Consider the following 576,716-nt stretch of genomic DNA (forward strand, 5'->3'; position numbering starts at 1 on the left):
GCTATCATGTGCCAGGCACAGTGTTAGATGTTGGGCTACAACAATTAATAACGTAGAGTTCTTTTCTTGGAAGAGCTCAGATTCTAGTGGGAGAGGCAAGTAAGCATTAACAAATACATAGTGATTGGGCGAACTGGCTAGCCATTTGAATAAAATATCTGGATCCCTACCTGACCCCTTACACCAAAATAAATTCCAGATCGCTCAACAAGTTAAATATTTAAAAAAGGAAAAAACTATAAGGTACTAGACAAAAACATGGGTGATTGTTTTTATAATCTAGCTATGAAGGAGACCTTTCTAACTAAGCATGTTACAAAAGCCAGATACTATTAAGGAAAAGATTGACACATTTAACTTCATAATATCATTTTTATGGCAATAAATAAGCAAGCCAAAAGGCAAATGACCAACAAAGAAAAATACGTTACACATATAACAGAGGATTTTTAAAATTCTTCTTAAAATAAAAAAATAATTTAAAAAATATATATGAAAAACTTTTACATTGCACGAAGGGCAAAGATCTCACAGAAAAAATGGATAAAAAATTTTAACAGAAAAATAAATATAAATATTCAATGAATATAAAAATTCTACTCAAACCTGCTGATGCTTATTTAAAGACAAATCAAAACAATGAGATATAATTTCCCTACCACACTTAAAACATGATAAAGTTTTATAAAACCTAATGTTTTTGAGAATGTAGGCATTCCTAAACTCTCATTCACAATCAGTTGGCCTATAACTTCTGGATACACTTTTGGAGGGCAATTTGATGTATTTGTCAAGATTGTAAAAGGCCGTATTCTTTAACCCAGTAATTCTACTTCTAAGAATTTATCCTAAAGGTATATGAATATAAACATGCAAATATACATTTGTAAGAAGATGTTCATTGGAGCATTGTTTCTTATAGCAAACCAAACCAAACTAAAGCAAGAGCAAGGGCAACAAATGGAAATAACAACAGAAAAAAGAGATAGTCTCTTCAATAGGTAAAGAAATCATGATATATCCATCCTTTGAATATTATGTAACAGATTAGAATAAATATATATTCTGATATGGGAAGCTCTCTAAGATATATAGAGTGAGAAAAGCCAGGAAGAGAACGGTATGATCCTGTCTGTGTGAAAACAAAGCATATACAGATATTCTTATATACGCAGCAAATATTTTTTGAAAAACACATAAGAAACTGTTAACAGAGATTACCTCTGGAGTTTAAGACTGTGGTGGGAAGGATATGAAAATATTCTACTTTTTATTTTATAATCTTCTGTACTGTTTATGTATTTTAACCATGTGCATTTATTACTATTATTCTTATTAGATAAATACAATTTTATATGTAACTGAAATACAATAATACATGCCAACAATAATTATAACATATATACTATACGTATAATTATAAAGATAGATGAAAAGCCAGATAAAATCGCAAGGTGCTCTAATAGCACAAGCGCTGGTGACCTAAGTCAGATCATAGAGCTGTGTGCATAGTGGTGGTGGTGGGTGAGTGGAGGATGAGGGTTACTGGGGGGAGGTGGCATCTGGACTGAATTTTGATTGACAATGAAGAATTAGGTGAAAGAGAGAGAGTAGGGGTCATTTTAGGTAGATGGAACATTAACATATTAGGAGTTGTTGGTTCAAGCTGGAGTGTGGTGGGAGGTGTTAGGATGGAGAGTGCCAGCAGTTGAAACTGGAGATGGAGTTTGAGACTAGATATTATGAAGGACTTTGCCTATCCAGCTAACTACATTACTAAAGTCTCAGAGACTAGTTTTCATGGAAATGATGAACTAAAAGGTTCACACTGTGGTGTAAATGAATCAAAACAGGTATTTGCATTTTAATAAGGGACAGAATGTTCCAAAGGTCTAATTTCAAGCATTAGCAATTAGGGAGGAGGAATCTCCCTCATGTCCCTCAATTCACACAATTATGAGAAGATGACACACCTGGTTATCTGGGTATCAGATTGTTCTACTCAGTGAGGAGTCGGCCACCCTACTGGAGGTGGGGGAAGATTCTATTTTTCAGAAGCCCCCTTGTCTGGGACTGGTAAAAAGAGGTTAGGGGAGAGAGGGTGGCTTCCACGGCAACGAGTCAGTTGTATTCAGAAGCCTGCAGACATTTGTTGCTGAGAGGAAGTGGAAAGCAAACAGGTGTCCGAACCAGCTAGGTCAGCTGGTTTCCCGCCATTGACACTACATGGCACAGGGGAAAGTGCATAGGTTTTGGAGTCAGACAGACCAAGATTTTCAGACTGGCTTTGCCACTTGCTAGCCCTGTGACTGTGGGCAAGTTACATAATCTTTCTGAGGTGCAAGTCCCATGCAGTATTGTGTAAAATAATACATACAAAGCACTGAGCACTGATGTGTAGGGAGCACTTGATAATTGTTAAGCTTTTATAGTAATGATTATTCTCTCTTCTTCATGAGCCCACTAAGGATTACCATGATCTTTGTCATATTAAGTATAATTATCATTATCAGTTCTTACCCATGAATCTTCCCAGCAGCTTTGTCTTGTTCTCCCAAAAGTCCACCAAGTATTACTATTATTGTTGTTTTTGCTATTATCATTCCTTCTTCCCTATGAACTTACCGTGGGCTATGATTCTTCCTGCTGTCATTATTATTATGGCTGTCACTGATGCTATTTGCTCTTCTCCACGAGTCTCCCCAGGATTACACTCCTTCCCCTGTCTCCAGCTCACGACTTCTCCAGGCCCCACCACTGGAGGGAGCAGCAGAGCTGACACACTGACTCTGTGCTCCTTTCCAGAGCTACCTAGCCTGCTTTTAGCAGGTGTAGAGGAGGGGCCAAGAAGGCAAAAGTGAAAGGATTTTCTCTGTCTCCCACCCTGCCCCTCCCTCCCTGCTTGCCAGGGTCTCAGGGTCTCCTACAGTTTTATTCTGTATCCTCTGCTCCTTTCCTCCTTGATGGAGTGACTGAAATAAGTAAGCTCTACCGGTGGGTGGAAATAAGTCAGCTTGTTTTCCCAGAAAGCAAAAGAGGACCTAGGAGTAAAGAGAAGGTGAAAGAACTCCTCAGATGTAGATGGAATCTATCAGCACAGCCCCAGAAATTCACAGATCCAGGAGGTATGAGCACAGGCTAATGAGAGCAACTTCTTTTTACTGAGCTCTTCTTACACTGTGACAGACACATTACACCTTTACTACGCTCATATGAATTGGGTACTCTTATTATTCTCCTCCTGCAGATGAGGGAACTGAGGCCAGGAGAAATTAAGGGACTTAAGGTCACAGAGCTAGTAAGGGACATCACTGATATGTGATCCCAGGCTCGTCTGACTCCTGGGCCAGGCCTTCATCTCTACCCTAGACTGCAGTTTAAAGAAAAAAAAAAAACTTGAAGTTGAGCAAACCTGGGGCAGAGACAGCTCAAGGTTATTTCTATTCATATTTCAGTGATTACCTTACGTTGTGATTTTTATAATTTTCTCTTGTATTTTCCTTTTAAATTGTTGTGACTTTGTAGCCTTCATATTTTGTTTGCAATTAGTATCTTTCAAACCTTACTAGTTGTTTTCTCTATAGTTTCCAAGAGAAAAGTCCGTAGGAAAAAATAATTAAAGCTACTATTTATTGACCATTTACCTACTGCATGCTAGGCACTTGACATACATCATAGCTAGTCGTCATAACCACCCTCAGAATTGGATACTATTATTATTCACTTCCATTTGACATAAGGAGAGACTGAAGCTCATAGAGCTTTAGTGGGTGTGCAAGGGCATGTGTCTGTTAAGTGGTGAAATGGGGGATTCAAACCCTGGGCTCACTCGCTCCAAAGCTCGTGTTCTTCAGTACACCATAAAACGATAAAATGTGTTTCATGCCACCTCATAAGGGTTTGTGGCTTGTTTTTGGCCAGACAAGGAGAAATAAAAGTATCGTTGTGTGTTAACCTTGGGAGGAAGATTGGGGGCAGTCTAACAGCAAGCACAGAATAATGCCTAGGGCCCATGGAAGAAAGAAGGTGAGTGGCCAGCTGTCGGCAGACTAAGTATCCCCAGGAGTTTATATTAACAAATTCCTCAGCCTGGAGTTGTCTCCTTCCAAAGGGTGACCCTTGACCCACTGATACGGCACTGAACAGCATCTGGAACCATGATGTGCTACAAGGAAGGATTTTTCTCTCTTTTAGACTACCAGGCTGATAGAAGGTTTAGAATGAAACGTTGGAAGAAGTGTGTGGGGTTTGAAGGTGATGAGGAGTAGGGACAAGCTCAATTCTGAAGGAAGGGAAGGGAAATGAAGTCTCTTCTCTGTCTTTTGGAGGTTCTTCAGGAGGACATGAGTCACTGGAAAATCGTCTGACAGGGCCCTTGCTAAAAAGCACTCAGGAATCACAAATTTTCCCTACCAGGTCTCCCTTTTTAAGATTCTCTAATGTATGCCTAGTGGGTAAAGAGAAGGGATTTGCTAAATATTGACTCTTCTAATGTTGTAAAATGGTCAGTAGTGTAATAATGGTGATCCTCTTAGCAAACCTCAAAGTGGCCTTTTTCTACGTTGTCCCAAAGGATTGTCAGGTCTGGCGCCAGCAGGAATTGCTGCCGAGGGAGGATTCTTGCCTAGAACTTTTTTGAGACCTGCCACCACCATCCAGTCTGCTCTTTGTTCCCCTTTGAGCCTGGCCTCATTTTGCTGTTCTCCCTCTGGTATGCCCCTAGCTGGAGTGCCAGCTAAGCCGTTGCCCTTCACACACCCCACCGCAGACCGATACGCCTTCTCCCTTTACTTGGCTGCCAGGGAGAGGATTTATATCAGGATTGCTCAACTAAGAAATGCCCAGCGATGTAAAATTCCAATGCTTGCTCTCTGCTGCGTTTTTGTTCTTTCACACTGTTGATCCTTAACCTTTGTTGGAGGATCTTCATGGAAGAGTTTACCTTTGAATGATTTGTCTTTGAGTCTTATGTTGAATATTCTGTGTGTCAAATTCTTTTAGTTGCTTGGGCTAGCCCGCCTCCACTGTCATTGACCCACTATCAATAAAGACAGGGTTTGCTTAAGAATAAGGCATATTCTGTTTTATGTGTGCACTCACTCTGATCAAAAGAGAGATGTTTACTATAAGTGGAGTTCTCTATGGAGGTCCAAGCCAAACCACAACCTGGCTCTTTCTGTAGTACTTTCTAAATTGCTATGCAAGTGGTAGTATTGTATAAAATAACCCACTGGGGAGAAGTGAGTTTTTATTGCTACAAAACTATTTCTAACCTAACTTTCCTCCCACACATGCCACCCTTCTGGCCCCTCAATTATGGTAGTAGGCGGCAGTACAAAAGCAAAAGTAACCCTAAAATCACCCCCATTGAAATATAGTCTCTTAAGGCTTACAACACTTCTGATACACTTGGTTAACAATATTTTACTTACAAAATGTTTTTATGCATGGGCCTATAATAGGCAGATGGGAACCTACACTGCAACAGTTGCATGAGTCAGGGGATAAATTCTGAGTCCTCCTGAAAACTATTAGCCAAAAGATTAAAGATAATTAGTTTTAGAAGAAGGTTCTCAACCTTGGCTGTGCACTGGAATAACCTGAGGAGTTTTAGGAGCACCCATTCCTGGGTCCCAACCCCAGAGATTTTGATGTATTTAATGTGGAGAGCAGTCTGATGATAGGGATTTTAAAAAAATTATCTTCAGATGATCCTAGTGTGTAGCCAAGATCTAGAATGATCATTCTAGATCCTTGCTATACAAAGTATAGTCTGTGTGCACACAACATGGACCTGGAGTTTGCCCCAGATCTACTGAGTCAGAATCTGCATCTTAACAGGATCTGTTGGTAATTCATATGCACATTAAAGTTTGAGAAGCGCTACTCCAGAAGGAGTGTGAGCTCTTGTAAAGCATCGCCTGGAAGGAACACTTTTGCATCATCAACCGATCTGTCCATTGGCATTCTGGGTTTTCTAAAATATGGCATATAAACCTTATAACCTCAACTGCAGATGATGTGTCTACAACAGTCTAATAAAGATGAATTCTCCCACTTCAGAAAAAAATTAGGAAAAGTGTAGACCGTTTTGGATCTAGCATTGTTTCTTCCTTGTCTGTCTTATAAGCTTGGATACCTTTGCTGGTAGTCTTCCAAGACTTGTGGGTAAGAAGTGAGATGCCAAAAGACTAAATAAAACAATGATTTTTTTTTCCCCACAAAGCAAGGAGATACTACACATGCTAGCCTGGTGAGTTTGACTTCGATCCCCCGCAAGCTTCTAGAATGGATTATTAAGAAGATGATTTCTGAGCTCTTGGAAAGGGACTCACTAATCACTAGGAATGAGCATGGGTTCATCAAGAGCAAGGCATGCCAGACTAAACTCATTTCCTTTTGGATGGGCTTACAAGAGGAGGCTGCAAAAATCATTTACCTGGGTTTCGGCAAGGATCTTGACAAACCCTTCTGTGATGTACTTTCAGGCAGGATGAAGAAATGGGGTAAGCTGATAGTATGGATGGTTGAATGCTTAACTTGTTAAATGACCACATACAAAATGTATACATTTAATCAATTATTGTAAACCCAGGAAGACAAGTGCTTTCCAACACTTGGATAAAGGTGAGACATTGACTAAATTTGGGATTAAGATGAAGCTTGTAAGGATATCTGTGTACATTGTACAACAGAAAATAAAAATCTTCATTGTTGTCACCATCAGGCCTTATACTGACACAATACTTTTCTATATTATAGAGCACTTTCAAGTATATTATTTCATTTGACCCTCAGCACAAACCTGCAAAATTAGAAGAGTGATTATCTCCATTTTACAGATATGAAAACTGAGGTTGAACGATTCAGTAATTTTCCAAGGGGACAAATAGTTGTGAAGCTGAACATAAAAAATAAACTCTTACTGTAATGTAGTTGTGACAAATATGAAGCTGTATATTTCAGCTCTAAAATTAACTACATAAATTCAGAGTGAAGGCAAGGCTTAGAAGTACTTCTATAAAAGGCATAGGGGTTTCTGTTAGCTTAAACTTAGTATGAGCCCATAGTGTTTTGTGATTGCTAAATATGCTATTGAGATCTGAAGGATATATTAATGGAAATATGCAGTCCACCACATTGGAAGTGATAGTTTCTTTCTATCTAAGGTTGGCCAGAGCATCTCTAAGACGTTGTTTTATTCAAGTTTCTGTATTTGAAGAAAATGGGGATGTTTCACTTGTAAAAGCAAAGACTTCAGGAAGGATTTTACATTACATGTTTTCTGTGGGTCAATGTGTATGAAAATTGGAAGAAGGCAGTCCTCAGAAAATTAAAAGAATTTCCTCAGCATTACAGCTACCTGATAATTGAAGGGACAACCATTCGTTATAGGTGCTAAGTCTCCTCTGGGCCCCCAAACCCCCTGTACCCCTCCTCTAGAAGGGTTCAAGTAGAGGTTTGGTCAGCCTCTTGTTTGGTATGTTGTAGAAAGTGTGTGCATTGTATCATTTTGAATGGCCCTTCAAATTCTATGACTTTTGAAGTCTAGGATTCATTCTTTCACTGTGTCCAGATGTATATGATCAAGTCCAACTTTGGGGCATCAATTGATGAATTCCCAAAATTGACTGCTGGGGTTAAGATGGAACAACTGCTTGAGTAATGATCCTGCAAAACAAGGGAGCTTTGGCTAGTTTTGAAGTTTCTTATGATGTGCCACCCTTTATGGCATTTGTCTCAAGCTCAAAATTAATTCTAGCCCCTGTACATTCTGCCAGCCTATGATGTCATATAGGTCATCCTTGGGTCTTTAGCATGTGGTACCAAAGATGGCCTTCTGAAATAAGAAGGGATTTCCTCACAAAAGTCATCCTTTATAGGTTAATAACTCATGTGAATGGCTTGAATTTCTCTGCACATCCTTACCACACCCAGTTTAAAACATGACTCTAGCCAGGATCCTGTAGAGTTAACTTAACATATGATGGTCTGGCCTAGGGCCTATTGTTGGGGATGGGGAGTGGGCTGAGGGAACATCTTTCTTCTCCAGGTCTCTCTTGACCTGTCACCACCAACCATGTGGTTTCCTTTTCAGGTATTTCCCCAACGTGGTGACCATTTCATCACATTGCCTGCCTCCTAAGGGAGGGAAGTTGAAAATGTTGGTCTATAGCAGAACAGAGTAGCATGGAGCTCTGGGAGTGAAGGGAAGAGTTCAAGACTAAGTCTGGGGACCTGAACAAGTCTTCATTCTTAATAAGCCTAGAGGCCAGATTCCACTGGTAAGGAAAGGAAATGGAAAAGAAGGGGGAAGTTGAAGTAGATTTCAACAGGAGGGCCACAGGTTTAGCACCGGGCAGTGGACAGCGGGTTAGTCCTAGGCACCTCCTTCTCTTGAGAGTGCAAGTTCAGGATCTCAGAATAGCCTGAGACAGCATAGCTTAGTGGTTATAAACACAAACTCTGGAGCCAGACTGCCTGGGTCCAAATCCTGTCTCTGACACTTGCTGGCTGTGTCACCTAGGCAGTTTGCTTAATTTCTGTGGCTCTGTTTCTTTCTTTGTAAGAAATGTGAATAATGATAGTACCTACCTCATATATGTACTGTAAAGATTAAGATGCTTAATAAATGTAAAGCTTTTTAACACAGCCTAACAAATACTAAGTGAATATGAGTGTCTGTTCAACAAAATAAAGAAAAAAGTAGGGTGCGAAGGTAGACAATTTAGTAAATATTTATTGTATACCTACTATGTTCCAGATACTGTGCTAACCAAAGTTTAGTATGGGAAAATCTGGCTTTGGAGTCAGGCAAAATTGGATTCTAATTACAGCTCTGACCTTGGCTATGAGCTGGATGGCCTTGGGCATGTTCCCTAACTTCTCTGAGCCTCTGTTTCCTCATGTGTAAAGTGAGGATGATAATAGCACGGGGCCACTCAGGATTGTTGTTAGGAGTAAATGAGTTAGCACCTACATGTGTGGTATATATGAGTGGGCTCACTAAGTGGTTATACATGACTTCTGTAAGCTGGGGCCTATATGATGAAACCTAACGGGGATAAATGTCAAATCTTAAATCTGAGTTTAAAACTCAATTGCAAAATAACACATCACTTGTACAAGTGAAGGACAAGAAAGGATTGAATTGGCAAGATCTTGTGTGAGAAAGAGCTGTGGGTTTTGGTTGACCACAGTTTCCTATGAGCCAACAGTGTGATCTGGCTGCCCAAGGACTAACGTAATTTTAGATGGCATTAAAAGAAATGGTGAGTTGAAATCCCAGAAAATGATCATTTCACTGTCCTCTGTCCTCTGTGCTGGTCAGATCACTTTAGACATGTAGGACTTCATTTTGCTTACATTTCTGGATAGACAATGACAAACTCACTGACAAACTGCCCAGAAGTGGTGACCTGGATTGGGAGGCAATGGAAAACCCTTTCTTGAGGATGAGATTAAAATAACCCAGGGAAGGAAGCACTAAGGCAATATTTGAAACAGTTTTTTCTTCTAATGAGAATGTTTATAGAACACACCCCCCATGCAGTCTGTCAGCAAATCCTGTTGGCTCTTTCCTCAGATTATATCAATAATCCAACCATTTCTCATCACCTGTCTGCTACTGTGCTGACCTAACCTACCATCTCTTGCCTCATTATTGTAGTAGCCTCCTTGTAGATATCTCTGCTTCCGCCCTGGCCCCTCAGTCTATTCTCTACACAGAAGACAGGATGGTCCTATTTAAATGTGAGTCTAATCATGTCACTCCAGTGGCTTCCTAGTTCATCCAGAGTGTAAGTCAAAGTCCTTACAAAGATCTGCAAAGGTCTTGCTTGCCCTGGCTCCCATTACCTCTTTGACCTTATCTCTTACTTTCCCCCTTGCTTACACTGCTCCAGCCACTGTAGGCTAGTCACAGTTTCTCGAACCAGCCAGGCATTCTCTTGTCTCAGGGCTCTTGTACTTCCTGTTCTCTCTGACCAGAACCCACTTTGCCTAGATGTCTGCATGGCTTACTCCTTCATATCCTTTCATCGTAAGTCAAATGTTACATTCTCAGTGAGGTATTCTTAGTCACCCTTTTTAAATTGCAACAACCTCCCCACAAAACACACACTTCTGTATCTCCTTTCTCTGTTTTATTTTTCATCACATCTTTCATCATTGTTTAATAGTCTATATAATTATTCTATATAATTAACGGGTATATAAACTATATAAAAAAGCTGTTCTGGTTGAATCTGGCAGGAGTCGGGTAGGCATGGACTCTGCCCCTCTCCAAAACCTGGATAATTGAGAGTTAACTACATAGAGATACATTTGCAAACGAGTGTTGGCCAAACCCTGGAAGCAACACTGAGTGAGATATTCTGGACTCAAGGAAGACAACTCATATCTTCCAAATGTTGTAAGACTATTATGTGTAAGAAGTAGATTTCATCTAGGTTGCAACTTGGGTCAGAACTAGAGCCAGTGAGTATGAAGGGAATATACAGAGGCAGATATGAGATCAATCAAGCAATCTGAAATTCTCAGGTTGTCTCATGGAGTGGTGAGCTCCCCATCGCTGGAGGTGTACAGAAAGAGGTTGTGTACTACCTGTCAGCTTTGCTATAAAGGAGATTCTGTACTGGGTTGGGGACTGGACCACACCACCTTGACAATCTTTGTAGCTCTAAGATGCTGAGGACAAAGATGTGGCCCATGGATAGAGGGTAATTTACATTTGTTTTTTAGAACGGAGGAGAGGATTTTTGGCCTTTGTTTCTGGAGTCCCAGAGACAAATTCTCCTCTCAAAGGTCCATTCCACCCTAATTGAAATTCCATTTCCCAGAAATTACTTGATGCTGCACTGATTAGAGGCCAGCCAGGGGTAAAGGGACTGATTCCCATGGCAACCAGGTTAAAAAAACATACCATGTGGAGCATTGTCAGCAACAAGCTACGTTTGCATTATAAATAGATATTTAATTCATTGAAATAGCTCTGACAGTGCGTAGGAAAGTTACATCCCAAAGCCACTCTTTAAGTATTTCACAGTTAATTGACAACTAATTTTTTCTCTTCTAAATCATGTAGAACTTGGTTCTCTAAGTGTAAGAATGGTATATGTGAATGCTTTTAGGAAACCAGCTAACAGTCCAGTGTCACAATATTTCTCACTATTTGTCTCTCATTGAAAGATTTATCAGAATTTTCTCTTATTGCACGGGTATCTCTGTTTGACTCTTTTTGATACTGGAGACCCCAGGTTCAATGTCTGGATTTCACAAGTCTTTTTCTATCATTTTTGCTTCATCTTCATCCTGCTTTTCTAACGCAGAGGTTTCTGTAAATTTCAGTCCTTGGCCCTCTGCCCTTTTCTTCCCATCTCTCTTTCCCTGAATAGCTAAAGCAGTCAAGTGATCACTTGCTAACTTGCACAGCCCTACCGCTAGGCTTGACAATACACGTTGGAATATCCAGTGATTGGAAAACAAAATCAGACCTGATCAAAGGACTTCTATCCTAAAACCAACGACCAAAAACAGGCCTCCCTCCAGTGTTCAAAATGTACAGCTTGATTGAGGGTTGGGGATGGAGAGTTTGAAGGCAGCTAGTGGTGTTTGGCAGAAAGCAACAATTAGGTTTTCCTAAATTCAAATGTAAAAGCATTTTTGAAATGAATTTTTAGAAACACTATAAGAAATTAGTATATGCGACTAATAGAATCTCATCAAATGGAAATCAGAGTGAGACTTTGTACTTCTACATTCCAAAGAGCTTAATACAAATTAGTCTATAGTACTCAAGAGTGTTTCATTCTGTAGGGATTAAGGGAAATGTGATGCATTTTTTTTTTCATTAAGTTGCTGGGTAAATAAGCTTCCTGATATAAGAATATGGGAGTTGTTTTCTAAATTTTATCGTAACCAAGGATAAATAGCTCACTGTGTGCAGCTCCCTTGTACATTGCTCTATTGAACAGTGATAGCTTAGAATTAAACAGTGTTGGGAGGTAAGGAACTTCAGGGTCAGATGTGAAGGGGTTGTGACCTCCTCTAGGACCCATAGGTCAATTCTTCTGAGGTCTTGAACAGGTTTAAGGAATTAGGTAAGCCCCCTTCCCCAATACAACCCTCCTAATGTGTACTGGATTCTCACCCATGCGGCAAGTTGCACGCTGATCCAAGGAAAGAGATCAGGGGCTCAGAATGCGAGCCAGCCTCCGTTTGGAATCCTGGGAAGGAACACTGGGACAGGACACTGGGAGGTCCCCTGCTCTAAACCAATCACCTCACCTGCTTAACTCACTCTTTGAGATCCCACCACCAGAGAAAACAGGGCTTTCTTTAGGGAGGGGCAAAATATTCAGCTTTTATCAACCTTTCACACTTCAGAGTGAATCAATGTACACCTGTGGTTGTTAGGTAAGGGCCACAAAGCACACTTTGCCAATTTCAAAGTTCTGTAGTGGACTAATCCTAACGTTGGAAAGCAGGTGTACTACAGACCTAGAAGTAACACGGTAGAAAGTATGTAGCTTCAGCGTTTGCCCTCCTCAGGCTCAACTTGGAGAGAATATTGCCATTCATTCATTCTTCCATTCATTCAAAAATGAAATGGAGGGATGATGGGACATTCTGTTCAGTTACCATGTCCCAAACCAAAATGGACATCTGGGAGACTTCCCTCCTCCCCGACCCCATCCTTGAGCTCCTTTCTCTGTACTAGCAGCTCTGTGCTCTCTTATTCTGCCGTGGAGATCAGCTCCAATACACCATTTTTGCTAAGTGTTAAGCGGACAACAAACCAATGGGAAACCACGGCCATAGTCTTTGCAGTTAAATAGTGAATCCTCTCTTTATTCAGAAGAATACATTTTTAATAGAATTTCATGCACCAGTAAATCAGTACAGTGAGGAGTTACGAGGGCAGGGAATCTCTCTTCAGGAAACATCTCACCCTGGTAGGGCTCTCAACTCCTAAAATCCCCTTGACCTATCTCAGGTGATTAGTGGCCAAGGAACAGTAGATGGGGTGGACTCCCAGGGAAACCAGTCAGATTTGCAGGTCTCTGAGGATAAAAAAGAGGAGAGGAAAGCTCTTGCCAAGGAGGAGATTATTATATTGGGACCGGCAGTTCCACTGAGGTTCCCTGAGAGATTGATGAGGGAGAGTTGGTATTGGTGCCCAGGTCTCCTTCTTGGTTACACTCTTCCAAGGCTATGGTCTGGTCTCTTCCATCTGTCTCTGAGACTCTGTGTCGAGAAAAAGACATGACTAAGGGAGGATCCAGAGCCATCAACCTGAGAACAGGTTGCACTGTGGGACTCAGATGCTAGAGGAGCATATGGACCATTGTTTTAACAGAAGCCCCTGCGTTCACGGAAGGAGGCGGACGTAAGGCAATTACCTGGTTCGGAGTCGAGGCCACTTCTTCCACTCTATGGCTAGCACCACCCCCAAAGCTACAACCACCACCACGATCAGGGTACTTCGGACAATGTTCCCCACAGTGCACTCCTGAGCGGCAGGCCCTGTGGTGATAAAAGAGCAGAAACCAAGGCCATAGAGATCAGTGCATGTATGTTCCCCTGGATCTCTTGTGGCCCCCTCATCTGGCCTCCTCCGGGGTTCACTCGGGAACCATGTGTTGAGACGGCAGATGGGGTGGTCAGAGGCAGTGCTTATGCTGAGGCAGAAGCGGCCCTCCTTTTGGGGGGTGGAAGAGGCCTTGAAAGTATCCTTCTCACTATCTTTGAGTGAATCTGAGGTTCCACCTCCTTACCATCCCTAGGAGAAAGAAAAATGACCACACTTGAGGTCTCTGACTCCAAACCCCTCCCCCTCCATGTTTGGCCTGTCTCCATGGAGACTATCTCTGGGATCCCAGGTATGTCATGCCAGAGCCATGGAGGGATTATCATCTTACCTGCTGCCCCCACCAGCTCCAGGGGATCACTAGGCTCTGACCAGATATCAGGGTAGGCCTGCAGACGGTAGCTGCAGCTATAGTTTCCAATGCCCTTTCCTTCTACGTTGTTGATGACAAAGTCTCCATCCTCTGAAAACTGCTGAGGTGCTTCTTCTCCATCATGTTCCAGGACAAACTCCACACCTGGCAGGGGTCCTCTGCACTGAAGGGTGATATCCTTTCCTAGCTTGAACACAGTGCTGGGCCAGGCTGACAGGGAGGGTTTAGGGGGCTTATCTGCAACCAACCAGGACACAGAGTTAGAAATGGCCTTGAACCCAGCCCTTTACCCCCTTAGGGCTAACTACTAAGAAACTACAAAATCTAGACTCTTACTGAAATCTCCAAGACCTTACCAGTCACCCAGATCTCCAGGGAGTCACTGTGATTAGAAGCTGCAAAGGGAGCAGAATCCAAATAATAAACACAGCTATACATCCCAGAATCTTCACTGCTCACTGCTGGCACCCAGAAGTCAGCCCTGTACCCTCTTGGCCTCTGTTGCCTTAAGGGCTCTTGAGTACCCTTCTTCAACAGGACAAATGTTGAGTCTGGCAGTTCCCCTTGACATTGAAGAGTCATGTTTTCTCCAGGGGCCACCATGGGACCAGGCTGGGCTAATAGGCTGGGTTTGGGGAGCAAACCTAGAAGAAATTAACTCTTGGTCATAGAGAGGTGGCCACTTTCCAGGGCATCACTGGAGTCTCAGTAAAGAGGAGAGGCTACTGCTTGCCTCTCCTTGAGCTCTTGGAAAACCGTTTACCGTTTCCCATGAACCATCTGACAGCTTACTCACTCTCTTCTGTACTCCCCTGCCCTCTCCAGAGCGTCTTCCCCTTACCTGTGACTATGAGTTCCAGGGTGTTGCTAGGCTGTATCTTGATAGGGCTGGTCCAGTCAGGATGGTAGCAGCAGCTGTAACGACCTATGTTAGCACCAGATATATTGGTGATGGGGAATGCCCCATCATTACTGATGGATCCCCAGAGCTGCACTGAAGTGGCTTCTGTTTCTTTGTGCAGAATGTACCCTACTCCATGGACTGGCCCTTGGCACCAGAGAGTAACATTCTGCCCCATGGGAACCACAGAACTGGGCTCAGCAAACAACCATGGCTTGGGGAATGTGTCTAGGAAGAGACCAAAGATGGAAAGCCGTTAGTATGCAAACTTATCACTCGCTGAATTAACCCTTTATTTTTCTCCTTCCAGACACAACCGTTCCCCTCCATGGCCTAGCCTAGCCTTCCAAGAGGGATCACCCTCTCTAACCCCTATTCCAGTTGTCTCTGCCCCAGTCCCATGTCTTGTCTGTCCTTACCAGTCACCCAGATCATAAGAGGCTTGCTGAGATATGATCCCCTGTTTGACATAGTGGTCTCATAGTAGACACAGCTGTAGTTGCCAGAGTCGTCTGCTCCAACAGTGTGGAGGAGGAAGTCAGCCACGTTCCCTGAGGCACTCTGAAACTGTAAGGGAACCTGGGTTCCCTCCTGCAAGAGGGCAAACCTCATGCCCTGGAAAGCCCCTTGGCAGCGCAGGGTCACATTCTTCCCAGGAAGCACCACAGGACCCGGCTGTGCCAGGAGAGTGGGTTTGGGGTAGAATTCTGAAATTAAAGAGATCACAACATGAGAGAATCCTACCCCCGACATTCTGAACATTGTTTTTTTAGTGTTAGTAGAAGAAACAATATATGCTTATTGTAGAAAATTAGAAAATACAGAAAAAAAACCTATGAAGAAAATACAGTTCTACCGCTCAAAGATAACCGTTCTTTATACATTTTTATGTATTTATTTCCCATTTATTTTTTTGTACATGGCCATGTCATTGTAGCTATAACTATTTGCATAATTGGGCCTACTATATGCACAGTTGTGTAGTTTAATATTTTTCACTTTATATTGTAAATATTTTCCTATGACGTTAAACAGCCTTTGAAAACTATCATTTGTAATGGCTGCATAATATGCAGTTGACATCTCAAGGTCTTCGCCCTTTCTCTGAGGGCCGTCCAGCCCACCAATCTCTGACAGCCCAGCTAAAGAAAAAGTGGACATTGGGCCTAAAGCTCAAGGCCAAGCCACAGAAAGATTTCAGAAATAGGGCAACATGTGAAACACCCCCATCTGCCTCATTTCTTTCCCCAGAAGTGAATTATTTTCCTCCCTCTTCTCCTCTTTCTCATCTTCCTGTATTAGTCATCATATAAGCAGCTGCCTTACATGGACTGTTTACCATGTGCCAGGCACTGTCCTAAGCACATTCTTGGTGACTTTTAGAAGGAGCACTTCTTCCTCGCCCACTGACAGCCCTCCCGCCCACTGTCCCAGAGTCAGTACCGCCTCCACCTGCATTTCCCCACTCCTGACCTGTCACCACGAGCTCCACAGGGTCACTGGGCTCAGACCAGATAGCAAAGTCATAATAGCGGCAGCTGTAATTCCCTCCATCACCAATGCCCACTGAAATGATCAGAAAGTGGGCTGCACTGGCTCCCGGACTCGCCCAAGACCTGTCACTGGACGCTATTTCACTTCCATCTTTGTAAAGAATAAAGCTCATTTGCTGGTGGGGGGTGGAGCAATTGAAAGTCACTCGGGCACCAGGAGTGACCACAGGACTGGCCCATGTCTTGAATAAGGGCTTGGGGTACATTTCTAGAAGGCAAAAAAACCAAACACAATACAAAACCAAATTAAGAGAAAAGAAAGATAGCTAATATAGCAAATATTGGTTCCAGAAAGCTGCTTTGTTTCCTATAGTATTTCATTCAGAAGAAGGTGCATTTAAAAGTCAAGGCAAAACCACTTTGCAGATGAACTTTTCACAGGGACCCCTCACCCCACCCCTCACCTCCTCCAGCCGAATCCTCGCTGTCAGCAGAACAAGCAATGGAAGCTATAGCTAAAAGAGTGAATTGTCACCGGGGCTCTGCTGATTCCCTGAGCCTCAGTTTGCCCATTTGGACAAGAAGGGGAAATGGTACCTGATCCACCTCCTTTGAATCTTTGCTCTATAGCTAAATGAGATAATTGATATGAAAATAATTAGAAAAATTAAATCACCCTCTACAAACCCCAGCTATTAATAACGATTATGGCTATTAATATCGTGCAGCCAGAGGCCCTGGCACTCCCAGCGCCACGCCTGCCTGACTCTAAGATTGGACACAGGCTCCTAGGACCAGCAGCAAAGTTTGCTGTGAGGACAGGAGTGTCTGACCCAGAGCTTTGCTTCCCCACTCCTCCCTCACACACCCCTCTCAGCTCTACCTTTTATGACAAGCTCCAGGGGCTCACTGGGCTCAGACCACTTGAAGGGGTGCTTTTCAGTGTGAGTGCGGCAGCTATAATTGCCTTCATCTTTATCCTCCATTCTTTGGATTGTAAAGAAGGCTTCTCTCCCAAGGGCACCAAGTTGCTGGACAGGTTCCTGCACTCCCTCCTTATACAGAGCAAACCCCATGTCTGCCAGCCATCCTTTGCACCGGATTTGAAGTTCCTGGCCCCGAACTGGGGGGGAAGCAGAAATGACAGGTTTGGGGAGGACGTCTGGAAAACAAAACAGGGAGGACAAGGAGTCCGAAGTTTGGAGGTGCCCAGATGGGACACTCGGAGTCACTTGGTCAGCAAAACAGAAATCCATCCTGGACTGGCCTTTGCCTCTTCCTGTCAGTCTTCTCATAACTCTGTTCCCCACCCCTCCCCCCATTTCAGGGCCCCTCCTCTCCTACAGGCAGCAGAAGCCCCCTGGGCTCTGGGTCTCTGAGCATTCACCATCCCTAGGAACAGTGCTGGAGTCCCAGGGGCACTGGGGATCACTCCGTGAGGACCCTCTGCCTTTTCTTACCTGTCCCCACCAGCTCAAGTGCCTCACTGGGCTCTGACACAGCCATCTCCTCCCACGAATGGCAGTGGTAACTCCCGGTGTGGCTCTGGGTCAGGGCTCCAAGGGGGAAGGCAGCCCGGACCTGCTCTGAGGCTGGGCGAGTTGCAATCCACCCGGTCCCGTCCTTCAGCAATACAAATTCCTTAGTTGAGCCAGAAGGGCTTCTGCACCAGAGGGTTAAGTTCTTCCACGGGGCCAGAGGGAAGTTGGTCTCTGCCCACAGCTCAGGCTTTGGGGTTGGCATGATTATTTCTAGAAACAGCAGAGTTAGTGAAGCCATCCTCCCTCACCCTCACCCTCCCCTTTTCCTTGCCCTTGAACACCCTCCCCAGATCACATTGCCCACCTCCCCTTTCAACCTCAATCCAAACTCTTTCCTTCTCTCCGCAGGTGCTGGGGAAAGGGGAAGCTTGATGTCTCAGCTGAGGCTCAGAAAAATGCAGAAGCTTGGGGGAAATTTTGCAGGCAGAAAAGCAGAGTTGGAGGCTGAGTTTTGCCAGCAGCTTTAGCAAGTGCCCCTTCCTGGCTGCCCTTCCCTCGCAACCAGTCACTCTCTGGCCACTGACACTGACACTCTGTAGTTATTTCGGATCTCCAGGGAGGAATGTCCTAGTCTGGAGCAGGAAAAACTCACCAGTCTCTTCTGTCAATACCCCATTGCACAGTCCTGCAAAAGAAATTGCTGCCAGGGCTTTGTCCCCTCCCCCACGGGACTTCACCCCGGCCTTCGGCCCAGGCCCCTTCCCCACCCCCTCGTACTCACCACAGCAGAGAAGAGCTGTGAGTATGAAGAGCATGGTGACCCCTTGAGCTGTTCCCAGCAACCAGGCTTCTCTAGCAAGACCAGAAAAGAGATGAGAGGAGTTGCTGGGATTAAGGGGAGGGCGGAGAGAAGGGGGCGGCAATTTATGTCATTGGCTTACTCACCACCCAATAGGGATTGGATATGGCCAGGATAATGGGATATAATCTTTTCTGACATGGATGACTTTTCTTTTTGAGGGCCTCACCACCTACAAACCTCTTGCTCTTTCATGACCCACGTGCCCCCCCCGCCCCCTCCCCCATCCCCAGACGATATCAAATGTCAGGTCCCCAAGGCCCCTGATTAGGCTGTTGCTGGAATTGAGATGTCAGATGTGAAAATGCCTTGGTAACTCCAGCTCTCAGAACCCCTGGAGCTCAGTGTGATCGGCAGCTCTGGGTGGTGGGTGTGGGGGTGGAGGGAGAAATCTTGGGTGTTTCTCAGTCATCAAGTTTAAGTTTGGAAGCAGTTTTTATTATGGCAGTATTGGTCCTCCGACCGACCTGCCTCACCTGCCTTTGTTATGGAAGGGTTGCCTAGGCAGCAACAGTGAATTACCAGAGGATTGTCAGTGCTGAGCTAAGCTTGTCAGAGAGTGGGATCTCTCTACCCCCACCCAGATTATGACTAGAAATGTGCAGCATGTTTAGGTTATGGGTCCTGTAGAATTAGATTATACTAAGCCAAAATTCATTTGACAATTTTTACTTGGAGAGCACTGACCCTCCTTCCTGGTCAGGAAAACATGCTTTTCAAGCTGCATTCTCTGAAATCTGGTTTCTGAATTCATTCTTTGATGCAGTGGTCCTGGGCTGAGGTGGGGCACTTGAAGCTACATTTTTTCTAACCCCTGGCTTGAAGGTTACCCCAGTGTATGTGGAACTCAGGATAGGTTCTGTGGAGAACTAGGACTTGACCCCCATTGGAACTTTTTGAAAGCTCAAAGGGTAGTGGTTATGCAGAAAGTGTACGTGGCTCCCTTCTCATTACCCAAGCACTCTGTCCCTCAGATCCCAGCGGGAAACACGGACACACACAGTCGTAGTCATCACCCATTGTATATTGAATACTCCCAGGCGCACGAAGCCCTGTGATCATGGTGTGGGAGGGGTACAGCCAGGATCACAAGGTGGGGGAAAGTAAGCAAGGCATTTGGGAAGAGAGGCCCCACCAAGCTAGGAGCTGTCATTTCTCTTCTCATTTTCAGGCAGAATAGCCTGAGCGCAAGGCCATAAGGATCAGGGAGAGAAGGAGATGACCCAGGGGACACAAAAGGATAAAAGTAAATGGCAGGAGAACCTGTTTGGCTTGACACTTTATGGGTCAGAGGAAGCAGTCTGATTCCCTGGCCCAATCCATTCCCTCATCAGATGCCCACCCAGGCTAAGGCTACATTCTCAGGATGCTCCGCACAGTGGTTGGGGGCCAGAGTGGCAAGGAGACTGGCTTCCATAGCAGCTAGGATGGACTACAAGGCTTGCTAGCCCTTGAGAGCTAAGGGTAAGGGTGAAAAGTTGGGATGGGAGTTGGATAACATCCTGGGAGACAGGACAGCATGGCTTCTTACAAAAAAAGTTCAGTTGAAGTTAATGTGGAAGACATCAATCATCTCTGAGAGGCAGGGTGGCTTGGGAGGGAGATTTGGGCACCCTTCTGGGGGAATCAGTGAATGAGGTTCTGATTACTTCTCCAGCCTCTGAGAAATATGCATTTCTCCACCCTCTGGCTTGGGTGCTGACCCCTCTGTGAGGTGAAAGAGAAACTGCTGGAATGAGAAAGTCTTATATCTTAAGCCCAGAAGGTAGAGGATACAAAGGGTGCCCCTCTGTGGCTTGCCTCAACTGGCGTATGACCCATTCCTGAATTCTGGGGAGCCTGAACTCAGCTAGATTGAGGAACAGGGGGTTGGGACAAGACAGTTACCTGATTCTGAGTCTCCGACACTTCCACCTTATCCACAGCACTACCAACAGCAAGGCAACAAGCTGCATGATTAGGGACAACCTGATAGCCTCATTCAGAACGTAATTCCAGGTGAGAAAGCCTGTGGCCAGAGAAGACCAAAAGCAGGGACCTTGATGGGGACAGGGACAGTTGAATACATTCATGGGGGGAGGGGGATCTGGTTACTGCAGGTGAAGGGAAGTTGAGACAAAAGTGGCCTGATTTTCATGAAGAATAGGACCCTTGAAAGTATCCTGCTCACTGCCTTTGAGTGACTGTGAGACCACTCCAGAGGAAGGATGCCCAAACCCAAGGGCCCTGACTTACAAGCCCCCAACTACCCTTTCCACATCCTTCTGGGCGTTGCTCTGGGATCCCAGGGGTATCATGGCCAAAGCTGCGGAGGGGGCATCCCTATGAAGAGTGTTCCTCTCACCTGCTGGTCCCATCAGTTTCAGAGGCTCACTGCGATGTGACCAGATGTTAAGATGTGCCTCTATGCGATAGCTGCAACTGTTGGTCCCCGTACCTTTCCCTTCAACATTACTGATGATGAAGTCTCCATCCACTGAGAATTTTGGGGATGTTGCTCTTTCTTCCCATTCCAGACAAAATTCAAGTACTGGTTGAGGTACTCGGCACTGAAGGGTGATGACCTTTCCTAGCTTGAACACGGTGCTGGGCCAGGCTGACAGGGAAGGTTTGGGGGGCTTATCTGCAACCAATCCAGAGACCAGAGTTAGAACAAGTGACTTTGAACTCAGTGCCTCCTCCCTCAACAAATGTTTCTCAGGTTCTTATTTGGTCTTCTCTTTTTTTTCACTTCCACTAGATCACTGGCTTCAAAATTTGATTGTGCATCAGAACTCCTTGGCCCATTCCTTGATTCTCTAAAGACTCCTAGGTTCCTACCTTCAATCAGAAAGACCCATACCTGTAAGTTTCTCCTGGTCTTAAGGAAAATAACTTTTCTAGGGGGTCACAGTGGGGCTTGTCCCTGCTGAGAGACAGGGCTTGAGTATCAACCCTGGGAGAGAAGGTACCTAAAGTTTTTGGAGAAAATTCTACACCACCCTCCTAGTGTGTTTTTCTTTGGCTCATAAATCCAAGAGGGTACAGGGCCACTAGCTCCTTCTTATAACATGGTAATGATGATAAAAACAAACAATAGTTGTTAGCACTTGCCTACAACCACAAGCTCCACGGTGTTGTGTGATGACATCCTGATGGAGGTATTCCAGGAGAGGAGATAGTGGCAGCTATAGATGCCAGCATCACTATAGGTCACATTGTTGAGGAAGAATAACTCATCATCACTGATGCTGGTGGTATCCAAGAGCTGAAGTGTTTTGTCTTCTCCTTTCTTATAGAATGCAAGCTCCACTCCATCCACTGGCCCTTGACACCACAGGCTCACATTCTGACCCATTTGGACCACAGGACTGGGCTGAGCAAGTAGCCAGGTCTTGGGGAAAGTGTCTAGGACAAGACCCAAAATATAAAAGGCTAACTGTCTGACTTACCCCTCCCACTACTTAGGGTTCTTTTTCTCTTCCTCCAGTACACCCTTGGCAAATCCCATCCTAAGCCCACTTATACAAATTCTGCTCCTTCCCCCACTATTAGCCCTGGCTGCATGATTAGGTTCTCCGGCAGGCCCTGAGCAAGTTGTACACCCTTAGCCCCTACAATAGGTCCCATTGAATCCCCCTCTCTTACCGGTTACCCAGATTTTCAGGATATCGTTAAGGAGTGAACCCCTGTATGACCCATCATAGTAAAAACAGAGGTAATGTCCAGCATCGTGGATTTTCAAAGCCCGGAAGAAGAAATATGCCTCATTTTTTAATGGCCTCTTGCGGTAAAAGGACTTCTCCAAGTCTTCAAGCCTTATTAAAGCAAAGGTCATTCCATAGATTGGCCCTTGGCACCTGAGATTCAGGCTTTCTCCCGGTGCCATGATGGGCCCAGGATAGGCTGTCAGAGTTGGTTTGGGATAGAGTCCTAGAAAGGGAAGAGACCCTGAGTTAGATGTAGGATGATTCTTCCTTATTATATTCTGGTTTAATTTTCCTAGTTTCCTTAGATAGAAAGTGATAGCTGAAGTTTCCCCTCTGCTCCCTCTTCCTTCCTTGAATCTCTGCCTCTTCTAGGAGGTAATCAAGGGTAAGTTCACTTATGCCCCTTCCCTCTCACCAGACTCTATCAGCTCCACTGAGCTCTAACTATGTGTAGGGTGTGTCTCAGTGGAATATCTACATTTGTAATTCCCTGTATCTTTAGGTCCCTGAGATGCCAGATGTAGTTCTTCAAACCACCCAAGAAACCAAACTTCTGAAAATGACTTTTATTCCATCTTCATAAAGCATGAATGCTACTGCAGTATTAAGGATGGCTTTTGAACACATTAAGTTCACAGAGGACACTTCCCACAGGGGACTGAAAGAAGCCAATAAGGAGGGATTGGCCAGTAAGTCTGCAACCCAAAGAAACCTCTGTTAATGGGGTCACATCCTCATTTCCATGTATTGTTCCTCCAAAGAGATTAAACTACAGAATAGAGGGCAAACCTCACTCCCAAACCACTCCTTCTTACCCATCTCAATCCCAGGTAGGCCCACCCACCCATTATTGGAAGGATCAGCTCTATCATATGCTCATTAAGCATTTAGGATGTGTCAGGCATCGTGTAGGTCTAGGAATATACAAGTAAAGAAGATAGACACAGTCCCTGCTAGCCAAAAGCTCATGGCCTAGTGGGGGACACCAGCAAACAGGTAACTGCAGAAGTGTGTGTTAGTGGCATCTACACTGGAAGGACATTCGTACAACAAACATCCATAACACGCAGTTCAAACAGACAGGCTTTTGTTCTTTGATCCTCAATAAAAAGCTATACTAATAAAATTAATATCTACCATTTATTGAGAACTTATATGCCAGGCACCGTACATATATTATACTTAGGCAAATCCTCACAACAACCCTGTGAGGTAGGCATTATTATTATACCAATTTTGCAAATGAGAAAACTGAGTCACAGAGAGGCATCATACAGTAGATTGGATAGATACTGTTATTCCATTTTAGAGTGGGGGAAACCGAAGCAGAGAGGTGAAGTAACTTGCTCAATATCACACAGGGAGGCAGTGTCAGAGGTGGAACTAGAAACTAGGATTACTGCTTCTAAGTCCAGGTACTTTCTGTGGCACCACAGCTTTCCCCAAGCCTATTTAACTTGATGAGGGAACTAAAGCAAGTGTGGCCAATTCTGTCTAGAAGCATCCGGGCCATGGGGTGGGGGAGTTGGGGGTCGGGTGTGTGTCTAGTGTTTGGGCATTGTGGGGAGGCTTCTACTGTGTTTAAAGCTTGGTACTGCCTTACTGGATCTGTATATACAAGACTAAATTAATTTATAAAGTCATTTATAAAATATGAACTATCACTTTCTTTGTCATTTTTTGGTTTATTTTTATCACCAGCACTAGCAACTCATTCTATTTTCCACACTTAAAAATAAAAATCAGAAACAGAATAAAAATACTTTAAATGAAAAACATCAGTTTACAAGACTGCAGTGGCAGTGCCTGGCACATATTAAGTGCTCAATAAATATTAGCCTAATGAATGAATGCATGCATGATTTTCGACAAATAGAGAACAACGAAGCTGTGATGAGCTGAAGCTGCTGGACATTTGGCTGGACTCACTCACTAGCCAAGTGACTGGCTCCCAAACATTTGCCTCATAGCATGTGTGATTCTAATTTGCATCTCAGTAAAATGTCAAATGACTCTAGCTCACGGGCCTTGCAGAGAACTGGGCAAGGAAAGTAATGTCAGAGACCCTGGCTCATCCAACCATGATCCCGGGGACAACGATCATCAGGCCCCAGCAGCCATAGCCACACCCACCTGCCACAGTCAGCTTCAGGGGGTTGCTGGGCTCTGACCACAGGGTAGGGAGCATCTGGATATGAGTGCGGCAGATGTAAACCCCTTCACTCTCAGGTGTCATGTTGGCAATGGAGAATATGGCCACTGTCCCCGTTGGGACTTGGTAATCCACGGGTTCTGTATATCCTTCTTTGAACAGCATGAATACCAGATCCTGCAGCCAGCCATGGCAGAGTATGTTAACATTACATCCAGGAAGAGGGGAGGTCTCAGCCTGGATCCAGAAGGTGGGCTTGGGCAGCTGGCCTGGAAGGAGAGAACGAACTGGTATTCAGGTAGAGCAAGGGTAGCGCTGCTCAGGAAGCAGCAGAGCGCTCTACTTAAATGAGTCTTCCCTGTATGACCCGTATTTGTCACCCCTTCTTTCTCCATCTAGGGTATCCCCTGTGTTGAGAGCTCGCCCTCGAGATCTGTTCCAGAGTCTGTGTCCTCACTCTGCATCTATAGAGACTAGGCACTTATTTACTAACTAACTGTGGAATGCATGCATTATACGTGCATGCATTTGAGGCAAACGAATGAATTAAACCCTGCTCTGGGAAGGCAAGTTTGAGTCCCAGGAGCTGGAGTTTATTCTTGATTATCTATCTCTGTCTTCTTACCTGGTGCCTCCAACTCTAAAACTTTACTGGGCTCTGACCAGCCTGTCTCCTTCCAGTAGCAGCACCTGTAAAGACCTGTATTGGACTGAGTAAGGGCACCAATGGGGAATGAAACTTGGAAGGTCTTGTGGGAAGGGCGGATCCAGGTCATCTGTGTCTTATCTTTCAGCAACAGGAACTTGCTTGAAATCCGAGAGGGGCTTTTGCACCAAAGTGTGATGTTCTCCCAAGGGGCCTGGGGGTAGTTGGTCTCTATCCACAGCTCTGGTTGAGACTGTATCATTGCTGTCATTCCCAAAGATAACAAAGATGTCAGCAGTCCAACCCTCTCCCTCCCATAACATGCCCCTCCAATGTCCCTTAAAATTAGCCCCAACCCAGATTCCTCCTTTTGTCTTTCCCTTGGGGACAGGAGTGCATGCTTTTATGGGGGGTGGGATAGGGACCCCAAGATATTTGTTTAAGGAATTTAAGTGAGTTGGGGAATGAAGTGCAAGTCTTGCTTCCTTTCCCTCTGAGACAAAGTTCTTTACTATTTTGTGGGAAACCAAGTCATGAAGTAAGAGGTCCTGATTCCCAGCCAGCTCAATCTGGAAATTGCCTTTGGGTTCTCAAGGCAGTTATGTCCAGGGCCATGGAAGCAGGTCAATGTCTTGTGGCCTTCAGGAAGGAAGGTACTTGAGGTAGCAGGACTCACTTACCTATTGGTATCATACCCAGACTCAACCCTGAAAAGAGAGATTATGGTAAAGGAGAGCCCCTCATTGTTCCCACCCACCCTCGAACCTCAATATTCTCCATTCCCTCCCCATAGGGGTAACTATGACAGGTTCACTTGCCCTGCCACCTCCTCCTTGTACTCACGAATGCAAAAGAGTAAGAGAGTGAATGTCCGCAGCATGGTGGCCCCTTCCCCTGGCCTGTCCAGGGTCATGGAGCCTCTGGAGTCTTGAAGGGCTTTGCCCCTCACCAGGTGGTGAGATCTAAAAGCAGAAGTGTTTTTACTCAGGTGACTGATCCTGCTCCGGAAAGTTTAGTTTGGATCAGTAAATTGCACCTGACATCCCTCCCTTCCTTCCACTCCCTCACTGGCATGCAGAGTTACTGGCTACTTCTTCTCTTTGTCCCTTTTCCTCACTTCCCCCCCCCCTTCTCCCACCCAAGGTCTTTGCTGGTATCATCTACCATGTCAGATTTATTGAAATGTCTGTTTGTCCATGGGATCTCAGAGGCCCAGAGGCCTAATCCAGGCCAGCAGAAGGCCCATGGTATGAGGGAGATGGGAGGTGTAGAGAGTCACCTTTTCAGATCCTTTACTCATACATACATATTTTTGTCTGAGTCCTTCAACAACCTAGCAAAGGAAGTGTTTCTACCATCACCATTTTGCTGGCTAGGAAACTGAGGCTTAGACAGGATATATAATTTGCCCAAAGTCAAAAGATATTAAATATCAGAGCCAAAATTCAAATCCATGTTTAACTCTAATGCTTATGCTCTAAAACCAGTATTTAAACTTTCAGCGGCAGCCCTTGCCCCCTTTCTCACCCTACCTCACCCGTACCATCTCATCCCATCCAGGCCTCCCCTTATGCAGAATGTCAGAATGCTTCAAATCTAATATTACTTTCATTCTTATTTCTTACCCCCCAAAATCTCAAAGCCTCCATCTTGAGTAGGTGTTGGGGAATCAAATTACTTGAGCTAATGGATATAAGATGCAAATGATTTATTGGCTGCCCATAATTTATAAGCATTCTTGTTCATTGCCCCTAAGGAAAAAAAAAAGATTGTTTGAATTTCAGGGAATATGGCAAAGATATTTGAGTTCAGCGAGGCCTTTTCATTTTCTTGAAAATCACTATTGACCACAGGCCCTACACGTCCATAAGTAGACCCCTTACACTTTTCTGCCTCTCCTACCCCACCCCCTGGACCCAGAGTATCCTTTTGTCAAAGAAAGGCATATGCCCATCACACAAACTCAGGCTAACTCTCTTCTACCAACTCTCTACTCAGAGCCTGAGGCTCTGGCCTACCCCAGCTGTTTAATTATATTTCAACACAGTGGGATAAAGGCAGCTCCCAGAACAGAAAGCGGTGATTTTGCTTCCCCAAACTGATCCTGATATTGAAGTCCCTAATTTGCTCCAGTGATAACACTAGGAGGGATGAAGGAGCAGGAAAAAAGAGGAAGATTCAAACATCTGGGCTGTAGGAAGCAGGCGGACCGTCAGAGATCCAGGGAAGCACAGTTTCCATTTGCCTTTCTTACTTTGCATTGAAGGATGCTCAAATTACCCTCTCTGAACTTTTCTTATCTATAAAGTTGGGGAATAATATATACCTAGCCTCGTTGTTGTGTTGAATCTGAGATAATACATGTACAGTGCCAAGCACATAGTGAACATTTCATTAAAACTTGGCTATTTTTCTTCCCAAAGGGGGTATTAATCTGGTATAGGACCCTAAAGATGCTCTTTCCATCTCACCTCCTACAGACTCTTGCCCCCACTCCTCTCAGGGTCGGGCCCAGGCCCAGGCTTGGGTGCCACCCTGTTGCTTTGTTCCCCTGAGGCTTTGGGCCAGAATTTACTGGGGGAAAGGTTCAACCTGGGATTCTGCCCGGGAGTGCCATCTGAGATTCCAGCCTTGCCACTTGGACCCCTAAACCAGGGTTTCGCTTCCTGGGAGCTTGAGGGGAATAAGGGAAGCTGGGTTTCTCAGCATGGCTGACCCCTCCGCAACCTACTAAGGAAACTCTACCATTTATATCCAGCCAAAATGATGAATCTTCTGTCCAGGGAACATTGGAAGGAGCTGCAGCCTTCAGGTTAATTGGCCACGCCCATTTTTGGCCTTTCACACACCCCCCCCACACCCCCAACTTCGGCAGTGTAGCCTTTTCACCCTTCCCTTCTACTCCACCCCAAGCACTTTACACACCCTTTGGCAGCGCCGCAGTGCTTTTGAGGGTGACAAACCTGAAATGTCTAATGGCTCGCCCCCTGCATAGCTTTGAGGGTTCCAGGGATCAAAGGGGTTGGGCTCAGCGGGGTGCCGGGTGCATGCTCCGCTAAAGGTTTGGAGGGAAGACTGAGAAGGAAAAGGAAAGATATCTACAGTGCCCAGAGATTCTCAGCGAGGCACGGCTGGGATCGGGGAGGGAAGGAAAAAGGGAGAGATGAAGGGGGTGGGGGGAAAGACTTGGGAGCATTTCGATTTACAGCAATTAATTAAATCAGGGAGATTATTTCGGGGTTTTGTTTAGGATCTGATGGGCAGTATTTAATCTTCAGCCACTGGACTATGCGCTCATTTGCAGGTACTTACGGTAGTTGAAGGCCCGCTCCGCTGCTGGAGATTCTCCAGTGAGCTCCTCCAGATGCAGCAAACTGCCCGGCAAGAGAAGAGCAGTCTAAGGACAGCCTCTCAGACTCAGGGCCCCGCCTCCCTCTCTCCCCCGCCTGCTCTGCCGCTCCAGCCTCCCCTCCTCCCTCTGCCAGGCTCCGGGAGCCCACCTACACTAACTCCCTGACACCTGCCGTCCTCTGACAACCGGGATTTCCACGCCCCTCCCAGCTCCCGCCCCTCTCACGATTCCCTGCAGAGGTTGCTGGAGCCGAATTCAGGCCCCTGCCCCCTCGCCTGTCGCTCAGAGTTTCATTGGGTCATTGTATTCTGGAGGGGAGAGGGCCAGCTCTCAAGCCTGCCAAGCTGTAGATCCCTCCTCTTCAGCTCCCCAATGCCTTTAAAGGGATCTCAGATCTTCCTCTGCCCATTTAATACCCCATTTAAGCATAAACCCCACCCCACCAGGGCTTATATGCCTTCTATGTGCCTCTGAGCCCTGGGCATCTATTATTTCAAATCTTCATAGCAACACTGCAAGATGTGTTACTTCCCTCAATTTTACAGATGAGGAAACTGAAGCTCAGAGAGGGTTAAGTAACTTGGACAGCCTTCAAAGTCCAGCTTGGACTAAAAGCCCAGGCTTTAGAGACATACAAATTTGGATTTCAGTCTGGTTCCACTATTCAATAGCTGAGTGACCTCAAGAAAGTGAGTTAAACTCTCTGAGTCTCAGTTTCCCCATCTGTAAAATAAAACAACAGAAGCTATTGCACAGGGCTTCGATGGGATACTGTAAGTAAAACTTACAGCATAGTAGGCTTGGTACATGGTAGGTGCTCAGCAAATGGTAGCTGCTGCTGTTGCTACCACTACCACCACTACTACTATTATTAATCTGTACAGCTTTCCACAAATGCCCTAGAGAAACATGATTTCAATGATGTAGATAAACTTTCATAAATTTAGTTAACCATGAATGACTTTTTCAAATGATTATGTATGGATAAGATACTAACCAAAGCTCCTGACATATACTATATGATGGGATTAAAGTATAGCATCCAGTGGCCCCCCAGATCAATTGATTGTTGTAAGAAATAGCCACATTTTTCTTTATGTACAATTTTTTTACATTCATAGAAGATTAAAAATTATCTAAAGAAAAAATACTGTGATTTGAGAACAAACTACATAAAAATAAAGTAACTGCGCTTTTAATAGGAAAATTGAATATCATATCTTCATGCATCAGGGATATCAGCTGTGGCTTCCTGGCATCCTCTGTTCCTACACACCATTATAAAGTACAGATTATCGCATAAGAATAGAATAACCATATGAATATAAATAAGTATTTTAGGGGCAAGTTATTTAACCTCTCCAGGCCTTAGTTTTCCTATTTGTAAAATGGGGATAATAATTGTACTTAATATCACACAGAGTTTTAGGTAGGATTGAATGAAAATCCCCCTGTAAACTACTACATAGTGCCTGGGACACAGCAATCAACCATCCACTAATTCAATACACATTTGTTGAGTATTTTCTTTGTGCCAGACATTGTTATAGATGCTGACAATCCAGGGAGAATGGCAGTTTCTACTCTTAAGGAGTTTGTAGACTGAGGATAGACAGTGATAGAGAACACGTAGGAGAAAGCCAAAGAAGGGGGTGCCATGGGAATCAGAGGATTGCAACAGGAAAGACCAGCAAGTAAGGCATGGAGAACTGTAAACAGTTTACTGTTACTGTGTGCTGAAACCAGGGCAGTGGAAGTAAAGAAGGAAGAGAGAGCAAGGGTTCCCGAAATATTTAAGAGGTAAAATTGGCCAAACACAAATGGTTGTTTGGAACACTAAAGTGATGATTATTATATGCCAGGGTGGAAATATCCATGCCTATTTTCAAAACATTTGTATAGAAATCACTATGATGGCATCAGGCACTAAGTGCTTTATAAATATTAACTCATTGTATCCCAATCACAACACTAGGGGATAGTATCAGTTCCATTTTACAAATGAAGGAGCTGAAACTCAGAGCCATTAAAAAATTGCCTAAGGCCAACACAGTCAGCAAGTGGAAGAGCTAGGATTCACATCCAGGCAATCTGTATATACAGTTCCATGGTCCCATGTTGTTTTTTTTTAATTACTTAAACTACTTTATTGATTATAATGTACCTATAAAAAAAGGGTCTTATTTAGAAAATAAGTCAAAAATTTTTTATGCAAAGTAACTGAAAACTTCTCAGTTCCTTCATTCTTTTTTTTTTTCTATTGAGGTTTAATTGATACACAACATTAGTTTCAGGTATACAACATAATGATTCAGTATTTGTATATATTGCAAAATGAAGTCCCATGTTCTTAACCACTACAATGCTCCCTCTGCATTGGAAGTTTGTAATGATAAAAGTAAAAAAAACCTTTTAATTTAAAATAAAGTTACCATATGATCCTCCAATCCTACTCCCGGGCATATATCTGGAGAAAACTATAATTCGAAAAGATGCATGCACCCCAGTGTTCATTGCAGCACTATTTACAATAACCAAGACATGGAAGCAACCTAAACATCCATCAACAGATGAATGGATAAAGAAGATATGGTATATATAGACAATGGAATATTACTCAGCCATAAAAAATAAGAAATTATGCCATTTGCAGCAACACGGATGGACCTAGAGATTATCATACTAAGTGAAATAAGTCAGACAGAGAAAGAGAAATATCATGTGATATCACTTACATATGGAATCTAAAAAAAAGATACAAATGTACTTATATGCAAAACAGAAATAGACCCACAGTGGTAGAAAACAAACTTATGGTTACCAAAGGGGAAAGGGGTGGGGCAGGGGTAAATTAGGAGGCTGGGATTGCCATCTACACACTACTATATATAAAATAGATAACCAACAAGGACCTACTGTGTAGTACAAGGAACTCTACTCAATATTTTGTAATAACCTCTAAGGGAAAAGAATCTGATACATATATATGTATATTCTATATATATATTATATATATATATATATATATATATATATATATATATATATATATATATATATATATATATATATATATACATACATAAAACACTGAATCACTGTGCTGTACACCTGAAACTAACACAACATTGTAAATCAAGTATACTTCAATAAAAATTTTTTAATTTAAAAAACAGATGTGAATGTACTTAGTAAAACAGAGAATCACCAATCAAATGCATTGCTAATAATGTAGAAAAGAAGGCAATGATAGCATCCTCCTACTCTCTCAAGTCCTTAGGCCGAAGCTTGTGCTCTCAGACCAGCAGCCAGAATCTAGAGCCCAGATTCCCCATTAATGCCATGGAAGCCTGAAAAAGGTCCTGGGGCTGTGTGGGTGAGAATACCACTCACTCTTTTTTTTGCTCTGGGTCACTGTAGAATCTTGAAAGGACTTATTATTCAGACTTCATAGAAGCCCCTCATTCAAACTATGGCTGGCAATTGAGATATTAGAAGCTCCACCTCTAGGCTAACTCTGTGGGTCTTGGACCTTGTAGCCTGCCTGCAGAAGGAGAAATATTCTCTGGCCAAGCTCCGTAGAGGAAATTTTGGGGCCCAATATTTATAAAGCTGGTGATAGAGGCCAACAGAGACTGGGGCTATGACTTAGCTGAGGTGGAGTTCTTGACATTGGCTCTGCTGGCCTTCTCCCCACCACATACACACACTTCAAGACAAAGGTTGGCAGCGGAAGCAGGGCAAGCCTTTCTCCTCTCCATAACCTCATTTTGGAGTCCTTCTTCTTGGTGAGGTCTCCAGGTGCTGCAATTGTTGCAAAGTACTGGATGATCCTTTTGGTGTTCACAGTCTTTCCTGCCCTGGATTCTCCGCTATTCGGAGCAGTCGAAACAGAGAGACAAAGAGAAACAAGCCCCGTGAGTGTAAACGGGCCCCCTAAGATGTCACCTGAGCCACGGCAGACACACACCTCCCAACAAATGTGAGACCACTCGGAGAGGCAGGGGCCCCGGGGGAGACCGGCACCACTGAGCGGGCTGGATGGGGAGCTCCAGCTTCCTGAGGCCTCACAGGCCTTCCTGCCCATCTCCTCTCAGCCCCCCCACCCCCACATCTTTGTATCACAGACTTCGTTCTCAGTACCTTCTCATTAACAAAACAGAGCAAGTGGCATCTTCCCCTTCTGCACTGGGGACAAAGGGCCACAGATATGAAAACACACTACACTTTGGATACTTACGTGATCAGAATAGACTGGTTTTCATGATCTGCCAAAGGGAAAAATAAAACAGAGTTGATGGCAATACAAAAAGACCTTCCTCAACCTAAATGTCCATCGAAAGAGAAATAAATAAAGGTGTGTGTGTGTGTGTATTTATATAAATACACACACACACACACACACACACACAATGGAATTCTACTCAGCCATAAAAAAGAATGAAATGGTGTCATTTGCAGCAATATGGATGGACCTAGAGATTATCATACTAAGTGAAGTAAGTCAGAGAGAGAAAGACAAATGCCATATGATATCACTTATGAGTGGTTATGTGATACAAATGAACTTATTTACAAAACAGAAACAGATTCACATAGGTAGAAAGCAAACCTATGGTTACAAAAGGGGAAAAGGGGGGTTGGGGGAGGGATAAATTAGGAGTTTGGGATTAGCAGATACAAACTACTGTTTATAAAATAAATAACAAGGCCCTAGTGTATAGCATGGGGAACTATATTCAATATCCTATAATAAACCATAGTGGAAAAGAATCTGAAAAAGAATATATGTATATATATAAAACTGAATCACTTTGCTGTACACCAGAAACTAACACAACATTGTAAATCAACTATACTTCAATAAAAATATTTTTTAATAAAAATAAAAAAAAGAAGTCTGGGTTTCTCTCCTGGTTTATTACTCTAGAGTTGGCTGATATTAAACAACTCCTCTTTCAGGAATGTTTTGAGAATGATCAGTCTTATTCTTAATGGCTGGCCCTCCTCTGATTCTCCATGCCCTTAAACTGGTGAGATGTACAGGAGGTGGGGCGGTATGGGAGCTCTCACTGTTACTGTCCTGGGAGGTGGTGATACCAGAAATATTCCTGAGCCATACCCCTTTGCACTTTGACACCTTGAGCTCTGGGGACTGGAAAAGGGTTCCTCCCGCAAAAGCTTCAAAATCACCTGTTATGAATTATGAGACAACTGTTAAACACAAGGTTTTATTGAGTACATACTATGCACACTGAAGTAGGGAGTGTGGGTGAGTGTAGAGGCGGGATTAATGTGATTTGTAAGATCTAAAGACTCTCAGCCTAGAGAGAAGAAAAGAGCAACTGTCTTACAAAAGCTGTATTTGGGACCAGAGGAGTGCTAGAAAAGCTTCAAGAAGGTGGAGCTTATCGGTGCTTTGTGACCACCTAGAGGGGTGGGATGGGGAGGGTGGGAGGGAGGGAGATGCAAGAGGGAAGAGAAATGGGAACATATTGTATATGTATAACTGATTCACTTTGTTATAAAGCAGAAGCTAACACACTATTGTAAGGCAATTATACTTCAATAAAGATGTTTAAAAAAAAAAAAAAAAGAAAATGGATGAAAAAAAAAAAAAAAAGAAGGTGGAGCTTAAAGGAAGTGAGACACCAAGGACCATGTACATGCACAGGTTTGTCTGGGGAGCCTTTCTCTGTAATTAAGTCCAGTCTAGGATGATGAGATTTTTTTAAGATAAATTTGTGTTATAGTAGTCCAACCAGGAGATGCACAGGGCAAAGGTGGTCTCCTCCCAGTGATGTGTTGGAGGCAGCTATGGCTGGCTCAGGAGAGCTGAATGTATGCATCTTATCTTAACCCAGCATTTAGTAACATCGTGTTGGTAGCTTAAAATTGGCCACGGCCAGAGAATTTACACCACTGAACAAGCAAATGCTACAAATCAGTTTCTTTTTTCCTCAGAAAGCCGTTAAACATTCACTAACAAACCACTTTCTTTCTTTTTTTTTTTTAACAACTTTATTGGAGTATAATTGCTTTACAATGGTGTGTTAGTTTCTGCTTTATAACAAAGTGAATCAGCTATACATATACACGTATCCCCATAGATCCTCCCTCTTGCATCTCCCTCCCACCCTCTCCTATCCCACTGCCAACAAAGACATGAATGGATGCTCAACATCACTAATCATTAGAGAAACGCAGATCAAAACTACAATGAGGTATCACCTCACACCAGTCAGAATGGCCATCATCAAAAAATCTACAAACAATAAATGCTGGAGAGGGTGTGGAGAAAAGGGAACCCTCTTGCACTGTTGGTGGGAATGTAAATTGATACAGCCACTATGGAGAACAGTATGGAGGTTCCTTAAAAAACTAAAAATAGAACTACCATATGACCCAGCAATCCCACTACTGGGCATATACCCTGAGAAAACCTTAATTCAAAAAGAGTCATGTACCAAAATGTTCATTGCAGCTCTATTTACAATAGCCAGGACATGGAAGCAACCTAAGTGTCCATCAACAGATGAATGGATAAAGAAGATGTGGCACATATATACTATGGAATATTGCTCAGCCATGAAAAGAAACGAAATTGAGTTATTTGTAGTGAGGTGGATGGACCTAGAGTCTGTCATACAGAGTGAAGTAAGTCAGAACGAAAATAATAAATACCGTACGCTAACACAAACCACTTTCTTCCAGTTTTATGCTTTAGGACAGTGATTCTCAGTGGTAAACAGGAACTACCAAGAATCCTGATAATTTTCGTACAATCTCAAGAGAATGATGAGCATTATAGCGCATTCCTCCTCCCCCCACTTCACTGCTGGGTTAGATCTCTAGAGTATTTGGTGCACACGAGAGGTGCTAAGATGTTTTAGCACTCCTCCCAACTCCCCAGTAAGTCTCAGCCATGATCCTATTTCATGGTGGAGTGGGTATGTGGAGTAGACAAGAAAGGAACTAAGGTGGCGCTAGACAAGTAGTGCTCTGGGACAGTGAGGAGGCCCAACCAGACAGAATAGGTTCCAACAGTAAGACCTGGGGTGGGGGTGTTGAGGTTTGGAGGTGGGAAGTACCTTCTTTTAGAGATGGAAAGGGAAGCTGGGGCCCATCCACAGAGTTTGGGTTTCAACTTATCCAGGATTTCAATTATTAAAGGCACAGTTTGGGGCATTAAGTCACTTCCAGAAGCTATAACTGAGGGTATTTTCAGGTCTGTGAAGGAAGATTCCAAGAATAAATCAAATGCAAGTGATGAACCAGAACTGAAACTTATTTAATCAAAACATTCATTGTGAGCCATAAGCCATGGAGACCTGCATGATCAGACTTCTGGATGCCTGTCATAAAGCAAACCAACAGTGTGATTGCCTAGGTGAATTTAACTTAAGGTTAATGGGTGGATAGAGAAAATGATGTTTTGTGGTGTTCCAATCTAGCAGGGCCACAAGGTTCTGTTTGGCCTACATACCATTTACCAGGAAGGTAAACTATTGCCCCACTGTCCCCAAATAATAATTCTCCTAGCATCATAAGATGCCTTTTATTTATATAAGAAACAACAAGAAGAAAAGATATGTGTGTGCTTGTATGTTGTGTGCATCTGAGTACATGGGGGTAAGAGTTCAGGGATAGACTTATAAAATGAAGGAAGCCTCTGAGGGTGGGTTGCAAAGTGTTTCATTGTCCCCTTTTCCTATGTTGGATGAAGTTGATGGCCCCAGAAGGAAAGAGGTGGGCTCAGCCCCACTGCCTTTGGTGGGCAGGCAGAGTGGCTTTGACGAGCAGTTTAGGTCTGACTCAGGCAGGATGCTTTAAAGTGCCAGTGCCAGGAAAGCTTTTTTTTCTGCTTCAGGGTCTGACTTGCCTCCAGTGTGTCTAAATTGTAGAAATTTTCAGGGGGCTGGGGTTTGAGGAAGAGAAGGGAGGGAATGTCATTCGGGAGCTTTTAATCAGTTGTCCAAAGGAAAGTAAAGAAGTCAACAATTGGGTTCTTTTAGCTCCATTTATTGTATGATTAACCAATTATATAATTAAAGTTAAATGGAGACATCTAAACTGCAGGAGCAATACAAATTAGCAATTTAAAAACACATCACTGCAATATCACCCACTGTTTACAATCTGCTTCTAAAAATATCAGTTTATAGGCAATCATTTCAATGTACATGCATCTCTTCCAGTTCTATTTGTTTTGTGCTCTAAGATATGGTCAAATTTTCTAAAAGATTCAAGTACCCTTGACAGAGGGTGGGGGAAAACTTTCTTTCTCTGAACAAGTCTGTTAATTTCCTATAGTTTATTGCTTTCACATTCACAATAAAATTATTTTTTATTATTTTATCTATCATATTCCAATGTCTCCCTATCCCACCCACTACTAATTATTATCTTGCTGTATTCATATTCTCTTTTCCATTTATCCCTCCCTCATCCTTTCCCATTTTTTAAAACTTTTTCTTCTCCCCTTCTCATGTAGAATAGATAGATGATAGATAGATATATAGATAGGTATAGATATAGATATAGATGTAGATATACACACACTTAATGGTAAATCGGTCAACATTACATTTGTACTTCATTTTCACTAATTACCCTGGCAGAAATGAAATTAATCATAAAACTAAGATCTACATTCTTTTAAGAAACAGTTTTGTAAATCAATTTAGTCACTTATCTTAAGGAGCACGCTCTCCCTGGGCTGCAGCTGTTTGCAGAAAAGCCAGTAGTTTTGGAGTTTTGCTGACAAATCCCTTGAAGTCATCTTGATTGTCAAAGATTCTTCTCTCATCTTCAAATAGGCAAGATAGCTTGGCAGGATGGTTCACTTGAGGCTTCAGACCCAGGAACTTCAGGTGGTAGTAGATCTTGCTCCAACTTTGTCTCTCTTGCACTGTAAGTAAGGCATAGTCAGGGGTCAGCCCTATCTTTACTTTGTTGAAAATCATCCTCCTTTTTTTCTGAGCAGCTTGCAAGATTATTTCTTTTTCTTTCAAATTCAGGAACTATACAATTATGTGCCTTGGACTTTTACTTTAAGAGGTATATTTAAGTGGGGACCTGTAAATTCTCTCTGTAAGTTGAGATCTTTGTTTAGCTCTGGAAAATGTTTTTCAATAATTTCCTTAATAATAGTTTCAAGGTTATTCTCATTTTCTATACCTTCAGGGATGCCAGATACACAAATATTATACTTCCTTGATGTGTTTTCAAGATCCATCACCTTTTCTTGCACTGTCAAGAACTGTTTGCTTAAAATTTTTATCTTTTGAGACTGAAGCTCAATTTGGTCCTCATTTGTACTGATTCTCTCTTCCATGATATTTATTCGATAATTTTCCTCTCTCAGGGTTTCTCTCAGTCCTGTGACCTCATTCATCAGTGTCCCGTAGTCTTTGATGAGCTTTTCCTGTGTGCTCTTTAAAATGTCCACATGGTCCTGTATCACCTTCAGGGTGGGAAACATCAGCTCCCTCATGTTGGCCCTTTCTCTGGGTTCTGCCTGCTGCTTCTCCAGGCCAGCTATACCTCTTGAACTCTCTGAGGTCCCTGGTTCCTCTGAAGCATCACAGTACTTCTTGCTTGCTCCTGAGCTTGTCTTCATCATTTTCCTCATTCTCTTTTTTTTTTAAAACATCTTTATTGGAGTATAATTGCTTTACAATGGTGTGTTAGTTTCTGCTTTATAACAAAGTGAATCAGTTATACATATACATATGTTCCCATATCTCTTCCCTCTTGCATCTCCTCATTCTCTTTTAAGCTTGGGTAGCTTTTGGTCTCTTTTTTTCCTGCTCTTGTAGCTGAAGTTTCCATTGGCTTCGAGGTGTTTCCAAAGCTCAGCAATTTGGTTCTGCACAAAGCTGCTCTCTCTGTCCTCTCCCCCCAGAAGCTCAAGAGCTGGGGTCTTTTAATCGAAATTCAACACCTATTTTAAGCTGAAATCCTCAGAAACACTATAGGAAATTAAGGTACAATTAACCGATGTGCTCTCCTCTAAAAGCATTGGGAGTAAGAGCTTCATAGCCCTACAGGTAAGATAAAGAAATACATAAATGCATAAATAAAAAATAAGCACACACATATAAATACATAAGTACACTAAATACCTGGATACATAAACATACAAACACCAAAAAACGTAATATAAATAAAGGCACAAATACATAAACATAGAAATAAGTATGTCATTAAAATGAGCTTCATGTGTTCAGAATATTTAGCTTCTTCCTGGCTGAGGGTACACAAAATATGTTTCTGATTAAACAACTAGGTGCATTAGAATTATAAACTAGAGAGTGAGAGAAGTTCATCTAAACGTTTCAGCGTTTGTGGAAAGAGATTTTGACTTTGTGTCAGGGGGCTTGAATTTCAGTCCTGGCAGAGCCACTTATTAGCTGTGTAATTGTGTGACATTTGGCAAGCTACTGAAAGTTATTTGGGTCTCCATCTCCTCATCAGTCAAATGAGTATTCAATAACTGTGAGTTAACTCTGAATGTAGAACTCTTTGTTATCCTCAGCCTAATCATATTTTAAAAAAATATCTCTTTACAGTGGTATCTGGGATTTAGCTTGGTGATGATGGTGGGGGTAGAGACAGGGCAGTGGTGGGGAAGGGGAAACTTGAATAGGACTCAAATGGATACCCTCTCAGGTCCCATAACACCATCTTTATTTTTGAACAATTAAAAATAAGTATTCAGCTTGATTATACCCAAAGTATTGTAGAAAGTGATGAGAGACATGAGAAAATAGATAAACTCTGCCTTCAAGATTATGATCTAATGGGCGATATATCCACATTCACAGCTAAGAATAATATAACGCAAAGCATGGTAAGTTTTGAAAGACAGAACATCAAACAAAACATTATGGGAGTGTAGAGGAGAAAACAGTTAATTCTGATTGGCAGCACTTAGGAAGTTCTCAATCCAAGTTCTCCAGACTGAAACATCCCCATAATTAGGTATGGTGAGAGCACCTATGAGGCTTCCTACTCCAAAACATTTGCCTCACACACCTGATGTGTCCCTCACATTCCACCATATGATTTACTTTTTTGGGAATACAGGGCAAAGAAGTGCAAAGTATGGCAACACGAGGTGTGTCTGGAAATGAGGCTAGGGACACGGACAGGAGCCAGATCATTAAGGGCCATGTGTGTCTCATATCACTTTTTAGTAAAATTTCTTCCTTGTGCCAAATTGAAAGGCCAGGTCATGATCTAGGTCCAAGGGGAGAGCTTCTAACCAAGTAGAAAATTACCTTCTCTACTCCTAATGCTCCCTGATGTTAGTTATGCTATCCTGGGCACAGAACCTCAGGGATAAGGCTCAGAGGCCACTTTTTGAGATGACAGTCCACCTGTCCCTCTAATTCAGTCTCCTAGTAGTTCAGGTTTCTGTTTCAAAAGAAAACAAAAACTAGAGACAGGGTAGTTTACAATTAGAGTTATGCATATTAAATACCCATATATGAAAATGTTGGCATTTTTCAGAGGTCTGGTAATTTAAAAATCAGTGTCTATCTCAGACTCCAATGTGTACAAGTAGATAACTTTGAATGGGTTTGGGGGAGGACAGTTTAGAGGGAGATATGTTGTGTAGGAGAAAAAAAAATCAAAATTAAGTGCAGTAAGTTCAAATGAAAAGGTGATTTCATCTGATTTTCATCTCCATTCTCAGAAATACTGAAAATTGCTATAGGAAATTAGTAAAACACTTGAGGGGATTCACCTAATAAAAATCAGAACAGCTGTTTGATACTTCTACATTCAAAACAACTTAAAAAATAGTCTTTAGAGCTCACAGTGTTTAGGTACTGTGAGATCTATTCCTTTGTGCACTTAATCAAAAATATTTATTGCACACCTACTTTGCTTTCTAGTTCTGAGGATACATGAGTGAACAAAACAGAAAAAGCTCCACATATTAATCAGTGACTATATTTTACTAAGTATCTGGGTAAATACACTTTCTAATGCTTTAATATAACAAGCTATTTTCATAACTTTACAGTTACTAAAGATACAGAACTGACTTTTGCTACAAACTATGGCAACTGAATTTTTGGATGGCAGTAGTGTCTAGGATTGCTTGGGGTTTGGATAACTCCGAAGAGATTTTTGTATGGCCCTATCTAATCTCCTTTCCCTGTACCCCTTTATTCAGAATCAAGTGAACAAAAGGAAGAGGAAGGGTAGGAGTGTAGGAGAAAGATTATGGAAAGTCTTCTATGTGTTTAAAAAGGAGTAGAGGAAAAGGTTTGACCAGTTGGCATTAAAAATATTTTTGATTAACTATGTGACCTTTACCTATAGAAGACATTTTCTTAGTATTTTTAACAAGATCTCCAGAAACATAGGATGTCATAATCCATTGGGGAAATCGCAGTGCCAGGGAAATCTACAGTACAATTGTTGTAGGGCACTATGATGTTAAAAATATGTATTAACTAATGGAAATAGTGCTGGACACTAAAGTATCCAAATGACTTGTCATTATTAATAACTCTGTACTTCAACAAGGAGCACTTGCTGTGGAAGTTCTGTGACTATCCTGGGCACAGCATGACAATATTTTAAAAATATGTACACCATGAAAGAATCCCACTTGAAATAGCTGTAAGATGGAGCCAAAAAGTTACCAAGTGGAACTTAGCACAAACTCAAAATGAAGTGGAAATCTGCTCTTATGACCTCAAGAAGTAGTTTAAATTTTATACTTTTTGAAAATATATGAGATAGACCTAATAACATGCACCTTCTTGAATTTCAAATGGTTAACCCCATTGCTTATTTATTTAACCAGCCTTTTTCGAATGCCCACTATAAACAAGGAACACTCAAATATTTAGTGGAATAAGATGAGTGAAAGATGGAAGGAAGGACAAAAGAATGCAAAACCCTTTGCATATACTCTGGCAGCTAAAAGATTAATAAAACACATTCACTGCCTTTCTAGTAACTAAAAGTCTAGAAATAGAGAAAAATGTGTAAACAAATAAAAATAAAAGTATAATGTGCTAAAATTTGATAAGGAAAGTGCAGAAAAAAAAAGGTCATGGAAATTTTAGTAAAAGGCAATATTTTTAATATTCTTCCCAGCTGAGGGGATCAGTGAAAGCCTTGTGGATAAGGTCACATTTGAACTGAACTCTGAAGTATGGTTGGATTAATCTGGTAGCTGTAAATACTGGACGGTTAGTTCTTCAAGAGTAGAGAGGATGACTTACTCATCTGTGTACCTCTTGTGCATAACACAGAAATAATGCTAATAATAGCTATTGTTTATCATGTGCTACTATAGTGGGGCACCATGTTAAGCATTTTCTATACATTGTCACATTTACCTTGACAACACTCCTGTGGCAGCAATAGGGACAGTAGCAGCAACAACAGCAACATTTGTTTAATGCTGACTGTGAGCCAGGTACTGCTTTAAGAGCAGTACAGTAGTCCCCTTTTATCCATGGGGGATACCTTCCAAGACCCCCAGTGATGCCTAAAACCATGGAGAGTACCAAATCCTATATATATACAATACTGTGTTTTTTCCTATAATACGTACCTATGATAAAATTTAATTTATAAATTAGACATAGTAAGAAATTAATGATAACTAATAATAAAATAGAATAATTATAACAGTATACTGTAATAAAATGTGTGAATGTGCTCTTTCTCTCTCTCAAAAATACCTTATTGTACTTTAGTCGCCCTTCTTCTTGTGATAACGTGAGATGATAAAATGCCTATGTGATGAGATGGAGTGAGGTGATTGATGGAGGCATTATGTTGTAGCCTTAGGCTACTACTGACCTTCTGACGGTATTTCAGAAGGAGGATCATCTGCTTCGGGAGATCATGGATCGTCCAGCCATGGCAATGGCAATGATTGGCTGTCAGGAGCAGATGATGGTTGGTGATCCCAGGCGGGATGGGGCTGGACAGCATGAGATTCATCACACTACTTCAGAATGGCATGTAATTTAAAACTTATGAATTGTTTATTTCTGGAGTTATCCATTTAATATTTTTGGACCACAGTTGACCTTGGGTAACTGAAACCAGGGAAAGCAAAACCATGGATAAGAGGGGCTATTGTATACCACTATTAGTATCCCTTTGTAACACATGAGAAAACTGAGGTGCAGAGAGGTTAAGCAACTTGCCTAAGATCACACAAGTTAGTCAGAGGGAGTGCTACAATTTGAAACTAGTTCATCTGATTCTAAAGCCCATGTTATCATAGTTCAGCACCTGTTACCTAGAAAGCAGTTAGAAATTTTGAATAAATAAGTGAATGAAAACTGAAAGAGGAAAGAAGAGAGATATTGTGAAGATAAGAACCAATGGGAGGACCTTCAAGATGGCGGAGGATTAAGACGTGATCACCTTCCTCCCCACAAATACATCAAAAATACACCTACATGTGGAACAACTCCTACAGAACACCTACTGAACGCTGGTAGAAGACCTCAGACTTCCCAAAAGGCAAGAAAATCCCCACTTACTAAGGTAGGGCAAAAGAAAGAACAAAGACAAAAGAATAGGGACGGGACCTGCACTTCTGGGAGGGAGCTGTGAAGGAGGAAAAGTTTCCACACATTAGGAAGCCCCTTTACTGGCGGAGACAGGGGGTGGGCGGGGGGGAAGCTTTGGAGCCACAGAGGAGAGCACAGCAACAGGGGTGCAGAGGGCAAAGCGGAGAGATTCCCACTCAGAGGATCGGTGCCAACCAGCACTCACCAGCCTGTGATGCTTCTCTGCTCACCTGCGGGGGCGGGCGGGGGCTGGGAGCTGAGGCTCGGGCTTCAGAGGTCAGATCCCAGGGAGAGGACTGGGGTTGGCTGCGTGAACACAGCCTGAAGGGGGCTAGTGCACCACAGCTAGCTGGGAAGGAGTCCGGGAAAAAGTCTGGACCTGCCTAAGAGGCAAGAGACCATTGTTTTGGGGTACGTGAAGAGAGGGGATTCCTTCCCCGTGTGCCCACAGAAGGCAGAGCACTGAGTAAGCGAGCTCCACAGATGGGCGGGAGCCACTGCTATCAGCTCAGACCCAGAGACGGGCATGAAACGCTAATGCTGCTGCTGCTGCCACCAAGAAGCCTGTGTGCAAGCACAGGTAACTATCCACACACACACCCCCGGGAGCCTGTGTGCAAGTATAGGTCACTATCCACACCTCCCCTCCCGGGAGCCTGTGCAGCCTGCCACTGCCAGGGTCCCGTGATCCATGGACAACTTCCCTGGGAGAACACACACCACACCTCAGGCTGTTGCAACATCATGCCAGCCTCTGCCGCTGCAGGCTCGACTTGCATTCCAATTATGACTACCCTCCCTCCCCCCAGCCTAAGTGAGCAAGAGCACCCTAATCAGCCAATGCTTTAACCCCGTCCTGTCTGGGTGGGTAACAGATGCCCTCAGGCGACCTACATGCAGAGGTGGGGCCAAAACCAAAGCTGAACCCCAGGAGCTGTGCGAACAAAGAAGAGAAAGGGAAATTTCTCCATGCAGCCTCAGGAGCAGAGGATTAAATCCCCATAATCAACTTGATGTACCCTGCATCTGTGGAATAAATGAAGAGACAACGAATTGTCCCAAAATTGAGGCGGTGGACTTTGGGAGTAACTGCAGACTTGGGGTTTGCTGTCTGTGACTGATTTGTTTCTGACTTTTATGTTTATCTTAGTTTAGTTTTTAACGCTTGTTATCACTGGTGGATTTGTTTATTAGTTTGGTTGCTATCTTCTTTTTTTTACTTTATTTTATTACTTTATTATTTTTATTTTATTATTTTAATATTTTTTTAAATTTTTACGTTATTTTTTAATTTTTATTTTTAATTAAAATTATTTTTTCTTTATTTTTTTCTCCCTTTTATTCTGAGCCATGTGGCTGACAGTGTCTTGGTGCTCTGACCTCGTGTCACACCTGAGCCTCTGAGGTGGGAAGGCCGAGTTCAGGACACTGGACCACCAGAGACCTCCCAGCCCTATGTAATATCAATTGGCAAAAGCTCTCCAGAGATCTGTGTCTCAACGCTAAGGCCCAGCCCCACCCAATGGCCAGCAAGCTCGAGTACTGGAAGCCCCATGACAAACAACTAGCAAAACAGGAACACAACCCCACCCATTAGCAGAGAGGCTGCCTAAAATCATACTAAGCTCAAAGACACACAAAAACACACCACTGGACACGGCCCTGGCCACGAGAAAGGCAAGATCCATTCCCAACCACGAAAACACAGGCACCAGTCCCCTCCAACAGGAAGCCTACACAACCCACTGGACCAACCTCACCTACTAGGGGCAGACACCAAAAACAATGGGAACTACGAACCTGCAGCCTACAAAAAGGAGACCCCAAACACAGTAAATTAAACAAAATGAGAAGACAGAGAAATATGCAGCAGATGAAGGAGCAAGGTAAAAACCCACCAGACCAAACAAATCAAGAGGAAAAAGGCAGTCTACCTGAAAAACAATTCAGAGTAATAATAATAAAGATGATCCAAAATTTTGGAAATAGAATGGAGAAAATAAAAGAAACAGTAACAAGGACCAAAAGAACTAAAGAGTAAACAAACAATGATGAACAACACAATAAATGAAATTAAAAATTCTGTAGAAGGAATCAATAACAGAATAACTGAGGCAGAGAAACAGATAAGTGACCTGGAAGATAATATAGTGGAAATAACTATCACAGAGCAGAATAAAGAAAAAAAATGAAAAGAATTGAGGACAGCCTCAGAGACCTCTGGGACAACATTAAAAGCACCAACACTTGACTTATAGGGGTCCCAGAAGAAGAAGAGAAAAAGAAAGGGACTGAGAAAATATTTGAAGAGATTATAGTTGAAAACTTCCCTAATATGGGAAAGGAAATAGTTAATCAAGTCCAGGTAGCGCAGAGAGTCCCATACAGGATAAATCCAAGGAGAAACACGCCAAGACACATATTAGTCAAACTATCAAAAATTAAATACAGGGCTTCCCTGGTGGCGCAGTGGTTGAGGGTCTGCCTGCCAATGCAGGGGACATGGGTTCGAGCCCTGGTCTGGGAGGATCCCACATGCCACGGAGCAGCTAAGCCCGTGAGCCACAACTACTGAGCCTGCGCGTCTGGAGCTTGTGCTCTGCAACGGGAGAGGCCGTGACAGTAAGAGGCCCGCGCACGGCGATGAAGAGTGGCCCCCGCTCGCCGCAGCTGGAGAGGGCCCTCGCGCAGAAACGAAGACCCAACACAGCCATAAATAAATTAATTAATAAAAAAAAATTAAATACAAAGAAAAAATATTAAAAGCAGCAAGGGAAAAACAACAAATAACATACAAGGGGATCCCCATAAGGAAAACAGATGATCTTGCAGCTGAAACTCTGCAAGCCAGAAGAGAGTGGCAGGGCATATTTAAGGAGAAGAAAGGGGAAAATCTACAACCAAGATTACTCTACCCAGCAAGGATCTCATTCAGATTCGAAGGAGAAATTAAAACCTTTACAGAAAAGCAAAAGCTAAGAGAATTCAGCACCACCAAACCACCTTTACAGCAAATGCTAAAGGAACTTCTCTAGGCAAGAAACACAAGAGAAGGAAAAGACTTACAATAGCAAACAAAAAACAATTAAGAAAATGGTAATAGGAAAATACATATCGATAATTACCTTAAATGTAAATGGATTAAATGCTCCATCTAAAAGATATAGACGGGCTGAATGGATACAAAAACAAGACCTGTATATATGCTGTCTACGAGAGACCCACTTCACACTGAGGGATGCATACAGACTGAAAGTGAGGGGATGGAAAAAGATATTGCATGCAAATGGAAATCAAAAGAAAGCTGGAGTAGCAATTCTCATATCAGACAAAATAGACTTTAAAATAAAGACTATTACAAGAGACAAAGAAGGACACTACATAATGATCAAGGGATGAATCCAAGAAGAAGATTGTTACAATTGTAAATTGTTACAATTGTTATAATTGTAAATATTTATGCACCCAACATAGGAGCACTTCAATACATAAGGCAAATGCTAACAGCCATAAAAGGGGAAATCGATAGTGACACAATCATAGTAGGGGACTTTAACACCCCAATTTCACCAATGGACAGATCATGATCATCCAAAATGAAAATAAATAAGGAAACACAATCTTTAAATGACACATCAGACCAGATGGACTTAATTGATATTTATAGGACATTCCAGCCAAAAACAACAGAATATACTTTCTTCTCAAGTGCTCATGGAACATTCTCCAGGATAGATCATATCTTGGGTCACAAATCAAGCCTTGATAAATTTAAGAAAATTGAAATCATATCAAGTATCTTTTCTGACGACTATGCTATGAGAGTAGATATCAATTACAGGAAAAAAAACTGTAGAAAATACAAACACATGGAAGCTAAACAATACACTACAAAATAACCAAGAGATCACTGACGAAACCAAAGAAGAAATCAAAAAATAAATACAAACAATTGAAAATGAAAACGCAGAAATTAACACACCAATGTAAAGCAATTACACTCCAATAAAGATGTTAAAAAAAAAACAAAACACAATGACCCAAAACCTATGGGATGCAGCAAAAGCAGTTCTAAGATGGAAGTTTAGAGCAATACAATCTTACCTCAAGAAACAAGAAAAATCTCAAATAAACAATCTAACCTTACACCTAAAGCAATTAGAGAAACAAGAAAAAAACCCCAAAGTTGGCAGAAAGAAAGAAATCATAAAGATCAGATCAGAAATAAATGAAAAAGAAACGAAGGAAACAATAGCTAAGATCAATAAAACCGAAAGCTGGTTCTTTGAGAAGATAAACAAAATTGATAAACCATTAGCCAGACTCAGCAAGAAAAAAAAAAGGGAGAAGACTCAAATGAACAGAATTAGAAATGAAAAAGGAGAAGTAACAACTGACACTGCAGAAATACAAAGGATCATAAACGATTACTACAAGCAACTATATGCCAATAAAATGGACAACCTGGAAGAAATGGACAAATTCTAGGAAAAGCACAACCTTATGAGACTGAACCAGGAAGAAATACAAAATATAAACAGACCAATCACAAGCACTGAAATTGAAACTGTGATTAAAAATCTTCCAACCAACAAAAGCCCAGGACCAGTTGGCTTCACAGGCAAATTCTATCAAACATTTAGAGAAGAGCTAACACCTATCCTTCTTAAACTCTTCCAAATTATAGCAGAGGGAGGAACACTCCCAAACTCATTCTACGAGGCCACCATCACCCTGGTACCAAAACCAGACAAAGATGTCACAAAGAAAGAAAACTACACACCATATCACTGATGAACATAGATGCAAAAATCTTCAACAAAATACTAGGAAACAGAATCCAACAGCACATTAAAAGGATCATACACCATGATCAAGTGGGGTTTATCCCAGGAATGCAAGGATTCTTCAATATATGCAAATCAATCAATGTGATACACCATATTAACAAATTGAAGGAGAAAAACTATATGATCATCTCAATAGATGGAGAAAAATCTTTCAAAAAAATTCAACACCGATTTAAGATAAAAACCCACCAGAAAGTAGTCATAGAGGGAAGCTACCTCAACATAATAAAGGTCATATATGACAAACCCAGAGCCAACATCGTTCTCAATGGTGAAAAACTGAAATCATTTCCTCTAAGATCAGGAACAAGACAAGATTGCCCATTCTCACCACTATTATTCAACATAGTTTTGGAAGTTTTAGCCACATCAATCAAGAAGTAAAAGAAATGAAAGGAATCCAAATCAGAAAAGAAGAAGTAACACTGTCAATGTTTGCAGATGACATGATACTATATAGAGAGAATCTTAAAAATGCTACCAGAAAACTACTAGAGCTAATCAATGAAGTTAGTAAAGCAGCAGGATATAAAATTAATGCACAGAAATCTCTTGCATTCCTATACACTAATGATGAAAAATCTGAAAGGGAAATTAAGGAAACTCTCCCATTTACCACTGCAACAAAAAGAATAAAGTACCTAGTAATAAACCTACCAAAGGAGACAAAAGACCTGTATGCAGAAAACTATAAGACACTGATGAATGAAATTAAAGATGATACAAAGAGATGGAGCGATATACCATGTTCTTGGATTGCAAGAATCAACATTGTGGAAATGACTGTACTACCCAAAGCAGTCTACAGATTCAGCGCAATCCCTATCAAACTACCAATAGCATTTTTCACAGAACTAGAACAAAAAATTTCACAAATTTTATGGAAACACAAAAGACCCCGAATAGCCAAAGCAATCCTGAGAAAGAAAAACGGAGCTACAGGAATCAGGCTCCTGACTTCAGACTATACTACAAAGCTACAGTAATCAAGACAGTATGGTACTGGCACAGAAACAGAAATATAGATCAGTGGGACAGGATAGAAAACCCAGAGATAAACCAAGCACATATGGTCACCTTATCTTTGATAAAAGAGGCAAGAACATACAATGGAGAAAAGACAGCATCTTCAATAAGTGGTGCTGGGAAAACTGGACAGCTACACGTAAAAGAATGAAATTAGAACACTCCCTAACACCATACACAAAAATAAATTCAAAATGGAGTAGAGACCTAAATGTAAGACCAGACACTATAAAACTCTTAGCGGAAAACATAGGCAGAACACTCTATGACATAAATCACAGCAAGATCCTTTTTTACCCACCTCCTAGAGAAATAGAAATAAAAAGAAAAATAAACAAATGGGACCTAATGAAACTTAAAAGCTTTTGCACAGCAAAGGAAACCATAAAGAAGGCGAAAAGACAACCCTCAGAATGGGAGAAAATATTTGCAAACGAAGCACCTGACAAATGATCAACCTCCAAAATATACAAGCAGCTCCTGCAGCTCAATATCAAAAAAACACAAACCACCCAATTCAAAAATGGGCAGAAGACCTAAAAAGACATTTCTCCAAAGAAGATATGCATATTGCCAACAAACACATGACAGGATGCTCAACATCACTAATCAATCATTAGAGAAATGCAAATCAAAACTACAATGAGGTATTGCCTCACAGCAGTCAGAATGGCCATCATTAAAAAATCTACAAACAATAAATGCTGGAGAGTGTGTGGAGAAAAGGGAACCCTCTTGCATTGTTGGTGGGAATGTAAATTGATACAGCCACTATGGAGAACAGTATGGAGGTTCCTTAAAAAACTAAAAGTAGAACTACCATATGACCCAGCAATCCCAGTACTGGGCATATACCCTGAGAAAATCATAAATCAAAAAGAGTCATGTACCAAAATGTTCATTGCAGCACTATTTACAATAGCCAGGACATGGAAGCAACCTAAGTGTCCATGGACAGATGAACGGATAAAGAAGATGTGGCACATATATACAATGGAATATTACTCAGCCATAAAAAGAAACGAAATTGAGTTATTTGTAGGGAGGTCGATGGACCTAGCATCTGTCATACAGAGTAAAGTATGTCAGAAAGAGAAAAAAAAAATACTGTATGCTAACACATATATATGGAATCTAAAAAAAAAAGAAAAAATGTTTCTGAAGAACCTAGTGGCAGGATAGGAGTAAAGACGCAGACATAGAGAATGGACTTGAGGACACGGGGAGGGGGAAGGGTGTGCTGGGATGAAGTGTGAGAGTGGCATTGATATAGCTACACTACCAAATGTAAAATGGATGGCTAGTGGGAAGCAGCCACATAGCACAGGGAGATCAGTTCGGTGCTTTGTGACCACCCAGAAGGGTGGGATAGGGAGGGTGGGAAGGAGAGGCCAGAGGGAGGGGATATGCGGATATAGGTATACATATAGCTGATTCACTTTGTTATATAGCGTAAACTAACACAACATTGTAAAGCAATTATACTCCAATAAAGATGTTAAAAAAAAAAGAAAAAGAACCAATGAATCTGCAAACTGGGAGAGAAAATGTGAGAGACATAAATTTGCCTTGGAATTTTCAGCCTAAACTGAGAAATGTCAATAATTTTTCACTGCAAAAGATGAGGTATCGTGTGCTGGTTTTGAAAAAATTATTTTTATAAAGCATTTGAGAAATGTTATGTTTTTTTACATATATTACGAGTGATAGCCCATAAAAGTTACATAGAAGACACTTCAAAGAATAGACAAAATATTCATGCTGGTCATTTCTTTATGTGGTGGAGAATTATTGGTGATGTTCTTTTTCCTTCATCCCTGTATTTTCTGCTGTGACAACAAATAATTCGTGATTACGGCTGGAAGTTTTAAAAAGTTGAGTAACATTTTAGGGTAGATTTAAAAAATAATCAGAATTCCCTGTTGTTAAGAAACACACACATACATATATGAGTGATGTGGATATTATATTTTCAACCTACTCTTAAATTGTTCAGGAAAAATTGGAGGGAGGGAGGGAGGGAGGGGGTCAGAGAGAGAGAGAGGAAACAAATATACTAAAATGTCAAAATTTAGAGAATCTGAGAAAACTTCGGAATTGGAATTTTTTATACTAATCTTGCAACATTTCTCTAAATCTAAATTTATGTTAAAATTAGGGAAAAAAACACTAGTTCAAATAGGTAAAGCAAAAAAGCCAGAGGAAATATATATTTATATATGTATATATACATGTATATATGAACTATAAACAATGCACATCTACTATATATTAGATATATATAGTGTGCATCATTTATAGTTCATATAGTTAGTTTACAATTCATAAATAGGCAATATTACAATTTTAAATATGATAAAGAAGAATAATCATCAGAAGCATCAAATTTCCACTTTTCCTACAACACTTATTTCTGTCAATTTTCCTTGTTTTGGCACTGCCAACCTATTCTTCCTAAAGTTGCCAACTGTACCAGAAGAAACCCATTCATAGTTTGCACAATTGGCCATGTTACCTACAGTATCATTTCAAGGGCTATCTTCTGCTCAACTTCTTCAAAATCATCTTGAGATAGTCAAGTCTTAATGCTTATTTTGACCATTTTTCTGAACGAATTAGCTGTTTAGTTGCATTTATTTGGATATTTGGTTAAATGGAAAATTGGTAGGGAGCTTTTGGATAGCGAGGTGGAGTGAAATGTTGGACTAATGGGGGCAGTTAATCCAAATGGTGAGCCTTTTATGCAAATACAGTTCACCATGGAAACCAAAGAAAACAACAACAACAAAAAGAAGATAGTTATATGAGGTTTGTGAAATTGCTTTTACTTCTGCTCTCCAATTTCCCTTAGGCCAGATCTGATGACTGTTATTATTTTTATTATAATTTTTTATCTATATATTGCACTATTGTTCCTTTCCTCCAAAGTGCTCATAGATCCATTTTGTTCATTTACCTTCACAACAGTGCTGCTAAATAGAGCCTCGGTATATGGGGTCAAGTCTTATTTTCTTAGCTAGCTTAGTACACAGCACCTAATTGCAGAAAAAACAATCTGTTCAGAGGCAATGGTGTCTTTGGACTGAATGTTGATATGCCATACATAATATAGGTATTATAACTGATAATGGACATAACTTATGATACTTTTGAAAGATGTTCTTGAATAGTATTGTTAGCAGATATACAGGACTAGACATAAACTGAGCAGAACTGGAAATGTACAAATTAGGCATCCCAGATTGAGAAAGTTTTCACTGAATTTGTGTTCCCTCAGAGTTTAGGGAGAAAAATAAAAGGTAACAACAACCTGAATTTCCTTTAAAATAAGAAGACCATTCTGTGATTTTATAAATACATCACCTTATAACTTAATGTCATCTGCTGGAAATCATTCAAATGGAAAACATCAACAGAGAGGCTTTTCTAAGGCTCATGTTTATCACAAGGTAATAAGGTTAGATTGAGTTCTTTTAATGTAATTTTAATTTTGGCTGTAAATAATTTGTATCTCTTCCAAGGTTAAAAACACAGAAAGTACACATAAACACGAAGTAAGATCTAAAAATTTCCTGAAATACATTAACAATCTCATTTATATAACAAGTACCTTGTTTGTGACCGTCTCAACATTAAGCGAGATAAGTAGATGCAAAAATGAAGGGAGTTTGATTTGTGACGCTGTCCATTGCCCAGCAACGAGGGACTGTGGTTATTTTTGCAGTATTGCACCAGTTTAGGAGGCTGGGGACAGACTAGGCATATGCCACTTTTTTCCCACCTTAGGCTGAAACAGACAGCAAAATGAAGAATTCAAATCTGTTATTTGTCAACAGGTTAAATTTGAGAACATTTACATTTTAAAGATGAATTTTGAAAATCTAAATGCCCTTGAATGCCTAATTATCTGTACCTTCATTCTGAAAATTAATTTCCAGAATGAAAACAAAACAAAATAGGACATTTACTTGACTGCAGAATTGATGAGAGTTATTTTCAAAATAACTCTGAAATAAGCTTAATAATACATGCGTCAAAAATAATTTTTAAATGTTCGCAAACATGAATGTGAAATCCTGCATTTGGGTCCAAAAACAACGAGATGTACAAGCAGAGGATGAGATGTGGCTAAGCAGCAACACACATGAAAAAGATTTAGGGGTTTTCAGGGAATGTAAGCTCAATATTATTCAGTTGTGTGTTGTGGCTGCACCGAAAACTAAATCCATCTTCATCTGCATTAATAGAAAGATAGAGTCAGAAACAAGGGAGTGATAGCATAGCCCAGCTCTGTGCTTGGCAGACCTGTACTTGAAATGTTCAATGAAAATAACAGGATTGGGGGGAACATTTAGGTAGCAGCCACAAACTAAAATGCATCTAAACGGGAGAGAGGAAGATGCTGAAGAGTCTGGAAACCATGCAGGAAAGGGACTGCTCAGAGGCCTTGGCTACCTTAGCCTAGAAATGAGAATTCTTGAGGAAGAACATAAGGTAGAAACTGCTTTTGAATCTTCCTTCTACATTGTGTCCTCCTCCCACTCCTTTCCCCTCTCTTTTGTCCCTTCTCTCTTCCTCCCACTTTCTTTCACCTATCCTTCCTCCCTAAAGCTATTTCCCAAGGTGGTGATGTTCTGATTTGGTTCAATGACACGTGTATTATTTACCTGCATACCCTAGAGACCACACTTCCCTGCAGCCCCTTTTCACTTCCCCCTTACTCTCGTGCTTCCCCACTCATAGCTAACAGGACTGGACCACAGTAAACCCCCCCTCCACATTTCATTTTTAGAAAGGGCTTCATGACCCTGGGAAAGGAAAGAGAGTATGAGTTAACTAGCACAGACTCTTAAGCCAAAGTCTTGTGAAAAAAGGCCTAGGTACAAAAGGGGCAATTCTAATAAAACTATAAAATGAACTTCTTTATTCTCCCTAACGCTCATTGGAATTACACATGAGAATCTGAGCACAGATCCTCATGGGTGGGCTGAAAGTGCACCTGTAACACTAATCTAGGATGCTTAAATATCAGGTTCTTATTTAACAAGAAGAAGAAAAGGGGGAGTTTGTTAATACAAAAGTTTGAACATAGAACATCACCGCCTGAATGATTAAACCTATTTTAGAGGGCTGAAATACTAATGACTCCAATTTGTCAAAACATAGGAGTTTTAATGGGGGCCAGGAAGGGTTGGCGTTGGTATGCGGCATAGGAATCAACACTTGCGTACTTTAAAGCAAAACATAAAAGCTCTATCCAGCTGAAATTCTCAGAATCACTACAGGAAATTAGGTGTAATTGACTGATGTGATCTCATATAACAGGAATTGGACTGAGTGCTTAGTATCCTCACAGTTAAAACAAGTAAATAAAATGAGTTGGCAGTGCACAAAATGCTTATGGTATGTAACAACTCATATAAATTGGCTATATCCTTGATTTAAACATTTTGTAAATATAAATTACTATGCTAGAATATGACAGGGAAGGAAAGAGGAAATGGAAGGGACACAAAAAGAAGATAATAAGGAAAGGGAAAGATAGATGGAAAAGATAAGGAGAGGAGGAAAAGGAGAAAAGAGGTAGAGAAAGAGGGAAAATAAATTTAAATAGGAAAATGCAGAAAACAGGAGGGAGAGAGAGAAGATGCAAATATTTGAGTGGCTACAATATATCTGTATGCACAAAAATCTTCAGAAGAGAAGTGAGAAATCACTGCTTTTTTTCAACTTGTAGTCACCAATAACAATATCCTTATAATAGTACTGATGAATTAGACCGGGTGGAGGGGGAGAGAAGTTTAAGCCCTGATGGGTTCTTGGTCCAACAGTCTCTTCCAGGACCCATTCAGCTCTTGCCAGGAACCTTTAGTCTGAGTTGAGGGGCTCAGCAAGCATATCACCACTGCTAGTTGAATGTTCACAGCAACTTTATTCATAGTAGTGCCAAACTATAAACATTCCAAATGCACATCAGCTGGTGAATAGATAAATAAATTGTGCTACACCTGAACTACAGAATACTACTCAGCAAGAAAGGGGAACAGACTACTGATAGATGTAACAAACATAGATGAATCTTAAAGATATTATGCTAAGTGAAAGAAGCCAGACCTAAAAGGCTGTATATTTTATGACTTCATTTATATGGCATACTAGAAAAGGCAAACTACAGTAATGGAGAACAAATCAGTGGTTGCCAGGACCAGGGTTGGAAGTATAGGATGTCTTCAAAGGCGACTGAGGGAACTTTTGGGGGTGAAAGAAATGTTATTTATCTTGACTGTAGTGGTGGTTACATGTCTACGCTCATTTGTCACAACTCATAGAACTGTATGCTTACAATTGGTGAATTCTAAATTATACCTCAGAAATGGCTGATACAATTCATCTAAGATTAACTTACTACTAAGTGGTGTTGCTCTTGCTTTTTCCCCCTAATCTTCATGAGGAGCAGTATGTAGAAAGCAGATATTTGGGGGCCTAAAGCAAAGATTTAAAGGTGTTTGTTCACAGAATTTCTTAGTGCCTTGTTCATTAAGTTGTAATTCTTCACTCTGGCATTCAAGGTCTTTCATAATCTGCTCCTACTCTGCCTCTCCAACTTTGATTACACACACACACACACACACACACACACACACACACACACACACACTCTTTTTTTTTTAATCTGTGTCATTTTATTTTATTAACATTTTTATTGGAGTATAATTGCTTTACAATGGTGTGTTAGTTTCTGCTTTATAACAAAGTGAATCAGTTATACATATACATATATCCCCATATCTCTTCCCTCTTGCGTCTGCCTCCCTCCCACCCTCCCTATCCCACACTTCTAGCTCGGTGCTTTGTCACACACATACTCTTGACTGCTATCAGGCAGTTCTTCTCACTTCACGCAACATGCCCTCCCTGCTTACTCTCCTAGTACACGTGTACCATGCTTATTTCAATCTATTTGCCTTTGCTATTGCATGTTCTCCCTCTATGCCTGGTATGTCTTACCTTCATTTGTTCAACTGTTTATTGATTGCCTACTATGTGTTAAGTTTTAATAATTAGATACACATTAATAAGACTGCTAAAGTCTCTGTCTTCACAGAGCTGGCCGTTACACTGCAGTATGGAAAGGGTCATATGGTAGTGGAAAATACAGGGTATTAGTACAACAGAGGAAAGGAACAAAACCCAGATTTAGGAAGGGAGTGGTCAGGAATAGTTTCTCAAAAGAAATAACATCTAAGAGGAGCCATGAAAAATACTTTGGTTTTCTCCAGGCACAAGGGAAAGAGTGCTCCATGTGGAAAGAGCTAGAATGCTAAAAGGCCTGAAGGCAAGCAAGAACATGGGAAGGAAGCTGAAGATTTTAAATGATTTAAGTATGGCAAGAACATAGAGGATAAAAGAGGCAAGATATGATGCTGGAGAAAGAGACTGGGTCCAGATTGTGAAGGGCTTTTAGTACCATATCAAGGAGTATGAAATCCTTTAGAGACAAAGGTACCAATGAAACTATTTGAGTAGAAGAGTAACACCCTCATGCTGGAGTTGAGAAAGGTCATGAAATGAGAATGAATAGGATAAGGAGAGACAGGGAGATCACTTAGAAGAAGCTGCAGTTTTCCAAGCAGACTTGACTATGGTGGTGGCAGATATAACAGAGAAAAAAATGTTTAAGAGATAAAGGTAAAATTGGTATTATCTACCAATAGATTTGATGATTTGGATAGAGGGATAGGGTGGCATCAAAGATGACTATCAAATCTCTGCTTGGAAAACCTGATGCAAAGTGATTCCATTCACTGAGATAGGGACATAAGAAAGGTATTCAAGGGGTGATAGATACAAGTTCAGTCTAGGACATGTTAGCTCATGTTTTGTACCCTTGACCACTCTCACCTATATCAACCTTCCCTATGAGAAATCCTAGAGCCTGGTTCATTTACCTGGGCTTTTGTGCCCTACAGACTTCCTAAAGACAATGGAAATCCTTAGGAGCAGGGGCTCTGTCTGAAACTTCTATTACTTCACAGAACCTATCTAGTGCTAAGCATAGAATTAATTCTCAAAAATACTTGTTAATCAACTGAGTACTCTCATGGGGCAATAAAATGTGATATATAAGTGGACTTGCATCACACCCACTAGTGAAGATGGTTAGTGATAAAGAATAGCTCCAGTACAAATAACAAATATAGCAGGAAAGGACTGCATTCATGGTTTAATTTTGTCTCAGTGTACCCAATGAGTAAATACAATTTCATATGAAATCCATCAAAATTGCTTAATACTTAAATGAGAGCTCTTGATTATTTTATAGAGAAGAAAATTTTTTGGTGCTCTTAAGAATCACACTCCTGGGGAAGCGGAGAATGGAGGAGGGCTGGCTGCACCTCAAAGAAATCTATGTGGTCAACGTTTGTGTACATTTTTATGAAGATGTCCTTGCAGCACCTGTGATCATTTAGCAGGCACTATCATGAGTGTTTAAAACACTGTTGAAAATAGCAGTATTTGAAGAAACCGGATGTCACTTAAGATATGATCTGTGGATAAACATCACATGCTGCTGGCTTTCTTACAAAATGAATGGCAGCCGTTCTCCAGACCTGGTGCCAAGAAGCATGAGAGGAGCTGCAATCCACCTTCCACGGTGAGGCTGGCTCCAGATGCACAGCACAGTTGATTTCCTCCCAATTTGGATGGAGTAGGATCTTCGGGGATAGCTTCAAGACGGTGGAGGAGTAAGACATGGAGATTACCTTCCTCCCCACAAATACATCAAAAATACATCTACATGTGGAACAGCTTCTACAGAACATCTACTGAACGTGGGCAGACACCTCAGACTTCCCAAAAGGCAAGAAACTCCCCACGTAGCTGGGTAGGGCAAAAGATAAAAGGAGACAAAATAATAGGTAAAATAGATAGCTAGTAGGAAGCAGCTGCATAGCACAGGGAGATCAGCTCGGTGCTTTGTGACCACCTAGAGTGGTGGAATAGGGGGGGTGGGAGGGAGACGCAAGAGAGAGGAGATATGGAGATATATGTATACGTATACCTGATTCACTTTGCTATAAAGCAGAAATTAACACACAATTGTAAAGCAATTATACTCCAATAAAGAGGTTAAAAGAAAAAAAAAACGAATAGGAACAGGCCCTGCACCTCTGGGAGGGAGCTGTGAAGGAGGAAAAGCTTCCACACACTAGGAAGCCCCTTCACTGGTGGAGATAGGGGGTGGGCAGGGGGGAAGCTTCGGAGCCACGGAAAAGAATGCAGCAACAGGGGTGCAGAGGGCAAAGCAGAGAGATTTCCGCACAGAGGATCGGTGCCGACCAGCTCTCACCAGCCTGAGACGCTTGTCTACTCACCGGCTGGGCAGGACGGGTGGGGCTGGGAGCTGAGGATTGGGCTTCGGAGGTCAGATCTCAGGGAGAGGACTGGGGTTGGCTGTGTGAACACAGCCCGAAGGGGGCTAATGCGCCATAGCTAGCTGGGAGGGAGTCCAGGAAAAAGTCTGGACCTGCCTAAGAGGCAAGAGACCATTGTTTTGGGGTGTGCGAGGAGAAGGGATACAGAGCACCACCTAAATAAGCTCCAGAGACAGGCGCGAGCTGCAGCTAACAGCCCGGACACCAGAGATGGGCATGAGACACTAAGGCTGCTGCTGCCGCCACCAAGAAGCCTGTGTGCAAGCACAGGTCACTCTCCACACCTCTCCTCCCGGGAGGCTGTGCAGCCCGCCACTGCCAGGGTCCCGTGATCCAGGGACAACTTCCCCAGGAGAACACACATCGTGCCTCAGGCTGTTGCAACATCACGCCAGCCTCTGCCACTGCAGGCTCGCCCCGCATTCCGTATCCCTCCCTCCCCCTGGCCTGAGCGAGCCAGAGCCCCATAATCAGCTGCTACTTTAACCCCGTCCTGTCTGGGTGGGGAACAGACACCCTCAGGCGACATATAAGCAAAGGCAGGGCCAAATCAAAGCTGAACCCCAGAAGCTGTGCGAACAAAGAAGAGAAAGTGAAATCTCTCCATGCAGCCTCAGGAGCAGCAGGTTAAATCTCCGCAATCAACTTGATGTACGCTGCGTCTGTGGAATACCTGAATAGACAATGAATCATCCCAAAATTGAGGTGGTGGATTTTGGGATCAACTGTAGAGTTCGGGTTTGCTTTCTGCATCTAACTTGTTTCCGATTTTATGTTTATCGTGGTTTAGTATTTACAGCTTATTATCATTAGTAGATTTGTTTATTGATTTGGTTGCACTCCTACTTTTATATATATATATATATTTTTCCTTTTTCTCCTTTTGTGAGTGTGTATGTGTATGCTTCTTTGTGTGATTTTGTCTGTACAGGTTTGCTTTTAATATTTGTCCTAGGGTTCTGTCTGTCCTTTTTTTTTTTTTAATAGTTTTTAGTGCTTGTTTTCATTGGTGGATTTGTTTTTGGTTTGGTTGCTCTCTCTTTCTTTCTATTTTTTATTACTTTTTAATATTTTATATTTAATAATATATTTTTTATTTTAATACTTTATTTTATTTTTCTTTCTTTCTTTCTTTCTTTCTTTCTTTCTTTCTTTCTTTCTTTCTTTCTTTCTTTCTTTTCTCCCTTTTCTTCTGAGCCAGGTGGCTGACAGAGTCTTGGTGCTCCAGCTGGGTGTCAGGCTTGAGTCTCTGAGGTGGGAGAGCCAAGTTCAGAACATTGGTCCACCAACGACCTCCTGGCCCCACGTAATATAAAATGGCGAAAGCTCTCCCAGATATCGCCATCTCAATGCTAATACCCAGCTCCACTCAACGACCAGCAAGCTACAGTGCTGGACACCCCATGCCAAGCAGCTAGCAAGACAGGAACACAATTCCACCCATTAGCAGAGAGGCTGCCTAAAATTATAATAAGTTCACATACACCCAAAAACACACCACCAGATGCGCTCCTGCTCACCAGAAAGACAAGATACAGCCTCATCCAGCAGAACACAGGCAACTAGGCCCCTCCACCCGAAAGCCTACACAACCTACTGAACCAACCTTATCCACTGGGGCAGACACAAAAGACAATGGTAACTACGAACCTGCAGCTTGCAGAAAGGAGACCCCAAACACAGTAAGTTAAGCAAAATGAGAAGACAGAGAAATACACAGCAGATGAAGGAGCAAGATAAAAAACCACCAGACTAAACAAATGAAGAGGAAGTAGGCAGTCTACCTGAAAAATAATTCAGAGTAATGATAGTAAAGATGATCCAAAATCTTGGAAATAGAATGGAGAAAATACAAGGAACGTTTAACAAGGACTTGGAGGAACTAAACAGCAAACAATGATGAACAACACAATAAATGAAATTGCAAATTCTCTAGAAGAAATCAATAGCAGAATAACTGAGGAAGAAGAACGCATAGGTGACCTGGAAGATAAAAAAGTGGAAATAACTACCACAAAGCAGAATAAAGAAAAAGAATGAAAAGAATTGATGAGAGTCTCAGAGACTTCTGGGACAACATTAAACGTACAGACATTGGAAATATAGGGGTCCCAGAAGAAGAAGAACAAAAGAAAGGGGCTGAGAAAATATTTGAAGAGATTATAGTTGAAAACTTCCCTAATATGGGAAAGGAAATAGTCAATCAAGTACAGGAAGCAAAGAGCATCCCACCCGGGATAAATCCAAGGAGAAACACGCCAAGACACATATTAATCAAACTGTCAAAAATTAAATACAAAGAAAAAATATTAAAAGCAGCAAGGGAAAAGAAACAAATAACATACAAGGGAATCCCCATAAGGTTAACAGCTGATCTTTCAGCAGAAACTCTGCAAGCCAAAAGGGAGTGGCAGAACATATTTAAAGTGATGAAAGGGAAAAAGCTACAATCAAGATTACTCTACACAGCAAGGATCTCATTCAGATTCGACTGAGACAGTTAAAAATTTACAGACAAGCAAAAGCTAAGAGAATTCAAACCACCAAACCAGCTTTACAACAAATCCTAAAGGAACTTCTCTAGGCAGTAAACACAAGAGAAGGAAACGACCTACAAAAACGAACAAAAAACAATTAAGAAAATGGTAATAGGAACACATTATTGATAACTACCTTAAATGTAAATGGATTAAATGCTCCAACCAAAAGACATAGACTGGCTGAATGGATACAAAAACAAGACCCATATATATGCTGTCTACAAGAGACCCACTTCAGACCTAGGGACACATACAGACTGAAACTGAAGGGATGGAAAAAGATATGCCATGCAAGTGGAAATCAAAAGAAAGCTGAAGTAGCAATTCTCATATCAGACAAAATAGACTTTAAAACAAAGACTGTTACAAGAGACAAAGAAGGACACTACATAATGATCAAGAGATGAATCCAAGAAGAAGATATAACAATAGTAAATATTTATGCACCCAACATAGGAGCACCTCAATACATAAGGCAAATGCTAACAGCCATAAAAGGGGAAATCGATAGTGACACAATCATAGTAGGGGACTTTAACACCCCAATTTCACCAATGTACAGATCATCCAAAATGAAAGTAAATAAGGAAACACAAGCTTTAAAAGATACATTCAGCAAGATGGACTTAATTGATATTTATAAGACATTCCATCCAAAAAAGACAGAATACACTTTTTTCTCAAGTACTTGGGTCACAAATCAAACCTTGGTAAATTTAAGAAACTTGAAATTGTATCAAGTATCTTTTCCGACCACATGCTATGAGACTAGATATCAATTACAGAAAAAATATGTAAAAAATACAAACACATAGAGGCTAAACAATACACGACTTAATAACCAAGAGATCACTGAAGAAATCAAAGAGGAAATTAAAAAATACCTTGAAACAAATGACAATTAAAAAACGATGACCCAAAACCTATGGGATGCAGGAAAACCAGTTCTAAGAGGGAAGTTTATACCAATAAAATCCTACGTCAAGAAACAAGAAACATCTCAAATAAACAACCTAATCTTACACCTAAAGCAATTAGAGAAAGAAGAACAAAAAAACCCCAAAGTTGGCAGAAGGAAAGAAATCATAAATATCACATCAGAAATGAATAAAAAAGAAATGAAGGAAACAATAGCTAAGATCAATAAAACCAAAAGCTGGTTCTTTGAGACAATAAACAAAATTGATAAACCACTAGCCAGACTCATCAGGAAAAAAAGGAAGAAGACTCAAATGAACAGAATTAGAAATGAAAAAGGAGAAGTAACAACTGACACTACAGAAATACAAATGATCATGAGAGATTACTACAAGCAACTATATGCCAATAAAACGGACAACCTGGAAGAAATGGACAAATTCTTAGCAAAGCACAACCTCCCGAGACTGATCCAGGAAGAAATAGAAAATATAAACAGACCAATCATAAGCACTGAAATTGAAACTGAGATTAAAACTCTTCCAACAAACAAAAGCCCAGGACCAGATGTATTCACAGGCGAATTCTACCAAACATTTAGAGAAGAGTTAACACCTATCCTTCTCAAACTCTTCCAAAATATAGCAGAGGGAGGAACACTCCTAAACTCATTCTATGAGGCCAACATCACCTTGATACCAAAAGCAGACAGTGATGTCACAAAAAAAAGCAAACTACAGGCCAATATCACTGATGAACATAGATGCAAAAATCCTCAACAAAATACTAGCAAAAGAATCTAGCAGCACATTAAAAGGATCATACACCATGATCAAGTGGGGTTTATCCCAGGAATGCAAGGATTCTTCAATATACACAAATCAATCAATGGGATACACCATATTAACAAATTGAAGGAGAAAAACTATATGATCATCTCAGTAGATGCAGAAAAAGCTTTGGACAAAATTCAACAGTCATTTATGTTAAAAACCCACCAGAAAGCAGGCATAGAGGGAACTTACCTCAACATAATGCAGGCCATATATGACAAACCCACAGCCAACATCGTTCTCAAAGGTGAAAAACTGAAACCATTTCCACTAAGATCAGGAACAAGACGAGATTGCCCACTCTCACCACTATTATTCAACATAGTTTTGGAAGTTTTAGCCACAGCAATCAGAGAAGAAAAAGAAATAAAAGGAATACACACTGGAAAAGAAGAAGTAAAACTGTCACTGTTTGCACATGACATGATACTGTACGTAGACAATCCCAAAGATGCTACCAGAAAACTACTAGAGCTAATAAATGAATTTGGTAAAGTAACAGGATATAAAATTAATGCACAGGAATCTCTTGCATTCCTATACACTAATGATGAAAATTCTGAAAGAAAAATTAAGGAAACACTCCCATTTACCATTGCAACAAAAAGAATAAAATACCTAGGAATAAACCTACCTAAAGAGACAAAAGTCCTTTATGCAGAAAACTATAAGACACTGATGAAAGAAATTAAAGGTGATAGAAACAGTTGGAAAGATAGACCATGTTCTTGGAATGGAAGAATCAACATTGTGAAAATGACTATACTACGCAAAGCAATCTACAAATTCAATGCAATCCCTATCAAAATAACAATAGCATTTTTCACAGAACTAGAACAAAAAAGTTCACAATTTGTATGGAAACACAAAAGACCTCGAATAACCAAAGCAATCTTGAGAAAGAAAAATGGAGCTGGAGGAATCAGGCTCCCTTACTTCAGACTATAGTACAAAGCTACAGTAATCAAGACAGTATGATACTGGCACAGAAACAGAAATACAGATCAATGGTACAAGATAGAAAGCCCAGAGATAAACCCACACACATATGGTCACCTTATCTTTGGTAAAGGAGACAAGAATATACAATGGAGAATAGAGAGCCTCTTCAATAAGTGGTGCTGGGAAAACTGGACAGCTACATGTAAAAGAATGAAATGAGAGCACTCCCTAACACCACACACAAAAATAAACTCAAAATTGATTAAAGACCTAAGTGTAAGTCCAGACACTATAAAACTCTTAGAGGAAAACATAGGCAGAACACTCTATGACATAAATCACAGCAAGATCCTTTTTGAGCCACCTCCTAGAGAAATGGAAAGAAAAAGAAAAATAAACAAATGGGACCTTATGAAACTTAAAAGCTTTTGTACGGCAAAGGAAACCATAAACAAGACGAAAAGCCAACCCTCAGAATGGGAGAAAGTATTTGCCAATGAAGCAACTGACACAGGATTAATCTCCAAAATTTACAAGCAGCACCTGAAGCTCAATATCAAAAAAAGAAACAACCCAATCCAAAAATGGGCAGAAGCTCTAAATAGACATTTCTCCAAAGAAGGCATACAGATTGCCAACAAACACATGAAAGGATGCTCAACATCACTAATTATTAGAGAAATGCAAATCAAAACTACAATGAGGTATCACCTCACAGCAGTCAGAATGGCCATCATCAAAAAAATCTACAAACAATAAATGCTGGAGAGGGTGTGGAGAAAAGGGAACCCTCTTGCACTGTTGGTGGGAATGTAAATTGATACAGCCACTATGGAGAACAGTATGGAGGTTCCTTAAAAAACTAAAAATAGCATTACCATATGACCCCACAATCCCGGAACTCGCATGTACCCTGAGAAAACCATAATTCAAAAAGACACATGCAACTCAATGTTCATTGCAGCACTATTTACAATAGCCGGGTCATGGAAGCAACCTAAATGTCCATCAACAGACAAATGGATAAAGAAGATGTGGTACATATATACAATGGAATATTATTCAGCCATAAAAGGGAACGGAATTGGGTCATTTGTAGGGACGTGGATGGACCTAGAGACTGTCATACAGAGTAAGTCAGAAAGAAAAATAAATATCGTATAGTAATGCATATATGTGGAATCTAGAAAAATGGTACAGGTGAACCAGTGTGCAAGGCAGAAATAGAGACACAGATGTAGAAGACAAACGTATGGACACCAAGGGGGGAAAGTGGGTATGGCAGGGCGATGGTGGTGGGATGAATTGGGAGATTAGGATTGACATATATACACTAATATATATAAAATTGATAACTAATAAGAACCTGCTGTATAAAAAATAAATAAAATTCAAAAAAATAAAAACTAGAAATACAACTACCATACAACCCAGCAATGCCACTACTGGGCATATACCCTGAGAAAACCATAATTCAAAAAGAGTCATGTACCACAATGTTCATTACAGCTCTATTTACAACAGCCAGGACATGGAAGCAACCTAAGTGTCCATCGATAGATGAATGGATAAAGAAGATGTGGCACATATATACAATGGAATATTACTCAGCCATAAAAAGAAATGAAATTGAGTTATTTGCAGTGAGGTGGATGGACCTAGAGACTGTCAAACAGAGTGAAGTAAGTCAGTAAGAGAAAAACAAATACCATATGCTAACACATATATATGGAATATATATATTAAATAAAAAGGGTCTTCCTTGGTGGCGCAGTGGCTGAGAGTCCACCTGCCAATGCAGGGGACATGGGTTCGAGCCCTGGTCTGGGAAGATCCCACATGCCGTGGAGCAACTGGGCCTGTGAGCCACAACTACTGAGCCTGCGCGTCTGGAGCCTGTGCTCCACAACGGGAGAGGCCGCGACAGTGAGAGGCCTGCACACTGCAATGAGGGGTGGCCCCCACTTGCCGCAACTGGAGAGGGCCCTCGCGCAGAGACGAAGACCCAACACAGCCAAAAATAAATAAATAAATTTAAACAAAAAAGAAAAGATGATTACTATCTTAAAAAAAAAAGGTTCTGTAGAACCTAGGGGCAGGACAGGAATAAAGACACAGACATAGAGAATGGACTTGAGGACACGGGGAGAGGGAAGGGTAAGCTGGGATGAAGTGAGAGAGTGGCATGGACATATATACACTACCAAACGTAAAATAGATAGCTAGTGGGAAGCAGCCGCATAGCACATGGAGATCAGCTCGGTGCTTTGTGACCACCTAGAGGGGTGGGATAGGGAGGGTGGGAGGGAGATGCAAGAGGGAGGAGATATGGGGATATATGTATATGTATAGCTGATTCACTTTGTTATAAAAAAGAAACCAACACAACATTGTAAAGCAATTATACTCCAACAAAGATGTTAAAAAAAAAAAAGAATCACACTTTTTGGTGACCTAAATGAGAAGGAAATTCAAAAAAGAGGGGATATAGGTATATGTATAGTTGATTCATTTTGCTGTACAGTAGAAACTAATACAACGCTGTAAAGCAACTATACTCCAATAAAAATTAATTTTAAAAAATGTATCACACTCTTTAAGAATCTTCAAGTTGGAAGGACCATGAAAGGTTTTCTGGTCCAATCCCCAGTTGATTCTAGAATTCCTTCTACAATATCCCTGCTGATAGTCATATAGTTGGTACTTACATACTATTAATGACAAGGAGCTCACTATGTCCCAACTCTACCTATTCCATCTTCAGAGAGCTGAGTGTTGAGAGTTGAGTGTTCTTCCTTATAATCAACCTAATTATGTCTCCAAAAAGTACAATGTTTAATTTATGTATTGTTCACTTACATGTTAAAAAGTGGAGATTATAGCCCTTTTAGTTTTGTATTCTCTAGGCCACTCTGACCACTTTCATCAAACACTCTTTATATGATATAGTTTTTCATTCTTCACCCATCATATTTGCTCATCTGAGTGTGTGCTGGTTTATTTATGTCTTCATGAATTCTGGCACCCAGAACCAAGTAAAATATTCCAGGTGTCATCTTGTAAGGACAGAGAACAGTAAGATTATCATCTCTTTCATTCTGGAAATTCTACTCCTGTAAATATATATCTAAACTGACAGCAGCTTTTTAATCTGTGGTTAATATGGATATACACTGAGGGTTGATTTCCAGCTCTACCTTTCTTACATGCACTGCTTCTAAGCTATGATCTGTGGGAACCAAGTGAAAACTTCAATGTGCAAGTCAAGTTCCCTCTATTCGCATTTGTTGTATCATATTTTAAAGTTAAGATTAGTATATTACATCTCTCGTCGCTGTAGATCATTTGCCTATTTCTGATGGGTACATGAGAATTATACATAACAGAGCTCTTTGTGCCATATTCATCTTGAAGCCTGTTATGGACCGAATGTTTGCCTCCCACCAAAATTCAAATATTCATGCCCCAACTTCCAATGTGACTGTGTTGGGAGATAAGGCCTTCATGGAGTTAACTAAGGTTAAATGAGGTCATGAGGGTGGGGCCCTGATACAATAGGATTATTGTTTTTATAAGAAGAGACATCAGAGGGCACACTCTTTCTCTTTCCCATGTTAGGACACAGAGAGAAGGCAGCCATCTGCAAGGCAGAAAGAGAACTCTTACCAGAAGCTGACCATGATGGAACCTTCATCTTGGACTTCCAGCCTCCAGAACTATAAGAAAATAAATTTCTGCTGCTTAAGCCAGACAGTATGTGGTAATTTGTTATGGCAGCCCAAGCAGACTAAGAGAGAACCCCAGCCTAGCATAGTGCTTGGAATATTATCAGAGTTTAGCAGAAGTCTGCTACTCGACTAAAAGATAGACATTTTCTTAAAAAGGCAAAAATGTTGAAAATATTTTTATAGTTTTCACTTTGACTATTCTGCAGTAATATGGGGGCTTCTTACTGGTCATATTGGAAGCCAGTTGCAATCCTAAATCACACTCAAAAGACCTCGCTGACTACTTTTCTCACAAACCTCTTCTGCACCCTGGTTTCTCAATGTGAAAATGTTTGGGTTTATAATTGGGAAGACAGTAGTACTGACCAGAAAAACAACATGATGATAAATTAATTTGGTTGATATACTGATGAAGTCCCACAGACAAATCACAGTGTAGCACAGTAAAGGATTGTGGCTGTCAGTTTAAAGGGGCAGGTAGAAATCCCATGCGGGATGAGATCATCAGATTGATAGAAAGCAAGTGGTTTCATATGAGTTTTATGCAATATTATAACACCAAAGGAAAACCAGACATGACCTAGAAAGTTCTTATCTTCACATAGACAACAACTATAAACTCTGGACAAAATACAAGAAACAATGACCTAAAACTTCTGTAGAGTGAACAAAAGCAAGCAGATTCTAGGAGTTAATTCTTAGAGAAAGGAGACAGCATAGGATGAGTTACCTATTTTCATGACTTTTAGCCTAGAGCCAGATGCAGTCAGTACCATGTGGGAAGACCAGAATTCCAAAAGAGTTCTTCTGGCTTGAAGAATCATAGCACAAAGTTTGAGGCAAACACTGACACTGCAAAATGAGAGGAAAATTCCGTAAAGGAGAAAACCACAAAGGATAAGCCTCAAAATCTATATGTAATCTCTATTAGAATCTCTGACTGAACTCTTCCCTATGTCTGTGTGGAGAAGACCTCAAGAAGGACAGTTAAGGATAAGATAATTTAACTGAGATTTGATCTGTCATTAAGAAGACAGAGTTTGAAGTTTTAATCCAAATATGGGTTTTTTTTTTGAATTTTTGAATTTTATTTTATTTAATTTTTTATACAGCAGGTTCTTATTAGTTATCCATTTTATACATATTAGTGTATATATGTCAATCCCAATCTCCCAATTCATCACACCACCCCCGCCCCACCAAATATGTTAATACCTTCTTAAACAAAATATCAATCCTCTTTAGAGGAACATGAAATAATCCAGAATTTCCATAACATGTGTCCAGAATACAACCTAAAATTACTTGACACAAAGTACCAGAAAAATGTGACACAGTAACAAGAGAAATAATAATAAAGGGGACCAAGTCCAAGATGATTCAGATGTTGAATTATCAGAAAAGGATTTTTTAAAGCAACTATATCCATGCTCAATGATAAAAAGGAACATATGCTTATAAAAATGAAAATACCACATCAGTGAAATATAAATTATAAAAAAGAACCAAATGGAAATGCCAGAACTTAACACAATATTTGAAATATAAAAATTCACTGAAAGATGATAACATAGAAAGACAGAAAACTTGTTGACAGATCAATAGACAGTATCCAATCTGAAGAAGAGAGAAAAATTCAGGAAAAATGATCAGAGTCTTAATTAAATGGAGTACCAGATGGAAAAGTGCAGAAAGTATATTTGAGGAAATAATAATACCCCAAAATATCCACAGTTTGATGAAAGGCATAAATTTATAGACTCAAAAAGTTCAATGAATCCAAAGACGAACAAATACAAAGAAAATCACTCTTAGGCATATCACAGTTAAACTGCTGAAAACCAAAGATTTTGAGAAATATCTAGAAAGACACCAGAGAAAAATGACACATTACATAAAGATGAACAATAACTCAAAGGACCATGGACTTTTTTTTTTTCGTTCTTTATTTTTTAACATCTTTATTGGAGTATAATTGCTTTACAATGGTGTGTTAGTTTCTGCTTTATAACAAAGTGAATCAGCTATACATATACATATATCCCCATATCTCTTCCCTCTTGCATCTCCCTCCCTCTCACCCTCCCTATCCCACCCCTCTAGGTGGTCAAAAAGCACCGAGCTGATCTCCTTGTGCTATGCGGCTCCTTCCCTCTAGCTATCGGTTTTACATTTGGTAGTGTACTACTAGTGGACCATGGACTTCTAATCAAAAGCTATGGAGACCAGAAGATAGTGGGAGGACATCTTAAAGAACTAAAGTACAAAGGCAAATAATCAGCCAAGAATCCTACATCAAGTAAAAATATTCCTCAAGAATGAAGGCAAAAATAAAAATGTTTCTATACATAAGGAAACTAAGGAAATTTAGTCATCAGCAGACCTTCCCTACAAGAACTGCTAAAGGAATTTCTACAGACGAAATGGAAATAATACTGGTTGGAAACTAAGACACTCTGGAAGAAATAAAGATTATTAAAAGGGTAGAGATCTTAGTAAATATAAAATAAATTTTCTCTTAATTAAGAAAAATACAGGGAACTCCTGGTTTCAGTCTTAACATATAAAAAACTTAGAAGTTGTCATTCTCATCCTTACAATAAGAAAATGCTGGACAAAAAAATTAATGACTTTTCTTAGACTCAGAGACTTGTGGTGGTAGGACAAACAAACACTTCAAAATCTGGAGTAACAAGTGTCAATCAGATCTGCTTACCTTGAGGAGACCTGCTGAAAGCCAGCAGCAGTAGGACTACTTAATTCACTAGTAATTATGAAAAATCGTTGGAGGCTGAGTGTGGACTTGTGTGGGTGTGAAAAATTCCTGGGGGCAAAATATAGGGGTCTCTCCACACTTTTGTGGAGTTTTCCTCCAGGAATCCCATAATATTCTCACAGTGAGGATGAGAAAAAAACTTCTAGTGGCTCTGACAGGGGAAGAAGAAATAAGAGAAAAATATGGAAAAATTATGGAACAATATCAAAAGGAGTAATATACATGCGACTGAAATACCAGAAAGAGAGAACAGCGTAGAAGAAATATTGGAAACATTAACGGCTAAGAACTTTAAAAAATTTATGGTTACCTAAACCACAGATCTGGGAAACTCTGAGAATACTAAGCAAGATAAACACCAAACACACACACACACACACACACACACACACACACACACACACACACACACACACACACACCTGGTTATATCATATTCAGACTGCAGAAACCAAATACAAAGAGGAATCTTGAATGAAGCCAGAAGGGGAAAACAAAATCTAACAGATTATAAACAAAGACTATGAAATGTGTATGCAAACAAATTAGATAACTGAGATGAAAGGGACAAATTCCTAGAAACAAATTACCAAAGCTGACTTAAAAAGAAATAGAAAAATCTGAGCAGACATATAACAAGTAAAGAGATTGAATTAGTATTGAAAATCTCCAAAGAAAGTAAAACCCAGAAAAAGATGGCTTTACTGGTGAATTCTACCAAACATTTAAAAAACATTAACATTAATCTTCCACAACTCTTCCAAAAACTACAATGCTTCCCAACTCATTCTGTGAGGCCAATATTAACCTGATACTACAGTCAAGCAAATAGTTCATAAAGAAACAAAACTACAGAAGAATATCCCTAATAAATCTAGATGCAAAAAATCCACAACAAAATTGTAGCAAACTGATTCCAGCAGCACATAAAAAGGATTATATACCATGACCAAGGAGAAATTACCACAGAAATGAAGGTTGGTTTAATATGCAAAAATCAATGTAATAAACCATAGCTTAAAGAACAAAAGCTACATGACCATTTCAACAGACACAGTAAAAGCATTTGACAAAATCAATCAACATTTCATGATAAAAGCACTCAGCAGTCTAGGAATAGAAAGGTTAGAGACTTACCTCACATCAAACACAAAAATTAACTCAAAGGGACCCTAGACCTAAATTTAAAACCTAAACCTGCAACATTTATAGAAAAAATGTAAGAGAAAATCTTTATAGTCTTGGGTCAGGCCAAGATTTCTTAGATACAACACCAAAGACATGATCCATAATTGAGAAAATAATTTATAAATTGGATTTCATGAAACTTGACATTTGAGCTTCAAAATACATTAGGAAAATGAAAAGCCAAGCCTGGACTGGAGGAAAATATTTGCAAATCATACATCCACTATAGCATTTTTATCCAGAATATATGAAGAAAAATTAAAACTCAATAGTAAGAAGATAAACAACCCAATTAAAGATATGGATAATGATTTAGATAGACATTTTCCTAAAGAAAATAAACAAATGGCTAATAAGCACATGAGAAGATGGTAAATAAAATACCAACACACCCTCTAGAATGTATACTATGCAGCAGAAAGACTACACCAAGTGTTGGTATGGATATGGATAAATTGGAATCTTTATACACTGCTGATGGGAATACAAAATGGCACACGCACACTTTGGAAAACAGTGTGGCAGTTTCTTTTACATTCAGCTTAAACTTATAGTGTGATTGAACATTTCCACTCATAAAAATCTACCCAAGAGAAATAAAAACATATGCTCAAAGACATATACAGCATAGCAACATTGTTCATAATAGCTCAAAACTTACAATATTACAAGTATCTGTTGACTGGTGAATAGGTAAAAAATAATGTAGTTTATCCACACAGTGGAATGCCTTTTGGCAACTTAAACAATGAACTACTGATATGTGCTATAACATGGATGAACTTCAACAACATTATGCTAAATGAAACAAGCAATACACAAAAGATATATACGTATGATTCCATTCAGGTGAAACACTTAGTGGAAAAGTAAATTTTTAGAGACAGAAAACTGATCCGTGGTTGTCTAAGGTTAGGAATAAATATAATCCTAGGATTATATAGGAGAGCTAGGATTAACTGTAAGTGGACACAAGGGAACTTTTTAAGGGGATGAAAATATTCTAAAACTGAATTGTCATGATGGGAGCACAGCTCTATAAATCTAATGAAATAATTGAATTGTTCCAATACACTGGGTGAATTTTATGGTGTGTAAATTAAATCTCAATAAAACTGTGAAAATAAAGATAACAAGAGGATGTTATGAGTAACTTTATGCCAGTAAATTTGGCAGATTCCTTCAAGACAGAACTTATCAAAACTGACTGAAGTTTAAACTGATAGAAGAAAATTTGAATATCCTTAAATCTATTTCTAAAATTGAAATATCAAAAATCTTTCTACAGAGAAACTCCAGGGCCAGATGGTTTCATTGTGACTCCTATCAAAACATTAAGGAATGATATTTATACAAACACTTTCGCATAATTGAGGAAGAAGGCACACATCCAAACTCATTTTATGTGGTTTTAACTCTAATATCAAAACCTGCAAAGGCATTATAAATAAATGAGAAGTACAAATAAATATCCCCCATGAATATACATGTGAAACTCTTTAACAAAATATTAGCAGTCAAATCCAGCAATATATAAAGAGGATAATATAGCATGACAAGTACGGTTTATCCCAAGAATGCAAGGTTCGCTTAACATTCCAAAATCAATCATTTATTCAGTATATTGAGATAACAAGGGAGAAAAGAAATTATAATTTTAATGTATGTAGACATGTGACAAAATTAAACACAAATTTATTATAAATAGGAGTAGAAAGGAATTCCTCAATTAGATAAAGTGTATCTATAAAGAGTCTATAGCTAACGTCTTATTCATTGCTAAAGTATTGAATGCTTGGCCATGATATTAAATTGGGAACAAGATAAAGATGCCTACTTTTACAACTACTATTCAACACTGTTTTGGAAGTCCTAGTCATCGCAATAAGGCAAAGTAAAATAAAAGGCATAATGTTTGGAAAAGAAGATGCAAAACTGTCTCTATTTGAAGATGTCATGATTACTTACACAGAAAATCCTAAGGAATCTACACAATATCTAGTAGAACTAACAGGTGAATTCAGCAATGTCGCAGGACACAAGGTTACTACACAAAAATAATTGTATTTATAAATTAAACTTTTTATCTTAAAATAATAACAGTCTAAGAAATAATACAGCAAAATCCAATTTACCCTTTACCCACTTTCCCTAACGGTAACATCTTGAAAAACTACAGAACAGTATAAATACCAAGATATTGACATTGATAGAAAGCAGTTCCATCTCCATAAGGATCCTTCCTGTTGCTCTTTTATAGCCATACTCACTTCGGTATCCCTTTACCCATCCTTGACTTCTGGCAACTACAGCTCTGTCCTCCATTTCTATAATTCTGTCAATTCAAAAATGTTATATACATAGAATTACACAGTATACGACCTTTTGTGTTTGGCTTATTTCATTCAGCATAATTCCCTGGATATTTGTCTAAGTTGTTGCATGTTTCTATAATTTTCTCTTTTTATTGGTGAGTAGTATTCCATGGTAAGGAGGTACCACAGTTTATCTGTTCATCCATGAACATCTTGATTGCTTCCAATTTTGTGCTACTATAAATAAAGCTACTATAAATACTCATGTTTAGGTTTTTCTATAAACTTAACTCCTTGTTTCTTCGGGATAAATGTCCAAAAATGCAATTGCTGGCTTGTGTGGGAGTTGCACGTTTAGTTTTCTAAGAAACTGCTTATTTGTCAGAGTTGCTAGGCACTTTTACATTACTTTTGCCAGTGAATGAGTGATCAAGTTTCTCTGCATTCTCAACAGCAGTTGGTGTTATCACTATTTTGTATTTTGGCCATTCTGATAGGTGTGTTGTGGTATCTCATGGTTTGCTGGTCACTAATGGTTAACGATATTCAACATCTTTATATATGCTTATTTGCCATCTTTATATCCTCTTTGGTGAAATATCTGTTCATGTTTTTGCACATTTTATAATTAGATTGAGTTTTTTTAAAATTTATTTTTATTTATTTTTGGCTGCGTTGGGTCTTTGTTGCCACATGCGGGCTTTCTCTAGTTGTGGTGAGCCGGGGCTACTCCTCGTTGCAGTGCATGGGCTTCTCATTGTGGTGGCTTCTCTTGTTGTGGAGCACAGGCTCTAGGCTCATGGGCTTCAGTAGTTGTGGCACGTGGGCTCAGCAGTCGTGGCTCGTGGACTCTAGAGCGCAGGCTCAGTAGTTGTGGCACAGGGGCTTAGTTGTTCCGCGGCATGTAGGATCTTCCTGGACCAGGGCTCGAACCCATGTTCCCTGCATTGGCAGGCGGATTCTTAGCCACTGCACCACCAGGGAAGTCCCAAGATTGAGTTTTTAATCATTGTGTTTTGGGAGTTCTTTTTAAATTCTAGACACTAGTTCTTTAGTATGTGGTTTGCAAATGGTTGCTCCCAGTCTGTGCCTTGTTTTTCATCCTCTTAAGAGTAAATTTTGCAGAGCAAATTTTAAAAGTTTGATAGAGTCCAACTTATTAATTTTTCCTTTTATGTATCATGATTTTGGTGTCAAGTCTAAGAACAATTTGCTTAGTCCTAGGTCCTGAAGATTTTCTCCTATGGTTTTTTTCCTGAAAGTTTTTTAGTTTTATATTTAATATTTATATCCATGGATGGAAACAAAAGGAAAAATATACAAATGGAACTATATCAAACTAAAAACTTCTGCACAGTGAAAGAAAACATCAACAAAATAAAAAGGCAACCTAGTTAATGGGAGAAGATATTTGCAAATCGTTTATCAAGTAAGGGGTTAATATCCAAAATATATAAAGAACCCACACAACTCAACATCAAAAAACAAACAAACAATCAAACAAACCCAAACAACCTGATTAGAAAAGAGGCAGAGGATCTGAACAGACATTTTCCCAAAGAAGACATACAGATGGCCAACAGCACATTAAAAGGTGCTCAATATCACTAATCACCAACGAAATGTAAATCAAAACCGCAATGACATATCACCTCACACCTGTCACAATGGCTATTATCAAAAGAAGAAGAAATAACAAGTGTTGGTGAAGATGTGGAGAAAAGGGAGCCCTCGTACACTGTGGGTGGGAATGTAAACTGGTGCAGCTTCTATGGAAAACAGTATGGAGACTCCTCAAAAAATTAAAAATAGAACTACCATATGAGCCAACAATTCCACTTCTGGGTATTTAGCTGAAGAAACAAAAACACTAATTAGAAAAGACATAAGCACCCCTGTGTTCACAGCAGCACTATTTACAATAGCCAAGATACGGAAATGACCTAAGTGTTCATCAATGGGCGAATAGTTTTCTTTGTTGTGCAAAAGCTTTTTAGTGTGATGTGGTCCCATTTGTTTATTTTTGCTTTTGTTTCCCTTGCCTAAGGAGACGTATCCCCCCAAAAATTACTAAGACCAATATCAAAAAATTACAAAAGCTCTTAGGAAAAATCAAAGAAATACTAAGTAACTGGGGTAAATACATAATGTTCATGGTTTAGGAGACTTCGTTAAGAAGCCGTTTCTCTCCAAATTGATCTACGGGTTCAATATAACCACATTCAAGGCATCAGCAGATTTTGGTATAAAAATTGACTAATTATAAAGTTAATGTGAAAATTCAAAAGACCTAGAAAAACCAAAGCGATGTTGAAAAAGAACACAGTTGAAAGACATACATCACTTGATTTAAGGACAATATTAAAATACAGTAATCAAGACAGTGTGATACTCATCTTAGGAATGACATATAAATCTTTCAAATAGAACAGAGCATCTAGAAACAGACCCAAACTTATATGGTCATGTGATTGTTGACAAAAGTGTCCAAGCAATCCGGTGGGGAAAGGGAGTACTTTTGTTTTGCTTTGATTTGCCTTTTAACAAATGGTGCTAGAATAACTAGATATCCATGTGGGAAAAAAATGAAAAATTAATCTCAAACCTTTTGTGACAACATATACAAAAATTCCATGTGTAAAAACAATGAATCTCAAACTTTTTGTCATAACATACACAAAAGTTAATTCTAGATGGATCATAAGCCGAATTGTAAAAGTAAAACCATAAAGGCTTTAGAAGAAAATATGGGAAAATATTTTTGTTGCAAAGTATGTAGGCAAGAGTTTCTTCTACAGGTTGCAGAAAGCAATAACAATATAAAAGTGGTAAGATAGATTCTATCAAAATTTTAAACTGCTGCTCATCAAAAGAAACTGTTAAGAGTGGAAAAGTCATGTACTGGGAGAAAATATTATATATATTGTATATAAGCATATATATGTGCTTATATAGTATTTGTTCTATACATGTATAAAACAAATACTACTTATCCAGGATATATAAAAAATTCTACAACTCAATAATGAGAGGAAAAGAAACAAATAAAAATGGACAAAAGTTGTACATTCTATCTGAAAATAGTTTTACAGTTTCTTATAAAGTTAAACATAAAGCCACCATGACCTATAACCTCTCTTCAATATTTATCCAAGTAAATTGAAAACTTATGTTCACACAAAAACATGTACATAAAGTTTTAAAGTGCCCTATTCATTATTTCCCTAAATTTGAAACAATCTAGATGTCTTTCAAAAAGTGAATGGATAAACTGGGGTACCATGGAATATCATTCAGCTGTCAAAAGGAACAACATAGGTGAATCTTAAGTGCATTTTGCTAGGTGAAAGCAGCACGACTACAAGGGCTACATAGTGTGTGAACCCATTTATGTGATATTCTGGAAAAGATAAAATTATAGGGACAGAAAAAAGATCTGTTGTCTCTAGGAGCTGGGAGAGGGTCAGGAGTTGACTACAAAAAGGCCACGCAAGGGAATTTTCAGGGTGATAGAAGTATTCTGTGTGGTACTATAGTTCTAGGTGCATGATTATGCATTTGTTAAAACCCATATAACTGCACCCCATGGAGAGTGTCTTATTGTACGTAGATTTAAAAATATCAACCAGGATGTCTGGGGAAACCAGGATAGAATGAAGGCTATGGCAAATTAATCTAATGCTATTACAAGTATGGTATAACTTAATTGAAGGAAGAGGAGAGAAAAGGAGCTGACTTAATTATTTTATAAAACTGGTTTGTCTAGATACTGTTTTAAAGATAACGAAAAAAGGACCTGTACATAAACACTGTACTCTTGTTTGTACATATATTTCTTACAAGGGTATGATTCTGCAATTCTGAAACTACATTTCAACTATACTAGGGGCAGAAAAAAATAAGCAAGTGGATTATAGATGGTGACAGCCAGATTTCTCTATCAAAGGAAGAAGTTACAAATAAGCGCTGAGGGTGTATTAGTTTTCTATCACTGCTACAACAAATTACCACAAACTTAGTGGTTTATAATAATTCAATTTTTTTATATTACTCTTCCATAAGCTGGAATTCTGGCATGGGTCTCAATGGAATAAAATGAAGGAGTCTGGTGACTGTGGGGTTTGGTCTATTTCCTAGCCTTTTCCTGCTTCTGGAGGCCACTCATGTTCCTTGGCTCATTGTGCCTTTCCTCAATCTTCAAATCCAGAAATGTTGCATCTCTCGTGTCTTTCTTGCATAGTCACATCTACCTCTGACTCCCGCTTTGGCCTCCCTCTTCCACCTTTAAGGACTCTTAATTCTATTGGGCCCACCCAGATAACCCAGAAAAATATCCGTATTTTAAGGTCAGTTGATTAGAAACCTTTATTCCATATGCAAACTTAATTCTGTGTAAGGTAACATATTCACAGGCTTCAAGGATTAGAATGTGGACATTTTTGGAGGGGGGTGGCATTAGTCTGCCCACCACAGGAGGAATAATAAAATAAACCCTGTAATGCTGAATTAGAGTAAGAGATATTGGTGTAAATCCATGTTTATTCATGTTTATTTTCATAGATACACAGATATATAATAAAATATAGATATGTGTGTATATGCACAGATTTCCTAGCTCTGTCCACTAGAAGCAATAATATCCCAGTAGCAACAAGCACTTTTAGGCACAGATTTTTTTTCTAAATACTATTCTCCAATAAAAGCAACCAGGGCTCCTTGAAGAAATCAGTGATTCTAGAGCTGGGGCAAGGAAAATACAAGATGAACCTGGAGTATCTTGCAGTGCCAAAAAACACTTTTAAAACCCCCAGAAGGATAGGACCATGTCAAAAGGATATAGGGCCCAACCTGAAAGAGTTCTCAATGACTGAAATTGGAGCAACAAACTAAATAATGGTATTACTGTATTTTAACTCAGAGAATAAGTGAGCCCATACTGATATAAATATATAATTGAATAATGGGGAAGAAAGGGCAACTCTTTCTTACAGAAGAATTCCAATTAATAAACCTAGAAGGAATGCAGGAAATAGAAAATCACCTTGGAGTAGCACAATAACTTCTAGGTAAAATGCACTGATGAGTGCCAAAATCAGTAAACAAAACTTTAAGGAGAAATGGGGTATTTACATCTCCCTCAAATATTATAACTTCCTGTGGTTAAGAAACATTCATAAGTTCTTTGGTACTCCTCCCCCTAGGAGATAGAGTTTAATTCTCCTCCACTTAAATATGGGAGAGACTTAGTGACTTGCTTATATTAGAAATACTATGAATTGAAACTGAGTATGTATGTATGTAGTGAGTATTTATGTTACTGTGAAGAGTACCTTCACAGTCAAAAACCTAGAAGACACCACCTTGACCAAGTGGTCAAGGTTAACATCACCAGTGGTAAATCTTGTGGATATATCATGTACCCTCTGATATTATGTGCTGAGAAGGGCACTTTGCCTCTGTGGTATTCTTCCCATTAACATATAACCCCAGTCTAATCTTGAGAAAACATCAGACAAAGCCAAATTGAGGGACATTGTACAAAATAATTGACCAATACTCTTTAAAAGTGCCAAGGTTATGAAAAACAAGGAAAGATGAGAAACTGTCACAGATTGGAGGAGACTAAGGAGCTATGACAAGTAAATACAGTGTGGCATCCTGCATTTGATCCTAGGACGGAAATATATTTTCAACTTTGTTCTGAAAATTATGAAGATTTTTATAATAAAATTTTTGGTAAAAAACAGAGTTATTAAATTAACAATTTCAGTTGAACAGTATCCATGGAACATCAAAGAAATAATAATGCTCAGTACAATCACTTTAATAAAACAGAGTACATTTTAGACATATTAATATTAAAACAGATTAAAATTAAAATTTGGCATCTAAAAGTGGTCAAGATGGAATTAAGAAAACACATAAGCCTTGAAATGTTTACTACCTGGATGTCAAAGGCTTGGTGTCAGACTGACTGGAGGTGAAGGGGTTTGAAAGTGGCAGAAACTTAAATGATAGCCGAAGACATTATGGCCCCTGGATAATGTTTAATTGTTAACAAGCTACTGCTATGTGTAGGCTAGTTGGCCTGTCTAAAGAAAAATATTACTTCATGGGACAAAAAATATGTGCAGAATCAATGAGACAGTGCTAAATTGATCACAGATATTGAAGAGGATGAAGTAGGACTAGAGTTGCACATAAGGGAGCAAAGGCTGTAGTTGGTTGTTATCACTATCACCTTCTCAACATTGTGTCTCAGAGTCCCAAGAAGGTCACCAGAAACATTGCAAAGACAAGGAACTCCAACCCATGGAGATGCTCACATGCTAGGAAAGCAAGTTCCATGACCCTTGCCAAATTTTCCTTTCCCTTACTGGGCATGCTCTTGAGTACTGGTTTTTAGCTAAAGGATTCTGTCCGTTAGAATATGTTTGGGAAATTGTAGGGGCATTTTGGTTATTACAATGTTTGGGAGGTCTGACATTTAGTGGATAGAGGCCAGTGATGCTCGTTGTTCTGAAATGGATGGAGTGATACCATGTAATGAAGAGTTATCCTGTATCCTACACAATTTTCAAATATTCCAGTGAGCCTAAATAGTATAGGTGAGAAAAACTGTTTATAATTATCTGAATCTTATCTTATCTCAACAATAGTTTTTATCCTGCTATTTTCCTATATCTCTGTTTTTTTATGTTTTCTTTTCTTATATATAATGACTACCAATTCTCTTACTTTTCTTTAATATAAACTTACTCATTTTAAGTTGATGCAATCATGTATTTCATTATGCTGTCTGATATAGTCATGCCCTTGCATTTTTCTATTGAAATAAATATCTTTTTATTGTAAATTGCTCTCTGTGGATTTCTCATTTATATTTCAGTTAGGTCACTATATTGATTTTTTTAAAAATTATGTACGTAGGTAGGTTATATTATCTATGAACTTCATTTCACGATAGTGAAGGGGGAGTCACAAAATATTTATTATTAAAGGGAGTATTAGGTCTCACAGGAATGAGAACTACTGATCTAGTGCTAAAAATAAAAGATGAATATGGATAATAAGTAAGACTTGAGGTTCTTGAAATCCTGGCTTATTATTACCAAAGTAGGAGGAACAAATCATCGGTGAGCAGAAAGTTTCTGATTCAGAAGAATCATTACTGGTGTGTATCAGGCCTTTTTCATCAGCTTGTCATTTTATCCTCACAACAACCCTATAAGATAGGTACTACTATTATGCCCATTTTTCAGATGAGGTAATTGTACCTCAGAAAGATGAAGGCAGTTGCCTACGTTTTCTTAGTCATCGAGTGGCAGGACCTACAGTGGAACTCAAGTCTGTCTGATACCAAAGATACATGCTTTCTATTATCCTACTCAGGTTCCTCAAGATCAAGCTGGGTAAGAAAGTGCTAGACATCCCCATCTCTCTACAGAAGAAACAGCCTGTGAGGGTTCATCAGTGGGGATCTTTCAGCATTTTTTGAGTGCTGCAAGTTGTGCTAAGAATTAGGAAAAATAACACAGAAACCCCTTTCTTTCAATGAATTTCTAACTTAATTGGATACATAAGATGTACAGTAAGTACAAGTTTGAAGTAGAGGAAGGGGAGAAAATGGTGGTAGCTGTGGAAAAGCAAGGACTGTTGTGTGTGTGTGTGTGTGTCTGTGTGTGTGTCCCATTGTGTTCCATGGGCTTCTGAAGGAAATTTCAACACAGATTTACTGAATGCCTACTATGTGCATGGCAAAAAGCAAGGAAAGGGATTTAAGACATAATGAAATCCTGGGGTCAGGAACCAGTCCTTGAGGAGGTGGGAGGGGAAGGGTCCAGAGCACAGATGAAAGGACACACACATTTGTCAGAAGCCAGACACCCACAAGAGAAGGGGATTGCAACCTGAAAGAAATTTGGGAGGCAGAATAGGGGGGCATCAACCAGCCTTACGGTGCAAGGCCAGGATGAGGCCATCCTTACCACTGAGCAAGAGTGAGAGGAGGGGGTAAGTTGAGAGGCCAAGAAGACCAGAAAAGGTTTGAGACATGATGTGGGCATGAATAAGCCTGAAGAATCAACAATAAATGAATAAAAGATTGTGGAGCTGCCTGCAAGGTTCTGGTAAAGTTAAGCTGCAGGGATTTATGCATTTGTTGATTACCCATTTTGTGCGCTACCCATAGTAAATATTCAACCCCAGGCAGCTGCCTCTGCAACCTCCCCACTCTTGGCCCCCCAGCCAATGTTCTGTCTCATTTTTTTCCTAAGTTGTGAGCAATCTGAGCGACAAATTATGAAGACAGAGCATACACATATAGGGTTTGCTGTTATAATCAAAATTTACAACAAAACTAATCTGACATATTTAATGATATGCATAATTGTTATCGTGCTGGGTGGCAATTAGGCATAAATTGTAAACAGTTCACATAAATGCCTGTAATTAGAATTACTTCCACACAGTTAAACCAAATTCTTAGTTTCTTTTCTGAGTTTGTCAGCGCCTGTATATCCATCATCTGCAACCACGTCAGCAGTGCAGATACCGAGTTGGCAGTAATCATCACCTTCATGCACTTGTTATCGTTAGAGGATAAAATCTGGGATCTTCTGGTCCAACAGTTATCTTTGACTGCCACATGTACAGCCCTTTCATCTGAAGTGCCCAGCAAGAGCCAGCCCTCTCTCATGTGGTCCTCTGTCAATCTCAGAGGGTATTCTTTGCCCCCTCTTGAGGGATTTCAGGTAGGGAGGGAGGAGAAAACCCTGGCTAGTGATGGCAACATAGGGGAAGAAATGGATTCTGAATCTCATTATCTGGAACTCCAGGGGCGAGTGGATCACAAGGAAAGGGAAAATGGTAGAATTCAGGACACACACACAACCTCCTCTCTGCCCCTGATCCTATGAAATGACTAACGTGGTCATCTTCACAGCTGTCCTTAAGGGGATAGATTCATACTAAGAAGAAAACCCTGCTCCAGCCTAACTCTCGAAACATCCCTCCTTCCATTCAATGAAGCTAAGGCCTGAAATGCCTTTAAATTCCAGGCACGTGCTGCTTTTCTTTTGCCATTAAAAAGAAACAGTTTAAAAAATCCAGAGGAAGCCAGCATATTGATGAGAATACTTGCCCATAGACTAAGATTTAGAGTCATATAGACCAGGATGCTACAACTTGCTAGCAGTGAAATTTTGGTATTTAACCTCTCTGAACCTCAAATTCCTCATCTGTAAAGTGATGATCATAATAGTATCTATCTCATATGGTTGTTGTGAAGATTTCATGGGATCATGTATGTAAAATATTAGTACACTGACAAGAGCATAGTAAAATTTCATTAACTATTAGTTGCATTTATTATTAAATGGTTACTTTTGTTTTCCCCATTACTGTGACTGCCCTTCCATGTGTTTACTTCTGTAGGAGGCAGGACTGCAGGAAATGAATGTATGAAACGCTAGTGGTGAAATCTGGATGTTGAAGCCACAGATGACCTTAAATCAAACAGAACAGCACAGATGGCTCAGACCCTCATCTATATTCCAATTTTGTTAGAGGGAGGTTGGTGCCGACCTGGTACACAGTGAAACCTGGCATTTAGAGGAGACCAAAGCAAAACCAGATTAAAATGATCCTTAGAAACATTCATTTAATCACCAAAAATGTATTAACTGAACCCCCAGCGCAAGACACTGGGGAGACAAAAGTAATATATAGGAGGGGAGAGAGAACATGTGCAACAAGTATAACAAGGGCACTAATAGAGAAGTATCCTCAACACAATGGTAGCACCCAGGATAGACAAAGTACTCGTCTTTGCTTAGGAGGCTCAGGGAAGCTTTAGAGAAAAAGGTCTTCAAGTGAGTGTAACAATGTACTAAATGGTATAATACATGCTTAAAAAATTCACTGTTGGTCAAGAAGCATTTTCCCATACAGCTGACATTTCTGAACCTACTTTTTGCTTCCTAAAGTAGCATGGATTCCATAGGCACTATTCTAGTCACCATTGCTTCATAACAAACTACTCTAAGAATTAGTGGAATAAAACAACATTGAATTATGTTAATGAATTCCATGGGTCAGAAATTTGGACAGGTCACAGCAGGGATGGCTTGTCTGTGCCTCAAAGTGTCTGGGCCCTCAGCCTGAAAAACTTTATGACTGGAGGGGGCCAGAGAGCTAGGAAGTGGGATCATCTATAGGTATCTTCTCTCACATATCTGACAACTGATGCTGGTTGTCACTGTCACCCTTTGTTAATGCTCCAGTCATGCTCTATTGATCAAAGCTGTCATGACTTTTCCATATTCAATGGAATGTCAAAGAATTGAAGATATTAAATATACCCTATAGGCCTTGTATAGCTATCACTTCTGTCTCCCCAGGGACTATCAACCAGAATACCTCTCCATGGCCTCTCCATGTGACCTGGTCTTCTTCTCAGCATGGTGACCCCAGGATAGTCAGACTTCTTACATGTTATCTCGGTGTGCCAAAAGCCAGTTTACAGTGAACAAGGCAAAAGTGGAATCACATTTTATGACCTAGCCTTGGAAGTCACTCCCTATATTCTGGGTGCTACTATTGTGCCCAGGTGCCTTTGTTGTACTCTATTGGTCCAAGCTGTCAGCAAGCCCTTTGAGATTAGGGAGAGAACATCACTCCTATCTTTTGATGGCAGGATTATCAAAGAATTTGTGGACATGTTTCAAAGCCTCCTTAGCTACTCATCTATCAAAACCACAACCATTGAATACCTACCCATTGACTAACCAAGGGATGAGGATTCCAAAAGCATTTGTTCATTTATTCATCAGATATGCATTGAGTGCTTACTATGGGGCAGGCAGAGGTTCTGGGAGACAGGCATGAAAAACATAAATATACAAATGATTACATAATGACAACTTTGCTAGGTGCTAAGAATGATGAAATATTGAAATGAAGCCTAACCAGGTGGAGGTGATGGTGTTGTCAGGGAAGTTAATTTAGATGGGGTGGCCAGGCAATGTCTATCTGATGTCAATTTAAGGACAGTACAGAGGATAAGAAAGAGCCAACTAAGTCAAGTTTTGGGGAGGAGCATTCAAAGTAAAGGAAATAGCATACACAAACATTCTGAGGCAGAAAAGTTTTTACAGATTCAAGAAACTGAAAGAGGATCCCATATGTGGCCAGAGAACAGAGAGAATCATGGTATGTGATTAAGCTGGGATTCAACTCTTTGCAGTTTAATAGGTCCATTTTCCATTAGCCTATTCCTATTATGCACCCGCTTTGCGTCCCTTCATATTAGGTGTTGTTGTCAGAAAGACAACATGGCAATTAAGTAATTAAGGACAACATGGTGATTAAGTAATATAAAAGGAAATATGGTTCTTGCAAAAATAATAAGGTAGATCCAGTCTGGTCTTATTGTTTGGACTGCCATTAAAAGCCAGATGTTGGACAGCAGGATTCAAAGTTTCCAGAAGCTGTTTAATCAACTAATATATGAAATACGTTGGTGCCCAGCTTGTATTTTGCTTGCAATGATGATGGTAAGTTGAGGCCCTGGCAAAACTGAGAAGCCTCAGAAGCTTGGTCTCTAGCTTCTGCTTTCAGCTGTCAGACTACTGTATAATTATTTGGATACCTCCTTGGTCAATATTTCTTTACTATATCAAAGCAGGAAAGGTCCCAATGACATCCAATAATAATGATCATCATCATAATGATAACTACTAAAATAATAATTAACACATATTTAATATTTATGTGCCAAGGGTTTCATATATTTTATCTCTTTTAATCCTCGTAACAGTCTAGTGAGGTAAGTTAGATACTAGTAGTTTCATTTTACACATGAGAGATTTAAAGATCAGGGAGTCTAATTTACTACTCTAAGGTCAAAGAGCCAGGACTCAGAAGCTAGCCTGTCTGAGTGGTGAGCCCATTCTTTTAAGCATGATTGAATACTGTAATTCTTCCAGAGAGTGAAAAATACAAACAGGCACCTGGGAATTTTGCACATGCAGTGCCCCTAAAGCTGAATATTTACCTGAATTTTTTACTTTTATCCAGACGCTTGGCTTCTTACAGGCTAAATTGAACTGTGGCCTGTGAAAAAGTATCTACCCTTTCTTAAGGCAATGCCTTCACACTCTAATTCAGGTTTTTCGCAAAGGATTTCTTATTTGCATTCTGGTTTAAGAATCAAGTCCTTAAACTTACACAAACCACCATTTTGAGCTTCAGTTATCCTTGGAGAGCATGGCTTATAATCAACCTCCTTAAGTACTTTGAATTAAGTGATATGCAGAGAACAGCTTGCCTTTTATAGATCTCCTTACCTGATCTCAATAGGGCCCTGTCTCAGGTATTAAAAAGAAGAAACCCAATTAGCTCTAATTGCTGCTCTCCATGGATGTATTGCCTTCTCATTGGCAGATGGTCGCTGGTGTTGTAGAGGAGGCAATGACAAATTTTCTAGGTGGAAATATCCCTCCCCCTTCTTCTCACCATATTTCTTTTTTCCCCCAATGCATCCTACAATTCACATATCTACGGTACCTGTGACTCCAGGTTTAAGAATACAGGTATTAGAAATTGATGATCTTCTCAACAGAGGACAGTTCCATTCCCAGAAATTCAGGCCACTCGATCTTCCCTTGGCTTGGTTTAGTTGAACAAACATTTACTGGGTGTGAGCTGTATGTCTGGGACTGTGTAGGTATTCTACTGGTTAGACTAGAGAGTTTTCTTGGTAAATTCAGATGAACCTTACTCTTTTTGTGCCCAGAAATGTGCTATATGCACAGTAGATGTTTATATTATTTCTTTTGAACAATTGTGTTAAAGATATTAATTAATTAATAATTTAGGCTGCCTTTCCAAGGACTCAAGGTAATGCTTGCCTCTGACCCTAAGAAGAAATGCTCAAGATTTCCCAGTCCTCACCACAATTTCTACTGTTAAATTTGCACCAAGGCAAATCTCAGACTTTTAGAACTGGAAAAATAGCGGCATTATATAATAGAAGAACAATTGACTAGATGTCAGAGGTCTGACCCATTCCCTAACTAATTGTGTGACTTTAGTCATTTAATAATTGTATTTATTTCAAAATGTTTATTTGAAAGCCTATTCTTTGTCAGGCCCCATTCTAGGTGCCGGGAAGAGCTGGAGGTGAAAGTGTGGTAGAGACAGAAATGAATAAGACATATTCTTTGTCTTAAGGAATTCATTATTAAGTGGCGAGATAGACATATATGCAAAGAATTGCTGTATAACCTGATCAATGCTAAAATAGAAATATATGCAAAGTGCTTTAGTAGCATAGGAAGAAAGAAGGTCTAACTTTAGACGGTGGTGAAAAATCAGGGAATGCTTCACGGAATTTGTGACACTTGACATTTGATATTTGAGTTGGGCTTTGAAGTATGAAAACAAGTTAACCCAGGAGAGGTGAGGCAGAGGTTAAAGTGGAAACAGCGTATGCAAAGTCATGGAGTCATAAATTGTGTGAGATCTTTATTCTGATCTTCACTGGAGATCCTTGTGTCAGAGGTTGATTAAACACAGGAGGGACAAATTTCCATTATAAGGAAGATCACTCTGGTGATAGTGTAAGGAAGAGCCTAGGAAACCATTCTCAGTTCATGCCCAGCCCCTTGCCAGCCTTTAAGGTTGCACTTCCATGGAGTACTAAGGAGAACATCAGATACACAGCTCGTACTTTTCCCCCTAGGGTTTTCCATTCTATAAGTGGGAATGCATCAAGTTGTTAGAAATTGTTATGCTCTCTGGATGTTGAGTTCCCCTATCTTGGATGATAATAACAATTGTTAAATTAAACATCTATGCTGTGCACATTTTTTTAGTATTTAGGGTGCTGTGGGGGAGATACAGAAGTAGTAATGACAAGGTCCCGGCCCTTAGAGAGATTTTAAATTACCTGTGAGGGAAGTGAAGCCTCCTAAGTGTCTAGAAGTACTTCATACTGACATATGAAAGTGGGCTGCTTAACAATTTTACCTTTTGTATAATTTACAATGATTTGTTAAGTTTGATGAATTTTCAATAGGTAATTTATTTACATGATTCCCACCTCAAAAGGTACACTTCCCCTGCATTTAGTTTTTCTACCAAGAAGCAATTGATATCACCAAATTCATATGCATCTTTCTAGAACAGTCTATGCATCTACAACTAAGTATAAATATGCTTTCTTTTACCTTCTATTACACAAATGATACCATACTATAGACACTGCTTTTAGCACCTTGCTTTTTGTCCTTACAATATATCACGGAGCTCTTTCCATAACAGCACATGTAGAGCTGACCCATTCTTTCATGTTGTTTTTGTTTGTCTATGGGTGTATTGTATTCCATTGTTTGGATGTGGTTTAATTTATTGAATCAGTAAGGTTGATTTTAATCTTTTGTTTTAATAAATGATCCTGGAAGGAAAACTAAAACCAATTTTAATCCTATGACATTTTTATCTCATGCATTTTTATCAAGACTTTAGGTGGAGAAAGGAAACAGGCTGGGCTTTAGATTGCATTACATTAGGTTTCTGCTGCTTCTCACCTCACATCTAACTCATACTCCCCCAAGAAAAGTCATCTGCAGTAATGTCTTCCATCTTTCAAGACAACTGTTCTGAACACCTCAGAATTCTGGGCTACCCTCAGTTAGTGGAAAGATCATGGATTTGGTGCTAAGCAAACCTTGGGCTCAAATTCATATCCTGGTTTCATTACTGTCTGGCTGAGCAGGTGAATTAATCTCTAGGACTCAGTTGTGATATCTGTAAAGTAGGGATAATAACAGTAGCTACCTTACTGTGTTGCTATGAGGATTTAGCACAATAATCCATGCAAAGAAAAGCATAATGCCTAGTATCCACAAAATGTTTAACAAAAGAAAGTTTGATACACTTCCTGTTCATTAATGTGGAGAAACTTGATGGGACAAAGGAAAACACATCATTTTCACACTAGCTATTCTTGACCCTTTAGAAAGACTTCCACTTTGTTGGGGTTTTCACAAAACACCAAGAGCTACTAGAAAAATCAAACTTTCTTTTCACAAGGTGTACATTCCTCATTACACCAATTTTCTCAGGGCTACTTTTACATGCCTGTTCCTTAGAGTGTAAATAATAGGGTTGAGGGCAGGGGTAAGTACTGTATACAGAAGGGAAAGCAATGTCAATAAGTATTCATTCTGAGGCCCTGATGGGAAGCCATAGACAATGCCCAGAGTCCCATAATACAGACTGATCACTGTAAGATGGGAGGAACAGGTAGAGAAGGCTCTCTGCTTTCCTGTGACAGAAGGAATCCTCAGAATGGTGGAGATGATGTCAGTTTAAGAAGCCAGAGTTAGCAGAAAGGGACCAAGTGCAAATAAAGAGGTGCATATAAAAGAGGTCATCTCAGCTACTTGGGTATCAGTGCAGGCCAGTTTCATGATGGGCTTCAGATCACAGAAGAAGTGGTCAATCTCACTGGCAGCACAGAATGTTAACTGAAAAATGTGGACCATGAGAAGGATGGGTGCCAGAGATCCAGCCATCCAAGAGGCGCCAGCTAGCTGTAAGCAACCCCAGTGGTCCATGATGCTGGAATAATGCAACGGGTTACAGATGGCTATGAAAAGATCATAAGACATTACAACCAGTAAGAAGCATTCTGTAGCTACCAGAGCAGCAAAAATAAATAAATAAATAAATAAATAAATAAATAAATAAATAAATAAATGAATGAATGAATGAATGAATGAATAAAACTGGCAAGTGCAGTCTGAGAAGGAAATAGGCACATGAGGTGACAGCAATGTCCTTAGCATCATGGGCTCAATGGTAGTGATGTAGCCAATCTCTAGGAAGGAAAAGTGGTCAAGAAAGAAATACATGGGAGAATGAAGGGAGCAATCAGCCAAGACCACAGTTAGGATTACAATGTTGCCCATGAGAATCACCACATAGATGACCCAGGATACCCCAAAAAGAAGATACTGAAGGCCGTGAAGATCCCCAAAACCCAAAAGGATAAGTTCTGAAATCTGAGTCGTATTTTCTTCAGTGCTGGCCATGACGTGGATCTAAAAAAATAAAAAAGAAAAGAAAAGAAATATAAAGAATGACCATTGATCAAATTCTATTTTTAGAAAAAAATGAAACTGCTTAGAGGTATCATACATATCAAGCATAACTGGCTTCTTTCTGGATGTTCAAGATTTTTAATTAATAAATTTGATCACAGTCCCCCAGAGGCCATTTGGAAAGTTCATCTTTGACTTCAATTATCCCTTCATATATAGAATGTATAGGCCCTTGAAACTATGATTATGACACATGAAGATGCACATTTTTCCTGCTATTTGTTTTTGAAAAAATAGAGAGAAAATATTCTATCTTTGGAGATCTTACTCTGGTTGTTTCTATTGCTGCTAGAGGTGTTATCATCAGCAATGAATATTCTGAATGACTTACCTGTAAATTGTATAAAGTCTATGATCAAACTTGTTTCCTGTTTTAGAAATTCCATACCAATTAAATAATATGAATTGAATTTCAAATGTTGAAGGATGTTTAATTCTTAAAACTTATTTAATAGTAAGTTCTCTATACATTAGTAGAGGAGGCATAATGACGTGAGGGTGAACTAGTGATGGTAGGGATATGGTATGGTATAATAGAGACATACCTGAATTCAAATTCCAGCTCTGCCACTGAATGGCGTGTGCCTTTGAGTAAGTCACATCACTTATCTGACAGTTTCCTCATCTTTAGAACAGCATATTAATTCTATGTAACACGATTTGCACAATCACTGGTCCATATTAGGCATTTAATACATTCATTCATCCATTCGACAACACTTATTGAGTTCCTACTCTATGTCAAACTCTTTGAAAGGTGCTTAGAATAAAATGGTGAAAAAGTCAAGAATTTTTTAACAAGTCAGGAGTACTCTCTACATCTCATGGAGTTAATATTTTAGTAGGAAAGAAAGACTAAAAACAAGTAAAGAGACCCATAAAATAATTTTGAGTTGTCCACTATGAATGTAAAAAATAAGGACCCAAAATAGGAATATGCCATATGTATGTGTGTTTAGGAGAGGGCTACTTTGGTTAGCGTGGTCAAGAAAATGCTAAAACATTGAGACCTAAAAAAATGGGAAGGAGATAGTCATGCAAGATTTGGGAGTGACGCGTGGGAGAAAGTATTCTAGGCAGAGGGAACAGGCCTTAAGCAAGGAATGATTTAGAGTGTTAGAAAAACTGAAATTGAAAAATACATATATATGGTTTAGGAGGAGTTGGAGAGAGAGAGAGAGAAACAGAGTCAGAGACACAGAGAGAGAGACAGAAAGAGGGAAACAGAGACAGAGACACAGAGACACAGAGAGAAAGAGATGAAGAAGAGATGAGTAGAAAAATAGGAAAGGGCCAGGTCATATGTGTCCTTGTAGGCCATGCTATGCCATGTAGACGTTAAATACAGTAGGAATTCATTGGAGGAGGTTAAGCAGCATTGTGATCAAATTTACACCTTATAATCACTTTTTACACTGTGTAATTAATGAATTAGAGTGAGAACTTCATGGGTAGATTAAGACAGTTAAGAGATTATTTCAGTGGACCAAGTGAGAGATGATAGTAAACCTGAATAAAGTGGTTGCAAAAAAGTTGGAGGGAAGACAAGGTCAAGATACATTTTGGAGGTAGAAATGCCAGGGCTTACTAATAAATTAGATGTGAGTAGTGATAAAAAGTGAACTATCAAAGATAACTCCTGGGTTTCTGGTTTGAGCAACTGTTCCCATTTACTTTGATGGTGATTATGTGGAGGGAAGTTTAGGGGAAAGTTCAATTTGGAGGTGTTAAGTTTAAGATGTTTGTTTATGAGAATTCTGAGTGGAGAGGAGAAGCGGACAGCTGGATTTGAGAGTGTGTAGCCCACATGAGAAGACTGGAGTAGAATATAAATTTAGGAATCATCAGCATATAGATAATATTCAAAGCCACAATAATGGACAAGGTGACCTGTAGAGAGATTATGGATACACAAGAATGTACTACACTGAGCTTTAAGACCCTCTTTCTCGGGCTTCCCAGGTGGCGCAGTGGTTGAGAATCTGCCTGCCAATGCAGGGGACACGGGTTCGAACCCTGGTCTGGGAAGATCCCACATGCCGCGGAGAAACTGGGCCCGTGAGACACAATTACTGAGCCTGCGCGTCTGGAGCCTGTGCTCCACAACAAGAGAGGCCGCGATAGTGAGAGGCCCGCGCACCGCGATGAAGAGTGGCCCCCACTTGCCACAACTAGAAGAAAGCCCTCGCACAGAAACGAAGACCCAACACAGTCATAAATAAATAAATAAATAAAAATTTTTAAAAAAAAGACCCTCTTTCTCTTAGGCCTGACAGAAGGAAAAGTAAGAAAAAGAGATTGAAAAGGAGTCAGTGAGGTAGGATGTAAAGTGGGAGGAAATACAATAAGAGAAGCCATGTTTGAAGAAAGTTATTGATTGTGTTAAAAGCTGGTATAAGGTTAAGATGAAGACACAGAATAGTCTCTTATGTTTGGTTACATGGATAATAGATTCAGTAAAGTGGTGTAGACTGAAGAGGAACAGAAAAATTGAGTGTAACTATAGAGAGATGAGCATTGACTTTCCCTTTTGCATGCTGATCAGAATGATATATTAGTAAATGAGGAGCTAATTTTAAGAGTGAAATCTTTTATAAAGTGAGAAAGGATGGGATACAGAACACAAGTGGAGGGGTTCGCCTTTGGTAAGGGCATGGACACTTCATCTTTTTAACAAGAGGAAGGCTAGAGAAAATAGATGCAGTTGTAGTTAAGCTGATACATCTAATCTTAGGAACATGGTGGAGTTTGCTTCTAATGGTTTCCATTTTCTCAACGAAGTAGGAGAAGATGTTATCATGCAAAAGTGAGGGTAAAGGAAGACATATGGGAGGTTTGAGGGCAGAGGAAATATAATAAAATAGTCATATCTGCAAATGAGAATGCTCTCCTTCTAGAAGAAACACTAAAATTTCCAGGCAGTATTGAGTGGCAATTTGATTTTTGAGAGCATAAGTTTAAGGTGTAACCACACGGCTTTCTTTCATGATCTTCACTAGCAATGTTTAGCTGCTAGAGTGGAGTAGGCAAATAGTTGGTTTCAATCAGGTTTAGAGTTTGACAAATGAAAACAATGGAAGAAAAGAGGGGCAAGAGAGTTAGGGAATATTTGTAAAAAAAGTTGTAATGAAGGACTATATGATAAGTGTTAAGTCTCTCCCATTTCCTTCTACTGTTTATTAAAGACAGAAAGGACATTAAAACTGTCATTTGACCAACCCTTTAATTTTTTGACTAAAAAAGAAAATTCAGGCAGGTAAATTGTCTTTCTTAGGATCTAGATATAGTTAGTAACAGAGCAGGAAATGACACCACTGTCTTATTTTCTGGTTCTTGTTCCTTCCATTATAGCATGCTCTTATACTTTTTGCTCTCTTTTTGTCTCTCTTCAGTGTCCAGCCCTTAATGTGTAATATGTAAGTAAGTACCTGAACAAAGACTTACCTTCAGTTTAGTAACTTATGTGTCAGGAGCTTAATGATTTTCAAAGAACTTTCAGATCCATCATTATTTTTAATCTTCCCAAAAATCTTGTGAGGTATGTGGCAGTAGGTCTTTGATTCGTCTCATCTGATTTTTCAGATACGAAAACTGAGTATGATGATTACTATACTACAACATTGTATTTGCATTTCAATTATGGCTCTTTTTTTTTGGAGGTAAAAAGTTAATCTTATGTATGTTGATATAAGTGTGAATTTACAAGATGCTAATCATATTATGAGCCAGGAGTTTTTGTTTAGTAACTGGATGATAGGAGTCATATGGAGATTGCCATCATATAAGCTGAACAACAAATACCAGAAACTGAGGTAGCTTTCCATGATGGACATGTAACAAAAAACCTGCTTTAGGAAAAAGGGGTTTGGAAGGTAGGATGAAGTAAACTATTTCAGAGCTCTGGTGGGTGTCCAGCAAAAGTAGTACCTTCTTAGGAGAAGAGAGAGAAGGTATTTCAGGCAGAGAGAATAATGTGGAAAAATGTCCAGTTACTTGAGGACCATGTTGGCCATTGATTTCAGAAAGATTGTTTGAGCAAAATGAGTAGGGGGCTGAGGACAGAAAAGGGGGGCAGCACATACATTTTTGGAGAAAGAAATACCAAAAAAAATTTTTTAATGGGTTAAAGTGGGAGAAACAAAGAGAGTGATATCACAGAGTCCAAGGAAGGAAAGGAGCCATCAGAATTGTTAGTAAAGAAGGAGATATGAATATTGGAGTGCTGTGACAAGAATCCTGACAGTACTGAGACAGGGAGGTAAAAAGTAAAAACAACAATTGTAGATTATTATTTCAAGACTGTTGGTGAAGTAAAGGAGAGGGAGAGAGAGCCAAAATAAAGTAGAGGTAGAAGAGAGAGAGAGGATTGAGAGAAGATATTCTTGTTCATTCTTGATTTTGCTTTTTAGTAAAGGAGAAACTTGATCAAGATTCTAGGTGAAGAGTCTAAGTCCAGAGAGAAGTAAATATGAAAGACATGCAAAGGGATGACTGATGGAGTAAGGAGGGTTAGAGGGGATGGGACGGGGGAAATATATAAGTGGAGGCATTATCTTTAGACAAGAAAGAACAATCATCTTTTAGAAGAGGAGAAGGGGGTAAAGATGGGTGTGAATAGTGATTATCAAGATAATTACCTCATCTTTTTCCTTCCACTTGAGTTTGGAAACTTAAGCCATCCTTAGATGGCTACGATGAGCCCGTGGTAGAGATGTTCACTTTGCTTCCTCAGAGCCTGTCTTCTTGTTCCATCTGCATATGTGGAGCCCAAAATACTTAGCAGAAACCAAAGTGGATTGCTAAGACACGTAGCTGGTTTGCTGTACCACTACTATGTCGTTTGACCAGGAATAGATCCAGCAACATCATGACAGATACGATATTATATGTCCTTTAAAAAGATCCGACAGGGCCTTAAGAATCATAGCTTTCCAACCTTTCCTTTTATATCTGCACAATTATACTTTTCTCCCTAACTTCCCTGGAACCCACCAAGCTTCCAAAAAGAAGAACTAAGAGTACTTCACCCTAAAGGCTCTTTTGGTTTTCAGGTGGTTGTAACCAAAGCGTTTTCAGCTCCTGCAGTGACCTCCTTTGGGTTTAGAAAGAGCACAATACTTGCCTATGTATCCATGTTTTAAACACTCCTACAACCTTCTGCAAGCAGGGATTGGTAGATACAGTTCAAATAAGAAAACCAATTATCTTTAAGTTTGGCTCCCAGGGGAGCTTTGCTTTTTAATTGAGAGATCAATGTTGGATTCTCATGACATCCTGAACTTCCATTCAGTGACTGCTGACTAATAGTGTGAAATTGGAAATTGGAGTATCTGACATGTCACATGGGTCAGAGCCACGATCCATTTAGGCCAGCCTCCAGAGGCTGCTGAAAGCACCAAGCAATAGCTTGGAGAGGGTACAATGTGAAAAAGTACTGAAACGAGTGACAGAAAATCTAGGTTCTAGACTTGGATCTCCTGCTGCATGTGCAGTCTGGTGTGTCATTTATCTTTACTAAATCCCAGGTTTTCCTACTTTGAATGGGAGCGATAATCCCTGTCCTGCTGACCTCACAGAGTTACTGTGGGACTCAAATGATGTACGGGAAACCCTTTATCAACTAGAAATCTATATGATCCATAGTAATATCATATTTGAGGAGTGTGTTAATGATGTCGCTGATCATAGAAGTTGAGGATAGCTTTGTCTTTAAGTTCAAAGATATCTGGATCCCTAAAACTGGAAGTAAAACTCTTACTTTTTTTACATCATTAAATACAGCCTGAAAACATCTAAATTCCTTCCCCCAAAGCCTTCAGTCAACTTTAAGTGAATTTTACATTCTAATTAAAAGCACAACTGTTAGAGTTTGGTTTTTATAATCGAATTAAAAGTCCTCTTACACAAGCTGCCAAAGGTAGTTTTTAAAACCAGTTACCTTGTCATTTTCCCACCCTTGGTAGACAGATTGCATCTGGCCTCCTGAGTAAGTTTTGTCAATGCAGGTTCATCTGCTTTCCAGGCTATATAGAAAAGAGTTGTTTGGGGTAGTAAAACCTCTTTGTATAGCAGTTAGTGAGGCCTGTCCCATTTCTTTGATGACTTTGTGAAGCATCATACAAAACAGAGCACTGGTAGAGATATGACCATTTCTTCTGCTATCCCAGGCCATCATCATTGTCACCATCTGGTTACAGAGTTCACAAACAATGCCCAGCCCCTCCTCTGTGTCAGTCAGTACTCTAAATGCGGGGAATATAAAGGTGAAGAAAGGCTGGGAAGCTGAATCCATGACTTAGGAACTCAATGACTAGTGGAAATGACAGACATGTAAACAAAGCAGTGGAACTGCAACATGATAAATGCAACAAAAAGACTCTGCATAATATGTAGATGTAGCACAGAGAAAGGAGTTGTGGGATGGGGGAAGTAGTAACAGTGAAGGTCCATTGAAGGACCTGCCATTTGTTTGGGGATTTTTTGGTTTATTTTCTTCCAAAGCACTTTTTCATCTATCATTTCATTAATCTTTATAATGCATTGGGTTTTGAAGGATGAATAGAAGTCTTTTGAGCCAATAAGTGGGTGGAGTTTCAGTCAGAGGGAATAGCATGTGCCAGTAAAGAGTGACAGTAGAGAAGGCTGGAGAAGGAGGCAGACACAGAAGATGGTGGGCCCTGTACACCATCCTAAAGAGTGTGGACTTTATCCTGAGGTCAATGAGAAGGGTTTTTAAATAGGGAAGTGGCGCACTCATGTTTGTGTTTTAGAAAAGCTATATACTTTGGGTGGATATGCAAATAAACTAGAGGCAAAGGAGGAGACTCAAGATAGGAAGTCAAATGAAGAGGCTGTTACTTCAATTCAGGAAAGAATGATGGTTATTGGAAAAGGAGAGGAGGCAATGGCTTCAGGCAATAGTAACATCACTGTCTTCATCAGTAAGACCATCTTGTCCCTTCATCATTATTCAACTTTATCAAAAGTAATTTGTGGAAGAAAATAATTTTTCTAAGTATTTGCAAACATATGAATGGATCATAATCCTGAAGTTCACGTGTGACTTAGTTATTTGGTGTCAACTCACATTTCCCATAGAAACAACAGCAGTCCTAAATCTCTGGCCATCCCAGAGAAATCGATTTAAAGTACAAAGTACTTGAAAAGCTTTATGTTTGCAGTGAAATATAGTTGTTCTCTAATAACATTTGTCACATGAATAAACGAAAGAATGAAGGAATAAATGTATTAATATAATTTACTAACACAGGCAAAAGTCTGTATTAGGTATTATCAGAGGTGCAAAGACGTCTCAGATGTAGCTCTTGGCCTTGAGGGAAATGAAAAAAATGCTTCAGCTGGACAGCTCACCAAAGTGACACCTCCTCTCTAATTGCCAGCATGCTCGTCACTAAGGCTCAGCAGGAAGTTTTATTAAAAGAAAATTCAATAAATGTTACGTAATCGTCAATACACAAAGAGTACTAACCTAAGAATCACACAAGGTGTCGGGTCTTTGATTTTAAGCTCATGAATTTTTCAAAAATGAAGTTTAATGAACAATACATAATTTGCACATGGTGAATAATTAAAACAGTATAACTAATCCTCCCTCCAATTCCAGACAACAGTCCCTCTCTCCAGAGGCAACTACTATAAATTGTGGGTGCTTCAAGGAATTTTATGTGCTTATACCAGCATTTATATACATTTACGTTTTTTCATATTTATACAAAAGTGATTGCACAATCCATAATAATTTCACAGAGCTTTTTAATTTAATATATTTTGGAGATCTTTCTGTATCCGCATGCACAGATCAATCTCATTCATTTTAACATTTACATTCTGCCCTGGCATACGAATAAGCCATTATTTATTTATTTTTGTGACAGAGCTTGTTTTCTAAGAAATAAAAACATTATAGATACGATAAAAATTCTTTTTGTCCCCAATCCCATTTCTCGTGAGCCCCAGAGGCATCCACTATGCTAAAGTTGCTGTGTGTCCTCCATGTTCATGTTTTTATCCTACTATATATGAATGTATCTATAAATAATACGTGATAATATTTTGTATATTTTAAATTTCACACAAATGGCATAACATTTTGCAACTTGCTTCCCCCCAACCCCCTCCACTTCACATTTGTTTCTTCAGACCTATCCTTGTTGATAGTTGTAGTTTTCGTTCACTCATTGTTGATTTATCTTGCTCCTAGTTATACTGAACACTGTGGGTTTGTTGGCTTTTCCTTGTAGGCTATAAATAAAAGTCCTGCAGTTGGAATTATTTTTCTCAAATCCTTGCTTTGACTTTGCACTGGATAGATTAATAAAAGGATGGAAGATTCTTATAAATTGAAAACCTGGAAACTTTTTGGTCTAGAAAAGGATGGACATTTATGTTAATAAATTTTAGCCAGTACAAACAATGTTGCAATAAATATTCTTGAATATGTTTTTTGTATTTCTTTAAGGTACCTAGGAGTTGAATTGCAGGCTCGGAGTATATTCATATTTTCATATTTACTAGGTATGACCAAATTGCTCTCTAAATTCGATGTGCAAATACATATTCCCACAAGTAGCATAAACAGTTATGTTTCCTCACATTCTTGCCTGCATTTGGTATTAGCAGATATTTTTATTTGTGGTAATCTGATGTAATATTATCTCTGTGCTAATTTAATTTGCATTTCCCTGATTATTAATGAGGATAAAAGAATGTTTTCATCTTTTTACTGGCCATTCAGGTTTTCTCTTTTGTGCATCGTCCAATAATATTTTGTCCATTGTTAATATGGATTGTTGTTTAATAAATGTAGTCCTTTATGGAATCCATATCTGTCTGTTATATATTTGTTCCAAATATCTTCTCCAAGTCTGTCACTTGCCTATTAACTTTGTTTATTGCAATGTCTTATAGCATAGAAAGATGGAAGGTTTTATTTTTTTTTGATGTGGTTAAATTTATCAATCATTTACAATTTGTACTTTTCGTGCCTTATTCAAAAAATCCTTTCCTACCCCAATATCATTAATATATTATTCTAAATTTCTTTTAAATTTTAAAAGTTTTTTAAAAAAACATTGTTATTGAGTCCATCTTGAATTTATTTCTATATATGATGAAATATAGGAAATTAATTTTATTTGTTCCAATATGAATAAGCAATTGTTTCTACACCACTTATTGAATAGCCCCTCATTTCCTCTCATGATCTACAATGTCAGTTCTGTCATATACCAAGGTCCCTTATACAGCTGACCCTTGAACAACATGGGTTTGAATTGCACAGGTCTACTTATATGTGGATTTTTTCCAACAGTAAATACTACAGTACTACATTATCCGTGGTTGAATCCACAGACGTGGAACCAGGGATATGAAGGAACTGTGTGTATATGAAGGGTCGACTGTAAATTATACATGGATTTTCGACTGCAAGGAGGGTTGATGTCCCTAACTCATGCATTGCTCAAAGGTCAACTGGATTCTCAGCTTTGTGTCTGGGTCTCCCTTTTCTCCAACTGATCTGTTTTCCTCTCTCTACGCAAATACTATGCTGTTTTAATTACTATAGTTTTCTAAGTCTTGATATCTGTAGGATAAGTACTTCCTATTTATTCTTCTTCATAATTGTCCTGGATATTCTTGGTTTCTTAATTTTTCATATGAATTTTAGAATCAACTTGTTAAGGTTCATGAAAAATCCTGTTGGAACTTTGTTTGGAATTGCCTTGAACTGATAGGTTAATTTTTGGAATTGTGGACATCTTTAAGTTAATGAATTGCTGTATATGTAAAAATGGTATAAATCTCTTCTGATTAAAGTCTTCTTTTAAGTCCTTCAGTAGTGCTTACAATATTTTCCATAAAAATAATGGGCATCTTTTGTTAGAGTTTTACTTAGGTTAATAGTGTTGCTTGTTATTATGAATGGTAGCTTTATTTTAACTAGTTTCATTTTTTATTTTATTTTTTTAATGTAATTAATTAATTTTTAAATTTATTTTTAACATCTCTATTGGAGTATAATTGCTTTACAATGGTGTGTTAGTTTCTGCTTTGTAACAAAGTGTATCAGTTACACATATACGTATGTTCCCATATCTCTTCCCTCTTGCATCTCCCTCCCTCCCACCCTCGCTATCCCACCCTTCTAGGTGGTCACAAACACTGAGCTGATCTCCCTGTGCTATGCGGCTGCTTCCCACTAGCTATCTATTTTACGTTTGGTAGTGTACATATGTCCATGCCACTCTCTCACTTTGTCACAGCTTACCCTTCTCCCTCCCCATATCCTCAAGTCCATTCTCTAGTAGGTCTGTGTCTTTATTCCCATCTTGCCCCTAGGTCCTTCATGACCTTTTTTTTTTCTTAGATTCCATATATATGTGTTAGCATACGGTATTTGTTTTTCTCTTTCTGACTTACTTCACTCTGTATGACAGACTCTAGGTCCATCCACCTCACTACAAATAACTCAATTTCTTTTCTTTTTATGGCTGAGTAATATTCCATTGTATATATGTGCCACATCTTCTTTATCCATTCATCTGTTGATGGACACTTAGGTTGCTTCCACGTCCTGGCTATTGTAAATAGAGCTGCAATGAACATTTTGGTACATGATTCTTTTTGAATTATGGTTTTCTCAGGGTATATGCCCAGTAGTGGGAGAGATTACTACAAGCAACTCTATGCCAATAAAATGGAAAACCTGGAAGAGATGGACAAATTCTTAGGAATGCACAAACTTCCAAGACTGAACCAGGAAGAAATAGAAAATATAAACACACCAATCACAAGCACTGAAATTGAGACTGTGATTAAAAACCTTCCAAGAAACAAAAGCCCAGGACCAGATGGCTTCACAGGAAAATTCTATAAAACATTTACAGAAGAGCTAACACTCATCCTTCTCAAACTCTTCCAAAATATAGCAGAGGGAGGAACACTCCCAAACTCAATCTACGAGTCCACCATCACCCTGATACCAAAACCAGACAAAGATGTCACAAAGAAAGAAAGCTACAGGCCAATATCACTGATGAACATAGATGCAAAAATCCTCGACAAAATACTAGCAAACAGAATCCAACAGCACATTAAAAGGATCACACACCATGATCAAGTGGGGTTTATCCTAGGAATGCAAGGATTCTTCAATATACACAAATCAATCAATGTGATACACCGTATTAACAAATTGAAGGAGAAAAACCATATGATCATCTCAATCGATGCAGAGAAAGCTTTTGACAAAATGCAACACCCATTTAAGATAAAAACCCTCCAGAAAGTAGGCATAGAGGGAACTTTCCTCAACATAATAAAGGCCGTATATGACAAACCCACAGACAACATCGTCCTCAATGGTGAAAAACTGAAACCATTTCCACTAAGATCAGGAACAAGACAAGGTGGCCCACTCTCACCACTATTATTCAACATAGTTTTGGAAGTGTTAGCCACAGCAATCAGAGAAGAAAAAGAAATAAAAGGAAACCAAATCGGAAAAGAAGAATTAAAGCTGTCACTGTTTGCAGATGACATGATACTATACATAGAGAATCCTAAAGATGCTACCAGAAAACTAGTAGAGCTAATCAATGAATTTGGTAAAGTAGCAGGATACAAAATTAATGCACAGAAATCTCTGGCATTCCTATACACTAATGATGAAAAATCTGAAAGTAAAATTACGAAAACACTCCCATTTACCATTGCAACAAAAAGAACAAAATATCTAGGAACAAACCTACCAAAGGAGACAAAAGACCTGTATGCAGAAAATTATGACACTGATGAAAGAAATTACAGATGATACAAATAGATGGAGAGATATACCATGTTCTTGGATTGGAAGAATCAACATTGCGAAAATGACTCTACTACCCAAAGCAATCTACAGCAATCCTTATCAAACTACCACTGGCATTTTTCACAGAACTAGAACAAAAAATTTCACAATTTGTATGGAAACACAAAAGACCCCGAATAGCCAAAGCAATCTTGAGAATGAAAAATGGAGCTGGAGGAATCAGGCTCCCTGACTTCAGACTATACTACAAAGCTACAGTAATCAAGACAGTATGGTACTGGCACAAAAACAGAAACATAGATCAATGGAACAGGATAGAAATCCCAGAGATAAACCCACACACATATGGTCACCTTATCTTTCATAAAGGAGGCAAGCATATACAGTAGAGAAAAGACACCCTCTTCAATAAGTGGTGGTGGGAAAACTGGACAGGTACATGTAATAGTATGAAATTAGAACACTCCGTAACACCATACACAAAAATAAACTCAAAATGGATTAAAGACCTAAATGTAAGGCCAGACACTATCAAACTCTTAGAGGAAAACATAGGCAGAACACTCTATGACATAAATCACAGCAAGATCCTTTTTGACCCACCTCCTAGAGAAATGGAAATAAAAATAAAAATAAACAAATGGGACCTAATGAAACTTAAAAGCTTTTGCACAGCAAAGGAAACCTTAAACAAGATGAGAAGACAACACTCAGAATGGGAGAAAATATTTGCAAATGAAGCAACTGACAAAGGATTAATCTCCAAAATTTACAAGCAGCTCATGAGCTCAATATCAAAAAAACAAACAACCCAATCCAAAAATGGGCAGAAGACCTAAATAGACATTTCTCCATAGAAGATATACAGATTGCCAACAAACACATGAAAGAATGCTCAACATCTTTAATCATTAGAGAAATGCAAATCGAAACTACAAGGAGATATCATCTCACACCGGTCAGAATGGCCATCATCAAAAAATCTACAAACAATAAATGCTGGAGAGGGTGTGGACAAAAGGGAACCCTCTTGCACTGTTGGTAGGAATGTAACTTGATACAGCCACTATGGAGAACAGTATGGAGGTTCCTTAAAAATCTAAAAATAGAACTACCACACGACTTAACTAGTTTTATTGAGGTATAATTTACAAACAATAAAATTCACCAATTATGTGATGAGTTTTGGCAAATGTATACAGTTGTGCAATGGTCACTACAATGAAGATGTGGAACATTTCCATCACTCCAAAAAGTTTCCTCATGCCCCTTAAAATAAATCTCTTCCACTCACACTGGGTCCCTGGCAACTGCTGATATATTTCTTTTCACAATAGTTTGTCTTTTTCTAGAATTTTATATAAGTGGAATTATTATACATGGTATATAGGCCTTTGTGCCTGACTTCTTTTATCCAGCATAATGTTTTTCAGATTCACCCATTTTTTGTTTATATCAGTAGTTTCCTTTTTATTGCTGAGTAGTATTCTATTGTATGGATGTACCACAGTATATCCATTCACCAGCTCATGGTTGTGTCCATCTTTTGGCTATAATGAATAAAGCTATTATAAACATTCACATGACAAGTCTTTGTGTGGACCTGTTCTCATTTCTCTTGGATAAATTCCTAGGGTGGGGTTGCTGGGTCATATAATACGTGTATGTTTAACTTCATAAAAATTGCCAATCTGTTTTATAAAATGGCTATACCATTTTTGCATTTCCACCAACAATATATGCAAAGTTCTGAGAGTTGTCCCACATCCTTAACAACACTTGATGTTATCAGTTTTCTTCATTTTATCCAGTGAATGGTAACTATTAAAAAATTCTATTTTCTAATTGTTTTTGCTACTATATAAGATTATTATTGAGTTTCTAAAAATATCTTCTTTGCAATAATATTTATGAAAACCCTTAATAGTTAAAATAATTTGTCTGAAAATTCTCTTTGGTTTTCTATGTAACCAATCAGGTAGTCTATGAATAATGATACTTTCTTCCATTCCAGTGCTTAAATCTATTTCTATTCTTTGTCTTATTGAATTGACAGTGATCTCTCCAATGCAATGTTAAATAGTAATTTGGAATGCAGTTATCCTTATCTTGTTCATGGCTCTGATGAAAATGTTTCTAAAGCTTCTACATTAATCATAATGTTTATTGTAGGTTTTTGGTAGCTATCATTGTCAGATTAAACTTTTCCCTCTATTTTGATTTGTTTCAAGGGTTTTTTTTTCCATAGAGAGTGGTTGAATTTCATTTAATTTTTTAAATCTATTGAGATGAATACATATTATTTTCTCTTTAATCAGCTTAAGTAATGACTTGTAGTAATGGATTTTCTAAGGTTAGACTATCATTTAATGCCTGAAAACAAGCCCATTTGATTGTATAGTATTATTTTTATACATTTGTTGAGTTCAATTAATGAATATTTTAATTAGGACTTTTGAGATTTTTATCAAATTATATGAGATTGGCATATAATTTTTGGTCTTTTAAACAAGCTTGTCTGGTTTTGGTTTCAAGGTTTTACTAACCTCATAAAATGGATTGGGTAGATTTTCCAGTTTTTTCTGTTCTCTGGAATATTTTATATAATGTAGAGATTTCCTGTTCTGTGATAGTTTTGATGTACCTTACCTGTGAAAGAATGTGGGATTGGTGCCTTTGTTGGCAGAGAGGTTGGTTACTGATTGAACTTCTTCAGTGTCTAATGGCCTACTCATGTTTTCAACTTATTCTTGAATAAAATTTTGTTAATTTGGATTTTTCTACAGAACTTCTCATCTCATCAACGTTTTTATATTTATTGGCATAAAATATTTCATAACATACTCATTACTGTAAAAATCTAAAATGTTTAGTAATATCCCTATTATCATTGCTCATATTCATTATTCAGGTCTTGATTCTTTTTTACTTTTTCAATCTTATCAGAATACTGTCTATTTTATTAAGCTTTTAACAAATTAGGTTTTGGGTTTATTAAGCATTTTTATTTTTGTTTCCTATTTCATTAATTTCTGTTTTGATATTTATTTCCTTTCTTTTTCTTTCTTCTGGTTCGCTTCACAATTCTTTTCTTACTTTTTGAGTTGAATGCTTAACATATTAACATTCAGCTATTTTGTTTCATATTGCATACATCACATTTTCTTATATCACATCAGTTACACTCTACAATTTGATATATGTCATTCAATAATAATTGTGTGTAATTTTAATTAAAATTTTTCTTTATTCCATTTAGAAGGATTTTTGTTTAAATGTATGGGGGTTTGGGGGGTATTTTTTATTAACTTCTATTTTATTGTATTTTTATGAGAATGTTATTAATATTATATTGCTTATTTAGAATTTGAGACTTGCTTTGATACTTGACTTGTGTTCCAGTTTTGTAAATCTTTCAAATGTGACTGAAAATCATGTGTATCCTATATTTTGGGGGCCCAGGACTTGATATGTATGTGTTTGTGTATTAACTCAAACTTCATAATTGTGCTGTTTAATATCATATTTTCTTCCATATCTGCTTTATCAGTTTCTGAGAAGGGTGTGTTAAAATTTCCCTTCTAGTAATAAGGATCTGTCAATTTTTCTCTTGTTCTACTGCCCTCTCAATAAGTTCTCAAGAGGGCTTGGTTTTGGAGGGTGAGGCACACTGTTCAGAATGAAGCCCAAACAAGGAATACTAAATCACGTTGATCAAGTCGTATTATCTAGGCAAGGCCAGTGACAATTAGGAGTCACCTCATTCACAAGGAAAAGCAGTTGCTTCTAGAATGTGCATCTCTTGGGAACTTTCTTCAAGTCACCAAAGGGACAATGGTCTCAGGGTGGAGTGAGCAATTATAGAGCAATGTAGGGACCAGACCTCAGTAGCCTTCCTTCAGCTAAGCAGGGCTCCCGGGCATTGGAACCTCATGAAGTTCTTGAAGGAACACATGGCTACTGGTAAAGTCTTTAAAGATTCTAGACACTCCCAAGGATTCCTTTCTTAAAATATGTTTCTAAAGAAGTTTTGGCAGTTTTCCTATGAGAATTGGTGTTTTCTGAGGTATCTGAGCAAGAGGCTGAAGTGATTTTTGGGAAATCTCTCCTTCTCCTACCTGGGTCTAGTTTCAGGAGAAAGCCCTAAGAGCAGACCAGAGGGTGTGGTGACCCTCCACTCCCACCTGTACACTTTCTAAATGAATGGGATGGCAGGACACTTAAGGATATTTTCTTTCCTTCTTTACTCCCTTCTTCCTTCCCTCCCTCCCTCCTTTCCTTCTTTCTTTCCTCCCGTTCTTCCTTATCTTTATTTCTTCCCTCTGTGCCTCAGATGTGTTAAGCAAGGGCTCAATCTAAAGAAAATGTGTTGCTACTGACTCAGTCTCCACTGTTCATCTCTCAGTGCCTTGATGCCACATGTATATAGCACAAACCTAGGATTTTAAAAAAGTAAAATGATCACTCTAATAAAGGTTGGAAAAGTAGTTTAACATGAAGGCTCTAAAATCAGACAGACCTGAGTTCAAAATTCTGACTCTATCCCATACTGTCTGTGTATGTGTAACTGAGCAAGCCACAAATCCTCTGATATTCCTGATAAAGTCAGGATAAAATCACGTTGTTGAACCCATGGAATATACAACACCAAGATGAACCCTGATATAAACTATGAACTTTGGGTGATTATGATGTGTCAATGTAGGTTCATCAATTGAAACAAATGTACCAATCTGGTGGGGAATGTTAATAATGGGGGAGGCTATGCATATGTAGGGGCAGAGCATATATGAGGACTTTCTGTACTTTTCCTTGAATTTTGCTGTGTACCTAAAACTGCTCTAAAAAAATAAAGTCTTAATTTAAAAAAAATTTAAATCAGTTTGTTGTGAGGATTAAATGAGATAATCTGTGGATTTATCATAGTGTCTGGCATTTGCTAGGCTCAAAATAAACGCTAGCTCCCTATTCCCTTCTTAAACTCATATCTATTTAACTCTGCCCTGCTTTGAGCTCCACATAAACCCTCTCCAGCTACAGGCACATATTTGTTCACCCAATGAGCGCTTGCTTTGCACAGCTCACTATTACTGGGAAAGTCAAATGCAGATGTCATCCATTTTCCCAAAGAACTGTAATCTGGATGGAATACAACACTCACACATCAAATCAATAGAAAGCAATGTATTTGCAAATGCTGAGTTATAATGCTGGGGTGGGGGGCGCGGGCAGAGGCATAAGAAAAGGTCAAACAGGAAGTAAATACTGGAGGGGAGGTAGACTATTGAAAAAGGAAAGGAGGGGGTGAATTAGTAATACCCCTCTGGCTTTTCAGAGGGTTCAGAAGTAGACACAAATGCCTATGGCAAAGCCCAGTGAAAAGTTCTTATTCTTCCCACGAACAACATTTCATTAATGCCAACTTGGCTCCAGGCACTGAGGTGGTTACATAGGTCTGAGACACCTTGGTCTTCCCCTACAAGGCATACAATCTAGTAGAGGAAGCAAGATATGGGTATAAGAAAAGTGGAGTAGAATAAGGTAGTATAGGAGTATAGGATGATTGCATGCTGTAATCATTGGTTCTAAAGTTCCAAGGAAGGGGTGAACACTTTTGGTCAGCTCAGGAGGAAGGTCTTGATTAAAAATATGGGGAGTATCTTTCACTGCTGAAAAGTGAGGGTGTTTTGAATGAAGAAAATAGTAAGTGCAAAGGGGAAGATATGAAGTATGGGGAAGGGAAGAGGGGTTGTGAAAGATAAAGTTTGAGAGGTAAGATTCTGACTGTGGGGTATCATCTGTAAGTTAAAGGATTTGCACTTTATTCCGAGGACAATGAAAAGCCATTGAAGAGTTTAAAGTAGAACAGTGGATGTAGTCAGACTTCTGCTTAGAATAATCATAAGGCAGCAGTGTGGAGGATAAATTGGTCAGGGCAAGCCTGGAGGAAGTGAGACCAGTTAGGAGGCTACTGCAATAGTCCAGGCAAATGATAAAATAGAGAAAAGTCTGCTCTAGGACAGAGGCATTCCCAATAAGGAAGGTATCAGAAAACAAGATCCTCCTCTAGGTCTGGCTGCCTTTAGACTTGAAGCAACTACACTAGGTCACACTTGTTTAGACCTTGCCCAAACCTAACTTGACAACAAGTTTTGAGTCAGGAAGTAATTCCCTGATAGCTTCTTGTAATCAAGGCCTCACATTTGTTGATTGTCTGGCCAATCTGAGTAGTGTGGACTGTAGACAGAGAACAGACTAAAGCTAGAATAAAGTTTTATGGAGGTCTTGACCTCCATAAAATATGATTCTTACCACAACTGTAAGTATTCACCCACTCAAAGCCATCTTGGGTCAATTTAGGGAAATCAGAGCTCATTTAGAACTTCCTCATGTATGATAGTAAGGAATTGTTTAGATGTTAGCAAGACCTACAAAGAAGGTATATCAGCCCTACCCAAACATCACCCCATTTTGTCAATAATCTTTGCTTCTAAATTTGCCTTCTACCCTGTTCCAGCCAAACCAGCCTTTTATGCATCTAGATTCTATTATCTCAGCCTTTGATTCCAAGATCTCCTCATTCCCTTCACTACTCATCCATTCTTACCACTCCTCACTCTTCATAGATTTTATTCAAACCACCCACCTCTTCCTAGAGGCTCTCTTATGAACCCAATCCATTCTGCTTCCTTTGCCTTGAGTCCCAGCCTCACAGCTTATATCCCTTGGTGCTTATTGATAGGCACCCCAGTAATCCAGGAGGTGATATAACAGAATGGAAAGGACATAAGCTCTTTGGACAAAGAGACCGGGATTCAACTCCTGTATTAACCATTATTTAGCTGTGTTACCTTGAGTGAGTTACTTAATGCTTTTTAGCTATAGTATTCTCATCTGTAAAATGGGAGCAACAATAGTACCTGTATCACAGAGTTCTTAGGAGGATTATGAGGTAACTGATTTGGCATTTATTACATAGAAAGGACTCAATAAATGTCAATTTAAATGAAAAGTCATAGTTCAGTTGCCTTTTGGGTGGGATCTTCTGTCTTCCATAAATTAACTGAAAGATGCCAAAAGTTAGTGACCATAGATTTCTTCCTTGTTATCCCTCTCCACCCCTGCATCTGGTATAAGGCTCTGTATACAACGTGTTCATTAATTTAATGACCAGATCAGGCATAATACAAAGCCACAGATAAAGAATTGGCTATGGGAAAGGGAGTGGGTCTTAGGGGACAGAAACTAATATAAATTTGAGAGACTGGATTTACCAGAAAGGGAAAAAATTCGGAAACCTTGGACCCTGAAGGTTAATAGAGAGGGCAGCATCTTGCCTTATGCAGAAACAGTGTAATGTAGTAGAAAGGGAGTTTCAGAGTCAGGCAGTCTTGAATTGAAATCTAGTTTCCACTGCATTCAAGCTATATGACTTTGGACAAATCTCCAAATCACTCAGGGCCTCAGTTTCCTCATCTGTAAGATTAAAATAATAATATTTGACTTCCAGAGTTGTGGAGAGGATTCAAGGTCTAACCTATTTAAAACTCCTAGAATAATGCTTGAGACATGGTTGGTGGCCAAAAATACATCACCTACCTCTTCTTCCCTTCTCTGTCCTTCCTTTATTGCATTGAACATCATGGAAATCTGGGTATGGGGAGGGGGAAGAATTGTGAGGTCTTCTTGAGAACATTCCCAACTGTTTCCTTCATATCTTTGTTCCTCAGACTGTAGATCATGGGGTTGAGCATGGGGATGACCACTGTGTAAAATACAGAGACCAGCCTTTCCCTGCCTAGTAAGTACTCAGAAGTTGGGCACAAGTAAACGAATACCATGGTTCCATAGTACAAACTGACATCAGTCAGGTGGGATGCACAAGTGGAGAATGTCTTGTGTTTGCCCTGGGCTGAGGGGATTCTTATAATAGCCATGAAGACACATGTGTAGGAGACCAGGACTACTGTCAGGGACACAGACACATTAAAACCACCACAAACAAACAGGAGAAGCTGAAGGACCTGTGTGTCAGAGCAGGAGAGTTTTAAAAGGGGAGAAATATCACAGGAGTAATGAGTGATGACATGGGACTTACAGAAGGTCAGATGAAAGATTGTGCTAGTGAGGAGCACTGTGTTCATTAGGCCCACTGCATAGCTGGCAGCCACTAGCTGCAAATAGAACCTTGTGGACATGAGGATACGGTAGAGCAGAGGGCTGCAGATGGCCACATAGTGGTCATAGGCCATGGAGGCCAAGAGAAAGAACTCAGTGACAGCAAAGATCACAAAGCAGCTTGTCTGGACCACACAACCAGAGAAGGAGATGGTTTGGCAACCAGAGAAGAACCTCATCAACATTTTGGGGGGCTCCCCTGGTGGCGCAGTGGTTGAGAATCTGCCTGCTGATGCAGGGGACACGGGTTCGAGCCCTGGTCTGGGAAGATCCCACATGCCGCGGAGCAACTAGGCCCGTGAGCCACAACTACTGAGCCTGCTCGTCTGGAGCCTGTGCTCCGCAACAAGAGAGGCCGCGATAGTGAGAGGCCCGCGCACCGCGATGAAGAGTGGCCCCCGCTCGCCGCAACTGGAGAAAGCCCTCGCACAGAAACGAAGACCCAACATAGCAATCAATCAATCAATCAATCAATCGATCTTTAAACAAACAAAAAAGAATAAACATTTTGGGGACAGTGATGGAAGAATAACAGAAATCAATAAAGGACAGGTTGCTGAAGAAGAAATACATGGGAGTGTGGAGTCGGGAGCTCACCACAATGAGAACAAGGAGGCCCAGGCTTCCAACTACTGTGACTGCATAGATGAGGAAGAAGAAGGCAAAGAGGATGGGCTGAAGCTGAAGCTCATTGGTGAGGCCCACAAGGAAGAATTTGCTCAAGTCACTGGCATTGCCTGCTCCCATTGGGCCACTGCAGGTCTGCGGGTGGGATATGCATGACAATAGGGAGACGTGTACAGCTCAAGTCCTTAAACAGAGACCTGTAGGATCTGGTCCTGGCTACCTAGGACATGACACGCACAGTTGTGTGTGTCAACTGTGACAAATACTTCATCCTGGCTCCCTTATTTCTTGCTACCCTCCAGCCTATTGTATACAACGTTTAAAGGTATGAGGATGGAATTTGAAGTCAGAAGAATGGTTCTTAATCTCGAATTTTGCCACTTATTTTCTCTGTGACCTTGGGGGAGTGTCTTAACCTCTCTGAGTCTTCTTTGTAAACAGGGATAAAATACCAATCTTGTAGGACTGGTTGTAAGGACTAAAGGTGATGGTAGGTGTATGTAAAATATCTAGCAAGGCATGGGAAGAAAGCAGGTACTCAGTGAATCCTAATTTTCTTCCTCCTTCTACATACTTCTTCTTCCCAGCACCGAACCTGTCCTCAGCTAAAGTTTAGCCTGAATATAAAGTCAAGGACACAAATCTTAGACATGGGAGGGACTCTACAAACTTACTAGTTCTTTCATTATCAGTTGTGTGTTTGAGGGACAGCAGGGGATGAGTGGAGGGGGAATATAATATAAAACAATAAAATATAGAGGTAAGAGGGCAAGCTCCAGGGTCAATTATAGGGGGGTTAGAATCCAATACTATGGCTTACTAGCTGTGTGACCTTAGACAAGCTAGTTAACCTATCTGAGCTTCAGTTTCCTCATCTTTAATATGAGAGTACCAAAATTTTCCTACTTCATTAATTTACTGTGAAGATGAAATAATTCATGTAAAGCACTTAGCACAGTGTCTGGTGCACACTAGGCATGTGGTAGCTTTAATAATGATTGGGAATCTCCTAAGTTTGTCTGTTCAAACCACACAGAGGCCCCTTTTAGATTCTGCCATTTGCCTCCTTAAGAATCCTTCCCTAACTTACCTCCTGTTACTACTCATTGTGTTGTGATTCTCCAGTGTGTTGAGGCAGAAAAAAGAGTGAGAACTACTACTCTAATCTAATACTGTTTTCAAGAGGGAGAAATCCAGAAATCAGGACATCAAAAAGGGAAGTAATTTGCCCAAAGTTGTCCCGGGATTTGATGGAAGTGCCAGAACTCGAACCCAGGTGTCCTGTCTACAGTATTCCTTCCACTTGGAGTAGGTAACAGCCTCTGACCTCTCCTCTTTCAGAAACATGGAATCCATATCCCTATCAGAACACAGGGAGCAGCTTAGAAATCACAACGTTGAATTCTGCTTGGGGCCATTTCTATCCTTTCTCTTAGTCAGGAAGATTGACAATGCCTAACCGTACTTTATTTTAATATTGTTTTTCCCGTTAAGAGCTGAGACAGTGAAGGACAAATTATAGCATTGCACAGAGAATTTACATCATTGGATTTAGAGTCAGAATATCTGGGTTTGAGTTCTGATTCCATACTATTTTTTGCTCTATAGAATTTGGTAAGTCCTTTCTGGGTCATAGTACCTTCACCTGTAAAATGGGCATAATAACACTCACTCTTCTGTACTCACAAGATTACTGCAAAGATCCAAGGAGAGTCTCCAGGAAAATGCTTTGTAAAGATAAATATAGTCAGGGCAAATATTCAGAAAGCATGCACTGGGAGAGCCATGTCAACTTTTAAAAAGTTCTATGACGATTGCTAAATTGCTGCTCTTGAGCCTCCTCCTCCCTGGCTGCTTCCCTGACACCTGCCAGCACATCTTGACTTTCACAACACTGGCCTCCATGTTCTTGTGGGCTACAAGGGAGACCCTGGAAGAGAAAAATAGATTGTCCTCCAGCAACCTGTAAGTTAATGCTTGTTGCCCTTCTGCCCCTCCGAAGTTGTGGCTGCCTGCTTTTGGCTGGTGTTCCATTAAAGTCACCTTTATGGCCATCTTTGGGAACTGAAATTTCCACAGTACACCGTACTGGTTGTTAAAATTTTAAATATTATCCTGAATATATTAATAAATACCATTAATAAAGTACCTAGTAAGTGCCACACATTATGCTGGGTGATTGACATAAATCATTTTACTTAATCTTCTTAACCACCTTAGCAAGTAACTACTATTATTAGCATTTCCATCTTACAAACCAGGCAACTGAGGCTTGGAGAATTTCAGTGCCTTGCTCAAGATCTCATAGCTGTTAAGTGACAGAATCTACACTCAAATATGGTTCTGCAATATTCTAATGCTACTGTTGTATCCATGTTGTCTTTTCTAAATATAGAGTCATACAATTAGAGATTGTTAGTTTTTTCCCAAGGGATTTACAAATCCATCCTTTCTCTGTTATCATGCTAATCTTGGAAATAATCAAGATGGTTTCTCTTAATTTTATAGATGATGAATTGAAGCCACAAAAAGTTATGTACTTTGTTCTTGGACATGCATGCATTCATTCACTCAACTAATATTCACTGGATGCTTGGTGTGTTCCAGGCAATGTGATAGGCACTACGGGTATTCTCATGGACTTTACAATCCAAAGGAAGAGATGGCCAACCAACTAACAAACAAACAAATACATAAATAATAATAAAATTATAAAGAAAACCAAACAAGCTAACGGAATAGAGAGAACTCAGAGTTTGGAAAGGCAACATTAGGTAGAGAGGAAGGTAAAACCTGCCTGAGGAGTTGATATTAGGAGCTAGAATCTGAATGGAGAGAAGCTAGCCATACAAAGTCCAGAGTACACCCAGATGCTTAGTGACATTGTCAGGAATAGAACCGAGGTCTCCTAAATTCCACCCAGAGCTGCCATCTCCAGGTGGAAGAAAGTTGACTAGGAATGACTGAATATGTGGGACATTCAAAGTTTAATCTGCAAGCACCCCTGTCCTTTAACACCCACCTTTATTCTTTGAATGTCTCTAGAAGTCACAAATATTCACCAGCCACTTTTCTGTTTCTGTACTCATTGAAAATGCTTCAGCTCAGTATCAGTGGTTGGGCTTTCTCCAGATGTTCCCTTGGCAAGTGCAGATAAGTTTGTGTGCCCACAACAGTAAAGCCTCTGGAACTAAGCTCCAAGTTATACTTCCCTCCCCACTTCCCCCTCCAGGCTTGGCCTTTTCTGTGTAATTGGCAGAATCATTAATATAGCAAAGTTTCTGTCTTTGTGACTGGTCTCCTGAGATGCTGAGGAAAGTAAGCTCAAGGACTGAGCAGCTGTGACGTCCAAGATGGCTGAAGCAGTAAGCAGAGCCATCCCCAATGGGGTGTTTTCACTGACTCATACTGAGAGTTAGGGGACCTGCAGTCACCATTGAGATGTTTTGGGAAGAGTTGGAAGAATCAACTTGACTATGAGATATATTGTGTTATAAATTTTTTATCTAAAATACATTCTTAGTCATATTAAAAAGTGTTACCCACAATTAAAATACCAGTTGCTTCCCCAAACATATGGATTCTAGGAATTAAGGATAAATGACCAATACAGAAGATGGTAGTAAGAATATATTTCTCATTTTATGATCTGTCATATTACCTTGTTTACTCAAACTTTTACTTTGATTATAAACTATAAATTACTTTAAACATTAAAGAATTATTTAATTAGTTTTTATGTGGTCAGTAAAGTCTCTGAGTGCCACTCAGTGTTCTAATAAAACACACTTGCACCTGAGATATATGTGGCAGCCAGCTGCCTTGTACCATACTGTTTCATTTTTTATCAGACTGGATTTGGTTCTATGCATTTGTTTTATTTTTTTCTAGTCAATAAATGTTTATTAAATATCTGTCATATGCTTTTCATTGTGCTAGGACCTGGGAATACAAAATCAATAGTAAATTAATAATATCCTCTGCATATACTCCATTCCCACTCCCCAATACATGCACACGTGTGGATGTGCTCACACACATACACACATAGTCTCTCATTTGGAAGGCAAAAGCAGCTTCAATCTCCTTTGGTGCTGGCTCATTAGCAGCTTTTATAGAAAATACCAAGTTGTTATGCATTTTAAGGGCTAAAGCTATTGATTTTAAAGCAAGAAAATTGTTTAAAAAGTAGACTTTATAGACATGTCTCTTGTGGGCAGATTCATTTAATTTTGTTGCTTGGCTGTGCAGATTTTGTAGCCATTTAAAGGAGAAAGTATTTTTTTCTTCAAGTTAAATTGTGGTACATTAGGTGATATTTGAACCAGTTTATGAGCTTCTGTTATGGCATGATGGGCTGACTCACATATTGAAGAACGCTGCCCCCAAATTTAATTATCTTGGGGCATTACACCGCACAGGGTAAAATGAGCCATTTTGTTCATCACGACTGCAGTCTTTGCTGAAATGGAGGTTATGGGATAACAACTTAAAGGCTAACTCATTAATGCTCAGGGACGAATGAAGTAATGTGCCAGCAGACCAAATTGGAGCCTGAATGTTTTCATGTAGAGACCTGTATCTCTTTCCCATGTTGTGATATATTAATGGGGATGTCTTTATCCATTGTCACTGCCTGTAGACATTTGAATACCGTAGATGCAATACCTTCTGGGCACTCAGCCTTGCACACTAACTACTTCTCAAACTCCAAATGTCTCTCAATGGCTAGAAGCAAAATTCTGATGGTGCCATAAAATGCCTAATTTATAAGGATTTCTAACAATGGCATCAGTGTAGTCCCTGCTTTTTTTCTCATAGGTGTTTATTAGTGAGCATTGCACCATCCCTAACTATTTGATAGGGGCAATGGAGTAAATCAGTTCTCCAAATTGAGAAGGCTGTGGATTTATGCCTCGCTGAAAGCATTTCCTTCCTTGCAATGCCAAAGTGAGTGACCTTTCTGACATTTCTCCATCTATGCCATGCATTTCTGGAGGACATGAGGAATAGTCTTGATGATATCCAAATGTGTTTCCCCTCTTTGTATTTTTAAAATATTTTACACAATTTTTAAATGTTACTTTCCATTTACAGTTATTGCAAAGTATTGGCTATATTCCCCATGTTGTACAATACATCCTTGAGCCTGTCTTACATCCAATAGTTTGTGCCTCCCATTCCCCCGCCCCTATGTTGCCCTTCTTCCCCCGCCCCCACTGGTAACCACTAGTTTGTTCTATATCCGTGAGTCTGATTCTTTTTTGTTATATTCACTAGCTTGTTGTAATTTTTAGATTCCACATATAAGTGATATCATACACTATTTGTCTTTCCCTGTCTGACTTATTTCACTTAGCATAATGCCCTCCACCTCCATCCATTTTGCTGCAAATGGCAAAATTTCATTCTTTTTATGGCTGAGTAGTATTCCACTGCATACATATACCATGTCTTCTTTATCCATTCATCTGCTGATGGACACTTAGATTTCTTCCATATCTTGGCAATTGTAAATAATGCTGCTATGAACATTGGGGTTCATGTACCTTTTTGAATTAGTGTGTGTTTTTGTTTTTTTCGGATATATACCCAAGAGAGTGATTTCTGGGTCATATGGTAATTCTATTTTTAGCTTTTTGAGAAACATCCATACCATTTTCCACGGTGGCTGCACCGACTTACATTCCCACCAACAGTGTATGAAGGTTCCCTTTTCTCTACATCCTTGCCAACATTTGTTATTTTTGGTCTTTTTGACAATAGCCATTCTGACAGGTGTGAGGTGATATCTCATTGTGGTCTTGATTTGCATTTCCCTGATGATTAGGGATGTTGAGTATCTTTTCATGTTTCTGTTGGCCATCTGCATTTCCTCTGTGGAAAATTATCTATTCAGTTCTTCTGCCCATTTGTTAATCAGGGTGCTTGTTTTTTTGATGTTGAGTTGTATGAACGGTTTATATATGTTGGATATTAATCCCTTATTAGTCATATCATTTGGAAGTATTTTATCCCATTCAGTAGGTTGTCTTTTTACTTTCTCAATGGTTTCCTTTGCTGTGCAGAAACTTTTAAGTTTAATTAGGTTTCATTTGTTTATTTTTGCTTTTATTTCCTTTACTTCAGGAGACGGATCCAAAAAAGATATTGCTGTGATTTATGTTAAAAAGTGTTCTGCTTATGTTTTCCTCTAGGAGTTTTATAGTATCTGGTCTTATATTTAGGTCTTTAATCCATTTTGAGTTTATTTTTGTGTATGGTGTTAGAGAATGTTATGATTTCATTCCTTTAAATGTAGCTGTTCAGTTTTCCCAGCACCACTTATTGAAGAGGCTGTCTTTTCTCCATTGTATATTCTTGCCTCCTTTGTCATAGATTAATTGACCATAAGTGTGTGGGTTTATTTATGGGCTCTCTATCCTGTTCCATTGATCTATGTATCTATTTTTGTGCCAGTACCATACTGTTTTGATTATCATAGCTTTGTAGTGTAGTCTGAAGTCGGGGAGCATGATTCCTCCAGCTCTGTTCTTCTTTCTCAAGATTGTTTTGGCTATGTAGGGTCTTTTGTGTTCCCATATAAATTTTAAAATTATTTGTTCTAGTTTTTGGCCATGCAGTGTGGCATGCAGGATCTTAGTTCCCTGACCAGGGATTCAACTCATGCCTCCTGCATTGGGAGTGTGGAGTCTTAACCACTGGACCACCAGGGAAGTCTTATTTGTGTCTTCCTTAATTTCTTTCATCAGTGTCTTATAGTTTTTGGAGTGCAGGTCTTTTGCCTCCTTAGGTAGGTTTATTCCTAGGTATTTTATTCCTTTTGATGTGATGATAAATGGGATTGTTTCTTAATTTCTCTTCCTGATACATCATTGTTAGTGTATAGAAATGTAACAGATTTCTGTATATTAACTTTATATCATGCAACTTTACTGAATTCATTGGTGCACTCTAGTAGTTCTCTGGTGGCATCTTTAGAATTTTCTACGTGTAGTATCATGTCATCTGCAAACAGTTAATTGTATTTCTAAATTCAAGCAATGAACAATTAGAAGTAAAAATTATGAAAATATATGTATATCATTTTAAATGGGTCCAAAAAAGAAATTGCTAAGTATTAATATAACAAACTTGTATAGGATTTGTGTGCTGAAAACTATAAAATTCTGATGAAAGATTTCAAGGAAGATATAAATGGTGAGACATACCATGAGCATGGATTGGAGGATTCAATGTAATAAAGATGCCAGTTCTCCCCAAAATAATCTATAAATTTAATGCAATAGCAATGAAAATCTCAGCAGAATTTTGTGGTTATTGTTACTATAGACAATAGGAATTTCTATATTCTAAATTTTATATAAAAGGAAAAAGAAAATAAAATAGCTAAAACAATTTTGAGAAAAAGAACAAAGTTGAAGGACTCACACTAACAGGTTTTAAGACTTTGAATAAATCTACAGTAATGAATGCAGTATGCATTGGCAAAGGAATAGACCCTTGGATCAATGGACCAGAATAGATAGTTGAGAAACAGACCCATGCAAATGTGGCCATTTGGTCCTTGACAAAGGTATAAAAGCAATTCATTGGAGGAATTGTAGTCTTTTCATCAAATGGAACAAACGGCCATTCATATGGAAAAAAATAAAAATAAAAATGAACGCTGACCTCAACTTCACACCTGATACAAAAATTAACTCCAAATGGTGCATAGATATAAATATAAAATGTAAAGCTTTAAAGCTTATGGAAAACATAGGAGAAAACTTATATAATCTGAGTTTAAGCAAAAGTTCTTAGAAAGGAAATGAAAACCATGATATATTAAAGAAAAAAATAAGTTCTTTGTTAAATTAAGAACTTTTTCTCTGTCAAAGGTGCTGCCATGAAGATGAAAAGACAAAAACTGGGAGAAAATATTTGCAATTCATATATCCGACAAAGGACTTGTATCCAGGATATATAAATAACTCTGAAAACTCAACAGTAAAAGAACAATCCAATTAAAAAATGGGCAAAAGGCATAAGCAGACATTTCACTGAAGAGAATATACAGATAGAAAATAAGCACAGGAGAAGATATTTAACATAATTTGTCATTAGGCAGATGCAAATTAAAAACAAGATAACACTATACACCTATTAGAATGTCTTTTGGAATACTAGTCTGGTGAGAATGTGGAGCAACTGGAATTCTTATACATTGTTCTTGGGAATGCAAAATGGTACAGCCACTCTAGAAAACTTATTGGAAGTTTCTTATCATGTTAAAAATGCACCTACCATATGACCAAGCAATTGTACTCTTAGTCATTTTTCTTAGAGAAACGAAAACTTATACTCAGATAAAAATTTATATACAATTGTTTATAACAGCTTTGTTCATAATAGTGAAAAATTGGAAACAATCTAAACATCCTTCAATGGATGAGTGGTAAAACAAACTGTGGTACAGCCATACAATGGAATACTAACTACTCAGCAAAACAAACAAAAAACATTTCTGCCCTGGAAGCTCTCCCTGGAAGCTCTTACAGTTTCAGACAAATGCATTTGGATGTAAATGGTTTACAGCCAACAGAATAAAGGCACTTGACTACATTACTAACTAAAGGGAGGTCAAGATGATTATGATTACCACGTTGTGTATTAGACCTTCTAGTGGTGGAATGAAAGGACTTGGGAAATAGAGAAACATGATCCAGAGATAAAGTCATTGGATATTTATGGAGAGCCTTCTGAGCTCACGCAGTGCACTATCCTAGCAATGGGGACTGGTGAACTTAAAATTTATTGTACAACAAGGAAATATGTAAGTGATTGCAGGAGGAAATTAGGTACCAGTCATGCAGGGGTTATAGATTAAATGCATTCATAACAAGTTGAATGTAAAGTGAATAGCCTACCATATAGAAAATCATATTTTCTCACTGACTTCCATTATGACTGGAGAGATGTAATATTTTTATTTTGCTTCAGCTAAAATAAACATCACATTTCAGGTTCCAAATGGTTGATTCAAAAAGCATGTTGCCTTTGTTGCTATATGTGAGGTTTAAGTCTTTCACAATCTCTGAAGTCCAAATGGTCAATCAAGCCACTTAAAATTTCAAGATCTTTTAAAGCACCCTATGAATGATATACCACCAAGCAAATCCCCATTTAATGGGCATACTCCCTGATATCAGGTTAGAAATACGTAGTGCAAGGAGCAGAAGCTTGGGAAACAAACATAAAAAGGTTACAATCCCAGCACTACCACACCTTCTGTGTTGACCTTGGGATATAACCTATCTGAACCTCAATTTCCTATGTAAGGGACTTTGTTTCCATGGGATCATAATATGGGAACCACCTATGCTATTGAAGCAGATAGTACAAGTTTGTACCTATATGAGTCATGTAGAAATTTCTGAGACTCATCAGAGACAAGAAAACAAGCCCTTATTTGCACATTAACACTTTAATAATAAAGATTTAAACACACCTCTTACCTTCAAGCAAATATTTCATTAATGGTAGTGTATTAAAAGCAATGCCTTTGATATGAAATGTGTTACTTCATTGGCCTTCATAAAATATATAGTCTACATTAAGGGACTATTGTAAAATGTTGTTTACTTTTAATGAACTAGACTAGTGATACCTCAAAACTTTTAATGAAAGATTCATCTGAACAGGTGGAAAAGAATGATGGATGGAATTCTGAAAAAAATTCTATCAAAACTTTTTTCTCCAGATCTTTTGTTTTGGCATGGAGATCATCTCACTGTAGAACCAGAAAACACCCTCTCTCTTCCCAGGAAGTAACCATGTCAGGATCGTGGGGTGGAGGTAGGTGATTCCATAGCACAGGCTGAGAAGAATTGTATTGCAGTTAGTGAAATCAGGGAGTTCAAAGCTGGAAATCATGTTTTGGAAATCAGCTTGAACTTGGGAGGAATGGCACCGAAGTGAGCAGAAGCGAGAACTGAAGAAGGAGGGGTGGGATATAAGAGCTGGGAGGACTCCTGAGTTGATGGTCAGTTGAATCTCTTGGACTAGTGACAAGGGAGAATAAAGGGCCACAGATAGTGACAAAGTCATCACAGGTCATTCATGTTAAGAGAAAGAACGCTGTGATACACAAGATGCTTAAGATTCTCATTGTGCTTTAGGACCTCAGAAAGAGAAGGGTAGCCCAGGCTTGGAAAACACCTTTGCTAGAAATTTGAGAATGGAGAAATTGAATGGCCAAAATCTAGGCAAAACTGAAAGATAAATTGAGACTAATCCCTATGAGAGTGACCATGTCCAGGTTCCCCATCATGATGACAGTATACAAGACGATGAACAGTCCAAAGAGAGGGGTTAAACCAAAGGTAATGTTGAGGAAGATCAGTCATCCCTTGGAGAAAGAATTTTGCCACTACACTGGAATTTCTCTCCCATGGTTTCCAAAAGGCATCTAGGACAGAACTCGCAAGACACAGACTCAGCAATCTGGACAGAAATTTAATCTGAGAGATCTTCTGGCACAGTACCTTGCCTTCAGGTTGGTGAGGGTCTCAACTTGTGATTGTCAATGCTAACTCTAATGTCTCTGTTCAACCTCAATGATCTTTTATGGCATAAAAAATGCTCTTTGTTCCACATTTATGGATTTTAAATTCCCTCTCATAAGGGCTGGTTACCAAATTATGGGAAAGGACAGTGAAATTGAGTGAAGCTAGAAAAGGAAGGCTGCAGAACCCAGGAGGCTGTAAAGAGAACAGGTATACTACATCTTCCACTCTTGCCTTTTTTCCTTGCTGTAACTTGCATATTCGCATAGATAGCAAGAAAGGGGTCAGATCTAGGGCCCAATCTTGGTGTAGTTTTCACTTAATAATTGAAACCCAAAGGATAAGGACCCTGAGAATCAGTTTTGTTTCTGTTTCCCAATCGAGAAGCAAAGTTCTCACTGTGTCACTCCCTTCTCAATATACTCATATTTCTTCCCAGTCTTACTGGATTAATTACCCATTTCACAGCTTGACATTTAAGGTTCTCTTTCTACAACACTTTTCCAATTATTTCCAGCCTTGGTTTTACTGTCCACATTTACAAAACTTACAGTGGGGATTTCAACCAGTAACAATTGTATTCTCTCTCTGGCTGAAGTGCAAAAATTAAGTCATGAAGGATGAGACAGCACCATCTTTTTTTTTTTAAACAACTTTATTGGAGTATAATTGCTTTACAATGGTGTGTTAGTTTCTGCTTTATAACAAAGTGAATCAGCTATACATATACATTTATCCCCATATTTCCTCCCTCTTGTGTCTCCCTCCCACCCTCCCTATCCCACCCCTCTAGGTGGTCAAAAAGCACCGAGCTGATCTCCCTGTGCTATGTGGCTGCTTCCCACTAGCTATCTATTTTACATTTGGTAGTATATATAAGTCCATGCCACTCTCTCACTTCGTCCCAGCTTACCCTTCCCCTCCCCGTGTCCTCAAGTCCATTCTCTACGGCTGTGTCTTTATTCCTGTCCTGCCCCTAGGTTCTACAGAACCTTTTTTTTTTTAGATTCCATATTTATGTGTTAGCATATGGTATTTATTTTTCTCTTTCTGACCTATTTCACGCTGTATGACAGTCTCTAGGTCCATCCACCTCACTACAAATAACTCAATTTCGTTTCTTTTTATGGCTGAGTAATATTCCATTATATATATGTGCCACATCATCTTTATCCATTCATCTGTCGATGGACACTTAGTTTGCTTCCATGTCCTGGCTACTGTAAATAGAGCTGCAATGAACATTGTGATACATGACTATTTTTGAATTATGGTTTCCTCAGGGTATCTGCCCAGTAGTGGGATTGCTAGGTCATATGGTAGTACTATTTTTAGTTTTTTAAGGAACCTCCATACTTTTCTCCATAGTGGCTGTATCAATTTACATTCCCACCAACAGTGCAAGAGGGTTCCCTTTTCTCCACATCCTCTCCAGCCTTTCTTGTTTGTAGATTTTTTGATGATGGCCATTCTTACAGGTGTGAGGTGATACCTCATTGTAGTTTTGATTTGCATTTCTCTAATGATTAGTGATGTTGACCATCCTTTCATGTGTTCGTTGGCAATCTGTGTATTTTCCTTGGAGAAATGTCCACCTAGGTCTTCTGCCCACTCTTGGATTGGGTTGCCTGCTTTTTTGATATTGAGCTGCATGAGCTGCTAGTAAATGTTGGAGATTCATCCATTGTCAGTTGCTTCATTGGCAAAGATTTTCTCCCATTCTGAGGGCTGTCTTTTCGTCTTGTTTATGTTTTCCTTTGCTGTGCAAAAGCTTTTAAGTTTCATTAGGTCCCATTTGTTTATTTTTGTTTTTATTTCCATTTCTCTAGAAGGTGAGTCAAAAAGGATCTTGCTGTGATTTATGTCATAGAGTGTTCTGCCTATGTTTTCCTCTAAGATTTTTATAGTGTTTGGCCTTACACTTAGGTCTTTAATCCATTTTGAGTTTATTTTTGTGTATGGTGTTAGGGAGTGTTCTAATTTAGTTCTTTTACATGTAGCTGTCCAGTTTTCCCAGCACCACTTATTGAAGAGGCTGTCTTTTCTCCATTGTATATTCTTGCCTCCTTTATCAAAAATAAGGTTTACCTCTGGGTTTTCTATCCTATTCCATTGATCTATATTTCTGTTTTTGTACCAGTACCATACTGTCTTGATAACTGTAGCCTTGTAGTATAGTCTGAAGTCTGGGAGCCTGATTCCTCCAGCTCCGTTTTTCTTTTTCAAGATTGTTTTGGCTATTTGGGGTCTTTTGTGTTTCCATACAAATTGTGAAATTTTTTGTTCTAGTTCTGTGAAAAATGCCAGTGGTAGTTTGATAGGGATTGCATTGAATCTGCAGATTGCTTTGGGTAGTATAGTCATTTTCACAGTGCTGATTCTTCCAATCCAAGAACATGGTATATCTCTCTATCTGTTTGTATCTTCTTTAATTTCTTTCATCAATTTCTTATACTTTCCTGCATACAGGTCTTTTGTCTCCTTAGGTAGGTTTATTCCTAGGTATTTTATTCTTTTTGTTGCAATGGTAAATGGGAGTGTTTCCTTAATTTCTCTTTCAGATTTTTCATCATTAGTGTATAGGAATGCAAGAGATTTCAGTGCATTAATTTTGTATCCTGCTACTTTACCAAATTCATCGATTAGTTCTAATAGTTTTCTGGTAGCATCTTTAGGATTCTCTACGTATAGTATCATGTCATCTGCAAACAGTGACAGCTTTACTTCTTCTTTTCTGAGTTGGATTACTTTATTTCTTTTTCTTCTCTAATTTCTGTGGCTAAACCTTCCAAAACTATGTTGAATAATAGTGACACCACCATCTTGACACTGTTATGCAGTCCCTGGGATGTGTTGGGGAGCAGAGCCTGATGGGAAAATAAAAGACCAGGATGCTGACTGATAATGCAATCTCTTTGTGATCAGACTGAGACACTGGGCCGATAATGATGTCACAATGAGTATGCATGGGTGTATATGGGTTTGCTTAACCCAACTATTTGGGATATTCCAACTTCTCACTCTATTTGAGTCCATTCCAGCCTCTGTGCCCTTATGTTGACCAATATGCTTATGTGCATTTCTCTTCCTCTCAGTAATCCAAGCTTCTTCTCTGTTAAGTTCCAGCTCAGAATGCTCTCTTTCAGAGGAAGCTTCTCTGATTGTTTCTTTCTCTATATACCTATTTTCCTTCCTTACTCTCTCTGGAGTCTTTTAACAATCACACATATGTTGCTACTATGAATAACTGAATTAAGGCCCTCAACTAGATCCCAAGTCCCCCAAGGCAATCTGCCATAGCCTTTTTAGTCCTCTCTCCATCCAATTCCAGTCTCAAAATTTTATTCTTTCTTGGCATGCACAACTCCACTCCCTCTAGGAGGTTCTAATTCTCTCACCATTCTTTTTCAATCTTTTGCTGGATACTTTTCTTCTACCCAAACTTTAATGTTGGGATTCTTTCATTCACTCATTTGTATCAATTTAATTTACAGTTACACTATGACAGTCTGTGCATATTGTTCATGAATCTCTTTCCTTCCTTTCCCTTCCCTCCTCTCTCCTTTCCCTTCCCTCTCCCCTCCTTCTCTTTCTCCTTGCCCTCCTCTCCTCTTAAAACATCAACCAACTTGAAAGTGCTGATGACCCCTATTCCATAACTTTAACCCAAATGTTTCTCTTCAGTTTCAGTCCTGTTTCTAGCTGCTTACTGGATGTTCTCTCCTCGATATCAGAGAATGTATCCCAAACCAAATATCTTCTACCTCTTTCAACTTGGCCTTCTCCTTGTATCTCTCATTTCCATTAATTGTCTAATGTTTTACCAATTCATCATCATCATTGGCTTTTTTATGTTTACCTCCTATGTCTAATCAGTCACAAAACCTTACTAATTCAACTTCTCAGAAATCTCTCACATCTGTTTATCCCCATCCTTGCATGTGTCTACTGTTGTTGCCTTAGTTCTGGTCTTCATACTCTTTTATATGGGTTATTGTAATAGTAACTTTAGTTATCTTTCTTCCTAGCTCCCCCCAGTCCATCTTCCACCTGCTTTTAAAGTTATCTTGCTAAATGAATTTGACCATGTAATTCCTCTGCTTTGGAAATGTTTATAATTCTCCACTGTATACAGTAGAAAGTCCACCCAATTTGGCATAGCAGTTTCAGGCCAACACAATCTGGCCCCAAATCAGTTTTCCAGATGTACTTCCCATCATTCCCTCCATGTGCTCTACACTTCAGCTCCACTTAAGCTACAGTCCTCCAGCACATGAATATATAACGTAATGTAAAATCCGCTATTTGAATCCTGATTGCATTGTTTTAAGGTATTTTTAAGTATCCTAAAGGCAAGGACTATGTATTATTCACCTTTGTAGTCTCAGTGCTGGGCATAAGTAGATGTCAATAAATATTACATGAACTCATGAATGAATGATAACCTGGATTTGAATTCCATTTCTTTTTTTATTAGTTATCCATTTTATACATATTAGTGTATATATGTCAATCCCAATCTCCCAATTCATCACACCACCACCACCACCAACCCCGCTGCTTGCTGTGACTTTTGAGCCTTAATTTCCTCATCTGTAAACTGGGCATAGTAATAATTGCCATCCAGCCCTATAGATTTTGAAGGGAGTTTTCTTTTATGTGTTCCTTTTATGTCTTTTAACCTCTAAATTCTCAAGACCCTACCCTGGCTTTGGCAGACAGTGGCAGAAGCAACAAGGGGAGTGCTCTGGGGCTAAACCCTGAGCAGCAGCTGCAGTGGGCCTGCCTCACAGCTGCTGCCTAGGCTCTTGGGAACTTTGCACTGTTAACCCTTTGGGTCTAGTTCTTGAGAACCCTACGGACTATTTAACCTTTAACTTTTTGCTTCTTGGTTTCTGGATAACCAACACAGATTATTCACCTACCCAATCTGCTTTATCTTTTCCGGGCAACCCTTCTCAAGCAGACCATGATTAGACAGATACAACAGACTCACCAATGTCTCAGACGAAATGACTTCTTAAGCTTTCCCCATCTTGGTGGCTCTCTTGTAGACATGTTTCCCTTTTTCAGTTAACACAGTGCTCCAGGTATGGCTTGACCTGTATAAAGAACTGTTAGACTCAAACCTCTGTTCTTTTAGACATTCATATTCTATTATTGATAGCTCAACTTGCATGATTTTATTTAGCAACTGTGTCATACCCTTGCCTCACATCAGCCTGGGAGCAAGTGTAAAACCCCAGGGCATCTCTACACCAATTGCTGTCATGACAAATCATCCTGTATATGTGTACTTGATGTCCTGAATCTTTAAGGAGAATTGTGAAATTATTAATTAATTTCTATTTACCATTCCATTATCTTGATAGTTGTTACTATCTTGATTCTATTATCCATCTTTTTCAGCTCTCATTCCTGTATTCCTCTCTTCTTATACCCAGCTTTGAGTCATCTGCCTGTTTGATCATTTGTCTGTGTCTTCATCCACATAATCTGTATATTTTTTTCTCCAATTCTTTACTGTGGGAAAATATACATAACTTAAAATTTACCATTTTAAGTTTAAATGGTTAAACCATTTCAATTAACTATTTATTTATTTATTTATTACATATATATACTTATCAACTGAATGTGGCTCCCCAAAATTTATATGTTGAACTCCTAACCCCCAAAGTGATGGTATTAAGAGGTGGGACTTTTGGGAGGTAATTAGGTCATGAGCGTGGAGTTGTTATGGATGGGATTAGTACCCTTATAAGAAGAGACAGGAAACCTTGCTCTCTTTCTGTCTGCTCTTTACCATGTGAGTACACAATGGGAAGGTGGCCATCTACAAACAAGAAACAGGGCTCTTACCAGAACCTGAACATACTGGCACCCTAATTTTAAACTTCTCAGCCTCCAGAATTGTGAGTAATAAATTTCTGTTGTTTAAGCTACCCAGTGTGTGTGTGTGTGTGTGTGTGCGTGTGTGTGTGTGTGTGTGTGTATTTGCGTATATGTATATATATTGAGTACTTACTACAGTTATATATGCCCAATACTGAAAAATTATGAAACATGATTCCAGTTTTTATGAAGCTAATAATTTCCTTGGGGAAGGTGACAGTTTATCTTTTTAACATATCACTAGGTTTATCTGTCACATATTTCTAGGTTTTATTTCACCCATACTATAGCAATAGCTCTCTGCTCCTCGATGGTCTGCTCACTTATGGCCTTGGCCTTCCTGGATCCCCAGTGCATCCTCCAAATTATCATTAAAATGGTCCCCTAGAACTCTAAGCTCATTTTCTCAACCCTGGATGCACCTTAAAAACACCAAAGGACAATAAAAATGTCAAAATCTGGGTTTCAAAATAGATCAGTTAAGCAAGAGTTTCATGGGTAGGGCCTGAACATCCATATTTTTGAAGATCCTCACATGATTCTGATGCACAATGAGGGTTGACAACCACTGCTATAGACTGATTATGCAGCTCTTCTATTTGAAACTCTACCCTCTTGTGGTCACCTCTACTCAAGCCCCTTTGCATGGCTACAGTGACTTCCATGATCTGGCCTGGGATTCATCTCTTAACACTCTTCATGCCACTCTTCATAATTCAGAAATTTATTCTCTAAATTAGCAGTGCTGCTTCATAACTTTATACCTTTTCATGCACTGTATCCTCTGCTTGAAATATCTTTCCCTTCCTTATCTGCCAAAATATAATTCATCCTTCAAAACTTAAATGACACCTCCTCCAGGAAGTTTTTCCTGAACGTGCTGTCTCTGTAGCTGGTAAAAATTTTTATTGTTACTTATTATAAAAAATGAATTGTAAGCATTTGTTTACACATGTGCCCCTATTCAACTGTAAAGTCATTGAGGGCTGGGAATGTGAGTTATTTACTTCTGTAGCCCCAAATCTTAGACACTAGATCTAGCACATAGTAGGTGCCCAATACATATCTGTGGACTGAGTTGATGAATTAATTAATTAATTTTAAAAAATGTTTCAACATCTCTAAGACCGAAAAATAAAGAAGAAAGAATGACGTAGATTCAAAAGAAGGGGTTTGTCCGTTGAAAACAGTCAGCGAGAGGATCTCTGTCTTTGGGAAAAGGGATTTTGTCTGGAGAAAACTAGGCTGTACTAGGAAGGATAACTAATTCCATGTAGACAGGCAGCCAAGAACAGGCAGTGGCCAAAGTGTTGATGGATGACAGCTGGAAATATGGCTTCTGAACCAACTAAAAACGACACATCAATCTGAATTGCAAAATAAATCATTGAGACTCCAAAGGCTTTTTTTCACTTTAAAATCTCACCCTCCATGAACATTTAATAAGAACACTTCAGATTGTTGTAGCACTTTACCACTTTACACATTCACATACATAATCTCATTTAAACTTCCCAACAACCCTGTAAGGACAGCATTATCAACCCTGTTTTAGGATGGAAAAACTGAGGCTCTAATAAATTCAGTAAATAGTCCAAGGTCACAGAGATGATGAGTAGTAGATTCAGAACACAAATAGGCCTTGAGATAAAAAAGGGAGATAAAATAAGAAAACCAAAAATCTATATATAGTGAAAGTAAAGAAAGAAATCCACAATATATACTTTAAATTTCATTCTGGGGTCTATTAGCCTCAAGTTTATTAATCTTTTCTCAGTGATAGTAAAGGAATTGGTCAGAGAAAGAGATGCTCCTAGGCTAAGATCAATTGACTATCTATGATGTACTAGGTATGGTGCAAGTCACTTTACATTTAATACCAATGATATCCTTATATGGTAGATATTATTAGCCACAGTTTAAAAATGGAGATGTTGAGACACAGAAAAATTAAATAATTTGCCTAAAGTTCTGTAAGAATGTTGAACCCTGTTCTAATTAACTCTAAAACCAGTGCAACTTAAATAACATTATATAGTTAATTCCTATATGTTGGTTACACTTAAGAAAAATGTTTTATGAAAGAACTATTTAGAATATCTATTATCTTTTTAAGAAAGTAAGACACAAAGTCAGAGGAAGAAAAGAACGGTGTTCTGAGCAGGGTTGAAATAATCATGAAAGTCAACCTGGAGGAAAAGTGGGACTTGAATCTTTTTTTTTTTTTTGTAACATCTTTATTGGAGTATAATTTCTTTACACTGGTGTGTTAGTTTCTGCTGTATATCAAAGTGACTCAGCTATACGTATACATATATCCCCATATCCTCTCCCTCTTGCGTCTCCCTTCCACCCTCCCTATCCCACCACTCTAGGTGGTCACAAAGCACCGAGCTGATCTCCCTGTGCTATGTAGCTGCTTCCCACTAGCTATTTTTTACATTTGGTAGTGTATATATGTCCATGCCACTCTCTCACTTCGTCCCAGCTTACCTTCCCCCTCCCCGTGTCTGCAAGTCCATTCTCTATGTCTGCGTCTATATTCCTGTCCTGCCCCTAGGTTCTTCAGAACTTTTTTTTTTTTTTAGATTCCATATATATGTGTTAGCATACGGTATTTGTTTTTCTCTTTCTGACTTACTTCACTCTGTATGACAGACTCTAGGTCCACCCACCTCACTAGAAATAACTCAATTTCATTTCTTTTTATGGCTGAGTAATATTCCTTTAAAAATTTTTTTTTAACATCTTTATTAGAGTATAATTGCTTTACAATGGTGTGTTAGTTTCTGCTTTATAACAAAGTGAATCAGCTATACATATACATATATCCCCATATCTCCTCCCTCTTGCGTCTCCCTCCCATCCTCCCTATCCCACCCCTCTAGGTCGTCACAAAGCACCGAGCTGATCTCCCTGTGCTAAGCAGCTGCTTCCCACTAGCTATCTATTTTACCTTTGGTAGTGTATATATGTCCATGCCACTCTCTCAGTTCGTCCCAGCTTACCCTTCCCATTCCCCGTGTCCTCAAGTCCATTCTGTATGTCTGTGTCTTTATTCCTGTCCTGTCCCTAGGTTCTTCAGAACTATTTTTTTTTTAGATTCCATATATATGTGTTAGCATACGGTATTTGTTTTTCTCTTTCTGACATACTTCACTCTGTATGACAGACTCTAGGTCCACCCACCTCACTACAAATAACTCAATTTCATTTCTTTTTATGGCTGAGTAATATTCCATTGTATGTATGTGCCACATCTTCTTTATTCATTCATCTATCAATGGACACTTAGGTTGCTCCCATGTCCACCCTGATACCAAAACTAGACCAAGATGTCACGAAGAAAGAAAACTACAGGCCAATATCACTGATGAACACAGATGCAAAAATCCTCAACAAAATTCTAGCAAACAGAATCCAACAGCACATTAAAAGGATCATACACCATGATCAAGTGGGGTTTATCCCAGGAATGCAAGGATTCTTCAATATATGCAGATCAATCAATGTGATAAACCATATTAACAAATTTAAGAGGACTTGAATCTTGAGGGATGGGTAAAGTTTGCAGCGCCAGCTAGGCAAGAAGGGCATTCCAGGAAGGGATGACAACATGGTTGAAGGTACTGAGGAGAGCGGCATCTGCTGGAGAGTCAGTAAAGAACCCAAGAGCATTGGGTGTAATAGTTTGCTACCATCCAAGAAATGCAGTATGTCCTAACCTTCATGGTTTGAGAAATACATTCTGCCCCCTAAAATTTTGGGGTTTGGGAGAAGTTACTTTCCTGGATACTAACAACAACTGAGGGCCTTTCTGGTACAAGGAAATTGAATTGTTGATTGCTGGACTGTGTTATGAAAGGGAGCAAGCCACCGATTATCATCAGCTCCCTGCAGGGCCCTACTGGCACAACAGTGATAACTGGCAAATAGAGCCTGAGATAAGAACAAGAGAAGAAATGAGAGATGAGATAAGTAAGCTTTTAAAAAAAGACCTAAAATAGGTATCTTTCATAGATTAGGTATTTTTTATTGAAAAAGTAATACAGGCACTTCATACAAAAAGTTTCAAAGAGTACAAAAGGGTGTAACAATGAAAGCCAGTCTACTTCTGCACATACAAACATATGTATGTATATATATCTTTTTTTAATCAAAAAAGGAAAGACATGGTATACTCCACTGTGATCCTTACTTTTTCTTTAATCTCAATAAGCTTTGAAAATCATTATATTTTAAACTGAATGAATATTGTTTCAATATATGAATGTACACTATCTGATCCTGTAAAAATGGGCTTTTAGCTTCATCCCAATTTTTCACTGGTACAAATAATGCTGCAATGAATTTGTATATGTATACCTTTGCATACTTGTAAAAGTATTTTCATAAAATAAATTTCTAAAATGAGAATTTTTGAGTCAAGGATAAATGCATTTTTCATATTCATAGATATTGCAAAATTATGCGCACCAAAGAGGTTGCACCAATTGATAATCTCACCTACAAGGTATGAAATGCTCATGTCTTTATCCTTACCAACACTAGACATTATTTAGCCTTTGATATTTTCCAATCTGATGGAGGGAAATGGTGTTTCATTATCGTTTTAACTTATGTTGCTTTAATTATTAGTAAGGTTACACATATTTTTCTGTGCTTATTGGCCATGTGTAGTTGTTTTTCAGTGAACTGTGTATTTATGGGCTTTATTCATTTCTCTATTTATGTGTTTTCTCTTTTACCTATTGATTTGGAAAAGATCTTTACATATTAAATAACAGTCCACTGTGGATCAGATTTATTGAAGATGTTTCTTCAGAATTGTTTTTCGACTTTGTTTATTGTATTTTCATGCAAAAAAAAATACATTTAAAATGTTGTATGTAGTTAGATTTATCAAACTTTTTTTTTCTGGGTTTCGCATCTTCCTTAGAAAGGCCTTTCCACTTCAAGATTGCATATAAAGGGAGTGGCAGGATATACTTAAAGTGATGAAGGAGAAAAACCTACAACCAAGATTACACTACCCAGCAAGGATCTCATTCAGATTTGATGGAGAAATTAAAACCTTTACAGAAAAGCAAAAGCTGAGAGAGTTCAGCACCACCAAACCAGCTTTACAACAAATGCTAAAGGAACTTCTCTAGGCAAGAAACACAAGAGAAGGAAAACACCTACAATAACAAACCCAAAACATTTAAGAAAATGGGAATAGGAACATACATATCGATAATTACCTTGAATGTAAATGGATTAAATGCTCCCACCAAAAGACACAGACTGGCTGAATGGATACAAAAACAAGACCCATATATATGCTGTCTACAAGAGACCCACTTCAGACCTAGAGACACATACAGACTGAAAGTGAGGGGATGGAAAAAGATATTCCATGCAAATGGAAATCAAAAGAAAGCTGGAGTAGCAATTCTCATATCAGACAAAATAGACTTTAAAATAAAGACTATTACAAGAGACAAAGAAGGGCACTATATAATGATCAAGGGATCGATCCAAGAGGAAGGTATAACAATTGTAAATATTTATGCACCCAACATAGGAGCACCTCAATACATAAGGCAAATACTAACAGCCATAAAAGGGGAAATCGACAGCAACACAATCATAGTAGGGGACTTTAACACCCCACTTTCACCAATGGACAGATCATCCAAAATGAAAATAAATAAGGAAACACAAGCTTTAAATGATACATTAAACAAGATGAACTTAATTGATATTTATAGGACATTCCACCCAAAAACAACAGAATACACATTTTTCTCAAGTGCTCATGGAACATTCTCCAGGATAGATCATATCTTGGGTCACAAATCAAGCCTTGGTAAATTTAAGAAAATTGAAATCGTATCAAGTATCTTTTCCGACCACAACGCTATGAGACTAGATATCAATTACAGGAAAAGATCTGTAAAAAATACAAACACATGGAGGCTACACAATACACTACTTAATAACGAAGTGATCACTGAAGAAATCAAAGGGAAAATCAAAAAATACCTAGAAACAAATGACAATGGAGACACGACGACCCAAAACCTATGGGACGCAGCAAAAGCAGTGCTAAGAGGGAAGTTTATAGCAATACAAGCCTACCTCAAGAAACAGGAAACATCTCGAATAAACCTAACCTTGCACCTGAAGCAATTAGAGAAAGAAGAACAAAAAAACCCCAAAGCTAGCAGAAGGAAAGAAATCATAAAGATCAGATCAGAAGTAAATGAAAAAGAAATGAAGGAAACAATAGCAAAAATCAATGAAACTAAAAGCTGGTTCTTTGAGAAGATAAACAAAATTGATAAACCATTAGCCAGACTCATCAAGAGAAAAAGGGAGAAGACTCAAATCAATAGAATTAGAAATGAAAAAGGAGAAGTAACCACTGACACTGCAGAAATACAAAAGATCATGAGAGATTACTACAAGCAACTCTATGCCAATAAAATGGACAACCTGGAAGAAATGGACAGATTCTTAGAAATGCACAACCTGCCGAGACTGAACCAGGGAGAAATAGAAAATATGAACAGACCATTCACAAGCACTGAAATTGAAACTGTGATTAAAAACCTTCCAACAAACAAAAGCCCAGGACCACATGGCTTCACAGGCGAATTCTATCAAACATTTAGAGAAGAGCTAACACCTATCCTTCTCAAACTCTTCCAAAATATTGCAGAGGGAGGAACACTCCCAAACTCATTCTACGAGGCCACCATCACCCTGATACCAAAACCAGACAAAGATGTCACAAAGAAAGAAAACTACAGGCCAATATCACTGATGAACATAGATGCAAAAATCCTCAACCAAATACTAGCAAACAGAATCCAACAGCACATTAAAAGGATCATACACCATGATCAAGTGGGGTTTATCCCAGGAATGCAAGGATTCTTCAACATACGCAAATCAATCAATGTGATACACCATATTAACAAATTGAAGGAGAAAAACCATATGATCATCTCAATAGATGCAGAGAAAGTTTTCGACAAAATTCAACACCCATTTATGATAAAAGCCCTGCAGAAAGTAGGCATAGAGGGAACTTTCCTCAACATAATAAAGGCCATATATGACAAACCCACAGCCAACATCGTCCTCAATGGTGAAAAACTGAAACCATTTCCACTAAGATCAGGAACAAGACAAGGTTGCCCACTCTCACCACTATGATTCAACATAGTTTTGGAAGTTTTAGCCACAGCAATCGGAGAAGAAAAAGAAATAAAAGGAATCCAAATCGGAAAAGAAGAAGTAAAGCTGTCACTGTTTGCAGATGACATGATAGTATACATAGAGAATCCTAAAGGTGCTACCAGAAAACTCCTAGAGCTAATCAATGAATTTGGTAAAGTAGCAGGATACAAAATTAATGCACAGAAATCTCTGGCATTTCTATACACTAATGACAAAAAATCTGAAAGTGAAATTAAGAAAACACTCCCGTTTACCACTGCAACAAAAAGAATAAAATATCTAGGAATAAACCTACCTAAGGAGACAAAAGACCTGTATGCAGAAAATTATAAGACACTGATGAAAGAAATTAAAGATGATACAAACAGATAGAGAGATATACCATGTTCTTGGATTGGAAGAATCAACATTGTGAAAATGACTCTACTACTCAAAGCAATCTACAGATTCAATGCAATCCCTATCAAACTACCACTGGCATTTTTCACAGAACTAGAACAAAAAATTTCACAATTTGTATGGAGACACAAAAGACTCCGAATAGCCAAAGCAATCTTGAGAACGAAAAATGGAGCTGGGGGAATCAGGCTCCCTGACTTCAGACTATATTCCAAAGCTACAGTAGTCAAGACAGTTTGGTACTGGCACAAAAGCAGAAATCTAGATCAATGGAACAGGATAGAAAGCCCAGAGATAAACCCACGCACATATGGTCACCTTATGTTTGATAAAGGAGGCAAGCATATACAGTGGAGAAAAGACAGCCTCTTCAATAAGTGGTGCTGGGAAAATTGGACAGATACATGTAAAAGTATGAAATTAGAACACTCCCTGACACCATGCACAAAAATAAACTCAAAATGGATTAAAGACCTAAGTGTAAGGCCAGACACTATCAAACTCTTAGAGGAAAACATAGGCAGAACACTCTATGACATACATCACAGCAAGATTCTTTTTGACCCAGCTCTTAGAGAAATGGAAATAAGAACACGAATAAACAAATGGGACCTAATGAAACTTAAAAGCTTTTGCACAGCAAAGGAAACCATAAACAAGACCAAAAGACAACCCTCAGAGTGGGAGAAAATATTTGCAAATGACGCAACTGACAAAGGATTAATCTCCAAGATTTACAAGCAGCTCATGCAGCTCAATAACAAAAAAAGAACAACCCAATCCAAAAATGGGCAGAAGACCTAAATAGACATTTCTCCAAAGAAGATATACAGATTGCCAACAGACACATGAAAGAATGCTCAACATCATTAATCATTAGAGAAATGCAAATCAAAACTACAATGAGGTATCATCTCACACCGGTCAGAATAGCCATCATCAAAAAATCTAGAAACAATAAATGCTGGAGAGGGTGTGGAGGAAAGGGAACACTCTTGCACTGTTGGTGGGAATGTAAATTGATACAGCCACTATGGAGAACAGTATGGAGGTGCCTTAAAAAACTAAAAATATAACTACCATACGACCCAGGAATCCCACTACTGGGCATATACCCTGAGAAAACCATAGTTTAAAAAGAGTCATGTACCAAAATGTTCATTGCAGCTCTATTTACAATAGCCAGGACATGGAAGCAACCTAAGTGTCCATCATCGGATGAATGGATAAAGAAGATGTGGCACATATATACAATGGAATATTACTCAGCCATAAAAAGAAATGAAATGGAGGTATTTGTAATGAGGTGGATGGAGTTAGAGTCTGTCATACAGAGTGAAGTAAGTCAGAAAGAGAAAAACAAATACAGTATGCTAACACATATATATGGAATCTAAGGGAAAAAAAAAAAGGCCATGAAGAACCTAGTGGCAAGAAGGGAATAAAGACACAGACCTACTAGAGAATGGACTTGAGGATATGGGGAGGGGGAGGGGTGAGATGTGACAGGGTGAGAGAGTGTCATGGACGTATATACACTACCAAATGTAAAATAGATAGCTAGTGGGAAGCAGCCGCATAGCACAGGGAGATCAGCTCGGTGCTTTGTGACCACCTAGAGGGGTGGGATGAGGAGGGTGGGAGGGAGATGCAAGAGGGAAGAGATATGGGAACATATGTATATGTATAACTGATTCACTTTGTTATAAAGCAGAAACTAACACACCATTGTAAAGCAATTATAGTTCAATAAAGATGTTTAAAAAAAAAAACAGGGCTTCCCTGGTGGTGCGGTGGTTGAGAGTCTGCCTGCCAACGCAGGGGACGCGGGTTCGAGCCCTGGTCTGGGAGGATCCCACATGCCGTGGAGCAGCTCGGCCCGTGAGCCACGGTTGCTGAGCCTGCGTGCCTGGAGCCTGTGCTTGGCAACGAGAGGCCGCGATGGTGAGAGGCCCACGCACCGTGATGAAGAGTGGCCCCCGCTTGCCGCAACTAGAGAAAGCCCTCGCACAGAAACGAAGAGCCAACACAGCCATACATACATACATACATACATAAATAAAAAGAATGTTAAAAAGAATGTAAGCAGACAAGAATAGCATTAAAAAAAAACAAAGCAAACAAACAAACAAAAAAAAAAAGATTGCATATAATTTTTCCATGTCTTTTCCTGATACCTTTACACAATTGCTCCTTCCATTTGACTCCTTGATACTTCTGGAACTTATTTTTGGGTAAGAAGTTGAGAAATCTCTATTCTATGGCATTAATTTATCGAGAGTAGTGTTGCTGGATTTAGCAAATAAAAATACAGGATGTCCTGTTAAATTTGATTTCAGATGAACAATGAATTTTTTAGTATAATCATATCCTAATTATTGCACAGGACATATTTATCTGATTATTTGTTGTTTATCAGAAATTAAAAATTACGGTGCATCTTCTGTTTACAGGCAATCCTAACCAAGAAGAAAGTGAGGAGTAGCTTAAAAGTATAAAATATAGTTGTGTAGATTGATGATTAACACTTTCTGGTCAGTGGGAAGCCCTTAATACAGGCACTTAGACATTGGCTCGAGCAGAGCAATTACAGTTCTGGGGTGTGAATTAAATGAGCTTGTTTTGTCTTCTGGGCTTTGGCTTGAAAAATGAAACCTCTTAAATAAAATGCAAGGGGCTCAATGGATTTGAAGGGTTTTTTGGCTTTCCGACTCTTCTTTAAAAGAAAAATCAGTTTAATAGAAATTGAAAAGTAAGATTCTGTTATATTTGTGTCATACTATGACAATTTTGATATATAGGCTTTCTCGTAAGATTAGTGTTTCAAGTTCAAATTATTGGTAAAGTTGCCAAATTGATTTTATCATGTGGAGTTGGTAGGGAAATATCATTCTTATTATCACTTTAGATAATGTTTAAGTGGAATTCTTTGTGATTGATTAAGTCTTTTATTTTTTAAGTGACCAAGTGAATTGTATCTGAAATTTGGAATGTCTGTAATTCATGAACATTTGCTTACCTAGTTCTTTACTAAAAATTAACTTTACTTTTGGAACAAGCTCCTTTACTTGCTCCTGTGGTATGTTAAGAAAAGCATTGGGTCTGGAGTTAGAAGACCGATTAAAGACCCAGATCTACATTTTGTTATCTCTGTGCTGTAAAAGTTAAATGGCTTAACATCTTTGATCCACCAGTTTCCTCATCTATAAAGTGGGCATAGTAGTCCCTATATCATAGCAATTAAGAATGAAATGAGATGCACAGGCATGGCACTTTATAGGTATTCAATAAATGTCCATTTATTTGTCGATACCTAGATATTAAAAATTATATATATTTGGAAAATCATTTCCATTGATGTTTCTCTAGAAAGTGGAATTTTGTTTAGTATGTGATTTCTCTTTAAAGACTGATGAGTTTTCTATTCTCACAAATATGGGGAAAACCAGATAAATATAAAGATCTAATTTTAGAATGCTCAGTATGAAACAAACAAAACCCACAAAATGTACAACAACATGTACCAATGGGGTTCCTTCTGTAAATTTACTGAACTGCAATAATATTGTTTGCCTTTGTTTTTGTTTTTTTTTTTTTGCCTTTGTTTTATGAAAAATAAGATCTTAATAAGATCCTCTTACCTAACTAAGGGGAAAAAACCACCAGCAAGACTTGGGGTGGGGGTGGAGTGAGCCCAGTGACTTTTCTACTGTGCACCCTTTGAAATAAGCCTATGCTTGGCCACATCAAGTCACAGATGGAGGGCATTTGGTTTCTGCTACTTTTTTTCTCATTGGAAATTTGTCAAGGATTTGTTGTATGCTGTGGAATGGTTAGATGTGGGAAAAGAGCCCAAGCACTGTGGCTGGCCCCAGGATTTTTGGATGAGTGTTGATGATCTGTAGGAGTAGGAAGGCTGCTGGTGAGAATGTGTGATATCCAAGAGACACCCAGGGAAAGGTAATGAAGAACAAGGCTTCCCAGAGACAGGATTTTGAATGATAATCCCATAGATTATCCGTTGTCACTTTCTCCAACATAGGTTGTACTCCCAATTATAGTCAGCAGCCCAGTGTAGGAGTTAGAAGACCTGGGTTCTAGTCATTAATTCTCTATGTGTTCTGCAGCAAGTAATTTCAACTTGCTGGGCCTTAGATTCTTCATCTGTAGAACTGAGGTGGTATGTGTGTGGGGTGTGGGTGGGGATAGCTTAACTATCTCCAGGTCTGGTGTAAGAAAAAAATGAGAGAACAGATTTGAGTGTTCTTTGAAAAGGCAAGGAGCGTTATGTAAATACAACTGCAGATATTATTTGTCATCATTACAGTGATAACAATGATAATTTGATAGTCAAAAGCAACCAGACATTCTTCTTGATTTAGATAAAGTGTGAAGATAGCCTTGGGTAGCATCAAAACCTGGGATTTCTTGGGAAACTTCGGGAGCAGCAAACTGTTCCTTCATCACCTCTTCTTCACCCCTTTTCTCCAGTCAGCTCATGGCCCAGTCCAGGTCAAGGAGCCTCTCTTTTTCAGTACCTCTGATAAGGATATAGTTATCCTCATATCAATAGCTAGATGTATACTAAAGCTCTACTGAGAGGGGACATTATAGAAGTTTAAAACCATTAACTTTTCAATTTAATTTGAAAATGAAACTCTACTTCACAATGAAGAGTCATCTGACTTAGGACCAATGAAAGGAAAGTCACGTCATCAATCAAATGAAGAGCTTGGACCAACATATTATTTCCAAAGTTTTCTTCCAGCTTTGATATTTAAACTAAGGGTCCTTGTGACAAAATCTCAGCTACCTTTCCAATCTAATCTCTCCCTGCTCCCAGTCTCTCATTGTAAGCTAAGTAATTTCCTTTGCCTTCCCTTCCCAACCTTGTCCCAGTCGCCTTCCCTCAGCATTTTGATGCACTTTCTTCCAAAAGTAATTTTCATCCCTTTCCTTTTCACCTAGCTAAGCCTATCGAGCCTGAGTTATCAACGATAAAAAAAGGGACTATTGACCTGGCAATGTATTAGGTGCTTTATCTATGTAATTTCTAATCCTTACATAAACATTTTGAGGTGCACTTTAGTCTTCTCCATTTACAGGAAAGGAAACTGAAGCCCAGAAAGTTCAAGTAACTTGCTCGAGATCACACAACTAGTGGCAAAGTTAGGGTTTGAGTTAAAATCTGTCAGGATCCATAGTTGTCCCTTCAAGTTCAAGACCCACCTCCCCCAGGCCCAAAGACCTTCACCTTCCTCAGACACCCTCCAGGTCTTCAAATCAAGCCATACATTTAATACTATCTTGCAGTAGACCTATTTTAGTTCATATCTTCTCTTTCCAATTCCTTTTTGAGTTCCCCAAGAGAAAGGACCATAGCTGATTCAGATCTCTATACCCAGTGGCCAGTTCTGTGATTTGCACACAGAAGGAGCTTAATAAATATTTGTTGATGAGTGGACCTCAGACTACTTTTCTGTTTAAAACTTGTTTAAGTATTGTTGAATATGTTTTTATCAGTGAAAGGAAACTGTAGCTAAGGTAATTTGTGAGCTGAAGCCATTGTTACCTCTGTTGCTAAGGGAAGTCAGTTACCCTGGGATACTAATTAACTGCAGCTATTGTGGAAATTAAGCCAGCAGCCCACAGCGGGTTCAGAGAGCTGATGGGAGGAGGGAAGCTAGAAGGTGTCAAGTAAGAAAGTATCTTTTCTGATTTCAGGAAAAGAGACTAAGGGAGGGTGTAGCTTGTACACTTTCAGCACCATCACACCTCTGTGAAGCTTTTCTCTTCCTTAGTGGGCAGAGTTTGTTCCCTATAATTAGCTCAAACAGTGGAGGCAAGGTGAATAGACAGCCTATGGCTGAGATCAACAGTTTGGTTTTTGCTAACCATTGAGGGATAAGCATCTGGGGATAGGGGGCTTTGATGTAAAAGCAACTCCAAGTCTGAATAAAAAGTACCTGTTGGAAGAGACTTTTGACTCTAAGTTATGATTCCAGTTGAGCTGATGAAGGGAAAGCAAGAGATCAATAAGAAAAGGTAACAGACTCTACCTAGGGCATCTATTGCATTTAAGAGAATTATCTACTCTGATGTCTAAATTGGAGTTCAACAGTTTTAATAAAGAGATTTATAATTCTAGAAAACGTCTGAACAACATACCCAGAGCTCAAATTTTTGGACTTGGCCTCAAGTTGCTCTAACAGACTAGTTCCATCTAGTGATAGTGTACCTAAATTGCAGTTTGTTTTTCTGAGAAAATGAAAACGTGGCCTTTACAAGCGGCCACTGCAGCACTGAAGTCATGAAATTATTCAACAGCTGAGCACTGGCTTCAGGAGAGGCCCAGGGCTAGGGATGGTGACGCATGTCTGGGGAAGGGAGAGTGAGTGCTTTGCATATTGGCTAAGTGAGACAATAATAAAACTTTGGATTAACAGCAGGAGGTGAGAGCAACAGGCCTCCAAGGAGCATATAAAATAATATTTAGAGACCAAAGCAGGTGGGATTAACTCCTTCCCTACTGACTCATGCTGTTAAAAGATCTGTACAAGAGCTCTGCTGAGTGAGAGAGCCACAAGAAGGTGAGAGGAAAAAAAATTCCAGGGCGGATTCTGACCAGAAGGACAAGAAAACACAATGAAACCCAGCAGCAACATGGTACCCCTCCTTTCAATGAAGTAAATTTGATAAGGTAATTGTCCAAGTTCACCAGAGTGACAGAGTTTTTCTTAACTCCACACTCACACAGCCAAAGGCATGCTGAGTTAAACACCTTCCACTCTGAGCATCCAAAGCGTGGTGGACGAAGGTACAGGTCTGACAGTCCCCAACCAGGGCTATTCTGTACTAGGAATCAGTGGAGCAACCACACCCTTTAATGCCACGGATGTGGAAATAGCCGGGGTGGATCAGGTCTTCTGTATTTCAAATAAAGGTGAGTTTCAGACCTCATCCTGTGGGCAGAGTTCACCAAGCTCACCGGTCTGCAAGTGTAGGCTTTGGGCTGCTGCACTCATATCTGGGGACCTAGACCCTGAAAACATTCTCCAGACTTCACAAACATTTTCCTCTCCCATGGGTAGATATAGCTCCACCGGAGGCACAGATGTTTACCCACGCAGTATCCCCCACCTTCACATCTTTCTCTTTAGGGCTACAGCTTCCTGCTCATGCTTAGATTTCACCTCCAACCCATCTCTGGAACAGCCAGTGAGCACCTGTGGCCCTCCTGCTGTGTCCCAAGTATTTGGTCATTCTATAAAACCCAAGCTTCTAGTGAATACACTGATTTCAAAGTGCATCTTCCAGGTTCCTCCTATGTTACAGAGGGTAGAGTGTGGAGGAGTAAGGTTCTGGAGTCTTAATAAAATCTCTCCATTTTTTTCTGATTCTACAGATTAGCAGACAGGCAAGACCCTGGACAGGATTTTGCCCCAGCACTTCCAGTTCCACCTCCGCTAAAAATTTTCCCTGTTTTATCAGCTTTCTTTGATCTTCTACTCCTTTTGAATTCCTGTAATATAAAATCAAGGATTGGCTTCCCTGGTGGCGCAGTGGTTGAGAATCTACCTGCCAATGCAGGGGACACGGGTTCGAGCCCTGGTCTGGGAGGATCCCACATGCCGCGGAGCGACTAAGCCCGTGAGCCACAACTACTGAGCCTGCGTGTCTGGAGCCTGTGCTCCGCAACGGGAGAGGCCGCGATAGTGAGAGGCCCGCGCACCGCGATGAAGAGTGGCCCCCGCTCGCCACAACTAGAGAAAGCCCTCGCACAGAAATGAAGACCCAACACAGCCAAATAAATAAATAAATAAATAAAATTTAAAAAACTTGCTATCACTACACATTTAAAAAAAAAAAAAAAAAAAAAAAAAATCAAGGATTGTAGGCTTTTAAAAGATTTCAGAAACCAGTCAGTAAATGGTTACCTGGAGCAGAAATCCCTTTCATAGGACCCAACACATTTCATCTGACATCGGCCTAACTACCCCTTCCCACTTTTCATAAAACACAGAATCTACCATCTTACCAGGCAGTTATTCCAACCTCCATCACTTCCATTAATAGCCCTAGTAGCCAAAAAGATCTCCTCCATCCCACTGATCTCAAACTTCCCATTGTTATAGGCTGAACCCACCGGGGGGATTGGTAACATTTAAACAAGAACTGTTTTAAACTTTTTCAAAGATTTCTGTTTAAAAAGTATCTTGCTTTGAAAGTGATGCTATCTCCTACAAAAAACAGTTGGTAGGGGCTTCCCTGGTGGCGCAGTGGTTGAGAATCTGCCTGCCAATGCAGGGGACAGGGGTTCGAGCCCGGGTCTGGGAGGATCCCACATGCCGCGGAGCAACTAGGCCCGTGAGCCACAACTACTGAGCCTGCGCGACTGGAGCCTGTGCTCCGCAACAAGAGAGGCCGCGATAGTGAGAGGCCAGCGCACTGTGATGAAGAGTGGTCCCCACTTGCCGCAACTAGAGAAAGCCCTCGCACAGAAACGAAGACCCAACACAGCCAAAAATAAATAAATAAATAAATAAAAATTAAAAAAAAAAACCAGTTGGTAGAAATTCTTTTGCTAAAGAAGTTTGTAGTCGTTCCCCTGGGTGTGTGTCTTCTATTAAGGCAATGATCTCAGAATCCTTGCTACAAAAGCCTGAACAAAATGCTAAATCCCTTCAAACATCCCTGGACAGGCAGATATATTGGTGGTCAGCTGCAGAGGGCAGCTTGGAAACTGAAGTCAATCTGCTTTAGCCTCTGTGCTTTAGCAGCATTTTCTTAAATTGCTCTTCTCTGTTGCTGGTTGTTATAAGGCACCTTCTGTTGAAAGGGAAATTTGTGCATGTAAACCCCAAGAAACACCTAACACAGATCCCTGGAATCATAAATTCTCATCAAAGGGGGGAACAGAAAGGAGAAAAATTTGTAGATGGAAAGAATTCCCCCTTTTACCTTGCAAAAGTCATCAGGTAGGACCTTGACTTAAGCTGGTACAAAATAATGATTCATTTATCAGGATTGAAGTGAAAACTCCTGAGAGCCAGAAGGGATTCCTTGGGGAGAGAAAGGGGATGGTGACTGCCATGTTGCATAACTCCAGGGGGCACCACTTAACAAGTGGAAGGATGTGGAGAAGGCTCCGAAGAATGGTCCCCTGGTAGCAAATGAAACAGGTGGATTAGAGGAGGTCTAGGAAACAGGTTGAAACCAGAGTAGGATAGCAAGTGGCTCTGGATAATAAAATCAGTTAGCATTGAGAGTGTAGGTGTCTGTATGGAGCTCTAGCTCTGCAGGAGTCTAGGCAAATGAATCCAGCAGAGGACAGAAAAAGCCAGCCCAGTTCCAGGTGCTGATACATTGCTAGGGAAGGTAGAGGTATTAATTAATAGAGGGTCAACATGGGAACTTGGGGCACCAGGCTATAAGTCTGACTTATAACAGGAGAGACAGGAGAGTAAAGCAAGACTGGAATGGAAGAACTGAAATTGCTGCTAGGATTTCTGCTAGAAGTAGCAACAGTTCAGAAAAGAGTGAAGGAGAGTTTGCAGTTGGGGAATTTAGTTGCCTGAACTGGAGGAGCTGTAAAAGGTCCAGGAGTTGGGAGCTTACTAATCTAACCCTAAATGTATTCCTCGAAATCCTGTTGTGCTTCACACAAACAAATTTGAAAACCTGGACTTTTCAATTTTATTTTCTACAACAATAAAAATTACCAAAACTTACTCCCAGGACACATAGATAGAAAACATAACCAAACAAATTACCATATAAGAAACTGAGAAAATTGTCAAAGAACAATTCTTCCCCAAAAGCACCAGGCCCAAAATTGTTTCATGGGTAAATTCTACCAGATTTTTTTTAAATACATTTTTTTAAATTTTAGGACACTTAAATTTACCAAAAATTTGCAGATAGGACAGAGAGTTCCGAAATACCCCATACCATTCTTCCCTTATTTTTAGTATCTTACATTAGTCTTGTATATTTGTTAAAGAAACAATATTGATACATTATTAATTAAAATCCATATTTTATTCAAATTTACTAGTTTTCACCTAATGTCCTTTTTCTGTCCCATGATATCCCAGCCAGGATACCACATTACATGTAGTCACCATGTCTCCTTAAGCTCCTCTTGGCTGTGATGGTTTCTCAGACTTTCCTTGTTTTTGATGGTCTTGGCTGTTTGGAGGAGTACATGTCAAGTATATTGTAGAATATCCCTGAATTGGGATTTCTCTGAAGTTTTTCTCATGATTAGACTGGGTTTATAGACCTTTGGGAAGAAGACCATAGAGGTAAAGTGCCATTCAAGTCATGTCATATTAAGTGAGCATGTTATCATCATGACTTATCACTGTAGATGTTAACCTTGATTACCTGGCCGAGGTAGTATTTGTCTGGTTTCTCTACTGCAAAGTTAGTCCTCTCACTCCCACCTTTTCATACTATACTCTTTGGAAGGAAGACACTATGTGTAGCCCATGCTTAAGGAGTGAGGAATATCCTGAGGGTGAAGTATCTATTGAAATTATTTGGAATTCTTCTGCACAGACGATCTATCATCTCTCCCGAATATAATGATTTAGTCAATCATTTATTTACATGATATTTATTTCATGGATATCTACTTCAAATTTTGGGTTATAATCCAATACTATTTTATTTTGCTGTTAAATTATTCCAGCTTTGGCCATTGGGAGCTCTTTTAGTTAGCTTCTTTGTCCATTTGACATACTTCCATCATTTTAGGGATTTTTTTTTCATGCTTTCCTACTTTCTGGCACTAGAAGCTTTAAGTTCATTTTGAAAATTCCTGCCCCAGTCCTAGAATCTGCAGTTTCTCCAAGGAACCCTGATTCCTTTTACTGTAGAACAGTATTAAAAACCAATGTCTGGGTGGTAGGTGTGCTCGTTGCTACCGGAGTGTCATTGCTTCTAGGCCCTCTCACCTGAAAGAGAAAGCAAATATATGTATGTATACTGACCTGTGTATGACCTGTGTATGTGAACTGTCTTTTTTTCTCTCCTTTCATTTCAGTTTAGGAAGTTTCTACTGACCTGTCTTCAAGCTAACTGATTCTTTCCTCAGTTTTAGTCTATGAATGAGATTATCAAAGTAATTCTTTATCTCTGCTACAGTGTTTTTTCATTTCTAGCATTTCCTTTTGATTCTATTTTAGAATTTCTATCTTTCTGATTATATTACCTATCTATTTTTGCATGTTGTCTATTTTTTCCATTTAAGTCCTTAGCATATTAATTCATAGTTATTTTAAATTCCCTGTCTGGTAATTCCAACATCTGTACCGTATCTGAGTCTGGCTCTGATGCTTGATTTGTCTCTTTGGACTGTGTATTTCCTTGACTTTCAGCATGTCATACAATTTTTTGTTGAAAGCCAGACATGTTGTAGCAGGTAATAAGAACTGAGGTATATTAGTAAAATTATTTATGTTAATCTGCCTAGGAGTTGGGCTGAATTTTATGGTTGCTGTAGGTATAGGTGCCAGAGGCCTCACATTCCTCCAGTGTCCTTGTTTTTGTCTCCTCCGTTGATTTGAGGTTTCCATAAGTACTCTTCCTCAGGGAGAGTCTGTGATTTGCAGCTCTTTCAGATCTAATCTACTGTTATTATACTGGCAACTTTTTGGTATGGTGGTAAGGTATAGGGAAAGGGGTCGTATAGTGTTGTATAATCTTACTATTAAATTTCAGTCTTCTAGTGGGTCTGTTCTCTAGGCTGTGACCTTCACAAGTGTTTCTTCAGTGGTATAGCTTCCCTCTGTTTGGCGAGACAGGAAAGTTAGAAGGGACTGGAGTGATGGAAATGCCCTTCTCCCAGCTGGTATAAGGCTCTGGTAAAGTATTATGCCTTGTACAGTAGGCATTTGTTATGGAGAATGCTCACAGCATATTTCATAAAGATTACTTTTCCTCTCCCCGAGTCACAACCACAAGGGGATCTTTCTCAGTTCTTCACCTTAAAAACCTATTGGGGTTCCTGTAAGTAAAATCCATAAAAGTGTGCCCCCCCAGAAGTTTCTTACTTTCGAACTAGAACATACTGGTCCAAACTTAGCCTCAATCAATTTGTCAAAATTACCATTTAAGTATTCCTACCAATTTATGGCTCTAGCAGCTTCTACTCCAGGTAAGTAGATCTGGGCTTTGACTCTGAATTCACCTGTTTCTCCAGATTTTGGGGTGGCAGTTTGCCTAGAAGCCGCAGTTTTCTGATGAGTCTCAGAAGAGTCAGTGGTTTTCAGTTTATTCAGCTATTTCTTGTTGTTAGGACAGAAGTGATGACTTCCAAGCTCTTTACATATTGGAGCTAAAACTGGAAGTCTCCAATTCTATCAGATTTTAAAGAAACAAAGTACTTTAATGCTGTTTAACGTGTTATAGAACAAGAGAGAGAAGAAAAGTTTCCAAACAGATACAAAAAACCTGATAAAAGAAAACTATAATCAATTTCCAATTCTTAACACCAATGGGAAAAAAAAATTAAATGTCAACAGTTAGAAGCCATCAGTCCATTAAAAGAAAAATACACCAAGAGAGTGAGTTTAAGCCAGAAATGCAAGGAAGATTCAATATTAGGAAACCTATTAATAAAGTTAAACATGCAAATTTGTCAAAGAAAAATCTTATAATCATTTCCAAATACAACATGTCTTTTTATAAAATTCAATGACCATGCCTGACTAATAAAAGCAACCTATTAATAAAACAGGACAAAATGAACAGAAAACGAATAATAAAGAAATAAAGTGAGAACAAGAAAATAATTAGGATATTGCTAAATGGTATAGTGATACTAGAAGTGTTACTATTTGTCAGAAATAAGGCAGAGACGTCCACTATTATCTCTATTACTTAACATTATTTGAGAACTTTCTAGAGCAAATAGCTAAGAGTGAGAAGAAAGAGACATCAACGTTGAAAAGGAGGAGTTAATTTTTTTTTATTTTCCACAGATGATATGACTGTATACCTTAAATCAACAACACAAATACATGTAAATTATTAAAAACAGTAAGAACATTCTTCTTCCTTTTCTTTTCCCTTCTCTTGGAGATGGTGGTGTGGCTGAGATTTAGAAGGTGACAAGGCTGAGGAGCCAGTGGGCTGAGGAAATCACCAGCCAGGAAATTGATTATATATAAGAATATTGAACATATCAGTAAACATACTGAGAATAATGAGAGCTAGGTGTCTCACTGTCGGAGAAGGGATTTACAAATATGGAAAGGGGAAGGCTAGAAAGAGTCCTGGGATGTTGGATTTGAATTGGAGATATTGATGTGTATTAATCACAGGCATACACAGAAAAATAAATATAGATGTATGTGGGGTGTGAGTGTGTTGTGTACACACACATACACATATATACAAATATATTTCCTAGCTCTGTCTACTAGAGGGCACTGAATGCACAGATCTTGGTTTATAATTATCACCCTTATTTAAAAGGAACCAAGGCTCCTTGGAAAATGACGGATTATGGGACCAGAGCAGGAAAAGTACAAGATGATCCTGGAACATCTTATTGTATTTGACACATAAGGAGGCAATCAAAGAATGAAGGGGATGTGTCAAAAGGACACTGGAGCAAGGCTGAAAGGACTCCCACTAGCCAAATATAGGATAATTTGAGTATCAAAATAAATAATGATAGTGAACGACTACAACCAAATAAATATAGGAATCCATAAGTCCATATAAATACAAAAGATTAATGAGTTTTTTAAAAGGAGGAGAAATAAAAGTTCTTTAGAGTAGAATGTAAGCTAATGAATGTAAAAGGAATAATGTAAAGAGAAAATCATCATTTGAGAATCACCGTAGTAGCAGTTAAGTTAGGCAGGAACCATCAAGGCAAGTTAGTGGGTGTTTGATTGAAGAACGGGGTAGTGGAATAGCCTCAGAGTATCTCCTCAAAAAAGGAAAAAATTATAAGGGGAAAAAGGATGACTCTAAGATGGAGAACCTGGAAGACACCATCTTATGCAAGTAAAGAAGACTACCATCATCATTGGTGGAACAGAACTGCCATCACTGCCCCTTGATGCACTGTTTAAAGCATATTATCATTTCTGTGTTCTTTCTGCCAGGGTTGCATGGCTTGAGTTTCAACAGGAGTAATTACCAAATAGACCCAGGTTGAGGGACGTCACACAAAATGGAAGACGTGTACTTATTAAACTGTCAAGGTCATGAAAACAAGAAAAGATTGAGAAAATGTCCTAGACTGTGGAGACTATAAATAAATGAAGACTAAAAGTAACATGTGATCCTGGATTGGATCTTGGACCAGAAAATAAAAAGGCATAGTTGTACACTTGACAAAATTTGAATAGGATCTGTAATTTGGATGGTAGTGCTGTATCAATGTTGATTTGTTGATTTTGATGGTCTTATTTGCGACTATGAGAGATAACATCCTTGCTTTTGAGAAGTACACACTGGAGTATTTTGGGATGATTGGGCATATATCTGAACTTTGCTATCAAACCAATTGGTTTATAAAAAAGAGTAATGAAAAAAAAGAGTAATGATTGTGTGTGTTCATGTGTGTGGGTGTGTGTGTCTACAGAGAAAGGGAGAAATGGAACCAGTATGCTAAAATGTTAGCCATCGAGTAACACGGGTGAAGGAGATACAGGAGTTCTTTGTTCTTTCAACTTATTAGTAAGGTTGAAATATTTCACAAAAATACTGAATCACCATGCTGTACTCCTGAAACTAACAATATTATAAATCAACTATACTTCAATTTAAAAAAAAAAGAAATGGAAAAATAAATCCACCATGGAACTTTGTAATTTAGACCTAAGAAGGTCATTAAAATAAATATGCTATAAGATAGAAAAAAAATAAGAGCTATAAATATTGCTAAATCACCTTTTCTAAAGCAGAGAAAGTATTATCAAGCATTCTGTATTAAGATTTATAATATCGTTCAAAATTAATCCAAACTTACAGTTTATTTACTTAAGAATAAACATATTTTACTCTTTAAAAAATAGGAGAGATCAATAAGACCAATAACACAAAAATAAAATTAAAAAATGCAAGTGTTCATATGTAAACACATTTTTAAATTTTTTAATTTTTTTAAACACATTTTTAAAATGTCATGAAAGAAAACATAACACTTACAATTGCAACTATAAGCGCAAACAAAAAAAAAAGAAAAACAAATGGCGTATATTAACGCATATATGTGGAATCTGAAAAAATTGGTAGAGACAATCTTATTTACAAAGCAGAAATAGAGACACAGATGTGGAGAACAAACGTATGGATACCAAGGGGGAAAGGGGTGGAGTGGGATGAATTGGGAGATTGGGATTGACATATATACACTACTGATGCTATGTGTAAAATAGATAATTAATGAGAACCTACTGTATAGCACAGGGAACTCTACTCAATGCTCTGTGGTGACCTAAATGAGAAGGAAATCCAAAAAAGAGGGAATATATGTATATGTATAGCCGATTCACTTTGCTGTACAGTATAAACTAACACAATATTGTAAAGCAGCTATACTCCAATAAAAAATAAAAAATAAATGCTATTGAATAGAGCATAGAAATTTAAAAATGTAAACATATACTATATTTTGAAAAATTATATACTTTGCAGCTATTTAAACATATGATGAAAAATTTTAGATGTCAACTTAAAATTTTTAAAACCACTAACTTACAGTTTTTTTCTATTCTCTCCTTTGTACTATAACTATTTGTTTTCAAACTTTATCCCCTTTATGAGTATGCAGGTGAGTGAGGATAGGGATCAAGTTTTCTAAGCTTTGTATCTTTTACAAAACTTTAATAAAGTGTCTTGTTCATAAAAAAGAAGTAGACTCTAGGAATAGACATAACTAGAAATGTATAGGGAGCACATAAAGAAAATATAAAACATTGCGTTGGGTCATCAAAGTTAAATGAATGGGATGACATACTTTGCTGTTTAAATTCACTTATAATGTTAACATGATCCTATTATAACACTAACAGGAATTTTTTTAACTTTATTTTTTAGAGCATTTTTAAGTTTATGACATTTACAACATTGGGAGGTAGTTACAGAAATTTCCCAGATACCCCTTGCCTCCACACATGCATACCTGACACCTTTATCAACATCACTCACCAGAATGATACTTTTTCTTAAACCAAGGATGAACCCACATTCACACATCATTATCAGCCAAAGCGCTAAGGGTTTACCCTAGGGTTCACTCTTGGTGTTGTACATTCTCTGTGTTTGGACAAATGCATAGTGACACATATCCATCACTATAGGAATTTTTTAATTAATCAAACTTATTTTAAAATTCCTCTGGGAAAAAAATCATTGAAGAATAAACAAGGCCTTTCTGCAAAAGAATAATAATGAAATGGAACTGACATACAACATCTTATGCATTATAAAGTAAAGAGACCCAAATCATACTGGAATTTGGTATATTGAAAAGACGGCATTTAAAATCAGTAGGAAGAAGAAGAGATGATTCAATTAATAAATGGTGCTGAGACAAATGTGTTTCCCACTAGAAAAAAAAAGAGTTGGCTCCTGATCTCATGCCATAAACCAAAATAAATTTCAGGTGGATCAAAGACGCAAATTAAAAAATTAAGACAAAGTACTAGAAGAAAATATAGGAGCTCTTGTCTTTCATTTCAGAGTAGAGAAGACCTCTCTAAGTATGACACAAACCGATAAGCCATAAAAGAAAAGACAGATAAATTAACTATTCAAATCTTTATGAATTTTTGCTTCTGGAAAAAATAAAATCTATTTAATTTTTCTAATTTACCCGGCTAAGTACAGATAAAAACCTTGGATATTATGTATAAAACAACCATTAAAATATTGAAAGTGGAGGGAAAAAGACAGATAGGCCTGGGACCTCAGGACCCAAGGAATGGCATGGTGGAGAGTTCCCTAAGTATTCATTATTCTTCATATTCCCAGACTAGGTAATGGAGAACCTGGAAATCTGGAAGCACCAATGGACACGGATAAAAAAAGAAAATAAAGAAATAAGAAAAGCCTGCTCTCTCTAGCTAAAGGGCCAGAAAAGGGGCAACCTAACAAAACAGAAATTTTTAGACAATAAGTGTTCTACTCTGACTACACATCACAGAAAATCTTTGGCCCCACCCACACTCTTGCCAGCAAATGTTAATGAAGAGTGTAGACTTGCACCTTCCTCAGGCTATAAAGTGTCTTGACACCCTTGTCAGGGTGGTGTCAGAGCGGGGATTTGGGACATTCACCCACACTTGACAGTAATGAGACATCCTCTCATCCACAATATCCATGGAAACCACAAGGGGAGCAGGAAGGAGATGCCCCTCCCGCTTGCAGTCAGTGTGGTATCACTGGAGGCCTAGTAGAGAAATCAAACTCCCACACCTGACCAGTGACCATCAGTAATGAAAATCTCATCTGCACCCTGCCTTGTATCAATAGAGACCAAATGGGAATATGAACAATATCAGAAAACTAGAGCAATATCAGAGGAAGCTTACTAAAACCCAACATTTAAATAAACTCCAGAGTATCATAACATAACAAAAATATCCGAGTTTTAACCAAAAATCATACCAAGAACCAGAAAAATCTCAACTTCAATGAAAAAAGACAACTAACAGATACCAACCTTAAGATGACAGAGATTTGAGAATTAAAAGCACTCATCATAATAATGCTTCAACAGAAAATTACAAACACACTTGAAACAAATGAAAAAATTAGGAAGTCTCAACCAAAAATAGAAAGTCTCAGCAAAGAAACTGAAGATATAAAGAAGAACTAAACGGAAATATTAAAACTGAAAAATACAATAACTGAAATAAAAAACTAAATAGATAAGATCAGCAGAAGAATGAACAGGACATAGGAAATAATCAGTGAACATGAAGATAGAAAAATTAAAATTACCCAATTTGAACAACAGAGAGAAAATGGAGCTTTAAAAAATGAACAGACCCTCAGGAACATGTGGGACTATAACAAAATAACTATCATTCATGTCATTGTAGTCTCATAAGAATTGAGAAAGATGATGGGAATAAAAAAGTTTGAAGTTTAAGGTAAAAAGTAAAAAAAAAAAGTTTAAAGGTACAATGGCTAAGAATTTCCCAAATTTGGCAGAAGGCCAACAGATTCATGAAGCTGAGCAAATCCTAAACACCAAAAATATTCATGCCAAGACACATCATTATTAAATTCCTGAAAATTAAAAACAAAGAAAAAGTGTGTAAGCTGCCAGAGAAAAACACCTTATCGGTAGGGAGAAGGTTATTAAAATGATAAGGAATTCCTCATCAGAACTGATGGAGGACAGAAGAAAATGGCAAAATATTTTTCAAATGCTGAAAGAAAAGAACTGTCAGCTCAGAATCATACATCCAGTGAAAATATCCTTCAGGAAAGAAGGAGAAATCAAGATATTTATTCTCAAATGAAGGAACACTAAGAATTTTTCACTAGTAGATCTACCCTAAGAACGGCTAAAGAGAAGTTCTCTAAACAGAATGGAAATGATAAATGAAGGAATCTTGGAATATTAGGAAAGAAGGAAGAACAATGGAAAGAGAAATTATATGAGCAAATATAACTTTAACATTGCCTAATATGGTTCTCAAAGTATGTAGAGAAAATATTTAAGACAATTATATAGTAAGAGGAGGAAGGTAAAGAGATGGAAAAGGAAGTAAGTTTTCTAGTCTTCATTTAAATAGGTAAAATGTTGATACCAGTAGACTTGCATAAGTTATACATATATATAATACAATACTTACTGCAAATAGTAAGAAAAGCTATACAATGAGACACTCTCAAAAACACTATATATGGACCTAACAGACATATGCAGAACTTTCCATCCAACAGCAACACAATACACATTCTTCTCAAGCGTCCATGAAGCATTACCCAGGATAAATCACATGTTAGGTCACAAAACAAGCCTTAACAAATTTAAGAAGACTGGAATCATACCAAGTATCTTTTCTGACCATAATGGAATGAAACTAGAAATCAATAGCAGAAGAAAAAATGGAAAATTTATAAACATGTGGAAACTAAACAACACATTCTTGAATAACCAACAGGTCATAAAAGAAATCAAAAGGGAAATTAGAAAATATGTTGAGACAAATAAAAACAAGACACAAGATAGCATACCAAAACTTATATGATGCAGCAAAAACAAAACAAAGAGGGAAGTTTAATGCAATAAATGTATATATTAAAAAAGAAAGCTCCCAAATAAACCACCTAACTTTACAGCTCAAGGAACTGAAAAAAGAAGAACAAACTAAGCCCAAAGTTAGCAGAAGGTCGGAAATAATAAAGATTAGAGCAAAAATAAACAAACTAGAGAATAGAAAAACAATAGAAAAATCAACAAAATTAAGAATTGATTTTTTAAAAGCTCAAAGAAATTGACAAACCGTTAGCTACACTAAGAAAAAAAAATTGAGATGACAAATAATAAAACCAGAAATGAAAGAACCATTACAACTAATGCCACAGAAATAAAACGTATTATAAGAGACTATTACAATTATGTGAAAACTGGATAATCTAGAAGAAAAGAATAAATTCTGAGAAACATACAACCTACCAAAACCAAATCATGAAGAAACAGAAAATCTGAAGAGACCTATGACTAGTAAGGAGGTTGTATCAATAATAAAAAACTTCCTTAAAAAGAAAAGCCAAGGACATACAGCTTCACTGGTCATTTCTACCAAATATTTAAAGGATTAATGTCAATCCTTCTCAAACTCTTCCAAAACATTGAGGTGAAGGGAACACTTCCAAACTGATTTTATAAGTGTATCATAAGTATACACTTATACCAAAACCTGGAAAAAAGCTAGAAGAAAAGAAAATTACAGGCCAATAATCCTAATGAATATAGATGCAAATATCAGGAAAATACTAGCTAATCTAACTCAACAGCACATTAAAAGGATCATACACTATGACCTACTGGGATTTATCCCTGGGAAGCAAGGATGGCTCAACATATGAAAATCAATCAACAACATACACCATATCAACAAAACAAGAGATAAAAATCACATCATCACCTCAGGAGATGCAGAAAAATATTTGACAAAATTCAAAACTCATGAGAAAAACACTCAACAAACTAGGAATAGAAGAAATTACCTCGACTTAATAAAGGTCATATATAAAAAACCCTTAGCTAACATCATTCTTAATGGTGAAAAACTGAAAGCTTTTCCTCTAAGATTGGAACAAGGCAAGAATTCCCACTCTCACTACTTCTATTCAACATAGTTTTGGAAGTCCTAGTCACAGCAATCAGAAAATAAAAAGAGATAAAAGGCATCCATACTGGAAAGGAAGAATTAAAGCTGTCACTATTTGCAGATGACATCATACTATGTATAGAAAATCCTAAAAACTCCACTAAAAAACTACTAGAACTACTAAACGAATTCAGTAAAGTTGCAGGGTACAAAATAAATATACAGAAATCTGTTGTGTTCCTATATACTAATAATGAACTATCAGAAAGAGAAATTTTTAAAAACAATCTCATTTATAATTGTATCAAATAAAATACCTAGGAATAAATTTAACCAAGGAGGTTAAAGATCTGTATATTGAAAACTACAAGATTTTAACAACAACAAAAAAATTGAAGTGAACAGAAGTAAATGGAAAGATATACTGTGCTCATGGATCAGAAAAATTAATATTGTTAAAATGGCCATATTATCCAAAGCAATCTACAGATTCAATGCACCCTCTATCAAAATTCCAATAGTATTTTTTCACAGAAATAGAACAAACAATCCTAAAATTTGTATGGAACAACAAACTACCCTGAATAGCCAAGGCAATCTTGAGAAAGAACAAACTTGTGAAAGATTAAAACACTCCCTGATTTCAAACCATATTATAAAGTTATCATAATTAAAACAGTATGGTATTGGCATAAAAGTAGACACATAAATCAACGGAACATAATGGAAAACCCAGAAATAAACCCACACATATATGGTCAATTAATTTACAACAAAGAAGCCAAGAGTATACAGTGGAGAAAGGACATTCTCTTTAATAAATGGTGTTGGAAAATTCGACAGCCACACGCAAAGGAATGAAACTGGACCACTATTTTACACCATACCAAAAAAAAAAAAAGTTCACTAAAAATGGTTGAAATACTTGAATGTAAAACCTGAAAACATTAAATTTCAAGAATAAAACATAGATGGTAAGCTTCTTGACATAGGTCTTGGTGATGATTTTTTTAACCTAATACCAAAAGCAAAAATGACAAAAGCAAAAATAACAAGTGCGACTACATCATTTTAAAAGCTTCTGCACAAGGAAGGAAACCAGCAAAAAAATGAAAAGACAGCCTACTGAATAGGATTAAAACACATATATTTGATAAAGGACTAATATCCCAAATATATAAAGAACTCATACAATTTAATAGCAAAAAAATATCTGATTTAAAAAAATAGGCAGAAGATCTGAATAGACATTTTTCCAAAGATGACATACAGATGGCCAACAGGAACATGACCAGATGCTCAACATCATTAATCATCAGGGAAATGCAAATCAAAACCACAATGATATATCACCTCACACCTCTCAGAACGGCTATTATCAAAAAGAGAATATATAACAAGTGCTGGTGAGAATGTGGAGAAAAGGGAGCACTAATATACTGTTGGTGGGAATGTAAATTGGTACAACGACTATGAAAAACAGTATGGAGGGTCTTCAAAAAATTAGAATAGAACTACCATGTAATTTAGCAATTCTACCTCTGGGTATTTATCCAAAGAAAATGAAAACACTAATTCTAAAAGAAATATGCACCCCCATGTTCATTGCAGCACTGTTTACAATAGCTAAGATATGGCAACAAACTAAGTGTTCACTGAGGGATGAATGGATAAGGAAATTATATATATATATGTGTGTATATATATATATATATATACACACACACACATATATATATAATGGAATATTATTCAGCCATAAAGAAAAGAATGATATACTACCATTTACCACAACGTGCATGGATCTCAAGGACATTATGATAAATAAAATAAGCCAGAGAGAGAAAGACTAAAACTGTACGATGTCTCTTATATGTGGAATCCAAAATTAAAAAGAAAAAAGTCATAGATACAGAGAATGGATTTGCAGTTGTAAGAGGTGAGGGGTGAGAGGTGAGAAAAATGGGTGAACTGATTTTTTTTAGTTTAAATAAACTGAATATTTTTAATGATTTACAATATAAAATAAAGAATGTGAATCATAGAACAAGACACTATTTTATTTATTTATTTTTAAGTTTTTAATTTTTTTAAAAAACTTTTTTTTATTGGAGTATAATTGCTTTAAAATGGGGTGTCAGTTTCTGCTTAATAACAAAGTGAATCAGCTATACATATACATATATCCCCATATCTCTTCCCGCTTGCATCTCTCTCCCTCCCACTCTCCCTATCCCACCCCTCTAGGTGGTCACAAAGCACCAAGCTGATCTCCCTGTGCTATGCGGCTGCTTCCCACTAGCTATCTATTTTACGTTTGGTAGTGTATATATGTCCATGCCACTCTCTCACTTTGTCACAGCTTACCCTTCCCCCTCCCCATATCCTCAAGTCCATTCTCTAGTAGGTCTGTGTCTTTATTCCTGTCTTACCACTAGGTTCTTCATGACTTGTTTTTTTTTCCCCCTTAGATTCCATATATATGTGTTAGCATACTGGATTTGTTTTTCTCTTTCTGAGTTACTTCACTCTGTATGACAGACTCTAACTCCATCCACCTCACTACAAATAACTCCATTTCGTTTCTTTTTATGGCTGAGTAATATTCCATTGTATATATGTGCCACATCTTCTTTATCCATTCATCCAATGATGGACACTTAGGTTGCTTCCATGTCCTGGCTATTGTAAATAGTTTTCCTGTTTTTTCAACTGTGTAAATGAAGATCTACTGCCTGACGTTCTCCTTAGGTGTAAGTTTTACTACTAATGGCAAATTTTTCTTGAATACTTTTTATGTACATTATCTTATTGAGTTCCCTCAATAACCTAGACAGGAAGAAACTGTGATTACCTTTAGGTTTTACATGAGAAAACTGAGGTTATGTTGCTTTTGGCTTGATCAGAGGTTCAAGTTAAAGATGAGTGAATATTGTTGGATAAACACAAGAACGTCTAGCTCTCAAGAAAATGCCTGCTGGAGGTGGGTGGAGGGGAGGGTGGGTGGAGGGTTTTCAATGCTGGCAATTATCAAGTAGAAAGGGAGACAGCCATCTATCCAGATGGTTTAGACTAATGATTCCCAACATGTTCCATGTTATGACACACTAATTTTGTCTAATTCTACTAATTCCCCAAAGCAATATGTGGGTTCTTAAAAGTAATTAAAGTAGAATCAAATATTATGTTAATTAAACATGCCTTTAAATGAATTTAAATGATGTAAATTGGTTTTACCCCTTGGGATAACTGCAAATTGCCTATACTGATTTTGTGACAACTCTGAGTAGGAACCAAAACTAGAGGACCAAACCAGAATATCTCTCAGATCCCTGAATTTGTGTCTTAGGAGGTTTATCTCAGATGCCTTTTGGGAACTATGGAAGGAAGTTTCAGTGTTATGGCAAAGTTCATTCTCCTAGAGCTGACTGATCCTCCTCAGATTTACTTTTATTTTAACTCTTCTCTTGGGCTACTCATCCTCCTCTATGCTATCACTATAGTGCCAAAACTGGCTGGTCATCTTCATTGGGGTAAGTCCCCTTTTATCTCTCTGTCCTGCTTAGATTTCTTTACTCACTGTGCCCATGGCCAGCATCCTGTCCAACTTGTTTTCCAAGCACCAAGGGCCATCAACTCCAGTGTCCTTATCAGCTCTTATGTTTTACCCTCTATTCTGCAACTTCCACTACTGACCACTTCTTTTGTGATACTCCTCCTTTGATTAAACTGCTATGCTTTTCTCCTTATCCTCTGTGACTTTGAAGCCTTTAATTTCCTCTGCACTGCATTCACAAACACCCGTCTTCCTTACCATCCTCAGAAGGCTCTCAGCTCCAGGGCAAGTACAAGTCCTTCTTGTACTGGCCTCCCATCTGACTGCTCTCAGCCTAGGTTATAGAACCAGGGCATTCACCTGCTTTTCCCCTGACATCCTTGGGATGGACACTCAGTGGCTGGCACAGGCTGGTTTCAGTGTTCTACACTGAAATAATATGCATGTTCAACTCCATAATCTAAGGCAAAATGTCTAGTAAAATCTTTTAGAATATCAGCTTTTTCTCTTTTCCACCTATTCAAATGAAAGTATCATTTAAAGCCTTTGTGTTCACATGAGATTTTATCATAGAAGATAATTCTTCTTCCTAGTAACTTCATTTAGCCAAGGCTCATATGAATTTAACAAAATGTAGTCACATTCAAATTGTGTATTTTGTCTCTTTCTTTGAGCACATTGATAGAAGCTAGATGTTCTTCTTATCAGTCTTTTCAAAGTTCTTTGTTAACAATTAGTCATGAGAGTTCATCCATACAGTGGGTATTATGCAGCCATTAAACTCAAGAGGAAGAATGCTTATCGACATGCATATTTATCTAACATATTTTTAAGTGAAAAAGACATGGCACAAAATAGTATTACATTATTATTCCACTAGAAATACATTTATAGACACACACATACACACGCACGTATGCATGTATTAAAAAGCATAACACTAAAAGGACATATAACAAAGTACTGACGGTTCTCTCCAGGTGCTGATTTATATTCCTCTTATTTCTCCGTATTTCCCAATTTCTCAATAATGAGCATGCCACTCTTTTATAATCAGGAAAAAAGTAATTTTAGATAATTCAATTAGTTATCAAGGTCAATCAGCATGTGTGGAAAAGGTGGCAGTTCTTACTGAAGAGAAATTAACACCTTTATTGTTGTTTTGAATTGAGGTTACATTTTTTTAGGTAGGAACACATCTCTAAATTTAAAATGTAAGTTAGTGGGAACTTACTGAGCTCTAAATAGTCATTTCACATATCCCTTTTCAAGAAAAACATAAAGTAAAACAAACTTATATTTTACTTTTTCTTTAAGTACTTAAAGATACTTAAGTATCTCTCACCTCTCTCCCCATTCTCTTCTTTATGCTTCTATACTGCCTAGAATAAGTTTGTATACACCATGAATACTTAGAAAATATTTGTTGATGGACTTGCTTATTTCTGTTTTCCATTAATCCCAGCCGAGCCATGTTCTCAGAATTCTACAAAATGGATTCTGCCCCTTCAGAAGCCTGATATCTGTTCCTACTGCCCCTGTTTAGTGCTCTGGGTCCCAGAACTCCACTTGTGCAGTGTGAGACAGACCTCAGCTGGTTCCAAGCTCCAGGATTTCTCCCCTTGCAGGGATTGTGGGTTTGCTTCAGCCAGTCTCCCTGACCCACGGAGGCTTGACCAGGAGGCCACTCAACATCCGGGAGGCCAGACAGGGACATTCCTCCCTGAATGGGACACCCCTGACCACATCCTCCAGGAAACCCAAGTGGCTGACAGAAGAAGTGTCAGCTCCAGGCCAAAGGAGTCCCTGAGATGTCCTTGGCTTGGACAATAGCTAGGAGCCACACAGCCAGCCGGACTCCGCAGCTCAGCCTTTGGGGGCTGTAGGATCCTGTCACTGGGACCCCCAGCACCACCCTTCCCCCAGTATCGGAGCATTTGCTCAGGCCCCCGATTCAGCCTGAGGACTGGCTCTGGCTGAGTTCAGTGTGGCTGAGAACTGTCTCAGCAGGGCCCTTCAGTCAGGGAGACCAAGACCAAATGCTTCTCTGAGCACCGCCACCTGGAGCGGTGCTGGGGAGGGAGGCCCAGCCCGGAATAGCTGGAGAAGCCCACCCCCCAAGTGTAGCTGACTGCCGCCCACCCTGTGTACATGCGGGGCCGGGATGGAGGGCTTGGAGACGTGCTGAGAGCTCCCTGGAAAGCAAGGCTTAGCTTCTCCTGCAACTTTGAGCGGCAGATGCAGAGAGGGGTCAGTGATTATTCTGTTATAACATCTGAGGGGACGGAGTTGCTGCCTTAACTTATAGAGACCTCCCTCCACCCACCATCCCTCATCCCCTCACTGGGAGGGGCCTTGCTCCCTCTGGAAGGGCTCACCTAGGCCCCACTGGTTTCACGCCTAGTTCTGACTCCATGACTGTCCATGTCCCTAAGGGCTGGAGCTGCAGCAGCAAGACTGAGATAGGAACGCCAGAGATTGCCTTGGATAGTCTTTTCCATTAGCCCTATAATTAAGAACCACTATTTATAAGACAATGAGGATATCCTCTTCTTGAAAACTTGTTGGAGAAGCAGCAGAACTAGATGTGAGGTCCCTGAGGTTGAGTTTGGTAGTTTTGAGATCCAGTATGGTACAGCCTAACACTAACTCAAATGGGTCCTGAGTCTGTAAAAGAAGAAACTCTAAACTGTACCACTGACAGCTGGCTGGGCTCACTCAGTTTGTATAAATCTAGTGGACTTTCCCTTAAGCCTGAGAAGTCACTGGAGACTAAGTCTGGTTATATGCGGTGTAAGCTGGGTAAATACCATTTGGAACACAGGCCTACAGCAGATCCAGAGTAAACAAAACCTGATGCCTGTACTGAATACCTGAAAATTATCCTACAATAAGGATAAGGATATTCTTATTATCCTTATTTTACAGATAAGAAAACTGAAATAGAAAAGTTAAGTAACTTGTCTAAGGTCAAAGAATTAGAAAGTGAGGGAGGTTGGCGTCAAAGTCTGGCAGTCTGAATCAGAGCTTGTGCTCTTAACCACTACATTATACTGCCTGACAAAGATAAAAGAAATCCTTCTCTCTAAGCAGAACTGGCTTCATGAACATGTGATCAGTGCAGTGGTACAGCACCCTGAGCTTAGAAGAGCCTTGTACTTGGGGTTTAATGCCACTGTCTTAATTTTAATAATTTGAATTTGTGCTTTGTAAGTGCAAACCAAAATGTGATAGAATAATTGAGTAGGCACCTGAAGCTTGGAGTCTCAGCTAGCACACAGTCCCATCTTTCACTGCTTCTTCACCTCCCTGGGACAGATTATTGACTGCCCACTTCCCTGTCCATTAATACTCAGGGCCCCACCCAGCCTCTTCTTCTCTGTCTCACCCAGTGACCGCTGCAACCCTCCACTCTCAGGGATCTGGGCATGGGCTCAGGGAGGATTGGGGTCAGGTACACATGCCCTGCAACATCTCAGGGTTGGACATGATGACAGCCAGCCATCCTGGTCCCAGGGTGGTAATGCCATTGCACATTTGGCAGATCACCCAGCAGGGCTCATTGCCCACCCTGATCCAAGTACCTAGTGCATCCTGGTGTAGAGGTTGCAATACCCTTGATGGTCACCTGTCCACCATGGGTTGGGGCAGCTGACCCATGGGAAGAGGATATGCCTGGTTCTACCTACTCACTCCTGACCAGGGTACAATGCATCTGTCCAGCAGGTAGGAGGAGGACCCAGCAGCCAGTGGGCCCCTCACATGTGCATCAGATCACAGGGTGGGGTCACAGGGCACTTGTGAAGCTATACACTTGCCCCACAAGTATCCCTGTGCCTGAGAGGGTATGACATTAAATGAAAAATTTTAAGCACCATGAGCGGTTGAGAGAGACACTCCAGTAGAAAGGAAAAAAACTTTTTATCTGAATACCTTTAACAGCACTTTTTCTTGCTTTTTGAACAGGGACTTCACATTAACATTTTGCACTGGGGCTACAAATTATATAGCCAGTTCTGACTGTAAGGACTGTCTATTACTAAAGTATTTTGTTATCCCCTGAGATCTACCATTCCCTCTGTAGAAATGATGAAGCTGATGAGGTTTTAACTGTCCCTAGTCTTGCTGGGGCTGTTTAAAGGATAGGGGACACTTCTACTTGCCAAGGAAGAAGCCAATTTCGTCCCAAACTCCCAGCTGTGTTAAGTATCTCACATCATGAGAGGGGCTTAGGAGGATGTGGTAGTAGACAATATTCTGTGGTACAGATCAGGAGACCTGAATTCTAAATCTGCCTCTCCCTCTGACTAGCTGAGAATGCTGCTCTCCCTTGTGGACACTGGGTGTCTTCATATGTGAAAAGAGCAGTTTCAATTAACCTAGCATTTTCAGACTGTCATTGAGTTTCTAGAGCAGTGCCTCAGAGAGGGAGAGGTGAGTGCTAGGCAATGGGGCTATAGGCACCCCACACTTTTCCAGCCAAATCTGTTCCACTTTTGTTTTATATTTTTTTGTTCTGCATTGGAATTCACTTAAAGAAATAATTCCAATGCTTAAAAAATTAAAACCCATAATTCTCAATGATCTCTATGGGCCCTTATACCTCTGAGTTCTGATTGTGAGTCTTTAACCTTGAATCCTACAAAAAGGATGATCTTTATTCCAGGAAGAAATCTATCATATGCATGGGCTGGTTACCATAGAAGAAGAGAAATCCAGGGAGGACAAGGGATTAAAAGGCAAACGCCTGGGTGGTATAGAACTAAAAGATAAGGGCAATGAAGAAGAGGTTCAGGTTCCCTACTGCGGGCTGAGTGTTAACAGGAAACATCCAAGATTCAGCTAGATGATCATGTCTCAAGAGGTAAGATTTTCTACCTCTCCTCCATTACATGATAGAATGTAACAATGTCTGGTGGACAAAATGAAGTGAATAAGGAAAAGGGTTAGTTGGGAGTGAACTTCAACTCTGCTAATGTTTTTTGAGCCTTTACCGGGTACCAAACTTTAGGCTAGACTTAGGGTGGAAGATTAAAAAAAATTAACCAAATATGGCTCCATCTTTCCAAAAGTGTTTCAACACAGGTGAGCAAAACAGAAATTCTGAAAAATGCACAGAGTATTTTATAAGGCCAAGCATCATAATGGTAAAATAGAGGTGCAAAGTACAATGGGAAAACAGTGGATGAATGCTCACTTCCATCTGAAATGTCAAGAAAAGTTATCTGGAAATGAAGATTGGATTTAAGTTTGGACTTTAAAAATGAATAGGACTTGGGCGAGCAGGACCTGAAGATCTTCACATGCCAAATTTAGAAGTTTGGAATATGTGTTATAGGCAAAGAGAAACATGGAAAAGTTGTAAGCAGTGTGGAGGTTAGGAGAAGGCTGATCTGGTTGGATTTACATTTAAACCACTGAGCTTGTTATGTGAAAAGTAAATTTAATAGGATCCAGGGTGGATTCATAGAGAGGAGATAAAAGACTATTTTGCTAATCCAGGCAAGAAAGGAGTGTGCCATGATCCAGCACAGTGCCAGTGGCAGTGAAAAAGAAACTAATTCAAGAGGCATTTGGGAGAGAAAATTGACAGGATTTGGTAATTGATTAAATATAGGGAGCTACAGGGGAGGGAAGTAACAAGGACTCACTCAGGTTTTGGGCTTAAGAAACTGGGTGATGCCATTCACTCAGGGTACAAGGAAAGAGGAGAGCAGGTTTAGAAGAGTTCAGTTTCTGAACATTAAGTTTGAAGTGCCTAAGGAACTTTCAAGTGGAGGTTCTACTTGGTAACTAGATATAATGATCTGGAGCTCTAAGGGGATTGGTTTTCACACAGCTACCACATAAACCACATTCCCTCACAACTGGGTTTTAGGAGTCCTTGGCAGATGGCTACTAAGGCTAGGCAGTTTCTGGGAATAGAGGCAGAGGCAAAACCATTCTTGAGGCCCAAAAATTGCATCTAACCTAAATGTAGCTAAATACTACTTTCTGTTTTTCCTTGCAGCTTGAGCCACTCAATTACTTTTCCCCAACTAGTTGTTTGATATTGGTCACTTTCCCTTGTCTTGGCCTTGATTTCCTCATCTATAAAAGTAAGATATTAAGGTTTTATATTCTTCAGATATAGGATTGTTTGTTTTTACAGATAGCCTGTTGTTCAACATATTTAGATAAGATAGCAATATCCATGCATTTGGTGCATCTTTACAAATTCTGAGGACTAGCCATGGACTAATAAATTAACTGGGGTTCTGCTTACACTTGTGTTTCCTATTGGAAGTATATTCAGAGATACTAATGGACTTGGCTCAGATCCATTCAAACTTTGCATAAAAAAACCCCATCACTATAATTCAGGCCTGGAATTTCATTAATAAATGATCCATTGTTCCTTGCAAAGGATCTTCAAATCCTAGTCTAGCTAGTGAAACCAATCTCTTGTTTGGCTGAGTACTGCTCTCTTTAAGATTTATCCCTGTAAATCTCAATAATTGCACATGTGAATTCATATATAGACTTACATTTTACAGCTTCACTGTGGCAGATATCGTAGAGCATTTGGAAAACACACATCTAGGAATATTCTGAGTCCTTATGAAAGATATGGATTTAAATTAACTCAGCCTAAGGGATATCAAGGAAATCCTCTATATAAGTACATGAGTGGTAAAGCAAAGGAATCAATGTTCTCTTCTATAACTTATAGTCAAATTACATTGTTTTCTAACCTTGTTATCTTGGAATTAACTCATGACTAGTGTTATACTCGTTCACAACTCAGATTGACATATTCATACCCACATACATTATTTCCTTCTCTTAAAGTATTTCTTATCAGTTGTTTCAGAAAATACACATCATTTTGTCCATATAATTTCTCCCTATCATATTGCTGTTTATCTAAGCACCTACACCTAAACACTTAGCCAGAGCAATTCAATTATTCTTAAAAGGCTTTATTCGCAGGTAAGGAAAACACTGTGAATAGAACTGTGAGCAAGTCTTCATAGAACATATTACATTTTGGAGACACAGAATGGGAGATTAGGGACTTTTCTTCAATATTTTTCTGTAGAGCAACTTTCACTTCCTAGTTTCTCAAACTGTAGATGAGAAGATTTAACACTGGGATCACCATTGCAAAAAACACTGAGACCATCTGATTTCCTGCCTGGGATCCACGTTGAGAGGGCTGCAAGTAGGTGTACATAGTTGTTCCATAGTATAGGCCAACAGCAGTCAAGTGGGAAGCACAGGTAGAGAAAGCTTTTTGCCTGCCAGAAGCTGAGGGAATTCTCAGGATAGTCATGAGGACAGACAGGTAGGAGACAAGGATTACCATAATGGAGGTGATCAGGGTGAATCCTCCGCAGCCAACAATCAAGATCTGGGTGACCCAGGGGTCTGAGCAAGCCAGTGCCGACAGTAGAGGGATGTCACAGAAGTGAGGAAGGACATGTGGTTGACAGAACGATAGTTGTGTGATGGAAGTTGTCACAGAAACCATGTTAACTAATCCACCAAGGTAGCATCCTGCTACCAATTCGAGACGACGAACTCTAGACATGGTGATGTGGTAGAGCAGTGGTTGACAAATGGCAGTATAGCGGTCATAGGCCATGGAAGCCAAAATGTTGCATTCAGCAGAGGCAAAGATTATGAACAAGCCCATTTGAGTCACACATCCAAGGAAAGAAACAGCCTGCAACTTAGAAAACAAATTTGCTAAAGTCTCTGGGATCATGACAGAAGAGAAACACACATCAAGAAAGGACAGATTAGAGAGGAAAACATACATGGGGGTGTGGAGGCAGGGACTGACTCCGATCAGGACTACCAGGCCTAGATTCCCCAACACAGTGACAATATAAACAATAAGGAAGACTCCAAATATTAGGACCCCAAGCTGAGGGTTATCTGTCACGCCCAGAAGGATGAGATCAATCAATGTAGATGAATTCTCCATCAACACAAGCTGGGTATTATCCTTGATGAGGTAAGAGTGCTTTTGACATGCTTTAAGTGAGGAAATAATAGAAAACTTGATGATACGGGTAAAACAGTCCCACTCAAAACCCATGAATCCATAGCACTCTCCTTCCCTGCGTCTACGATCTCACTTTAAACACCTTCCCAAATAGTATCACTATTTCCCAAGCATAACATTGGGAAAGTAACGATAGGAGAAAAAAGGGGAAGGAAAAAGAGGTAAAGAAAATTCAGAAAGCAAAAGGAACACAGAAGTAAGAGAGTAAAGGCCTAGGATGCAAAAGACACTTAATATTTGTTGAAGGAATAAATGAAGTAGAAAGAAAAACAGATGTCATCAAGAGATGTTCTTTACTAATACATATATCACAACATTGTAAATCAATTATACCCCAATAAAAATGTTTTAAAAAATAAGAGACTATTAAATTAAAAAAAGAGAGAGAGAGAGATGTACTTTACTGATACAGCACTACAAACTCTTAGAAAATTTGGGGGTATGGAATTCCATTTCACCCTCCCTCACTTTTCCAAATCAATCTCAAGGAATTATTGCAGATGAAGTAACAATATAGTAAATATGTCAACTGATTTCATCGTGACAGACAGCCCCCTCCTCCCTTCAGTATTAGTGACATTGTTTCTGAAAAAGTAGAAGTCACAAATACTCACTATTTTGCTTGGTAAGTAAAGGGTTTTCCAGGACCTTGATCACCTCTTCACTGGTAGATTGTTGCAGAATCAGAATGCCCTGAAATGGCCATCAGAAACTGAACTCAAGGTTATCAGGTATCATTTGGATCCTGTGAAAGAGCAACAGAAAGATTCATGAAGTTGTTGTCTGATCATCACCTGACTGATTCCTTTAACCATGCTTGGGGCAAAGGTTATGCAGCTGCACAAAACTAACTGCAAATTCCACAAGGACTTGTTGGTCAGATCCGTCTGAGCAAAGGGCCAGGTCACAAAATAGTAGGAGTCAGGTGGCACTGAGGCTAAGGGCATGGACTCTGTCCCCCTCTCTTGTGGTCACAGGATATTTCTAATGCTGACTTGCTCCCTCACACAAATGCCTGGGTCTTACCCTGGATGAAGCACCAAACAAGAGAAGGGATAAATCCATACAGATCCATCTCCATTTATACAATTTAAACTAAATCAGAGCCCTTGTGTTTCACTGGATGGCCATCAGCGAGGGGTGTTTAGAAGGGATTCCTGTATTTGGTGAGAGTGTGGACAAGGAAACCTCAGAGGGCTCTCCCAACTTTGATTTAAAAAAAAAAAAAGCCTATCTGTTTCTATTCACCAGAAAACATAGGTTCTTTATTTGGTGTAGTAGTTGAGGTGTCTGATTCTGGAGCTATATGGACCTATTTGAATCCTGGTTTTGGAGATCACTCGTTCTGTGACTTAGGACTTAACCTACCTAAGTGCACTAATCTGTAAAAGAAGGGCACTAATAAGACCTATGTTATGGGGCAATAGCGAAGGTTAAACTAAATATGTTAAGTAAAACACTTGGTACATATTAATTGCTCACTGACTTCTACTCTCTTTATTCCTTTATGACCACTCCTACTTATGTATTTACTATTTTTTTTTTCTTCTCCATTTCACTAAATGGAAGCAGAGGTATTGTTTTTTGTATACTATTAGCGTTTTAGACCAACAGCAGTGAACCTTAGAGAGACTGGCTGAAGTATAATCTCCATGTTCCACCCCCTAACCATCCCTCAGACACACACCCCCCCCACACACACAGCAGTTTTGGCCAGAGCAGATGAAAGAAGCATCTTTTACTTGTGGTAGCAATACACTCCTTTGTGTTCTACCCAAACTGTTGGAGTAAACTCCTGCTGCTTAGCACAGCAGCCTGCCCAGGCGAATATTCAACCTATACCTCCAAAATGGGAAGATTGGAGGAGAAAATCCTGGGCTGAGTGGAGACAATGGATAAAACACTGTTTTGAGAGACAAAAGACATGAGTTCTAGTCCTGGCGCTAATTTGTATTGTCTTTCAGTGGAAAAGCCACTTACCCCCTTTGAGCCCCATATTTTCTCATCTTGAAAATGGAAAAAACAATATCCACCATGGCTCTCTTTTAGGGTTGGCATGAGGATCAAATAAGATAATGAATGTGAAAACACTCCGTAAACTCTGAAGGGTGATACAATACACATGGAACGGATCCCTATTATTCTTCCATCATGGGAGGTGGGAGAGGGAGGAGGAATGCATCAATATGATCATCTTCTGCTGCCTGCTTCAGCTCCTGCTTACAGAGCTGCACTCTTTGCCCTCCCACTCACCCCCTACACACACATCATCTGTTCTGCCTCTCCACTGTGAAAGTTTCAACCTGTGAAGGCTTAAACAAACAGCTCTTGGTTGTACATGTATCTTGAATCACAAAAAAGACAGGTTTTCAACGTTAGTTTCACGTCCTTGTATCATTTTTTAAATTTCCCATTTTAGGCTAACACTATTCCTTGATGTCTGTATCCATTGTAGGCATTCAATAAATATTAGTTGAATGAATAAATGACTCTCTATTAGTCTTTAGAACATAGTGAAATCTTTTCCCCTTAAAATAAGATTGAATTGCTTTTTCTTCCCCAAAGAAATAAACATACAAAATTAAGACTGTATTAAGGAAATGATTTGATACACCCCATCTGCACATGCTACTGCATTAAGTAGAGTCAATATAACAGCCAGAATGGGTATGTTATTAACTTGGCTAATGTGTCTTGGATATGTACTTATAGGAAATAATCAGGCACTCCTCTTATTTGTTGAAGAAGTAACCTTTCATGTTTAAAAAATGTATTCATGTAAATTTACAGTACCAGCTCTTTAAGAAAAATTTTTTGGTTGCCCGTCTTTTCTTCAGTTATGTAGCTCACTGGGAATCTTCCAAAAATAGCATAACATTTAGAATTTAAATAAAAGTTCACTTATTTACTTATTCAATAAAATTTCTTTTTTTAAACATCTTTATTAGAGTATAATTGCTTTACAATGGTGTGTTAGTTTCTGCTTTATAACAAAGTGAATCAGTTATACATATACATATGTCCCCATATCTCTTCGCTCTTGTGTCTCCCTCCCTCCCACCCTCCCTATCCCACCCCTCTAGGTGGTCACAAAGCACCGAGCTGATCTCCCTGTGCTATGCGGCTGCTTCCCAATAGCTATCTATTTTACATTTGGTAGTGTATATATGTCCATGTCACTCTCTCAGTGCAGTCTTCCAAAAGATCATATATTCCAACCCACATATTTCCAGACGAAGAAACAGAAGTCCAGAGAGGTTAACAGACTTGTCTAAGGTCTCACAATGAATTAGTGGCAGAGCTGGTGTTGGAACCCAGATCTCCTTGACCTAATTCAGTGACCTTTTCACATCACCATCTGGCTTTCCCCTTAATTTGTTTTCTGAAATTTTTCTGGATAGGACTTTCACCTTTGGTACATTCATTCTTTCAATAACAGATGAAATAACAGCGTCATCCTCTGTCGCTATATTTGAGCTATACGATCTTGAGAAAGTATCTTGCTCTTTCTGGGTCCTAGTTTCTTCATCAACAAAATGAAGCAGCTAGACTAGGTGGTCTCTGAGGCTCTTTCCAGCTTTGAACTCTAATTTCCCATGGCTCTGTGAGTTAAACTGTACACACATCATTGGTCATTCTCAGTATCTGACTGAGGGATGCTGAAAGAGAAAATTTCTGTAATTCCATGAATCTAGGCTATACAAACCACTCCATCCTACTCTGCTCTCTCAGCCCTCACAGTGACAGAAATGTCATATTGGTGTTTGGTCTTAGTGCGAGGCACTGAGGTAAGAGCATGGGAGGGATGTTTCCAAACTTCCTAGCCACCTTAAGGTAGAAAAGCTCAGTCAAAGATCAGGTTAAAGTGTCCAGGTTATGTCACATTCTAACCCTATAATCTCAGACAATTTTTTCAACCTCTCTGCCATCAATTCCCTTATCTAAAATGGAAATAATTTTACCTAAATTAAATGACTGTTTTGAAGATTAAATAAGAAAAAATATACAAAGTGCTTAACAGATATTTAGGTGCTTAATAAATGTTGCTTTGGCTTCTCCCTAAAAGTCCATTTTTTGTCTTATGATTCCATATATATGAAAGGTCCAGAACAGGAAAATCTACACAGGCAGAAGGTAGATTAGTGGTTGCCAAGGTCTTGAGGAGTGGTGCAGGAATGGTAGGTATGGGGGTTTGTTTGTTTGTTTGTTTGTTTTGATTAAAAGCTATCTGATCTTTAAAAATTTATGGACTTATACTTTTAATAGGTCTTAAACTTTTGACACTTATGTTGCCAAGGACCTTATTGTTCCTTTATTTCAATGTCCACCATTATTTGATATTCCCATATGTTTACAAGTTTCTCAGCCTTTCTCTCTTTTTTTGGTGATGAAATGTTCTAAAATTATGGTGAAGGTTGCACAATTCTGAATATACTAAAAACTCTTGAAGGTACACACATTCACATGTGTGTATTTTATGGTATGTGAATTACATCTCAATAAATCTGTTACCAAAAAAAGTAATCCTGATGAGTACTAGGGGAAAAAGTCCATTATAGATTGGTCATCCTTGGCTGCATCTAAATCCTTCTACTGACCTACAGCAGAGAGCCCTGGTAAGCACTGGATGAGATCATTAATTTAAAAGTACTTTGAAAAATTTAATAATGATAAAAGAAATGTATTCAAAACAAATGATAAAATCATAATTGGAGAAATAAAGAAATGGAAAGAGACACCTTGCTCCCAAACAGCAAGGCTAAAATATAAGAAAGATGAGACTCTTTAAGTTAATGTATAGATTTAATGCAATATCAATTTAAAATTCTCCAGGATATTTTATAGACTATGACAAATTTATAGTGAAATTCACCTGGAAGAATAAGAAGACAAAAATGCCAAAAAATATTATTTTTAGTAATGATGGAGATAGCCTCTCAAGTTTTAAACTTTATTAAAAATCCATACATATAAAAAGGACCTTCTGGCATTGGGTTAAAAACAAAGATTGATCAATGAAATAGCATATTTTAGAGAAAGAGAACCAAATACATAAAAACGTCTCCAGTTGGCTAGAAAGAACATGCATACACATACATATATATACACATACAGTAAAGGAAACACTAACAAATAAATATTATTGGGAAAAGTGTGTATCCATAAAAAGAGAAATAAATTTGGATATGTACCTCACATCATATATTTCAGTAAACTCCAGATCAAAAAGTTAAACATAAAAATCTAAACTGTGAAACTAGAAAAAAAAAGAATAGCATTGTTTATCTAGCTAGTGTAGCCATTGAAAAAATGAAGGTAACATCAAAGCCAAGATGATGTGTTCAAATATGACTAAAAAACTTGTGCACACTGTACTATAACAAAATGAAGATCAAAAAGGAAACAACCAAAAGAGAAAATTATGCAATTGAGCAGAACTTTTAAAACACACCAGTCAGAATATATAAATAAATAATGAAATATATGAGATCAATGTATGAAGCTCACTAGATGAATGGTCAAAAAATGGACAACATTCACAGTAGGAAACATACTGAGTATGTAATCACATGACAAAACATGTGACCTCAGCATAATACAAATTAAAACACAGTTTCCCAAAAACCTTGGTAGGTATATATATATAATAAAGAGCACTATCAGGAAACAGGTCACTCTGTAAATTGCTGATGGCAATGTTTATTATCTGTCTTGCCATGTAAATTGCTGGTGATATTTCTGAAACACAGCTCTTTGCCCAAGTAATTTTATTTGCAGGAATACATCCCCAAGGATGCAATCCAAAATAAATAAAAGTAATTTATGCAAAAATCTTCATTATATTGCTATTTAAATATTCATCTACTGTATATGTATATCTGTAAATCACCATGTTATATGTTTAGGGGATTCAATTACGTGTAAGACCCAATCCCTCTCCTCAAGGATCCCATAATGTAGCAGGGAAGGCAACTATATGTAAGATAAAGACAAAGAACTACAGCAGCAAAGAAGAAGAACCAATTTTATTCCATGGGGGTGGAGTGGGGTGGGGTTGGGGAGAAAAAAGGTATCATGGAGGAGGTAATATTAAACATGGACCTTGAAAGATGAGTGGGGTTTGGTGCAAGATGGGAATGGTTACAAGACATTTCATGAAAGATTCCAAATGATCAATAGCTGAGGGATGGCTAAACACACCACTGGATATTAACAGGCTGGATGCCTATGTAATCACTAGGAACAACCAAAAGAAATATACTTGTGAGATAACCTCAAGCCACATAAAACCATGATTGTAACTGAAAAATGTCAGAGAGGCACTCAGAGTGCTGGATATCCACAATGTTTGATTCAGTAAAGTTGCTCAAGTTTCATAATTTTAAAAAGTCAACACCACTAGATACATATGAGTGCTAAGACAAACCAACAAGCATTTGATCTGATCCTTCTCTGAGATTAAACTCTCAGGGTCAGGAAGGCTGTGAACATTGAGTTCCTGCAGTGTCTTCAGGAAATTAAGAGTGGTAGTTGCTTGTGGTTACTGCAAGGGGCTGGATTCTGTGCTCCACTTTTACATTTCCTATGAACACGAGTCATGTGCTTGACGTGCTGCTCCCTCCTCTATTCACCCTCCTGCCCCCTCATATCCTAGCCCACTAAATCCTCTTCTATTTTAACAAGCAATTGCAATGCCTTGTCTCCAAAATCCATGAGTAATGGGATAGGAGTTAGGAGGACTCAAAACATCTGTCTTGTTTTACTAAGTCTACTAACAGGGAGAAAGAAAAGCACCCAGGATTGAGAACCTTAGTTTATGTAAGCTTGGAATTCATCAGCTCTGATTCCTCCCCACTACATTCTTACCCAAATTTATTGAGTGTTCCCCTTGCAGACATAAAATAGAAATGTGAATAGCAATTTGGAGCTACTCAAAGACAATCTTGTTTCTATGCCTGAAGTTTTTCAAGTTCTATGCCTCAGGCAAACATATAAAAATAGATCAATTTTTACTGTATGACCAAAATCAGTGGCTCTTGGTGAAAAAGCCCACCCCACTGTTCACTATCCTCCACTCCAAATGTAGGGATTTCAACAAAATGCACAATGCCACTAAACTCACCTACAATGTCTTGTCATTTTTATCAAGGACACCTTCAGCATTTCACCCATCTCCCTCAACTGTTTCTTCTGGAAGGACTGAGGCTTTCAGCTTCCTGGACCTCTATCCATATAAGTAGCCACTTATGATCCAACTGTGTAGTATTCAAAACAAGCAATATACATCATATAATACAGAATCATTCTCCTCTGAGAAAATCTGAGGCTAACTGAAAGGCTGCTGTGTAAAAAATCTCTCTTTCCTTAATTATTTCTTATGTTTTAGCAAATGTTAAAAAAAACCTCATGCCACTAATTTTTTTCATCCAAATCCCACTCAAATCTATTCCTACACTTTCATTGTCCTAACACCTCTGTGAGATTAGTAGGCCAGTGTTGGTACACACTTACACATCTGGGCTGACGACGATCAACAGGCCTCAAACTAGAAAGAGCAATGGGAGAGACCTTCAAGATGGCAGAGGAGTAAGATGTGGAGATGACCTTCCTCCCCACAAATACATCAGAAATACATCTACTTGTGGAACAACTCCTACAGAACACCTACAGAACGCTGGCAGAAGACCTCAGACCTCCCAAAAGGCAAGAAACTCCCCATGTACCTGGGTAGGGCAAAAGAAAAAAGAAAAAACAGAGACAAAAGAATAGGGATAGGACCTGCACCAGTGGGAGGGAGCTGTGAAGGAGGAAAGGTTTCCACACACTAGGAAGCCCCTTCGCGGGCGGAGACTGCGGGTGGCGGAGGTGGGGAGCTTCGGAGCCACGGAGGAGAGCGCAGCAACAGGGGTGCGGAGGGCAAAGCGGAGAGATTCCCGCACAGAGGATCGGTGCCGACCAGCACTCACCAGCCCGAGAGGCTTGTCTGCTCACCCACCGGGGCGGGCGGGGGCTGGGAGCTGAGGCTCGGGCTTCGGAGGTCGGATCGCAGGGAGAGGACTGGGGTTGGCTGCGTGAACACAGCCTGAAGGGGCTAGTGCGCCACAGCTAGCTGGGAGGGAGTCCGAGAAAAAGTCTGGACCTGCCTAAGAGGCAAGCGACCATTGTTTTGGGGTGCATGAGGAGAGGGGATTCCTGCCCCATGTGCCCACAGAAGGCAGAGCACTGCCTAAGCGAGCTCCACAGATGGGCGCAAGCCACTGCTATCAGCTCAGACCCCATAGACGGGCATGAGACGCTAAGGCTGCTGCTGCCGCCACCAAGAAACCTGTGTGCGAGCACAGGTCACTCTCCACACCTGCCCTCCCGGGAGCCTGTGCAGCCCGCCACTGCCAGGGTCCCATGATCCAGGCACAACTTCTCTGGGAGAACACACGGCGTGCCTCAGGCTGTTGCAACGTCATGCTGGCATCTGCCGCCGCAGGATCTCCCTGCATTCTGTACCCCGACCTCTCCGTGGCCTGAGTGAGCCAGAGCCCCCTAATCAGGTGCTCCTCTAACCCCATCTTGTCTGGGCGGGAACAGACACCCTCAGGCGACCTACATGCAGAGGCAGGTCCAAATCCAAAGCTGAACCCCGGGAGCTGTGCGAACAAAGAAGAGAAAGGGAAATCTCTCCCAGCAGCCTCAGGAGCAGCAGATTAAATCTCCACAGTCAACTTGATGTACCCTGAATCTGTGGAATACCTGAATAGAAAACAAATCATTCCAAAATTGAGATGGTGGACTTTGGGAGCAACTGTAGACTTGGGTTTGCTTTCTGCATCTAATTTGTTTCTGGTTCTATGTTTATCTAAGTTTAGTATTTACAGTCTATTATCATTGGTAGATTTGTTTATGGATTTGGATGCTCTCTTCCTTTTTTTTTTATATGTACATATATATATTTTGTCTGTATAGTTTTGCTTTAACCATTTGCCCTAGGGTTCTGTCTGTCCATTTTTTTTATTACATTTTAATTTTTTTTATTTTAAATAATATCTTTTTTATTTTTAAAAACTTTATTTTATTCTATTTCTTTCTTTATTTCTTTCTTTTTTTCTCCCTTTTCTTCTAAGCAGTGTGGCTGACAGGGTCTTGGTGCTCCAGCCATTTGTCAGGTCTGTGCTTCTGAGGTGGGAGAGCCAAGATCAGGACATTGCGCCACCACAGACATCCCTGCTCCAAGTAATATCAAATGGTGAAAGCTCTCACAGAGATCTCCGTCTCAATGCTAAGACCCAGCTCCACTCAATGACCAGCAAGCTACAGTGCTGAACACCCTATGCCAAACAACTAGAAAGACAAGAACATAACCCCATCCATTAGCAGAGAGGCTGCCTAAAATCGTAATAAGGTCACAGACACCTCAAAACACACCATTGGATGCGGTCCTGCCCACCAGAAAGACAAGATCCAGCCTCATCCACCAGAACACAGGCACTAGTCCCCTCCACCAGAAAGCCTACACAACCCACTGAACCAACCTTAGCCATGGGAGGCAGACACCAAAAACAACAGGAACTACAGAACTGCAGCCTGTGAAAAGAAGACCCCAAACACAGTAAGTTAAGCAAAGTGAGAAGACAGAGAAACAAACAGCACATCAAGGAGAAAGGTACAAAACCACCAGACCAAACAAAGGAAGAGGAAATAAGCAGTCTACCTGAAAAAGAATTCAGAGTAATGATAATAAAGATGATCGAAAATCTTGGAAATAGAATGGAGAAAATACAAGGAACGTTTAACAAGGACTTGGAAGAACTAAAGAGCAAACAATGATGAACAACAAAATAAATGAAATTAAAAATTCTCTGGAAGGAATCAATAGCAGAATAACTGAGGCAGAAGAATGGATAAGTGACCTGGAAGATAAAATAGTAGAAATAACTACTGTAGAGCAGGATAAAGAAAAAAGAATGAAAAGAATTGAGGACAATTTTAGAGACCTCTGGGACAACATTAAATGCACCAACATTCGAATAATAGGGGTCCAAGAAGAAGAAGAGAAAAAGAAAGAGACTGAGAAAATATTTGAAGAGATTATAGTTGAAAACTCCCTTAATATGGGAAAGGAAATAGTCAATAAAGTCCAGGAAGCGCAGTGAGTTCCATACAGGCTAAATCCAAGGAGAAACATGCCAAGACACATATTAATCAAACTATCAAAAAATGAATACAAAGAAAAAATATTAAAAGCAGCACAGGAAAAACAACAAATAACATACAAGGGAATCCCCATAAGGTTAACAGCTGATCTTTCATCAGAAAATCTGCGAGCCAGAAGGGAGTGTCAAGACATATTTAAACTGATGAAAGGGAAAAACCTACAAACAAGATTACTCTACCTAGCAAGGATCTCATTCAGATTTGACAGAGAAATTAAAACCTTTACAGACAAGCAAAATCTAAGAGAATTCAGCACCACCAATACAGCTTTACAACAAATGCTAAAGGAACTTCTCTAGGCAGGAAACACAAGAGAAGGAAAAGACCTACAATAATAAACCCAAAACAATTAAGAAAATGGTAATAGGAACATACATATCGATAATCACCTTAAATGTAAATGGATTAAATGCTCCCACCAAAAGACATAGACTGGCTGAATGGATATTAAAAAAAGACCCATATATATGCTGTCTACAAGAGACCCACTTCACACCTAGGGACACATACAGACTGAAAGTGAGGGGAAGGAAAAATATATTCTATGCAAATGGAAAACAAAAGAAAGCTGGAGTAGCAATTCTCATATCAGACAAAATAGACTTTAAAAAAAAGACTATTACAAGAGACAAAGAAGGACACTATATAATGATCAAGGGATGAATCCAAGAAGAAGATATACCAATTGGAAATATTTATGCACCCAAAATAGGAGCAACTCAGTACATAAGGCAAATGCTAACAGCCATAAAAGGGGAAATCGACAGGAACACAATCATAGTAGGGGACTGTAACACCCCACTTTCACCGATGGACAGATCATCCAAAATGAAAATAAATAAGGAAACACAAGATTTAAATGATACATTAAACACGTTGAACTTAATTGATACTTACAGGACATTCCATCTTAAAATAGCAGAATACACTTTTTTCTCAAGTGCTCATGGAACATTCTCCAGGATAGATCATATCTTGGGCCACAAATCAAGCCTTGGTAAATTTAAGAAAATTGAAATGATATCAAGTATGTTTTTGGAACACAATATTATGAGACTAGATATCAATTACAGGAAAAAATCTGTAAAAGATACAAACACATGGAGGCTAAAGAATACACTACTTAATAACCAAGACATCACTGAAGAAATCAAAGAGGAAATCAGAAAATACCAAGAAACAAATGACAATGAAAACACGATGACCCAAAACCTATGGGATGCAGGAAAAGCAGTTCTAAGAGGGAAGTTTACAGCAATAAAATCCTACTTCAAGAAACGAGAAACATCTCAAATAAACAACCTAACCTTACACCTAAAGCAATTAGAGAAAGAAGAAAAAAAAAAAACCCTGAAGTTAGCCAAAGGAAAGAAATCATAAAGATCAGACCAGAAATAAATGAAAAAGAAATGAAGAAAACGATAACAAAGATCAATAAAACTAAAAGCTGGTTCCTTGAGAAGATAAACAAAATTGATAAACCATTAGCCAGACTCATCAAGGAAAAAAGGGAGAAGACTCAAATCAATAGAATTAGAAATGGAAAAGGAGAAGTAACAGCTGACACTGCAGAAATACAAAGGATCATGAGAGATTACTACCAGCAGCTATATGCCAATAAAATGGACCACCTGGAAGAAATGGACAAATTCTTAGAAAAGCACAACCTTCCAAGACGGAACCAGGAAGAAATAGAAAATATAAACAGACCGATCACAATCACTGAAATTGAAACTGTGATTAAAACTCTTCCAACAAAAAAACCCAGGACCAGATGGCTTCACAGGTGAATTCTATCAAACATTTAGAAAAGAGCTAACACTTATCCTTCTCAAACTCTTCCAAAATATTGCAGAGGGAGGAACACTCCCAAACTCATTCTACGAGGCCACCATCACCCTGATACCAAAACCAGACAAAGATGTCACAAAGAAAGAAAACTACAGGCCAATATCACTGATGAACATAGATGCAAAAATCCTCAACAAAATACTAGCAAACAGAATCCAACAGCACATTAAAAGGATCATACACCATGATCAAGTGGGATTTATCCCAGGGATGCAAGGATTCTTCAATATATGCAAATCAATCAATGTGATAAACCATATAACAAACTGAAGGAGAAAAACTATATGATCATCTCATAGATGCTGAAAGAACTTTCGACAAAATTCAGCACCCATTTATGATAAAACCCTCCAAAAAGTAAGCATAGAGGGAACTTACCTCAACATAATAAAGGCAATGTATGACAAACCCACTGACAACATTGTTCTCAATGGTGAAAAACTGAAACCATTTCCTCTAAGATCAGGAACAAGACAAGATTGTACACTCTCACCACTATTATTCAACAGAGTTTTGGAAGTTTTACCCACAGCAATCAGAGAAGAGAAAGAAATAAAAGGAATCCAAATCGGAAAAGAAGAATTAAAACTGTCACATTTTGCAGGTGACGTGATACAATATATCGAGAATCCTAAAGATGCTACCAGAAAAATACTAGAGCTGATCAATTAATTTGGTAAAGTAGCAGTATATAAAATTAATGCACAGAAATCTCTTGCATTCCTATACACTAATGATGAAAAATCTGAAAGAGAATTTAAGGAAACACTCCCATTTACCTTTGCAACAAAAACAATAAAATACCTAGGAATAAACCTACCTAAGGAGACATAAGACCTGTATGCTGAAAACTATAAGACACTGATGAAAGAAATTAAAGATGATACCAACAGATGGAGAGATATACCATGTCCTTGGATTGGAAGAATCAACACTGTGAAAATGACTCTACTACCCAAAGCAATCTACAGATTCAATGCAATCCCTATCAAACTACCAATGGCATTTTTCACAGGACTAGAACAAAAATTTTACAATTCGTATGGAAACACAAAAGACCCCGAATAGCCAAAGCAATCTTGAGAAGGAAAAACGGAACTGGAGTAATCAGGGAGCCTGAGTTTAGTCTATACTACAAAGCTACAGTAATCAAGACAGTATGGTACTGGCACAAAAGCAGAAATATAGATCAATGGAAGAGGATAGAAAGCCCAGAGGTAAACCAACACACATATGTTCACCTTATTTTTGATAAAGGAGGCAAGAATATACAAGGGAGAACATACAGCTTCTTCAATAAGTGGTGCTTTGAAAACTAGACAGCTACATGTAAAAGTATGAAATTAGAACACTCGCTAACATTATACACAAAAATAAACTCAAATTGATTAAAGACCTAAATGTAAGGCCAGACACTATAAATCTCTTAGAGGAAAACATAGGCAGAACACTCTATGACATAAATCACAGCAAGATCCTTTTTGACTCACCACCTAGAGAAATGGAAATAAAAACAAAAATAAACAAATGGGACCTAATGAAACTTAAAAGCTTTTGCACAGCATAGGAAACCATAAACAAGATGAAAAGACAACCCTCAGAATGGGAGAAAATATTTGCAAATGAAGCAACTGACAAAGGATTAATCTCCAAAATTTACAAGCAGCTCATGCAGCTCAATATCAAAAAAACAAACAACCCAATCCAAAAATGGGCAGAAGACCTAAATAGACATTTCTCCAAAGAAGATATACAGATTGCCAACAAACACATGAAAGGATGCTCAACATCACTAATCGTTAGAGAAATGCAAATCAAAACTACAATGAGGTATCACCTCACACCGGTCAGAATGGCCATCATCCAAAAATCTACAAACAATAAATGCTGGAGCAGGTGTGGAGAAAAGGGGACCCTCTTGCACTGTTGGTGGGAACGTAAATTGATACAGCCACTATGGAGAACAGTATGGAGGTTCCTTTAAAAAGTAGAAATAGAACTACCATACGACCCAGCAATCCCGTGACTGGGAATATACCCTGAGAAAACCATAATTCAAAAAGAGTCATGTACCACAATGTTCACTGAAGCGCTATTTATAAGAGCCAGGACATGGAAGCAACCCAAGTGTCCATTGACAGATGATGAATAAAGAAGATGTGGCACATATATACAATGGAATATTACTCAGCCATATAAAGAAATGAAATTGAGTTATTTGTAGTGAGGTGGATGGACCTAGAGACTGTCATACTGCGTGAAGTAGGTCAGTAAGAGAAAAATAAATACTGTATGCTAACACATATATAAGGAATCTAAAAAAAAAAAGAAAAAAGCATATGGTTATGAAGAGCCTAGGGGCAGGACAGGAATAAAGGCACAGACATAGAGAATGGACTTGAGGACACTGGGATGGGGAAGGGTAAGCTGGGACGAAGTGAGAGAGTGGCATGGACTTATATATACTACCAAATGTAAAATAGATAACTAGTGGGAAGCAGCCGCATAGCACAGGGAGATCAGCTCGGTGCTTTGTGACCACCTAGAGGGGTGGGATAGGGAGGGTGGGAGGGAGACACAAGAGGGAGGCGATATGGGGATATATGTATATGTATAGCTGATTCACTTTGTTATACAGCAAAAACTAACACACCATTGTAAAGCAATTATACTCCATTAAAGATGTTAAAAAAAAAAAAAGGGTACCTCTGAGTCAAAAAAAAAAAAAAAGAAATTAAAAATAGAACTACCATATGATGCAGCAATCCCTCTACTGGGTATATACCCTGAGAAAACCATAATTCAAAAGGAGTCACGTACCACAATGTTCATTCCAGCACTATTTACAATAGCCAGGACATGGAAGCAACCTACGTGTCCATCAACATATGAATGGAGAAAGAAGATGTGGTACACATACACAATGGAATATTACTCAGCCATAAAAAGAAATGAAATTGAGTTATTTATAGTGTGGTGGATGGACCTAGAGTCTGACATACAAAGAGAAGTAAGTCAGAATGAGAAAAACAAATACCATATGCTAACACATATATATGGAATCTAAAAAAAAAAAAAAAACAGAAATCAGTTCTCAAGAACCTAGGGTCAGGACAGGAATAAAGACGCAGATGTAGAGAATGGACTTGAGGACAGGGAGGGGGAAGGGTAAGTTGCGATGAAGTGAGAGAGTGGCATGGACTTATATGTACTACCAAATGTAAATTAGATAGATAGTGGGAAGCAGCCACAAAGCACAGGGAGCTCAGCTCGGTGCTTTGTGACCACCTAGAGGGGTGGGATATGGAGGGTGTGAGGGAGATGCAAGAGGGAGGAGATATGGGGATATATGTATATGTATAGCTTATTCAGTTTGTTATAAAGCAAAAACTAACACACCATTGTGAAACAATTATATTCCAATAAAGATGTTAAAAAAAAAGAAAAAAAATACCCATTGGAAAAAAAAAAAAAGAAGATTCAATGAGTTTAGATTCATTGACATGTTTCAGGGCAGTCCACTATGCCCAAAATATAGTATTGGACAAGACGCAAGAGGGAAGGGATATGGGGATATATGTATATGTATTCACTTTGATTCACCTTGTTATAAAGCAGAAACTAACACACCATTGTAAAGCAATTATACTCTAATAAAGATGGTAAATAAATAAATAATAAAGTTGAAAATATATTGGCTTTGAAGTACAACAAAACTGAGTCTGAATCTTGTATTTACTACTAACTAGCAGTTTTACTTTGGCAAAGTTGTCCTCTCTGAACCTCACCTTTCTTGTCTGTAAACAGGTGATAGTAATACTAACCTCATATGCTATCGTGATGATTAAATATGAAACATAGGTAAAGCACATGGCACATGACAGCTTCTCAATAAATGGTGGTCATTATTAGCTGCTATGTAGGTTAATACATTGTAGCTTTCTCTTCAGAACATATTTGTTCATTAATTAGTTATAAATACTCTCTCTTTCTAGCTCTCAAAATAAACATAGATCTTCTCTACTTTCCTAAAGAATAGCTTGGCAATAGTGCAATTAATTTATTAGCAACCTGATTTTACACATAAGGAAACCAAAGTTATATGACTAGTGTAACGTCATACAGTGAGTTAGTGACAGAGCTGAATCTAAAACCCAGGTCATCTCATCCCCAGTTCAGCAGATTTTATGCACTCAACTGATACCCCTTAGACTAGGCTGTACTGCTATTAACAGTTTGTGGTGTCAGGCAATAATAACAATTATTTTCGTTCACTTTTTTTTCTAACATCTTTATTGGAGTATAATTGCTTTACAATGGTGTGTTAGTTTCTGCTGTATAACAAAGTGAATCGGCTATACGTATACGTATATCCCCATATCCCCTCCCTCTTGCGTCTCCCTCTCACCCTCCCTATCCCACCCCTCTAGGTGGTCACAAAGCACCGAGCTGATCTCCCTGTGCTATGCGGCTGCTTCCCACTGGCTATCTATTTCACACTTGGTAATGTATATGTGTCCATGCCACTCACTTACCCTTCCCCCTCCCCTTGTCCTATATTGCTTATCTAAGTCTATGCAAGAAGAGCAAAATAGAATACTGGAAATCTGAATAATTCAGACTAAAGCTTTTTTTCTACGTTTGGGGCAAAAGAGCCAAATGAAAAATACTTGGGCAGTTGCAGAAGAAGCAGGGCAAATTAATGTCAATGCTTACTTCCCCATATATACTCTTGTCCTCCTCCAGTTAGTCTGACCATCTGAGTGAAGGGTGCCACTCTCCATCTAGCCAGAAACCTAGGAGTCACACTTAACACCTTAATATCAATACCTCCTTTCTCCACTCCTCCCTTATCCAAAGGTAACCAAGTCCTTCTAACTCTATCTTCTAAATTCTGTTCAATACTTTCTAACCCCTCTACTAGGTGAAAATTTTTTCTCACCTGGAAACTGCAAAAATCTTCTAATTGATCTCTATTTGGCTTTTCTTAGCCCTCTAAAATAAATTTATTATGCACATCCAGTTGGTCTTTTAAGACAAAAATTGGAATATGTATGGAAAAAGTGAAAATTTATGTACTATTATTATGTATCTTGTCCTGTATATCTCTTTTCCTTGAGTCACTAATTATCATTTTGACTTGACTAATTTGCTATATAATTATTTTCACTTTTCCCACAAACACTATCAGATGTTAAGACTACAAATATCATTCCTTCCAAATAATAAAATGTCAGATTAATTTATTCAACAAATATTTACTGAGGGTCTATTATGTCCTAGGCACTAGAAATGCTTAGTGAACAAGACAGACAATATCCCTATTTTTATGAAACATGCATACTTGTAGATGAAGAAATATAATAAACAAATATATAAATATATAATATAATGAAAGTGCTACAATAAACTTGTTAAATGCCATGATGAAAAAGGGTTTCCAGTTAAATGCAGTGGATTAGACATTCATATTTATCTATAAATGACATAAAAGAACTATTTTAGAGCCGTAAACCCATGAGAACAAAACAGGAAAGAGTATGAAAACAGCAGCATTTTAGGAAATGGAAAGCTCAAGAGCAAATATTAACTGATTAGCAGACCCAAGGAACCTGAATCCTAAACCAGCAGTGAGAAAATGAACAATACAATTTGTACCAACAAACTCCCAAAAGGCTCAGAAACTAGCAGCATCAAGTCAGCATCCGGTACTTCTATAAGTGAGGGTAAAAGTGGAGCCAAAAACATGGGAATTAGTAGATAAGTGATTTGTGAAGCAACTAGGCCTCCAAATCCCCTTCTTTATTCTTTGCAGCTGGGTAATTCCCCTACGTACTTCCCTCTCACAAAAGACTAGAGACTTATTCTCTGATAATTAAAATAGGAGTTCTGTCTTAGAACTGAGTGTAAGATTAGGTGAAAGTCTAGCTATATACTGCATGTTGAGACCACCAGCCCTCTTCCACTTGGTTCTCAGAAACCTACAGCCAAGGCTTGTATCCCCCAAGTAGAAGATTAGAAGATTATTTTCTGAGAGAATTTGACCAGACTTACAGAAAATTATCTGAACATAATTAGGGGTTCACCAAAGGAAAGAATCCAGCCAAATCATCCTATAGTAGGGCCCACCATAACAAAAAGTTTTCATCGTGCTTTTCATGCCCCATTCAAATATAACCAAACATTCAAGGATCCCAAGACATATGATTTGTTTTTAATTCTCTCATGAAAGGAAGAGATCAAAACAAATGAGGAAAAAAAGTAACTTAGAGGAAACATTTCAGGAAGATGAGAACCTTAAAAATCTTAAAAAAAAAATCTTTAAGATCATCAGAAATATAAAAGAAGATATTGTAGTCATTAAACAAGAATAGTATATTATTTTTTAAATGGGCATTAAATAAAAGAGTTCTTGGATATTTTAAATGACAGCAGAAATAAAGCTTCAGTAGAAGTAGTGGAAAATGAAGTTGAAAGATTCTCACAAAAACTAGACCAAAGAAACAGAGACAGAAAATAAGAAAAAAAAAATTTTTTTTTATTTAGAAGATCAAACCAGGAGGTTTGGGATAGGTTTGATAGGAATGAAAGGTTTTTCTGAAAGAGAGCAGTGAAAATGGAGGAGAGGAAATTATCAAAGAAATCATTTAAGTAAAATTCCCAGAACTGAAGAAATAGTTTCCAGATTAAAAGGGCCAATTGAGTACCCAGCAATACTGATGCAAGTAGATTCACACTAAGGCATGCCATACTGAAATATAAGAATACTGGAAACCAAGAGAAGATTATATTTGAATGGCAGAAGTTGAGTAGGAAGGCACAGATGAATAAGGGCCACAGAGATGACCATAGTCATGGCATTGCATATAACCACTATATCCAATCCATCATACTCTGCCTGATCTACTCTAAAAGGTCATCCAGTATCCAAAGACTTCTATTTACCTCCACTGTACCCTCTTAGCCCAATCCGATTGTCTTTCTCTTAGATTACTACAATAGCCTATAACTGGGCTCTCTGTCTTTACTCTGGCCCCCTATAGTCCATCGTCCAGATAGCAGCCAGAATCATCTTTGCAAAGTGTAAATCAGACCCCTTTTCTTCCTTTCTTAATCCTATCAATGGCTTTCCACTGCTTCCAGAATTAAGTCCAAACACTTCACCATAGCATTCTGGACTCCACCATTAGATGTCCTTGAATATCTTTTGACATCATCATCTATCTGTCTCTCTCATTACTTCCAGACACATTGATTTAATTTACATTCTATGTACATGCCCACTACATTTCCAGCTTAGGTCTTTTGCATTAGTCTCTATCTGCAATCTCCAGCTCTTTCTCATCACTCATTACTTAGGTCTCAGCTCACTTGTCACTTCCTCAGAGAAAATTTCCCTGATCAACTTACCTAAAGCAGTCACTGACCCAGCAATTCTCTACACCATTTTATTCCAGCATTTATTCTAGCTATTATCAGCTAAAATTATGTTTTTAAATTCATCTCTCTGTATATATTTATTATCTGTATTCTCCCACAAGAATATAAGTGCCATATGGGCAAAAGTGAATTTGCCTATCACTTTGCATGTTCATAGGTGCTCAATAAATATTGCCTGAATTAACTTTCTAATGGATTAACCACCAAGAGTTCATAGACCTTAACACAGTAACAGAATAGAGTTGCAGATTTACATGGTGACATAGTGGCCACATATTAGATAATCCGAAAGGCATCCCATGGCTGAGGAAAAAATGATAAACAGGCTCATCAATGTCACACCTGAAGAGAAACCAATAGCTTCGAACTCTGCTATAATGTCCTCTAGCTTCTTTGTTCCCATGACTAAGGAGTAGCAAACATGCAGAAAAGACACGCTAGTGAGTAAGAAATACACAAATGGTGTAAAATGGAGTATGTATGTGCAAGGTAGGGGTGATTATTTTGATACAAAAGAGGGTAATCAAGCCCAGTTCCTCACTATAGCAATAGAAAAAATAATTTTTATTGCCCCTCAAAAAGAGACCCCTGAAGAGCCAGGCTCTAACGGGTTCTCAAGAACATAAACTCAAATTGGTGGTATTAGATTTCCTTTCTTTACAGATCACATGGCAAGCCCAGTTTAGGAGAGGGTACTTGTCTTAGTCTGCTAAGGCTGCCATAACAAAATACCACTGAGTGGCTTAAACAACAGAAATTTATTTTTTCACAGTTCTGGAGGCTAGAAGTTGCAGATCAGGGTGCCAGCATGGTCAATTAATGGTGAGAGCTCTGTTCCCAGCTTGCAAACAACCACCTTCTTGCTGTGTCCTCACATGGCAGAGAGAGAGAGAGAGAGAGAGAGAGAGAGTGCACTCTGATGTCTCTTTTTATCAGACATCTAATACTAATCCCATCATGAGGTGCCCACACTCATAACCTCATCTAAACCTAATTACCTCCAAAAGGTCCCATCTCCAAATGCCATCACACTGGGGGTTAGGGCTTTAACATATGGATTTGGGTGGGGGGACACAATTCAGTCCATAGCAGTAATGAAACTGATAGAGAAAAGAGGCAAAGTGTAAGGCAGGCCTGCCAGATGATACAGTTGAATGAAAGAGTCTACAATTACATTCCTCTCAAGATTTATCTATTGGTGGAGCTCACTAAAGCACTCCTACATTTCCAATTATCCAACTCCCAGCACTCCCCTCTCCATCCTACTACCCTTCCAAACCATCATGTGGTAAATACAAAGATTGTTATATTCTAAAGTTATCTGATGGGATCAAGTTACATAGCCAGGAAAGGAATTCCTTCGTGTTTAATAGATCATAAATCCAATATGCATATTAGGAAAATAATACGTTCAAAGTCACACTGAAAATAAGATTTCAAGCCGGATTTGAGACCAGAGCTCTTGTCTCCCAGCAAAAGGCTTTTCCCTCTGAAGACGCAGCTATTGTCCCAAGAGACCCATGCCTCAGGTTGGTTCTGAAAGAATACCATAGAGATTTAAGGGCTGTTAAAACCTTGGGTCACTGTGACCCTTACTCTGTACTTCGTTGTTGAATTCTGTCTTTCACTTCATCTAAGTAACTGAAAATCAGGAAGATCCTCCTTCTCTACCAACCTTGAATCTCATTAGGGAAGAAGTACACTGTGTACTTGTTCCCTTGGCACTTCAGGTGGCAAATTTCATCCTTTCCCAGGCCAATTAGAAGCTTGCAAGTACCTTGTTCCCTTGCCAGCTGTCTTCAAGGACAATGTGCTCCCTAAGACCCACACGACAACAAATATTACTTAACAGACCAATAATTCCATACCGCAGTTGAAAATATCAAGATTACTACTGAGATTGAAGCATTGACTAGAAAAGAGTCCCAATGATCTCCTGATTATGAAGCAATTATGGGTATAGGAACTGTCACCTTCCCTAAACTTATGTTCTCCAGGACATCTTTTATGATAAAACCCACCTAACTCTGACTACTCAATTCCTCTACTTTGCATTCTATTGTTTGCTTTTGTTCAGTTGTTGCTTTAAAAGACTACTTTGGGACGCAGAGCTGTCATCATACAAGTATGTGTTCTCCCTAACCAACCTGTGTGTTCTGTATAGCTGCTTCTGAGTATGGTCTTCATTACCTGTGCTTTATCTGTTCTAAATTTCTCTTTCCTGCATTTCTTTTCACTGACAAAATAATCTAATGTTATGGGGAAGCATAAAAGCTAAGGGTTGGCAAAATATGGCTCATGCACCAAAAAAGCAAGCTGAATAGCAAAATGTGACACCATCTGCTATGATTCTCTGTGATAATAGGAACTAAATGGTTTAACTCTGATGCCCAAATATCTCCCTACTGATCTCCCTTCAATAGTCCCGCTAGGTCCCAATGTCTCCTTATGTAGCTGCCAACAAGACCTTCATAAATTGATAATTGGATGGAACAGGGATGATGTAGGTAATCTAACACTTGCTCTCTCAGCTTTCTCACTCCTCTCAGTATTTTTTGTTTTTATTTTTGTTTTTTTGCTGTAAAGGATGTTTGTGGAGGGGAAAGAGAAACAGGTAAGAAGGGGAGTCGGAGGAGAGAAGATGGCGGAAGAGTAAGACGCGGAGATCACCTTCCTTCCCACAGATACAGTAGAAATACATCTACACGTGGAACTGCTCCTACAGAACACCCACTGAACGCTGGCAGAAAACGTCAGACCTCCCAAAAGGCAAGAAACTCCCCCCGTACTTGGGTAGGGCAAAAGAAAAAAGAAATAACAGAGACAAAAGAATAGGGACGGCACCTGCACCAGTGGGAGGGAGCTGTGAAGGAGGAAAGATTTCCACGCACTAGGAGCCCCTTCGCGGGCAGAGACTGCGGGTGGCAGAGGGGGGAAGCTTCGGAGCCACGGAGGAGAGCGCAGCCACAGAGGTGCGGAGGGCAAAGTGGAGAGATTCCCGCACTTCCCGCACGGAGGCTCGGCGCTGACCAGCACTCACCAGCCCGAGAGGCTTGTCTGCTCAGCCGCCGGGGCGGGCGGGGCTGGGAGCTGAGGCTCGGGCTTCGGTCGCAGGGAGAGGACTGGGGTTGGCGGCGTGAACACAGCCTGAAGGGGTTAGTGCACCACAGCTAGCCGGGAGGGAGTCCGGGAAAAAGTCTGCAGCTGCCGAAGAGGCAAGAGACTTTTTCTTCCCTGTTTCCTGGTGCGCGAGGAGAGGGGATTCAGAGCGCCGCCTAAACGAACTTCAGAGACGGGCGCGAGCCGCGGCTAACAGCGCGGATCCCATAGCAACAGGGGCGCAGAGGGAAAAACGGAGAGACTCCCGCACAGAGGCTCGGCGCCGAGCAGCGCTCACCAGCCCGAGAGGCTTGTCTGCTCCCCCGCTGGGGCGGGCGGGGCTGGGAGCGGAGGCTCAGGCTTCGGTCGGATCGCAGGGAGAGGACTGGGGTTGGCGGCGTGAACACAGCCTGAAGGGGTTAGCGCACCACAGCTGGCTGGGAGGGAGACCGGGAAAAAGTCTGCAGCTGCCGAAGAGGCAAGAGACTTTTTCTTGCCTCTTTGTTTCGCGGCGCGCAAGGAGAGGGGATTCAGAGCGCCGCCTAAACGAACTCCAGAAACTGGCGCGAGCCGCGGCTATCAGCGCGGACCCCAGAGACGGGCGTGAGACGCTGGGGCTGCTGCTGCCGCCTCCAAGAAGCCTGTGTGCGAGCACAGGTCACTCTCCACACCGCCCCTCCCGGGAGCCCGTGCAGCCCGCCACTGCCAGGGTCCCGTGATCCAGGGACAACATCCCCCGGGAGAACGCACTCCGCGCCTCAGGCTGCTGCAACGTCACGCCGGCCTCTGACGCCGCAGGCTCGCCCCGCCTCCTCCGTACCCCTCCCTCCCCGCGGCCTGGGCGAGCCAGAGTCCCCGAAGCAGCTGCTCCTTTAACCCCGTCCTGTCTGGGCGGGGAACAGACGCCCTCAGGCGACCTACACGCAGAGGCGGGTCCAAATCCAAAGCTGATCCCCAGGAGCTGTGCGAACAGAGAAGAGGAGGGGAAATCTGTCCCAGCAGCCTCAGAAGAAGCGGATTAAAACTCCATAAACAACTTGATGTGCCTACATCTGTTGAATACCTGAATAGACAACGAATCATCCCAAATTCAGGAGGTGGACTTTGGGAGCAGGATATATTAATTTTTCCCCTTTTCCTTTTTTTTTTGTGAGTGTATATGTATACACTTCTGGGGGAGATTTTTGTCTGTATAGCTTTGCTTTACAATAGCTTTATTTTACTTCACTATATTATAGCTTCTTTCTTTCCTTTCTTTCTTTCTTTCTTTCTTTCCTTCCTTCCTTCCTTCCTCCTTCCTTCCTTCCTACCTTTCTTTCTTTCTTTGTTTCTTTCTTTCTATTTTTTCTCCCTTTTACTCTGAGCCGTGTGGACGAAAGGCTCTTGGTGCTTCAGCCAGGCATCAGGGCCGTACCTTGGAGGTGGGAGAGCCAACTTCAGGACACTGGTCCACAAGAGACCTACCAGCTCCACGTAATACCAAACGGCAAAAATCTCTCAGAGATCTCCATCTCAACATCAAGACCCAGCATCACTCAATGACCAACAAGCTACAGTGCTGAACACCCTATGCCAAACAACTAGCAAGACAGGAACACAGCCTCATCCATTAGCAGAGAGGCTGCCTAAAATCATAATAAGGCCACAGACACCCCAAAATACACCACCAGACGTGGACGTGCCCACCAGAAAGACAAGATCCAGCCTCATCCACCAGAGCTCAGGCACTAGTTCCCTCCACCAGGAAGCCTACACAACCCACTGAACCAACCTTAGCCACTGGGGACAGATACCAAAAACAACGGGAACTACAAACCTGCAACCTGTGATAAGGAGACCCCAAACACAGTAAGATAAGCAAAATGAGACGACAGAAAAACACACAGCAGATGAAGGAGCAGGGTCAAAACACACTAGACTTAACAAATGAAGAGGAAATAGGTAGTCTACCTGAAAAAGAATTCAGAATAATGATAGTAAGGATGATCCAAAATCTTGGAAATAGAATAGACAAAATGCAAGAAGCATTTAACAAGGACGTAGAAGAACTAAAGAGGAATCAAGCAATGATGAAAAACACAATAAATGAAATTAAAAATACTCTAGATGGGATCAATAGCAGAATAACTGAGGCAGAAGAAAGGATAAGTGACCTGGAAGATAAAATGGTGGAAATAACTACTGCAGAGCAGGATAAAGAAAAAAGAATGAAAAGAACTGAGGACAGTCTCAGAGACCTCTGGGACAGCATTAAACGCACCAACATTCGAATTATAGGGGTCCCAGAAGAAGAAGAGAAAAAGAAAGGGACTGAGAAAATATTTGAAGAGATTATAGTTGAAAACTTCCCTAATATGGGAAAGGAAATAGTTAATCAAGTCCTGGAAGCACAGAGAGTCCCATACAGGATAAACCCAAGGAGAAACACGCCAAGACACATATTAATCAAACTGTCAAAAATTAAATATAAGGAAAACATATTAAAGGCAGCAAGGGAAAAAAAACAAATAACACACAAGGGAATCCCCATAAGGTTAACATCTGATCTTTCAGCAGAAACTCTGCAAGCCAGAAGGGAGTGGCAGGATATACTTAAAGTCATGAAGGAGAAGAACCTACAACCAAGATTACTCTACCCAGCAAGGATCTCATTCAAATGTGATGGAGAAATTAAAACCTTTACAGACAAGCAAAAGCTGAGAGAGTTCAGCACTACCAAACCAGCTTTACAACAAATGCTAAAGGAACTTCTCTAGGCAAGAAACACAAGAGAAGGAAAACACCTACAATAACAAACCCAAAACATTTAAGAAAATGGGAATAGGAACATACATATCGATAATTACCTTGAATGTAAATGGATTAAATGCTCCCACCAAAAGACACAGGCTGGCTGAATGGATACAAAAACAAGACCCATATATATGCTGTCTACAAGAGACCCACTTCAGACCTAGAGACACATACAGACTGAAAGTGAGGGGATGGAAAAAGATATTCCATGCAAATGGAAATCAAAAGAAAGCTGGAGTAGCAATTCTCATATCAGACAAAATAGACTTTAAAATAAAGACTATTACAAGAGACAAAGAAGGACACTATATAATGATCAAGGGATCTATCCAAGAGGAAGGTATAACAATTGTAAATATTTATGCACCCAACATAGGAGCACCTCAATACATAAGGCAAGTACTAACAGCCATAAAAGGGGAAATCGACAGCAACACAATCATAGTAGGGGACTTTAACACCCCACTTTCACCAATGGACAGATCATCCAAAATGAAAATAAATAAGGAAACACAAGCTTTAAATGATACATTAAACAAGATGGACTTAATTGATATTTATAGGACATTCCACCCCAAAACAACAGAATACACATTTTTCTCAAGTGCTCATGGAACATTCTCCAGGATAGATCATATCTTGGGTCACAAATCAAACCTTGGTAAATTTAAGAAAATTGAAATCGTATCAAGTATCTTTTCCGACCACAACGCTATGAGACTAGATATCAATTACAGGAAAAGATCTGTAAAAAATACAAACACATGGAGGCTACACAATACATTACTTAATAATGAAGTGATTACTGAAGAAATCAAAGGGGAAATCAAAAAATACCTAGAAATAAATGACAATGGAGATACGACGACCCAAAACCTATGGGACGCAGCAAAAGCAGTGCTAAGAGGGAAGTTTATAGCAATACAAGCCTACCTCAAGAAACAGGAAACATCTCGAATAAACAACCTAACCTTGCACCTAAAGCAATTAGAGAAAGAAGAACAAAAAAACCCCAAAGCCAGCAGAAGGAAAGAAATTATAAAGATCAGGTCAGAAATAAATGAAAAAGAAATGAAGGAAACAATAGCAAAAATCAATGAAACTAAAAGCTGGTTCTTTGAGAAGATAAACAAAATTGATAAACCATTAGCCAGACTCATCAAGAGAAAAAGGGAGAAGACTCAGATCAATAGAATTAGAAATGAAAAAGGAGAAATAACCACTGACACTGCAGAAATACAAAAGATCATGAGAGATTACTACAAGCAACTCTATGCCAATAAAATGGACAACCTGGAAGAAATGGACAGATTCTTAGAAATGCACAAACTGCCGAGACTGAACCAGGAAGAAATAGAAAATATGAACAGACCAATCACAAGCACTGAAATTGAAACTGTGATTAAAAGCCTTCCAACAAACAAAAGCCCAGGACCAGATGGCTTCACAGGTGAATTCTATCAAACATTTAGAGAAGAGCTAACACCTATCCTTCTCAAACTCTTCCAAAATATTGCAGAGGGAGGAACACTCCCAAACTCATTCTACGAGGCCACCATCACCCTGATACCAAAACCAGACAAAGATGTCACAAAGAAAGAAAACTACAGGCCAATATCACTGATGAACATAGATGCAAAAATCCTCAACAAAATACTCGCAAACAGAATCCAACAGCACATTAAAAGGATCATACACCATGATCAAGTGGGGTTTATCCCAGGAATGCAAGGATTCTTCAATATACGCAAATCAATCAATGTGATACACCATATTAACAAATTGAAGGAGAAAAACCATATGATCATCTCAATAGATGCAGAGAAAGCTTTCGACAAAATTCAACACCCATTTATGATAAAAGCCCTGCAGAAAGTAGGCATAGAGGGAACTTTCCTCAACATAATAAAGGCCATATATGACAAACCCACAGCCAACATTGTCCTCAATGGTGAAAAACTGAAACCATTTCCACTAAGATCAGGAACAAGACAAGGTTGCCCACTCTCACCACTATTATTCAACATAGTTTTGGAAGTGTTAGCCACAGCAATCAGAGAAGAGAAAGAAATAAAAGGAATCCAAATCGGAAAAGAAGAAGTAAAGCTGTCACTATTTGCAGATGACATGATACTATACATAGAGAATCCTAAAGAGGCTACCAGAAAACTCCTAGAGCTAATCAATGAATTTGGTAAAGTAGCAGGATACAAAATTAATGCACAGAAATCGCTTGCATTTCTATACACTAATGACGAAAAATCTGAAAGTGAAATTAAGAAAACACTCCCGTTTACCATTGCAACAAAAAGAATAAGATATCTAGGAATAAACCTACCTAAGGAGACAAAAGACCTGTATGCAGAAAATTATAAGACACTGATGAAAGAAATTAAAGATGATACAAATAGATGGAGAGATATACCATGTTCCTGGATTGGAAGAATCAACATTGTGAAAATGACTCTACTACCCAAAGCAATCTACAGATTCAATGCAATCCCTATCAAACTACCACTGGCATTTTTCACAGAACTAGAACAAAAAATTTCACAATTTGTATGGAAACACAAAAGACCCCGAATAGCCAAAGCAATCTTGAGAACGAAAAATGGAGCTGGGGGAATCAGGCTCCCTGACTTCAGACTATACTACAAAGCTTCAGTAATCAAGACAGTTTGGTACTGGCACAAAAACAGAAATATAGATCAATGGAACAGGATAGAAAGCCCAGAGATAAACCCACACACATATGGTCACCTTATCTTTGATAAAGGAGGCAAGCATATACAGTGGAGAAAAGACAGCCTCTTCAATAAGTGGTGCTGGGAAAATTGGACAGGTACATGTAAAAGTATGAAATTAGAACACTCCCTGACACCATGCACAAAAATAAACTCCAAATGGATTAAAGACCTAAGTGTAAGGCCAGACACTATCAAACTCTTAGAGGAAAACATAGGCAGAACACTCTATGACATACATCACAGCAAGATTCTTTTTGACCCAGCTCCCAGAGAAATGGAAATAAGAACACAAATAAACAAATGGGACCTAATGAAACTTAAAAGCTTTTGCACAGCAAAGGAAACCATAAACAAGACCAAAAGACAACCCTTAGAATGGGAGAAAATATTTGCAAATGAAGCAACTGACAAAGGATTAATCTCCAAGATTTACAAGCAGCTCATGCAGCTCAATAACAAAAAAACGAACAACCCAATCCAAAAATGGGCAGAAGACCTAAATAGACATTTCTCCAAAGAAGATATACAGATGGCCTACAGACACATGAAAGAATGCTCAACATCATTAATCATTAGAGAAATGCAAATCAAAACTACAATGAGATATCATCTCACACCGGTCAGAATGGCCATCATCAAAAAATCTAGAAACAATAAATGCTGGAGAGGGTGTGGAGGAAAGGGAACACTCTTGCACTGTTGGTGGGAATGTAAATTGATACAGCCACTATGGAGAACAGTATGGAGGTTCCTTAAAAAACTACAAATAGAACTACCATACGACCCAGCAATCCCACTACTGGGCATATACCCTGAGAAAACCATAGGTCAAAAAGTGTCATGTACCACAATGTTCATTGCAGCTCTATTTACAATAGCCAGGACCTGGAAGCAACCTAAATGTCCATCGACAGACGAATGGATAAAGAAGATGTGGCACATATATACAATGGAATATTACTCAGCCATAAAAAGAAATGAAATGGAGGTATTTGTAATGAGGTGGATGGAGTTAGAGTCTGTCATACAGAGTGAAGTAAGTCAGAAAGAGAAAAACAAATACAGTATGCTAACACATATATACGGAATCTAAGGAAAAAAAAAAAAAAAGGCCATGAAGAACCTAGTGGCAAGACGGGAATAAAGACACAGACCTACTAGAGAATGGACTTGAGGATATGGGGAGGGGGTGGGGTGAGATGTGACAGGGTAAGAGAGTGTCATGGACATATATACACTACCAAATGTAAAATAGATAGCTAGTGGGAAGCAGCCGCATAGCACAGGGGGATCAGCTCGGTGCTTTGTGACCACCTAGAGGGGTGGGATGGGGAGGGTGGGAGGGAGGGAGATGCAAGAGGGAAGAGAAATGGGAACATATTGTATATGTATAACTGATTCGCTTTGTTATAGAGCAGAAGCTAACACACTATTGTAGGGCAATTATACTTCAATAAAGATGTTTAAAAAAAAAAAAAAAAAAAAGAAGGGGAGTCAATCCTAGATCCTTGGGCCCCCTCTCCCAACTGGATGAGAGAGGAGAGGGGAGACCTATGGGATGCTTCTCTCACTTCATTTCCTCTTCTTTAATCCTGAAGAAGAGCTTTAATACTGCCTCTTTCTCCCATTAGTGAAACAATGAATTAATGGATAATCTGTTTGTCCACCCTGAAGAGGTTGCCATTAAAGGTAGAGACAGAGGTTGGCTCCAAGTTAGTTGACAAGCTGATAACAGTTCCTAGTGTTTTTCAAAAACTTTTATTAATCAGATTACTTAAAGCTATGTTTAATCTTTTTCTCTCCCTTCTGCTGCTTACCTTTACTACCACCTCCAGATGACCCCTCTTCCCTAACACCTCTTCTATAATAAGCCCCCTACCCCCACACATAGCATAGGTGAACCGATCAGGCAGAATGTAATTTTATTGTCACAAACTCTTTCTAAGCTAGAAATAGAAAAACTTCATGAATTATACATCAAAACACATACACCAAACCCACTGTGTTAGGTGAAAAGAAATTGTACTATTTCTACTACCCACCTTCTAGTCATATATGATCACATTTCCACCACAACCTGCATAAATGTACCCAATTAGAAATCATAGAATTGTCAAGTGTCAGAGTGGGAAGGGAGTGTAGAGATAATTTAGTCTAACCCTCTCATTTTACAGAGGATAAAACTAATACCCAGAGAAAGGGCTTTCCAAAGGTCACTCAGGTAGTTGAGAATATAAGTTCAACTAAAACCATGGCCATGTTTATGATCCTCTGTGTCAAAACAAACATATATTCAACTAAGAATTTAAGGGTATTTGGATCCATCCTCCAAACGAGGAAGTATCAATCTTTTCAAAGCAAAAACGACCCCATTCATCATATCTGAACATCCCTGCTCTTTTCTGTACTGCTTTGCTGCTATTGTCAATTCCCAGGACTCTTTCCTTCCCTGGCCTCTGAACAGCCCCCACGAATGAGCAATTGCTAAACGCATTTGCTATGACGTTTGCAAAGGCAGCCACTCCGAGAAAAGGTCAGTGTCACTGTTCTCTGTTTCCAAATATGTCCCTTTAAAGAATCAGACATTACAATACTGAATACCAATTGCCTAAAGACTTAGAAATCTCCTCTAGGAAAGTTCAAGGCTCCTGAAAAAATGGAAAATCCAGTGAAGTTTGTGAAGTGATTTACCAAATTGGAAAAGGAACACAAAAGGGGAATGAAGAGACACCATTTTTCTACTGGCCTGGGGAATTGTGCTGATGGGTTCACAAGAGAGTGACATGACTCCTCATTCCTCTGTCTTTATACTCAGCCATTTCTCTAGTGAGTTGGAAAGTCAGGCAAGCCCCACACATGCTCCCTGGTCACTAGAAATAGGGAGTCGGGTTTCTAGGGGGCCTCCAAACATAGAAGTAGAGCCACAAAGGAAAGAAGTAATTATTTATAGCTATTTTGCTTTGTACTTCTGATGTTAGTTCTTACCTGGTACCTGTCAGTCAGCTCTGATCTCTGAATTTCCCACGACAGAAAATGATGCTTACTATTTCTCTTAGATGTTGCCAAGCATCCTTAATCATATGGTATACACAAAAACCTTCACAACCATACCCAACCTATTACTTTCTAGTCTCACCTTCTACCACTTTCTCCTGTGCTATAGTTAGTCTCGCTTTCTACCACTATCTCCTGTGCTACAGCCCACACTAGACAACTCTAAGTTACTGCACGCATCTTGTATTTTGAGGACTCACACTTTTTTCCCCTCTATATCTTTACAAATTGTGTTTCAAATTGCTAGAATGCCTCCATCCCATCCTCCATTTCATTATGTAAAACATATTTTTAAGCTATTTTCTCTTTAAAGTCTTCCATGATCCCTACCCCTACCCCAAATTAATTGCTCTATAAATAATTTCTATTCTTCTATTAATTCAATTATTCACAAATTGTTGAGTATGAACAATTTGTCAAGCACTTTGCTAAGCACTGGGAATATAACAGTAGGTAGACATATTCCCTATCCTTATAGAATTTATAGGATAATAGGAAAAATAAGTATTTGCAGTACTTTTCATAGGAGATGTATACATGGCTATGGGATGTCACTGCAAGGATGTGACATAGTCTTGAGAGGTCAGAAAAGGTATACCTTCGAAGGAGCATTTAAATTGAGAACTGAAATAAAAACATGAGTTAGCCAAATATAAAGGCTGTTCCCTTCCAGAAAGAGAATATAAACATATGAAAAAAACAATAAGGCAAGAAGGAATTTGGTATTTTCAAGAAACTGAAAGAAGGGGAAAGTGGCACAACGTGAGAATTCAGAAGAAAGCCAGGCATTGTAGGCTACATTATTAATTCTGGACCATAAACTAAGAGGATTAGGAAGTCACTGAAAATTATCAACCTGGGGACTGTTTGGAGGGAACAAAAGTAGATGTAGAGACATGGTGATGGCTTAGAATAGGGTGATGGAGAGAAGCAGATACATTTGAGAGATATTTAAGATGGGGAATCTACAGGACTTAAATAATGGGATCTTAAGAAATAAAGTGGAAGGTATCAAAAATGACAAAAATTGATAATGCTATATTTTATTGAGGTAAGGAATAATAGAGGAGGGCCAAAATTGATTTCAGCAGTGTTGTGGGTAGACAATGAATATGGTTTTGAAAATACTGAATTTGAGGTGCTTATGAGATATAGAATTGTATATAACAAACAGTCAGGTGTGTGGTTCTGGGGCTCAGAAGAGAGAGCTAATTAAAGATAAGAAACAGAATCATCAGCATAAAGATGGTAACTGAAGTCATGAAAGTGGATAATTTTATTCTAGGGATAGAGTAGAGTGAGCAAATAAAAACTTCGTGATATCACAACAAACATTTAAAGGTTATGTTGAAGAGCCTTGAAAGGAGATGGAGAAAGAGTGGTCAAAGAGATAGAAGGAAAACCAGGGGATTGCAGGTTCTCAATATCCAACAAAAGAGGGTACATCAAGAAAGAGGACCTACTGTATAGCACAGGGAACTATACTCAATATTTTGTACTAACCTACAAGGGAAAAGAATCTGAAAAATGATATATATGTGTATATATATATATGCCTGAATCACTGTGCTGTACACCTGAAACTAACACAACATTGTAAATCAACTATACTTCAATTAAAAAAAAAATATATATATATATATAAAGAAAGAGGACCATCATCTGAGGTGAGTGTTGTTGAGTTGCCAAGAAGTGTGGATTTAGCAACATGGGTGTCATTGTGACCTTATCGAGAGCTATTTCAGTAGAGTTGTGTGAGGCAGAAGACAGATTGGAGTGGGTTGAGGTGAAGAAATGGAGACAGAAATGTAGACAATTCAAGAAATTTGTGTTTAATGGTAGGAGTGAGATTGTTTAGTAACTGAGGAGGCTAAGGGATCCTGGGGCCCTTGCCTGTCTCTTTGTTTGAACATAAGAAAGACTATAACATGTTTTAAAGCCAAAAGAAAAATCCAGTAGAGAAGGGCTGATTGAAGATATAAGAAATAAGTTAACTGATAGCATAAGTCTTCTGGGAAAGCAAAAGGAGAAGGAATCCAAAATATAGGTGAAGGGATTGGCCCTTAATAAAAGGAAGGATAGCCTTCCATAGTAATATTAAGAAAGAAGAGGGTAGTGAAATGTCCATAATCTCTCGGTTTGGAGGTAGAGTTGAACAGGAAGTGAGGTCCTTTGCTGGGATTCAGGGTAGGGAGAAAGATAGGAGTGAAGTTTCAGAAGATAAGTTTTAGTCAAGTTCTCAGAATGCTTTTTTTTTCTAGAGCTGATTAATGATTAATAAGGGATATTTTAATGCAGTGATTAAGAAAATGGGATCAAGAGTGAGAGTTTCTGGTAAGAACCTTGGCTCTACCATCAAGTAGTTGTATGACCTTGGGCAAATCATTTAACTTTTTTATTTTCAGTTTCCTCATCTGTGAAAAGGGGATGATATTTTTACCCACCTCATACTTTTATTGTGAAAACAAATCAACTGAGTTAATATACATGAAGGGCTGAGAATAGTGCCTGATAAATAATAAGCACTCTGCAGTGTTGCTTTCATTATTAAAGCTCACCAAATATCACCTGAGTCAGTATGTTATCAGATTACGTGGAGATACAAAAGATAATTATTAGGTAGAAAGGAAGGTGAAGTTCTTCAAAAGTTGATATTTTAGTTTTCTAACTAGAGTAAAAATACAACAGGGACATAAGGCTTACTTTCTATTCATATATATATATATAAAAATCCCAAGAAATCAGTGAGTATCAATATATCCCAGCAGAGAGGACTTCATCCGTAGAGGATGGAATTGAGAGTGGTTTCTAATGAGTAGCCTAGAGAATTGTGTCCTGAGCCCTAGGGTGATCTTTTTCTTAATACAGCATCAGGGACAACACCACCAGTTGAGGCTTTCAGTTTTATTTCAGCCCTCTCCTCTGTCTTTTTCTGTATTTAGAAAGAGAAAAGGTTCACATCTGTGGCTGGGAAAATCACCATTTTTTTAGTTTATAGTTATTTTTTATTTTTTTATTTTTTTCCATTCAGTGAAGGTGACCTGGGAGGAGCCAGTATCCTAGTTCCCAGAATTTTTTTTTAATTTTTAAAAATTTTTTAAACATCTTTATTGAAGTATAATTGCTTCACAATTGTGTGTTAGTCCTAGTGGCAAGATGGGAATAAAGGCACAGACCTACTAAAGAATGGACTTGAGGATATGGGGAGGGGGAGGGGTGAGATGTGACAGGGTGAGAGAGTGTCATGGACATATATACACTACCAAATGTAAAATAGATAGCTAGTGGGAAGCAGCCGCATAGCACAGGGAGATCAGCTCGGTGCTTTGTGACCACCTAGAGGGGTGGGATAGGGAGGGTGGAAGGGAGGGAGATGCAAGAGGGAAGAGATATGGGAACATATGTATATGTATAGCTGATTCACTTTGTTATAAAGCAGAAAATCACCATTTTTTGAGTGGAGGAAGTGGAACTGTTTTTTTCTGGAAAAGCTTTGGAAATAGCCACAAAACATCTAGGTAAGTTCCAAAGGAGGGGGATCCCCAACCCAAATACACAAATGTTTGTTCCCCAAGTTCACTACAAGAGTATTGTGCCTTGATTCAAGTCACAAATTAGTGACTTGAATATACAAGGGTTGAAAACCTGAAGATACTTATGTATTTGGTTGTAAAAGATGGTGCCACCTAGGAGATAGTAGATGAGAACATGCAGTTAAATGGAACTGACTGATATGGTGTTTGAAGGTGAAATCAGAAACGTGGACTGTCAAATTTTGCTAATACAGTCTGCATTAGTGAAAAGCCTATATTACATGTACATAATAATATGCCACTTTATTATTTTCAGTACATTCTGTACATATGAAATGGCTAAATGTTGCCTAGCAGAGGTCCCACCAGAACTGATCCTGCCTGATTTATAATCAGCACATTTATTTGTTAGTATGCAAATAAGAACTGCTATAGCATTTGGGGAAAATTGTGTTGTTAAGTAAGTGCAACATTTCTCCTGCAATTTTGCTCCAACTGTTAATTAGTTCTGCTAACCTCTTTTTGCAGATTGTATGAAGTTAAACAGCAAACCAGCAGAAGTATGTGAATTTATACAATGGCAATGCAGTTGTGTTACACTGGGCAGGTTGTATGAAGACATACAGATTTTTTTTTAAGAATTAACTTTTTTATAGGTTTTATTTATTTATTTATTTATTTATTTATTTATTTATTTATTTATTTATTTACGGCTGCGTTGGGTCTTTGTTGCTGCGCGCGGGCTTTCTCTAGTTGTGGCTAGCGGGGACTACTTTTCGTTGTGGTTCGCGGGCTTCTCATTGTGATGGCTTCTCCTGCCATGGAGCACCAGCTCTGGGAGCATGGGCTTCAATAGTTGTAGCACGCGGGCTCAGTAGTTGTGGTGCACGGGCTTAGTTGCCCCTCGGCATGTGGGATCTTCCCGGACCAGGGCTCGAACCCGTGTCCCCTGCATTGGCAGGTGTATTCTTAACCACTGCGCCACCAGGGAAGCCCAAGACATACAGATTTTTGAGTAAGTAGCAAGTGTGTAAAATGGATCTCACAGCAGCATAGATAAGGTACAAACTGAAATAAGCAAAGACAAAGCTTCCCATTTGTTAGCCCATTTGCTCTCATTTGGACTTATACAGATATGGCAAAAACTCTTTGGCATCAAGATTCAAAGTCAAGCTCCACCACCTGCTAGCTTTGTGACTTTGGCTGAGCAAGCTCTTATGTGCCTAGAACATAGGTGATGCTCTTCACAAACATGAAGCTGTAAGCAATATAGTAGCAATAGAGCATAGTTGTTAAGTAAGAGTGTTCTGAAGTCAGACTAACTGAGCTCAGAATCCTCACTCCACTACACTAGCTATGCATCACTCTTAGCAAATTATTTAACTTCTTTAATTCTTGATTTATTCATCTGTAAGTGGAACATATTCTTAGTAGACCTACTCAGCTCACAGAGTTGTGGTGAATATTTAATAAAATAATCAATGTAAAGCACTTAGCACTTGCATGCAACTGCAACATAGTAAGTCCTCAATAAACACTCGCTGTTAAAAGTGTTATCCCAAAACTTTCTTCATTGTGGCTTATGCCCAATCAGCTCCACTATAAATAGTCTTGTTAAGGACACTTACCTTTGCATTGCTTAATTCAGTGGACACCCCTGCATGACTTCAGCAGCATTTATGGCAAATAACTAATTTTTCCTTGTTGAGAGGTAGAAACTGGGAAGTTTTCAGAAAGATCTGAGGAAGAGCTAATTACTTAAAGGATAAAATTTTGGATCAGGTGCTGGAAGTACAGTGTGGCATCTCTCTCTCTGGAACACTAAAACATCATCAGCTAAGCCATCGCATGCATATTGAATATTTAACTGCCTAAAGACAGAGGCTCAGCTAGATGTTCTCTGAAGGTTTCTTTTTACCTTTAAAGTCTGTGATTTTTCCAAAGTAGTGAATGATATCAGCTACTATTTGTTCAGCAATAGCTAAAATACAGATATGGGCATTTTACATATGTCCTTGCAATCCTCACAAAAATCCTATAACATGGGTATTCTCCACATTTTAAAATTGATGAAATAAGCTTAGAAAAGCACAGATAACAGTCATGAAGATACTGAATGGTAAATTCAAAATATTTCTTTTTTAATTTATTCACTCATTCTTGTATAAATACAACCAATATTTATGAACACCTACTATGTGCTGGGCACTGTCTTAACACTGGTGTATAGCATTGAACATAGTAGATAAAATCAACGCCCTTGTGGAGCTTGTATTTTGGTAAGCAGAAAATAAGACACAAGACTATCTGGTTCCAAGGCTTGATTCACTTCTATAATATGGTACAATGTCCTCTGACTGGATTTTGTGTCATGTTACCAGTTTACGGTGAAGTCGAATTTTTCCCATTTTAGACACAGCAAAATCATGCACAAAGGAAACCAAACTATCTCCAAATTTTTCCTCCTGGGACTCACAGTGGTGTCTGAACAGCAGCAGCACATCTTTACGCTGTTTCTGTGCATGTGTCTGGTTACCATAGTGGGAAACTTACTTATCATCCTGGCTATTATCAATGATGCTCACCTCCACAGCCCCATGTACTTCTTCCTTGCCAATCTATCCTTCACTGACATCTGCTTCACAACCACTACAATCCCCAAAGTGTTGGCAGACATCCAAAGCCAGAGCCTAATCATCTCTTTTGCAGGGCGCCTTACACAAATGTACTTTTTTATGTTGCTGGTGGACCTGGACAATTTCCTCTTGGCAGCCATGGCATATGACCTGAACATTGCCATCTGTCACCCATTACACTATGCTGCATTACTGAGTCCCAAGGGTTGTGTCCTGCCGGTAGTGACTCCATGGGTTGTCTCTAATCTTGTTTCAGTACTGCATCTCAGTCTGCTGGGCCTCTTGAATTTCTGTGATCAGAGAGAAATCCCACACTTCTTCTGTGACCTGGAAACCATTTTAAGGCTTGCTTGTTTAGACACCCAGATCAATGATTTGACAATCCTAGTCATTGGGGGATCAGTTATCTTCATCCCATTCACCTTCATTTTTGTCTCCTATTCCCTTATTTGTTGCACTGTACTTAGGATTCCTTCAGCTAAGGGGAAGTGGAAAACATTCTCCACTTGTGGCTCCCATTTCTTAGCTGTGGCCCTCTTCTATGGATCCATTGTTGGGGTCTACTTTCCTCCGTCTTCTGCCTACTCAGCAGAAAGGGATAAGGTGGCTGCCAGCATGCATACGGTTGTAACTCCCAGGATGAACCCCTTCATCTACAGTCTAAGGAACAAGGACATGAAAGGAGCACTGAGGAGACTACTCATCAGGAAAATCTATTTCTGGAGATGGTGATTCCTGCCGTAAGAAACACCTGTATCAACTTCTTAGACTTAGATGAGCACACAGGGGACCCAAAGCCTCAGGCTACTGTGCCACCATGGTAGTTTCTTTCCCATCCATTTCCTGCCCCCAATACAGGTCCAAGACTCTAGATCAGACTCATCTCTCCATAAAAAATAATACCAAATAAAACAAAACAAAAATGCTCCTTTACTCCACAGTCCTTCACAATTTACAGAGTTTTACCTGAATAAGCTTATGGCTTTGTAGTCAGTACTTACTAATTGGTCTCTAATTTTTGGTTGTTGCCTCCTTTCCCCCTCTACAAAACCCTACATGCTAGATCATTGATAGGAAGGAAGGGAGGAAAAGAGGAAGGAAGGAAGAAAACATTGATGACAAGAGTTCAAAATATCTTACAGATAATACCATTTTGAAATTCACTACTTCCAAACAATGACTTGATTCACACTAATATTTTGGGGTGAATACTGTATCATTCTCATGTACTAGGCAAGAAAAAAGATGCACTAATAGAAGATAAACAAACTAAGGCAAAAACAATCATGTCATTTGTCCTGCTCTGAGCCCTACAGAGGTTCCCCAGCAAAGCTTAAGTTCTTCAGCATCTAAGATCCTCTACCACCTGCACTCACCTACATTTCCAGAAGTAAGAATCATCATTCCCTACCTGCTCACCATCTTTTGAACACCCTACATCCCAGGTACACTGGACACTTTGTCATTCTTTGGGCAGTGTATGGATTTGCATGACTCTTGTCTTTGTACATGTTACACCCTCTCCTTGGAATATCTGTTCCATTCTCTCTTCCTACAGACATTTGACACTTTTTAAAGGCTCCATCTCAGGTCTTACATTCTCTGTGAATTATTTCATAATTCCTCCACCTTTCTAGGTAAAATTATTCCCTTCTCTCCTCTAGGATCCTGTAGCACTTTATTTTGCTATTGTATCACTTATCACAATTAATTATAATTATAAGGATATTTGTCAGTGTTATCCAAGATGATCTGAACTCTTTACAGTGTACAGGAACTATGTTTTATTAGTCTCTGTAGCTCTAGCCTAGTATAATGCCTGAAACAGGGTAGGTATTCAGTAAACCAAATTGAATAAAACAATTATCATCTCTCAAAACAGAAAATTTATTTTTAGTATCTTCTGCTGACTTGTTGAGTAATACTAGATGACTCAATTAATCTCTCTGAGCTTAGTGTCCCATTGATACAATTCATGAAACAGTATACTAACTTTTGCCTCCTAGCTACCCCCATTGATGATATAGAGGTTAAACATGTTAGAGGTTAAAACTTTCTGAGACAGAAGGCTGTTAAAGTGCCACACTGGGTAGGTGCCAGGAGTCCAAAATAAATCAAGAGAAACATAAAGAAAATCAGGTATTCAACATACACAAGAATATGAGGATTTGAGGTATGGTTATGAAACTTAAGACATGATACCTGGGATCTTTTATTCTGTATCTGTGTAATATCTTAACCTTTGATCATGGAGGAAACTTCAAGCTTTTCATGCATCTGATACTGCTAAAACATATCCCAGTTATACTGTCTGGTTGAATGAACCTAGCTCTTTGTTCCACCTTCAGGGTTGGGTTTGTGGCTTTGTTGTGACACCACAATAGTCCAGTCAGTGCACTCAAAGTGTAGTTTGCCGACCTATGCTAATCACAAAACTATTTGTTACTGGTTAGCAGAGGGATTGAGGTGAGATAAGTTTAGAAACTGAGACAAACATTTAGAAATATAGAGCAATTTCACATTGCTATGAAGTTTTTGTTTTATTTTACAAAAGTATCAGTTTACAAAAATTTGGAAATTAAAAAGTCTAGAAGCACTAGATTCTTCTCTGTCTTCTCCTCCTCCTTCTACTTCTTTTTCTTCTTCTCCTTCTTCTCCTCCCCTTCCTCCTTTCCCTCCCCAATTCCTCCTTCTCCTTTATCATGTTCAACATAAAATCTTAAGCAGGACTCTGTATGATGAATACCTTTTTAACCAATACCATCAGGGACTGATATTGGATATTTAATTTAAAGCATCAATTAAAGCATTTCTAAAGTATACAAACAGCTCATACAGCTTAATAAAAAAGAAACAAACAACTCAATCAAAAAATGGGCAGAAGACCTAAATAGACATTTCTCCAGAAAAGACATACAGATGGCCAACAGGCACATGAAAAGATGCTCAACATCACTAATTATTAGAGAAATGCAAATAAAACCTACAATGAGGTACCACCTCACACCAATCAGAATGGCCATCATTAAAAAGTCTACAAATAATAAATGCTGGAGAGGGTGTGGAGAAAAGGGAACCCTCCTACACTGTTGGTGGGAATGTAAACTGGTGCAGCCACTATGGGGAACAGTATGGAGGTTCCTTAAAAAAGTAAAAATAGAACTACCATATGTTCCTACAATTCTACTCCTGGGCATATATGTGGAAAAAATGAAAACTCTAATTTGAAAAGATACATGCACCCCAATGTTCATAACAGCACTATTTACAATAGCTAATACATGGATGCAACCTAAATGTCCATCAACAGATGAATGGATAAAGAGGATGTGGTATATATATATCAATGGAATACTACTCAGCCATAAAAAAGGTTGAAATAATGCCATTTGCAGCAATATGAATGTACCTAGAGATTATCATACTAAGTGAAGTGAGTCAGACAGAGAAAGACAAATATCATATGATATCACTTATATGTGGAATCTAAACTATGACACAAATGAACTTATCTACAAAACAGAAACAGACTCGCAGACGTAGAGAACAGACTAGTGGTTAGCAAAGAGGAAAGGGGGGGGAACTCAATTGGGAATATGAGATTAACAGAGACACACATCTATATTTAAAATAGACAAACAGGGCTTCCCTGGTGGTGCAGTGGTTGAGAGTCTGCCTGCCAATGCGGGGGACACGGGTTCGAGCCCTGGTCTGGGAGGATCCCACGTGCCGCGGAGCAACTGGGCCTGTGTGCCACAATTGCTGAGCCTGCGTGTCTGGAGCCTGTGCTCCACAGCAAGAGAGGCCGCGATGGTGAGAGGCCCGCACACCGCGATGAGGAGTGGCCCCCGCTTGCCGCAACTAGAGAAAGCCCCTGCACAGAAACGAAGACCCAACATAGCCATAAATAAATAAAGATAAATAATAAATGGCCATATCTTAAAAAAAAATTACCTTTATAAAAAATAAATAAATAAATAAAATAAAATAAAATAAAATAGACAAACAACAAGAACCTACTGTATAGCACAGGGAACTATATTCAATATCTTGCAATAACTTATAATGGAAAAGAATCTGAAAAAGAATATATATATGTGAAACAATCACTTTGCTGTACACCTGAAACATTGAAACTATACTTCAATTAAATAAATAATTGAAATTTTTTTTAATTAAAAATACATCAATTAAAGCAAAGAGTCATTAAGAACACACAGCCCCTTAACACTTCATTTTTCAGAATACTCTATTTTGACTTATTCCATGCAAAGATATATTCCTTAACTAATCTTTTGATGTAGGGAACAAGACCCTTTCTTTGATTATGGATTGACTGATTGTGTTCTGAATAATCACTTTTGAATGAACCTCACATTTTTAAAAAAATCATATATTGTTTTATTGTTGATAATAAAACTGGGCCTACTCATGTTATAAAATTTAGCAAATACAGTAAACTATATAAAAGATAAAATAAAAAAATCACCACAATCCCACTTTCCACAGATAGCCATTGTGATATTTTGGTGTATTTTTTTCTATGAAAACATATGAGATATATAAAGAATATATATAAAGATATAAATGTAATACAGAAGTTAAACTAGAAATGTAACAGGTGAGGTCTTAGATGTACTTTTGGCATAGATGTATTCCTTTTGATATCAGTGTTGCTAAGCCCTATGCCTTCAAGTCTTTGCACCCTTGTTTAGCTTTGCAACATGCCCTCACCCCACCCCCAGCACTTTCAGCTTCCCTATCCTGCTCTACTTTTGTTTTCTTCAACACTTGCCACCTTTAATCTATTAAAAACTTTTCTTATTTATTATGTTTATTGTTTTTTGTGTGTCTTTTCCTCACCCCTTCAATGTAAGCTCCAAGAAGGCAGGATCTTGTCAGTTTTGTTCAATGATGTATCCCAAATGCCTAAAGCAATGCCAAGCGCAAAGTAGGTGCTAAATAACTCATTGTGAAAGAATGACTTAAGATTATATGAGTCTTGGGAGGGAGTAGTCAAGATTGCGGAATAGGAGGACGTGAAATTCACCTCACCTCACAAGTATATCAAGAATACATCTACAAATGGAATGATTTTCACAGAACACCTGCTGAACACTAGTGGAAGACCTCGGACACCTAAAAGGACAAGAAAAATCCCCACGTAACTGCACAGGATGAAAGGAAGAAAAAAAGAAAAGAGGAAACAGGAAGGGACCAGCACCCCTGGCAGGGAGCTGAAGGTGAAGAGAGGTTCCTGCACTCAGAAAAGCCCTGCTCACAGTGGGGAAATCAGCTGGGACAGAAAGAGACCTTCGGGGAATCGGAGGGGAATGCAGTAACCAGTCTGTGGAAGGCAGGACAAAGTAAGAACTGTGCTCATGGTCCGTGCCGCAGCCCTGCACACCCCAGCATGAGTCATGTGTCCCCTGGTAGAGTGGGGGCCTGGGAGCTGGAAAGCGGGGTATGGAGAGTGGACCCAGGGAAGGGACAGCTGTTGGCTGTGAAGAGACAGCCTGAAGGGATGGAGTAAGGAGCCCCACAACTGGGAAAGTTGCAGAAGAAGCCTGGGCCACCATAGAAGCAAGGTGCCACTGTTGAATGGCATGCAAGGGGCGGGGTCAGCATTGCAACCCTTTCCCCCCTCACTGGCCCCTGCCTCCGTGGGCACTGGGGGGGCACCCACCTGAACAGGCTCGCCCGCTCCTCAAGCCAAGGCCTCCTCAATCTGTGCAGGCTTCAGGGTCCTGAGCGCTGACACTGCCAAAGCCTCCATTGGCTGCACAGGCCCCGGTGGGCCCACGCATGCCCCTCATGCCAAAGCCTCCTTGGGAATCAGCCCTGGGTGCCCCAGCCTGAGACAGGAATCTGCCAATGGTGGCAGGGGCTGAGCGCTGAAGTGTGGGGTTAGGAGAGTGGATCAGGGAGAGGACCGCTATTGGCTGCTTGGAGAAAACCTGAGGGGATGGGAGTGAGGGGCTCTGGGGACAGGAGTGAGGAGCTCCATGGCCGGGAATGCTCCTAGAGGAAGCATGGTCTGCCTTGGAAACGAGGCACCATTGTTGAGTGGTGTGCAAGGGGCGGAGCCTACATCCCGGACTCTCTCCCCACACGCCAGCCCCTGCCTCTGTGGGCACTGGGAGGGACTCCCACCAGAGCAAGCACACCGTAGGCTGTTGCAACTTCCTTCCAGTCTCTGCCGCCACAGGCACTTTGCACATGCCCTAGTTGTGGCCACCTTATCCTTCCCCAGCCTGAGCAAGTAAGTGTGCCCCAATCAGTTAGATTTTGGCCCCTCTCGCCTGGGCAGGGAACAGATGCCTGACGGTGGCCCACATGCAGAGGTGGGGCCAAAAGCACAGCTGAGCTCCAGGGGCTGTGCGACTAAGGAAGAAGAACAGAAATCTCTTGCTTGCACCTGCACAAACTGTGGATTAAATCCCTGCAATCGGCTTGGTAAACCCTGCATCTGTAATCTATCTGAAAAAGAATTCAAAGTAATGACAGTAAAGATGAATGAAGATCTCAGAAACAGAAGGGAGGCACGGATTGAGAAGATACAAGAAATGTTTAACAAGGACATAGAAGAACTACAGAACAAACAAACAGTGATGAACAACACAATAACTGAAATGAGGGACTTCTCTGGCTGTCTAGTGGTTAGGACTTCGCCTTTCAATGCAGGGGATGTGGGTTCAATCCCTGGTCAGAGAGCTAAGATCTCACATGCCTTGCGGCCATATAAACAAAACATAAAACAAAAGCAATATTGTAAAAAATTCAATGAAAACTGTAAAAATGAGGGGAGGACCTTCAAGATGGAAGAGAAGTAAGACGTGGAGATCACCTTTCTCCCCACACATACATCAGAAATACATCCACATGTGGAACAACTCCTACAGAACACCTACTGAACACTGGCAGGAGACCTCACACTTCCCAAAAGGCAAGAAACTCCCCACGTACCTGGGTAGGGCAAAAGAAAAAAGAAAAAACAGAGACAAAAGAATAGAGATGGGACCTGCACTTCTGGGAGGGAGCAGTGAAGGAGGAAAAGTTTTCACACACTAGGAAGCCCCTTCACTGGTGGAGACGGGGTGGAGGCAGGGAAGCTTTGGAGCCATGGAGGGGAGCACAGCAATAGGGGTACAGAGGGCAAAGCAGAGAGATTCCGGCACAGAGGATCAGTGCTGACCAGCATAACCAGCTGGAGAGGCTTGTCTGCTCACCCACTGGCTGGGATGGGTGGGGGCTGGGAGCTGAGGCTTGGGCTTTGGAGATTAGACCCCAGGGAGAGGACTGGGGTTGGCTGCGTGAACACAGCCTGAAGGGGGCTAGTGTGCCACAGCTAGCCAAGAGAGAGTCCGGGAAAAACTCTGGGCCTGCCTAAGAGACAAGAGACAATTGTTTTGGGTTGCGCGAGGAGAGGGGATTCAGAGCACCACCTAAATGAGCTCCAGAGACAGGCACAAGTCACTGCTATCAGCATGGACACCAGAGACGGGCATAAAACAATAAAGCTGCTGCTGAAGCCAACAAGAAGCCTGCGTGCAAGCACAGGTCACTCTCCACACCTCCCCGCCCAGGAGCCTGTGCAGCCCAACACTGCCAGGGTCGCGCGATCCAGGGACAACTTCCCTGGGAGAACACACGGCATGCCTCAGGCTGTTGCAACATCACGCTGGCCTCTGCTGCTGCAGGCTCGACCCGACCCGCATTCCGTACCCTTACCTCCCCCTGGCCTGAGTGAGCCAGAGCCCCCTAATCAGCTGCTGCTTTAACCCTGTCCTATCTGGGCAGGGAACAGATGCCCTCAGGCAACCCACATGCAGAGCTGGGGCCAAATCCAAAGCTGAACCCAAGGAGTTGTGCGAACAAAGAAGAGAAATGGATGTCACTCCCTGCAGCCTCAGGAGCAGTGATTAAATCTCCACAATCAACTTGATGTACCCTGCATCTGTGGAATACCTGAATAGACAATGAATTACCCCAAAATTGAGGCAGTGAATTTTGGGAGCAATGATATATATATTTTTTTACTTTTCCTCGTTTTGTGAGAGTGTATGTGCATGCTTCTTTGTGTGATTTTGTCAGTATAGCTTTGCTTTTACCATTTATCATAAGGTTCTGTCTGTCTGTTTTTTTTGTTTTTGTTTTTTAGTATAGTTTTTAGCGCTTGTTATCATTCGTAGATTTGTTTTCTCGTTTGGCTGCTCTCTTCTTTCTTAATAATTCTTTCTATTTTAATATCTTTATTTTATTTTATTTTTCTTTCTTTCTTTCTTTTTTTCTCCCTTTTCTTCTGAGCCATGTGGCTGACAGGGTATTGGTGCTCTGGCCAGGTGTCAGGCCTGTGCCTCTGAGGTGGGAGAGACGAGTTCGGGACATTGGTCCACCAGAGACGTCCCAACTCTATGTAATATCAAACGGCAAGAGCTCTCCCAGAGATCTCCATCTCAACGCTAAGACCCAGCTCCACTCAACAACCAGCAAGCTACAGTGGTGGACACCCTATGCCAAACAACTAGCAAGAGAGAGACACAACCACACCCATTAGCAGAGAGGCTGCATAAAATCATAACAAGGTCACAGATACCCCCAAAACACACCACCAGATGCGGTCAGGTCAAGAGAAACACAAGATCCAGCCTCATCCTCCAGAAGACAGGCACTAGTCCCCTCCAACAGAAAGCCGACACAACACACTGAACCAACCTTACCAAATGGGGGCACACACCAAATACAACGGGAACTACGAAACTGTAGCCTGTGAAAAGGAGACCCCAAACACAGTAAGTTAAGCAAAATGAGAAGACAGAGAAACACACAGCAGATGAAGGAGCAAGGCAAAAAGCCACCAGACCAAACAAATGAACAGGAAATAGGCAGTCTACATGAAAAAGAATTCAGAGTAATGATAGTAAAGATGAACCAAAATCTTGGAAATAGAATGGAGAAAATACAAGAAACGTTCAAAAAGGACCTAGAAGAACTAAACAGCAAATAAACAATGATGAACAACACAATAAATGAAATTAAAAATTCTCTAGAAGGAATCAATAGCAGAATAACTGAGGCAGAAGAACGAATAAGTGACCTGGAAGATAAAATAGTAGAAATAACTACTGCAGAGCAGAATAAACAAAAAAGAATGAAAAGAATTCAGGACAGTCTCAGAGACCTCTGGGACAACATTAAACGCACCAACATTCAAATTATAGGGGTCCCAGAAGAAGAAGAGAAAAAAAAAAGGGACTGAAAAAATATTTCAAGAGATTATAGTTAAACACTTCCCTAATATGGGAAAGGAAACAGTCAATCAAGTACAGGAAGCGCAGAGAGTCCCATATAGGATAAATCAAAGGAGAAACACGCCAAGACATATATTAATCAAACTACCAGAAATTAAATACAAATAAAAATATTAAAAGCAGTGAGGGAAAAACAACAAATAACATACAAGGGAATCCTCATAAGGTTAACAGCTGATCTTTCAGCAGAAGCTCTACAAGCCAGAAGGGAGTGGCAGGACATACTTAAAGTGATGAAATGGAAAAATGTACAACCAAGATTACTCTACCCAGCAAGGACCTCATTCAGATTCGAAGGAGAAATTAAAACCTTTTACAGACAAGCAAAAGCTAAGAGAATTCAGCACCACCAAACCGGCTTTACAACAAATGCTAAAGGAACTTCTCTAGGCAAGAAACACAAGAGAAGGAAAAGAACTACAATAACAAACACAAAACAATTAAGAAAATGATAATAGGAACATATATCTCGATAACTACCTTAAATGTAAATGGATTAAATGCTCCCAGCAAAAGACATAGACTGGTGGAATGGATACAAAAACAAGACCCGTATATATGCTGTATACAAGAAAGCCACTTCAGACCTAGGGACACATACAGACTGAAAGTGAGGGGATGGAAAAAGATATTCCATGTAAATGGAAATCAGAAGAAAGCTGGAGGAGCAATTCTCATATCAGACAAAATAGACTTTAAAACAAAGACTATAATAAGAGACAAAGAAGGACACTACATAATGATCAAGGGATCAAACTAAGAAGAAGATATAACAATTGTAAATATTTATGCACCCAACATAGGAACACCTCAATACATAAGGCAAATGCTAACAGCCATAAAAGGGGAAATCAGCAGTAACAATCATAGCAGGGGAGTTTAACACCCCACTTTCAACAGTGGACAGATCAATCAGGATGAAAATAAAAAAGGAAACACAAGCTTTAAATGATACATTAAACAAGATGGACTTAACTGCTATTTATAGGACATTCCACCCAAAAACAACAGGATACACTTTCTTTTCAAGTGCTCATGGAACATTCTCCAGGATAGATCATATCTTGGGTAGCAAGTCGAGCCATGGTAAATTTAAGAAAATTGAAATCATATCAAGTATCTTTTCCAAACACAACGCTATGAGACTAGAAATCAATTACAGGAAAAAACTGTAAAAAATACAAACACATAGAGGCTAAACAATACACTACTAAATAACCAAGAGACCACTGAAGAAATCAAAGAGGAAATTAAAAAATAAGTAGAAACAAATGACAATGAAAACACGATCACCCAAAACGTATGAGATGCAGCAAAATCAGTTCTAAGAGGGAAGTTTAGAGCAATACAATCCTACCTCAAGAAACAAGAAATATCTCAAATAAACAACCTACCATTACACCTAAAGCCATTAGAGAAAGAAGAAGAAAAAACCTCCCTCAAAGTTAGTGGAAGGAAAATAATCATAAAAATCAGATCGGAAATAAATGAAAAAGAAATGAAGGAAACAATAGCAAAGATCAATAAACTAAAAGCTGGTTCTTTGAAAGGATAAACAAAATTGATAAACCATTAGCTAGACTGATCAGGAAAAAGTGAAAAGACTCAAATCAACAGAATTAGAAATGAAAAAGGAGAAGCAACAACTGACACTGCAGAAATACAAATGAGAGATTACTACAAGCAACTATATGCCAATAAAATGGACAACCTGGAAGAAATGGACAAATTCTTAGAAAAGCACAACCTTCTGAGATGGAACCAGGAAGAAATAGACAATATAAACAAACCAATCACAAGCACTGAAATTGAAACTGTGATTAAAAATCTTCCAAAAGGCAAAACCCGAGGACCAGATGACTTCACAGGCGAATTCTATCAAATATTTAGACAAGAGCTAATATCAATCCGCCTCAAAATCTTCCAAAATATAGCAGAGGGAGGAACACTCCCAAACTCATTCTACAAAGCCAATATCACCCTGATGCCAATCTGGACAAAGATGTCACAAAGAAAGAAAACTACAGGCCAATATCACTGAGGAACATATATGCAAAAATCCTAAACAAAATACTAGCCAACAGAATCCAACAGCATATTAAAAGAATCATACACCATTATACAGTGAGGTTTATCCCCAGAATGCAAGGAGTCTTCAAGATATGCAAATCAATCAATGTGATAAACCATATTACCAAAGGAAGGATAAAAATCATACGATCATCTAAATAGAAGCAGAAAAAGCTTTTGACAAATTCAACACCTATTTATGATAAAAACTCTACAGAAAGTAGGCATAGAGAGAACTTACCTCAACAAAATAAAGGCCATATATGACAAACCCACAGTCAACATTGTTCTCAATGGGGAAAAACTGAAACCATTTCCACTAAGATCAGGAACCAGACAAGGTTGCCCACTCTCGCCACTATTACTCAACATAGTTTTGGAAGTTTTAGCCATGCAAATCAGAGAAGAAAAAGAAATAAAAAATCCAAATTTGAAAAGAAGAAGTAAAACAGTCACTGTTTGCAGATGACATGATACTATACATAGAGAATACTAAAGATGCTACCAGAAAACTACAAGGGCTAATCAATGAATTTGGTAAAGTAGCAGGATACAAAATTAATACACAGAAATCTCTTGCATTCCTATACACTAATGATGAAAAATCTGTACGAGAAATTAAGGAAACACTCCCATTTACCATTGCAACAAAAAGAATAAAAAACCTAGGAATAAACCTACCTAAGGAGACAAAAGACCTGTATGCAGAAAACTATAAGACACTGATGAAAGAAATGAAAGATGATATAAACAGACGGAGAGATACACTATGTTCTTGGACTGGAAGAATCAACATTGTAAAAATGACTATACTACCCAAAGCAATCTACAGATTTGTTGCGATCCCTATCAAAATTAAAATGGCATGTTTCACAGAACTAGAACAAAAAATTTCACAATTTGTATGGAAACACAAAAGACTCAGAATAGCCATAGCAATCTTGAGAAAGAAAAACGGAGCTGGAGGAATCAGGTTCCCTGACTCCAGACTATACTACAAAGCTAGAGTAATCAAGAGACTATGATACTGGCACAAAAACAGAAATATAGATCAGTGGAACAGGATAGAAAGCCCAGAGATAAATCCATGCACATATAGTCACCTTATCTTTGAGAAAGGGGGCAAGAAAATACAATGGAGGAAAGACAACCTCTTCAGTAAGTGGTGCTGGAAAAACTGGACAATTACATGTAAAAGACTGAAATTTGAACACTCCCTAACACCATACACAAAAATAAACTCAAAATGGATTAAAGACCTAAATGTAAGGCCAGACACTATCAAACTCTTAGAGGAAAACATAGGCAGAACACTCTATGACATAAATCATAGCAAGATCTTTTTTGACCCACCTCCTAGAGAAATGGAAATAAAACAAAAGTAAGTGGGCCCTAATGAAACTTAAAAGCTTTTGAACAGCAACAGAAACCATAAACCAGACGAAAGGACAACCCTTAGAATGGGAGAAAATATTTGCAAACGAAGCAACTGACAAAGGATTAATCTCCAAAATATACAAGCAGCTCATGCAGCTCAATATCAAAAAAACAAACAACTGGATCCAAAAATGGGCAGAAGGTCTAAACAGACATTTCTTCAAAGAAGATATACACATTGCCAACAGACACATGAAAGGATGCTCAACATCACTAATCATTAGAGAACTGCAAATCAAAAGTCCAATGAGGTATCACCTCACACCATGATGATGGTCAGAATGGCCATCATAAATAAATCTACAAACCATAAATGCTGGAGAGGCTGTGGAGAAAATGGAACCCTCTTGCACTGTTAGTGGAAATGTAAATTGATACAGCCACTATGGAGAACACTATGGAATTTCCTTAAAAAACTAAAAATAGAACTACCGTATGACCCAGCAATCCCACTACTGGGCATATACCCTGAGAAAACCATAATTCAAAGAGTCATGTACCACAGTGTTCATTGCAGCAGTATTTACAACAGCCAGGACATGGAAGCAACCTAAGTGTCCATTGACAGATGACTAGACAAAGAAGATGTGACACACATATACAATGGAATATTACTCAGCCGTAAAAAGAAAAGAAATTGAGTTATATGTAGTAAGGTGGATGGACCTAGAGTCTGTCATACAGAGTGAAGACAGAGAGAGAAAAACAAATACTGTACGCTAACACATATATATGGAATCTAAAAAAAAAAAGGTTCTGAAGAACCTAGGTGCAGGACAGGAATAAAGACTCAGAGGTAGAGAATGGACTTGAGGTCATGGGGAGGGGGAAGGGTAAGCTGGGATGAAGTGAGAGAGTGGCATGGACATATATACACTACCAAATGTAACATACATAGCTAGTGGGAAGCAGCTGCATAGCACAGGGAGATCAGCTCAGTTCTTTGTGACCACCTAGAGGGGTGGGATAGGGAGGGTGGGAGGGAGACGCAAGAGGGAGGAGATATGGGGATATATGTATATGTACAGCTGATTCACTTTGTTATACAGCAGGAACAAACACACCATTGTAAAGCAATTATACTCCATTAAAGATGTTAAAAAAAAAAAAACACTACCTCTGAGTCAAAAACAAAAAACTAAAAATAGAAGTACCATATGACCCAGCAATCCCACTACTGGGCATATACCCTGAGAAAACCATAATTCAAAAAGAGTCATGTACCACAATGTTCATTGCAGCACTATTTACAATAGCCAGGACATGGAAGCAACCTAAGTGTACATCAACAGATGAATAGATAAAGAAGATGCGGCACATATATACAATGGAATATTACTCATCCATAAAAAGATATGAAATTGAGTTATTTGTAGAGAGGTGGATGGACTTAGAGTCTGTCGTACAGAGTGAAGTAAGTCAGAATGAGAAATACAAATACCGTATGCTAACACATATGTATGCAATCTGAAAAAAAAATGGTTCTGAAGAATCTAGGGGCAGGACAGGAATAAAGACACGGATGTAGAGAATGGACTTGAGGACACAGGGAGGGGGAAGGGTAAGCTGGGACGAAATGAGAGAGTGGCATGGACATGTTTACACTACCAAATGTAAAATACATAGCTAGTGGGAAGCAGCCGCATAGCACAGGGAGCTCAGCTCGGTGCTTTGTGACCACCTAGAGGGGTGGGATAGGGAGGGTGGGAGGGAGACACAAGAGGGAGGAGATATGGTGATATATGTATATGTATAGCTGATTCACTTTGTTATAAAAAAGAAACTAACACACCACTGGAAAGCAATTATACTCCAATAAATATGTTAAAAAAAAAAGAATAGAATACCTAGGAATAAACCTACTTAACGAGGCAAAAGCCCTGTACTCAGAAAACTATAAGATACTGATGAAAGAAATCAAAGACGACACAAAGAAATGTAGAGATATATCATGTTCTTGGATTGGTAGAATCAATACTGAGAAAATGACTATACTCATCAAAGCAATCTATAGAGTCAATGCAATCCCTATCAAATTGCCAATAGCATTTTTCACAGAACTAGAACAAGAATTTTACAATTTGTATGGAAATTCCAAAGACCCCCACTAGCCAAATAGTCTTGAGAAAGAAAAACAGAGCCAGAGGAATCAGGCTACCTGACTTCAGACTATATTAGAAGTTGCAGTAATCAAGACATTATTGTACTGGCACAGACACAGAAATATAGATAGATGGAATAGGATAGAAAGCCCGGAGATAAACCCATGCACCTATCATCACCTAATCTATGACAAAGAGGCAAAAATATAAAATGGAGAAAAACCAGTCTCTTCAATAAGTGGTGCTGGGGAAACTGGACAGCTACATGTAAAAGCATGAAATTAGAATACTCCTGAACACCATACAGAAAAATAAACTCCAAATTGATTAATGACCTAAGTGTAAGGCTGGATACTGTAAAACTCTTAGAGGAAAACATAGGCAGGACACTGTCTGTCATAAATTGCAGCAAGATCTTTTTGATCCACCTCCTAGAGTAAGGAAAATAAAAACAAAAATAAATTGGACCTAATTAAACTTAAAAGATTTTTGCACAGCAAAGCAAACCATAAACAAGAAGAAAAGACAACACTCAGAATGGGAGAAATTATTTGCAAACAAAGCAACTGTCAAACGATTAATCTCCAAAATATACAAACAGCCCGTGCAGCTCAACAACAACAACAAAACAAACAACCCAATCAAAAAATGGGTGGAAGACCTAAATAGACATTTCTCCAAAGAAGACATACAGGTGGCCAACTAACACATGGAAAGATGCTCAGCATCACTAATAATTAGAGAAATGCAAATCAAAACTACAATGAGGTGTCACCTCACACTGGTCAGAATGACCATCATCAAAAAATCTACAAACAGTAAATGCTGGAGAGGGTGTGGAGAAAAGGGAAGCCTCTGGCACTTTTGGTGAGAATGTAAATTGGTACAGATGGAGAACAGTACGGATGTTCCTTTAAAAACTAAAAATAGAACTACCATATTATCCAGCAATCTGATTCCTGGGCATATATCCTGGAAAACCATAATTCAAAAAGAAACATGCACCCCAATGTTCATTGCAGCACTGTTTACAATAACCAGGACATGGAAGCAACCTAAATGTCCATCAACAGAGGAATGGATAAAGAAGATGTGGTACATATATACAATGGAATATTACTCGGCCATAAGAAGGAAGGAAATTGCGTCATTTGTAGATATGTAGACGGACCTAGAGACTGTCATACAGAGTGAAGTAAGTCAGAAAGAGAAAAGCAAGTATTGTATATTAACACATATATGTGGAATCTAGAAATATGGTACAGATGATCTTATTTGCAAAGCAGAAGTAGACACACGGACGTAGAGAACAAAGATATGGATACCAAGGGGGAAAGGGGGCGGTGCGATGAACTGCGAGATTGGGATTGACTTGTATACACTATTGATACTATGTATAAAATAGATAACTAATGAGAGTCTACTGTATAGCACAGGGAACTCTACTCAATTCTCTGTGGTGACCTAAATGTGAAGGAAAACCAAAAAAGAGGGCATATATGTATACGTATAGCTGATTCAATTTGCTATAAGGTAGAAACTAATACATTTTAAAGCAACTATACTCCAATAAAAATTAATTTAAAAAAAGATTATATGAGTCTTCCACTTTTCATTACTAAAAATTATAAACATATGCAATAAGCAAAAATGTATAATATTCTATGCTATGGCTATTTCATGATTTATTTAACCATTCCCCTATTATAAATCATTTAGGCTGATTATAATTTTCCATCAGAATAAATAATGTAATTTTATTTTTTTGAGTTAACATTGATTTATAACATTATATCAGTGTCAAGTGTACATTATATTTCATATTTCTGTATATGCTACAATGTGCTCACCACCAAAATTTAGTATTCATCCATAACCATACAGCTAATCTCCTTTACCCATTTTTCCTTCCCCTCACCACTCGTCCTCCTCCGGTAACTACTACTCTGTTTTCTGCGTCTACAAGTTTGTTTTTTTTGGTTTGATATGTTCATTTGTTTGTTTGTTTGTTTATTAGTTTTCTATAATCCACATATGAGTGAAATTATACAGTATTTGTCTTTCTTAATCTGACTTATTTCACTTAGTATAATACCAGCAAGGTCCATCCATGTTGTTGTAAATGGCAAGAGTTCATCTTTTTGTAGGTTGAGTAGTATTCCATTGTGTATGTATACCACATCTTCTTTATCCATTCATCCACTGATGAGCACTTAGGTTGTTTCCTTATCTTGGATATTTTAAATAATGCCACAATGAACATAAGGATGCATATATTTTTCAGATTAGTGTTTTCATATTCTTTAGATAAATACCCAGAAGTGGGATAGCTCAGTCAAGTGGTAGTTCTATTCTTAATTTTTTTGGAGGACTCTCCATACTGTCTTCCATAGTGGTTGCACCAATTTACATTCCTACCAACAGTGTATGAGGGTTCCCTTTTCTCCACATCCTCACCATCTTTTTTTTGCCACTATTTTATTTATTTATTTATTATACAGCAGTTTCTTATTAGTTATTTATTTTATACCCTCACCATCTTTTTGATAATAGCCATTCTGACAGGTGTGAGGTGATATTTCATTGTGGTTTTGATTTGCATTTCCCTAATAATTAGTGATGTGGAACATCTTTTCATGTGGCTGTTGGCCATCCGTATGTCTTCTTTTGGAAAATGTCTATTCAGCTCCTCTGCTCACTTTTTAACCAGGTTGTTTGTTTTTTATTGTTGTTGAGTTTTATGAGTTTTTTATATATTTTGGATATTAATCCCTTATTGGATATATCATTTGAAAATATATTCTCCCACTCAGTAGGTTATCTTTTTGCTTTATTGATGGTTTCCTTTGCTGTACAGAAGTCTTCTAGTTTGATGTAACCCCATTTGCTTATTTTTGCTTTTTGAACCTTACCCTTCATGCATCATCTTTGACTTCCAGTTTCAGGTTCTTTAAAGTGAAGCGGAACTCAAGGACATTTGGAAAGCAAGCTAAGTGCATTATCCTCCTTGGGTAGCTTTCAGTTTTGTCCACAATCTTTTACATCTAATTCAACAACAATATTTACTGACCTGCCTTTATTTAGTCTTTTCAATGCATGTAACTTACTTTTCGTAGAAACAAACTTCTTTTGTCTTCATATTGTGTTGGTTAATATAATTGTATTAAATTTAACTAAAATTATACTTACAAAAACAAGTGTAACTAACACAAAGAGATTCTGGAAAAACACAACTGACTTAGTAAGATAACACAGAATTGGTGGGACAGGACCAGAACTGTGTGGACATACAGAGAGTAGCTGAGTAGCTACTAGTATTATCAGTGCATGGCCACTGGCCAGAATGTTTTGCACAGAGAAAGGAGGGTGCCTTTAAGGTAGAGAGTCATATCTTAAGGCCAGAAGAGACCAAATCAAATGGTGTTTAGCCTAAGATGCTTTTATACTCTGAGCCAGCAAAGAATGAAATGCCTACTGGAAGTTATGGTGAAGGAGATATATAAATATATATAAATATATATATATATATATATTTTGCGAGTATATCAGTGGACACAGTATCAAACAGACCTGGCTTTGCCTCTCAGCTCTTCCAATTCCTAACTGTATGATCTTGGGTAACTCACTTCACTTATTTAGTACTCAAGTTTCTTCATGTGAAAAATGAAGTTAATAATACCTATCTCAGTGATTTGTTTCAGGGATTACATAAAATATTGGGTATAAAGTACCTGGCACATGATACATGCTTAGAAAATGTGAATATCCTCTCTTCCTTTCCTCCTTACAATTTTAGACCCTGAGGGCAAAAAAGAACATTAATTCTGTTCCAAGTCATCTGGAAATTTGATGTTAGTTTCTGTTGTATAACAAAGTGAATCAGCTTTCACTGATTCATATATAAATCATATATATATATGTATACATATATCCCCATATCCCCTCCCTCTTGCACCTCCCTCTCGCACTCCCTATCCCACACCTCTAGTGGTCACAAAGCACCGAGCTGATCTCCCTGTGCTATGTGGCTGCTTCCCACTAGCTATCTAGTTTACATTTGGTAGTGTATATATGTCGATGCTACTTTCTCACTTCATCCAAGCTTCCCCTTCTCCCTACCCATGTCCTCAAGTCCATTCTAAAATAAGGAAAGAAGATAACTTGAAAATAAAAATTGATGTAGAAGAAAGAGTGGTAATGAAGAATCAGAGGAAACATTTAGCTCAAAGTAATTTAATTTTGTATCAAACATGAAGAAAAATAAGAAGTTTCTTAAGCATTTTCTGTGTAGTTCTTACCCAGACTGGCCTTGAACCTTATAGAGGAGATTTTCAAGAAATCTATCACTTCCATTTTTCTTAGGCAATAGATAATGCAGTTTGACAAAAGAATTATCACCATGTAGAAAACTGATATGGCCTGGTCTTGATCCAGAGAATAGTTGGAAGAATGTCACATATATATAAATGTAATGGACCCATAGAAGAGAGTGACATCAGTCAAATGTGAAGATAAAGCGGAAAAGTCTTTGGATTTGACTTCAGCTAAGAAGATTCTCAAGAGAGTGGCAACGATGAACATGTAGAAGACAAGAATCATCTGGATGAAGCCCCCAATGAAAAAGAACAAGTAATTCATTATGTGGGTGTTTGAGAATGAGAGTATCAAGAGTGGAGAAATGTCACAAAAGAAGCTCCTGATGATTTGGGCTCATAAACGTCAGATAAAATGGTTGGACTTCCTAAAAACACAGTACTGATAACTCCATCACTTGTTGGATGTAACAAACCTGGGACATGATTACAGGATAGAGCAGGGGATATCTGATTGTGAGGTAAAGTACCTAGGCCAGGGAGGATGGAAGATAACATTTAATACAAAGAGCAAAATGTCAGCATTCGAATTACAGAGCAGGAAAAGAAAATGGTCCTCTTTCTGCCAAAATTTTCACCAGCACCTTTGAGTCTGTGACAGGGGAAAAACAGAAATCAGTGAAGGATAAACTTTAGAGGAAGAAATACATGGTAATTTGGAAATTGGACAAATGTTGATAAGGATGAGTGAGCCAAGGTTTCACAACAAAGGGCACTTATATACTGAGACAAGCACCCCAAAAGGGAACACTTGAAATGTGATCACATAGATGTAAAACAAATTTTGTCAGCAAGCTGTCATTCTTTTGGGCATCCCTCGTCACAACTGCTACATCTTATTAGCTCAACAGCAGGATATTTCATTAGTAAGAATATCAATAGTTAGAATTTCTGTACACACACACAGACACACACAAACACACACAGCAATCTATGGAGATATGTAGAATATAGACTGCTGCTTAATAGAATAGTGCAGGCTGTCTTACTTTGGGCTGATATAACAAAATACCATATACTGAGTGGCTTAAAAAACAAACATTTATTTCTCACAGTTCTGGATGCTGGGAAGTCCATGATCAAGATGATGGCAGATTCAGTGTCTGGTGAGAGCTCTCTTCCTGGTTTGCAGATGGCTTCCTTCTTGCAATATCCTCACATGAGAGAAAGAGAAGGAGAAGGAGAAGGAGAGGGAGAAGGAGGTGGAGAGAGAGAGAGACAGATAGACAGAAACACAGACAGAGATAGAGATCTCCTATCTCTTCCTCTTGTTATAAGGGCATAAATCTCATCATGAGGGCCCCACCCTCGTGACCTTTCTAAACCTAATTGCCTCCCAAATTCCCCACTTCCTGTTACAATCACATTGGGGACTAGAGCTTCAAAATATGAATGAATTTTGGGGGTACAAACATTCAGTCCATAGCACAGATCTTTTTTTTTTTTTGTAACAAGGCTTCCTCTCACCAGACCTATCTGGAAGCCAGAGGGCACGGCTACTCCACAGTCTGTCCCAGCCTCTGGGACAGACAACAGAGCAGAGAAAGAAAGAGTGAATTCAAGGGGCACAGAGACATCCATAGAACAACACAGCTAAGTGAAAGGAGCAAGTTCCAAAGCAGTATCTATCAATATTATCTGACACCTATTTTTACATGAATATTATATAGTACTATACCTGGGGTGTAATATCACATTATGGTTGATTTCTAAATAGTTTTTACTTTTATCTATTTGTTAAACTTAATAAAATGAATGTCATTTAAAAAAAGAAAAGAATTCCAAATATTACATATAGTTTATGGCCTTAAGACGATGACGTAAAAGGCCTGGATGGAGAAAAAGTTAAAATATTTACAGGGGTTGCTTTTGGGTTATGAATGTGTACGTTTATAGATTTAAAAAGTGGTTATTTCTGGGGGGCAAGTGTTGTAGTTTTGTTTTTGTGTTTGCATCTTAATTTTTCTTTCTTTCAAAATATTATAAAGTGAACATATGTTTTGCTATGATAAATCCAGAAGATATTCAATAAGTAGGTTGGAAGAGAGGAGAATAGACAGGTCTATGATGGAGAGAAGAGAGAGAATAAATAATAAGAATCTCCCTAAATGGTCACACTGTCCTTCATGGGGGTTGGCATTCTCAGCCCAACTATATAGATCTGCAGATTTTATTCAAATGTGTAAAATCATATTATGATTCTACAAGCTCCTTTTGCTCTAAAATTCCTTTTAAAGAAGAAACACAATTCTTATCTAACAGACCTCATAACCTGCAGTAATAGTCATGAGACTGAAACTGAGCAGGACCCTGTCGGGCCCTCCCAGGTACAAATCCTTTCTATGTTCCCTGTTTCTTGTTCATAGCACAGATCTTTATTTCTGGGAACCTGAAGCAGAGACCCTCCTTTAGATCTCACGTGGAAAACAGTGATTAAGTTGGTATGTGATGTCAACCAGATCAATCTATTGTCCCAATATGTTAGCTGCATAGCCTCTTACATCTCCTATGTAGAGCACAACCTAATGCTTTGCATGCAGTAGATGCTTTGAGAAATTTTCATACTCTTTGGTTATGTAATCCAACTTTTGGGACAGTAACCCAAAAATAATCCAAAAGAGGGAAACAATGTTTAGTACAAAGTAATGAACTCTGAAGGCCACTGCATTTTTAAACTCACTTGTATTTTTTGTATTCCAATATGCAGTTATGATTGCTTGGTTTCTGAAGTTCATTAGCTCATTCCATGTACATTTACTGAGGACCTTGCCTAGGCCACACAACATCTTAATTCTGGTAGCACAGACATGAACTGTACAATTGCTGCCCTGAAGGAGCTCACAAGTTAGAAGTGGAGATAGCCATGATACAGGGTAAGAAGTGCATATAGGGAACAATATAAGCACTGAGTCCAGATATGTAGTGACTACATCTGCTGCCTTTGTGTAGGACTTTGGGATGTAGTGGCTTAAGACTCCTCAAAAGCTCAAACTGGAATTCAGATTGCTTTGGAATGGTACCATTCTGAGGCAAAAGAGCTGCTAATTCAATATGACCATGGAATTGAAATTCTGTATGTCCTCTAAGACCTTGTCACACAGTGCCTTCACACACAGTACCCTACTTACTTCTGCTAAGATTTTACAGTTTCCAAAGGTACGTGTTTGCTTAAGATTAGGCAGTCTGGCACCCCCAGAGAAAGTGCCCCTCAAGCACTGGACATTCACAAATGCATTTTTTAATGCTAGAAACAGTGTACACACAAAACCATGGAGATGAACCAATAGTCCAGAGCATGGAAATAACCTACATTCTTGTGAATGGATGGAGCACAATGCTAAGTGGAAAAAAAAAAGATACATTCACTTTGTTTTTCACAGAGGTCAAAGGGTCTTTGCTAACACTATCACAGAGGTCAATTAATTTAATCATGCCTCTAAAAATGATGTTTTATGTTGTTATTTTAAATGGAGAAGATAAAAATTCTTGATTCGAAATCTCATAGGCCAATCAAAGAAAGCACACCTTAGATTCTAGTATCTCAAGAGAAGTTCTCAATCACAGCTGCTCCTCAGAATCCCATGGGCTGATACCAGGAAGGAACCCATGCTGGATCTACTTAATCAGAATCTCTGCATGTGGGTCCTCATCACATGTTTTTGTGTCTGGAGGGTGATTAACTTTATTGAGGTATAATTTTCATCCATAAGTGCAATGTAAGTGTAATTTCATCCATAAATACAAAGTAAGTGTACACTTCAGTGAGCAGGGACAAATGTATATACTTGTGTAACTATCACTCCACAATCAAGATATAAAACATTTACATCACTTCAGAAAGTTCCCTCCTACCCCATCCCAGTCAATCTGTTACATCGTTGGCACCAGGCAATCACTGATCTGTTTTCTTTCACTGTACATTAGTTTGTCTGTCCTGGAATTTCACACAAGCAAATTCATACAGTAACTAGAACATATCATTTTTAAAAGTCTCCACAAGTAATTTTGATGGACAGTCAATGTTGGGAACCACTGATATAGAGGCTTCCATAAAGGAAGGAGTCATGATGACCAGCATGAGCTGGACATAAGCCAAAGAGTTTAGATTCTAAAAGCATATGTTTATTTAAATTATGATTTCAAAAATCACCCTTATAAAATTCCTATGGTTCAAAACTAAAGGCCATGAAAAATTATTGGATGAAAATTGAAATTTATATTTAACTACATGAAAACCTATTATATATCAATTACTATATAGCTAAGTGACACATCTATTTCTCAGATTCGTTGTCAAATGCCCAACATCCCCCTCTAACTTAAAAAAAAAATCTTCCTCAATAGGAAGTCATCTAGGTACCAAAGTACATTATTTAGCAGTATAAGACTACAGTGTGGAAGGGGAATGAGGTCTGGGGTTGAGGATACATTTTAATAGACTCAGTCATGAGCACCATAACAGGGCTTGCTGGCATGAGCTGAGTCAGTAAATATGTACACAAGACCAGCTACTGGTTGTCATGGAACAATGGTCTGGACTCTGCCACTGTCTCCATGGGTTTCTGCATCTTTGCTCTCAAGAGTCCCCATTTACAAATGAGATTAAATGAGATGCTTTCAAAGGTTACTTCTGACCTCAACATTCTGTGATCTCTTTTAGTAAATTTCTTGATGGAAATACTGCCTAACACAAATGCTCAATGTTAGTTTGTACTGTAAGAGGAAGCTAAACAAAACTCTCACTGGAAGAGTTTGTGAGGTCAGGTTATTCCAGTTCCTAGTGTGACCACAGCGCCTGTGACAGGAATAAGACTTCAATGTGGGTTCTCTATTCTTGGAGGTAAATGTGTTCTTTGAAGGTTATGTTGTATATTATTTTTAATATTTCTTTGGGAGCCATGCAGAAATTCTAAGAAGATGCCAAACTTTATTTGAAGAAATTATATCATCAGGCAGTTACCTTGGATTTACATCTTTTTCCTTTTTGCCACACAAGAAAGATCTACAGAAATGAATTAGTTCAAAGTTTTGAATGTGTATAGGCAAGAGCATTTTCCCCTCTTTTCTCTTTATGAACCACTCACATAATAGGCATTTGAAATCTAAATCCAGATTAACTTAACAGATCTTTCTAGAGTATCCATAAACTCACCAGGTCATGAAATTCATATACAAGAGAAAGTCTATGTAACCCACAAAACTGTACTTCTATTTAGATAGCCATCTCAGATGTCTGTTCAGAGCAAAATAAGGAGCCGATCTAGATAATGTGCTGGCTTAAGGAAAAAAAACCCCTGTATATGCTTAAGTCACAATGTAAAAACTACATATAAATGATGGTGGTATTAAAACATTACCTATATCCATTCTGGTAAGAATCACTCACAACTCTATTAAAACCAAAAAGAATGCTTGATGGAATATATTCCAAAATAATGCTTTGTGGAAGGTCAAGAAAATATGGTTCCATTGAAAACTGCTGGAAATATGGAAGCATATACATAAATGTAAGTTTATTAAAGTGTTAAATATCTGAAATGCAGGACTTTCAGAAATACTGTGAATAAGACTTCCCAAGTAAAGGGACATTCAAAAAATCATAGACATTTCATTATGAACATGGACACCTCCTCACAGGTAGAGAATGTGAAGTGCAGAGAAGGTTAAGGGTAGTTTCCACTCATAAAAGAAAGAAGAATGAGGCAGACATTTCAGCTTAAAGGGCACCCCAACTTTATGCTGACACGCTGGAAAAAAATGCATACCCACAAAGAGAAAATAAAGACGCTAAGGGAGATGGAGTTAGAAGCAGGGACCAAAGTAAGAGGATGCAAGTGCTCAGTACTGGTCCCAGCGGACATTATGACTCTGGGCATGTGGTGCGAGTACCCATTTATCTCTGCCATCTCTCCCTGCCCACTCATGCTCAGACCCTCTCTAGAGAAACCCCTGCTCTTGAGAGAAAACCCTAGATCATGCTCTCTACAGTAGAAAGACTAATCCCAGCGCCCTGGGACTCCTGGGAATTGCTGGGGGTGAGCAGGAGAGAGGTGGGGAGACAGATGGAAGAGAGGGCGGTGAAGGGTGTAACTGTTAACAAAGGTGACACCAGTGCATTCAGCTAAAGGAGTCTGGTACAAGTGGGAGAAGTTGGGGCAGGAGGTCTTCCCTCTCTTCCTGCATCTGTGTGGGGCTGTGCTGGTGACTGCCACACTTTCAAAAATGTCCTGTTGCAAACAAGTGCCAGTGTTCTTGCTACACTAACAAGCTAAGTGACGCAGTGGACAAAGCAAGGATGCTGTTCCTGGCTCAATCTCTCTTCGACAACGATAATTTGCCACGTCAACTTACCTTGCCAGGCATGAAGCATCAGAGGATTAGCTATTAAAAGAAAGACATTTTCTTGCTCATTACAGCCTACAATGCAAAATGTCCAGAGATGTAAAGAGTTCTGTTTTCACCATTAAAGTAGAAATTATTTCCGGCAGCTTTGGGAGAAAATGCAATTATTTTCCTTCCTGTCACAGAGTTTCCACACTCACCTAGAGATGAGCGTACCCTATTAAAATGGCCTCATCTTTCTTTGAATGATGCCAATGAATGATCTTCCCTGACCTGTGGGGGGGGGCTGGTCCCTGAGCCCTCACCCCTTGGGATGTGGGGTCACCAAAGGCAGAGGTAATTAGACAGCACTGAGTCATTACCACTCACATCCCCTAGCCGCAGGAAGAGGAAACTTTTCACGGAGGAAAATGAACTCTTCAGGCAGAGTCCACTCATTTTTCCAATGACCAGAACCCACTCGGGCCAGACTGCCACAGGCTGTGTCAGTGCTCTACTCCTGGAGAAGTCTAGTGGGCCCCCCTAGGAAACGTTACACTTTGGGTCTGCTTAGCCACAGCTCTTTCCCCCTCCTAGCCACCACAGAGAAAGAGGGATACCTGTAGCTCCACCTACACGAATCAGAGCTCATTGGCGGTGGTCACATCTCTCCGCCAGCTTGGTTGTTGAGTGAAATTGGCCCAGGTGGCAATTTGCCTCCCTGAGCAACTGATTCACTCGGCTTTGATCTGGCCACTGGGCTGGCCATAATCTCAGCCCGTGCTTCAGGCCCTCTTCCTCTTGGTTCCAAAGAAGAACCCAGTGAGATAGTGTGGCTATCTCAGTGCAATCTCGTCCTCATAAATTCAGGATCAACATTCTAAAGATGACACGTTTGCACCATCTGGCATCATGAACATTCGTATCACCGCCCAAGACAGATATCCAGAATAGATAAGTCAAGAGTCCTTCTCTCTCTACACACATACCTTCTTACCATGCTTTTTACTTCAGGATGTTTTCCATAGTTCAGTGAAAGTTCAGTGTTATGATATAAGCGTAGCAGTGAAGTATTCTGATTTATATGTTTTTTTTAAAAGATTGCTCTTGTTGAAAGTGGAAAATAGATTCAAAGAGAAGGCAAGAGAAAAGTTAGAGCTGCACAGAGGTTCCGGGCAATATATGATAGTGTGAGAAGGGTACCTGGAGAGACAGGTTTCTATACAAGACAAATTTTGTAGATGGAATACACAGTATTTGCTAATGAATTTTAAATAAGAGGTATAGGGAAAAGAGTATACAAAGATGACTCTCAATTTTCTGACTTGAATAACCAATTTTACGAAGATTCCATTTTTGGAGATAGGGAAAATTATACTTGTGAACAGGTTTTGGGGTAAAAAACTTGTATTTCCATCAAACAACTAACTTTCTGACCATTCTCCTCCACTCATAAATCAAATCTAACAAGTCAACTCCATCTTGTTAAGGCCAGCCAAGCACGACCAGTACTCCCAAAGGATAGTCCTATGTTCTCATTTTTGTGTGGTTCCAGCATAGATTGTGAAGGGAATAAGCCATCATACTGGTAATTCTTATACAATGACAAATATCTTCATGCAAAATTCAATCCACCATCCAGAAATTTCCAATTAATAAAACAGTAGAATATTATTTGGCCTTTAAAAAGGAGATCCTGCCATTTGTGACAACATGGATGGCCCTGAAGAATGTTATGCTAAGTGAAATAAGCCAGATACAGAAAGAAAGATGCTGCATAACCTTACTTATATGTGGAACCTAAAAAACTCAAATACATAGAAGCAGGGAAAGAAATGGTAGTTACCAGTGGCAGGGAGGTGGGAGAAATGTGGAGATGTTGGTCAAAGGTTAAAAAGTTGTAGTTATATAGGATGAATAAGTCTAGAGATCTAATGTACAGTATGATGACTATAGTTAATAATACTGTAGTGAGTACTGGAAATTTGCTAAGAGAGTAGATTCCAGGTGCTCTCACCATACACTCAAAAAAATGGTAATTGTGAGAAGGGAATGTTAATTAGCTTAACTGTAGTAATCATTTCACTATGTAAAAATCAAAATATCAACTTAAATATATACAATTTTTACTTTTAAAAAAATGGATGTTTGAGCAATATTTTTAGATGTTTGAGATTTTTCTCTTTTGATCCAGATATTTCATGCTGTAGACCATATCCAAGGAAAGTTAAGCATTGTGTGGTCATTCTAAAAACCACTTAGGGTAAAAAGTTTTCTTCCTGGAACTTTCATATAGTGAAGGATCACAGTTATTTGACCACCTCCTTCACCAAAGATGCAAGTGCCACAACCTCAGGCATCTGGGCATATTGTTACACTTTTCCATGTCAAGGGAGGATTTGTCAAGGCTGTCATTCTTTAACACATGTAATAAAAATGTCATGATCTGCTTCCTTCTTAAGCAAGAGACAAAGCCTAGGTTGCCATGACAACAAACAATTTAATAAAAAATAGAAAAATTCAATTAATCAGTAAATCAGTCAATCCTTTCATTTCCAGAAGGATCAAACAACTTACTGGGCATAGTGTGACATTCTTTTAATGTCTTGAAGAGACAACCAGAATTTTTACAGCAAATTTTAGTATGATATACGAATAATTGAAGCAAAAAATTGCCTTTCAAGTTTCCTGTTTAACTGGATATTTCAAATAAAAATGTTAATGTTGCTGAAATGAGTTGATAAATGTTCTCAAATCCCCATATCACTTGACACTTCTTGGCAATTTAAGTTGCCTTCATATTTCAAGCTCATAATAGTAATGGAAATCAGACCTGCAATAACAGAGGTTAACTTTCATCACATGAGAACCCAGTTTCTTATCACTGATTAACAAAGTATAACATACAAACAATGACTGTAGGACGTATATGTGAATTGTAACTCCTATCATGTAGTTGTGTTGCACTGAGCCAGTCATAGTCCCTTATTCTCACTTTTTTTTGGCAACAATATGCATTTGTTAAATGATTTTTAAGGATTTAGAGTAAGTTTGTAGTTGACATGATGAATCTTTCTGTGGCCAGGATGAGGATCTGTTTGTCTATTTATCTTTCTCTATCTAAATCTGTCCAGTGAGCTATTAGTCTATGATTAGAAAAAAAAAACAATTTGAGGCAGATCATAAAGCTAAACATAATACAAGATACATATAAAACTATTAGTAAAGTTAATGTGCAAAGTTTATGTAACAATCTGTGTACTATGCTAAGAAATGACCCACAAATTTGGCTCAGTCCCACACAGTAGCAAAAGCAAAGGAGGAAATACAGTGACAAGAGCCATAGTGTTCACAAGAGTATTATGAAAGAAAATTTTCATGAGAGATAGTTTTTTTTGGGTAGCAAATCCAGAAAGAAATGTATAATGTGGGTCTTTATAAAATTGGAAAATATAGAGAACAATGTCCTCAAAAGCATTCTGTCAGTAAAATACAATAAGTAGCTAGCTTCATAGGACTCTTGATGATATACCTCAATGCAGGCTGATAGCATTTTGTTAAAGGGCAATTTCATTAAATAATTCTGCAAAAAGACAAAATAATGTGGTCTAAATATACATCTCTCTGATGATATAGCTTGATTTCCAAAGTATAAATCTGGAGAAGTGAATGTAATGTATTTCCTTTAAGCTATTCTGTGTATCCTTTCCCCCCACCCCCCGGCAACTCAGGTTTAGATAAGATACAAAAATTAAGACTCTACTTTCTGAAGACCAATTGGGGTAAAGATTTTCCAGTTTTCCAATTAAGGACAGACTAATAAGTTTTAATAGTTGCTTAAACAGCTTTGAGATAGATATCACATCATGAAAATTACACAGTGTAATACTAATTTCTGAATGTATGGCCACATATTGAATATTTTCTCAAAAAATGAGCAAATGAGCTAAAAAGGTCCCAAAGTTCTGTGACATGATGCAACGTCTTTTTAAAAATTTCTAACCTTTTCAATTCAGTGGTGTTAAATGTAAAATATATTCATAAGGTTATGCAACTATCACCACTATCTAATTTTAGAACATTTTCGTTACCCCAAAAAGCCGTCAATCCCCATTTTCCCACCTCTCCAGCCACGAATTATCTGTCTATAGATCTGACTATTCTAGCCATTTCATATAAATTGAATCATAGTATATGTGGAGTTTTGTGACTGGCTTCTTTCACGTAGCATAATGTTTTCAAGGTTTATCCATGTTGTAGCATATATCAATGCTTTATTACTTTCAATGGCTGAATAATATTCCATTGTATGAATATACCAAACTTTGTTGAGTCATTCATCAGTTGACAAACCTTTGGATTTTCCCAGTTCTGGGCTGTTATGATTAATACGGCTATGAACATTCATGTACAAGTTTTTGAGTATATACCTAGAAGTGAAATTGCAGGGTCATATGTTAACTCTATGTTAAACTTTGGCCAACTGTAAAACTGTTCTTAAAAGTGATTAGGATTGACATAAATACACTACCATGTGTAAAACAGATAGCTAGTGGGAACCTGCTATAAAGCACAGGAAGGTCGGCTCGGTGCTCTGTGATAACCTAGATGCGTGGGAAGGGGGTTGGTGGGAGGGAGGTCCAAGAGGGAGGGACTATATGTATACATATAGCTGATTCACTTCATTGTACAGCAGAAACTAACACAACGTTGTAAAGCAATTATACTCCAATTAAAAGAAAGTGAATGCAACATTTTACATTCTCACTAGATATGTATAAGATTCCAATTTCTCCACCCTTGCCAACACAGTATTGTCCATATTTTTATTATAACCATTATAGTGGGTGTGAAGTCTTATCGTGATTTGGATTTGCACCTCCCTCATGATCAATGACGTTGAGCATCTTTTCATGTCCTTACTAGCCATCTGTATATCTTCTTCAGAAAATAACGAGTTCAACCCTTGGCTTATTTTTAATTGGATTATTTGTGTTTTTATTATTGAGTTGTAAAATTTCTTTATATATTCTGGATACAAGTCCCTTATCAGATATGTTATTTGCTAGTATTTTCTTTAACACTGTTCATTGTCTTTTTCACTTTACTGATGGCATTCTTTGAGAACAAATATTTTCAACTTTGACAAAGTAGAATTTATCCATTTTTTTGTTGTTATTGTGCTTTTGGTGTCATAGCTAAGAAACCGTTGCATATTACAAGGTCATTAAGATCAACATCTAGGCTTCTATCTAAATTTTTTATAGTTTAGCTATTACAGTAAGGTCTTTTAATCAATTTGTAACTTTTGAGTTAATTTTTTTAGATGACAACAGTCCAACTTCATTCTTTTGCATGTGGATATCCAGTTTCCCCAGCACTGTTTGTTGAAAAACTACTCTTTCCCCCATTGAATTCCCTTGGCATACTTGTCAAAAAATAAACTGACCATAAATGTGTGGGTTTATTTCTGGATTCTCAATTCCATGCCATTGATCTATATGTTTGTATTTATGCTAATACTACACTGTCTTACCATGACTCAAGCTGTGCAATAAGTTTTGGAATCCAGAAGTGTGAATCCTCCAACTTTATTATTCTTTTTCAATTGCTTTGGTTGTTGTGGGTCCCTTGTACTTCCATATGAATTTTAGGATCAGCTTCTCAATTTCTGCAAAAAAGCAGGGGGGATTTTGATAAGGATTGCATTGAATCTATAGATCAGTTTGTGGAGTATTGCCATCTTAACATTAGTCATCCAACCCATGAACCATTTATTAGGGTTTTTAGAAATTACTTTCAGTGATATTTTGCAGTTTTCAGTAGTAAGTCTTGCACATATTTTAAAAGTTCTTCCTAAGTATTTTATTCTTTTTTTATATTATTGGAAATGGAATTATTTTCTCGTTTTGTTTTCAGATTTTCATTACTAGTGTATAGAAATACAATTGATTTTGTACACCGATCTTGATACCTGTACTCTTGCCAAACATATTTACTAGATCTAATAGTTTTTGTGTGCATTCCTTAGTATTTGAAATATAGAAAATCATATCATCTGTGAATAGAGGTAGTTTTACTTCTTTTCCAACTGGGATTCTATTTTATTTTACTTTCTTCCATAAATGCCCTGGCTAGAAGCTTCAATACAGTGTTGAATAGAAGCACAGAGGAAATATGTGGGCTTTTTATAATGCCCTTTACTGGGTTAAGAAATTTCCCTTCTATTAATATTTTGTTGAGTGTTTTATCATAAAAGGGTGTTGGATTTTATCAAATATATTCTCTGTGTCTACCAAATGATCTTGTGAGTTTTGTCCTGTTCCTCTTAATGTGGTTTACTATTTTGATCTATTTTCCTATGTTGAATCACTCTTCCATTCACGGGATAAACTTCATTTAGTGATGCTGTATAATCCTTTTTATACATTGCCAAATTTGATTTGTTAACATTATGCTGAAATTTTTTCTATCTACATTCATAAGGGATATCAGTAGGTAGTTTTCTTTGTCTACATTGATAGCAGGGTAATACTGGCCTCAGAATGAGTTAGGTAGTGTTCGCTCTTCTTCTATATTTTACAGAATTTGTCAAAATTTGATGTTAATTCTTCTTTAGATGATTGGTAGAATTCACCTGTGAAGCTTTTGGTCTTGAGATTTCTTTGTGGGGAGTTTACTGATAACTAATTCAGTTTCTTTACTTGTTATAGGTATGATTAGATTTTCTCTTTCTTCTTGAGTCAGCTTCAGCAGTTTGTGCTTTTCTATGAATTTGACCATTTTGTCTAGGTTACCTAATTTATTGGCATACAGTTGTTAGTAATATTCCCTTACAATCATTTTCAGTTCTGTAAGGTTGATAGTAGTACCACCCCTTTCATTCATGATTTTAGAAATTTGACTTCTCTCTCTTTTTTGAGGGGTTGTACACAAAAGATTTGTCAACATTGTTGAAATTTTTGGTTTCATTGGTTTTTCTCTCCTGTTTTTCTATTCTATATTTCATTTATTTCTGTCTAATATTTATTTTCTTTCCTCTGCTTGTTGTGGGTTTATTTTGCTCTTCTTTTTCCACTTTCTTAAGGTAGAAAGTTAGGTTATTGATTCGAGATCTTTTTTCCCCAGCTCTATTGCTCTATTGAGATATAATTTATGTATGTATATATATAGAATTGTATAAGTTTGAGGTATACGATGTGATTACGTGATGTTAATATATATTTTAAATGTTTATGACAATAAGGTTAGTTAACATATCCTTCACCTCACATAATTACCATTTTGTTGTTGTTATGGTGAGAACATTAAAGTCACTCTCATAGCAATTTTCAAGTATAAAACTCAATATCTTTAACTATAGTCACCATGCTGTACATTAAAACCCTGGAACTTACTCATCTTATAACTGAAAGTTTGTACTCTTTGACCAACATATCCCCATTTCTGACACCTCTCAGCCCCTAGCAAACACCATTCTACTCTCTGCTTCTATGAGTCTGATGTTTTTAGATTCCATATAGAAGTGACATCATACAGTATTTGTCTTTCTTCTTCTGACCTATTTCACTTAGCATAATGCCCTCAAAGTCCATCCATGTTTTTGCAAAATGCAAGATCGTTTTATTTATGGCTGAATAATGTGTGTGTGTGTGTGTGTGTGTGTGTGTGTGTGTGTGTGTGTATCTCACATTTTCTTTATCCATTTATTCATCAATGGATACAAGTTGTTTCCATATTGTGCTACTGTGAACAGTACTGCAATGATCATGGAGTTGCATACATTTTTTCGAATTTGTGTTTTCATTTTCTTTGGGTAAATACCATTGACCACAAATGTGAGGATTTATTTCTGTACTCTCTATTCTGTTCCATTGGTCTATATGTCTGTTTACTGCCTGCACCATACAGTTTTGGTTACAGTATCTTTGTAATATATATTTTGAAAACAGGAAGTGTAATACCGCTAGCTATGTTCTTCTGCTCAAGACTGCCTACTTGTGGTCTTTTATACTTTCATACATATTTTAGGATTGATTTTTACAATTTCTGAAAAAATGCTATTGGTATTTTTTTAATTGAAGTATAGTTAATTTAAAACCATACTATAGAGGAGCCTCAAGATGGAGGAAGAGTAAGATGTGGAGATCACCTTCCTCACCACAAATACATCAGAAATACATCTACAGCTGGAACAACTCCTACAGAACACCTACTGAACGCTGGCAGAAGACCTCAGACCTCCCAAAAGGCAAGAAACTCCCCACGTACTTGGGGAGGGCAAAAGAAAAAAGAAAAAACAGAGACAAAAGAATAGGGATGGGACCTGCACCAGTGGGAGGGAGCTGTGAAGGAGGAAAGGTTTCCACACACTAGGAAGCCCCTTCGCGGGCAGAGACTGCGGGTGGCGGAGGGGGGAGCTTCGGAGCCACGGAGGAGAGCGTAGTAACAGGGGTGCAGAGAGCGAAGTGGAGAGATTCCCGCACAGAGGAACGGTGCCAACCAGCACTCACCAGCCCGAGAGGCTTGTCTGCTCACCCGCCGGGGCGGGCGGGGGCTGGGAGCTGAGGCTCGGGCTTCTGAGGTCGGATCGCAGGGAGAGGACTGGGGTTGGCTGCGTGAACACAGCTTGGAGGGGGCTAGTGTGCCACAGCTAGCCGGCAGGGAGTCCGGGAAAATATTTGGAGCTGCCGAAGAGGCAAGAGACTTTTTCTTGCCTCTTTGTTTCCTGGTGTGCGAGGAGAGGGGATTAAGAACACTGCTTAAAGGAGCTCCACACACAGGCACGAGCCGGGGCTACCAGCGAGGACCCCAGAGACGGGCATGAGATGCTAAGGCTGCTGCTGTCGCCACCAAGAAGCCTGTGTGTGGCCACAGGTCACCATCCACACCTCCCCTCCCGGGAGCCTGTGCAGCCGGCCACTGCCAGGGTCCCGTGATCCAGGGACAACTTCCCCGGGAGAGCGCACTGCGCGCCTCAGGCTGGGGAAACGTCACGCCAGCCTCTGCCACCGCAGGCTCGCCCTGCACTCCGTACCCCTCCCTCCCCCTGGCCTGAGTGAGCCAGAGCCCCCGAATCAGCTGCTCGTTTAACCCCGTCCTGTCTGAGCAAAGAACAGATGCCCTCAGGCGACCTACACTCAGAGGCGGGTCCAAATCCAAAGCTGAACCACAGGAGCTGTGCGAACAAAGAAGATAAAGGAAAATCTCTCCCAGCAGCCTCAGGAGCAACAGGTTAAATCTCCAAAATCAACTTGATGTACCCTGCATCTCTGGAATACCTGAATAGACAACGAATCATCCCAAATTGAGGGGGTGGACTTTGGGAAAAACGACATATATATATTTTTCGCTTTTTCTCTTTTTGTGAGTGTGTATGTGTAGGCTTCTGTGTGTGATTTTGTCTGTATAGCTTTGGTTTTACCACTTGTCCTATGCTTCTGTCTCTCCGTTTTTTTTTTTGTTTTATTTTTAAGTATAGTTGTTAGCACTTGTTATCATTGGTGGATTTGTTTTTTGGTTTGGTTGCTCTCTTCTTTCTTTCTTTTTTTTATTACTAAAACAATTTTTAAAATACTTTTTATTTTTAATTTTAGTAACTTTATTTTATTTTATTTTATTCTATTTTATATTCTTCTTTCTTTCTTTCTTTCATTTTTTCTCACTTTTAATCTGAGCCGTGTGGATGACAGGCTCTTGGTGCTCCAGTCAGACGTCAGGGCTGTGCCTCTGAGGTGGGAGAGCCAAGTTCAGGACACTGATCCACAAGAACCTCCCAGCTCCATGAAATATCAAACAGCGAAAATCTCCCAGAGATCTCCATCTCAACACCATGACCTAGCTCCATTCAATGACCAGTAAGCTATAGTGCTGGACACCCTATGCCAAACAACTAGCAAGAAAGGAACACAACCACACCCATTAGCAGAGAGGCTGCCTAAAATCATAATAAGGCCACAGACAGCCCCAAAACACACCATCAGACGTGGACCTGCCCAACAGAAAGACAAGATCCAGCCTCATCCACCAGAACACTGGCACTAGTTCCCTCCACCAGGAAGCCTACACAACCCACTGAACCAACCTTAGCCACTGGGGACAGACAACAAAAACAACAGGAACTACAAACCTGCAGCCTGCGAAAAGGAGCGCCCAAACACAGTAAGTTAAGCAAAATGAGAAGACAGAGAAACACACAGCAGATGAATGAGCAAGGCAAAAACCAACCATATCTAACAAATGAAGAGGAAATAGGCAGTCTACCTGAAAAAGAATTCAGAATAATGATAGTAAAGATGATCCAAACTCTTGGAGATAGAATGGAGAAAATACAAGAAACATTTAACAAGGACCTAGAAGAACTAAAGAGCAAACAGTGATGAACAACACAATAAATGAAATTAAAAATTCCCTAGAAGGGATCAATAGCAGAATAACTGAGGTGGAAGAACGGATAAGTGACCTGGAAGATAAAATAGTGGAAATAACTACTGCAGAGCAGAATAAAGAAAAAAGAATGAAAAGAATTGAGGACAGTCTCAGAGTCCTCTGGGACAACATTAAAAGCACCAACATTCCAATTACAGGGGCTCCAGAAGAAGAAGAGGAAAAAAAGGGACGGAGAAAATATTTGAAGAGATTATAGTTGAAAACTTCCATAATATGGGAAAGGAAATAGTTAATGAAGCCCAGGAAGCACAGAGAGCCCCATACAGGATAAATCCAAGGAGAAACACAGCAAGACACATATTAATCAAATTATAAAAATTAAATAAAAAGAAAAAAAATTAAAAGCAGCAAGGGAAAAACAATAAATAACATACAAGGGAATCCCCAAAAGGTTAACAGCTGATCTTTCAGCAGAAACTCTTCAAGCCAGAAGGCTGTGGCAGAACATATTCAAAGTGATGAAAGAGAAAAACTTACAACCAAGATTACTCTACTCAGCAAGGATCTTATTCAGATTTGACAGAGAAATTAAAACCTTTACAGGCAATCAAAAGCTAAGAGAATTCAACACCACCAAAGGAGCTTTACAACAAATGCTAAAGGAACCTCTCTAGGCAGGAAACACAAGAGAAGGAAAAGACTTACAATAACAAACCCAAAACAATTAAGAAAATGGTAATAGGAATATACATATAGATAACTACCTTAAATGTAAATGGATTAAATGCTCCTACCAAAAGACACAGACTGGCTGAATGGATACAAAAACAAGACTCAAAAATATGCTGTCCACAGGAGACCCACTTCAGACCTAGGGCCACATACAGACTGAAAGTGAGGGGATGGAAAAAGATATTCCATGCAAATGAAAATCAAAAGAAAGCTGGAGTAGCAATTCTCATATCAGACAAAATAGACTTTAAAATAAACACTATTACAAGAGAAAAAGAAGGATACTACATAATGATCAAGGGATGAATCCAAGAAGAAGATATAACAATTCAAAATATTTATGCATCCAACATAGGAGCACCACAATACATAAGGCAAATACTAACAGCCATAAAAGGGGAAATCGACAGTAACACAATCATAGTAGGGAACTTTGACACCCAACTTTCACCAATGGACAGATCAGTCAAAATGAAAATAAATAAGGAAACAAAAGCTTTAAATGATACATTAAACAAGATGGACTTAATTGATACTTACAGCACATTCCATCCAAAAACAACAGAATACACATTCTTCTCAAGTGCTCATGGAACATTCTCCAGGATGGATCATACCTTGGGTCACAAATCAAGCCTTGGTACATTTCAGAAAATTGAAATCGTATCATGTATCTTTTTGGACCACAACGCTATGAGACTAGATATCAATTACAGGAAAAAAATCTGTAAAAAATACAAATGCATGGAGGCTAAACAATACACTACTTAATAACCAAGAGATAACTGAAGAAATCAAAGAGGAAATCAAAAAATACCTAGAAACAAATGACAATGAAAACAGGATGACCCAAAAGCTATGGGATGCAGCAAAAGCAGTTCTAAGAGGGAACTTTATAGCAATACAATCCTACCTCAAGAAACAAGAAACATCTCAAATAAACAACCTAACCTTACACCTAAAGCAATTAGAGAAAGAAGAACAAAAGACCCCAAAGTTAGCAGAAGGAAAGAAATCATAAAGATCAGACCCAAAATCAATGAAAAAGAAATGAAGAACACAAAAGCAAAGATCAATAAAACTGAAAGCTGGTTCTTTTAGAAGATAAACAAAATTAATAAACCATTAGCCAGACTCATCAAGAAAAAAAGGGAGAATAATAAAATCAATAAAATTAGAAATGAAAAAGGAGGAGTAACAACTGTCACTGCAAAAATACAAAGGATCATAAGACATTACTACCAGCAACTATATGCCAATAAAATGGACCACCTGGAATAAATGGACAAATTCTTAGAAATGCACAACCTTCCGAGACTGAACCAGGAAGAAATAGAAAATAGGAATAGACCAATCACAAGCACTGAAATTGAAACTGTGATTAGAAATCTTCCAAGAAACAAAAGCCCAGGACCAGATGGCTTCACAGGCGAATTCTATCAAACATTTAGAGAACAGCTAGCAACTATCTTTCTCATACTCTTCCAAACTATAGCAGAGGGAGGAACACTCCCAAACTCATTCTATGAGAACACCATCACCCTGAAACCAACACCAGATAAAGATGTCACAACAAAAGAAAACTACAGGCCAATACCACTGATGAACATACATGCAAAAATCCTCAACAAAGTACTAGCAAACAGAATCCAATAGCACATTAAAAGGATCATACACAATGATCAAGTGGGGTTTAGTCCAGGAATGCAAGGATTCTTCAATATATACAAATCAATCAATGTGATACACCATATTAACAAATTGAAGAAGAAAAACCATGTAATCATCTCATTAGATGCAGAGAAATCTTTCGACAAAATTCAAAACCCATTTATGATAAAAAACCCCTCAAGAAAGTAGGCATAGAGGGAAATTTCCTCAACATAATAAAGGCCATATATGACAAACCCACAGCCAACATCATCCTCAATGGGGAAAAACTGAAACCATTTCCACTAAGATCAGGAACAAGACAAGGTTGCCTACTCTCACCACTATTATTCAACATAGTTTTGGAAGTTTTAGCCACAGCAATCAGAGAAGAAAAAGAAATAAAAGGAATCCAAATTGGAAAAGAAGAAGTAAAGCTGTCACTGATTGCAGATGACATAATACTATACATAGAGAATCCTAAAGATGCTACCAGAAAACTACTAGAGCTAATAAATGAATTTGGTAAAGTTACAGGGTACAAAATTAATGCACAGAAACCTCTTGTATTCCTATCCACGAACGATGAAAAATCTGAAAGTGAAATTAAGAAAACACTCCCATTTACCACTGCAACAAAAAGAATAAAATATCTAGGAATAAATCTATCTAAGGAGACAAAAGACCTGTATGCAGAAAATTATAACACACTGATGAAAGAAATTAAAGATGATACAAACAGATGGAGAGATATACCATGTTCTTGGATTGGAAGGATCAACATTGTGAAAATGACTCTACTACCCAAAGCAATCTACAGATTCAATGCAATCCCTATCAAACTACCACTGGCATTTTTCACAGAACTAGAACAAAAAATTTCACAATTTGTACGGAAACACAAAAGACCCCACAATGCCAAAGCAATCTTGAGAAAGAAAAACGGAGCTGGAGGAATCAGGCTCCCTGACTTCAGAATATACTACAAAGCTACAGTAATCAAGACAGTATGGTACTGGCACAGAAACAGAAATATAGATCAATGGAACAGGATAGAAAGCCCAGAGATAAACCACGCACATATATGGTCACCTTATCTTTGATAAAGGAGGCAAGAATGTACAGTGGAGAAAAGACAGCCTCTTCAATAAGTGGTGCTGGGAAAACTGGACAGCTACATGTAAAAGAATGAAATTAGAACACTCCCTAACACCATATACAGAAATAAACTCAAAATGGATTAAAGACCTAAATGTAAGGCCAGACACTATCAAACTCTTAGAGGAAAACATAGGCAGAACACTCTACAACATAAATCACAGCAAGATCCTTTTTGACCCACCTCCTAGAGAAATGGAAATAAAAACACAAATAAACAAATGGGACCTAATGAAACTTAAAAGCTTTTGCACAGCAAAGGAAACCATAAACAAGACCAAAAGACAACCCTCAGAATGGGAGAAAATATTTGCAAATGAAGCAACTGACAAAGGATTAATCTCCAAGATTTACAAGCAGCTCATGCAGCTCAATAACAAAAAAAAAACAACCCAATCCAAAAATGGGTGGAAGACCTAAATAGACATTTCTCCAAAGAAGACATACAGGTGGCCAACTAACACATGGAAAGATGCTCAGCATCACTAATAATTAGAGAAATGCAAATCAAAACTACAATGAGGTATCATCTCACACTGGTCAGAATGGCCATCATCAAAAAATCTACAAACAATAAATGCTGGAGAGGGTGTGGAGAAAAGGGAACACTCTTGCACTGTTGGTGGGAATGTAAATTGATACAGCCACTATGGAGAACAGTATGGAGGTTCCTTAAAAAACTACAAATAGAACTACCATACGACCCAGCAATACCACTACTGGGCATATACCCTGAGAAAACCATAGTTCAAAAAGAGTCATGTACCAAAATGTTCATTGCAGCTCTATTTACAATAACCAGGACATGGAAGCAACCTAAATGTCCATCAACAGATGAATGGATAAAGAAGATGTGGCACATATATACAATGGAATATTACTCAGCCATAAAAAGAAATGAAATGGAGGTATTTGTAATGAGGTGGATGGAGTTAGAGTCTGTCATACAGAGTGAAGTAAGTCAGAAAGAGAAAAACAAATACAGTATGCTAACACATATATATGGAATCTAAGGGGGAAAAAAAAGGGTCTTGAAGAACCTAGTGGCAAGATGGGAATAAAGACACAGACCTACTAAAGAATGGACTTGCGGATATGGGGAGGGGGAGGGGTGAGATGTGACAGGGTGAGAGAGTGTCATGGACATATATACACTACCAAATGTAAAATAGATAGCTAGTGGGAAGCAGCCGTATAGCACAGGGAGATCAGCTCAGTGCTTTCTGACCGCCTGGGGGGGTGGGATGGGGAGGGTGGGAGGGAGGGAGATGCAGGAGGGAGGAGATATGGGAACGTGTGTATATGTGTAGCTGATTCACTTTGTTATAAAGCAGAAACTAACACACCATTGTGAAGCAATTATACTTCAATAAAGATGTTAAAAAAAAATATCTAGGAATAAACCAACCTAAGGAGACAAAAGACCTCTATGCAGAAAATTATAAGATACTGATGAAAGAAATTAAAGATGATACAAATGGATGGAGAGATATACCATGTTCTTGCATTGGAAGAATCAACATTGTGAAAATGACTCTACTACCCAAAGCAATCTACAGATTTAATGCAATCCCTGTCAAACTACCACTGGCACTTTTCACAGGACTAGAACAAAAAATTTCACAATTTGTATGGAAACACAAAAGACCCCGAATAGCCAAAGCAATCTTGAGAAAGAAAAATGGAGCTGCAGAAATCAGGCTCCCTGACGTTAGACTATACTACAAAGCTACAGTAATGAAGACAGTATGGTACTGGCACAGAAACAGAAATATAGATCAATGGAACAGGATAGAAAGCCCAGAGATAAACCACGCACATATATGGTCACCTTATCTTTGATAAAGGAGGCAAGAATGTACAGTGGAGAAAAGACAGCCTCTTCAATAAGTGGTGCTGGGAAAACTGGACAGCTACATGTAAACAAATGTAATTAGAACACTCTCTAACACCATACACAAAAATAAACTCAAAATGGATTAAAGACCTAAATGTAAGGCCAGACACCATCAAACTCTTAGAGGAAAATATAGGCAGAACACTCTCTGACATAAATCACAGCAAGATTCTTTTTGACCCACCTCCTAGAGAAATGGAAATAAAAACAAAAATAAACAAATGGGACCTAATGAAACTTAAAAGCTTTTGCACAGCAAAGGAAACCATAAACAAGACCAAAAGACAACCCTCAGAATGGGAGAAAATATTTGCAGATGAAGCAACTAACAAAGGATTAATCTCCAAAATTTACAAGCAGCTCATGCAGCTCAACATTAAAAAAACAACAACCCAATCCAAAAATGGGCAGAAGACCTAAATAGACATTTCTCTAAAGAAGATATACAGATTGCCAACAGACACATGAAAGAATGCTCAACATTATTAATCATTAGAGAAATGCAAATCAAAACTACAATGTGATATCATCTCACACCAGTCAGAATGGCCATCATCAAAAATCTACAAACAATAAATGCTGGAGAGGGTGTGGAGAAAAGGGAACCTTCTTGCACTGTTGGTGGGAATGTAAATTGATACAGTCCCTATGGAGGTTCCTTAAAAAGCTAAAAATAGAACTACCATATGAGCCAGCAATCCCCCTACTGGGCATATACCCTGAGAAAACCATAATTCAAAAAGAGTCATGTACCACAATGTTCATTCCAGCTCTATTTACAATAGCCAGGACATGGAAGCAACCTAAGTGTCCATCAACAGATGAATGGATAAAGAATATGTGGCATATATATACAGTGGAATATTACTTAGCCATAAAAAGGAACGAAACTGAGTTATTTGTAGTGAGGTGGATGGACCTAGAGACTGTCATACAGAGTGAAGTAAGTCAGAAAGAGAAAAACAAATACCGTATGCTAACACATATTTATGGAATCTAAAAAAAAATATGTCATGAAGAACCTGGGGGCAAGATGGGAATAAAGATGCAGATCTACTAGAGAATGGACTTGAGGATACAGGGAGAGGGAAGGGTAAGCTGGGACAAAGTGAGAGAGTGGCATGGACATATATACACTACCAAACATAAAATTGATAGCTAGTGGGAAGCAACCGCATAGCAAAGGGAGATCAGCTCGGTGCTTTGTGACCACCTAGAGGGGTGGGATAGGGTGGGAGGGAGGGAGACACAAGAGGGAAGAGATATGGGGATATATGTATATGTATCACTGATTCACTTTGTTATAAAGCAGAAACTAACACACCATTGTAAAGCAATTATACTCCAATAAAGATGTTAAAAAAAAAAAAAAACTGCAAGGTTTGAACATGTGTATAAACAGATTGTTTTTCCTGGATTTTCTGGGATAATCCTGGTGTCAATTTGATCATATCTAAGATGCTACTGATTGTAAGACACACCGTTATTTTTTATAACACTAATCAAGAAAAAAAGTGAAACCAACATGTTACTGATTGCAAGACACATCCTTATCCTTATTTCAGTGATGTTAGAATAATAAAACTGTGTGTATATTCGAATTGATTAAAAAATACTCTATGCTGTGTTCTTGTTTGACCATGTGCAGCTAGACCAATGTGTCTGACCAGTATGCTTCAATTTTGATTCCGAAAATATGATTATATTATACATAACTTAAAAAAAGAAAAAGCACAGACACACTCACTAAGCAAGGCTGGGCCATGTAAAAAGGGTACAAGAAGCTGTCTTGCTTTCAAATAGATTCCAGGTTTAGACACTCTCACAATAATGCACAGAACCGAGTACAGTGCTGACATCAGAAATCACCATCAAGCATAATTTCCCCAAGGATTCAGAATACAACACAGTAACCCCTGCAGTGCCTTTGTCCTGTGCCACTGGGTGGGGTTAACTACTTTTTGTTATTAGACCTTTAAGTGCTACTATAGCTATCTGTAAATGGAGGACTTAGATAAATGCATTTAGAAACTAGGAGACAATGAAGGGACACTGATTGTAGGACTAATAAGAAATGGGACTAATCCTAGCAGTTAACTCCTCCTCTGCATTTATCTCATGCCACTGGCTATTAATATCACTAGCTGATTTTAAAAAGACGTTGATAAATATTTGCTGATATCTGGGGTGTCTCCTTGTGGGAGTATAGCTTCCCATCTTCTCTGCTTCTATTCATCTTCATTCATAATGCGTTTATTGAATATCTATTTTTGTAAAGCACTTGGCTAGGCATTGTGACAGTTTATAAGAAGAACAAGACACTGTTCCTGCCTTCAAGGACCTGAGAATTCATCAGAGGAGGTAAGAGATGAATGCAAAGCTCACTAGGGCAGAGCAGAGAGACACATGTTCTAATAATCCTAAGGAAACACATGGTAAACTCTGAGAAAGGACAAACAATATATTTAGAAGGCCTTGAAGGATGTCAATGTTTGCACGTGTGATTGTTTGAGAGGGGCATTTCAAATGTAAACAAAACCACAGCAGCAGCAAATTATAAGACATGTTTGGGGAAAAAAAGGAAATAATTTGATTAGGCTGAAACTCAGTCTCTGACTGACTATAGGCCAGTGGTTGTATTTAGAAACATTGAATGCCAAGTTAATGGTTTAAACAGGTTTTTGTAGGTAACAAGTAGCCAGTGAAGATTTCTGAGCAGAAAATGACAGACTCAGAGGTATGGTTTAGGAAAGCTAACATAGGAACAAGTAGAATGGCCAGAAAGTCTGGAGGCAAAGAAAACACACACACACACACACACACACACACACACACACACACACACACACACACACACACACACTGCTGCCTGGCTAGTTCAATAGCCTGGTGAAAGCTTACTAGACTGTGAACAAAGAGATTAGAAGGGGGAAGAGAAAGGAGACGACAAAGTCAAGAGATGTTGAAGATGTAAAATTGCCAGGCTTTGGCAATGGATGAGATGTGAGACCATGAGGGATGGAGGTAACAAATATGACTGACGCTTTCAGCCTGGCTGACCGGAAAGATTCAATGTCATTAATGTAGGAAAGGAACAGAAAAAGAAGAAAAGGTATGGGAGGTGTTAATGATTTTTTTTATTTTTTAAGACAGCCTTGGAGAGGAGAACTTCTCAGACTTTAAGGTACTTTCGAATCACCCAAGGATTTTGCTAAAGTGAAGACTGATTCATTAGGTGAGGAGTGGGGCATGATATTCTACATTTCTAACGAGTGCATAAGCAATGTCAATGTCACTGCCCTACAGCACAGTTTAATGCAGCAAGGCCGCAGAGAATGCCAAGCGGAGAAGTCAAGGAGAATTTTGGTCGAATAAAGCGGGCCTGCCTAGGAGCTGTGCCAGAAGTCAATTTGACAACAGCAGTAATAAAAATCCATATAAAAGGAAAAACAACACAATTTAGGTTAAATATATTTTAGGAAAATTAAGCACAATTATTTTTAAAGTGCTTTCAATTTTTCTTGCTACTTATTCATAGTACCCATAAACACATATGCATACTTGCTACTCACATTCACAAACCCACAAACACATACAAACACATGCAACTTCTTTATTTATTACATGGGTTTTTTTTCCAAACAGAAATCCCTCATAAACACCTAAGTGTACTGGTATAGACAAGTATCTATATTAAAAATTAAGATGGAGGGGTTCCCTGGTGGTGCAGTGGTTAAGAATTCGCCTCCCAGTGCAGGGGACACGGGTTCGAGCCCTGGCCCGGGAAGATCCCACATGCCATGGAGCAACGAAGCCCATGCGCCACAATAACTGAGCCTACGCTCTAGAGCCCGCATATCACGACCACTGAAGCCTGTGTGCCTAGAACCCGTGCTCCGCAACTAGAGAAGCCACTGCAATGAGAAGCCCGCGCACCGCAACGAAGGGTAGCCCCCACTCACCGCAACTAGAGAAAGACCGCGCACAGCAACAAAGACCCAATGCAGCCAAAAATAAATAAATTAAATAAATAAATTTTTTAAAAAAACAGTGTATATGTGTCAATCCCAATCTCCGTAAAAAAAAAAAATTAAGATGGAGAAAACAAATTAATATTCCTTCAAAAATACCATATTCAGGGGCTTCCCTGGTGGTGCAGTGGTTGAGAATCTGCCTGCCAATGCAGGGGACATGGGTTCGAGCCCTGGTCTGGGAAGATCCCACATGCCGCGGAGCAACTAGGCCCGTGAGCCACAACTACTGAGCCTGCGCGTCTGGAGCCTGTGCTCCGCAACAAGAGAGGCCACAATAGTGAGAGGCCCGCGCACCGTGATGAAGAGCGGCCCCCGCTTGCCGCAACTGGAGAAAGCCCTCGCACAGAAACAAAGACCCAACACAGCCAAAAATTAATTAATTAATTAATTAATTTTTTAAAAAATACCATATTCACACATAATTGATTGTAAGTTGCTCTTTCTCCTTGAACTCCCACCCCCTACTTCATGATAACTTTGATTATATGGATAAATAACTTTATCCTTTTAATTCTCAGATGTAAATATGAATTATCTCTACATGCCATCTTTTCACTAGTTAGTAAGTCAACACTTCTGTCAGATACACCATTTAGCATGAGTAATACAAATTAAATATTTTGCTAACTTTATATCTTCTCTAAAGAATTTGGTTAGCCTGACCTATATGAGGAGACTCAGATGATTCCACTTAATGGGCAGGGAAGGTGCATTGATATAACATGAACACCTGACTGTGCACAACTTCTCAGGGAAATCATGGATTCTCTTTTAACCGAGAAGTTGTTTGGTTTTTTTTTAACATCTTTATTAGAGTATAATTGCTTTACAATGTTGTGTTAGCTTCTGCTGTATAACAAAGTAAATCAGCTATATGTATACGTATATCTCCATATCCCCTCCCTCTTGGCTTCTCTGCTATCCAAAAGAAAGGGCATCAGAACAGCCAAAATACCTGCTGTGGAAACGTTTCCTTCACTCGTGTTTGAAATCTCTATTCTATGCTTACTTTCATAAGGAGTATAAAATCATCCATACTCGGTCACCTGGGAAGCTGTGACGTTAACTGCCAAGGACCTGCATCACACAAAAGCTGAAACCAAAGGACAAGAAGAGACTCCATGCGGATAAACAAGCAAGGGCACTGTGAACCCCATCCCAGGCATATATTGTGAATTTGTGAGAGGGAATGTGGAGCATCACAGGTGGCATTTCCTCTGGCCCTTAGTTTTTAGGATGCTCCCTGAAAATTCTCAGCAGAGGAAATGGCAGGAGTGATGAGCCGGTTTCCAAAGCTCTTTCCAACAACCTTCAGACTTGATGCATTCAGACTGCACTGAAAAATATCAATCAACTCACCAGTATTTTTAGAAGCGTTCCAAATGGGTCACCTTTCAAAGAAATAATTGGAGCCAAGCTGAAAAAACAGCATGCAGTCAATAAATTCTTCTATGAATGAGTGAAATGGATGAATGTGTGAGAGAGTGGATGTAAAGCTTACAATCTAAAGAGTCTAAATCTGTAAATGATAAGAAAAGTACATTTCCTGAGGAAACTATTTCAGCTCAATTTGAAAATACTAATTTCTGGCCTCAGAGAGTCTGTATAATGTATTGTCCAATCTGGCCAACTGGTGATCATAAAAAATAGTTTTTTCAGACAAAATTCATTGTCAGAAAAAGTAAAAACTGATAAATTGTTCATGCCTTCTGCCTGAGCCCTTGAATCTGTTTGGTTCAAATATGAAGCCCAGGCCCTCTTGGCTTTTACCCAGCTTTATGGCCATTCAAGGAAGTTTCAGCTGCATTAGACTTAGTATCTGTCCATTAAAAGGTGTAAACCCCAGGTGGACTTGAGGGGGACACCCCCCCAAAAAAAAAACAGCTAAAGTACGTAGTCCGTCATCTTTCACTGAGATGCCCGGTAGAAGCCAAGATTTACGTCCTCAGACAAAAGGCAAATCTATGGCTTCCGTAAATGGTAGAGTTTGATTCTTTTGTTGGAAGTTAATAAAAACTTTATAAAGAATTTAAAACAACAACAATGACAAGTGTCTGGACCTTAAGTATACTTCTTGACTAGAAGATTCTTAAGGGCTATTATGGAAATTAAGGATGCTGTGAACAAACATCAAAAATTTTTATCTCAATATCTATTATGGGAACTTCCATGATTTCCTATGAACCACACCTTAAGGTGCCCCTCACACTACATTATGGAATGGATGCTTTATGGCTTTGATACTGGGGGAATTTTGGTAAGTATAAAAATATTCTATAAACTACACAAGGTTATGCAAATATTTGTTGTCCTTGCTGCTAGTGTTCTTAGATGTACTTAGATGTCAATAGTGGAATTAAAGTCATCTAGAGGAGAATTGGAGTCCCTTTGCCCCAACCCTTCTCACAGATTAGCCATAACATAACATCTTTGAGGGGAATATTGTGTTAACTACATATCTCTTTCTTTTTAAACTTTCAGCTTGTTTGTATCCTCCCAAAATCTACAAGTTGAAGCCCTAGTGCCTAATGTGACGGTTTGTGGAGGTGGAGCCTTTCAGAGGTAATTAGGTCATACGTGTGGAGCCCTTATAAGAGACATGAGAGAGAAAACTATCTTTCTCCAGCATGTGAAGGTTTGGCAAGAAGGCATCTGTATACAAATCAGAAAGAGGGTCCTCACCATGAACCAACTCATATGGCACCTTGACCTTGGAGTTCTCAGCATCCAGAACTGTAAGGAATAAGTATCTGTTCTTTAAACCACCCAGTCTATGATGTTTGTTATGGCAACACAAACTAAGACACAGCTCAAAAAAAATTGGGGGAAGCTTTAGCTTAAGTTCTTCCTTTCATTACAACTGAAGTAATGAGAATTCAGTGATAAAATGATGGACAGGGTAACTAAATTCGTTAACCCATCTCTATCTGCACCTTAGAAATGATAATATTGACCCCTTAATTCTTTCCAGTTATCCTGTCAAGAACGACAGAGAGATTAAATCAATTTAAGACATTTAACACCTAACACAATTTGTCCCTGTTCCCATTTCTTAGTAAGCATGGAGGATAAGGAATTGATGAGAACATCGCACAAATGTTTAAACATGCTAGAGTAGACCTTGCTCTGGTGTGGCATGGGCCAAAGTCCGCTGCAGAAAATATTGAATTGAAAAGTTTTACACATCAAAATGTTTTTCAGTGTCAAACTTGGGGTCAGCAGCAATTGACACACTATCCCTAACAAAACTAAAACTTGGCACAGTCCCTTAAAGTTCATTATTAGAAGATTAGGACTTCCCTGGTGGTCCAGTGGTTAAGACTCACGCTCCCAATGCAGGGGTTCAGCTTCGATCCCTGGTCAGGGAACTAGATCCTGCATGTCACAACTATGAGCCTGCATGCTGCAACTCAAAAAGATCCCACATGCCACAACTAAAGATCCCACATGCCACAGCTAAAAGATCCCGCTTGCCACAACAAAGATCTCACATGCGGCAACGAAGATCCTGCATGCTGCAACTAAGACCCAGTGCAGCCAAATAAATAAATAAATAAATATTTTTTTTAAAAAAAGAAGATTAAAGAATCATGTTACCTAATGTTTCATACAAAGAAAAAAATCTTAAAATGTGTTCATCCAGTCTATATGCAAATGGCAACAATGATAGAAATCTCATTAAAAATCCCTAATATTCTTTTATTAAAAGCTCAACATTCCACCCCACAATAAAAACACCCAACAAACTGGGAATAGAAGGGAACTTTCTTGGACTGATAAAAAGAATCTAAGAAAAATCCACAGATAACATCATACTTAATGGGAGAAAGAGTGGGTGCTTTCCCCCTAAATCAGGAACAAGAAAATGATGTCCACTCTTGCCACATCTATTCAACATTATAATGGAGGTTCTGGACAAGGCAATTTACCAATTGAAAGAAATAAAATGTATACAAACCGGAAAGGAATGAGTAAAATTATCTCTATTCTCAGATGGCATAATCTGAAAGGAATCTGTTGAAAAAAACTATTGGAACAAATAAGCAAGTTCAGCAAGATTGCAAGGTACAAGATCAATATACAAAAATCACTTTCAATAAACACTCTGAAAATGGAATTAAGAAAACAGTTCCATTGTCAATAAGCATGTAAAAGAATAATATACTTAACTACAAAACATTCTTAAAATAAAGAAGATCTAAGTAAGTTGAAAAACACCCAATATTCATGGATCAGAAGACCCAACATTGTTAAGATGGCAATACTCCCGCAATTTATCTATAGATTCAATACAGTCTCTATCAGAATCCCAGCTTATTTCCTTGTAGAAAATTACAAGCTGATTATAAAATTCATATGGAATTTCGAGGGGCCCAGAATAGCCAAAACAACTCTAAAAAGAAGAACAAATTAGTTGGACTCACACTTCCTGATTTCAAGACTTACTACAAAGCCACAGTAATCAAGATAGTGTGTTACCAACACAAAGATAGACATGATAGATAAATGGAATAGAACCAAGTATCCAAAAATACATTCATGCATCTATGTTCAACTGATTTTTAACAAGGGTGTCAAGACTACTGAACGGGGAAAGAATGGTGTTTTCAACAAATTGTTCTGGAAAAACTGGATTCAAAAGAATGTAGTTGAAACCTCACTTCACACTATATGCAAAAAATAACTCAAAATGGATCAAGTGTAAGAGCTTTCTATGGTCTGAATGTGTTCCTCCAAAATTAATATGTTGAAATCCTAAGTCCCAAATATCATGGTATTAGAAAGTGGGAACTAGGAGGTACTTAGGTCATGAGGGTGGAGTCCTCATGAATAGATTAGCACCCTTATAAAAGAGGCTCCAGAAAGATCCTTAACTCTTTTCACCATGTGAGGACACAGCAAGAAGGTGCAGGCTATGAACTAAAGAGAGAGCATTCACGCAGTCATGCTGGCACCTTGATCTTGGACTTTCCGGCCTTTAGAACTGTGAGAAATAAATGTTTATATGCTAGCCACTCTGTGCTATTTTGTTATAGCAAACTGAATAGAGTAAGACAGGGCTAAAACTATATATTCTTAGAAGAAAACATATGGTACATCTTCATGATCCTGTGTTTGGCATAGGAGTATTTTATATAATACCAAAGCATTAGCAGCAACAAAAAACATAGGTAAAATGGACTTTATCGAAATTTAAAAATTTTTGCTTCACAGCAAAGACTATCAAGAAAGTGCAAACACAGGACTTCCCTGGTGGTCCAGTGGTAAAGAATCTGCTTTCCAATGCAGGGGAGAGGGTTTCATCCCTGGTCAGGGAACTAAGATCCCACATGCCACAGGGCAACTAAGCCCGCACACCTCAACTAGAGACCCCATGTGCTCTGTAACCTGGGCACCACAACTACAGAGCCCACACACTCTTAAGCCCACACACCACAACTAGAGAGAGAAAAGCTGCATGCAACAACGAGAGAGAAGCCCGCACACCACAACGAAGATCTCACGTGTGACAACTAAGACCCAACACATCCAAAAATTTAAATAAATAAATAAATGTAAAAATTTTTTTAGAAAGTAGGATAGACTATTCTCTATTTTAAAAAAAAGAGGAGGAGCTTCAAGATGGCAGAAGAGTAAGACGTGGAGATCACCTTCCTCCCCACAAACACATCAGAAATACATCTACATGTGGAACAACTCCTACAGAACACCTACAGAACGCTGGCAGAAGACCTCAGACCTCCCCAAAGGCAAGAAACTCCCCACGTACCTGGGGAGGGCAAAAGAAAAAAGAAAAAACAGAGACAAAAGAATAGGGATGGGACCTGTACCAGTGGGAGGGACCTGTGAAGGAGGAAAGGTTTCCACACACTAGGAAGGCCCATAGCGGGAGGAGACTGCGGGTGCCAGGGGGGGAAGCTTTGGAGCCACGGAGGAGAGCGCAGCAACAGGGGTGCGGAGGGAAAAGCAGAGAGATTCCCACACAGAGGATCAGTGCCAACCAGCACTCACCACACGAGAGGCTTCTCTGCTCACCTGCCGGGACGGGTTGGGGCTGGGAGCTGAGGGTCCAGCTTCAGTCAGATCCCAGGGAGAGGCCTGGGTTTGGCTGCATGAACACAGCCTGCAGGGGGCTAGTGCACCACATCTAGCTGGAGGGAGTCCGGGAAAAGGTCTGGAGCTGCCGAAGAGGCAAGAGACGTTTCCTTGCCTCTTTGTTTGGTGGAGTGTGAGGAGAGGGGATTTAGAGCACTGCTTAAAGGAGCTCCAGAGATAGGCGAGATCCACGGCTATCAGCACGGACCACAGAGATGGGCATGAGAGGCTAACGCTGCTGCTGACGCCACCAAGAAGCCTGTGAGCGAGCACAGGTCACTCTCCACACCTCCCCTCCTGTGAGCGTGTGCAGCCGGCCACGGCCAGGGTCCCGTGATCCAGGGACAACTTCCCCGGGAGAACGCACGGCACGCCTCAGGCTGCTGCAACGTCACACCGGCCTCTGCCACCACAGGCTCGCTGCGTACTCCAGACCCCACCCTCCCCCTGGCCTGAGTGAGCCAGAGCCCCTGAAGCAGCTGCTCCTTTAACCCCGGCCTGTCTGACAGAAGAACAGATGCCCTCAGGCGACCTACACGCAGAGACGGGGCCAATCCAAAGCTGAACCCCGGGAGCTGTGTGAACAAAGAAGCGAAAGGGAAATTTCTCCCAGTAGCCTCAGGAGCAGCAGATTAAATCTCCACAATCAACTTGATATACCCTGCATCTGTGGAATACCTTAATAGACAACGAATCATCCCAAATTCAGGAGGTGGACTTTGGGGAGCAACGATATATATTTTATTTTCCTTTTTTCATTTTTTGTGAGTGTGTATGTGTATGCTTCTGTGTGTAATTTTGTCTGTATAGCTTTGCTTTTACCATTTATCCTAGGGTTCTATCTGTCCGTTTTTTGTTTGTTTGTTTTTTAGTATAGTTGTTAGCGCTTGTTATCATTGGTGGATTAGTTTTTTGGTTTGGTTGCTCTCTTCTTTCTTTCTTTTATTTTTATAACTTAAAAATCATTTTTTAATAATTGTTTTTTATTTTTTGTTTTAGTAATTTTATTTTATTTTATTTTATCTTCTTTCTTTCTTTTTTTTTTCTGTTTTCTTCTGAGCTGTGTGGATGACAGGCTCTTGATGCTCCAGCCAGGCGTCAGGGCTGTGCCTCTGAGGTGGGAGAGCCAAGTTCAGGACATTAGTCCACAAGAAACCTCCCAGGTCCACGTAATATCAAATGGAGAAAATCTCCCAGAGATCTCCGTCTCAACACCAAGACCCAGCTCCACTCAATGACCAGCAAGCTCCAGTGCTGGACACCCTATGCCAAACAACTAGCAAGACAGGAACACAAGCCCACCCACTAGGAGACAGGATGCCTAAAATCATAATAAAGTCAAACACACCCCAAAACACACCACCAGATATGGACCTGCCCACCAGAAAGACAATAACCAGCAGCATCCACCAGAACACAGGCACTAGTTCCCTCCACCAGGAAGCCTACACAACCGACTGAACCAACCTTAGCTACTGGGAGCAGACACCAAAAACAATGGGAATGACGAACGTGCAGCCTGCGAAAAGGAGACCCCAAACACAGTAAGTTAAGCAAAATGAGAAGACAGAGAAACACAAAGCAGATGAAGGAGCAAGGCAAAAACCCACCAGATCTAATAAATGAAGAGGAAATAGGCAGTCTACCTGGAAAAGATTTCAGAGAAATGATAGTAAAAACTATCCAAAGTCTTAGAAATAGAATGGAGAAAATAAAAGAAACGTTTAACAAGGACCTAGAAGAACTAAAGAGCAAACAAAGAATGATGAAAAACACAATAAATGAAATTAAAAATTCTCTAGAAGGGATCAATAGCAGAATAACTGAGGGATATTAACTAGAAGAATAATAGAGGGATAATAAGTAGAAGAAGGGATAAGTGAACTGGAAGATAAAAGAGTGGAAATAACTACTGCAGAGCAGAATAAAGAAAAAAAATGAAAAGAATTGAGGACAGTCTCAGAGACCTCTAGGACAACATTAAAGGCACGAATATTCAAATTATAGGGGTCCCAGAAGAAGAAGAGAAAAAGAAAGGGACTGAGAAAATATGTAAAGAGATTATAGTTGAAAACTTTCCTAATATGGGAAATGAAATAGTTAATCAAGTCCAGGAAGTGAAGAGAGTCCCATAGAGGATAAATCCAAGGAGAAACATGCCAAGACACATATTAATCAAACTATCTAAAATTAAATACAAAGAAAAAATATTAAAAGCAGCAAGGGAAAAACAACAAATAACATACAAGGGAATCCTCATAAGGTTAACAGCTGATCTTTCAGCAGAAACTCTTCAAGCCAGAGGGAGTGGCAGGACATATTTAAAGTGATGAAGGAGAAAAACCTACAACCGAGATTACTCTACTGAGTAAGAATCTCATTCAGATTTCACGGGGAAATTAAAACATTTACAGACAAGCAAAAGCTAAGAGAATTCAGCACCACCAAACCATCTTTACACCATATGCTAAAGGAACTTCTCTAGGCACAAAACACAAGAGAAGGAAAAGACCTACAATAATAAACAAAAAACAATTGAGAAAATCTTAATAGCAACATACATATCGATAACTACCTTAAATGAAAATGGATTAACGGCTGCAACCAAAAGACATAGACTGGCTGAATGGATACAAAAACAAGACCCGTATATATGCTGTCTACAAGAGACCCACTTCAGACCTAGGGACACATACAGACTGAAATTGAGGGGATGGAAAAAGATATTCCATGCAAATGAAAAGCAAAGAAAACTGGAGTAACAATTCTCATATCAGAAAAAATCGACTTTAAAACAAAGACTATTACAAGAGACAAAGAAGGACACTACATAATGATCAAGGGATCAATCCAAGAAGAAGATATAACAATTGTAAATATTTATGCACCCAACATAGGGTCACTTCAATACATAAGGCAAATACTAACAGCCATTAAAGGGAAAATCGACAGTAGCACAATCATAGCAGGCGACTTTAACACCCCACTTTCACCAATGGACAGATCATCCAAAATGAAAATAAATAAGGAAACACAAGCTTTAAATGACACATTAAAAAAGATGAACTTAATTAATATTTATAGGACATGCAATCCAAAAACAATAGAATACACTTTCTTCTCAAGTGCTTATGGAATATTCTCCAAGAGAGATCATATCTTGGGTCACAAATCAAGCCTTGGTAAATTTAAGAAAATTGAAATTGTATCAGGTACCTTTTCTGACCACAGCGCTATGAGACTAGATATCAATTACAGGAAATAATCTGTGAAAAATACAAACACATGGACGCTAAACAATACACTACTTAATAACCAAGAGATCACTGAAGAAATCAAAGAGGAAATCAAAAAATACCTAGAAACAAATGACAATGAAAACATGACAACCCAAAACCTATGGGATGCAGCAAAAGCAGTTCTAAGTGGGAAGTTTATAGCAACACAATCCTACCTTAAGAAACAAGAAACATCTCAAATAAACAACCTAACCTTACACCTAAAGCAATTAGAGAAAGAAGAACAAAAAGCCCCAAAGTTAGCAAAAGGAAAGAAATCATAAAGATCAGATCAGAAATAAATGAAAAAGAAATGAAGGAAACTATAGCAAAGATCATTAAAACTAAAAGCTGGTTCTTTGAGAAACTAAACAAAATTGATAAACCATTAACCAGACACATAAAGAAAAAAAGAGAGAAAACTCAAATCAATAGAATTAGAAATGAAAAAGGAGAAGTAACAACTGACACTGCAGAAATATAAAGGACCATGAGAGATTACTAGAAGCAACTATATGCCAATAAAATGGACAACCTGGAAGAAATGGACAAATTCTTAGAAATGCACAACTTTTGAGACGGAACCAGGAAGAAATAGAAAATATGAAAAAACTAATCACAAGCACTGAAAATGAAATTGTAATTAAAAATCTTCCAAAAAACAAAAGGCCAGGCCCAGATGGCTTCACAGGTGAATTCTATCAAACATTTAGAGAAGAGCTAACACCTATCCTTCTCAAAGTCTTCCAAAATATAGCAGAGGGAGGAACACTCCCAAACTCGTTCTACAAGGCCACCATCACCCTGATACCAAAACCAGACAAAGATGTCACAAAGAAAGAGAACTACAGGCCAATATCACTGATGAACATAGATGCAAAATATCCTCAACAAAATACTGGCAAACAGAATCCAACAGCACATTAAAAGGATCATACACCATGATCAAGTGGGGTTTTTCCCAGGAATGCAAGTATTCTTCAATATACTCAAATCAATCAATGTGATACACCATATTAACAAATTGAAGAATAAAAACCATATGATCATCTCAATAGATGCAGAAAAAGCTTTTGACAAAATTCAACACCCATTTATAATAAAAACTCTCCAGAAAGTGGGCATAGAGGGAACCTACCTCAACATAATAAAGGTCATATACGACAAACCCACGGCAAACATCATTCTCAATGGTGAAAAACTGAAAGCATTTCCTCTAAGATCAGGAACGAGACAATGATGTCCACTCTCACCACTATTATTCAACATAGTTTTGGAAGTCCTAGCCACGGCAATCAGAGAAGAAAAAGAAATAAAAGGAATACAAATTGGAAAAGAAGAAGTAAAACTGTCACTGTTTGCAGAGGACATGATACTATACATAGAGAATCCTAAAGATGCCACCAGAAAACTACTAGAGCTAATCAATGAATTTGGTAAAGTTGCAGGGTACAAAATTAATGCACAGAAATCTCCTGCATTCCTATACACTAATGATGAAAAATCTGAAAGAGAAATTATGGAAACACTCCCATTTACCATTGCAACAAAAAGAATAAAATACCTAGGAATAAACCTACCTAGGGCGACAAAAGACCTGTATGCAGAAAACTATAAGACACTGATGAAAGAAATTAAAGATGATACCAACAGATGGAGAGATATACCATGTTCTTGGATTGGAAGAATCAATAGTGTGAAAATGACTATACTACCCAAAGCAATCTACAGATTCAATGCAATCCCTATCAAATTACCAATGGCATTTTTTACAGAACTAGAACAAATCATCTTAAAATTTGTATGGAGACACAAAAGAACCCAAAGAGCCAAAGCAGTCTTGAGGGAAAAAAACAGAGCTGGAGGAATCAGACTCCCTGACTTCAGACTATACTACAAAGCTACAGTAATCAAGACAATATGGTACTGGCACAAAAACAGAAACAGATCAAGGGAACAAGATAGAAAGCCCAGAGATAAACCCACACACCTATGGTCAACTAATCTATGACAAAGGAGGCAAAGATATACAATGGAGAAGAGACAGTCTCTTCAATAAGTGGTGCTGGGTAAACTGGACAGCTACATGTAAAAGAATGAAATTGGAACACTTCCTAACACCATACACAAAAATAAACTCAAAATGGATTTGAGACCTAAATTTAAGACTGGACACTGTAAAACACTTAGAGGAAAACATAGGAAGAACACGCTTTGACATAAATCACAGCAAGATCTTTTTTGATCCACCTCCTAGAGTAATGGAAATAAAAAACAAAAATAAACAAATGGGACCTAATGAAACTTCAAAGCTTTTGCACAGCAAAGGAAACCATAAACAAGATGAAAAGACAACCCTCAGAATGGGAGAAAATATCTGCAAATGAATCAACGGACAAAGGATTAATCTCCAAGATACATAAATAGCTCATGCAGCTCAACATTAAAGAAACAAACACCCCAACCCAAAAATGTGTAGAAGACCTAAATAGACATTTCTCCAAAGAAGACATATAGATGGCCAAGAAGCACATGAAAAGCTGCTCAACACCACTAATTATTAGAGAAATGCAAATCAAAACTACAATGAGTTATCACCTCACACCAGTTAGAATGGGCATCATCAGAAAATCTACAAACAATAAATGCTGGAGAGGGTGTGGAGAAAAGGGAACCCTCTTGCACTGCTGGTGGGAATGTAAATTGATACAGCCACTATGGAGAACAGTATGGAGCTTCCTTAAAAAACTAAAAATAGAATTATCATATGATCCAGCAATCCCACTACTGGACATATACCCCAAGAAAACCATAATTCTAAAAGACACATGCACCCCAACGTTCATTGCAGCACTATTTACAATAGCCAGGTCATGGAAGCAACCTAAATGCCCACCGACAGATGAATGGATAAAGAAGATGTGGTACATATATACAATGGAATATTACTCAGCCATAAAATGGAACGAAATTGAGTCATTTGTTGAGACGTGGATGGATCTAGAGACTGTCATACAGAGTGAAGTAAGTCAGAAAGAGAAAAACAAATATCGTATATTAACGCGTGTATGTGGAACCTAGAAAAATGGTACAGATGAACCGGTTTGCAGGGCAGAAGTTGAGACACAGATGTAGAGGACAAACGTATGGACACCAAGGGGGGAAAACCGAGGTGGGGTGGGGATGTTGGTGTGCTGAATTGGTGATTGGGATTGACATGTATACACTGATGTGTATAAAATTGATGACTATTAAGAACCTGCAGTATAAACAAACAAACAAAAAACAAAAAAGAATTTCCATAATACTAATTGCCTTTTGTTAAGTGTTTCTTATGTTCTAGGCACACTGCTTATCACTTTCCATATAAACTGTTTTATCTCCTTAAGCCCATTTCTTAATCTACAAAATTATTATGTGTTTCATAGGTCTATTGTAAAGGTAAATGAGCTAATTTATATATCTATGGATATATATCCCCCCCCAAAAAAAACAGATAAGGCACACTGTATTCTACCTGAAATTTAGACCTAATCCTGAGATCTATAGGCTTGTTCTGATTCTATTTAAACCCTTAAAATAATTCCATGGATTTGCATATTTCTTTATCTTCAAGTGTCTTTCATACTCAGTATATAATTTGGTTCTTACAATGCCCATATGCAGTACTTAGAGTGGGGATTATTGTTCACTATTTCACAAACAGGAAGAGGTTAATAGACATACTACAATAATAAGGCAAGTTTGTGACATAGCCAAGACTAGAACCCAGATCTCCCCACAGGGTATTTGCATTTTTTATATTGGGGTCATTTATGATAAAGTCTCATATTCTAAAATTTGTGTCATTTAAATGAGCACATTTGGTACAACTCTCTTGTGTGAAACTCATAAAAAGTTTTTGAAATTAAATCCCACTGCTTGGCTTCTGTTCATACAGAACATTTTTTTCTTGTTTTTAAGCCTTCAAAGTTTCTCCACTCTCTTCTTGAGGAAGAGTTCTACATTTTCCCCATTGTTTACAATTAGTATGTCATCATATAGCTGGAAGTTTCAGGTGAAGTTAACTGCCATGTCTGCCAACTTCTTAACAATGCCCAGTGTGGCATCTTTGGGGGTTTGTAAGAAATAATTTTTAATTGCTCAACTTTGAACAATGCACTGAGGCTAATCATGCCTCCTGAGCCTGGACAAACCTCCAGACTCAAAGCTGTTAGAAGCGTTCTGTAAGTTCCTTTATAAACCATTCAAAAGTTAAAACCCTAGACCCTTAGTAGTCACACCATAGCCCTTTTCTTTAATATGTTTCAAATGGAAAATATTTGAATTTGGAGGGAAAGAATGATTTTACAGTATTTAGTCTGAACCACCTCTAGAAGGAGGCATTCATTGATTCATTCTTTATTTCAACAAATATTTATGGGGTACCTGCTGTACCCTAGGCACTGCTGGACCTGGAATAAAGCATTTAATAATCTTACTGCATTTTATATTAATTAGGGTTCCCTTCCTTTATTCTAAACTTACAGCTTATATTGTTACCAATGTATTGTCATAGGCAAGATGGGACATTTGTCTCAAACCTTACTTTATTTTTTCAATCTGGTATTCACAGATATTTTCAAAGTTAATAAGGCAGTGTTGTGGGTTCCCTTTAGTGATCATTCATTAAGGTGTTTTTCTTATATTTCTTCTTTTACTGATTCCTAGTTTTCAAAGGCCAGTTCTTACCTTTGTATTTGACAGCAAGGGCCACATACAGAGACGCACTTGGGTACTGTGCAATTACAGGAAATAAATATTTAGTGTGAATTTTTAAAAAAGAAAAAGACGTGTTCTGTTTGTCTGGGATCAACCTCAAAGAATCACAGGTGGGAAGAACATTTTTCCAATTGAAGATGAGCACATCATATTTCAATGTTAAGACAAATTTCCTTATAAATCTGTTTAAAGACTATTATGAGATATTTGGCTAATCAGTCCTCTCCGGAACCTCATCTCCCTTTTTTTCTGCTAACACATGGTTCAGGTCTACCTCGTAACATAAAGGAAAAGGAGAAGGCAGAATTGTTACTTGCTAAATGAAGATTATAATTTTGTGCATAATTCCAGACAGGTACCCAAGGACTATGATGACAAATTGCTTATACTACAGTTAGCCCTTTGGAAACCACTACACACTCTTTCTTTTGCTCATCCTCTGATTAAGGATCTTTCAAGAGTGCATCAGAAGCAGAGTTACTGAAGAGGTCTTCTACTAGTCACAATCTTTCCGAAACAGAGAAATGTATTCCCACCAGCTTAGTCCCCAACCCCTGCCTCTTTCCCTTTGCCCACAGTAACTCCTGCTGTTCAGCCTTCAAAGGGCTTCATTAGACTGTTAGGATACCTCCCTACACTAAGCTACAGAATCCACAAATATTTCCTTTTTTTACCTTAACCCAGATCTTTCCTGACACCATTTTACTAGGACTTAACATAACTTCCTTAGCTGTCTTCCATATACAGGAAAGATATTTATCACCCACTATCAAAAAAGAATGCTTTGAATAGGAACAGTTTCTCTAGAACCAAGAATGTCATAACTGGAATGGGTCTTAGAAATGTTCTGTACAGTAAAAAAAAAAAAAAAAAAAAAAAAAAAACTGAGCCCCAGAAAGTTGAAGTGACTTGCCCAAGGTCAGGCAGCTTGTAAGGTGTCCACTCTCTCGTTAGGTCCTCCCTTTTAACCAATTTGAGAAATGACACATTAAGGATGCATTCAGTGGTTATAAGGCTGACTGAAGTTAAGTACTCTCATAAGAACTCATTCTTTATCCTAAATATTACTGTTTTCTAATTGGCAGGGAAACAAGCTCCAGCTAAAGATAGATGTCTTAATAAAGTGGTAACAATATCATGTCACTCTGAGTTACCCAAAGACCCGGACAAAATCCTGCTCAGTACCAGCTTTGATACATTTGCCCTCAAAGCAAGCATCAAGCAAAAGACCATATGGATAATTTCTAAAAGTCAGTGATCTGGAAGTAATAAATCCTTAGTTTTCTATCCATCTCTGTCTCTAATTAATTGTGTGACCTTTAGTCAATTCACTTCATTGCTTTAGGCTACAATTTTCTCATTTATAAAATATAGGAACCAATTTATGTGAATGTATTTGGAGAAGCAAAAATAGCTAACAATTCTAATATTTATTGAAACTTACGATATGCCAGGCACTCTTACAAGCATATCCATGTATTTACTCATTTCCTATAAAAAGGAAAATTAGGCTCAGATTATTTGGATTACTTGAACAAGGTCACATAGTTAGCAAGCCCCTGGGTACACAGCCGTAACCACTACCACAGACTGCTTCCCACTACCCTATTATCTACTGGCACTACCCTAAAAAGTCCTAAAGAAGTAGAAAAACAAGTATCTGGCTTCTGGTTACCTATGATATAGCTGAAGAATCAGATAACATAGAGAACCATGTAACAAAATAGATAACAAAAGAGCCAAAAACTAGGTTTAGTGTTGAAAGATGGATTAGGTACTATTTTGCTTTCCAAGTTGGTATAACATCAGGATCATTGGTGTAGAAGGAGTAGGGGTGAGCACTCATGGAGCAATGAAGAAAGTAACCAGACTTAAGTGGAGAGAACTTGTTGAGCAGTCGTAGGAGACAGAGGTGGATGTGGGAATCAATAACAAATACCACCAAGTAGCTTGTCTGCATAGCACTTACCACAGGTGCGTATTTATATTCTTGATAGTTTGGTTAATGTCAGTTTTCTCTACCAGACAGTAAGCTCCATGAAAGTGGGAACTGTGCCAGAATTTTTTTTTTTTGCTCCGTTGTATCCTCAATGCAAAGCACATTGCCTAACACACAGTGGGTACTCATTAAGTATTTGTAGAATAAATATATTAATGTGTAAATGCGCGAACAAATGAATGTTAAATGATAGATGAGGAACTGCCACAGTTGGCCTCGCATGTCAGATGAAGGAATACAAACTTGATACAGTTGAAAAAAAGCTCCCATGGAAGCTCTTTGAGCAGGCTGGGGTGGTGGAAGTGGGAATGGAAAGGCAAACATAAGGGCTATTTCAACGTGGGAATCAATAACACATGCACTCTCTGTTGTGCACTCTCTATCCCAGCTGTCCCCTGATAGACATTTCTCTACCAGCTGCAGGCTCTGTCACGACACCAATTTAATACTGAAAGAATGTGAAGAGACTATGGACCAAAATAAAAAAGAATTATTTCTTAGTTCTCTGGAAAGCCCAACAGTGGTATACAGAAGTCTCATGGTCTCAAAAGTCTCCTTTCTCTTTCTTTATTTGTTTTCCCTACACAAAATACTACTTTTTTTTCAAAGAGCTCTGGTTTGGCAAAATTTAATTGCCTGTTTGGGATGAGGTCCCTGAAGCTCTCACAAGCTAATTATTTCTTTCTGCTGAAGACCAGAAACTTTGAACTGTACTCGTGAGATAAATGGTCTGGTAGCACTTTGGAACTTCAAGTTATTTAAGTTACTGAGCAGCTCATCAACTTTCTCCCTGCATCTGGAATTGAATCTGGAAGAGAATCAGACCCCAGACATCATAAGTATGCTGATGATGTAGGATTTATAGATTTAGTTCAGAGCAAAGTATGCTCCCAGAGATAGAGCTCTGGTGACAGCTTCCGGGTAAACATATATCGATGGATTCTTAACCTAGACCAAGAGAAGGGGAGGAACGGCACAATTTCTAAAAACCAAACTGCTCAATGAAAGGCAGGTTCTGGTAGTTATATTTTCTGGTTAAGTGAGGGGTAACCAAACAGCTTTGCGCTTCAACTCCAGTTTAATGCTTTTGAAGTGCCTGAGTCTATTGTCCAGCCTTAGTGGGTAGAGTAACTGTCATTAGATCTTTTTGCTGACCGAGGGATGCTCAGGACCTTGGAGTCTTCAGGTTGTACACTTTCACACTCTGGCACTGAAAATAGGTAGTGGAGAAAGAGTAGGAAACTGGGTAGGGTATACACAGATCCCAGGACACTTCCTTGAAATCATCCAATTTAGTTTAAAGCCCTGGCTGCAGCATGTTTTATTATCATTTCCCTCTTTTTAAAGAAAGTGCCAATTTGGTTTAATTGTGTTCCAGTTCATCAAGATAAGATAATAGATAGATAAATATTGCCAAGAGGCAAAAGATGTCTAATCTAGCAGGTCGAAAATTGAAATAACCTAAGGGTCTTGATGCAAAGTATTCAAATGACCTCAATCGTCCTTGCTATAACTTTTCTAGGGAAGATAGAACAAAGATGTACATGAGTCAAAGGTCAGTGAAAGAAATGTTTGCCTAAGAAATTAAATAATTTAATCAGATACCATCACCAAGGGTTGCACATTAAAGTTTCTGGCAATTGTAATTTGCTCTAATCAAAAAAATATTTTTTTTCTTCAGAGGTTTCCAGGCCTTTGAGAGTTTGAGAAGCTGGGAAGGCTTTTGAAATCTCACCAGGAGAGTTTGCACGGAGATCGTCATGTTCCAAACCTGACAACTGTTGGAAACTTGATATTTTCAGCAGTCACATTCTGCTCCACCTACTGGTACTTGAGAGGAACCTCCAATGGTAAGTCAGTAACAGGAAAATGCTCCAGTTTCTTTCATTCCCCCTCCCACTTTTTTTTTAACCTCTAACCATTTATCAGACATGGGCGACCTCCAGGAAGGCAAGAGGGCAGCTGTTAGTTGAAAGAAAAGTTAGGCTATATAAATAATTGCAGGCAACAAGACTAAGATGGGAAACATTCTAAGCCCAGTTTTCCAGGAATCTTTTAACGATAATTTTAGGATGAGACAATCAGCACTGCCTTGGAGAGCAGGGCCCAGACTAAATGATAAATAAGTCCCTCAGTTTAGATGCTGAGTAGCCTTTAAGTGTGAAAGGGAAGTTGTCATCAATTTTAATTCCATAGGTTCAGACACAGTACTAATGGAGGCAAGGTCATGGGTTTGATCCCAATCTCTATCAGTAAGCTTAACACCATTAAAAACAAGTCTTCCCGCAACCATAGACCGATCACCAATTTTTAATCAAATCGCTCATCAATTTATTCAACTAGGCTCATGAAAGACTGAGAGATAGACTCTATAAACAATACCTCAATACTGGAGAAATAAAATACATCCTGCTGGTCATTAAGAATTATAGGTTCATATAAGGAGGGAAAACATTTATTTATCAATATTTAACAGCAAAATCAGTGTGCTTTATAGAGTTCTAGGAGCAACAGAGACTTTTAAATGGCATAATAATCAGCCATCTACTTCTATGCAAAACCAGTTCATCCTCCCATCTGCAGCTTGGTCCATCACCTTTTTAGATATTCTACTGTGAATGGCCAATATATAGGTAATTGGGAGTTAAACATAGACCACAAAGAAGTTTAAGGTATGATTGTACTAATTTAAAATATAACAGGCTTCAGTGCATTGTTTCATATAGCCATGTGACTCTCATCTTTCTGCATTTTCCCTCTGTGGAAATGATTATCTCATTAGGTCTCTCAAGATCTGAGGACACCCCTGTGAAGGCAGGTTATTATCTTCTCCCTCCCTTACATGTGTTTGACACTTCACAAGTGGCATACACTTTCACTTCCATGAATTTACCATTCTCATGTACTTAGCCTGTCTGAGAGGCTGAACAAAGTAGAGAACTAGACACAGGGACAGATTACTTGGACTCCAGGACAGGGAAGTGGGAGAATTGTAGAATCTTCTTTGCTAAAGACTTTTAAGGACAAGCCAGTCTCCCATTTCAAAGATGGTTAGAGAAACTTCATCCCTTAGTAAACCCTTTCTGTAGCCCACATGAATTTCCAACAATGGAGGAAAATGTAGTAGATTCCTCATATTCTGAGGTGTGTTAAGTTTTGTTTTGTCTTCCTTTTAATTGACGGAAATCAGAGAATCCTAGCATGTTAGAGCTAGAAGGGCTCTTAGAGATCACTTAGTTTAACTAGATTGCAAATAAAAATCTAAGCCAATGAGGGGAAGAAACTTACCCAGAGAAATAGCCAGTGAGTAGCAGAAGCTTCAAGGAAGGGATTAGAAGAAAAGGGAGAGTTAATCTCATGAAGGAGCACATACACATTAGGAGGTGCTTGCCATATAAACAGCAATATCTAGGGAAGAGGCAGATGGAAAAAGCGAGGCAGTCTTTCAATGTGGAAAAGCTAAAGAGTTCCATTCACACATTCATTCAGCAAATAATTCTTAAGCACCTTCCATGCACCAGGCACCATTCTAGGTTTTGGGCATACAGCAGTGACTTCACTGAGTATGCATTCTAGTTGAGAGAAACAATCAATAAACATAATTAATAGATAAAATATACAAGATGCTAGAAATAATAATTCTAAAGAGAATTGGAAAGGGGAACATAAAATGCCAGGGGCTAGAGATGAGCTTTTAGACAGGGTGGCCAAAGAAGAACTGACTAAAAAATGCATTGTGAGTAAAGACCTGAGAGAAGTGAGAAGGTAAGCCATACAAGGATCTTGGTTTCAGAAATATGGAGCAGCAAGATCAAAGAGATCAAAGGCTCTGAGAAAGGGATGTGCCATGAGTGTTTAAGGAACAGTGAAGAGGCCAGTGTGACTAGAACAAAGTGAGCAAGGAAAAGAGTAGTAGGAACAGAGGTCAGAGAGGTAAAGGGGAGGCAAACCATGTAGTGCCTGATAGGTCATAGTAAGGAGGTTGGTGTTTAATTAGGTTGAAATGAGAAGCTATTGAAATTTTTTAATGGAAGAGTAACCTGACCTGACTTACAATATAACTGAATCATTTGAACTGAATGGAGGCAAAGCCAGAAACAGGGAAACCAATAAGGAAGTTATTGACAAAATCCAGGTGAATAATGACAATGACTTGGAATAAAGGATGGCAGTGCAGGTGGCAAGAGGAGTAGTTAGATTCTGAATAATATCTGTAACAGCCCAGGACTTTATACGTTCATTTATTCATTCGATATCAGTTCCTTATGATGCCCCAGGCACTGTTCTAGATACTAGGGATAAGCCAGTAAACAAAGCAGACAAGGTTCTGTTCTCAATAAATTTACATTCGAGTGGGAGACAAGTAATCGAGTGATACAGGAGTCCCCAACCCCTGGGCTGTGGACCGGTACCGGTCTGCCGGCCTGCTAGGAACCGGGCCACAGGGCAGGAGGTGAGCGGCGGGCGAGCAAGTGAAGCTTCATTTGCGGCTCCCCATTGCTCCCCATCGCTCGAATTACCGCCTGAACCTTCGCTCGCATTACTGCCTGAACCATCCCCCCGCACACCCCGCCCCGTCCGTGGAAAAACTGTCTTCCAGGAAACCGGTCCCTGGTGTCAAAAAGGTTGGGGACCGCTGAAGTAATAAACAATCAAATCATTAATGTAGTTTCAAATATTGGAATGTGCTATAGGGAAAATTAAGCAGCGTGAGGGAAAAGAGAGTGATGAGGGTGAGAAGAGAGTGACTTTTCAGGTAGGCTGTTTACTCCTTACCACTCATACTTTTAGAAACATCACATTAGATTTTCACATTGCTAACTGGGGCTCAGCAATCACAACACGGAAAACACCAGAGAACCTGGAATTGTAACTCCAACCACAGACATTAGCAGAGGGTTTTCATAGACATTAAGGGTTCCATGACATACTATATTTACATAATATCAGTTCAGATCAAAGAAATACTTGGGGACTTCCCTGGTGGTAGTAGTTAAGAATCCGCCTGCCAATGCAGGTGACATGGGTTCGATCCCTGCTCCAGGAAGATCCCACATGCTGCAGAGCAACTAAGCCTGTGCGCCACAACTACTGAGCCTGTGCTCTAGAGCCCGTGTGCCACAACTACTGAAGCCCACGTGCCTAGAGCCTGTGCTCTGCAACAAGAGAAGCCACCGCAATGAGAAGCTCGCACACCACAATGAGGAGTAGCCCCCGCTAGCCACAACTAGAGAAAGCCCGCGCATAGCAATGAAGACCCAACGCAGCCAAAACTAAATAAATTTATAAAAAAAAAAAAAAGAAATACTTGGCAGGACTCTAGGACAAGCACCGTGGTAGATACTAGCACAATGGGAAAATGGAGGTATGAACAATCTAGGAGTGACAGACAGACACAAGAATAGGCAATATTTTAGCTAAGACTATCAGAAGGTACCCTCTTGGTGGAGATTAGTAACTCAAGCTGAAAGAAGTTCAACCATCTCTATGAATCAGATTTGTCTTGGAAAATGGAGAACAAGTGAGAGAAGCAGGAAGATGCCCTCCTTTTCCTCTCTTCTTACTTGGAAAAAAAATGATACTAAAAAGTATCTGGCAAAAGTGGGTTGCAGAACTTTTCATATAACCATTTCAAAAGGATGGGGAATTTGCTGTTTTCCATGGGAGGGAGTAGATTTTTAGCTTTGCCTCTGTTTCCATTATAGATATCTCATTTGTATTCTTATATCTTTTGAAGAGGACAACGAGAATGATCCTGTACACCCTAGTTACTTCCAACTTTCTCATACCATCCCTCCATCTTTATTCTCATTCTTTCAGGTAAAATTAGGCAACTACATTGGCACCCATCCAATGAATAGTGGCAAGTGGGAAGAATGGCCATGGACAATGCTACAGCAGTATTTGAGTTTCTTCTTATTGGAATCTCTAACTTTCCTGAATGGAGAGTCACATTTTTCACATTGGTGCTGATAACTTACCTCAGAACATTATTGGGGAATGGACTTATCATCTTTCTTATCCACATTGACCCCCACCTCCACACTCCAATGTACTTCTTCCTTAGTAACCTGTCTTTCTTAGACCTTTGCTATGGAACAGTCTCCATGCCCCAGGCCTTGGTGCATTGTTTCTCTACCCATCCCTACCTCTCTTACCCACAACTGTTTGACCCAAATAAGTGTCTCCTTGGTCTTGGCCACAGCAGAGTGCCTCCTGCTGGCTGTCATGGCCTACGATCATGTGGTTGCTATCAGCAATCCCCTGTGCTATTCTGTGGTCATGAATGGCTCAGTGTGTGTTTGGCTGGCTGCTACCTCATGGGGGGCATCATTTGTGCTCACTGCCATGCTCATCTTATCCCTGCAAGTTCATTTCTGTGGGGCTAATGTCATCAACCATTTTGTCTGTGAAATTCTCTCCTTTCTTAAGCTGGCTTGTTCTGATACCAGCCTCAATGAGCTTATGATCTTCATCACAAGTATTTTCCCTGCTCCTACCCTTTGGGTTTGTTCTCCTCTCCTATGTCCGAATTGCCACTGCTGTTCTAAGGCTTCGCTCAGCCCAGGGTAGGCTCAAGGCCTTTTCTACCTGTGGTTCTCATTTGAGTGTGGTGGCAATCTTCTATGGGGCAGCCATTTCCATGTATATGAAACCACAGTCCAAGTCATCCCCTGACAAGGACAAGTTTATCTCAGTGTTTTATGGGGCTTTGACACCCATGCTGAACCCCCTAATATATAGCCTGAGGAATAAGGATGTTAAAGGGGCAATGAGGAAAGTTATGGCAAAAAGGGCATAAGCCTTTTTTGCTTCTAAACTTCTAAAATAACATTCAGCTACATCTTCACTGACGGAAAAAACTGTTTAAAAGTCTGACTTTACCCTTGGTAGAGTAGTAGGTGATCATTATATGAGAAGCTTCAGGAAGTGCTCCCACCCCAAAGTATTATTCTTACTGAGACTTGAATTTCCATTACAGGCATTTTTTTTTTTACTCTTTCTTTACATATAACACATTAGTGGTCGGTCACCCATTAAGTTACTCAACTTCAGGTAAATAAATTTATCAGAACCATTTCCTCACTGACAGAAGAGACCTAAGCAGCAAGAGAATCTCCTATGACTGTTAGCAGGAGGCAAGGCATAACCGAAATTGGAAAATAGGACAAAGAATGGTGTAATAAAAAGCCAGAAGACAAATGTCAGAAATTTTACAACTTTACTGAAGGCAAACCCTGTTGTGAAATCACAATCCCTTACTCTACTTAACCTCAGAATCATGAGAAAATTTTATCATAGACATTTCCTACATTAGTGTAGAGTGTTTCATTTTTTTCTTTTTCTTTTTCTAAACTTCTTGCAAATATATTATTTCATTCTGTATTCCTAATATCTCTGTAAAATTGGTAAGAAAAGTCACCATAATCCACCCCTCATGTTAACAATGAGAAAAAAAAATAGAATGAGTAAATCACTTATCAAAATAGCATAATTTTCAAATAAATGCAACATTCATTCAAATTCCATCTATTATACATTTTTTAAAATTATGGTATTGTCAGCCACTGAAACCATGTTTTAATATCAAGAAATAAAAAGTATTCAGAAAAAAATCCAAGTGATTTAAATCTTTGATTTATTCATTCAACAAATATTAACTTTCCACTTTCAACCAGGGACTAGGTACTAGGTGCCAGGGCAAGTTTCATACATTATGCAAAACATTTCAAATTAACATTGTGAAATAAAGTTAAATTGGTGAAATCAATAAAATTTTACAGGAAAAAACAATAGAGCCTTCAGGTAGAGAGAAATTCAGAAATTAGGAGAAATATTCAGAGTACTCATTTTAATGACCCTGCTTTTGGGGGGAGAAATATTCTACTCTTTATTACAGCTCTCTATTTGCAGCTTAAAATGAGAATCATATTTTTGTTAATGGTGCCCCTACTACAAAATGGTAGCTCTGTCACTATATGCTTTGTCTCTTTATTGACTTGTTGGTACAGGCACAGCCTATAGACAGAGTGACATAGTGGAGTTTGGAGATCGGGTTGCAGAATTGATTCTGCTACTAACTAGCTGTGTGACCTTAGTTATAACACTCTTTGGCCCTCAGATTTGCTCATCAATATAATAGTAAGGTTGTGTTTTGTTACCCAAGGATCTCTCTAGTCCTAACATTCTGCATCTAGGGGTTATATAGATTTTCTTTATTTTCTTAAAAAAATAGAATAATATCATCAATTTACTCTGCAACTTGCTTTTTCCGCTTGACAATATATCATGGACATTCCGCAAGATCAATATATATAGATCTATCTGCCTGACTTTAAATGTTAGCTTTGACTGAAAAAGTAGACACACATAGCAGCTAGTTAACATAGCTATGGCCCTTCCAGAACTAACATTCTGTTTCTAGGCATCTAAACTCCAAAGACAATCTAATTCAACATTGATAGTAATTCATTTTAAATATAAAAATGAACTCTATGAGGGTGCTGTGGAATGAAATCAATTCTTGAGTGTTGAAAACTGCTAAGGTTGACTATCACTTCTCCACCTGATCACTCACAGGCATTGTGAGAAGCATTCCACTGTGCACCTCATCCTAGGCAGCTGGGTAGTGAAGCTTACTTTGCTTCACCCTGGAAAGCAAATAAAGACTGGTTTGAAACTAAGACAGTTCTGTTAGAAATTGAGGAGAAAGTTTGCAAACTGAAAAATAGTTTCCAAGTGATATTTTCCAATAGGGATTTAAGAAAAAGACGCCATACCCCATTCACAAGATTTGGGATTTCACTTGAGGAAAGGCAGTGAAGTATAACTATTTAGAGCACAGGCCCTGGAGCCAAACTTTTTGGATTCAGACTTTCATTCTACCACTTTTATTTCAAGTTACTCTCTCTGCTTTGATCTCTTCACCTAAGGGAGCTAATAGTACTTGTAACACTAACTGTAGTGTTCAGAGTTTGATCATGTAGACACAACCACTCTAGTTATATCAGGCAGGAAGGAATTTAATAAACAGAATTAGAGGCCTATGAAGCCTTTGGAAGGGCTGTGAGAGAGAAGGTAAAGGAATATTGCCAACAACCTCAGACAGTTGCAGGAATCACAGGAATCTTGGGAAGTTTTAGGGATATTATGTAGGAAACTGTTACCAATGATGTCACTGAAGTAGATATTTCACAGAAGAATGCTCAGAAGCCATTTAAATCTCTGTTTACAAAGTTTACACACTTTTACAATACAGGTGAGAGCTAAAAAGGATATGTTGAAGGTGACTTCATAGCTTGGTTATAAGAACTGTATGACTCAATTCATGTAAAGCACTTAGAAAAGTGCCTGGCCTATAGTTAGAGAACAATAAACGTTAGCTGTCATTGTGAAGTCTGGATCACGTGAGCCTAAGACGCCACAAATTGAAATGCCTACTTGCTTCTTAAATAGTGCATTCCAAGGTTGCTCTCTCACCCATGCATTCAAGCATCTGTACATATATCATTCAATTAATATGCATTTATTAACTACCTACTATAAAGCCGGTACTGTGGTATTGCCAGAGATGCGGTGGTCAAATAAAAGCATATTTGATCCTTCCCCTCAAAGAATTCACTGTCTAGGCGGGAAGAAAGATGTGTACGCAAGCAACATTACTATGTGAATTTATATCTTCCTAGTTCTTAAGATTATAAAGCACTTTATACACTTTACAGTTTATCTTATTCTTGAACATATATTACCTCATATCTTCTAAATAATTTAATGAGATAAGCAAACAGATATTGTTATTAATATTATAAAACTGACATTAAGAGGTGATAAAAAGATGTAGAGAGACTGTGATATTATCAAGGTCAACAGTTAGTGATATGACTGGGAAGAGAATACAATTCTCCTAGAATTATGGTGGTGGTAATTTCTCATTGTATACACATATCAAATCATTATGGTGTACACCTGAAACTAATATAATGTTATGTGTCAATTATACCTCAATAAAAAATTAATTTAATTTAATTTAATTTAAAAAAATACAATTCTCCTGATGCCTAGATGCTCTTTCTGATGGGAGCCTGATGGGTTCAGGGAGTCTTTGAAAAAAAAAGTAGGAAGAAGGTAAGATTGTTGCTGAACAGAGAAAGGAAAGAACACTATGTTTTCAGATTGTCTAGCTAAAACATCTGACCCTGACACTTATTGGCTATATGACCTTGGGCAACTTCCTGCCTCAGTTTCCTCATCTATAACAGGAAGACAATCATAGGACTGACCTCATAAGGTTGTTAAGAGGATTAAATCATTTGATTTAATATAAAATGCTGAGAACTATGGCTGGGACATAGTAAGCCCTCAATAAGCATTAACTTATTTTATTATTGGTATTATACAGTTATTATTACTAATACTGGTCTCAATTGACTCAAAAGTAGTTGGTGTTCATCTCACTGGGTGCCTTCTCTCCTCTTTTTTCCCCCGCTAGTAATATGCATAGCAAATGTTTCTGATTAACTGTGAGAGCAGGTCAAACACTTTTTTAGTACAACATCACGATGGAGTGAGAAAAGCACATGATTAGGCGTCAGGATGTCTGGATTCTAGTCTGGGTTCTGCCATTAATGAGCTATGAAACTCTGGGCGAATCACTTAATTCTCTGGACTGAATCTGTCAAACAGGGAAAAATATATTCTTTAACCTACCTCAGAAGGGTTGGAAGATCAAATGAGATCATAGATGTTAGATGTTAAAAAGTTAAAAGCACGTTACAAATGCTACATGATGGTATTTTCATTATCCTCAGAATTAGCCTCTACATCTTCTCCTCACTTACCCTTAATGACCACTCACTCACTGAATCTTATTGTTTCTTGCTCTGAAATGTCTTCGAAATCCATCCCTTCTCTGTCCTCAATGCATCTGTCCTAGTCCACAGCTTACTCAACCCATACCAGGATGACTGTAATAAGCTCCTATTTTTCCCTAGTCCAATCTCTCTCTAAACTAGCCATCCAATCAACTTCTCCAGAATGATTTTCTAAAGCGAAAATCTCATCATGTTAAACCTTCTTCTACAATTCCCCTCCAAGATTAGAAACTTGCAGTGGCTCCCTATTGCCTACAGGATACGCCAACATTAATTGAGGACCCTGCTAACCTCTTTATCCTCCTTCTCTACCTCATCTCCACAGACCCCGTGCTCCAGGAAAACAATACTTTTTTCTCTACCTTTTATGCGCATATGCCACTGTATACACTGTTCTCTCTGTCTGCAGTGCCCTTCTTGTCTTCCATGCCTGGCAAAACCTCACTCATCCTTCAAGGTCAGATCTAATGTCATGTCTTCAGTGAAGCCTTCCCCAGAGCTCATTCCATTCTGTTTAACCCTGGATAGGTGACTTAATTCCATTTTCTTTCGCTTAATAACATTTTGTTCAACCCTAACTTTAGCTTCTTCCATATTATTTTATAATCAGTTGTTTTGGAGTGTTTATCCCCAATTAGATCATAAGTTTATTGAGAACAAGAAGTTTGTTTCATTCATCTCTGTCTCCCTAGCATAATTCCTGGCACAGAGTACATGCACAATAAGAATTGCTTAAATGAATAGGTGTTAAACCAATACTTCTCAAACTATCTGTGGTAAAATACAGCTGTTTTTTTAAAGTTCCAAGCTGTCGCAGCCTGATATTTTATAAAATACAATGAAAATATTATGGCAATGTCAAATCACTTTAAAAGTTACTGTTTACTCTCAATTCTGTTCTTATGTCATTGCAAACATTTTGAGTAGCACTAAGCTAGACCATTTGCTGAGATGCCTCATTCCTAGCCCCAATATCTTGAACTCTAAGTTGGAAATTTTGAGAAGGATACATGTAAAAATAATAAACAATTACATCATATATTCAGGCCACAACTGGGCAAGAAATCAATAAAGTAATACTATTATAATTAGGTACATGCACAGATGAAGTAAATCAATGGGACAGTGAATGAGAAGATGATTATATTTAGACAGTGACAGTTTGTATGGCACCTCAAAATTAATCCAGCAAAGTTTTAGGAAAAAGTGGGATTTCCAGAAACTATTCAAGTCAAAGATGGCTGGGATGGGCTGGGGGAAGTCAGGATAAAGTGAAGAGGAAGAGGAAACCTCCAGTAAACACTGTTAACATTATTTACCTGAATGCTTAATTGAAGTTTTCATAGCATCCCAATAAATTGTGGCCATTCCCCCTTTCCTATTCATTCATTACCTTCTGAGTCACTGTATTGGAAACCCTCTCAAGAAACACAGGACTCTGAGTAATCACCCTAGAGTTGGTTCTGCTCCCTGGTAACTTAAGAGCAAAAGTGGAGTTGAGGGTGTTAGTCAAAAGTTTTATCATATTGTCACTTATGAAGTATTGGCATTAGTAGACAAAATCTACTTGTATTTTAATGACTTAGAAATAACACTCCCAGAAGAATGTACAGCTTTAGTTCAGTAGTAGGATTTAATTGCCTTTTAGGGACCTGATCCCTGAAGTCTCTTCAGTGAAATCACTTCTTTGGAACCAGAATGAATAAACTCAGAAGGTAACAGCAGAGAATGTTTAAGATTCTTCTCTCCTTCTTCTCTTGTTCATATTTTGGACCATTTGGAGCCCTGGTTTCTAAAATGCTGAACAGAATCAAGATAAAACCCTTTGTAAGAGCAAGTGAAGAACATACACCCTGGCAAGGAGGAAAGAAGCCATAGTTGTTTGTTGGAACAAATCAACATATATGTGTGGAATGGTCAGTCTTGACATGGATCTTCCAGGATGCACCTGTAACTCACTCCCCTTGAAAGACTCCAACACTCCAGTGAACTAATGACCCTGCACAACTCTTAGAGACCTTGGCGTTTTTGTTTGGGGGGTTTTTATGCTATTCAGGTGAGAAAAATCAATTTGATTCCCCAAATAATCATTTATTCATTAAGTTCCTGCCATGTGTCAGGAATTGAGACAAGTCCTGAAGTTATAGAAATGAAATGCAAATTCTTCTTTCAGAAGGCTCACAGTATAATATGACCATATTGCCTTATTTTTGTCCTCATTTATTTAATTATTTTCCCCCTTCCAGAAAACAAAGATAACAAATGTGGCCATATTGTCATGGGTGCTACTTCCCAAATGAGGATTCATTTAAAAATAATAATAGCTTATATATATGGCACAAAAGCCCTATGAGATAGTTACTATAATTTTCCCAATTTTATAATTGAGGAAACTAAGGTGTAAACAAGTTAAGCAAATTACCAATGTCACACAGTGAATCAGTGATGGATCCAGGATTCAAACTTTGATCCAGGATCCATGCTCTTAACCAACAGTCTACACTGCCTGATATGAATAACAGAAATTCCTGTCTGTGCACACTATCTATTCTAGTATATGTTGAACTCCTGGGAGTTTTCTGAAGAGCTCAAAGAACAGGGAAGATACTCCAAGCATCCCTTAATTTAAGTATTAAAAATGAAATGAGTCCTCCTGGGAAGCATGCTCTTACATGGTAAGTGGGACCAGGAAAGCCCTCTTTGGGAAATCTGTGTGAAGAAAAGTACACCCAACATGTTTCCAAAAGATCAAAAGCCTGTGACTATATGTGAGAATCTCCACATATGTCTAGTTCATTTAGAAAGATTCTGGCCTACACACTGCTAAAACACTGAATTATTCAATAAAAAATATATATGGTTAGTCTAGTGAAATTCTCTAAAATCATGTAAACACATAAATGTGTTCTTTGTTTTTCAGCTATCTATACTGGCATTTGTTTTGAGATTTTTAGGACTATAACATGGCGAATATTGTAAGTCAAAATAAGGCTTTATGATTTTAAATGTTGCCATTCTAGTGTGAAACTTTAGTACCCCTCGAAAAAGTTTGTGCCCCGAAAATCCCATTCTTGTAATGCTGTTAAGAAACTATGCTTGTGGTGTCACCATTGAATAAAGACTAGATTACCTGACTTCTGCTTCAGCCTCAATCCTATAATTGTACTCCAAGAAGACTTTTTCACTTCAGACTGATTCTGTTTTCTGATTCTAATTCTGGGAGTATACAGAACAAAAAGGAGCCTTTAAATTCTCATTACAGGTAGTCAAGGGCCTCCTTGTAGGATCACTCTCTTTAATAAGTAAAAAAAAACAACTGTAATTAGAAGTTTAGCAGCAGCTAAGTATTTTTTCAGTTTTTCGGCCCTTGGTTCTGATTTCTTTTCAGAACACCCTTATCCTGTATTATGTTTTATTGAGGATCTTGTTATAAATTCTTACTCTACTTCCTGAATTACTTGTCCATAAAGGTCTTCTACCTCCTGAGATTTGGAGTTTGTCCTGAGTAGAGAATCCAAAGAGATCACCTACACCATTAGCCTGGATAGTTCTCTCTGCTGCCTAGCTCCTAAGACAAACCTTCCCATCCACAGCCTGTTCTCACCAAGGCCTGACAACTGCCTCATGAGTCTGAAACTATACACTGTAGATGCCCAAAATCCTGATTTGTGACTACAACTTCCTGGAAATTTTACAGACAATCCAGGAAAAGATCTTGACCTTAATAATGAGCTGGTCTGTGATAGCATGCATATCTGATAGAACTAGAACAAACAAAGAAAATTAAATTTTGAATGGATGAAAAGGGGTGAAAACACTTTTCTTTCAGATTCTAGAATAAACCCATTTTCTCTCTTCACTATCACACCTTCCCTCCATGCAAAGGGCAAATTGTAAGGCTAACAAAGTATCATTTCTGAGCTACAGGGCATTAATAAGACTAAATACTATGAGGAACTTCCCTGGCAGTCCAATGGTTAAGACTTTGTGCTTCCAATGCAGGGGATATGGGTTCATTCCCTGGTTGGAGAACTAAGATCGCACATGCTATGCGGCGCGGCCAAAAAAAAAAAAAAAAAAGACTGAATACTATGAGATATTAACTATTTCTCGTCATAGGCTTTTTACCATCAAACATTTACTTTTTGCAGCCAGTTCAAAGTAGTTTCAGTCAAATCAATTTCATGACATTGGGTAAGAGAGAAGAACCAAATAACTGGACTTGATTCATTCAACAAACGTATATTGAACCCATATTTTGTGGGTTCACACCAGGTATTGTGTGAGGTAGTGAAAATAAGGTAGTACATAGAACAGTCAGGGTCTCGTTCCTCCTAGGGCTATAGTAAGAGAGCAGAAATTAAATAATCACACAAATATATAAATACAAACTGTGATAAGAGCCATACAAGAAAAGTTCTGAGTACTATGAACAATTTTAACAAAGAGATCTGATTTAAATTAGTGGGGTTAGGGAAGGCTTTTGTAATGAAGTTCCTTTTAGGCTGAGGTATTAAGAATGACTAGGAGTTCACCAAGCAAAAAAGGTAGGAAGAATATTTCCCCCAGCAAGAACACAATGTGCAAAATCCTGAGGTAGGAACAATCTTAGAGTGCTTCATAAAGATAACATTGCTGAAACAAGGTCAGCATGAGAAGAGACTATGCAAGATAAGGTTAGGGTCAGGTCATTTAGACTCTTGTGGGTCATGGTAAATAGGTTAGATTACATTCCAATTGTAATTAGAAGCCCTAGAGTGGTTTTAAGCATGGGAACGATACAGTCATAATTATGTATGTTTGTAAAAGGCTGCTATGTGTAGAATAGACTATAGAGAGGCAAGAATGGAAGTAGGGAGATGTATTAAGCAGCTCTTGTGTTAGTCCACATGTGAGACGATGGTGGCTCTTACTAGATAAGTGTTGGCTGTGGATATGGAGATTTGTAGGTAGATTTGAAATATATTTAGGAGGACGAGCCAGTAGTACTTAGTGATTGATTGGATGTGCAGGTTAAGGAAGAAGTGAGAGTGAACTGGGCACACATTTTATGCCAAGGATATGAACAAGCTAAGGATAAATCTCTGGCTAATATCCATAGTAGGAAAGAACAATTAGTAATTCTGTGATTCAGGGATCTGATTACATTTAAGCAGTAAATTAGCACATTTTCGTTTAGGGGGAGTGTTCAAAGCATGCTTCAGGTGGAGCCCAACCTCTCTCATTTTATAGATGAAGGGATTAAGACTCACAATGGCTTGTGCTACTTTGCAAATTAATCTTGTGCTGTGTATGAGTGCTTTATCTTCCAAAATAGAACACAAACTTACAAACAGCATCACTTGTTTCATAGACATCTCCTCCTAATAGCACCTGATATACTACTGAGGATACAGCAAACACTCAATAAATGTTTCCCAAATTAAAATGATTTCAATTACTTCTTCCTCAGCAGATAGAACAAAATGGATATTCTGATTACAGATAATGCCAGCGAAGTGACAGAATTCATCCTGGTGGGTTTGTCCAATCATCCAAAAGTCCAGGGTAGCAGTCTACCTGATTACATTGGTGGGTAACAGTCTCATCATTGTTGTGGTTAGAGTAGATAAGCAGCTTCACACCCCTATGTATTTTTTCTTAAGCAACTTGCCCTTCCTTGATATCTGCTACTCTAGCAATTCAGTGCCTTTTTTATTGTTCAATGGTTTAAGAGACTACCCCACCATTTCCTATACTAGCTGTTATGCTCAGATGACCATTGTTCTTTTTCTGGGGATGACAGAGTGCCTCCTCCTTGATGTCACGGCTTATGATAGATTTATTGCAATATCCAATCCCCTGTGTCACACCATCATTATGAATAACCAGGTCTGCATACAGTTGGCTGTGGTGACCTGGGCTAGTGCCTTCCTTTTAGCAGTAATACCAATCACTGCAATTCTTGCCAGTTTGTGTGGACACAATATCATCAACCATTTTACCTGTGAGGCACAGGCCCTGTTGAAGTTCATCTGATCAGACACCCTAGTCAGACTTATTCTGGGTCTGGTCTTCGGTATATTGACACTGCCACTGCCCTTCACCTTCATCTTTATCGCCTATACTCGCATTGTGGTTGTCGTGCTGAGGATCTGCTCTGCAGAGGCCAGGCTCAAAACTTTCTCCACCTGTGGATCCCATCTGACTGTGCTCACCATATTTTATGGGACAGCCACCTGCATGTACCTGAAACCTCAGTCAAGGGAGTACCAGGACCAGGGCAAAGTCACCTCTGCATTTTACAGTGTTGTAAGCCCTGTGTTGAACCCTCTCATTTATACCTTGAGGAACAAGGATGTGAAAGATGCCCTAAGAAAAATAATTAAGAAGAAATAATCCTAAAAAGAGCATGAATAGCCCACAGAGGCTCATCTAACCAACAGCTTGACATTGACTTGTAAAAATAACAAGGTCCAAATACTAAACAATATTTTAGTAACGTAATTATTTTCAAATGTGTTTTTTTCTATTTCCAACAGGCGTGTGATAAAGAACTTACTCCCACAGAGAAAAACATTAAACATTTACAATGTCATCCATTTAAGTAATAAATTATACAGGACAATCTTGTGGGAGAGCTTATAAAACAAAATAATAATTAGCACATTTGAATCCTGAGTAGCTTGATTTTGTTTTGATAAATGAGAAACATTTCAATAATCTAGATTCTCTTTTATAGATGATAAAAAGCAAACTTGTAAAATGGACAATTCTTAACTCAATACTTTTTGTATGAGGTATATTATGACCCAGGCTTAGAAATGATAGATGTGAGTGGGTAGAGAGAGAAAAATTACTCAACTGCTATATAAGACTTCCACATAGAAAGTCCTCTGCTGAAGCAACGAGCCCTTCAAGACTGTGTACATACTGAGGGCCAGAATTGATGACTCTACGGAACCTACAATTGCATGTCTTGATCAGTAGATAGGGCCACATTTTCTCTGCCAGTGTACCCTATTTCTGGATAATTACATGCCACTTCCAAAGTTGTTGACCTCACATAGAGCAAATTTAACTCAGGAGGAACTCCTTAAAAAAAAACAAGCATGTACTGTATCTTTTGATTATAAGAATTATAATGTTCATTTTTTTAAAAACACATTGGGGGAGAAGAAATGAAATTCCACCTATAATCCCAACACTCAATGAGGCTTGCATACGTGTTAGAATCTGGAAGACATGTATTTAAGTCTGGTACTCATGGTTGTGTGGTGTTTAGTTAGTTAGTTTCCATCTTTAAGCTTCAATTTTCTCATCTGTAAAATGTGGATTATAAGAGTGCCTACCTCACAAACTCGTTTTGAGAATTAAATAGGATAATACACGTTAGCTTCTACCACAATGACTGGCACATGGTGGACACAGAATACACATCAGTCAAAAAAGAAAAAAACTGTCAATAACTCTCTAACACAAAGCCATTTTTGAGTGTTTGTTTATGTCTATATAAATAATGACTATATCATTTTTAAAATAATCCATGAAAATAGGATAGACTGAAAAAATATGTTCCCACTGTGGTTTTAATTTGAATTTATCTTATTAGAAAGGAGACTGAATATGTTTCTCATGTTCATTGGTCATTTGTGTTTCAATAGTCAGGGTCTTTGTTTTTGGTTCAAAATGACAATGAACCAGTCCAATTTTGGAAACAAACTGCTGCACTCAGTAACATATGACTAATAAAAAGCCATAAAATTCCTTTCAACATTGATTGACCCCATCAGTTTCCAGATACATCCTGACAGGCAGATCCCCAGTTTGGGCCATTTTATTTCACTCTGGTAAGCACTCCTGCAATTAATGCCTAATCAGTCAACAACAGAAGCTGTTGTAAATGAAAATGAAAATAATAAAACTGTGTGAATCCCAATAGAGAACTCTTTAGAAAGAGAATCTACGGTGTTATGCAAATTTCGTTGTAACATTACCATTTTAACCTTGAACAAATTCTTTTTTTTTTAACATCTTTATTGGAGTATAATTGCTTTACAATGGTGTGTTAGTTTCTGCTTTATAACAAAGTGAATCAGTTATACATATACATATGTTCCCATATCTCTTCCCTCTTGCATCTCCCTCCCTCTCACCCTCCCTATCCCACCCCTCTAGGTGATCACAAAGCACCGAGCTGATCTCCCTGTGCTATGCGGCTGCTTCCCACTAGCTATCTATTTTACATTTGGTAGTGTATGTGAACAAATTCTTGTGTAAGTTTTATTTCTGGTGTTTCTAAAACTTCTCGCTTAAACTAAAGCACCCCTGAAACTAAAGGGAAGGTACTAATAACTAACTAACAAGACACAGTAAGCAGATAAAGTCAAACATTAGAGGGGGGAAACAAACGTGATTCCTCAAAAGAAAGGAAAAATGGAGCAAAACTGAAAACCTAATACTTATTGGAATTTGATCATTTTCATTAGGGACTAAGAAGAGGTAGAACAGAACAAGCAATGAGATGTGCCTTTTGCTGACAGAAAGAAATTTATTGGGGAGAGGCAGGGACTTTTTTAGCTACAAGAGAAAATTAGACAGGTAAACTAATGTCTTCCCTTTTGATTACCTCAGGAAGAAGTTAGACAGGGTTCTCTCTAGAGTGAGAAATATGTTACATCTAGAAGTGGAGAACAAGCTGCAGGAAGACTTCTGACATGAAGTCAAGACTCTGGATGAAAAACAAAAAGACTCTGGATGAATAGAAAGTGTAAGAGATTATAAGAACAATTAATCAGTTAGAGATATGTGTGTAAGGTGCCTTTATGTTAAATGTTTATTGTGAGAGCTGTTTTCTTAAATCCTTCCTTGTATTACTAAGTAAACAGGTTAGAATTATAATAAACAGGCAATACTTTGGAATAACCTATGCCTTGGGAAACTTGTTTAAATTTCTTATCTCTGCCAAACAGCACTTTTGGCTTGCAGCTGATAATGGGCAACTCTGCCTCCCTGCACACCATCTCCTCAATAAGGTGTGCCAAAATCACAAGGTGACATCTTAAAAGGTTGAACTGACCCCTTAAAAATCAACAGCACTGAGAAGAGAGCTTCGTGCTGTGTACTGGCAGCAGCAAAGTGAAGAAAATGCACTTGAGAGCCATAATAACAACTTTTCCTGTAAGTGTTTAAAAGAAAGAATTTAAAATTTGAAGAAGGCTAAGAATATATCATTTGCTTTTGAGTATGTCAACAACACCAGTACTAAGTAATAAGAAAAAGTTATCTGCAGAATGACCCTTGAGTTTCTATAACTCATGAAAGCAGAACTGTGAAGTCTACCATTTTCATCTTATGGAAAGGAGCACACAGAAAAGTGTTCATTTATTCCTGCAATAGTTTTGTTGAATATGATGTAAATAATAGAATATGATATAAAGGAAAGCATACAATATGTACCTTTTTAGCAAAATGTTTTCAAGGTTCATCTATGTTGAATAATGTTTTATGGCTGAATGATATTCCATTGTATTGGATATATCACATTTTGTTTATCTATTCATCTGGTGCTTGTCCCTATGTTTTCAGAAATAATAATCTTCAGGATGTGAATACATGTGTCTGCAAAACTACAGAAATAGGGGAATCCACACCATAGCAATATACATTTTCCAATTTCTCCACATGCTAGCTAATTCTTGTTAGTGTACAATTAGATTTTTATAGCCATCTTAGGGGGCTAAAACTGGTATCTCATTGTGATTTTTATTTGCATTTTCTTAATAACTAATGATGTGCATCTTTTCATGTGCTTGTTTTGTGAATCTTCCAACTTTGTTAGTTTTCAAAATTGATTTCGCTACTGTGGGCCCCTTGCATTTCCATATGAATTTTAGGGTTGATGGGCCAATTTCTACAAAATTCCAGCTGAGATTTAGATAGAGATTGGATTGAAACTATAGATCAATTTGGGGAGTATTGCCCTCTTCCTATTTTCCAATATTAAGTCTTCCTAGTCATGAAAATAGGAAATTTTCCCATTTAGTTAGGTCTTCTTTACTTTCTTTCAACAGTTTTTTGTCGTTTTCATTGGACAAGTCTTGCACTTCTTTTGTTAAATTTATTCCTAAGTATTTTATCCTTTTTTATGTTATGGTAATTGGAATTACTTTCTTAATTTCATTTTTGATCGTTCATTGCTAGTTTATAGAAATACCATTGATTTAGTATATTTTTGTTGAAAGAGCTTATTAGTTCTAATAATTTTTTCTGTGGGTTCCTTAGGATTTCCTATATACAAGATCATGACATTTGTGAATAGAGATAACGGTACTTCTTTTCCAATATGGATGATTTTATTTTTTTATTGTTATTTATTTATTTATTTTTGCCTAATTGCCCTGACAAAAAATGCAGAACAATGTGGAATAGAAGTGGCAAAAGTAGAAATTCTGGTCTTCTTCCAGGATCTTAGGGGGAAAACTTGCACTCTTTCACCATTAATTACAATGTCAGTTGTGCAGTTTTCATCTATGGCCTTTATCAGGTTGAGTAACATTCCTTCTGTTCCTAGTTGCCCAATGCTTTTAATTTTATTTTTATTTTTTTGGCTGAGTTGGGTCTTCATTGCTGCACGCTTGCTTTCTCTAGTTGCAACGAGCGAGGGCTACTCTTCGTTATGGTGCACGGGGTTCTCATTGTGGTGGCTTCTCTTGTTGTGGAGCACAGGCTCTAGGCTCGTGGGCTTCAGTAGTTGGGGCTCGTGGGCTCTAGAGCGCAGGCTCAGTAGTTGTGACACACAGGCTTAGTTGCTCTGTGGCATATGGGATCTTCCTGGACCAAGGCACGAACCTGTGTCACCTGCATTGGCAGGCAGATTCCCAACTACTGCTCCACCAGGGAAGTCCCCCCAATGCTTTTTTATTACGAAAAGGTATTAGATTTTGTAAAGTTATTTAACTGTATCTGTTTAGATGATGATGTGGTTTTTGTCCTTTAATGAATTAATATAGTGTATTACATTGATATGTTAAGTCAACCTTGCATTTCTGGGATAAGTATCACTTAGTTATGGCAAATAATTCTTTTTATATGATGCTGGATTTGCTTTGCTAGTATTTAGTCAAGGATTTGGGATCTATATTCAAAAGGGATACTAGTTTGTAGTTTTCTTGCAACGTCTGTCTGGTTTTGGTATAAGGATAATATTAGCCCTATTGAATAACTTGGGAAGTTTTCCCTTCTCTTCTATTTTTGGAAGAGTTTGTGAAGGACTGGTGTCAATTATTCTTCAAATGTTTGGAAGAATCCTCCAGTGAATCTATATTGGTTAGAACTTTTCTTTGCGGAAAGATGTTTGATTATTAATTCAATCACTTTACTTATAATAGGCCTATTCAGATTGTCTATTCCTTCTTGAGGAATTTTGTATTTTTTGGAATTTGTTCATTGAACTTGGTTTATCAAATTTATTGGCATACAATGATTAACAGTATTCCCTTATAATTATTCTCATGTCTCTAAGTTTGGTAGTGATGTCCCAAATTTCATTTCTGATTTTATAAATTTGAGTTTTATTTCTCTTTTTCTTGGTCAATCAAGCTAAAAGTTTATCATCTTTTTAAATCTCTCCAAAGAATAAATGTTTAGTTTTGATGCATTTCTATATGATTTTTCTCTTCTCTATTTCATTTATTTCCATTCTAATCTTTATTATTTGTTTCTCAATGCTTGTTTTGAGTTTAGTTTTATCTTCACTTTCTAGTTTCTTTACATAAAAGCTTAGGTTATTGAAATATTTCTTTTTTTACTATAGATGTTTATATCTAAAACTTTCTAAGCACTGATTTAACTGTATCTCATGAATTTCGGTATTTTATGTGTTTTCACTCATTTCAAAGAACTTCCTAACTTACCCTTTCATTTCTTTTATGACCTATTGATTACTTAGAGTATTTGTTTAATTTTCATATATTTGGGAATTACTCTAATTTTTGTTATTAATTTCTAATTTTATTCCATTGTGGTCATAAACATACTTGCATGGTTTAAATTATTTTCAATTTTTTGAGAATTGTTGCATTTCTTAGTTTTTTTCTTAGTCTGTAGTAACAATGTTTGTCTTAAGGTCTATTATGTCTAATATTAGTTTAGCTCCACCAGCTCTATTTTTGGTGCTGCTTGCATGTTTTCTAAACTTTTATTTTCAATACATTTGTGTCTTTGAATCTAAAGTGAGTTTCTTGTAGATAGTATACAGTTGAATCATGTTTTGATATTTTCTAAATCCCATTGGCCAGTTTCTATCTTTTGGTTGGAGAGTTTAGTCCATTTACATTTAATGTAATTATTGATATGGTAGGATTTAGACCTGCCATTTTGCTTTTACTTTTCCATTTGTCTTATATCTCATTTGTTACTCTATTCCTCCATTATTATTTTCTTTCGCGTTAATATACATTTTCTAGTATTTCATTTTAATTCAATTGTTTCTTTTAATATATATTTTTTGTTATGTACTTAATGGTTGCTTTTGGAACTATAATTAACATCTTAATATATAGCAATCTAGTTTGGATAAATAACACTTGAATTTCAACAGTATACATAATCTTTGCTCTTATATAACTCAGTTCCTTCCCCCCTTATTTGTAATATTGTCATACAAATTATATCTTTATACCTTAGAAGCCAATAAACATACTTTTATAATTATTCCTAAATCTTTGAAAGAGTTTGGGTAGTGGAGAGTCCTGATCTGACTTACATTTTTAAAGAGTAACTCTGACTGTTAAATGAAAAAAATGACTTTAATGGGGGCAAGGACAGAAGCTTTGAGACTATGTAGAAGGATATTGCAATAACCCAGGTAAAAGATGATGTTGGCTCAGAACAAGGTGGTAATCAAAGTAGTGAGAAGTGATAGGATTTTGGAAATATTTGAAGGAAGGGTCATCAGAATTCAAAGATGGTGGATCAGGGGTGTGAAGGAAAGAGTTAAGGATGACTCATATGATTATGTTCTAAACAACTAGATATGGGGGATAACAGAGATGGAGGTTATCAGGAAATATTTTGGAGATGGAAAGTGCAGGGAGAGAGCAAGATTTCAGTTTTTCACATGTTAATTTTGAGACGTGTATTAAGCAAAAAAGAGACAATATCACTAAACAGTTAAACATATGAATCTGGAGTTCAGAGGAGAGAGGTAAACTAGAAATATAAATATGGAAATTTTCAAAATACAGAGTATATTTAGAGCCATGGTATGAAAGAGATTGTCAAGAGAAAGTAGCAGGAGAAGACAAAAATCCAAGAACTCTGACCTGAGGAACTCCAACATTCAGAGGTCATGGAGAAAAAGAACCTGCAAAAGATATAGACATAGAGAGGCCAGTGAGTTGTAAAGCAAATTACAGGGGTGTATTGTCCCAGAAAACAAAAAAACAAAGGTTCTCAAGAGGGAGAGAATGACCAACTCTTTCAAATGCTGCTGATAGTCCAAGTAAGATGAGAAAAGCTAATTGACCAGAAAACTGGCATTTTCTAGAAGTGAAATCAAGATAGATATCACTTTCCATTTAATAAATTGGTTACTGAGAGAAGAAGTGATTGTTCCCATGGTTACACAAGACCCTCCCCAGAAATTGAGATATATATTATAGAAAGAACCACAGATAACTGTATGACATTTTCAGTTTCATTTGTAAATGCATCAGCACAATTCAGCCTGTGATATGTAATGCAAATTTTTTTTTTCTCTTTTGAACATTTTTTAAAAGAGAACAAATTTGGAGTCTGGTAATGGCAGAGTGGCTTGTTTTGGACCAATTGTCTCACAGATTAAAAAAAAAATCTGGAGAAAATATTAGAAATGAACTATTTGGGGCTTCCCTGGTGGCGCAGTGGTTGAGAATCTGCCTGCCAATGCAGGGGACACAGGTTCGAGCCCTGGTCTGGGAGGATCCCACGTGCCGCGGAGCAACTAGGCCCGTGAGCCACGACTACTGAGCCTGCGCATCTGGAGCCTGTGCTCTGCAATAAGGGAGGCCGCGACAGTGAGAGGCCCGCGCACCATGATGAGGAGTGGCCCCCGCTTGCCGCAACTGGAGAAAGCCTTTGCACAGAAACGAAGACCCAACACAGCCAAAAATAAATAAATAAAAAAGAATTAACTAAATGTAGATCAAAACATAAATCTCTAAAACTTGGACAAAATCTTTAAAAAAAAAAAAAAAGAAATGAACTATTTGGAAGCAAAATCTGGAGAGTATTCAAACTGTCAAAAGAACACAATCACACTAGGTGAGATACATATTTATATGACTTTTCCTCTGAAGACATTACCCAGAAAATTTGGTGTGAGGTAGCTAAAACACAAGCAGAAATCTCAAATCATATTGGCTTGGGGTACCAGAGAATGGATTTGGGGCTTTCCAGAGCGGCTAAAATTTGAATGAAGTCCCAAAAAGAGGAGCATCACACAAAGGTGAGCCCCAATTTTTAGGTACAAACTCCCATTAAATACTTAGATGACCTTTGAATTGCACATGTACAGAAAAAAAAAAACAATAAGAAAACAAAAAGCAACAGAAATAAGGCGGAAAGTTGGAACAGAGATTTTAACCATTGCTCACCATAAGGGCAACAGAGTTTGGAGGCTGAATTCAGTAAAGTTAGAGGATCTTCATAAATATCTTAGGCTTTCTGTAGAAACTTCCAAAAGAGTATGCCTCAGGAATAAAGACTATGTCCAAGGATTTACCCTAAGACTAAGGGTAAAACTGAATCAGACTCACTAACAAAGTATTAAGTGAAGGCTTTAAAAGTTCAAGATGATCTGGCTATAATTTAACTGTCAGCTAGAAAATAAATCAAAATATCTTTAGGAAGAAGATAAGAGAATCAAAAATCTCTTAAAATATCATCAGTGTTATCCATTATGGAATCAAATATTACTAAAAGTGTGAATAAAGAGAAAAATGTAACACAAACTTGTAAGAAATAAGTGAATAGGAATAGATACCATAATGACCCAGATGTTGAATAAGCAAAGAAGGATTATTAAAAGCTGTCAAAATTTGTTCAAGGACTTAAAAGAAAAGGTGGTCAAGATAAGCGGACAAATTGGCATCCCAAGACAAAAACTAAAACGATGAAAAAGAATCAAATGGAAATTCTAGGACTGAAAAGTATACTCTTTGAAATAAAAAATCAATGCCTTGGAGATGGTAAAAAAAATGGTTAACAAAGTTGGAGACAGAGGGATACAAATTATCCCATCTGGGAAAAAAAGTAAAGATAAAGAAAATTTTTAGGACATTATCAACCATGTTGACTGAATCCACATTTATAAAACACTGAATGCAATAATTTCAGAAAACACATACTTTGAGGTATACACAGAATTTTAAGATAGATCAGTGCTGGACCATAAAATGTCTTAATAAATTTCATATATTTAAATCTAACAGGATTTCTTTTCTGGCCATAACGAAAATTAGTTAGAAATCAACAATAATAGAATATCTGAGAAACTCCCACATTTTTGGAATTTAAACAGCACATGACTGAGTAACCCATGGATTAAGGGAAAAATCACAGAAAAATTATAGAATACTTCAAACTAAGTGAACATGAAGACAGAACATAAAAATTCATGAGATGGAGCAAAAGTAGTGCTTTGGGGGACATTTATAACTTCAAATGTTTATATTATAAAGAAGAAAGATATAAAATCAATTATCTATATTTTACTGTAAGAAGTTAGCCAGATAGACTTAATTGATATTTATGGGATATTCCATCCAAAAGCAGAAGAATACACTTTCTTCTCAAGTGCACATGGAACATTCTCCAGGATAGATCACATCTTGGGTCACAAATCAAGCCTCGGAAAATTTAAGAAAACTGAAATCATATCAACCATCTTTTCCGACCACAACACTATGAGATTAGAAATCAATTACAGGAAAAAAAACACAAACACACGGAGGCTAAGCAATATGTTACTAAATAACCAATGGATCACTGAAGAAATCAAAGGGGAAATCAAAAAATACCTAGAAACAAATGACAACAAAACCATGAACATGCAAAACCCATGGGACGCAGCAAAAGTAGTTCTAAGAGGAAAGTTTAGAGCAATACAATCTCCAAAGTTAGTAGAAGGAAAGAAATCATAAAGATCAGATCAGAAATAGAAACAAAGAAAACAATAACAAAGATCAATGAAACTGAAAGCTTGTTCTTTCAGAAGATAAACAAAATTGATAAAACTTTAGCCACACTCATCAAGAAAAAAAGGTAGAAGACTCAAACCAATAAAATTAGAAATGAAAAAGGAGAAGGTACAACAGACACCAAAGAAATACAAAGGATAAGAGGAGAATACTACAAGCAATTAAATGCCAATAAAATGGACAACCTAGACTAAATGGACAAATTCTTAGAAACCTACACCTTCCAACACTGAACAAGGAAGAAATAGAAAATATCAACAGACCAATCACAAGTAATGAAATTGAAACCGTGATTAAAAATCTTCCAACAAACAAAAGTCCAGGACCAGATGGCTTCACAGGCAAATTCTATCAAATATTTAGAGAAGAGCTAACACCCATCCTTCTCAAACTCTTGAAAAAATTGCAGAGGGTGGAGCACTCCCAAACTCATTCCATAAGGCCACCATCACCCTGATACCAAAACCAGAAAAAAAATTACAAAAAAAGAAAATTACAGGCCAATATCACATGAACATAGACGCAAAAATCCTCAACAAAATACTAGCAAACAGAATCCAACAACACATTAAAAGGATCATACATCATGATCAAGTGGGATTTACCCCAGGGATGCAAGGATTCTTCAATATACTCAAATCAATCAATGTGATACACCATATTGAAAAATGGAAGAATAAAAGAGCATGATCATCTCAATAGATGCAGAAAAGCCTTTTGACAAAATTCAACACTGATTTATGATAAAAATTCTCCAGAAAGTGGGCACAGAGGGAACCTACCTCAAGGTAATAAAAGACATATACGAAAAACCCACAGCAAACATCATTCTCAATGGTGAAAAACTGAAAGCATTTCCTCTAAGATCAGGAACAAGACAAGGATGCCCATTCTCACCACTATTATTCAACATAGTTTTGGAAGCCCTTGTCATGGCAATCAGAGAAGAAAAAGAAATAAAAGGAATCCAAATTGGAAGAGAAGTAAAACTGTCACTGTTTGCAGATGACATGATACCACACATAGAGAATCCTAAAGACGCTACCATAAAACTACTAGAGCTAATCAATGAATTTGGTAAAGTAACAGGATACAAAATTAATGCACAGAAATCTCTTGCATTCCTATACACTAATGATGAAAAATCTGAAAGAGAAATTAAGGAAACACTCCCATTTACCACTGTAAATAAAAGAATGAAATACCTAGGAATAAACCTACCTAAGGAGAAAAAAGACCTGTATGCAGAAAACTATAAGATACTAATGAAAGAAATTAAAGATGATACAAACAGATGGAGAGATATACCATGTTCTTGGATTGGAAGAATCAACATTGTGAAAATGACTATACTACCCAAAGCAATCTACAGATTCAATGCAATCCGTATCAAATTACCAATGGCATTCTTCACAGAATTAGAATAAAAAATTTTACAATTCGTATGGAAATACAAAAGACCCCAAATAGCCAAAACAATCTTGAGAAAGAAAAATGGAGCTGGAGGCTCCAGGCTCCTGGGCTTCAGAATATACTACAAAGCTACAATAATCAAGGCAGTATGGTATTGGCACAAAAGCAGAAATATAGATCAATGGAACAGAATAGAAAGGCAAGAGATAAACCCATGCACATATGGTCACCTTATTTCTGATAAAGGAGGCAAGAATATACAATGGAGAAAAGACACCCTCTTCAATAAGTGGTGCTGGGAAAATTGGACACCAACATGTAAAAGAATGAAATTAGAACATTCCTTAACACCATACACAAAAATAAACTCAAAATGGATTAAAGACCTAAATGTAAGGCCAGACACTATCAAACTCTTAGAGGAAAACATAGGCAGAACACTCTATGACATGAATTGCAGCAAGATCCTTTTTGAACCACCTCCTAGAGAAGTGGATATAAAAACAAACATAAACAAATGAGACCTAATGAAACTTAAAAGCTTTTGCAGAGCAAAGGAAACCATAAACAAGATGAAAAGACAACACTCAGAATGGGAGAAAACATTTGGAAATGAAGCAACTGACAAAGGATTGATCTCCAAAATTTATAATCAGCTCATGCAGCTCAACATCAAAAAAACAAACAATCCAATCCAAAAATGGGCAGAAGACCTAAATAGACATTTCTCCAAAGAAGACATACAGATTGCCAACAAACACATGAAAGGATGCTCAACACCGTTAATCATTAGAGAAATGCAAATCAGAACTACAATGAGGTATCATCTCACACCGGTCAGAATGGCCATCATCAAAAAATCTACAAACAATAAATGCTGGAGAGGGTGGACAAAAGGGAACCCTCTTGCACTGTTGGTGGGAATGTAAATTGATACAGCCACTATGAAGAACAGTATGGAGGTTCCTTAAAAAACTAAAAATAGAACTACAATATGACCCAGGAATCCCACTAATGGGCATATACCCTGAGAAAACCACAATTCAAAAAGAGTCATGCACCACAATGTTCATTGCTGCTCTATTTACAATAGCCAGGACATGGAAGCATCCTAAGTGTCCATCGACAGATTAATGGATAAAGAAGATGTGGCACATATATACAATGGAATATTGCTCAGCCATAAAAAGAAACGAAAATGAGTTATTTGTAGTGAGGTGGATGGACTTAGAGTATGTCATACAGAGTGAGGTAAGTCAGAAAGAGAAAAACAAATACTATATGCTAACATATATACGGAATCTAAATTTTAAAAAAAAGGTCATGAAGAACCTAGGGGCAGGACAGGAATAAAGACGCAGACCTACTAGAGAATGGACTTAAGGACACAGGGAGGTGGAAGGGTAAGCTGCGACAAAGTGAGAGAGTGGCATGGACATATATACACTACCAAATGTAAAATAGATGGCTAGTGGAAAGCAGTCACATAGCACAGGAAGATCACCTCGGTGCTTTGTGACCAGCTAGAAGGGTGGGATAGGGAGGGTGGGAAGGAGGGAGACGCAAGAGGGAAGAGATATGGGGATATACGTATATGTATAACTGATTCACTGTTATAAAGCAGAAACTAACACACCATTGTAAAGCAATTATACGCCAATAAAGATGCTAGAAATAAATAAATAAATAAACGTTATTAGCTATGTAAACAGAATAAAAGAGAAACACCTTATGATCATTTTAGTGGATGCAGAAAAAGATTTTTATCAAATTCAACACCTGTTAATTATAAAGACATTTGGCAAACTAGAAATGGAAGAGAACATCCTCAACCTGATTAATAGCATCTACCAAAAATAAACAAATAGGGAACTTCAAGATGGCGGAAGAGTAAGACACAGAGATTACCTTCCTCCCCATAAATACATCAGAAATACATCTACAGCTGGAACAACTCCTACAGAACACCTACAGAATGCTGGCAGAAGACCTTAGACCTCCCAAAAGGCAAGAAACTCCCCACGTACCTGGGTAGGGCAAAAGAAAAAAGAAAAAACAGACACAAAAGAATAGGGACGGGACCTGCACCAGTAGGAGCGAGCTGTGAAGGAGGAAAGGTTTCCACACACTAGGAAGCCCCTTCTCAGGTGGAGACTGCAGGTTGTGGAGGAGGGGAGCTTCTGGGCCATGGAAGAGAGTGCAGCAACAGGGGTGCGGTGGGCAAAGCGGAGAGATTCCCACACAGAGGATCAGTGCCGACCAGCACTCACATGCCAAGACGTTTCTATGCTCACCCGCCGGGGCGGGTGGGGGCTGGGAGCTGAGGCTCGGGAGCTGAGGCTCGGGGGCTTCGGAGGTCGGATCCCAGGGAGAGGACTGGGGTTGGCTGCGTGAACACAGCCTGAAGGGTGCTAGTGCGCCACAGCTAGCCAGGAGGGAGTCCGGGAAAAAGTCTGGAGCTGCCGAAGAGAGAAGAGACTTTTTCTTACCTCTTTGTTTCCTGGGGCGTGAGGAGAAGGGATTAAGAGTGCCGCTTAAAGGAGCTCCAGAGATGGGCGCGAGCCACGGCTATCAGCGCGGACCCCAGAGACGGGCATGAGACGCTAAGGCTGGTGCTACAGCCACCAAGAAGCCTGTGAGCAAACACAGGTCACTAGCCACACCTCTCCTCCCGGGAGCCAGTGAAGCCCACCACTGCCAGGGTCCCGTGATCCAGGGACAACTTCCCCTGGAGAACGCACGGCAGGCCTCAGGCTGGTGCAATGTCCCGCCGGCCTCTGTCGTCGCAGGCTCGCTCCACATCTGTACCCCTCCTTCCCCCCGGCCTGAGTGAGCCAGAGCCCCCGAATCAGCTGCTTCTTTAACCAGGTCCTGTCTGAGCGAAGAACAGATGCCCTCAGGTGACCTACACGCAGAGGCGGGTCCAAATCCAAAGCTGAACCCCGGAAGCTGTGCAAACAAAGAAGAGAAAGGGAAATTTCTCCCAGCAGCCTCAGGAGCAGAGAATTAAATCTCCACAATCAACTTGATGTACCCTGCATCTGTGGAATACCTGAATAGACAACGAATCATCCAAATTGAGGAGGTGGACTTTGGGAACAACAATATATATATATATTTCCCTATTTCTCTTTTTCTGAGGGTGTATGTTTATGCTTCTGTGTGTGATTTGTCTGTATAGCTTTGCTTTTACCATTTGTCCTAGGGTCTGTCTGTCCTTTTTTTTTTTTTACTTAAAAAAATTTTTTTCTTAATAATTATTTTTTATTTTAATAACTTTATTTTATTTTATTTTATCTTCTTTCTTTCTTTCCTTTTTTTCTCCCTTTTATTCTCAGCCGTTTGGAGGACAGGCTCTTGGTGCTCCAGCCAGGCATCAGGGCTGTGCCACTGAGGTGGGAGAGCCAAGTTCAGGACACTGGTTCACAAGAGACCTCCCAGCTACACGTAATATCAAACGGTGAAAATCTCCCAGAGATCTCCATCTCAACGCCAAGAACCAACTCCACTCAACGACCAGCAAGATACAGTGCAGGACACCCCATGCCAAACAACTAGCAAGACAGGAACACAACCCCATCCATTAGCACAGAGGCTGCCTAAAATCATAAGGTCACAAACACCGCAAAACACAACACCAGACGTGGACCTGCCCACCAGAAAGACAAGATCCAGCCTCATCCACCAGAACACAGGCACTAGTCCCCTCCAACAGGAAGGCTACACAACCCACTGAACCAACCTTAGCCACTGGGGACAGACACCAAAAACAACGAAAACTACGAACCTGCAGCCTATGAAAAGGAGACACCAAACACAGTAAGTTAAGCAAAATGAGAAGACAGAGAAACACACAGCAGATGAAGGAGCAAGGTAAAAACCCACCAGACCTAACAAATGAGGAGGAAATAGGAAGTCTACATGAAAAATAATTCAGAGAAATGATAGGAAAGATGATCCAAACTCTTGGAAATAGAATGGAGAAAATACAAGAAATGTTTAACAAGGACCTTGAAGAAATAAAGAGCAAACAAACAGAGATGAACAACACAATAAATGAAATTAAAAATTCTCTAGAAGGGATCAATATCAGAATAACTGAGACAAAAGAACGCATAAGTGACCTGGAAGATAAAATAGTGGAAATAACTACTGCAGAGCAGAATAAAGAAAAAAGAATGAAAAGAATTGAGGACAGTCTCAGAGACCTCTGGGACAACAGTAAACGCCCCAACATTCGAATTATAGGGGTCCCAAAAGAAGAAGAGAAAAAGAAAGGGACTGAGAAAATATTTGGAGGGATTATAGTTGAACACTTCCCTAATATGGGAAAGGAAATAGTTAATCAAGTCCAGGAAGCACAGAGAGTCCCATACAGGATAAATACAAGGAGAAACACGCCAGGACACATATTAATCTAACTATCAAAAATTAAATACAAAGAAAAAATATTAAAAGCAGCAAGGGGGGCTTCCCTGGTGGCGCAGTGGTTGAGAGTCTGCCTGCCAGTGCAGGGGACACGGGTTCGAGCCCTGGTCTGGGAAGATCCCACATGCCGCGGAGCAACTAGGCCCGTGAGCCACAATTACTGAGCCTGCATGTCTGGAGCCTGTGCTCCACAACAAGAGAGGCCGCGATAATGAGAGGCCCGCGCACCGCGATGAAGACTGGCCCCCACTTGCTGCAACTAGAGAAAGCCCTCGCACAGAAACGAAGACCCAACACAGCCATAAATAAAATTAATTAATTAATTAATTTTTAAAAAAAATAAAAATAAAAAAAAAGAGTAAAAGCAGCAAGTGAATAACAACAAATAACATACAAGGGAATCCCCGTAAGGTTAAAAGCTGATCTTTCAGCAGAAACTCTACAGGCCAGAAGGGAGATATATTTAAAGTAATAAAATGGAAAAACCTACAACCAAGATGACTCTACCCAGCAAGGATCTCATCCAGATTTGACGGAGAAATTAAAAGCTTTAGAGACAAGCAAAAGCTAACAGAATTCAGCACCACAACACCAGCTTTACAACAAATGCTAAAGGAACTTCTCTAGGCAGGAAACACAAGAGAAGGAAAAGACCTACAATAATAAACCCAAAACAATTCAGAAAATGGTAATAGGAACATACATACCGATAATTACCTTACATGTAAATGGATTAAATGCTCCCACCAAAAGACATTGACTGGCTGAATGGATCCAAAAATAAGACCGTATATATGCTGTCTACAAGAGACCCAGTTCAGACCTAGGGACACATACAGACTGAAAGTGAGGGGATGGAAAAAGATATTCCACGCAAATAGAAATCAAAAGAAAGCTGGAGTAGGAATTCGCATATCAGACAAAATAGACTTTAAAACAAAGACAATTACAAGAGACAAACAAGGACACTACATAATGATCAAGGGATCAATCCAAGAACAAGATATAACAATTGTAAATATTTATGCACCCAACATAGGAGCACCTCAATACATAAGGCAAATACTAACAGCCATAAAAGGGGAAATTGACAGTAACACAATCATAGTAGGAGACTTTAACACCCCACTTTCAACAATGGACAGATCGTCCAAAATGAAAATAAATAAGGAAACACAAGCTTTAAATGATACATTAAACAAGATGAACTTAATTGATATTTATAGGGCATTCCATCCAAAAACAACAGAATACACATTCTTCTCAAGTGCTCATGGAACATTCTCCAGGATAGATCATATCTTGGGTCACAAATCAAGCCTTGGTAAATTTAAGAAAATTGAAATCATATCAAGTATCTTTTACGACCACAACGTTATGAGACTAGATAACAATTACAGGAAAAAATCTGTAAGAAATACAAACACATGGAGGCTAAACAACAAACTACTTAATACCCAAGAGATCACTGAAGAAATCAAAGGGGAAATCAAAAACTACCTGGAAACATATGACAATGAAAACATGATAGAAAACCTATGGGATGCAGCAAAAGCAGTTCTAAGAGGGAAGTTTATAATAATACAATCCTACCTCAAGAAACAAGAAACATCTCAAATAAACAACCTAACCTTACACCTAAAGCAATTAGAGAAAGAAAAACAAAAAACCCGCAAAGTTAGCAGAAGGAAAGAAATCATAAAGATCAGGTCACAAATAAATGAAAAAGAAATGAAGGAAATAATAGCAAAGATAAATAAAAACTAAAAGCTGGTTCTTTGAGAATATAAACAAAATTGATAAACCATTAGCCAGACTCATCAAGAAAAAAGGGAGAAGACTCAAATCAATAGAATTAGAAATGAAAAAGGAGGAGTAACAACTGACACTGTAGAAATAAAAAGGATCATGAGAGATTACTACAAGCAACTATATGCCAATAAAATTGACAACCTGGAAGTAATGGACAAATTCTTCGAAATGCACAACGTTCGAAGACTGAACCAGGAAGAATAGAAAATATGAACAGACCAATCACAAGGACAGAAATTGAAACTGATTAAAAATCTTCCAACAAACAAAAGCCCAGGACGAGATGGCTTCACAGGCGAATTCTATCAAACATTTAGAGAAGAGCTAACACCTATCCTTCTCAAACTCTTCCAAAATATAGCAGGGGAGGAACACTCCCAAACTCATTCTATGAGGCCACAATCACCCTGATACAAAAAACCAGACAAAGATGTCACAAAGAAAGAAAACTACAGGCCAATATCACTGATGAACACAGATGCAAAACTCCTCAACAAAATACTAGCAAACAGAATCCAAAAGCACATTAAAAGGATCATACATTATGATCAAGTGGGGTTTATCACAGGAATGCAAGGATTCTTCAATATACGCAAATCAATCAACGTGATACACCATATTAACAAACTGAAGGAGAAAAACCATATGATCATCTCACTATATGCAGAGAAAGCTTTCGACAAAATTCAAAACCCATTTATGATAAAAACCCTCCAGAAAGTAGGCATAGAGGGAACTTTCCTCAACATAATAAAGGCCACATATGACAAACCCACAGCCAACATCATCCTCAATGGTGAAACACTGAAACCATTTCCACTAAGATCAGGAACAAGACAAGGTTGCCCACTCTCACCACTATTATTCAACATAGTTTTGGAAGTTTTAGCCACATCAATCAGTGAAGAAAAAGAAATAAATGGAATCCAAATCGGAAAAGAAGAATTAAAGCTGTCACTGATTGCAGATGACATGATACTATACATAGAGAATCCTAAAGATGCTACCAGAAAACTACTAGAGCTAATCAATGAATTTGGCAATGTAGCAGTATACAACATTAATGCACAGAAATCTCTTGCATTCCTATGCACTAATGATGAAAAATCTGAAAGTGAAATTAAGAAAACACTCCCATTTGCCATTGCAACAAAAAGAATAAAATATCTAGGAATAAACCTACCTAAGGAGACAAAAGACCTGTATACAGAAAATTATAACACACTGATGAAAGAAATTAAAGATGATACAAACAGATGGAGAGATATACCATGTTCTTGGATTGGAAGAATCAACATTGTAAAAATGAATCTACTACCCAAAGCAGTCTACAGATTCAATGCAATCCCTATCAAACTACCACTGGCATTTTTCACAGAACTAGAACAAAAAATTTCACAATTTGTATGGAAATACAAGAGACCCCGCATAGCTAAAGCAATCTTGAGAAAGAAAAACGGAGCTAGAGGAATCAGGTTCCCTGACTTCAGACTATACTACAAAGCTACAGTAATCCAGACAGTATGGTACTGGCACAAAAACAGAAATATAGATAAATGGAACAGGATAGAAAGCCCAGAGATAAACCCACACACATAAGGTCACCTTATCTTTCATAAAGGAGGCAAGAATATACAGTGGAGAAAAGACAGCCCCTTCAATAAGTGGTGCTGGGAAAACTGGACAGCTACATGTAAAAGAATGAAATTAGAACATTCCCTAACACCATACACAAAAATAAACTCAAAATGGATTAAACACCTAAATGTAAGGACTGACACCATCAAACTCTTAGAGGAAAACATAGGCAGAACACTCTATGACATACATCACAGCAAGATCCTTTTAGACCCACCTCCTAGAGAAATGGAAATAAAAACAAAAATAAACAAATGGGACCTAATGAAACTTAAAAGCTTTTGCACAGCAAAGGAAACCATAAACAAGACCAAAAGACAACCCTCAGAGTGGGAGAAAATATTTGCAAACGAAGCAACTGACAAAGGATTAATCTCCTAAACATACAAGCAACTCATGCAGCTCAATATCAAAAAAAACAAAAAACCCAATCCAAAAATGGGCAGAAGACATAAATAAACATTTCTCCAAAGAAGATATACAGATTGCCAACAAACACATGAAAGAATGCTCAACATCATTAATCATTAGAGAAATGCAAATCAGAACTACAATGAGATATCATCTCTCACCGGTCAGAATGGCCATCATCAAAAAATCTACAAACAATAAATGCTGGAGAGGGTGTGGACAAAAGGGAACCCTCTTGCACTGTTGGTGGGAATGTAAATTGGTACAGCCACTATGGAGAACAATATGGAGGTTCCTTAAAAAACTAAAAATAGAACTACCATACGACCCAGCAATCCCACTACAGGGCATATACCCTGAGAAAACCATAATTCAAAAAGAGTCATGTACCACAATGTTCATTGCAGCTCTATTTACAATAGCCAGGACATGGAAGCAACCTAAGTGTCCATCGACAGATGAATGGATAAAGAAGATGTGGCACATATATACAATGGAATATTACTCAGCCATAAAAAGGATCGAAACTGAGTTATTTGTAGTGAGGTGGATGGACCTAGAGACTGTCATACAGAGTGAAGTAAGTCAGAAAGAGAAAAACATATTCCGTATGGTAACACATATATATGGAATCTAAGAAAAAAAAATGGTCAGAAGAACCTAGGGGCAAGATGGGAATAAAGATGCAGACCTACTAGAGAATGGACTTGAGGACATGGGGAGGGGGAAGGGTAAGCTGGGACCAAATGAGATAGTGGCATGGACATATATACACTACCAAACATAAAATACATAGTTAGTGGGAAGCAACCGCATAGCACAGGGAGACCAGCTCAGTGCTTTGTGACCACCTAGAGGGGTGGGATAGGGAGGTTCGGAGGGAGGGAGACCCAAGAGGGAAGAGATATGGGGACATATGTATATGTATAACTGATTCACTTTGTTATAAAGCAGAAACTAACACACCAGTGTAAAGCAATTATACTCTAATAAAGATGTTAAAAATAATAATAATAAAATAACACACTAAATAAATAAATAAATAAATAAATAAACAAGAACAGTGACAAAACCTTCACAGTTACCACCATCAGGTGAAATACTGAATTATTTCCAGGTGAGTTTAGGAAGCAGTTAAAGGTGTTAACTCTCATCACTTTATATTCAATATTGTACAAGAGGTTCTTGCTAGCAAAATATGGCAAGAAAATAAAATAAAGGCCATCAAACTGGAAAACTGTCCTTATCTGCAAATAACATAATCTTGTATGTAGAAAATTCTAAACTATTTGTGAATATAGAAAACTAGTAGAAAAAATAAGTGAATTTATAAAGTTCACCAACTACAGGGTCAATATACAAAAATCAATTTCATTTCTATGAGATGTTAATTCTCCCAACACTCATCTATATGTTCCACACAATCTAGTCAAAATCCCAAAAGGAGTTTTTGTAGAAATTGACATTTTTTTCTAATATATATATCAAAAACTAAGAATCTAGAATAGGCAAACAATTTTGAAAAAGAAAACAAAGTTGGAGGACTCACACTATCTGATTTTAGGACTTACTCTAGAGCTAAGTACTGTTTTAAGCATGAGCAAATAGAACAGATTAGAATACAGAGTACAGAACTGGAGCCTCACCTATAAGAGCTATTGAATTTTGACAAAGATTACAAGGTAATTTGGTGGTAAAGAGATAGTCTTTTCAAGAAATGGTGGAGGAACAATTGGAAATTGCAGTGGGTTGATTAGTATCTCTCCCCCCCCCAAAAAAAATTATCTTCACTCAGAACCTCAGAATGTGATGTTATTTGGAGAAAGTTTCTTTGCAGATGTAATTAGTTAAGGAGCTCAGGATGATGCCATACTGGATTTAGAATGGGCCCTAAATCCAATGACTGATGTTCTTACAAGAAGAGGAGAGAACAAGAGACATAACGAAGAAGGCCATGTGAAGATGGAGGCAGAGATTGCAGTTATGCTATCACAAGCCACGGATGGCCTGGAGCCACCAAAAGCTGGAAGAGGTAAGGAAGGACTCTTCCCTAGAGACCTGCTGACACCTTGATTCTCGATTTCTGGCTTCTGGAAATGTGAAACAACAAATTTTATTATTTTAAGCCACCCAGATAGTGGTAATTTGTTATGACAGTCCTAGAAAACTAATACAGATGCCATATGGGGGAAAAGTGAACCTCTACTCTTACCTCACACCATACTAAAAAATTAATTGAAGATAGATCATAGACCAAAGTAAATGTTAAAACTGTAAATCTTCTAGAAGAAAATATAGAATATCTCTATGACATTGGCAGTGGTAAAGATTTCCTGGACAGATCACAAAAAGCACTAATCATTTATAAATGGATACGCTGAACTTCATCAAAATTTAAAACTTCTTCAAAAATACCATTAAGGAAGTGAAAAGGCAAACCACTGACTGAGAAAATACAACGTTCACATTTGACAAAATACTACATTTGAGATATATAAGACACTCCTAAAAATCAATAACAAAAAGACAACTCAATAAAAATAAGCAAAGAACTTGAGCACATACTTCACAAAGAAAGATTCTAAATCACCAATAGTCATATGAAATGTACTCAGCATTATTTGTCATTAGTGAAGTATAAATTGAAACCACAATAGGAGGGTGATGTTAGGGTGAAAAGTGTATGGGAACTCTCTGTACTATCATTATAATTTTTCTAAATATAAAGTTATTTCAAAATAGTTTTTTTAAAAAACCCAATGAGATACTACCACATACCACCAGATGGCTAAAATTAAAAATACCAACAACACCAATATTGGCAAGGATATGAAGCAAATGGAACTCATATATTGCTGGTGGCCATGTAAAATTTTATAAACAATTTCAAAAAACATCTGAAAACTTTAAAATTAAACCTATATCTACTCTGACACAGCCATTAGACTCCTAGGTATTTACCTAGGAGAAGTGAAAACAAATGTCGACAAAATGACTTGTACATGAATGTTTATAGCAGCATTATTCAATATAGCTCCAAATCAGAAACAACTCAAATTCTATCAATAGGGGAATAGATAAAACAATTGTGATATATTCATACAATGGTCTATTCCTCAATAGTAAGAAATCATAAGCAATTAATACATGAAACACCATGGATAAATCTCAAAAACATTACATTAAGTAAAAGAAGCTACATACAAAAATGTGCATTCTATATGCTTCCATGCATATGACATTCAAGAACTGGCAAAACTAATCTGGGGGAATATAAAATAAAATAGTGGCTGCCAGTGGCAGTAGAGATTGACTGGAAGGGAACACAAAAGAATTTTGGGGGGTGGTAGAAATATTCTATATCTTTACTGAGGTTGTGGTTACACAGGTATATACATTTTTCATAATTCCTCAGTTTTACATTTAGTGTATTTCACTATATGTAAATCTCACTTCAATTTTAAAGAAAGAAAAAGAAAAAATAATCTTAGTCTCAGAGAGGCTAATGGATTGCCTAAAGTTTTATTTCAAGTTTATTCAGGTGTCTTCAGACCTAGATCTCATTGTCTCAGCAAACACCTTTATAGTAGGTAACTGATACTCCAACAACAAAAATGAGCAATTCCATACTCTTAGCACTTCAAGTCCAGTCCCAGGTGTATGAGAAGCTAACCCACTGTCTTCCAGCCTCCCTTTTTCTCCCTTCAGGTGCAGGTCTCAGATGTGTCTCCAACTCCTAAAAGAATGGGAGTTCTTCATAGAATACTTCAACTTTGCTGTCCAACTTGTCCAAGCCATATCCCCAAAAGCAAGAAGTATAAATGCATTTCAACCACCTCATTGGGTTTATTATGTTTGTTGGAAAAGCCAAATATGGAGCTGTCAACCTTTTGCTAGAGAAGTGAAACAGTAAGATAGGCACAAGATATTATACCCCAGTGCTTAACCTGTCTTGTGGTACCATAACTAAAGGCTATTTTTCTACCTGTTTTGCTTTAATGACCTAGGATTTTAGTTTCCTGATTGCTACTGTCTAAGCATACCCTGATATAGCTATAGTCCCAGAAGTTGAAGGGGTATTAAGGGACTACCGTTGCAGCCCTTCATAAATACGTCTAATCTTAGGATATGCCAACTCAACAGAATAATTGATGGTATACTCTCAGAATGACCTAATACTTCATAAAGTACTTGCATACACATTTACCATTTCAGCTACAACCTCTCATCTTGCGAACTTGATGAAGAGATCTGCTTCTCGATAATAGTAGCTACCATTTACTGAACACTTTAATCAGGCACTGCTGTGCATTGTTATATTTTATCCCCAAAACAACCCTATTAGATAAGTATTACTATATTCATATTTATTTTTCAGATGAAGAAACTGAGATGCCGAGAGGTCACACAATTAGTAGGTGGCAGATCTGGAAATTCAACTCAGGTTTGCCTGACAACGGAGCTCTCACTCAAATACTATGCCACGCTGCTTTCTTGCTGAATATTTATCAGGCCCATAGCCTGGGTTTGCTCACAAAGGGAGTTTGAGACATGAAAGCAACATTTGATATTTTATAGTAAATTCACCCCTGTATGATGGAAGGAGAAAAGAGGGTATGTGATCACACTTAGAAAATTGTTTCAAGAAATGAAAAGGGGGAAGGATTACTAGGAGAATCAAGTTATCAAAATATTTTCCTGGATAGTCTCTGTAATCATTGCAGAGCAGGTAAGGGAAATAATAAGTCATTGCCCAGAGACCCTGCCCCTTGAGTATCCAAAAGAGAAAAGCTTCTTGGAAATTGAATTTATAGCCATTAAATGTTTTCATTGCAATGCAATGCTTTCTTATTCAAGTCATTAACGGCAGTTGGAAATATTTGGGGACCTCAAGGTAAATTGTTCGGCCTTGATAGGAATCTGGCATGACTTGCAAAGTGTTACAGAAGGCAGGTCCAGAATATGAGACCTGATCTCTTCTTAGATACCACAATGGGGTGTCTCTGGGTCCAGTCCTTAAAAACTTCTACCTCACACAGGCAGTGGAGCCATCATTTTTTCAGAATAAGAAAATAATTTCTTTCAGTTCATGCCACAGGTATGAAGAAGAGTTTTTCAAGTTTCCCTGAATAGTTTTCCATATTTCTTGCAACAATAGAAGACTATTCAAATTAACCTCATCCATTCAGGTATTTAACATCAATAATATTCACATTCAGAGATAAAAGGAGCTTTTATATCTCGAGAGCTTCTTATTAACTGTTCTTATCTGGTCAAATTTCACTAGGCAGACCACAGGAAGTTGTAGATCCTAGCGCTTCCCGGATATTGGACTTTCTCCTACATCTCTGCCTGGGAACTGCCAGCTGAGTTATTGCTGTCGGAGAATTATGCAGTGTGTCTGGGCTTTGAGGTTATCTGATCAGCACAGGCAATGGTAAGTAAAGTTTATTTTCCCCTCGGCCAAAGAATTATAAACTCAGAGTCTCAGGCCTGGAATAACTTAAAAAGCCATTTTGTCCAACTTCTAGTCAATGCCTACATCACTTGAGCATCATATTCAGGCCCCTGTAATATTAATAGAATAGAAGTAAATTTATCGAATACTTACTGTATACCAAGGATAATGTTTTATCAATCATCTCATTTAATATCCATAACATCACTCTAGAGTAGAAATTATTTTATAAATGACAAAAGTAAAACTCAGAGAAGTTAGATGGTTTGGCCAAGGTCACATGAAGTAGCAAGGGCAAGATTCAAACCCATGTCTGTCTGCAGAGCGCATACCCTTAAACACCACATTGCCCCTCATAACTCAATTATCTAGGATAACTCCAACTTCTAATATTCCATCATGATATTCTTGAAAGTTGCCTGGTAATTGTCAGAACATCCATATCAGTTTCAGATTCAGAAAATTCAGTTACCATTCCTCTACCTTCTCATTTTTCCTCTTCTCCCAACAAAAACAACTCTACTTTGATTTTTAATATTAGTCCCTTTTCATGGTGAGAAAAAAAAATTGGCTAGCAGAAAAATGAAACTGGTCATCAAATCATGAAATTCCAAGACAAAATAAAAGCCTCTATTGAAGACAATACAGGAAATTTGGAACAAAATATAAATCTGTCAAGTGAACTCAAGATCCCCTGGTCAAAATACATCTCTCAGTTGTTCACTGGGTTCTGTAATAGAGTGGCAAGACTTGTTTGTCTGACTTGTTTAAAGTTGTTTGTATTCAGAGGTCCTCTCCTCTTCTACCTGCTGGGTGGTGACCACTTACAGAGCAGGGACCATGTCTTTCACTTACCTCTGTTTCTTTTAATGAATCTACATATTTATCCTTCCAACATTTATTGAGCACCCTTTCTGTCCTTGACACTGTACTAAGCACTGGATACACTTAAAAAACATACTCTCTCTCTCAGTCTAGTGAGGAAACCAAACTGAACAAACAGCTGCAGCTTAATACACAGAGTGCTCTAATAGAAGTATATGCAGAGTCCTATAAGAACACAACAGGTAGCACAGAATGTACATTACAGATGCTCAAAATTCATTTGTTAAATTAAAGTTACTTAAATAGAAGAAGAGTTTAGCTCAGTAGAGGGGAACCATGAGGTGGATCAAGGCCAAAAAAAGTGTCTATAACCAATGGTTTCTCAGTATACACTCCTCCTTGCCTCCCACTTACTTCCCCGAATTAAGCACACAGAGGCTAAGGATATTAAAATGTAAGAACAAATTCTCTATCCTTAGTGTTTTACCCCCAACATTTCACTCTGCAAATGTAATCTTAAAGGAGAGTATCCTAGTATCACATGGCCCAGAAATAAGTTATGAGTGGGTTGGAACTGATGGTAGTGGCAGAAGTGATGTAACCCAAACTTTCTTGTGTTAGTACTGGTTAAAGCTTTAGGGTTAGAGAGGGTGGGGTGACGGATGATTACCATGGGTGGATTAATAGTAACAAGCTAAAAGTGATATGGAGGTAAGAGCCTCTGGAAATTGGGAATAGACAGTTGTATAATGTTGGCTGGTAGAGAACAGTAAGTAATTGATGTTTCCAGCAGAGGTAAACAGTAAATAGGACTAGGTAATCTTACTGAAGTAACGAAAACCAATTACTAAACTAGATTATAGATTATTTGGGGATGGTTATTAGGAAAAATGTTTCGGTGACATACCAGTAGGAAAGGAACGGATCTGCTATCACCTCAGGAAAAAAGAGCTCGACGTGTATGAGATTTTCCTATCTCCCCTTTCTTCCTCCCTCTTCCTCCCTCTGTACCCCCTCTGTGCTCACATTTCTTTCTTTCCTTGTCCTCATCTTTCTTTTTGCTCCCTAATTTCTGTCAAACAAGTATTTATTGACCCCTATTGTGGACAAAGCATTATACCGGGTAAGGAAATAAATGATACATGGTTTCTGCCCTCAAAAAGCTTACAACATAGAGAGGGAGATAAACATGTACTATATATACTCAATTAGCTACAATTTATTGAAAAGAGTGATATGTACTATAACAGAGGAAGAAAAAACCAAAAATACTGTGAGAGAACACTAGAGGAAAATATTAATTCTGAATTGGGAGAAAGGATTCTTGGAAGAGATTGATCAATAAATGTCTAGAATTTTAATGGAGAGAATAGGATGGTTAGCCATTCTGGTCAGAGGTGTGTGACCAAAGTCATAGAAAGTGGCATGTCTGGGGAATGGTGAGTGTGGAAAATCTATGGAGGCCAACTCATCCTAGTTTGCCTGGATTCCCCAGGTTTGGGCACTTGAAGTCCTCCATTCCAGGAACCCTCTTAGTCCTGGGCAGAGAGTTTTGGTGTAGGACATTGAGTACATACATCATAGGGAGCAAATAAACAAAGGGAAAACCAAGGATCAGTGAATATAACTGAAAGAAAGTTAGGTTGAGGACAAATAATGAAGGATAATGAAAGGTACTGAATGTCAGGCTAAGAAGTTATGACTTGATTTCATAGGCAGTGGAGAATGAAACAAGGGTTTTGGATAAAGGAGTGATATAATCAAAATATAAGATTACTCTGGCAAAAATGTCCAGGACAGAAGAAAAGGATAAAAAACTATTTTGGAACCTATTGACAGAGTCCATGCAAAAGGTACAGAAAAGACTTTGACAAGGGAATCTCTATCAGGGATGGAGCAGAAAAGCCACATTAAAGAGACAGTGCAGTTTGGTGATACGTTAGTGGCTGATATGGGAAACTTAAGGAAAGAGGGATGATGACTAAGTTTCTCAACCTGCTTTATTGGGAAAATTCAGATGCCATTAGTACAAGTAGGGAAGTAACAATGACAGTTTTAAATAGGATGGTGACAAGTACATTTTAATTTTTTAAATTTTAGTTTCCAATAGTCTGGGGCTTCAGAAGCCAAATGGACATGTGACTCTTGGGCTAAACAAAAGCTTTCTGGCCTCTAGCTATAAGCTTTTGGAGTCATGAGTACAAAGAGTTAGATGAAGTCATAAAACTAGATATGACTATCCATGGACAGAATAAAGTTACAGAAATTAGGAAGGAATATATGGTAGTCATTAGAGTCTTTCACAAGTAATCCAGTTCTCATTTCCTTCCAGATACATGACATCATTGCCATATGATTGTTTAGCCAACTAAACATGAGTAAAAGTGACTTCCAGGCAGAAGCTTTAAGAGGCAATGCACAATTCAATATGCCTCTTTTTTCCTGCCTCAGCAATCATTAAAGCATACATAAAGAAGACTCCTCAGTAAGTCTGGGTCCCTGGGTGACTTCAATGAGCAGAGACCCACCACAGATGGAAGTAGCATGAGCAAGAAGTAAACTTTCGTTGTTTCAAGTCACCCAAAATTTGAGGGTTGTTTGTTGCTTTAGAGCAAGCTAGCTTATCTTGAATGCTACAGAAACTTTAGAAATACATACATTTAGAAGTTAGAAAGAAGAAGAAGCTAACATGGTAAAAGGATAATCAGAGAGGTGAGAGGTGAACTGAGAGAAATGGATCTTAGAAGATAAAGGAAGAAAAAATTTCAAGAGGTGGGAATAGTAAGAAGTGTTAGATGAAATTAAAGACAGAGAAAGAACACTGGATTTGGTCCTTAGTAGTCCATTGGGTCACTTTCTAGTAGGTACAGTTGTGTGATGGAAATCGAAGCTCTGAGTTGACTTACTAATCTTGTATAGTTGAAACTTTGTACCCTTTGACTAATACCTCCTCATTTCTCCTTCCCTGCCCCCTGTCCCTGGCAACCACCATTCTACTCTCTGCTTCAATGAGTTTGACTATTTTAGATTCCTCATATAAGTATTATCACCTAGTATTTGTCTTCCTAGTCTGGCTTATTTCGCTTAGCATAATGCCTTCCAAGTTCATCCATGTTGTCGCAAGTGGCAGGATTTCCTTCTTTGTCAAGGCTGAATAATATTCCATCACGTGTACATACGACATTTTCTTTATCCATTTATCCACCAGTGGACATTTAGGTTCCTTTCATGTTTTGACTATTGTGAATAATGATGCAATGAAAATGGGAGTGCAGCTATCTCTTCAAGATACCGATTTAAATTCCTTTGGATATACACCCAGAACTGAGATTGCTGGATCATCATTCCTAGAGATCTACTGTACAGCATAGAAGCTATAGTGTATTTTATACTTAAAACTTGACTGAGAGAGTAGAATTTGTGTTCTTATCACAAATACTAATTGATAATAATAATAATAAAGAGGGAAGGAAAAAACTCTTGGAGGTGATAGATATATTTATGGCTTAGATTGTGGTGATGGCTTCACAGGTATATACTTATTCCAAACTCATCAAGTTGTATATATTAAATATGTAGAGCTTTTTGTATAGCGATCATACCTCAATAAAGTGTTTAAAAAAAAAGCAGCATTGAGTTAACAGGAAAGGTGGAAATGGAGCTAAGTAATAAAGATAACCCTAGTTAGAAGCTTGGTGAGGAGAGGAAGTTACTTAACCAGTGCCCTGCAGCCCTTTGAGGGCATGGTTCTTTCTCTCTCTTTCCATCTCTCTTTGCTTACTCTCTTCCTCCGTATTCCCCTGGTTTAACTCCCTGGATCTGTCCCTCTCCTAGATCTGTCTCTTCTCTCTCCTGTCTTCTCTATGCCCTTGTTTCTTTCTTCCATTTCTTCTCTCTCATAATTATGGCATTATAGATTCTCACAGTTGTATAGACTGGGCCTAGTTCAGGCTATGGCCTAATATGGGAGATCCCCCTACTGTACTGATAACCAGGCTGAAATTGAGTGTTGCATCAGTGAGGGAGTGAGCTCACTAATTCATGAAACTGCTTATTCCATCATATTAGATAACTCTAGTTATCTAGACCAGGGGTCCCCAACCCCCAGGCCATGGACTTGTACTGGTCTGTGGCCTGTTAGGAACCAGGCTGCACAGCAGGAGGTGAGCGGCAGGCGAGTGAGTGAAGCTTCATCTGTATTTACCGCCGCTCCCCATCACTCGCATTACCACCTGAGCTCCGCCTCCTGTCAGATCAGCGGCGGCATTAGATTCTCATAGGAGCGCAAACCCTACTGTGAACTGCGCGTGCGAGGGATCTAGGTTGTGCGCTCCTTATGAGAATCTAATGCCTGATGATCTGAGGTGGAGCTGAGGCAGTGATGCTAGCGCTGGGGAGTGGCTGCAGATACAGATTATCATTAGCAGAGAGGTTTGTCTGCACAGAGACCATAATAAATCAATTGCTTGCAGACTCATATCAAAACCCTATCAATGAGTGGCAAGTGAAAATTAAGCTGCATCTGGTGGCAAATTTTATAGTGGCAAATGAGTTGATGTACTTCAATTGTACAGCTGCATCTGGTGGCGAGCTTTCAGTCAGAATCTGACACTTATTTTAGTCCACGCGTGGCCCGCCCATTATTTTATTTACCACTTCCGTCCTCACCTCTTTCCCGCACTGTGCACTTGTCTCAGTCACAGTTTTGCTAAGCCCACAAGCTAACCCTAGCCAAAATGAATAAAAAACAAACGTCACTGGAGAGCTTCTTTGAAAAGAGGGAAAGATCCAATGATGAGACAGCAGAAGACTCTAAGACTGCCAACAAAAAGAAATCTGCATTGAAAAGAAAATACCAAGAGTCCTACTTAAATTACAGGTTCATTGCAACCGGTGATTCACATTCTCCAAGCCCACCTTGTATAATATGTAGTGACCGGCTATCCAACGAAGCCTTGAAACCTTCAAAACTGCTTCACCACATGGAGACCAAACACCCTGCATTAAAAGACAAGCCTCTGGAGTTTTTCAAAAGAAAAAACATGAACACAAAGAACAGAAGCAATTATTGAAGGCCACCACTTTATCAAATGTGTCTGCACTGAGAGCATCATTCTTAGTGGCTAACCACATTGCTAAAGCTAAAAAGCCCTTTACTATTGGTGAAGAGTTGATCCTGCCTTCTGCTAAGGACATTTGTCGTGAACTTTTAGGAGAGGCTGCGGTTCAAAAGGTGGCACGTGTTCCTCTTTCGGCTAGCACTATAACTAAACAAATTGATGAAATAGCAGAGGATATTGAGGCACGCTTGTTAGAGAAGATTAATGAGTCACTGTGGTATGCAATCCAGGTTGACAAGTCTACCGATGTTGACAACGAGGCAACAATGCTTGTTTTTGTGCGATACATTTTTCAGGAGGATGTCCACGAGGATATGTTATGTGCACTTTTGTTGCCAACCAACACCACAGCTACAGAACTATTCAAGTCTTTGAATGACTACGTATCAAGAAAACTGAATTAGTCATTTCTGTCGGTATATGCATGGACGGAGTGGCTGCCATGACAGGACGGCTTTCTGGTTTCACTACTCGGGTCGAAGAGGTCGCTTCTGAATGTGAGTCTACGCACTGTGTCATCCATAGAAAAATGCTGGCTAGCTGAAAAATGTCAACTGAACTTAACAACGTTTTGCAGGATGTGATTAAAATTATCAGCCACATTAAAGTACATGCCCTTAACTCACGTCTGTTTGCGCAGCTCTGTGAGGAGGTGGACGCAGAGCACACACGTCTTCTCTTGTACACAGAAGTGAGATGGCTTTCTAAAGGTAGATCACTGGCCAGAGTTTTTGAGTTACAAGAGCCACTGCACAGATTTCTTTTAGAAAAACAGTCACCACTGGCAGCACACTTCAGTGACACAGAATGGGTCGCAAAACTTGCTTACTTGTGTGACATATTCAACCTGCTCAACAAACTCAATCTATCACAGCAGGGGGGAACAACAGCTGTGTTCAAATCTACAGATAAAGTGGCTGCATTCAAAGCCAAACTGGAATTATGGGGGCGATGAATGAACATTGGGATTTTTGACATGTTTCAAACATTAGCAGAGATTTTGGAAGAGACTGAGCCAGGGCCTTCTTTCTCCCAGCTGGTGCACGATCACCTATCTCAGCTTTCAAGAGTTTGAGCATTACTTCCCAACCACAAAAGACCCCCGAACTAGGAAGGAATGGACCCGTGACCCATTTGTGAATAAGCCAGGTGAATCGACTTTGTCCACACTAGAAGAGGATAAACTGCTTGAGATCGCAAATGACGGTGACCTTAAAAGTATGTTTGAGACAACTTCAAATCTCCATACGTTCTGGATCAAAGTCAAGGCAGAATATCCTGAGATTGCCACAAAAGCACTGAAAAGCCTGCTTCCATTTCCAGCATCCTATCTTTGTGAAGCAGGGTTTTCTGCAGTGACAGCAACCAAAACGAGATCACAGAGTAGACTGGACATAAGCAACACATTTCGGGTGTCACTGTCTCCCATCACCCCCAGATGGGACCATCTAGTTGCAGGAAAACAAGCTCAGGGTTTCCACTGATTCTGCATTATGGTGAGTTGTATAATTATTTCATTATATATTACAATGAAATAATAATAGAAATAAAGTGCACAATAAATGTAACGCACTTGAATCATCCCGAAACCATCCCCCACCCCCCAGTCCGTGGAAAAATTGCCTTCCACGAAACCAGTCCCTGGTGCCAAAACGGTTGGGGATCGTTGATCTAGACAGAAAATCTGTCCTCATACTCAGCTGAAATCTGCCTCTCTTTAACTGTCTTCCAGTTCTAGTTCTACCCTCCTATACCACAACAGAATTATTCTCTTCTATACCTCATTCTTAACATTGATGTTCTCTCTTCTCTCTGTCTTCTTTTCTCCATTCCTCATTTTCATCTCTCACTTCCTATCTCTCAGTCATTACCCTGAACTACAAACTTAACATTAGTTTTATGTTTAATATCCTTAGTTTCATCAAGTTATTGAATAAATTGGCCTTACTTTTAATAATATACATAAATGTAAGTATAGATATCAGTATTTAGGAGATTTAGAAAACCACATTTCTAGCTATGCAAACAACTTAGATTAATGTGTGTTTTAAATTACGTTTTTTGTGCATCAAGTGTTCTATAAAGGAGGATTAAGCTTCCTCTTTAAAAAAAAAAAGGTGTTTTTATGAAAACACTAATCTGAGAAGATACATGCACCCCAGTGTTCATAGCAGCATTATTTAAAGTATCCAAGACTGTAAATAATGGAAGCAACTTAAGTGTACATCAACAGACGAATAGATAAAGATGTGGTATATACATACAATGGAATATTAATCATCCAACAAAAAGAATGAAATTCTGCAATTTGCAACAACTTGGCTGGACCTAGAGGATATTAGGCTTAGTGAAATAAGTCAGACAGAGAAAGACAAATACTCTATGTTATCACTGATATGTGGAATCTAAAAAATAAAATGAATGTATATAACACAAGAGAAGCAGACTCACAGATATAGAGAACAAACTGGTGGTTACCAGTGGAGAGAGGGAAGGAGAGAGGAGCAAGATAATGGTATGGGATTAAGAGATACAAACTACTGTGTATAAAATAGATAAGCAACAAGGATATGTTGTACAGCACAGGGAAACATAACTATTGTTTTCTAATAACTTTAAATGGAGTATAAGCTATAAAAATATTGAATCACTATGTTGTATACCTGCAACTAATATAATATTGTAAATCAACTATATTTCAATAAATAAATAAATTTTAAAATAAGTGTATTTAAGTTCACAAAGAAAAAGTTACATTGAATATTTTAAAATCATCTTCTTTTCTTCACAAACAAAACCATTAAAAATTTTGAAGTTACTTTTTACTTATGTATGGCCCCTGACTGATATGTGGGAGTTGAGTCAGTTATCCTCAGTAGGAAAATGCTTCCTATACCTAAGGTGTTTATAAATGCAACTACTGAATTCCTAGTCTCCCTTACACCTTGAAAAGAGACAAGAAGGTTGGATAAGGGGACATCTTGGTTGTATTCCCTCTTCCAGAAACAATAATCACTTACGTTTTCATACATTTTTAATTTTCACAGCATTTCCCAATCCATTGTCTTGTTGGGACTTAATATTTCTGTGACATAGGAAAGGCATATATTTTTCCTCATTCTATAGGTAATGAAACTGCATCTCAGTTGGGTCACACAGCAAGTAAATAGTCAAACCAAAACTAAAATGCCCTTACTTCAGTATTCTTTCCTATGATTTACTCTGGTTCTTTCAGTTATAACTCAGCTACAGGAGAATACAATTATCCTGGGTAAGAGTTGCATGCAATTTCGCAAAAAGCAAAACCCAAAATTGGCACAGAGCTGCCCTTGGCACATTCTTGACTTCTCTTCATGATCAAGTCCTTTTTCAAATTCCTTGAATTCTATTATCAGATCTTTAATTTCTACTGTATCTTTTACCCTCTTGTACCTAAGAAATTTTTCTCTAAAGACAAGAGATGCAGCCATAAAAAGAAATGAAATTGAGTTATTTGTAGTGAGGTGGATGGACCTAGAGTCTGTCATACAGAGTGAGGTAAGCCAGAAAGAGAAAAACAAATACCGTATGCTAACACATATATATGGAATCTAAAAATTAAAAAATCGTTCTGTTGAACCTAGGGGCAGGACAGGAATAAAGACGCAGATGTAGAGAATGGACTTGAGGACACGGGGAGGGGGAAGGGTGAGATGGGACGAAGTGAGAGAGTGGCATGGACATATATACACTACCAAATGTAAAAAAGATAGCTAGTGGGAAGCAGCTGCATAGCACAGGGAGATCAGCTCAGTGCTGTGTGACCACCTAGAGGGGTGGGATAGGGAGGGTGGGAGGGAGACATAAGAGGGAGGAGATATAGGGATATATGTATACGTATAGCTGATTCACTTTGTTATACAGCAGAAACCAACACACCATTGTAAAGCAATTATACTCCAATAAAGATGTTAAAAAAAAAAAAGACAAGAGATGTTCAAGACCTGAAATCTGACTGTAAGCAAAATAATTTTGATTTTGTTACCTAGGCAAAGACAAGGGAAACGTTCTGTTTAGGGTTTAAGATACCTGCCCTTGTGTCTGATGGCTTCTATCATCATTCTGGGCCAAGTAAACGCCTTAGTAAGTATAGAAGTTCCTTTGAAGAGCTGCACTTCACCATGAAAACACTCATTACAGACATGAAATCAAGGATAGCCACCCAAAACAAATCTCTATACAAAATACTCCCTTGTAATACAAATTATAAGGAGGGTGTGGTTCCGCCTCTTCAAGTTTGAATGCTGAGTGAGAGGATGAGGAGCTAAAAACAAGGCCTCATTGACCTAACCACAGCTATGAGAAGATCCAAAGGATTATAGAGTGGCATAAACTGTATTTTTTTTTCTCCCTCTGGCGAAGTGAAGTTCTTCCTCATCATTCAGCCTTGCCCTTTTTCCAGTGCCTTCTTAGCATTACATCACGTTTGTCATACTTTCCTCCTTTTTCTCTACATAGAAAGGATGATGATTTCCCCAACTGAAGAAAATAATCCAAATGTGATGGAATTCATTCTGATGGGGCTCTCCAGACAGCCTGCACCTCAGCTCCTTCTTCTGGGCAATGTTGTTCATCTAATCTGTCACCTTGGTGGGTATATTCTCATCATTGTCATTATCCGGATTGATTCCCATCTTCACACCCCCCATATACTTCTTTCTCAGCCAATTATCCTTCTTAGATATCTGCTAGTCTACAAGCTCCACACCCATGGTTCTGGTGAACTGCTGGAAGGACTCTCCCACTATATGCTATAGTGACTACTTTTTCCAAATGACGATCTCTCTTTACTTGGGAGTGATGGAGTGTTTCCTTCTTACTGTTATGGCCATGACAGGTTTATTGCCATCTCAGAACGCCTGCGCAACAATGTTTGTATCTGGATGGTGGCAGGAGTTTGGGCCAGTGCTTTCTTCATGGCTGTGATTCCTGTCCTAGTCACACCAATCCAATTTTGTGGCCACAATGTGAGCTCCAAGTAATCTTCAAACTCACTGGCTCTCATATACTAGTAAAGGAGATCCTAATGTTTGCTAGTGGTGTAGTAGTACTGTTCCTGCCTTTGGGGCGCATTGTGCTCTCTTATTTCCGTATTGCTGTGGCTGTCCTGAAGATCCACTCTGTAGAGGCCAGACACAAGGCCTTTTCTACCTGTGGCTCCCACTTGACTGTGGTCATAATTTACTATGGGAGAGCAATCTTAGTGTATATGCGCCCACACTCTCAATCTTCCCAGGATGAGGATAATATCGTTACATTGTTCTACGGGGCGGTAAAACCCATGCAGAACCCACTCATTTACATTCTGAGAAACAAGGATGTGAAAGATGCCCTAATGAAGGAGGTCAAAGGAAGGATAATGGTCTGATGGCCTTAGATATCTTGTCCTGCATCTCTGCCAATGAGTCACCAGTCTTTTGCTCTTTCACAATTGTCCACAAAGAAGAATTGAATAAAAGATGAACCTATCTCAGACCCAATCAAATGAGAGTCAGTTGTTTTTAAAGGACTCTTTTTCATGACAGTTTCATCTTTAAGAAAATGGATCTTGATAGTTCTCCAGTTTATGAATTTATTTCTCACTGATTATAATCGTTAGAAAAAGCAGGTGCTAGACCTTGGGGTAGAGTGGACAGTCCAGTCTCTGGAGTACCACATATGGAAGAGAACTGGTCTCTTATATACAAACTATACAGTATACTCTTGCTTATAAACTGTCCCTTCCCAAAGAAGAGATTGCCACAAACAACTGTGTTGCTAACTCACTAATAGCAACAAATTTCACACACTAGCTCTGAAGCAGCTAGGTAGCCATGGTGTTCACCTGACGGAATAAAAAGATGTGGCAGGAAGGCACGCTCTCCACATTCTCCCTGGTATGCCATTTATCTTGATATGTTTGCTACAACAAGTCTGTAATTTCCAGAGCCAGATCAGAATAACTTTTGGATCAGCCATTGCTTTGTTTTGCCTGCCCTAGTACGTCTCTGCCTACATACAGAAATGAGAGTCCAGGAAGTAAAGGTAGAAATCTGTTTATCTTCCAGAAGCTTATACCACGAAAAGGACCAGATGACTACTGAAAAACTAAGACTAGAGGAATAAGAACTTTAACAAGACTCAGATGTGCATACACTATCTAATCTAGGCAACTTCTATGGTACTGCCAAACTAACTTTCTCCTACTCCCTTCCTTCCTAAGGAGTTGGCCTGGCCTATTCAGTACTGGCTGAGTTGAATGGGTAAGGGTGTGGAATTAGGTTGTAAGGAAGTAGAGCTTCAATATATGTAGTATATATTTATATACTAAAAGCAACTGGGACAAGTTGGTGAGTCAAACCAATGTGCATAAGAAAAAGTGGAATTTCAGACACTTGAGACAACACATATACTATTAAGAAAGGCAAGTCCATAGAGCTAGAGTCAGGGATTGATGTAAGGATCCCAAAGCAAAGCAGAGTGGGGCACAGGAACAGAGCCTAAAAAGTTAAGAAGATTGAAGTGAGTTGACTCAAAAGAACAGGTTAGTGTAGACCCCTGGTTTTCAAACTTTATGAATCACCTGGGGAATTTTGATGAAATGCAGATTCTGATTCAACAGGTCAGGGTTAGAATCTGAAATTCTGGATTTCTAGCAAGCTCCCAGGTGATTCTAACACTGCTAGTGTATAGACCACACATTTGAGTATCAAGAGTGCGGATAATTCCATCTAGAAAAAACTGATATGGTAATGTGGATATCAAGTAACACTTGAATGGGAATAGTGGAGAGAAAATTTACATGCATAACGTCACACAGAAATCGTTAAACATTTAGACATTTTGTTTTATAATTCTTATGCTTTCCTATAACACTGAGAATAAAGAAAAAGTTTTTCACAGAGAACACATTTCTGCCTTAGATATCATTCAGGACTCTATAGCTTACATGACAATGACTCAGTGATGCTTTTCTTAATCTTTAATGATGTTGTTTACAAAATGACATCTAAACTGAGACTTCCGCAGAGGATAATGAGACATTTGCTGCATAGACAGGGGTTTGTAAGCTATATTTTTGGCATTAGACTGGAAAGGACAGAGCAGTGGCCCAGGAACCTAACATCATAAATAAGAAATTCATCCACCCTGAAGCCAACGTTACTGCATTTGTATCATATGCAAAATTTAAGGCAAATCATATAAAGAGCTTTATTCTCCTAAGCACTAAAGATAATTTCTTATAATAATAACTAGCATTTGCATAACATTTAGCAATTTACACATTGTTTTCACATATATTATCATATTTCATACTCATAGCAAATCTAGGAGGTAGATAAGGCAAAAATAGTAGCCTTTTTTTCAGAATAGAAAAGAGAATCAGAGAAGTCAGATGACTCACTAAGGGCACAATTTATAGTCAGGTATCTTGACTAAAAATCCAGTGTAGTTTCTATTGTACATTTAACAGTGTGTCTTAAAGTAAATTGTTGAAGGTGAACTCCTGATCGTCACTCATTTTGGTGGCATGTTCAAGCTTTCTCATCAAATAGGTGAAGGAATTAATGTGTCATAGAGTGAAATGCTAAACCAAGAAGCATGGGGTCTGTATTAGGAGTATATTACTTGTTTCACTCCACCTACCAGGGTCATCAAGTATAGAAATGCTGGCTTTCCTGTCAATTTCTGTGTCATTCCCAGTCTTTGGTCTTTGAAACACTTCTTTCCACGTAGCGGGTTTTACTTTGCCCTCCTGCCTACATACTAAGCCCCACTCCAATTTCAAGCTTGAACTTAGGCAAGGGTTATGTAGGAAACTCTAAATACTTTTGTGATTCAATATCAGGACATACAGTTTCTATTCCATACTTGACCCAGTGCACCAGTTGACCTCCATTACCTTTTTTCCAATTAAATCTTTGGGTCATGGTCAAATGCCTAGCACTCTAGGTCCTCTAGGACTCATGAGCACTCTTACTCTTGCAAGCAGTGTTCCCTCCATCCTTCCAGAAACTAGAATCCTACCTGACCTGGAGTACAACTTTATGATATCAAACTTCCTGAGTGATGATTACATGCATAGTCTACTGAATACAGTACCCAGTACCCATACACAATGAATTTCTGATCACCAGGTCCCATATACATGTCTGGATAAGCTTTCATTACCACTAAATCCCTGATTCTGACTGCTGATCTGTATCCTCTATTGTTTGTTTTGGCCATGCTTGCCTAAATCATATCTTATATACAAGGTCTTATCACATACCACTACCCTGATTTGAGGCAGAGTATTTATGTGCAGTTGTTGTATTGGGAGTACAATTCCAGAGAATAAGAATGAGGGACATGGATAATGAATCAAAGAAACAGGGAAAGCCAATTCAAGGATGTGTTACTGAGCTGACCTCAGCTAAGTGAGACTGTTTGCTTAATCTCGTTGGATTTTTCAAGAAGTTGTATAAACTCAATCCTATTCATGGGTGAAAACAAGATGGATGAATTTAGCCACCATCTCCTATCTCCCAATGGATAAAAGGTTCATTCATCAGTCATTCATGCTTTCAGATTGTAGATATATAGGCATCAGTGATGGTCTTATAGTAGTGTTCACTGGTAAATCCCAACCCAGGAGTTGATAGGCGTACAAAGAGGGCATGAGGTAAGGTATTGTCAGGTTGCACCTGCATGAAGTATGTTGGAATCCACACAGCTGATTGTCATAATGACAGGTAAAATAATATACAGGTGAAGCCAAGATGTACAAAAGAGATGCTAATATATCCCAACACCTGAGGATGTTCTTGTCTCCCTGTGCCAGATCCACCCAAATGCCTGAGTAGTATTCAAAATCTTGTCCTTTTGTTGATACATCTAGCATCCTTAATTAGCCCATGTCTAGCCATATCAAATTTCTGTGTTTGGTTACAAATAACAATAGGCAAAACCAAATGGGAAGAACATTTCACCATGAGGAAAACAGTATGAAAAAAATCAGCTGGAAACATAAACTCAGTACCCGCTTAGTGAGATAGACCAAGTTTTCGGATGGATTCTACTTTATAAAGGAGGTACCTGACAGCCAAAAGCAAATGGCCCATTTCACAAGCCTGAATGACTTCAAGGATGTAGTGGAAAAGTGTTTGTCAAAGACCAGTACATAAAATGGTGCTGGTAGTGGTAAAATTTTTACCAGTCTATGTTGAAATGAAAAGAAATGAAAGCAAAGTAATGAGCTGTTCATAACTAGATTCATTTCAAAGAGTGTTCTAAGCCAGTTTACTGAAGCACTGCTCATAATAGCAAAAGGTTAAAAATAATCAAATGTCCATTAATAAATGGCTATTAAGCAAATTTGGTAAACCTATACAGTGGACTACTATGCAGACATGAAAAGAATTAGGAATCTCTTTATGTATTGACATGGAATGCTTTTAAAGATATCCTTTTTAGTTGAAAAATGTATGTATAGAATGGTGTACACACACAGGTATTTGCTTGTTTATACATAGAACATCTCTGGAAGGATGTCCAAGGGGCAGATAACAATGGCTGCCTCCAGAGAGGGAAAGTGGGTGATGAAGGGACAGGGGTAAGTGGGAGCCTTTTTATTATCTATTCTTCTGTACATTTTGAATTTTCAACAAGGACTGTTCTTTGCTTTGAATTTATCTCCTATTTTTACCTGTCTTTTAAATGAAATAACACGGTCTATAAATTGTGGCTAGTTAGTTGCTTTGTTTTTAATATATCTTTACTTGGGAAATAAAAAGTTGGCAACATTATGGCAAACTCACTTAAAAAATATGCACTAATATGTGAAATCCAAAATTTGGGGAAGCATTTTTCTGAGGTCCTTCTTGGGGACCCAACAACCAGTCTATCTTTTTGCTATTCCCCTCTTACTTTGTGTCTCAGTTCTGGACCTATGTCTCTGCCTTGCACCTCTGCTTAGCGGCCCATTCCTTCTAAGACTGAGATCTTGCTGTGCTTTTGTCAATGTCCTTCAACATCACCATCACCCATGGATTAGCGTCCTATACCTGAAATGGGATATTGTGACTGGGATCCTTCTACCTACTGATGGACCCCCCTGATGTACACACTTGATCGGTTTACTTTCCAAACATTACTTGTTCCTGCATTTTCTTTACTCTTCTCTAAGTACCTGTGAGGCTATACCTGGTGACTCATGTTAGATATCTCTAATGTCAAGTGTTTGCCTGGGCTACCCCTCAAAATATTGTTCCACTTGTTAGACTGGAAGTCTTCCCATGGATCTTCTAGGTGGTAACTTTTTTAGGTCTCCTTTATACCAAATGGGTCCAAATTGAGATTATGTCCTATGACAGGGATTGCTAGTTATCTATCCCATTATCCATTCTCCCAATCTTCTTTGGTAATAGATCACCGAATTTTATTTAGGTAGCAACATATTTAGCTAACAAACAAACAAACAAACAAAAAACTACAACTCCCAGCTTCCCCTGAATCTAGGTGACAAAATTCTTATCAATGAAATATAAGTAAAAATGTTGTGGTATATTTTTTAAAGGCCCTAAAAAGGAGAAAATGAGTCCTCCTTATTTTCCTCTTCCTCTATCCTGATGTTTAGAATGTAAATGTGATATCTAGAGTTCTACCAAGCTTCTTGTTCTATGAGAATGAGGGCAGAATGTTTAGTTGGAAGGAATGCAAGTCCATAAATATTGTAGAACTACCATAGTTTTTCTGGACTTCTGATCTTCAGTTATCTATTATGTGAGGTAGAAAAAATCATCCATCTTTTTAAACCACTATATATTAAGTTTTCTGTCCCTTGAAGCTGAAACTGATTCTGACTGATACATGGTCCCTGCCAGTTTGTCATGTCCATTTGAAAATAACTAAGCCTTACCCCACAATGTTTCAATACTCAACATGCCTAACTAATTATACCTCTCTATATATGTATGGTACATGGATATTTACAACATTTCAATCCTAACTGTACTGTTCATTCCTTTACTGCCTACATACCAATTTCTTATTATTCATTGTATACTTGGAGATTATTGCTTTATATTGATTTCATTCTCTACCCCAAACCATAAAGGGAGAGGATATACCATAGCATGGGTGAAACATGACTTCTACAAGACAACTAGAGCAGAAGATATTGGTAAAAGCAAGTTCAAACTCATGAACACTGTCACAAATCATTATCTAGAGTAATAACTGCCAAAGCTCTATCTACAGCTCAGACATCTCTTCTGAGCTCCAGTCACATGTGTTATTGAAAAATGGACATGTATCTACCTCAAAGCTCCACAGACAACCCAAATGGAACCATTCCAAACCAGAAAGCTTCATATTTCCCCTAAAATCTCCCCTTCCTCTTGTTTTCTGGATGTCACTTAATGGTGCCACCATCCATCTGAGAGACATCCTATAATCTTCCTCCTCGCTCACTACACAATCCAATCATCTTTGAAGCTTTGCCTATTCTACTGCTGAGATAAATCTCAAGTTCATCCCTAGTCTTTCATCCACTGTCTCTCTCTTAAGTCCAGCACTCATCATTTCTTGCTTTGACTATTGCAATGACTTCAGACATGGTCTCCTCAACAACACACTGCAAGTAGGCTCCACACTATGGTGTCACCCATCTTTCCAAGACATGTCAGAGCATGTCACTCTCTTGTTTAAAAATCCTCAGTGATATTTAGTCACATGGAGGCAAAAGGCTAGATTCATCAGTGTGACATTTAAGACTTTCTGAGATCTGGACCCAGCTCACATGGGTGTCCTGACTTGCTAATCCAACCACATAAACTGATTATCATTCCCATAAACACTTTATTCTTTTACAGTTCTGTGCATAGGATTGATGTGGTCTCTGTAAAATGTTTGTATACTGAACTAGTAAGCTATCCAACCCTGGAAACCCAGCAAAACTGCCTCTTTTAATATGAGCCTTCTTCATTTACCTTTTTTCTCTAGGCCTGGAAAGTAAATCTCTTCTTTATCAGTGCCTCCACACACAAATCTATATTTGCCTATTTTGTACATCTCTTATACTTTGTACATGACTACAATATAGCACTCTTTCCATGTGGTTGCAGGTCTTAGAAAGCAAAAGACAATGACATCCATATGAGCCAGCACTAGGACATACCCTTTGCTGTATGAACTTCCACAGAGGTTCACATGAATATGGGCCCTCCAGAGATCCACAGAACAGCCTGCAACATTAAGAAGTCTACCCCTACACTTGTATCCTTCTCACTCTACTAATTCAAGGGACTCTCTCTTCTTCAGAAGCATCAACAGCCCATTTACCTCCTCCTCAGGCCTTGCATCACCCAAGCTTTTGTTGGGTGGGACCGAGGCCCTTCTTCCCAGGTGTCCCTCAGTGGCAACTTGGCCTCCTGAGAGATGAGGTGAGTCTGACCAGCCAGGACTGCAGTATAGCTGACCCTTCCCAAGCACTAAGGACACTCTGTTCATAGTTGCTTGGCCTGAAAAGTCTCAAGTGGCTGGAACCTACTCATTGTCACTAAATTCAAGCTTTCAGAAGAAATATTGGCTGGAACTTTGTGTCTTCATCTTTTTTTTTCTTTTTAGAAATATAAAATCTCTGTCTAATAGCACTTTTTCATCCCTAAGCCTAGAGTCAAGTGGAACAAATGCAGAGAAGTTGTCCTATTTTCTGCGCAGTTAAGAAATGGGGAATTCAATATGTGTTTACAATGAGAGTAACATTAAAATAGCTCATGCTCCATTGCCAAATGAAGGATAACAGACATAAACACTGTCTTTTAAAAGATTCTTTTAGAAGAAAAAGTATGAATCGAATCACTTACTGAAGTACTGTTTGAACAGATGGTGTGATTAACAGCTAACATGTAAGCCATCTTGGGAGCTTATGGAAAAGTAAACAAGTGGAGCTAAAAAGAAATCACTTTATTCCCCAAAAGCGTCTTTCATTCATTTTACTAGGAAAATTGGAAAGTCTGTGATTCCTTGGGGGATGTTAGGAGTGAGCAGGGAGGGTCTCTTTAGAGCAAGACCACATCCATGCCAGGTTGAGTTCTGAATTTGCTTCCTGAGGGATGAGATGGGTCAGAGCAGTCAAACCCCCAGCACAGCTGACCCTTGGAACCACTAAGGACACTCTTCACCTCTACTTGTCCTGGAAGACCTCATGTGCAAGGGGTGAAGAGAAGGGAGTTAAGAGTTGAGAACCAATTACGTAAGAGGCACTCTGCCAGGAACATCACACACACTCTTTCCTCTAAGGCCAGCTCACAATGGCCCCAGGAGCCACATGTTATAAGGCCAATTTCCCAATCGGGAAATTGACGTCGGAAAAGGGGGAAACCATCTCCTAAGACCACGTAGCTACTTCCTCTGTGGAGCTGCCATTGAAACTGTTGAGTTTCAGAGCTCTTAGGAGAGGCAGCTGATTACAGAGAAAAGAGCACTGACCAGGACATCTGGAGACACAAGTATGAAAGTCTCCTCTGCTAGCTAGTGCCTTAGGGGCAGACTGTATTCCCTTCTGGGCTGCAATTTCTCCATCTTTAAAATGTGGGCAGGGACTTCGCTGGTGGTTCAGTGGTTAAGAATCCATCTGCTGATGCAGGGGACGCGGGTTCAATCCCTGGTCCTGGAAGATTCCACGTGCTGCGGAGCAGCTAAGCCCGTGCACCACAACTACTGAGCCTGCACTCTAGAGCCCACGAGCCACAACTACCGGCCCCGCGTGCCACAACCACTGAAGCCTGCGCGCCTAGAGCGCGTGCTCCACAACAAGAGAAGCCAAAGCAACGAGAAGCCCATGCACCACAACAAAGAGTAACCCCTGCTCCTCGCAACTAGAGAAAGCCTGCGTGCAGCAACGAAGACCCAACACAGCCAAAAAATAATTTTTTAATAATAAAATAAAACGTGGGCACTGTATCAGATGGGCCCCAAGGTCCTCATTTGGGTACGAAAACGGTATCAGAATATCACACCGGCTTCCCCAGCCCCATTCCTGACCTTCATCAACTGACATGAGGAAGAAGCCTTGCACATTGGTACAGCTCTAGCCTTTGGGCCACCGCCCACTTAGACAAATCTCCAGGTATTGGCTGACCCTTGACAGAGCCCTTTCCCTACTGCCTTCACCATAGAACATCCCATTAGTGACGGCCCACCACAGGTTGCCCAAGTGTTCTTTCATTTATCTAATATCTGTGGGTGTGTAGTAACATTCCACGCCCTGTGCTACATATGGTGGAAAGGAAACAACGGTGGGCAGGAAGGACACAGTATCTCTCCTCCCAAAATTAGACCCAGAGTTGGAGACACATGAGTGAACAGATAATAAAAATATAGAGGCGTAAGTGTGAACATAAGAAAAGGAACCAGATTTCTTCCTGAGGAGTCAAGGTATGCTGCCCCAAGGTAGTGATGTTGGCACCAAATTAATACATGTTTTATCATCCATCCAGATATTAAGAATCATCCAGGTGACTACCGCAGATTTGCTGGCCTTTCATCCTGGCATCTGGTACCACTTAGACCCACATGTTGGATTCCCAGGCCAATTAGAACCAAAAGTTGCGAAGAAGGCAAAGAAATCTTTTATGTTTCCAAAGATAGAGAATTAATTAAGGAGGAAAGCAACTTTAGTGTTAATAATCTAGAAATAAACTCTTTCTCTTGGGCCTGTTCTTGTAAATACTTCTGAACTCTTTCATGTGAACAGCCTTCTAATTGCATCTCTGGGACCTAATCCTGGAGGGTTTGAAATGATTTCCCTTTGCAACTTTAAAACTTTTGATACTGTGTCCCCTGGCAGGTGCGATTCCACTCCTTCCCTGGCCGTTTTAATAAATGGACTTTGGAGTGTTCCTCTCCCCATTTACTGAAGGTGCTGCTGCTTTTGAGTTACATTTGGAATTCACTTCAGGTCTCTACGAAATGGAAAGGAAAAACCTACTGCTACTGCGTGTTCTGTGTTGATACATGACACTGCTCAGCCCAAGGATTCCTTCCTGGTGTGGAATGATCCACTGGAACACTGCTCCAGGTCAACAGAAGAAAGAAATTCCTGTAACACCTCAGATGCCTCTCTGCAAGGATACTTACCACTTTGCCCCTCACCTTATAGTTACTTGTGTCCAAGGGTCACCCCTCCCCTGTGCAAGTCAGCTGTGAGTCCCTGCAGGCAACAACAGTGTTTTGGTTTTCCTGGGGTGCTATGTGCCAAGGGCCAATGTCTTGTATGAGGAGGTGCTCATCCAATATTGGGCCAACGTCCAAATTTCCAATGTTGCTTTATTGGTCTCTCGATACTGTTTTATTCTCACGTAAAGCTTGCCATAATTCATTCTCAAAGTCAGCCATCTTCATTCTTTTCCATATGGCATCAATATTGCTTCATTTTTTTACCGGGTGCTAAAAGTTATACTCTAAACTTCTTAATTCAGAGGAGTTTTCTGTTTTTTAAAAAACATTATATTTGTTCATCTCCAGTAATTTTCATAAAATCTGACTTCTGGCCTTAGGGATCATATGCTTCTCCTGGGGGAGAAAGGAATGGTATAATTGGTTCTTTAATTTACCACACTGGACCGTTCTTTAGGGTACAATCCAATCAAGGGCCAACAAGGGTAAATAAAGGATTGTAATAATTCTTTCTAAGTTTATAAAGAATTTATTTTTACAAGTCTTACATTTATTTTCTATGAAAAACTTTATATTGACTTCTTTATTGGTTAAAAAGTCAAATGTTATTTACCATGATTTTTGATGGTCTATTTTACATGGACCATAAGAAACCAAACATACCTGAAATCAAAGAGCAAGAAGAGCCCTTAACAATTGTCTACTGCCATGGGAAAATGCTTGAGTGGGAAACAGGTCCCAGCATTTTCTATAGTTTGACATAATGACTGTGAAAATAGGCATAGGAATAGGGAAAGAGCCCAAATGTTGTTAATAACCATGCCTGAACAGTACAATTCTCTGTGGTTTTAGTTCAATTACCTACAGTTTTCTGTGGCTTCCATGTTTTCTCTTTTGATTGGAAAAAACTGTTGATTAAAAAGAGTAATTGTCCAGTGAGAGTCACTTGCTTTACACAGGAGAAATGAAAGTCCCGGGTGTTCTGGCACAACCAGGACAAGAAATCTGGCCACAGGACATCTAGACTAAGTTGTTCCTTGACTTAAGATTTGGCGAAGACATAGAATTCCATTTTTCAATTACTCTAAAATTTCAGCAAAATAAGAATTCTATGCATTTGAAAACCTGGCACTCATTCTAGAGTCAAGTAGGAAATGTGGTTTTACATAAGCAATGGATATGCTGACTAGACTTCCACTCTCTTTTAGATGGAACAGTCATTTGGACTCATCGTCTTACAGGGATCCCCTTGCCCTGCTCTAGTTTCTCTTCTCAGTCATTTGCTCTACTCAACTGCCCGTTGCCAACAGTGGCTTCAGTCATCCAGGGATGTTCATAACCTCTGGTGCAAAAGGAGATTAGACTGTTTTGGTAAAGGGCTGCCAATGCTCTGGATATGAATTAGTTTCACTGAAAGAAACCTGAACTTTTACATGATGGGTGCTAATTCCTGCTAATTGCTATCACCTCATAATTAGATTGGCAGAAATTTCACTCCAGGGACAGGGGATATGAAAACTGGTAGGCTTAAAAGCTGCCTTCTCAGAGGATTCTGAGACTGGGGGCTGTGAGATCAACAGCATGTTTCCAGGCCTTAGTTCTATGAGGGATTCAGAGGGCACAGACAACCACAAATTAGTGCTGTTAGCCACAGGACACAAGACCTGCAGATGCCTAAGGGACGACTATTTGCAGTGACCTGTAGGGCACAGGTGATCTCCAATTAGTATAATGCAAAAAGCAAATGCAAGGTAGTAGCTAGGCTATCGGATAGGATTTCAAGAATAATCACCATCCCTTCTAGACCAGCAGTTGGTAAAACTGCAGCATGAGAGCCAAAACCGGTCCACTGCCTGTTTTTGTAGGTAAAGTTTTATTACAGTACAACCATGCCCATTCTTTTTCATAATCCCTGTAGCTACTTTTGTGCTACAATGGTAGAGGTGAATAGTTGCAACAGAGACCTATGGCCTCCAAAATCTAAAATATTCCTGATGACAGAAAAACTTAGCCAACTCCTGTTCTAGATCATAAAGGAAAAAAGTTGGAAGAAATAATCCTGAAAGGAAGCCAGGATAAAAGGGAGTTAAAGAAATCCCAACCTACAGTGTTGAAGCTTAGTAATAAAAGAGCTTAACATAGAGAAGGAAGGGCAGGGGAAAACTGTATATTCTGGGACTATGTATGAGGATATTTCTGTAAGGGTGATTCTGGATCATCTAAGCTGATGTTGGCAAACTACACCCTGCCAGTCAAACCTGGCTCACCATGTGTTTTTGTAATTGAAGTTTTATTGGAACACAATCACACCCAGTCATTTATATATTTTCTATGACTGTAGCATCATTACAAAAAAAGAATTCAGTAACTGGCTAAGACATTTAACTCTTCATTTATACTCAAGCCCCCTCCTCTTCTGGCCTTTCCCAAATTGTAAGACCTCTGAATCAGCTTTAAGGGCTCTTTTTCTCCATCCTAGATTTGCCTACTGTTCTCCAGCTGTTCCAGCCTCATTTCCAAACTTATCATCCATTATTCCCAGTAATCTGCAAGGACAAATAAAAGGGGCTTTACCTTCAGGCAATATTTTGGCTTCATGATTACATGCCATATCCCAAATCATGAGTAACAGAGTATACTTGAAGTTTTAAAATTTAGTATCTGCTTAAACAAAATTTTCCTAACGTATTGATTAATGAATTAATGCTATGTTGGAAGGTCTCCAGTGACATGCCCAGGGCCATGTTTTGTCCAACATTTTTATCAAATGACCTCGATAAAAATCCAGAAGACACATTTGTCAAATTTTTGATGACACAAAGAAAGTAAGAAGTGCTTAGGTAAAGTTTCCGATACCAGAATTAGCATTCAAAAAGACCTCAAAAGGAAGGGAATTCTGAGCTGAACTGAACAAGGATGAGCATTGCTTAGCAAATGGTAAAGTTGAGCCTTGAGGTTGAAAGAAAATCAGCTTTACAGTTACAGGAAGTGGACTAACTGGTTTGAGAGTAGTTTGTGTGGAAAAATCAGGGCTAGTGGACTTACTTCCTTGCTAAGCATAATACTACTAAAAATAGCGGCTATCCTAGGATGACTTATTAGAAGAATGCTGCCACAATCTGTAGTTTCTCCATAACGGACATTGGTCATCCCATGTTTTCAGAAGGGTGTCTGGTTCAAAGGGCCACTCTTCAAGAGTACACAGGGGAAAAAATCAAGCATATTCTCAGGAGTAGTTCTGGGTTTGTGATTGAGAGGCCTTAGAACTAACTATATCATCTGAGTTGAGATGGAAGGACTACAGAATGCTTAACTTGGAAAAAAATACTCCGTGAGGTTAGTGTCATTAGTGAGTTTCTACGGTAATACTAAGTCCCACACAGGGTTTGAAGGGTTTCCTAGGACGTGAGACTTTCAAGTGGTAAAACCAAGAAAGGCTGGGACAAGCCAGGATGATTGGTTACCCTACACTATGCTTCAGCCACACTTATCTGCTATCTATTCAGCAAATAGTTAAACCTGTTCTTGCCCTAGAGTCTTAGCACTTGCTGTTCCCTCTCCCTGGAACTCTCTTCACCTAAATTTTCACATAGTTCCTTTGTGTCCTTTTGATCTCAACTCAAACATTACCTTCCTTGAAAGCTAACATCTAATGTATAATAACAATCTTGTTCCAGCACTCTCTTTCGTATCACTGTTTCCTTCATAACAGTTATTACTATATCAATTGCTTTATTTGCTACTTCTTGTTCTCACTATCATCCCAATAGAGTATAAGTCAAATAAGAAGGTAAGCCTTGTCTCTTTTTGTTCATTGTTGTATCCTCAGCAACTTTAACAGAACTGGACACATGGTATGAACTCAATAAATATGTGTTGAATGGACAAATGAATGAATGATTCTGCCTGACTATAAAGCCTATATTGAATTCTCTCATAGACACACCAAAAAGCTCTGAGAAAAATATCCACAAGATAAATAAAATCCAGGTACTTAGTAAACTTTCAGATTAGGCCACACAGATCAGGACGCTATAGGGATGGGTCTAGTAGAATCTGACTACAAGGCAGGAAAGCTGCTGTCAGTTAGGCCTTATGAGATTGCCACGTAAGTACTGTCTACACCCAGGAGATCTGAGTCTGGGCTGTTTGCATGTTCTGTGCTGTGCTCTTGAAGTGGAAAAGGTCTATTTTCACCTTAAATCTCATGATTCTCTGCCTCTGGTCAAACTATCATCAGAGCCTTTAAGAAATTTGAAATTAAAAGATTGAGAGAAAAGATATCTATGGTCTCATAGCCAACTTCCCTTTTAGAAATATTGGCTATAGACTTTCTTTCTATTATGAACTCCCAGATGATATGGTTATTTTCTCCCAAGATTCTGGTCCATTCCATCATAATTAAGTCCACAGCATCATTTCCCCTCAATGCTTCTTTAACCTTCTGAGAAACGAAATTGTCAGCAAGGCAAATCCCAAATTTATAAGATGCCTTGCTTTTACCAGACTGAGACTTCCATCAAATGCCTGGACAGCTGAAGCTTTCCATTCCTATGTAGCTTGCCTCTATGCCAGTTCTGTAATCTTCATTAGGGAAGCATCAACCATGTCCTCCATGAAATATTTCCTTGATGGCACTGCAATTTCTTTCAATTTGTATGCTACTACAAATGTTCATCATCTTATTCTCCTTCACATTTTGTGAATTTCCACATAGGTTTAATATATTTTTTTATATATGGGTGTGAGAAGGTCCCTAGGATAGAATCACACAGAAAATTCTTGAAGAATGGGTATCTCACATAAGCAGAACCTTACCATCAACCCTCTGTGGAAGGAGTGACCCACAAAAGTCTGATATGAAGTGACTATCTGGGTGAAAGTTCTCCTTTTCTGTTGTCTTTCTACAGAGCACTGCTCTGTCAATCAATACATTTTTTGCACCAAGAAATTGACAAGTAAAAACTTCAGGAAAAAAATTGTTCAGGGTCAGATAGCCAAAGACAGATAGCATGATTAAATGCAATATAAAAATACCTGAATGGAAAAATCCATTTAGTGAAAGTGACATCAAGAGCTTTTATTTCAGCAAACATCTTTCAAGAGTTTCCTCTGTGCAAGGTAGTGTTCCAAAGAAAACGGAGATGACTCAGATATGGTCGCTAAATCAAGGGGCTCACAGCTTCCAAAATGTACACTCAGTCTTACTTCCATTATACAGGGTCAAAAGTCCCTCAAGTTAAAAAAAAAAAAAAACTAAATAAAAATTGAACTCACAATCATACTTGGGAGAGAATTGGATTGACAAATATAGCATATCTTTGGAAGACCCAGTAAACACAAAATTAAGTTATACAATCATACTATGATGTACATTTTGATCCCCAAAATTCCTCAATATAAATTCTTTATAGCACTACCTGAACATTTAACTTGCTATCAGAAGAGAAAGTAAATGAAGAACTCCCCAGACAGAAGAAAGTTTCTCCTTGAGGAAAACCAGCCCTGGTTCCCAACCACCACCATATTTACTGACCAGAACCATTGCTATAGGGAACATTCACTGAAATGCTCATTAACCAAGTTAGGAGGAAAAGTGAACATTATTTTAATGAGCGAAATATAGCAGATGTCTCCTCCTCCTTATTTGTTTTCTCTGTCCCTATTTGCATTAGGAAACTTAATTACAAAGCAGGGATATCTCCTAAATCCCCAAAGTGGAAACTGTTCTTCAAGTCTGAGGTTATAAGTTCTTAAACCCACCACAAGATTATCCAAATTTCCAAAGTTCCTTTTTGCATTTGAATTGTGGCTTCTTTTAATACTACCTAAATATTTTTGGTCTGTAAGTAGACTATACACTTTTGGCAGACACCAATACTTCAAAAAATATCTCAATGTATTCAGAAAGGACATCTCCTCAATTTATTTTTCTGTGGCTGGGAACAAAGTAACAGAATTTTGGACACCTCTAGAAGAAATATCATTCTAATATTTGCACAGGCAAAGAAAAACTGCATGTCGTGAACTGGCAACTATATTATTATTATAAGGCTAGAAAATGAATTTTTTTATTGTTTTTTAGACACCAACCTTTCATGGTAGCCTTATTACAAGCCAACTCTGTGTAAATAAAAGAAAAAGATATTTAACAAGTAGAAATAAATGTGCATGATTCACCAGCACAGTTAACTCAAGATTTTCCAACCTTATAACCACAACCGATAGGAAGATTTATCACCACAGCTGCCTGTGTTAAACCTCTTTTCCTTGCAGTTGAAGGAATCAAATTTCTTCTTGGAGATTAGTCATTTGTGGGGGTGTCGCCAACTGCAAAATGCTTCTGTTATGAATGAGGTGCACTTCTCTGTTACTGTCCTCCAGCCCTAAGTCAGTGAGTAATTTTCATCTCTATATAGGTCTTTTCCCACCTACCATCGAGAACAAATTCTAATGACTTACACAGTCAAGCTTTCTTTAGTTGTTACTCAAACCGAAAACTTCAGATGGTATTGTTTCTGGTAACATGATAACCTAACAAGGAAAGGTAGGATGAAATAACATTTCGGCACATGTTTACAAGGATGAAATCTAAGCTGAAGGAAAGGTCTATGTGGGGTGTGAAAGTGGGAAGGGAGCTGAAGTTTCTTGGGTGGTATAATTGTGCCAGGCACTGTGTTAGGTTCTTTACAGAAATAATCTCATCTAATTCTTGGAACAGTCCTACCAGAGGCTAGGTGATATTCCCATTTCACGTATGAGAAAACTGAATTTCTCAAGATTATGCAGCTTGTTAGTGGCTGAACCAGAATTTAGACTCTGATCCAGCTGACTCCCTTGCTTTTGCTCTGTATTTCAACATTCTGCCTATTGAGCATGAAGAATTACCTAATTATATGCAGCACTAATATAACTATACAATAAGGAGAGATTTGATTCTGTGTCTAAATAAGAAAATCTTTTTTTTAACATCTTTATTGGAGTATAATTGCTTTACAATGGTGTGTTAGTTTTTGCTTTATAGTGAATCAGATATACATATACATATACATATATCCCCATATCTCCACCCTCTTGTGTCTCCCTCCCACCCTCCCTCTCCCACCCCTCTAGGTGGTCACAAAGCACCGAGCTGATCTCCCTGTGCTATGCGGCTGCTTCCCACTAGCTATTTTATATTTGGTAGTGTATAGATGTCCATGCCACTTAAAGCCAAAGGAGTCTTCAATGGGTCATCTGTTTTACTCCCTACTGAAAGCATATAAAACTGACAGGGCTCTGTCTTTTTCCTTCTTTTACTTTTAAACACTTCTGGAAACATGCATTCCAAAATTTGCCTTGTCCCTCTTCACAATTTCTGGTAACTGTTGTCTTCATGAAATCCTTTTATCTAATAAGATTTTCCCATCACCCTTTAAGCTCTTGTTTGGAACTATATGGAGATGGCAAGATCTGCACATAGTAAGTTTCTGTCATTTGAAACTGGATGTCAGAACAATTAAACAGAGTGAGATTTCAATGAATCCACCAGTTGCTTGGTTTATTTCATGTCATTTTGGTTTGTGATGTTTTTCCACTGAATTGACGGATAGCTTTAGCTACATATACACTGTCTAATTTAACATGCATAGGTGGTTTTAATATGACATATAAGAAAAACAACCAAAAAAAAAAAAGGTTGAAAAGCAAAGAAGTATTTGAAGTATTTCAAGCATTCACAACTGGATCATTGAGCTTAAACTTAAAACTTATTACTTGCTGAGTAATATTCCAAGTAATAATTTTTAAGTTTAAGCTCAATGATCCAGTTGTAAAAAAAAAAAGTATTACTTGCTAATTAATGAACCAGCTTAAATAAAGCCGACTATAAACGAGCATTTTAGGTGGGGAGATGTAGCATATTTGCCTCTTTTTTTTTTTGGCCAAGAATTGGGCTTCCCTGGTGGCGCAGTGGTTGAGAATCTGCCTGCCAACGCAGGGGACACGGGTTCGAGCCCTGGTCTGGGAAGATCCCACGTGCCGCGGAGCAGCTGGGCCCGTGAGCCACAATTACTGAGCCTGCGCGTCTGGAGCCTGTGCTCCGCAACAAGAGAGGCCGCGATAGTGAGAGGCCCGCGCACCGCGATGAAGAGTGGCCCCCGCTCGCCGCAACTAGAGAAAGCCCTCGCACAGAAACGAAGACCCAACACAGCCATAAATAAATAAATAAATACTTTAAAAAAAAAAAGAATAAAGTCAATCATCTAGCTACGCCCCTTTATGAGAGTAATAATTCTGTTTAACCCACTGTTAATGATTGTCTTAGTATCTAACAGTCCAAACAACTTAATAAGCCTTTCCTGATACCCGGTTCTACAAGACAGAAAAGCAACGAGAAAACCTATATTTCCACCATTGGATACTTGAACAGCTGAGTCTAACCCAGTAAAACAAATGACACACAATAATCAGACCTCCAAAACAGGAACTCTAACAGGCTATTGAGATGCTGCTCTTCTTATTTTCCTCGTGTAGGTGACATTATGTTTTGTCTTCTTTCCTAGTACTTGAGACAATTAAATGGGCAGTCTAAAGAGAGACAATGCCTCTGAGGGGACTGAATTCATCCTTGTTGGATTTTCCCAACAGCCTCAAATCCAGGCTGCCTTCTTCTTAGGACTGCTGTTTTTCTACCTGGTCACAATGTTTGGGAACAACCTATTGTTGTTGTAGTGAGATGGGATTCTCGACTTCATACCCCTACGTATTTTCTTCTCAGTAATTTATCCTTCCTTGATATCTGTTACTCCACCAGCTCGGAGCCATATATGTTGGCCCAATGCTTCAGGGACTTCTGCACCATTTCCTATACCAGCTGTTATGCCCAGATGATCACATCCCTCTTTCTGGGGATGACAGTGTCTCCTTGCTATCATGGCTTATGGCAGGTTTGTTGCAATCTCCAATCCCCCGCGTCACACCATCATTATGAACAATCGGGTTTGCATACAGTTGGCCTTGGGAACCTGGGCCAATGCCTTCTTAGTAGCAGTCACACCAATCATTGCAATCCCTGCTCATTATGGTGGGCATAATATCATCAACCATTTTACCTGTGAGGTCCAGGCCCTGCTGAAGCTTGTCTGCTCAGACACCCCTGTCAGTCTAATTCTGGGTCTGGTTATCAGTGTGTTCACACTGCCTCTGCCATTCACCTTCATCCTCATTTCCTACTTTTGCATTGTTGCTGCCATGCTGAAGATCCGTCCTGCGGAGGCCAGACTTAACGTCTTCTCCACTTGCGGATCCCATGTAACTGTGGTCACCGTATTTTATGGGCCAGCCATCTAAATGTACCTGAAACCTCAGTCAAAGGAATATCAGGAAGAAGACAAAGTCATCTCAATATTTTATGAAGCAGTTACCCCCATGTTAAATCCCCTCATTTATACTCTGAGAAATAAGGATGTAAAAGGTGACTTAGGAAGTTAGCCCAAGGAAATGAAAAATCCTAATGGCTCTCTTTATAAGCCTCTCCAATGTGCAAGAAAAAAAATGAAAACTCAGTCCATGAAATTTCAATTTATGTTTTTAAAAACAAACAACAACAACGAAAATCTTAGTGAGCATTCTTTCCGTGGTCATCACTAGGCACTCATCAAGTCTACCGTGAATGTTAACATTTTGTCAAGCCATATTAAGAGCTAAAGCCATGAATGTGCGCAAAATAGTTCACAAAGAGAATAATAGTAGTAGGTAGGCAAAGGTGACTGCTACAGCCATAGTAGCCCATCAGGAAGAAGTTTCTTTTCTGGGATATAAAGCACAAGATTTTTGCAACCAAACATCTTTGCATTTGCCACACAAGATAGATAGAATTCATATACAGGACAGTGGCTATGCAACCATAATATAGCATTTGCTCCCCACATCACATTTTACAGATGTCTGACCCAATTTTGAACCTAATAGACAAATGACCTCTCACTTCCCACATTTAGGTGATAATATCTCATGCCAAGAAATATCTTTTGTTTGTAAAACACTTTATCATTTAAAAAGTGTTTTTAAATAAATTATTCTAGTTTATACTTATAATTTCTTATTTTAAAATAGTTTGCATATTATACATATTAATAAATATTTTCTCAACCAACATTTGTTTCTGCAAATATTAAATTTCCATCATATCAATTTCTTATAAAAATGTCTAAACTGAAATTGTTATTCTTTTGCCTTCTTCTATTTCTCTGCCTTCTTTTCCATGGTGTGCTTTAGTGACCCTCTGGCCATTTCTACTCCCACTTCTCATACACATTCATGAGCTTCAGCGTTTCTGCTCTACTCAAAAGTGTTCATGGCCAAGACTGTGATTATTTTTCTCCTTTTTCCCAATTTAATAAGATGCCATATGCAGTTTCTATTGTTGTCAAGCAACATTTATTTTACACTTTGTATTATGGTAACTTGTTGATTCTTTTTCTCATCTTAAGTTGATTGACTCCAGAAACCTTCTGCCATAGCACATTCAGAAGGTAGTTATGTCTTGCTTCTAAAATTTCCTTTATTCCCAGAGCCTTCTCTTGGGTAGATGACTATCTAGTCACAATATTTCCTATCCTTGGCCTTTTTCTTCACTTTCTAAAGGTTGATTATTCTGAAGATATATTATCTGACAAATTATATATATACAGGTATACATATATTTAGATATATTATGTGTAATATATATAAATATATATTATTAATATAAATTAAGTAATAGTAAATTAAATAAAATATTTAATTAAAAATTAAATAAAATAAATTTAAAGTAAATATATAAATTATATAAAATATATTATAAAGGTATAATATAATGTAATTATATTCCACACTGCACTTTGTTGGTGGTTCCATGTATATAATTGAAGCTATTTGGATTGTGGGCAATGGATTCAGAAAGCTTTGGTTTAAACTTAAGCTCCACTATTTATTAGCTATGGCATCTTTGGCAAATAACTGCTCTGTGCATCAAGTTCCCCACCCATAAAATAAAGATAATAATAGTACCCTTCTTATTGTGCTGTTGGAAAAATTAAATTGATAGTCTATTTAAAGTTCTTAGAGCAGTTCCTAGCACATAGTAAGCGTTCAATAAATGTAGATAGTATTGCTATTTTCTAAAAGCTTCCAAATACTCCTATTCTTTGTTTTCTAAAATCAATTTCATTTATGCATCATTCTCTCCAGGGTGTGCAATGAGGAGCCTCACCAGCCCGTTCTCTAATTTTAGAAACACAGTAATATCATATTTCCCTTTGGCTCTCACTTTTATGGCTTTACTCTTAATCTGGTTGACTCCTATTCCAGTTCCTCTGACCTATGCTTGATATATTTTAAGTAGAGACAGCCTCAAACTTAGGAATGAGTTATGTCCAAAAGTTAACTCATAAGTCATCAGCTTGGAACTCTGAGCACGTTTTCCCCACTGAGACAGGATAGCAACATTCCAAGGGCAGTTCACCAACACCTATTTAGGTCATCATTCTATCACTAATAATACTAAAGGCCTTAGGAGAATTTTTTAAAGTATGTTTATTGGAAGATAGGTTTTGAGTCCCCATTTGGATTCTAAAAGCAAAGGCACTGTAAGATGACATTAATGATCAAAAAAAAATCTGCCATGAGGATCTGTGTAACCACTCTCACGACCTGCTGGGTGTATGAGGAAATCTCCACAAGATGTAAGAGTGGGACTCAGGGAGCTTTTCTAGAGACTAAAAATGTAGTAACTTGTTTCTATGTATGGGTCATGCACAATTCAGAGGACTGCTTTTTACGTTAGTGCTGGTGTTGAATGACTTGCTAACAGAAGGCCTGGGGTCATTCATTCCATAAAGATTTAAAAAGTGGCTACCGTATGTTAGGAATACAAATCCAAGTAAGTAATTTTCTTGCCTTTGAGAGGCTCACATTTGAGTTGGGGAGTAAATAAGCATAGTGAAATGCTACAGATACTGCGATCCGTATTTGTACAAGTTACAGAGACCAATTCTAACTTGGCAGTCAGGAAATATTTAATAGAAGAGATGACACGTTTAGTAGAGTCTTGAGAGAGGAATAGTTTGCCAGTTGGATAAAGAAGGACAATTTTAGTGGATGCAGTGTGAACAAGTACAGAGGTATAAAACCCAGTTTGCTGTACTTCCAGATACTGCCAATTCAATTCCCACAGCAGAGGGTGTGGGAAGTGTTTTAGCAAAATATAAAACTTGAAAAGAAAGCAGAAGGCCAAATTATGGGAAGATTGCTATGCTATATTAAGGAGCTTGCACTTTATTTATTCTATAGGTTAACAAACTACAGCCTGAAGGGCCAAAGCCAGCTGTTGGCTTGTATAGCCCATGAGCTAAGAATGGTTTTCAAATTTTTAATGGATGTAAAAATAAAAAAAAAAAAACAACAACTAAGAAGACTATTGACAAAGACTGTGTGTGGCCTGTGAAGCCTAAAACATTTACTGTCTGACCTTTTACAGAAGAAAATTTGCTGAGCCCTGCTATAGGTGGTGGGTAACTACTGAAAATTTTGGGCAGATCAGTAGCATGTTCAGAATTGTGTTTTTAAAAGCTCAATTTTACAACAAATGTGTAAAATTGATTGAAGAGATAGAAGACTGGACGTAGGGCCAATTAGGAGGCTGTTAACAATAATCTGAGACCTGATGCAGACCCAAACTAAGGCTGTAGCAATACGGATTTGGAAGAAACTTGGATCATTAGAGTAAACCTTCCTTTTTCGTTTTTACATGCAATTTCATTCACATTCAACATTCATTTTCTCAGAAGCAAGATCTTTAGCACAAATATAATAAGGGGCCTCGGGGTTGGGTGATCTCATCCTCAACATCATTCATATCTTTCCTAACATTCCGTGAGCACAGAGAATTATGAAGAGAGCAGGGTCCAAAGTCACTTAGTTGTGTGTTTTACTCATATATTACAGCCCTTTCTCTGACCCAGAATAGCTTTGTAAGGCATATAAAATTGCATTTTGTTCAAACAAAATGTGTTTATTTAAAGATAATAAATATCCTCTGGCTTCTCATATGATCTCTGAAGTTCACTGATCACCTGTCACTCGTTTAGACATAGTGTTGCATCTCATGCATCATGAATAGTGCCACCATGAGCCTTAATAAAAAAGATTTCTAAAAATAGTGTTTAGTAATGTCAGTGACTCCCAGTTTCTTTTTCTTTGCTCAAGTGCCATTAACCCGCCTTGTTTTATCATATTGGTCGTTTCTTTCTTATCCCATATACCACAGAAACCACAGATATAATCATTTTGTAATATATACATATATAAAATCACTATGCTGTACACCTTAAACTTACACAAGGTTACATGTCAGTTATAGCTCAGTAAAGATGGGGGAGGAAAGAAAGAAACCCACAAATAAATACTTGCTCAGCCCATGCAAATAAAAGTCCTAGAATAATAATATCTAAATTTTGTTCAAGATATGTTCACAAATATTGTTTCATTTGAGCTTCACAACAGTGTGAAGTCACTTTACAGATGAGAAATTCAAGGATCTGGAAGCTGGAAAGATTTGCCTAAGGTAAAAGTAGGACTAAAACCCATCTCTAACCCCAAAGCTTGTAGATTTTCCATTGTGCTGCGTCCATAAGGCAGCAGATTCATGTTTTCTCATCAACAACTTGTTCATGATGCTCACTCACACTTGAGCTGTGAAGTCTGTTACTGAGTCACTCTTTCATTTGTTGCTTGTTTTTTCATACCCCATATTAGCCTATATCCTTTCCTGCATTATAAATCCATAACGGACTCTCATAACTGACTTAAAGTCACCTTAACCTACCTGTCTATAATCTCTCAAACACGTGGCAACCTTCTCCTCTTCATGCACATGAGAAAATGTCAGTAGACTTGCTTGCCTTTGCTTCTTCCTTATATTACCCAGACTTTCTGTCTATTGCAGACATTTGTCACTTGCTCTTTGATTTTCACTATTTCTGTTCTAATTTCTTCATTTTTTTTCTGTGCTCTACATTAATTTGTTCTAAAATTCAAAATATCTATTTTTCTCTTCAAAGCATTTGGCTTCATTTCTTTCCTTGAGAGCTTTCTTCAAATTATTTTTTCATCTGCACCAATCCTTTCTGACAGCTTGAAATGAAAGCTGGGCTTCTCTCCCCTTGATCATTCCTCATCGTTTTCAATGCCTTCTCTTACTTATATGAATTTGCTCATCCTCCATTTACCTCTGCCAAATTTCCAAGCTTTTAAGAAATTAATTTAGGCTATTACCATTGCACGATCAGAAAAAGTGCTATCTTTCATTTTATATGTCGGACCTCTACTGCCTCTTGCATATAAATCCTGTCAGCCCTACTGGATCACTTCCCTTTTATGTAAGCATATTGCAAAGTGTTAGCATACACTTCCAAATAATCTTTCAAGTTACATTTTTGCACACAATTTTCTAAGTATTCAGCTTCACTGGTCAATTTCCAATTATCTCTGGCCCTTTTCCCTTTTCTGAGATGTAATTGAAATGTCCCTCCACTCCAAAACCACTCTACTTTATGAAGAATGAAGAAAGGGCACCACATCCTTAATTTACAAATCCAAGCTCTTCTCCTCCCTAATTGACATCCTTGATCATGCCCTCCAATTCAGATCTCCTATCTTTCAAACATTTGCATGGTGATATTTTACCAAAAATCTTCCTCTCTGTTGTAGTCTCTTTCTCCTTTTCAATAACAAGAACATCAAACAAAGCCATGTCATATGAATAATGGACGTGTACTATAAGCAAACAACAGTATGTTATGGATATAAAGTAAATAGATAAATTATCTATGGGTAAGAAGAAATGTAGTATATTTCTTTAACATTGAAGAATTTGAGCTGTGTTTAGAAGCATGGATAGCAATTAAGGGTATGGGATATGATCACATTCCAAATGGCTGGGGAAAAATGCACACAAGTGTAAATAGGGTGTATCATGTCATAGGGTGTATTTTCAGAATGGCTAGTTCCTGTTGGCCGAAGCATGGGCTGCAAGAGTCATAAATCAGTAAAGGTAAGGTGGGGGCATGCTGTAGAGCATATTGTTGACCTAAGAAGTTTATCTTTTATTCTATAGGAAAGAGTAAGCCACTGGAAGTTTAAAAAGGAGTAACAAAGTAGACTCTCAAATCTTTACCAAAAGAGTGAATGAGTGAATCAAAGATAAATCTAAAATGCTTTATTTGGATGAGTAGGAAGAGAGCAACGCTGTTAACAAAGGAAAGAAGGAAAGGGAGCTGCTGGCTTTGGTCAAAGGGAAATGGGCTCAGCTTTGGATATAAGTGAACATAAGGTGCTTGAAAGCCATCCAAATCAAGCTATTCATCAAAAACATGGATATGAAGGTTTGTTGAACATACAGATAAAGATTGAAATTCTATCACATAGAAAGAATAGTTAAAATTATAGGGGTGAGTGAAATCACCAGGCCTAAAGTCAGAGAAAAGGTCAGAAGGAGTTTCCATGGAGAATACCCACAGGGGTAGGAAGAGAAAGATGGGAGGTTAAGGAGAAAAAGCATTGTATGGGAGTTAGAAGAAGAATCCAGAGACTGAAATATTATTGAAGCCAAAGGAATATAGAATTTAAAGGAAGGGGGTGATTAACAATGCTGACTGTTTCAGAGATACAGAGGAAAATGTGTTCTAAGAAGCATTAGATTTGGCAATTAGGAAGTGATCGGAAACCTTCAAATAAGGTATTTCAGTAGACAGGAAGGTGCAGAAGCTAGACGGTGGGGTGGGGGGGAAGTGAGAAAGTAGAGGCAGCAATTGTAGACTACTCTTTAGTGAAGTTTGGTGATAAAGGGAAGGTAAGAAATGAGATAGCTCATGAATTTATCAGGATTAAGGGATGAGTGCTCTTAAAATTGGAGAATCCTCTGTATGACTGTAAGCATAAGGAGTTTGGTACAAATTGGGATATATATATATATATATATTTATATTTATATATTTATATTTATATAGTAAAATTGGTAGCATGGAACATGAGGATAACTACTAAAGCAAAATCCTGAAAAATCAAGAGGAAGTGAAATCAGTTAACCACGTATGTGTTAGCTCTGACAAGAAAGCAGGTGGGAGCTTCTTTCTTAGAGGTAGAAAAAAGTATAGTTTCGGATATAGGAAAGAGTTAAAATTGAAAGGAGAGAAAGGAGCAAACAGATATTATTCCTCTTTGATCAATCTAAATTTCTATTACCCATTTCTTTATTCCTTGTACTTCTGTGTCTTGAAGTCCATCTTCAGGAAATCTGTAGTATTTATTTTCTTGTGTATGTCTCTATGGTCCTTCTTTCCCCACTCTGTAGATGTTTTATGTAGCATCTCCACATTGTCTTTTTCCTTCAGTTTACCCCAGCTTTTTTTGCTGCACTTCCATTTTACTGTTTTCCTTTACTCCTTTCTCTACCCCTCCTAATATCCATTTTTATTCCTCCCTTCAACATAAACCTATCATCCACACATATTAGTCCCTGAATCTCTCTTTTTCATACAGACCTTTCCTGATTTGTGAAGACTATAGCTAGTGACTACTACATTTTTCAAGAGGTTGAACTGTGATAAAAAGTGATAGCCAGAGAAGGGATAGCATAGTGGGGAAAAAAAAAAAAAACTTGAACATGCTTATAGGATAAGGGAAAAGAGTCAGTAGAAAAGGGAAGTGAGGTGTCAATACAAAACAAAGTAAATTATTTTATTCTACAGCAAATAAAAGGAAATGGAATCCAGAGCACAGGTAGAAGAATTTCTCTTAGGCATAATGAGGATTCTTTTCCACCAAGGCAGGAGGGAAGGAGTCGGTGATGAATCAAACATATACCTGTTTGTAGGAGGAGGGGACTGGAAGTGTAAGAATTCTAACCTGATGACTTCTATTTTTTGGAGTGTTAGAGAAGTCAGGTACTGAGAGTGAAGGTAGAAATGATGAAGGAGAAGATAAGGAGAGGCTCATGGAGGTTCCAGTAAGCTATTGTGAGAAATGGAGAAGAGAGCAGTCTAGGAAAACATCACATTATCATGACATGGAGGGCCAACGAGAGCTTAAAAGCCATAAATATGTAGAAGCATAAATTCACAAAGGTGTGAGATCTTGTCTTGGCAATATTTAGCAGTCTACATGTAGTAAAAGATGGCCTGAATAAGGCCTACGTGTAGGAAAAGAGTAATTAATTCACATGATATTGAGATAGGGATGAATTCCAATGTCCCAAGAGAGTATGCTGTGCTTGAAAAACTATAGGAGTTTGTTATGGCTGAAAGCATAGTATCTGAGGCTGAAAAAGTTAATCAGGGACCTAAGAGTTGATTTTCTCACATTCCTTTGGCAATGGAGATCCATTGAAGGGTTCTGAGCATGAGAATTACTTGATCACATTTGTGCTTTGAAAACCTCTCTAGGGAATATCTGCGGAGGATGGATTGGGAAGAGATATTGGAGGCAAAGGCGCCATTTAAGGAGTTTTTTCAATAATATAGATGAGAAGACCTACCCAAAGTGGGCACAGAGTGGAGGAAATGGATTAGAGAGAACTACAGAGACATCTGGTTGAGGATAGATTTGAGAAAACTTGGTGACTAAATGGGATTTTAGTTTATTTGAATCGCTGTATTTCTTCCTAAAGATCCTTCTTCATTACTCCACTCTGTAGCTGATAGCTATAAGCAATCCTTCCTCTGATAGAAACCAAGAGAAAAAAAAAAGCTTAGGACTAAATGCATCTGAAGCTTAGAGTGTATTCTTGAAACTTGAGCAGTCTAATGAAAAAAGCATGGACTTTGGAGTCAGACAGTCCTGGGTTCTAAACCTAGCTCTGCCACTTAATATCTGCATGATTTTGCATAGTTAGCTTCACTGAGCCTTAGTTTCTTACTGTATAAAATGAGGATCATACTTATTTTCCAAAGTAGTAATATTTAAAATGAAATACTGAAAAAATGTATAGAAGGTAGGTGGTTTGAATACTTCCTGGTACATAGTAAATGTTCAATAAATGGTGGCTAGTTCTGTTTTCATTGTTTTTGATATTATTAGTATCTTTGTTATTGCTTCAATATTCATGTAGTCCTTTTGCCAGGTTCTGCTGTCCCTTCCAGGGCTAGTTTCATATGTCACAAGCTACTCCTGCCTTCTTTACACTGAAGGCATACATACATTATACATACGTACATTCATACATTATAGATAGGTGACTCCTCAAATATATCTAAATAAGCCATTGTGCTTTAAGTACCCTACATGCTTCAGGTCACATGGTTTGGAGGACCCTCCCCTCTTCTCGTCCACCAATGAGTCAGCTGGTACCTGGTTCACACCAATAGCAGAGGCTGTCCCTGAAATCAGATTGTATTTGGCTGGCAGATAAAACCATACCATATAAAGCTGGCTTCTCAAATCATGTGCTTAATGGTTGCTGCCATATTGTATGTACAAATAAATATCATATCATTCTATATGTCATATGTGAATATGTTATATTCATATTGTCCCAGTCATGCCGCACATCAACTACCTGAAAAAGTATGAATTGGAAGAAGCCCCTCAAGTCCCATCACTTAAGGAGCTCCTCCAAAAGCAAAATCATAGCAGCCAAGACCCCTCTAATTGCATCATGGGCAGCTGTCCCTGAAATGATATCTGCCAAACTGGATGGCTGTCCACAGAGACTGCCCTACAAATAACCTTTGGTATGAGGTTGTGCCTCTAGTTACGTCCTGTGAATGACAGAAATCCTGCCACATAGTGGCTTTCCTTGGGTTATAGGTGTATAGACAGAATCAAAATAGCTTACTGTTTTATTCTAAATAAATCCAATATGGTTCCTTTAACAAAGTAACATGTTTAGGGTTCCTTCCTCAGAAATCTACTAGGTTGTTGCTCAAAGGGATCACTTTTCCAGAACTAGGGTTCAACTTTAAGTGATAACCTGAGGTAGGTGTACAAAATAGCTTGCGCATGAAAAGAGATCCAAACTATCAGGGATTTTCCAAAATTTCCCTTCAGCATCAGCCCTAAGGCCCTAAATTATTAAGACCTCTGATAAGACCTTATTAGGTGCTTTTGACAGTGTTTTCAATCAGGTATTCTAGAATATTTTGCTGCCGAAGCTAGAACCAGGCTCAATGGCATTCTCCATGTTTATGTTTTCCTGATTGTAGTGTGGAACCACTTTACCCAGAATGTAGCAAAATGGGGCTGTGAGAGGAAGAGAGACAAGTGGTCTATCAAATACTGGTCCTAACCTCATCTCACCCTCAAATATTCACAAGGCTTCTCTCCACATGGTGGAGACCTTTAACAAGTGTGAAGAGTCTGCTTGGCTATGACAGAAGGAGCAAGGAGTTTGCGGCGACAAATTAGGAATACATTTCAGGTAAAAGCAGGTAGACCTTCTGTTAGCCTAGAGATTTCAAGGACATTTAGGACAAGAGCACCCAGTCACCTCACTATTTGAAGAGCAGTTGACTGAATGTTTATGGAGTTTAAGATTAATGTAAACTGTATTTAAATAATTAATTAAATAATTTTAACACATTTTTGTAAACAACAGCCCAAAAAACAATCCACAGGGCTAATTTCAGGGGCAGGGACAGGTAAGCTACATCAAGGAATATCTCCACTCTAGTCCTACAAAGGTTTATGCCACTTGCCCCCGGCTCCCAGTGTTTCATTGCCCTTGAGGCACATCTGGCCCACACTATCACTGCCTAACACTTTTCCAGTAGAGTTATGTAACTTCATCTCCTGCTAGTGTACAGTGCAAAGCACCTGGGCATGATAGTGAATTTTAAGCATTTATGCACAGTAGTAAACACAACCTCGTGGTTGTGTTTCACTGTAAAATGGGCCCTTCTGGCTTTTCTGGTATCCACATGTGTGTTTGTGTGTGTGCATGTTTACATGCATGTATGTAAACAGTAAGTAACAAGCAAAAACACAGCAGTGTGCTATAGGAACTAGAGCAATGAGTGCTGAGTGCAACTCTCTATCCTCATTCCAGGCTGAATCATGTGCCCCTCCTGTGTACCGAGGTTAAATAACCACTAATATCTATGATATTACATAGCACTTCCACGCTAGAATCGTCAAAAATTTACCAGCATTTTCTGAATACATTGGCTTGAGTAGCTGGACCCCAGAAATACAACTATCTAAACACCGATTTACTTCTAATGGCAGACATAAAATTGGTTGCTCTCATGGTGAACTAGATGGAACCAACTGAAACAGAAGGTGGTATGAGGGTATCCACGGGAGTTTGAGTATATAGTTCAAACATAACTTTTGTCCCAGTTCTAGGAGGTCATGTAGACCATCGTTCCAGAAATATTAAAATATAACTGGAACCCTACATAAACCAAAGGGTGTGATACTGTAATTGAAATGCTGAAGTCTGCTTTCATCTTGAGTCTTTTCAGTACAGTAAGTCACTGTATGTCTACCTGAAAATCCAAATTGGAGAATAACTGGGTGCCCCAGGGCTTGTCTAGAAAGTCAGAGATGAGGGAGTGCCATTTTCAGTCCTACATCATCATTGTTCAATTTCTAGTGTATGGGTAAAGTATCCCCAGCGTGGAATGTTGAAAGGCAGGCAGATGAACCTCTTGCCCAGCTTTTTATTGGTCTATCCCTTGCACTTCTAAAGAAGAGTGCTGGAAGAAATAGCTGAAATGAAAGACACTGAACAAAGAGCCACAGGTTACAGTTGGGCTAAAGCCCTTGAGTCAGCACTAGCTGGCAACAGAGAAACTGAGAGATGGCAAACATGAGCAACTTAATGTGGCCCTCTACTTTACTCTGGGGTAAGGTTTCTGTGAAATGGATTCTCACCAAAAAGGGAGAGACAAAGAAGCAAACAATTATAATACAGTATGTAAAATGCTGTAAAGGAGATAAACACAAGATTCTATGGGATTATAGTGACACCTAACACAGGCTTAAAGGATAAAGGTACCAGGGAGGGCTTCCTGTAAGATATGACATCTGAAATGAGCTTTGAGGGATGAACAGGATTTTACTGGATGAAGATGTTGTGGCACATATTCCACATAGAAAGAAAAGAGCCTGTTCAGAGGAGTGAAAGCATTAAACAGAAGCATGGGCAAACCAGAAGCAGCCCTGCCTGGCTGCACTATAGGGTTTGAAGGGGTAGGGAAGAGATGGCAAGATAGGGCAGAGGATGGAATGGCAAGATGAGACGCTGAGGCAGGGAGCAGGAACCAGATCATGCATGGCCTTCTGCGGCACTATACTGTAAGCTCCAAATACGTTATGACTTTAATAATTAAGCTTCATGAAAGAAGAGACTGTATATGCTTCATTTATGAATTCATCCCCAATGTCTCTAACATAGTACATAGTACATAGCACAGAATAGATTGTCCAAAAGAAACATGAAGGAGTCCTATGCTAAAGCATTTACACATTATCCTGAAGGCTAAGAACAGCCATTAAATGTTTTCAAGCAGAGAAGTAACATGGTTAGATTTAGATTTTAGATAGAGTCTGGTTGCTGGGTAGAGAATAAATGGGAGGAATCAACACAGGATGTGGGGAGAGTGTCTATAAGGTCGCTGCAGTAATCCAAGTGAGAGGAGATGGTGGCCAGGAATGAGGAATGTGGAAAATTGTGTAAGTTCAAGAGCTATTTAGGAAATAGAATGAACAGGAAGAGGTAATTGAATGAAAAAGAAGATAGAAGGAAGAATGTGTCAAAGATGATACCACCAGTTTGATGACTTGAACAAGGTGGTGCTGTTTAATGAGATGGGGAATACTGGGAAATGAGCAAATCTGGGAGGCAAAGAAGGGGTTTTGACATGGGATGGAAATGTGAGGAGAGTCGATGGCAAGGAGAGTAAGGAAAATATTAGTTCCCTTTTGGAAACTTTGAGTTTAAGGTGTCTGATGGATATTCAATTGGCTATATATCAAGTAGCCAGTTGTGTGTATGTATGGTATGTGTGTATGTGTGTGTGTGTGTTTGTGTGTATATATATATATATATATATCTGAAGCTTAGAAGAAAAATCTGGAAATATACATTTGTGAATCTGCATGCAGATGATAGTTGAAAGTATATATTCCTTTTGATTGACTTCTTTAATGTCTCCTCTCATGCCCGTGGCTCAGTGAGGTCTGCCTAAAAAGTTAGGCCACCATTGCCTGAATTCCTAATCAGTATTTAATCTTTTTCCTTATGTCCCCAAACCCAGTCCAGGCCCTGGTGGCACCATCTGATAAATCCTTCAGGAGGCTGGGCAAAATTCTCTGCATCCCACACAGTTATTGCGGCATCTAATGATTCCCACAGCTCTCAACTTCTAATAGCACAAGAGTGCCCTCCAGTGTTCCACACGATGCATTCAGGGGCAAAGAGAAGAGAGCTGGGAACCTTTGCTTTCAACCAGCATCATTGCCCTGTTCCTCTTAATTCAGGGGAAATTTCACTAGCAACGTGCAACCCCAAGTTAGGAAAGACTCTAGAGACCTCCAATTCTGACAGAACATGAGGAAAGTCTGGCAAGCTCGATTCTCTTAGGCAATAATTTTTTTTTTCAGTAGCCCCACCAGTTAGGAGACAGCCTATAGTGCCATTGGTTGACTAGAAAGAATAGGCCCTTTAGTCTGAGTTCTCAGAGAGTCTCAGGGGAAACTACTAGATGGATCAGTCAGAGTAGTATTACTTTTTCAGAAATAATAAGCCTCAGGATGGGAGGGGAGGGGCAAGATAGGGATAGGGGATTAAGAGGTACAAACCACTATGTATAAAATAAATAAACTACAAGGATATACTGTACAACAGAGGGAATATAGCCAATATTTTATAATAACTTTAAGTGGAGTATAATTTATAAAAATTCTGAATCAATATATTGCATAAGGTATACAATATAATATAGTATTGTAAATCAACTGTACCTCAATTAAAAATTAAAAATTAAAAAAATAATAAGCCTCAGGGCATGAATACAAATGTGTCCACAAAACTAGAGAAATAGAGGAACCCATGCCAGAGGACTCCTGGACACACTAATCTCTGAATATGTACCAAAGTAGAGCTAACCACTTTGCCCATATATACCATCTCCGCCATTGGAAACTCCTACTAACCAGGGTCCCAGGGTAAGGGTAGAAGGTTCACCTTTTACTCTTACCTGCCAAGGGCAGTGCGAAGGGCATTTCATAACATAGAATTCTGGGTGGTATGCTCTGGCCTTTACACTGGTGACAAGGTCCAAGGTTATCCTAGTTTAAATGGAAACTCTTTTAAATATCCCATATTGGGAGGGACAGAGATAATTGAATTAACATGCTCATAAGATAACATGCAAAAAAACCCAGTATTGTCAGCGCGTTATTGCTCATAACCCATTCCCTGGTCTATTGCCTTTACAGATAGAGATCCAAGTGCCTGGGATCTTAAGAAAACCTTTGTTTTTCATCTTATTTTGCACTTCTGCCTAAGTTCTCTAGCTCTGCCCACTATGGCCCTACACCATCTGTCCCTTCCTTGCCTGAGATTCCAGACAAGTCTGCCACTTACCAGAAGGCACTTTCAGAATTGAAGGCAAAACTACATGTGAATATGATTAATCTGGGATCTGGGGCCCAAGATTATGTCAAGCACTTGAATAGTTTCTCTAAGCCCAAGGCCAAGTCCTTCCAATAATATACAGATAACTTATAGGAGAAGTACGTCAGACCCCTGTACTAGTCTTATACAAAATGGAGAGTTCTGCCTCTTCCAGGCATTACCTCAGCCTTGTGGCAATAAGCTTCTGACCACACCTATTGATTCAGGACCTGTCAGATCATCTTGGCAAAGCATAGCTTCTTTTAAAAATCTTTTTTTTTGAGATATAGTTTACATACAATAAAATTCACCCATTTTGAGTATACTTTATGAAGAGTTCTGACAAGTTTATATACCCCCTGGAAGTAACAACTACCATAGTCCAAATATAAAAGATTTTCATTACCCCCAGAAGTTCCCCTGTGCCTATCTCAGTCAACTAGCACCCCAATCCAAGCCTCAGGCAACCATGAATATGCTTTCATCATCTAGAATAGATTTATCATTTCTGGAGTTTCACATAACGGAAGTATATACTATGTACTCTTTTGTGTCTATCTTCTTTCACATAATATTTTTGAGATTCATCCATGTTCTTGCATATAGAAGTAGCTTATTACTTTGAATTGCTAAGTAGGATTCAATTTTATGGATATATCACAATTTTTTCAGTTTAGCTGTTGATGGAAATTTGGGTTGTTTCCAGTTTTGACCATTTTCAACAAAGCTGTTATGAACATTCACATACAATTCATTGTGAAGACATATGTTTTATTTTCTCTTGGGTAAATACCTAAGAATTGAATTGCTGGGTCAAAGAGTAAATGTATATTATTTTATCAGAATTTGGCAAGCTCTTTTCCAAAGTGGTTGTGCCATTTTACAATCCCACCACAATGCAGGAGAGTTCCAGTTGCTCCACATTCTTGTCAATACCTGGAGTTTTCAGGCTTTTTAAATTTTACTCATTTTAGTCATACAGAGTGAAGTAAGTCAGAACGAGAAAAACAAATATCGTATATTAACGCATATATGTGGAATCTAGAAAAATGGTATAGATGACCTTATTTGCTAAGCAGAAATAGAAACACAGACGTAGAGAACAAATGTATGGATACCAAGGGGGAAAGGGATGGGGTGGGAGGAATTGGGAGATTGGGATTGACACATATACTCTATTGATACTATGTATAAAATAGATAACAAATGAGAACATACTGTATAGCACAGGGAACTCTACTTAATGCACTGTGGTGTCCTCAATGGCAGGGTAATCCAAAAAGGATGGGATATATGTATATGTATGGCTGATTCATTTTGCTGTGCAGTAGAAGCTAACACAACATTGTAAAGCAACTATACTCCAATTTAAAAAAATAAGACCAAAAAAATTTTACTCATTTTAAAGGGTTTATATTTGTATACCATGGTGGCTTTAACTTACATTTCCCTAGTGACTAAAGACGTTGAGTATCTTTTCATATGCTTTTTGGCCATTGCTATATCTTCTTTTGCAAAAATTTTTGAGTCATCGTTTTTACCAAACTGGAGTTATATCTTCAACATGAGTGAGAGTGATGTGTGGAAGGTGGTAGACTACATGTGTCTCAGACAATATTTTTCTGTCGCTTGTCTTATTCAATATCCATTTTCAGAAACGGATAAATTGAAATCCCACATGACTGCCTAACCATGAGATCATGGTATACCTCAATGACATTCTGGTTTTATTTCTGATAATGAGATCACAGTTTCCCGATCACCTGAAATAGCACCACTTTTGGAATAACTCTGGAAGAAGACCCATTCGAAAGTTCAAAGGTAGAATTATTGGACCATGGCCTATATATTCTGTATGGCCAAGATGTTCACATGATGTCCTATAAAGCATCAGTCTTATTAAACTTAGGAACAGCCCGGTTAAATACAATTTGTCCTGGAATTGCTGCTGTTTACCAGGTTCTATCCACAGTTCTAGTTAGCCCAATAACTGATTCAAGAAGAGGAGAGGATTTTTTTTTCATTGGCAACTTTCCGACCTACTTACTGGATTATATGTTTGTGAAATATTGATCCTCTTGTCCCTTGGAATGGCCATGAAGATCTGGGACATCCAGAGCACGAGGGCCAGTTGCCATCAGCTGTGAGTAATCTTGTCCAATTCCAGTATGCCATATAGATATCATTTTCTATGTACTTCATAACATGAAATTTTGGGGGAGTACTAGTTATAGCCATCTAGCAGATGAAGATGAGAATCCCCTATTCACTTCCCTATATTTTGTTCTTTTCTCTGGCCCTAACATTATCGTACTTGAACCTGGCATTGTCTTATACCATAAAGAAAAATGCCTTCAACTACACAGTGAGGACTATCCTACCTCCAGAAGACTCATCTTTTGGGGACACCCATTTCAACACCTATGTCTCCAGGAAGCTGTATCTACACTAAGTCCACCATATGCTACGGGAATTAGGGTATTGACTATCGAGGCTTTCTTTGAGATTTAGAAGTGAGACTTCACTCAGAACTCCATAGCTGAGAACACCTAAGGCAGACCCAGAAGCTCAGCTTGTGCCACCATACAATTATTACTGAGTGCTTACTATGTATAAGGCACTAGTACAATGCTAGGTATATCACATTTCTGGAATCCTTTGATTTTACCAGACAGCCCAAATCACCAGATTTTGAGGCCAGATTATTTGCCCCAACAAGCATGCCCTGGTAGATTACCCAAACTGATCATTTCAGGGGCATCCATTTCCAACTACAATTAAATAAAATGATCTGACAGAGAAAGTACACAAATACCTGGGCATACTGGTGCTGGACTGAAAGTCAGGTATATCCAGAAACAAAAATGGAAAGTACAGAATAATAGGCTGCCTCCCATTTAGGAGGCCTGTCCTCAAATACTGTGCCTGTGCAAAGACATTTTATGCCCAGTGATCATTCAAGATATTAATTAAAGTTTACAGAGACTTTTGGAGCATCCATATCTACTATAACATTCTCCAACATAGTAGCATCTGGAGACCTGTGGGCAGAACAAGAAATACCCTTAGTGATTTGAAGAAACAATGTACTACCCACAGCCCCTATATGTGTCTCTAGGATTCCACAACATTAGAACTTATCTTTAACTTGCTCCCTTTCCACTGCCATAACTTCAATCTGGTGATTACGGAATTCCTTACTAAAAATGTCACACAGTATCCCTCTTCTGCTTCTCAATTCATTTGCATAGAAAATAATTTAAATTATTGATCTATTTTGCTTCCAGGATCTTTGAAGTTTCCAATTCTAACACGAAGTCTGAAGAATACTATTGAAGGCTGTTCATAATGGCATCCACTATTAATGGCTAAATGGAGCACAACCAATTTTTTGAGGAATACTTCTGATGTCCTACCTACTAACAATTCAATACTGTCACGTACTTATAAGAGTTTGACTACAAAATAAAACATTCTTTCACATGAAACACCTCTTTCAAAGCAGCCATGTCTTCTTCCCCTAGGACAAATAATACCTGCTAAATGGTCTGTACTAAGAGAACTGCAAGATCTTCACAAGGGCTGGAAGTCAAGGACTGATATATATTGGGGGAGGATATGCATATGAGAAATCTATATAATTGCTTATAGGCAAGTACCTACCATCCGTGCTGAAAGATGATTACTTAGGACCATTTGAATGATGGATTGTCAATTACCATCTTTTGATGCCAACTGCCATCTTTATTTGCATACATTTTACTTCCACTATTCTCTAGAATGTCTGTTCACTTGGGACCTGAATTCACTACCACCTCCAAGCTGATCCAACAATCTAGAATAGAGAACCAGAGTACATCACAGAAAAACTGCTAGACTTTTGGTAGGAAAACTACCAAACCAATTGAGAAGACTATGGTCCACAGAAGCAGACATAGAAATACACTTTCAGAAAAACCTTCAAGAAGGCACTGTTTTTCCATAGGTCAAAATCCTGACCTGCCTTTCCCAAAGAAGAAGGTAATGAGGTAACGTGGTAAATGTCAACATATTTGACTGCTACCTACCATGTTTATGACTGGGTTAATGAGCTCTGCAAAAGAAGACACAGCAAGCATCTGAATTCTAGCTCTTGCATTAGCTATCTTTGGTTCCTAAAGCTCTTGGTTTTTTTTCATTTTGTTTACAACTACCAGGAGTTAAAATATGTTATTCTAGGAAACATTCTCCCCTGGACAAATTTAGAATTTTCCCTGCCAACATTTGCCTTTTTAACTCATCTTCTGAGTGCTCTCAACAGGATGAAACCACCTCCATATTAACACATTTTTTCCTTAAGTTACATTAATATCTTGAGCCTATATTTGCTCTTTATGGTGAATTTGCATATCTTTGCTATGATCAATTATTATGCTCTGATTTTCAAGCTATAATATCGAGGTCGGTTCCCCAACTGACCCTGAGATGAGCCCTATAACCACGCCATTCTTTTTTTATGGCCTGCCCACTTTTTGAAGTGCCACACATGTAGTAGGAAGCCAAGCAGAGTGAAGTAGTACCAATGAGTTGAGAAGACAGAGCCTGGATGATACAGAAGATAAGGTGGCTGGAATTTGCAAAGCTGAATACCAGAGAGGGGAAACTATGCAGAGAAAGTTGCTAAGCGGTCCCTGTAACTATTCTGGTGAATATTAAGGTGTGTATGCAAAGGGTGAAATGCCAAAAGGCTAGGCAAATAACAGTTACCAGAGAGATTTACGTTGAAAAATTTCTAGTGCTCACACAGGAATGGGAAACATTTGGCTTCATCCAACAAAAGGGGATAAATTTTACTGAAATCTGGAGCATTCAGTAGAGATCTCAGAAGGATTAATTTCCTGTGGCTACTGTAACAAATTACCACAAACTTGATGGCTTAAAACAATAGAAATCTATTCTTTCACAGTTCTGGAGGCTAGTAGCTTAAAATTAATGTGCCATCAGGGGTGCACTCCCTCCAGAGATTCTAGAGGAGAATGTGTTCCTTGTATCTTCTAGCTCCTGATGACTGATAGATGACTTGGCATTCCTTGGCTTGTGGCTGCATCACTCCAATTTCTGCCAGCTTCTTCACATCACTTTCTTGTGTGTGTGTGTGTGTGTGTGTGTGTGTGTGTGTGGTGTGTAAACTCTCTCTGCCTCTCTCTTATAAGGATACATTGCATTTAGATTGCATTTAGTGCCTACCCAGATAAGTCAAGATAAGCTCCTCCTTTCAAGATCCCAAACTTAATCACATATTTTTACATATACAATAATATTTACCCTTCAGTCATAAAAGGTAATGTTGATGGGTTCTGGGGATTTAGAAGTGAATATTCTGGGGGAGGAAGGAGCATTTTTTTCAGCCTACAATAATACCCTACTAGTAAGGCTAGAGTAAGACATATTTGATCCACCCTAACAAAGCTTTTAAAAAAGCCTTGAGAGTGACATCAGGAAGATGGCAGAGTAGGAAGCTGGGGGCCATTCTTTCGCCCACAAACACACCAATTCAGCAATAATTCATGGACAGATTCGCTTTGTGAGAAATCCAGAAACGAAGTGAAAGGCCCCTGCACTCTAAGCAACCATGAAACCAGACTGAAGCAGGTGGAGAGATTCAGGATATCCTCTTGCCAGAGTCCTTGCCCCCAGTGCAATGCCATACGATCAGAAAAAGACTCCCAAGATCCTGGATTTTGTCAGGGGAGGTATAAGGGGATGATTTGTGCATCCAGTGTCCCGACTATTCTGAGGAGGCTCCCCAGAGGACTGACCTCTGCCCTGTCAATCTTGCAGCTTGGATGAGTCTAGTAGGCTAGGAGAGAACACAGATAGCAGCTTCCATAGCTCTCTCTCCTAGCTCAGCACACAAGAATAAGAAGAAAAAAAATTGTCAGTGGGTCACTTAGGGTAATAGTGGGTGGTGCAACTCCTATTTCCATCCCTTGATTCCAAGGACCCATGAATTGTGACCATCAGAGAAATAGCACCATATATTGGACATTGATTCAGAGCACATTCAGCCTTCTAGAGAGCCTAGCCCCAGTCTTAGAAGGTAATGCCATCTAGCTGGCACTGTAACTGAGTCTTGAAAGGGTCATTTGACCATTTTAACAAGCCAGATGCTTCATGATGGTGGGGAACATGGTAAGGCCAGTGAATTCCATGAGCATGGGCCCATTGCCACACTTTTTTTTGCTGCAAAGTGAGTTCTTTGATCAGAAGCAATGATGTGTGGAGTAACATTACAGTGAATAAGGCATTCTGTAAGTCCGTGGAGGGTAGTTTTGGCAGAAACATTGCATGCAGGGAAGGCAAACCATATCCAGAGTGTGTATTCCCTTAAGGACAAAACACTGCCCCTTCAATGATCAATTTGTGACCAGGTAGCTGGTGAACAGGTGGATACCAAAATTAAATTTTAAAAACATAATAGCATTTATAATTGCTCAAAAAGTAAAAGACTTGGGCTTCCCTGGTGGCGCAGTGGTTGAGACTCTGCCTGCTAATGCAGGGCACACGGGTTCGAGCCCTGGTCTGGGAAGACCCCACATGCCGCGGAGCAACTGGGCCCGTGAGCCACAACTACTGAGCCTGCGCGTCTGGAGCCTGTGCTCCGCAACGAGAGAGGCCACGATGGTGAGAGGCCCGCGCACCGCGATGAAGAGCTGCCCCCGCTTGCCACAACTAGAGAAAGCCCTCGCACAGAAACGAAGACCCAACACAGCCAAAAAAAAATAAAATTAATTAATTAAAAAAAAAAAAAGTAAAAGACTTAGATGTAAATCTAACAAAACATGTAAAGGAATTGTATGCTGAAAACTACAAAATAAAAGAAAGCAAAAAAGATCTAAATATATGGAGATATATAGCATGTCCATGAATTGGTAGACTCAAAAAAGTAAAGATGTCAGTTCTCCCCAAATTGATATATATATGTAATATAATTCCTACCAAAATCCAAACAAGGTTTTTTGTAGATCATATAATATCTACTATATATAGATATATAAACAATATACCTACAGAAATATCTTGCCTAGATTTTAGCAGGGATTATTGTAAAACTTATATGAAAAGTTAAAGGAACTAGAATAGCTAAAAAACAGTTTTGAAAAAGCTCTAATTGGGAGAATCAATCTATCCAATTTCAAGATTTATTACATAACTACAGTAATAAGGACTGTCTGGTATTGGCATAGTGATAGACACATAGATCAATGATGCAAAATAGAGAACCTAGAAATAGATATACACAAATATGCTCAACTGATTTTGGCAAAGGTGCAAAAACAATTCAATGGAGGAAAAATAGCATTTCCAAAAACAAATGGTATTGGAACAGATGGAAATCTATAGGGGAAAAAGTGAATCTCAACCAAAGATTCATATTTTATACAAAAGTTAACTCAATTTATTGAGCTAAAAAATGCTTGTTATCACTCTAAAAAATTAACTCAATTTTTTAATCTGAAACCAAAAGCACAGGCAACAAAAGCAGAAGAAAAAAAAAAAAAAAAAAAAACAAGTGGGGCTACAACTACTTAAAGTTCCCGTATGACAAAGAAAAGAATCAATACAATGAAAAAGCAACCTAGAGAATAGGATAAAATATTTGCAAACCATATATCTGATAAGGAGTTAATACCAAAATATTGATACATAAGAAACTCTTACAACTCAATAACAAAAAACCCCAAATAACTCAATTAAAAATCGGCAAGGAATGCGTGTACACTGTTGGTGAGAATGTAAATTGACATAGTCACTATGGAAAACAGTATGGAGGTTTCTCAAGATATTAAAAGTAGAATTACCATACGATCCAGCAATTCCACTTCTAGGTATATATCAAAAAATGAAATCAGTATCTCAAAGAGCTATCTGTACCTCCATGTTTGTTACAGCATTATTTACAACATCCAAGACTTGGAAACAACCTAAGTGTCTGTCGACAGATGAATGGATAAAGAAAATGTGATATATGTGTGTGTATGTGTGTATTCAGCCATAAAAAAGAAGGAAATCCTGACATTTGTGACAGCATTGGTGGACCTTTATGGCATAATACCAAGTGAAAGAAGTCAGACAGGAAAAAACAAATACTGTGTGATCATACTTATATGTAGAATCTAAAAAATCAAAATCATAGAATCAGAGAGTAGATTGGTGGTCACCAGGGGCAAGAGGGTGGGGAAAAAGAGTGATATGGTCAAAGGGTACAAATTTCCATTTATAAGATGGATAAGTTCTAGAGATGTAATGTACAGCACGATGACTACATTTAACACCATGGTATTGTATATTTGAAAGTTCCTAAGGGAGTAGATCTTAAAAGTTCTCACCATAAATACAAAAAGGTAACTATATGAATTGGTGGATGTGTTAACTAACTTTACTGTGGTACAATTTCACAATGCATACGTATATCAAATCATCACTTTGTACACCTGAAACATAAACAATGTTATATGTCCATTGTGTCTCAATAAAACTGGAAAAAGGGAGGAGCTTCAAGACGGCAGAAGAGTAACACGTGGAGATCAACTTTCTCCCCACAAATACATCAGAAATACATCTACATGTGGAACAGCTCCTACAGAACACCTACTGAACGCTGGCAGAATATCTCAGACCTCCCAAAAGCCAAGAAACTCCCCACATACCTGGGTAGGGCAAATGAAAAAAGAAAAAACAGAAGCAAAGAATAGGGACGGGACCTGCACCAGTGGGAGGGAGCTGTGAAGGAGGAAAGGTTTCCACACACTAGGAGCCCCTTCGCGGGCAGAGACTGCGGGTGGTGGAGGGGGGGAAGCTTCCAGGCCACGGAGGAGAGCGGAGCAACACGGGGTGCGGAGGGCAAAGCGGAGAAATTCCCGCACAGGTGCCGACCAGCACTCACCAGCCCGAGAGGCTTGTCTGCTCACCTGCCAGGGCGGGCGGGGCTGGGAGCTGAGGCTCGGGCTTCGGAGGTCGGATCCCAGGGAGAGGACTGGGGTTGGCTGCGTGAACACAGCCTGAAGGGGGCTAGTGCGCCATGGCTAGCCGGGAGGGAGTCTGGACCTACCGAAGAGGCAAGAGACCATTGCTTCGGGGTATGCAAGGAGAGGGGACTCCGAGCACCGCCTAAACCAGCTCCAGAGACGGGCGCAAGCCACGGCTATCAGCGTGGACCTCAGAGACGAGCATGAGACGCTAAGGCTGCTGCTGCCACCACCAAGAAGCCTGTGTGCGAGCACAGGTCACTATTCACACCTCCCCGCCCGGGAGCCTGTGCAGCCCGTCACTGCCAGGGTCCCGTGATCCAGGGACAACTTCCCCGGGAGAACGCACGGCGCGACTCAGGCTGGTGCAACATCATGCCAGGCTCTGCCGCCGCAGGCTCGCCCCGCCTCCGTACCCCTCCCTCCCCCCGGCCTGAGTGAGCCAGAGCCCCTGAAGCAGGTGCTCCTTTAACCCCGTCCTATCTGACTGAAGAACAGATGCCCTCAGGCGACCTACACACAGAGGCAGGTCCAAATCCAAAGCTGAAACCCGGAAGCTGTGCAAAAAAAGAAGAGAAAGGGAAGTCTCTCCCAGCAGCCTCAGGAGCAGCGGATTAAATCTCCACAATCAACCTGATGTACCCTGCACCTGTGGACTACCTGAATAGACAACGAATCATCCCAAATTGAGGAGGTGGACTTTGGGAGCAATGATACATATATTTTTTTCCCTTTTTCTCTTATTGTGAGTGTGTATGTGTATGCTTCTGTGTGTGATTTTGTCTGTATAGCTTTGATTTTACCATTTGTCCTAGGGTTCTGTCTGTCCTTTTTTGGTTTTAGGTTTTATTACTTTTTAGAAATTTTTTCTTAATAATTATTTTTTATTTGTTATTTTAATAACTTTATTTTATCTTATTTTATCTTCTTTCTTTCTTTCTATTTTTTCTCCCTTTTATTCTGAGCCAAGTGGATGAAAGGCCATTGGTGTTCCAGCCAGGAGTCAGGGCTGTGCCTCTGAGGTGGGAGAGCCAAGTTCAGGACACTGGTCCACAAGAGACCTCCGAGCCCCACGGAATATCAAACGACGAAAATCTCCCAGAGATCTCCTTCCCAATGCGAAGACCCAGCTTCACTCAACGAACAGCAAGCTACAGTGCTGGACAGCCTCTGCCAAACAACTAGCAAGACAGGAACACAACCCCATCCATTAGCAGAGAGGCTGCCTAAAATCATAATAAAGCTACAGACACCCCAAAACACACCACCAGACGTGGACCTGCCCACCAGAAAGACAAGATCCAGCATCATCCACCAGAACGCAGGCACTAGTCCCCTCCACCAGGAAGCCTACACAACCCACTGAACCAACCTTAGCCACTGGGGGCAGACACCGGAAACAATGGGAACTACAAACCTGCAGCCTGCAAAAAGGAGACCCCAAACACAGTAAGTTAAGCAAAATGAGAAGACAGAAAAACACACAGCAGATGAAGGAGCAAGGCAAAAACCCACCAGACATAAAACATGAAGAGGAAATAGGCAGTCTACCTGAAAAAAAATTCAGAATAATGATAGTAAAGATGATCCAAAATCTTGAAAACAGAAAGGAGAAAATACAAGAAACGTTTAACAAGGACCTAGAAGAACTAAAGAGCAAACAAACAGTGATGAACAAGACAATAAATGAAATTAAAAATTCTCTAGAAGGGATCAATAGCAGAATAACTGAGGCAGAAGAACGGATAAGTGACCTGGAAGATAAAATAGTAGAAATAAGTACTGCAGAGCAGAATAAGGAAAAAATGAAAAGATTGGGGACAGTCTCAGAGAACTCTGGGACAACATTAAATGCACCAACATTCGAATTATAGGGGTCCCAGAAGAAGAAGAGAAAAAGAAAGGGACTGAGAAAATATCTGAAGAGATTATAGTTGAAAACTTCCCTAATATGAAAAAAGAAATAGTTAATCAAATCCAGAAAGCACAGAGAGTCTGACAAAGGATAAATCCAAGGAGAAACACACCAACACATATTAATCAAACTATCAAAAATTAAATACAAAGAAAAAATATTAAAAGCAGCAAGGGAGAAACAATAAATAACACACAAGGGAATCCCCATAAGGTTAACAGCTGATCTTTCAGCAGAAAATCTGCAAGCCAGAAAGGAGTGGCAGGACATATTTAAAGTGATGAAGGAGAAAAACCTACAACCAAGATTACTCTACCCAGCAAGGATCTCATTCACATTCCATGGAGAAATTAAAACCTTTACAGACAAGCAAAAGCTAAGAGAATTGAGCACCAACAAACCAGCTTTAAAACAAATGCTAAAGGAACTTCTCTAGGCAGGAAACACAAGAGAAGGAAAAGACCTACAATAACAAATCCAAAACAATTAAGAAAATGGTAATAGGAACATACATATCGATAATTACCTTAAATGTAAGTGGATTAAATGTTCCAACCAAAAGACATAGACTGGCTGAATGGATCCAAAAACAAGACCCATATATATGCTGTCTACAAGAGACCCACTTCAGGTCTAGGGACACATACAGACTGAAAGTGAGGGGACGGAAAAAAATACTCCATGCAAATGGAGATCAAAAGAAAGCTGGAGTGGCAATACTCAAATCATACAAAACAGACTTTAAAACAAAGACTATTACAAGAGATAAAGAAGGACACTACATAATGATGAAAGGATAGATCCAAGAAGAAGATATAACAATTGTAAATATTTCTGCACCCAACATAGGAGCACCTCAGTACATAAAGCAAATACTAACAACCATAAAAGGGGAAATCGACAGTAACACAATCATAGTAGGGGACTTTAACACCCCACTTTCACCAAAGGACAGATCATCCAAAATGAAAAAAAAGAAGGAAACAAACTTTAAATGATACATTAAACAAGATGGACTTAACTGCTATTTATAGGACATTCCATCCAAAAACAACAGAATACACATTCTTCTCAAGTGCTCATGGAACATTCTCCAGGATGGATCATATCTTGGGTCACAAATCAAGCCTTGGTAATTTTAAGAAATTTGAAATTGTATCAAGTATCTTTTCCGACCACAACGCTACGAGACTAGATATCAATTACAGGAAAAAATCTGTAAGAAATACAAAACATGGAGGCTAAACAATACACTACTTAATAATCAACAGATCACTGAAGAAATCAAAGAAGAAATCAAAAAATACCTAGAAACAAATGACAATGAAAACACGACGAAATGAAACCTATGGGATGCAGCAAAAGCAGTTCTAAGAAGGAACTTTATAGCAATACGATCCTACCCTAAGAAACAAGAAACATCTCAAATAAACAACCTAACCTTACACCTAAAGCAATTAGAGAAAGAAGAGCAAAAAACCCCCAAACTTAGCAGAAGGAAAGAAAGCAGAAAGATCAGATCAGAAATAAATGAAAAATAAATGAAGGAAACAATAACAAAGATCAACAAAACTAAAAGCTGGTTCTTTGAGAAGGTAAACAAAATTGATAAACCATTAGCCAGACTCATCAAGAAAACAAGGGAGAAGACTCAAATCAATAGAATTAGAAAGGAAAAAGGGGAAGTAACAACTGAAACTGCAGAAATACAAACGATCATGAGAGATTACTACAAGCAACACTATGCCAATAAAATGGACAACCTGGAAGAAATGGACAAATTCTTAGAAATGCACACCTGCTGAGACTGAACCAGGAAGAAATAGAAAATATGAACAGACCAATCACAAGCACTGAAATTGAAACTGTGATTAAAACTCTTCCAACAGGGCTTCCCTGGTGGCGCAGTGGTTGAGAATCTTCCTGCCAATGCAGGGGACACGGGTTCGAGCCCTGGTCTGGGAAGATCCCACATGCCACGGAGCAACTAGGCCCGTGAGCCACAACTACTGAGCCTTCGCGTCTGGAGCCTGTGCTCTGCAACAAGAGAGGCCACGATAGTGAGAGGCCCGCGCACCGTGATGAAGAGTAGCCCCCGCTTGCTGCAACTACAGAAAGCCCTCACACAGAAACGAATACTCAACACAGCCAAAAATTAATAAATAAATAGATAAATAAATAAATAAAGGAGTTCCTTTAAAAAACAAATCTTCCAACAAACAAAAGCCCAGGACCAGATGGCTTCACAGGCGAATTCTATCAAACATTTAGAGAAGAGCTAACACCTACCCTTCTCAAACTCTTCCAAAATACTGCAGAGGGAGGAACACTCCCCAACTCATTCTACGAGGCCACCATCACCCTGATACCAAAACCAGACAAGGAGGTCACAAAGAAAGAAAATGACAGGCCAATATCACTGATGAACATAGATGCAAAAATCCTCAACAAAATACTAGCAAACAGGGCTTCCCTGGTGGTGCAGTGGTTGAGAGTCTGCCTGCCAATGCAGCGGACACGGGTTCGAGCCCTGGTCTGGGAAGATCCCACATGCCGCGGAGCAACTGGGCCCGTGAGCCACAACTGCTGAGCCTGCGCATCTGGAGCCTGTGCTCCCAACAAGAGAGGCCACGATACTGAGAGGCCCGCGCACCGCGATGAAGAGTGGCCCCCGCTCACCACAACTAGAGAAAGCCCTCGCACAGAAACGAAGACCCAACACAGCCAAAAATAAATAAATAAATTAATTAAAAAAAAATACTAGCAAACAGAATCCAACAGCACATTAAAAGGATCATACACCATGATCAAGTAGGGTTTCTTCCAAGAATGCAAGGATTCTTCAATATACGCAAATCAATCAACGTGATACACCATATTAACAAATCGAAGGAGAAAAACCATATGATCATCTCAATAGATGCAGAGAAAGCTTTTGACAAAATTCAACACCCATTTATGATAAAAGCCCTGCAGAAAGTAGGCATAGAGGGAACTTTCCTCAACATAATAAAGGCCATATATGACAAACCCACAGCCAACATCATCCTCAATGGTCAAAAACTGAAACCATTTCCACTATGATCAGGAACAAGACAAGGTTGCCCACTCTCACCACTATTATTCAACACAGTTTTGGAAGTTTTAGCCACAGCAATCAGAGAAGAAAAAGAACTAAAAGGAATCCAAATTGGAAAAGAAGAAGTAAAGCCGTCACTGTTTGCAGATGACATGACACTATACATAGAGAATCCTAAAGATGCTACCAGAAAACTACTAGAGCTAATCAATGAATTTGGTAAAGTAGCAGGATACAAAATTAATGCACAGAAATCTCTTGCATTCTTATACACTAATGATGAAAAATCTGAAAATGAAATTAAGAAAACACTCCCATTTACCATTGCAACAAAAAGAATAAAATATCTAGGAATAAACGTACCTAAGGAGACAAAAGACCTGTATGCAGAAAACTATAAGACACTGATGAAAGAAATTAAAGATAATACAAATAGATGGAGAGATATACCATGCTCTTGGATTGGAAGAATCAACATTGTGAAAATGACTCTACTACCCAAAGCAATCTACAGATTCAATGCAATCCCTATCAAACTACCACTGGCATTTTTCACAGAACTAGAACAAAAAATTTCACAATTTGTATGGAAGCACAAAAGACCCCGAATAGCCAAAGCAATCTTAAGAACGAAAAACGGAGCTGGAGGAATCAGACTCCCTGACTTCAGACTATACTACAAAGCTACAGTAATCAAGACAGTATGGCACTGGCACAAAAACAGACATATAGATCAATGGAACAGGATAGAAAGCCCAGAGATAAACCCACGCACATATGGTCACATTATCTTTGATAAAGGAGGCAAGCATATACAGTGGAGAAAAGACAGCCTCTTCAATAAGTGGCACTGGAAAAACTTGACAGCTACACATAAAAGAATGAAATTAGAACACTCCCTAACACCATACACAAAAATAAACTCAAAATGGATTAAAGACCTAAATGTAAGGCCAGACACTATCAAACTCTTAGAGGAAAACATAGGCAGAACACTCTATGACATAAGTCACAGCAAGATCCTTTTTGACCCACCTCCTACAGAAATGGAAATAAAAACGTAAATAAACAAATGGGACCCAATGAAACTTAAAAGCTTTTGCACAGCAAAGGAAACCATAAACAAGACGAAAAGACAACCCTCAGAATGGGAGAAAATATTTGCAAATGAAGCAACTGACAAAGGATTAATCTCCAAAATTTACAAGCAGCTCATGCAGCTCAATAACAAAAAAACAAACAACCCAATCCAAAAATGGGCAGAAGACCTAAATAGACATTTCTCCAAAGAAAATATACAGATTGCCAACAAACACATGAAAGAATGCTCAACATCATTAATCATTAGAGAAATGCAGATCAAAACTACAATGAGATATCATCTCACACTGGTCAAAATGGCCATCCTCAAAAAATCTAGAAACAATAAATGCTGGAGAGGGTGTGGAGAAAAGGGAACCCTCTTGCACTGTTGGTGGGAATGTAAATTGGTACAGCCACTATGGAGAACAGTATGGAGGTTCCTTAAAAAACTAAACATAGAACTACCATACGACCCAGCAATCCCACTACTGGGCATATATCCTGAGAAAACCATAATTCACAAAAAGTCATGTATCAAAATGTTCATTGCTGCTCTATTTACAATAGCCAGGACATGGAAACAACCTAAGTGTCCATCAACAGATGAATGGATCAAGATGTGGGACATATATACAATGGAATATTGCTCAGCCATAAAAAGAAACGAAATTGAGTTATTTGTAGAGAGGTGGTTGGACCTAGAGTGTGTCATACAGAGTGAAGTAACTCAGAAAGAGAAAAACAAATACTGTATGCTAACACATATATATGGAATCTAAGAAAAAAAAAAGGTCATGAAGAACCTAGGGGCAAGATGGGAATAAAGACACAGACCTACTAGAGAATGGACTTGAGGATATGGGGAGGGGGAAGGGTAAGCTCTGACAAAGTGAGAGAGTGGCATGGACATATATACACTACCAAACGTAAAATAGATAGCTAGTCGGAAGCAGCCGCATAGCACAGGGAGATCAGCTCGGTGCTTTGTGACCACCTAGACGGATAGGATAGGGAGGGTGGGAGGACACGGAAACGCAAGAGGGAAGAGATATGGGAACATATGTATATGTATAACTGATTCACTTTGTTATAAAGCAGAAACTAACACACCAGTGTAAAGCAATTATACTCCAATAAAGATGTTAAAAAAAATAGCAGAGACTTCACACTGGAGAAGAGCCCACTGAATGTAACAAATATGAGGAGATTTCACATAGGACTCAACTTTCACGCCATATGAGTGACCTCTCACAGGACAGAAACCCTATGCTTGCAATCAATTTGGAAGAGCGTTCAGCCTTTATTCACCACTGAATTAACATAAGCTAATTTATACTGGAGTGAAACCATGCAGGTCTCATCAATGCGGGAAGGCTTTCAGGCAATGCTGTAACCTTAGATGACATGAGAAAACTCACCCTGAAGTGAACCCCTATATAAGTTATAAATGTGGAAGATAGTTTAACTGGAGCCTCACATTTAAATACACCGGAAACTCACACTGGAGAGAAACCTTAATGTGATAAATGTGGGACACACTTCAGCAGAGCCTTAACTTTTATTCACACTGATGAACTCACAAGGTGAGAAGCCCTCTGTCTCGAAACACTGTAAAATCTGGTGCTTCAATTATTCTATTCCTTTTATATTTTCACTTATTGTGCCCCTCATAACTTGAAATTGAATTACAAATAAATTTAATATTTCACAAGAAAAAAAATAAAAAATAAAAATAATAAAACTGGAATAAAACCCAAGACAGTCAATTGTACTCTAGTCAGAAAGCCAAAGTTAATTGAAAATTTCTTAAATATCCATTATCATTCAAAAGAACCCATAATGAAATCTTCAGTATCAAATATAATGATATGCTGAGCTGACTGCCTCACAGTCTTTTGCTTATATTTCTCCACATTTGTAACCAGAATACATTGGTTACTCAATACTGATGTAATGGTTGTAATGGTTAAGCAACCATGTGCCAGAAAAAATATAAAATAAATAATTCCTCCTTTCAAAATTGGGGAAAGACATGATTAGACATTTTTCCAAAGATGACATGCAAATGGCCAACAGGTATATGAAAAGATGCTCAACATCATTCATCATCAGAGAAATGTAAATCAGAACCACAGTGGGATATTGCCTCACACCTGTTAGGGTGGGTATTATCAAAAAGTCAAAGGATATTAACCCCTTATCAGATATATGATTTGCAAATATCTTCTATTCAGTAGGTTGTCTTTTCACTTTGTTGACGGTTTCCTTTGCTGTGCAGAAGCTTTTTAGTCTAATTTAGTACCATTTATTTACTTTTGCTTTTGTTTCCCCTGCCTGAGGAGACATGTCCAGAAAAATACTGCTATCACCAATGACAAAGAGCGTGCTGCCTTTGTTTTCCTCTAGGAGTTTTATGGTCTCAGGTCTTACACTCAAATCTTTAATCCATTTTGTGTATGGTGTGAGATAGTGATCTAGTATCTTTTTTTTTTTTTGCATGTGGCTGTCCAGTTTTCCCAACACCTTTTGTTGAAGAGACTATCTTTTCTCCATTGCATGTTCTTTGCTCCTCTGTCATAAATTAATTGTCCATATATATTTGAGTTTATTTCTGGGCTCTCAATTCTGTTCCATTGATCTTTGTATCTGTTTTTCTGGAAATACCATGCTGTTTTGATTTATGGTAGCTTTGCAATATAGTTTGAAATCAGGGAGTGTAATATCTCCAGATTTGTTCTTTTTTCCCAGGATTGCTTTGGCTACTCAGGGTCTCTTGTGGTTCCCTATAAATTTTGGATTTTTTTGCTCTATTCCTGTGAAAAAAATGTTATTGGAAGTTTGATAAGGATTGCATTGAATGGAACTCATACAACTCAACAACAACAACAAAAACAAACAACCTCATTAAAAATCCCATTTAGCAGAGGAGCTAAATAGACATTTTTCCAAAGAAGACATACAGATGGCCAACAGGCACATGAAAAGATATTCAATGTCACTAACTGTTAGGGAAATGCAAATCAAAACTACAATGAGATGTAACCTCATGCCCCATAGAATGGGTATTATCAAAATCATTTAACAAAATTTAACACCTATTCCTGGCAAAAACTCTTAGCCAACTAGGAATATAAGGAGACGTCTTCAACTTTATAAGGCACATCTATTTTTTTTTTTTGGCTGCACCATGCAGCATGCAGGATCTTAGTTCCCCGACCAGGGATTGAACCCGTGACCCCTGCAGTGGAAATGCAGAGCCCTAAACACTGGACCACCAGGGAATTCCCAATATAAGGGACATCTATTTTAAAAACATACTGCTAATGTCATATTCAATGATAAAAGACTTAATGGTTTCCACCTAATCAGGAAAAGCCAAGGATGTCCACTCCCACTGCTTCCTTTCAACATTCTACAGGACATTTTATTCACTGTAATAGGCAAGAAAAAGAAGTTAAGTCATTGTGATTGGAAAGGAAGGTGTAAAATGTTTTTATTTGCAAACACCATGATTGTGTAAGTAGAAAATCCTAGAGAATCTACCAAAAAATTCCTAGAACTAATAAATGAATTTAGTAAGGACAGAAGATACAAGTTGAACATACCAATATCAATGGTATTTTTACAATATATACTAGCAACAATCAATTGGAAATGCAATTTAAATAAAATATAGGCTCCCTGTCTTAAAGTGAATTGATTTTGGATGTTATTAATCTCTAAAATTCCTTCACATTAGCACCTAGATCAGGGCTTAATTGCATAACTTGGAAATGCTGTAGGTACACCAGAGGGTAGGGATCTTGGGACCCATCTTAGAATTCTATCTAACACAGGTATTCATACATTAATAATGTGGGAAGATCCAAAAACATGCTGAGTAAGAGAAGCTAGTCTAAAGCAGAATACACATGCTGAATTAATTCACTTGTATAAAGTTCTAGAAAAAGCAAGAATAATCTATAATGACAGAAAGTAGATCAGTAGATGTATGTGCATTCCTGGGGTTGAGAGGTATTATTGATTGCAAATGGGCACAAAGGTACTTTGGGGATAATGGAAATGTACTATATGTTGTTTGCAGTGTTGGTTACACAGGCATATACATTCATCAAATCTCTCTGAATTCTTTAAATGACTGATTTTTATGGTATGTAAATTATATATCATTTCAATTGATTTTTTAAGTGAAGGCAAAAGAAAGATTTTTTTAGATGAACAAAGCTGAATCAGTTTGATATCATAAGACCTGAACTATAAGAATGGTAAAAGGAAGGCATTTAGCCAGAAAAAAATGATAGCAGATTAAAATCTCAGATGTATACAGAGGAATGAACAGCGCCAGAAATAGCATATATGGGTAAATGTAAAAAAGCTGGGTTTTTTCCCATTTTGTTAGCTGTTTACATCAAAAATAAGAATAACTTATTGTTAAATGTATAACATATGTAACGATAAAATGAACAATAACACAAAAGATGTGAAGGAGTGGGCTTCCCTGGTGGCGCAGTGGTTGAGAATCTGCCTGCCAATGCAGGGGACACGGGTTCGAACCCTGGTCTGGGAAGATCCCACATGCCGCGGAGCAACGAGGCCCGTGAGCCACAACTACTGAGCCTGCGCGTCTGGAGCCTGTGCTCCGCAAAGAGAGGCCGCAATAGTGAGAGGCCCGCACACCGCGATGAAGAGTGGCCCCCACTTGCCGCAACTAGAGAAAGCCCTCGCACAGAAACGAAGACCCAACACAGCCAAAAATAAATAAATAAATAAATAAATTGAAAACAAACAAACAAAACATTTTAAAAAAAAAAAGATGTGAAGGAGTAAATGGCAATATACTGTTTCAAGTTTCTTGCATTATACATGAAGTGGTATAGTATCATAGTATTTGATGCATAGTATAGGGATCATAGACTATGACAAGTTAAAGATGCATATATTAAACCCTAGAAATACCACTAAAAAAGAAACAAATAGGTAAAGATAAAAAGCCAGTTGGAGATAAAATGGGATACTAAAAGAGAGTCAATTCAAAAAAAGTCAAGGAGAAAAATGATCAAAGAACATACAGAACAATTAGAAAAGAAACAGAAAGATGAGAAAAAATTAAAGTAACAAGGTACATAATCAAGTCATGTGTAAATTTTTGAAACATTTCAATTAAAGGTAGATGTTTTCAGATTGGATTTTAAAAGACAACTACATAGCCAAAGCAATCTTGAGAAAGAAAAACGGAGCTGGAGGAATCAGGCACGCTGACTTCAGATAATACTACAAAGCTACAGTCATCAAAACAGTATGGTACTGGCACAAAAACAGAAATATAGATCAACGGAACAGGACAGAAAGTCCAGAGGTAAACCTATGCACCTATGGTCAACTAATCTATGACAAAGGAGGCAAGAGTATACGATAGAGAAAAGACAGGCTCTTCAATAAGTGGTGCTGGGAAAACTGGACAGCTACATGTAAAAGAATGAAATTAGAACACACTCTAACACCATACACAAAAATAAACTCAAAATGGATTAAAGACCTAAATGTAAGGCCAGACACTATCAAACTCTTAGAGGAAAACTAAGGCAGAAAACACTATGACATAAATCGCAGCAATATCTTTTTGGATCCACCTCCTAGAGTAATAGAAATAAAAACCAAAATAAACAAATGGGACCTAATTAAACTTAAAAGCTTTTGCACAGCAAAGGAGACCGTAAAAAAAATGAAAAGACAACCCACTGAATAGGAGAAAATAATTGCAAATGAAGCAATTGACAAGGGATTAATCTCAAAAATATACAAACAGCTCATGCAGCTCAATATCAAAAAAAAACAAACAACCCAATAAAAAAATAGGTGGAAGATCTAAATAGAAATTTCTCCAAAGAAGACATACAGATAGCCAAAAAGCACATGAAAAGATGCTCAACATCACTAATTATCAGAGAAATGCAAATCAAAACTACAATGAGGTATCATCTCACACCAGTCAGAATGGCCATCATCAAAAAGTGTACAAACAATAAATTCTGGAGAGGGTGTGGGCAAAAGAGAACCCTCCTACACTGTTGGTGGGAATGTAAATTGGTAGAACCACTATGGAGAACAGTATGGAGGTTCTTTAAAAAACTAAAACTAGAACTACCATATGATCCAGCAATCCCACTCCTGGGCATATATCTGGAGAAAACCATAATCCGAAAGGATACATGCACCCCAATGTTTATTGCAGCACTGTTTACAAGAGCCAAAACATGAAAGCAACCTAAATGCCCACTGACAGAGGAGTGGATAAAGGAGATGTGATACATATATACAATGGAATATTAGTCAGCCATAAAAAAGAAGGAAATAATGCCATTTGCAGCAACATGGATGGACCTAGAGATTATCATACTAAGTGAAGTAAGTCAGACAGAGAAAGACAAATATCACATGATATTGCTTATATGTGTAATCTAAAAACATGGTACAAATGAACTTATTTACAAAACAGAAATCAAGTCACAGATGTAGAAAACCAACTTATGGTTACCAGGAGGGAAAGGGAGGAGGGATAAATTGGAAGATTGGGAGTGACATATACACACTACTATATACAAAATAAATAACTAATAAGGATCTACTGTATAGCACAGGGAACTCTACTCAATACTCTGTAATGACCTATATGGGAAAAGAATCTATAAAAGAGTGGATGTGTGTATATGTATAACTGATCCACTTTGCTGTACACCTGAAACTAACAGAACATTGTAAATCAGCTATACTTCAATAAAAATTAAAAAGAAAAGATACACGCACCCCAATGTTCACTGCAGCATTATTTACAATAGCCAAGACATGGAAGCAAACTACATGTCCATCGACAGAGGAGTGGATAAAGATGTGGTACGTATATACAATGGAATATTACTCAGCCATAAAAAAGAACAAAATAATGCAATCTGCAGCAACATGGATGGACCTAAAGATTGTCATACAGAGTGAAGTTAGTCAGAAAAAAATATCATATAGTACCGCTTATATGTGGAATCTAAAAAAAAATGGTACAAATGAACCTATTTACAAAACAGAAGTAGAGTCACAGATGTAGAAAACAAACTTATGGTTTCCAAGGGGGAAGGTGGGGAGGGATAAATAGGGAGATTGGGATCGACATATACACACTACCATATATACAAAGGATAGTTAATAAGAACCTACTGTATAGTACAGGGAACTCTACTCAATACTCTGTAATGACCTATACGGGAAAAGAATCTAAAAGAGTGGATATATGTATATGTATAAGTGATTCACTTTGCTGTACAGTAGAAACTAACACAACACTGTAAATCAACTATACTCCAATAAAAATTAATTTTAAAAATACAACAGATTGGAAGAATCAACATTGTGAAAATGACTCTACTACCCAAAGCAATCTACAGATTCAATGCAATCCCTATCAAACTACCATTGGCATTTTTCACAGAACTAGAACAAAAAAATTCACGATTTGTATGGAAACACAAAAGACCCCGAATAGCCAAAGCAATCTTGAGAACGAAAAATGGAGCTGGAGGAATCAGGCTCCCTGACTTCAGACTATACTACAAAGCTATAGTAATCAAGACAGTATGGCACTGGCACAAAAACAGAAATATAGATCAATGGAACAGGATAGAAAGCCCAGAGATAAACCCACGCACATATGGTCACCTTATCTTTGATAAAGGAGGCAAGAATATACAGTGGAGAAAAGACAGCCTGTTCAATAAGTGGCGCTGGGAAAACTGGACAGGTACCTGTAAAAGTATGAAATTAGAACACTCCCTAACACCATACACAAAAATAAACTCAAAATGGATTAAAGACCTAAATGTAAGGCCAAACACTATCAAACTCTTAGAGGAAAACATAGGCAGAACACTCTATGACATAAATCACAGCAAGATCCTTTTTGACCCACCTCCTACAGAAATGGAAATAAAAACATAAATAAACAAATGGGACCTAATGAAACTTAAAAGTTTTTGCACAGCAAAGGAAACCATAAACAAGACCAAAAGACAACCCTCAGAATGGGAGAAAATATTTGCCAATGAAGTGACTGACAAAGGATTAATCTCCAAAATTTACAAGCAGCTCATGCAGCTCAATATCAAAAAAACAAACAACCCAATCCGAAAATGGGCAGAAGACCTAAATAGACATTTCTCCAAAGAAGATATACAGATTGCCAACAAACACATGAAAGGATGCTCAACATCACTAATCATTAGAGAAATGCAAATCAAAACTACAATGAGGTATCATCTCACACCGGTTAGAATGGCCATCATCAAAAAATCTACAAACAATAAATGCTGGAGAGGGTGTGGAGAAAAGGGAACCCTCTTGCACTGTAGGTGGGAATGTAAATTGGTACAGCCACTATGGAGAACAGTATGGAGGTTCCTTAAAAAACTAAAAACAGAACTACCATATGACCCAGCAATCCCACTACTGGGCATATACCCTGAGAAAACCATAATTCAAAAAGAGTCATGTACCAAAATGTTCACTGCAGCTCTATTTACAATAGCCAGGACATGGAAGCAACCTAAGTGTCCAAAGCAACCTAAGTGTCCATCAACAGATGAATGGATAAAGAAGATGTGGTGCATATATACAATGGAATATTACTCAGACATAAAAAGAAATGAAATGGAGGTATTTGTAATGAGGTGGATGGACCTAGATTCTGTCATACAGAGTGAAGTAAGTCAGAAAGAGAAAAACAAATACCATATGCTAACGCATATATATGGAATCTTAAAAAAAAATGGTCATGAAGAACCTAAGGGCAAGACGGGAATAAAGACACAGACCTACTAGAGAATGGACTTGAGGATATGGGGAGGGGGAAGGGTAAGCTGTGACAAAGTGAGAGAGTGGCATGGACATATATACACTACCAAACGTAAAATAGATAGCTAGTGGGAAGCAGCCGCATAGCACAGGGAGATCAGCTCGGTGCTTTGTGACCACCTAGAGGGGTGGGATAGGGAGGGTGGGAGGGAGATGCAAGAGGGAGGGACTATGGGGAGATATGTATACATATAGCTGATTCACTTTATTATAAAGCAGAAACTAACACACCATTGTAAAGCAATTATACTCCAATAAAGATGTTAAAAAAACCCAATATATTAAAAATTGTATGTAGCTAAAGCAGTGTTTGGAGGGAAAGTTATAAGTCTAAATGATTTTTTCTACCTTTATTTAGGTATGATTGACAAATTTAAAATTGTATATATCTAAGGTATACAACATGGTGTTTTGATATAAGTATACCTTGTGTAATATTTACCAAAATCAAGCTAATTAACATATCCCTAGCCTCACATAGTTATCATCGTGTGTGTGAAATGAAAACTTGATATCTACTTTCTTTGCAGATTACAAGTATACAAAACATTATTATTATTATTAACTGTAGATACCACACTGTACATTGCATCTCTAGAACTTATTCATCTTATAATTGAAAGTTTACAATGCTTGGTGTCAGTCTATTTATCTCTTGTAAAAATAAAATACAGTGTGTGTGTGTGTGGAAAAAAAAAAAAAAGAAAGAAAGTTTATACGCTTTGACCAACATCTCCCCATTTCCCCCATCCCACAGGCCCTGGCCACCATTGTTCTATTATTTCTCTAGGTTTCACCTTTTTTTTAGATTCCACATATAAGTGAGAGATCATGCAATATTTGCCTTTCTATGTTGGGCTTATTTCTCTTAGCATAATGTCCTCCAAGTTTTTCCACATTGTCACAGAAGGCAGGATTTCCTTCTTTTTTAAGGCTGAATAATATTTCATTATATATACATCCATATATATGTATATATATCACAATTCCTTTATCCATCCATTTGGGTTTTTTTTTAATTTTAGTTTTATTTTATTTTTTGGTTGCACTGTGCGGCATGTGGGATCTTAGTTCCCCGACCAGGGATCAAACCTGCTCCCCCTTCACTGGAATCGCAGTCTTAACCCCTGGACCGCCAGGAAAGTGCCCTGTCCATCCATTTGTTGAGGAACACTTAGGTCTTTTCTATATCTTGGCTATTGTAAACAATGCTGCAATGAATTTGGGAGTGCAAATATCTCTTTGAGATACTGAATTTATTTCTTTTGAATATATACCCAAAAATGGGATTGCTGGATCATATGGCAGATCTATTTTTAATTTTCTGAGGAATCTCCACTCTGTTTTTCATAATGACTGTACCAATTTACACCTCCACCAACAGTGTACAGGTTTTCTTTTTCTCCACATCCTGTCCAACCTTGTTGTTTCTTGTCTTTTTTATATCAGCCATCCTAATAGGAGTGAGATGATATCTCATTGTGGTTTTGATTTGCATTTCCTTGTTGATACTGATGTTGAGCATCCTTTCACGTACCTGTTGGCTTTGTATGTCTTCTCTGGAGAAATGTCTATTTAGGTCATTTGCCTTTTTTCTTTCTTTCTTTCTTTCTTTCTTTTTTCAATTGAGTTGAGTTCCTTATATATTTTGGATATTAATCCTTTATCAGATACATGGTTTGCAAATATTTTCTCCCAATACGTAAGTTGCCTTTTCATTTGCTGATTGTTTCCTTTGCTGAGCAGTTTTTTAGTTTGATGTAGTCCCACTAGCTTCATTTTGCTTTTGTTGCCTGTGAGTTTGGTGTCATATACCAAAAAGTCATTGCCAACACCAATGGCAAGGAGCTTATCCCCTATATTTTCTTCTAGGAGTTTTATGGTTTCAGGTCTTACATTTAAGTCTTTAATCCATATTGAGTTGATTTTTTATGCGGAGTAAGATAAGGGTCCAATTTCATTATTTTGCATGTGGATATCCAGTTTTCCTAATACCATTTTTTTTAATGTATTTTTTTAAAAGATTTATTGATTGATTGCTATGTTGGGTCTTCGTTTCTGTGTTAGGGCTTTCTCTAGTTGCAGCAAGCGGGGGCCACTCTTCATCGTGGTGCGTGGGCCTCTCACTATCGCGGCCTCTCTTGTTGCAGAGCACAGGCTCCAGACGCGCAGGCTCAGTAGTTGTGGCTCACGGGCCTAGTTGCTCCACGGCATGTGGGATCTTCCCAGACCAGGACGCGAACCCGTGTCCCCTGCATTAGCAGGCAGATTCTCAACCACTGCACCACCAGGGAAGCCCCTAATACCATTTATTAAAGAGACTATCCTATCCCCATTGTGTATTCTTGGCACCTTTGTCAAAGATTAGTTGACCATATATGTATGGGTTTATTTCTGAGCTCTCTACTGCTTACATTAGAAAAGAAGAAAGGAACATGAAAATCAATTTCAATAAATGATTATGTAGAATCAAGATGTTCATCACTTCACTGATACATCCAAATGCCATTTCCCTTGTCCCTGATTAATCTTGTGCCTCTGGAGTTCATGAGTCTTATGCAAGGTCTCTAGCATACTAGTCACTTCTTGCTCATCAGCTCATCTCAACATGACTTCATAGATATACAATACCAATGTAATGTTTTGTGAAATGGCTAGATGCTCTAGCCCTGGTGCAGGATTATAAATGTATATTGTTGTCTGCCCCAAGTGAATGCAAACTGTTTCTGATCCTCTCTTCTAATATGGACAGAAAAGAATATGTTAGCCAGATAATTGGCGATTTATCATGTGCCCAAGATAGTGTTAATCTGCTGTAGTGAAGATACCATATCTGTCACAGCAGCTGCAAATGGAGCTACTACTTGGTTGAGTTTGCAGTAGTCCAAACATATTCATCCTCCAGGTGTTTTTGTAGAAGCCAAACTGGTAAATTAAATGGACTTCATTTGATACTTAGTCCGCATATGCTCCCACACTTAAAAGTCATGCATGAAGATGCTTCAATTCTCTGGGTATTAATCTCCACTCAGACCTTGTATCTAACAGTCCTTGAAATATCTAGGTATCCCTCTTTTCCCAGTGTACAGATACCTGAGTAAATGGCTATAGGTCTCTTTGGAGAAGAATTGGGTAAATCATTATGACATACTTTCTGTAATGTTTCAGAGCCCTTTCTCCTGGAAACTAATCTTCTTTCTCCATCAATGGGTTCTGGGTCTATAAACTGGCTCAGATCCAGAAACTGGGCAAAAGATAGTGACTTTTGTTGAGGTGGCTTCCTGCAGCCTCCTGATCATCTATCCTTGGTTTCTTCTAACTGTATAGATTTAGCAGTGCCCTTGATGGCTGCCCATCCTTCCTGCACCCTAGGAATACTGTGTTATATTATATATATTATATCCATAGATTTCCAGAGGTCAGATTTCTACTCTGACCTTGTTGCTCATTGTGATAATTTCATCTACCTTGCTTCTGACAGTTAAATGTCACCACTTGGCCTCTATTATTTAAGGATCCTAACACACCAGAGCCTAGTTCCGTAGAAGCAAAATCTATTGTGTCTCTGAACTATTCAAGAAGGCCACAACTAAGTTTCCCATTGGTGCTGGTGACTCTCTATCATCAGTGCAAATCTTTGTTTTGACCTGTGGAGTGTTCTCAAGGCTCTTTTAAGGAACATATTATGTGATAAATTTTTCAGCCTTCGTAGCATGTATACTCTATAGTATACATAGAGTATAATCTAGCATGGTTATTTCTCTGAGCCTTTTGATTCCTTTTTTCACCATCTGCCACAGCAGTTCAGATCTTTTTACTTCACCTTGCTTTATTCAAGCTACTAAGAGCTAACCCAGTAGCATTTTAGCACTGTTTTTTGGGGTCTCTGCTAAGGTATTAGATCCTATATAATAGGAGTATTCCCATATTTTAAAATCTCCCTTATCCAGTTTTATGTTCCATCCTATACCTTATCCATTACCCTCAGAATACAGCCACATACATACCTTCCTAGCTCCTATCGATACACATTGGCTAGGTACTATAACTGCTTTGTGGTATAATTCCTTCAGTATCCTAGAAGGCCTTATAATTCCCTGGCTGGGTTGTGTTGTGACTTAATGCTAATTGTTGATCTGGTGGTAAGGAGAGGAAGTGAGGGTAGATTCTAGGGGTGGGAGGAGTGGGCACAGTTTGCCTTTCTGTGCTTATCTGCAAGCATCAATCCTTAACATAGGGGGATTGGGTCACCTCTGTAGACTCAGAATATTCAGGGGAATCTTTAAATTCAACATTTTTTCTTTGCATATCGACCCTGATAACTCCCTCCCATTTCTCAGGGTTTCAGTCCTGAATCAGGGCTCAAACCTTGGCACAGCAGACTTGCCAGGGCTGAGAATTCAACATTCTCTGCTCTGCTACTTTTATAATTAAGTACTGGACCTCATCTTCAGTTTTTGTCAGGCTGAATGAGATGAGAGTCTCTTTATATGCTCCTAAGGAAGATCTCTGGTTTGCACATTTAGCCTTTAATTAGCGCTTAGTCACTTTCAGCTTTTTAATATCTTTCTCTAAAATATCAAATACTCCCAATAATAGCAATCCAATTTCAAAGTCTTCACATTTACTATTTCCCCCATATCTCTCAAACATTGGAGACAATGTACCTACTACTATGTGCCTTGCATTGACATCCCATTCCAGCTCACCACCACTAAAAGTTTTAACAAATATGAGATGGGCTATCAGTGCTCCACCTACCGTCAATAATGGGTTTTTCTTTGTCAGATGGTCAGCAAGTGTCCAGCTGAAAACCCCATTTTAGTGCTGCTTCCCAGGACCATACCTGGAACTAACTCCCACAAGATGGGTTTCCCAGAGTATAGGTTCTGAAAAGGTGATTTGCTTGTAGGACGTTTACTGGGGAATACTTTTAGCAACACTTGTGTGGGAACGAGGGAAACAGGATCGAGGAGAGAGAAAAGCTGAATGGTGATGCAGTCACAGTGAAGGACCCAGCCAATCCTGCAGGGAGCTCTAGAGCTGCGGTGGACATGGAAAGCTGACACACACTTAGGCCAGGGGGCTGGACCCATATACTCTTACTCCAACCAGTTAGTGCATACAGTCTGCCCCCGGAGAGGAAGTCATAATATTAGAACAGGTAGCTCCATTTGTCTGAAGGCAATTTTTGAGGAAGAATTCAGCTATGAGCTATCAACATGCAAGACTACTGGCAGCTGGAGTAATTATTGCCTGGATCCTGAGAGGGGAAATGGGGTATATGGCAGCACACTATAGTATACATGTATTAATAGAACAACCTGCTGTGTTCCTCCTTAAACACCCTTTCCCCCAACCTTCACTCATGTCCATGCCTCTAGCATCATATCCTGCTCTAATTCCTTGTTTATGAGGTAGTTCTGACTGCTTTCACATCAGACCTCAGATATTCCTGATTAATTAAGAACTATAGAGAGGGTGTCTACCTCATTATTCTCAGAAACCTTGGTAGCGTAGACAGAAATAACTCAAGTTTACCTAAGTTACCCAGAAGTGCTCCATATGGGTTTGGAGTGAATCTAGTAGTCCATGTCCAAAGGAGCAGGTATGTTTAGGTGGTAGAGTTCTGAAACTTGTCTGGATCCAATAAGGTGCTTACCCACAGCAGCCTAAAGTAGAACAGTGAAGAAGAGTTTAAACTATGGCCAACGAGGGAAGCTGGAGGTAAGAGCCAGAAAAGGAGCAGCCATCATTGAGTCTGAGGGGTAAGGCAAGATCTTAAACATACAAAAACAAGGCAATGTTTTCTTTTGGTAACATGCCTAGGTGGCCAGCCTGCCCACTGTCTTCATTAAATTTGTCTTTTTCATTTGGAATTTCTACAGAGAACAGCATGAGGAAGCTGTGGTCAAAAGGATGGAGCACTTAACCAGGAATCCAGAGAAAAATGTCCAGGGAAGCTCACCTCTGTCACTTACTCATTACATCCCATATGGTAAATCACTTAACCTACCCGAGACTCATGTTTTTCTCATATCTAAGATGAAATATGAATACAGTACCCATTTCCCAGAATTGTTGCTGGGATTCAATGAATTAGCAAATATAAAACTGTTTGGCTTCACATTAGTGTCTGCTTTCACACAGATCTATAAGAAGATACTACTCAGCACATCACAGCACCATAGGCCATCCATAAAAGGGACAACTTTTCAGTTTGTGTTCATAAAAATTAGTTCCTGATTGACTCATATTTTTTGTAGTAGCTCACTCTCTTGGTTCTCCTATTAACCAACTGTCGAGGTGGTCTCATGAGGTCTTTTCACTGAGCAATAGCCTCTGGCTGCATTTCCTGCTTTGGCTACTAAACCTAGGGTTATTACTCTGCTCTCTCTCTCTCTCTCTCTCTCTCCCTCCTTCCCTCTCTCTCTCTCACTCTTCTCTCACTTACATGCTTAGAGTTTACCTGCCCTCCCTCCCAGCACAGCCAGAGATACTGCAGTTTCCTTCTTCCTCAAAAACAAGATCTTCCCTCTTTAAGGGTTCTACTGAAGATCATGCTGGAAAAGAGGAGACATCAAATATAATAGACTTTAAGGAGTATCAGTGGATTACAGAACACAGAGTTTTCACCATCTCCATTCTCTATCATTCCAAACTCCCTTCTGAGTTGGGTCTTTGCCCCCAGTAGGTGCTCCCCCTTTCCTCCTACCATCCATTTCTTGATTGCCACCTGAGGGTATATCCTACATCCCTTGAAAGCTCCTCTTCTCATTTTGAACACATGCAATGCCCTAAATATCCCTTTCTCTAGTGGCCAGTGGGCATCTCTGAGGCAATCCAGACAGAGTGACCCCTTGCTCACTAAACCTCTGGGTATTTTATTGCTTACACTGCTCCTCACAGCCTGTGGCTCCTCTCCTGCTTAGTCTTTCCAATTTATAGCAAAATTTACCCTGTTTTCCAACTCTCAATCTTCCTGCTTTATGTCTGTATTCTGACTAGTGTTCTTCGATTCAGAGGACGCTTGGCCATATGTATCCATATAGCTGATTCACATTGTTATACAGCAGAAACTAACACAATACTGTAAAGCAATTATACTCCAATAAAGATGTTAAATAAAAAACAAAAACCAAGGCACGATCTTTGACCTTTTCCATGCCCGCAACTATTCTAGCACCAAAGAATAGTAATGTATGCTCTCTCCTGGAAGAGGAGTGGAATTGGTCACAGACACAGTTCTAATACACTCCCTAGACACAGCCATGTACAGGACCCGAGCTGGCCTCACTGCAACCATCTCCATGGAAACTAGAAAAAGTATGCATTTTGAACAGCCTGAGGTCAAGTCCCTGTGGCACATATATTTTCCACACTGAATGATGCAGGTGAAAATGACTCATGTAACAGTGATACAGGCTAAGTCCTAGATGGACCTGCTTCTCCCCAGCCAACCATCAAAGGTCACACTGAGGTTTCTCAATTTGCCATACTACTACCAACTGACTGAATGTTATCATAGACTTTCTTAGCCTCACTATCCAACTAGCTAAATTCTCAAAGAGGAAAAAGTTTTGAGAATTAATGGCCTTTTTTCTCCATCACCCCAGCATAAAATGCCCTGACCCATGGGGCCATCCATCCATTCAGAAATGAAACAATTTTGTGTGAAAAGAATCTGCAGAATAGTGCAATGCTATGTTGTTCTTGCCTCGCTCCTATGTAAGCAGCCTTGTGACTGAGCTACCCAGTGCTGTAGGAAGAGCCACTGTCAAGGTGACATCAGTAAGATGATGACATAGGTTGTTCATGATTTTGGTCCCCCTTACAAGAAGACCAACTAGCCGCTATCCATAGAAGACTCCATTGTGAAAATCCCAGAACCCAGGGATGGGGCTGAAGCACCTCCTTGGACCACAGAGACTGAGATAGACCACATTGGAAGGATAGGAGGAGCAGTTTCACTTTGACCACATCACCCTTCCCCCAGGCCAGCACAGTGCTACACTGAGAGGGCCCCCCGGGCCTACGGTTCCTCCAGTGGGAAAAGAGAGCCCAAAGTATTACAAAACACTTCCAGGAAGGCCCACTCGAGTGTCGCCTCATGGGGATCACTGGGTGAATCTGTGGGGTTCAACCACTAGGGATCAGATAGGGACTGAGAAAGGGGATAGGGCTTAACAGCAACCAGCACTCAGCTCATACAACTCAATAGCAGAATAACAAATATTTCAATTTAAAAATGGGCAAAGGACCTGAATCTATGTCTTTCCAAAGAAGACATGCAAATGGCCAACAGGTACATGAAAATGTGTTCAACAGCACTATCATTAGGGTAATGCAAATCAAATCCATAATGAGGTATCACTTCACACCCGTTAGGATGGCTATTATCAAAAAGACAAGAGATGTGTGCTGGTGAAGATATGGAGAGAAGGAAACCTTCGTACACTCTGGATGGGAATGAAATTGGTATAGTCACTATGGAAAACAGTATGGTGGTTCCTCAAGAAATAAAAAACAGAGCTACCATATAATCCAGCAATCCCACTTCTGGGTATTTCTCCAAAGGAAATGAAATCACTATCTCAAAGAGATATCTGTACTCCCATGTTCATTGAAGCATTATTTACAATAGCCAAGGCATGGAAACATCCTAAGGTGTTCATTGACAGATTAATGGATAAAGACAATGTTACATATACATACAATGGAATAGTCAGCCATAAAAAAGAAATTTTGCAATTTGCTACAACATGGATGAAACTTGAGGGGATTAAGGTAAGTGGCCTAAGTCAGACAGAGAAAGACAAATATTGTATGATCTCACTTATATGTGGAATCTTAAAAAACTGAACTTATAGAAACCGAGTAGATTGCTGGTTGCCAGAGGCAGGGGTGGGGGCTGAGGGAAATGGGTGAAGATGGTCAAAGGTTATAAACTTCCAGTTATAAAAATAAATAAGTTTGAGGGAAGTAATGTACAGCATGGTGACTATAGTTAACAGTACTATATTGTGTACTTGAAAGTTGTTAAGAGAGTAGATCTTAAAAGTTCTCACCACAAAAACAAGTAACTGTGTGAGGTGATGGATGTGTTAAGTAATCTTTAATGTGGTCATCATTTTGCAATATATACATAGATCAAATCACATTGTACACTTTAAACTTACACAATGTCATATGCACTTATATCTCAATAAAGTTTTCTCAAGAAAGAGCCACTGTCTGTAGGAACTAAATTTCAAAATATTCAAAGGGACTCTGGGTGACCTGCATGTAGTACACAATATGTTCAAGTTATGGAAATGCGTGATCCACAAACCTAAAGGGCAGAGAAAGCCTGGGAGAACCTGAAGACCTAGTTTGTCTAATTATGACCCCAAAGGGTCAATAGGTGATGGTTTCCCTGAACTCTATTTTCATTCAATCTAGGACTATGTTCCACTTTGTCATGGTGGATACACTACTCAGGACTCTTGAACTTGGATGCCATATTGTATCAGCCAGAATCCTTGAGGGAAACAGGTATCACACTCACACTGGGTAATTTGAGAAGAGTTTAATAAAGTGACCATTAATAAAAGTGTTGGCAAGATTTAGAGAAACTTACTGGGTTTAGTGCAATATTGCTTTACTGACAAGAGGGAAGAGACATTACCATGCCTAGACCTGAAGGTATAAGGGGGTGGTATCTAGAACCCAGAGAAGGTAACTCTGTATTCAGGTAACTTGACAGGAGCTGTGGCCTTCAGTAGGCAAACTGAAGTCAACAATGGCGACTCGTCAGGGAAGAAACCAGGAGAATAAATACTCTGTCTTCAATTTCTCCCCACATTCCAATATCCTGCCTATGTCTCCCATTCGCCAAATCCAAGCAGGAACCAAAAGGTAAGGAAGTCCTTTGTTGTAGGCAACAGAGGTCATCCTCCCTGGGTCTAGAGCAGGGTGGAGAAGGGTGGAAAATGAATTGGAAAGAAAAATGAAAATATGCACCATATACACACTCCTTAGATATGGATTAAGTCTCTGGCTTTCCCTGTCTCTCTGATGCTATCATTTCACAGGCAGCTGTTGAAAGCTTGTTTTTCACATTGTTTCTGCCTACGCTGTGTATGGTGAATTCCTCTTCCTGCAGTTCCACCAGAGATGAGAACAGCAATGGGTCTTCCTTCTGTAAAGGGCTCTTCGCTTTCTGGAGTTTAGGTCATTGGATTATCTTGTCTTCAGCTCACTAATGTGCTTTTTTTAAACTATGATTGTATACATTATTTAGTTTATTTTGGTTTGATAATAAGAGTGAGTTTCATGAGACTTTCTATACCTGAACTGGTAGGAAAAATTGGATTCGGGATGCCTTTTGAAGATAGAGCACACAGAGTTTGTGGAAGACTGAATGTGTAGTATGAAAAAAGAGAAGACTATTTCCGTTTTGTAAATAAGTTCATTTGTACCACTTTTTTAGCTTCTACATATAAGTGATATCATATGATATTTGTCTTTTCTCTGTCTAACTTACTTCACTCAGTATGACAATCTCTAGGTCCATCCAGGTTGCTGCAAATGGCATTATTTCCTTCATTTTTATGGCTGAGTAATATTCCATTGTATATATGTACCACATCTTCTTTATAGCACAGGGGACTCTACTCAGTACTCTGTAATGACCTATATGGGAAAAGAATCTAAAAAAGAGTGGGTATATGTATATGTATAACTGATTCACTTTGCTATACACCTGAAACTAACACAGCATTGTAAATCAACTATACTCCAATAAAAATTTTTTTTAAAAAAAGAAGAAACAAACAAGAAGAAAGAGAAGAGTCAAAAATGGTTATTTTGGGCTTGAGCAATTATAAGAATGAAGTTGCTACATAACTTCAACGCGGCAGACTATGGGAGCATCAGGTTGGGGATAGGGGTGGGGGAGAAGAGTGTGAGGTAGAGAACAGAAATACAACTGCTCATCTTCAGAAATCTTACATTTATTTGTGTTTAGATAATATTATCTTATATTGATTAAGTACTTACTGTGCACCAGACACTAGGTTAGGTGCTATACCTGGATTGATTTCTTTAATCCTCACAAAAATTCTATGAGGTAAATGTTATAATCATTATCAATTTTGCAAATTAAAAGATAGAATATTGGAGAGCTGATGTGACGGGCATAAATAGTAGCGACTGAGTGAGGCTTTGAACCAAGACTTTCTGTCTCCAGAACTCATGTTTATATGGAAAGGTTTAATCTTCTCTACCATAGATGACACAGGAGTCTATAAGTGAGACTGACCTTCTTCTAATTCACCAAGGCTGCTTCGTAACTACTATTCCTTTACTATTGTGTAAAACTTTCCTGCCTAGGAGAGTTGTAACATCACATTGTCCCTTCTCACCTTTCACAGTTTTGTTCAATGTTATTTACCGACCACATTAATCAATGGCCTTGGCATCTGGGCTCCTCTCTGTTCTAAGTTCTGCTACTGTCCAATCTGTCATTCTAAGCTCTCCATCCCATGATATCAACTGTAGGACTTATCTGCAGTTGAATACCACTTCAGTCACCCCTATTCATGGTCATGTCTTGGACCTTGTCACCACCCATTAATGTCCTAGCACACTGCTCTTCCACCACCTTAGACCTCTGTAGTCCCCTAACCACCCTCCATTTCCCCCTGTTTGCAAACCCCTCCCTCCTTCCTCAACCTGAAGCCTGCAGTCGTTCACCTGCACTGTACTCACCAATCCCTACAACTGTGTTTTCTGTTCCTCCAGCTTAAGTACATCTCCCTTTCAAAATCAAACCCCAGTATCAGTCTCATATCCATAGTTCTCTTCTCCTGTGTCTGAGTTTCTGGACACTGCTGGAGAAGAAGTCTGAAGGTATCAATCTAAATTCAGAGTCTCCAAATTCAGCTGAGCTTCGATGATCCTCCTTTTGACTTGTTTCAGGTCAGTGCCCAGTTCCATTCTAGCATTCTAGCAACTAATATTCCAAACATGTGTGACTCCCTTCAAGCCTTCCAACCCAATTTCTACCCCCTATATTTTCACCTGGTAACTTTGCATATTATATCATTGATACAATTAAAGGGATTAGGTATAAACTCCAACGTCCCTCCACATGCCACCTATTTAACTATAAACCAGGAACCTGCAACACCAGGTTCTACGTGGTTGTATTTTCTTTCCCACTAATATATCTACTTGTCTTCTTGGTCACACCACCTCCCTTCTCTTCCAGGATTTCTATTCATTAATTACTTGTTTTAATTTCCTGTAATTTCAACCTCTCACTCTCTACTGGCTTCTTAAATAAGATGTCTTCACTTGCTCAAATTACTCAACTCCCATTTACTCCAAATCTATGACTTCAACACTCATGCTTCCATGAGTGAGCATACCTCAGTCTAACCTTACTTGACCTTTCACAACCTTAGATGGTTGTTGAATATGACTTTCTAGACGCTTTTTCTTCCCTGGGCTCCGTGGCACCACTATCTCAGGGTTTTACTCTTATGTCCTTATCTGCTGCTTTTCTTTCTCTTTTACTGGAGTCTCTTTCTATCCCCATTACTTAAATGTTGTTATTTTTCAGAGGCCTGCCCTTTCCAGGACTTATTATCTTCTCAGACTATACCAGTTTTTTTCAACTGACTATGTTCCAAAATCACCTGTGTAACCTTTTTTAAAAAGTTTAACCAGACTCCATACCTAGAAATTGGGACCAATAGACTTATTTTTCATCTTTCTTTACTTTCCTTTTCTCCTTCCTTCCTTCTTCCCTCCCTCCCTACCTCCCTCACTTCTTTCCTTCCTTCCTTCCTTTTTCCTTATTTTACTCCTTCCACCATTCCTCCCTACCTCTTTCTCATTCTCTGTAACTCTCTCCCCTGTCATTTCTCCCTCTCTCTCTTCCACCTAACTGATAACTAAACTTTCATTGAACACTATATATGTCAGATATTGCATTTTGCACAGTGGGAATGCAGCAAAGATTGTAAACCCATGTACATTGCTTTAGAGGACATTGTAAAAAGCATCTAAAACTGAATGCGAAATCTCCTTTTTGTACCCCAGTCAAATCTTGCTCACCCTAATCATGAGCATAAATTTGAACCCAGGTTAAGATGGTGAATCTGATGCCTAGGTTGCTATCCCCCTGGTGCGTTTTTGAGATTGGGGAAATGTTGAGGCATGTGAATCACATGGTCAATTCTGCATCGTCTATTAGGAAGCAGATAATGTGCATATGTAGCCAAAGGCTTTACCACAGCTCTGATTTTCCCATAACAAACTTTGCAATGGAACTAAGAAGACGTATTCCCATATACTGGAGAGGAGAGACAAGAGTAGCATGAGCACCTCACACCCCATAGGATAACTACGATTAAATATATATATATAAAGTAACAAATGCTGGTGACAATGTGGAGAAACTGGAACCCTTGTTCACTGTTGGTGGGAATGTAAGTGGTAAAGCCGCTATGGAAAACAGTATGGTGGTTTTTTTGAAAAATTAAAAACAGAACTACCATATGATCCAGCAATCCTACTCCTGGGTATATATCCAAAAGCATTGAAAGAAAGGTCTTGAAGAAATATTTGCACACCGTGTTCATAAAAGCATTAGTCACAGTAGCCAAGAGGTGAAAACAACCCAAATGTTCATCAACAGATAATTGGATAAATAAAATGCAGTATATGCAAACAATAGAATATTATTCAGCCTTTAAAAGAAAGAAAATTCTTTCACATGCTATAGCATGGATGAACCTTGAAGACATTATGCTAAGTTAAAAAAAACCAGTCACAGAAAGACAAATACTGTTTGATTCCACTTATCTGAGTGTCTAGAGTAGCCAAATTCACAGAAACAGAAAGTAGAAGGGTGATTACCAGGGCCTGGGGGGAGGGGGAAATGGAGAGTTGATACAATATTGGAAATAGGGCGTGGAAACCCCAAAGTGACTAAAGTTACATTTCTGCCTCTCTGTCAAAATTGAGGCTCAAAGTAGAAATAAGTTTAATTATTTATTTTTAAAATAGTTATATTTCTGGTAGGCTGTGGATTGAGAGTCATAGTGAGATGGAAAATTGCAATATGACACAAATCATACCTTAGAAGAATGCTCATGAGAATCGTCTTCACTATTCATATCAGTTTCGGTTCTTTCTCCAGTGGGTCTTGAAGGTGGCAAGAAGCAGACACTCTGCAATAAATATTCCAGTTTACTGTCTCTGATTATTCACATGGACTATAAAAGCGTGAGAAATGACTGAGCTCTGGAAAAAGTGGTTATAAAAATTTGGGAGCTATATGTAAAGAAATGAGAAGCTGGAAGTGGAAAGTGATAGGTTTTTGTAACCTATCGTGCTTAACAATGGACCTAGGATTGGCTCTAGAGTTTCCAACAGGGCCAGGTGCAGTGGATGTCACAGAATAACCAGCTTGAACCTCTTACTTGATGGTTTACACTGGTTAGCACTGCTTGTAGATAGAAACCACAGAACCAGGAGGAGCTTCAAGATGGCGGAAGAGTAAAACGCGGAGCTCACCTTCCTCCCCACAAATACATCAGAAATACAACTACATGTGGAACAACTCCTACAGAACACCTACTGAACGCTGGCAGAAGACCTCAGACTTCCCAAAAGCCAAGAAACTCCCCACATACATGGGTAGGGCAAAAGAATAAAGAAAAAACAGAGACAAAAGAATAGGGATGGGACCTGCACCAGTGGGAGGGAGCTGTGAAGGAGGAAAGGTTTCCACACACTAGAAGCCCCTTCGCGGGCAGAGACTGCGGGTGGCGGAGGAGGGGGGAGCTTCGGGGCCACGGAGGAGAGCGCAGCCACAGGGGTGCAGAGGGCAAAGCGGGGAGATTCCCGCACAGAGGCTCGGCGCCGAGCAGCACTCACCAGCCCGAGAGGCTTGTCTGCTTACCTGCCGGGACCGGTGTGGGCTCAGAACTGAGGCTCGGGCTTCGGAGGTCGGATCCCAGGTGGAGGACTGCGGTTGGCTGCGTGAACACAGCCTGAAGGGGCTAGTGCGCCACAGCTAGCTGGGAGGGAGTCCGGGAAAATGTCTGGAGCTGCAGAAGAGGCAAGAGACTTTTTCTTGCCTCTTTGTTTCCTGGTGCGTGAGGAGAGGGGATTCAGAGCGCCGCTTAAAGGAGCTGCAGAGATGGGCGCGAGCCGCGGCTATCAGCCCGGACCCCAGAGACGGGCGTGAGACGCTAAGGCTGCTGCTGCCGCCACCAAGAAGCCTATGGGCGAGCACAGGTCACTCTCCACACCTCCCCTCCCGGGAGCCTGTGCAGCCGGCCACGGCCAGGGTCCCATGATCCAGGGACAACTTCCCCGGGAGAACTTCCCCGGGAGAACGCACGGCGCGCCTCAGGCTGCTGCAAGTTCACGCCGGCCTCTGCTGCGCGCGCAGGCTCGCCCCGCCTCCTCCTAACCCCTCCCTCCCCCCCGGCCTGAGTGAGCCAGAGCCGCTGAAGCAGCTGCTCCTTTTTTTTTTTTTTTTAAACATCTTTATTGGAGTATAATTGCTTCACAATGGTGTGTTAGTTTCCGCTTTATAACAAAGTGAATCAGCTATACATATACATATATCCCCATATCTCCTCCCTCCCGCATCTCCCTCCCTCCCACCCTCCCCATCCCACCCCCCCAGGCGGTCACAAAGCACTGAACTGATCTCCCTGTGCTATGTGGCTGCTTCCCACTAGCTATCTATTTTACATTTGGTAGTGTATATATGTCCATGACACTCTCTCACCCTGTCACATCTCAACTCTCACCCTCCCCATATCCTCAAGTCCATTCTTTAGTAGGTCTGTGTCTTTATTCCCATCTTGCCACTAGGTTCTTCATGACCTTTTTTTTTTCCCTTAGATTCCATATATATGTGTTAGCATACTGTATTTGTTTTTCTCTTTCTGAATTACTTCACTCTGTATGACAGACTCTAACTCCATCCACCTCATTACAAATACTTCCATTTCATTTCTTTTTATGGCTGAGTAATATTGCATTGTATATATGTGCCACATCTTCTTTATCCATTCATCCGATGATGGACACTTAGGTTGCTTCCACGTCCTGGCTATTGTAAATAGAGCCACTATGGAGAACAGTATGGAGGTTCCTTAAAAAACTAAAAATAGAACTACCATACGACCCAGCAATCCCACTACTGGGCATATACCCTGAGAAAACCATAACTCAAAAAGAGTCATGTACCAAAATGTTCATTGCAGCTCTATTTACAGTAGCAGCTGTTCCTTTAACCCCGTCCTGTGTGAGCAGAGAACAAACGCCCTCAGGTGACCTACAAGCAGAGGCGGGTCCAAATCCAAAGCTGAACCCCGGGAGCTGTGCGAACAAAGAGGAGAAAGGGAAATCTCTCCCAGCAGCCTAAGAAGCAGCGGATTAAAGCTCCACAAACAACTTGATGTACCTGCATCTGTGGAATACCTGAATAGACAACGAATCACTGCAAATTCAGGAGGTGGACTTCGGGAGCAACGATATATATTTTTTTCCCCTTTTTCTCTTTTTGTGAGTGTGTATGTGTCTGCTTCTGTGTGTGATGTTGTCTGTAAGCTTTGCTTTTACCATTTGTCCTAGGGTTCTGTCTGTCCGTTTTTGGGGGTTTTTTTTAGTATAGTTTTTAGCGCTTGTTATCATTGGTGGATTTGTTTTTTGGTTTGGTTGCTCTCTTCTTTCTTTCTTTCTTTCTTTTTTATAAATTACTTTAAAAAAATTTTAATAATTACTTTTTATTTTTCATTTTAATAACTTTTTTATTTTATTCTATTTTATTTTATTTTATTTTATTTTACTTTATCTTCTTCTTTCTTTCTTTCTTCTTTGTTCTCCCTTTTATTCTGAGCCATGTTGATGACAGGATCTTGGTGCTTGAGCCAGGCATCAGGGCTGTGCCTCTGAGGTTGGAGAGCCAACTTCAGGACACTGGTCCACAAGAGACCTTCCAGCTCCACGTAATACCAAACAGCGAAAATCTCCCAGAGATCTCCATCTGAACGCCGAGACTCAGCTCCAATCAACGACCAGCAACCTCCAGTACTGGACATCCTATGCCAAACAACTAGCAGGACAGGAACACAACCCCACTGGTTAGCAGAGAGGCTGCCTAAAATCATAATAAGGCCATAGACACCCCCAAAACACACCTCCAGACGTGGATCTGCCCACCAGAAAGACAAGATCCAGCCTCATCCACCAGAACACAGGCACTAGTCCCCTCCACCAGGAAGCCTACACAACCCACTGAACCAACCTTAGCCATTGGGGGCAGACACCAAAAACAACAGGAACAACGAACCTGCAGCCTGCAAAAAGGAGATCCTAAACACAGTACATTTAGCAAAATGAGAAGACAGAGAAACACACAGCAGATGAAGGAGCAAGGCAAAAACCCACCAGACCTAACAAATGAAGAGGAAATAGGCAGTCTACCTGAAAAAGAATTCAGAATAATGATAATAAAGATGATCCAAAATCTTGGAAATAGAATGGAGAAAATAAAAGAAACGTTTAACAAGGACCTAGAAGAACTAAAGAACAATCAAACAGTGATGAACAACACAATAAATGAAACGAAAAATTCTCTAGAAGGGATCAATAGCAGAAAAACTGAGGCAGAAGAACGGAGAAGTGACCTGGAAGATAAAAGACTGGAAATAACTACTGCAGAGCAGAATAAAGAAAAAAGAATGAAAAGAATTGAGGACAGTCTCAGAGGCCTCTGGGACAACATTAAATGCAACAACATTCGGATTATAGGGGTCCCAGAAGAAGAAGAGAAAAGGAAAGGGACTGAGAAAATATTTGAAGAGATTATAGTTGAAAAATTCCCTAATATGAGAAAGAAAATAGTTAATCAAGTCAAAGAAGCAGACAGAGTACCATACAGGGTAAATCCAAGGAGAAACATGCCAAGACACATATTAATCAAACTATCAAAAATTAAATACAAAGAAAAAATATTAATAGCAGCAAGGGAAAACAACAAATAACACACAAGGGAATCCCCATAAGGTTAAAAGCTGAACTTTCAGCAGAAACTCTGCAAGCCAGAAGGGAGTGGCAGGACATACTTAAAGTGATGAAAAGGGAAAACCTACAACCAAGATTACTCTACCCAGCAAGGATCTCATTCACATTCCACGGAGAAATTAAAACATTTACAGACAAGCAAAGGTGAGATAATTCAGCACCACAAAACCAGCTTCACAACAAATGCTAAAGGAACTTCTCTAGGGAGGAAACACAAGAGAAGGAAAAGACCTACAATAACAAATCCAAAACAATTAAGAAAATGGTCATAGGAACATACATATCGATAATTACCTTAAATGTAAATGGTTAAATGCTCCAACCAAAAGACATAGACTGGCTGAATGGATACAACAACAAGACCCATATATATGCTGTCTGCAAGAGACCCACTTCAGACCTACAGACAGATACAGACTGAAAGTGAAGGGATGGAAAAAGATATTCCATGCAAATGGAAATCAAAAGAAAGCTGGAGTAGCAATGCTCATATCAGACAAAATAGACTTTAAAACAAAGACTATTACAAGAGACAAAGAAGGACACTAAATAATGATCAAGGGATCGATCCAAGAACAAGACATAACAATTGTAAATATTTATGCACCCAACATAAGAGCACCTCAATACATAAGGCAAATACTAACAGCCATAAAAGGGGAAATCGACAGTAACACAAACATAGTAGGGGACTTTAACACCCCACTTTCACCAATGGACAGATCGTCCAAAATGAAAATAAATAAAGAAACACAAGCTTTAAATGACACATTAAACAAGATGGACTTTACTGATATTTATGAAACATTCCATCCAAAAACAATAGAATACACTTTCTTCTCAAGTGCTCATGGAACATTCTCCAGGATAGATCATATCTTGGGTCACAAATCAAGCCTGGGTAATTATAAGAAAATTGAAATCGTATCAAGTATCTTTTCCGACCACAACGCTATGAGACTAGACATCAATTACAGGAAAAAGTCTGTACAAAATACAAACACAAGGAGGCTAAACAATACACTACTTAATAACCAAGAGATCACTGAAGACATCAAAGAGGAAATCAAAAAATACCTAGAAACAAATGACAATGAAAACACGATGACCAAAACCTGTGGGATGCAGCAAAAGCAGTTCTGAGAGGGAAGATTATAGCAATACAATCCTACCTCAAGAAACAAGAAATATCTCAAATAAACAACCTAACCTTACTCCTGAAGCAATTAGAGAAAGAAGAACAAAAAAACCCCAAAGTTAGCAGAAGCAAAGAAATCAGAAATATCAGATCAGAAATAAATGAAAAAGAAATGAAGGAAACGATAGCAAAGATCAATAAAACTAAAAGCTGGTTCTTTGAGAAGATAAACAAAATTGATAAACCATTAGCCAGACTCATCAAGAAGAAAAAGGGAGAAATCTCAAATCAATACAATTTGAAATGAAAAAGGAAAAGTAACAACTGACACTGCAGAAATAGAAAGGATCATGAGAGATTACTACAAGCAACTATATGCCAATAAAATGAACACCTTGGAAGAAATGGACAAATTCTTAGAAAGGCACAACCTTCTGAGACTGAACCAGGAAGAAATAGAAAATATGAACACACCAATCACAAGCACTGAAATTGAAACTGTGATTAAAAACCTTCCAACAAACAAAAGCCCAGGACCACATGGCTTCACAGGCGAATTCTATCAAACATTTAGAGACGAGCTAACACCTATCCTTCTCAAAATCTTCCAAAATACAGCAGAGGGAGGAACACTCCCAAACTCATTCTAGGAGGCCACCATCACCCTGATACCAAAACCAGACAAGGATGTCACAAAGAAAGAAAACTACAGGCCAATATCACTGATGAACATAGATGCAAAAATCCTCAACAAAATACTCGCAAACAGAATCCAACAGCACATTAAAAGGATCATACACCATGATCAAGTGGGGTTTATCCCAGGAATGCAAGGATTCTTCAATATACGCAAATCAATCAATGTGATACACCATATTAACAAATTGAAGGAGAAAAACCATATGATCATCTCAATAGATGCAGAGAAAGCTTTTGACAAAATTCAACACCCATTTATGATAAAAGCCCTGCAGAAAGTAGGCATAGAAGGAACTTTCCTCAACATAATAAAGGCCATATATGACAAACCCACAGCCAACATCATCCTCAATGGTCAAAAACTGAAACCATTTCCACTAAGATCAGGAACAAGACAAGGTTGCCCACTCTCACCACTATTATTCAACATAGTTTTGGAAGTTTTAGCCACAGAAATCAGAAAAGAAAAAGAAATAAAAGGAATCCAAATCGGAAAAGAAGAAGTAAAGCCGTCACTGTTTGCAGATGACATGATACTATACATAGAGAATCCTAAAGATGCTACCAGAAAACTAGTAGAGCTAATCAATGAATTTGGTAATGTAGCAGGATACAACATTAATGCACAGAAATCTCTTGCATACCTCTTCACTAATGATGAAAAATCTGAAAGAGAAATTAAGAAAACACTCCCATATACCATTGTTACAAAAAGAATAAAATATCTAGGAATAAACCTACCTAAGGAGACAAAAGACCTGTATGCAGAAAATTATAAGACACTGATGAAAGAAATTAAAGATGATACCAACAGATGGAGAGATATACCATGTTCTTGGATTGGAAGAATCAACATTGTGAAAATGACTATACTACCCAAAGCAATCTACATATTCAATGCAATCCCTATCAAACTACCACTGGCATTTTTCACAGAACTAGAACAAAAAATTTCATAATTTGTATGGAAACACAAAAGATCCCGAATAGCCAAAGCAATCTTGAGAGAGAAAAACGGAGCTGAAGGAATCAGGCTCCCTGACTTTGGACTATACTACAAAGCTACAGTAATCAAGACAGTATGGTAATGGCACAAAAACAGAAATATAGATCAATGGAACAGGATAGAAAGCCCAGTGATAAACCCACGCACATATGGTCACATTATCTTTGATAAAGGAGGCAAGAATATACAGTGGAGAAAAGACAGCCTCTTCAATAAGTGGCACTGGAAAAACTTGACAGCTACACATAAAAGAATGAAATTAGAACACTCCCTAACACCATACACAAAAATAAACTCAAAATGGATTAAAGACCTAAATGTAAGGCCAGACACTATCAAACTGTTAGAGGAAAACATAGGCAGAACACGCTACGACATACATCACAGCAAGATCCTTTTCGACCCAGCTCCTAGAGAAATGGAAATAAAAACAAAAATAAACAAATGGGACCTAATGAAACTTAAAAGCTTTTGCACAGCAAAGGAAACCATAAACAAGACCAAAAGGCAACCCTCAGAATGGGAGAAAATATTTGCAAATGAAGCAACTGACAAAGGATTAATCTCCAAAATTTACAAGCAGCTCATGCAGCTCAATATCAAAAAAACAAACAACCCAATCCAAAGATGGGCAGAGGACCTAAATAGACATTTCTCCAAAAAAGATATACAGATTGCCAACAAACACATGAAAGGATGCTCAACACCACTAATCATTAGAGAAATGCAAATCAGAACTACAATGAGGTATTATCTCACAACGGTCAGAATGGCCATCATCAAAAAATCTACAAACAATAAATGCTGGAGAGGGTGTGGAGAAAAGGGAACCCTCTTACACTGTCGGTGGGAATGTAAATTGATACAGCCACTATGGAGAACAGTATGGAGGTTCCTTAGAAATCTAAATTAGAACTACCATACGACCCAGCAATCCCACTACTGGGCATATACCCTGAGAAAACCATAATTCAAAAAGAGTCATGTACCACAATGTTCATTGCAGCTCTATTTACAGTAGCCAGGACATGGAAGTAACCTAAATGTCCATCAACAGATGAATGGATAAAGAAGATGTGGCACATATATACAATGGAATACTACTCAGCCCTAAAAAGAAACGAAATTGAGTTATTTGTAGTGAGGTGGATGGACCCAGAGTCTGTCATACAGAGTGAAGTAAGTCGGAAAGAGAAAAACAAATACCATATGCTAATACATATATATGGAATCTAAAAAAAAAAAAATCGTTCTGATGAACCTAGGAGCAGGACAGAAATAAAGACGCAGACAGAGAGAATGGACTTGAGGACACGGGGAGGGGGAAGTGTAAGCTGGGACAAAGTGAGAGAGCGGCATGGACATATATACACTACCAAGTGTAAAATAGATAGCTAGTGGGAAGCAGCCGCATAGCACAGGGAGATCAGCTCTGTGCTTTGTGACCACCTAGAGGGGTGGGATAGGGAGGGTGGGAGGGAGGGAGATGCAAGAGGGAAGAGATATGGGGATATATGTATATGTATAACTGATTCCCTTTGTTATAAAGCAGTAACTAACGATAAAGTTGTTTAAAAAAAAAAAAAAAACTTAGGTCCAGGAACCAAAGTGTAGTAGGAGGAGTGGCTCCAATGACCATAACTCCAATGACCCACTTGTGGATTCTATTCTTCCTCATTCCTGCAAACTTAAGCTATGCTGGTTTTGAGATACTGGTTCCAAGGTTGGGGGCCACTTCCACTTGATGACGCACACAGTAAATGTTTCAGTGAACCAGAAACTGCAATTCCCATCTTGCAAATTTAGGCTCCTAATGCCAATGGAACAACAGGTAAAGAAAGAAATTCTTATACTTACTGAGGTAATCATCCTAATTTATTCCAGGAGTTAGGGCTGCTACTTTACCCAGAGATAGGGAGAATTATGTTTGGAACTCAGAGTATCCACTGAAACATCTCTTAATATATCTATTCCCAACAATAACTCTGAATACCCAATTGCAGCAACCACGGCCTAAAAAGGGAAAGGCAACTGAGTGCTCAAACCCCTCTGGGATGAAGGTCAGGGTCACCCCACCAAGCAAGAAACCTAAATTAGCCAAGGTGCTAGTTTATTATGAGTTAAGTATTAAAATGGTGGTCATATAGGGAGATGATTAATATAAATTACAGTTCTGTCTTGGGCCAGATAGAATAGCAGGAACTGTATCTTGGTGTAATAACTCTTATTAGACCTTTTCAAAACGTACGAATGACCACCATCTTGCAGGACTGCTCTCTCATGCAGGAAAGAAATGAGGACATGTTCTCACGAAAATGGAGGTTCCAAATGATAGTATAAAGGGGTGGATTATGTCTTCCTGAATTTATGCCCCTCTTCAGTTTACACAAGAGGAGTGCTTGGCACTCCAGGTCCTGGGCCACTTGCTCAAAGGTGATCTCTGGCTGTCACCACTATCACCTTGTCTCCTAATATCACCAACTCTCATAGCCTCATAGATCTCATGGGCGGAGATCTAGGCTCCAGTAGAGCCCCTTCATGCCTGTTTCAACGGAAACGAGAGCAGCTTCAGCACAAGGTCTGATCCTATCGATCACACTCGTAGAAACTCTGGCTTTCTCCACCTCTTCCAGCCTGAAATGAAGTGGTATTCCATGGGCTGTAGGTTCTGACTTTCCAATGATTACTTGAAAGGGGGACGGGAGTGACACAACCTGGAAGTTCAAGGGAGTTAATCAGCTGAACCAAGGGGTAGTGTTTATCTAGACACATCCAATGTGAACAAGCAACCAGCTGTGTTTTCTCATGAAACTGTAGGAATCTCTGTAATGTGCTACTTCGTATTGCTTTATCACCCTCCTTGCCTCATTTCGTTTCTCTGCTCACTCTTAACTTCTCTAGAATTGCAGCCCTGCCCTCAATAAGCCCTTAGCACAAAAGCTTTGCTTCAATTTCTGTTTTCTAGTGAACTCAGGCTAAGACACACTCCTATATTTCTTGGTCATCAGCACCATACCTCCAGTGTCACAGGTCACAAACCTTAAGGGTGTTCCTGGACACTTCCCTCCTGTTCAATCCCGATAACCACTCCCGATCACCTACCAGCAAGGTCTAAACACTGAAACCTGGTGAACAATGACCTCCATGCTGCAGCTTCTGCCATCTCTATAACCACTTCTCTTGTGCTTTTCCTGCTTTTGAGGTTCCTCCCAGATACCATGATCTACTTTTGCAGGATGTTGTATGCCTCCTTCTATACATCTTCTCATGAGCCTCCTAAATTCACTACTCTCTGTTCACAGCATCTCCTAAAAAACTACTCATCACTCAAGATGAAGTCCATAGGTCTTATCTTCTATGAAACTGTACCTGACACTGTTGCTAGAGAGAATTTAAAAAAACACACACACAACTAAAACTTACATAGTCCTTACTCTGCTTTCCTGGGTGCTTTGCATGTGATATGCTCGCTTAGTCCTTACAACAATCCCATAAATTACATACCGTGATTATCCCCCCATCACAGATAAGGAAACTGAGACACAGAGAACTTAGGTCACATAGGTAGTCCAGTATTTAAGTGAGTATCGATGTTCTTAAAAATCACACTCTCCTGCCATGCCATCAGACAAGTCTGCCTGGCCAGGCATGCTGTATTCTCTGTGTCCTATAACAGCAGGATGCTTGATTACCTTCTTTGCTCATACGAGTGCCTCCCAAGTAGACTGTTTGTTGCTAGAGTTTGAGATGTTGAAATCATTGCTGTGTGCCTAGCAGAGAGCACAGAGTAGGTACCTGGTAAATATTTGCTGAATTAATTAATTAATCTGCTACAATTTTTAAGAATGGCGGGTCGTGGTTAAACATTTAATAAGTGGAACAGGCAAGGCTTGAGCTCAAATATTTTTATACAACACCCAGTGCTTTTCCTGAGTGTTAACATTGGCTCATCTGTTTCTGTGCTACATAAGGTGAAATATCAGGAACAATTTTGAATTTTCTCATTCTTATGTCCCAGAGGCTAGGTAAAACAGCTACATCTATTGAATTCTTTAGAGAGATGACCAAGCTCGGGCAGAATTTTATAGACCCAAAGTTGTACTTTATCTGAGTAGATTCATTCCAACAGAAAATAAGATTAAACAAGCTATCTAATTTAAAGAAAAGTTACAATCTGCTCTGGCCGTATAGTTGATTCACTTTGTTATACAGCAGAAACTAACACACCATTGCAAAGCAATTATATTCCAATAAAGATGTTAAAAAAATAAATAAAAAATAAATAAAAAACAATCTGCCCTGGCCAATGAATTGGATCTCCAGTATGTTAAAGAGAGTAGTACCAAGCATTGCAAAAGTCCTTACCTTTGATGTTAAAGGATCCTTCACCTCCCTCAGTAACCATGTATCATAATCTTTGGAAATTGCCCTTGGTAATCCTCTTAATAGGATTTACTAACATTTGAATCTATTAATATATGTCCTTTAGTCGAATCTTTGAAACTCACTGAAAGTGTTATTAATGCATTTTGTCACTCAGACAATTTAATAGAATGGTCCAAAATTAAAATCGTTGTCACATCTTGGAAATAATTACAATCTTTCGTATAAGCAAATGATCATGCAAACAATGACTGAACTTCTAATATATACTAAACATTGTGCCTAGCACAGGTGGAAACAAAAGAAGCTCCATGAGTGTGCGGATGCTGTTTTAACTCACCATTGTCTATAAATAATTAAGCACAGTGCTTGGCAAGTAGCAGGTACTCTACTCAAAAATATTGACATAATATATAAATAAAATAGGACAAATGCATGGCCCCTGCTCTTGAAAATATTGCAATATATAATATTTGGACCTCAAGAATCTATCTATCTTGAGCCCATGGACAAGCTCACATTCCACAACTGTACATGAGCATTTGTGGGGCCACTAGGCCAAGCCAGGAGAGCGAATTAGGTATGATATGATATGAAGAGCACGATGACATGTGGCGTTGTAGGGAGAGGACAAGATTGTGTAAAAGAAAAATGACCTAGGTGTGCTCAGGGGTCTTACAATACTCACTGTAGGAGGTTCCATTTCTCTAATTTATCCCTTTGGAAAAGAGAATACGGCTGGGGAATGAGGCTGCTCATTTGTAAAGAGTTCAAATCTCACATATTGTAGCTTGAGTCATTCTGTGAACTCTGTGACCCAGAGGAAGATCTTCGCAGAGAGCCATGACATAGTGGGTGCTTCCAGCTGAGCTCTATATCGGCATCTTGCAGTCATCATTGCACATAACACTCAGGCCCAGAAACAGGACTGAGGAAGACCAATTCATCTTCACAAGTGGGTGAGAGGAGAGAAGCTTAGCGTTGGGTGGGAAGTGGATGGGGGAGGGGGATGGGCAGCAAATGTTCTCTAAAGGAAGGACTGGCCCCCACCTTGGTGGCTCTGTCCTAGGACTTGGTGGGTACAATGACCCACAAGCAGGGGCCTCAGCAGCCTATTCTCTGCTTACAAAGGCACGTCTGGGCTGACAAAGTGACTTATCTTGAGAACTTTAGGCCATCCCAGAACTCAGAGGACAGGATTTGGGTAAATCCCTGCCATATCTTTCCAATGCCAATGTTAAGCAGTTGGGGTGGAGGTGAGGAACTGAGCCACCATATCACAAACATGTGAAAGCAAAAGGAGAGAGCTGATCTGAAAATGGCAAGATTGAGAAGACAAATGGTCCTGGTCTGGATACAAAAGGGATATGTTGTACAGGGGCTTGTTCCATCAGTCCTTGAATGTTAGAGTTGCCCTACCTACTAATATGCCTCAAAAGACAAGGAGATATTCCACATTTTGTTTATCCATTCACCAGCCATAAAAGGGCATGAAGAACTGATCCAGACTACTACATGGATGAATTTTGAAAACATCATGCTAAGTGTAAGAAGTCAGACACAAAATGGCACATATTGTATGATTCCATTCATATGCAGTGTCAAGAATAAGCAAATCCATAGACACAGAAAGAGGATTAGTGGTTGTCAGGGGTTGGGGGGTAGGGGTGGGAAATTGGGAATGAGAGCTTAACGAGTATGGGGTTTCTTTCCGGGGTGATGGAAAGGCCTAGAATTAGACAGTGGTGATTGTTGCAAAGCTTTGTGTATATAGTAAAAACCACTGAATTGTGCATTCTAAAAGGGTGAACTTTATGGTACGTGAATTATATCTCAATTTTGTAAAAAAAAAAAAAAAAAGCAGTAAGACACTGCAGGACAGATACAAGAAGGAAATTTCAGACCACCCTGAACTTTGTGCACAGTTCAGTGCAGGAAGTCAGCCTTTGGGAACCCTGTGGTCTCTGACTGGTCATTATCAAGCAGCATTGTACCCTTGAGTGCGCACAGCCCCTGCTGGGCGGAAGCTTGGCTAGGGTCCCAGGAGCAGCATTTTATGCATGGGCCCTAAAGCTGTGCTCCCAGGGTCAAATATTTACGCCAGAGGGGATGGCTTTCTATCCGTGGGTGGAGGGAGTTTCTACTTTCTCTCATATGTTCCCAGAGAACACTGGGACTCGAGTAATTTGCTGTCAGGCCTGTCTCAACCCAGAGCATAGCAGCAGCGACACCAACACCAGGGCTTTGTAGACAACTAGGCCCAAAAATCACTTAGCAACCACCAGACACAGTTTATGAAACCAGGGACAAATCCCAAAGACAAAAACCAGGAGCTCTAAATGGGAAATGCCAAAGAGAGAGAGAGAGAGAGAGAGAGAGAGAGAGAGAGAATTTCTGTGGCCTTACTGTGAGAGTCCAACATGACAAATTAAAATAACTAACATATATGCCAGGTATTGTCATAAGTGTTTGAGAAATACAGATTCATTTCATTTCCATAATAACTCCATGAGGTAGGTACGATTACGGTCCTCATGGTATATATGAGGACACGTAGGCACAGAGAGGTTAAGTAACTAGCTCAAAGTCACACAGCTACTAAGATGTGGCCCATGTCCTTAGCCCAGCCCACAGTACTCCTAGTTGCTGGCTGGGTTATGGTGAGGTCAAGAGAGAACCCGGACCCCTGTCTTCTACCACGTGCGGGAGGGAGGCAGTAGGTCTGGGGAACACAGGGACAGTCAGAGACAGCTACATTCGCAGCATCTATCCCGTCTGATTTTATTGGTGAAAACAGTCATTCACACTGTGTGATCACGGAAGGGAGAGAATTCTAAAGAGAGGAGGGTCCCGGGTGGAGCAGGAAGTGGTTTACAGCCTTCATTCACTCAGACATGTGCGTGAGAGGTGAGGGGAAGATATGGTGTGCCGGTTGGTCCCGGGTCCTAATTCCACCCATGGGATGAGGACAGACTTGACCTGTGAAAAGCTGCCCTCAGCCCTGGAAGAGACGTGAGGCGTCCAGCCCGGTCTCTGTCGGCATCTAGCGGCCACTGTGGCGAACGACACCCAACGCAGACCCTGCGGCTGGGAAACTAACTGCAAGCTGGGAGAGCAGGGGTTCTGAACCTGGGAGTTCAGAGGAAGGGCGGGGAGGTTCTGTGAACATAAACCCCCTTGAATCACATGTAAAAGCAATTCTGGGGCATTTCCCGACAGCTGCCACCAGGTCCGCAGAGGGTTGTGTGATGCACACAAGAACCACAGCTGGAGGGTCAGGAAGTGGCGCCCCAGAACGGCTGGCTGCGGGCTGGGGGACCCTCCCCCTGTGTCAGAGCCCTGTGGGCAGAGAGGCCGCGGGTGGGGCCCAGCCCTGTGCTCTCTGCTCACAAAGGCACGACGCTGGGGGCCGAACTACACCCATGGGACCTTCTTGGTGACGTTCAAGCCCTCTTGGTGTCCAGAGGACAGGGGCAGGCCCTCCCTGACAGGGGCCTCCTACTCCACCCTTTGGGTGCCCTTTTCCCCTGGAAGCGTGGCTGCGGAGGGGCCACAGCCAGCCGAGCGCCTCCCCGCCAGGGCCTCAGATGCCCGGCCCACGCAGCAGCCTGCTTCAAGGGCTTCGCTCCGGATCAGGCAGGGACACGTTCAGGGCACACACAGCAGCGCTCCCAACACGTGCAGGAGCCACAAACAGCAGAGAACCCTGCAGAGGTCTCAGAGTTCCCGTGGCTGGTCTGTGGGTTCCTTCTCCCTCTGACTCAGTGCTGACACCTGGAAGCCCACCTGGGCTCCTGTCCTCTGCTTTCCTCTCTGACGGTCAACTCTCCGCACCTTCCCCTGCTTTAGTTTGCTGCCTTGAGGTGTACTCGCTGATCCGAACTCCATCCCTCACCCTAAAGAAGGAAGGATTCGTCTGATCTGCTGAGGCTTTTCCCTAATTCCAGATCCCTTTAACCTTTTTTTCTTTCTTGCATCACCTAAACCTGACTTATTCATACTTAAAGATAGATGCTTCTATTTGCAGTGTGAACCAACCTCACATGCGGCTATGCAGGAGACCTTAGCCCTTTCCTCAATTTCTTGAGAAAATTGTTCTCAGATAAAATTAACTGCCCCTTATCTGCACAGAAATTGAATCATAAGATCTAGAGGTAAGAGAAGAATTTCTGGTTCATCTTTCTCAGAAATACTAGCATGGGCAAGACCAACTCTAAGCCACCCAAAGATCATCTTTGTCTGGATGCTGTTTGTGAGTCTGGGGCAAATTCAGGTAAAGGTGGGTGAGTTAGAGTATCAAGATTGAGGTGAAGGACCTTAGGAGCTTGTTTGAATGGGCAAGAACCAATGTAATCAGGTAGGTAAGTATGAACCACAATTAATGAGAAAAGGCAAAGACCAAAACTTGAAAAGCTATATGAAACATCAGGCCTGACTTTAGCTCAGATGAACGAGGGGAGACTGTAAATGGGCAGAATGGAATGTTCAGGTAAGAAGGCAGAAAGCTTACAAAGCAAGCAGGGAGCAAGCGACTGGTCAGAATGAACAAGAGGAAGATTGTAAACACTGCAAGGGAGTCAGAGGCCTATTTTCATACGGTACCTACTATCGAGTGTTGAGAAATGTTGAAGGTAACTTCACTAAAATAAGATTCAGAAAAATATTCCCTATGATTCAACTTGTTTAATGCTTTAAAAACACTTCTCCTATAGCGCTTTTTAAAATGCCATAAGGTCTCACAGGGAACGAAATTACCAAAAAAATCTGTGGAAATTGTAAGGCATTCTTTAGAATACCTCCACTTTCAGGAAAAATAAAACATGACTTTTCTTACTTAGGAAAATACACTGATTAAAACCCAGCCATGATTTTAAGCTTCAATCAAGGCCTCCGTAGCTATAGACTCAGTGGTTCTCAACCAGAGGTAAGGGCAGAGTGCTACAGGAGGCATTGCAGAAACACTTGTGAAACTTAAAAAACTCCCAGTCAACTTGCACCCATCATGCCTGGAAGGGTGGGAGGGAGGAAAGGACAGAGGCAGCTACACTTAAAAAAAAAAATCCTTCCCAGCTGATTTGACACATACCCAACAAACACATTTCTCCATTGGAGAAATGTTGAATTATGATGAGTAGCTAAAGTTAAATTTAGTCGACGATAATTCTAGCTTGAAAAAAATAGAGAAAGAAACATAAAGGCGAGTATGTAACATTTAATTGTATTTATTTAAAGATATAATTGCAAAAGTACATATGCTATAAAAGATGTATAAGGAAAGTCATTTCTCCATTTATTTGAAGTGAAGAACAAAATGTTATATAAACAGAAATGGGTGGTTACTGGTTTTTACAAAAGGGCAATCATTTACTCTGTGACTTGTTTTTCTCACTCACTTACTATATGATGGACATCTATCCAAGTCAACTATATATATGATTGTTTTTAATAGTTGCAGATTAATTGATAATGGGAATGTACCATACTTTATTCAACGATTCCTTTCCCTTCTAGGTGAAACTTTAGTTTGGTTTCAGTTTTTCGACAGTACAAATAAAGCTGAAATAAACATTTTGTACATATATCTTTGTGCATTCATGCTTTTGTTCCCAAAGGATTGATTCCCCAAAGTGTGCTGAGTAAAAGAATTTGTGTATTTTTACTATTACCAGACATTATCATAACTATTTCATTAAAAGCTTTTAGCAGTTTACCCACGCACACCCACCAGCAGTATGTGTGACTGGCTCTTTCCGTCTCCATTTTCACCAGCAGGGGATTTGTTCCTTCAGTTGTTGTTGCTTCATTTTGCATCTCCCTCACTAATAATGAAGTTAAGAATTTTTCCATATATTTATTGGACATCTTTATTTTCTCTTCTAGGAATTGCCTGTTCATTATGCATTTTGCTATTCATTCATTTGCTTTACTCTGATCAAGATATATTTAACCTTTGTCTGACATTTATGCCATATATTTCAGTTTATTGTTTCTCATTTGGTTTTGTCTTTAGTGATTTCTTTTTTTAAATTTTTTTTTATTATTTATCTTTGGCTGTGTCGGGTCTTAGTTGCGGCACGTGGGATCTTCATTGAGGCATGCGGGATCTTTCGTTGCGGCACGCAGGATTCTCTCTAGTTGTGGCGCGCGGGTTCCAGAGTGCCTGGGCTCTGTAGTTTCTGGCATGCAGGCTCTCTAGTTGAGGTGCCAGCTCCGTAGCTGTGGTGCTCGGGCATGTGGGATCTTAGTTCCCTGAGCAGGGATCGAACCCGCATCCCCTGCATTGTAAGGCGGATTTTTTACCACTGGACCATGAGGGAAGTCCCAGTGATTTCTTTTTTTTAATTAAAAAAATTTTATTGGAGTATAGTTGATTTACGATGTTGTGTTAGTTTCAGGTGTACAGCAAAGTACACCTGAAGAATCAGTTATACATATACATGTATTCACTCTTTTTTAGATTCTTTTCCCATATAGGTCATAACAGAGTATTGAGTAGAGTCCCCTGTGCTCTACAGTAGGTCCTTATAAGTTATCTATTTTATATACAGTAGTGTGTATATGTGACTCCTGTGTTACCTACCTTATAAAGGTCTTTCCTCTTCAAAGACTATGAAATAGCATCCCCATTTTACTTCTCATATTGCATCATTTTATTTAAGGCATTAATCCAGCTGTACATTACTTCTGCACAGGTATGAGGAAAGGGGCTGGCTTAGTTTTGTTCCATGAATTTCCAATTATCCCAGCATCATTTATAAATAAACCATCCTTTGCTGACAGACCATGAACACCTCTTTTGTCATGTATTAATCATTAATCCATATATACTTGGATCCATATCTGAAATATCTATTTGTCCCTACTAATCTACTTGGCTTTTTTTTTTTATTCCACCCTATGTGTCAGCAAGAGCTGGAGCAGTGTATAAAGCACCATACTCTCTTTTAGGGAGTGGCTTATTCTCTGGAAGAATATGACTTACTGTGCTCCCTTTTACATCAGATCAGATGATTTGATATTTCTAATTACTGTTTACATCTTAGCTGTTAATAAAAATTTTATTCAAATTCCAGTCTACAAAATAATGCGTAATACAGAAGACACAGTACCTGTACTTAGAGTGAACGATACAAAGTGAGTGGTAAAGCAATTTTATCACCTTGTTGTGCTAGCAATGTATTTATGCTATCTCCTGAACACGATTTAAATTCACTGGTCTTAATGGGTAAGCATAAATTTTTTATTGTTATAATTAACATACAATATTAGTTTCAGGTGTACAACATAGTGATTCAATATTTTTATCCATTATAAAATTATCACTGCAATAAGACCAGTTACCATCTGTCACCATACGAAGTTGTTACAATATTATTGGCTATATTCCCTATGTGTACATTACATCCCCTGATTTACTTATCTTAGAGCTGAAGTATGTACCTCTTAATCTCATTTACCTGTTTTGTCCATCACCCCACATACCTCCCCTCTGGCAACAACCAGTTTATTCTCTGTATCTATGAATCTGTTTCTGGATTTTTAAATTAGCTTGTTCATTTGTTTTTTAGATTCCACATGTAAGTGATAATATACAGTACTCGTATTTATCTTTTTTTATTTTGAGTTGATCAAGCTGTATCTTTTTTTAAATTTAATTTTATTTATTTTTTTATACAGCAGATACTTATTAGTTATCCATTTTATACATATTAGTGTACATATGTCAATCCCAATCTCCCAATTCATCACACCACCACCCCTACCCTACCACTTTCCCCACTTGGTGTCCATACGTTTGTTCTCTATATCTGTGTCTCTATTTCTGCCCTGCAAACTGGTTCATCTGTACCATTTTTCTAGGTTCCACATACATGCATTAATATACGATATTTGTTTTTATCTTTCTGACTTTCTTCACTCTGTATGACAGTCTCTAGATCCATCCACATCTCTACAAATGACCGAATTTCGTTCCTTTTTATGGCTGAGTAATATTCCATTGTATATACGTACCACTTCTTCTTTATCCATTCGTCTGTTGATGGGCATTTAGGTTGCTTCCATGACCTGGCTATTGTAAATAGTGCTGCAATGAACATTAGGGTGCATGTGTCTTTTTGAATTACGGTTTTCTCTGGGTATATGCCCAGTAGTGGGATTGCTGGGTCATATGGCAGTTCTATTTTTAGTTTTTTAAGGAACCTCCATACTGTTCTCCATAGTGGCTGTATCAATTTACATTCCCACCAACAGTGCAAGAGGGTTCCCTTTTCTCCACACCGTCTCCAGCATTTGTTGTTTATAGATTTTCTGATGATGCCCATTCTAACTGGTGTGAGGTGATACCTCATTGTAGTTTTGATTTGCATTTCTCTAATAATTAATGATATTGAGCAGCTTTTCATGTGCTTCTTAGCCATCTGTATGTCTTCTTTAAAGAAATGTCTATTTAGGTCTTCTGCCCATTTGTTGATTGGGTTGTTTGTTTTTTGGATATTGAGCTGCATGAGCTGTTTATATACTTTGGAGATTAATCCTTTGTCCGTTGATTCATTTGCAAATATTTTCTCCCATTCTGAGGGTTCTCTTTTCGTCTTGTTTGTAGTTTCCTTTGCTTTGCAAAAGTTTTAAGTTTCATTAGGTCCCATTTGTTTATTTTTGTTTTAATTTCCATTACTCTAGGAGGTGGATCAAAAAAGATCTTGCTGTGATTTATGTCAAAGAGTGTTCTTCCTATGTTTTCCTCTAAGATTTTTATATTATAGGTCTTACATTAAGGTCTCTAATCCATTTTGAGTTTATTTTTGTGTATGGTGTTAGGGAGTGTTCTAATTTCTTTCTTTTACATGTAGCTGTCCGGTTTTCCCAGCACCACTTATTAAAGAGACTGTCTTTTCTCCATTGTATATCCTTGCCTCCTTTGTCATAGATTAGTTGACCATAGGTGGGTGGGTTTGTCTCTGGGCTATCTATCCTGTTCCATTGATCTATATTTCTGTGTTGGTGCCAGTACCATACTGTCTTGATCACTGTAGCTTTGTAGTATAGTCTGAAGTCAAGGAGTCTGATGCCTCCAGATCTGTTTTTTCCCTCAAGACTACTTTGGCTATTTGGGGTCTTTTGGGTCTCCATACAAATTTTAAGATTTTTTGTTCTGGTTCTGTAAAAAATGCCACTGGCAATTTGATAGGGATTGCACTGAATCTGTAGATTGCTTTGGGTAGTATAGTCATTTTCACTATATTGATTCTTCTAATCCAAGAACATGGTACATCTCTCCATCTGTTTGTATCATCTTTAATTTCTTTCATCAGTGCCTTATAGTTTTCTGCATACAGGTCTTTTGTCTCCTTAGGTAGGTTTATTCCTAGGTATTTTATTCTTTTCCTTGCAATGGCAAACGGGAGTGTTTCCTTAATTTCTCTTTCACATTTTTCATCATTAGTGTATAGGAACACAAGAGATTTCTGTGCATTAATTTTGTATCCTGCAGCTTTACCAAATTCATTGATTAGCTCTAGTAGTTTTCTGGTGGCATCTTTAGGATTCTCTATGTATAGTATCATGTCACCTGCAGACAGTGACACTTTTACTTCTTCTTTTCCAGTCTGGATTCCTTTTATTTCATTTTCTTCTCTGACTGCCATGGCTAGGACTTCCAAAACTATGTTGAATAATAGTGGCGAGAGTGGGCATCCTTGTCTTGTTCCTGATCTTAAAGGAAGTGCTTTCAGTTTTTCACCATTGAGAATGATGTTTGCTGTGGGTTTGTCATATATGGCCTTTATTATGTTGAGGTAGGTTCCCTCTATGCACACTTTCTGGAGAGTTTTTATCATAAATGGGTGTTGAATTTGTCAAAAGCTTTTTCTGCATCTACTGAGATGATCATATCGATTTTATTCTTTAATTTGTTAATGTGGTGTATCACATTGATTGATTTGCGTATATTGAAGAATCCTTGCATCCCTGGGATAAATACCACTTGATCATGGTGTATGATCCTTTTAATATGTTGTTGGATTCTGTTTGCTAGTATTTTGTTGAGGATTTTTTTCATCTATATTTATCAGTGATATTGGTCGGTAATTTTCTTTTTTGTAGTATCGTTGTCTGGTTTTGGTATCAGGGTGATGGTGGCCTCCTAGAATGAGTTTGGGAGTGTTCCTTCCTCTGCAATTTTTTGTAAGAGTTTCAGAAGGATGGGTGTTAGCTCTTCTCTAAATGTTTGATAGAATTCACTTGTGAAGCCATCTGGTCCTGGACTTTTGTTTGTTGGAAGATTTTTTATCACAGTTTCAATTTCATTACTTGTGATTTGTCTGTTCATATTTTCTACTTCTTCCTGGTTCAGTCTTGGAAGGTTATACTTTTCTAAGAATTTGTCCATTTCTTCCAGGTTGTCCATTTTATTGGCATACAGTTGCTTGTAGTAGTGTCTTATGATGCTTTGTATTTCTGTGTTGTCTGTTGTAACTTCACCTTTTTCATTTCTAATTTTATTTATTTCAGTCCTCTCCCTCTTTTTCTTGATGAGTCTGGCTAATGGTTTATCAATTTTGTTTATCTCCTCAGAGAACCAGCTTTTAGTTTTATTGATCTTTGCTATTGTTTTCTTTGTTTCTATTTCATTTATTTATGCTCTGATCTTTATGATTTCTTTCCTTCTGCTAACTTTGGGTTTTGTTTGTTCTTCTTTCTCTAGTTCCATTAGGTGTAAGGTTAGATTGTTTACTTGAGATTTTTCTCGTTTCTTAATGTAGGCTTGTATAGCTAAAAACTTCCCTCTTAGAACTGCTTTTGCTGCATCCCATAGGTTTTGGATCATCGTGTGTTCATTGTTATTTGTCTCTAGGTATTTTTTTATTTCCTCTTTGATTTCTTCAGTGACTTCTTGGTTATTTAGTAACGTATTGTTTAGCCTACATGTGTTTGTGTTTTTTACATTTTTTTCCCTGTAATTCATTTCTAATCTCATAGCATTGTGGTCAGAAAAGATACTTGATATGATTTCAATTTTCTTAAATTTACTGAGGCTTGATTTGTGACCCAAGATGTGATCTATCCTGGAGAATGTTACATGTGCACTTGAGAAGAAAGTGTAATCTGCTGGGTTTGGATGGAATGTCCTATAAATATCAATTAAATCTATCTGGTCTACTGTGTCATTTAAAGCTTGTGTTTCCTTATTAATTTTCTGTTTGGATGATGTGTCCATTGGTGTAAGTGAGGTGTTCAAGTCCCCCACTCTTACTGTGTTACTGTCGATTTCCACTTTTATAGCTGTTAGCAGTTGCCTTGTGTATTGAGGTGCTCCTATGTTGGGCGCATAGATATTTATAATTGTTATATCTTCTTCTTGGATTGATCCCTTAATCATTATGTAGTGTCCTTCCTTGTCTCTTGTAACATTCTTTATTTTAAAGTCTATTTTATCTGATATGAGTACTGCTACTCCAGCTTTGTTTTGATTTCCATTTTCATGGAATATCTTTTTCCATCCCCTCACTTTCAGTCTGTATGTGTCTCTAGGTGTGAGGTGGGTCTCCTGTAGACAGCATATACATGGGTCTTGTTTTTGTATCCATTCAGCGAGCCTGTGTCTTTTGGTTGGAGCATTTATTCCATTCACGTTTAAGGTAATTATCGATATGTATATTCCTATGACCATTTTCTTAATTGTTATGGGTTTGTTTTTGTAGGTCCTTTTCTTCTCTTGTGTTTCCCACTTAGAGAAGTTCCTTTAGCATTTGTTGTAGAGCTCGTTTGGTGTTGCTGAATTCTCTTAGCTTTTACTTCTCTGTAAAGCTTTTGATTTCTCCGTCGAATCTGAGTGAGATCCTTGCCGCTTAGAGTAATTTTGGTTGTAGGTTCTTCCCTTTCATCAGTTTAAATATATCATGCCACTCTCTTCTGGCTTGTAGACTTTCTGCTGAGAAATCAGCTATTAACCTTATGGGAGTTCCCTTGTATGCTATTTGTTGTTTTTCCCTTGTTGCTTTCAATAATTTTTCTTTGTCTTTAATTTTTGTCACTTTGATTACTATGTACTATGTAATCTTGGCGTGTTTCTCCTTGGGTTTATCCTGCCTGGGACTCTCTGTGCTTCCTGGACTTGGGTGGCTATTTCCTTTTCCATGTTAGGGAAGTTTTCGACCATAATCTCTTCAAATATTTTCTCGGGTCCTTTCTCTCTCTCTTCTTATGGGACCCCAATAATGCGAATTTTGCTGCGTTTAATGTTGTCCCTGTGGTCTCTTAGGCTGTCTTCATTTCTTTTCATTCTTTTTTCTTTATTCTGTTCCACAGCAGTGAATTCCACCATTCTGTCTTCCAGATCACTTCTCCATTCTTCTGCCTCAGTTATTCTACTATTGATTCCTTCTAGTGTATTTTTCATTTCAGTTATTGTATTGTTTATCTCTGTTTCTTCTTTAATTCTTCTAGGTGTTTGTTCTTTAATTCTTCTAGGTCTTTGTTAAACATTTCGTGCATCTTCTCGATCTTTGCCTCCATTCTTTTTCCGAGGTCCTGGATCATCTTCACTATCATTATTCTGAATTCTTTTTCTGGATCATTGCCTATCTCCACTTCATTTAGTTGTTTGTCTGGGGTTTTATCTTGTTCCTTCATCTGGTACATAGCCCTCTGCCTTTTCATCTTGTCTATCTTTCTGTGAATGTGGTTTTTGTTCCACAGGCTGCAGAATTGTAGTTCTTCTTGCTTCTGCTATCAGTCTTCTGGTGGATGAGGCTATCTAAGAGGCTTGTGCAAGTTTCCTGATGGGAGGGACTGGTGGTGGGTAGAGCTGGGTGTTGCTCTGGTGGGCAGAGCTCAGTAAAACTTTAATCTGCTGGCTGCTGATGGGTGGGGCTGGGTTCCCTCCCTGTTGGTTGTTTGGCCTGAGGCGACCCAACACTGGAGCCTACCTGGCCCTTTGGTGGGGCTAATGGCTGACTCTGGGAGGGCTCACGCCAAGGAATACTTCCCAGAACTTCTGCTGCCAGTGTTCTTGTCCTCACAGTGAGCCACAGCCACCCCCCGCCTCTGCAGGGGACCCTCTAACACTAGCAGGTAGGTCTGGTTCAATCTCCTATGGGGTCACTGCTCCTTCCCCCAGGTCCCAATGCACACACTACTTTGTGTGTGCCCTCCAAGAGTGGAGTCTCTGTTTCCCAAAGTCCTGCAATCAAATCCCGCTAGCTTTCAAAGTTTGATTCTCTAGGAATTCCTCCTCCCATTGCCAAACCCCCAGGTTGGGAAGCCTGACGTGGGGCTCAGAACCTTCACTCCAGTTGGTGGGCTTCTGTGTTATAAGTGTTCTCGAGTTTGTGAGTCACCCACCCAGCAGTTATGGGATTTGATTTTATTGTGATTGCACCCCTCCTACCGTCTCATTGTGGCTTCTCCTTTGTCTTTGGATGTGGGGTATCTTTTTTGGTGAGTTCCAGTGTCTTCCTGTCGATGCCTATTCACCAGTTAGTTGTGATTCCAGTGCTCTCGCAAGAGGGAGTGAGCTCACGTCCTTCTACTCCACCATCTTGAACCAATCTCCCATTCGTATTTCTTAGTTCACTTACATAATATCCTCCAGGTACATCCATGTTGTCACAAATGGCAGATTTCATTCTTTTTCTGGCTACGTAATATTCCATTGTATGTATATATACCATATCTTAATATAGATTCATCTGTGGATAGACACTTTGGTTGCTTCCATATCTTGACTATTGTAAATAATGCTGCAACTTTTAAATTGTGGTTAAATACACATAACATAAAACTTACCATCTTAAACACCTTTAAGTGTACAGTTAAGTTGTATTAAGTGTATTCACATTTATATGTAACCAATCGCCAGAATTTTTTCATATCCCTTAATCACCAACTTCCTATCTCTCCTTCCCCCAGCCTTTGGCAACCACCATTCTACTTTCTGTTTTTATGGGTTTGACTACTCTAGATGATTCATATAATTAGAATCATACAGTATTTGTTTTTGTGACAGTTGTTTGACTTAGCGTAATGTCTACAAGTTTCATCCATGTGAGAGCATGTGTCAAAATTTCCTTCCTTTTTAAGGCTGGGCTGAATAATATTTCATTATGTGTATATCTGTTGGTGGACATTTGGGTTGCTTCCTCCTTTTGGCTATTGTGAATAATACTGCAATGCTTTCAGCTTTTCACTGTTGAGTATGTTAGCTGTGGGTTTGTCATATCCATATGTCTTTCTTATGTGACATATGTTCCCTCTATGCCCATTTTCTGGAGAGTTTTTATCATAAATGGATGTAGAATTTTATCAAAAGCTTTTTCTGCAACTATTGAGATGATCATGTGGCTTTTATTCTTCAATTTGTTAATGTGGTGTACCACGCTGATTGATTTGTGGATATTGAAAAATCCTTGCATCCCTGGGATAAATCCCACTTGATTATGCTGTATGATCCTTTTAATGTATTGTTGGATTCGGTTTACTAGTATTTTGTTGAGGATTTTTGCATCTATGTTCATCACTGATACTGGCCTGTAGTTTTGTTTTTTTGTCTGGTTTTGGTATCAGGGTGGTGGTGGCCTCATAGAATGAGTTCAGAAGTGTTCCTTCCTCTGCAATTTTTTGGAATAGTTTCAGAAGGATAGGTGTTAACTTTTCCCTAATATTTGGTAGAATTCACCTGTGAAGCCATCTGTTCGTGGACTTTTGTTTGTTGGGAGTTTTTAAGTTACTGATTCAACTTCAGTACTGGTAATTGGTCTGTTCATATTTTCTGTTTCTTCCTGGTTCAGAAGGAGATTGTACCTTTCTAAGAATTTGTCCATTTCTTCTAGATTGTCCACTTTATTGGCATATAGTTGCTTGTAGTAGTCTCTTATGATCCTTTGTATCTCTGTGGTGTCAGTTGTAACTTCTCCTTTTTCATTTCTGATGCATATATCCGGAGAAAACACTAACTCGAAAAAATACATGCACCCCAATGTTCATAGCAGCACTATTTACAATAGTGAATGGTATGGTTTTTTAAATTTCTCTTTCTCCTAGCTCATTGTGGGCATAAAGAAATGCAACAGAATTTTATATATTGATTTTGTATACTGAAACTCTACTGATTTTTTTGATTAGTTCTAGCAGTTTTTTGGTGGAGTTTTTAGGGTTTAGCTATGGGTTTGCTGTATATGGGCTTTCTTATGTTGAGATAAATCCCTTCTATATCTACTTTATTGAGAGTTTATTTATCACAAAATGGGTGTTAAATTTTGTCAAATGCTTTTTCTGCATCTATTCAGATGATCATATGGTTTTTATCCTTCATTTTGTTAATGCAATGTACCAAGTTGATTGAGTTGCAGATATTGAACCATTCTTCAATCCCTGGAATAAATCCCACTTGATCATGGTGTATGAACCTTTTAATGAATTGTTGAATTTAGTTTGTTAATATTTTGTTGAGGATTTTGCACCTATGTTCATCACAGATACTAGCCTGTAATTTTCTTTTTCTTCCTTCCTTCCTTCCTTCCTTTCTTTCTTTCTTTCTTTCTTTTTCTTTCTTTCTTTCTTTCTTCATTTATTTTTTTGTGGTGTCTATCTAGTTTTGGTGTCAGGGTAATGCTGGCCATACAGAATGACTTTGGATGCATTTCTTTCTCTTCATTTTTTTGGAATAGTTTGAGAAGGACAGGCATTAAACTGTCTTTGAATGTTTGGTAGAATTCACCTGTGAAGCTCTCTGGTCCTGGACTTTTGTTTTGGGGAGATTTTGATTACTGTTTCAATCTCTGTACCAGTGATGCAACTCTTCAGATTTTCTATTTCTTTTTTTTTATTAATTAATTAATTTATTTATATTTTTGGCTGTGTTGGGTCTTCGTTTCTGTGTGAGGGCTTTCTCTAGCTGTGGCGAGTGGGGGCCACTCTTCATCGTGGTGCGTGGGCCTCTCACTATTGCGGCCTCTCTTGCTGCACAGCACAAGCTCCAGACGCGCAGGCTCAGTAGTTGTGGCTCACGGGCCCAGTTGCTCCGCAGCATGTGGGAACTTCCCAGACCAGGGCTCGAACCCATGTCCCCTGCATTAGCAGGCAGATTCTCAACCACTGCGCCACCAGGGAAGTCCCAGATTTTCTATTTCTTCATGGTTCAGTCTTGGAAGGTTGTATGATTCTCAGAATTTGTCCATTTCTTTTACATTTTGTTGACATATAGTTGTTCCTAATATTCTCTAAAAATCCTTTATATTTCTGTGGTATCTACTGTTATTGCTCCTCTTTCATTTCTGATTTTACTTACCAGAGCCATCTCTCTTTTTTTCTTAGTGAATCTAGCTAAAGGTTTGTCAATTTTATCTTCTCAAAGAACCAGCTCTTAGTTTCATTGATCCACTCTGATCTTTATTATTTCACTCCTTCTACTAACCTTGGGCTTCATTTTTCATTCTTTTTATAGTTCCTTTAGGTTTAAAATTAGATTATATATTTGATGTTTTTCTTATTTCTTGAGGTAGGCCTGTATTGCTATAAACTTCTTTCTAAGTACCACTTTTGCTGGATCCCATAGATTTTGGTATGTTGTATTTTCATTTCTGTTTGTCTTCAGGTATTTATTAATTTCTCCTTTAAGTTCTTTATTGACCCAATAGTTGTTCAGTAACATGTTGTTCAGTCTCCACCTATTTGTGATCTTTCCAGCTTTCTTCTCATAGCTGATTTCTAGTTTCATACCACTGTATTTGCAAAAGGTGCTTGATACAATTTCAGTATTCTTAAATTTATCTTGTTTTATGTCTGAACATATGGTCTATCCTTGAAAAAGTTCCATGTGCACTTGAGAAGAAAGTGTATTCTGATGCATTTGGATGGAATGTTCTGTGCAAATCTATCACATCCATCTGATCTAATGTTTCATTTAAGGCCACAGTTTCCTTGTTGACTTTCTGTCTGGATGATCTGTCCATTGATGTAAGTGGGGTGTTAAAGTCCCCTGCTATTATCTTGTTGCCGTCAATTTCTCCCTTTAGGTTTGTTAATAATTGCTTTATATATATTAATAACCATTATGTCTTCTTCATGAATTGTCCCCTTTATCATTATACACTGTCCATCTTTGTGTCTTGTTACCTTCTTTGGCTTTAAGTCTATTTTGTCTGATATCAGTACAGCTACACCTGCTTTTTTTGGCTGCCATTTGTTTGGAGTCTCATCTTCCGTCCCTTCACTTTGAGCCTATGTTTCTTGTTAGAGGTGAGGAATGTCTCCTGGAGGCAGCATATAGTTGGGTCATATTTTGAAATTCATTCAGCCTCTCTGGGTCTCTTGATTGGTTAATTCAATCCATTTACATTTAGGGCAATTATTGGTAGACGAGGATTTAGTACCAACATTTTATCTTTTGTTTTCTGGTTGCACTATGTCTCCATTGTTCTTTTTCCTTTTTTTCTGTCTGCCGTTTTGGTTTAGTGGTTTTCTATGATGTTTTTCTCAATTTCCTCTTTTTTGTGTGTTTCATGTCTCTGCTCTAGATTTATGTTTTGTGGTTGCTATAAAATATCTCATAGATAAAATAGTCCTTTTTCTGCTGATAGCATCTTCATTTACCTATATGGGTTCTGTCCTTTGTTTCTTCCCCTTTTGTGTTCTTGTCATCTCAAATTATCCCTTTTTATGTTGTGAGTCTGTTACCAAATTGAAGTAGCTATAGTTATTTTTTCTGCTTTTCTCCCCTTTAACCTTTATAGTATTATGAAGTATTTAAACACCTATTCTGATAAGGAGTTGCAACTTTCTAATTCTGCCTATGTATCATCTTACTTGATGTTTTGTATACTTTTGCCTTTTCACTTCTGGTAAAAGAGCTCCTTTCAATGTGTCTTGTAAGGCAGGTCAATGTTGATGAATTCCCTTAGTTTTTGTTGTCTAAGAAAGTCTTCATTTCTCCATCATATATGAATGATAACTTTGCTGCATAGAGTATTCTTGGGTGACAGTTTTTATCTTTCAGTATTTTGAGAATGTCATTCTACTCCCTCCTGGCCTGTAGAGTTTCTGCTGATACCCTAATGGGGATTCCTTTGTAGGTTACCATCTTTTTTTCCCTGGCTGCCTTTAAAATTCTTTCTTTGTCATTGACTTTTGACAGTTTTAATAGAATGTGTCTTGAAGAAGGTCTTTTTGCATTGAGGTAATAAGATGTTCTCTTAGCTTCATGAACTTGTATATCCAGTTCCTCCCCCAGGTTTGGGAAGTTTTCAGTTATTATTTCGTTAAATAAACTCTCTGCTCCCTTCTCCCTCTCTTCTTCTGTGATACCCATTACCTAATGTTCTCCTGCATAAAAAGACTCAGATAGCTCATGTAGAATTCCTTCATTTTTAAAATATCTTATCTTTCTTGCCTCTTCTACTTGTATTATTTCTAGATTTCTACCTTTGAGCTTGCTTATTCTCTCTTCCAGATGGTCTGTTCTATTTCCAATGCTTTCTAATGCATTCTTCATCTTGTTTATTACATTCTTCAGTTCCAGAACTTGTTTGTTGTTTTAAAGTTTCAATTTGGTAAAGTATTCCTTCTGTTCATTGATTTTGAGCTCATTAAACTACCTTTCTGCGTTTTCTTGTAGCTGTTGGGTTTCTTCATGACAGATGTTTTGAATTCTCTATCAGATCATGATATTCCATGATTTAAGTTTGGGTTTCTGGAGAACTGTCATTTTCTTTTTGTGGTATAGTGTTATTGTGGTTCTTCATGGTGCTTGATGAATTGTCCCTCTGCCAGTACACTTGAAGTTAAATGATACATTAGAAGTTAGAGTTCTTTCTTTGTTTCCCAGTAAGTGGTGACATAACACAAGTTTTTGTTTTCTCTTACCTGTGCTGCCTCTGGTTATATTTGAGAGTTGACTTTCCAGCCTCCCTCCAATGTCTTTGTAAAAGGTGTGGCTCCATACATTTGTTGTTGCTTCTTGTGCCTCCAGGGTCTTTGTTGCCTTGATTCTGCCAGAGCCACCATCATCACAGGGATTGTGGGCTCTTCCCTTATGTCCAGGATCCCCTGATTTGCAGGCTGCACCATGGGGGAAGGGAGTCAGTGTGGGAGGAGTCAGGATCAAACAAGTGCCTCTACCATGTCTGGTGTAAGGTGTGTAGTATCTGCCACTGTGGATGGGGGTTTGGGGGCCAGGGTTGTGAGTGCCTTAGCAACTGGAAGGATGGGGTCCCAGTCCCCACTGCTACAGCAGCCCAGTTACCTGTACCCCAGTGAGGCTGGAGTCTTATGTACTGCCTTCCCTGTTGATACTGGATTTTCTAAAGATGCAGACTCAGCTGCTGCTTTCAGAGGGCTGGGATTACAGGCACCAACTACACTGTTCCCTCGGTTCTGCCTCCTCTACATGTTCCAGTACATGTACCTTTAGATGTACAGATGTGTGGAATTCTCTGGCTTCCTGTTGCGTTGGGCAGAGGCATCTTTGTTAAACTGTGGATGTTTCAGATAGTTGTAGATTGAAGCAGATAGAGAAAGGTAGTTTTTCAGTCTGCCATGTTGCTGACTTCATGCCTCTCTTGTCTTTTTGACAATAGCCATCCTAACAGATGTGAGGTGATATCTCATTGTGGTTTTGATTTGCATTTCCCTGATGATTCGTGATGTTGAGCATGTTTTCATATACCTATTGGCCATTTGTATTTCTTCTTTTCTTTATCTTTTTTAAAACTGAGATACAGTTGATGTAGAATATTATGTTACAGGTGTACAACATAGTGATTCAATTTTTAAAGGTTATACTCCATTTATAGTTATAAAATATTGGCTATATTCCCTGTGTTGTACAATATATCCTTGTAGCTTATTCATTTTGTAAATAGTAGTTCATACCACTTAATCTCCTACTCCTATCTTTTCCCTCCCCCTTTCCCTCTCCCCACTGGTACTAATTTCTCCTCTATATCTGTAAGCCTGTTTCCTTTTTGTTATAGTCACTAGTTTTCTTTTTTAGATTCCACATATAAGTGATATACAGTATTTGTCATAGTCTGACTTATTTCCATTAGCATAATACCCTCCAAGTCCATCCATGTTGTTGAAAATGGCAAAATTTCATTCTTTTTTATGGCTGAGTAGTATCCCATTGTGTGCATATGTGTGTGTGTGTGTGTGTGTGTGTGTGTAGGTATGTGTGTGTGTGTGTATATATATATATATATACACACACATATGTATATATATATATACACACACACACGCACACACACATATATATATGTGGCACATCTTCCTTGTCCATTCATGTGCTGATGAACACTTAGGTTTCTTCCATAACTTGGCAATTGTAAATAACTGTGCTATGAACATTGGGGTACATGTATATTTTTGAACTAGTGTTTTCATTTTTTGTGGATATATACCCAGGAGTAGAATTACTGAGTCATATGGTAGTTCTATTTTTAGTTTTTGAGAAACCTCCATACTGTTTTCCACAGTGGCTGAGTCAATTTACATTCCCAACAACAGTATACGAGAATTCCCTTTTCCCTACATCCTTGCCAACATTTATTATTTATGTTCTTTTTGATGATAGCCATTCTTTGTGTGAGGTGATATCCCATTGTGGCTTTAATTTGCATTTCTCTGATGATCAACAATGTTGAGCATCCTTTCATGTGCCTGCTGGCCATCTGAATGTGTTCTTTGGAAAAATGTCTATTCAGGTCTTCTTCCCATTTTTTAATCCAGTTGTTTGTTTTTTTGAGGTTGAGTTGTATGAACTGTTTATATATGTTAGATGTTAACCCCTTATTGGTCATATCATTAGCAAATATTTTCTCCCATTCAGCAGGCTGTCTTTTCGTTTGGTTGATGGTTTCCTTTGCTGTGCAAAAGCTTTATGTCTGACTAGGTCCCATTTGTGTATTTTTGCTTTTATTTCCCTTCCTTTAGTAGACAGATCCAAAAAAATATTGCTATGATTTATGTCAAAGAGTGTTCTGCCTATGCTTACGTCTAGGGGTTTTATGTTTTCTGGTCTTACATTTAGATCTTTAATCCATTTGGGGTTTATTTTTGTATATGGTGTGAGAAGAAATGTTCTAATTACATTCATTTACATATAGATCTCCAGTTTTTCTAGCACCACTTATTGAAGAGACTGTCTTTTCTCTGTTTTATATTCTTGCCTCTTTGGGCATAGATTAATTGACCATAAGTGTATGGGTTTATTTCTGGGCTCTCTATTCTGTTCCATTGTTCTATGTGTCTGTTTTTGTGCCGGTACCATCCTGTTTTGATTACTGTAGCTTTGTAGTGTAGTCTGAAATCAGGGAACATGATTCCTCCAGCTCCATTCTTCTTTCTCAAGATTGCTTGGCTACTCAGGGTCTTTTGTATCCATAGATTTTCAAAATTATTTGTTCTAGTTCTGTAAAAAGTGCCACTGGTATTTTGATAAGCATTGTACTGAATCTGTAGATTGCCTTGGGTAGTATGATCATTTTAACAATATTAATTCTTCCAACCCATGAAAACAGTATATCTTTCCATCCGTTTGTGTCATTTTCAATTTCTTTCATCAGTGTCTTATAGTTTTCTGAGTACAGGTCTTTTATTTCCTAAGTTAGATTTATTCCTAGGCATTTTATTCTTATTGATGCAGTTGAAAATGGGATTGTTTCCTTAACTTCTCTTTCTGATAGTTTGTTGTTAGTGTATAGAAATGTAACAGATTCGTGCATATTACTTTTGTATCCTGCAATGTCACTGAATTCACTGATGTGCTCTAGTAGTTTTTTGGTGGCATGTTTAGAATTTTCTATGTATAGTATCATTTTGTTCACAAACAGTGACATTTTTACTTCTTCCTTTTCAATTTGGATTCCTTGTATTTCTTTTTCTTCTCTGATTGCCATGGCTAGGACTTTCAAAACTATGTTGAATAAAAGTGGCAAGAGTGGGCATGCTCATCCTCATCCTCATCTTAGAGAAAATGCTTTCAGCTCTTCACCATTAAGTATGATGTTACCTGTGGGCTTATCATATGTGGCCTTTATTATATTGAGGTATGTTCCCTCTACACAGAATTAGTGGAGAGTTTATCATACATGAATACTGAATTCTGTCAAAACCTTTTTCTGCATCTATTGAGATAATCATATACTTTTATACTTCAATTTGTTAATGTAGTGCATCACATTGATTGATTTGCTGATATTGACCCATCCTTGCATTGCTGGGCTAAATCCAACTTGATCATGGTGTATGGTCCTTTTAATGTATTGTTTGATTTCGTATGCTACTATTTTGTTGACAATTTTTGCATCTATGTTCATCAGTGGTATTTGGCCTATAATTTCTTTTTTTGTGATATCTTTGTGTTTGGTATGAGAGTGATGCTGGCCTCATAGAATGAGTTAGAAAGTTCCTTCCTCTGCAATTATTTGGAATAGTTTCAGAGGGATAGGTGTTAACTCTTCTCTAAATGTTTGCTAGAATTCACCCATGAAGCCATCTGGTCCTGGTATTTTGCCTTTTTTAGTATTGATTCCATTTCAGTACTAGTAATTGGTCTGTTCATATTTTCTATTTCTTCCTGGTTCAGTCTTGGGAGATTGTACACTTCTAGGAATTTGTCCATTTCTTCTAGGTTGTCCATTTCATTGGCATATAGTTGTTGGTAGTAGTCTCTTATAATCCTTTGTATTTCTGTGGTGTTGTTTTTAACTTCTCCTTTTTCATTTCTAATTTTATTGATTTGGTCCTTCTCTCTCTTTTCTTGATGAGCCTGGCTAAAGGTTAATCAATTTTGTTCATCTTTTCAAAGAACCAGCTCTTAGTTTCATTGACCTTTTCTATTTTTCTTTAATCTCTATTTCACTTATTTCCGCTCTGATCTTTATGATTCCTTTCTTTCTGCTAACTTTGTTTTGTTTGTTCTTCTTTTTCTAGTTCCTTTGGGTGGAAGGTGGGGTCCTTTGAGATTATTATTATTTCCTGAGGTAGACTTGTATTGTCATAAACTTGCCTCTTAGAACTGCTTTTGCTGCATCTCATAGGTTTTGGATCACTGTGTTTTCATAAGCCTCCACATGTTTTTTGATGTCTTTTTTGATTGCTTCAGTGATCCACTTAGTAGCATATTGTTTAGCCTCCATGTGCTTATGGTTTTTGCAGGGTTTTTTTCTTGTAGTTTATTTCTAGTCTCATAGCTTTGTAGTCAGAAATGATTCTTGATATGATTTCAATTTTCTTAAATTTATTAAGGCTTGTTTTCTGGCCTAGCATGTGATCTATCATAGAGAATGTTCCATGTGCACCTGAAAAAAATGTGTATTCTGCTGCTTTCAAATGGAATGTTCTATATCTCTTAAGTCCGTTTGGTCTAATGTGTCATTTAAGGCCAGTGTTTCCTTATTGATTTTCTGTCTGGATGATCTGTCCATTGATGTAAGTGGGGTGTTAAAGTCCTCCACTATTATTGTTACTGTGGATTTCTCCCTTTATGTCCATTAATATTTGCTTTATGTCCTCCTATGTTGGGTACATATATATTTACAATTGTTATATCTTCTTCTTGGATTGATCCCTTCATTATGTACTGTCCTTCTTTGTCTCTATTAAGTCTTTATTATTTTATCATTTTCTCTGATATAAGTATTGGTACTCTGGCTTACTTTTGATTTCCATTTGCATGGAATACCTTTTTCTATCCCCTCATTTTCAGTCTTTTGTGTCTTTAGATCTGAAGTGAGTCTACTGTAGGCAGCATATATACAGATCTTGTTTTTGTATCCATTCAGCCACTCTGTGTCTTTTACTTGAAGCATTTAGTCCATTTACTTTTAAGGTAATTATTGATATGTATGTACTTATTGTCTTTTTGTTAATTGTTTTGGGGTTGTTTTTGTAGGTCTTTTTTCTTTCCTTTCTTCGTCTTTTGTTCGCTTCTCTTGTGATTTGATGACTATCTTTTGGATTCCTTTTTCTTTTTTGTGTGTATATCTATCACAGGTTTTTGACTTGTGGTTACCATAAAGTTTTTATATAGCCAGATGTATATATATCTGTTTTAAGTTGCATTCTCTTAATTTCAAATGCACTGTAACAAACATGCATGTGTACTCTCCTCCCCTCGCGATTACTGTTTTTGATATCATTTTACACCTAATTGTCTTGTGTATCCCTAAATTGCTTATTGTGGATATAGATGATTTTACTACTTTGCCTTTTAACCTTCCTACTAGCTTTCTGTGTGGATTATTTCCTACGTTTATTGTATGTTTGCCTTTACTGATGAGCTTATTCATTTCTTAATTGTCATGTTTCCAGTTGTGGCCTTTTCTTTTTTGCTTAGAGAACTTCCTTTAACATTTCTTGTAAAGCTTGTTTGGTGGTGCTGAACTCTTTTAGCTTTCAGTTTTCTGTGAAACTTTTGATCTCTCCATCAAATCTCAATGAGAGTCTTGCTCAGTATTCTTGGTTGTAGGTTTTTCCCTTTCATCACTTTAAATATATCACGCCACTGTATTCTGTTCTGCAGAGTTTCTGTTGAAGTCAGTTGATAGACTTATGGGAGTTCCTTCCTTTGTTATTTGTTGCTTTACCCTTCCTTGTTCCTTTTAATATTGTCTATATCTTTAATTTTTGCCATTTTAATTACAATGTATCTTGTGGTCCTCTTTGTGTTGATAATTTTATTTCTTAATCAGACTTAGAGCAATTTGATGTATTTTATTGATGTTTTCAAAGAGCCAGTTTGGAATTTTTTTTATTATTTCTATTGCATTTTTGGATTTCTATTTCCTTGAATATATTTTTATAATGATTGACTCAGTCTTTCCTTTTGGGGAGAATTCTTTTATTGTTTCCTAACATTTAGTAAACTGAGCTCATTCTTTTCTTATTTCTTTAATTAAAAAATTATAAAGGCATTTATAGATGAAAGCTTTCCTCTGATGAAGCATCTACAGGAATAACAGAATTGGATTTGATGTCTTCTTTCTTTAATTCCTTCATGGATGTTATGTAAATTACCCTTTTGTTTCCTATTTGAGTCAAAGGAAATCTAAAACATGTTGCCTAATTTCAAATTAGACAAGAGTTAGTAACTTTTCATTAATTATTTCTAAAACTACTGAAAAATGGACAATTTGGACTACAATATACTTATGATTTTAATATATTAGATGATTTCTGTGTCAAACAAATGACTAATTTATATAAATATTTCAAAATTTATTAAAAATTCTCATTCTCTAATTGGGGAAATTTAAGATGTTATAGTTAATAAGTAATTTATGTTTATTGATTAATTCAGTTCTCTGTCTTCTACAAGAACCTAAGATTGGTGTATGTGTAAAGCAAAAGAATCAGAAGTGAATACACATAAATTTAATCAATGCTTATTTTGACATGCTCCATTCACATCAGTGATTTTCTTTTTTGGAGAACATTTCTTTATTTCCTCAATCTTTTTATAAATAAAAGGTATTTTCTACTGAAAAATGGTAACACATATCAATAAATAATAAAGAGAAAAATATTAAGATATATAGAAGGAGAAGGAAGCTATTTAATGACATTGGAAACTACTTCTATCGCAATCTTAAATGAGATCCACAACAAGCATACACTACATTAAAAAAATGTCTATTATGAAAGAAGTGTATAGAAGTGTGTCACTCCATGTGAGGCATTGTTTTGAATAGAGTGAAGAACACCAAATAGGCCCTACTGTTGGGCTTCGAAAAGGGTTATTTCATACAAAATAGAGGTATCAGTGTTAAGACAAAAAATGGTATCAGAATCTCTGAGAGCCTCAGAGATAAGTTGTATGGCTAGAGACATCCTCTTCTATGCTTCGAACTTCCAGCATTTTCTTTTCTCTCTTAAACTTGGAAATGTCAGATTTACCCCTTGAGGCATAAAACTTGATGCCAATGGAAAATACTGAATATAAAATGCTGAATGAAGAAAAGAAGAAATGTTTAGGCTAGGTAGAATGGAAATGTAATTTCTGAAAGAACAAGATGCCTGATGAGGGTGGGTGGTTTTAGGCCTCAGTTTGATCTCAGATGGAAAACTAAAGCAAAAGTGTAGCAGCTTGAGCAAGTTTCCTCAAACTGGACAAAATGCTAGACAGCTACTTGTCTTGGTTCTTTTGCCTCTTTGTGGTGTTTTTTCAAACTGGAAGGGCGGGGGAAGAGAGCTGAGGACAGGGCCTGCTGGCATAGCTAGAGCACTACTGCCATCGTGCGGAAATAGTTTCAAAACACCCTAAGCTGTTACAGCTTCCTTCCTGTGAGGCCCACCAGTAAAGGAAGTTTGGACCTTTGAGGGAGTAGAACAGGCTTGGGCTCCCAGCTGGACCTCCTTGCCTTCTCTCCTAAGGCCTTACCGGAGACCTGGATGTTGGGAGTATCTTGGTGTAGAACCTGGAGGGTGAGGGGGTCTGGAGTAAGCGAGCTGCCACCAGGAGGTCAAGGCACAGGAAGTTGTGGGGCGGGGCCTAGATTTCCTTCTAATATGGGCAGGACTAGAAGACTTGACACAAAGATAAATGTAGGCTCATGTAGGCAATTGTCTCCTGTTCCTGCCCTTTGCAGCCAGAGTTAACAGGCTTTCATGTGGTATCCCTGTGCTATGGGGCTCGGGTCCCTTTGGCTAAAGTGTTAGATCATGATGGACAGGCCTATTACAAGGGAAATTTAGCAGCATTTGGTTTGACTGCTGTGAGTCCGAGGTCACACAAAATTCTGGAGTCCCATTGTCTGGAGCAAAGGGGGCCTGATTAGAAGTAGAGGATAAATTGCCCAGTCTAACTTTGGCTAGCTGAAGAAAAAAGATCTACTCCAGATGGAATTTTGATATCCTCTCAAGTGTCATAATAAGGGAGGGCATAAGACTCTTGAGGCCTGAGACAAATAATCATATTATATTACTCAATATTCTCTGTTCCTGCTTCATAGCTGGTTGGAGATGAAGATGCTTCATAGGCCTGTCCTCTTCTGATACCTGAGATAAGATCAAGACTCCATCAAGCGTTTTATCTAGGCCTAATAATCAGCTACAAATCTACCGTAGCTGCCTTCTCCTTCTAAACCTAGAGAATACTTCTTGGTCTTCCTCTCCATTTGGTGACCTCACTTGGATGTGTAAGTCTATTCTGCTAGCCACAGTTACACTGGGCTCCAGAATTTTGTATGGTCTGTGACCCACAGGCATACCAGATGCTGCTAAACTGCCCTTGGAACAAGCTTAATCATCTTGCTGACTCTTCAGCCACAAGGGACCCAAGCCTAGGCCCCGCCCCACAACTTCCTGTGCCTTGACCTCCTGGTGGCAGCTGGCTTACTCCAGACCCCCTCACCCTCCAGGTTCTACACCAAGATACTCCCAACATCCAGGTCTCCGGTAAGGCCTTAGGAGAGAAGGCAAGGAGGTCCAGCTGGGAGCCCAAGCCTGTTCTACTCCCTCAAAGGTCCAAACTTCCTTTACTGGTGGGCCTCACAGGAAGGAAGCTGTAACAGCTTAGGGTGTTTTGAAACTATTTCCGCACGATGGCAGTAGTGCTCTAGCTATGCCAGCAGGCCCTGTCCTCAGCTCTCTTCCCCCGCCCTTCCAGTTTGAAAAAACACCACAAAGAGGCAAAAGAACCAAGACAAGTAGCTGTCTAGCATTTTGTCCAGTTTGAGGAAACTTGCTCAAGCTGCTACACTTTTGCTTTAGTTTTCCATCTGAGATCAAACTGAGGCCTAAAACCACCCACCCTCATCAGGCATCTTGTTCTTTCAGAAATTATGTTTCCACTCTACCTAACCTAAGCATTTCTTCTTTTCTTCACTCAGCTTTACCTGTCCAGTACTTCCTCATGGCATCAAATTGTCAACTTCAAGGGCTATAGTAGGTAGATCCAGACAGAAAAAGAAGAAATTGCCTGAAGCCTGGGCCTCTTTTCAAATGAACAATTCACAAATTCAAGTGGTCTTTGACCTCGATCATCTTTCAGACAACCTGGGAGTATTTCTCCATGTTGTCACCTTTTAGGTTGAATTTTAAGTAACAATTTGGCATGAGCCATAAAAAGAGGTTATCAGACAGCTGTCATTACTGCATACCACAAATGGCGTGATACATATAATTGCATATGAATAAATTCCAATTAGAAGTTAGAGTTTTGTCTCATGGTTTCGTCATTTAACATTAGAACAGTCTTTTCCCATGCCATTAAATATTATTCAACTACTTCCTTTGAGTTTATGGTGTTTGTGTGTGTCTGTATGTGTTACACTTCATCTCTTAGATATAAGACTTACAATATTTTTTTATTAGTAAATGAAGGAATAGTGCATGCCAAGGATCTGGAAAATAACCATGTGACGATCAAGAAGAAAATCACTACCTTAAAACCTGTTAAGACAACTGATAACCTTTTTGATTATTTATATCATATATTTAAATAGATATACATTTCTAGATTTAGTTTCACACAAAACATAAATCTGTATTAAAATTGGATTTATGTGTATCGTGTGGTTTGCATCAGACCAGTGTTTACTCTACAAAAGTATTGAGGGGAATGAATAAACATGAATATTATCAAGAATAAAACTTGTTTGTCAATATTTAAAGCCTTCATTTTATACATATATAAAATTATATATATATATAAAACTTAAAAGTCCACCCTCAAAAGACTGATTTGGAAAGGAAGAAACCATTAGTGGTTTTGTTTTCTTATTTGAAATTTTATGTATACAACACAAGGTACACATTGGCTCTCTCGAATACATATGTTTATGTGTTTGGATCAACATAATCACACATGTGGAGTAAAAGACACTTTACTTTGGCATTTCTCTTACCTGCTCTTAGCAAACTTTTAGGGTTTGACCCTGAAAGTCCGTTTGATTTTCTCCTTAAAACACAGGAAGAGAATGTCTCTTCCTATCAGGACAAAGAGAATGGAATTCAGGCTTTTTGAGGGCTGAAGGGAACACCTGGTGTAGCTCAAATGAATGGATTAAAAAACAAAAAACAGTGGAATGATGGATCTATTGCCCATCCACACTATCCACTCTTGCAAAGGAAACACTAATGATATTTCTTGACTCCATCACTGAGACTTGGTTAGGTGGGATCACCTTAGGCTTCCCCTCACTACTAGGCACATGGCCTCTAATAAAGATAGTTTGCAAAGGATGAACAAAACAGTCTTGAGCTGAAGGAATTCCAGGTCTAGGAGCAACCACATCTCTAGCCTCGGATATGGGACACTGTCTCCATACATATATATCTCTGTAACCATCCAAGAAAATGGTCAGGTCAGACTATTTCTCCATTGGAGGCAACCCCATTCCTCTGGTCCAGACTCTCCAAGTCTACTCTAGGTGAAATAGGAGGGGAACATTAGAGGTCATTTCTCTCTTTCACAGGACCTGGAGCAAAGTAGGCATGTTTCCCAAAGGATCTCTAAGAAACTTATAGCTGCCAATGAGACCAATGTCCACACACCACCGGTGAACTCAGTTATGATCAGACTGAAGGCTATGATCAGACTGAAGGCTAGGAACAGGTGAGGATGTCACAAAAGCCAGTTCTCTTCCCCTGGTACTGATGGAAGCTTACCTTTCAAAGTAAAATGTCTGCTTGCATCCTCAGAGTCCAGGAGAGACCTTACCGAAAAAACATCTTGAACCATGAGAAGGCCACAGCAGAGCACCAGACTGACATTACTTCCTTTCTGTTAAGAATTCAGATACTGATATATAGAGATTAAGAAGGATGGCACAGTATATGTATAACTGATTCACTTTGTTATTAAGCAGAAACTGACACATCATTGTAAAGCAATTATATTCTAATAAAGATGTTAAAAAAAATAAAATAAAATAAAAAGAATAATAGTTTACAGTAAAAAAAAAAAAAAAAAAAAGGATGGCACGATGAGAGAGGCAGCCATGAATTTTTATGATCCTACCATTATTAGCCATGAGGTATCTGTAGGTCTCAATACCAAGAGGATGGATATCTTATAGGTCATTAAGGAATCTTCATCACGAACTACCTAAGAAGCTGGCACAGAGAAGACTAACTAGTATGAGGTAAATAATGTTTCCTCAGGCCTAAATAATGCCATCCTTTTCAGGGAAATACCAACCCCAAAAGTCACCTCTCTGCCCTCCTTGCAAGAACTGAGATAACATCAGGATCCCATCAGGACAAAGGATTTCACCCTGGGGTTTACAGTGAACCTGCAAAGCCCCAGGAGCCACCAGCTGGTGGGTGGGCTCAGAGAATTCCTCAGGGCCTTCCATTACATTCCTGGTTTCCATCCACTTGAGCAATTAATTTCAGGCTCCCAGAAGATGTTCTGGGCCACACGGGCAAGTCAGTGTATTCCCATTCCGTCTATACAGGTCCTTCTTGCTCCAGGCAATGGTACTTTAGGCTTTCGGTCTCCATCAGTGACATGGGCTATTTGGGGTACTTGGCACTGGCCTGTCCATTGTGCTCTGTCACTGCTGTCACAACGGGCCCAGGCCCCACAACACACGGGTAGCCGGCATGCCTAAACCCCAAAGGGTACATTCACAAGACAAATGTCCCCAGCTTCCGCACTTGGCTCTAAGTCCTGCTCACACTGTTAGGAAACTGAGGCCCCACCTCCCTACTTCCTGTGTCTGGACTGCCTGGCAGCGGCTGGCTGGCTCCTGGGTTGTGGCCGCTCGCCGATCAGATACTAAGCCAAGGCCCTGACTCTGCACTGCGCCTGCCAAGCCGCAGAGAAAATGGTAGGGGGGCCAGTCTTGGGTTCAGGTTCCCTTTAGCCTTCCACTGGCCTGATCTGACCTCCCTCCACTGCTAGGCCTCGCCAGGAGGAACGGCTCACGGCTTGGGCCCGATGAAACTATTTCCACACGATGGCAGTATTGTCCCAGGACAGCCAAGTAGCCCTGCTCCGCACATTCTTCTCCCGCCCTTCGAGTTTGAAAAAACACCATGAAGAGACAAAGACACCAGAAAATATGGCTGCCTTGTTTTTTGCTCGGCTGCTCATACTCTTTGCATTTTCTTTTTGGTTTCCATTGGATATCAGACTGAGATCTAAGCCATCCAACCTCATCAGGCATCTTCTCTTTTTCAGATTTCAATTTCTACTTGACCAAGTCTTCCCACATTTGCTCTTCTTCACTCAGCATTTTATCTCCAGCATTTTCTCATGCTATCAAATTGTTTGGGGGTATCAAGGGGCAAACCTCAGGGATCCATGCCTAAGAGAGAAAAGAAAATGATTATACCTAAGGGCTTGGCAAATCTAGGCCACAGGCCACGTGGCTATTATCCTGTCTCACTTCCCAAATTCCCTGGGTTCTTCAAATATTAGGCCTTGTTTGTTGAGTTGGAGAAGCCATTTGGTGGCGCTCTAGGAGGAAGGTCCGGATACCTCTTAAGACTGAATGCCAGACAATGCCTTACTTGGAATGATGTGTTCTTAAATGACTGTAAATTCCAATCAGATGGGACACATGACTTTGTCTCTTGGTGTCATCATATAACATTGGAAAACGAGCATTTTCCATGTCATTAAATGGCCTTAGACTTTATTGTATATGTTTGTCACTGTTTTTTCCTTAAAGATTAGTCTTATAATATTTTCTCATTAGTAAGTAAGACACAGAGCTTGTTTTTACTTTTGCACAAAGTCTTTAGCAGCACCTTATATCATTTACACATATCCATATTAATATACCTTTCTGAGTGCTTGAACTTTCTTATATTTTATTCTAGAACACGTTTTGGAAATTATAAAGTCAAAAATATATGGTAGGTCATTCACAGTGAGAAGAAATAACCACTTTAAAAACGTCTTTGCCGTGCATTACCATCCCTTCCCTATGTACATAAAATATGTAGTTGTATAAAATAATGTTCAAATTCCCCAGTACTATGATTTTTTAAAACAATATTTTATCACTTATAGCTTGTTCAAACAATATTTGTGAATTCTTTACCCCTGACATCTAGAACAAGATAAGAATGCCCAGTTTTGTCAATTCTATTGAACGCTTTAGCCAGGGTAATCAGGCAGGAAAAATATGTTAAAGGCATCTAAATTAGAAAGGAAGTAGTAAAATTATCTCTAGTCACAGATAAAATGATTACATATAAAGAAAATCCCAAGAAATCTACAAAAAATAATATTATTGCTGATTGATGAATTCAACAAGTACTATAGGGTAGAAAAGCAACTCACACAAGTCAGTTGTATTTGTATAAAGCAGCAATGAACAATCTGAAAATGAAATTAAAACAATTCCATTTATAATAGCATCAAAATGAATAATATACTTAGGACAATATTTAACTACAGAAATTTAAGACTTTTACATTGAAAATTACTGACAATTAAAGATGACCTAAATAAATAAAAAGATATCCTTTATTCATAGGCTGGGATCCTAAATATTGTCAAGACAGCAATACTACCCAAAGGGATCTACAGATTCAATGTAATCTCTGTCATTGTCCCAACAACTGTTTTGGCAGAAATGGGAAAACTAATCCTAAAATTCCAATGGAATTGCAAGTGACTTCTGTAGCCAAAATAATCTTGAAGAGGAAAAACCAAGCTGGAGGGCTGACTTCCATTTTTTAAAACTTGCTACAAAGCTACAGTAATCAAAGCACTGTGATACTCAAATAAACATAGACACGTGGAACAATAAATAGATTGAGAGTGCAGAATCAACCCATACACTGTGGTCAGTTGATTTTCAAAAAAGGTGTGTAGGTAATTCAAAGGGCAAAGAGTAGTCTCTTTAACAAATGGTGCTAAGACAACTGGTTATCCACATACAAAAGAATGACTTTAGACACCTACTTCACACCATATGCAATAGTTAACTCAGTATGGGTCAAAGTTCTAAATGTAAGAGGTGAAACTATAAAACTTTAGAGAAAAATAGAAGGACAAAGTTTCATGGCCTTGGATTTGATAATGGTTTCTTAGATATGTCACTAGAAGAAAAGGAAGAAAAAAAAAAGGAAAAGAAATTCATGAAAATTTTAAAAAAACAAACAAAAAAACAAACAACAACAACAAAAAACAACTTTTGTGCATTAAAGGACTCTATCAAGAAAGTCAACAGACAATCTGGAAAATGGGAAAAAACATTTGCAAATTATCTCCCAAAGTTCTAGTATCCAGAGTATATAAAGAACTCAAGAACAAAAAGACAAATATCCCAGTTTTAAAAAATAGGAAAAGGGGGCTTCCCTGGTGGTGCAGTGGTTGAGAATCTGCCTGCCGAGGCAGGGGACACGGGTTCGAGCCCTGGTCGGGGAAGATCCCACATGCTGCGGAGCAACTAAGCCCGTGAGCCACAACTACTGAGCCTGCGCGTCTGGAGCCTGTGCTCCGCAACAAGAGAGGCCCGCGCACCGCGATGAAGAGTGGCCCCCGCTTGCCACAACTAGAGAAAGCCCTTGCACAGAAACGAAGACCCAACACAGCCATAAATAAATAAAAAATAAATAAATAAATTTTAAAAAAAGCATCAAGTATCAGTGCAAGATCAACTGTATTAGATAGTATAAAAAAAAAATAGGAAAAGGACTTGAATATACATTTCTCCAAAGAAGATGCATAAATGGCCAACAAGCACATGAAAAGATACATAACAGTCAAAACAGAAATGTAAATTAAAACCACCAAGTGATACCTCTTCATGCCCACTATAATGTAAAAAAAGATAAGGAAAGAAAAGTACAAGTATTGATGAGGATGTGGAGAAATTGGAAGATTCATACAGTGCTGGTAGGAATTCAAAATGTTCAGCTGCTATGGAAAAAGTCTGGCAATGCTTCAAAGATTTAAACATAGGATCACCATATGGCACAAAGTTATTTCAAGAATTTTACTATCATAACTTTGTGTCTGAAGGCAGGATCTTTCATTTGAGAACAACAAGAATTGCTGGTGAACTGCAAAAAGAAAAGGCCATTTGGAGTTCTTTTAGAATTTACCCTGCAGCAAAACAAATAAAAATATTTAGTGAAATCTCAGTCTAAGTCCAACCAATGTAAGCAGAAAAATGCCAAGATGGTTTTTAAACTTAATCCTTAACCCTTAATCCTTGTCACATGATATTGTTAATCGTGTGACAAGGGAAGCAGAAGGACTGGAAAAAAAAATTACCATATGACGAAGCAATTCCACTCCAAGGTATCAAAAGAATCGAAAAACCACTACTTACCACAAGTATACGTATATACACATATTCATAGCAGTCTATACACAAGAGCCAAAAGGTGGACACAAGAAAAATGTCCATCACTTGATGAATTGATAAACAAGATGTGATATATATATATATATATATATATATATATATAATGGATATTCAGCCATAAAAAGAAATGAAGTAATGCTGTATGTTATGACATGGATGTACCTTGGAATCATTATGCTAAGTGGGAAAGGAAAGACAGGAAAGGCGACACAGTGTATGCCATTTGTATGAAATAACTAGAGTAGGTAAATCCAATGGAGGCAGAAAGCAGATTAGTATTTTCCAGGGGCTGGGCAAATTGGGTAGTGTAGAAAAACTATTTCATGGATCTAGGGCTTCGTTTGGGGTAATGAAAATGATTTGGAGGCAGATAGAGATAATACTTGCACAGCATTATGAATGTACTGTCACTGAATTATACACATTAAAATGATTAATTTTATGTTACATGAATTTTACCTCAAATTTTCAAAGTGGCAATATATTTAAATATGATAGTATTCCAAAGATTTATTAATGATATTTGAAAAACATTCAAGCTATAAGTGATAAAATATTGGTTTTTTAATTTATTTATTTATTTATTTATTTTTGGCTGTGTTGGATCTACGTTGCTGTTCACGGGCTTTCTCTAGTAGCGGTGAGCGGGGGCTACTCTACGTTGCGGTGCGCGGGTTTCTCATTGCAGTGGCTTCTCTTGTTGCGGAGCACGGGCTCTAGGCGCGTGGGCTTCAGTAGTTGTGGCTCGTGGGCTCAGTAGTTGTGGCTCGCGCGCTCTAGAGTGCAGGCTCAGTAGTTGTGGTGCAGGGGCTTAGTTGCTCCGCGGCATGTGGGATCTTCCCATACCAGGTATTGAACCCGCGTCCCCTGCATTGGCAGGCGGATTCTTAACCACTGCGCAACCAGGGAAGTCCCTAAAATATTGTTTTAAAAAATCATAGTACTGGGGAATTTGAACATTATTTTATACAACTACATATTTTATGTACATAGGGAAGGGATGGTAATGCACGGCAAAGACGTTTTTAAAGTGGTTATTTCTTCTCACTGTGAATGACCTACCATATATTTTTGACTTTATAATTTCCAAAACGTGTTCTAGAATAAAATATAAGAAAGTTCAAGCACTCAGAAAGGTATATTAATATGGATATGTGTAAATGATATAAGGTGCTGCTAAAGACTTTGTGCAAAAGTAAAAACAAGCTCTGTGTCTTACTTACTAATGAGAAAATATTATAAGACTAATCTTTAAGGAAAAAACAGTGACAAACATATACAATAAAGTCTAAGGCCATTTAATGACATGGAAAATGCTCGTTTTCCAATGTTATATGATGACACCAAGAGACAAAGTCATGTGTCCCATCTGATTGGAATTTACAGTCATTTAAGAACACATCATTCCAAGTAAGGCATTGTCTGGCATTCAGTCTTAAGAGGTATCCGGACCTTCCTCCTAGAGCGCCACCAAATGGCTTCTCCAACTCAACAAACAAGGCCTAATATTTGAAGAACCCAGGGAATTTGGGAAGTGAGACAGGATAATAGCCACGTGGCCTGTGGCCTAGATTTGCCAAGCCCTTAGGTATAATCATTTTCTTTTCTCTCTTAGGCATGGATCCCTGAGGTTTGCCCCTTGATACCCCCAAACAATTTGATAGCATGAGAAAATGCTGGAGATAAAATGCTGAGTGAAGAAGAGCAAATGTGGGAAGACTTGGTCAAGTAGAAATTGAAATCTGAAAAAGAGAAGATGCCTGATGAGGTTGGATGGCTTAGATCTCAGTCTGATATCCAATGGAAACCAAAAAGAAAATGCAAAGAGTATGAGCAGGTTTCCTCAAACCGAGCAAAAAACAAGGCAGCCATATTTTCTGGTGTCTTTGTCTCTTCATGGTGTTTTTTCAAACTCGAAGGGCGGGAGAAGAATGTGCGGAGCAGGGCTACTTGGCTGTCCTGGGACAATACTGCCATCGTGTGGAAATAGTTTCATCGGGCCCAAGCCGTGAGCCGTTCCTCCTGGCGAGGCCTAGCAGTGGAGGGAGGTCAGATCAGGCCAGTGGAAGGCTAAAGGGAACCTGAACCCAAGACTGGCCCCCCTACCATTTTCTCTGCGGCTTGGCAGGCGCAGTGCAGAGTCAGGGCCTTGGCTTAGTATCTGATCGGCGAGCGGCCACAACCCAGGAGCCAGCCAGCCGCTGCCAGGCAGTCCAGACACAGGAAGTAGGGAGGTGGGGCCTCAGTTTCCTAACAGTGTGAGCAGGACTTAGAGCCAAGTGCGGAAGCTGGGGACATTTGTCTTGTGAATGTACCCTTTGGGGTTTAGGCATGCCGGCTACCCGTGTGTTGTGGGGCCTGGGCCCGTTGTGACAGCAGTGACAGAGCACAATGGACAGGCCAGTGCCAAGTACCCCAAATAGCCCATGTCACTGATGGAGACCGAAAGCCTAAAGTACCATTGCCTGGAGCAAGAAGGACCTGTATAGACGGAATGGGAATACACTGACTTGCCCGTGTGGCCCAGAACATCTTCTGGGAGCCTGAAATTAATTGCTCAAGTGGATGGAAACCAGGAATGTAATGGAAGGCCCTGAGGAATTCTCTGAGCCCACCCACCAGCTGGTGGCTCCTGGGGCTTTGCAGGTTCACTGTAAACCCCAGGGTGAAATCCTTTGTCCTGATGGGATCCTGATGTTATCTCAGTTCTTGCAAGGAGGGCAGAGAGGTGGCTTTTGGGGTTGGTATTTCCCTGAAAATGATAGCATTATTCCCTTCCTGTGGTTTAAGATGAAAAGCAAACCGTTGTACCTTGAGGATCAAAATATCAGGTTTCTAACACCAAGTAAAAGCAATGGCAAAACATATTGTATCTTACTCTACACTTCTATATGTGATAAGTTTGAAACATAGAAATATTTATTTATTCTATAGAGCCAATATTAACATTGGGATTTACGTTTAAAATTTTGAAGAAAACAACTAATGGTGTCTTCACGTCTAAAGCAATATATTTCTGGGTGTACTTTTGCCATGTACATAGTGAAGGCTTGAAATGTTGACAAAGAAGGCTTAATTTTGATAATATTCTGCGTAATATTATATTCTCTAAAAATGACCCACAGCACTCTCCACATTATGGAATGATTAAATATCTTGCTCCTATAGTCAAGGAAACTGAAAGCTTTTGATAAATTATTACTTAACACAAAATCCGGCCATCTATATTTAAAGACATTTAAGTAGCCTCTCTATATAAGACCTGAGAAAGCGATAGGACAAATCTCAAACCACAAGGAAATTCCACACAAATGATGTCATTTTAAATCCATAACAAACAAAACTTTCATGCACATACACACCTGCTACGCCCTGTAGAAAACAAGAATGATCAGAATGCAATAAATCAAAATATTGAGTTCCTACTAAGCTTTTGAAAGCTTTATAATCTTTATAATTGTTCACTTTTGTATTTCTTTGCCAGATGCTTAAAATATCCTTAGGATTTGAGCAACAGTAAAGAAGTGTTATGAGATTTAGCAATAAAGTTTCATCAGTTACCTCATAAACAGTTAATGTCATTGGAAATTTCCAATTACCTAATATTGTGTGAAATATCCATGGCACTAAATTCTACGTATTGTGTGACCAGGATGGAATTGAACAAAGATATGGTGTGATTGTCTATGTATGTATGTGTGTGTGTGTTTGTTTTAAACACTCCTTTAAGCAAATAAGGGAGTATATTGATGGGCCTACATCTATTTAGTTAAATGGTATCAGCTTTCGTGATCAATCATATATAATATTTGAATGCATTTATCATCAATTTGGTAATGGTGGTTGCCTCAGGAAAGTGGGATTTGTGATCAGGTGTTTCTATTTGTTCTTCAAAGATTTGTGAATTCTCATCCACTTGATCAATTCCAGTCTCCTAGAAGATGTTCTGGGCCACACGGGCAAGTCAGTGTATTCCCATTCCGTCTATACAGGTCCTTCTTGCTCCAGGCAATGGTACTTTAGGCTTTCGGTCTCCATCAGTGACATGGGCTATTTGGGGTACTTGGCACTGGCCTGTCCATTGTGCTCTGTCACTGCTGTCACAACGGGCCCAGGCCCCACAACACACGGGTAGCCGGCATGCCTAAACCCCAAAGGGTACATTCACAAGACAAATGTCCCCAGCTTCCGCACTTGGCTCTAAGTCCTGCTCACACTGTTAGGAAACTGAGGCCCCACCTCCCTACTTCCTGTGTCTGGACTTCCTGGCAGCAGCTGGCTGGCTCCTGGGTTGTGGCCGCTCGCCGATCAGATACTAAGCCAAGGCCCTGACTCTGCACTGCGCCTGCCAAGCCGCAGAGAAAATGGTAGGGGGGCCAGTCTTGGGTTCAGGTTCCCTTTGGCTTTCCACTGGCCTGACCTCCCTCCACTGCTAGGCCTCGCCAGGAGGAACTGCTCACGGCTTGGGCCCGATGAAATTATTTCCGCACGATGGCAGTATTGTCCCAGGACAGCCAAGTAGCCCTGCTCCGCACATTCTTCTCCCGCCCTTCGAGTTTGAAAAAACACCATGAAGAGACAAAGACACCAGAAAATATGGCTGCCTTGTATTAGCTCATACTCTTTGCATTTTCTTTTTGGTTTCCATTGGATATCAAACTGAAATCTAAGCCACCCAACCTCATCAGGTATCTTCTCTTTTCCAGATTTCAAGTCCTATTTGGCCAAATATGTTTAATTAACATATACTTAATAATTAGTTTTATTCCTTTACAGCTTCAAAATCTTTTATGTTATTTTCACAAATTATATCTTCATACATTGCATGTCCATTAACATAGATTTATATTGCTTATGTACTTGCCTTGCCTTTTACATTACATAGGAAAATAAAAGGTTAAAAAACAAAAATAGGACATTCCCTGGCGGTCCAAGCCCAGGTTCAATCCCTACTCAGAGAAGTAAAATCGCACAAGCCACATGGCATGGCCAAAAATATATATATATATATCTTATTATATATAAGATGTATCTTATACATATATATATTTATATTATATACACATATATGTTTATATTATATATTATATCTTATATATATCATATATATATATAATATATATCTTATATATATACATAAAATATATTCTGGTTTTTATACGTATCTGTGAAGTTTCCTTTTTCCTTGTACTGGCTAGTGTCTTCATTTCACCTTGGATGACTCCCTTTTGCATTTCTGGTATGCTAGCTCTTCTAGTAACAAACTCCATCTGTATTTCTTTTCTAGCAATGTCTTAGTTTCTCCTTTGTTTTTGAAAGTTAGTCTTGCTGGACGTGGAAACCTTGGTTGACAGGTTTTTTTTAAATGCCTTTTGGCTTCCATGGTTTCTGAAGAGAAATCAACTGCAGATCTTATTGAGGCCACCTTGTATTGATATATGATGAAACCCCTTCATGCTTACAAGATTCTTGTTTGGTGGCTCTTGTAAGTTTGATTATAATGTGACTCATTTTGGATCTCTTTGTGTTTATGTTATAAAGAGTTTCTTGCGCTTCTTAGATGTGTATATTCATGTCTTTTATCAAATTTCTACTGTGGGCCATTATTGCTTCAACTACTCTTTCTGCCTCTTTCTCTCTCTTCTCCTTTGGTAACATTATGTGTAAGACAATATACTAAATCATGTCCCACAGGTCTTGTAGGCTCTGTTCATTTTTCTTCATTATTTTTTTGTTCTGCTCCTCAGACTGGATAATCTCAACTGACCTAGCTTCAAGTTCCCTGATTCTTTCTCCTAACTGTTCAAATCTGCTGTTAGAATATTCTAGTGAATTTTTTATTTCAGTTATTGTACTTTTCAGTTCCACAATTTCTATTTTATTATTTTTTATAATTTCTATCTCTTTATAGATATTCTCTATTTGGTGAGACATTGTTCTCCTGGTTTCCTTTAGTTCTTTGTACTTAGTTTCCTTTATCCCTTTCACACCATATTTAAGAAAGTTGATTTTAAGTCTTTTCTAGTAAGTCCATTGCCTAGGCTCCATTCTAGACAATTTCAACTTATTCCTTTTTTTCCCTGTGAATGGCCATACTCTTGTTTCTTTGGATGTTTTGTTTTTTGTTGGTGGTGAAAACTGAACATTTTGAATATTACAGTGTGTCAACACTGGAAATCAGATTTCTAACCCAGAGGTTTAGTTGATGGTACTTGTTGTGGGTTGTTTTCTGCTTGTTTAGTGACTTTTCTCAATTATTTTTGTAAAGTCTGTATTCTTTGCCACGTGTGGCCACTTAAGTCTATGTTCTGTTAGCTTAGTGATCACTTAGTGTTCTGACAGACTTTCTTTAAACATCTGAAAAATACTGTCAGTCTTTGCAATTGGTTTTGTATTGGGGAGGTCTTTCGATGATTATCCAGGCTGTTCACAACTCTACTTTACCCTTCACTTACAGATTGCAAGGAGCCTAAAGAGACATGAGAGATTAGGGTCTCAGGACTTATCTGAGCAGTTGTCCAGCCCTGGGTATGTCTGTGGTTTTCTAATTTTTCCAGTACATGCAAGAAGTTTTAAAGCTCCTTCTTTCCCCCCACATTTCCTTTCACATCCTTCTCCTTCCTATGCTTCTCCATCTGTCTACTGCTTGTCCTAACTATTGTCTCTTGCCCCAGGCTGCTCTGGCCAATAATTGTGCCTTTAAATTATTTTAGTAAATGCCTTTCTTCAAGACAGTCCAGCCCTGGAAACACTGCAAGTAAGTCAAAACAAAGGTATGCTCTTGCACCAACCCTTCAGGGAGCCTCCAGATAGGTCAAAATGGACAACTGCAATTCTTTGAGAATAAAGTCCATATTGCTCCCTCAGGAACTAACATCACAGACCAGTAGGGCAAGATCCATCTTTAAGGCAGTGTGGTTTCTGGGGGGTGGTAGGTGGGGAATTTTAAATGCCACAGTCCTCTCTCACTGCAAAGTAGTCACTTCTTTTTTCACCAAGCCATTTTTGGTTTCCTTATGTTTTCAACTAGATCTATAGTTTTGTAAAATTGGATCCTGACACTTTTTGTCAACTCATTAGTTACTTTTATGAAGGGATGCATCACTGGGGTTCCCTACTTCACCACCTTCAATGACATCATCTTTGCCACATGTTTTTACATTTCTAGAAATAATCATGCTTCTTTACAATGTACCTGCTACAACAGCCATGTATGAAGAAGTGAAGTGAGGTCACGAGTAATGCTACCTCTGGCAGGGAAGGATTTTTAAATGTGTTCATTTTCTATCCTTTTCACCGTTTTTGGTCCCTTATCAGTTTTAACACTTCTCAGTTTGGTTGGGTGGTTCTGCTTCTCTTCAGGCTCTCTGAACTCCAGGCAATGGGCTTTTAAACATTTGGATGTACCCGAGTAGTTTAGCAAGCACACCTGCTCCTGTTATAATGCCACCTGGAACTGGCCTGTCTTTGGTGTCCTGACACTGTTGCCATAAAAGAACCATGCCCCACAATACCAGCATAGCACTTGAAAGCCTGCTACCTCTTGTTCCAAGGAGCAGGAACAGGAGACAAATGCCCACAAGAGCCTGCATTTGTCTTTCAGTGGATTTCTCTTATCTTCCACACTGGGTGGAGAACAAGGCCTTGCCCATGACTTTCTGTGCCTGGACTATCTGGCAGCTGCTGGCTCAATTCTAGTTCCTCACTCTCCAAGTTGTACAACAAGATCCCACCAATGTTCAAGTATCCTGTAAGGCCATAGAGAAGAAGGCAAGGAGGCCCAGCTTGGGTCTAGGCCTGTTCCAACTCCCCATATGCATGATCTTCCTCAACTTTTGGCCTCAAGGGAAGGAAGTTGTAAGGGTTTTTGGTGTTTTGAAACTACTTCCTCACAGTGGCAGTAGTGCTCCAGATATGTAGGCAAGCCTGGTCCTTGAGCTCTCATCTCCCACCCAACCAGTATGAAAAAAAAAAAAAACGCCACCAGGAGACAAAGGTGCCAGGAAATATGGCTGCCTTGTATTTTGCAGGGTTTTAAGAAACTTACTCACACTGTTGTTCTTTTGTTCTTGGTTTCCATCTGAAATCAAAACTGAGGCCTAAATTACCCATCCCCATCAGGCATCTTCTCTTGCGAGAACTCAATTTCTATTTGACCTAGTTCTGCTCTTCTTCACTCAGCTTTACATCCCATGCATTTTCCCAGGTTATCAAGTAGTCTGCTTCTGAGGCCAAGTCTCAAGGAGCCAGGCCTAAGAGAAAGAAGAACATTCCAGAAAATCAAGGGCAGCATTAGGGCATTTCTAGGCAACAACAATTGCTAATAATTATTGAGTATTTATTGAATACAATGTACCAGTAAATATTCCAAGGACCTTGATAAGAATTTATATATTGATTCTTCACAACATCCCTCTGGGTAAGTAGTATGATTCTTGCCGCTTAATAAATAAGGAAAGGTAGCCCAGAAAGTTTAAAAACCTTCTCCAAGGTCACATAGCTAATAATAGAGACAATTTAAAAATCAGATTAGCCAGACTTCAGAGCTCACACTCTTAAGGACTCGGGAGGCAAACTATAAGCTCACTTCTGAGGCACTTTGAGGAAGCCTCCCAACTTTTTCTGGTTTTCCTGTATTCTCTAAGACTCAGGTGCAGAGAGGATTCAGGAAGCAAGCTCAGTTTAGTTCTATCTTCGATTCTTGGCATACAGGAACAACAGGTAAAAATAAGTCAGATTCTGTTGACCTTCTAATCATTAGTCCACTTGCTTCTCAGTTAAGCCCTTTCCACAATGTGTTGCTTTTTATTGCAAACCTTGAAACTTCCCAAAGCCCCCTAACCCGATTTTTATTTGCTTAAGCAGGCCAAGGAATAAATTCCCACAAAGGCCCCACTTACACTCAGCTACCTGTAGATCTACCTGTAGAGGTACAGCTACCTGTAGATCTCCTTTGGCTCAGAAAGAGCAGATGAATTGGGAGTGGAGAGGAAAGGAGCTACATTCAGGTCCCAGTGTTTCAATAATCAGAAACCTGTTGACTTTGTTTAATTGTATATATGGTACATGTGTATTGATATGTATTTTTCAGTATCTTATTATGATATTAATTTTGGCTATTTACCAAATATTTCCATTACTCCTCCTGGATACTGGATCAGTGATATTAGGCCAAGGGATGGAGCCAAACCCACAGGTCTGATTAAATAAATACCCCAACCTGTCTCTGAAATTATAGCAGAACCCTCTATGGCACAACATAACCGGGACTCATAAATAAAGCAAAACAGCCAGATTATGTAATCAATACGGGTCAACCATTTGAGGCACAGAGAAGTAGAGAAAAATGAAGAGTGGATAAAGAGGAGGATACAAAGATAGCCAGCAGAAAAAAAATTCCAACATATATTATTATCCAAGTTGTGTATAAAGATAAAATACATACAGTTTATAGTAATATTATAGGTCACTTTGTGTTCACTTATCTGAATTCTATATTAACTAAATATTCTATATTGAAAAGAGGTTATTTTTCATAAGTAGAAAAACAGCTTTTTTCTTTTTTTTCTTTTTTGTTTTTTGGCCCTGCAGTGTGGCTTGTGTTCCCCGACCAGGGATCGAACCCATGCCCCCTGCCGCGGAAGCACGGAGTCCTGACCACTGGACCGCCAGGGAATTCCCTTTTTTCATATTTTTAAATTATACTTTGGATAACTAAAGTATACTGTCAAAATGCTCATAAAATACAAAAGGGAAAAAGGTACAAAATGGAAAAGATATGCAAGAAAATACCCGATTATTGTAAACATGTATGTATATATGTAAATTAAAATGTATCAATATATTTATGTAAATATAAAACATGGTAAGGATCAAATAAAGACATAATCAGTGTTTGTCTCAAGACTGTGGAATTATAAATACAGTGAACATTCCTCGTAGTTTTCCTTGGGAAGTCACAGTTTACAGCAGCTGTCTAACTTAGACAATAAATTATGTAAGCACTTAAGTACACAAATCATGTTCTCTACTTAATTACCAAATTCATTATTAAGGACACATCATTTCTATATTCTTATAAAGCATTAATACTTATGCCAAAATTAAAATATGGATATATATGATGCATAAAAGTGTAAAGATATAAGAAAAGGTCATATGATAAAGTTGTCTTAACACATACATTCAAAACCCATGGGGTTGGTAGATGCAAACTATTACATTTAGAATGCATAAACAACAAGGTCCTACTGTATAGCACAGGGAACTATATTCAATATCCTGTGATAAACCATAATGGAAAAGAATATTAAAAAAGAATGTCTGTATGTGTATAACTGAGTCACTTTGCTGTACAGCAGAGATTGGCACAGCATTGTAAATCAACTATACTTCAATTAAAAAAAAAAAAAAAAAAAAAAACCTATGTAGAGCTTGACTCTAATTTCTGTTAAAAAGAAAACCACAGGCCCAAAATGGAGTCACTTATGCTAGACCACGGCAGCAAACCAGGGCTTAATATCTAATCAAATTGAAGATTCAGCCTCCCCCAGAAATGTAGTCTTAACTGAAACAGTCAGTCAGTAATTTTATCATCAGCACCAATGAGGTACTATGTTACATGGGCCCTCTCCATTCCCCAAAGGAAGATGAGGTAACCCATATAATAAAACCCTTTTTCCCAAAAGGGAGAAGACCTACTCTGAAATAATACTCTTCTCTGTTTATGACTTCCTCATCCTGCCTTTGAAAACCTTTCCCTTTCTGTAGCCATTTAGAGCTCCCCTCTACTTGCTAGGTGGGTTGCTACCTAATTCATGAATGAATCATTCAATAAAACCAATTAGATCTTCAAATTTTTCTCATTGGAACTTTGGTTTTTAGCATTTCCTTAAATGAAAATAACTAAATATGAATGTTTATTTTGAGCATCCGGTTTGAGCCACTGAAATACTTACTAGTGAGCTCTCCATCTGTAAAGACATTTAAAAAGAGAGACGCCATTTTGATTACTTTCTAAAATATGTGAGCCAGAAAATGGGGGACTCCGTAGGAGCCTGAGAAATGAGCCAAATCAAACAGCACAAGGTCTCATGGCTGAAAATGGCTTCCTGCAAGCTTTGAGATTCCAGCAATTTCTTTTCCTCTTGCAGGGATCCCTGAGACTTGAGCCCTGCATCAGAAAACTTGAAAATGCGGGAAATCCTACAGAATGTTGCAGAAGAGATCTGCAAAGCTTTGGTCTAGTGGAAAGAGAACTCTTGAAAAGATGCCTGATGAGGGTGGGTGGTTTTCAGGGACATTTCGATTTCAAATGGAAACCAAAAGCAAAAGCCCAGCACCGCGAGCCGAGCCGTTTCTCCAAAATGGGTTTCATGCAGCAACCATGTTTCCTAGCTCCTCTGTCTCTAGTTGGCGTTTTTTTCAGACTGGATGGGCGGTAGAAGAGGAGCCGGGGGCAGGGCTAGTTGGCTTTTCTGGAGCCATACTGCCATCACGAGGAAGTAGTTTTAGAAAAGCCAAAATTGTAAGCGTGAATTCCCCTGAGATCTAGCCTTTAAGAAATCTGTGGCTAAGTCCCAGGCTTAATGGGCCTTGACCAAGCTGGGTCTCCTTTACTTGAACTCTGAGGCTTTCTAGGAGCCCTGGACAAAGGAAGAATGTTGGTAGAGAAGCTTCTGAGTGAGGGGCCGGGACTGTGGCATGGTTTTTGTTTCCTCCCACTGGGGGCGGAACTAGAGGAAAGCCCGCAGAGCCTATGCAGAGCTTCTGTGCATTCGTCTCCTGCCCCTGCCCCGTACAGAATGAAACAGTTGGGCTGGCACAAGATGTCCCCGTACTCTGGGGCCTGGGCCCCCTGTGTCAGCAGGGTCAGAGTTGGGGTTAGGGATGGGAATCTCACTCCATGTCACATCTAACAGCTGCTGGTCTGTGATCTGGAGTTCCCATGGACACCCAAAAGGCTGGTACACTCATTGCCTGGAGCAAGGATGGCCACCCTGCCATGCCAAGCCGGTGAACTCCAGAACGTCAGTAGGAGTCCCAATGTAACAACCAAATGGGAACCAAGAATGGAGAAGAAGGCCTGGAGTTATTTTCTGAGCCCAGGAGGATGTGGTTTTGTAGCTTTTTTTCTAGGGCTCAGTATGACGACTACCCCTTAAAGCGACCTGCTCTCATCAGGGACAGAGATACGTTCCTTAGTGGTTAGCTTTCCCCTAAGGAAGATGAAACCCTTGGGGCTTGGGACCGAATCATTCATTCATATCAGCTAGTATTATTCTCTGTGCCTGCTTCTTAGCCTTTTACTGATGAAGATTCCTTGTAGGCTTCACAAGATATCTTCTTTGGAGAACTGAGCACATCAGGACCCCTGAACACTTGCCTATTTTAGTGCCACTCACTCTTCTGTACCTGAGATGATCTCAGTATATAAGCCCTTAGAGAAAGGCCAAGCAGTCCATGGAAACAAGCTTTGGTATTTGTATCTTCTTTCTCCTGCTCTCTCTTCTAAATCTATTTCATTTGAATGTTTCCTTGTGTAGCTCCCATGGGGTTGTTGGTATGACTTTAGTATGAGGATATCCTTGGGTTTTGAGTTTTTCCCTTCTGTCATACATTTCCCAGTCCTTGTATCACAAGGGCACCTCACATATCATTAAATATCCTTCAGATGATTGGATTTTGTGTTACTTAGAAGTTTGCCCGAAGATTTTTGTTTTCTTTACTACAAAAAGTGACCTTTTTCATTTCCATATGTAAACAGAACTATGCATATTTTTTTAGAGAAATACAATCTTACACTGGAGGCTATTTTAAAGCCTGAAGGCTATTCCTTGGTTTCTTGATTTCAAATATAAACCAGTCTTGTTAATATTTCAAAGATTCAGTCACGTATAAAGTTAAAAACTGATGGCATAACCTTAGAAAAATTATTCCAGAAAGGTGGACACAGTGAGCAGTTTGCTTGGAATCCTTCCTTTGTGCATATTCACTCTTTAGAATCCATACATATTTATGTACTCAACTTCAGGTAATAATACATGTGATAAGCATATACTTTATTTTTCCCTTTCTCTTTTCTTATATTAACAAACTAGGATGATTTGATCCTGAAGATTCAATAATTTGCTTTAATCCCTAATCAAAGGTGTGAGATATCTTGCCTGATCAAGACACAGAGAATGGAATTCAGTCTTTGCAAGGACTTACAAGGATTACCTAGTGTAGCGGAACCATGTGAGATCCAACCTATCTGAGAACAATAGGTGCTTTCCCCTCAGCAATGTCAGCCATTGCAAAGGAAAGCTCAATGAATTTACTTTCCCTACTCTCTCTTCTCCTATAGGAATGTGGCTGTGTGATCACTTTTGAGAGGCATAGTCTCTGGAGGAAGGGTATGATCATGTGCAAGGTTAACTGATGCACATAAATTGCCCTCAGACAAGTTAAACAAATTGACAATGCTTCCAGGCTCATAGGAGCATGTCTGTTTCTACAAATAATCACATAACACTGGGCAATGTCGATGGCTTCATCTTCAGCAGCTTGCTCAGGATATATTAGTTGGGAGTTGGAGATAGTTGAGAACTTCTTGAACCATAATTTACTTGGATAATGGTGAATTTGAGAACCTCTGCCAATAGACTTTTCTGTGCCATGGCCTTTTTCTTCTGGGAAGTTCGTGCCCCATTCTTTTTTCCCCTTTCCTGCTAAATTGTTTTCCTTTAGCTTTTCATTTTGGAATAGCTAATGATCTGTAATGGATGTCAGTGGTTGAAGGGGAGTAAACACTGACAAGAGTTGTTCTTAGTTTCCAGTTTTGGCTATTTTCATTATAACTGAAATACTGAAATTCAGCTAGGAACTATTTCCTTAGGCTTCTATCCACTCTCAGTCCATTGGCTTCTGTTAAGGATAGCTGGGGTGAGGTGAACACAGTATTCTTGAGCCTAAGGAATTCCAGAGCTGAGGCCACCTCTTTTTTTTTTTTTTTTAATAAATTTGTTTATTTATTTATTTTTGGCTGCGTTGGGTCTTCGTTGCTGCGCGCGGGCTTTCTCTAGTTGCGGTGAGCGGGGGCTACTCTGTTGCGGTGCGCGAGCTTCTCATTGTGGTGGCTTCTCTTGTTGCAGAGCACGGGCTCTAGGCGCGCAGGCTTCAGTAGCTGTGGCACATGGGCTCAGTAGTTGTGGCTTGCGGGCTCTAGAGCGCAGGCTCTGTAGTTGTGGCGCAGGGGCTTAGCTGCTCCGCGGCATGTGGGATCCTGCTGGACCAGGGCTCGAATCTGTGTCCCCTGCATTGGCAGGCGGATTCTTAACCACTGAGCCACCAGGGAAGACCCTGAGGCCACCTCTTGTATTGCCTACAATTCCGTCTTCATACATTTGTCTACTCTTCTCCACCATGTGGCCAAGTCAAAGTACTGTTCCAAGGCAGGCACCCCAGCACATCTGATCCAGGCTTTCTCTCTTGGTCTGTTTTAGCAGAAATAATTTCAGGAGGTCAGCGGTCACCTTTCACCTTCACAAGGCACCTGGAGTCGTTGAGGCATACTCTACCAAATGTCTCCAAGACACTCCTGAGAGCTAATGACACTTTGTCAATAATCAATTATTGCCTCTCGGCTCGAAATACACTCTTCAAAATATCCTCTATGATAAACAGTGAGATTTTTCTCCCTGCACTCTGAGCTCTGACACTGCTACCAAATGGTGCCAAGGTCCTGGTCCCGAAGTTCTATGTCCCAGACTGTCTGCCTCATGCTCAAGGGACAGGAAGAGGAGGCAAATGATCGTAACCTCTGCATTAGGTTGTGAATCACTTCCTATAGTCTTGCCTGCACTGGGAGGGGCTCCACCCTGACTTCCTGTGCTTGTACTTCCTGGCAGCTGCCTGTTCGGTCCGGGCCACTCACTAGCCAGCTTTTACAATTATATCTTGCCTTTGTCAATGTATCCTGGAAGGCCTCAGAGATGAAGGCAAGGATGCAACGCTTGGAGCTAGGGGATGCTCAACCTCCTGCAGGTCCAACATTCTTCAACTGCTGGGTCTCCTGGGAGGAAATACTGATGGCTTAGGGCTTCACCAAATGATTTCCTCATGATGGCAGTAGTGCTCCAGAAATGTCAACCAGCCCTGCCCCGAGGCCCTCTTCTCCCGCCCATCTAGTCTGAAAAAACAAAAGGCAAAGGCACCAGGAAACAAAACTGCCTCACATATTGCCCAGTTTGAGGAAACCTGCTCACGCTACTGCATTTTTGCTTTCCATTTCCATCTATAATCAAACTGAAGCCTAAACCACTCCTCACCATCAGGCATCTTCTTTCATCAAGCATTACCCTTCCACCAGATATTGGCTTCACAGTTCAGCTCTTCTTCACTCAGCATTAGTTCTCCAGCACTTTCCCAATTATCAAGTTAACTTCTAGGGATAAGTCTCAGGACACCAGGACTAAATGGAAGAAAATGTTGGAAGTTCCAGGCCTGGAGGAGGTCACTTCTAGTCATCTGTCCTCAAGGGCCTCTTAGATTCCCAGGGAGTTTCCATCCATTCTCTAGGACACACTAATATGTTTGTGTTTGGTGGAAGGCTGTTTTTTGACTCAGCTCCTGAGAATTCTTTCCTTAAGGCCTATAATAACTCTTGTTGGTTAATAGCACGTCCTACATGCGACACCAAACGTACTCTTATATTTATTTACTTTTTAATTTAAAAATGTTTATTAATTATTTTTACCATGTTTCTGTCACTTCTATGGCAGGAGCTAATTTCTGCTTCTTTAGTTTAGAACAGATAGAAGATTATTCTGTTTCCAGTGAATCTTGGGGACATATTATTGGAACTTAAGATTTCAGTGCATTCCTGTCTATATTTTGAATTTTCGTGTCGTTTCCAATGTCTGCTTTTCAGGTGGAACTACTACATTTTATTGTATGTACATTTTTTAAAATTTATTTATTTTAATTTGTTTATTTTTGGCTGCATTGGGTCTTTGTTGCGCGCGGGCTTCTCACTGTAGTGGTTTCTCTTGTTGCGGAGCATGGGCTCCAGGCACACTGGCTTCAGTAGTTGTGGCACGGGGGCTCAGTAGTTGTGCCTCGCGGGCTCTAGATCACAGGCTCAGTAGTTGTGGCTCACGGACCTAGTTGCTCCGTGGCATGTGGGATCTTCCCAGACCAGGGATCGAACCCATGTCCCCTGCATTGGCAGGTGGACTCTCAACCATTGCACCACCAGGGAAGCCCCTGTATGTACATTTTAAATGATATTTTTCATACATATTTGTTTAATAATCTGTTTTTACATACATTGGCATAAACTATATAATTCTGCCAACAGAAATGAATTTATTTGGTGGATGTGAATATGTTTGCACATGTGAGTTTTTAGAAATTATGGGTTAGATCATATTGAATCTAATTTTGTCCTATATTTTTAACACATTAATTATTGTACATGGGCCCATATCCTTAATCTTTTTTGCTATGAGAATAGCTTTATTTTCCCACATACATTAAGGTGATACACACCACTTTAAAATATTCAAAACTAAAGAGATTATGAATTAGAAGTTAATAAATGTTCATAATCCTAACTTTTATAAATAACTAGAGTTTTTAACTTTTATGGCTCTTTCCTTTCCCTTGCAGATATAATATGAATAGTTTTTATTCAAAGATTTATACTTAATATATATTTTTATATCATTCTTTGTTCACATACTGTATAATGAGCATCTTGCCAAAATCTTCTTATATTCTTGGGGCTTGTTTTCTAGACATTAAACAAATAACTCCATTTGTTTCATTAATTAATCATAGTTATTTATGAAATATCACTATACTTCATATGTATGATGATGAAAACAGATGTTATTTAAAATCCTATTTTGCTCATGCATAATGACTGAAATAAATTTATTATACATATATATTCCTCTATGGAAGTATACAAGCTATCTAAAATATCTCTCAAGAATTTCATTCATATTAAGTATTTGTATCAATTTGATCTACTTGGCAAAATTTATCTCATGATTCTCTTACCCCCTTCAATGTGTCCTGGATTCCCCTCTGTCTGGTGCTTAACATTCTGATATTCCTTTCATCCACATTCAGGGGACTTTTTTTTCATATCTCCTCTATGGGATCTCCAATTTCATGAAACCCATATTTTCCCTTTTTTAATTGTTTGTAAAACTTTTTTTTAAAGCACAAGGTAAAGTAACTTTTTGAAAAAGGCTATAAGGCTAAATTTTTAAGACCTTGCATATCTAAGGATATCTTTATTCTTACATTTCATTGAAAGTTTGGCTGTGTATAGAATTCTAAGTTGGAAATAATTTTTCTTCAGTATTTTGAAGACATTGTTTCTCTGAATTCTAGTTTCCAGTGTTGATGTTCAGAAGTTCAAAGTCATTCTGATTCTTCATACTTGTAGGTTAGTTATATGATCTTCCCTGTTACTGGTGTTCCGAAATTTCATAATATGTCCTCAGGTAGGTCTTTTTTACCCACTATGCTGGCAACTTGGTGGCCCCTTTCAACCTGGAATATAATATTTTACATTTCTGTGAACTTCCTGAGAACTCCTATTATTCAGATAATAAATCACATTTACAGATGTACTCTAATTTTCTTAGTTTTTTCCCTTTTTCAATTTTTAAAATTACAAGTATGGTCTTTTTCCAACCTCTTTCATGAGTTTTGTATTTCTACTATGTTACTTTTAATTGTTGTGTTCTTTTTCGTTATTCTTCTCATTGCATCCTTTTTTTCTATCACAGTTGCAATATCATCTCTTGACTGTCTGAAGATATTGAGAATAATTATTTTTTAAAGTTCTCTTCTCCCTTAAAGTTGATCTTCTCCAATATAGTTCTTCTATGTTTTTGTCTATATCTTTCACCGTTAGGGCTCCCTTTAGAGATTAAAAGAGACACTATGGCTTTCTTTTGATTAGTGTTTGCTTGGTATATATTATCCTATCATTTTTATTTTTAACATATCAATATCTTTATATTTAAAGTGAATTTCGTATAGCCAGAATATACTTGGTTCTTACTTTTATTAATACAATCTGAAAATCTCTGTCTTTTAAATAGATTATTTAGATCATTTACATTGAATGTAATTATTAATATGGTAGTATTTAAATCTATCATTTTGCTGGTTGTCTTCTATTTGTTCTTTTTTTCATCTTTCCTGAAATTCTAGTGGATCAACTGAGCATTTTTTATGATTCCAGTTTTATCACTATTAGTGCATCAGTTATACTCCTTTTCAAATTTGTACGTGGTTGACTCGGGTTTAAAAAATATATATATAATTAATCCCAGTTTAATTTCAAATAATGTATCGCTTCTTGTATACTGTAAGAACCTTATGACAATATGGTCTTGCTTCCCATCTTTTGTGCTGTCATTATACCTGTAAAATATGCTACTGGGCTTCCCTGGTGGCACAGTGGTTAAGAATCTGCCTGCTGGGGACTTCCCTGGTGGCGCAGTGGTTAAAAATCTGCCTGCCAATGCAGGGGACATGGGTTCGAGCCCTGCTCTGGGAGGATCTCACGTGCCACGGAGCAGCTAGGCCCGTGCGCCACAGCTGCTGGGCCTGAGCTCTAGACCCCGAGAGCCACAACTACTGAGCCAGAGTGCCACAACTACTGAAGCCCGCGTGCCTAGAGCCTGTGCTCCGCAACAAGAGAAGTAACTGCAGTGAGAGGCCTGCGCACCACAACGAGGAGTGGCTCCCGCTCACCACAACGGGAGAAAGCCCGTGCACAGCAACAGCAATGAAGACCCCACGCAGCCAAAAATAAATAAATAAAATTAATTAATAATAATAATAAAAAAAAGAATCTGCCTGCCAATGCAGGGGACACGGGTTCGAGCCCTGGTCCGGGAAGATCCCACATGTCGCAGAGCAACCAAGCCTGTGTGCCACAACTACTGAGCCTGTGCTCTAGAGCCCACAAGCCACAATTACTGAGCCCGTGAGCCACAACTACTGAAGCCTGCGCGCCTAGAGCCCGTGCTCCGCAGCAACAAAAGCCACCGCAATGAGAAGCCACTGCACCACAACAAAGAGTAGCCCCCTGCTTGCCACAATTAGAGAAAGCCCATGCGCAGCAACGAAGACCCAATGCAGCCGAAAATAAAATAAATAAAATAAATAAATTTTTTAAAATAAATAATAAATAAAATAAAATTTACTATAAAAAATAAAATAAAACATGCTACTATTTTTCTAATAGACAGTCAAATATATTTTAAAACAATTAGAAATAAGGAAAAATGTCTTTTGTATTTACTTTCATTTTAACTCTTTCTATAGATCTCTGATTCTTTGTGTCAATCTCGGGTGTCTGTCTGATACCACATTCCTTTTTTTTTTCTCCTTATTTTGAAAGACATTTTTGATGGTATAAAATTCTGGGTTGATCATTTTATTTTTATTTTGTTTTGTTTTGTTTTCAGTACCATTAAGATGCCAGTCTGTTTCCTTATAGCTTGCATAATGCTTGTCCAGTCTACTATAAATCTTATATTTGTTACTCTCCAGGGAATATCTTGCCTTTTGTATCCAGCTGTCCTCTAAATGTTGTCTTTATCTTTGGTTTCAGGAGTTTGAGCATTGATGTGTTTTTATATGTGTATAAGTCCATGTTTAACTACTTGACAGTTTCACCCCACAACTTCCTGTGCTGGGACTTCCTTGCGGCTGATGGCTCAGTCCAGGCAGTCCCACTGGCCGGCTCCTACACCTGGACCTCACCTTTGGCATACCAGCATTAGGACTTTGGCCAGAGCTCCTATAATAACTCAGAGAAGACAGGGAGGCCCAATCTGGGACCAGGGCTCAAGAAGCCCTTCCACTGAATGGCTCTTTCGAAACTGAAAGTCCTCACGGAAAGAAAGCAATGCCGGCGTAGTTAGATTTTAAACTATTTCCTCACGATGGCAGTAGTGCACCATCTATGCCAACGAGTATTTTCCTCCCTGCCCCCCCAGCCCTCTTCACCCGCCCATCCTGTTAGAAAAAAACGTTACCAAGAGGCCAAGTCACCGGGAAATATAGCTACTTAGTATCTTGTCCAGTTTAATTAAACCTGCTCGCTGCTGTACTTTTGCTTTGGTTTTCATCTGAAAACTGAGGCCTAAAACTACCCACCCTCATCAGGCGTCTTCTCTTAGCAAGAATTCAGTTTCCACTAGGCTTAGTCTTCACAGTTCTGTTTTTGTTCACTCAGCACATTATATCTCCAGCCTTTTCCCAAGTTATCAAGTTGTCTGCTTCTGTGGGTAAGTCTCAGGGATCCAGGCCTAAACAGAAAAATAAAATGCTGAAAATCCAACCAGGAGGGCATCTCTACATATCCATGTGTCCTTGCCTGGCTCATCTCTATGGCTCTCAAGTAATTTTCCTACATTTTCTAGGTAAAGACATAGGTTCTGTATGTTGAGTTGTTGGCAGCAATTTGACTGGGGCCCTAAGAAGAGGGTCCACATAGCTCTCACCATTAACTGCCATACAATGCCCTACATGGCAGGATATATGTGTGTATATATAGAAGATATATATATATCTTCTAATCAGAGGTTACTCAGATAACCTAGTCCATTAGAGATCAGTTTTAAAACCATTTCCTCATTAATAAGATGTGCTTGCCAAGGATTCAGAAATAACCATGTGCTGATCAAGAGTAGAGCACTGCCATAAAACTTACGACCACTGATAACCTTTTGGATTATGTCTTTCCACTCCTCTCAATACACAGGGTTCTATATTTGTGTTCAAACACAACAATAAATTTATATTAAAACTGAATGTTACATCACTCTTTTTGAATTATGGTTTTCTCAGGGTATATGCCCAGAGTCTGTCATACAGAGTGAAGTAAGTCAGAAAGAGAAAAACAAATACCGTATGCTAACACATATATATGGAATCTAAAAAAAAAAAAAAAAAAACTTGTCATGAAGAACCTAGGGGCAGGACAGGAATAAAGACACAGACGTAGAGAATGGACTTGAGGACACGGGGAGGGGGAAGGGTAAGCTGGGACAAAGTGACAGAGTGGCATGGACATATATACACTACCAAATGTAAAACAGATAGCTAGTGGGAAGCAGCCGCATAGCACAGGGAGATCATCTCCGTGCTTTGTGACCACCTAGAGGGGTGGGATAAGGAGGGTGGGAGGGAGACGCAAGAGGGAGGAGATATGGGGATATATGTATATGTATAGCTGATTCACTTTGTTATAAAGCAGAAACTAACACACCATTCTAAAGCAATTATACTCCAACAAAGATGTTAAAAAAAAAATAAACCATAAGGAAAAAAACCCCCAAAACTGAATGTTAGTACATTATGGTTTCCATAAGAAATTTTCACTCCTGATTCCCAGGCATTTTAAGACTATTATATAAAATTTGCAAGTCCTCATTTTTATAAATAATTTATTAAAAATGCTTTTTATTGCCTTACTTATATATTGAATATACAGTATGTATGAGGTATATGTTATATGCATATATATACATGTGCACATTTGTTTCTGCTTAATTATAATTTTATTTATATTGGGTGTAGTTTTACACAAAGTCTTCTGCATAACCGTATGTAAATTGTGTGGTCTCGTGTCAATATATATTTTACCCAGCTTGAAATTTCTTAACATTTTATCTTAGAAAGAGGTCTCTCTTCCAAGCAATTAAAAGAGTGACATCTACTGTTGGCAACCTGTTCACATTTTAAAGCCAAAAATAAATGGCACCTCAGTCAAAACTTTATAACTTTTAAACTCTCTCTGCCATACATTCTTACATGTTTCCTGTGCACATATATTTTTTAGCCTAAAATCCCAGTTCCCTTGTACCTCAAGTGTTCAAATATGTTTTCTTCACTGATTATAGTTTGAGTTCTTTGCAAACATCATTAAATATTCCTTGGAATACTTCATATGTCTAAAGGTGCCTCCCCATCTTTTTGCATTTCTTAGAATTAAGCATACCTGTTTACAAAATTACTGGGTACATTAGCCATGTATAAAGTGCAGTGAGGTCATAAGTAATGCCCATTCAAGCAGACAAGGATTTCCAAAACATGGGTGTCTCAAATGCTCTTTGTTTTCTGTGATCAGTTAGAGATATAAACACATTAGGTCTCAAATGGCCACCAAATTAAGTTTTGCTAATAATTTCTTCTGTACATATTTGTTCTGAATTGGTTCTCAAATTACAAATATATTATTGGCTTCTTGAAATACACAGTCTATGAAGAACAAATAGAAACACTTTATCCCAAATCCTTGTTTCCCAAGGGAACCACTATTAGCAGCTTGATGAGTATGTTGGTTTAAATTTAATAAAAGTGATATAAAACTATTTTCAAGAGCTAAATAGATTTAGCCTACATGTCATCATTATACTCCCTATACTCCTCAGCACAATGCTAAACACACACACACACACACACACACACACACTAAACATTTCCATTTCTTTTCTTCAAACCCATCTTGGTCACATTGTACATGGAGTTTGGTGCCCTGAATTTTTGAGTCAACAGTGGACAGTGGGCAATTGCCAATAGCATTAACTATTCATGAGCAATATGATAGTTTTTCATGGTTAAATCTCATAGCATTCCTTTATTACTGAGCAAATCATAAGAATAACATGCATCTGGAAAAGAATCAGTAATTTGACGAAATATAAAGCAATAAAGAAATGATACTAAATGGGAAGGAAATCCAAAAAAGAGGGGATATATGTACATGCAGAGCTGATTCACTTTGCTGTACAGTAGAAACTAACACAACACTGTAAAGCAGCTATACTCCAATAAAAATTTTTTTTAAAATTAAGAAAATTTTTTTTTAAAGTAATATCTGTTTTCATGAAAGAAAAAAAAAGAAATGATACTCTGAGTCACAGGAACTCAGTAGATACACCATTGATGTTTGATCTACTGCATTTTGCTTTTATGTTACATTTATTATATAATTATACATGTGTGGGCACCTGTGTAATGGCTGTCATAGTTTGCTGGTATGGATTTTGACTTACATGATACATGTGGAATATCCTTACAGTTTGAGTTGTTTCCTTCTATCATCATTGTCTTAGGTCTTATAAACGCCTCTTCATACGACTTTAAATATGCTTCAGAAACAGGATTTTCCGTTAAGCACAATTTAGAAATGCCTTTCTGTTTGTATAACAATTAAGAGTGAGGCCTTTAAATCCTGCGTATACATAGACCTGTGCACATATTTAAAAGAAAAATAGATCTTGTAACACACTCTTTTCTTAATTGCATGTTGGGATAACGTTCGTTTCTTTTTTAAAACATTTCACATGCAAGCTTTTCTTGCTTTCAACACTTCAAGACTTCAGACAAGTAGAAAGTTAAAACTTGAAGGCAAGCCATTGGAAACATCACTCTAGAAAGTTAGACACTGTCACTTGTTTGGTTGTACACTTTCCGGATACTTCCCTTGTGCCTATTCACTTTTTAAAATACATGTGTTTATGTGTTCGACTTGAATTAACCATGTATGTAATAAGTAGAAAAAGACAGACTTTATTTTTCCTTTTCATTTTCCTTGTATTAGACACCTAGGATGGTTTGATCCTGAAGTTTCAACACTTTGCTTTTTTCCCCTGAATCAAATTTTTGGACATCTCTCCTGAGAAGGACTCAAGAGAATGGATTTCAGTCTTTCCAAAGATTGACGAAGACTGCCTGCTCTAGCTGAACTTGCTGAAGCTGAACCCAGAAAATGGACCCTTTGCCCCTCCTCACTATCCATTCTTATAAAGGAAAACTCAATGATCCTCCTTGGCTCCACCTCTCTGCTTTCCTGTGGGAGTGTGGCTGTGTGATCACTTTTGAGAGGCAGAGTCTCTGGACAAAGGGTATTCTCCTGTGAAAGATTAACCAATGCTGACCAACTGACCTCCAAAGAGTTGAGCCAATTGACAATGCTTCTCACCTGGTTAGGAGGTTGTCCAATTCTACAAATCATTACACAAACTGGGTGATATTAATGGCTTTATTTTCAGCGGCTTGCTCAGGGTTATAAGGAAGAGTGAAGAGTATTATAGGAGAACAGGTGGAATTGCAATTTATTTTGGTACTGGTGAATTTGAGAATCTCTACTAGTAAGACTTTTGTGTTGCGTGGCCTTTTATTGCCTGGAAAGTGCCTGTTCTTTCCTTTGCCACATTTCCTACTGGGTGGGGTTTTTTTGTTAACTTTTCATTCTGAAACAGCTTTTGATCTGAGATGAGTATCAATGGCTGAGCGGTAGTTAGGGTTGGCAAGAGTTACAATCTCCTGTTACTGGGTCATGGTATCATGCTTGAATTCCTGAGACTCAGAAAGGTGCTGTTGTTTTAGGCTTCCATCCACTTCCTGGCCAAATGTAGTCTCTTAATGCATACCAAAATGTGTGAACTGAAAATTCTTGAGCACGAAGAATTCCAGGTCTAGGGAATTCTGTCACACTCAATTCTAACTGCAGATATGGGTCACTGTCTTTACACAGTGTAGCATATGACCAAGTCAAATTGTTACAACAATCAGGCAGCTTAGTTCATCTGATACAGGCTTTCTTTGCTATCTGCTTAGCTGAAGTAGGGTGAAGAGGTCAGAGGCCACCTTACATCTTCATAGCGTACTTGACCACTGGGGCATGCTTTCTCAAATGTCTCCAAATCTTCCTTGGCTGCCCTTAACCAAGAACAGCCTCAAGGATATCTAGACCCAAATGCTTCAGATTTGAAGTGAAGGAGGCCCAGCTCAGGGCCAGCCTCCACTCAACCTCGCAAAAGACCAAACCTTTCTCAACTTCTAGGCCTCACAGGAGTGCTAACAACTTTAGGTTTTGTCAGACTACTTCCTCTAGGTGGCAGTATTGCTCTGGAAAAGCCAATTAACCCAGCCCGCCCCCACCCACCCCAGGCCTACTCCTGCTCATTCAACCTGAAAAAGCCACCAAGACACAAAGGAGTCAGGAAAAAAGCTGCCTTGCTATCGCCCTGTGTGGGGGAAATTTGCTCAAACACACATATTTTTGCTGCTAGTTTCCCTGATAAATCAAACTGAGGCCTAAACCACCTACTCTCATCAGCCATGTTTTCTTTTCAAGAATTTCATTTCTACTCTACCAAACCTTTGCCGGTCTGGTCTTCTTCGCTCTGCCTTGACCCCCAACATTGTCCCTTGTTATTTGCTGTAATGGGCAATTCTTAGGGATCCAGGGCTAAGAGAGTAAAGAAAATGGTGGAAATAAGGGCCTGGAGAAGAACAAGTCTCAGCACCAGGCCACGTGGTTCTTTACTGATCTCACTGCCAGGTTCCCTGGGAGTCCTCCACTTTCTGAGTGGGCACTAGGCCTTGTGTTGACTGGGAGGCAGCTATTTGGCTGGAACCCTAAGAGGAGGGTCCGGATAGCTCTCAAGTTTTAATTCCACACACTGTTCCACTTGGAGTGACACAGACACTCGAACGTATATAAATTCCAGTCAGAAGGGACAGGATTTTGTTTCATGGTTTCATCATTTAACACTGGAACACAACAGTGTTCCCATGCATGTGATTATGACCTTCAACAGCTTCCTTTGACTTTATTATTATGTATGTGTATGCTACTTAATTAAGTCTTAGGGATCAGTCTCCCTTCATTTTCTCGTAAGCAACTAACACATGGTGCTTGCAAAGGGTTTAGAAAATAACCATGTGCTGATCGAGAATAAAAGTGTTGTCAGAAAGTCTGTATTAAGCACTAATAACCTTTTGCACATTTACTTCCATTCTTTCAACACACACAACACAGTTCTATATTTATGGTAATAAACTACAACAAATTTACATTTAAATTGGACTTATATATGCATACTGTCTTAGATCCCAAATTTTCACTTCTGATTCCTGGGTAGTTTGAAATTATCATTAAACATTTGCAAGACCTGGATTTTAGACAATAAAACACTTGCAAAGAACTACTCGGTTGACCCATTAATTAAATAATATTAATTAGGTTCTCACTTAATCTTTTTTTAATACATACACAGGACCTAAAACACCAATAATGCCACCACTCAGGAATCTTGATTTTGAGATTTGCCTTACCTAATCATTAATACGATGACACACATGTACAAATTTTTTTTTTCTAAAACTAATATTGGAACAGACACTGGATACTCATGAGCCAGAACATTAGGGTTTCTTTTCTTATACTACTCAAAATTTACACCCAATTTTTATCTTAAGATTTTCTTTAAAGACTGTAAAGAACGAAAACAGAATTCAATAATTGAAGGTTGAAATTGGTATCTCTCAAATTCCATCACCCAGATGTGTATCCTAAGAAGACTTTAATTTAAGGAGGATGCACTCACACCCTTTACATGCAGCTATAATCTTTCATTAATGCCTCGCTTTATATAAATATAAATATGGATATAAATGTCAACTGAGAATTTCAAGTTGAAAAGCATACTCACTATAACACTGGCCATCATTTTAAATATGCAGCTTTTTAAAATGTTTATATATATATGTATGTGTATACATATACATATATATATAAATAAATGTTTACACACACATATACAAACACACACACACACACACAGGACTGCTTCTCTCTAAACATAATTGGACGCATACTGGCTGTAGTTTTACACAATCCTCAGCACTACCTTATACCGTTTGCATACTTGCATATCAATATATATTTCTGAGTGCTTGAAAATGTTTTATAGCTTACTCTAGAAAACCCTTCTATTTCAAGAAATTACAACAGTTATACCTACTGGCAAAGCATTCAGTTTTGAGAAATTATAAAGTAGAAAACAATTGGTACCTCAATCAGAAGAAATAACCACTTTTAAAACATCTTTGCCATGCATTTTTCTCTCTTCACTTTGCACATATATGTACTTTTAAAAAACAATGTTCAAATTCCCTTCTACCCTGAGCATTAAAACAAGTTTTCCTACTTTGCAGCTTGAATGCTTTTTAAAACATCATTAACTATTCTTTGGAGTTCTGACATGTTTTAAATCTTTGCCACCTGTTTTCGCATTTCTAGAAACAATCATGCTTCTTTACAGTGTACCTGCTACAACAGCCATGTATGAAGAAGTGAAGTGAGGTCACAGGTAATGCCACCTCCTGCAGACAAGGACTTTTAAAACGTGGGTTCATCTTCAATCCTCTCCCCTTGTTTCTGCTTCCCATCTGTTTGTGCGAGATCTGCTCTCATAGCAGAAGTGGTAACCCTTCTTGGCTTGGCTGGGTGGTTCCACTTTTCTTCAGGCTCTCTCAGCTCCAATTTGGGTGCACCTGAGACCTCCAGCAACACACTTTGTCCTGCTATAAGCCCCCAGGAATTGTCCTGTCCTCTGTGCTCTGACTCTGCTACCACAAAGGGCCCAGGTCCCAGAGCAAGGGATCACCACGTGCTCTGAGGCGCAGGGAGAAAGAAATATACCCACAGGCTTAGCATTTTGTTAGCGGCTTCCTCTGGTCCCGCCCACCCCGGGAGAATACCAAGACCCCACCCCACGACTTCCTGTGCCTGGACTTCCTGGCATCTGCTGGCTGTCCTGCCTCCCCAAAGGCCAGCCCCGACACCTGAACCCCACCTTAGCTCCTGGTTGGCTTCTGGAGCAGACACCAAGCTCTGGCTGGGGGCCCGGCCCTTCAGCCTCCTCACCTTCTAGAAGGGTCCTTTCCAAAGTAAAAGTCCTTTCAGAGGGGAAACCTTGGGACTTCTACCAGTGACTTCCTCACGATGGCAGTATTGCTCCAGAAATTCTACCTAACACTGCCCCCATGCCCTCTTCTCCCGCCCGTCGGGTGTGAAAAAAATGTGACCAAGAGACACAGGCGGGAAGAAATATGGCTGCCTTGCTTCTTGCCCAGTTTGAAGAAACCTGCTCACACTATTGTGATTTTGCTTTCGGTTTACATCTGCAATCAAACTGAGGCCTAAACCTACACTCTCCTCAGGCAACTTTTCGGTTCAAGAGCTCAATTTCCACTTACCTAGTCTTTGCAGTTCTACTTTTTCTTCACTCAGCATTATACCTCAAGTGTTTTGTTACCAAATTGTCTTGGGATATCAAGAGGCGAACCTCCGGGATCCAGGCCTAAGGGGGAAAAGAAAATGTTTGCACCTAAGGGCTTGGAGAAGAGCAAATCTAGGCACTAGTACTTGTGGTTCTTGACCTGGCTCATTTCCCAGGTTCCCTGGGAGTCCTCCTCCATTTACTGGCCTGGCACTAGTCCTTGGGTGTATTTAGGGAGAGGCAGCTATTTGTCTGGAAGCCTAAGATAAGTGTTAGATAGTTCTCAAGACTTCATATTATACAGTGCCCATGTGAAATGATACACATACTCAAATATGTACAAATTCCAGTCAGAGGGGACAGACATGGTTTAGCCTCATGGTTTCATCATTTAACATTGGAACACAGGCACATTCCTACATCATTATAGGGCCTTCAGTGGCTTCCTGCAATTTTAATGTGTATGTGTGTTTCACTGATTATATCTTAGGGATCAGTCATATAGCATTTTCTCATACGTAAATACGACATGGTGCTTGCAAAGGATTCAGAAAATAAATGCGTGCTGATCAAGAGTAAAGCACTGTCATAAACAGTACTTGTTAGTACCTCTGATAAAAACATTTGGATTATGTTTTTAACATGCCCATACAAACTGTTTCCATACACTCATGCACTCATTTCAATATACACATACATACATGTATATTTAGCTTCATACAAAACAAGTTTACATTAAAATGAGATTTATTTGTACGTCATGGTTTGGATCATATTTTCATGAAAAATTTGCAAGACCTGATTTTTAGTAAATAAAACATTGGCAAAGAGCTTCTTGATCACTACATTCAGCAAAAATATTAGGATCCTAACGAAGAAATGTTCAGTTCAGGGACTTCCCTGGTGGTGCAGTTGTTAAGAATCCGCCTGTCAATGCAGGGGACACGGGTTCGAGCCCTGGTCCGGGAAGATCCCACATGTCACAGAGCAACTAAGCCCGTGTGCCACAACTACTGAGCCTGCACTCTAGAGCCCGTGATCCACAACTACAGAGCCTGCATGCCACAACTACTGAAGCCTGCGCACCTAGAGCCCATGCTCCACAACAAGAGAAGCCACCGCAATGAGAAGCACTGCAACGAAGAGTAGCCCCCTCTCGCCGCAACTAGAGAAAGCCCACGCACAGCAACGAAGACGCAGTGCAGCCAAAAATAAATAAATAAATAAATAAATTTATTTAAAAAAAAGAGAAATGTTCAGTTCATAAGACACTTACTTTACCGAAATTTAATGCCTATGATGTCACCCCTCAGCCATCATTACTTGAAGAGCTACGTTTTCTGGTCTTTATTATGCTAACATGATATATATATAGTCTTAAAACTAATATTGAATGACAACTATACATGTATGCCTCAGAAAATATAGGGTTTTCCCCCTTCTCAAAAACTTAACCTATATTTTTATCTAAAATTTAACCTTAACATTTTATTATTAGAAAATATAAGAACAGATTACATTACTGTATAAATAAAGTCTGTGTCTACATCACTCTAATATTGTGATCCAGGTGTGTATTCTATCAGAGTCAAGGTGAAAGCATTCATATTTTTTTATAGTCATCAATAATATTTCATCAATGTTTATTTGTTTACTTATTAAAAATTAAGTCTTGCAAATTTTTTATGATAATGACAAACTGTCCAGGAAACAGAAGTGAAAAGATGGTCCAAATGATGACACATGAATGAATCCCATTTTTTTTTTTTTGGCCACACCACGCGACATGTGGGATCTTAGTTCCCCAACCAGGGATCTAACCCATACCCCCTGCAGTGGAAGTGTGGAGCCCCAACCAGTGGACCGCCAGGGAAGCCCCAATAAATCCATTTTAATATAAACTTATTATTGTGTATGAAGCTAAATATCAATATATATTTGTGTGTATGTATATGTATATATATATATATATATATATATATACATATACATATACATACACAAACTCCACACATGCATATATGGACGCAGAGGTGAAGTTTAATTGCATTCTTATTGTAATAATCACTATGATTAAAATATATAATATATAATTTTTACACATGTGTAGACATATAGATGGTTATATATGATGTACAAATATGTATGTTTATTTCTCTTTGAACATAATTGGATGCATACTGAAGGTAGTTCTGACAAAATCATCATCTTATACAATTTCCATATTCTCATACACATATACATATTTGCAGAACTTGGAATTTCTTTATTCTCCTGTAGGAAGAGCCTTATCATCCAAGAGATTTACAAAAGAAATACCTGCTATAGGCAAACTGTTCAAATTTTGAGAAGTCATAAGGCCGAAAGTAATGGAAGTTCAATCCCGACAAGAATAAAGACTTTTAAAATGTCATTCTCACCTCTTACACAATATACTAATAACTTCTAAAAAATAAAATTAAAGTTCCTTCAGACCTCTGGTGTTCAAATATGTTTTCTGCTTTTACTGAGGCTACAGTACTTTCCAAACTTCATTAAATATTCTTTGAAATACTGGTTATTTTTTAAAGAGTAGCCCCTTTCGTTTGGAATTTCTCAAAATTAGACATGCTTCTTAACAATAAGTCCAGGTACAACAGCCAATTAATAAAGAAGTGCAAGGAAGTCACAAGCAATGCCACCTCAAACAGACAAGGACTTATAAAATACGGTTGTCTCTTCAATCCTCCTGTTGTGTATGTTCATATTCCTTAGGCCTCCTGAGGTCAACACAGCAAGTTGTCACCAATAATTTTTTCTGCACATATTTGTTCTGGATTTGCTATTGAATTACAGTATAGTACAAACATTGTGAAAACTCTTGCAGAATACACACATCTCTGAAAGACATATGGAAATACTTCATCCCAAATCAACCTATCCCAAGGGAACCACTATGGACAGCTTAATGGGTACATGTGTTCGAATGTTGTAAACAAGATGTACAACCATTCATTCATGAGAGCTGATATTATTTAACTAAATAAATATAGCCTACTGCTCATCAATAAACTCCCCTATTTGCTCACACAGTGCTTGAAACACACAAACTTGCAACCACAGATGAACACATCATTATTTATTTTCTTCAATTGTATCCTGGTTATACTGTAGGTGGAGTTTTTTGTCATTGTTTCTTCACTCAGCATTGGCTAAATGGATACTCATACATTTCCTTTACTCTTGGTCAAATTCTAATGATAATATATGCATCTGGCAAAGAAATGATAAATCAATCAATTATAAAACAAGAAAGAGGATACTCTCACTGGCATAAACTCAATTGATATTTCAATCTATCGCATTCTGTCCTTTCTTCTATATGCATTGTATTTGTGTGCGTGCGTATGTGTTTCTGTGCTTCTGGACAGGGGTTTTGGGCTATAAATTTTAACTGACATCATCTATATATGGGATTTCCTTGTGGTTAGGAATTTTTCCTTTTTCCATGCTTTTCTCTTTTATCTTTTATAGCAAGGTCACTTCAAATGTCATTAAATATACCTAAGGACACTGGATTTTATGTTAAGTAATAATTAGCCAAAAGTTTTTGTTTCCACGACCATTAAAGGTAGGATATTTAACCTTTCCAGCATGTACATAGAACTATGTCTATTTCTATAGAAAAAAATAGCATCTTACGGTAACTGATCCTTTATAACTTGCAGCTTCATTAAATTTATAATAGGACCATTTTTGTTTTGTTTTCTGTGAATTTCAAAAGTAACCTTTGTTTGTTTTCAAAAGTTCAATCCTTAAGACAGGCATAATTAAAACACGTAGGCTCTACCTTGTATTCTTTTTCCCCCCAGCTTTTTTGCGATATAATCGACATATAATCTACCTTGTGTTCTTGAGAGGTAGATCCTATTAGTAGTTTGCTTTGAAGCCTTCCAGATACTTTGCTTTGTGCACATTCACTCTTTTTTTTTAAACATCTTTATTGGAGTATACTTGCTTTACAATGGTGTGTTAGTTTCTGCTTTATAACAAAGTGAATCAGTTATACATATACATATGTTCCCATATCTCTTCCCTCTTGAATCTCCCTCCCTCCCACCCTCCCTATCCCACCCCTCTAGGTGGTCACAAAGCACAGAGCTGATCTCCCTGTGCTATGCGGTTGCTTCCCACTAGCTATCTATTTTACGTTTGGTAGTGTATATATGTCCATGCCACTCTCTCACTTTGTCACATCTTACCCTTCCCCCTCCCCATATCCTCAAGTCCATTCTCTAGTAGGTCTGTGTCTTTATTCCCTTCTTGCCACTAGGTTCTTCATGACCTTTTTGGGCAGAAGACCTAAATAGACATTTCTCCAAAGAAGATATACAGATTGCCAACAAACACATGAAAGAATGCTCAACATCATTAATCATTAGAGAAATGCAAATCAAAACTACAATGAGATATCATCTCACACCGGTCGGAATGGCCATCATCAAAAAATCTAGAAACAATAAAAGCTGGAGAGGGTGTGGAGAAAAGGGAACACTCTTGCACTGTTGGTGGGAATGTAAATTGATACAGCCACTATGGAGAACAGTATGGAGGTTCCTTAAAAAACTAAAAATAGAACCACCATACGACCCAGCAATCCCACTACTGGGCATATACCCTGAGAAAACCATAATTCAAAAACAGTCATGTACCAAAATGTTCATTGCAGCTCTATTTACAATAGCCGGGACATGGAAGCAACCTAAATGTCCATCATTGGATGAATGGATAAAGAAGATGTGGCACATATATACAATGGAATATTACTCAGCCATAAAAAGAAACGAAATTGAGTTATTGGTAGTGAGGTGGATGGAGTCAGAGTCAGTCATACAGAGTGAAGTAAGTCAGAAAGAGAAAAACAAATACAGTATGCTAACACATACATATGGAATCTAAGGGGGAAAAAAAAGGTCATATTCACTCTTTAGAATCCAAATGTGTTTATGGTTGTAGGTAATCGTAAAATAGAGAAAACAGTCCTTCATTTTCTGTTTCTTTTTCTTAGTAAACTGAGAGAGTTTGATCTTGAAGGTCAGATAATTTGGTTTCCACTAAATCACTGGTGTGAGATATAGAGATAGGAATTTAGTCTTTATGAAGTCTGAAGAAGATTCCCTTATGTGTTTGTAAGAATATGTGTGTGTATGCAATCTAAAACTTTAGATGCACATAGAAGCATGAAAATGTGACTCATAACCAAAAGAAAAATTACTCAATAGAACCTGGCCTAGATATAACTGAATAAATTGAATGAACAAACAAGGATTATAAAAGAGTTCTTATAAATACATTTAAGGATTTGAAGAAAAATCTGACCATAATAAGAGAGCAAAACAGAAAATTAAATAAACAAATAGAAACTAAAAATCAGAACCAAATGGAAATTCTAAAGCTGAAAAATTATACGAAATGAAAAATTCGTATAACTTTTCAACACTGTGGGGAAAATATCAGTGAATATGAAACATAACAATAATCATCCAATCTTAAGCACAAAGATAAATAAGGCTAAAAAAAAGAAAGACGAAAACAAACTTATGGTTACCAAAGGGGAAATGCAAGGGGGAAAGATAAATTAGGAGTTTGGGATTAACATATACACACTTCTATTTTTTAAAATAATCAACAAAACCTACTGTATAGCACAGGGAACTCTAGTCAATATTCTGTAATAACCTATATGGGAAAAGAAACTGAAAAAGAGTGGATATATGTGTATGTATAACTGAATCACTTTGCTGTACACCTGAAACTAACACAACATTGTAAATCAACTATACTACAATATAAAATAAAAAATTAAGTTAAAAAAAAGATGGAAAGAGTCACAGTGATCTTTGGGATAATATCAAACTAACATTCATGTCCTTTGAGTTCATGAAGGAAAAGAGAGAAATTGCAGGAGTGAAGGGCAGAAAATATTTGCAGAAATAATAGTAAACCATTTATCAGATTAAATAAAAATGATAAATGCTCTGATTGAGGAAGATCAAATAACACAAAGAAAACCAAAATAAGGAAAAACATAATCAAGTTTCTAAATACCACTGATAAAGAGAAAATCAACAGTAGGCTGAATAAAAAGATTGATTACATAGAGGAGAACAGCTATAACAATGACAGATGACATATTAAATTTGATGCAAAGCAGTCAAAGGATTACCATCTATAAATCGCTGTTAGAAAAATCTGTCAATCTATAATTTTCTACCCAGAAAATTTAACCTTCAAAAATTAAGGCAAAAAAAGGCATTTTCAGGCAAACAGAAGCTGATAGAATTGGTTACCAGCAGACCTGCTCTAATATATGTGTTAAAGGAAGTTCTTCAAGCTGAACTTTAATGATAACATATGGAAACTCTGGACTACAAGAAGAGATGAAGATTCTTGGAAATAGTAAATATATGGGCAAATATAAAACAGGCTTTACATTTTCTTAATTTCCTTAAAGGAAATTGACTACATAAAATAAAAATAATAACAATATATTGTGATATTTAAAACATGTAGCAGTAAAATATCTGTAAATAAAACCAGAAGATTTGAGTAGGGAAGTACCCTCTTGTAACTTTATTCCATTATTTTATACCTAAACCAGTATAATATTATTCGAGAGTAGAATATAATAAAAGTTTTATATTTTAAACTCTAGCATTGACCACAAATAGTGGTATATCTAATAAGTCAAGAGAGGGAATAAAAAGGTATTTTAAAAAGCACCCAGATAATTCGAAATATGCCACAAAAGGAGCAAAAAGGAAGAAAGACCAGATTGGACTAATTGAAAAGAGCAAAATGGTAGATGTAAACCCAACCATATGAATATTAAATATAAATGGACTAAACTCCAATTAAAAGGCAGAAATTGACAGTATGGATAAGTAAGGAAAACCCACCCGTATGATGTATAATGTACATTAAATCTGCAGAACATAGACTAAAATTAAGTAGGTGGAAAAGTTATATAAACACGAATCATAACAGAGCTAAAGTAGTTATGGGCATACCTCATTTTATTGCACTTTGCTTTATTGGACTTTACAGATACTGCATTTTTTACAAATTGTAGGTTTATAGCAACCCTGCGTAGTATTTGAATATAATCTGTGCACATTCTCCCATATACCTTAAATCATCTCTAGATTACTAATGTAAATGTAAATTACTAATACAATGTAAATACTATGTAAATAATTGCAACACAATGTCAATGCTATGTAAATAATTGCAACACAATGTCAATGCTATGTAAATAGTTGCTGGCACACAGCAAATGCCAAGTTTTGCTTTTTGGAACTTTCTGGAGTTTTTTATTTTTCAAATATTTTCAATCCATGGTTGATTAAATCTGCAGATGCAGAACCTATGGATAGAGATTGCTAACTGTATAGTCTTTTGTATTTACCCAGATATTCAAATTTTCTGCTGTTCTTTGTTGGCTCCTGAAGATCTGTGTAATCCCCTGGTGTCATTTTTCCTCAGCCTGAAGAATGTCCTATAGCATTTATTTTAGTATATGCCTGCTGGTGACAAATAATATTAGTTTTATTTTTTCTGAAAACATTTCATCTTCATCTGTGAAGGATATTTTCAATGGATACAGAATTCTGGGTTGATTTTTTTTTCCTGTCAGCACTTTCAAGAGAATGTTCCATGTACACTTAACACTAATATAATATTGTAAATCAAATACAATAAAAAAAAATCAAAATAAAGAGCATGTTCCATTGTCTTCTGCTCTCCATGTTTACTGGTGAGAAATTCATAGCTATCTAAATGAGACAAGTGATATATGACAGTAGTAGCATTTCAAGTCTATGGGGAAATGACTGCCTTTCCGATAAGTGGTCTTGGTACTGTTGGGTATCCATGTGTACAAATGAAACTTTACTCCTCCCTCACACTATGTACAAAAATCAATTCCATAGGCCCTTTTCAGGAGTCAGAGAAGGTAAATTCATCATAAATCTGTACTGCTACTATGGAAAGGCCAAGAAATGGTGGAGGGCTTTGATGGATTTGGGAGGTGAGACTGACTCTCTAAACAGGGGTGGAAAACTATGGCTCACAGAATAAATCTGGCCAGTGATCTGTATCTGTAAGGCCTGAAAGCTAAGAAAAGTTCTTACATTTTTAAAGAGTTGTTTTAAAAACTGAAGAATATGCAACAGAGACCATATATGGCCTACAAAGCTTAAATTAGTCACTATCTGATCCTTTGCAGGAAGAGTTTGCTGTCCCCTTCATCTAGGACTAAAGAAATCTTCACCCGCATTATTTCCTAGTTAAAGAAAGAGCATTTTCTAGAAACCTCACTGTGGTCACACGTGTACTTCCTCTTCATGGGGATGGCATTGCTGAAGTAATCATATGATGGTCCAGACTAGTACTTATGTTAGGCCAGGCCCCGGAAGTATATTAGAATGACCTCTAGACATAAATTATAACCTTACCTATGATATGTTCTTACACGAAACCAACAGAAATTATTCCTGAATGAAAGGCAGAGGTCTAGTGAATTGGGGGTAGGAGGTCACTGTTTTTTGAAAATGTCTCAGGCCACTGTCATGCAGAATCAAGGGGGCACCTCGTGGAGTTCTATTTTCTATCTTCAGGTCTTAGATTCTCAAAAGACAGCATGTTGAGAAGAAGGGAAATGAAGGACAATACGAGAGACCATTGGGATCTTGGTTTAGGAACTGTCAAAGAGTCAAAATGAAGCTGAGAACTACAGGATAGTGATTTTTGAGAACTGTTAGGTTCTTTTAAATTTGTTTCTGCAAGTGATAGCCCTGATATTCCCTGAAGGTTTCCCAGCATGGTCAAGAGTCATATCCTTAAAATAAGAATTATCTGGGTACTGGTCATCTGGGGTCCCAGGGAAGGGAAGAGTGGAGAGTGGCTACTGTACCTCTCTCTGCAGCCAGGTTCTAGAAGACACGGGTGAAAAACCACAAAGGGCAGTTTGAAATGGCAGTTACAGGGATGCTAAGATTGGAGGGGAGAGAAACAGAAAGGAGGGGGGAAGAAAGAGGTGAACTTACCTGCACACACACATATACACACACATCCATTAACACCTCTGACTTCATTCTTCCACAGTGATGTGTTCTCTTTTTTTCTGATTCACATTTATGGAGCTAAATTATTATTTTTTCCCCAAAACAGTTGTCCAATTTTATTAATTTTAGACTTTCTTTTTTTTAAATGTATTTTACTGAAGTATAGTTGATTTATAATTGTTGTGTTAATTTCTACTGTACAGCAAAGTGATTCAGGTATACATATATATACATACTTTTTCATATTCTTTTCCATTACGGTTTATCACAGGATACTGAATATAGTTCCCTATGCTATACAGTAGGACCTTGTTGTTTATCCATCCTATATATATAATAGCTTGCATCTGCTAGTCCCAAACTCCCAATCCATTCCTCCCCTGCTCTCCCTCACCCTTGGCAAACACAAGTCTGTTCTCTATGTCTGTGAATCCATTTCTGTTTCATAGATAAGTTCATTTGTGTCATATTTTCGATTTCACATATAAGTGATATCATATGGTATTTGTCTTTTTCTTTCTGACTTACTTCACTTAGTACAATAATCTCCAGTTGAATCCATGTTGCTGCAAATGGCATTATTTCATTCTTTTTCATGGCTGAGTAGTATTCCATTGTATAATATATATGTGCCACATCTTCTTTATCCGTTCATCTGTCGATGGACATTTAGGTTGTTTCCATGACTTGGCTATTGTAAATAGTGCTGCTATGAACATAAGGGTGCATGTATCTTTTTGAATTCTAGTTTTCTCCAGATATATGCCCAGGAGTGGGATTGCAGAATCATATGGCAACTCTATATTTAGTTTTTTGAGGCACCTCCATACTATTTTCCATAGTGGCTGCACTGATTTACATTCCCACCAACAGTGTAGGAGGGTTCCCTTTTCTCCACACCCTCTATGGAGCTAAATTATGTCTACCACTGATCACAGATGCCAACAGAGAACTTTATAGACAGTACCACCTTTGACTACAGTGGCTGAAACCAACCATAAGTGAAACTGTCTACTCATTTGCATTCACTTAACGTTTATAGAGTACCTGCACTGTTTCAGGCCCAGTGTTACAATCTCCTTTTTAGTCTCTGGACTTTAATGCATATTAGTTGGTAATGATACCAGGATTTTTCATAGAATGAGAGATTTCTCTTTCTCACATTTATTTTTATTTTAAAAAACAAATAATATTTCAAGGGAAGAGGGTCAGGGTTAGGGTGAAGGCCTGGATTAAGTGTGTATCAAGGATGATTTCTCAAACTGCTTGGTAATTAAGAATAGCAATTTTTAAGATAAGATATGGTATAGTGTAGAAGATTTAGGTAAAAGTTTATGAGTAAGGATGAAGGTAGGTTGAGGGTTTTTGCCAGTGGGGTGATATTATAAGGAAAAGCTATGAAAGTGTCAGAAAAGGGGACTGGGTTAGGGAAGGAATAACAGTTGGGGAAGACTATTTTGCCTTTTCCTTGCTAATTTTAAAAAGTGACATTTACAGAATGTATAAGATCATGTTTGTTTTGGAGATGTGGTAAGGGTCAGTCATGCTTGTTTCTCACATTACTTAACTTTTAAAACTACAGCAATTTTATTTACAGTAAGAGACCAAGTGGAGGGCTAGAATGAAGTCAGCATCAGGTATACAAGAATAAGCTCCATCTGTTTGTTATATTACTTGGTAATTTTGGAAAGTGGGGAATTTACACAAGACATAGAATAGCATAGTTATCGAGGGTGACAAGATTAGGAAGACTAGTAGCAGATGTGATGTAAGGGTTAGTGATGGATGAGAATTGTGTGTATGGTGAGTACCACAGAGGTTCTTTTTTTTCGGGGGGAATACTTGCTAATATAAAATAGTGGTTTTACTTAAATGGAAGAATTACATGACAGCTGTCGATGGTGTGAATGAGGATCAAAGAATTCTGTTTACAGCATTACTACCTGTACAAAGAGTGATTTTAAATAGGATGATGGTTAGGGATGGATTCAAAATTAAGGATATTTCTTTCTCATGTTACTTGCTAATCACACAATCACAGGGGATAAAGGAGCAGGTATAAGTCAAATAGTTGGCGAGAGTTAAAGATAACTTCAGGGTCAGTGATGGGATGATATCAGGGATGTTTGTTTTGAACATTGCTTGAACACTGAAAAAGAGTGATCTGTAACTGAAAAGGGGCTTGGTAGAAATAAGGATCAAGTGAGTGTCAGTGATGTGTTGAGGGTCATGTGTGTCCATTTTTTACATTAAAAGCTCATAGAACAGCATTTTTATTACTATGATTATTATATGAGTGTTAGGATAGGAGTTAGGCATGGGACGGATCAGAAATTTTGTGAGTGTTGGGGGATGCCTGTTTTCTATATAATTGATAATTGAAAGTGCTGATTTTACATAGGATAAGATATTGGAATGGGGTCACGGATAGAGGTCCAGTCAGCAGTAGACGAAAGGTCAAAGAAAGTGTTAAGATAAGGGATGTACTAAGGATGCATACTTTACATATTACTTCATCAGAAAAACAGAATATAGTACAGATAGGGTGGGGTCAGGGAAGGAGCGATGGGAATAGATGTCTACTTGGCTATGAAGTTAGAGATTTTTACATATAATCAGAGCGTATTCTTTTAGTGATGGAATGAGTATCAGAAATGTTTGTTTGCTATATTATTCAGTAGTACAAAGCACTGATTTTACATAAGGAATGGATCTGGAGTCTACGTTGGAATGAGATTGCAGAATAGATGGAGGGTCAGGGATGGTTTGAAGTCAGGTTCAGAGAGATCTGCCTTGTACGTTTGTTGTTTTAAAAAATAAAATGAACAGTCCAATAGCAATGAACACACCTAGTACCCAGATCTTGGTTTTTAATACCATTCTCCAATAAAAGGAACCTTGGAGAAACGGCCGATTCTAGGACTTAGGCAGGAAATATACAAGACGAACCTGGAGCATCTTATAGTTCCAGAAAGTAAAAAAGTGCTCTCAAAAAATCGCATTGCTGAGGGTTTGTCAAAGGGACATAGGAGCCAACAGAAAGAGCTTCCAATGACCAAAGCTGGAACAATTTCAGGAACAAAATTAAGCAGCATTGGATTATAACCCAAAGTACAAAATAAATACATACATGAGTCCATGCTGATATAAATGAATGATTGAAATAAACAAATAAAGGAAAAGAGACAAGTCTCCCATGCAAAAGAATTCCAAATAATTCAGGTAGATACTCGGCTTTTAAGGAGAGACAGCATAACTCTCTGCTCCTGAAGTGTGGGCTGCTCATAGTGACTTCCTTTCAAAGAGGACAGTATAAGAGAAAAAAAAAGTAGTTTTATAGTGGAGAAACCTGACAAACTCTCTCTCAGCCAGGTGATCAAGGTTAACTTCAACACTAGGTTGTGTGGGACTTCCTAGCAGTCCAGCAGTTGGGACTCCGCGCTTCCACTGCAGGGGGGTCGGGTTTGATCCCTGGTCGGCGAACTAGGATTCTGCATGCCCCGCAGAGCGGTCAAAAAACAAAAAACAAAAACAAAAACAAAAAACACAACACACACACACAAAACACAAAAAACACTAGGTTATATGGACAGTATGTCCCCTTGATATGATCTGATGAAAATGGTACTTTACCTCTGTGATCTTCCACTTCAAAATCTATAACCCCAGTTTAATCACGAAAATAACAACAGACAAACCCCAACATAGAGTCATTATATGAAATACCTGATCAGTATTCCTCAAAACTGTCAAGGTCATCAAAAACAAAGAAACCCTGAGAAACTGTCACAGCTCAGAGGAGCCCAAGGAGACATAATGACTAAATGTAGTATGATTACCTAGATGGTCTCCTGGAACAACAAACAAACAAACAAACAAACAAAGGACATTAGATAAAACCTAAGGAGATCTGAATAGAGTGTGGACTTCAGTGGATAACGATGTATTGGTACTGGTTCCGTAATTGTGACCAATGCACCATGCTAATGTAAGGTGTTAACGACAGGGGGAACTGGGTGCAGGGGACATGGGAATTTTCTGTACAGTCTTTGCAATTTTCTGTAAATATAAACCTATTCTAAAATTTAAAGTTTATTTAAAAATAAATACATGACATCACAAAAGCTGAGGGATTCAGTGGGTAGTGGGTCAGAGTTACGCTGAAGATTATAGGTAGTTTGTATGTCAGGTTTAGGGAGATCCGGTTTACACCTTATTTTGTAATTTGTTTTGAAAAAGTGATTTTACATAGGATGAAAAATGGGAGGGTTTTGGAAACAAAGTAAGGGGCAGATATTTGGTAAATTGAGGATGAGGCATTGGGGAGCTTCATGTATGGCTTGAGATTAGAGAGTCGTGTTAGGAAAACTGTATTGCATATCAATTGGTAATAAAATAGTATTTTTGTTTGTTTGTTTACAAAGGAAGAGGGATGATGTAGGTACCTCAGGTAAAGTCAAGATTTGGGATGGAGTGAGGTAGACGCTGCAGTGAGAAGAAGGTATAGAGAAAAGGCTGAACTTTAGATGTTGGACAGGGGTGTGATGGGGGAGATAAGTATGATGGTTTCTCACGTGACTTGGTAATAATGTAAGAAGTAACACAGTGGTTTAATCTGCTTTTGTGGTAGTCTACGTACAGCCTTTGCAATTAGTCCAAACGTCCTGCTAGCATTTAAGACATTCTGTCTTTTTGTTACACTGTGCAGAAAGTTACCACCCAGGAGACTGGACAGTGTGTGGGCCCAGGGGATGGGCCTTGGAGGCTGTCACATATCAAGGAGGCTTCTCATCCCCACTTATCACACTCATCATCGACACTCTCAAAGCTCTAAACTACGGTATCCAGGGGACAGGTATTATAAAAGGGTTTTAGAGAAGAGTTAAGCAGAGCTGTATCACCGGCTATCATACTGTCATAGTATTCAGGATCTAGGTTAATGTCTTCAGGGTACCCTGTCCCTCACCAACTCCCTCACCAGACCTCCGCCTGAGCCTTGAATCAAGAGTTCATCTGATCACCTAGTGCCACGGTTCTCACCCCTGGCTGCCCCTTCAAATCACACAGGGGGCTTTTTAAAAAACACCAAAGCCTATACTCCATGCTCAGAATTCCAACTCTATTCATTTGGGATGGAACCCTGGCATCAGTTTTTAAAAAAATTACCCAGGTGAGAACCACCAACCTAATGGCTGCTCTTAGCCTCCTGCTTCCAAGTATTGGGGTGGCCAAAAAGTTCGTTCAGGAAAAACCTTAAGGAACTTTTGGCCAACCCAATACTTCCCCAGTTTCATTGACCATTGCCTTCGGGATCTCAGCCGCCTATTCTTGGGGGCTGTTGGAGTCTTCTTCAACTGAAACTGGAGATGACCACTACACACTGGAGACAGGGGACACCCAGTTTTCATCCTGTCTGGATATTCTGGCCAGGTCCTGGTTATCTTTCAAGGCAGCAAACTAAAGCAGGGGAAGGTGCGGAGAGTCGACCGTCAGAGAGGAAAGCAGAGGACAGGAGCCCAGGTGGTCTTCCAGGTGTCAGCACTGAGTCAGAGGGAGAAGGAACCCACAGACCAGCCACGGGAACTCTGAGACCTCTGCAGGGTTCTCTGCTGTTTGTGGCTCCTGCACGTGTTGGGAGCGCTGCTGTGTGTGCCCTGAACGTGTCCCTGCCTGATCCGGAGCGAAGCCCTTGAAGCAGGCTGCTGCGTGGGCCGGGCATCTGAGGCCCTGGCGGGGAGGCGCTCGGCTGGCTGTGGCCCCTCCGCAGCCACGCTTCCAGGGGAAAAGGGCACCCAAAGGGTGGAGTAGGAGGCCCCTGTCAGGGAGGGCCTGCCCCTGTCCTCTGGACACCAAGAGGGCTTGAACGTCACCAAGAAGGTCCCATGGGTGTAGTTCGGCCCCCAGCGTCGTGCCTTTGTGAGCAGAGAGCACAGGGCTGGGCCCCACCCGCGGCCTCTCTGCCCACAGGGCTCTGACACAGGGGGAGGGTCCCCCAGCCCGCAGCCAGCCGTTCTGGGGCGCCACTTCCTGACCCTCCAGCTGTGGTTCTTGTGTGCATCACACAACCCTCTGCGGACCTGGTGGCAGCTGTCGGGAAATGCCCCAGAATTGCTTTTACATGTGATTCAAGGGGGTTTATGTTCACAGAACCTCCCCGCCCTTCCTCTGAACTCCCAGGTTCAGAACCCCTGCTCTCCCAGCTTGCAGTTAGTTTCCCAGCCGCAGGGTCTGCGTTGGGTGTCGTTCGCCACAGTGGCCGCTAGATGCCGACAGAGACCGGGCTGGACGCCTCACGTCTCTTCCAGGGCTGAGGGCAGCTTTTCACAGGTCAAGTCTGTCCTCATCCCATGGGTGGAATTAGGACCCGGGACCAACCGGCACACCATATCTTCCCCTCACCTCTCACGCACATGTCTGAGTGAATGAAGGCTGTAAACCACTTCCTGCTCCACCCGGGACCCTCCTCTCTTTAGAATTCTCTCCCTTCCGTGATCACACAGTGTGAATGACTGTTTTCACCAATAAAATCAGACGGGATAGATGCTGCGAATGTAGCTGTCTCTGACTGTCCCTGTGTTCCCCAGACCTACTGCCTCCCTCCCGCACGTGGTAGAAGACAGGGGTCCGGGTTCTCTCTTGACCTCACCATAACCCAGCCAGCAACTAGGAGTACTGTGGGCTGGGCTAAGGACATGGGCCACATCTTAGTAGCTGTGTGACTTTGAGCTAGTTACTTAACCTCTCTGTGCCTACGTGTCCTCATATATACCATGAGGACCGTAATCGTACCTACCTCATGGAGTTATTATGGAAATGAAATGAATCTGTATTTCTCAAACACTTATGACAATACCTGGCATATATGTTAGTTATTTTAATTTGTCATGTTGGACTCTCACAGTAAGGCCACAGAAATTCTCTCTCTCTCTCTCTCTCTCTCTCTCTCTCTTTGGCATTTCCCATTTAGAGCTCCTGGTTTTTGTCTTTGGGATTTGTCCCTGGTTTCATAAACTGTGTCTGGTGGTTGCTAAGTGATTTTTGGGCCTAGTTGTCTACAAAGCCCTGGTGTTGGTGTCGCTGCTGCTATGTTCTGGGTTGAGACAGGCCTGACAGCAAATTACTCGAGTCCCAGTGTTCTCTGGGAACATATGAGAGAAAGTAGAAACTCCCTCCACCCACGGATAGAAAGCCATCCCCTCTGGCGTAAATATTTGACCCTGGGAGCACAGCTTTAGGGCCCATGCATCAAATGCTGCTCCTGGGACCCTAGCCAAGCTTCCGCCCAGCAGGGGCTGTGCCCTGCCTACTCAAGTGCATAGTTCTGTTTGACCAAGAACTTGCACAGCTCAAAGGTTTCCTCATTCAACTACTTTTCTACTCCCAAATTTAGGAAGGTCTTAAATGCTCTGTATGTTAACTATGCTGAGTTGTTCACTGCTCTGGTTGAACCTTAGCTAAGAAAACTGGAAACGAAGACAGTCTCATATAGGCAGAATTAGTTATCTTCCTCCAAAAGCCAACCTGCAGGCCCATTGGAGAGGTCACTAGAAGTTGTCAACTGTATTGCATAATCAACCACATATGTTCATACCATGACCCCTTTGCTAATAAATTAGGTATAAAGTCACGAAACAGAACCAGGTGTTCCTAATGAACGTATCTCAAGAGTAATTTCAGTAAATAGAAGAACAAGGCCGGGCACCAAGAAGATTCTTTCAGAGACAAGACGGGCCACACAGTACATGAGCAGGTTGGGCACTTTCACTAGCATCTCCATCTCTGCCAATGTCTGAGGCCACCTTCCCAGACTCCATGGCACACTTCCAGGTTTTTGTTAAGATTCGCTAGGTTATTCCTACCAACTGTCCCTCTGAAAACAGCTTTCAAAAACCTGCATAAAATATAAACAATATCTTCTTATATGAAAAGCTTTGAAGTGAGTAAGGCATTACATGGAAAAAAATAAAGGGAAAATGGAGACCTAGAGGGACAAATGAGGACTAGAGGCCACTTTTACCATGTGAATATTTTCCAAATCAGAAAATTGTTCTCATAAACTCTTAGGACAAGAGGAACACAAACCAAAGGTCAAGATGTAGACAAAGAAGGGAGTCTAACATCATACCTTCCTTCAATAAGCTGACACACAAAAAGGCTCCACCCCCAGGGTGTAGAATGTGACCCTGCCCTCAAACAGAATTTCATCACAGGTTCTACTTGCCTGATATATAGGGAATCCCAAGCCTTAAAATTTAAGGTTGTCTTCAACTGAGAGAAGCCCCAATAATTGGCAGAGGCAAATGGAAATCTTTCTGGAGGAATGTGACCTCATCCTAGCCTAAAGTTATTGCTACAGATAATTGTTAAAGTATGATGACCAAAATAACCAAGCACATAAACAAACAAGGCACCATGGGCAAGAACAAGCAGAAAGACAGACAAAAATGAGACACACAAAATTTCGATGAATGTAATGATCAGACACAGACCATAAAACAACTATGCTTACAATGTTTAAAGATACAAAAAAAGGAAGTGCCACTTCTGGTCAGTATAGAATAATGGAGACTACTCTCATGCGTGAACAACCAAAAACTACAAAGAAATGAAACAACTATTATCAAGACACTGGACATCAGGTTACAATGGATAGTGACTCTTAAAGATGGACAACATGACAATGTATTCCCCACAATTGTCCCAGCTTACTGCCTTGTTTCCAGGTCTCAGCAGCAGAGCCTGGTGGACTCCCTGAGCTGAGGAGGTGGGAAGAAGTGTTGGGAAAAACGAAGTGGCTCAAGGTTGCTAGACAGAGTACCAGGGAGGGGTTAGCACAGAGAGAAAACTTAGGATATCTTCAGGGATACATAGGTGTGGGGTGTGAAACGACCCAAACCTGGGGAAAGAACTGTCCAAAAGGGCTGGAGGAAACAATAACCAGCAGTCATACAAGGCTGAGAATGGAACCTATTCCTTATCTGCCAGACTTAAAAATATCCAAATTCAAGAGCATTGAGTAGAGTAAGAAAGTGCTTGCCTCAGTAGTGGAGAATAGCTACTCCTGCACTAAACATGGTTCTGGTGCCACCTAACAAATCCAAATAATCAAACTGTTTCCAAGTAACTAAACTGCATCCTAGTAGAAAGGCACCAAATATTTTTAGAAATACAGAAATAACCAGTATCCAACAAGGTAAAAGTCACAGTGTCTGGCGTGCAGCACAACATTACAGGCATGCAAAGAATCAGGTAAATACAACCCATCATGAGGGAGAAACCAACTGAAATTGACCTGAATCTGACAGAGATGTTAATATTGGCAGAAAAGGAAATTAAAACATATTATAACTGTATATCTATGTTCAAAAGGGTAAAAAGAGACATGGAAGATATAAAAAGAGTCCAAATCAAAATTTTATAGATTAAACTACAATATTTAAAATGAAAACTATACTGGATAAGATTAACATCACCTTAGCCATGGCAAGAGATTAGTGAACTTGAAAACATAGCACTTGAAACTATGTATCTATCCATGTATCTATGTAACTGTTTACCTTCTATCAAACCATGAGTTCATACTAATACCTCCAATTCCAATCTAACAAAACATGATTCTATTTAGTATTCCCCTTTTCATATTTGTAACTACCTTTTCTGACAGTGAGAAACCTGGCCTCCATTATTCACTATGTTTTTTGTTTTTTTGTTTTTTTGGTTTTTGTTTTTTGCTTAATACTAGAATTCAGAGAAAGTAGTTTCAGAATTGATAACACATAACTATAAAAAAACAAACTTACGTGAGATACCTACATGAAATTCACTTTTGAAGTAGCTATAGATAGACAGGTAGATAGAATGATAGAATGACAAATAGATATAGAAAGACATATAGGTGTGTCTATATGTATATACATATAAATATTTACATATACATACACATATTTCCTAGCTCTGCCCATGGAGAGAGCCTAGAAATGTGACACCACACTAGGAATGAGCACACTTACCATTCAAATCTTATTTTGGAAATACCATTCTCTACCACAAGGAATCAAGTTTTTTGAAGAACTGGCTAATCCCAGGGCTGAGACTGGGAAAGTACATTATGGCCTTTGAATACCATGTTGTCAAGAAAAGAAGAAAGTGGTCAAAGAATGGTGTGTACATGTCAAAAGGACAGAGAAGCTGGCTTAAAGTGTGTACTAATGGCCAAATCAGGGACAATCGGAGCATCAATATAAACAATGGCAATAATAGTTTATAACCCATTGAGTAAAAAAGAATCCATTATACTGGGATTTCCCTGGTGGTACAGTGGTTAAGAATCCGCCTGCCAATGCAGGGGACACGGATTCGAGCCATGGTCCGGGAAGATACCACATACCGCGGAGCAACTAAAGCCCGTTCGTCACAGCTACTGAAGCCCGTGCGCCTAGAGCCCATGCTCTGTAACGAGAAGCCACTGTAGTGAGAAGCCCGCGCACTGCAATGAAGAGCAGCCCCCGCTCGGCACAACTAGAGAAAGTCTGCGCGCAACAAAGAAGACCCAACACAGCCAAAAAATAAATAAATAAATAAATAAAATTTGAAAAATAAATAAAGAATCCATTATACTGAAATAAATAAATGTGGAAAAAAGGAAGAACTCTTCCTTACAATGGAATATGAACTAATAAGTGTAGAAGAAATAATGGAATTAGAAAATCACCGTTTGGCAGCCATCATAATAATTGATTCAGGCAAGAATCAACAATGAGTGTTGATTGAATCAACAATTCAACAATGAGTGAATCAACTAAAATGAGTGTTAAACATTTGGTGTATAACCAATTAATACATAGTCTCTCCCAGAAGATATTTATTATTTACAAAGAGGAATATTATAACTTCATAGTGGAGAAAACTGGGAGACACCACCTTAATGAAATGATCAAAATTATCATAGTTAACAGCATCAGTAATGGGAAATTGACATTTTTTGCTTCTTGATATGATGCACTGAGAAACACACACCAGTTCTGTGATATTTCTGCCAAAAAGGCATAACCAGAATCTACTCATGAGGAAACATCAGACAAACCCAAACTGAGGGACATTCTGCAAAATAACTGCTGTGCACTCCTCAAAAATGTCAAGGTTATGAAAGACAAAGAAAAACTGATGAATTGCTCCAGATTAAAGGAGATTAAGTAAAGAGACATGACAATTGAATGCAACTCATGATTCAAATTTTCTTCTCTAGAAAGGACATTATTGAGATAAGTGGTAAAATCTGAATAAGGTCTGTAGATAAGCTGTGTTAATGTTAATTTCTTGGTTTTTGTAATTGTGCTATGGTTTTTAAAGAGACTGACCTTGCTTCTAAGAAACATAAAGTGAAGCATTGTGTCTGCAACTTATTCTTAGTGGTTCAGAAAAAAAATTACACAGACATATACATACATAAATACAGAGAGAGAGAGAGAATAAAGCAACTGTAATAAAATAACCTATTGGTAATCTTGCTGATAAGTATAAGGGAATTCTTTGTACTATACTTAGAACTTTTCTGTAGGTCTGAAATTATGTTTAAAAGGTTTTAAAAAATCTATCATGCTTAACAAAATGAGAATGCTATATTAAAACTATTAGGTAGAACTTTTATAAAAAACAAGATATTTACAAAGTATCTCCCTATGAAGTATGTATCATCTACCAAGGGGAAAATAGTAGTAAACTCTGACATACATCACCATTACCAAGTATTAGATGTTAACATCATTAATATTGGAACAAAACAATACCATGTGCCTTCTGATATTGGTATAATGCAATGAGAAGGAAATAAAATAACTTCTGTGGTACTTCTGACAAAAAAAAAAAAAAGGAAAGGGTAACCTGAATCTAATTATGAGGCAACATCACATGAACCCAAATTGAGAGAACTTTCTGAAAAATAACTGACCGATATTCTTCAAACAATTGAGTCATAATAGAGGAAGACTGGAACTATTTCAGATTAAAGAAGGATAAAGAGACATGACAATTAAATGCAATGCATGATCCTGGACAATAAATTGGAAAGTCTAGGTGAAAGGGTACATGATAATTTTTTCTCTTATTCTTGCAAAATTTTGGGGTGAAATAATTAAAAGTTTTAAAAAATGAATCTGATGGCACTGCTTCTTTTTCTATGCTCTGAAGTTGTTTAAGTTGTATTGGACTAAGATTATATTTAAAAGTTTTGTAGAATTCTCCAATGAAGACTTCATAATCTGGTGCCATTTATTGGAGGGAGGGAGATCCCTATCTAAATTTATTTAATTTTCTTTTGCAACTGGCCTACTAGACTTTCTGTCTCTACTGGAGTCAAGTTAGCAAGTTGGATTATAATAAAAATTATCCCAATTTTCAAATTTATTTACACAGAGTTGTATAAAATAGTTTCTCTTTTCTGGCTTAAAACAATATATATTTATTTCTCATGATTTTGTGGGCTGGTTGCGTGATCCTTCTGGTTCAGCCTACCTCAGATGATTCTGAAGTCAATTGGCAATGGGGCTGAATGATCTTGGATCATTTACATACTTAGTGATTGGCAGGCTGTTGACCGAAGCATCTCAGTGCTCCACACGGCATGTTCAGTAAATTATTCCAGGCTCATTCCCAGAAGATGGACTCACATCTCACTTTGAATGCATCACATTTGTTAAATCATCACTAACCACAGCAAGCCACCCGGTCAAGCCTCAATTTAAGGAGTGGGGTAACAGGCTCTACCTCTTGAAGGGGAGAGTGGCAAAGTCACTTTGCTAAAAGACACGCATTTAGGAACAGGAGTAATTTGCAGTCATTTTGCAACCTAGCACACCTTGTCTGGTTGAGTATCGAGAGCCTTTTCTAAAGTGGATATATGCTGGTGGGCATGTACATGAGACATACATATCTTACAGTCTGTGCTCACTTTGAGAAGTCCATCTATATATCTCTTCTCCACACTTCCTAGGCACCGGTCTGCCAACGTTGCCCTTACCAAGTCCCTAACCTGTTGGTCAAGCTATCAACTACTGTTCATGAATAGATACATATATTTGAGGCCATGCCTCCTTCCAGTGGACACTTGGAGTCCTGACCAGTAGTACTATTTCACTACTTTTTTCCTGGGCTGACCCTGAGTGAGGGTGCAATGCGCCGTCCATCCGCTTCTGGCTGATTCCAACAGTTGACGCAGATCTATATGTAAACCAGTTCTATTCTTTTCTTTCCCTGTTAACTGGCCATAGGAAACGCTATGGGGGCTGAGGGAAAAGCAGTGAAGCATGAACAATGGAAGCTGGGGCCATCTGCTTCCTAATGCCTTCCATACTTACTCAGCTCTGTCCTTATATACGAGTTTCATTTTACAGTGGAATACTGCTTTATATATGCAATTTTAAGATTTGATGGATTAACAGCACACACTTCATGACAGGAAATTCAGGTTAAATCGTTATTTGGTATTCCACAATACAACGTTCAGTCTCTACTAGGGCATAGTAGCAAGCCAGGAGTTGCTTTTCTAATAAGAGAGTTGTTGACAAAGAAGGGCCTTACTCAAAAACTCTAGGCATCTGTGCAGTGATGCTACACGGAGCATTTCTCCCTGCCACAGACACTGCAGCAATTCTAAGACTCTTAGGTCTGCTGAATCATAACAACCAAGCAGCAGGGTAGTTTTTTATCACAGCTTCGCTCTGCTACAGAGCCTTTGCTTCCTTCTGGCACCACTCACAAATGGCAATATTATAGATTTCCCGGTAAATGGATTGGAGCAGCACACCTAAATGTGCTGCCTGTTCTCTACAAAATCCAAAGAAGCCTATGAGGTATTGTGCTCTTTTCCTGGTTGTGAAAAAGAGTGCAAAGGTGTGACAACTTCTTTCGGGCCACTGGACCCCTAATAACTTCACTAAGGAGGCAGGCCCCTGAGTTTGATGAGATTTATCTCACATGCATGTGTCTTCTAATGTATGTAGAGTTCCTTCTACTTGCTATTCATCAGCTCAAGTTAGTATGATGTCATCACTGTAAGAGTCCTGTGCAATGATCTGTCTGATATCGAAAAGATGATGACCCCTTTAGACTCTGCTGTGATAGACAGCAGGAGGGGTGCCACAGTAAGAAAGTGAAGCAATTTCTCCTGTTCCCTCAGAGGTAGATTTCTTATCATCTGTTGCTGGGGATGGGGGGAGCGTGGCAATTGCATTTGATGGGTCAATATCTGCACACTGATAAAGGAGGCATTGGTTCTCCAGGCTCAGATAAAGGGGGGCGGTGAAGAAGATTCATATTAGAGGAGACATTCTTGCTGGGTTTCTATGGTTGGATAGAAATTCCACTAGCTGAGAATCACATGCATTTTGCAGACATTGCATCAATCCTTTGCACAGAATCGGAGATAAATGTTTATGGGAACAGGAGTAAGTTTGTATGGCTGGATCAGCAAGAGTTACTCCATGCACATGGGCTGGGTCCAGATCGTGGAAGACCTTAAGAAGGCCTGAGGAATCCGTTCCTCCTTCATCAGGGTCCCCACGCATGAATTTACACATCCCTCCTTTGTACACCCAGTACACTTTGTACATGACTTTATAGTACAGCACTCCCCACCTGGCTAAATGTCTTAGAAAGCAGGAAAGAGTGGCATCCATATGGACCAGCAATAGGACATACCCGTGTTGCCGTATGAACTTGCCCAGTCATTTGATATGGGGCCTTCAGAGGTCCACAGAACAGCGTGCAGCAAAAAGAAGTCCACCACTATTATCCTGCTCCTCTCAACCTCATTCCAGGGCTAAACCCACAACAACCCTTTTGCTTCCTTCCAAGACCTGTGTTCACAAAAGCTTTGGGCCTGGACTTGCTGGGGTTGGGGTGGGGGAACAGGCCCTTCTTCCCAGACGTCCTTATAAACCAGTGACTTTGCCTCAAGGGATGAGAGGGATCTGAACAGCTGGACCCCTCATCAGAGCTGACCCTTCCCAACCACTAAGGACACTCTGTTCATAGTTGCTTGGCCTGAAAAGTCTCAAGTGGCTGGAACCTACTTACGGTCACTAAATTCAAGCTTTCAGAAGAAATATTGGCTGGAACTTTGTGTCTTCATCTTTTTTTTTCTTTTTAGAAATATAAAATCTTTGTCTAATAGCACTCTTTCGCCCCTAAGCCTAGAGTCAAGTGGAACAAACGCAGAGAAGTTGTCCTATTTTCTGCACAGTTAAGAAATGGGGAATTCAATATGTGTTTACAATGATAGCAACATTAAAATAGCTCTTGCTCCATTGCCAAATGAAGGATGACAGAGACATAAACACTGTCTTTTAAAAGATTCTTTTAGAAGAAACAGTATGAATCGAGTCATTTACTGAAGTACTGTTTGAACAGATGGTGTGATTAACAGCTAACATGTAAGCCATCTTGGGAGCTTATGGAAAAGTAAACAAGTGGAGCTAAAAAGAAATCACTTTATTCCCCAAAAGCGTCTTTCATTCATTTTACTGGGAAAATTGGAAAGTCTGTGTTTTGAAGGCTGTGTTTCCTTGGGGGATGCAGGAGTGAGCAGGGAGGGTCTCTTTAGAGCAAGACCACATCCATGCCAGGTTGAGTTCTGAATTTGCTTCCTGAGGGATGAGATGGGTCAGAGCAGTCAAACCCCCAGCACAGCTGACCCTTGGAACCACTAAGGACACTCTTCACCTCTGCTTGTCCTGGAAGACCTCATGTGCAAGGGGTGAAGAGAAGGGAGTTAAGAGTTGAGAACCAATTACGTAAGAGGCACTCTGCCAGGAACATCACACACACTCTTTCCTCTAAGGCCAGCTCACAATGGTCCCAGGAGTCACGTTATAAGGCCAATTTCCCAATGGGGAAATTGACATCATAAAAGGGGGAAACCGTCTCCTAAGACGATGTAGCTACTTCCTCTGTGGAGCTGCCATTGAAACTATTGAGTTTCAGAGCTCTTAGGAGAGGCAGCTGATTACAGAGAGAAGAGCACTGACCAGGACATCTGGAGATACAGGTATGAAAGTCTCCTCTGCCTTAGGGGCAGACTCTATTCCCTTCTGGGCTGCAACTTCTCCATCTTTAAAATGTGGGCAGGGACTTCTCTGGTGGTTCAGTGGTTAAGAATCCACCTGCCAATGCAGGGGACACGGGTTCGATTCCTGGTCCGGGAAGATCCCACATGCCGCGGAGCAACTAAGCCCATGAACCACAACTACTGAGCCTGCGCTCTAGAGCATGCGAGCCACAACTACTGAGCCCACGTGCCACAACTAGTGAAGCCCGTGTGCTACAACTACTGAAGTCTGTGTGCCTAGAGCCTGTGCTCCACAACAAGAGAAGCCCCCACTTGCCGCAACTAGAGAAAGCCTGCGTGCAGCAACGAAGACCCAACACAGCCAAAAAATAATTTTTTAATAATAAAATAAAATAAAATGTGGGCACTGTATCAGATGGGCTCCAAGGTCCTCATTTGGGTACGAAAATGGTATCAGAATATCACATCGGCTTCCCCAGCACCATTCCTGACCTTCATCAACTGACATGAGGAAGAAGCCTTGCACATTGGTACAGCTCTAGCCTTTGGGCCACCGCCCACTTAGACAAATCTCCAGGTATTGGCTGACCCTTGACAGAGCCCTTTCCCTACTGCCTTCACCATAGAACATCCCATTAGTGACGGCCCACCACAGGTTGCCCAAGCGTTCTTTCATTTATCTAATATCTGTGGGTGTGTAGTAACATTCCACGCCCTGTGCTACATATGGTGGAAAGGAAACAACGGTGGGCAGGAAGGACACAGTGTCTCTCCTCCCAAAATTAGACCCAGAGTTGGAGACACACGAGTGAACAGATAATAAAAATATAGAGGCGTGAGTGTGAACATAAGAAAAGGAACCAGATTTCTTCCTGAGGAGTCAAGGTATGCTGCCCCAAGGTAGTGATGTTGGCACCAAATTAATACATGTTTTATCATCCATCCAGATATTAAGAATCATCCAGGTGACTACCGCAGATTTGCTGGCCTTTCATCCTGGCATTTGGTACCACTTAGACCCACATGTTGGATTCCCAGGCCAATTAGAACCAAAAGTTGCGAAGAAGGCAAAGAAATCTTTTATGTTTCCAAAGATACAGAATTAATTAAGGAGGAAAGCAACTTTAGTGTTAATAATCTAGAAATAAACTCTTTCTCTTGGGCCTGTTCTTGTAAATACTTCTGAACTCTTTCATGTGAACAGCCTTCTAATTGCATCTCTGGGACCTAATCCTGAAGGGTTTGAAATGATTTCCCTTTGCAACTTTAAAACCTTTGATACTGTGTCCCCTGGCAGGTGCGATTCCACTCCTTCCCTGGCCGTTTTAATAAATGGACTTTGGAGTGTTCCTCTCCCCATTTACTGAAGGTGCTGCTGCTTTTGAGTTACATTTGGAATTCACTTCAGGTCTCTACGAAATGGAAAGGAAAAACCTACTGCTACTGCGTGTTCTGTGTTGATACATGACACTGCTCAGCCCAAGGATTCCTTCCTGGTGTGGAATGATCCACTGGAACACTGCTCCAGGTCAACAGAAGAAAGAAATTCCTGTAACACCTCAGATGCCTCTCTGCAAGGATACTTACCACTTTGCCCCTCACCTTATAGTTACTTGTGTCCAAGGGTCACCCCTCCCCTGTGCAAGTCAGCTGTGAGTCCCTGCAGGCAACAACAGTGTTTTGGTTTTCCTGGGGTGCTATGTGCCAAGGGCCAATGTCTTGTATGAGGAGGTGCTCATCCAATATTGGGCCAACGTCCAAATTTCCAGTGTTGCTTTATTGGTCTCTCGATACTGTTTTATTCTCACGTAAAGCTTGCCATAATTCATTCTCAAAGTCAGCCATCTTCATTCTTTTCCATATGGCATCAATATTGCTTCATTTTTTTACCGGGTGCTAAAAGTTATACTCTAAACTCCTTAATTCAGAGGAGTTTTCCATTTTTTAAAAAACATTATATCTGTTCATCTCCAGTAATTTTCATAAAATCTGACTTCTGGCCTTAGGGACCATATGCTTCTCCTGGGGGAGAAAGGAATGGTATAATTGGTTCTTTAATTTTCCACACTGGACCGTTCTTTAGGGTACAATCCAATCAAGGGCCAACAAGGGTAAATAAAGGATTGTAATAATTCTTTCTAAGTTTACAAAGAATTTATTTTTACAATTCTTCCATTTATTTTCTATGAAAAACTTTGTATTGACTTCTTTATTGGTTAAAAAAATCAAATATTATTCACCATGATTTTTCATGGTCTATTTTACAATGACCATAAGAAACCAGACATAACTGAAATCAAAGAGCAAGAAGAGTCCTGAACGACTGTCTACTGCCATGGGAAAATGCTTGGGTGGGAAACAGGTTATAGTTTGACACAATGACTGTGAAAATAGGCATAGGAATAGGGAAAGAGCCCAAATGTTGTTAATGACCATGCCTGAACAGTACAATTCTCTGTGGTTTTAGTTCAATTACCTACAGTTTTCTGTGGCTTCCATGTTTTCTCTTTTGATTGGAAAAAACTGTTGATTAAAAAGAGTAATTGTCCAGTGAGAGTCACTTGCTTTACACAGGAGAAATGAAAGTCCCGGGTGTTCTGGCACAACCAGGACAAGAAATCTGGCCACAGGACATCTAGACTAAGTTGTTCTTTGACTTGAGATTTGGCGAAGACATAGAATTCCATTTTTCAATTACTCTAAAATTTCAGCAAAATAAGAATTCTATGCATTTGAAAACCTGGCACTCATTCTAGAGTCAAGTAGGAAATGTGGTTTTACATAAGCAATGGATATGCTGACTAGACTTCCACTCTCTTTTAGATGGAACAGTCATTTGGACTCATCGTCTTACAGGGATCCCCTTGCCCTGCTCTAGTTTCTCTTCTCAGTCATTTGCTCTACCCAACTGCCCGTTGCCAACAGTGGCTTCAGTCATCCAGGGATGTTCATAACCTCTGGTGCAAAAGATTAGAATGTTTTGGTAAACGGCTGCCAATGCTCCGGGTATGAGTTAGTTTCAGTGAAAGAAACCTGAACTTTTACATGACGGCTGCTAATTCCTGCTAATTGCTATCACTTCATAATTAGATTGGCAGAAATTTCACTCCAGGGACAGGGGATATGAAAACTGGTAGGCTTAAAAGCAGCCTTCTCAGAGGATTCTGAGACTGGGGACTGTGCGATCAACAGCATGTTTCCAGGCCTTAGTTCTATGAGGGATTCAGAGGGCACAGACAACCACAAATTAGTGCTGTTAGCCACAGGACACAAGACCTGCAGATGCCTGAGGGACTACTATTTGCAGTGACCTGTAGGGCACAGGTGATCTCCAATTAGTATAATGCAAAAAGCAAATGCAAGGTAGTAGCTAGGCTATTGGATAGGATTTCAAGAATAATCACCATCCTTTCTAGATCAGCGGTTGGCAAAACTGCAGCATGAGAGCCAAAACCGGCCCACTGCCTGTTTTTGTAGGTAAAGTTTTATTACAGTACAACCATGCCCATTCTTTTTCATAATCCCTGTAGCTACTTTTGTGCTACAATGGTAGAGGTGAATAGTTGCAACAGAGACCTATGGCCTCCAAAATCTAAAATATTCCTGATGACAGAAAAACTTAGCCAACTCCTGTTCTAGATCATAAAGGGGAAAAGTCAGAAGAAATAATCTTGAAAGTAAGCCAGGATAAAAGGGAGTTAAAGAAATCCCAACCCACAATGTTAAAGCTCAGTGATGGAAGAAATTAACAGAGGAGAAGGAAGGGTGGTGTGTGGAAACTGTATTCCTGGACTAAAGTATACATGGATGAGGCTATTTCTACAAAAGTGATTCTGAATCATCTAAAACTGGCATTGACAAAATATGGCCTGCAGGCCAAATCTGGTCTGCATGTGTTTGTTGTTGTTGTTGTTTTAATAGACTATTTTTTTAAAAAAGCAGGCTTAGGTTTACCAAAAAATTGAGCAGAAAATATAGAGTTCCCATACTCCCCTTTTCCCTGGCTCACATTTTCCCCTATTATTAACATCTTCCATTATTTTGGTACATTTGTTAAAAATGATGAACAAGTATTGATATATAATTATTAACTAAAGATCACAGTTTACATTAGGTTTTAGTCTTTGTACTATACAATTCTATAGGTTTTGACAAATGTATAATATCATGTATCAACCATTAGAATATCATATAGAATAGTTTCACTGCCCACCAGCAATGAATGAGAGTTCCTGTTGCTCCCTATCCTCCCACTATCTGGTGTTGTCAATGTTTTGGATTTTAGCCATTCTAATAGACATGTAGTGGTATATCGTTGTTTTAATTTATAATTCCCTAAAGATATATAATGTTAAGCACCTTGCATATGTTTATTTGTCATCTGTATATCTTCTTTGGTGCGGTGTCTTTTCAGATCTCCTGCCCACTTTTTAATTGGGTTATTTCCTTATCATTGATTTTTTAAAGTTCCTTCTATATATATTTTGGATACAAGTCTTTCATCAGATATGTGGGGTTTTTTTGTTTTTGTTTTTCTTTTTTTGGGTGCGTTGGGTCTTCGTTGCTGTGTGCAGGCTTTTCTCTAGTTGTGGCGAGCGGGGGCTACTCTTCGTTGCGGTGCATGGACTTCTCATTGTGGTGGCTTCTCTTGTTGCAGAGCACAGGCTCTAGGCACACGGGCTTCAGTAGTTGTGGCACACGGGCTCAGTAGTTGTGGCTCATGGGCTCTAGAGCGCAGGCTCAGTACTTGTGGCACACGGGCTTAGTTGCTCCGCAGCATGTGGGATCTTCCCGGACCAGGGATCGAACCTGTGTCCTCTGCATTGGCAGGCAGATTCTTAACCACTGTGCCACCAGGGAAGTCCCATATATGTGTTTTGCAAAGATTTTCTTCCAGTCTGTGAATTATCACTTCATTCTCTAAAGAGTGTCTTTCAAGATCACAAGTTTTACTTTTATGGAAGTGAAATTCATCACATTTGTCTTTAATGGATCATGCTTTTGCTGTTGTATGTAAAAGGTCATCATCAAACCAAAGGTGACATAAATTTTCTCCTATGTTATCTTCTAGGAATTACACACTTTGTATTTTAAAATTTAGGTCTCTGGTTCATTTTTAGTTAATTTTTGTGGAAGGTGTAAAGTGTAAATCTAGATTGTATTTTATACATGGGGATATCCACTTGTTTGAGCACCATTTGTTGAAAAGACTATCTTTCTCCATTGAATTGTCTTTGCTCTTTTGTCAAAGATCAGTTGACCCTATTAATGTGTGTCTATTTCTTGGCTCTTCTTTACATTCCATTGACCTATTTGTCTATTCTTTAGCTAATATCACCCTGGATCAATCACTGTAGCTTTATATTAAGTCTTGAAGTAGGGTGAGGTCAGACCTACAACTTTGTTCTTCTTCAGTATTGTGTTGACTGTTCTGGGTCTTTTCCTACTCCATACAAACTTTAGAAGCAGTTTGTTGCTATCTGCAAAATTACTTGGTTGGATTTTGGATTGGATTGTGTAGAATCTACAGTTTAAATTGGGAAGAATTAACATGGCAATTGATGGAGAAAAAGCATTTGACAAAATTTAACATACATTCATGATACAAACTCTCAACAAATTGGGTATAGAAGGAATGTACCTCAACATAATAAAGGCCATATATGACAAGACCACAGATTACATCATATCCAATGGTGAAAGACTGAAAAATTTTCCTCTAAGATCAAGAGTGCCCAGTGTCACCATTCCTACTGAACATAGTACTGGAAGTCCTAGCCAGAGCAATTAGGCAAGAAAAAGAAATAAAAGACATCCAAATTGTAAGGAAAAAAGTAAAATTGTCTCTGTTTGCAGATTATATGATCTTTTATATAGAAAATCCTAAAGATTACACCAAAAGTCTGTTAGTACTAAAAAACAGATGAGGAAAAGTTGCAGAATACAAAATAAACATATAAAAATCAGTTATATGTCTAAATACTAACAGCAAAATATATGAAAAACAAATAAAGAAAACAATTCTATTCACAAGAGTATCAAAAACAATAAAATACTTAGAAGTTCATTTAACCAAGGAGGTGAAAGATCTGTACACTGAAAACTGTGAGACATTGATGAAAGAAATTGAAGAAGACACAAATAAATGGAAATATATTCAGTGTTCACAGATTGGGAGAACTAATATTATTAAAATGTCAATACTCTGCAAAACCTATTATAGATTCTGTACAATCTGATCAAACTTCCAATGACATTTTTCACAGAAATAGAGAATACTGAACTTTGCGTAGAACTATAAAACCACTGAATAGCCACCTCAATCCTGAGAAAGAACAAAGCTGGAGGCATCACATTTCTTTATTTCATACTATAATACAAAGCTATAGTAATCAAAACAGTATGGTCCTGGCATAAAAGCAGACACATAGACCAATGGAATATAATCAAGAGCCCAGAAATAAACCCTCACATATACGGTCAACTAATATTTGGCAAGGGAGCCAAGAATACTCAATGGGGGAAAGCATAGTCTCTTCAATAAATGGTGTTGAGAAAACTGGACAAAAACATTCAGAAGAATGAAATAGACCCCTATCTTACACCATTCATAAAAAGTAACTCAAAATGGATTAAAGACTTAAGCATAAGACCTGAACTCATAAAACTCGTACAACAAAACATAAGGGGAAAAGGCCCTTGATGTTGGTCTTGGCAACGTCTTTTTGGATATGATGCCTAAAACACAAGGAAGAAAAGCAAAAATAGGTAAGTGGGACCTCATCAAACTAAAAAGTGTCTGCACAGCAAAAGAAACAATCAACAAAAATGAAGAGGAGACCTATGGAATGGGAGAAAATAATTGCAAACCATTTATTGGGATAAGAGATTAATATCCAAAATATATAAGGAACTTGTGTAACTCAGTAGCAAACTAAACAGATTAAGAAATGGGCAGAGAACCTGAATTGATATTTTTCCAAAGAAGTCACATAAATGGTCAACAGGTATATGAAAATATGCTCAACATCACTAATCATCAGGGAAATGCAAATCAAAACCTCAATGAGCTATCACCTCACATCTATTACAGTGGCTATTATCAAAAGGACAGGAGATAACAAATGCTAGCAAGGATGTAGAGCAAAGGGAACCCTTGTGCACTATTAGTGGGAATGTAAATTGGTAGAGTCACTAGGGAAAACAGTATGGACCTTCCTCAAAAATTAAAAAAAAGAACTATCATATGATATAGCAATCCCACTTCTCGTATACATCCAAAGGAAATGAAATCAAGATCATAAAGAGATATCTGGGGACTTTCCTGGTGGCACAGTGGTTAAGAATCTTCCTGCCAATGCAGGCGACATGGGTTCAAGCCCTGGTCCGGAAAGATCCCACATGCCGCAGAGCAACTAAGCCCGTGTGCCGCAACTGCTGAGCCTGTGCTCTAGAGCCCGTGAACCACAACTACTGAGCCCACAAGCCACAACTACTGAGCCCGTGTGCCACAACTACTGAAGCCCATATGCCTAGAGCCCGTGCTCGGCAACAAAGAGAAGGCACCACAATGAGAAGGTCATGTACTGCAATGAAGAGTAGCCCCCACTCGCCGCAACTAGAGGAAGCCCACGTACAGCAATGACAACCCAATGCAACCAAAAAATAAATAAATTAATTAATTTTTTAAAATGCTTAAAAAAAGAGATATCTGCACTCCCATGTTCATTGCAATATTATTTATAATAGCCAAGATAAGAAACAACCTAAGTGTTCACCCTCAGATAAATGGATAAAGAAGTGATGATTAGGAATATTATTCAGCCATGAGAGAGAAGGAAGTCCTGCCATTTGCAGCAACATAAATGTATCTTGAGGGCACTGTGCTAAGTGAAATAAGTCAGACAGAAAAAGACAAATACTGTATGTATGATCTTACTTATATGTGGAATCTAAAAGAGCCAAACTCATAGAAAGTAGAATGGTGGTTGTGAGGGGCTGGGGGTGGGGGAAATGGGGAGATGTTGGTCAAAGGATACAAACTTCCAGTTATAAGATGAATAAGTTTGGGGGATCTAATGTATAGCATGGTGGCTATAGTTAACAATATTGTATTATATACTTGAAAGTTGTTAAGAGAGTAGATCTTAGATGTTCTTAGCATAAAAAAGAAATGGTAATTACGTGAAGTAATGGAGGCGTTAACTAACCCTAGTAATAATTTTGCAATATATAAGTGTATCAAATCTTCACAATGCATACCTTAAACTTATGCAATGTTATGTGTCAATTATATCTCAATTAAACTGGAAAAAAGTGCAAAAAAAGAGAAAAACTCCTCAAAGCACTACTTAAACACTTACTATGTGAGAAGAGAATGAATGTACCAAAAATCAACCAGGGAGGAAAAAGTTTCTCTTAGAAGATCAGACATCCTTTCCCCAGAATCATTGCTGAAGTTCCCATTCTTAGAAATTCTCAACAAATCTTTAGGATGAAAGTAAACATTAGTTTTAGTTAGGTAAATATAGCAATGTCTAGCCTTCCACCACCTTAGTATTCTCTTCTCCCCCACCCTCAGCCTCTGTTTGCATTAGACAACTCAATTGCAAAGCAGCAACATGTTCCTTTCTGTTCCTAAAGTGAAAACATTATTTTGAGCCTGAGGCTATGAATATTTAAATCACCACAAGACTTTCTATACTTGCATTTGAATTGTGGATTATTTTTTATCCTACTTAAATATTTAGGGTCTCTCAGTGGACTATATATTTTTGGCAAATAGGACTGCTTTAACAATTTGTACATACAATCAAAAAGTCTTCTCCTTAATTTATTTTTCTGTGGCTGGGATCAAGAAAACAATATCTTGAACACTGCAAGCAGAAATATTATTTTAATATTCGTACAGAGAAAGGAAAACTGCATGCCATGAATTGGCATCTACATCATTATCATGGATGCTAGAAAATGAATTCTCTTTGGTGGTTTTGTGATACCAGTGTTTAATGGTAGCTTTAATATAAGCCATCTCTGTGTACATAAAGGAAAAATATATTTAAACAAGTAGAAATAAATGTGCATGATTCATCAGCACAGTTAACTCAAGATTTTCCAGACTTATAACCACAACTGATAGGAAGATTTATCACCACAGCTGCCTGTGTTAAACATCTTTTCCTTGCAGTTGAAGGAATCAAATTTCTTCTTGGAGATTAGTCATTTGTGGGGGTGTCGCCAACTGCAAAATGCTTCTGTTACTGTCCTCCAGCCCTAATTTTTATCTCTTTTTGTGTCTTTCCCACTTATAAACAAATTTTAATGACTTACACAGTCGGGTTTTCTTCACTTGTTATTCAAACCTAAAACTTCAGTTGCTTTGCTGGATGGTAATGTGATAACCTCACAAGGAAGGGTGGGATGAAATGGCATTTTGGCACATGTTCACAAGGATGAAATCTGAGCAGATGGGAAATTCTACACGACAGTGAGAGCGGAAAGGGAGCTAACATTTCTTGGGTGGCTACAAATGTGCCAAGCACTGTGCTAGGCTCTTTATTATTTTTTAACATCTTTATTGGAGTACAATTGCTTTACAATGGTGTGTTAGTTTCTGCTTTATAACAAAGTGAATCAGCTATACGTATACATATATCCCCATATCTCCTCCCTCTTGCGTCTCCCTCCCACCCTCCCTATCCCACCCCTCTAGGTGGTCACAAAGCACCCAGCTGATCTCCCTGTGCTATGCGGCTGCTTCCCACTAGCTATCTACTTGACATTTGGGAGTGTATATATGTCCATGCCACTCTCTCACTTCGTCCCAGCTGACCCTTCCCCCTCCCCGTGTCCTCAAGTCCATTCTCTACATCTGCATCTTTATTCCTGTCTTGTCCCTAAGTGCTTCAGAACATTTTTTTTCTTTTTTTTTAGTTTCCATATATATGTGTTATCATACGGTATTTGTTTTTCTCTTTCTGACTTCCTTCACTCTGTATGACAGACTCTAGGTCCATCAACCTCACTACAAATAACTCAGTTTCGTTTCTTTTTATGGCTGAGCAATATTCCATTGTATATATGTGCCACATCTTCTTTACCCATTCATCTGTCGATGGACACTTAGGTTGCCTCCATGTCCTGGCTATTGTAAATAGAGCTGCAATGAACATTGTGGTACATGACTCTTTATGAATTATGGTTTTCTCAGGGTGTACGCCCAGTAGTGGGATTGCTGGGTCATATGGCAGTCCTATTTTCAGTTTCTAAAGGAACCTCCATACTGTTCTCCATAGTGGCTGTATCAATTTACAGTCCCACCAACAGTGCAAGAGGGTTCCCTTTTCTCCACACCCTCTCCAGCATTTGTTGTTGGTAGATTTTCTGATGATGCCCATTCTAACCACTGTGAGGTGATACCTCATTGTAGTTTTGATTTGCATTTCTCTAATAATTAGTGATGTTGAGCAGCTTTTCATGTGCCTCTTGGCCATCTGTACGTCTTCTTTGCAGAAATGTCTATTTAGGTCTTCTGCCCATTTTGGGATTGGGTTCTTTGTTTTTTTGATATTGAGCTGCATGAGCTGCTTGTAAATTTTGGAGATTACTCCTTTGTCAGTTGCTTCATTTGCAAATATTTTCTCCCATTCTGAGGGTTGCCTTTTTGTCTTGCTTATGCTTTCCGTTGCTGTGCAAAAGCTTTAAAGTTTCATTAGGTCCCATTTGTTTATTTTTGTTTTTATATCCTTTTCTCTAGGAAGTGGGTAAAAAAGGATCTTGCTGTGATTTATGTCATAGAGTGTTCTGCCTATGTTTTCCTCTAAGAGTTTGATAGTGTCTGGCCTTAAATTTAGGTCTTTAATCCATTTTGAGTTTATTTTTGTGTATGGTGTTAGGGAGTGTTCTAATTTCATTCTTTTACATGTAGCTGTCCAGTTTTCCCAGCACCACTTACTGAAGAGGCTGTCTTTTCTCCATTGTATATGCTTGCATCCTTTATCAAAGATAAGGTGACCATATGTGCGTGGGTTTATCTCTGGGCTTTCTATCCTGTTCCATTGATCTATATTTCTGTTTTTGTGCCAGTACCATACTGTCTTGATTACTGTAGCTTTGTAGTATGGTATGAAGTCGGGGAGCCTTATTCCTTCAGCTCCATTTTTCTTTCTCAAGATTGTTTTGGCTATTCGGGGTCTTTTGTGTTTCCATACAAATTGTGAAATTCTTTGTTCTACTTCTGTGAAAAATGTCAGTGGTAGTTTGATAGGGATTGCACTGAATCTGTAGATTGCTTTGGGTAGTACAGTCATTTTCACAATGTTGATTCTTCCAATCCAAGAACATGGTATATCTCTCCATCTGTTTGTATCATCTTTAATTTCTTTCATCAGTGTCTTATAGTTTTCTGCATACAGGTCTTTTGTCTCCTTAGGTAGGTTTATTCCTAAGTATTTTATCCTTTTTGTTGCAATGGTAAATGGAAATGTTTCCTTAATTTCTCTTTCAGATTTTTCATCATTATTGTATAGGAATGCAAGAGATTTCTGTGCATTAATTTTGTATCCTGCTACTGTACCAAATTCATTGATTAGTTCTAGTAGTTTTCTGGTGGCATCTTTAGGATTCTCTATGTATAGTGTCATGTCATCTGCAAACAGTGACAGTTTTACTTCTTCTTTTCCAATTTTTGTTCCTTTTATTTCTTTTTCTTCTCTGATTGCTGTGGCTAAACCTTCCAAAACTATGTTGAATAATAGTGGTGAGAGTGGACAACCTTGTCGTGTTGTGATGTTAGAGGAAATGGTTTCAGTTTTTCACCATTGAGGACGATGTTGGCTGTGGGTTTGCCATACATGGCCTTTATTATGTTGAGGTAAGTTCCCTCTATGCCTACTTTCTGGAGGGTTTTTATCATAAATGGGTGTTGAATTTTGTCAAAACTTTTTCTGCATCTATTGAGATAATCACATAGTTTTTAATCCTTCAATTTGTTAGTATAGTGTATCACATTGATTGATTTGCGTATATTGAAGAATCCTTGCATTCCTGGGATAAACCCCACTTGATCATGGTGTATGATCCTTTTAAGGTGCTGTTGGATTCTGTTTGCTGGTAGTTTGTTGAGGATTTTTGCGTCTATGTTCATCAGTGATATTGGCCTGTAGTTTTCTTTCTTTGTGACATCTTTGTCTGGTTTTGATATCAGGGTGATGGTGGCCTTGTAGAATGAGTTTGGGAGTGTTCCTCCCTCTGCTATATTTTGGAAGAGTTTGAGAAACATAGGTGTTAGCTCTTCTCTAAATGTTTGATAGAATTCGTCTGTCAAGCCATCTGGTCCTGGGCTTTTGTTTGTTGGAAGATTTTTAATCACAGTCTCAATTTCAGTGCTTGTGATTGGTCTGTTGATATTTTCTATTTCTTCCTGGTTCAGTCTCAGAAGGTTGTGATTTTCTAAGAATTTGTCCATTTCTTCCAGGTTGTCCATTTTATTGGCATATAGTTGCTTGTAGTAACCTCTCATGATCCTTTGTATTTCTGCAGTGTCAGTTGTTACTTTTCCTTTTTCATTTCTAATTCTATTGATTGGAGTCTTCTCCCTTTTTTTCTTGATGAGGCTGGCTAATTGTTTATCAATTTTGTTTATCTTCTCAAAGAACCAGCTTTTAGTTTTATTGATCTTTTCTATCGTTTCCTTCGTTTCTTTTTCATCTATTTCTGATCTGATCTTTATGATTTCTTTCCTTCTGCTAACTTTGGGGTTTGTTTGTTATTCTTTCTCTAATTGCTTTAGGTGTAAGGTTAGGCTGTTTATTTGAGATGTTTCTTGTTTCTTAAGGTAGGATTGTATTGCTATAAAGTTCCGTCTTAGAACTGCTTTTGCTGCATCCCATAGGTTTTGGGTTGTCGTGTTTTCATTGTCAGTTGTTTCTACGTATTTTTTGATTTCCTCTTTGATTTCTTCAGTGATCTCTTGGTTACTTGGTCGTGTATTGTTTAGCCTCCGTGTGTGTATTTTTTACAGATTTTTTCCGTAATTGATATGTAGTCTCAAAGCGTTGTGTTCAGAAAAGGTACTTGATATGATTTCAATTTCCTTAAATTTACCAAGGATTGATTTGTGACCCAAGATATGATCTATCCTGGAGAATGTTCCATGAGCACTTGAGAAGAAAGTGTATTCTGTTGTTTTTGGATGGAATATCCTATAAATATCAATTAAGCCCATCTAGTTTAATGTGTCATTTAAAGCTTGTGTTTCCTTATTTATTTTCATTTTGAATGATCTGTCCATTGGTGAAAGTGGGGTGTTAAAGTCCCCTACTATGACTGTGTAACTGTTGATTTCCCCTTTTATGGCTGTTAGCATTTGCCTTATGTATGAAGGTGCTCCTATTTTGGGTGTATGAACATTTACAATCGCTATATCTTCTTTTTGGATTGATCCCGTGATTTTTATGTAGTGTCCTTTTTGGTCTCATAATAGTCTTTATTTTAAAGTCTATTTTGTCTGATATGAGAATTGCTACTCCAGCTTTCGTTTGATTTCCATTTGCATGGAATATCTTTTTCCATCCCCTCACTTTCAGTCTGTATGTGTCCCTAGATGTGAAGTGGGTCTCCTGTAGACAGCATATATACAGGTCTTGTTTTTGTATCCATTCATCCAGTCTATGTCTTTTGGTTGGAGCATTTAATCCATTTACATTTAAGGTAATTATCGATATGTATGTTCCTATTACCATTTTCTTAATTGTTTTGGGTTTGTTATTGCAGGTCTTTTCCTTCTCTTGTGTTTCTTGTCTAGAGAAGTTCCTTCAGCATTTGTTGTAAAGCTGGTTTGGTGGTGCTGAATTCTCGTAGCTTTTGCTTGTCTGTAAAGCGTTTAATTTCTCCGTCAAATCTGAATGAGATCCTTGCTGGGTAGACTAATCTTGGTTGTAGGTTTTTCCCTTTCATCACTTTAAATATGTCCTGCCACTCCCTTCTGGTTTGCAGAGTTTCTACTGAAAGATCAGCTGTTAACCTTCTGAAGATTCCCTTGTATGTTATTTGTTGTTTTTTCCCCTCACTGCTTTTAATATTTTTTCTTTGTATTTAAGTTTTGGTAGTTTGATTAATATGTGTCTTGGTGTGTTTCTCCTTGGATTTATCCTGTATGGGTCTCTCTGTGCTTCTTGGACTTGATTGACTGTTTCCTTTCCCATGTTAGGGTAGTTTTCATCTCTAATCTCTTCAAATGCTTTCTCAGTCCCTTTCTTTTTCTCTTCTTCTTCTGGGACCCCTATAATTCGAATGTTGGTGCATTTAATGTTGTTCCAGAGGTCTCTGAGACGGTCCTCAATTCTTTTCATTTTTTTTCTTTATTCTGTTCTGCAGTAGTTATTTCCACTATTTTATCTTCCAGGTCACTTATCTGTTCTTCTGCCTCAGTTAACTTGCTATTGATTCCTTCTAGAGAATTTTAAATTTCATTTATTGTTTTGTTCATCGTTGTTTGTTTGCTCTTTAGTTCTTCTAGGTCATTGTTAAACTTTTCTTGTATTTTCTCCATTGTATTTCCAAGGTTTTGGATCATCTTTACTATCATTACTCTGAATTCTTTTTCAGGTAAACTGCCTGTTTCCTCTTCAGTTGTTTGATTGGTGGGTTTTTACCTTGCTCCTTCATCTGTTGTGTGTTTCTCTGTCTTCTCATTTTGCTTAACTTACTGTGTTTGGGGTCTCCTTTTCACAGGCTGCAGGTTCGTAGTTCCCATTGTTTTTGGTGCCTGCCCCCAGTGGGTAAGGTTGGTTCAGTGGGTTGTGTAGGCTTCCTGGTGGAGGGGACTGGTGCCTGTGTTCTGATGAATGAGGCTGGATCTTGTCTTTCTGGTGGGCAGGACCATGTCCGGTGGTGTGTTTTGGGGTGTCTGTGACCTTATTATGATTTTAGGCAGCCTCTCTGCTAATGGGTGCGGTTGTGTTCCTGTCTTGCTAGTTGCTTGGCATAGGGTGTCCAGCAGTGTAGCTTGCTGGTTGTTGAGTGGAGCTGGGTCTTAGCGTTGAGATGGAGATCTCTTGGAGAGCTTTCACCATTTGATATTATGTGGAGCCAGGACGTCTCTGGTGGACCAATGTCCTGATCTCAGCTCTCCCACCTCAGAGGCACAGGCCTGACAGCTTCCGGAGCACCAAGACCCTGTCAGCCACACGGTCAGGTACGTGGGGAGTTTCTTGCCTTTTGGGGAGTTCTGAGGTCTTCTGCCAGCGTTCAGTAGGTGTTCTGTAGGAGTTGATCCACATTTAGATGTATTTCTGATGTATTTGTGGGGAGAAAGGTGATCTCCACATCTTACTCCTCCGCCATCTTGAAGGTCTCTCCCCTAGGCTCTTTATTGAAAGTATCTCATTTTATTCTTAGAGCAATCCTGCAAGAGGTTAGGTAATATTCCCATTTCATATATGAGGAAATTGACTTTTTCAGGATGGTACAGCTTATCAGTAACTAACTGAGCAGCTATGAGAAACCAGCTCCCAATGACTCCAAAGCTCTTCTGTTTTCTTTCTCCACTTGACCATATAGCCTCTGGTGTCCCAGAGTACAGTTGGATAAAGCATTGTTACAACTATACACCCTATAGGGATTTTTAAGATAACAGTTTTATTGATAAATTATTCATATATCATACAATTCACCCATTTAAGCTGTACCATTCAATGGTTTTTAGTATTTTCACAGACTTGTGCAACTATGACCGGTCAATTTTAGAATATTTTCATCACCTCAAAAGGATATCCTGTACAATTCAACTATCACCCCCATATCACCCATCCTCCCTCCAGTCCTAAAATACCACTAATCCACCTTCCGTCTCTATAGATTTGCCGATTATGGACATTTCATATAAATGCAATCATATATTATGGGTCCATTTGTGACTGGCTTCTTTCACTTATCATAAGGTTTTAAAGGTTCATCCATGTTGTAGCCTGCATCAGTACTGTGTTCTTCTTTATGGTTGAATAATATTTATATGGATATACTACCTTTTATTTATCTACAACTTATAGGGATTTGATGCCACATCTACATAAGAAAATTCTAAAGCTGCAAGAGACATCAGTGGTTCATCTGCTCTATTAGCTACCTAAATCATGCAAAACTAATTGAGTATGTCCTACTTTTTTCTACAGGCTTCATGCATCCCCATACTTGCCTAGTCCCATCTCATAACTGTCTTTGTGAAATCATTTTAATTAATCAGATTTTGCTTAGACCTATATGAAGATTAAGGAGCTACACATAATAAGTCTTTGTCAATTGAAGACAGATAACAGAACAACTGACCAAAGTGAGATTTCAGTAAATATATCAGATGAACTTATTCCATGCCACTTTTACTAGTTTGATTTTCACTGAATTGACTGGTTGTTTTACCAACATATAGATAGTTTAACATATTAGGACATGTCTAAAATGACAGCTGGAAAAACTGGTTCAAAAGCAAAAGTAATTCAGACATTCACTTGACATCATAACTGGTTGTTTGAGTACAATTTACAAAAATGTATGGCGTGGCCAGAAAATTTGTTAAAACCTGGCAAAATTATCTTGTGGGGAGATATAGCAACTATGCAAAGATAAAACTCTGTCAAAGTTTTAGTCAGCCAACCAGTTAATATCATTTTATGAAAGTAATAGGACTATTTAATTATACGTTTAACTGAATTGACCAGAAATACTGATATAATGTAACCTAGTTTCAATACCTTTCTTCAGGGTCCAACAGGCTAAATAAACAACTTTATCAGCTTTCCCTTGCCTTCTTAGGTTCTAAGATGGAAAGAGAGGGAAGCCCTTATTTAAGCAATTGTACAAATGTACAGTAGAGTCTAACACATTGGTACAAACCCTACAAAGTCTTGGCTAGAATGAAACAAAGAACTCATTAGTATTTATCTCTCTCTCTCTTTTTTTTAGTATTTATCTTGATTAATCACAAAACATAAGCACTTTCGGAAACCACTTTAAGTGCTTTCCACAAGTGTGCCCAAAATAGTGCACAGAGAGAGAGTAGTACTGGGTACAATCACCATAGCAGCCCATTGCGAGAAGTTTTTCTTCAGGGTGTGAACTGCAATTTTTTGTTACCTACACCTTCTTGGTACTTGTCACACAAGATGAATGCAGTTAATACACAAGGTAGGGTTTATGCAACCACAATCTAGGAATTCTTCCTCACATCTCATTTTATATGCAAACCCCCTCTTTGAACTAATGTATAATAGACCCTCAAATCCTATGTTAAGGTGATTCCATCTCATGATAAGAATTATCTTTTGTAATGAAAATACTTTATCATTTTAGAAGTACTATTGCATAAATTATTCCTGTTTATCCTTACAATTTCTTATTTTAAAGCATTTTACATATAATAAACATTAATAAATATTTTCTCAAACATCATTTTTACAAATATTAAATTTCCATCACATCAATTTTTCATAAAAAGGATAAACTGAAATTGTTATTCTTTCCTTTCTCCTGTTTCTTTGCCTTCTCTTCCATGGTGTGCTTTAGCAACCCTTCTGGCCATTTTTGCTCCCAATCCTCATACACATTTATGAGCTTAGCATTTCTGCTCTCCCTGAGAGTAATGGCCAAGATTGTGATTCCTTTCCTCCTTCTTCCTATCATATCTCATATTCCTTGTGTACCTTCCCTAATCTTTTTCATTGTTGTCTTGGCCAACTACCTCCCAAGGACTTCTCACATGCCATATTCATAAGGGCCCCTGAAACAGGGTCTCTTCCTTTCTACCATGTCCCATTTCTCTTCCCCCAACACTAATTCAGTCTTAATTGAATGTTACCTTTGTTGACCAAACCTTCTCAATCTTTATCCTGATTCCCTTTTGTGAATTTTTTTTCATGTCTTTCCCAACTCTATTTTGCAAAATCTCTTCTCCAGAGGGATGTTGGGTATAAGGAGAGGGAAATATCGAGAATGACTCTCAAGTGTTAGGGCTAAAGTTAGTGATGTCATACTGAGGTAGGAAATAGGTACTCAAATGTTTTTTGATTGAGTCAACATATTTGCCTGGAGTTCTGGAGAGAGGCCTAAGCTACTGATAAAAAATTGGAAGGGATGAAGAGAGAAGAGGAGTTGGAACTCAGAGTATATAAAAAGATAATTTGGCGGGGGCGTGGGGCATGGTTACCTGAAGGTGCTCTCTTCCACTGAGAAAAGTGCAAAAGAGAAAAAAATATTTTCTGATACAGAAATTTTGTAGCTATGGGGATAGAAAATGTGGGAACCTCTGCTCGAAGGTCCCTGGGGTTTTTTTTAAATGAAAATAAAGAAGGAGTTTTGAGGGTAAGGGGTTTGAGGAGACTGAGAAAAGTTTGAAATAGATTTTGAGGGAAAGGGGGAAAGGAGTTGATTAGGCTAGGTCCACAGAGGTTCTCAAACTTCAGCGTGCATCACAACTTACTGGAGGACTTGTTAAAACACCAAATGCAGGGCTCCAGCCCCAGAGTTTCAGATTCAGCAGGTCTGGGGCCCAAGAATTCACATTTCTAGCAAGTTTCTAGGTAATGCTAATGTTGCTGGTCAAGGAAGTCACACCTTGAGAACCACTGGCTGAGGGATATAGCGAGCAGTTGCCAGAAAACGTAAAAGAGCTCAGCTGAGTTTGAACACCAGTCCACAGGTTTTTGAAACTTTTCTCAAGTAGCTTTTAGCAGCCCAGGTGTGGAGAATTAGAGAAGGTAGCTGGTTGGATTGCTGGATGTGTGTTGAGCTGCAAATATGAAATGCGAGCAAATGAAATGAAACGCAAATGAAAAGCAGATTAAATGAAATGCCAGCACCTAGTTGGTACTCAATAAATGGTAGCTGCATTATAAAAAAGATGAGATAGCAAGTGTTGGCAAGGATGTGGAGAAAGGGAACCCTTGTGCACTGTTGGTGGGGATGTAAATCAGTACAGCCACTATGGAAAACAGTGTGGAGGTTCCTCAACAAATTAAGAACAGAGTTACCATATGATCATGCAATCTCACTTCTGGGTATATATCCAAAAGAAATGAAACCAGGATGTCGAAGAGATATCTGCACTCCCATGTTTATTGTGGCATTATTCACAATAGCCAAGACATGGAAACAACCTAAGTGAACATCAATGGATGAATGGATAAAGATGTGATATTATACAATATGAAATATATGATATATAAAATATAATATGTGATATATATGAATATTATTCAGCCATGAGGAAGAAGGAAATCCTGCCATTTGTGACAAGATGGAATGATCTTGAGAGCATTATGCTAAGTGAAATAAGTCAGACAGACAAAGACGAATACTGTGTGATCTCACTTACACGTGGAAAAGCTGAACTCATAGAAAAAGAGAGTAGAATGGTGGATACCAGGGGCTGGGGGGTGGAGGAAATGCGGAGATGTTGGTCAAACTGTACAAACTTCCGGTTATAAGATGAATAAGTTCTGGGGATCTAATGCACAGCACTGTGGTTATAGTTAGCAATACTGTACTATATACCTGAAAGTTGCTAAGAGAGTAGAGCTTAAATGTTCTCCCCACAGAAAAAGGAAAGGTAATTATGTGACATGATGGAGGTGTCAGCTAACACTATGGTGGTAATCATATTGCAATATATATGTGTATCAAATCAACACATTGTACACCTTAAACTTACACAATGCTACATGTCAATTATATCTCAGTAAAGCTGGAAAATTAGATAGATAGATAGATAGATAGATAGATAATTAGCTGCTTCTCTATGCCTATACAATGCCTTTGCTGGACTCTGCTGCCCCTCTGGGACTGGCTTCAAGTGACAGCCTGTTCTTGCCTTTTTTTTTTTTTTTTTTTTTTTTTACTGAAAGCATACCAGGCAAGCCCTCAACTGTCATTGTAGACAGATGACTTCCCAAATATTGCCATATAAGTCACTGTATTTCAGTTTACCCCACCAACGCATAAAAGTTTCCATATTAAACTAAGCGGGTAACTGTTGCCTTCTGAATGCTCCCCAGTTCCTTATCTGTACCTCTAATGCTAAATAAAGGTTGTTGCCTTGTGGCTTCATTATGTACCTATTTTGTCCTATATCCTCAAATGCAGGAATTATGTCTCGCCTGTAAACACTGAAGTCCTGTGGTATAGGGGATCTTTGCTGCTTCTAGTCCCACTATTGAGTCAGCTCTCCCTAGATTCACACCAATGGCAGAGGCTATGCCTCAAACCAGACCGTATTTGGCCCGCCAGTGAAAGCACACCACAGAGAGAGTGCTTGTCAGACCACGTGTTTAACTGTTGCCATGTTGTATGCACAGATGCACCTCATGTCTTTCTACATGTCATATGAGGATACGTTACCTTCTCAAATATAGAGAATATGTTATATTCTATATGTTAGCCTGAACCCAGACCACGGCAACACCTGCTCCCCAAATCACATTATACAGTGGATACGAGGGGCATGCTAATCTTCTCTGTGGTGTCCCAATTTTAATATAGATCCTGCTGGGCTGAGCACAAACTACATGTAAAGCACGGGGGATGGCTGCTTCCTTTAAATCTGAACACAAAACCACTCCTCCATCCCCTACCAATCCCACTTATAACTCATGTTCAACCCATAAAACCCCTCAAATTTCATGACTAAAGTGAATCTCTTATAAGCAAAATCTTAGCAGTTCAAGGCCCCTCAAACTTCACTATGTACAGTGTCTATATACAATGTCTCTATGTGTGAGACGGTGTGCTAACAATAACTGAAGACCTAAGAGCATCTTTGAGGGGCTGCTTTAATGACTTCCAGTTATTAACACGGAAGAAGATGTCCAGGATAACATGGGGAAATTTAAAAATTTTTGTGGAGAACAAAGAGGAGCATTCAGTTAATTTCTAAATAGCATGCATATAGTCTTGTGGACACTGTATAGGGGCAGCTGTCACTGAGGTCACACCTGCCACTTAGTGCCTGCAGGGACTGCCCTCTAAATAACCCTGGGTAGGTGGTTATGCCTCTAATTACACCCTGTGAACCAAAGTCCCAGAAATCACACTATGAAAAGCCCCTCCTCAAATTACATCATTCACAAATGCAATAGAAACCGTGACAATTTTGTTCTAAGTTAGCCCAATAAGGACACTTTAACTGAGACAGTTTGAAATTGAGGTCATCTTCTCAGGAATTTGTTATGAAGTTGCTAAGCGGGATCAGTTTCCCAGAGCTGAAGTGAATTTTGCTGTTGTAACTTGAGTTGAGGCACATAGGACAGCTGGTGGTCTACCAAAAGGAAGGAAAAGCATGCTCAACAGAATAAAAGCAGCTGTGAGGTTCCCAAACATGGAGTCTACCACATCTGGCACTGGCTGGACTTCCACATTATCTGGAAGTTTTCCAGGCTGCTGTCTTCTGATTTCATGGTCACTGGTGCTGAGCCTCCTGGAAATGGTTTCTCTGATCTTTAGAACCAATAATTCCCATTCATATACAGGGTAGTTGATTACAGTTGTAAACAGCTTCTTCAAGATATACACACATAGGCACAGTCTCTAGAGATCCTCTTACAAAAAGATTGCCAACACTTCCCTGTTGGAGACATCTGTCTCCACTTTATAGACAAGACAGGTTACTGTGGGCTAGGTTGGAGAAGAAGGTAAGCAGAGTCCATAGCTGCCAGAATGCCTCAGCCACAGCAAAGGTTCTACAATTCTTTGGGAGGTTTGTCAGGTGAAAGGTCAAAATAGATAAATTAAACACGAATTTGTGAATGCTCTTGAAGGGGAGGGGTGGTTAGGAGAGTAGCTATCATTTTGAAAACATGGGATAAGCAAAGTAAATCACCAAAATAGCTACACGGCACTATGTATTTGTATACATCAAATACAAAGAGAGAGAGAGAGATTATACATATATATATGTATATATACACGTATATATACGTATATATACACAAGTATATATGTGTATATATATATATATATACACATATATATACACACGGGTATATATACATATATATACATATATATATATACATATATATATATATATATATATATATATATATATATAGGCTCTGCCCACGTGGCCAGTTTCACGGAGGAATGTCCCCTCTAACACCCCCAACCCCATCTGACCAATATTATCTCCTGTATGTTAGCCTGTAGTAGATGGTTCCAGAGAATTCCTGTAACTGCACCTGTAGTGTAGTGTTGTTATAAGGCCAATCCTAGATAAACAATGTAACTCTGAAGAGCAGTAACTGACAGTCATCTTCTCTTGATGGAGGAAGAAAAACATGTTGATGCTAGGTCATACTTTCCCCTCAATGTGGACATGAATTTTGTGTAATCTGCACAAAATAAGATACTGTTCAGATGAAGATTACTGGGCTCATTTAGGAGTCCCCAGTGTAATCACATTGAAAGAAGGGCTACCATCTTCAGGTCTCTTCTCATTCCTGCACAATCCCTCTATATTTCAAAACTCTTTACAACAACACACAGCACTAACCCACCATGAACCTATGGTCTTATAATCTGATTCAAAGATTTGGGAGCTAAAGCTAAAGTTGTCTCCAGTTTGATACTCCTTTGACACACCTTCCTGGCCTGCCAGACACAGGCCCATGAACTACGTAAAGTCCACAAATATCCCACCCAGGCTGCTTGGTGGGTTTCTTGTAAACTGCTCTGCACTTTGATCCTTCTCTATTGGGGCAAAAGGAGGGGAAAGGTAAAGTCTAAACTTTTAGGATTGATACAAGTCCCTGTGCTCCATATTGTTTCTCTTGCTGGACGTGGAATACATTTTCTTTTAATCTTGCTCCACAAATACATTTTTGCTAGAACTCCAGTGCACAGAACTGAATTAATTATGATTTTCAGTTCATGATACTTCATCACTAGTTCATGAATTTATTATCATTTATTTATCTATTTATATATCTACTTATAATTGAACACCAGTAAAACTACCATCCAAACCGGAACTAGAATATTAACAGTAATTTACATCTACCTGTGTTCTTCTCCCTTATCCAATCCCTCTATCTGCCTCACCAAATGTAACCACTCAGGGCCACCACAAGCCCAACCACTAGAGCTTTTATGCAAATTAGAGAAAGATGCCCTTTCCCTAAGCACATTTTTTAGTCAAAATATCATTTATTTATCAAAAATAAAAACATCACTATGTTCAGCACAAATTATATAAATAAAATTATTTCAAATCGTTATATAAAAATTAGAAAATTAGAAGTGATTTGAAGTTTTAATTATAGTTATTAGAAAATCAAATTCTTTATAATATAAAAATTCCTTTTAAAATAGCTACATGTCTTGCTTTCATGAAACTGAATATCATATGAGAATTTGAAAGCCTATTTACTCCAATATCTTGTTTTCAATAGAAGTAGCCAATAGATTTTATAATCTTTCTAATATATTGTATTCCTTAAGTAATTTTAAATAAATTTCAATTTTGAGGTGCTACATTCTTCACTGATGACCAATATTGGAAAATTAAATATATCCAGAGAGCCACAAAAATATTTAAAAGTGTATAGGCCAATCACACTAGGTATTAAAATACAATATAAGAGAGTTAGTTCCTTACACAATGATCTTCAAGCAATATCACATCCCTTACAATATTGATTGGTCAATTTCAATTATAAATTTTTTACATAAGTTCAATAGTTCACAGTCTTCATAATTCATCAAATCACTAGTCATCTGGAACATTGAAAAGGCCAGAGTATTAGTATATTATTGTACATATTCATTTTAAAGATGCCATTTTGTATCCAACTTAGAAAAGCATAAATTGATTTTGACATTTACTTTTGGATTACAAATGGGCTGATTCTGGAATTTTTGGTCAAAATGAGGCTTCTTCCTTCTTTTTCTGGTATTTCTTTCATTGGAGAAGTTGGCGTTAGTGTCAAGAGACTCTGTAATTTGTTTGGCATCAAGAATGTAATTTCATAAAACTACCCTGCTGTTTTCTTCAAATAATTTCTTACTTCATTTAATGCTTTCAAGGGAATAACGCACATAAATTTTATTCCTTTTATCATTTTCATATAACATTAATTTTACTTAAAACACCACATCAAATTATTACCAAGAACATAAACTTAAGAGTAGATGTTATTTGAAATTATACACTGGACTTAAATTCTAGAATCTATATCTTGTTTACAAGTTTTTAGTTTAGATGTAGAGGTTATTTTAGTTATTAGGTCAAAAAGGTCTTCCAATTATCAAACTTGACTCTCAATTGTAACTTTCAGTAGAACAACATATTATTTAAAAAAACCGCTTTGCTTCCAACTATAGAAAAACTGTTTTCTACAAATACTGATTTTGTTAGAACAAGAGCATTTACCACAATGTGTGGATAATAATTACAATAAATATACAAATGACCTGTCTTTGGAATCAACAATTTTGTAATAAAAATAAGAAAAAAAATCAATATAATAAGGTGTTTATTATGCAAGTGACATTTCTTTTATTTATTTATTTTTTTGGATGACTTGAATACTTTTTTTTTCTACAACAGGTTCTTATTAGTCATCGATTTTACACACATCAGTGTATACATGTCAATCCCAATCGCCCAGTTCATCACACCACCACCCCCACGCCCCACTGCTTTCCCCGCTTGGTGTCCATACGTTTGTTCTCTACATCTGTGTCTCAATTTCTGCCCTGCAAACCAGTTCATCTGTACCATTTTTCTAGGTTCTACATATATGCGTTAATACACGATATTTGTTTTTCTCCTTCTGACTTACTTCACTCTGTATGACAGTCTCTAGATCCATCCACGTCTCAACAAATGACCCAATTTTGTTCCTTTTTATGGCTGAGTAATATTTCATTGTATATATGTACCACATCTTCTTTATCCATTCGTCTGTCAATGGGCATTTAGGTTGCTTCCATGACCTGGCTATTGTAAATAGTGCTGCAATGAACATTGGGGTGCATGTGTCTTTTTGAATTATGGTTTTCTCTGGGTATATGCCTAGTAGTGAGATTGCTGGATCATACGGTAATTCTATTTTGAGTTTTTTAAGGAACCTCCATACTGTTCTCCATAGTGGCTGTACCAATTTACATTCCCACCAAGAGTGCAAGAGCGTACCCTTTTCTGCACACCCTCTCCAGCATTTGTTGTTTGTAGATTTTCTGATGATACCCATTCTAACTGGTGTGAGGTGATACCTCATTGTAGTTTTGATTTGCGTTTCTCTAATAATTAGTGATGTTGAGCAGCTTTTCGTGTGCCTCTTGGCCATCTGTATGTCTTCTTTGGAGAAATGTCTATTTAGGTCTTCTGCCCATTTTTGGATTGGGTTGTTTGTTTCCTTAATATTTAGCTGCATGAGCTGTTTATATATTTTGGAGATTAATCCTTTCTCCATTGATTCATTTGCAAATATTTTCTCCCATTCTGAGGGTTGTCTTTTCATCTTGTTTATGGCTTCCTTTGCTGTGCAAAAGCTTTGAAGTTTCATTAGGTCCCATTTGTTTATTTTTGTTTTTATTTCCATTACTCTAGGAGGTGGATCAAAAAAGATTTGCTGTGATTTATGTCAAAGAGTGTTCTTCCTACGTTTTCCTCTAAGAGTTTTATAGTTTCCGGTCTTACATTTAGGTCTCTAGTCCATTTTGAGTTTATTTTTGTGTATGGTGTTAGGGAGTGTTCTAATTTCATTCTTTTGCATGTAGCTGTCCAGTTTTCCCAACACCACTTATTGAAGAGGCTGTCTTTTCTCCATTGTATATCCTTGCCTCCTTTGTCATAGATTAGTTGACCATAGGTGTGTGGGTTTACCTCTGGGGTTTCTATCTTGTTCCACTGATCTATGTTTCTGTTTTTGTGCCAGTACCATATTGTCTTGATTACTGTAGCTTATAGTATAGTCTGAAGTCAGGGAGTCTGATTCCTCCAGCTCCGTTTTTTTTCCCTCAAGACTGCTTTGGCTATTCGGAGTCTTTTGTATCTCCATACAAATTTTAAGATTTTTTGTTCTAGTTCCATAAAAAATGCCATTGGTAATTTGATAGGGATTGCATTGGATCTGTAGATTGCTTTGGGTAGTATAGTCATCTTCACAATATTGATTCTTCCAATCCAAGAACATGGTATATCGCTCCATCTGTTGGTATCATCTTTAATTTCTTTCATCAGTGTCTTATACTTTTCTGCATACAGGTGTTTTGTCTCTTTAGGTAGGTTTATTCCTAGGTATTTTATTCTTTTTGTTGCAGTGGTAAATGGGAGTGTTTACTTAATTTCTCTTTCAGATTTTTCATCATTAGTGTATAGGAATGCAAGAGATTTCTGTGCATTAATTCTGTATCCTGCAACTTTACCAAATTCATTGATTAGCTCTAGGAGTTTTCTGGTGGCATCTTTAGGATTCTCTATGTATAGTGTCATGTCTTCTGCAAACAGTGACAGTTTTGCTTCTTCTTTTCCAATTTGTATTCCTTTTATTTCTTTTTCTTCTCTGTTTGCTGTGGCTAGGACTTCCAAAACTATGTTGAATAATAGTGGCAAGATTGGACTTCCTTGCCTTGTTCCTGATCTTAGAGGAAATGCTTTCAGTTTTTCACCATTGAGAATGATGTTTGCTGTGGGTTTGTTGTATATGGCCTTTATTATGTTGAGATAGGTTCCCTCTGGGCCCACTTTCTGGAGAGTTTTTATCATAAATGGGTGTTGAATTTTGTCAAAAGCTTTTTCTGCATCTATTGAGATGACCATATGGTTTTTATTCTTAATTTGTTAATATGGTGTATCACATTGATTGATTTGCGTATATTGAAGAATCCTTGCATCACTGGGATAAATCCCACTTGGTCATGGTGTATGATCCTTTTAATATGTTGTTGGATTCTGTTTGCAAGTATTTTGTTGAGGATTTTTGCATCTATATTCAGCAGTGATATTGGCCTGTAATTTTCTTTTTTTGTAGTATCTTTGTCTCGTTCTGGTATCAGGGTGATGGTGGCCTCATAGAATGAGTTTTGGAGTGTTCCTTCCTCTCCAATTTTTTGTAAGAGTTTGAGAAGGATGGGTGTTAGCTCTTCTCTAAATGTTTGATAGAATTCACCTGTGAAGCCATCTGGTCCTGGGCTTTTGTTTGTTGGAAGATTTTTAATCACAGTTTCAATTTCATTGCTTGTGATTGTTCTGTTGATATTTTCTATTTCTTCCTGGTTCAGTCTTGGAAGGTTATACCTTTCTAAGAATTTGTCCATTTCTTCCAGGTTGTCCATTTTGTTGGCATAAAGTTGCTTGTCGTAGTCTCTTAGGATGCTTTGTATTTCTGCGGTGTCTGTTGTAACTTCTTTTTCGTTTCTAATTTTATTGATTTGAGCCCTCTCCCTCTTTTTCTTGATGAGTCTGGCTAATGGTTTAACAATTTTGTTCATCTTCTCAAAGAACCAGCTTTTAGTTTTATTGATCTTTGCTATTGTTTTCTTTGTTTCTATTTCATTTATTTCTGCTCTGATCTTTATGATTTCTTTCCTTCTACTAACTTTGGGTTTTGTTTGTTCTTCTTTCTCTAGTTCCTTTAGGTGTAAGGTTAGATTGTTTATTTGAGATTTTTCTTGTTTCTTGAGGTAGGCTTGTATAGCTATAAACTTCCCTCTTAGAACTGCTTTTGCTGCATCCCATAGGTTTTGGATCATCGTGTTTTCATTGTCATTTTTCTCTAGGTATTTTTTGATTTCCCCTTTGATTTCTTCAGTGATGTCTTGGTTATTTAGTAACATATTGTTTAGCCTCCATGTGTTTGTGTTTTTTACGTTTTTGCCCTGTAATTCATTTCTAATCTCATAGCGCTGTGGTCAGAAAAGATGCTTGATATGATTTCAATTTTCTTAAATGTACTGAGGCTTAATTTGTGACCCAAGATGTGATCTATCCTGGAGAATGTTCCGTGCGCACTTGAGAAGAAAGTGCAATCTGCTGTTTTTGGATGGAATGTCCTATAAATATCAATTAAATCTATCTGGTCTATTGTGTCATTTAAAACTTCTGTTTCCTTATTTATTTTCATTTTGGATGATCTGTCCGTTGGTGTGAGTGAGGGGTTAACGTCCCCCGCTATTATTGTGTTACTGTCAATTTCCTCTTTTATACCTGTTAGCAGTTGCCTTATGTATTGAGGTGCTCCTATGTTGGGGGCATATATATTTATAATTGTTATATCTTCTTCTTGGATTGATCCCGTGATCATTATGTAGTGTCCTTCCTTGTCTCTTGTAACATTCTTTATTTTAAAGTCTATTTTATCTGATATGAGTATTGCTACTCCAGCTTTCTTTTGATTTCCATTTGCATGGATTATTTTTTTCCATCCCCTCACTTTCAGTCTGAATGTGTCCCTGGGTTTGAAGTGGGTCTCTTGTAGACAGCATATATATGGGTCTTGTTTTTGTATCCATTCAGCAAGCCTGTGTCTTTTGGTTGGAGCATTTAATCCATTCACATTTAGGGTAATTATCGATATGTATGTTCCTATTATCATTTTCTTAATTGTTTTGGGTTTGTTTTTGTAGGTCCTTTTCTCCTCTTGTGTTTCCCACTTAGAGAAGTTCCTTTAGCATTTGTTGTAGAGCTGGTTTGGTGGTGCTGAATTCTCTTAGCTTTTGCTTGTCTGTAAAGCTTTTGATTTCTCTATCAAATCTGAATGAGATCCTTGCCGGGTAGAGTAATCTTGGTTGTAGGTTCTTCCCTTTCATCACTTTAAGTATATCATTCCACTCCCTTCTGGCTTGTAGAGTTTCTGCTGAGAAATCAGCTGTTTAACCTTATGGTAGTTCCCTTGTATGTTATTTGTTGTTTTTCCCTTGCTGCTTTTAATAATTTTTCTTTGTCTTTAATTTTTGCCAATTTGATTACTATGTGTCTCGGTGTGTTTTTCCTTGGGTTTATCCTGTATGGGACTCTCTGTGCTTCCTGGACTTGGGTGGCTATTTCCTTTCCCGTGTTAGGGAAGTTTTCGACTATTATCTCTTCAAATATTTCCTCTGGTCCTTTCTCTCTCTCTTCTCCTTCTGGGACCCCTATAATGAGAATGTTGTTGCGTTTAATATTGTCCCAGAGGTCTCTTAGGGTGTTTTCATTTCTTTTCATTCTTTTTTCTTTATTCTGTTCCACAGCAGTGAATTCCACCATTCTGTCTTCCAGGTCACTTATCCGTTCTTTTGCCTCAGTTATTCTGTTATTGATTCCTTCTAGTGTAGTTTTCTTTTCAGTTATTGTATTGTTCATCTCTGTTTGTTCTTTAATTCTTCTATGTCTTTGTTAAACATTTCTTGCATCTTCTCGATCTTTGCCTCCATTCTTTTTCCGAGGTCCTGGATCATCTTCACTATCATTATTCTGAATTCTTTTTCTGGATTGTTGCCTATCTCCACTTCATTTAGTTGTTTTTCTGGGGTTTTATCTTGTTCCTTCATCTGGTACATAGCCCTCTGCCTTTTCAACTTGTCTATCTTTCTGTAAATGTGGTTTTTGTTCCACAGGCTGTAGGATTGTAGTTCTTCTTGCTTCTGCTGTCTGCCCTCTGGTCGCAAGTGACTTTTCTGTAATGTGATCTTCTTATGCAGGACAGAAAGTTAAAAATCTACTTCTCATTAATAGTTCTGAATGCTTTAGCCTACATTTTATGTTTATCATTGCTTGGGGTGAGTTCATCAAGAGGCAATAATGCAACAAAGTTAGGTGACATGGGCATATGGGCTACCTATTCATATACTTGATTCGTAAGTTCTGGACCTGCTTGAGCCGAGTCCAAATGTATTACTTTATTGTACAGAAGATTAAATGCCTAGTTGCTATGACTACTCAGACTCATGACATGTTGGATCTGATAACATGCTGAGTCTAGATAATTAGATGCTCAAGTCATAATGCACATCTAGTTTGCAAAGTCTATTGGTATCTTGTGCCCAGTCTCAATTAGGGTCCAGTAGCATATCAGAAATTATTTTTGAACAGAGCATTTCTCAGCTATGGATGGAATGGTGTTGCTCCAGGGCTCTAGAGGCCTGTACTGTTGCTCTCCTACTGAGGCCAAATTAAGTGATGTCCTTCTCTCTTGGTGGTAGGAGGTACAAGATGCAATAATTTGTACTTAAGAAAAATATCGCAGTAGTTTCTAGACAATCCTATAACTTCACCAATATGACTGAACCACAAAACTTTATGGGGTTTACCTCCCACCTTTTGGCATCCAAGTGTCTTACTCAGTTGTCTAGGGGTATTGCCACTCCAGCTCAGCAAGTACAATTAATAAGATGTGGATAAGAATAGCTTCTCTGGAATTTCGAAATACTCAAGGTTCCTACAGACTATATTATGTCAATGAGCATGAGTTAACATAGTGCTGAGGCAAGAGAACGTTTGAAACTGCTGTCTTTACCATGTAAATATAAATTGCTTTCAGTCCTCCCTGCTGATGTACATCAAGATGAATGCATTCTTACAGATCAATAGCTGTATACTAGAAACTAGCACTGTATACTAGTGCTAGAAACTAGGTTGATCTGCTTTCATAAAGATATGATTACATCAAGCACAGCAACTGCAATCAGGTCTTTCATTTAGTTAAGTTTATAGTAATCACTGCCATCAGCCATGAACCACCTGGTTTTATAGAGACCATATGAGAACATTGAGAGAAGAAACCATATCTTTTATTTATTTATTTTTTTTAACATCTTTATTGTAGTATAATTGCTTTACAATGGTGTGTTGGTTTCTGCTTTATAACAAAGTGAATCAGTTATACATATACATATGTCCCCATATCTCTTCCCTCTTGCATCTCCCTCTCACCCTCCCTATCCCACCCCTCTAGGTGGTCACAAAGCATCGAGCTGATCTCCCTGTGCTATGCGGCTGCTTCCCACTAGCTATCTATTTTATATTTGGTAGTGTACATATGTCCATGCCACTCTCTCACTTTGTCACAGCTTACCCTTTCCCCTCCCCGTATCCTCAAGGCCATTCTCTAGTAGGTCTGCATCTTTATTCTCGTCTTGCCCCTAGGTTCTTCATGACATTTTTTTTTTTTAGATTCCATATATATGTGTTAGCATACGGTATTTGTTTTTCTCTTTCTGACTTACTTCACTCTGTATGACAGTCTCTAGGTCCATCCACCTCACTACAAATAACGCAATTTCATTCCTTTTATGGCTGAGTAATATTCCATTGTATATATGTGCCACATCTTCTTTATCCATTCATCTGTTGATGGACACTTAGGTTGCTTCCATGTCCTGGCTATTGTAAATAGAGCTGCAATGAACATTGTGGTACATGACTCTTTTTGAATTATGGTTTTCTCAGGGTATATGCCCAGTAGTGGGATTGAATCTCTGATGGTGACACCAATTTCTGCAGTGCCTCTAGGAATAGAATAGATTTCTGATTTAAATTTCTGGCAGGGGAAGTTTGAGGGTTTCTCACTTGGTCCTCCCTACTATAATGATCCTTAATCCACAGGTCAGAGAAACAATGGGAGGGGTCTTCTAGCATCTAAGAATGTGTATCCCAATTATATACTCAGAGACCAGAGAAAGAGTCATAGTGTAAGTGTATGGACCCATTGGGCCAAAACTCCCTTTCTTAGTTGGATTCTGAGAGCATCCACACTAATCAGATGAACATGATGATAGTTTAGGTCCTCTGTGATCAATGTCAGCTCAAACCCTATATATAACAGTTCTAGAGTCTGAATATCCCCTTTTGCCCAGTGTAAAACTATGTTGTAAAGTGGCTGAAGGCCTCTTTGGGGAAACATCAGAGGAACATTCACTGCTTATATCTGAAGGTACCCAGCATCATCTTGAATCAATAGGTCTATGAACTGACTTAAATCTGGGAACTGTGTGAGGAAGTATGAGTTTCCACTGTGGCATCTGACACCAACCTTCTGGTTACAAACTTTCCATTTTTAAAAATTACAGTCAAATTGAGCAACAGCCTAGTTGGCTCCCCATTTAGGAACACTATGATCTATTTCGATTGCTATAGATTTCTGTGCATCAGAACATTAAAATTACCATTCCTTCTTCACTACCTATTATATTAATAATGATTGGTGACTAAGAGTTATGATCTGGCCTCTGTAATTCCAGAATCTCATTGTCCACATTAATACTGTAGAACCCATTTCCACGGTAGAATCTCAGACTATCAACTCCAGTCTACAGATAGCAACCATCACTGAGCCCAGAGATACTAGTGTCTCCATCACTAGTGCATCCTCTATTAAAGAAGTGGCCTCTGGTCCTCCTAGGTACAAAGTCAGTTAGTAAATTTTCAAGTCTTACATTGTAAATCCATTCCAACCCCCTGAACATTCCAAGAAAGTTTAGGTATCTCTACTTTATTACCGTAGGCCACTGACATGACCAGGTTTCATAGAGGTATTCACATAAATATTAGGACCAGCTCCAGATAGGCTTGCCAAAGCATTAAATTTGAATTCACAAATAAAGTACACTAAAGGAATGTGGCAACTGCCTGCCACTTGTGCTACGCGATTTTCTTTCCCTATAAAGGACACCGTTAGGACAATTGCTAGACTTTGTTTTTTGTTTTTGTTTTGATTTTATATTGGAGTATAGTTGATTAACAATGTTGTGTTAGTTTCAGGTGTACAGCAAAGTAACTTTGAATAAGGTTAATATATTAGCTAAAATATTACATTAATGTTAATTTCTTCATTTTGATAATTTTACTGAAATTGTATGACAATGTTTTTGATTTTAGGAAATATACATTGAAGTATTTAGGGTTAAAGGGCAAATGATCTCTAACTTACTCTCGAATAGTTCAGAAATAAATAGTATGTATGTATGCATGATGGGGAGAGGAGAGAGGAAGGAAGGAAGAGGAAAAGGAAGGGAGGAAGGAAATGGGGAGCAGGGATAAAGCAAATGTGGGAAAATATTAACATTGGGGAATATGAAGTTTCTTTGTATCATTTTTCAACTTTCTTAAGTCTGAAATTATGTCAAAATAAAGGATTTTAAATGTTCCAGTCCATAGGTTAATTCCCCATAACAATGAATTCTTTCTCAGACTTACATTCTGCCACTTACTGATCTTAACCCTTCAATTCACATGTAATACCCTGGTTCCTGCTAGTACATATTCATTAGGTCTTATAATTCCTTTTATATTTAGGCTATTTCTTCCTGGACCAGGGATTGCATCAGGTTGAACCACATAAAATCATCCTGACTTGAAGGATAGACTTTTAAGGCCCTCCAAATTCAGATCTACACATCAGTGAGGGATTTGAGGAAGCATGTGAACTAAATACAGTACTTGGAGAACTTAGAGATTTCCCTGCACTTGCCTACAAGGAGCCCCCTCTTTCAAAGTCATTAGGAATTTCACCCCTGTATTTCTGCACCAGCCAGCAACACTATGAAATAGGATACTGTTCTGTATCAAGAGGAACTACAAGATCTACAGAATGACCTTGAGTTGGACTGGGGATCATTCTAAGTACTGCTTACCAAGGTAAGCCATCAAGTAGAGACACAAGCTGATTTTTCTGTCCCACCCACTTCATCTGACCCTGAAGGAAACTCAAGTACCAGTCCCAGGCCCATTACAAGTCAAGAGGGTTATAATACCTACCACCTTCCACTTCCAGCCCCACATTTTTTAACATATAGTCCTCAGTTCCATATATCCACCCTTACCTGAGCTCACTCATATCCCACGCATTTACATTTCATCTGAATAATCAGAAACAATAAACCAGAATTTTCATGGTACAATGTTTGTTTCTCACCATCTTTTAGGTCAACTGTACAAAAAACCTATAAATAATATGAGTGGGGTGTGGAATATCATGAGTATTCCTCCTATACATGTTCTGAGGCACACTGCAATCTTTCTTCAGTATATCCCATGTACTAAAAATAAGTAAATAAATGGACTTTAATCCACAAAGTGAACATATTTGGAGTATCCTCCCCTTTAATAAAAAGTCAAGTTTGGAGGGGTGTACAGGTACAAAGGCATTAGGGTGGGAGGTACAGCAGGGATCTATAGTATTCAGTATTATCTTTCTGTGTATTATCTGGCATCATTGACATGTTGACCATCCTATCTGGTCCTTTGCCATTTGTCATATGAGACCTGTCGTATGAGAACTGACTGCCTGTCTGTCCAAAAAACCCTCTAGATCTAGCAACTGTCACTGTTGCTTCTTTTTCCTCTCTAATATCTGAGAATTATTTTGTTGTTCCAGTGATCAACAATGGGAAACTATGGTGCTATCTGAAGCTCAGAACTTTTAAAACACACTATGCTTCCCCAAGTTCTGTGCTATCCCCATGTTCAGGGAAGTCATTCCCATGCACAAAGAACTCACACAGTGTCAAAGGTCTCTTCTGCCAAGATACACTATATAATCGTTTCTTCTCTGCATTCTTGCCAACTCCTCAGAACTCTACCTGGGAAAGTGGGTACATGCTTTCTGTATTAGTTTTCTAGGGCTGCAGTAACAAAGTAACAAAAACTGGGTGGGCAAAACAGCAGAAATTTATTCTCTCATAGTTCTGGAGGCTAGAAGTCGAAAATCAAGGTGCCAGCAGTACCACGCTCCCTCCAAAGCCTCTAGGGAAGAATCCTTTCTTACCTCTTCTATCTACTGGTTGTTGCCAGAAATCCTTGGCATTCCTTGGCTTCGAGATGTACTATGTCAATCTCTGCCTCCATTTTCACATGGCCTTCTCCCGTGTGCAGCTGTTACTCTGTGTCAATATTTCCCTCTTCTTATAATGACACCTGTCATATTGGATTTAGAGCCCACTCTAATCCAGTATGACCTCATGCTAACTTGATTACATCTGCAAAGACCCTATTTTCAAATAAGGTCACATTCACAGTTTCTGGGTGGACATGAATTTGGGGGGAGATGCTTTTCAACCTAGTATATTCTGCCCTCTGGTCCCCACAAAATTCATGTCCCTCATATGTACAAAATACATTCACCCCCTTCCAACATCCCCCAAAGTCTTAACCCACTCTGGCATTAACTCTAAATTTAAAATCTCATCTAAATGTCATCAACTTATAAAAATTTCAACTCTCATCACCTAAATCAGGTATGGATGAGACTCTGGGTATCGTCCATTCTGCGACAAAATCCCTCTCTGTCCACAGACCTGTGAAACTAGAAAAGAAGTTATCCGCTTTCAAAATACAATGGTCAGACACCCACAGGACAGATATTCCCATTCTGAAAGGGAGAAAATAGAAGGTATAAAGGGATTACTGATCTAAAGCAAGCTCACAACATAGTAAGTTTCAAGGCCTGAGAGTAATTCTCTGTGACTCAATGCTCTCTCATCTGGGCCCTCTGCGGGTTGTGGCCTTGTCCTCTCTGGCCTTGGCATCCGTGCTCTGCTTCAAAGTCATGTTTCCTTAATTTGTCAGTCCAGGCTAGTAGATAGTAATCATAAGCACCTCATAGGGTTGTTATGAAAATTAAACGGGATATTGTATGTACTTAGTATAATGCCTATCATATAGGCATTACCCAATAAATGGTAACTATTATTTTATTGTACTAATTTATCTCATCCCTTACCCACCCAACCAAATAAGTAAGGAGATGTGGCTGTCTTTTGGATGCCAGCAGCAACTGTGGCATTTCAATATCTCTAGATGCTCTTCAAACTCTTCTACCACCCTGGCTCACTGTAATCTACTTTGCCCTTACTGAATGGAGACAGATAACCTCCAATGCAACACAGTGAGCCATCCTTTTGTGCAAGAGAAACATATCTGGGCCTTAGTGCATGCTTATTATGGAAGCCATTTGTTGTTGAAATAGATGTAGGCAGGAATTGCTCACACAACAAAAGGCAATATTAAAAGCTTGGAGGAACCATCTTGTCTCATGATTGTGATTGTGGTACTCGATTTTTGAGGATCAGCTCTGAAATAAGGATTTTGACTTGGTTCATCCTTTTGGGTTTTTAGAGTTCCATGCTAACCCAGATAGAAATTTCCTTGTTTTAATGCTGATCTCAGAATTACATCCACAAACAGAAGACCAAATGACATACTGCTAGAGAGTGGACTAGCACTGAACATCTACTCAATCCTCACTTTTAGCAAAGCCAGACCTGTTTTGGATATCTATCAAACAGGACAGCAGAAAAGTTCTTCTACCAGGTATTCTCTTCGTACTTTGCCTGGTGTTTTGGGCACTCAGAAGGACATACTGACTGTGTAGCCCATAGGCAATGCTTCTGGCAGAAAGCCTAGGTAAATCTCTGGAGTCAGCTTCTTTAAGACACCATGAGGTCATGAATTGAAATGATATATTTATCCAAGGCTACAAAGCATAGCTTAGCCAAAGAAAGAACCCAAGTCGTGATTAAGAGGGAAGCTATGGTGGACACTGATATAGCCCCACAATATTCATTCCCCAGTCTTCCAGAAATATAACCTCATCTTTTGCTTGATGATATACTTTGCCCAACTTTCAACCCATTTGATTTGGTTGGAAATGACCTCCACTCTCAGTTCCAGGAGTAGACTTTATTTGGCCAAAGAAAATCAGCATACCCCTGGCCATAGTGATTACCTCATGGATTGGCATGTGACTAAATCTGAACCAATGAGAAGCCATGAGCCCTTTACTGATGTTTCTGAGAGGTAGAAGTACTTTCCTTTTTCATTGACTTTGGCTTTATGAGAATATGAAACTTGGGGCTGCTTTAGCCATCTTGTTACCAAGAAAGGAGGCAACCTGGAAAAGCCAGCAGAGAGAAAAAGCAATGCCAAGATATTCACAGAAATTGGCCCTAACATTATCACTTGAGCCTCTGTAACAAGCTACAATTGAAGCCATTATTACCCCTAGACTTCATTAGCATGAACCAATAAGTCCCTCCTTTCTTGTTTAAGCCATCTATGTTTGTAGCCAAACAAATCTTGATACAGCCAAAAATCAAAGCTAGAAAAATAGTATGAAGTGGCAAACCTCAGAGTTGAGTAAAACTATAAATGGGAAAGAGCACCCTCAAAAATCAGAGCACAAACCAGGCGCTCTGTTAATAGGTCAAGTGTCTGGAAATACAAAATGGCACCTGGTTGCTGTAAGGGGTTGGATGGTGTCCCCCCAAAATATATGTCCATCTCAACCTCAGAATGTGACTTATTTGGAATAAGGGTCTTCGTAGATGTTATGAAAGTAAGGATTTTGACATGAGATCATCCTGGATTAGGGTGGGCTCTAAATCTAATGATAAGTATTATAATAGACAGAAAAGGAGGAGACACAGAGGGAGACACAGGGGAGAAGACCATGTGGATATGGAGGCAGAGATTGGGGTTATGCAGCCATGAGCTAAGGAATGCCGGGAACCACCAAAAGCTCGAAAAGGCAAAGAAGGATTCTCCCATAGAGTCTCTGGGGGGAATGTGACTTTGCTGTCACTTTGACTTCGGACTTCTAGCCAAACCAGAACTGTGAGAGAGAAAATTTGTGTTTTTCTAAGCCACCAATTTTGTGGTAATTTGTTACAGCATCTCATAATGCAGATGCTATGGAAGACAGATGCAAGATATAAAATGTGTTATGAGGAGAATATTCATCACTGCTGGAAAAATGCCAAGACTGTGTGAATGAGGCATGTTGGAGATAAAAACTAGAATGACCTCTAAGAGGAGTAGGGAAGGGATACAATGATCTCTTGGGTCACCCCATCCTGTTTCTGATCATTTAAAATATGAGACTGCTAAAAGTCTTGGTAAGCTTAGTCACTATTTTGAAAGGGCCACAGTGGTGATATTGTGCCATAGGCTCATGGGTATAGGTCTTCTCTGCCAGGAGTACAGCTGTGTATGATCATCCTCATCATTATACAGTACTTTCCAGATAAGATCATATCTTCCACCAGGTTTGTTTACCAGTTATACAGGATTTGACTGAATCAGGCTCTGGGGTAGAGGTGGCTGGAGTCAGAGTCTTGTTGGGACAAGAACAACCCCCATCACAATGTTAGATTCATTTTATTTTATGGGTAGAAAGCCACAGTAGATCAAGGTTGTGAAACTAGGCAAAGGTAAAGGAACTTGAAGACTTGCTATTTCAAAGGCCCATATAGTCTTTCCCTCTTTTCAGTAAGTTGTTTACTATGGCTCTCAAAACAGAGAATTATGGAATGAATTGTTAGTAACTTGTAAATTTTGGAGGGAGGAACTACAGTTTCTCCATTCTGAGTTCTGTCTAATGCAAAAAAAATATAGAATATGGTACATTGATAGTCAAAAGGGGATCAGAGAGTATCAACTTTATTAGTGAACAAAGCAAGTGCTCAATAACCCCCAAAACATATGGCTTTCTCGCTAAAGCTAGATTAGAGAATGTAGCTGTATCTTGAGATCAAAACAGCATCTTTCTATTACCTTGCTGAAACTAGACTAGACCTGTCTTTGCAGAGAGTTATATCTATATGGTAGATCCTGGCTTACAAAATTATTTCTAAGGACCACAGGTCTGCTTTACACATATAGTTACCAGCAAGAGCACAAACAAAAGTGTGTGTGTGTGTGTGTGTGTGTGTGTGTGAGAGAGAGAGAGAGAGAGAGAGAGAGAGGGAGAGAGAGAGAGATGCTGACCAAGTTTCCATATAGAGGGCGGCATGTTATAGGCCCAGCATACATGGGAGCAGGTAACTGCTTACACATTTACCAATCCATGAGTAAGGCAGTTAAAGGGAAAAAGAGAGAAAGAGTAATATTAATTCTGTTTTGGAATTATTGTTACTTTACCCATTTGTTGAGTGTGGCTCAACAGATGTCAAGCAATCACCAATCATACTAGTTATTCTTCCTTCATTAGGCAGAACCAAGTAATGAATGGACAGAATAAATGGGGCAGAATCTCCTTCCTCTAAACTATCTTTGAAAGGTAGAAGAGTTGATAGAAGTTCTGTCTTCCATGGCCTGGGGAATGGGGAGGAAGTGTTTTTTTACAGTACCATTGAATGGATTCCAGGAAGTGATAAACATTTCTGATTTACATGGGAGTTTCTCACTGTAGATCCCCTGGGACATTTTGTCATAAGACATCTTGGCTGGGCCTTGGCCAAGGAATTTCACTGGAACATACTAAATCATTATTTTATCTTTATTAGAATGGGTTTATCATCACCACTTAAAAGCAATATCATAAAGACCTTAAATATTTAAATGTTCAAAGATCCATGCTCCATGAAGTTTATCCATGAAGATTAATAGTAATAAGTAGAATGATCAGATATTGTGTAGAGACCACAGTTAAGTGGTCCTATATCAGAAGTGAAGCACTCCATTTTTCTTTAGAGGGGAAGAGAAGTGCTTGATGAACTGGGGTCAATAAACTGGCAGAAGGCTTTGATGCCTGAAGATACTATATAAATTTGGCAGGAAAACAGAGACTGGGCATCAAATCAGTCACTCAGCTCCATTCACAATGCAGGAAACTTTTCTCTTCATCATGTCCAAAATTACTTCCAAATTCTAGGTACAGAGGGTCACATAAGGCAAGACTTGGCGGAAATGTAGTAATTGCTAAAATGTGTGCCGTATGCAACTCTTAAGGTAGAACAGGGTGTTCCTTCTTGCCAAACAGATATATTCACCTTCCAGGTCTTTCATGATCATATAGATACCAATTGACACTAGAAGTGGTCTGGCCCCCACCATAGGAATGCCTTGGTGATCTTTGCCAAGAACAAAAATTTAATGAAATATTCCTGGACTACCACTGACTCAACACAGCCACTTTCTGAGGTTGCTATCCATATCATCTGAGCTCTTAACTTCTAGACCACTTCTAGGGAGCCTGGGTCTTTGGGCACCTTTTAAACGCATTCAATCTTATCTAAATAAGGAAGGGTGACAGGTGCAAGATGACTTTCCAGAGAAGTTTCTATGTATAAAAATATTATTTGGGGAGCAAGACTTTTGGAATGAGTCCAGCTTATCCTCTCCCCAGCCAAACAACAATTTAAGTGATGAAAATTATTTTAAAAATAATTCAAAGTCACTGGAAAATTTCCTAAGGGCTACAGAAAATGGAAAAACATTCATTCAAGAAAATCTACTAAATCTCAGCAGGAACAGTAAGTCTGTGACCTTTGAGCCACAATTCACTCTATTACTCTCTCTCCTCTACCAGCTCATGTTATGGAAGTCTACCCTGGGCATGTGCAGCCAAGAAGTTAGGGGTTCCTTCTCCCCCAGTTTCTAGTTTGGGGATACAGTTTTACCCAGAATGGTGAGGTTGCTGTTGTTTCTCATACCTTCTAGCAACATGTTACAGAAACTCTATTCCAGCCAGGCATGGCATATAGGATGGGTCTCTCTTTAGCTACCCATCGTTCACTCATAGGGTGTAAGCTCTACTCTAGGTGTAGGAGGCCAATAATACTGCCCCCAACCACCTCTGCCACAGCTGGCTCATAATGCAGAGATTTCATTCAGGGAGGGTTAAGCTAAGAAGACTAGAAGCTACCACCTTCCTCCAGTGTCCATCTTATAGAGGGGGAGGGTCACCCTGGGTTTGAAATCAAAGTATGTTCTCCAACCATAGTGGAATTAAATTAGAACTCAAGAAAGATAAATTTTGGGAAATTCACAAATATGTGGAAATTAAACAACATATTAGTAAATAACCAATGGGTCAAAGAAGAATCATGAGAATTTGAAAAGTACCTTCAGAGGAATGAAAATTAAGACACAACATACCAAAATCTTCTCTAACACCATACACAAGAATAAACTCAAAATGGATTAAAAACCTAAATATAATACCGGATACTATAAAACTCTTAGAGGAAAACATAGGCAGAACATTCTCTGACATAAATCGCAGCAAGATCTTTTTTGATCCACCTCCTAGAGTAATGAAAATAAAAACAAAATAAACAAATGGGACCTAATTAAACTTAAAAGCTTTTGCACAGCAAAGGAAACCATAAACAAAACGAAAAGACAACCCACAGAATGGGAGAAAATATTTGCAAACGAAGCAACTGACAAGGGATTAACCTCCAAAATATGAAAACAGCTAATGCAGCTCAATATCAAAAAAAACAAACAACCCAATCAAAAAATGGGTGGAAGACTTAAATAGACATTTCTCCAAAGAAGACATACAGATGGCGAAGAGGCACATGAAAAGATGCTCAACACCACTAATTATTAGAGAAATGTAAATCAAAACTACAATGAGGTATCACCTCACACGGGTCAGAATGGCCATCATCAGAAAATCTACAAACAACAAATGCTGGAGAGGGTGTGCAGAAAAGGGAACCCTCTTGCACTGTTGGTGGGAATGTAAATTGGTACAGCCACTATGGAGAACAGTATGGAGGTTCCTTAAAAAACTAAAAATAGAGCTACCATATGACTCAGCAATCCCACTCCTGGGCATATATCCGGAGAAAAACCATAATTTGAAAAGATACATGTACCCCAATGTTCATTGCAACATTATTTACAATAGCCAGGACATGGAAGCAACCTAAATGCCCATCAACAGATGAATGGATAAAGAAGATGTGGTACATATATACAATGAAATATTACTCAGCCATGAAAACAATGAAATAATGACATTTGCAGTGACATGGATGTACCTAGAGATTGTCATACTGAATGAAGTAAGTCAGACAGAGAAAGAGAAATATCATATTGTATTGCTTATATGTGGAATCTAAAACAATGGTACAAATGAACCTATTTACAAACCAGAAATAGAGTCACAGATGTAGAAAACAAACTTATGGTTATCAAAGGGGAAAGGAGGGAGGGATAAATTGGGAGATTGGGATTGACATATACACACTACTATATAGAGAGAATAGATAACTAATAAGAACCTACTGTACAGTGCAGGGAACTCTACTCAATACTCTGTAATAACCTATATGGGAATAGAATCTAAAAAAGAGTGGATATATGTATATGTACAACTGATTCACTTTGCTGTACAGCAGAAACTAACACAACATTGTAAATCAACTCTACTCCAATAAAAATTAATTTTAAAAGACACAAAACAACAACAAAATCTATGGAATGAAGCTAATGCGGTGGTGAGAGGAAAATGTGTAACTTTAAATGCCTGTATTGTAAAAGAAGAAAGGTCTCAAATCAATAATCAAACTTCCAACTTAGAAAACTAGAAAAAGAAGAGCAAACTAAATCCAAAGAAATCAAAAGAATGAATCAATAAACATTAGAGCAGACATAAATGAAATAGAGAGCAGAAAAAAATAGAGAAAATCAACAAAACCAAAAGTTTGGTTTTTTTAAAAAAAAAAATCAACAAAATTGGGACTTCCCTGGTGGCGCAGTGGTTAAGCATCTGCCTGCCAGTGCAGGGGACACAGGTTCGATCCCTGGTCCAAGATCCCACATGCTGCGGAGCAACTAAGCCCGTGCGCCACAGCTACTGAGCCTGTGCTCTAGAGCCAGTGAGCCACAACTACTGAAGCCCACGTGCCTAGAGCCCGTGCTCTGCAACAAGAGAAGCCACCGCAATGAGAAGCCCACGCACCACAACAGAGTAGCCCCCGCTTGCCACAACTAGAGAAAGCCCACGAGCAGCAACGAAGACCCAACACAGCAAAAAAAAAAAAAAAAAATTAAAAATACAAAAAACTAATATCACCAAAATTAACAAACTGGGACATTTCCTCAACCTAAAAAGGGCATCTACAAAAACCCCACATCTATCATCATACTTAAAGACTGAAAGAATGAAAGCTTTCCCTGTAAGGTCAGGAGCAAGACCAAAAAATATCTGGCCTTACTACTTCTGTTTGACATTATATTGGAGATTCTAGCCAGGGAAATTAGGCAAGAAAAAGAGAAAAAAAGGCATACAGAATGGAAAGGAAGAAGTAAAACTATCTTTACTTTCAGATGGTATGATCTTGTATGTGTGATTTTGCAATCAAACTTCAGAATAACAGATCCCGTGGTATCTGTAGATTTCCAGAGGCCTCCAATCATCTTCATTTCATGATCCCATGAGGTTTTGCCTTCAGATTTCTAAGATGGCTTTCACTACCAGTAGCTTCTTCTCTTGTGCTTAAAAGCCAACAATGGAATAACCAGATAAAGAATTCATATCATGGCCAAACTCATAATATAAAGGTCAGAGCTGAGGAAGTGGTGCTGAAATTAGATGTTGATGAAACTTTTGGGAAAGATAGGCTACAAGGTCAGAAACAGGGAAGATCAGGAATAAATTGGCAAGCAGAGACTGTGAGGCAGGTTAGGGCATGTAGTTCAGGATAGAGTGAAAAAGGTGTAGATATCAGAGGCCTGGTTTTATATGAAGCCAATTGGCATGGTGGGGGGAAAGGCCTGATGACTTACAGGAGAAAGGCCTGAGCCTTGACCATGTGACCTTTTGCCTGTAGAGATCCAACCTTTCATGAAAGTTTACCCAGTGTTCTACCAGTCTCTCCTCCTCCTGGCCTAAGAGAGTTTGCTCCCTTCTACTTAATTCCTTCATGACAATCTATCCTGGCAAAAGTAGGTATGGAAGTTGGGCATAAATATAGTTCTGGCAGTGCTGGGCTCTCACTGATGCCTAGAGAAGCTCCAGTATCTGAGAAACTGGAGGGGTTAAGCCTGAAGAATGACGTGAAGATTTCTGTTCTCCTATGTAGTCCCCCACTACTTAAAGATTAATGTTTCTATGGATACCACACAAAACCCTACTAAACAATTTGAATATCGGGATGAATAGTATAGGCCCTGGCTCTGAAGGGCCTCATGGTCTAGTGGGAGTGGGAAATTATTCAAAGCAGTTAATGAATCACAAGCTTTGTTAGCCCAGCCAACCTGAATTACATATTGGCTTTCATCCGTATATAACTGAAAGGCATTTCTGAGTTTCAAGCAAAGTAGTAGCCCTCACCTACCTTGGAAAGTGAGAGACCAGAGAAATAAAATTCCCCTCTCCCATTACCAAGGGATTACATTTCATCCACAAATCTGTTTATTCCTCAGCAAAAGTGAGATAATACCCTTACCTCAACCATTACTTCACAGGGTTGTCTTGAAAATTCAATAAGATTATGTATGTAAAGCCTTCCCTACCCACCCCTGCCAACATAAATCCATTTGACTATTATTGTGCCCCATGCAATGGGACTTCCACTGTAAACAGGGCAAAAAGACATTCCCTAAACATTGAAGAATGTTGAACGAATCTCATGTCTAAGATCCTATGGTTGGGGGACTTCCCTGGTGGTCCAGTGGTTAAGACTCTGCGCTCCCAATGCAGGGGGCCCAGGTTTGATCCCTGGTCAAGGAACTAGATCCCACATACCACAACTAAGAGTTCGCATGCTGCAATTAAAAAAGATTCCGCACGCTGCAACTAAGACCTGGCGCAGCCAAATTAAAAAAAAAAAAAAGATCCTATGGTTGGGAGGGAAGATAATACTTGTTTAATACACAGTGCTTCCTTTCTACTAGACGAACTATATGAATCAAACTACAAATTTTAAAAATCCAACTAATAATCGAAGCCAAAGGTTACACCTAATGAAATGAATGCCCTTTAAACAGCAAAGACTAAGTTTGTTTTATGTTCCTATCCTCACTGTAAGATTCTTCCTGTTTTGGGCCTTAAAAATAATAGTGGACGGCATATATTCACTGACAGGCCTACCAAGATCAGGGCTTTAAGAGTGGTATGTCCCCAGTACAGGCAGTAAAGGAGTGACTTTTCTGTAGAGAACTTAAAGAAAACTGACTGAAACTTGATATGCCTTTTATCACCATGACCTACAAATCCTAAATAAAATCAGTGATAAAATACTCCTCCACTCCGAGGTAGTCTCCTCCTACCCCCTCACTCTTGATTCACCACTGTACTCGCTATATTCCAGGAACTTCAGAAGCATTACCTCATGAATCCTCACAGCAACACCGTGAAGTAATTATCTTCATTTTACAAAGGAGGAACACTGAAGCACAGGAAGGGTAACTCATGCAAGGTCAAAAAGATAGTGAATGGTGTAGGCTTGCTTCAATGTAAAGAAGAACTTTACAAAAATAGAGCTGAATAATTGGTACTAGAATTCGAGCCAATGTTTGTGTGAGTTTATATTCCATATTTTAAACACTACAAAATACTAACATTGTAGGAAAAGAGTCTGTCTAAGACTTTGAACAGCTTTCTCTGGCATAGGGACTAGAATTGTCTGGAAAGAATTGTCTGTCAAGAATGTGACAGAAAGAGCACTGGACTTAGAGGCAACCAGGTCAAGACTAGATCCTGACTCTACCACCAACTAGCTGTGTGATCCTGGGCAATTCATTTAACCTCAGTGAGCCTCACTTTCCACACCAGAAACTTGTACCTGCTTCGCAGTGAGGATTAAATGCCTTGGCATATAGGAAAGTGCCTGGCACATAACAGGCATTCAACAAATGCTAGTATCCTTCCTTAGCATTAAGGCCAAACAAAATTACCTAGGGGTATACCCAAAGTCCAAATTTATAATTGGTTGTACTCCTCTGTAAAAAAAAAGCCCTATTCCTTTTACCTGAATTTCTATCCCACTTGCACGAACCCAGTGGAGTTAACCCTGCCATTCTACATCAGAGTCAGAAACTTCACCTTGAGGAAGTAGATGGTTGTATTAGTATGTCTTGAGCTACCAGTCACAGAAAAGCCAACATAAACCAACTTAAATAATAAGAGAAAATTTTATCTCACTTGACTGGAAATCCAAACACGGTATGGACTCTGGGCATGGTACAATCAGGTCCCCAGTTCTATTTCTCTCTAATTTTCTCAACTCAACCTTCCTCTGTGTGTGTCCACTTTGAGCACAGGCTGGCTTCCTTCACAGTCACAAGGTGACTGCCTAAAGCTACTGGGGAAATACATTTCCTTGTTCATGTTCAATGACAGAGAGCGAAAAATCTTTCTCCTGATCATAAAATAAAAAGTACTTCCCTTCAAACTGATTGAATCAAAGCCACAACCCTACTCCTGTATCAATAATAGTTGTTAGGTGTATGTCATGCATTTATTAGCTTAATTTTTATTTCTGAGCCAGTCACTTGGAAGGAGGTTTGCATTACCTTTATTGACTGAAATAATCAAGACCCATTCCTAGAGCTAAGGACAAGATCACCTTCCCCTGGGTCACTTGGGTTAGTGTGATTGGGGAGTGGATGATGGACATCTGAATAAAATCAGGGGTCTGTTATAAACTCTGAAAAGGGAGAGTGGGTGATAGGTAGCCATCCAAATATGTCCACTACAATGATGATATCATATAGATGCAGGTGTTTCTCTCTTCCTCACACCCTACACAGACTCTTCAAAGTCACCTACCAAAAGCATCAGTACCTAGTTTTCCAAAGAAAATCTAAATATAAGATCAAAAACAAAGAATTACAATATTAACCCCAAAGTAGCAGGCTATCTGGAAAAAAAAAACGGTAGGCTTATTCTTATTCTGTGAACATCTGAATGGGTGCCTAGGCTGAGATGAAAATTCCAAGGAATCCTGATTCAATATAAGGAAGAACTTACTAAGAACTAGGGCTGACCAGAAATGAAATGGCCTGTTTCACAAGTCAGTGAGCTCCCTGTTATCAGAAGTATCTAAGAACCTGCTGAATGGCCTCTAGGTATGGCTACTGTAGAGGATATTTCTTTACCAGGTAAGGGGCTAGAAGAAATGACTGCAAAGGTTACTTCTAACTCTTTTATGTTATAATTCTATGATGGATCTGTGATTCAGCTCAAAATAAATGACAAACACCTCTCAGCAAACTAATGAAGGCATATTGTGAGAGACAAGGCCTGTCAATGAGATAGATTAGATTCAGATTTGATGGACAACCAATCAATGAGATAGACACATCTGTACAATGGAGATGGACAGTGAAGATACTATTGATAAATCCCTAGCAGTGTCCAACTCAATGAACTAGACAGTTTGTCTTTGGGGAAGGGGAATTTAGAGGATGACTCCTTACCTTATCCTGTTTGTCCTTGGATTTGCTTCTAAATAGAAAGCAAATGAGTATGCCAATCACAAAATTCTCCTGAAGCTTGAGGCACTATGTACTCAAATGATTTTCCTTTCTCTGACATACTATGTGTGTATCTTAGATCTTCATCTGCAGGGTTGAATCTACACTCTCAAGTAAATGGGTAGGAGTTGCCATCTTCATTTAGCAAAGTAGGGGTTATTTTCTACCATATTTCTTTCTAAACCTATTGCTCAAATAACTTTAGTGATCTTAGTTCCCACTGTTCATTCTGCTCATTTGAAGCAGAAGTCTCAGATTAAGGCTAAATTGCACTTATCCTAGGATGGAAGTCTATCTGGAAACATTGGGAGGATGGTTTGAAGTACCTGCTGGCTTCTACCTGTATGGGAGACAAAAGAAAGAACTGACCTTAAGGGTTTAAATCTACCATTGTACTATGTGTTCTACCTATGTACATTCATTTCTCTCTCTTTTCTTGCCTTATTAAGCATTTAAAAATTATTTCTCTTTACCTTCTATCAGTTTGTTAGTTATTATTATTCTTAATGCTACTCAATGCTAGAGTACTGGTACTCAAAGTGTGGTCTACAGTTCTTGAGACTCTTTCAGGGGTCCACAGGGTCAAGACTCTTTTCATAATAATTCTAAAAAGTCATTTTTCTTTTTCACTGTGTTGACATTTGCACCGATGGTACAAAACAATAGTGGGCAAAACTACCAATCAGGGCAGTAGCACCAAACTGTACTAGTTAGTCACTGTATTATTCACCACCATGCCCTTGAAGGCGGAAAAAGTTTTCACTTAAGAATGTCCTTGATGAAGCAGTTAATTTTTAAAAATATCAACCCTTGAATGCACGTTTTTCTTAATATTCCATGTGACAAAATGGGAAGTGTACATAAAGTATTTCTGATGTATGTTAAAGCATAATAGTTGAATCGAGAAAAAGCATTTGGCATTTGTTTGAGTTTAAGTCAAACTAGCCTTGTTTTTCTTTCCTTCCAGTTTTATTGAAATATAATTGACATACAGCACTGTATACGTTTAAGGTGTGTGGCATAATGATTTGACTTATGTACATCATCAAATGATGACCACAATAGGTTTAGTGAACATCCATCATCTCATATATATACAAAATTAAAGAAATTTTAAAACCATTTTCTTTTAATGAGAACTCTTAGGATTTACTGTCTTAACACTTTCATATATAACATATGGCAGTGTTAATTATATTTATCATGTTGTACTTTACATCCCTAGTACTCATTTATTTTATTACTGGAAGTTTGTAACTTTTGACTGCCTTTATCCAATTCCCACTCCCTCCATCGCCCACCACTGGTAACCACAAATCGATCTGTTTCTCTATGAGCTTATTTGTTTTTGAAGTATAATTGACCTACAACACTCTGTTAGTTCCCATTATACAACACAGTGATTTGATATTTCTGTATATTTCATAATGGACACCACGATAAGTCTAGTTACCATCTGTCACCATACAAAGATATTACATAGCTATTGACTCTATTCCCCACACTGTACATTTCATACCCATGACTCATTTATTTTGCACCTGGAAGTTTGTACCTCTTAATCTCCCTCACCTATTTCTGTCCCCTCCCTTCTAGCAACCACCTGTTTGTTCTCTGAATCTATAACTCTGTTTCTGTTTTGTTAAGTTTGTTCATTTGGTTTTTAGATTTCCACATATAAGTGAAATCACATGGTATTTGTCTTTCTCTGTCTGACTTATTTCACATAGCACAATATCCTCTAGGCCCATCCATGTGGCCACAAATGGCAAGATATCATTCTTTTTTTAAAGCTGAGTAATATTCCATTGTATATATACACCACATCTTCTTTATCCATTCATCAGTTGATGGGGACTTAGGTTGCTTCCATATCTTTGCTATGGCAAACAATTCTGCAATGAACATAGGGGTGCATATATTTTTTTTAATTAGTGTTTTTGTTTCCTTCAGATAAATACCCAGAAATAGAATTGCTGGATCATATGATAGTTCTATCAATATTTTTAATTTTTTGAGGAATCTCCATACTGTTTCCTATAGTGGCTGCACTAATTTACATTCCCATCAAGAGTGCATGAGGGTTCCCTTTCCTCCACATCCTCACCAACACTGGTTATTTGTTGTCTTTTTGATAATAGCCATTCTGACAAGTGTGAGGTAATAACTCATTGTGGTTTTGATTTGAATTTCCCTGATAATTAGTGATTTTGAGCATCTTTTCATGTGCCTATTAGCCATGTGTATGTCTTCTTTGGAAAAATGTCTATTCAGATCCTGTGCCCATTTTTTAATTGGGTTGTTTGTTTTTTTGATGTTGAATTATATGAGTTCTCTGTATATTTTGGATGTTAACCCCTTATCAGATATATCATTTGCAAATATCTCCTCTCAGTCAGTAGGTGGATTTTTCATTTTGTTGATAGTTTCCTTTGCTGTGCAAAACTTTTTAGTTTGATGTAGTCCAATTTATTTATTTCTGTTTTTTCCCCTTGCCTGAGGAGATATATACAAAAACTACTGCTAAGATTGATGTCAAAGTGCCTACTGCCTATGTTTTCATCTAGGAGTTTTATGGTTTCAGGTCTTACATTTAAGTCTTTAACCCATTTTGAGTCTATTTTTGATATGGTGTTACAAAGTGGCCAGTTTCATTCCTTTGCATGTATCTGTCCAGTTTTCCCAACACCATTTATTGAAGAGACTGCCTTTTCCCCACTGTATATTCTTGGCTCCTTTGTCTTAAATTAATTGATATAAGGGTGGGCTTATTCTGGGCTCTCTATTTTGTTCCATTGATCTATTTATCTGTTTTTGTGCCACTACCATACAGTTTTGATTACTGTAGCTTTGTAGTATAGTTTAAAATGAGGGGGCCATGATATCTCCAGCTTTGTTCTTCTTTCTTCAGGTTGCTTTGTCTACTTGGGCTCTTCTGCAGTTCCATACAAATGTTAGGATTATTTGTCTCAGTTCTGTGAAAAGTGTCATTGGTATTTTGACAGGGGTTGCATTAAGTCTGTGGATTGCTTTGGATAGTAAGAACATTTTAACAATATTAGTTCTTCCAATCCATGAACATAGTATATCTTTCCATTTCTTTGTGTCATGTTGAATTTCTTTCATCAATTTCTTATAGTTTTCAGAGTACAAGTCATTCACTTCCTTGGTTAAATTTATTTCTAGGTATTTTATTCTTTTTGATGCAATTATAAATGGAATTTTTTAAAAATGTCTGTTTTTGATAGTTTGTTATTAGTGTATAGAAACACAACAGATTTCTGTATATTTATTTTGTATCCTGCAACTTTACTGCATTCATTTATTAGTTCTAACAGTTTTTTGGTGGAGTCTTTAGAGTTTTCTATATATAGTATCATATCATCTGCCAAGAGTGACAGTTTTAGTTCTTCCTTTCCAATTTGGATGCCTTTTATCTCTTTTTATTTTCTGCTTGCTGTGGCTAGGACTTCCAATACCATGTTGAATAAAAGTGGCAAGAGTGGGCATCCTTGTCTTCTTCCTAATCTTAAAGGTAAAATTTTCATCTTTTCACTCTTGAGTATTATGTTAGCTGTGGGTTTTTCATATATGGCCTTAGTTATGTTGAGGTACATTCCCTCTATACTCACTTTGTTGAGAGTTTTTATCATAAATTGATGTTGAATTTTGTCAAGTGCTTTTTCTGCATCTATTGAGATGATCATATGACTTTTATCCTTTATTTTGTTAATGTGGTGTATCACATCAATTGATTTGCAGATATTAAACCATCTTTGCATCCCTGGAATAAATCCCATTTGATCATGGCATATGATCCTTTTAATGAATTGTTGAATTCAGTTTGCTAATATTTTTGGAGAATTTTTGCATCTATGTTCATCAGAGTTATTGGCTTGTATTTTTCTTTTTTTGTAGTGTCTTTATCTGGTTTTGCTCTCAGGGTAATGTTGGCCACAGAGAATGAGTTTGGGAGTGTTCCTTTCTCTTCAAATTTCTGTAGTAATTTGATGAGGATAGGTATTAACTTTTCTTTAGATGTTTGGTAGAATTCACCTGTGAGGCCAAGTGATCCTGGACTTTGTTTGCTGAGAGTTCGTTTATTACTGATTCAATTTCACTACTAGCGATTGGTCTATTCAGATTTTCTATTTTTTCTTGATTCAGTCTTGGAAGATTGTATGTGTCTTGAAATTTATCCAGTTATTCTAGGTTGTCCAATTTGTTGGTGTATAATTGTTTGTAGTATTCTCTTACGATCCTTTGTATGTCTGAGGTGTCAGTTGTAACCTCTCCTCTTTCATTTCTGATTTCATTTATTTGGGCCCTCTTTTTTTCCTTGATGAGTCTGACTAAAGGTTTATCAATTTTGTTTATCTTTTCAAAGAACCAGTTCTTAGTTTAAATAATACTTTCTATTTTTTAGTCTTTATTTCCACTCTAATCTTTATTATTCCCTTCCTTCTATTAACATTGAATTTTGTTTGTTCTTCTTTTTCTAGTTCCTTTAGGTATAAGGTCAGATTCATTATTTGAGATTTTTCTTGTTTCCTGAGGGAGGCCTGTATCACTATAAGTTTTTCTCTTAGAAGTGCTTTTGCTGCATCCCATAGATTTTGAACAGTTGTCTTTCCATTTTCATTTGTCTCAAGGTATTCTTTTTATTTTTTCTTTGATGTCTTCGTTGACATATTGCTTAGTAGCATGTTGTTTAGCCTCCATGTATTTTTGTTTTTTCCAGTTTTCTTCTTGTAGTTGATTTCCAGTTTCATATCTTTGAGGTCAGAAAAGATACCTGATGTGATTTCAATCTTGTTAAGTTTATTGAGACTTGTTTTGTAGGCTAACATGTGATCTATATTAGAGAATGTTCCATGTGCACTTGAAAAGAATGTGTATTCTGATGTTTTGAGGTGGAATGTTCTGCACATATCTATTAAGTCTATCTGATCTAATGTATCTGTTTAGGCTGATGTTTCCTTATTGATTTTCTGTCTGGATGATATATCCATTGATGTAAGTGGGGGTGTTAAAGTCCACTACTGTTATTGCATTATTATCAATATCTCCCTCTATGTCTGTTAATATTTGCTTTATGTATTTAGTTACTCTTATGTTGGGTGAATATTTAAAAGTGTTATATCCTCTTGTTGAATTGATCCTTTTATGTAATGCCCTTCTTTGTCTCTTGTTACTGTCTTGTTTTCAAGTCTATTTTGTCTGACATACGTATTGCTAATTCAGCTTTCTTTTCCTTTCCATTTTCATGGAATATCTTTTTCCATTCCCTCACTTTTAGTCTGTGTCTTTAGATCTGAAGTGAATATCTGGTAGGCAATATGTATATATATCTTGTTTTATTTTTATCCATTCAGCTTTTGATTCAAGCGTTTAGTCCATTTACATTTACAGTAATTATTCATAGATATGTACTTATTGCCATTTGTTAATTGTTTTCTGGTTGTTTTTGTAGTTCTTCTATGTTTCTCTTTTTCTTCTCTTATTCTCTTCCCTTGCAATTTGATGACTTTCTTTAGTGTTCTATTTGTATCATTTCCTCTTAATTTTTTTGGTATTTGTTATAGGTTTTTGGTTTGTGGTTACCATGAGGTTCATATATAACAGCTTATGTACATGGCAGTTCACTTTAAGTTGATGGTCACTTAAGTTTGAGCACATTCTAAAAGCACTACATCTAAACTCTCCCTCCCCCATTTTATGTTTCTGACATCATCTTTTACATCTTTTTATTTAGTGTTTTGCATAATTAATAATTTTGTATATAGATGAATTTACTACTTTTGTTTCCTCCTTCATAGTAGCTCTATAGTGGTTGATTCACTATCTTTACGATTTGTTTGCCTTTACCAGTGAGTTTTTTTCTTTCATAATTTTCTTGTTTCTAGGTATAGACTTCTTTTCCATTTAAAGAAGTCCCTTTAACATTTCTCATAATGCTGGTTTAGTGGTGATGAACTCTTTTAGCTTTTGCTTGTCTAGGAAACTCTTCATCTCTCTTTCAATTCTGTATGAGAATCTTGCCAGTTAGAGTATTCTTGGTTGTAAGTTTTTCCCTTCAGTAGTTTGAATATATCATGCCAGTCCCTTCTGGCCTGTAAAGCTTCTGCTGAAAAATCAGCTGATAATCTTATGGAAGTTCCCTCGTATGTAACTAGTTGTTTTTCTCTTGTTGCTGTTAAGATTCTCTCTTTGTCTTTAAATTTTGACATTTTTTTTTTTTTTTTATAAAGAGCGGGACAAGGCAGCCTCTGAAGTTCCTCCCAGTTCAGAGGTGCTCTTTTTTTTTTAATTTTTATTTATTTATTTTATGGCTGTGTTGGGTCTTCGTTTCTGTGCGAGGGCTTTCTCTAGTTGCAGCGAGTGGGGGCCACTCTTCATCGTGGTGCGTGGGCCTCTCACTATCGTGGCCTCTCTTGTTGTGGAGCACGGGCTCCAGACGTGCAGGCTCAGTAGTTGTGGCTCACGGGCCTAGTTGCTCCGTGGCATGTGGGATCTTCCCAGACCAGGGTTTGAACCCGTGTCCCCTGCATTGGCAGGCAGACTCTCAACCACTGCACCACCAGGGAAGCCCCTAAATTTTGACATTTTAATTATAATGTGTCTTGGTGTGGATCTCTTTGGGTTCCTTTCATTTGGGACTCTCTGTGTTTCCTGGACTTGGATTTCTGTTTCCTTCTCCAGGATAGAGAAGTTTACAGCCATTATTTCTTCAAATAGGTTTTGTGTTCCTTTCTCTGTCTCTTCTCCTTCTGGGTACCCTATAATGTGAATGTTAGTACACATGATGTTGTTGCATAGGTCCCTTGAACTATCCTCGGTTTTTAAATTCTTTTTTTTTTCTTTTTGCTGTTTTAGTTGGGTGATTTCCATTACCCAGTGATCTGTTTTTCTGCACCCTCTAATCTGCTATTTATTCCCTCTATTGTATTTTTCATTTCAGTTACTGTATTCTTCAGTCCTATTGGTTCTTTTTTATATTTTCTATCTATCTTTTTTAATTCTCACTGAGTTTATCCATTAATTTTCCAAGATTAGTGAGTATTTTTATGTCTATTACTTTGAACTCCTTTTCTGGTAAATGCTTATCCCCATTTTGTTTAGTTCTTTTTCTGAGGTTTTGTCTTGTCTTTTGTTTGGAAGGTATTGATTTGTCTCCTCATTTTGCCTAACTCTCTGTGTTTATTTCTATGTATTAGGTATATCAGCTACGTCTCCCTAACTTGAAAGAGTGGTCTTATGTAGAAAGTGTCCTGTGGGGCCCAACCCTCCCTGGTCACCAGAGCCAGGGTCTCCAGGAGTATCCCGTGTCGCCTGCATGTGTTCTCCTGTGTAGCCAGGCTGTGATTGCTCTGGGCATGCTGGTATGCAAGCTTGGCCCTCCAGGCTGGCTGGCTGTGAGGCCTGGCTGTGACTGCTGCAGGTGTGCTGGGGGGTGGGGCTGGACCCCAGCCTGGCTTGCTATGTGGGTTGGCTACAACTGCTGTAGATGCCCTAGTGAGCAGGGCTGGTCCCCAGCATGGCTATCTATGAGGCCTGGCCACAACTGGTGTGGGCATGCTGGTGGGCGGGACTGGTCTCCCAGAGCGAGAGCCACTTTGGAGTGGTGCCAGTGCTAGCTGGGGTCATCCACTGTCTGGGGCAGGTGGGAGCTGCTTTGGATGAGCCAGTTGGGGTGGGCAGTTTGGGCAGGGCTGGTATTCAGGGGAATGCTGGGGCTGGGCACCCAGTGTTAGCTAGATTGATGGAGAGTGACAGAAATGGTCCCCACCATCATCTGACCAGCTAGAAGGAAGAAGCGTTAAAAAAAAAAAAAATGGTGACTGCCAGCACTACCATCCCCAGAGAAAGTTCCACCAGATCCCTGCCCCTCTGCCATATGCCCTAAAGTTAGTCAGTGAATCATCTTCTCGTATGATCCAGGTGCTTTTCAAGCTGCTGCCTCTGTGCTGGAACTCAGAGCGAGCCTTCAAGAGCTCAGTGTCCCACAGCCCTCTGGCTCTCTAGATATAAGCCTCACTCATTTTCAAAGCCAGATGTTACAGGGGCTCACCTTCCCAGTACAGGTCCCCTGGGCTGGGGAGCCTGATGTGGGGCTTGGATCCCTCATTCTTTGGGGGACTTCTGCAGCTGTGATATCCCTCCTAATTGTTGGTCACCTCACCAGGGTTGTGGGTTCTGAATAGTCTCCATCTCTTCCCCTCCTAGCCATCTTGATGTGACCTTTTCTTTATATCCTAAGTTGTAGAAATCTGTTCTGCTAGTCTTCAGGTCACTCTCAGAGATAGTTTTCTATATGTAGTTGTATTTTTGGTGTGTCTGTGGAAGGAGGTGAGCTCAGGATCTTCCTACTCTGCCATCTTGATCTAGACCCAGAAGAAGATTTGCTAAATTTTAAATGTAAAGTATCTTCCCCAATCACAATGGAAAAAAACTAGAAATCAATAGAAGAAGGAATACTGAAAAATTCAGAAATATGTGAAAATAAAACCACATACTCTTAAACAACCAATCAGTCAAAGAATAAATCACAAGGAAAATTAGAAAATATCTCGAGACAACTGAAAACAAAAATGCAACATACCAAAACTTATGGGATGCAGTGAAAGCAGTATTCAGAGGGAAACTTATAACTGTGAATGACTACATTAAAAAAGGAGAAAGATCTGAAATCAATAATCTAATTTTACAACTTAAAAATCTAGAAAAAGAATATCAAACGAAACCCAAAGCAAACAGAAGGAAGTAAATAATAAACATTAGAGCAAATATAAACAAAATTGAGAATAGAAAAGCAACAGAATCAACATAACCCAGCAGTGGATCTTTGAATATATCCACAGAATTGAGAAACTTTTAGCTACTTCGATGAAGAAAAAGAGAAAAAACAAATAACTAAAGTTTCGAATTAAAGAAGGAACATTACAACCAACCTAACAGAACAAAAAAGGATTATAATAGAATATTATGAACAGCTGCATACCAAGAAATTAGATAACTTAGGTGAAATAGACAAATTCCTAGAGAGATACAAACTACCAAAACTGCTTTTAAAAGAAATTAAAAATCTGAGTATCTCTATAACAAGTGAATAGATTGAACTAATAATATAAAAACTACCCACCAAAAAAGTGTAGGAGCAGAAGTGTTCTTTGGTGAATTTTACCAAACATTTAAAGAATTAACACCCATTCTTCTCAAATTATTCCAAAAAAAACCAAAATAGGAGGAAACACTTCCTAACTCATTCTTATAAGCCAGCATTTACCCCAATACTAAAGTCAGACATCATAAGAAAACAATATATCAATATCCTTTACAAATATATATATATACAAAGATCCTCAACAAAACACCGGAAACTGAATCCAGCAGCATATTAAAAGAATTATACACCATGACCAAGTAGGATTTAACCAGGAATGCAAAGGTAGCTCAACATAATAAATTCAGTCATTGTAATACACTATATTAATAGAATAAGGGGAAAAGCACACATGATTATCTCAATAGATGCAGAAAATTTATTATCAACCTCCAACACTCTTTTCATGGTAAAAACTCTCCACCAACTAAATAGGAGGAAAATTCTCCTACATGAAAAAGGGCAAATATGAAAAACTCACAGCTAACATCATACTCTATGGTAAAAGACTGAAAGCTTTCCCTGTAAGATCAGGAACTAGACAAGTATGACCAATTTTGCCATCTCCATTCATGTTGTACTGGAAGTTCCAACCAGAGCAGTTAGGCACAAAAAAGAAATAAACGGTATCCAAAGTGGACAGAATGAAATAAACCTATCTCTGTACACAGGAGATATAATCTTACAAAAAGACATTCCTAAATAATCTACAAATACAAATTGAGCTATTAAGCAAAGTAGCAGGGTGCAAATAAACACACAGATATTGGTTGCATATAATGTAGAGTATATGCTAGCCATAAACAATCTGAAAGGGAAATTAAGAAAATAATTCTGTTTATAATAGCATCAAAATAATAAAATACTTAGAAATAAACTCAACCAAGGAGGTGCAAGATTTATACCCTGAAAACCACAAAACAGTGCTGAAATAAATTAACGAAGACCCACATAAATGGAAATATGTGCCATGTTCATTGACTGGAAGACTTAATACTGTTAAGATGGAAATATACCCCAAATCAATCTGCAGGTTCAATGCAATCCTTATCGATATCCCAAAGGCCTTTGTTGCAGAAATGGAAAAGTCAATCCTAAAATTAATATGGAATTGCAAGGGGCCCAGAATAGTCAAAAGAATCTTGGAAAAGATCAAAGTTAGAAATTCATACTACCCTGTTTCAAAAATTACTACTACTACTTATTTCCCTTACTTAAAAAAAACTTACTACTGCTACTTACTATAAAGCTACAGTAATCAAAAGTGTATGGTATTGACATAAAGGTAGACATATAAATCAATGGAATATAATTGAGAATCCAAATAAACCATATATCCATGGTCAACTGGTTTTTAGCAAGGATTTCAAAAGCATTCAATGGAGGAAACAACAAAATGGTGTTGTGACAGGTGGATATCCACATTCAAAAGAATGAAATTTGACCCTTATCTCAAACCATATACAAAAACTAACTCAAAATGGAATAAAGACTTAAATGTAGGAGCTAAAACTATAAAACTCTTAGAAGAAAGCATAACGGTAAATCTTTGGTTTTGGCAACAGTTTTTAAAATATGACACCAAAAGCACAAGCACCAAAAGTAAAATCAAAGCAGACATTAACAAATTAAATTTTTTGTGCATCAAAGGAAACTATCAAGAGAGTAAAAGGCAACCCATGAAATGGGAGAAAATATTTTCAGATGATGTACCTGATAAAGGTAGTAGTACTTAGAATATTTGAAGAATACTTAAAACTCAACAACAAAAAGACAAACAACCCAATTTAAAAATGAGCAAAATAGTTGAATAGACATTTCTCCAAATAAGATACACAAATGGCCAACAAGCACATGAAAAGATGCTCAATGTTATTAGTCATTAGGGAAAAGCAAATCAAAAACTCCATGAGAAATCACTTTGTGCACACTAGGATGGCCGTGTATATACTCAAAATAACTGAAAACAGGTTTTCAAACAAAAACTTATACATGAATGTTCATAGAAGCACTATTCATAATAGTCAAAAAGTAGAAACAACCCAAATTTCTAACAGTGGATGAATGGATAAACAAACGTGGTATATCGATACAATGGAATATTATTCAGCCACAGAAAGGAAGGAAGTACTGATACCTGCTACCATATGGATGGACCTTGAAAACGTTGTGCTAAGTGAATGAAGCTTAACACACAAGACAACATATTGTACAATTCCATTTATATGAAATATCCAGAATTGGTAAATCCATAGAGGTAGAAATCAGATTAATGGTTGCCAGGGGCTGGTGGGAGGGGCAATGGAAAGTGACTGCTTGATGGGTTTCCATTTGGGGTAATAAAAAGGTATGGGACTAGATAATGGTAATGGCTATGCAACATTCTGAATGTACTTAATGTCACTGAATTGCACGTATTAAAATGGTAAATTTTATGTTACATGTATTTTACTACAATAAAAAGTTAAACAATATTATTTCCGCAAAAGACGCTTATAAGAAATTGAAAAGATAAGGTACAGGCCATAGAAAATATTTGCAAATCGCATATCCAACAAAGCATATTCTGTACCCAGAATATATAAAACACTCTCCACACTTAATAGTTCAAAATCAAAGAACCCAACTGAAAAAATGGCGAAGGATTTGAGCAGACACTTTACCAAAGAAGATACAGGATGGCAAATAAGCATATGAAAATATGTCCAACATCATTAACCATAAGAGAAAAGCAAGTTAAAAAAAATGAGATACTACTATGCACCTACTAGAATGGCTCAAATGAAAATTACTAATACCAAATGCTGGCAAGGATGCTAATGTTTTAGGGGCTGATGAAATTGTTCTATATCTTGATTGCTGTGATAGCTATATGAATTACCTGTGTTAAAACTCACAGAGCTGTACACCAAAAAAGTCAATTTTACTGCATGACACGTCAAAAATGAATTTAATTAAATTCAAAAAACAAAAAGGAAAAAGAAAGCCTGTGCCTGTAATATTCCATTTCTAGAAATCAGTTTCACTCAAGAAATCAATGAGGGCCCGACACAGTCTAAAATATATGCTTCAGCCTTAAACTCAAGTAAAAGAAAAGCGGAAGACAAAAGAAGATGGACTGATTTAAGCTAAAGGACAAGAGAAATGTCTTTTTAAAAGGCTGAGATCTTAGAAGATAGGCTAGATATATATGTGTAGGAAAAATGAGACATTTATAAAGGGAAAAGGACATGCACCCAGGTCTAACTAGTGAGTCCGTGTTGAGAAGATACAAATCTTTGTTCTTCAAAGTCATGCTGGCTCCCTTTTATCATCTTTACCTGGAAAGGTGAACTGGTTCTGAAGGACTGAGCAAGCTTAAAGAGAAAGCCGGAGGATGACACCTGCAGGGTTGGTATGCAAACACCCTAGTTAAGCCTCAAAGTTTCCTCAAAAATAATTCCTGATCCAGGAAGCCCCATGGCAGCAGAGTCTCTTCTACTAGTGTCTGCCAGCTCTGTGTGCTCAGGCACATCCTTCAGTGCAATAGATTCTCCATAGTATATGGGGTCCTTATGCTCCTTTGCGTATAAGTTATATTCTCAATAAATCCTATCATAGCCACAATGTGTGTTGCTAGAACCATAGCAACTTGCAACTAGAGACTTGCATGACAACCATTAAAGAATTGAGACACCACTGAAGAGAAAGGTAGTTGTAGGAAGTGATTTGAGAAAATTTGGACTGAATTGAGAGGAAAAGACAAGGAGAATCAGCATCAAATATCTCAGCAATTACTGTGTAAGTTTCAGGATGACAGAGGTTTTGCAGATAAGATGAAGTAACTCTCTGTATCCTAAAGAAATACACTAGTGAAATTTATGGATTATGGCTCTAAGGAGAGGCAAAGCAAAGATGAACCATATTAAAGGGGATCCAGCCAAGGGCAGTAATAGAGTTTGGTTCTGACAGGAAAATATCTCCTGAGTGGGACTATGCAGTTTAAGGAGGTAAAAGTGGACAATATTTCTCTGCACAGTGGATGCTTTCGGAAGAACCATAATTTATGTTCCATATATCCTACTAAGAGAGACCCCACAAGGGAGAACCTAGAAGAGTATTGTAAAAAAATTTCTAAGTCAGAAAGCAAAGAGAAAGTAAAAGAAAGGATCCAGCACACAGAGAAGAAAAGGAGGAAAAACTTAAGGAGGAAATTCAGCTGTTAGAAACTTAGCTGAACCTTTCAGAAAAGACCAGAGAGGGAGATGCAACACTTGAAGCATACTCCACTACTGCAGAGAAACATTCAAAGCCTGGAACCTTCAAAATCTTAGGTAAAAATAGTACCATAGTTAACATCATCATGGGAAATTTCTCCCATCTGAGTTTTCATTTATCCTCTCCTGGCTTTTATGTTACTGTCATCCATTTCACTTCTACATATGTTATCCATCCAATTTTACATTGTTATTATTTCATTTAAACCACCAAATATCTTTTAAAGAGTTTAAATAATAAGAAAACAAAAATTCCTGAGTATTTACCCATTAGTTACCTTTTTGGTGCTCTTCATTCCTTTGTATAGGCCCATATTTCCATCTGGTATCATTTCCCCTTCTGCCTGAAGGAAAATTTTTAACATTTCTTATAGTGTCAGTTCTGGGTTGATTTTGATTGATGGATTTTTTTCCCTCATTGTGGGTTGAATTTTCTTGCTTCTTGCACACCTGGTAATATTTGATTGGATGCCAGACATTGTGAATTTTACCTTGTTTGGTGCTGTATATTTTTGTATTCCTATAAATATTCTTGAACTTTGTTCTGGGACACAGTGAAGTTACTGGGGAACGGTTTCATCCTTTTGGGTCTTGCTTTTATGATTTGTTGGGCAGGTTCAGAGCAGTGTTTAGTCTAGAGCTAATTCTTCCCCACTGTTGAGGCAAGACCCTTCTAATTACTCTACTCAACGACCTGTGAATTATGAAGTTTTCCAGTCTAACTGGTTGGGAACAGGCACTATCCTGGGCCTGTGTGAGGACCAAGTACTGTTACTTCTAATCCTTTCAAGTGGTTCTTTCCTTGACCTTGGTTATTTTTCAAATATGAATGTGCTGATCGGAACACTACTGAGTACATGGGAGAGACCCTCTGAAGATCTCCATCATGTTTCTCTCTCTCTCTGTCTCTCCAGCTCTGCCATCTCCAGTACTCTGCCCCACCACCTTGGTCTCCCAGGGCTCTAAGCTCCATTTCCTCAACTCAGTAAGCCTGTCAGGCTCTGGCTGTGTTCCTCCTCCTGGCACCACGTGGACTCTCTCTCAAGGTGGTGAGTTAGGGCTATCATATGGCTAACCTTACTGTTTCCCATATCTCAGGGATCTCTGTCCTTTGTTGCTTGATACTCAGTGTGATGAAAACCATTGTTTCACATATTTTGTGTGGTCTTTTAGTTGTTTCAAGCAGGAGGGTAAATCTGAATCCCTTTACTCCATTTGGTCAGAATTTGAATTTCCAAGGTATTAAGCCTTGAGTTCATTCATAAACCATATATTTATTAAGTATCTACTATGTGCCATATACTAAGGATAGAGCACTGAAGAAACAGACAAAAATCCCTGCCATCATACCTCAAGTAACTTATATTCTGGGAGGAGGAGACAGAGAATGATAATAAACAAGACAAATGAGTAAAATATATAGTGAGTCAGATTGTTATCAGTGCTCAGCAGAAGCAAATAATGGGGGGAAAGTGGTTGTATTTTGGATAGGGTGGTCAGGGAAAGCCTCACTGAGTGAGTGATACTTGAGCAAAGATCTGAAGGAGATGAGAAAGCAAGCCATAAAGATATCTGGGAGAAGAGTGGCCCAGGCAGAAGGAACAGTAAGTGCAAAGGCCCTGAGGTAAGGCCTTGGGAGTTTGAGGAACAGGAATGTGTACTGTGTTGCTGGAGAGGAGTGAGCAAAGGGAGGAGCAGGGAACCAGATCATGCAGGCCTTGAAGTGGAGAGATGGCTTTGTCTTTCTTTGTCATTAACTCTGAGGGTGATCGAAAGCCACTAGAGTGTTTGAGCAGAGGAGTGAATGACATCACTTAAGTTTTAACAGGATCACTTTGACTACTATGTGGAAATAAACTCTGGGGGCAAGATGAAGGGCAAGAGAGAAGGCATAAAGAGCAGCTAATAGGCTATGGCAATAATGCAGGAAAGGAATGGTGGTGCTTTCCACTAAAGTAGTAGCAGTAGAGGTGGTAAGAAGAGATTGGATTATGGATATCTTTTGAAGTTAGAGCCAATAAGGTTTGCTGATGAAGCTTTTTTGTTTCTAAGATTGTAAGAGAAAGACAGGACTCAAGGATGACTTCAAAGTATAAAGGGCCTGAACAGCTATAAGAATGGAGTTGCTATTATTGAGACAGAGAAGACTAGGAAAAGGAGTTTTTAGGGGAGTAGATCAGGAATTCTGACATGTTAGGTCAGAGTTGTCAATTATACATCCAAGTGGAGAGATCTAGTAAGTGGTTGGATATATGAGTGTGGAGTTCCATAGCGAGGTCCTGGTTGAAGATATAAATGTAAGAGTTATCAGCATGAGCGTAGCGCTTATAAAAGAGAAGAGGTCCCAAGATTGAGCCCTGTGATACTCCAGTGTTTAGGGGTCAGGAAGATAAGGTGAAAATAGCAAAGGTGTTTGAGACAACAGCCAGAGAAGTAGAATGTGGTGTCTTGCAAACCAAGTGAAGAGAAAGTTCAAGGAGGAGAAAGTAATAAATTATGCCAAATGCTGCCGATAAGACAAATAAGATGAGAACCGAGAATCAATCATTGGATTTGGCAATGAGGAGGTCATCGATGGCTTTGATAAGTGCAGTTTCGATTGAGGAATACAGGCAAAAGAGTAATTAGAATGGGTTCATGAGAGAACAGGAGGAGAGGAATTGGAGACACAGAATATAGATAAACTCTTCCAAGGAGCTTTGCTGTAACGAGGAGAAAGAGAGAGAGAGAGAAGTACTTAGAGGGAGGAAGTGGAGAAAGGATTTTGAGGGTTTTTGTTTTGTTATGTTTTTAGGATAGGAGAGCTGTTTGAGTATGGGAAAACTCCAGTAAAGACAGAAAAAATGATGATGTAGGAACACGAAAAACTGTTGGAGTAATGTCCTTAAATCGGGGACAAGGCATTGGCTCTGGTTTACAAAGAGAGAGTCTTTGCTAGGAGCAGGGGCAGTGCATCCATAGGAGCAGGAAAGAAGGCACGAGTATAATGGGCACAAATGCCAGTAGGTGACTAAATATAATGATACGAGCTTACAAAAAAATCTCAGATGAGTGCTTCTATTTCCTCAGTGAAATAGCAAGCAAGACCATCAGCTGAGAGTGAGGGTGAGAAAGGAGATGATGGAGTTTGAGGAAAGAGGACAAGGTATGAAAAAGTTGTCTAGGAGAGTGGGAGAGTGAATGGACTAGGGAAATGTATTATAATTGGCAGCAGCAGTTAAGGGCCCCCTTAAGGTTCATTGCCCTGAATATAAAGTGAGATAACTCCCCAGGGTTGTGGGTCTTTCTCCAGCCATGTTCATCCAGGTTGCAGGCTACATATAATTAATGTATGGTTCTTAACCTTTTCTGGAAGCAAAAAAATCCACATCACCCACCATTAATCTTAGTAGGATACCCCCAGTAAGAAGTAGTATTGGGAAAGTGGTTCATGAAGCAGAGAATCTCAAAAAGCCACTGATCTCCTTTCCCAAAGGGGAGAGCTCTATCCCTGGTTGGCCATATATTTAGTGGTTGACAACAAAAAGCTAGAGAAAGTTGGGAGGACACAATCTCCCCCACTTCAGGACTCCATGTGAAGAGATTTCTTAATCACTCCTGGCCTTTCCCCTCACTTCTTACTCATTGCTCCCCATCGGAGAAGGGACATAATTAATTGGTGAGCATGGATGAATAACCTGGGCATCTTTGCCTTGGCATCCTCCTCTCTTCTCTTTTGGGATCTGCCTGCCTGCACAGGAAGGTGCTTTCTGGTATGCTTGCTCCACTTTCCCATAGGAAAGTGAGGGGTAGTTTCAATTAAAGGCAAGGAAGGTAGCATTGGTGAGGTCCTCAAACCTAAGCTAGGTTCTCCCATCAGCATATGAATAGTAAAACTGACTATTTTGATTGACATTTGCCTGACACTTGGCACTCTCTCTCTCTCTCCATTGGTTCTAACCTCAGAGAGAAAGTGTACAGATATGTATTAGTTCCCTCAAACCCCAATAGAGATGTTTACATTGTTCAAAATAAAACTGACTATTTAATGCAATGGACAGTAGAACCATATATCGCAAAAGTATACAACTATATGATAAAGGAGAAAATTACAAATCTGCCTGAAACACAGTGGGTGCTCATTAAATATGTTGAATGGATTTTGTGGATTTTGTAGATTACAGAGGTAGGGATAGCAGTCCAACTAGACCAAGATCTACTACAAGCCTCATTCTGGCTATGAACAAAAAATCTGGGGGTAAATTTTTACTTCATTGCTAAAATTTCATTGCAAATAAAGGTTACAAGCATTTATCCACAACTCCACTTTATAAAACAGGCTGGAGTCTAATAAATAGTAAATTAGCTATACCCTCACAAAGGGTCCTCATAATAATAGTGATGCTGATCTGACGCTAATGATAGTCCTAATATGACCTAACATTTACTGAGTGTTTGCTTTATGCCACACAGTTTTTGGTGATTCATATGCATTATGTCATTTAATTCCCACAACAACTATGTGAGGCAGGTACTATTATCATCTCTATTTTAGAGGTGAAGGAACCCAGGCAAAGTTAATTAACTTGACTAAGATCAGACAGCTCATAAGATGGTAGAGTAGTAACTCAAACTCAAGAAGTCTGATTCCAGAACTGCCTTCTTAACCATTAAATTATACTACCCAGACCTTCAAGATGGCGGAAGAGTAAGACGTGGAGATCACCTTCCTCCTCACAAACACATCAGAAATACATCTACATGTGGAACAACTCCTACAGAACACCTACTGAATGCTGGCAGAAGACCTCAGATTTCCCAAAAGGCAAGACACTCCCCATGTATCTGGCCATGTGGCTGACAGGGTCTTGGTGCTCTGGCAGGGAGTCAGGCCTGTGCCTCTGAGGTGGGAGAGCCAAGTTCAGGACACTGGTCCACCAATGACCTCCTGGATCCACATAATATCAAACGGCGAAAGCTCTCCAAGAGATCTCCATCTCAACGCTAAGACCTAGCTCCACTCAACAACCAGCAAGCTACAGTGCTGGACACCCTATGCCAAGCAACTAGCAAGACAGGAACACAACCCCACCTGTTAGCAGAGAGGCTGCCTAAAATAATACTAAGGTCACAGACACCCCAAAACACACCACCAGACGTGGTCCTGCCCACCAGAAAGACAAGATCCAGCCTCATCCACCAGAACACAGGCACCAGTCCCACCCACCAGGAAGCCTACACAACCCACTGAACCAACCTTAGCCACTGGGGGCAGGCACCAAAAACAATGGGAACTACAAACCTGCAGCCTGTGAAAAGGAGACCCCAAACACAGTAAGTTAAGCAAAATGAGAAGACAGAGAAACACACAGCAGATGAAGGAGCAAGGTAAAAACCCACCAGACCAAACACATGAAGAGGAAATAGGCAGTCTACCTGAAAAAGAATTCAGAGAAATGACAGTAGATATGATCCAAAATCTTGGAAATAAAATGGAGAAAATACAAGAAAAGTTTAACAATGATCTAGAAGAACTAAAGAGCAAACAAACAATGATGAACGAAACAATAAATGAAATTAAAAATTCTCTAGAAGGAGTCAATAGCAAATTAACTGAGGCAGAAGAACGGATAAGTGACCTGGAAGATAAAATAGTGGAAATAACTACTGCAGAACAGAATAAAGAAAAAAAATGAAAAGAATTGAGGACAGTCTCACAGACCTCTGGAACAACATTAAACGCACCAACATTCGAATTATAGGGGTCCCAGAAGAAGAAGAGAAAAAGAAAGGGACTGAGAAAATATTTGAAGATATTAGAGTTGAAAACTTCCCTAATATGGTAAAGAGTCAATCAAGTCCAGGAAGTGCAGAGAGTCCCATACAGGATAAATCAAAGGAGAAACACGCCAAGACACATATTAATCAAACTATCAAAACTTAAATACAAAGAAAAAATATTAAAAGCAGCAAGGGAAAAACAACAAATAACATAAAAGGGAATCCTCATAAGGTTAACAGCTGATCTTTCAGCAGAAACTCTGCAAGCCAGAAGGGAGTGGCAGGACATATTTAAAGTGATGAAAGGGAAAAAACCTACAACCAAGATTAGTCTACCCAGCAAGTATCTCATTCAGATTCGATGGAAAAACTAAAGGCTTGGCCCACAGGCTAAAGCTAAGAGAATTCAGCACCACCAAACCAGCTCTACAACAAATGCTAAAGGAACTTCTCTAGGCAGGAAACACAAGAGAAGGAAAAGACCTACAATAACAAACCAAAAACAATTAAGGAAATGGTAATAGGAACATACATATCGATAACTACCTTCAATGTAAATGGATTAAATACTCCAACCAAACGACATAGACTGGCTGAATGGATACAAAAACAAGACCCGTATATAAGCTGTCTACAAGAGACCCACTTCAGTCCTAGGGACACATACAGACTGAAAGTGATGGGATGGAAAAAGATATTGCATGCAAATGGAAATCAAACGAAAGCTGGAGGAACAATTCTCATATCAGACAAAATAGACTTTAACATAAAGACTATTACAAGAGACAAAGAAGGACACTACATAATGATCAAAGGATCAATCCAAGAAGAAGATTTAACAATTGTAAATATTCATGAACCCAACATAGGAGCACCTCAATACATAAGGCAAATGCTAACGGCCATAAAAGGGGAAATTGACAGGAACACAATAATAGTAGGGGACTTTAACACCCCACTTACACGAAAGGACAGATCATCCAAAATGAAAATGAATAAGTAAACACAAGCTTTAAATGACACATTAAGCAACATGGACTTCATTGATATTTATAGGACGTTCCATTCAAAAACAACAGAATACACTTCCTTCTCAAGTGCTCATGGAACCTTCTCCAGGATAGATCATATCTTGGGACACAAATCAAGCCTTGATAAATTTAAGAAAATTGAAATCATTTCAAGTATCTTTTCCGGCCACAACGCTATGAGACTAGATATCAATTACACGAAAAAAACTGTAAAAAATACAAACAGATGGAGGTTAAACAATATGCTACTAAATAACCAAGACATCACTGAAGAGATCAAAGAGGAAATCAAAAAATACCTAGAAACAAATGACAATGAAAACATGATGACCCAAAACCTATGGGATGCAGCAAACCAGTTCTAAGAGGCAAGTTCATAACAATACAATCCTACCTCAAGAAGCAAGACACATCTTAAACAAACAACTTAACCTTACACCTAAAGAAATTAGAGAAAGAAGAACAAACAAACCCCAAAGTTAGCAGAAGGAAAGAAATCATAAAGATCAGTTCAGAAATAAATGAAAAAGAAATGAAGGAAACGATAGAAAAGATCAATAAAACTAAAAGCTGGTTCTTTGAGAAGATAAAAAAAATTGACAAACCATTAGCCAGACTCATCAAGAAAAAAAGGGAGAAGACTCAAATCAATAGAATTAGAAATGAAAAAGGAGAAGTAACAACTGACACTGCAGAACTACAGAGGATCATCAGAGATTACTACAAGCAACTCTATGCCAATAAAATGGACAACCTGGAAGAAATGGACAAATTCTTAGAAAAGCACAGCCTTCCGAGACTGAACCAGGAAGAAATAGAAAATATGCACAGACCAATCAGAAGTAATGAAATTGAAACTGTGATTAAAAATCTTGCAACAAACAAAAGTCCAGGACCAGATGGCTTCACAGGCGAATTCTATCAAACATTCAGAGAAGAGCTAACACCTATCCTCAAACTCTTCCAAAATATAGCAGAGGGAGGATCACTCCCAAACTCATTCTATGAGGCCACCATCACCCTGATACCAAAACCAGACAAAGATGTCACAAAGAAAGAAAACTAAAGGCCAATGTCACTGATGAATATAGACGCAAAAATCCTCAACAAAATACTACCAAACAGAATCCAACAGCACATTAAAAGGATCATACACCATGATCAAGTGGGGTTTACCTCAGGAATGCAAGGATTCTTCAATATATGCAAATCAATCAATGTGATACACCATATTAACAAACTGAAGGATAAAAACCATATGATCATCTCAATAGATGCAGAAAAAGCTTTTGATAAAATTCAACACCCATTTATGATAAAAACTCTCCAGAAAGTAGGCATAGAGGGAACTTACTTCAACATAATAAAGGTCATATATGACGAACTCACAGCCAACATCGTCCTCAATGGTGAAAAACTAAAACCATTTCCACTGAGATCAGGAACAAGACAAGGTTGCCCACTCTCACCACTATTATTCAACATAGTTTTGGAGTTTTTAGCCACAGCAATCAGAGAAGAAAAAGAAATAAAAGGAATCCAAATTGGAGAAGAAGAAGTAAAGCTGTCACTGTTCGCAGATGACATGATACTATACATAGAGAATCCTAAAGATGCTACCAGAAAAGTACTAGAGCTAATCAATGAATTTGGTAAAGTAGCAGGATACAAAATTAATGCACAGAAATCTCTTGCATTCCTATACAATAATGATGAAAAATCTGAAAGAGTAATTAAGGAAAGGCTCCCATTTACCATTGCAACAAAAAGAATAAAATACCTAGGAATTAACCTACCTAAGGAGACAAAAGACCTGTATGCAGACAACTATAAGACACTGATGACAGAAATTAAAGATGATACAAACAGATGAAGAGATATACCATGTTCTTCAATGGGAAGAATCAACATTGTGAAAATGACTCTACTACCCAAAGCAATCTACAGATTCAATGCAATCCCTATCAAACTACCACTGGCATTTTTCACAGAACTAGAACAAAAAATTTCACAATTTGTATGGAAACACAAAAGACTCCGAATAGCCAAAGCAATCTTGAGAACGAAAAATGGAGCTGGAGAAATCAGGCTCCCTGACTTCAGACTATATGACAAAGCTACAGTAATCAAGACAGTTTGGTACTGGCACAAAAACAGAAATATAGATCAATGGAACAAGATAGAAAGCCCAGAGATAAACCCACGCACATATGGTCACCTTATCTTTGATAAAGGATGCAAGCATATACAATGGAGAAAAGACAGCCTCTTCAATAAGTGGTGCTGGGAAAACTGGACAGCTACATGTAAAAGTATGAAATTAGAACACTCCCTGACACCATACACAAAAATAAACTCAAAATTGATTAAAGACCTAAGTGTAAGGCCAGACACTATCAAACTCTTAGAGGAAAACATAGGCAGAACACTCTATGACATAAATCACAGCAAGATCCTTTTTGACCCACCTCCTAGAGAAATGGAAATAAAAACACAAATAAACAAATGGGACCTAATGAAACTTAAAAGCTTTTGCGCAGCAAAGGAAACCATAAACAAGACCAAAAGACAACCCTCAGAATGGGAGAAAATATTTGCAAATGAAGCAACTGACAAATGATTAATCTCCAAGATTTACAAGCAGCTCATGCAGCTCAATATCAAAAAAACAAACAACCCAATCCAAAAATGGGCAGAAGACCTAAACAGACAATTCTCCAAAGAAGATATACAGATTGCCAACAGACACATGAAAGAATGCTCAACATCATTAATCATTAGAGAAATGCAAATCAAAACTACAATGAGGTATCACCACACAGCCGTCAGAATGGCCATCATCAAAAAATCTGGGGCTTCCCTGGTGGCGCAGTGGTTGAGAGTCTGCCTGCCAATGCAGGGGACACGGGTTCGAGCTCTGGCCTGGGAGGATCCCACATGCCGCGGAGCGACTAAGCCCGTGAGCCACAATTACTGAGCCTGCGCGTCTGGAGCCTGTGCTCCGCAACAGGAGAGGCCGCGACAGTGAGAGGCCCGCGCACCGCGATGAAGAATGGCCCCCGCTCTCCGCAACTGGAGAAAGCCCTCGCACGGAAACGAAGACCCAACACAGCCAAAAATAAATAAATAAATAAATTAATTTAAAAAAAAATCTGCAAAGAATAAATGCTGGAGAGGGTGTGGAGAAAAGGGAACCCTCTTGCAATGTTGGTGGGAATGTCAATTGATACAGCCACTATGGAGAACAGTATGGAGGTTCCTTAAAAAACTAAAAATAGAACTGCCATATGACCCAGCAATCCCACTACTGGGCATATACCCTGAGAAAACCATAATTCAGAGTCATGTACCAAAATGTTCATTGCAGCTCTATTGACAATGGCCAGAACATGGAAGCAACCTACGTGTCCACCATCGGATGAATGGATAAAGGAGATGTGGCACATATATACAATGGAATATTACTCAGCCATAAAAAGAAACGGAATTGAGTTATTTGTAGAGAGGTGGTTGGACCTAGAGTCTGTCATACAGAGTGAAGTAAGTCAGAAAGAGAAAAACCAATACCGTATACTAACACATATTTATGGAATGTAAAAAAAAAAAACGTTATGAAGAACCTAGGGGCAGGACGGGAATAAAGATGCAGACCTACTAGAGAATGGACTTGAGGACACAGGGAGGGGGAAGGGTAAGCTGGGACAAAGTGAGAGAGTGTCATGGACATATATACACTACCAAATGTAAAACAGATAACTAGTGGGAAGCAGCCGCATAGCACAGGGAGATCAGCTCAGTGCTTTGTGACCACATAGAGGGGTGGGAAAAGGATGGTGGGAGGGAGAGAGATGCAAGAGGGAAGAGATATGGGAATATATGTATATGTATAGCTGATTCACTTTGTTATAAAGCACAAACTAACACTCCATTGTAAAGCTATTATACTCCAATAAAGATGTTATAAAAATTTTTATAATAAAGGAACATCTGATACCACCACCACAACAAAAAAAATTATACTACCCAATAGTCAGAAATTGAACAGTCAATGTACACTTCCTATTTATAGCAAGAGCACCAAAGAACATACCATGGGGAATTACAAAAATCCATACAAACAAGCCCTGTTTTTTTTTATGGCATTCATAATCTACTCTAAGCAACAAGGATATACATTCCATGGGTAATGAGACTATGTAAGTATATTTGCTGATACTCACTCTATATTTCCTAGTTGGATAGGCCCAGAAATCAAAATTCTTGAAATGGATTTAAGGGAGACTCTGAGCTCTCACCTTTAGTCAATAGAGTGGATCCCAATCTCCCAAAGTTATATACACCAGTGACTGGGAGAGCAAATTCTAATCTTACGGTTTTGATCACCTGAAAGTGGGATATATTACACTGTATCTGAGAAGACATATTTATTGAGACAGGAATTGGGCGAATGCTTCTGGGTCCATGGCCAGATGCTCCCAGAAGACAATTTCCTGGTGATCTAGAGCATGCAGTGTCCTCTTCACTTTCCACTGTGAATGGAAGCAGGCATACTCTAAGAAGACATACAGATGGCCAAGAGGCACATGAAAAGCTGCTCAACATCACTAATCATTAGAGAAATGCAAATCAAAACTACAATAAGGTATCACCTCACACCGGTCAGAATGGCCATCATCAAAAAATCTACAAACAATAAATGCTGGAGAGGGTGTGGAGAAAAGGGAACCCTCTTGCACTGTTGGTGGGAATGTAAATTGATGCAGCCACTATGGAGAACAGTATGGAGGTTCCTTAAAAAACTAAAAATAGAATTACCATATGACTCAGCAATCCCACCAGTGGGCATATACCCAGAGAAAACCACAATTCAATAAGACACATGCACCCGAATGTTCATTGCAGCACTATTTACAATAGCCAGGTCATGGAAACAACCTAAATGTCCATCAACAGATGAATGGATAAAGAAGAAGTGGTACGTATATACAATGGAATATTATTCAGCCATAAGCTGGAATGAAATTGGGTCATTTGTAGAGATGTGGATGCACCTAGAGACTGTCATACTGAGTGAAGTAAGTCAGAAGGAGAAAAACAAATATCATATATTAACACATATTTGTGGAATCTAGAAAAATGGTACAGATGAACTGGTTTGCAAGGCAGGAATAGAGACACAGATGTAGAGAACAAACATATGGACACCAAGGGGGGAAAGGGGGGGTGGGATGAATTGGGAGATTGGGACTAACATATATACACTAATATGTATAAAATAGATAACTAATGAGAACCTGCTGTATAGCACAGGGAACTCTACTTCACTTCTCTGTACGGCAGAAACTAACACAACATTGTAAAACAACTATACCCCAATAAAAAAATTTTTTTAAATAAGTGTCTAGACATTGCACAGGGAGGTGGCATCCACCGTGCTTGTTCTAAATACTCCATTGATAGCAATTTATGGCCACACAGAGAAGGGACAAAATAAGGAAGGGAGATGAGGAGGAAACTAATAATTGCTGCATTCCAGCACTGTGCTAGGTGTTTTCTTTCATGCTTTCTCACTTAATGAAGTAGGTTTGATCTCCAATTTACAGATAAGGAAACTGAGTCTGGGATGTTAATTGATTTGCTCAGGGTCACACAGCCACTGAGTAGCAGAGATGTGAATGAAATCTGCTTTTATCTGTTTCAAAGCCCGTATGTTCTCAATATTGTCTCTTTCAAGGAGCTGTGACCTCAATAGGTCCAATTCTTTTATTTTAAAAATGCAGAAATTGAGGCCCAGAGCATGAATTACCTTGCCCAAGGTCACGGGCTCCACTGACTTTCCCGTGGCTATACTGTAAGGAAGCAGAGCAAGGAGGACATTGCTAACCCCGGCAGGGCCCTGTGCAGGAGGAAATTCTGCTGTCCTCTTCTGAGCGTGCACATCACTCTCCCTGGCCACTAGGGCAGAGTGGAAACAACAGCAGCGTCTGGATGCCCTTTGGAAATAGTTTTTCACAGCATCGTGATGAACACTTTCCATGTGTGACTCATGGGCCAGTCTTATTTTCCCATTTTCTGAGGAGAAAAAGACGCTGTGTGGCTTGAACCAGATTTTAACTCGAGAGTCCTATTTAAACTGAATTCCAAGCTGTGGGCAGCTCTGAAAGACCAGGGCAGTGAAGCTCTAAGCTGGCCTTCACTCCCAGCTCGGCAGAGACAGGAACGGATGTGGAGGAGTGCCCCTTCTCATCTCTCACCCAACTCCGAGTCAAGCTGTTTATTGCAAATGCTTGGTGTGGGCCTTGCTGGACTATTCCTTGGGGTAGTGGAACTCTCTAGAAATAGATGTAGGACAAAGATTTTGTGAATTTAGGCCATGAGATTTTTAGGCTCCTCATGGGAACCAGACTAGGTCCCAGTGTTGATTAGTATCCATGGCTCCTTATAGGAAATCCTGGATTTAATAGTTATTTAGGGTCCAAGCAGACACCACGGTCCCCATTACCTTTTTTTAAAAAAAATCTTTTAATTTTTATCTTTTGGCTGTGCTGCATGGCACGCAGGATCTTAGTTCCCCAACCAGGGATTGAACTCATGCCCCCTGCAGTGGAAGTGCAGGGTCCTAACCACTGGACCACCAGGGAAGTCCCCCCATTACTTTTAATAGGAATTGGACATATGGACTTCACAGTCAGTCAGTGACTTGAAATACATTCATTGAGTGCTCCCTCGGTGTCAGGATCTGTGCTAGCAGGCTGGAGTTATATGACAGTGAACATCATAGATGTACCCCTATTCTCGTGGAACTTGCTGGATACCATGTGCAGTCACCAGTAAGACAACTAAGAAGGCCCCTGCTTGGGAGGATGATGGAGATATGATGACTGAACTCAATGGAGCCCATGCCAGAGAGAAAACATGCTGTGCAGAGAAACTGAGGTCACATCTTGATTTGCTTGATTCAGGCTGGAATGACTGGAGGAAGCAGCGAGTTAGGGGTAGTTCAGAAAGGCCTTCGAAGAGGAAGTAGCTTCGTAGGCCACTCTGGTAGGCAGACTCTAAGGAGGAGCCTAAAGAGGAAGGCTCTAAGGAGAGACTTGTGAAGACATGTTAGCAGAAGCCTTGGAAGGACACAATTGTGGAGTCGAGTTTAGCTGCCTGCCCAGTGAGCAGTCTTAGGCTGAAATTCAAGGGTTATGGCTGGGGCTGGCCTAATAAGAAAGGATGGCAAGTCCCCTAAATTAGGAGTAAGGAACAGCCCGCCATCATGGATGGGAGGGGTGGAGCTAGGTGCGTATAACAGAAAATCTATGGTCTGAACCTAATCATTGTGACCTGAGCTAAACTAAGGGAAATCAGGAGACATATTTGTCACTTGTTTTAAGGGATTTCCTCTGTTATGCCGTCCCTCTGGCCCAGGGTAGCAAAGATTGTCCTCCCTGTAGCCTCTTGATGCAGACAGAGGCTTGTACTGGAGAGAAAAAGAAAGAGGCCAAAGTCCAAAGCTATGTGATCGTTCGTGGAGCAACTTCTGTGACCTTAGATGGTGGCAAGAGAACCTTATCAGCAGGGTGCCCTAGGTGTAGGCCATCCAGGTTCATCCATATCAGGGAGGTAGGGAGGCAGGCCTCAGCTGTCAGGTCATTGCAATACTACTGATACTGGGCATTACATTGCTTTACTTGCCCCAAGACTGATTTGAACATAGACTATCACAACTGGAGGGGCTGTTAAAAACCATCTAGAACAGTGGTTCTTAACCTAATGCTTCTTTTTAATAAGAAAAAACAAATTAACTCCTGCCATTCTCCTGAAGTGGAAAACGTAGGTGATTCAACCCATCTACACATGTGTTTAAAAAATTAAAAAAAAAAATAACATCCTGTGATATAAAAGAGGGAAAAGGGGAAATGATTTATTATAAAGCAATATTTGTTTCTATATGTAAAGGCTTGGGCAGAAATACACAAGAAGACAAGCCTGTCCCCAAAAATTTCCAAAACCCCTTCTAGAGGGCAGTACTAGCCCTGTTGAGAACCTCTGCTCTGCACTGGCCTTAGCTCCCCCATGGACAAAGCGGATCCCAGAGAAACCAAGGATCACATCATGGGGCCTTTCTTCTGCTGCATCATAGCAGCCTTCCAGTGAGCTCTACTTAGAGTTTCCAATCAGAAATGTTCTGGAACTCCAAGGCTAGTACCAGGGATCTCACGTTCTTTTTCTTTTTTTTTATGAATTTATTTATTTTATTTATTTGTTTTTGGCTGCATTGGGTCTTCGTTGCTGCGCATAGGCTTTTCTCTAGTTGCGGCGAGTGGGGGCTACTCTTGGTTGCGGTGCGCGGGCTTCTCGTTGCGGTGGCTTCTCTTGTTGCGGAGCACGGGCTCTAGGCTCCTGGGCTTCAGTAGTTGTGGCTCGCGGGCTCTAGAGTGCAGGCTCAGTAGTTGTGGCGCACGCACTTAGTTGCTCCGCAGCATGTGGGATCTTCTGGGACCAGGGCTCGAACCCGTGTCCCCTGCACTGGCAGGCGGATTCTTAACCACTGCGCCACCAGGGACGCCATCATGTTCTTTTTGATAACTCTTGCTACCATATAGCTCAGTGATTAAAAGCATGGGGTTTGAAGTTAAAATCTTTGAACTTGGGCTGCGACTCAGCAGTTATATGACCCTGTGCCAGATGCTTACCCTCTCTGACTCTGTTTTCTCATATGTAAATTGGAGATAAGCTAGTACCTACCGCATGGGATTGGTAATAAAGTATGAAAGAGGCCTGATACATAGTAAGCCTCGAGAAGTGGTGTTATTGCTATTAACATCCGTGGCACACCACTGACTGCACCCAGCACTCTGCTAACGCAACTGTCATTACTCCATTGCTACTCTTGCTGCCACCACTACTGCTACAGGGGTCCCCAATGGGGAGCATATCTTCCTTTCAGTAACACTTTCTTGACCAGCCTAACCTGATCTATTCTCAGATGCATACGATCTTGTGCGAGGCAAGGTATCCTGACTATTCTGGGTTTTGTTCTTTCCTTTGCTGTGCTATAAGGTCTGAAGAATCAGGCCAGAGGGCATGTGAGCATTGCCCTCCAGAGTCCCATTAGTGCATTTCTCAATGCTTCCAAGCTAGTGTCACAGGAAGGAGCCCAGGGACCTCACTTGTTTCCTACTTTCAAGTGAGTTCCCGTCAACCCTCACTGTTGGAACAGCCTTTGTCTCCCCTTCTTTGTTCACATTTTTAATCCTGTTGCACTGAGAGCCTTCACTATTTATCCCAGGAGGCCTACGTGTCCTGTGTCCTTATGTAAATAAGACTCCTGGCAGCTTACCCTTCTCATCACAGAGTTCCCAAAATAGGAAATTGGATTTGGTCCCCATTTGTGACCCTTATCTCAGTAATTTGGATAAACCCTATGGTTCCTTTCAACAATAATGAACCTCTGATTTGGGGCTTAGCCAGTTTGCAAGCCTTCAAGGCTCACTCTCATCAGTCTGGAGTCTCACAACAGTGTGGATGGGGGGTACAGCTACATATAGGTAGGGGCCTTGGACCTTGGCAAACAACTGACTTCTACAAACAAGTATGTCCCTCACACAGCTGTTAAGACACCTGAACATACACTCGTTCTCCTCCAACCTTTTCTGCCCCTCATGTGAAAACGCATTTTCCCAACAACTAGTGTAAACAAGGGATCCTGGGAAGTGTTTGTAAGGAATATGTGTGGGGGAGGAGTACTGTGTCTAATCCTTTCCAATTTATGCTGAGGTTAGACACCTGCGTGAGTTTTATATCCATCCATATTATTATAGCCCCTAAGGCCCAAGGAGATTAAAAAAATTTTTTTCATCATGATTTCTCAAGTTTCTTTTTCACAACTCTGAGAATATCACACTACTAGTAGCCTTCAGGGTATCTGCCAGCTTCCTGTTGGGGGCTACTCTGTGATGTTTCAATCACAGCAAAGCACAGGGATGGGGAGAAGCATGCACGCGTGTACTCATGCATGAGTGCATGCACACACACATGCGTGCACACACACACACTTGCACAACCCAGCATAAAGCCATAATTCTCATGTTGTCATTGCATACTCAGAAACAACTTCTCTAAACCCTTAGAAACTCTTAGACGAAAGAAGAAAAGAATCTTAAGCTCACTATTTTATGTTTGAAATATGCAAATCATCATTATTAGAGCCCCTCAAGCATGCAATATCACATATATTTGAACTGAGCATTCTTGAATATAACTTCCCTATCAATAGAGATATATGAAACTAAAGAGAAATAAGCTGGACATACTATGTAAGCACGCATGGACACGTGTACACAAACACACACACACACACACACCCCAAATCATTGTCAGAATTTTGTCCCAGTGGAACTCATAGTATGAGGATGTCTAAAAAACAGAGATTTAAGCTTAATGTCAGTTGTACTTGAGTGAGTAGGAGGAGAACAAAACTGTGAAGTCAACATTCCAATGGGTTTTGTAAAATCGGGAAATCAACAGAATACTGAAGAAGATAATTGCGGCAGATAGAGAAGCTAGCTCTTTTAAATCCACATAAACCCTAGAACAGCACATGCCACTATCGACACAGCAGTCTCCATATCTAATCACATCAGTCTTCCCTGTAGTCACTGAACTGGTTCGTCACCCTCCCTGCAACACTGAATCGTGACCACATGATTTGGTCACAACAGCTTCCCTTCCCAGGTCACACTCTGTGGTCAGCTAATTTAATGGTGCCCTCCTTTCAACCTTCTGTTCATGTCTCAGTGAAGCCCATTCCAACTACGTATTTGAATTCCTGGCTATGGGAAGTAACAGCCCAGCATGACAGTAAAGAGCTCAGGCTCTGGAGTCAGATAGGACTGGATTTAAAGCCTACTTACTAGCTGTATGATCTTTGGCAAGTTACATAATTTCTCCCAGGCTCAATTTCCATTTTCTGAAAAATGGAGGTCATAATAGCACTTAGGCCACAGGATCATTGTAAAGATAAATGATGTCACCCATGTGAAGTGTCTGGCCCTGTGAAGAGTAGGCATTCAGTAACTAGTAGACACCGCCATGATCACCATCATTATTTTCACCATCATCATTCCTTCTCCCAGTGTGATGAAACTGTCCAGATGACCCTTACTGTTTAACCCTGAAACATTCCATTTAGAAAATCCATGGAAGTAAAGAAGCTTCTTTCTTTCAACCTCTGATTTCAATTTACTTGCTCTCATACGTCCCAAGTTTTCCATAACTGTACTAAGTAATTCTAGGATTTTTTTCTGGCAGTTATAGGCCTACCGCATGGCTGCAAAGAGTTGTGGTGAGCAAGGTTCCGGCCCTTGGGATACTGCAATGAAAGGTAAGCACTGTCTCCTACTGGGACCACACGCAATGGGAAATTCCTCAAAAGGAGACTGGAGAACTATTAAGAAAGAGGAATTCAATGCTGATAACCAAACTATGGCAAATGCATACTATACCCAGGAGTGCAGTGTGAAAGCTACCACCCTAGACCTCAGGAAGACAAATCCTAACAAATGTTAACCAACTTCTCCCTTCTCCCAGCACCCCGCTTCCACACTGAAGAAGAGTAGCTCAGCAGTGGAGTCCTCACATTCCAGGACACTATTGGTCCATTGTCTTAGGAGTTCGAGAGTCTGCCTCTCTCTTGGGACCTCCTCTCCAGGCAGTCTCTTGCTTCCACAAGGTTAAACAGGTATCAGCTCTCTTTTCTTTGTCTCTCTCTCTCTCTCTTTCTCAGCTTGATTCCTTTCATCCTCAATTGTTAGATATTTCTACTCTGGTACCAAGAAAATACATGTCAGTCAGTGGGAAGCAGATTAAAAGATTAAGGCGACAGAGTAAAAGAGCCAGAACCAGAGTCGGAGCTTAAACCAAACCTTAGCCCAGTAGCCCTTCATCCCATGGAATAAAAGCCCATTTCAGCTTCTCCTGATATAACAGGTGTTGTTGGAGCTCCACCTATGTCCCTCAGTCCTTTCCATGTGCTTGGGCTGAGTTCCAACTGCCAGTATCTGCGTGACTGCTTGAGGACTCTTTCCCCAGAACCGTAGATCTCTATGCTGCCTGTATGTGCAGCAATTTAAAAAATGCCAGTGAATTAACACACCACAGGAGTGGTAGGATGTGGCTTGTAAGTTGGTGTGTAAATACTTCAGCTCCCTTGCCTCTTGGGTGGGATAATTCTGAGCTGTATGTGTTGCACCATTTTCCAGAGGTTCCCTATATGATTAAGTGTTAGTCCCCCACTGTGGTAGCTGGCTCAATAGCATACTCTTTTTTAAAAAATTTTTATTGAGGTATAGTTGATTTACAATATTCTGTAATAACCTATATAGGAAAGGAATCTGAAAAAGAATGGATATATGTATATGTATAACTGATTCATTTTGCTGTATACCTTAAGCTAACACAACATTGTACATCAATAGCATACTCTTTACTGACTGCCTTTATTTTCTTTACAGCTATCCCATTCCCTTACAGGTGTTACCTGCAATTCCCAAACAAACCATTTTCATTCAAATCCTTGCCTCAGGGTCTGATTCCTAGAGAACCTAAGCTAAGATTCCATGATTACCCTTGAGTCAGTTGATAAAGAACCATGAATGAAGCAGAATCTTTCCCAAAGTGTTTTTGCTATTTTGTCTTACAATAACCTCTGTAATGAACCTTTGGATCTTAAGTCATACCCTAATGAGTACTTATCGGCCAAATGGGATATAGAGGAAGTAACTATAGATCTGATATAGTATAATGTACTTACATAATTTCCTCTTGAGAATATCAATCTTCTAAATCTAAGAGATGTGGAAAATCATCATTTTACTATGAAGTAGGAATGTTGGGATTAAGGGTCATTTTCACAAATTGGCAAAATAAGGGGATGAGAAAAAGCCGCTCCTGATCACTAAAAAACATGAACTTTCTCTGAATAACCCAAGTGAATACAGAAATGCTTGCCAAGATTTGTTTGAAAATGTTTTTTTTGAAAAAATTCAGGATAAATATTTCTGAAACAAGCTGAATACACTTAAAAAGAAAGTATAAATGGAACAATATGCTAACAGCTTCAACAATAGATGAATGACAAAATCAACAGCAAAAGTAAAAACTGTCATTTTGGAGTACTTAAGTATAGACAGTTTGCTAAATGTTTTACATACATTATTTCACTTAATCCTCACAATAATTCTTGAAGGTATTATTTTTTAATCCCTATTTTACACATGAGGAAAATGAGGCACAGAAAGGTTGAGTAATGCTTCTGGGGTCACACAGCTAGTAAATGGTATAGATAGGATCTGAAATCATGTTTTTCTATTCCAAAGCGTTTGCATTTTCTAATTTACCTCTTTGCTTCTCACTCATATACATTTCTATAGCCGTCTACTGTGTTTCTCTTCATGTGTGTTTATTACTTTCAATAAAGATCAATTGTAAAATGTAGATCTAAATGTGATTTAATGTTTAAACCTTATAATAATTTATAACAACTTTATATAAATAAATTGAGTCCTGAGACAAAATCCTTAAGTCATGTGTCTGATCTGGGATTCATAAGTTATAGTTGTCATATTCATAATGAGTGGAAAGCACATCATATGCCCAATCAGGTCTGTACATTCCATACACCTGGCTTTTTGACACTATCAAATCTGGCATGGTTTATACTTTTGATGTGGCCACTGAGTTCCAAATTGTCACATTCCTGATTCAGAACCTAGCAGAAAGACTTGCACATAGTAGGCTTTCAATAAATGGATTGAACTGAGTCCCAAGTTTCCTTGCTGGTTTCCAGGCCCAAGGCCCTTGCCTAAGTTTGAAACTATAATCAACCCAATCACCAGGATTTCAGGCCATCGCTTTCTCTCCTCTGAAGTCAGTGATGAGAAGCTTCTTCTTTGACCTCCCCCCACCACCTTCCCAGCCCTGGACAATTTTCCAGGTGTTCTCCTGGGTCCTAAAGCTTGATTTCTAGATCCTCAGGTTCCGATGTTCCTGGGCGCTGACAAAAGATCCTAACTATTCCTCAGAAGTGCTCCGTGCCTTCCTGCCTCTTCGTTCGCAGTATTCCCTTGGTCTGGAATATCCCCTCCCCCATGTCTTGGCTTCTGCCTGGCGCTTGTCTCAGCTTCGTGAACCTTGCCTGAACCAGGTGCAGATGTAATTCCAGCCCCAGCCTCCAGTTCCTGCTCTCCAGACCAGCTGGGAGTACTTACTTCAGCCTACTGGGGTCTCCAACCTTGACCTGGCCCCTCAGATCTGGTGCTGGCCAGTGTGAACCTAATAAGGAGGCAGAGTACCCCGAGAGGTTGCCACCAGTATGTCTGTTTCCGCTGGAGGCCTGGTTTCCAGCATGTGCCTGCAAATATCTAACTTATTTACTCATCCTGCCTTTTGTTTGAGTTCTTTGAACACAGCAGGTTTCCCCAAACGATTTCAGACAGTACAGAAGGAACCCTGCCCTCATCAGTCCGTGAGTGAAATGGCAAGTCAGGCCTGTAAATAGGATTCTGACCTTTTCTAAGGCTCAGCTGCCTGTAGAGACACGCAGCCCTGCAGCATGTCCCCCACAGAGATACAGGGCCCGGACAGGAGGTGGGAAGATGAGTATTGACATGGTTTGTGCACCTCTAGATATATGATTCCATTTGAAAGGGAGACTAGACTCTTGGTGAGAGTCCTGTGGACTCCATCAAGGAGAGCAGTGATATGATGTACTGTAACGAGGGTCCCACTGGCTGTTTAGAAAATGCAGTCACGTGGCCTGAACCATGGCAGCCCTCAGCATATATTGTCAACAATTTGCACACTTTCTTTTTGTATTGTCTTCAGAAAACTGAGCGTGCTTTATATACACTTCTGAGATATGAAAAAGCCAAGGGCGGGACTTCCCTGGTGGCGCAGTAGTTAAGAATCTGTCTGCCAGTGCAAGGGACACGGGTTCGAGCCCTGGTCCCGGAAGATCCCACATGCCGCGGAGCAACTAAGCCCGTGCGCCACAGCTACTGAGCTTGCGCGCTAGAGCCCGCGAGCCACAACTACTGAGCCCACGTGCCACGACTACTGAAGCCCATGCGCCTAGAGCCCGTGCTCCACAACAAGAGAAGCCACTGCAATGAGAAGCCCACGCACCGCAACGAACAGTAGCCCCGCTTGCCCGTACACAGCAACGAAGACCCAACGCAGCCAAAAATAAATTAATTAATTTTAAAAAAATGCCAAGGGCGTCAGTGTTGCCTGAGGTACATTTTCGCTCATGGTTGATAAAAGATAAGTCTGAGACCCCCTTCTTGCTACACTTGCACCTTCAGCTGGAAATGAAAGCTCCAGGTGGTTGGAATCCTAACTCTCCCTGCTAATAGGCCAGCCCGGCCCAGCATAGGGGCTCCTTCCTATTAGTGTGCCGTTGCAGAAGAACATGTCATCACTTGCCTGGATGCTCGTTGTTTTGTAATTGTCTTACCCTGACCATCATCCTCTCCCCTCCTCACCAAGTCTTCAGCCCCCTGCAGTCCCCATCACGGTCCATACTGCCACCAGTGCTATTGAAAATTATTATAGCACATACATGGTGGTTGATATTAGCCCTGTAAAAATATTTCTACAGGTAAAGAAGGATAACCTGTAGATTTTGTTTCCAATATATTGGCATTTTTCCCCAATAGAGTTGAATTCCATTTGTTAATGCTGCATTACTCTATTGATTGGAAATACTAGCGGGGGGGCATGTTCCCTGAAGCATCTCTTCACACAGTAAAGGGCAACCTATATTGGATTAGTTTATTTAGCAAGGGGGTCAGATCTTCTCAGACATCAGTACCTCTGAGACAGCCCCTTCCATTTTAAGTTATGGTGTTAAGAAAGTTCAGATCCCTTTGAATAATGTGAGATGTGTGAAATAAGGTTAGTCACAGGATTTCCTGCCACAAAGCTCACAAACAGACTTTCCTCACTTCCTCTTTTTTAAAGTTCAATTTAGGCTCACTGGTCTAGTTGCTTTTGTTTTAGTGGTTACAATCTCCACCCTGTACCAATGGTTAAAAAGTCTGACAGAATCTCAAGTTCTCTCTCTGTCTGTCTGTCTCTCTCTCTCTCTTACACACATACACACACACACACACAAACACACACACACACTAGGGGCATTATATTGAAACAACAGACATTCTATCCATCAGAAACTTAGACTCAGAAAACTTAGTTTCTTCTAGTTCCAGTTTTGGCTTGGTCCTCTCTCTTCCTTATAGGCTTTGTTATCTGTCTTCCAGTCCACAGAATTTACCATCCTCCCATCCCAGCCTATCTTTTGCTATGATCCTCTTCCTTTGTCCCCAGATGCTTAGGTTTTCAACCTCCACAGAGCTCCAGGCCCTGAACTTTTCCTAGCTGTCTGCACATTTTCTCTCTCCCTCTCCCCCTCCCCTCCCCTCCCCCTCTTCCTATCCCCCTCCCTCTCCTCCATGTAACCTCATCCCACCTAACCTCCTCCTAAGACGAATTTTCCTGTACCATCCTCACACAAGGCCCTAAGCACAGCTATACTGTGAGCTTCTTGAAAGGGAGGATTAGGTTTTATACACATGTGTACCCCTAGCATTGTATCAGGCCCTCAATGTTTGTTGAAAGAAGTTTTGGAGACAAAACTAATGAATCAGATAAAGGGTTACCCTCCAAGGTAATAATGTTTTAGTTCAATTAAAATATCTGTCTCCTCAAGGTCATGGAAGATAGAATCTAATCGCGGGGATTTCAGACCCTCAGGCATGCTTCCCCCACTTTGACATATCTCAGGTTCTTAAGATGCCATGTGTAATGGGGCTGGAGATTTCTTTACTTGGAGTTATAAGTTCCCCGTTTTCACCAGACTGTCCAGGTTTTCCAGTAGCATTCGTCTCCCCACCTTGTCCACTGAGGACCAGCACAAGTAATTTATAACTCAGCCTCCCTCCAATATAAAGACATTCCAAGCTCTATACTATGTACCAGTAAAGTTTCTCCCAGGTACAGTTCACGCGGCTCACTTTGCACAGATATAAGCCATGCGTGGATTCTAGTTCAGGATCCATCTCCTGGCATTCCTTTCTAATCCATAGGCCTTTCCTTAGAGTGATGGGATTCAGGTTGGTTCACTTTAAGTCCACCCACCAGTCCAGCGTGGAGCTATTATCTTTGGTTCTCATTCTGGTTTCTGGAGGTCTAACGTTCTGTTTTGTTTGAACCCTTTATGGAACCTATTTGCTTTTGGTAGAACCCATTTCTATGTATGCAGTCTATACCTTCATCACCAACACAACTGGCACATTCTGACTACTCTGCTCTACGAATTTTGCTTCTTTTTACCTCCTACTCCAGCCCACGACACAGGTCTTGCTCTCTCCATGAACCTTCCTATGTGTTTTTCTGCCTTAGGAGACTCTGCCTGGCATTACCCACCACCATGCATCTAGGATCCTCTGCTCTGAATCTTCCTTTTTCCTTTCTTAATTCTTCAGCCAATCTCTGTCCCCCGACCTACATTCTCCTATCATAGCTTGTCTGCTCTGTTTTCTTTAAATGCCTCAATTAATAAGTTCATAACATACCAACTAAGGGTCAACTTCACCTCTTCCTCCCATCCATGATCTAGCTAAGGGATTCCTCTACCACCTAACTAAACAGCTTAAGGGCAAGGACCCTGATTTATGCTTCCACGTGTCCCACACAGCAATAAGCACAGGGCTTTACACATAGCAAATACTCAATAAAGGTTTGTTGATTTGGTTTTTGGTTTTCTTGAATAACATCTTGCATTTAGAGCTCCACAATGCACACATGTTTTAAAGAAAATTCTGATTTACTTCAGCTTTACTGGGAAAACACTTAAGGCCCCACATTTTTCAATGAAAACAACTATTGTCAACTCCATGTAGTGGAGGTTGAGGGCTGTTCAAAATCACTTTTGAGGGAAGGCATGTAGCTTCCCAGTTAGCTAACTTAACTGATAGTGGAGGGAAATATTTCTACAGGTTGTGCCACAGTATTACAGAGGGTGCAAGCCATAACCACTGGCATCACATTCTGTTTGAGAGTAAGTGGAGACTCGGCAGTGCTAACCTAGGAAAGGGCGCCCAATGGGTAGCACCAAATGTCCACCCTGATTTATTCAAACTTTGATTAAATGAAAAGCAAGTGTGCTTTCTTCTCCTCAATGAAAATAATGGATCTGAACTGCCTTAAAGAAGGTATTCCAACCGTGTCACATCCCAGACAGGTAGAATTCTGCCTCCTAACACTTGGAGGAATTTAGTTTCAGTTTCTGAGTACCTTCCTTGAGTCAGTCTCCTGGGGGATGGTATTTCTCCGTAAATAACACAAAACACCTTCACCTTTAAAAGGACTTGGGTTTATTAAATCTGACTTACAATGAGTACTGTGACAGTTGCCAGATGGCAAATATTCAATTGCTGTTGGCCCTTCATAAGTAATCATCATTTCTAAAGGAAAGAGGTGCCTCCCTAGTTTCAAATCTTCTTCTAAACTGCTATAGACTTTTAGCCAGTGCCACACAATATCTCAATTATAAAACGTCTTCTGTTGCTCCTCGGCAAAATGAACTGTGTAATTCTCCTCTTTTCAGGAAGGCTTGGACCTAGGACCTTCCCATGTGTCATAGAGTTGGGCATATGGTAGATAATTAATCATTGCTTATGAGTTTCATGTAAAAAATATATTTTTTTTTACTCTGTACTATGTTCCAAACACTGTGGAAGGCAAAAAGGCTGGGTATATGTTTCACAGGACAAGTCTTTGGCCCTTATCTCAGAGTCTAGTGTGTCGGATGAACATGTAAATCAATAGTTACAACTAAAGTTGTTAAATGCCATAACAGGAGTTTATATGAAGGTGAATAGAAGGACTACGTCAGGGTTAGAATATCTCACTGGAGACATTTGTTATGGGCTGCTCCCACGTAATAAGGTAGACAACAGGAGGAAGAGATTTTTTCCAATAGAATGAAAAACACAGAAAAAAGAAAGGTCATGAGAGGTTCAAGGAGGAGAAGAGAGCTAGGTCTAGCCAGAGCATAGGGCGTATAAAAAGAAGAGGAAGAAAGGGATGAGGCAGGGCCAGGCTAAGGAATTAGGATTTCATTCTGAAGGTGTTGAGGAGCCATTGATGGGTTTTAAGCAAGTGAGTGTCATGTTCAGATTTACACTTTTAAATAGACCACTTTAGCAGCAACATACATGTTGCTGTAAACAGAGCAGAAGATCACAAGCAGACCAGTTAGGAGACTATTGCAATAATCCAGATTAAAAACAATGGTGGCTTGGGCTAGGGCCATGGAAATGGGGATAGGAATTTCAATAGTGGATAGATTTGAGAAGCACTATGGAGGTGAAATGAATAGCAGCTCATGACTAGTAGAAGAAAGGGTTTGAAGGAGAAGTCAGACACAAGGATTATAGACCAGGAACCCTGATAGATGGAGATAATGTTAATCAAGATTAGGTGGGATGTCAAGAGCCTAGAATTTGGAGTCAATGCTGGAATGTTCATCACTTAACAGCTGTGAGGTTTGGGACAAGTCTTTTCACCCTGGAAACTCAGTGTACTCACAGTAGAAGCAAAAATAGCTATGACTTACCTCACATATCTATTGTAGGAGTTAATTAAAGTCATGTTTGAAAACATGCTTTATACGCTGGAAGGTACCATATACAAATGTTAATTGTTCTTCCGTTGACTTGAAAACTCACATTTCTTGAATCCAACAAAACTAAATCATGACCTTTTCCCTTAGAACCAGTTACTGACACTGTGTCTCTCTTAATGAAAGAAAGTGTTGCTTGTTCAGGACAGGTAGACAGAAGGGATTATTCAAGTCATAATGACAAGTCAATCACCCACACTCTCCAGCCCCCACCTTCCTTATGCTGCCAAGCAGGAAATGGCTGTCAGGGGTTATTATGCAGGTGACAGTTAACAGCCATACTTTTAACATTCCATCAAA

General features: G+C 38.9%; 5 protein-coding genes and 1 pseudogene across 22 annotated transcripts; 3 read left to right on the top strand and 3 right to left on the bottom strand.

The window, feature by feature from the left end:
• Window positions 1–12,824: 12,824 nt before the first annotated feature.
• Window positions 12,825–466,580, bottom strand: IGSF1 (immunoglobulin superfamily member 1). Of its 17 annotated transcripts, XM_082377828.1 has the most exons (28): window positions 391,380–391,704; window positions 390,553–390,645; window positions 352,025–355,484; window positions 224,168–235,106; window positions 167,077–167,207; window positions 35,629–38,583; window positions 32,778–32,805; window positions 32,302–32,409; window positions 28,498–28,559; window positions 26,029–26,147; window positions 25,866–25,892; window positions 25,165–25,449; window positions 24,521–24,808; window positions 22,326–22,610; window positions 21,792–22,085; window positions 21,043–21,321; window positions 20,586–20,706; window positions 18,621–18,691; window positions 18,492–18,524; window positions 17,819–18,109; window positions 17,242–17,520; window positions 16,339–16,626; window positions 15,285–15,572; window positions 14,806–15,093; window positions 14,321–14,608; window positions 13,923–14,201; window positions 13,404–13,527; window positions 12,825–13,248 (listed from the first exon to the last, which is right to left on the bottom strand). In XM_082377828.1, the coding sequence occupies exons 10-28, from the start codon at window positions 26,096–26,098 to the stop codon at window positions 13,113–13,115; spliced, it is 4,014 nt and encodes a 1,337-aa protein (XP_082233954.1). In that variant the 5' UTR covers window positions 26,099–26,147; window positions 28,498–28,559; window positions 32,302–32,409; window positions 32,778–32,805; window positions 35,629–38,583; window positions 167,077–167,207; window positions 224,168–235,106; window positions 352,025–355,484; window positions 390,553–390,645; window positions 391,380–391,704; the 3' UTR covers window positions 12,825–13,112. The 17 variants fall into 17 exon arrangements, with proteins under 17 accessions (XP_082233954.1, XP_082233947.1, XP_082233939.1 ...); XM_082377821.1 differs by lacking the exons at window positions 390,553–390,645; window positions 391,380–391,704 and adding an exon at window positions 126,001–126,110 and having other exon boundaries at window positions 35,629–37,442; window positions 352,025–358,928; XM_082377813.1 differs by lacking the exons at window positions 390,553–390,645; window positions 391,380–391,704 and having other exon boundaries at window positions 234,972–235,106; window positions 352,025–358,928.
• On the bottom strand, window positions 74,232–89,765 carry LOC309621037 (olfactory receptor 10A4-like). Its single transcript, XM_082377987.1, has one exon. It carries the CDS (start codon window positions 89,752–89,754, stop codon window positions 89,029–89,031), a length of 726 nt encoding a protein of 241 aa, XP_082234113.1. The 5' UTR covers window positions 89,755–89,765; the 3' UTR covers window positions 74,232–89,028.
• On the bottom strand, window positions 109,202–112,052 carry LOC309620165 (olfactory receptor 5G9-like). Its single transcript, XM_082376226.1, has 2 exons — window positions 110,321–112,052; window positions 109,202–110,112 (listed from the first exon to the last, which is right to left on the bottom strand). Exons 1-2 carry the CDS (start codon window positions 110,576–110,578, stop codon window positions 109,294–109,296), a joined length of 1,077 nt encoding a protein of 358 aa, XP_082232352.1. The 5' UTR covers window positions 110,579–112,052; the 3' UTR covers window positions 109,202–109,293.
• On the top strand, window positions 195,872–209,583 carry LOC309621031 (olfactory receptor 1468-like). Its single transcript, XM_082377975.1, has 2 exons — window positions 195,872–200,649; window positions 201,116–209,583. Exon 2 carries the CDS (start codon window positions 203,612–203,614, stop codon window positions 204,551–204,553), a length of 942 nt encoding a protein of 313 aa, XP_082234101.1. The 5' UTR covers window positions 195,872–200,649; window positions 201,116–203,611; the 3' UTR covers window positions 204,554–209,583.
• On the top strand, window positions 255,890–280,933 carry OR13H1 (olfactory receptor family 13 subfamily H member 1). Its single transcript, XM_082377976.1, is given in 3 exon segments — window positions 255,890–271,593; window positions 271,595–271,917; window positions 271,919–280,933. Coding segments are annotated over 3 exon segments (924 nt in total). The 5' UTR covers window positions 255,890–271,305; the 3' UTR covers window positions 272,232–280,933.
• On the top strand, window positions 280,929–290,159 carry LOC309621055 (olfactory receptor 13H1-like; annotated as a pseudogene). Its single transcript has one exon. The product of its transcript is annotated as an olfactory receptor 13H1-like (transcript).
• Window positions 466,581–576,716: the final 110,136 nt, after the last annotated feature.

Source organism: Balaenoptera borealis (genome assembly GCF_965194805.1).
Source record: "Balaenoptera borealis genome assembly, chromosome: X".
Classification (NCBI taxonomy): domain Eukaryota; kingdom Metazoa; phylum Chordata; class Mammalia; order Artiodactyla; family Balaenopteridae; genus Balaenoptera; species Balaenoptera borealis.

Coding starts and splice junctions, on each gene's coding strand:
- LOC309621037 (XM_082377987.1), bottom strand. CDS start 89,754: ATGGCCAGCACTGAAGAAAATACGACTCAGATTTCAGAACTTATCCTT.
- LOC309621031 (XM_082377975.1), top strand. CDS start 203,612: ATGCACAAAGGAAACCAAACTATCTCCAAATTTTTCCTCCTGGGACTC.
- IGSF1 (XM_082377825.1), bottom strand. CDS start 26,098: ATGACCCTGGACAGGCCAGGGGAAGGGGCCACCATGCTGCGGACATTC. Junction 18,525..18,620: donor CACAGCTCTTCTCTGCTGTG/GTGAGTACGAGG, acceptor TTTCTTTTGCAG/GACTGTGCAATGGGGTATTG. Junction 13,249..13,403: donor TGGCCTCGACTCCGAACCAG/GTAATTGCCTTA, acceptor TTCTCGACACAG/AGTCTCAGAGACAGATGGAA.
- LOC309620165 (XM_082376226.1), bottom strand. CDS start 110,578: ATGGGAGCAGGCAATGCCAGTGACTTGAGCAAATTCTTCCTTGTGGGC. Junction 110,113..110,320: donor AAATGTTTATTCTTTTTTGT/TTGTTTAAAGAT, acceptor TAGTTGCTCCGC/GGCATGTGGGATCTTCCCAG.